General features: G+C 38.8%; 4 protein-coding genes, 1 non-coding gene and 1 pseudogene across 5 annotated transcripts; 3 read left to right on the top strand and 3 right to left on the bottom strand.

Annotated features, from left to right (window-relative positions):
* Positions 1-4,415, bottom strand: part of LOC134496305 (trichohyalin-like) — a 6,388-nt pseudogene extending 1,973 nt beyond the window's left edge.
* An 8,383-nt stretch (positions 4,416-12,798) lies between these two features.
* On the bottom strand, positions 12,799-17,789 carry MRPL32 (mitochondrial ribosomal protein L32). The gene is made up of 3 exons (XM_063304170.1): positions 17,352-17,789; positions 14,438-14,619; positions 12,799-13,576 (listed from the first exon to the last, which is right to left on the bottom strand). The coding sequence occupies exons 1-3, from the start codon at positions 17,446-17,448 to the stop codon at positions 13,322-13,324; spliced, it is 534 nt and encodes a 177-aa protein (XP_063160240.1). The 5' UTR covers positions 17,449-17,789; the 3' UTR covers positions 12,799-13,321.
* Positions 17,790-17,823: 34 nt separating this feature from the next.
* On the top strand, positions 17,824-27,725 carry PSMA2 (proteasome 20S subunit alpha 2). Its single transcript, XM_063304169.1, has 8 exons — positions 17,824-17,944; positions 19,713-19,789; positions 20,611-20,743; positions 21,639-21,761; positions 22,904-22,985; positions 25,120-25,193; positions 26,411-26,468; positions 26,552-27,725. The coding sequence occupies exons 1-8, from the start codon at positions 17,904-17,906 to the stop codon at positions 26,666-26,668; spliced, it is 705 nt and encodes a 234-aa protein (XP_063160239.1). The 5' UTR covers positions 17,824-17,903; the 3' UTR covers positions 26,669-27,725.
* Positions 27,726-29,882: 2,157 nt separating this feature from the next.
* Positions 29,883-36,856, top strand: C4H7orf25 (chromosome 4 C7orf25 homolog). The gene is made up of 2 exons (XM_063304168.1): positions 29,883-30,029; positions 35,272-36,856. Exon 2 carries the CDS (start codon positions 35,285-35,287, stop codon positions 36,527-36,529), a length of 1,245 nt encoding a protein of 414 aa, XP_063160238.1. The 5' UTR covers positions 29,883-30,029; positions 35,272-35,284; the 3' UTR covers positions 36,530-36,856.
* Positions 36,857-306,025: 269,169 nt separating this feature from the next.
* On the top strand, positions 306,026-574,391 carry GLI3 (GLI family zinc finger 3). The gene is made up of 18 exons (XM_063304165.1): positions 306,026-306,174; positions 378,385-378,627; positions 404,080-404,112; positions 443,656-443,761; positions 466,594-466,799; positions 469,376-469,382; positions 469,973-469,979; positions 471,536-471,569; positions 473,302-473,448; positions 491,278-491,479; positions 514,476-514,692; positions 516,050-516,163; positions 517,256-517,396; positions 561,038-561,187; positions 562,424-562,588; positions 564,130-564,420; positions 567,960-568,287; positions 571,654-574,391. Exons 1-18 carry the CDS (start codon positions 306,051-306,053, stop codon positions 573,903-573,905), a joined length of 4,767 nt encoding a protein of 1,588 aa, XP_063160235.1. The 5' UTR covers positions 306,026-306,050; the 3' UTR covers positions 573,906-574,391.
* LOC134498129 (U6 spliceosomal RNA) lies at positions 400,958-401,064 on the bottom strand. Its single transcript, XR_010067996.1, has one exon. It is a non-coding gene; the product is annotated as a U6 spliceosomal RNA (small nuclear RNA).
* Positions 574,392-576,716: the final 2,325 nt, after the last annotated feature.

Below are 576,716 nucleotides of genomic sequence, written 5' to 3'. Positions count from 1 at the left end.
GGGGGTTCAATTTTTTTCCTGTCATTTGGGCTACAAAGGGGAAATGTAAGAACTTTTATTGCACAAATCTATTTGTTTTTAACTCAAATTACGGATTTGGGAAGTTGTAGAGTCAGTTGATAGGAGTGGCTTATAAGCCCTGTAAGTAAAGAAACCAATAGTTTTTACTTAGATGGCAGTTACAATTTTAAAGATAGGCCCTTTATTTCACTGTTCCATTGTTCCATCAATAAATTTATAAAATAAAAATACTTCTTAAAAACAAAATACATTAATTTTTCTCACTGTTTCACTGGTATAAGAAAAAAAAAGGCCAACTCAGACCCTTTCACCGGTAACTTCGTAAAAATAAAATTCCTCCTAAAGTGTGCAGTAATCAGTTGGACAGAAAGTATTTATCTACAATGATATAAAGTGCAGCAGGTAAACTGGACAACACACCTGAGCTGGCATGTAAGAAACCCAGGACTTTTGATGTGTGGTAGAAAAAGCTGGATGGAGGTTGCCTTACTGGTGCCCTGGGAACAGTAGAGGACAACAGTTGGCCCAGCAGCATTTTCAGCTTCGGAGACACCTGAGATACTAGAACTTGTTAAATCCTTTAAAACTAAAAAACCCTACTATTAGCTTTTATAGATACTTGTTATAAATAAATCAATGTGATATGCAGATGCTAAGAAATGAGTGGCATAAAGAATTAGAGGTTCCTATATTGCCTAGACAATGGGAGAGTGTCTTAACGTCTACACCAAGAGTGTCAATGGACCTTAAACTATGACTTATACAACAAAAAATAGTATTTAGAATTTATTGGACTCCAGTACGTTTGAATAGAAAAGGTCTGTCTAAGACAGCATTTGGTTGGACATGTAATAAGGATAATGCTTCTTTAAAATACATGTTTTTACAATGTCCTATACTTACTAAATTTGGGGAGAAAGTAGTAGATTACATAAATATGACTGTGTGACAACAATTAAAATTTTCAGAGGATAATATTCTTTTGAATTACATACCTATTACATGGAAAATGACAACTGGACAACCTAAATGGATTCTCCCTGCCCATACTATGGCCCAAAGACTGATATTGCAGCATTGGAAAGCTAACTGTATGGCCCCGTTCACTCAATGGATTGAAGATCTGATTACACCTACGACCCATGAGCGGATTGCCTATAGGCGTAGACTTTGTATGTACAAGTATAATGAAATTTGGAGCTCATTTTTACAAAATACAGTAGGTTAAAGATGAAGGATAGTTATAGAAGTATATTAGAAATATCTATGTACTTGAAAATTAGCGAAGTATATATAGAATTGTAACTCTTGTAGGGAAATATTATACTTTGTATTTGCTGTTGTATTTTTTTTTCCTTTTCACTTCTTTTTAAAAGTGATAAAAATATTGTGAAAGAAAGAAAGAAAACATCCTGAGTTTTAGAGCTTTCTCCTCTTCCTTCAGGGCCTTCTTCCAAGCATTCTCTAATTCTTCTAACCCTTTCTGAGCTCTCTCCCTCTCTTCAGTTGCTTTCTTCTCTGCTGAATGCTGCTCTTCATGGATCTTTTTCTGAGCTCTTGATATTTCTTCCAGAGCAGCCTCAGTCATCTTTCTTTCTTCTTGAGATTTCTTTTTCTGTTCCTCCAGTGCCTGCTTATGAGTTCCTTCCAGATTGTCCAAAGTGTTCTGAGCTCTTTCCTGTCTTTCCATAGTTGTCCATATGTAATCCAGGGTCTTCTTCTGAGCAATGCCTAATTCTTTTAGCATTGTCTTAGCTATCTCTCTTTCTTCTGCTGCCTTTCTCCCAGCTGTTTCTTTCAGATTTGTCTCAATAGAACTTCCTGGACTGCCTCAGCCACTTTCTTTTCTTCTTGAATTCTTTTCCATTCTCACTCGTGTTCAATGGCAGTCCTCTTAGGTTTGTTCAGCTCCTCCAAAGCCTGCTTATGGATTTCTTCTACACCTTCTAATGCATTCTGAACTCTTTTCTCATATTCTAGGGCTATTTTTTGTATAATTTCTACTTCTTTTAGGATCTTTTATATTGTCCCTCTTTCTTCCATTGCTTTCATCTGAGCACTTGCCTGCTCTTCTTGGACCTTTTTCGGAGTCCTAAAGAGCTCTTCCAGAGCTACCTCAGCCATCTTCTTTTCTTCCTGAATTTTTTTCCTTACGTGTTCCCGTTTTTCCATTGCTGCTCTGAGCAATTTTTTGCTCTTTCCGGGTCTTTGTGTGTGCTCTTTCCACAATTTCCAGAGTGCCCTGAGTACTTTCGTATCCCTCCAGGAAGTTTTGTACAATCTCTAATTTTTCAAGGCCCTTGGGTATTTGCACTCTCTCCAATGCCTTTTTTCTCGCCCCTTCCCTGTTATTTTTGGACCTTTCTGGGAGCCATGGACATTTCTTCCAGGTCAACTTCAAACTTCTTTTCTGGATTTTTTTTTCCTTGTTTATTCTTGTATTTTTGTTAGTGCTGTCTGAGCTTTCTTTTGTTCTGTCCCTGCATTTTGTGCTGTTTCTACCAAGTCCAGAGCATTCTGAGCTCTGTCTTGTTCCTCCAGAGCTTTATTTTGAGCAATCTCTAATTCTTTGAGGGCCTTCTGTATGTTCTGTCTTTCTTCCATGGCTGCTTCAGCCATCTTTTCTTCTTCTTCAGTTTTTTTCCATACTTGGTTCTGATCTTCTATGGCAACTATCTTGGCTATCCTCTGTTCCTCCATTGTCTGTTTATGAGCTCTAGCTGTTTGAGCTTTTTCCTGCTCCTTTGTAGTTTCCCTCTGAAGAGCCTCTGATTCTTCTAATGTGCTCTAAGCACACTGAATTTCTTCCATTACACTTTTCTCAGCCCCTTTTCTGCTTCTCCTGTTCCTTTATCTGAGCCACAGAAGTGCCTCCCAGAGCTACTTCCACCAACTCCTTTTCTTCTTCAGATATTTTTCTCCAAGGCCTCTTTACGAGCAATTCCTAAGTCTTCCAGAGCTTTCTGAGCACTTTTGTTTTCCTTCAGTGTCAACTTCTGGCCAATTTCTAGTTCTTCTAGGGATTTCTCAGTTCCTTCTCTTTCTTCTGTTGCCCCTTTCTGATTCTTTCCCTGCTGCTCTTGTGCCTTCTCTGAGCTGCTGAGAGTTGTTCGTGAGCTACCTCTCTACCTCACCGTCCTTTCTTTTGGAGTTTCTTCCTGTGCTCTCTTTCTTCTGTTGCTCCAATGCCCACATGTGAGATTCTTCTCAAGCTTCTAGAGCTTCTTTGAGCTCTTGCTTGTTCCTCCAGGGCCATCTTTTTAGCAGTCCCCAGTTCTTCTCTAGTCTTCTGAGTTCTCTCTCTTTCTCTCACTGCTTTCTCTTTCGATCTTCCTTGTTCCTCTTGAAACTTTTTTTGCATCTTTAAAAGTTGTTCCATGGCGGCTTCAGCCATCTTTTTCTCTTCTAGGTAACTTTCTGTCGCTTGCTGCTGTTCTTCCACAGTAGCCATCTGAACCTTTCTCTGTTCCTCCAGAGCGTATTTGTGAGGTCTTTCTACAGCTTCCAAAGTTTCCTGAGCCTTTTCCTCATCTTCCAAAGCCTGTCTCTGAGCAACCTCTAATTCTTCTAAAGCTCTTTGTGCTTTCTCTCTTTCTTCCACAGCTTGCCTCTCAGCCCTTTCCTGCTCATTTTGGACCTTTCTTCAAGCATCTGTCCATTTTTATAAAGCTGCCTCAGCCATCCGTTTTTCTTTGTGTGATTTTCTCTGGGCTTGCTCCTGTTCTTCCATGGCAGCTATCAGGACTTTTTTCTGTTCCTCCAGAGCCTTTTTATGAACTCTTTCCAGGGCACCCAGGGCCTCCTGAGCCCTTTCCTGTTCTTCAAGAGCTTGCTGCTGCACCCTCTCCTGTTCCTCCAGGGCTTTCTTTGTGGCTTTTGCAAGCTCCTCTAAAGCTTCTCGTTGAGCCTTGGCCAGTTCCTTCAGAGCCACCTTCTGCATTTTCTCTTTTTCTTCTTCTAGGATTATTGTAAAAGCCTGTTCTTGTTCGCAGAGAGCCTTTTGCTGTGATTTTTCCTGCTCATCTAATAATCTCTGCAAAGTGTTTCCTTCTTCATCAATTTCTTCTTGATAACTTCTAAGCTTTTCATCCAATTCTTGCTGAAGAGCTCTCAGTTGTTCCTCCAACTCATTCAGATGGACTGCTGCTTGGAGTTTCATTTCCTTCTCCTTAAGGTTCACTTGCTCTTTCAGTAAAGTCTCTTGGAATTTTTCTTCTTCCTCTTCCTCCTTCTCAAAATATTTACCTGGCTTTCTTATGTTTCCCTGAAAACCTGACTCTATGTTGTCTTGGCCCATACTCATATGAGCTCTAGCTGTTTGAGCTTTTTCCTGCTCCTTTGTAGTTTTCCTCTGAAGAACCCCTGATTCTTCTAAAGTGCTCTGAGCACACTGAATTTCCTCCGTTACGCTTTTCTCAGCCCCTTTTCTGCTTCTCCTGTTCCTTTATCTGAGCCACAGAAGTGCCTCCCAGAGCTACTTCCACCAACTCCTTTTCTTCTTCAGATATTTTTCTCCAAGGCCTCTTTACGAGCAATTCCTAAGTCTTCCAGAGCTTTCTGAGCACTTTTGTTTTCCTTCAGTGTCAACTTCTGGCCAATTTCTAGTTCTTCTAGAGATTTCTCAGTTCCTTCTCTTTCTTCTGTTGCCCCCTTCTGATTCTTTCCCTGCTGCTCTTGTGCCTTCTCTGAGCTGCTGAGAGTTGTTCGTGAGCTACCTCTCTACCTCACCGTCCTTTCTTTTGGAGTTTCTTCCTGTGCTCTCTTTCTTCTGTTGCTCCAATGCCCACATTTGAGATTCTTGTAAAGAACTCAACTCCTGGTGTTAGTGTCAACAACAAAGGAAGTTTTTGTGATGTCATCAGTCGTGTCATCATTGGAATCTACTATACTCTACAGAGAAATACAGAAAAAGAAATATGAATTAAATATTATAATATCACACCAGACAGAAATCATGCTAACTTGTTTATGACAGAGATACTGGAAGAACAATGAAAGACCTGGCAAGATTTTGGCTAATTGTTTAAACAATTCCAGTTATTAGAGGTGAAAGAGATGCATTATATAAAACAAGATGTCGATTTTTTAAATTGTATTGAGTATTATATAGCAAACCAGAGAATGTATCGAATGAATATATAGAGGCCTTTCTAAATAAAATTAACCTACCTTATTTAGATGATACCCAAAAACAACATTTATTTGTTCCACTATCTGAGGTAGAGATTAAACAAGTAATTTTAAAAATGGCAGATGGTAAAGCACCAGGATTGGATAGATTCCCTATAGAGCAGTATAAAACATTTATAGATCTTTTAGTGCCAAAACTCTGTCAATTGTGAGATATTTTAGATCAATATCAAATGAGATATTTGATAAGGGAATTTTATCAGCGGTATTTAATCAGGTTATATTACAGTTATACCAAAAGCAGGTAAAGATCACACTCAGTGTGCTAATTATTGTCCAATCTCATTGATCAGTGTTGATACAAAGATCTTAACAGCAGTGTTAGCAAATGGAAGTGCCAAAGCTGAGGCATCAAAAGGATAGACTATGTTCTGCATGGCTCGCATCCCCACTGAACATGAATTAAAACCCTTTGTCTTTATACCATCTTAGGCAAACTCTTTCAACGGACCAGCCTAAGGTATTTTGACTGAAAGCCAAGTTGGCCTCACCTCCATTTCATATACAAAACTGCAATAGACTGTCAGTTGAATATTAGATATGGTACAAAGTCCTCCATTGCACCAGAAGCCTTAGGAGGTATAGGTCAGACGAGAAGATATATTACGTCCAGTACTGGCCTTAATCTATAGTAACTCCTACTGGAGATGGCCTAATTTTGCTTATGGGTAGTATTAGACCAGCTCAGTGGTGAGAATAAGGCAGGCAGGCAGGCAGTCTTTATTTTGGACAACGACCAGCATAAAACAAAATTTTGGCTATCATGCCATTAATAAACCTAACCTCCATGACTTTGTTGCCCTTAATTATTATTTAATGTTCATTGGCATGACTAAACAGTACATGTTTTGCAGGCTGACAATCCTTTTTTTAAAAACTTCAGCTACCATCCACCAACACATGTTGTAGAAGTAAATTCTTTGTACCTCATTTATTCAATAAATTCTGTATTTTTACTAAGGACATTTTAACCAATTCTCACATCCAAAATTGAACAATAAAGGTTGCTGACACAGGGCAGTCTTCCTTTCCTTCTCTCACCACCTCCCCCACAGCTCTTTTCTCCTGCCACCAAAAGTCAATTGTTATAAAAGCTATTTAGTACATGAGTGAGTTGTTTTGATTTTCTTCTGATGCGCTTTTGGCTGATATTCATGTCTCCAGGTTGCTGAACTTGATGAGAGACAAGAAAACCCCTTAGTGAACTGAAGCCCTTAGTGAACTCCATTAGCACTGATTCTAAACATAGCTGGTAATGGAACTAGGGAGAGAATGAAGCCTATAATGTGAGAAACTGTACAGGAAAGTCAACACATCAGCTGTGAAACAAACACCTTTCATTTTGAATGCACAAAGCACCTTCATTTCGGTGAAGCTCACAGAGGGTGTAGAAGAGCCTCGGGGCTTGTGATTCAGGGCTTGTTTCTACTTTGCAGTAAAGTAGCTGTACTTGGTTTTCTTCAGTTATCTTTTTGGAGAACTGACTAAAACTCGTGAAAAATGTTAGACTGAGAAATACTGCACATAAGGTCTGTTTCTCTCTGTCTCTCTCATTCAGTTGTGTCCAATGGCAGTGGAGTTTGCACTGCATCAGAGTGGATTAAACGGTGTCTTGTTTCTGTATATCACACAGACTTTAGTCTGCCTAGGATTCACCTATATGATACAATTCCTGGATCTGGCGTTAAACTGGGTACAGGTGGTTTGAATGGACCTTAGCATGAGATGCTCTAGTTAGCTCTCGGATGCTCGGCAGAACCCCTGCCAATGGAGTAGTCTCTTGAGGTGGGGCAAGCCTATGCCCTCCTTGCTTTATTTCTGCTAAATGTGAGGGGAACAAGGGCTGAATTTTGTCTTTAAGCGGAGTGCCAAATGCAACACTCCAAAACGTTGCCATAACCAGAAAAAAGCTGAATTTCATTTAATTTATTTCAACTGAATTAAAAATTAAATGCAAGCAATACGATTCTCAATGCATAGAAAAATCTTCTTTTGTAAAAGTATGAATTAAAACTTGCAACAGGTTTTGTGGGGCCCCTAGGACATATCATAGGCTTTAGGGAACAGCATGTAACCCTGGGACTACAGGACCCTGCCCCCCGCCCCAAATTGTACCCCTGTATTTTATGGGATGCAGGGTGAAGAGATATCCAATTGATTCAGGAATTTTTTTTTGAAATCTATTTCAATGCATGCAACTTTTGTTGCTGTTATACAGTATTTGCAGTTTGTGATGGACACAGTGAAATCATGTCTCTCAATTGGATAATGGCCCTACAAATTTGCAGGAATCACTAGAAATAAAAACCATGCATACGAGTTCATAGAGTTTCAGCCAGTTTAGCTCTGCCAGTAAAGATGAGCAAGAACAACACAAACTTGGGTACTGATTATTACTGAATGAAATGGATTTGTGGTCAGTTCCCTGATTAACTGGCAAGCTGTATAGTCTAATTCTGCACTTAAAAGCACTTAATGGCTCCATGTAGCCCAAATGGATCAACATTGTTTACAGAAATCTAGGACTGAGCATTTTCCTGTGCTTGCGCTCACACCACTGCTTTCTGGTAATTCCTCATTGCCGCAAGGCTTTCTTTGCAGGTAAAATAAGGTGTAAAGCCATTTTTGTCATAGCATTATATGGAATGCATTACAGCTTTATTTCAGTCCAAGATTCTCATCTTTTGTAGCCAGTCAATGACAACAGAACTTGAAAATACCAACTTTCTCTGATAACTCTACTGAAACTGCTACATCCTTAAAAAGTATAACCTAATCCAGAAGCTAATAATATGGCTATAATATGATTTAAATGTACAAGAGTCAGGGAGACCAGGTTTGTGATCCTTTACGCATTTACTCAGGAGTAACATTCTGAACTTTGCCCATTGCTGTTTCAGTTCAAACCACTGAATTTCTTCAGTATGTCTGTGACAAAGTATATTGAAATCCATGTTAGCACATAGGATTATTGTCCTCCCTCGTTGAATCACAATGTGCAATGTATAAACGGGGGAAGGTGTGGAGATCAAAAGTATAAAGTTTGGGGAATGGAATCTCCTTGACTCAACTGGGATAGTTGGCAAGTATAAGATCTCACTCCTGCCACTTTTAAGATCTGCTGCAATCCCATCTTGTGAAGGAGAGAAGGATGCTGCTCTCATTATTTCCAGGAAAGGAGCCAAGGCCTTCCTTTGTAGCCAGGCCTTTTCAGTCTGAATTAGTTAATAACTCATTTAAAATAGTTATCTGTTACTGTTTTACCTTTTATCATTAGCTTTTTTGAGTGCTGTCTGGGTAGAAATCAAATAAATAACTAATGTGGTCTTCAACCACTAACTTTACCCCATTCAGCTAGTTTGCCATTTTTATAAGCCAAGAGGGACAAGAGACAAGTTCACTTAAGGTGGAGCTCATCTCTCCAAGGATCCTCTCCACAGTATTGGCCAAAGGTTGGTTTGTTGGTTGGTTTTAATCTCACTCAGGACCCTTTGTGGGATTTGCTCTTCAGTCTCCCCACAATGAGCACCCACTTAGCTCTGCATTTATCAGAAGTCCTTACGAAACGGTGGAGCTCCATTTGTGGTAAAAAGTTATGTAGATTCCAGACTTCGTGATGAAAACCACTGCTGATCAAGATGATTACTGAGGTGAGGAAATGATTAAAAAGCTCTGCTGCTAAAATGTCCTTAAAATCAAAGCCATTAAGTCATCAATTATGTGGACTGAATTAAATTACTGGCAAGGAAGAGCAACCCACTGAAAACAGTTGCCAAGTGACTCTGACAAACTGTGATACAATATATTGGATGTATGCTGGAACCCTAGTTCTTCTCAACAGATCAGTACAGTGAAATATAGACTCTAGTGGTCTGAAAATAGAGTTCATAAATTTAATGGAAAGCATATAAAATGAAAAACATCTCTAATTCTCAACAGTTGCCTTTGAATAAAATTGGGCAAATAATTATTTAAATGTACAGCCCACTTCATTCCCAACGTCTGAGGCAGGTAAAATAAAAACTTCTAACTGAAAGGTTGCACTGAAACAGGACACATTTTAATCATTTATTTTGAAACATACAAACCATCTGCTGGTTTTAACTGGGACCCTAACAAAGAATATAATTACTCGAAAAGTACTTTGTAGAGCTGAGGCCTTTAGACAACTCAGGCATGTGAGAGGAGATGCAAAATGAAGTAACAACAACAATGCATCTCTTTCTAAGTCAACCTCACTTTGGAGAAAATGCATCCATCCAGGGTGTTACTTAATAGCCACTAACCATGTCACAATTATTTAAACCATGAAGTGTTGACTGTAGCCTGCCACAAACCCACATCATAAAAACAATTTTACTACACCACTATAATACCACTGGAATTGCATAGCTCAGTTGCAGATATTTATTGTAAAAATCAGAAGGAACATGGAAACCCATACAAGCTATCTAGTGTAACATTCTGTTTTGTTACAAAGTAGATCGAATGAGCTGGTTCTCTTTGAACAAAAGTACACATTTATGCTTGTATTTTTGCAAGCACCTTGAGACTATCCATACTAGTTAGTTATAGTGTCATTTGACCATCCCTATGGTGATACCTTACTAATGCAGATAGACTGTATATAGTGCCACAACAATGATTGGATAATGTTATAGATGACAGCCAGTATGGTGTAGTGGTTGAGGCATCAGGCTAGAAACTAGGAGATGTGAGCTTTAATCCTGCCTTGGACACAAAGTCAGCTGGGTGACCTTGGGCTAGTCACTTTCTCTCAACCCTAGGAAGGAGGCAATGGCAAGCCATTTCCAAAAAACCTTGCCAAGAAAACTGCAGGGACTAGTCCAGACAGTCGCTAGGAGTAAAAAACTGACTTGAAGGCATTAAAAAAATATTGTAGATAGCTAGTGTGGATAGCTTCCTTGCCTCAAAATCCATTGTTTTCTGGAAGAATTAGCAGAACCAGAAGCTTGGAAGGATTCCAGCTATGAGAAGTTGATTTCAGAAATCAGACTGTAAATATTGATACATTTCTACCATCACTTAAAAAAGGATGTTGCTGTCACAGATAAATGCCTACCAGCAAGCGAATTTACAAGGATACCTGGAAACTGGCCAATCGAATCTTGATGTGTTGAAGTTTAATTAGCAAGCATAATTAAATTAATTGATTAATCAATTAACTTTAATTTCATGTAGATGAATTTAGCTTAATCTGGTCATTTGGATGGAAAATTGCTTTGAATCTTTGAGTTCTATCATAAAAATACTGTGGAATAAATCTAACAAATAATTAAGTAATTGCAACCCTAAAAATGATTATACAGTCTAAATCATCATATCCTTTTCAAACATTTCCAACCTTGACAAGAAAACTCTAACTTCATGGCAAGAAATATTTACAAAATAGCACAAACATTTTGTATTAAAAAGACAATGAATAAATAGAAAGTAATTATACTTTAAATCTTTACATTGGGGATGGGGATTTCCTAATATGTTATACTTTTTATTTTTCTACTGAAACATATTGTCTCCATTATACTGAAATATAAATATAAAAAGAGGATATTGAAAATTCACATTTATATAGTAAAAATTGATGTAATCTTGCTTAAAAAGCCAATCCACAAAATCCCTTCCTGAAGTACACAATTGAAATAGGTGAAGACGGCATCAGAAACTGGCACCATATAGTCTCCCTACCCTTAATGCCTCTTTTAGGACATCAGTCTTTTCTAATGAATGTAAAGGCTCTATAAATCAAGACACAGAAACAGGCAAATCCAGACAAAAGGAATGTATTATAAATTGAAAAATGAGACCCAGTACAGATAAACTATTTTAGGTTAAAGTTGGCCACAACACTGACATGTTCTATTTTTCTTTAAATATGAAGATGTAAAAGAACTAGCCCTACACACTCTTACTGACTTTGAAAGAATCATGCAGAAGAAAATTCAAAATGGGTAAATGTAGTATTGTATTAAATGTCTCTAGAATGTAAAATTCAGTCTTTAAAACATTTTGGGAACAGGAGCTTGGGAAAAAAATATTAGTGATAAGCCACTGGACAAGCCTATCACTCTGTCCCAGCCCCTGGGGGAAAAGTCAACCTTTCACCGCCCTCTGGAAGGCTAAAAGGGCAGGACCCTGCTGGATCCCAAGGGACAACCGTTCCACAGGGCATGAGCTGCTACGGAAGGGCGGGCACACTCCAGGTCCCATTAGATGGCAACAAATAACCTGGCTCCATGACATGTAGGCCTTTAAGGGTAATAACCCTTTAAGGGTAATAAGTCTGGGAGCCAGCGTAGCTTGCATAACCATGGTGTAACATAAGCAAACCGAGGGGTATCCAGCACCGCACCAGTTTGTTCCAAAAATCCTCATAAAAACTAGATACATATATTTGCTTTGTGTATATGTTTGTGTGCATTTAAGAGAAAGGAAACCTTTCTTCAGGTATCTGAAGCATCTGTTCTTGGCTTAGATGCACTGGATTGAGAAGATGATCTCACAGGTAAGCCATGTACAGCTTTATAGGTTAACACCAACAGTTTCACTGGAGAAAAAGGAAACCTTCTGATTTCCCCCCCCCTCATGCCTGCAACGCAGCAACATTTATACACAGGTTTTGCTTGTCTTCGTTCAGAGAAAAAGTAGAGCCTCATAGCTCCTGTCCTACATCACCCAGTAAATGAACAGCTCAACTCTACGAGGGTGGCAAACTAGACTTGACAGCTGCAGCAACTAGTTTTCTGCATTGAAACTCTTGTGAGCCAGATACAGCATACGTGAATGGATGCCAAAAAGTTTAACTTTTATTAAACTTGTAGACTCAGCTCTCATGAAATCAAAGACCAAGAAGTTACACAATTTTAAAGTAATATATTTTAAAAAGCTGCATTTTGAGCCCAAAACCTCATCCAAACAAGATAATTCTATCACAATAATTGAATCTGAGATGAAACTGTAAGAGATGAACCCTCTGCTTCAGTAAGATGAAGCAGAGGGTTACTTGAAAGTACTTCAGTTTATTCAAGTTATGAGTCAGACTATTAATGCAAGTGCCCTGAAAGGATTTCGAAGGGCTTTACAGTGCTTAAGCAATTCAACTGCAAACGATTATTTTATAGACTTCTAAATAGAAACAAATGTTAAGAGTCAGTTGTATGATGCAGGTGCAATTAACAGCAAGTGACAAACAGAATAAATTTTTAGATATTGGACTCAACTGTCCTTTGTCAGCTCAGTTCATTGCTTGGAGTATTAATCAGTCCCAAAATGTGCAAAATAAATGAATTAAGAACCCATATAGCTTACTGAACCTCTTTAGTTCTTTATTCCACAGCCATCCACAACTTTCTCAAAAAACCAAGTTAGAAAGATCTTTAGCCTCCTTCAACCTGTGATGCCATTGCATCACTGGGTATGCCTCCTGTAGGTCTGGAGGAAAAAAAAGAGTATGTCCTATCACTGAAGTTGGAAAAGTTGCTGTATCTGCCATATAAGTTTTATCACAATATTCTCCATAGCTCAGAAAATTGCCTACAAAATGAAAGAATAACACAGAGAACTCAAGAAACTGAATATGCTTTATTTTAATTGCAAACGTATTTTAAATGCATGTTGAGAGAACATGAAATACCTTTGTACGTAGTTATATCCCACTTCTGCAAATAATGACTTGCTTAGCCTACCATAAGATTATGTTATCACTAAGTTCACAGTAGCCAAGTTCCCCACCCATATAAATTCCAAACACAGAATTAATTCCTGGCTGAATGTTAAAAAACAAAAAAATCAGAACTCTTTACAAAGTATAACAATATACTGTGCTGCAAATAGCATACTAAAACAACTGCAATATAAATGTATTGTTCTTCAGGATGTGTATTATCTGTACTAGGATTTGTATACGCAGGGCTGCAACTGGGGGGGGGGGCAACCGGGGCATGTGCCCCGGGTGCCATGCTGATGGGGTGCCAAAATAAGCGCTGGGGGGCGCCAAAATGGGCATGGAATCCATGTTTGCCCCGGGTGACACAGAACCTAGTTGCGGCCTTGTGTATATGGGAATCAACCATTCCACTGTGCTGCTTGTTTAATCCAATGTGAACCAAGATGGACGTTTCCTATTTCTTTCTATAATTCGTTTGCCTTCATCTTCAGCTTTGGGTGTTTCTCCTGCATAAAGCACAACACTTTCTACAGTGGGGGCCTTATGTGGTCCATCTTCCAGTACTCCTATTTGCTTTCTTATGGCATAAGTTTCCTGTTTAACTTTTTCATAGCAATAGCCACAAAGAACATGCTTCTCTTTCAAGTTGCCACATTCAGGACAGATATCAACGTTTTTCTAAAAGAAAAAAAAAAGAGTCTTAAGATGCAGTGATGAGAATGTTTAATTATTTATAAAAAATCTTATCTGTTTTTCATTAATAACCATAACAATACAGTAGAGTACAAAATAGGATTAAACAACTTATCAAAATCATAAAACCAGGACAAGAACAGCACTGTCCAATGCCAGGCAAAACTCAATACGTCAGCAACTTAACATTTTACAAATTTTCAGTGGGAACAGGCAATATTTGAAGGATTGAGTCTGCCTTTCAGATTCCTCATGTTCTAGAGGGCTGCTGGAGGCTGTTCAGCGAAGAAGCAGGAGTGAATTTTTTTGGCCTGTTTTTCATTTTGGGGAGAGGTATTTAGGATGTGAGGGGGAGCAGGAGGCAATCTGAAAGGCAATCTGCTCCATTTCAAACCTTAACCTTTCCAAGGACAGGAGCTCAATGGTGGGTATGGAAGTGATTTGTTTCCCAGGAATCTCCTGCTCCTATTGTCCTACTTAAAAGGACAGTGTGAAACTAGGCAAAAATAGGTGCCATAGTGGGTAGATGGACAGTTTTCTGGCTGGAACAGTTTGTTTGTTAGGAGTTAAGATAAGCAAATAAAAACAAACCCACACTAAAATCCAGCTATTTTGCAATCAAGTTTTGGTTGCACATTCTCAGCTGATAGTGACATCATGCAACCCACAGACTGCCCAGATTTATACTATACATTCACAGCAAAGCCATTGTGAAACGAATGTACATTTATATTTCTGAATTTTCTTGTCAACTTACTCCTGTTGATACGGAAGAACAGACAATTTAGAAACACTGCAAGGGAGACAAATTCCCAATTTTCTGCAAAAAGAAACTTAACAAATTACCTTTATCTTTATAAGGTGGTTAAAATTCCTTCGCCTGCAGCGATTCACTTCAATTGTTCGCCTTGACTTTGGAGCTGGCATCCAAAACATGCTGTCTAAAAAGCTTGGATTTTCATAATATTCAGTTTCCTCTTCCACAGGATTGAGTAAAGAAGCTGGAGCTTGTACTGCCAAAGCAGGAGCTTAAGGAAGAGATATCATCTCCAAATAGTGTCATATATTAGTCTGTTTAAGACAGTTTGTTTAAATTCTTCACTTCCAGTGGGGGACTGGCAACTTGAGACGTGTCTCCGCAAGCTTCACGGCTGACCCAGCAATACAGACTTTTTTGGGCTCAGGCAGAATTTTCTAGAGCCCAGAAATGTTCTCCGGATTAAGGAGAACCCCAGGAATTACTCTATCCTGAAGACCACAAAACAGCATTTCGTGATCGACTGGTAAACTAGCAACTAGGAGGCAGAGATTTCGATCATTTCCTAAGCTGTGTTAAAGCCTTAAACGGATTCAAAAGCTGCATACCCCATTTTTAAAATACCATTTTTTTTCTTTTTTAATATTATTAAGGAGAGGCTTTTTGCAACAAAGAAATGCAGAATCTCTTGGTGGTTTTCATTTCTTTTGGAAGTTATTAATTTATTAATTTGGCTTTCCCCCCCTAAATCTATATATTTTCTTTTTTCTTTTTAAATTGTATTGTTGGATTTAAAGACTTTTACCTGTTTACTGTCAGAGCTGAGCTGTGATCTATCTGCTTTCCAATGAGAAATGGCTTTGTTTGCCTTTATTTTTCCACCCCCGCTGAATAACACTTTCTTTCTGAAAGACAGCCTCTTGTCTAATGTCCTGAGGCACTAGAGGGCACCATAACATTCTGTGGAGGGATATGGAAGATTTTAAAGATATTTTTAAGGAGCTGTACCTTAAGATTACTTATGCTTTGGACCATCTCTTAGAAAGTTATTTGGAAAATAATGGTCCGGTCTCAAAGAAAAAAATGAGGAGTAATGTCCCAAAGCCAAAAAGTGAAGGGAAGAAGATTCACCTCTTGAATATTAATTTTGAAGAAGGAAAAGCTTTGGGTGTAAGAGGAACAGAAATGGCTGCATTTTTGACTACTGAGATCAAAGTCAAGATTTAAGCCTCAAGGGACCGAAGGTCGTTGAAGATGAGTTGGACTTTACAAGGCAAGTCGAGGATTGCAAGGAGAAAGCCTTGTGTGTAACAGTGAGATATATAAATGCCTTAGTTTACTTCGAAGTGGGTTAACTGTTTAATTGTGTTTATTAGGGTGGTCTTTTAAAGGCTTAGACAGATGTTTTTGCTTTGGGGATAATAAATTTACCTTGGGTAAAAGGATATTAATAAGGTTATTGTTTAAATATGTAATGGTGGAGATATAATGTTTATATAAATGCTTTGGTTAGGTGCAAAATTGTAATGAAGAAGGACAGTAAGTTTAACTATATAAATGTTTTGGTTAGGAGTAAAATTGTAATGAGGAAGGATATTTGTTTATCTGTCTATTAAGGGGGGAATTTTTGTTTGTATGTTATCAATTTTTTCTATATATATATATATTCATTTCAAGGGAAAAATAGTATTTTAGAGGAAATGTTATATTGAGAATGGAAATGTTTTATAGAAGTAATGCTTATCTCAGTTTGAACTAGAGTAAGAGATTGATATTGACTTCTTCATATCTTTGTTGTAGAAAGTCAGAAGTTACCATGTATGTATTATGTAGTAGTCTTTTTTGTATTTTCATGCTTTTTAGTTCTTTTTTTTCTTATAATATACTTTATTTCATTTCTTGTAGTTTTATGTATTTGTTGAAAAACTTAAAGCTTTATTAAAAAAAGATAGTTTGTTTAAATTCAATACAGGATTCTAAAGCTTTTTTTCAATGGGGTTCATTTTGAACTGACAAGTATTTAGATTTTAAACCAATAACATCTCAAGCTAGCCACATGCAGTTCACTCCTTTACATATTTACTGAACAATTAAGTATCACTTTAACACATGATTTATTGACTAGGATAGCAATTTTAATTACTTGAAGGAAGTAGGCAGCACTGAAAACAAAGGGGCTTACTTCTGAATAAACATGCACACAAATGGAATGCACAGGATTGCAACCTAAAGTATATATATCATTCAATTTTTTTAAAATGAAAAATGTCTCCTTTGTTTCTCCTCCTCAAATTTATGTTTTTTGGTGCCTTCCAGTCAGTGTTAACTCCTGGTGACTGCTTGGAGAAGTCCCTGCAGTTTTCTTGGCAAGATTTCAGAAGTGCTTTGCCATTGCCTGTTTCCCAGTGCTGAGAGAGTGTGACTGGCCCAAGGTTACCCAGCTGGCTTTGTCCCTAAGGAACGACTGTAATTCAGGATCTCCCGGTTGCTAGCCTGGTGCCTTCAGCACTACACCAAACTGGCTCTCATAGTATTTTACTGTTACTTACTCTAACAGTTTACTGTTCCCACATTTTAAGATTATGGACAAAACACGAGGGATACAAACAATTTTGGAGCCTACTATAAGAATGCTCTACTTTCAGCTTTAATACTACCCTCCATTTTAACCAACATTCAGTTTCTCTTTAAAAAATCCCCTCTCTGCGTTTTCTCCATACCATACCTTTTGTCTTGAGAAAGAGCAGAAAAAGAATTACAGGCAAGGAAGCAAACAGACTGGCAAGCTAGCTCGAAGGCGATCAAGCAGCAAAGCCGAAGCTACTGCGACTAGCAAATCTTTAGTAGAGTTCATCAGAAAGCAGTTTTCTAAATAGCTTTAAAATCTCTCCTTGGATTGAGTGCCACTAAGCTTCTTCAACGAGTAGCTTGAAGATCACTGAGGAAATTTTCTATTGAGTTCTTGAGGACTAGCATTATGAACAGCACATTTGAGACTCTTACCCCATGGTGGTGTGTGGCCGCCAAGCTGCCCCCAGCAGCTTCGGAGAAAACGACGGAGTATGGGCAAAGGGGATGAGAACACCAACAACGCCGCCATGCTATTCGGTCCTCGTTTTCCCGGCACTCCTGGTGGCTCCGCCCACGATTCAACTACGGAATCCGAAAATACAAGTTAATAGTCATCGCAAAGAAGCCTGGGAAACCGAGTCAAACCACCAGACTCGGTCATGTCTTTCTTACACGTCTTTGATGAACAACCCTTCTCGTTCTGTGACTTTTGAGTTTCAAAGTGCACAAGAGACTGCAACTGAGAGCACGTGCAGCCCACCTCAAAGATTCCCCATAATTCACGGCACTCCTGGAAATTCAGAGCCACGTGCTGCTTTGGGGATTTCTCAGGCGAACTTCCTTTGTCATAGAACTGCTAAGATCACCTCTGAAATCCGCTGCCCCCGTAAGCATTTTTTCCCCTCTGCGCACGCGGGCTACGCTTCCAGCGCGCGCAGCCGCAGTGGCCAGAGCCGGCTGTGAGGATCGGTAGCGCGTATCAAAATGGCGGAACGCGGTTATAGTTTTTCTCTCACTACCTTCAGGTAGGGGCTTCTCTTGTGGTGGAGGGGGGGGAGGGAGCTTTGAGGCGGCCCGGTTGAACCGGCCTGAGGGGGCTGCGTCAGGACTGAGGGAAAGCTCTTTGCTTGACGGGTTGCTGTGTCCGGAATAAGATCAGGGGGAGAGATTTTGTGGAGTCACTGCTGCTGCTGTTGGTGGCGCGGCGTTGTAGTAGGAAGAAGTGACACGGGGGTACAGTAATGGTAAAACCCAGAGCTGCGTTGCACACGGAGGGAGAATTCAGTTTAGCTATGGGATTTTTGAACAGACTTGATAAGTCTTTAGGGTGAGATAGGCTTTGTTTATCTGCCCTGCAAAGACCGCATTTGTCACCTGCCCGCATCTTTGGCAGATTGATTAGTGGTGCTAGATAATATATCAAGAGTATATAAGTGGCGCTGCCACTCAAAGAAGGGACAAGATACTTGGAGTAAAAGTCGGCCGTATACTTTATTGTCGCTTTTTTTCCTCCTAAGGAATACAATCCTAATGTTATAAAATGGCTGCTGAAAGACATTTCCATCTATGACTGTTTTTTGAAATCATAAATTAGAAGTTCATTTGTGGCCCGTGATGGTGAGGATTGCACAGTTTATTAGTACATTCATGGCTTCAATGCTACATTAGTGATACTAAAGTCGTGGAACATGATTACGTTCACAATAAATTAGTTTTTGTCACTACTTTGTGCCACATGATCTTAATAAAAAGTGCTATGCTACATGTTTCGATTTCATATAATTAAAGGCTGGACATATTGTGACTGGACATATTTTGTCTGCCTCTTGATTTCTCATTAGATTTTTTTTATATGATACATTATAATGTAATGCTAAAAAAGGAATCTACACTTTTAAATGTATATATAAAAGTGGTGATGAATATTCCCAACTTAGTTTTCTTTAAACACACACACACACACAAAGACCTATTAATTCAACGTTCTTATTTCAAATTAAGTAAACTTAGATTGCGGTCCTTTGAAAAAAAAAAAGCTTGCTCACAAGAGGGTTGAATATGATTTTGTTCAGGGCCAGGCACTGCTATTAATTGTAACAGCTTTTTTGCTCCATTCTTTAATCCCAGCTTTTGACTAATTTCCACCTATTTTTGTTGAGCTTTTCAGCTGCTTTTTGACTTAGAGGACTGGTAAATATACAGGGCTGCACTAACTTGTCAAGTGTATGAAGATTTTATGGAAAATTATATTGTTAGAATTTGTGGGAGTCTCCTTGAAGTAAAACACATTACATTCAATGGAGATTATAGTTAATCCAGATTAGTTTTCTGAGGATTGCATCTTGGCAACTATACCTCAGATGTGTTTATTCAGAAGTCCTTTAGCATATGTAGGTTTTTTGAGCTGTTAGTTGCATAGAGCCTTGCGAAAAATTCTCCAGAAGTAGAACATGAAAATGAAATAACATATTTTATTTAAAGTTTTCACTTGGGAATTACAGAAGACTGTTGCTTGTCCTGAATATGACTATCTGTGAGTTTGTTTCAGACTAAATTGTACTGAACTCATTAATTTTTTTTTGAGAACACTGGATAACATTTTAGCTCTAGACAAGTATTTTGACGAAAATGCATTTTAATTGCTAACTGCTTGTACATATTCTAATGTTCTGTGCAATGTGCTCAGTATGCTTTTGTTAAAAAAAAGGCAAGTAGTTAATTTGATTGGCTTTTTTGTTGGAAAATGTTTTCTCGGAGAATTGTCTCATGAGTGAATTATATGCTTTTATCCAGCCCTTCTGGAAAGCTTGTTCAAATTGAATATGCTTTGGCAGCTGTTGCAGCAGGAGCCCCATCAGTTGGAATTAAAGGTATTAAAGATGCTTATATAGTTAATAAAGTTTACCAAATTTTTAGCATAAAAATTCGCACGCTCCTACTTGAGTTATTTGTGACTAGAAGTGGGAAACAAAACTGGTAAAATGTTGTTATCTGATTGCCTAAAAGAAGCTTTTAGTTGGGCCTGCAAGAACAGATTGCTAGAATAAATAAGCATTTGGCCCAATCAAGCACAATTACAATTTTGAGATTCCATGCATGCTATTCACCTTTTAAGATAAAGAGTTTCTAACATGAAACTTTCTAACATTTCTAAGAAAGCTAAATAATAAACAATTATTACTTTGATAATTCAGGGTAAATTCTGTGGTTTATTTAAAGTATTTACATCCCACAGTTCAGTTGGAAAGTTACCTAATAAATCTTATATAAGAAGAATGGAAGCAGTTTTATAATCTGACCAAGTATAATTCAAAACAAGGGATAGGGTGGTGCTTATCAACAGCAAGGCACAGGATGATCCAAGTATTGTAAGATGATATTTATTAAAGAGAGAAACAATGGTAAGTGAGCCCTGTTAAAGGGATCATACACTGCAGAGAGGGTGGGAAAAGAAAAAGGATCAAACAGAATTTATAATGATTCATAATCTTTTTCTCTTTTGATAAAACCTACTGGAATGGCAGTTGGATGGTTGGGGGAAACACATGATAAAATGTCTACAGTATGATGTATAAGCAAATGAATTCATCAGTTTATTGATTTATACAGTAAGTATTTGAAATGTTATAAGGGAAGGAGGAGAAAGATTTTCTAATATCACTAATTCAGTGCTTTCTCTTTTTTTATGTAGCTGCAAATGGTGTGGTACTAGCAACAGAGAAAAAGCAGAAATCTATACTGTATGATGAACGGAGTGTACACAAAGTGGAACCTATTACCAAACACATAGGCTTGGTATATAGTGGCATGGGCCCTGATTACAGGTAACTAAGAAAAACAAAAATAAACAGAAGTTTGGCCTTTGGGCTGGTTTTGAGATAAATAAAATCAAGTTGGTTAAACATTGTCTGGAATTCAACAAGTGCTATACAAGGTGTTGTTTAGAAGGCATCTTTACAGACAGTTAACACTTAAGCTTTCCCTTGAATATATGCATATGTATACTAGCAGCCTGGCTTTGTGGCCTGATTCTATTCCTGATTCCCTCTGTGCCCTACCAAATGTGAACAAGGTTGTTAACTGCCAGGACTGTAATCCCAGATATGTTTCTTAATGTGGAAATACAGGTTCTTGATTAATAACAGCTAGGGCCTTTTTCTGAAATGTGCATGTCGTACCTGTGTGTTCATACATGTATCAGTATTGTGAGACTGACCAAGTAGCCTGATCCATAAAGCAAATGAATTAGCTAATATCTTTCTTTTAATCATTCTTGGAGGTTTGTGGCCTATCACTTCTTAGGATAGTATGAGAATAATTGCTCTCCCATTATTCAGCTGAAGGTGCTGATGAAGAAGTAAAGTACCAGAGGCAGGCTAAAAGACAGTAAGATACACAGTATGTTAATATTATGCTTGCAAATGTTTTACTTTCTGCCTAGATTCCAGGTTTTCAGAGGATCTGGTTAGCCAATTTTAAAAATTAGCATAAGCCCTAAAATTAATGTAAGTTAAAAAACAAAACCACAAAACTTTACCCAAGGGCGGGGGACTGAAAATCCCAATGTTGTCTGTGTGTGATATGGCCCTGTTTATTTGCACATTATTTTGTTCCCTGTGATCTCAGTTTCTCCACAAACATTAAGTGCAGCCCTCAGCCATGAAAGATCGTCTGCTCCTGCTGTAATTTAATAATCTGTTTTGCTTATTTTTTTGTCAGAGTACTCGTTCATAGAGCACGTAAATTGGCTCAGCAGTACTACTTGGTTTATCATGAGCCTATTCCAACAGCTCAGCTAGTGCAGAGGATTGCTTCTGTGATGCAAGAATACACACAGTCTGGGTATGCTATTTGCTTCTAAATAAAATTCACTCTTGTTTCTTTATTCGTATTATGAAGGTGGTACCAGTCAGTTTGTCTAATATACCAGGCACTAGTTATGTAAGGATTACTCAATAAGCATAACCTTATCATGCATATGAATGTGCAGACTCTTCCACCTGCTGTTTCCTAGCACACAAGCTTACTGTGTCACCTCCAGGGAACTTGCAGTACTACTAATTAGAGAGCATCCCCATAAAAAAAGAAGAAATAGGCTGCCTGATTACTAATGCCCAGAAGTACCTGCAGATCATGCAATAAGTTTAAAACAAACCGTGGATATCTGTTTTCTACTTAGGCCATTTTGGTGGCATGGGGATCGATAGGGCATGACTAGGCATATTACACTTCAATTGCTAAACTACATTCACAGCTTAGTGTGTTACTAAACCGTAAATACCTATTATGTGTATTAAAATATGAGGCAGTCATGATGATGCAACAAATAACATTTTCTAAGACTGCAAAAATTAAATTGTTTCCTGGAAGAGAGTATTCTATTCTTGCTTACCCTGCCTTGGTGAGATCTCTGCTTCCAGTAGGGTGAATTGGACAATTATTTTAATTTGCTGGCGTACAGGCTGAAATGTCACCTTATCTTTGTACCGTAGGTAGGCTCATGAGCTCTCCCGCTTCTGCTTTTCCACTTCCTTTTGAAGAGCCTTCATTTAGGACATTCTTGAATGTGTGGCCTGAACAAGAGTGCCACAATCACTTGCTGCCTAACCCATGTCTTCATTGTGCTGGTCATCTGTAACCTAGGAAGCTGTTAAGTGAAAAAAATGAATAATAGAAAATTATTATTTATCTCAAGAAACTAGCATTACTAATGCCCTAACATATGAGTTTTCGGTGCTCTTAATGTGAGGAAGATCTGCTTGATTTGCAGATGCATTTTTTCCATCATTCAGTCTCCATGCTAATAAAATTTTCACCTGCTTGATTTTTGCATGTAAAGCTGCTGCTAAAGGAATAGAAGCAGAATCAGCAAAATCGTTGGCGGCTCTTTCAAATTATAAAATGATGTGACTGTAACAATAACTGACCCAACAGCTTCTTTAATGCTGCCCTTGAGTGTTTCTGATGTCTGTTTTGCTCGATAGGGGTGTACGTCCATTTGGAGTGTCATTGTTAATATGTGGATGGAATGAGGGGCGACCATATTTATTCCAGTCTGATCCATCTGTAAGTATTTAAGGTTGGACTTCTTCATAGCTATACCAGGTTTTTATATAAGGCTATCTGCTTGAGGAACTTTCTAAAGTATTGTTTTCCTGCAGTACTATTTTTAAGGAATATATATGGATGATTTATAGTTAAGAACTCCAGGATAAAATACTGTTCACAGCTACGGTGGACAGCTTGGATGATGAGCTTTAAAATCATATGTTGAGACCTACTAGATCTGAGTAAGGAAGCGTCATGTTCAATATCCTCCTTTTACTGCTGTTTGCCCTTTTATTTCAGCATTTACCCACAGAACACCTTCTGTACCTAGAGATTCCATTTAGTTATCTTGGCTAATAGCTGTTGCTATTACCATGATTTTTTGAAATTTTGCCATAGTGAATTCCATATTTTATATTGTCCGAAGAAGCTCACTTTGATCTTTCATTCTGGGTTCCTATATTATAAAACAGCCAGACTTCTTTTTATCTTCTCAAGACCAGGCCCGCAACTAGGGTCTGTATCACCCGGGGCAAACATGGATTCCATGCCCATTTTGGCACCCCCTCCAGCGCGGTACCCAGGGCACATGCCCCGCTTGCCCCCCCCAGTTGCGGCCCTGCTCAAGGCTGCAACTTTGTAACCCCTTGGGTGATTTAATTGATAATCTGTTATAAAATGTATTAGATTGTGCTGGCTCAGCTCTCCTAAATTTTGGTATTCTGTACTTGTAGGTAAAGTGACATAAAGATGCTGCCTATATACTCACGTATAAGCCGAGAATTTTAGGTGCCAAAGCGCATCCAAAAAATTGGGTTTGGCTTATCTGCTGATGGGCTTATCTGTGAGTATATACAGTAATGCTTTTAAAAAGTACCGTGTATCTCTCATAAACCCGTCTGCGGATAAGCCGACCCTCGAATATTTAACAAAAATAACATGAAAAATGTGCCATCCGTGGATAAGCCAATTGTGAAAATTAAAACATGAAAATTTTGAGGGTCAGCCTATCTGTGGATGGGCTTATAAGCGAGTCTATACAGTACTCTTCCCTCCTCCCATTTCATCAGAGTAATCAGAATAATTGTGAGATAAAACCTCTTTCATACACTGTCAAAATGTTGGTGAATTTAGCCCATTATTATCTCTTTCAGCTGGCAATTGGAGAATACTAGGGTTTTACATGAAACAGAAGATATGTTTTATTTCAGACTTGAAGCAAACCTGTTGTATTTTGGAAGTTCTGCAGAACAATTTTCATAACCAGAACCTCGAACCTGTTGTTATTGTGGCTGAAACAGAGGGATCTAGAGGGATCTTTCTAGGTTATAGAACAAAGATAGTACACTTGGAGTGCAGGATATTGTCACTGATAGCTAAGTGGACTACAAGTGTGGCATATCCAGTGGCCCACCTGCCTCTTCTCGTGATGTTCTTAGTGTCGTCTTTTCTGTATTTACCCATCTGCTGCCAGTGTCCTTGGCTTTTTCTGGTCCTCTCTTCCCATTACCCCAATACTTCTGCTTGGAGCACATGCCTCTGTATCAGATCCAAATACATATAGTATTTACAGACTGCCTGTTCTGTGTGTAGAATGTTTTATACATTTCTAGAGAATACTGTTTTCTCAAAAGCCTAAAAAGTAAGTATTTTGGTAGTGGAATGTATCAGGCTCCTTTTGAACATTTAAAATTTGATCCCTTTCCTCCCATCCTTAAAATCTGCTTTTAGAACTTCTTTCTATGAATTTGTACAGAGATGGGTAATTTCCAAGAAATTTTTAGTAAGATAATGTTTATTTTAATCAGTACTTATTAGAATCAGTATTTTAAAGGTAAAATTTAATGTCATTTATGCAAGAGGTTTTTAACTTACTTCTCCTACATTCTGTGTGCCCTCCAACTTTTTAGTCTACACTGAGTCTTTAGACTGTTTACCTCAGTGTTTCTTAAACCTTCTTCTCTCAGAACCACTTCCCATGTTTAAAATTATGGAGGACCCCAAAAGAGCTTTTGTTTGTAGTCATAGTCCTCAATTTACTTTTTTCTCCCCCTATTCTCAGTGAAGTAAAGTAACCTGTACTATATAGACTATTTTATTGGTAAAAAATACATATACGTATTTCTAATTCCCTGTACTTTTTACTTCCCAGGGGGCATACTTTGCATGGAAAGCAACAGCAATGGGGAAAAACTATGTAAATGGAAAGACATTCCTTGAGAAAAGGTAATGATATATTAATACTCATAGAAATTCTGTAATTTGTAGTAAATTATTATCGACCTTGTAATCCTGATTTTTTATTTGAATTTTCCATTTCTGGATTGCCCTTTTCTGAACTCTTGGGAAGGTTTATAGTTAAACATTAGTAGTGCTAAAAACTCATGCAAAACTGAATTTTTCAAAATTCATCTTGTTCTGAATAAGCTCATCAAATTCATCTCTGTAGCTTGTAAAGGTTTAGTTATTCCATAAAACAGGAGTAAGTATCCCTTCCACTCTCCTTTTTTTTTAAAATTATAAAACTTTTTTTATTTAAGAGGGGAAGCTACCATGCTGAAAAGAAAGTTGGGAAAACCTTGGCCAGGGGTCACATTTTTCTTGTTTTATTTTGTTAATATATTTATAATACTGGTTTACAGTGCATAATGTACCTACATAATAATGCATTAAAACAATATTCAGTAAACCTTTAAGTTTGCTTTCTAGAGGCCAATGTGATCATTGCTGGTGACAGTAAGACATCACCAGAGTGGTCAAAGCAAATTTTGGTTTGATTTTTTTGAATCTAGTATCTTAGCACCATTTTGATCCACACCCAGGAAGAAACTGTGCAAGGCTTAAAATATCCATTTTGCCTCTTAAATCCAGTAATACACACACACAAAAGGGAGGGGTGTAAAATGTTGAGCCTGCCATTTTGCAGTGGCTGAGGTCTGTAAATGGGGAGTTGGGAGTTGTATGCAACATAAGGTTTTCCACCATGCTGTAACACAAGCCTAGCACCTTCCTACTTTACAAGAATGTCTTTAAACCCCACAAAGAGTTTTAGAAAATTAGAATGGTGATAACAGGCTAGTTCTTCGGAAGTTGATCTAGAAAAAGAGAGTGTAACGAGGTGTCATAGAGGAATATAGCAACTTTATCAGATTGTTTTCTGGTAAATGGGTATTTTGTAATATTCTGGTGACAAGCCATTGAATTAGCAAGCTCTTCCACCTCAATAGCAGTCATTTTTCCACAGCAGTCCCAGATGTAGTTTCAAAATTCCAAATGTGCTTATTGGTCCAAAAAGATTTCTTGACAGTGAAGTAACCAAGAAAAGTAATTCCTAAATTTATGGAGCTAGTCCTGCACTTGTGCAGGTTTTAGTTTTGTAGTTAGAACACTGGAGGAATATTTTAATATTTTAAATTTCTTAGAAAATGTCTGTTCTTTTGCAGATACAATGAAGATTTAGAGCTTGAAGATGCTATTCATACTGCTATTTTGACATTAAAGGTGAAAAATATTCATTTAAAATTTGATAAAACTTTCAAAGTTGACATTTTATTGAACAAAATTATGTATCTTTTCATTACTAGGAAAGTTTTGAAGGACAGATGACTGAAGATAACATAGAAGTTGGCATCTGTAATGAGGCAGGATTTAGAAGACTCACTCCAACTGAAGTTAAGGATTATCTGGCCGCAATCGCCTAATCTGAGTTGATGAGAACATGCGAGCGCTCTCACTTTTTAACTTCAACCATTTAAATTGGTGGCTTCTGCACTCTTATTTCTACTTTGTTAATCCAGTAATTTTTTTTAAAAGGGAGAAATATGGATTCATGTGCTACTGAAATTTGGAATTAGTTAACTTAAAACATTAAACAATGTACAAGAATACAATTATTTACACATTTTTAATGAAAAAAATCCATATAAAAGGTGGTATAATTTCTGAGTAAATTTCCAAAAGACTTCATTGTGCTAACTTCAAGTGTTGCTAAAAGTGCTTCAAAATCCAGATTTTGAGGCCATTCAGTTAACTAAAGTGGTAAAGGCTCCATAAAGCTTTGTAAAGTCAGAGCTGCATGAGTAGAACTAGTATGCAGGTTTTGTCATACTGGAAAGAGAATTTGTAAAGAAGAGCCGATGACTTATGTATATACTGAAGGCTTTTGGAAAGGTTTTCTTTTCAAATGTGAACCATTAAGAGGGGCAGGAAACCTGCCAAGCATCTAGAGAAGTATCTGTGGTACACTGGGCACCCCAGGTTTACTTTGGTCATAGTTCTTCAGAGTTTCATATGGATTCTTTACCAACCTGAAGTGGCCAGATACTAAATTTGGGACCTTCTGTATAAAAATCAGGGGTTCCACTGATGAACTATGGCTGTTCCCTTTATCTTGGAAACCTTAGGTGAGCATTCTGAACAGGATAGCAGCGGAGTCTTTAAAATTATTTTGCAGTGGAGATGGGAAGAAATAGATATACTTGGCTGTGATCTGGAGCATCCTTTTGTTTTACTTGTTGATTCACCCCTTTTTAATAAATACTTTTTATATATATTACACAAAAGCTCTCAGAACTGCATGCTTTACCCTGACACTGCAGATTTTGTGCTTAGTTGTACATTTAATTTAAAAAAAGGCTTGAGAGCATGAGAACAGGTCCTAAATATACTGTATTTTACATACTGTAACCAATTTCATTCTCCCTCTATAATCTACACACCCCTAAATAAAAATCTACCGAGAAGTTAGAAGCTGAACTACTCCACAGTGTTAGCGTTCTTCCCACCTGCCTAGGTATAGCAATATTGGATTACTTTGCAGAATTGGAATGACTAAAATCTCCTAACTATCCTGCTTTTTGCAGTGTATGTATGATGGTTGGGCATTCAGTGTAATATACAAATACACATTTTGTATATTTTTATTTTATTTTTAATACTTTAAAATTTATTTTAAATTATTTTTATTTATTTTTAACATATCTTCCATTTGCGAATCATTCTATATACAAAGTAGATGGGTTTGGGAGGTCCTTGCACACATTTCAGGTAGTTTGGTCCATTTACAAAACAAGATAGGCCTGTATTGTTCCAGACAAAGTATTTGTGGGAGGAATGGTGAAAATGCAAAGGACACGGGCAGCTGAGTGGAGGAGAGAAATGCTCTGCAGTGGTTGTGGAGGAGGCAAGTTGATGGCAATGTCTGAAGAGAGACATGGAGAATTGACTCCTCTGGGAAAGTTGGTGGGCAGGTGTACTGCACTGAGACATCAGCAAGGGAGGGTTGGGAAGGTACTGGGAAGATGGGGAGGCTGGTGGAATGTGCTGCTCTGAGACCTCGAGAAGGAGGGAGCAGCTGAGCTGGACCCGGGGCAACATGTACCAGCCTTATCTTTCTTGTCCTGTCTGGATTTTATTACGTCTGAATCCCAGAATAACCCAAACATTCCAGGTTTGGGTTTTCCTGAGCTGTAGTTGACCCAAAATGGCTTGATGGCACTTCAGAAACACAATAGTTGATTCTGGGTTTGAATATATCCATTTTGTGTGCACCCCTAATTAACTGGCAGACTGTTTTTAGAAACTCAAAAAAAAATATCAAAATTTTAAAGCAAGTTTACAGTTAAAAAGTATTAAAAAAATACTGTCCAATCACAGCTGTACCAATCTCTGAATCTCTGATACCTGTTTTTGTGTGTCTAACTAGGGACTGACAGACAATCTTTCTCCAGTGTGTATATCAATCATAGTTGGGTTTCTTCATATATTGTTTTAACACTGAGAAGCAGGAGCTGGTCTTTGGAAAAAATTGTGGAGCTGCATATTTTGCAGCTTCTAGAAATGCTAGAGACCAGCTGTTTTTTAAAGGGAAGGTTAAGAATGAATATCATGGTTGCCCATGTAGGGGGAAAGCCCTTGTAAACACCTTTGACTGTGATAACAGGTGCTGTGTTTGTTCTCTGAAACATCATTTTTTCTTCTGAATTTAACATGCTGCCCACAACCCAAATATAAACATACTATATTTTCCAGGAGATGTAATCCCATGGAAATTTGTGAAGGCTTATAACTTTGTTCTAGAAAATGATAAACAGCATTTTAAAGCTGCAACCATTACCATATTATATACTATATATACTAAATGAATCTAATGTAGAAGAAATTAATAAGCTCTTACTGGACTTTTATACTGTGATAAAACTCCTGCTTTTGATCAATAAGCATCTCATTTCTTGCTCATCCTTGATATTTTAATAGATCTGTTCACAATATCTTTTTTCTCTGATAAGTCGTTAAACTAAATGAAAACTCATTAAACTGGACTTGTAGCCGCCGCGCCGCCCCCTCCCGCACCCCCGATCTGGTTGAACTGGAGCACATAGGACTATAAAACTGTAGGAAAGGCGTGGATGAATCTCAGAGATCCTGACCAAGGAAACGGGATGGGGGAAAAACGACCGATTCGAAACTAGTAAAAGAGTCTACTTCAAGAGGTTGGATGGAAGATGCTGCTACGAAAAATGGGAGTCAAGAAATGGGATGGTTAAAAGAATGATAACGTGACCAAAGAAGTGAAAAGAGCATGTGTACTCATTAGTAACCAGTAGTCTGTTTTATTGGATTGTCTAGGATTGTGTCACCCGAGAAAAATCATCACTGAGACCACATTTTCACTCATTTATTTATAGCACTTAATACAGGTGCACCTATTGAAAGTTAACTTCAGAGTCCTGCCTAATTCCTTTCCATTCGCAATTAGCTTGATAGATTTGAATTGTTTCTAAACCGAGTCTATCCCAACGAAAAACAACGAAATGGTTAAGGCCGAAGATCTTACTCTCAATTATCACCGTAGCGAAAGGGAGCCTCCCACCTTACCGATCCTTCAGCTTTCCGCCCCGCATATGGCGGCTTCTCATCTAAACCGGAAGCGAAGGGTGTCTGGAAAGCGGTCCGTCGGAATGACTCGGTGCTATTCTCTGGGATATCTCTGGAGTAAAGGGAGAAATCGCCGGAACTGCAGCCGGGGGTTCCTATCATAAAAGTCCTCCTCTTACCTTAATCGTGAGTACTGGTCATCCTTGAAGCGTGTGTGAGGCTGTGCGAATGAGGGCTTCAAAGCCCAAATAATGGGAGTCTTACTCTAGTGGGTACGGAGAGCGAGGAGACATCCGTAGGATGTTTCTTTTCTGCAGATGTTAAAAAGCCAGGCTTCCGAGCAGGGAAGCCTCCGTCAGAGGACAGACAGACAACAGCCAAGCGCCCTGCGATAATGTGTCAAGTTTTTGAACAAGTTACAGGCATCGGGAAAGTAGGAATTTGTTGTGTTTGAAAAGGTGGAGCGCGTGTTTTCAAGTAGCATTCTGGACCCGCCGAAGTCCGGTCCTTTCCCTGGGGAAGGGCGCCTGCTCTTGCATCAGACGAAGGAGTGGCGTGTGCCTAACTCTCCCAATCCTCCTTAAAATGTAATCCGAGAAGGGTCTGAGGTGGGGTGAGTGGACCCGGAGAGTTAGGCTTCACTTGTGTAAGTAGTCCTCGGCGTCATCAGGAAGAAAAACTCCAGACTCTTTAAAAAGCACAGTACTGACATTACAAGAGCGGTAAGAAAGTTGCTACTTCGCCGTTTTAGGCCTCATATTCTCACGTCCATTAGCCTTTCCTGCATTTGAGACTTAATTTCACTTTGCCAAGGGATCTGGGTCAAACCTAGATGGTCATGGGTCCCCACAGTTTATATATGGGATCCATCTGAAATCCCTGTCAGATCACAGATTACACTCATCTCCGTACTGAATGACTATAGAACAAAGACATACCTGGTTTTTGTTGTTGCCGTGGTTAAAGAACTATGGTCCTGAAGCACAGAGCTCCAATCAAAGAGAATATTTGTAGATTTTTTTTTTTAAATCGTATGGCATAGCAGTTCAGTGTTCATGCTGGGTTTTTTTTTCCTTGCTGGGAAATCCTTGTGAGGTCCAGCAGCCAGATGTGTAGAGTATTTAGCCATGAAGTTGCTGGGTGCACCACGAGGAGGCTAGCCTGGTCTACATTGCACCTAGTTGTGCTAAGAAAGAGTGACTGGCCCAAGGTCACTCAGCTGGCTTTCATGCCTAAGGCAGGATTAGAACTCACAGACTCCTGGTTTCTAGCCCAGAACCTTAACTACTAGACCAAACTGGCTCTCATCAAATTTCCTGATTCCCACAATATAGCTTCACTGTGGAAACTATGATGGAAAAAAGGAAATACCAGCTGAAATTTCCAGTCATCAAAACTTCACACAGAATATTGAAATCTGCATTGAAACAATACAATGTATTGAGATTCATAATATTACAATAAAAGGGGAAACAATAAAAAAAATTAAAAACTTCACACAGAATATGATACAGCTCTCACCAGAATAGTGTTTCATTAGGTAAAGGTAAAGGTTTCCCTTGACATTAAGTCCAGTCGTGTCCGACTCTAGGGGGCAGTGCTCATCTCCGTTTCAAGGCCGAAGAGCCGGCGTTTGTCCATAGACACCTCCGTGGTCATGTGGCCGGCATGACTACACGGAACGCCGTTACCTGCCCGCCGAAGCGGTACCTATTAATCTACTCACATTTGCATGTTTTCGAACTGCTAGGTTGGCAGGAGCTGGGACTACCAACGGGAGCTCACCCTGTCACGTGGATTTGAAATGCCGACCTGCCGATCAGCAAGCTCACAAGCTATTTGTCTTCCTAAGTCACCAAATACGATTATCATCATTTATATCAACATTGTATGGCTCCAGTTTTAATAGAGTCACATTCATAATCTTTGTAATAGGTGGCATAATTAAAAAGGCATACAGTCTTTAGGACAGATGAAAACAGTACATAGTTGATGGTCCTCAGTATACCAATAACTTTGAATTGCAAATTGCAGAATATCGCCAAACAACATTTATTTATTTATTTATTAAATTTATATCACCGCCCATCTCCCCCAATGGGGGACTCTGGGCGGTTTACAATAAAATAACACTAAAAACATAACCACCTAAAATTACCATTAAAATATAAATAAAAACAAATGTAAAATCCAAGTGGAGATGGAACATAATCACTGAGGTGCTATGGCGCCAGCCATCCCCAGATGGAGCTATCACTTCCCCCTCCCAAGCAAGGTGGCAGAACCAGGTCTTCAGTTTCTTCCGGAAGTCTGAGAGTGAGGAAACCCGTCTCAGGTCTGGGGGCAAGATGTTCCAAAGGGTGGGTGCCACTGCAGAGAAGTCTCACCTCCTGGACCCCGCTAGATGAAATTCCTTTACTGATGGGGTCCGTAGCATGCCCTCCCTGCCTAACCGAGTGGGATGGGTCGATGTTATGGGGATGAGACGGTCCCTCAGATACCCTGGTCCCATGCCATGTAGGGCTTTCAAGGTGATAACCAACACCTTGAATTGGACCTGGAAGCAAACTGGTACCCAATGCAGCTCTCGTAACAGTGGTGTCACATGGGCTGATTTTACAGCCCCGATAACTGTCCGCCTGTCACCCAGCGGTTTCATGTAGATTTTAAATAGGAGAGGAGAGAGTACCGAACCCTGCAGCACCCCACAGTGGAGGGGTTGAGGGCCGGATCTCTCCTCTCCTATCATCACCGATTGGGAATGGCCCTGGAGGAAGGAGGTGAACCAGCTCAAAACTACACCGACCACCCCCAACCCCCTGAGCCGCCCCAGAAGGATACCATGGTCGATGGTATCGAATGCCGCTGAGAGGTCGAAGAGAGCCAGAATGGATGCACTCCCTCCATCCCACTCCCGCCAGAGGTCATCCATAAGTGCGACCAATGCAGTCTCTGTCCCATATCCTGGCCTGAAACCTGACTGAAAGGGGTCCAGATAATCTGTTTCCTCCAGAATCCTCTGGAGCTGCAATGCAACCACTTTCTCAACCACCTTTCCTAAAAAGGGAAGGGGGGAAACAGGGCAAAAATTGCCCAGTATAGTAGGGTCCAGGGATGGCTTCTTGAGAAGGGGGTATACAAGTGCCTCCTTAAAGGCATTAAGAGTGGGGAAATACTCAGATTTTGCCGCTCTTACCACCACAAGGTAGGCCTTTATAGCGGCTCTAGCTTGTGTTCGGTCAGATTCAGTCTTCGTCTTCCTCCAGCGATGCTCCAGACATCTATTAACCCTCTTCAAAACCCCCAACTCCTCTGTAAACCACAGGGAGTGACGGGTCAAACGAGGCAAGAGAGGTCACATAGGCATGATCCTGTCCAAGGCCCTGGCCGTGGCCCTATTCCAGGCCGTGCCTAGGACCTCCACTGGACCATGCAGCAGGCCCTCAGGAATAACCCCCAGCTCCCTTTGAAACCCTACTGGGTCCATCAGTCGCCGGGGGCAGACCAATCGAATGTGTCCAGCCTCCCTGCGGAGCGGGGTGGCACAATAGAATCTCAGGGTCACCAGGGTGTGGTCTGACCATGACAATGGGGACAGATCTAACTCACCCCTCAGATCACATTGCCACTGCTCTGACAAGAAAACCAAGTCCGGGGTGCGACCACTGTCTCGAGTCGGGTCCCGAATAATCTGGGACAGGCCCATAGCTGCCATGGTAGCTATGAACTCCCGGGCTGTCTCCAAGGCATGTCCCAGGGACGGCAGATTGAAGTCCCCCAGAACCATAAGCCTGGGGAACTCCACTGCCAAGCCCGAGACGGCCTCCAGCAGCTCGGGCAGGGAGGTTGCTATGCAGCAGAGAGGCTGGTACAGCAGCAACACCCCCAACTGTTCTCGGCATCCCAGCTTGAAGAACAGGGTCTCACAATCGGCCACTTGCAGAGCAGGGCCCCTGAAGGCCACTAAGGATTCTCTAATGACAACTGCCACCCCTCTTTCTTTGCCTTGGTGTCTTGGCTGGTGCCACACTTGAAACCTGGCCGGGCACATCTCGGAGAGGGCTACTCCCCCTTCTGAGCCCAGCCAGGTCTCAGTGATACACGCCAGGTATTTACAGCTTGAATTGGCATAGGGAAGGGAAGAGGCAGCATAACAGAATCCTAGAGAGCCTCACTTGGAGCCAGAGATATGATAATAATGTATTCACTTCCACTTTACTAGGAATAAACACAACTCAACTATGTCCTATAAAAATAATAAGGCTCCAGTTATAACACCAATGCCCCATAACATTAAAATCTTCTAAAAATCTAGCATGATCAAGTTCTGAATTTGTTAAAATCTATTGTAAATTTGATTGCAGTCACAGAGAAAACATTTAATTAACTATATAGAACAAGGTCATTAAAGTTGTCTGGGAATAGAGAATTTGTAGATGGCCATGGCACAGATCTCCCTTGATCCTTATGTGGGATATGGGATCTACCTACCATCAAATTACAGATTGCGTCTTTCTCTGTATAGAAAGAGCTGTGATTATCACAGAGTTGCTGACTGGTGCTGCCATGGCAGAAAGATTAATTTTTATCCCGTTCACTTGAAATCACTGTCAAAATGCAAGGGCTGGCTCTTTTACATTCATGAACTATAGTTAATATAAACTATTCTGAACACAGAATGGAGTGGACAATCTTCATTGTGGTCCTACTCTCGGCCCAGGAGGTGGCACTGTGTTATGTACTTAAAGCATTTATGCTACAATCATGGGATACGACCAGTACAGTATGTTACTCAAAATAGTAGAGAAATTGCCACATAGGCAGAGGTGAGAAATCCCTCTCTTCTGTCAGTTGTGCTAGGGTGTCAGTGAAAACACAATTGCAGCATGGAAAACTTGATATATAGAGCAGAACATTTAGAGATTTATAGATGATTCCATAACCTGTACTATTAGAGTTTGAACTCGCTTGGAAGCCTTTGTACAGACAGCTCTACAGAGCAAAGACTTGAACAGATGGTCATGCTGCCATTCGCTGGTAGCACAGCATAATTTACAAAAGGGAGGGACTGTTCAATTCTGCTGGGGTGCCAGTCTACATTATGGCATCAATATGGATCTCAAAGATTTAAATAAAGATTATAAACAGGGATCAAAAGCACTGCAAATCACCTGGAAGCTGATCTCTGGTGCATGTATTGTAGAAGCATCCCAAGTACTAAGACTGGCTAGTACTTGGAAAAAAGATCAAGGAATCCCAGGGCGGAAAGTTAGATGGGTAAATAAAATATTGTATAAGAAGGTGAAAGCAAACCATATCCACACTGTTGCCAAGGAAATTACAAGAATGTATCCATGTAGGTGCCAGCAGCTTGACTTGAGGGATTCTTTATCTTTAGTAACTGTACAATTTTTCTTATCTTTCTTAGGAATGTTACCAATATGTCTGCACATTCCTTGCTGTATGAGAGAATTGTTCTGGCTAAGGAGCTAATTAAAAGAGCCGAAGCTCTTTGCAGATCCCGAAAAAATGGCATTGAAGGTGGATTAAAACTCTGCAGTAAATTAAAGGCAGAATTAAAATTTTTGCAGAAGGTAGAAGCGGGTAAAGTATGCATCAAAGAGTCTCATCTGCAGAGTACAAATCTCACTCATCTGCAAGCTGTCATTGAATCAGCAGAGAACTTGGAGGATGTTGCTGGTGTTCTCCATGTCTTTACTTATGAAGACTCATTTGGTGAAAAACAAAATTTGGTGGTAGATGTAGTTGCAAATAACGGGCACACTTGGGTGAAAGCAGTTGGTCGGAAAGCTGAAGCTCTGCATAACATTTGGTTGGGCAGGGGCCAGTATGGCAACAAGAGCATTATTGAACAAGCAGAGGACTTCCTGCAAGCAAGTTGTCAACAACCAGTACAATACTGCAGCCCACATATTATTTTTGCTTTCTACAATGGTGTGTCCTGCCCAATGGCAGAAAGGCTGAAAGAGATGGGTATATCTGTGCGGGGGGATATTGTTGCTGTGAACCCATCAATGAAATATGTTAAAGAAGATCTCTGCTTAAGTTCTAGTGAATCCGATGATGGGGATGAATGCTTTCAAGTGACTAAAGTAGATCGAGATACCTTAATAGCCAGTGTTGCGTTTCCTACAATGTTCAAAGTAGATACATGCAATAGGGTTAATTTGGATATTACTACTCTGATTACATATGTCTCAGCCCTAAGCTATGGAGGCTGTTACTTTATTTTCAAAGAAAAAGTCTTAACTGAGCAGGCTTTACAGGAGCGAGGTGAGAGTGTTCTCCCACAACTGGAGGAATTCATGAAAGGCAAAGAATTGTTTGCTTGTGAATCTGCAATCAAAGATTTTCAGATCATCTTAGAAACTATAGGGGGTCCTGGGGAGAAATATAGAGCCACATTACTTATGGATAGAATCAATGTGGTGCCAGATCAACCCTCTGATCGTGCCTCAAGACTAGTGCCTAGCTCTAAAATCAATAGCCGTTCTCTGATCATCTTTGGGACAGGAGATACTTTAAAGGCCATCACTATGACAGCAAACAGTGGCTTTGTTCGGGCAGCAGCCAATCAGGGAGTAAAGTTTAGTGTGTTTGTTCATCAACCAAGGGCACTGACAGAAAGCAAAGAATCTTCTGCAACATCTTTACTAAAGCAGTGAGTTGGTTCCAAATCACTTTATTTATACTGTTTCTAGCAGAAGGAATCTTAGAAACAAAAAAGTTTAATCTGTATAAACATCGATGTAACGTGGACACAATTTACTCATAGGGCTGAATTGAACTAAAAAGAAATGTAGTGCAGACACAAAAGTATTAACATGATGTTGTGCTTCTCCTACTCACAACAATAAATGTCATACAACTTTTCCTATGTGCTGCCAGAACAATTCCTTGGTGTATTTCCACATTGTTGTCTTGATGTTGCCATAGATATGCACAATCTAATGATGTCAGTGCAAACTGTGGGATTAAAAAATTCTCAAATTTGGCTGGAGTGCACTTCAATATTTTTTTCTAGGATTATCATCAGAGAAATGCATGAGGAAAACAAGGGTTGGTACATAAATCAGAAAAAGTGGCAAAGCATGATTAAACCAAAGTTAAACAATTGCAGGTCTCATTGATTGAAATATGAGGAGCTTAGGCTCATTCTAAAATTTCCCACTGAAGTCAGCGGATGTTTAAAAGAAAAGTTTTCTTTGTCTACATTGTAACCTTTACTTTTTTGTTGAATTTCTCAGATTTTCAGTTTGGTCGTTGTACTGTAATTTATGTGGATAATTACAGTGCTGATAAAGTACATATAATTAAAATGTTAGCATACAGATTAAATTTGTCTGTGTGGAGACTGCTCTCTTGAAAGCTAACCCTAAGACTTGGAGGTTTAGCTGCTATTTATGTGGTTGGGAGAATGGAGATTGGAACTCTGTGTGTATATATATGACATGTAGTTAATTACAGTTTTTGTTCAGTAAGTGAACAAAACTTCATTTAATGAAAAGGGAGCATGGTTGCTATTAAGGTAACTTGTGAAATTGCAGTTAATGGGCAGAGGTTTTTGCCCACTTCATGGAAAGCCTTTTTTTTTTAATGAAATACGTAAAAACATCTTATGTGAGTTGTATTATGTGGAGAACTCTGCTGCTGTTTTCAAGAAATGGATTGACATTTATCTACTTCCTGAACATAAAGCATTGTTGCACTATGTCACAAATAGCTAGCTCCCTCATGTAATGAACAATTTCATTTAAAGGTTACAGCATGAGTATTATTTGCTACTAAATGCTTGTTAGTAATGTGCCTATCACTGACAAAAAATCATAGGCCTGTCAGTGATTCATTTGGGTAAGAATTTTTGCATACCTTTTGGACTGTTGAAAATTCTTACCTAAGGACGTAGGTTGCAGTTCTATGCTTACATATCTTGTGGGCTGTGCATGCTTTGAAAATTATTTGGAAGAAGTTCTTCACAACTCATGAGAAGGTTCCCTGTAGCAGTAGGGGGTTTTTTTGTGTGGAAGCCTGAAAAAAGTCAAGCCACTTTAATGAACAGCAGAAAGGTGTTCATGTGAGATCTGAAGCACTTTTTCGAAATTATTTTCAAAGCATGTATAGCCCTAATAGGAGTAAGCTTCAATGAATGTAGGTGTCTCAATAAATAGCCATGGAATTGTAATGTAAGGATACTTCTGCAGATCTTATATTCAGATTAGCAAGCTATCCTTGCACCCGCAAGATATAGAAACGTGAGGCATTTGTTTGTTTTAAATAAAATATATGGTGACTCTAAATGTTTTAATGTCAAATATAACTTTAGTTTCTGTATAGCATTTCACTGGTGAAATGTTTTGTTTGATTTATGCCACTTTGAGGATTTTGCAAGTCATGGTTGTTATGAAAATATTAACTGTTTGCAAACAGAAAAAGGAGAAGACATCAACAAATGCACTGTAAAGATGGCAGTTTTGCATACCATAGGTTACAAAAATATTTACTTTTTGCAAATAGGGGAAAGGAGAAAACATCAACAAATATACTGTAAAGATGGCAGTTCTGCATACCATTAGGTGGATTATTCTACTGAAGTCACTGATTTTTATATAACCTATATCTGTAAAGGAGAAAATGTGATTCAAAAGTGGTTTAAGGAGTTGCCCACGGGTACAATCAGGGCCACAACTGGGGGGGGCAAGTGGGACATGTGCCCTGGGCGCCGTGCTGGAAGGGCACCAAAATGAGCCCTGGGGGGGTGCCAAAATGGGTGTGGAATCTATGTTTGCCCTGGGTGACACAGACGCTAGTTGTGGGCCTGGGTACAACCTGCATGCCCACTTGCATTTTCCCCTTTGAATCCAGATCACTGCACAGCTGTAATCAACACTCCCCTTATATGTTGCTCAGATTGGCCTGTTTTATTAATTACATTGTGTGCAAAAAATGACTTTTTATACTTTTGAGTTACAGTCATGTGGAAAAGTAAGTACTCCCCATGGAAAAGTTTTTCTTTTTTAACATATGTAGGCAAATCAATATATTATCTTCATTCAAATGGTATGTAAAGATAATGTATTTGAACAAAAAAGCTATGAAAAATTGAGTTTTCAATCATTTATTCATCAAAAAATTAACATATGCCATTTCCTTCTATGGGAAGTAAGTATACACTTGGCTGTAATACTTGGTATTGCCCCCTTTGGCAGAAAAAATGTCAACTAGGCATTGCTTATAACTGTCTACCAGTCTCTGAAAAAATTCTGGGAGGAACTTTTTCCCACATATCCATGCAGATTTTTTTCAGCTGTGTGATGTTTGAGAGGTTTTTTGCATTCACAGCCTGTTTCAAATCACCCCACAGCATCTGGATGGGATTTAGATCCAGGTTTCCTTGAACCTCCCATTGCTTTTCTTTTTTTCCCCAGCCATTCCTTGGTGGATATACTGGAATGTTTAGGGTCACTATCATGTTCAAGGTCCACTTTTGACTGAGCTTCAATCTTCTGACAGATGGTCTCACATTATCCTCAAGCACCCTTGGGTAAAATGAAGAATTCATAGTGGATTCTATGAGGGTGAGCTGCCCAGGCCCTGGTGCAGCAAAACAGCCCCAAACCATAACATTTCAACCACCATGCTTTACAGTTGGTATCAGATCCTTCTGGTGAACTTCTGTCCTTGGTGTTCACCAAACATGTCTTCTAGCACATTGTTCCAGAAGTCCTGGACTTTGCCTGGGTGTTCATGAGCAAACTAGTCTTGCCCTAGTCTTCTTTCTGGACAGCAAAGGTTTCCTTCTGGCTCATCTCCCATGTAGATCTAATTTGTGCAGCTTCTTTCTAATGGAAGACTCATGCAATTTGACATCAATAGTGGTGAGAGCTACCTGTAGGTCACATGATGAAATTCTGGGGTTCTTAGAGACTTCTTTCAGCATCCTGCCTTCTGCTTTCGGGCTGAACTTGCTGGGATGGCCTGGCCTGGGCAAGTTGGCAGTTGTCTGAATTCTTCTCCACTTGTAGATGATCTTCTGGACAGTGGAATGATTGATGTCCAATTGTTTGGCAACCTTTTTAAATCCCTTCCAGGATTCATAGGCATCTATAACTTTTCTGAAGACCTCAGAGAGCTCTTCGATCTAGGCACGGTGATATCAACAGAGAACAAATCAAACGAAATGTCTGAGGTTGCAATAAGAAAAGTTCCTCCCAGAGCTAACAATGTTCTAATCATTTGCATCTGATCTGGTGCACCTGATTCTAGTTTTAGGCATTAGAAGTAGATAAATGTAGGGGTGTATTTACTTATTCCACATGCAAAATTTGCTTCTATGTTTATTTAAATTAACAATGAACTACAAAATTTTAATGGTGCATGGTATTTGTTATATCTCCTTTATCTATCAGTATTATTGAAATGAAGATCAAGTATCTGTATGTTGAAATATGTTGAAAAAAATCAACAATTTCAATGCAGTGTACTGTTTTTTGGGATTTATGCCAAATTTCGAGTTTGTATATAATTTGAAAGTCTCTTAACCAAATTTGCTTCCATGCCAAGTAAGAGGTGCTCAGTATTATATATTTATATAGTAGTTGGCATATATTGGTCTACATAAAATTTCAAGACTTTGACTTATTTGGAGTTGTATCAAAATTAATACCCTTGTAAATAAGTGGCATTGCAGTCATACCCACACTTAGATGAGTGGAGATCAAACTGAATACAGTAGGAACTTACTCCCAAGTAAAGAGGTGCAGTGTCGATATTCTAGCAACTTTCAAGTAATATTTCTATCAAATCTAATGTCTCCATAATCCCTACCCATTTAAAAGGCTGCAGTTTGAGGAATAAGTACTAGCAGTTGCATCTTATTAAAAAAAAAATGGAGAACATTATTTGAAACACTACCTTGGTCATGCAGTGGATTTATAATATTTACACAGGAAACTACCACAGCTTATAATCGTTCCTTTTACTTTAGGTTATTGAAATGCACGGGGTACTCTTTAGTTGTCCTATAAGGAGCCCATCAAATGGGGATGTGTGGTAAGAGGCGGAAGGGAGAATAGCATTAATGCAGTCTAATTGATGCAAGAGAACTAGTTTTCTGAGATATCACCATTTAATAAATAACGAAGTGAAAAAAGAAGAAGCAGAAATTGATTTGAGTTTCACTGAAGCCCAACAATTAACTCTGTGGTCCTCCGAACTACAGAGCATACTATTATTTCCATCCACTGAGGAGCTGCTTCAGAAAAGCATCAATTTTTTTGAGGTTGCTGCCATCTTATTCTAAAGGGAAAAAGAGAAAAAAACTAAACAGGAAAGTGTTTGCATAGTAGTTTTACAATAGAAGTTACTTTTAAAAAAAAATTTCCATAGATACTGGTTAAGCTTGACCATTTAAAATTTGAGCGTTTTCCCTTCTAAAATATGATTCAGTGCTATTTACAAAATTAGAAAACCTGTCACAGAATAACTGGCATATTTATTTGTTTCTTTATGAAGAACTGAAAATAGTGTATGTATATAATTCCTATGGAAAATTTAGAGCTAGGAATAGATAACATTTTACATTTGAGTTGCAAAACTGATATTTTTAAAACTTTGCTCCTCCATACCATGTAGTCCCAATTACACATCTATGCCAGTGGTTCTCAAACATTGTGGCCTTTCCATTCTTAAAAATAATTGAGGACCTTAAAGAGATTTGGTTTATGTGAGTTATATCTTTCAATATATACTGTATTAGAAATTAAAACAGAAATGTTAAAATATTTATTTATTTATTTGACTTCGCAGACTCCCTGAAAAGATCTTGGGGACCCACGGGGGTCCCCAGACCACACTTTGAGAACCTCTGATCTATGCAGTGTGGTTATTCTTCATTGTTAACTTCTTTGATGAGTTCTAGTGAGTACATCAGGCTTTAGTTATTTAATTCTTTTTTATTCTGTAATCCATTTCAAGATGGGAAACAAAATACATAATTAGAAGTTACTATCATTGTTAGGTTTTTTTGTTTTGTTCTTGGCAGGGGCTCATATACCTATAACATCTGTGTAAACTTTTTTTTTTTTGGTGCTTTCCAGTTAGTGTTGATTCCTGGTGACTGCTTGAACAAGTCCCTGTGGTTTTCTTGGCAAGATTTCGGAAGTGGTTTGCCCTTGCCTGTTTCCTAGGGCTGAGAGAGAGGCACTGGCCCAAGGTCTCCCAGCTGGCTTTCATGCCTAAGGCAGGACTAGAACTTAGAGCCTTCTGGTTTCTAGCCTAGTGCCTTAACCGCTACACCAAACTGGCTCTTTGTTGTTGTTGTTGTTGTTATTCGTTTAGTCGCTTCCGACTCTTCGTGACTTCATGGACCAGCCCACGCCAGAGCTTCCTGTCGGTCGTCAACACCCCCAGCTCCCCCAGGGACGAGTCCGTCACCTCTAGAATATCATCCATCCATCTTGCCCTTGGTCGGCCCCTCTTCCTTTTGCCTTCCACTCTCCCTAGCATCAGCATCTTCTCCAGGCTGTCTTGTCTTCTCATTATGTGGCCAAAGTATTTCAGTTTTGCCTTTAATATCATTCCCTCAAGTGAGCAGTCTGGCTTTATTTCCTGGAGGATGGACTGGTTGGATCTTCTTGCAGTCCAAGGCACTCTCAGAATTTTCCTCCAACACCACAGTTCAAAAGCATCGATCTTCCTTCGCTCAGCCTTCCTTATGGTCCAGCTCTCGCAGCCGTATGTTACTACAGGGAACACCATTGTTTTAACTATGCGGGCCTTTGTTGTCAGTGTGATGTCTCTGCTCTTAACTATTTTATCGAGATTGGTCATTGCTCTTCTCCCAAGGATTAAGCGTCTTCTGATTTCCTGACTGCAGTCAGCATCTGCAGTAATCTTTGCACCTAGGAATACAAAGTCTTTCACTGCTTCTACATTTTCTCCCTCTATTTGCCAGTTATCAATCAAGCTGGTTGCCATAATCTTGGTTTTTTTGAGGTTTAGCTGCAAACCAGCTTTTGCACTTTCTTCTTTCACCTTCATCATAAGGCTCCTCAGTTCCTCTTCACTTTCAGCCATCAAAGTGGTATCATCTGCATATCTGAGATTGTTAATGTTTCTTCCAGAGATTTTAACTCCAGCCTTGGATTCCTCAAGCCCAGCTTGTCGCATGATGTGTTCTGCATACAAGTTGAATAGGTAGGGTGAGAGTATACAGCCCTGCCGTACTCCTTTCCCAATCTTAAACCAGTCCTTTTAACTGGCTCTTAACATTTCTATAATAAGATGATCAAAATCAGGCAGTCTTTCTGCAAGGGCAATTTGGGAAAAATTAAGCTGCCAGAATTTCTGCTTCTGAAGTTAATAAAGGTACAATAATTCTGCCATGGCAAGTGATGTCACATTGTTGGAGTACTAAAATTTTAATCACCAGAACATTAGGTCTTAAAAATCTATTAAACAAAGCAACGAGGCTAGGAGTTATAACATCAATGCAAAATCAAGCATTCCACAAAAATCTAGCTAAAAGAAAAGAAGGTATTTATGAAGGGTTTCAGAGAGCAGTGTTTTCCTCTGCCTTGCTTCATTTTAGTACACTTTTGCCTGCCACCCGAAGCTGCTGTTAGTGCCTCTGCTGAGGAGGAATGAGAAAACGGGTATCTGCATTTTGACTCTCAGGAAATATGTCTAGTGACTATGCCACCTTACCTTGCCCAAAATATGAGTTGGGGAGGAAGCAGAACATTTCTCTCTCTCTCTTTTTTTAAATAAGAATTTTATTAAGTTTCAAGCAAAGATAAAAGCTACAGAAAAACAAAAAATTACAAAGAAAAAAAAACTAAAAAAGTATAGAAATATAAGAGAATTAAAAAAAAATTACAAAAAGAGGTGACTTCCAACTTTTAACAGCAAGGATATACAACAATTTGCCATAATCAGTCCCTTACTCTATATTAGACCAAAATCATATTATTTTTATAAATCATTCCATTGGCACATTATAAAAGTCACTAAATACAGTTGTTCCCTCCCCTTATATTAAAAGAAAAAAATGCACAGTATATAAACCTAATCAACTTGCCCCCCAAAGATAACATGTATTTAATTATTTCCTTCCTACTACTATACTATATATTCATGTCTACAATAATAAAGATCAAACTAAAAAACATATAAATTGTCTGCCATTGTAGTTAATAATACAACAATATCAATAATCATATTAAACCCAAAACCAGACATTTATTATTTTTAAACTATACCTTAATAATCTTAATCCAAATCATTAAAGATAAATGAAATCAGCCAAACCCTAAAAGCAATCCAGATAAATATTCTTAAACCCTTATCCCATTTCAAAATAAACCAAAGCATTTACACATCCCCATAATGCACACAGAGTGTTTTTCTTAAAAAAAGATCAAACAGTGCAACTGCCCCCCTCAAAAACACAGACCTTTCTTCAGAAAACCTCCCATACATAATAACCTCTTCTTTTCCATGGCTTCCCATCAGAAGACCAATTTCACTTATGGCTTGCAACTTGATCTCTCCCTTTCTTTAACTCGACTATCCAATCTTCATCCAGCATTTCAACAGAAGTCCCAATCTCACACTTAGAAGAAACATTTCTATCACTGTTAAATTCCTCAGTTTCATCTACGACATCCCCAACCAGATGACACATTTTAAACTTCATGTTTTCCACAATGTCTTGAATGCCTTGCATAAAAACTTGGTAAGAATCAGAAAGAATCTGTTTAAAATCTCAGTGGAAGTCAGAGAAAGTCTGTTTGAAATCCTCCATGTCTCATGCAGTAGATTACAGTGCCCCCTAGGACCTTAACCAGTGAAAGTTGAAGATATGAAAGAATTCTGGAATGTGTTTACACAAGTGAAAGTGAGATAGCAGACAATTCCCCTGGGAAAGTAGCAGCAGAAAACTGAAAGTTCAAAACAGCCAATTCAATGTGTAGGAAAACGCTAATATCTTCAAATTTAGTACAAAAATAATAACAGGGAGAGAAGCAGAACATTTCTCAAATACGTAATAGCAAGATAGCTCTGATCCTGTATCTCGTAGAATTTTATTTTCTCATATAATCTATGTTTAAAATTGTAGCCCACCCCACAGATCAAGAGAGTAAAGCAGAAAAGGAATATACTTGGCATATACATGTATCTATTTAGTTCTACAGCATAATCCTAAACACACAATGAGCATCAAGATGCTTAGGATAACATTATAAACTAATGTGTTTATACTTTAATGAAGACATCAGCTTGGCTAACTCAGATTGAAACCCTTCTGCTATTGGTCCAGTGGTCACTTATATCACTTTGTGTGCTGCTACTCCTCTTCTCTACAACTGCCATAATTGTGCAAAAAAACCTCTATTGTGTGTGTATTACCTTTTTGTGCATCAGACTTACATACAGTATCTATCTGCTCACATATACAAAATGTATAGCATGCCATTGCAATTCACATTTAAATATAGCATATAAAGGCCAAATCCTACACAAGTATGTAATGGGTTGGCATCTGGAAGTACCACTTAGTAGTGGTACTGGGTTGATGAGTTTGATTGTCAAGACAGGCAATTTAAAATTAGTTAGCTAAATTAGCTTTCCTGTACATTGTATATAAACAGGTCTCCATAGCATGCAGGAATCTATCGTTCCTCTGAATGTGCCTCCAAATATATTTGCAGAATCAACAATGTTGAAAGCAAGAAGGATTAATGACAGGAGTAACATTCGGGTCAGCTCATACCCTTAGGAAAATATATATAATGTTAGAAAACAATGTCCCCAAAAAAGTTTCACTTTCTCTCCTGTTAGAAATTAGCAAGAGACTTGCTGGTTAATATGTTAACACTTGCTATATAGTAGCATCCCCATGTTGAATTCCTCATACCCAATCATATATAATTTGGTACAAATTATTGTGTGAATTGGAAGTATTATGCAGAATTTCCAACTCAGCTATGACATTAAAACAACTGAGAATATTTATTTTGTTTAGTCCCAACTAATATAGTGAGTTATTGTATTAAATGGTATATAATTGCAAGGTAAGAAATTCTTTTAGAGAATTCTAAATCTCATGTAAACATATAATATATAGACAAGTTCAAAAAGATGATAGTTATAGTCAAATTAACTTACCAAGCATTTCTTTTTAGTCAGTGTCTGTTACTGGTTGCAAGAATGATGCTATGGTTGTTTGCATGATTTTATTGTCATCTGGTTCTTCACTTGGAAGTGTACTTGAAAAATCTCCTGGTTCTAGGCTGAATTCCTGGCTGGGTTCCCCAGTGGGTGCTGTACTTGGCTCCTCAGTTGGTATATCACTTGCTTCTACTGTGGATTCTTCACTTGGTTCTGTGCTTGGTCCAACAGTTTTTTCTCCTTCCCCACTGGATTCTCCACTTGAATCCCCACTTAGATCTTCAGCCGGTTGTATGCTGGGCTGCTCACTTAGTTCCTCACTTGGTTCTAAGTTTGGTTCCTCACTTGGTTGTGTGCTGCACAATTCTGTGTTAGAGTCAAATGTTGGCACCTTTCTTGGTTCAATGCTTGGTTTCTCAGTCATTGGCACAACAGATCCTTCTGGAATATTAAAAATGGTGAACATACCATGCAAAGTGATAATTCTGTTACTAAATATCAAACACTTGGTTGCAGATATGCAACATATTAAGATGGTCACCTTGGAGTGGGAAGGTCTGGTTTTGATCTGTTTTGCTTCTTCCATTAGAAATCCTGTGGCCAACCAATGTGTTTTTAATTTACAAAAAAGGCATATCACAGAGCCTCTGTTTTAGACTTTTCAGAGCCTGAGAAAGTAGATAACTAGCAAACTATTACTAGCTGAAAATATCTCCACATTCCTCCATTATCAGGAAAACAGTTAACCACCTTCCCTGTCCTTTGAATGATTTTTAGCAACAGAATTAAACATCTTTGCCCTAGTGAACTTAGAAATAAATCGAGTGCTGTAGGAAGGTATCCAGTTTGTCAAGATTTCTGTAACCGAAATCTCTCTTCTGTTTCAACAAATCTAATTAAACATAACTTTGTAAGAATCTTGTTTTCTCTTGCAAGAATTTTGACAACCAACAAATGCTAGGTAGCCCACTGGAAACCAGGCAACAGATTATCTTTCTCCATCCTTTGAATTACATTCCTCTTTTGTACTGAAACTTTAAAACAATTTAGTGATAATATAAGCTATGAAGTTGCTTAGGCAGATAAAAATAATCTCAACAAATATAAGTATACCAAGGGATCACACGAGCCCTAAATTTTAAACATTGCTTTTAAATGGACAAACTTAAAGTATCATAATATTTCCCTACTGCTGTCAGATGAGGATGACTTTATTGCATATAATGTTTTATATAACAGCATGTAGAGCCCAGCCATCTTTATGCATTGGCCACTAGACTCTAGCTAGCTGATCACAATCTAATTACTGTGTTTGTCTCCGACTGATCTTAAAGTATTCAAGGCATAATCTTTTAAATCCAACATTAACAACTTGTAAAAATTGTAGTTTATAATACAATAATCTCTCAGACTGTTATATAACACATTGGCTTGTATGATCACACAAGAAGGATTGCTGAGAAGATGGACTTTTTTCTCAACATAATTTCTTGTTACTTCTTGTGGAATACCAGCAACACAGAAGCAGACTACAGAATCCTGTGGAGACAGAATTTTGGTTCTATTTATTTAGGCAAATCCTTGACCTCAACCTTCTCCAAAACCTGATCTCTGACTTCAAAAGTTGCAAGACAACCCATTCCCCATCTCTTACATTAAAGGACTCTGAATGGGATCAGGAATCTCAGTGTTGTTGGTAAAATTCCATTTCACTATCTCAGAGTAAGATAACATTTACAACACTGTGCTTGAAGGAAAACTACAAGAGTTTGTGTGGTGGAAAGGATCAGTCATGGAAAATGCTGTACTGTCAAGCAAGGCCCACAAGGATTCACTTCTGGCAAATTTCTCAAGACAAGTTACCCTTTGCTTTCCAGCTGAGTGTATTCAATACTGCTGCTCTGACAACTGTCCAACCGAAAGTGCCTCTGGGCACTTGGTAGGAGGTGAAGAATCAGTGGAGACTGCAGTACATTTTGTCATTGTATCATAAGAGGGTAATCATGGTATGGAAACTGTAAACAAGATTCAGGTTTGAGATGGAGACTCTGTCTTAATGTGCACTCACTCTTAGCATTTTAAATGATTCAGGGTACTCCATTTTCACATATATTTGTCAGACTTTCTTAAAGATCCAGTGGAGATAATGAGATCGGGACTGTGCTTAATGTTCCCTGCTTTTGTCTTTCAGGTCAAAGGGGTGGAAATTTCTCCTGGAAAAAATGCTTAGTAGCAGATATTATTTCAATTTCGTTCAGTGCTACTGCTTCCTTAATTGTCTTTTCTTCAAACTCACCTCCACTTGCCTTCTCATTCTTCCTTCTTAGATCAGCATATTAGACATCAAATTATAGATTTAATCGATAAATATCTATAATTATAGATATAAAATGGCCTGTCAAAATTCCAGTAAAGCATTGTGTGCGTGTTTGTGTGTGTATTACACATCCCCTTCTTCCTGAAGAACCTTTGATCTGCTTTAATGGGTCTGCCAGTGGCAACCCTCTCTGAATCAGGAGGTGCTGAAGATGCACTTGTCATCTGTCAGTTAAACTACAGTAATTTGCTTTACATGCAGATGCCCTTGAAGATGACTCAAAAGGTGCAGTTGGTACAGAATGTGGCTGCCCATTTTTTGACCAGCATCGGCCAGTTCAGGAGAACAATACCTATTTCAAGGGAGCTGCACTTCCCTTCCTGATGTCAGCACCTGATCATTTTAGCATTCACACAATCACAGTCAGGAGGCTGGGATTCCTTTCACTGTTTTAATGAAGCATAATGAATGGTACAGAAGGCAAGCTGCAAATAAAGAGTTCCCACTCAAACCTAACTTTAAAAACTACATTCCCTTAGTTAGTTCCCTTCCCATAAAACCATGTCACCCCCCCTCCCATCCAGATGGTATTCCTGGCATATCTCACCCCGTGTCCTTGATGTCCACCATAGCCATAATAAACCACACTCCAACTTCACATCCCCTCCCATCTGGCAACACGGAGTCCATTCCTTGGAGAAGGAAATGATGGTAGATGCTCCAATAAGGGGTTTTGTAAAACCTTTGATCGGGGGGATCTGACACTGGTCTAGCATGGTGTAAAGAGTAGATTACCTTGATGGAGATAGATGAGATCCATTACCACGAGAATGAGGGGGAAAACTTATATTAAGTGGAAAACAAGCAGAAAATATGTGGAAGCAGCTCCGAAAGACAAGTCCTATTCACATGTGTATAAGAAGGAGAGGAGGTACAGCACTATCAGACTTGCAAGATTCTGTTATTATAGCTATTCTCAGTAAAAGTAGCCTTGGACTTCCTATGGAGTTGATTCCTGGTCTCATCTACCTGGTGATGCAGGTGCCCACCCTGCAAGAGATCAGCAGCTCAGGATCTGGTAAAACCATTGCTGGACCTAGCTGTTCTGGCCAATTTTCATCCATTCTCTAATCTACCATTTTGGTGGAAGGGGTTGAGAAGATGATTGGGTTGTAGCTTCAAAGGGCCCTGGAGCAAGTAGATTGCATAGACCCCTTTTAATCAGGCTTCTGGACATAGTATAGAGATGGCATTAACTGCTCTTGTGATGACCTCTGGTGGAGCCAGAATGGAAGTGAACCAACTGTCCTGATTCTCCTTAATATCTCAGGAGCCATCAATCATCATACCCTTCTGAACTGAAGGATATGATGGGAAGCATGTGTTGCATTAGTTCTCTTCTTCCATGGCTGGTTCCAGTAAGAAGTGGATGGGGGAGGAGGGAGGTTGAGCCTGCAGCATCTGATTTAAGAAGTGACATAGGTCTTAACATTCTTGCTTCTCTTGTGACATGAAGCCACTGAGTGAGGTCATCTGTCAACACAGGGTCATGTATCATCAGTATACTAAAGATACTTAGCTATATATCTTGATCCTGGAAGTGATGCGGTCAGGGTCTTGTCTTAATGTCTGATGACTGTTGACAGCTGGACAGGGAGGAACAGACTTAAACTCATCCCAGAAAAGACTCAATGGCTGTATGTTCCTGATCTCTCTGGTACTATAGATTTTATATCTTTAATTCTGAATGGAGTCACACTTCCCCAGACAGAACTGGTGTGCATTTTGGGGGTCCTCCTGGACTTACAGCTTACAGTGGTAGCTGTGGACAGGAGGGTCTTTACCAGATTCATCCGGTACACCAATTTTACCCTTTCTGTACAGAGTCCTTTCTCAAAGTCATTCATGCCATAGTCATTTATTGCAATGTGCTCTACATGGGGCTGCTGTTAAATACTACTTGAAAGCTGCAGCTGGTCCAAAATGCAGTGATGTGAGCAGTTATAGGCACACCTCAATATGCCCATACCACACCTCTGTTGAATGAACTATACTGATTAGCAGTAAGGTTCTGGATTATGGGTTCTCTCCCATTAATCTCTACTAGACATCTTCCTGTCTAGTAAGATGTTACAGAGTGAATATATTCCAGGCCCCATCTATAAAGCAGTTTCATCTGATGAGATCCTGGAAGTGTCACTTCTTTGTTGCTGCATCTAGACTGTTTAAACATACAGATTTAAAAATGTCCATCAAAACTATTTATTACAATAAAACCTAATTGCTCTCCTAATTGAAATCTTTGTGCCCTACAGAGATGGAAATGTTCACCAGTTTCCCATAGGACAAATGGTGTGGCCAACCTGACATCATGGGGCATGCCATTCCAGAGTAAGAGGGGGTGCCTGTGAGAATCGATCTATTTATTTATAAATCAAATTGACAAAGCCACCTGACTCATGTTGTCTCTGGATGCAAACAAGTTAAAAAAGAAAAGGAAGACAAGGAAATTTAGGGTAGGGAGTCTGTTCCCCCAAACACAAGACACGGCTTGCTCATTTGTTCCATTAAGTGGGGAACAAATCACCATCTTCTGCAAGCCAAATTAAACCATTCAGATCTGCATTTGTATATAAATTCTTTTGGATGCTGTCACAAAAGCAGTGCCTGGGGAGGGAAGGTGAGCAGGGCTAACCCATTCAGCAGTAGCAGCCAGCTTTTCTGGAAAGGTGAGAGAGGTGATGACAGCATATAATTCCTTTCTTATCAGATGCGGACAGTAATCGGTCCAAAACATCCGCTGCAGGGTTAAAATGGCTCAGGCAGAAGGGAGTTGAATTACTCTCCTCAAAGAGTTTATAAACTCGGATCAGATTTCAGCTGGTTAGGGGATACTGTTAAAAAAAATAGAAAAGACAAGTTATAATGAAACCTTTATTTTGCAATTCTCTCCTTCCATTCTTGTGATTTCTGTTTCTACTCTCTTAAGAGCACAAAAAAGCGTATTTGGATGTTACCTTGAAATCCAAGTGTAATGACAGAAAACAGGTTTACTATAGATAGGCCTCAATAGAGGGCTGTACGTAGAATTATAGCTATGGATACTCTGCAATTAAAACTATTAAAAACTGGACCAAAGATGCATCTTGCTCATATTATATTTTTAATCCTGGCAACTATTATCTGTATTTACTATAGAATAATACTTTTCTGAGCAGGGGCATCCATGGTGAAAAAGTCAAGAACGCAGCTGTGACTACGCAGTAGAAGCTCTGCTCTTTTTTAAAAGGTGTGTTACACAACACATCTAAAATATGTGCAGGGCTTTGATTGCAGGATTGTGTGACTTTTTTGACACCCCATAGAAACCAGCATGGCTGAAACAGGAGCTGCAGCTTCTTAGTAACCAAGAACACAGGGCTTTCTTCTGCCTTTCCCTGCCTATTGACCTAAAATTGTGTTTTGGAACACTGTTGTGGCTTGGTCATGGCAAGTACTCTGATGTAAATCTTGTCCAAATCCTTTGTTAGCATCCATCCATTTATGTTACAACAGAGAAGTTATGAAAGTGTTATAAACAGGTTATAAACCCTTCTGCAATTGATCTTCATATGCACTCACTATGGGTGAAATAGGGTTTCTAATTCATGCTAGTATAGAAAAAAGGGTTATAGTTAATTATATTTGAATCTAGAAGTATACACTCTTGTGCAAAAGAAAGAAAGAAAAAGAAATCAGTAACATCTGCTGGTTAGGGCATAGTCTTGATTGCTTTGTTCACTAATAGAGCTATAGTGTGTAGGTCCATGTTCCTAAACAGACTGCTGTTCTTTTAATCACTTTAGGAATGGAGCTATGTCAGTTATTACATCCTTTTTTGCTAAACCAGGGTTTAATTAAACTTTGCACTTTGCTTAGCATTTGAATTGTTCTCCTTAGGATCTGCCCTACTAACTGCCCCCTGGCTATCTGCTTGCAGCTTCACCCTCCTGCTGGTTGTTCTGGCTTGGCTGCTTCAAGCATTTCCTGTTTACCAGACGGGCACTTAAACTGGCCAGCAAAATAAGGTTTTGAGATAAACTTCCTTGCATTACAAGAGTTAGTGCTTCATGATTAATCATAGTCCAACTAAGTTGTCAAAAATTCCTTTTACTGTGCCACTAACTAAATAAGAAGTGGCAACCATTTGTATCAGACTCCGACAGGATATTACTTCCATCTGCTCTGCTTCAAATAAGCACTTGTCTGCCTTCCCAGCCTCCAATGCCAGAGTGTTTCAGTAAGAAGGAAAATAAAATCTTCCCTTGGAAGGCTGGTTCCCCAGTGGTTCAGACCTTTCAGTCACTGTTAGGTAATAATCCTGTTGCAAGTTGCTCCCCCCAAGCCAATACTGCAGATACCAACCAGTTGGCCTCCTCTGACTGTCTGGGCTTCTGACCCCCTTTCCAGTTGGATTCATCCTTTCCCTAAGGTTACTGTTTTGCCCACAGAGGTAAATTAGAGGTCTCCCTCCCCCAGTGTAACATCAGCATTCCTCTCTGTTTCTAAATGCTGAGATTCCATTAAAAAGTTGGGACATCTTGAACCAGCTGCTTGTAGTAGATGTTGAATGCCTGCTGCAACCTATTACAGAAAAGCAGAAGACTTCTTACTTGCAATGTTATCATGTAGTGTTAGAGAACAGATTCAGCCCTGTCTGGGGAAAGGAACAGCATACATCAATATAACAACTAAAGTAAATCGGCTTCTGGTGGGGAGTGGCAGATTGAGCTGCTGTGCCTGCAGGTTAAGCAAGCAGAGCTGACAACACGGCAACTTTTTCTTTTGCTCAGGCAGGTTTTCCTGAAGCCCAGAAACGTTCTCCAGATAAAGGAAATGCCTGGAATCATCCCATTTGTCCTCCGGACGGCTGCTTGTAGCCAGAAGATTGCAAACAGTGTTTCGCATTTGACTTGTAAGAGCTTTTAGCTGGGAGGTGGGGCTGTCGTTTTCCAAGCTGAAAATTATGTTGGTTACATTTATTCAGTAGATCCAGATACAAGTAGCTTCACAGTAGAAAGCACTTATTCATCTCTGGTTCTTTGTAGACACTTTCTATGGGAATAGTCTGCGTGCAAGCGAGATGAGAGGACGAGAGCTGCATTCTGCAGCACCTCCTACTTGCAGGTGTGCCCAAGAGGTAAAAATGGAGATTGTTAATCCCCAAACCCAAGAAGGAGGAGGAAGTGGAAATCAGGTGACCCATGTGACATCCCACAAGCACAATAGAGATGTGTTTACTAGAAAGACCCCCTTATGCTTATGAGACAATGCTGAGTTGACCCCTGATAATTCCAACAGTCACCACCCCCAGCTCCCCCAAGGTCAAGTTTGTCACCTCTAAAATATCATCCATCCATCTTGCCCTTGGCCCCTCTTCCTTTTGCCTTCCACTCTCCCTAGCATTAGCATCTTCTCCAGGGTATCCTGTCTTCTCATTATGTGGCCGAAGTACTTCAGTTTTGCCTTTAATATCATTCCCTCAAGTGAGCAGTCTGGCTTTATTTCCTGGAGGATGGACTGGTTTGATCTTCTTGCAGTCCAAGGCACTCTCAGAATTTTCCTCCAACACCACAGTTCAAAAGCATCTATCTTCTTTCACTCCGCCTTCCCTATGGTCCAGCTCTCACAGCCATATGTTACTACGGGGAACACCATTGCTTTAACTATGCGGACCTTTGTTCTTGGTGTGATGTCTCTGTTCTTAACTATTTTATCGAGATTTGTCATTGCTCTCTTCCCAAGAATTAAACGTCTTCTGATTTCCTGGCTGCAGTCAGCGTCTGCAGTGATCTTTGCACCTAGAAATACAAAGTCTGTCACTGTCTCTACGTTTTCTCCCTCTATTTGCCAGTTATCAGTCAAGCTGGTTGCCATAATCTTGGTTTTTTTGAGGTTTAACTGCAACCCAGCTTTTGCACTTTCTTCTTTCACCTTCATCATGAGGCTCCTCAGTTCCTCCTCGCTTTCAGCCATCAAAGTGGTATCATCTGCATATCTGAGGTTGTTAATGTTTCTTCCAGCGATTTTAACTCCAGCCTTGGATTCCTCAAGCCCAGCATGTCACATGATGTGTTCTGCATACAAGTTGAATAGGTAGGGTGAGAGTATACAGCCCTGCCGTACTCCTTTCCCAATCTTAAACCAGTCCGTTGTTCTGTGGTCTGTTCTTACCGTGGTCATTATACAGATTCCTGAGGAGGCAGACAAGATGACTTGGTATCCCCATACCACCAAGAACGTGCCACAATTTGTTATGGTCCACACAGTCAAAGGCTTTAGAATAGTCAATAAAACAGAAATAGATGTTTTTCTGAAACTCCCTGGCTTTTTCCATTACCCAGCGGATATTGGCAATTTGGTCCCTAGTTCCTCTGCCTTTTCTAAACCCAGCTTGTACATCTGGCGATTCTCGCTCCATGAATTGTTGGAGTCTACCATCTATATTACCATCTGTAATGGAGTTTCCATTACAGCGTACCACCTAGGCAATTACATCTTCAGCTATAGGTGGGTGACTTACTGAATGCCTTTTATTTGGTTTTGGCTTGAATCCTTATATTGATTGGACAGAATTTTTTTTTTTTTGATTTCATGCCTTCCCTTCTTTTTCTGGATCAATAGGAAAAGTTTTCTCTGGCTACTGTGCAAGCGAGAGCTGCAAGGGCTCAGAAAAAAAAAAACAGCAAAGACTCCTTAGGTAACATAAATTCATAAATAAATGAAAACTCATCCTTGCTTTCATTCCCAATGCCCACCAACACAACAGTTCCCAAATTAAGTAGAAGGAAACATTTTGAATGTTGATGTCACCCCAATGTTTAGATTAAGAACAAAATATGAGGGAAAGGGAATGGGAATAGGTGTATTGACCTGATCTTGTCTTCCTTTTACTTACATACATGCATCTTTGATTAAGTACATTTTAAAAGATATTTTTACACTTTGTGTGCTTATTTAAAAAAAATAGCAGAGGGAAGGAAATCAGAGTTAGGAAAATAAACAATGGATGACCCTGGGACAGGCCAGCAACTGTAGCACATTATATGTGTATATAACATATATTTATCCAAGCTAATCATAAACATTTTTACCACCATTCACAGCATTTTAAGGGAGTAGTTGATGGTCTTTGCATGGATTTAGCACATTAGTCATGATTTAAGTGGTCTGCAAGGAATATCCATTTATGCTTACTAGCATGAAGCCTTCATATGTTATTGGGGCTTCTGATCATGGAGTGGGTTCTATTCATGTTCACGCAAACACAATAGTGCTCTTTGTTTTTATGGAAAGGGCTCTGTGATGAACCTAACAGTAGTAGTATTTGGAGCAGACTGTATACCAAACTGGGAAATCAAAGATATCCAGAAGGTGACAAGGTTAACCACTTATTTACTAGTGCCAAGACAACTCCATGGATGTGTCCATGAAATCAGCAGGACTCAAGTTTGACCCAAGGATTTTTTTTAAGTATTCATGCTAATCTAACAAATTATGATATTATATTCTGCAAGATTATCCTAGCAAGATCTCTCTCTCTCTCTCTGCCTCTGTTTTTTTGTTTGCCTCTCTCTTTTTGTTTAGGCTCTGTACATTCTTCTTATTATATGTTATGATTTCTAAAGTTTCCCCATAATGTCATAACCTGATTTTGATTATACTTATTTCCTTTTGCATATGCTTTGTAATCCTAAATCCAAGGTCTTAATCATATTATAATTAAACAGCACTACAGCCAAGCTTTTTGAAGTAGTAAATCTTACTGATTTCAACTTTGCAGTAAATTGTGCTGAATTCAACAAGTCTTCTGCCAAATAAGTGGGGTCAGGATTTGTGACTTCTCAAGATTTATGACTTCCCTAAACTGTTTGTGAGAATCGTATATAATTTAGCACATTTATTGTTACTTTTTCAAACTGTTCTTTTTTAAAGGCACCAGGGCTCATTTACTGAATATATGGTGCTGTGCAATCATTAAATGTATAAACAGGTAAAAACTACTGTACTGTTTTCCAAGAAACACAATATTTATTTTTTAGTTGGAGATCCAAACTCTCTTCCTAGGAACTCAAAGGAACCTGAGTTATCCTATTGCTTCCCAAATGGTGCTGTTTACATTTGCTTTCCTATTGCTAGGAACAATACAGTACTATCTTTCATTCTCTGACTCTCCTTGCATTTTATACCAACAGTCCACTTGAAGAAGAGATTTATTATAAGTACAGTGGCAGCAGCAATTCATCCTAGGCAGTTCAGATGGTGGCCTGTCATGAACATGAGATCCTCACTAATCTGGTGCACAGAAGAGAAACTGTAGTGTGCTGTGTTGCAATGAAGATATAGGAGCAGGACCAAAAACATCTAGTTTCAATTCAACCATGGAAGCTCATAGTCATTCTTAGTGGGGTAGGTTGAACCAGTCACTCTCTTTCATCACAACCTGCCCTAGACGGATGTTGTGGGACAAGTTAGAAGAGGAGAATGCTATGAATGCTGCCTTGAGCCCCTAGAGAAAAAACAGGATATATACCTGTCAGCCCTCCCAGGTGAACCAGACAGGAAACAAGACCAGATGAGCTAATTCTACTTTATTGTAAGGCTACATTAACAGAATCATGAAAGTCTGAAAGTACAAACCTCTTGCCATCTCTTTTTACAGTCTGATCAATTAGGGTGGATCCTTCGTAAGTTTCTTTTTCTGACCGTTAAGCAGTTGTGGGCTCCTCTCTTTTTTATCTGATTGTTACCTAGGCAGCATATCTTCCCCTTGTCTGTCAAGGTCATTCCCACATACCATTACACTAACGAACTAAACTGCAATGCAAAGAAGCTCCCTACTTTTCTGAATTATTTAATTTTTCAGTCTAGCAACATCATCATACTGATTCCCAAATATTTACATGGCAGTTAAGACTAAGAACTGAATCAATTATTCTAAGATTATAATGAGGAATTGTGGGGGAACCCTGGTAGTTGAAAGCAATTCTGTTCATTATTTCCAAAGTCAGAAGGTAAAACGCTATTGATGACTGTTCATCATTCAATATAAAATTTCTCTTTGATTTTGTTGAGTCACTCCTATTTGCTCAATAGAAGAGCAAAACAATGAACTGTGATGAATTTATTGTTGGAGAAAAACAGCAGCTACATAGATTATTATACTGTGAAACAAACTTGAATTCAGAATGGTGTGCTAGCTTATCCAAACTCAACCTAAGTCCAACTAGGTTGGGCAAACTAATAGAAATTAGGTTAAAAACTATAACCAGTTATCATTTAACTGCATAATGTGGGTCCATTTACTGGATCTTGTTGACACTGAAATTGTCTTTACAGTAGTTGTCTTCTGTTTTTTTTTCATAGTTGAAGAACATGCATCTAAGGATAGAGTCACATTAAAGAACGGTATTCTAAGCGATTATTGTTATATATTTTGTAGCTTTAAAATTCCAATAATTTTCTTTATTTGTCTTAGAGATTCAACTGAGCTCATACTGTATGGTGTGATAATTTGGTTGTTTCATATTGATCAACATAGATTCTGTGACTATTTTTCCACCATTTGTTTGCTTTAAAAATGTGGATGCTGCCAAAACTCAAAACAAAGTTTTCTCAGGGTGATTTTATAACACATTAAAATCACAATGTTATTGTTAAAAATTCTAAAACACTGATTAAAATAGATTATAATACATACACAGCAGCAAACTGCTTAGTAAAATAGCCTCTATGCCACATATACATGCAACATTAACATATTAACATATTTAACATCGTAAAAATAAAAACATTTTTGCCTAGTACCAAAAAGGCCTTTAAATAGCACCAGTGTAGCTTGGTGAGAAGCTCACTAGCTTGGTGAGAAGGCATTCTGGAATTGGGGGTATCATTGAAATGGTCTCTTTCCCAGATAGCCTCTTGCTACCTCAGCCTGGGAAGACACCTGGAGCAGGGCTTCTGAGGATGCCTCAGATAACAAGTAGGAGATGTGAGAAGGGATATGAGTTCCTTTAGCTACTATGATGATCCACCTGTGGCCAGTCCTGCTGTTTAGGCACAACATTTACATTTTTAGAAGACCTGATGTGACCCTTGCCTGACAAAGATTTAAAGCCAGATAGTAGAGAGATAACTATAAGGCTGGTCATGCACACCAAGTAGATATGATGTTCATCCTTAATGCCTGGAGAAGAAGCTCAAGGACATGCATCTTAAGTTGCAATATTTTAAGACAACCACAGTCAACTCACTGTTCAGTTTAAACTAATTCTTGTTCAAAGAACTGAGCAAAAGAAGAAAAAAATACTGGTAACCTTCAGGTACTTTCAACTACATATGACACAAATTGGCTGACAGAATTTGTGATGTAGCCAATAGATTTTACTTCCCATAAATTCCTGGAAACTTCTTCACTTTTAATAATGAAGATTGATTCACTTTGCATAACTGGACTAATTAAAATCCATGGGGTTGCATGAAGTACATGTACTATTTTAACAATCAAAGCAAAATATGAATCAAGGCTGATAGCTAATCTAGCTTTGGTTTACTGCTTTATGTTTCCATCACAAAGAAGGATATGAAGTTGACACCACAGGTGGAAATTCATTATGCCAATCGTTCCCAATCTGTGGCCCAGGGACTTCAAATGGTTGTTCAAGGTATTATAGTTGATTCCTGGTGCACACGTATCATGTATGTGCATTTGTGTCTGTGTGTCTGTGTATTATGTACCTCATGCAATTAACAAATCTCACAAGTTTCTCACATACATGTTTAAGATTTCATGAGATATTAGTTTTCTTTCTTGTATCTTCCAACATTTCAGGTGGACACACCAACATCTTGTGAGATTTTGGGGTCCCAAAATGGTGATTAAAAAAAAATCAACGTTGAAGTCCTCTGGATGATATGTGGAGAGGAGATGTATTGCTCATGTATAGTTTATTCAGAATACTAGACATATTTCATACACATTGCATTAATACTCCTTCCCATTTCAATTACTATTGAATTAACAGCTGAAGTCATATATCTTCACTTTAATGTGTTGCTTTGACCAATAATCTTATTACCAAATATTTTCAAAATCTAGATATGAATTCTGCTTTAACTCTCTTGACTATAGTTATGAATTAATAATCCATCATATGTTTATACTGGACCATTTACATTATAAATATATTCATATTTCCTCTATTAAATTATAGTTTCAGGCAATATCCACAGTATAGTGATATCTAAAATTTTAAGAATTTTTGCAATATTTTAATACTTTCAATAACTTTATAAAATCTTATGTATCTATAAAGTCAGCTACTTGTCTAAGAACTTTGGATTTCAAATTCTTAAACAAAAATGTTTATAAGAGAATATGGGCTGTATCAAAGCTAAGTTAATTGTATGTATCTTCCCACTGAAATCAGTATGAATTAAGATATGTCCCATTTTTTCCTTGCTCTTTCAAATCATTCATTATATGGGCTATCCAGATTTAAGCACTTTTAAATGCTATCAAGTTTTGCAAAAGATCCAAACACATATCTTCATAATTTATGATGAGTCCAAGATGATTTTGCAATGCTAAGATTTATTCAGTTGCAAATTCTGAAGTGGATCTTGTCAGGATCCCCCTACATATGCATTGTGAACTCATATTTAAACTGCCTACTTTAGCAACTGTAATATTTTTTCAACAAGTGAAATTAAATAAAAATCCAGAAGGGGGAGCCCTTTATTAAAACAAGACAGTGGACTGGATTTCTTTTTCTTTTACTCTGAATTCCACTGTCTATAAGCTTGTTATTATTATTACAGTATTATTATTATTAAGCAAGAATCACTGGATAATTTCACTAGTAATGTCACATGCTTGTTAAAGATTCTGGAGGACAAGATGGAACCTGCAGTTTATAAATTCTTAGGCTCAAACTTTTGAGATCTATTTTCTAGGAAACTCTGGAATTGCCTGAGTATAAGGCCCGCCTTCCATCTGTGAAAAGTAACCAGGATAAAGCCATGGCTGCTTAGAATCAAAAACTGCCTTGCAATTAACAAAAGAATGCCTTGGCTGTCTTCCTTCACACAGAAACCTGAGAGAGTCACAATTGCCCCCAAAGCAGTTCAGTCCTACACGCTTTTGAATTAAACAACAAGCATACAAACTTCCGGATAATCGTCTTGTATCAATATTTCATCTGATGAGGATGAGCAAAAGCAGGGGGAAACTGAAAATGGATCATTCCACTGCTGATCCTAAGTTTTTGAGTCAGAATTTTAAAGAGAGTAACACTTCATAGAAAATGCAGTACTTCTTCTCACCTTTTCCCACATATTTTCCAAACAACAGTACAAACATTTGCAGATGTATTTTGTGACTCCCAATCAAAGCTCAGCAGAAATGTTTCCCATAGACCTCTGCTGGATTGAATGGGAAGAGACTGCAGGCTAGACAGGCTTTAAGACTGATCCAGTCAAAATGAGAACATCTTCTTATGCCAGTGATTAAAAAAAAAAAACCCCAAAAGCAGAGAGAATCCTGCAAAACCTTTCCCCAGACTGATGAGGAACCACTGATGAGTACTCTTATGTATAGGCAGATCACAATGTTTTGATTAAAAAAAAGAATAAACTTTCAGTCAGTTGGACTCCTGATCAAAATGTAATGTAAAGTCCTAAGTAAAAAAAACTGAAATGTACATTTAGTATGAAAAGTATAATGTCCAACAAATTAGTAATTAAAATATAAACATCTTTAGGAAAATTTTATGTTGTTAATGTATTGCTCACATTGGTAAATCAACATGGCTTCTCAAGACTCAGCGATTCTTTTTATACAATATCCTTGGTCATTCTTTAATTTCAAAATAGAAATGTTACACTGTTAGTGTTTAAAATAGCTTTATACAGTATATACAGTATGTCTTCTCCAGAAACAGTCCTTGTATGGCTGTTTGGCAAACTTGTGTTTTTAACTTGTCCAATGATCTCATCCTCAACATTCTTAGAGAATCTTAAAAGCTGAAAACATAAATTAAAATTCTATCGAAAACGAATACTAAAACCAGCAAGTAGTTAAAAGCTTAGGGAACAGCTGTGCCTATACAGACATTGGCTGTACAATTTCTGAGGGAATGGGTCCCATACCCAGGAAGCAGCATCTTCCATGTGCAGAAAGACAGGCCCCTTGACAGTGGAGAAATATTCAGTAGACACAGATCCAGCTGGAGAGCATCAGTGGGAGAGAGTACCAGAAGCCCAATGAACAACCACATGGCTCTGATAACCCTTATGTATCTTTTGAAGAAAAGATACATAAACTCACGGGGAAGTGTTTGTGAGCTACTACAACCGCATCTGAAAAGGATGCCTCAGTCTTTGAAATGATCACTAAAATGAATACCCCCATGTGGGGGAGATGGGCGGTGATTCAAATCTGATAAATAAATAAATAAATCAGTGTTGGGACAAACATGTGCCTACAATTAAATTATAACTTAAAACTGGGAGGAAAGTCACACCCTTATAATACAGTATATGATAGGTGGTAAAAGTAGAAATGGAGAAGATGTTTTGGGTGGGCCAAAATGCAAACAGTGTAACTTCTGTAGTTTAGATATTAAAACCTCTTGTACCTCAGCAATTTGCACTAGTTTTTCCTGAAATCTGGTAGTTTATATCCATTTACTAGGTAGATTATGTGTGGTGAATTCCATGATGTTTGGACAATTCTTACTGACTTTATACTGAATGAGATACTTAGGCTTTATAAGAACAAAACTACAAAACTGAGGTATTCATTTTAGTGATCATTTCAAAGACTGAGGCATCCTTTTCAGATGTGGTTGTAGTAGCTCACAAACACTTCCCTGTGGTGTGATCAAAAGATACATAAGGGTTATCAGAGCCATGTGGTTGTTCATTGGGCTTCTGGTACTCTCATATGAGGTTCCATCACATGGCATTCCATCACAATGAAGAAAAAGTGTTATACTGATGTGAAGAAGAGCTGAAAGGCTCCTACAATTCTTGCCAGGAGTTGGCACTGGTACTTATTGCCACCTGGGGAAAGATGTTATTTCCTCCTTGCCATACAGCCACCCTTACAAAGCTGTTCTTTGGGAAGGATTTCCAAATGCCTTACCTGGCCTGGTGCTTATTCTCACCCACAGGTTATAGTCTGCTGAACTAAATGATCTATAAAAAAGTTCAATAAAGCCTTTGGGTCTTTATGGTCCTAGGTATAAATTATATGAGGGAACATTTCTTGGCATGGAGTGCATTATTTATCATACATTAGAAAAAATGGGCAGCTAGTTTTTATTAAAATATTTGGAAAGTTCAAAACATATTTCTTCAGTATATGCATTTTGGAGTGATTTGGCCAATGTGAACTTTGATGCTTTCAAATAATTGCTGAAATAAATAATTGCTCCTATTGCAGATTGCAATAGTATAAAAAAATGGGATGCTAAATTCTATATTCAGGGATATAATTATATTCTGTGCAATAGTTTCTATGAGTTTTACTTAATATTGTTGTAGTTCAGCTAAATGGGCTGTAGAAAGTGGAAGTTCTATGCTACAAAAGTTAAGGCCTGCTTTCAGATTTGCCACTGTTGAAACTCTGCCAAAATTGTGATATATGGTAGGCAAACTGCCTTTTACTTTGAGCCTAATATTGAAAGATGAGATTAGATTGGTAAATTTACTTCCCACCAGATGGGACAGAAAGTGCTAAGAAAGCTAGCTATCTGGATAGACTTGAAGGTTGGACCCCTAAATCTTGAGTATAATACATCAGATTGTTTCTAAAGAGCAGAAACTGATGGATTAGGAAGAGTTCTTTCCACTCCATGTTAGAATAATGATAAAAGACAATACAGTCAATCCTTTTGTACTTATAATGATAATTTTGCTTAAAATACTGCTTAGGATTTTTTTTTCAAATCTAAATACAATCAGTGCCATGTTTCTTTTCTAACAGGACTCATGAGATTGCTCTTTAAAACTCAGCTATAACTGCAAAAGCCTTCTATTGTTTAAAGACAACCAGCTACTTCCTTATATAAACTCTGTCAGTCCTTTATGTAGTTGCAAAACAGTTTCACACAAATGAAAACCAAATGCTTTTATTTATTTATATATCCCTTTCTATTGAAGTAGAAGAAATCCTAGAAAAAGTGAAAAAGTAAAGGCTAAGGCAATCCTCAATCTCTCTTCTTCCCATGCCCAGTTGACTTTTTCAAAAGCGAATATAGAATGCATCTATTCAGAAAAGCCTTGCATCTTTCTGTTAGATACAGAATCTACTGGAGAGATTAAGAAAGCAACTTGTATGAAACTATTCAGAATAAAAAATCCCTAGATATGGAAAACATTATGCATCTTAGACTGAGGTGTGCCATGTTTCTCAGCTTAAAATAGTTGCTATTGTCAAAACGGCCCCTTTCATGCAAAAATACTCACAATAATAAATTAAACCCAATGTTCACGTACTATTTTTCAATAGGCTATGGGCCGAAAGGAGAGGCATTACAAATATGTGCATCTCTGGTGCTCATCAATAGGAGTCTCACTCAATTATAACAGCACTTGATTCTGATTTATAATCAGAAAACAAGTATAGCATGCAAAGGTAATTTACTGGGTTCTTCTGTTCAAATATTTAGTGTTGCAAAGCCATCTTTTGGATGTTTATTGTGAATTTGTATCCTGTAAGCCTTTGGCTCTATACTTGTGAAAGCTGAAGGGATAATTCCTTAAGGCACTGTAAATATATATTTTTCTTACTGATAGGACTAGTTAGTACAAAAATGTTACTGCTGTCAATACAGCCACTTGTATATTAGAACCATCTCCTCCTGGTTGGTTAAGGCCTTCAGAGAGATGACATATGGTTGGGTCCAGGCAATAATTAATACTTCCTTGAGGAAGGGGATGGTTTATTTACTTATTTGTTTTCTATCCCTCCTTTATTATTTTTATAAATAACTCAAGGTGGTGAACATACCTAATACTCCTCCTATTTTCCCCACAACAACACCCCTGTGAGGTGAGTTGGGCTGAGAGAGAGTGACTGGCCCAAGGTCACCCAGCTGGCTTTCATGCCTTAGACAGGACTAGAACTCACGGTCTCCCGGTTTCTAGCCCGTTGCCTTAACTGCTAGACCAAACTGGCTCTGGTTGCTCTAGCTGTTAAAGGGGTGGTACTTGGTCTCCTCCTCCAGAAGCTGTCCCTGGATCTAACAGTAGTAGACAATTTTTGTCTTTTCTTTTTAGGAAAAGTTGTTGAGAAGGTAGTCAGTTACAGCTCCAGGGGGCCCTGGAAGAAACAGAGTATCTGAACCCCTTTCAGTCAGGTCTCAGACTGAGATATAGTACTGAGACAGCATTGATCATACTTGTACATCACTTTTGGCAGGACCCAGATAGGGGTAGTGAATCTGTCCTGCCCTCCTTGGTCTCTCAGTGGCTTTCAGTACTATTGATCATAGTATTCTTCTGGATTGGCTTCAAGATTTAGGAGTGGGGGGGCACTGGGTTGTTTCTTCCTTCCTGCAGGGCTGGAGCCAGTCAGTGTTGATCAGAGGGAGAGTGATCTAGCTCCAAACCTTCAGGGATATTTATTGCATATCTCTCCTCACTGTTATTTAACATCTACATGATATCAATAGGTGATGTCAGTACAGGGTCAAGCATCATCAAAACGCTGATGATGCCCAATTGTAAATCTCAATTATAGGCTGAACAACCAATGCCATCAAGATTCTTTCCCAGTGTCTGGAACTAAGGGAACTGGATAATGGAAGAACAGGATTTAGCCCAGGCTAAGCAAGACTGAGTAGCTGTGGGTTTCGGGTTTGGGAGACTCTCCACCATTTTTTAAATGGGGTTGCACCCCCACATACAAAATAGGTATGCAGTTTGGGGGTCCTCTTGGACTCTCAGCTCTTGCTGGAAGGGCTGGTGGCAGCATTGGCCAGGAGTGTCTCTCTACAAATTCATCTAGAACACCAATTGCAGCCAGTCTTGAATTAGGAGACCCTGTGCACATTCAGTCATGCCTTGGTCCCCTCCTGGTTGAACTATAGCTAAACGTTCTACATGGGGCTCCCCTAAAAACCATCTAGAAGCTGCAATTGGTCCAGAATGTAGTGGTGTGAATAGTATAGGTATACCTCAGTTTGCCCATGTAACACCAAATCTCTGTCCTATACAGACTATGAGGTGGCCAGACAGCAGTATCATCAAACTCTTTATTAAAAACAACTATTTACAACAGTAAAGTCTGTGAATGATTGAGCAAGCAATTCCAATCAAGACCACCCAGGCAATGGCGGATGAACAGGCAATGCTGTGGTGTCAGACTGAGGCAGAACCGCAAGGCAGAATTCAGCTAACTCTCCGATTGAAGCTGTCAGACTTGGTGCTGCTAGAGTGCAAGGTGAGGAGGAAACAGAAGGCAGGGTTCCATTGACTGTCATGCAGGAAAGATCAGACTGGAGTGTGGAGGCTAGGCAAGACTGGGCTGGAACCTGTAGATGAGGCTTGGCTCTGGAGGCTAGGCTGGACTGGGCTGGAGAGTCAAGGCAACGCTGATCTCTGGAAACAAGGCTGGGCTGGACTGGAGATTCTAGGTAAGGCTGAGAACTTGAAGCAAGACTGGACTGGACTGGAGATCCTAGGCAAGACCTGAGAGCTAAAAGCAAGGCTGGATGCACACCTGGATCATGCTGGAACATAGCAACGAGATCCGGAGCTAGACACAAGGCTGTGCTTGGCAGGGACGGTGAGGAGAGGCTTGAATGGAGCAGCTTGTGCAGAAGGCAGTTCCATGGAGGTAGAAGATGTTCCACTCTGGCTACAGGCAAGGCTTCTGACGCAGGTAAGGGCTCTTCCGCAGGGGCTGTGAGCTCAAAGGATCGATTGTCTCCGGCAGCTTGCTCTTCACGCGTCTGCCTTTTAAGACAATCTTTTTTGCGCCTTTTCTCTCCTGCAGCCAATCAAGCTGCTTTCTGATTCGTGCGCTTCTCAGCTCTCCTGTCTCACGTGCTGATTGGAGAGTTCAAATCCCCCTCTGGAGTTTGTCCAATCCATGTTTGCAAATTCTCCCGCTCTGCTGAGTCACTTCCTGGTTCAGCTTCTCCAACTCTCTCCTGATGAGTTTTGTTCTCCCCTTCTGACTCCGGATAAGTTTCGTTTTCAGAGTCAGAAGTGGGCTGAAACCTCACAATCTTCATGAACTGCACTGGTTCCATATCAGCTTCTGGGTCGCCCTTATATCACCTATAAAGCTCTTTTTGGCACAGGGACAGATTACTGTATATGCAACCACCTGTTCCCAATTATCTCTGCTCATCCCATGAGCTTAAGGTTCCTTCTATGACACAATGTCCCCTGGTGGGACTCGGACAGTGTGCTTCTCTACTGCAGCATCTACCATATGGAATAATATTCTCCTTAGATATGGATGGCTTTGACCTTGCCAACCTTCCATACAGCTCTGAAAACCTGGTTCAACTGGGCAGCAGCCTGAGATGAGCCTGCCAAAAATGAAAGATCTTGAATGGAATATGTGATGGTTGGTGTCTGTTTTTATGCTTCTAACCAAGTGCAAGCTACCCAGAGTCACTTCTGTGAGTTGGGCAGTCATGTAAAACAAACAAACAAACAATCCTGTGCTTTAAAAGTAAAATTGAATAAAATTCATAACAGATTGAATATAAATTATACTCTGTGTACATTGAAGAAAAAACGGTACTTGTAAAAGGGAAGTTTATTTAATGCATACTTGTCTGATCTGTAGTTAACTCTGTTATTCTCTGAACTTTTAATTAAAGTCTAAGTTGTATATATTTACAGATAGACACACAGTTGCATACAAATCTGAGATGGGCGGCTATAGAAATCAACTAAATAAATTATCTATCTATCTATCTATCTATCTATCTGACAAGTAACTTTATCTTGTGATTATATTATTTCTTTTTTAAAAAGCAGATACGATAGTGATATCAAATCTATTAGTAAGGATTTTCTATCTTTCTTTTTGTTTTACTATCAGAAAACTGAACTCTTGCTACCCCAGAAATTTAAACCTAAGGAGTTCAGTGCTTAGTGCAGGACTACTCTGGGGGAACAAAAGATACCTTTCCAATTAAAGTTAATAGAAGGATAACTTCAGACACACAAAGAGAAAAAAAGACAGTTATAAGTCATGGTGAGTTCAAAAGGAAAGAATTAAGCTAGATGCACAAAGCATCACGGGAAGTGCTATTCAAGCTACCATGTCAAAAAGGCTGATTAAGAGCAGTTTCAAGTCTACCTGATCACCGGGGAGTCTCACTGATAAAATTATTTTCTTCTCTAGAGAGAATCTTGCTGAACTGAACAAATGTTCCACTTTTAAATAAGGATTCACAAAATGGAAAGTTGGAGAGGATAGAAACAGCGAGAAAAGGAGAGGAAAGGTCTATTTCCCTTGAAAGACTTAAAATTTTGTGTCCTAAGAGCTTGTACTGAATTCCATATCCAGAATAAAATTACAATTCTGATGGCAGTGGGGTAGCCTTACACCATTTGTTTCCATATTCCCAAAGCCCTGCTTTGGTTATTAAACCTCTTCTAAAACATTCACGCGGTTGCTAATTACATGAATACCTTTGCATTTGTTCTGGCTTCCAGTTCAAAAGTTGGCCCAGTTCTGCAAATCTTGGCAGTCGGTTTGGGATGAAAAGAGAACCACACTCACACGTCATTTCTTGCTTATCGCAGGGCAATGTAAAATAAGTGAAATGGGTACTGCAGTATTTTATTTCTCTATTAACTTTTTTTTCCAAATAGTAGGCAAATATTTTGCTACTGAGGTTAATGTTAAAATAAATAGTTACCTTTGAAGGCACTAGGACAAAAGCAGCTGTAACATTAATAGCCTGTCTCTGTGGGCACTTCTAGCATTCAAATCCACTAGGGAGAAATCAAGACGTAAGTCCTCTGAGGGCTTCCAGCATGGCAGCCTTTCCTGGCCCAGAGGAATCCCCCGATTGTCCATAATGAGATATGAGTCATGGGAAACACTCTCAACTAATGCAAGGCGGCTTTGTCACACCTTGCCCTGGGCAGTGAAACAATCCTCTACAACCCCAGCAGCTTTCCAAAATGCAAGACGTGCTGTCATTCTAGAAGCCTTATCATTCTAGAAGCCTTAGAGACTGCTAAGCATCTTCATATCATTATATGAGAAGTATTTTGAGGTACCAGATATCTTCATGCTCACAGCCCTTTGATTGCAACATGGACAGTAAACAATGCAAGTTTTCTTCTGAACTGACTTTCAAGAAGTTGATGAATGTCTGGAAAACCAGCATAATGAACACGGACATGTCGTTTGTTAAAACTGTATGACAAGGCCCTATTTTTGTTTGAAGAAGTTCCCTATGTCTCTCTTCAGAAAATATGAGCAACTAAACTGGGCACTTCTTGGCTTCCAGACCAATCCAAATAATAAAAAAGGGGGAAAAAAACCTCCTTGCAATACTCACTGCTTACAGACATTATAGGGCTGCATTTGTGATTGTTGGCACAGTTGCCTTTTTCATTAAAAGCCCCAATTTCCATTTAGTTTGCCAAAAAAATGTTTTTTGGCAGTAAGGTTATTATGCAATATTCTATAAATTTTAAGGATTTATGCACTGATAGAGAAAACATGCAATCTAGTCTAAAGCTTTGGGGTTTATCACAGCTGAAAGTTGCCCTGCTTTTGAACAGTTTAATATATTCTTCCCTTTCTTTCTCTCTCTTTAAAATGTGTAATGTTTTTATCATTTTAATTCTGTTTGGAATCAAGATACAGATTGATGTCCCATTGGAGATACTGATCTTGCTGTTCCTCCAAGAGAAACACAGAAAATACTAATTGAACATTCTCATTTGCAGTATTGAAAATTTTGTATGATTGTAGGTCACATTTCGTATTTTATTAATGCCTCTTTTCTGAAATCAAATTACTGCAGAGTCTCACTACTCTTGGTGAAACTTATGGCACCCCCTTTTCTGTCCAGTAGGGAATTCTAAGTCCTTTAGGTTTAGGGAAGAAACTTAAAAGATATCTTGATTTTTCTTGTCCAAAGCTCAGAAACACTTCTGAGCAAAATCCGATAGAGTTGTTATGTAACTATGCATACTATCTAAGGAAGATTTTAGTAAAAGGCATAAAGGTTTTATATCCAGTTATTAAAGAATTATCTAGAAAAGTGGGGGGAGGGGAATGGGAAACAGGAAGACAGGTGGATACAGCCACACCCAAAATTCTAAAATCAAAACAGTAAAATCAGTTAAATTTAGCTAATGATATACAATCTGCATAAACAGGATTTGGGTTTCAGAGTCTATCTATCTATCTATTAGATTTCTCAACAGCTGCAATCACACAACTTCAGCTGTTTTCAGAAAAAAAGCAACCATGAAAACTTACGGTTAACATAAGTAAACCACAGCAACACTCACCATTAACTTAATAAACAGTTAAAACTTAATAAACTGCATAAACAGTTGTTAAGGTGCCCTTCTACTGATTAAAATAGCTCTCCAGAAGAGCTCCATTCTAATTTGTGTCTGGAAATCAGGGTTGGGCAAGTCTAATTCCCAACAGAAGATTATTCTACAGCATGGAAACCACAATGGAGAAACACTTGCTCTAGTCTTAGCCTGATTTTATGGTAATGGAGAAGTACCAGCAAGGTTTTCTAGGTTGTTTATATCAGACTGATCAATTCTGGCTGAAGGCAGTGATCTTGAAAGAGTCTTAGTGCCAACCCCTGTATGGATTTATAAATTAAAATGAATACTTTAAGTTGTGCCTAGAACCCCACTGGCAGTACATGAAGGGCCTCCAATACAAGCACAGTATGTCCATGGTATCTAACACAAATTCACATGCAGGGCACTGTGTGTGTACCAACTGCAATTTCCAAGTGATTTAAAGGCAGCCCCATGCAAAACAGATTGGGTGGTGATGAGAGTAGCAGTTACTGGTGTAAGATCCTTCAAATAAGGCCACGACTGTGCGGCAGCCAAGTAAAAGCCTTCCTGGCTACCGATCTAGTATCAACAGTGACTCCAGGAGGGTCCCCAAGTTATGGGCCTGCTTCCCTGAGGGACAATGCTGAACTCACTGTACAGAGGATGGACTGAGAAACAGCATCTGGCTTCTACAGATGTTGTTAATAACATGCTCCGAGAGAACAAAATTCCACATTTTTATGAGACCCTGAGATCAATTAAAGCAGCCTCTTAGTTGGTTTTTCTGGCTATAATAGCATAATATCCTCCATTTCTGATGTCAAGGAGCTTAATACAAGATTACGTAGCATTAATCCACCTTGCTATAAAATCCACATTGATTTATAAAAGAGTGGATAGTTTGAACACTACAGACCATTGTGCAGAACAGTTTAAGTCTGGGACACACACTGAAGACCAAATGTTATAAATTGATCTATTTAGATGTTTTGGCATAGAGCCCAAATCCCAGACGTTTGAAGGGGCCCGGTGGAGTGCATCAATGACCAGGTTTTTCACAAAGCTTGTTTGGAAATAAAACTATAGCGTCTGCAAAAATAGTATTGATCAGAAGTGAATGTTTTTGTGCTGTTATACTAGCAAAGAACAAATGAATGTTCTCTAATGAACTGAGAAATTATATGGGATATTTCAGTCTCTTGCCAAAGTCTTCTGTGATTATTCTATCCACCCTCTAATTTTATTATACCATTTATTATACATCTTTCAGTAATATATTTTTATGTTGATAGCTATTTATAGGAATAGTTTCATTTTCCACTGTTAGGCAATACTATGCAAATCTTCTAGCTGAATCTGCTTTTATATTTTTTTGGAAATGTTTATACCTTGATATATAAATTAAGAGAGAGATTTATTGCTGCCTGATCTGTTGAATGGTAAAACCACTAAGATATTAATAAAGTGTCTGACAGTTTTTGAAAAAAAATATTTTTAAGAAATAATGTTTTTCTAACTATTATTTCAAAGATATCAGACAATATAGCAGTCCCCCTTAATTGACACCAAGAGAAAACAATTTTAATAATATACCTAAAGCTGGCATCTATTGTGTCTATCCAGGAGATTATTTTTTGCCAGTTCAATTGAGGCAGTTATTTAAAAATGCAGTGAATAAGATTCAAACTGTAACTAAATGTTTATGTATTCCACCTGTATTTATTCCATATATCTGTTTTTTTTATTCCATTTGTATGCTTCTGCATTTCAAGCAACTTTCTGATGTAACTTAAGCACACTAATTCAGGGAATTAACTCATATGCTAAAATATAGAAATAGGATGGAATATATTAATGAAAGTATAAGCACTAATCAATTGGAGCTTTATGGGGAGAAGGATGCAAGACAAAACTGGAAAATGAGGTTGTGGGATACACACAGACACACAGACACACACACTCGTCTCCCACAACCTCATTTTCCAGTTTTGTCTTGCATCCTTCTCCCCATAAAGCTCCAATTGATTAGCTCTTATGTGTTGTTTATTCGTTTAGTTGCTTCTGACTCTTCGTGACTTCATGGACCAGCCCACACCAGAGCTTCCTGTCAGTCGTCAAAACCCCCAGCTCCCCCAGGGACAAGTCCGTCACCTCTAGAATATCATCCATCCACCTTGCCCTTGGTCAGCCCCTCTTCCTTTTGCCCTCCACTCTCCCTAGCATCAGCATCTTCTCCAGGGTGTCCTGTCTTCTCATTATGTGGCCAAAGTATTTCAGTTTTGCCTTTAATATCATTCCCTCAAGTGAGCAGTCTGGCTTTATTTTCTGGAGGATGGACTGGTTTGATCTTCTTGCAGTCCAAGGCACTCTCAGAATTTTCCTCCAACACCACAGTTCAAAAGCATCGATCTTCCTTCTCTCAGCCTTCCTTATGGTCCAGCTCTCACAGCCATATATTACTAGCTCTTATACTTCATTGACTGATGGGGAAAAAAGAATCTGTTTGACACCTTCATTGAGTCTCTGTTCTTTTTGATTATATTGGGAAGTGATTGTCTTGAGATCATCTCCCAAACCTCCCAGTGCCTCTCCACCTTTAACGTGTCCTTCCAGGGTAATGTAGTATGGCTAGGCATGCTTCAAAAATTATTTAGAAATGTGGTAGACATTTCATACAATGTACTTTGACTGCCACTATAGATTAATTTAGCCCTTCAATGCACAGGCCAAACATCTATCTTAGAAAGGGGTGGGGAACAAGTTACTCTTCAGATGTTGAATTCCCTACATTCCTCACCATTGGCCACCATTGCTGTTCAACCACAGCTGGAGGACAGGCTTAACACACCACGCTTTTAGGGTATACTCATGTGAGCAAGGGTAAGATCTAATAGCCCAGGCCACTTCCTAGAGCATGCAATATACAGAGGCTTCATGGCAAACTTGCCAACATTCTTTAAAATGGAAAGAGTTCTTTGAAGGTAGGGGAAAATCCCCCCTCCGCCCCCCATGTTTGACAGACAATATTGCAGAACATGTTTATTTCTAACTCTGGAAATGTAACTGAACTACAAAAAAGAACGATTGGCTTCTTGCTTTATTAGTTTTCAAGGTTTGGAGTCTGCTGGGAAAATACAAAATTAATAATCCATATGTTTTTTAAAATTAGACATTATTTTTATATTTGCAGTTAGGCATTGGTTTTATTCACATTCACTGTTTAAAATCAAGACTCTGCCAAAACATAAGCTTTCATTTTATTTAAATGTGCAAGCAAGTTCTATGCTGGAAAACTGGTGCCTCTTTTTCAAGGACATCTGGTCTAATTGTTTTTCCCATGGGAACAACTAGTATGCTTTTCATTTTTTTTTATCAAACTCGTAAGTATACGATGAAATTACTTGCTCTTTAAACAGATGCAGCTTTGACTTTTACTGTATTAGACATTTGATGGAATATTTTGCTTTTCTGCTGTGACCACCTCATTCACTCACAGTGCCTGCACCTAACAGGTTTCAGTTTCTCATGCAAGAAGACTACCAGAATCCATCAATTAGAAAATACATCGTAATAACTTCTTTAGGTCCTTCTCAAGATTTGCTTGAACAATGCTTTTTTAGAGCAAAACAAAGCAAAAATATTAATAGTGTGATGAATTTACTCACTTTAGATGAAGGCTTCTCTTCTCTTTTTCAATGGTGACTTGCCAGTTCTACTAAGTGGGCTTGGATCTTGCCATATTCCCTTCATATATTTATCCTGTGGCTTCTTTTCAGCAGGAAATGTTTTGAGGCTCCTTTAATATTTAAAAACCTGAATTTCAAGGACCAGGATACTGTAAAGCAGTGTTTCTTAACCTTGACAACTTTAAGCTGTGTGGACTTCAACTCCCAGAATTCCCCAGCCAACCATGCAGAAAGAAGAAACACTGCTATAAAGAAACTCTTCTATGAAACCATCTCTGGGTCCTAACCTATCCTAACCCTAATCCTCCTAGGCTGTTTTCCTGCCCAAATCACTGTGGGAACCATACAAGATGATTGGAGGCTGCTCCTATTAATTAATACTGTAGCCAAAAGATGCAGGGAAGCTTTTTTTTTTTTTTTTTTCCTGGCTTGTCAAGATTGGGATGAGAAAAGAGTTGATACTGTTACTTTTACTTTAAATCAGCAGTATACTGTTTTGTGGTATATTAATTGCTACGTCTTATAACATTTTCATGTAAGGTAGTCACTTTGCAGCTCTCAGGCAGAATCCAGCCCCAAAGCAATTTTATTTGGGACTCCAATAGCTTATGTTTATAACAGGAAAAAATGTTGTTTGTGTGTGAGTCAGACTTTTCACATATTACTACTTTAACATGGAATACTTGGAGTTTGCCAAATGCTGATGGATGGGTGCAACATTACATAACAAAAGTTGGGCTTCTCTTGGAGATATTGAATGTGCATTCTTTGCCATCAAATTCTCCAAGCTAAAACTCCCACACTTTAGTTTGTTTGTTTGTTTCATTTCACTACTGAGAAGCTATGCTTGTTGATTGCCTTTCTCTACACTTGGATAGCCAGTTACTATATACAATGTACTGTACTCTTGTATTCTCAAGGAAACAGCAGGATATCGCCTGGTTCTGGAAGGAAAGTCAGGGTTTATTATGTTGGTATTTCATTGTTGTGCTACAAGGAGCAAGTCACAGAGACACCAGGTATCCATGGTAACAAATCATTTTCTTAAGTGTTTGGCAGAGTCAAACATGTTCTGGCCCTCCGTGGCCACACCCGGGCCCTGGATGGCAGATCCTCGCAAGCCCTAGTCTCCAGCTGCTGCTCCTTAATGCCAGGTCAGTGAACAACAAAGCCCCCCTCATATGTGACTTAATCACAGAGGAGGAGGCAGACCTAGCGTGTATCACCAAGACCTGGCTGGGCTCAGAAGGGGGAGTAGCCCTCTCTGAGATGTGCCCAGCTGGGTTTCAAGTGTGGTACCAGCTGAGACACCAGGGCAGGAGAGGAGGGGTGGCAGTTGTCATCAGAGAATCTTTAGTTGCCTTCAGGGGCCCTGCTCTGCAAGTGGCCAGTTGTGAGACCCTGTTCTTCAAGCTGGGATCCTGAGAACAGTTTGGGGTGTTGCTGCTGTACCAGCCTCCCTGCTGCGTAGCAACCTCCCTGCCCGAGCTGCTGGAGGCCATCTCGGGCTTGGCAGTGGAGTTCCCCACGCTCATAGTTCTGGGGGACTTCAACCTCCCATCCCTGGGATGTTCCTCAGAGGTGGCTCGGGAGTTCATGGCTACCATGGCAGCCATGAGCCTGTCCCAGATTATTCAGGACCCGACTCGAGACAGTGGTCACACCCCGGACTTGGTTTTCTTGTCAGAACAGTGGCAATGTGATCTGAGGGGAGAGTTAGATCTGTCCCCATTGTCATGGTCAGACCATGCCCTGGTGACCCTGAGATTCTGTTGTGCCATCCAGCTCTGCAGGGAGGCTGGACACATTCGATTGGTCTGCCCCCTGCAACTGATGGACCCAGTAGGGTTTCAAAGGGAGCTGGGGGTTATTCCCGATGACCTGCTGCACAGTCCAGCAGAGGTCCTAGCTGTGGCCTGGAATAGGGCCATGGCCGGGGCCTTGGACAGGATCGCACCTGTGCGACCTCTCTTGCCTCATTCGACCTGTCACTCCCCATGGTTTACGGAGGAGTTGAGGGTTTTGAAGTGGGTTAAGAGACGTCTGGAGTGTCGCTGGAGGAAGATGAAGACTGAATTTGACCGAATACAAGCTAGAGCCGCTATAAAGGCCTACCTTGTGGCGGTAAGAGCGGCAAAACCTGAGTATTTCCCCACTCTTAATGCCTTTAAGGAGGCACTGGTATACCCCCTTCTCAAGAAGCCATCCCTGGACCCTACTATACTGGGCAATTTTTGCCCTGTTTCCCCCCTTCCCTTTTTAGGAAAGGTGGTTGAGAAAGTGGTTGCATTGCAGCTCCAGAGGATTCTGGAGGAAACGGATTATCTGGACCCCTTTCAGTCAGGTTTCAGGCCAGGATATGGGACAGAGACTGCATTGGTCGCGCTTAAGGATAATCTCTGGTGGGAGCAGGATGGAGGGAGTGCATCCATCCTGGCTCTCCTGGATCTCTCAGTGGCTTTCAATACCATGGTATACTTTGGGGGCAGCTCAGGGGGTTGGGGGTGGGTGGTGTAGTTTTGCGCTAGTTCACCTCCTTCCTTCAGGGCCATTCCCAACTGGTGGTAATAGGAGAGGAGAGAGCTGACCCTCAACCCCTCCACTGTGGAGTGCTGCAGGATTCGGTTCTCTCTCCTCTCCTATTCAACATCTATATGAAACCGCTGGGTGAGAACATGCATCACCACAGGATGAGTTATCATCAATATGCTGATGATACTCAGTTATATATCTCCATCCCGGGTGAAGTAAGTGATGCGGTCTCCACCCTTTCCAAGTGCCTGGGGGCTGTGGGGGTCTGGATGGGGAATAACAGGCTTCAACTGAACCCTGGTAAGACAGAGTGGCTGTGAATTGATGGCCCCTTGGTCTCCAGGAAGTTGTCTTCTTTGGTTCTGGATGGGGTGGCACTTCCCCATTCGGAACCAGTACGGAACCTAGGGGTCCTCCTGGACTCATGATTCCTGTTTGAAGAGCAGGTGGAAGTCGCAGCCAGAAGGGCCTTTGTACATCTTCCAGTGGTGCGCCAGCTACACCCATTCCTGGACCGAGATGCCCTCCAAACAGTCACTCATGCCCTTGTCATCTCCTATATAGATTATTGCAATGCGCTCTACATGGGGCTACCCTTGAAGAGTATTCAGAAGCTTCAGCTGGTCCAGAATGCAACCGCATGGACAGTTATTGGTGCTGTAAAATCAGCCCATGTGACACCACTGTTACGCGAGCTGCATTGGGTACCAGTTTGCTTCCAGGTCCAATTCAAGGTGTTGGTTATTACCTTTAAAGCCCTACATGGCATGGGTCCAGGTTACCTGAGGGACCGTCTCATTCCCCTAACATTGACCCACCCCACCCGGTCAGGCAGGGAGGGCATGCTACAGACCCCATCAGCAAAGGAATTTCATCTAGCGGGGTCCAGGAGGCAAGCCTGCTCAGCAGTGGCACCCGCCCTTTGGAATATCTTGCACCTGGAGTTGAGACGGGTCTCCTCACTCCCGGACTTCCAGAAGAAATTGAAGATCTGGTTCTGCTGCCTTGCTTGGGATGGGGAGGGTGACAGCTCCACCTGGGGGTGGCTGGCACTGTAGCACCCCTTATGGATTGTGGTTCCATCTCCTCTTGGATTTTATATTTATTATTTTATTTATATTTTTAGACTTTAATTCAGGTTGACATGTTTTAATCATTATTTTATTGTAAACTGCCCAGAGTCCCCTGTTGGGGGAGATGGGCGGTGATATAAATTTAAATAAATAAATAAAACAGTCAGGCCTCATTTGGTCAACAAGGTTTAAGTGTCCAATGACCTTATATGGGAAAGTGAAACCTGTCCTCCACTTCCTTGCTTGATCTGCATTTAAATAAACCAACTCTGCCAGAGGTCCCACCTTGCTTGCTTGCTTCTCCTGTTTGCAACCTCTCTTCAACCCTTCTGCTCAGCACACTTGCATGTATGCGTGTACTTGTAAATATGTTCTTTTGTATTTAAGGAGCTTTTGAACCCCATCCAGGGATCTGGATGAGAAACTGTTTATGCTCTCTGTTTTTCTTTGAATACAACCTTTTTTGCTGAAATGCCTGGTGTCTTCTTTCTGAACTCTTGTGCCAAATGCTTTCCAGCACTCTGCACATACTGCACAAACTCCAACATATTAATATTAAGGTTATTATAGTTCTGGAACTTACTTATGATGGCAGATGAATTAAACCCAAAATCTAGCAAGATCAAACATGCATTCAAGGAATGTAGAGTGAATGTATTTTTATGGGATGCACACTGGACTGTATTTTTTGCACGGGATGCAAGTAGTGAACTGGTTTAATCCAAATACTGTAGGATTTATGCACAGCTCTAAGAAGAAGGGACGCGGTGGCGCTGTGGGTTAAACCGCTGAGCCGTCGATCGGAAGGTCGGCGGTTCGAAACCGCGCGGCGGGGTGAGCTCCCGTTGCTCGTCCCAGCTTCTGCACACCAAGCAGTTCGAAAACATGCAAATGTGAGTAGATTAATTGGTACCGCTTCGGTGGGAAGGTAACGGCGTTCCGTGAGTCATGCTGGCCACATGACCCGGAAGTGTCTATGACAACGCCGGCTCCAAGGCTTAGAAACGGAGATGAGCACCGCCCCCTAGAGTCGGATTCGACTGGACTTTACGTCAAGGGAAACCTTTACCTTTACCTAAGAAGAAGGCAATGGCAAAACACTTCTGAAATCTTGCCAAGAAAACTGCAGAGACTAGTCCAGGCAGTTGCCGAGGTTCGGACACAACTGAATGGTTAAAAAAAAAAAAAAAGGACTGTATCGATAGTCTAGCAAACTTCATAGGCTAGAGACTGGACCTATTTTCCTCTCCTATGCATTCTGAATAACTCAACAGGCTCTGAAATGTGAAACAAATTTTAAATAATTCTGTAATCCAGCCATTATATTAGCTTTGAAGATCATTATAGAATAATAGAATCATGGAAGGGATCATTTAGGCCATAAATTATGATGCTCTGCTTTCAGCAGGAAAGATGGTTATCTAGTGTTAGATGGTTATCTAGTGTTAGATGGTTATCTAGTGTTTTCTTGAACAGGTTTTTGATTATGGCATTCCTATTAGAATTCAACATTTGCAATAAAACAGTAATATTAAAGTAGTAGAAAATTATATACCTCAACTGGAGAGAGATAAGGATTACCAATTTAGCTTGTTCCCCCTCATTATCTATTGCTTCACACTGGCTGTTAAGAGGTCAGTGGGTGACAAAGAATTCACCAGGGTGGCCTTAGAAGTTGTCTTCTTGCAACTAGTCCATTTTTCCATGTGTATTCTGGAACCATATGAACTGGATTTAGCTAACTTCTGTAATACCTTTCAAGGATTTGGAGAGTACTATCGCATCCCCTTCCTTCAAGGTTAAACATACCCAATTTCCTCAAACCCTAGGCATAGGACTCAGTGTCTAGTCTTTTCTGAATGCTTTTCAGTTTGTAAGACTTTTTCTTGAAATGTGTTACCTAGAATTCAATACAATACTCAAGGCACCTACATAGAATAGAATAGGTCTGATACCTTCCATGATTGGGAAACTATGCTACTGTTAATGCAGCCTAAAAGCTAAGATCATATTCTTGCAATTAAATCTACCAGATATCCCTCCAGATCTCTCAACAGCTGAAGTTAGTAGCATGTAGCATCTTAGACATTTGCAAGAGAAATCTGAATCAAAATCCAAACATCTGGACCCCTTCATTGCCCTCAAAATTTACTTTGATGAAAGCAAGGGTCATATCCATTTCTGCAAAAATTTTAATCAGACAGTGACTCCAAACTCTACAGTATAAGCCTGGAAATTCAGCATTTTTTCAGCATTTGCCATCTGCACACTATGAAACATGTAGTTTATGGGAAGGAGGAAAGCTCCAATCAATGGAATAAAGCTTATTTATGGATTGATTAGATTTACATCCCATCTTTTAGTTCAGGAGCTCCAGGTGACATAGTTTTCCTTCTCCTTTTCCCCACAACAAGCCAGTGGGAAAAGTTGGGCTGAGAGAGACTAAATGTGCCAGTACAACACCTCACAATTACACCACACTGGCTATCAAGGATAACATCGACACCAGATTAAAACAGCTAATTAAAATGTTTGTCTTTTACCATTAATATTTCCAAGACATTGATGGTATAAATATTCTAAATCACATCATAAGTTTCAAATTACACACAATTCTCTTACTTTCACATAGACATTCACAAGATGCAAATGATGTGAAGTAAATAACTATTAGAGTTTATAGCTTTTAAAGGCATTTAGAGATTTTTGCAGCAAATAGCTGGAGCAATGATACCATTATCAGAATTACAATGAGATCTGCTTTACCAAAGCATCACCATTAGCTTGAGTGTATCTTACCATGTCAGAAAGATAGCAAGAAAAAGGTGCCAGACATTTTAATAAAAGAAACAGAACAGGAAAGATTGATTTTTATGAAATTCTTTTCCTTCCAGTCTGTATTATCAGTGATTCCCTACCTGCTGTGTCTGGGTCTTACTTTCAGTATGCAGTACATTTTTTGTCTTCTCCCTTGTTCACTTTTATAGCATGATTCTTTGAATAAGAAAGCACACACACTTTCCACCAGCCTACATATCAAAATCTCTAAAACTTGATTTCTTTTCTTTTCCCCAGGAAAAGATTTCTGCTGGGGAGGGAGTACATGGAAGAAGAGCTGAGACTCCTGAAGTTGGTCAGATGGCAGACATCCAAACCCAGAAGTCATCAGAATCTGGTGCAAATTGTTTTATTCTCTAAGGATTGAGTTGGAAAAACCATTAGTTTTTCTGCCTTATTCCACTGTTAGATTTATACACAGAGGGCTTTGCAATGGAATTATATGGGAAATAAATAAAATCCTGCCAAAAATATTGAAAAATCTACCAATTTAAGTTATTTATATTGTGCTAACCTAGCCATGGCAATTGGCAGAAGCAGGCAAAAGTACACGTGGAGAAGATCATGGACTTGGAGTTAATGTTTTGAGCCTTTTTCATTATGATCCTTAGCAGAACTCCATAAGTGACTGGTTGGCTTATCTGTTTTCTTACTATAATTTACAGTATATGCTACTCTATTTCAAGCAAGATTCTAAGCAGCTTTCAAAATGATACCAACTGTAGAATAAAAATAATAATCAACAAATAGCAAAACAAAACAACAATGTCCTGAGGAACAACCAACAGCATCCATCCCATAAAGGAGGGTCCCTCTCATCACAAATCTACTCCCAAGGCTGTCTGGAAAAGCCAGTTTCAATGACTTTCCCCAAAACCAACAGGGTGGAAGACAACCTGATTTTGGGAGGAATGCTGATCTAGAGAAGGGCGACCTTGATTGTGTATATTGTCCTCATTCTTCTTGTCCATCTGTTTTGTTTGCAGGAATGTAAAACAATGGATTAAAGCAGCACAACAATAAACTAATGTTGCATGCTCATTTTGTGGGAATCTACCAATTCATGGCAGGAACAGGGAGTAAAATTAGGATTGGCCGGATGTTCTGGTGATGCAGCAATTATGAGGACCAGTTGTAAGTACCGCTCATTCAGCACCATTGTACTTCAAATGGTTGTTGAATGAGTGGTTGTTAAGCAAGCACTATCTATTACTCATATTCTAATGAGATTATCCTGTCCTTTTGAGTGCTTGCTTTACCATAGAGAAATGGCTGGTCACATATTTCACTTCCCAGCACCTAGCTAACATTTCACTCAGCCCAGCTAAAGGCAAATCTCTCATATTTAGTTTGCTGACATGCTAGTCTTGCAGGGCTTGATGCCTAGCAACACTCTCAAATTTGCTAAGATTTGTACAGAAGTTGCTAAAATACTACTTTCATACAGTTCGCTTTGCAATGCTGAGTGGGCACTATGGTGAACAGAAGACTTTTGAAGCTTCTGAATGCATTCATTAATAGTTTCTAGAACTGAACTTCCCTTGCAACCATCCTTACAGGAACTTACTGGGAAAAATGATTTATAGATTGACAGTCAAATCTACAGAAATACAGTACTTGGATACATGGATTCAGGGAGGGTGTGCTACATTTATTTATTTAATTTCTCTTTTGTGAAAAATGGGCTGGCTGTTCATTAATTCACAAAACATTGGAAGTTCTGGGGATTGTACAGTCCATGAGTGTCATGTTCCCCATTGCAAGGCATATGTGCATCACAACGGGGAACATGCACATTAGGAAAGAGGAAGGGATAAGCATAATCCCTTAATCACTCACATATCCCTCAAGCACCCATATCCATAAAGGAATCACCAACATAATAGAAACACCCCTCAGACTGGACTTGGCACCCATCGAAAGATCGGGGGAACGCCTTCCCATTACCCCAGGGGATGCACCTGCACCGGACAAAGGCGAGGAAACAAAGGAGAACGCCAGAGATCGCCGGAATCGCCCATCAGCAGACGCATCACAGTCCCAAGCACCCATCCGGTCCTGGCTCGAGGGTCAACAGGGGGTGGAGTAGGACAAGGTCCGCCACCGGGGTATAAACAGGACACCCTGCCAACACATAAGGATTCCCGTCTTTTACATTGCATGCATACTGTTCCAATAAAGCCGGAAATCCTTAGACCCTCTAAGTGAGTTCGTGTCTTTTTTGGAGCAAGGCTGCCCCTGACATAAAGCCGGGAATCCAAAATTTTTTTTTTTCCCTAGCACCAATCCGGACCAGTTCTGTGAGGGATCCACGCTAGGATGGAAGACTTCAACTCACGGAGAAGCGGCTACCCAGCGACCGGCAACAGAACTCCTGTCCAGATGAACGGAAGATGCCCGAGCCCCTGACGGCGCGACGTCCAGCGGAGCTCAGGATCGAGTTCGGAGGGAGAAGCCACGGCGAGCGCTACCCATGAGTCCCGAGGCCCATGGCTCACCCTCGATGAGACAGACGGATCCTCACCTGGATCGCCCGGCACCCCGGAGGAACCGCGGGATGTCCCGACATCAAAGGCGTCAAGAACCGGAGGCAACCGCACCACGGTGAGCTTGCGAACGGCAGCAAGGCTGCCCCTGACAATGAGTAGCTTGTGGTGACTGAGTGGTGTTCTCTGTCTTCAACCTATTGACTAACTTGGGCTAAGCAATGATTGCCTGAAAGTACTGTTTGAGACTTGCAAGCATTATAGACAACAGGATGCTGAAAGCATTTGGAACCTCAGAGGCTATGGAGAAATTGTAAATTGGTTAAAGTGTATTGAAAATGAATGAGCAGTTGAAAAGCTGGTGATATGGCAGAGATTACTAAAGAAAGGTTCTAAGTGTTTAAGCCAAATATTTTCTGGAAAGGTGGCAGGACTTGAAGGAATCCCTTCAAGACAGCAAGATGTTATGATATTTTAAAACAGACATCCATGTTTAAGGAGCAATGAGAAAGATTCACTATTCAGCAAAGGTTTAAAGCTGTCCTGTTCAGACTATGAGGCAGCCAGGCAGATTTATATCAAACCACTCTTTATTAAATAACTATTTACAATAATTAAGTCCTTATGGTCAAGAGGTAGGCTGGTTCTGATCAAGACCAACTGGGTAACAACGAGGAAACAGACAAGGTTGCAGGAGGAGACTGTAGTAAAACAGCGGAGCAGGATTCGCTGACAGGAGCTGGAAGACTGGGAGAAACTAGGGCACGTGGCACTACTGAAACTGGAGACGAACATCCACCATCTGGAACACTACGCTAACTAGGCTGGCATCAGGAAGCTGGGCAAGACTGAACGGGACCCACTGGACAAGACTTGGCTCTAGTGGCAGGACTGGACTGGACTCATGACTCAGGCTGGACTGGAGACTCTGGACTGGAGACTCAGAACAAGGCTGAGAACTCGAAGCAATGATAGATTTGGCTGGAGATACTGGGCTGAGCTGGGTACTCTGGACTAGAGACTCGGAACAAGGCTGAGAACTCAAAGCAAGGCTGGACTTGGCTGAAGATTCTGGACTGGGCTGGAGACTAGGCACATGACTAGGCTGGACTGGAGGTTCTGGACTAGGTGAAGGGCTTGAAACACGACCGGGCTGGACCACAGGTTCTAGACAAGGTTGAAACCCAATTCACAACAAGATATATGTGAAGTTCCTGAGAAATGTCGGGCAACCAGGGCGCAGCTAGGCTGGGCTGGAGATCCAAGGCAAGGCTGAGGACTTGAAGCATGATGAAGCTGGACTGGAGACTCTGGACACAGCTAGAAACTTGAAACAAGGTTGGAAGCGCAACTAGAACACGCACAATGGCAACGAAGAGGTCCGAAGCTGGATGCAAGGCTGAAGTTACTGGGTGCAGCAGGGAGAAGATCCTCTGTGGTAGTGGTTGCAGGATTCAAGTCCTCTCAGATAGGAAACACTGGCGCTGATTCCCCTCCGGCTACAGACAAGGTTTCGGACGCAGGTAAGGACTCTTCTGTTGGAACTGGAAGCTCAAAGGATTGGTTGTCTCTGGCAGCTTGCTCTTCACGCATCTGCCTTTTATGCCAATCCTTTGCATGCCTATTCCCTTCTGCAGCCAATCAGGCTGACTTCTCCTTTGTGCGCTTTTCAGCATGTCTTTTGTGCACGCTAATTGGAGGATTCAAATCCTCCTCCGAAGACTGACCAACCAGTGAATTCTCCCATGCTGCTGAGTCATCTCTGGGTTTCACTTTCCTGGTTTCTGACTGGTACGTTTCTGTTTCCCCCTCTGACTCAAAAAGAGTTTCGTTTTCTGAGTCAGAGGTTGGCTGGAACCTCACAAAAGCCTGCCTTTATGACCCCAGTCTTGAGAAAATCTAAAACCTAAGGCCCACTGAAAGAAAAACATATAAATTAACTCACCCATTGAAATTAGCTAAATTCTGCTGAAATGTATCCTACAGGAACAAAATACCAAAAGCTTGTTCTTAGTGTTTTAATTTAGCATAAATCCACTTTTCACGTGCAGTTTATTCAAATGCCTTTGAATGTTAAAAAAAATACTGGTTATGGTAAAATAACCTCATTTGTTAGTGCCACTATGGAATAATGAAATGAATGCAGAACCTGAAGCAGGAGTAAGCTCATATTCTGTGACAGGCATTCAAACATTTTTTTCACTCACTTCATGTGGCTGAAATGATAAAATCAGAACTCTTCTATATGCCATCCAAAGTATTTGGGGGGGGGGTTAGGAGGGAGGTTACAGTAATCACATTCTCGCTTTACACCTTGGCTCTGAAACTATGAGGAAACTAATTCAATTTTAAAACCAGACACTATCTTTAGTTTGAAGTTGGCTGCATGAAACCCCCAGAGACACTAATTAACTATAATAGAAGTCTCTCAACCTCTAAACAAATTTTAAGAAGTTGACAAGGCACTTTTGTAGTTTAGCCACATGCATTATGCATTTAAGCGCCTGTTTAATTTCATCCCATTTTTAGACATGAGCAAATTCATTGATTTTACTGAAATTATTCCCAATTTCCTCCATGATGCCTGAAATGTTGATCAAGATGCATATGAAGCCATTCTCACAAACTTGCTTTGGTAACAATATTGTTGTTGTTTATTCGTTTAGTCGCTTCCAACTCTTCGTGACTTCATGGACCAACCCACGCCAGAGCTTCCTGTCAGTCGTCAACACCCCCAGCTCCCCCAGGGACGAGTCCGTCACCTTTAGAATATCCTCCATCCACCTTGCCCTTGGTCAGCCCCTCTTCCTTTTGCCCTCCACTCTCCCTAGCATCAGCATCTTCTCCAGGGTGTCCTGTCTTCTCATGATGTGGCCAAAGTATTTCAGTTTTGCCTTTAATATCATTCCCTCAAGTGAGCAGTCTGGCTTTATTTCCTGGAGGATGGACTGGTTTGATCTTCTTGCAGTCCAAGGCACTCTCAGAATTTTCCTCCAACACCACAGTTCAAAAGCATCTATCCTCCTTCTCTCAGCCTTCCTTATGGTCCAGCTCTCGCAGCCATATGTTACTACAGGGAACACCATTGCTTTAACTATGTGGACCTTTGTTGTCAGTGTGATGTCTCTGCTCTTAATTATTTTATCGAGATTTGTCATTGCTCTTCTCCCAAGGATTAAGCGTCTTCTGATTTCCTGACTGCAGTCAGCATCTGCAGTAATCTTCACACCTAGGAATACAAAGTCTTTCACTGCTTCTACATTTTCTCCCTCTATTTGCCAGTTATCAATCAAGCTGGTTGCCATAATCTTGGTTTCTTTGTGGTTTAGCTGCAAGCCAGCTTTTGCACTTTCTTCTTTCACCTTCATCATAAGGCTCTTCAGTTCCTCTTCACTTTCAGCCATCAAAGTGGTATCATCTGCATATCTGAGATTGTTAATGTTTCTTCCAGCGACTTTAACTCCAGCCTTGGATTCCTCAAGCCCAGCATGTTGCATGATGTGTTATGCATACAAGTTGAATAGGTAGGGTGAGAGTATACAGCCCTGCTGTACTCCTTTCCCAATCTTAAACCAGTCCGTCGTTCCGTGGTCTGTTCTTACTGTTGCTACTTGGTCGTTATACAGATTCTTCAGGAGACAGACAAGCTGACTTGGTATCCCCATACCACTAAGAACTTGCCACAGTTTGTTATGGTCCACACAGTCAAAGGCTTTAGAATAGTCAATAAAACAGAAAGAGATGTTTTTCTGAAACTCCCTGGCTTTTTCCATTATCCATCGGATATTGGCAATTTGGTCCCGAGTTCCTCTGCCTTTTCTAAACTCAGCTTGTACATCTGGCAATTTTTGCTCCATGAATTGCTGAAGTCTACCTTGCAGGATCTTGAGCACTACCTTACTGGCATGTGAAATGAGTGCCACTGTTCAATAGTTTGAACATTCTTTAGTGTTTCCCTTTTTTGGTATGGGGATATAAGTTGATTTTTTCCAGTTTGATGGCCATTCTTGTGTTTTCCAAATTTGCTGGCATATAGCATGCATTACCTTGACAGCATCATCTTGCAAGATTTTGAACAGTTCAGCTGGGATGCCGTTGTCTCCTGCTGCCTTGTTATTAGCAATGCTTCTTAAGGCCCATTCAACCTCACTCTTCAGGATGTCTGGCTCTAGCTCACTGACCACACCGTCAAAGCTATCCCCGATACTGTTATCCTTCCTATACAGGTCTTCTGTATATTCTTGCCACCTTTTCTTGATCTCTTCTTCTTCTGTTAGGTCCTTGCCATCTTTGTTTTTGATCATACCCATTTTTGCCTGGAATTTACCTCCGATGTTTCTAATTTTCTGGAAGAGGTCTCTTGCCTTCCTATTCTATTGCCTTCTTCCACTTCCACGCATTGCTTGTTTAAAAATATTTCTTTATCTCTTCTGGCTAACCTCTGGAATTTTGCATTTAATTGGGCATATCTCCCCCTATCACTGTTACCTTTTGCTTTCCTTCTTTCTTGGGCTACTTCTAGTGTTTCAGCAGACAGCCATTTTGCCTTCTTGGTTTTCTCTTTCTTTGGGATGTATTTTGTTGCCGCCTCCTGAACAATGTTGCGAACTTCTGTCCATAGTTCTTCTGGGACCCTATCTACTAAGTCCAGTCCCTTAAATCTATTCTTCACCTCCACTGCATATTCCTTAGGAATATTAGCGAGCTCATATCTAGCTGATCTGTGGGTCTTCCCTAATCTCTTTAGTCTGATCCTAAATTGTGTAATAAGAAGTTCGTGATCTGAACTACAGTCAGCTCCAGGTCTTGTTTTTACTGACTATATAGATGTCTGCCACCTTTGGCTGCAAAGGATGTAATCAATCTGATTTTGGTGTTGTCCATCTGGTGAAGTCCATGTATAAAGCTGTCTCTTAGGTTGTTGGAAGACAGTGTTTGTTATGCAGAGTGAGTTGTCTTGGCAAAATTCTATCAGCCTATGTCCTGCTTCGCTTTGTTCTCCCAGGCCATGCTTACCTGTAATTCCAGGTGTCATTTGCCTGCCTACCTTAGCATTCCAGTCTCCTGTGATGAAAGTAACATCTCTTTAGGCGTGTTGTCCAGTAGGTGCTGCAGATCCTCATAGAACTGCTCTACCTCAGCTTCTTCAGCATCTGTGGTTGGGGCGTATATTTGGATCACTGTGATGTTAGATGGCTTGCCCTGAATTCGAATTGAGATCATTCTATCGTTTTTTGGATTGTATCCAAGCACTGCTTTAGCCACTTGACTATTAATTATGAAGGCTACTCCATTTCTTCCGTGGTCCTCTTGTCCACAGTAGTAGATCTGGTGGTCATTTGATGTGAAGTGGCCCATTCCAGTCCATTTCAGTTCACTTACTCCCAAAATGTCTATCTTTAATCTTGACATCTCACCAATAGCCACATCCAATTTGCCCTGGCTCATAGATCTTACATTCCAGGTTCCAATGGTGTGTTGATGCTTAGAACATCGGATTCACCGTTCACCACCAGCACCGTCGGCCGCTAGCCGTCCTTTCGGCTTTGAGCTAGCTGCGTCATCATGTCTGGGGCTAGTTGAACTCATCCTCTGTTCCTCCCCAGTAGCATTTTGACCATCTTCCAACCTGGGGGTCTCATCTTCCGATGGTATACCGACATATCTCTGGTTGTACTGATCCATTTAGTTTTCACGGCAAGAATATTGGGGTGGGTTGCCATTACCTTCCCCAGGGATCGCATTTAGTCTGACCTCTCTGTCATGACCTTCCCATCTTGGGTGGCCCTTCACGGTTTAGCTCATGGCATCATTGAGGTGCTGAAGCTCCAGCACCACGACAAGGTAACGATCCTTTGCTGAAGGGTCACAATATTATTCTGTCATAAAACTTTCCCATGGACTGTCTAAAAGGGACCATGTGGTCTGTTTCTCATTTGCATCCATAAGTCACCTAATGTATAGTGTCTGAAACTGTATGCAACAGCAACACATCTCCATAGAAGGCAGTGAATCTGGGCTTGGCCGTTGGCATGAAATAGATTCCCAAGATTAAAGGTACTCTTTGGCCAATAGTTGGAATAAGGAAGTGGCTGTTTAGGATCAGCAGGGAGCAAATGAAGGATTGCAAGGGAAAAACCATTAGAAGCCAATTTAATGTCTTTAATTTATAGCAATTGAGTGTTCAAGGCAGTGAACAAATAATGAAAATACAGAATACAGAAAAAAACTTAAACCAATGCAAAAATTAATTAGCCATTAAAAGTTTGGCAAAAGAGGTCAGACTTGGCTGCTTTTCTGAAAACAGAGAGGTGCAGTAGAGGCCTTATGCAACTCTTGAGAGAAGGCATATCATAGCCTGGGAGTGAGGCAGAACAGGCTGCCTATAGCATTATATTAAACTGGGTCTGTGTATGGGGCGTCTTGACAGTAGAATTTAACATGGATTCCCCACACATTTTTTTCTTTTCAACTGGGAGGGGGTCATCCTTATGAAAATGGGGTGAAATGTGTAAGACGTATAGACAGACTATAATCAGAACATTAATGACTATATCTGCTTTGCCAAAATAACCATGCTGTGTCTCATTTTTCTGTTTTCCTGAGAAGCATTGATTTAAATTACAAAACATAGCCGCTGTATAGCTGCCCAGAGTCTCTTGTTGAGATGGGCGGCTATAGAAATTAAATAAATACCCAAATCAAACCAGTGCAGCAGCATTATTGTGCTGGGACTTTTCCTGTTTCCTTTCACTCCTGCCCTGTTCCACTTCAATGGCTGCTACTTGCACAGAAGGGAAAATTCAGATAGTTGATGCACGTTTTGCATTAACTAGATTGCTATTGCAGAAATGGCAAGGGCAGCAGCCTCACTCATGTCTATTAGTTCTTCTCTGGGTATCAAGCAGCATCACTCGGGGATATGTCATTCCAGACCAGTTTTTGAGTTTCATTGTGTTTCAATAATTCTTTTCAACATTGTGAAGCCAGAAGAGATCTTTATTGAAGGCCTTGATAATTCTACAGAGACATGGCAGACATGCTGCAACTCCTATAAGCAGCTGTTCAAGATGTAAAAAGGAAGAGCTGGGGAATTTATATAAAGCTTGGAAGCTCAGAGCTTCTAAATTGCCCTGAGGTGTTTTCCCATGTAGCAAAGTATTGCCTGTGGCACTAGGAGGAACAGATGGAAATGTCTCAAATTCAGTTAAATCTCATTCTTTTAAAACAACAACAACAACAACAACTGTAATGTGTCACTGTCTGTCACATAGCAGGCAAAAGAGAAATCCTCAGAGATCTTCCACTCACATTTGGTGGGCCTATTGACTTGTCGCTGGAAGGGTCAAAGATTACTTTTCAGTGAGCTTCACTCTAACTTTGAATGTTTTAATATGTAAAGCTTAAAATCTGCCTTTCTTCAGTAGGGCTTATAACATAAATAAAAAAACCTATGTTAGTCAGAACATTTGTGTGTTGCATAAATAAAAAAGGGTAAGATCTCTTGAGCATAATTTAGATAAAGACTTGCAAAACTGGTGAATTCCTTCCTTGAGAAGGTGGGAGATTCTTGTTTACTGAGAGTTCTGAATTTGCTCATAAATGCCAGTAGAGAGAAGATAAGATTATGATTAATAGAAGTGCACAAAGTGAAAAAAAAAGCTTCAGAAAAAGAACAATTAAAGGACCAAGTTTTACAAGGATTTATAGTATTTACATCAATACTAGCAATTCTCCTTCAGCTTCAGTTGATGCACTATCTATGCTAATTCCTGGCACCTGGTGACCAGGCCTGATTGATTCATGCCCTTGTTATTTCCCTGTTAGATTACTAATACTCCAGGTTGGGCTGCTGTTAAAAGAACAACAATTTTGGAAGTTGCTAGGATTAATTCCATTTTTTCTCTGGCTGCCAATTTATTTCCAGGTGCAATTCAGGATGCTGATTGTGACCTCTAAAGGCTAAAAGGCTTCCTTGAGACCAAAGACTGCCTGCACCTCCAGAAATTTACATGTCTGTTAGAACAGCCAGAGAGAGTGTTGCATTTAACTAAATTGTCGCAGAAGATGCCTGTGAACATAAGTCAGATTGGGATAGTTCTAAGGGGCCAGGCAAGTTGTGCTCTGTAAGAGTACAACCACAATGCAGCAATTTGCAGCTCACCTAAGATCTAGTTCTAAAGCATCTAAAATCAGACTAGCACTGGTAAGGATCTTTTTAGTGTCCACTCCCATTTTGTGCAATTCCTTATATTCCAAGGCTAATCCTGCTTCACTTCAGAGTCAGTTCATAGCCTTTTCATTGACTGCTGTTTTAAATTCATAAATAGCATACTTGTGTGTGCTTATGGGTGTTAAAAGTTGTTGCTGTTAGAGTTTATCCCACTTGGTTGCAGGGTCTGCTTGTTTGCACTACACTCTCCAGTTCATATTAGCAAAAGCATCAATGCATGATACACCAGGCATTTGTTCCTCAGCTGGCTTGTTGCTGAGGTCTGGACACTGGGTCACCCCTCTCCTTGTCCAGCAGCTTAGCCACTATACCATACTGGGCCTTATTTGTTTTGAAAATAAACTGTATTTTTATTTGGCTAGCCATTCCATGTTCTTTATAAGGTAGAAAAGTGAAATACAAGATTTAAAATAATAATTTAAAAATCATCTAAAGTATTAGATTTTTTAAACCCACCATATATAGTCAACTCAAGGCAGCGAACATGCCTAATATTCCTGCCTCCTATTTTCCACACAACAACACGCTTGTGAGGTAGGTGGTTGTTGTGGGGAAGATGAATCTCAAAAAACTTTAACTCTTTGCTGACATCCAGTGAGTCTCTGGATGTGTGCAGTCTACAGGATCCAGTGAACATAGTGAGTATAGGCAGCCAGTGCAAACTTGGTAAAATTTTAAACAACAGTTATCTATTCAAAAGAAAACATGTGTTGAAAATATTTTTTTTAAATAAGTGAATGACGGTTATTGAAGCCTTTCACAACCTGAGATATATTGGACTACAATTCTCAGAATTCTGAACCTGGACTGTGCCTGGGGAAGCATGGTCAACTGCTCACTCCATTATGAAGTCCATTTGATGTCTACTGGAGTTGGGCAGCCAACAAATTTAAATCAAATAATTAAATAAATAAATTGTGATTGGTATGAATTTTTCTTAGTTTAATTCACCTGAACTGCAGCTTAGTGGTAGAATATCTGACTGTTGCTTTATATGTAAGCAGTTCCTAATAACTCTGGGAAAGGCTGGAAAAACTCTTACCTGAAATCTTGTAAATTGCTTCTAGTCATGTGCTACCATGCTGAGCTGGATGGATAAACAGTCTGATTCTGTATTAAAGAGCTTTCTGTGCTCCTAGGGGAAAGGGCCACATATACTATCCTGGGCTTTTTGGGAATGTTGGCCTAAAATTAATCATCATTACTAATTACTGTGTGAGATGGATACAGGTGGTCCTCACTTAACAACTGCTCATTCAGCAACTGTTTGAATTTACAATGGTGCCAAATGAGCAGTACCTACAACTGGTCCTCGAAGGTCCGGCGGTTACAGCATCCCCATGGTTACATGATCCTGATCCAGGTGCTTGGTTCGAAATTAAAGTCGCAGTGTCCCATGGTCACGTGGTCACCATTTGCGACCTTCATTGCTGGCTTCCGACAAGCAAAGTCAATGGGAAAGTCGGCAGGACATCGCACATAGTGACCATGTGTTGTTGCGCTTAACTATGGCAAGGGATTTGCTTAATGATGGCAACTGGAAGTGCTGGAACTGCTGTTGCTAAGCAGCATGTCACATGACATCAACCTTTATGACTGCATTGCTTAGTGATGGAAATTCTGGTCCCAATTGCTGGACTCTGTGTGTTTGTGTGTGTATAATCTTACCCATTAAATCATGCACAGGACAGTGGCCAGCCATTGAAGGGGAGGGAGTGTGAGAGGCACTGCAGCCAATCAGAACTGGTCCTACCACTAGAATAGAATGAAGTGCTGGAAACCATCTGCTCTGAAGCGCTTAAGAGAGCTCAGGTCAGAAATCAGCAGTTTTGGATCCAGCTGGAAAACAGAGGCATGGGGCCCATTTGCACCAAGCTGGAAGTTGGAGAGGACAACATCATTTATTCCTGCACTCAGGAAGCAGCTCATGGCCTGTGCTGGTGAGGGGCCATGCAGAAATTGCAGATCTGTCTTCTCTATTCGTTTCAGTTTGCATTCTGATCCATGAGGTTTTATTTTAATGTGTATCTCTGCTTATAAATTTTCATAAAAAATGCATACAGTACCATATATTTAGTATACTATCTATTTAAAGACTTTTAGAACTGGGAGAGAAATAATGTATGTTTCTGGAAAATATATGTGTTTTTCTTCAACAGCCCCCCTCTTCTCATATACATTTTAAATCTTAAACTTTCCATACCAGAGCTTTGTATAGGTATGACCTCAAATTCTGGCTTGTTTTTCCCTACTTGACATCCTGTTTTGCCTCTCCCTGTGAGAATCCATATCCTGATTATGATAAATTCATTCCCCTCATCCAGCTGAAAACATATTTGAATCCTACCCTGATCCTGCAAAGAGGCATCAGCAAACTGCTTTTGTATAATGGGCAAGAAATCTGTTTGGATCTGTCTCTAACAATCAGGTAAAACTCAAAGGAGTTATCCAGAACAAAATATGTGCTATGACTTCTCTCCAAAAGTAGATGACTAGGCATACGATATCTATATCTATATCTATATCTTTATTTAAGAAGTACTGTTTTTATTGTATTTTAATCTGTATTTATTTTTAGTTTTATTCTAAACCACCCAGAGTTGCTCTTTGAGTGAGATGGGTTGTGACAAAATTTGAAATATAAAAAATTGAAATATAAATATCTGGGCTGCAAAGGTCTGGAAGAGTACAGATGTATAGATGTATAGAAACCACGTGCTCTAGCTACACTGGTCTTGCCGCCTCATTGAGAGGATTAGCCAAGTTCTGCCTTGCTGTCTTGCCACTATCTACTTCTGCATTTGAATCTGAAGCCTTGCCTTGTTATCCACCACTACCTGGTGGACTTGATTGAACTGCAGTGCCTAATCTATTCTAAGGACTTCACTGTCTGTTGTAAATAGTTATTTGTAAATAAAGAATTTAATAGTAATTCTGCCTTGCCATCTCATAATCTGAACAGGACAGAAAGGAAGGAAACAGGGGTCCCATTCTGTGAGCAGTTTATACTGCTTGGGATTGTGTGATGTGGAGACCACATGGGAAAGTCAATTGGGTACAACAGAGCTTTGTGCTCTGTACAGATAGCTGTGATTTCAGAGGATCAAAGGCATCTCTGTTTGCCAGCTATTAGAAACACCAGAGGCTAGCAAGAGGCTGCTGGAATTGACTCTGCCAAAGGGCTGGTCAGGACATTAATCCAATACCCATGATGGTTCACACCCACAGATGGTAGGCCATAGTGGTTGCCTGTCCTCAGGCACAGGGTATCTTAGGCATGGAATACAATAGCCACTAATGGTATCTGCCTCCTCTGCTCCCTGTGTAGATATCCTCTGAATTGCTCTTGGCTTGCTATTAATTCACAGGAGGCAGTTCCTTCAGACTATGGGTCCCATTGGGTACTGTTCTACGTGCTACAAGTGGGGCATCATCAGGATCGCTGCAGATAGTTGTGGACTCCTTGATCCCCTAGAGGTAGACTGTAGGCTTGCATGAATGACTATACTTGATAAGAACTAGACTACCTCAGGTTCTTCAGAATGTGTGGCTTGATTCTGAAATACAGCTATCTTAAATCCTGGTATTGCAAAGTTCCTCCTCCTTTTTTAGTGATTGCACTTTATGGGCAGAAATGTTAAACTTGTCTAAACCCAAAGCTTGGGTTTTAAAAGTACTTTTTTCTTCCTTTTTGCCTCTGGAAAAGGGCAATCAAAAACTAAAGAGATCGAAGTTTGGGAGCAGGTGGCTTTTCATATGCATCGTTTACAGTATTTCATCCTGCTAATCTGGTTTTTAAAACATTTGTTGGGATGTATATGTTTAACAAACATAATCCAAAACCAAGATCATTGGTTCCCCTTATCAATATTGTTTCCTAAATATCTTTTATTTTAATTTGCACAAGGAACAGGTTCAGAACTGCATTCCTGCTATTCCACAAATTTTCTAATGCATTTTTAAAATAAGACTTTAGTTAAAACTAAAGACTTTCACTTTTACATTTTAATCTTCCTTAAAAACGTAAAGAGGTGGAAGAATAGAGGAATTTTTCATAGTAATTATACACCTATAACATACAGGATTTACATGTAACTCTGAAGTTTAAAGTACTAAGCATATCCATTTCCTGATCAAATACAAAGTAGGTAAATTCATACAGTGTGTTAAACCATAATTTGTCTGTGAACCCAGCCATTGTACTCTGTAAGCCTGCATTTGTTAAACAAACCACAGTTTAGCATATTGTGTAAAACTAGTTGCTCAGAAAATGAGAAGGACCTGAAGGAAGTGAAGCAATGAAAGATTTCTGCCTTTTCCAAATATAAAGTGCAAGCATTATCCTGAAGTTAAGAAATGGTGGCAAATGAGTTATATTCCCTTTTTCCCTATCTCTACTCCTTTCTTTAGGACTCAAAAATTAGTCATAGAAGTTACCATTTTTTGAACCCAGGGGAACACACCAGCCTTTCCAGATGCAGCTCACAGGCCTGCTGTCCTACAGTTTATGTAAAACAACATGCGTTAAATCTCACATCTTCAATTGTAGCAGCAGCACCAAATCAATTCTGTAATGGTTAACAATGTGGAAACCCAGAAACAAGTCGTTTAAGATATTGCTGAAAGGCTGTTTCAGCCACACTTTGTCATAGCCTGTTCATTAATATAGCAGCCAAAAACAAATTAGGTCATCACAAAATTATGTTGGCTATATCACTTTGTGCTCAGTGAATAACATTTGCCAGACATTTTTGTGTAATTCATTTCCAGTAGAGCTCACGAGCACAAACTAAGCAACTGCACACCAGCTGAAGTTAAAAATAGGGGAGATATTTGCTCTAGATCCTAGCCTTACTTGGGAATTCCAATCAGTTTAATTCTCAGAGAATTTGAAAGGTAGCTATCATGCCTGACCTCCTTCACAATCCCCCTTTCCCTCAAAGATCTATAGAGCTTCAAGAAGACATTGAGAATAATAAGTACATTTAATGAGTAGAAAACAGGACCTTACAAAGCCTCCAGCATTTCAGAGGCAAATGTATCTTTAACATATGTATTTTCACACTAAACAATACGATGTGAGCCTCCTCCATCATTATAGGATTTCCAATGTCTTTAGCTTCAACTACAATTTGGCCTTTCAAAAAAAGCTCAGTTTATCTCAGAATAATTTAGAGGCTCCTGATTCAGCTCCGGTTTTGATTTCTAGTTTGAAATGTTAACCTTCATTACTTGTACTGATTATGACCAGAGATCAACAAATGACCATGATTGCAGGAATAATAGGCTCCTACATGAGATGAGCTTGCCAAATTTCAGATAAAATGTTGCGCCATGTGTGTGTTTATTCTGGATGGTTTTATATTCTCATTTTTAGAAGTGGGATGTTTTCTAAATGCAAATCATGCTTTTATTTATTTCTTGGCAAAACTGGGTGAAATTTTTCAGCTCCCTCTTTATACGGAGAGCTTGGGAAGAAACGCATAGAGCTTTTGCCGACACACAGTCTGTTTTACCCCATGTCATTAGTTTTTCTTCAGAGGAGCCCTGCTTCGGTTCAGGCATCTCTGGAACATTCTCAGTCAGTCTGTTTTAGGAATATAGGATGTGATTGAATCTATTGCACATCTCAACTAAAGACTGTGTTCTTGGTTTTGCTTGCTACCATAATATTTATTGCAATGACCTATACTACACTGTCTTCAAAATAGGGTGTATTATTAAATTAATCACAATACAGTCAATTCTCATACAGCATGTGTTTATTCAACACTGATTTGCTCATACATGATTGATAAATAGGGGAACAATGTCTGTATATCATGACGTGTGTTTATTCATGCATGAGGGTCCAGGGTTTCAATTTTGTGCTAAGGAGAAACGCAGGTGAACACAGTGAACAACACTCAGGTGACTGCAACAGCTTGCTGCTTTGTTCAGTGCCTATTTGACTTAGTTGCTACACGTGCACTACTTTTGTAGTGTCTATTGCACCTCTTTCCTTGTTTTTTGGTTTTATTACTGCTTAAGTATGCTTTTCACCCCCGTGAGTAAAATAATACTGTAGAAAAGAATGTGCCGAAGAAGTGTGCTGGTGATAAAAATTTCAGGTAGGGAAAGAAAAGTTTTATTGATTAGTAACACTGTAGCCTCAGCCTCAGATCCCATTTCTCAAGCTGTCATCACTTATTTTCAAGGTAAGACTGTAAATATGCATTCTGAAATTACGAATTTAACCAGTTTTTCCACTGTGTAAATACCTTATTAGGGTTGCTTACTGTGTTAGTAATGTTTTGATTACAAAGGTGTTTTCATTCCTGAGTGGCCTGCCCCTAACCCTATTTTTTCCGTAAGTCCTGTTATTCATACTGCATAATTTTGCACAGCACAGAGGTTTCTAGGAACACAACTATTTTGCTATATGAGAACTGACAGCATCGTCTTTAATCCAATATTTAATTTACAGGATATTGCTTTGGATTTGATAGAAAGATAGAAAGGCTCTAACTGGATAATCAATATTAACAAGGACATGTGAAAACTTTTAATCAAGCAGACAACAAAAGGTTGCCATCCTGACCTAGTGGATGCTGTCTCTTGCTTTTTATTAGAGGTGGAAAGTTACAAAATTCCATGTTTTAAGAGTTCTTTCAGCATTAAGAAGTCAAATAATCCTTTTCTTGTTTTCTAAATTCTTGTTTGTAACATTGAACAAAAGATCAGCTTTTTCCTCCCCTCGCTATATTCTTGCCATCTTTCTGCTATTTATTTTACTGTTTTTTTTTCTACATTTACATTCTTTTTCTCTCGTGTTTGACTATAGCATAATAATTTGTATCCAGCGTACCAGGGCAAGAAACTCAGGTACCCTCTGCATTTCGAACACTTTGATTTCCTGGTTATTCAAAGTGGATTTTAACTTATTTTTTCAAAACAAGCTCTGCAAATGCTAACTTCAGATATTTCTCTAAGTCCAGTAGACTTGCTTCCAGTTAAGACAGCCGTTGCGTTTTGTAGATATTGTAGTTATAAGCTTTTCACATCACCCAAAGCTGCTACCTCATTTCAGTTTTAGAATAACCTTTCACCACCAATGATATTATGTACTGATCACTGATATTATAGAAACATTAGCTTACAGACTCTTGACAGGTCCCTTCCTCTGTGTTCCCTAAACCAGCTATTTTTACCAATCAAAGAGAATATTTGTAGCTCAGAGCTGAACTGTGGAGTCCTTGGTGCTCTCTGAGCCTTGTTGTTTTCTAGCAGATGTTTCATTGCCAGACTAGGCAACATCTTCAGTGTGAAAAACCCCCCCCCCCACAGTTTTTTGCACTGAGGATGTTGCCTAGTCTGGCAATGAAACTTCTGCAAGAAAACAACAAGGCTCAGAGAGCACCAAGGGCTCCAGCTATTTTTCTCAGTCTTGATTTACAAGACAATGCAGTGGAAGTATGCAGAGGAACACCATGCCGTTATTGCCAATTTGTTATTTACCTTCCTACTAGATGGTTTAGGGTTTACCTCAGTTATACATGCTACTTGTATCCAGGTTCTGTGTTGTTATTTCTGGGCAACTCACATAAGCAGCAGTGTATGTTGGACCAGTGTTTCTCAGCCGTGGCAACTTGAAGATGGGTGGACTTCAACTCCCAGAATTCCCCAGCCAGCAAAGTTGAAGTCTACACATCTTCAAGCTGCCAAGGTTGAGAAACACTGTTTTGGACACTCCAAAAGCTACGACTAAATCATTTTGTTTTGTGGCCTTTCCTAAACTGAAGTATGGGGGCAAACCTTAGTTCTGGTCCAGAAGAACAGGAGATTGGTTGCTGACCATTTCTTTTCTCCCAATAGCAGGATTCTGGTTAGCAGGCCTAAAATTCTTCTCCTGATTCTTCAATCCACCTCAAAAAACAGGACAGTCCCTTTGTAAGGCCTAAGCCCAGGGTGATGTCAGAACTGGGAACTCCCCAGACCTTCTTAATGATAGTGTGATGATCATCACTTGCTCCAGCAATTTAACATTCACTTGTAAATTGCTGCAGGGCTGTAAGAAGTGCTTCCAAGTGACCAAAAAGGGAACATTTTATAGATTGGTCATATGCTTATTATGCTTTCAGTCTACATGGAGACTGAATAGATGGAGCAATAATGTCACACAACAACACATTGAAATGTGACAGGTAAATCTGTAAAACAACAGTAAGCACAAATGGGGGTGGGGGGGATGATGATTTTTGTGGCTTGACTTGCAGATCAGTTTTAAAACCTTTTTTACTCCAAAGCAACATATCATGTTTCATTTTTAAAAGAATTATTAACATAAAAAGAATATTCTCAATCTTTACCTGAGATAATATTTTCAATATGAAATTAGGTATATGGCATGTCTGGAAGTGATCCAAGTATACATCTCAAAGGATTAAAGTCTGCAGGGCAGATTTGCTCATTGAATGTTATTATTTTTACTTATTGCATTCAGATTGCTTTCTTGGCACTTGATGCTCAACAGTACCAGACTGAAGAGCTAGGGTGATTCAGGTCTTGGCACCGTCCCAACATTCCAGTCCTTAAGCCATTCTTTAGCTGCTTTTTCCCCCCCAAATCAATGGCTGCATTCATTCATCATACAGAACTATAAAAGAATTGGAGAAAAAGGAGAAAGAAGAAGCTGCTTTTGAATTTAAGTTTTTCTGGATGGAGTTCATTCAAAATGAACCAAGTTTAGAAATTTACCAAATGAGCACACAGATTCCAATTGTACAACACATACATACACACAAACACAGAGGAGCAGGAGCATAGAACAGTGCAAATTGTGTTGTTTCTGGTACTTTGTAAATGTAATATCTGATACAAATATTCGAACTAAGCACTGGACCATATTGATTTCCCAGTGGGAGATACAGAACTCTCATTCACAAAATATGAGCACAATATTTTTAGAATAGGAGGCAAGTCCTTCTAAGGAGAAATGCATGGATATTAAAGAAAAATAGCTGACTCATTTCAGATTACCAGTCTTGTTTCTTAATTTAAAAAATGACTTTGGGCTGAAAAATATATAATTAGTCTTTAGTTTCCATTTTTGGGTATCGTAACTGATAGAAGACTTTGAAGAACTTCCAGGAACCAGCCATGATACAGATATTCTGCTTATAAAAAATTTCACCACAAAATAAAATAATTCTCTCCTGGTTGTAGAAGTAGACTACCTATGGCTTTTACATTATGTATGAATGCTGGTCCTGAATGGAATGAATTGTTAACACATCTTCTGTTTGCTCCTTTGGTTCTGGAATCTAATCAGCATCTAATATTAAGGAATGCTGAAAGGTCACGAAAGTTTTCAGCCTTTCTTTATTGACTTATCTCCCCACTTGACCAGAGAACCAGTCAGAGGATATTGTCCAGCTATTTTGGGATTTTTTTTTTCAGAGACAGAAAATGAGAAAGAACCAATTTTTATTATAAAACTATGATTTTAACACCTGGAAAAATGGCCATGTTGAAAAGTAATCAATTGACTCACTTCTCTATGAGATAGGAAGTTTCTTTGTATATCTGAGGATATTGCTGGGTGATCAAAGAGATGTGACCCACCTATCACATTACTTGAAAGTAAGATGAAGGGTAATACATCAGAGCAAGATTTGGCAAGAACAAGGTAGGGTAGAAAGAAAATTCTGGGATCCTTTGAGCACACAGTGTAATCATTAGGAAATTAGGGAGCCTGGCTAAGCCTCAGCAAGTGGAAGCATCTTCTTGAGCTTTTCTGATTAGAGAAGCTAAGTTTGGTTAGATTAGTAGGCAAAAGTGGGAGTACAGGGCTATAAAATAGACTGGAAAGTAAAAAAAAAATCAGGAAGAAGGTAATGGTGAAACACTTCCATACTGTTACTAAGAAAACGCCATGGATGCATTCATGATGTCACCATGAGTCAAAGGAAATTTGAAAGAGAACTTACCTTCAGCCAATTGGTAGCTGACCTGACTGATTTTACAGCAACCTGAAATCTAATTAATTACTGTATTTCTTCCCAATACAGTTTGGGATAGGGAAGAAGATGTAAGCAGCACAAGGTATCACTTTCTTTGTTACATTTACATCATGGCCTCTCAAGGCAGAAATACGTAGTAACATAGAAAATATGCTAAAGATGTATTTGCTGATTCAGAGAATCAACATTTAGATCAATATACTTTTATATGCAGAATTCATCCAGTGTAATCTAACTGAACAGAAAGTAATATTTGCTCCAAATATGGTCATGATAAAAGAAAAAAAAATAATGATAAGTTCATATATCACAAGAGTACCAGGATGGTTGTTTCTCTGCGGATGTATCACATGCATGACAGATTCATGTGAGATATACAGGCTGAGATGGGTGCTATCATGTCAGCATCAGAGACTGCAGGGGTGGGGTATAGAGAGAAAGCTGTGTAGGTATTACACTGTTTTCCCAGCTCACATTACCTTTCAGGCAGCAGAATGATATTGGATTTGCTCACTGGAAGATAATACAAATTGCTGAGTAATAGAGTAGTGAGCTTCAGAGTAAACAGCAAAACTGAAATAAAGATGATGACTTGCTATTTGTCTGCTCCGTTTTAATAGCCTTTTAATTTTTTAAAAAAGGTTGCATCAATTTGCTTGAATTTATGGTATTGATGTATCTGCTGTGATGCACTTTGTCCACCAGAGAGCGCTAATACCACAATATAATGAAATGTTTACCATCTTGGCAAAAGATTAGAGATTAGATAACTTGTTCTATCCTAACTTGTTCCATCCTTAACTACTTGTTTTTTAAGGGAAAGTTCTGTCTTTGTAAATATTTTAACAAAAGGAAAACCAACTTCTGCTTTGCTTTTATTGAATCTGACATTTTAATGCCATCTGGAGATACCCTGGGCAATAGACATGGGAGGACAATGGGGAATCAGATCTTTCAAAAAAGCATAGACAATATTTGCAGGAGAGATTCATTTCCAGAAGAAAAAACTGAAGTTGGGCTGGAGGGAACCTCTGGACCAGGATGGGAATGGTTACATTTTTCCCCACCTCATCCCATCACCACAATGTGTCAGATCACATATGCGTGATTTTTCAAGACCACCTACACTGCTGGTTATGAAGTTTTAAAAGTGACCACAATCAACATGTTTATAACTTGTTACTTCTCTCTTCAGTATATTTCTGAGCAATGCCTCCATATTATAACTTAGCTTTGCAGTATATACTTGCAATTTCCTTCTGTTAGAACTTTCTTTCTGGTTTTGGAGACAATTTAGGTCAGGGTTTCTCAACCTGGGCCACTTTAAGATGTGTGGACTGCAACTCCCAGAATTCATAGTGATGCTGTCTGGGGAATTCTGGGAGTTGCAGTCCACACATCTTAAAGTGGCCCAGGTTGAGAAACCCTGGTTTAGGGCATATTTGCATTGCACCCTTAAGCTGATCCTATCATGAATGCTTGACTGTAAGCAGTATTAAGAAAATCCTGTTCACACAGGGACACTTTGACAACTGCTTGTAAGGTATTCAGTCTAGACTGCAGGCTATCATGTCCTGAGATTGAATATTTCCTCTACTGCTCTATCCTCCTATCTTTCTGCTTTCCAGAAAAGCAGTTCCTATCACTATTCCTTTATTGTAGGCATATATAATTTTATATACACACACAAAACCAAACTGAATTTATATGTACCAACTTAATGCATCAAAATGCACATATATTTTGCACAATAACCAGGATTTTCAAAGAAATCCTTTCTTACTGTCTCATTGGTCTCCAGTATATTCTAGAGCTATTTTTACTAGGAATACTAAAATAACACAATGGTTTGAATTTATTCATTTATTTCATTGAATGTGTTATGGCCACCCACTCCAACAGACTCTGGATGGCTTAGAAAATCTAATACAAAGTTACAACAAAAACATAGGCAAAACAAGACAGCCCAGCTAAAAACAGCCACAACAAAACATGACACAGCAGTAAATTTTGAGCCATCTGTAGCTTCTGGATGATCTTCAAGGGCAGGCCCATTTAGAGCTCATTGCAGTAATACCTGACTTACTAATAGAAAGTTGCTAATTCAAAACCTAGCTGAATCTTTAAAAATGTACCCATTTCCCTGAACTAGCTACTTTTCTGTTTTTTAAAAATGTACAGCAGTTTATCATTTCATTATTTTTCTAGTCACTTGAGGTAGAAGGATTTTACTCCCAGATGGAAAGATTTTTTTTTTTAATATTTCTGTCAACTTACAAACCAGCAACCTTCTATTTATGAGGCAAACCATTGTGCCATTATAGCATTTCTAGTAGTTAGTTCTAGAAGACATTAGGGACGCTTGTAATCTTTGGCCCAGCTGATGGGGTGTTTTGACCTTTATGTCGAGAGTAAGGAAGGTGACCTTGCTGGAAATATGCAAGAACCATTACCTAGGCAAAAAGGGCTGAAACATTTTTTTTAAGTCCAGAGCAACAAGGTAACACTTGGAAGTGGATTAGGTAGATGCCTCCCTGATTCACTGGAGTACAAGGTGGAGGAAGTTCAGCACTTGCAAGATTGTGTTGTTATAGCCAAGCTAAATAAAAGTAGCTTTAGCCTTCCTGTGGAGTTGATTTTCTGATCTGGCCCACCTAGTGGGGTTGATTTTATGTGAAGTGCCAGGTTAAGTGCACCAGCAAAGATAGATAGGAGCTCTCAAAGTAACATAAGGAGAAAAAAAAGTAGTTAAAAACCATAACAGGAAAATGTGTCCAGAGGATACATTTGCATTGCGGTATACTCTGAGTACAGAGTGATATTTTATGTTCCTGCCCTCCAGAAATGATTGCTGGCCCACATTGGTGATAAATAATCAGGCCATGAGGATAAGTCCCAAATTCACAGCTTTTGTTTTAAAAAGAAAGTAGATGTGTGCTCAGATACGTTATTCCTGAACACCGTACCATCAGCATATTCAAAATAAATGTAATGGAGAAAAAGCATGGCTGTTTTGCATGAAACTCTGACCAAGCAAACATGAACAGAAAGGCAGAAAAAGAAATAATGAATGTGATAGCCATTGCAATATTCAGATTTTTAATAAAAAATTAAATAATTTAAAAAATAATTTAAAAATCAGTGGTTGTAGAATCCTTTTTTACAAATGGTCATTGCCAGTTTAAAATATTTAAAATAGTTACTTAAAATATTTTATGCATTTACAGCTTAGATGTTTCTTGAAATACTATTACTATTATCTTTTATAGTTGGGATGAAAATGATGCTGGTACATTTTAATAATTTTCTAGGTGCTGTCTAGAAACTCAAATCCAAGACAGAATTGCTGCATGCTCTCTCTTACCTGCAAACATTGGACATCAAGCACAGGACATAATATTTCTACTTTATACTCTACCCATTTCACTAAGTGTAACCATTTTATTTCAAGATTGTTACTAGGGTGGTACAAAGCAATCAACAGGGTGCTTTGCAAGTTGCATTCGGTCAAATGAAGCCCCCCTTCTCAAAGAGTTGAGGCAGCCATGTCTTCTGGAAGAGTGGTCATACAATGGTGCTTAAAAGTTTGTGAACCCTTTAAAATTTTCAATATTTCTGCATAAATATGACCTAAAATGTGATCTGTTCTCCACAAAAGTCATAAAACTAGATAAAGAGAACCCAATTAAACAAATGGGTCAAAAACATTATACCTGCTCACTGATACATAAAGGTCCAGAGCTTCAAAAGCTTGTCCAGGTTGCTTGCAAGTGTATGTATATTGGGACTGACAGTGAAGTGTCTGAAACAGATATGCCAAGTTTTCTGGAAAACAGGGGTGCCTTAGTGCCTCAGGGAAAGGCATTTTGTTTGAAAGAGCATCCTTTGCAAAGCATTATTTAAAAATTTTTGCACACCGTCCTTGATAACAATAGCATCCTTTTTCAGAAGTCTGCTTGTGAACGTTATGAATGCAGTTTGCTTTTTATTGTGAAGGAGACCCACACTTTCAGTGAAGTAGTTAATTAATTCAGAGGGCAATCCTTCAAAACTTAGCCACCAAACTATGGTTCTTATCTGGGGAGTAACCAGAGATGAATTCTTCACTCTGTGAAATGGTTATTCTATTTGTGCTTTGTGAGTGCAAATATTTGAATTGGAATCTTCATTCCTGCTTTATGCTTCGACAGTTTATCCTTTATCTTCAGCATTTTATCTTTCTGTAAAATGGGCATTCTGTTCAAGATGAAAACTGTGTGGTTTAATATTTTCTCTTTATGTGAAATACAGTTGCATATTTTTTTTTGTTTGGTAAAATCCCTCAAAGCAGCATTTTCTGATTGTATCCATAACACTCTCTTCAATTCTAAAAAGTTTACCCCTAATGGTATGTTGGCTGAACCCTCAAAATGGGAGAAAATGTCTTTTTGTAAACATTTTACTCATTGTTTCAAGGAGGTGATTCTAAAATGGATGTTGAGGGATCAGGATATTGCGGAAAAAATGGGGGGGGGCATGTAACATTAGCAGACCATCTGTCTTTCAGTGTCCCTGAGAAAAAGAGAGCTATAGGTTCTGTTCAGCTTACTCATCAAGCCTTTCTTACTTTAGGATAGCTTTGGGCTGACTGTCTGGAATTTTACAGGGCTGCCTTCAAAATTTTAATAAAAAAAGAAAGCAGCTTCTTCACAACACATGAACATTTCCTGCATTGTTTACAGGGGTAAGAGTAAGGCAGGAGAGGACAGCAGTGGAAGAAATGAGCCCATGTGCATTAATCCCTTCCTTGACATTCAGTGTTGTATACTAGAAGCCTTACTGTTCCGGATCGGCTGCCTTGGCTTTTTCAAATGAACTCTCTTGATACGTCGATTCTATTATAGCTGGGCTAGCAAACAGGGCAGGAATATAAACTACACGGGTCCCTGAAGAGCAGATCTCTTCCTCCAATATGGCTGTCCTGGCCAAAAGGCAGTGCTAGCAATCTTATGCTAAACAAAAGCGTATACCAGTCATAAACAATTACACATGTGCTTTTAAAAATGACCATAAGACGTATTTATGTTGGCCAGCAGAAGTCACCTTAGCAGATGAATTATTCTGTTAGTATAAGGGAGTTGGAAAATTTGACATTTCACACTTGAGAATCTGAAATTTCCAGAGGGGTGTCTGTGTGTGTGTGTGTGGAATCTAGCTTCTGCATTTCTAAAGGAGTTATCATAAATGGAGGAAAGCCCACCTCCATAAGAAGAGGCCTAAATATATTGAACTAAAAGGCACACCAATGGATATGACATCCTCTATTGACCACTGGCCAGTTAATGTACAAATCATCTGGCATGTTCTGCTTGTTGGCTTTGCGCCATAGGACACACTTGACTGTCTTGGCTCCTCTGTGATGTTTGTACAGCTAGCGTGGAAGAAGAATTAAGAATTCTTAAGAATTAAGTTTTCATACTTCTATTAATGGTGTGACATGAATATGACAGTCCTACATCCAGCTTGAAAATCAAAGTCCTTTCTATCTCTGAAAGTTCAGAGGCTCAGTTGGCTAATGAAGCTTTTTTGGACAACTTTCCAGTATTCACTCTAAGGCTAGGCTACCCGTAATGACCAGGGAAAATGTGAGCAAGAGGTTAATTAGGACTGGATGGAAGAGTCTTACATGGACAATGTATGCCAAAGAATGATGTTTTTGACCCTGATCAGTGCTATCAAACTAGGTGTAATACGATACAAGTTTTCCCACTTCATGGGCTCCTTAGCATGTAGAGTTTTTATGACATTGGAACTCTTCATCAGTATTTCTGATTAACTTCTGGTCAGGAGGGATGCTGTAGCAATACTACGTAGCATTTTCACTGAGTTGGCAGGCAGGCAGATTCCCTTTGATAACACTCTTGCTTGTCTGCCTTTTTTAATATCTCCTGTCTTCTGCTGAAGTCAAAGCACCATGTTGCCTTATCACCATTTCACCATATTTTAAATCAAGTGATCTGGATCTGTCCAGATCTCAACTTTTGTGCTCCCCAGTAGTCTTATACAGGTCAGCTCATAGAGAGGGTTAAATCTTGTGAGCATTTTGTGAACATTGTGAGAATATTTGCAGGGCAGCATGAAAATGTTTCTGATGGACAGTGAAAATGATAGCTATAGTATGTGGAAGTGCCTTTGTCTTTTTAGTATTTGCTTTCTTGTCATCTCTAAATCATGTATAACATGACATCATTAAACAGTATATTGATAGGTTTTCTATCTCTCCTCTGGGAGAACAGTTTGGTCAAGTGCTTGGGTATATGCATTTTTGAGAACATATGCTTTTGAGTATAAGCATCAGATACTCGACCAAAGAGACACGTCAGAGATTCTGCTGATATATCAGCTGGTCCCCCTGCACAATTGTCTTCCTCCCTAAGCTGACTGAGATGACCTCCAGTGGAGGAAAACCCAACAACATTTGTCCTGGGGGAGCTTGATATCCATATGGGTGTCACTTTAGGAGGACCATAACAAGCATAGTTCTGTCTTAGTTTGGAAATGGGACTATGCTCCCTTTAGTCTCCCATTTGGATCCAACTACATTTCTGTAAGTCAGTGAGTGGCTTCAGAAAGCATTATAATATTTTCAGAATATAATGTTTTCAGAATAAGTAAGCTAATCTTATTTTTTAGAGATTTAGTTTTATATTTTTAAGATGGTTGATTTAATTTTAAGATTATTAGATTTGAGGTTGCATTATTACATTGAATTGTGGATGCCACAGCATGGTATATCCATTTCCAAAATACAGGTAGTCCTTATTTACCAACCATAATTGGATTGACAATTCCATCGCTAAGTGTCAGGGTCATTAAGTGAAATGTCATGTGACCATGCAACATCAGTTCGATCTGTGGTTGTTAAGTGAATCACCATGGGTTGTTAAGCACAATGTCACGTGACCATGACTTGCGACTTCCTGCCAGCTTCCCCAATGGCTTTGCTTGTCAGAGGCCAGCTGTGAAGGTTGCAAATGGTGATCACGTGACTGCAAGATGCTGTGACCATCATAAATGTGTGCTGGTTGCCAAGCACATGAATTGTGACCATGGGGACACTGCAATGGCTGTAACTTCAAGGATTGAGCATAAATCTCCTTTTTCAGTACTGTTGTAACTTTGAACAGTTGCTGAACCTAGAAATACATCCTCCTGTGCTCAGTGTGATTTACTCCTTGGAAAGTGCACATAGAATCAAAGCTTTAAGAAATTAAATAAAGGTTTTACAATGTGGTTGGTTCTAATAAGCTCAGAGGGTTGGGAGGTGAAATCTAACTCATAATATTCTCACCATAGCCTATTTACGACAACATCAGATCTTTACTTTATGAAACACAGCCCTACTGTTTGGTCCTAAGAAGATGCTCTGTGCCATGTGGCACTGATGCTTGACTAGCCAATCTAAATACATCTCAGGCAAACAAAGTGAGTGCCAATTAAGTGAAACTTAAACTTGGAAAGCCAATGAAAACAAGATCTTACCCATGAATGCTGTCATCTCCCAGGGCACTTATTTTTCAGAGTGGAGAGTGTTGACCCTCCTACTGAGGCTATTACAAATCACCTCAACTGCTGCCAACCTACTGAATGATTGGCAGCAGATACAGTAAATATTGAGCACTAAACCAACTGGTTTACAATACACATTTGGAGCGAGGATATATTTGGCTAGTTAATACTCTACAACCAAAAGAACATTTAGGACAAAACGTTGTTCCTTATCTAAAAAACTATCTGTTCTGTGGATGCTAATTACTAATTACCATTTCCCCTATTTTAGAAGCAAGAAGTGGCTTTTCAAAGACATTTTGACTTGAGAATATAATATTTAAAGACTGGCCAACATTTTTGACATTCAGTTTGCATGGCATTTGATGAATTTGTCTGGTTTTCCTTAAATTGCTCAATTAGTTTGTTTAAACAACATCAGTTTGCTGTTTTCCAATTTGTAACAAAGAAAACATCAAACACCTGCAGACTTTTAAAGAATAAGGCATAATACATTTTGAACTTTTGCTCTGAGTAAACTGTCCTAATTCCAGAGTTTACATAAATATTAATTGGGGACTAACTAATTAATGAAACTACTAATTATCAAAGGGAATATGATTAAATTATTAAAACTACTTCATTGATTTATGTTGCAATCCTGTGGTTCCTGGAGTGGTATCTCAAAACTACAATACCGTCCAGGAGGAGATAGAAAGAGAGAGGTAAGGAAATCTAATCTTGCATCTCTCCCTTTCTCTTCCTGTGCTATTTCTTCTCCAACACTGGAATTTCAGCATCAGGAATTGAAAAGGTTGGATGTAAATTATGGGAGGTTCTAGATCTTTGAGATCTGAAATCTCCTAAGCTTCAACCACAAATCCATGGGAGAACCTGTAGATCTGTCTTCAAGTTCTTCTTAAAGAATTCAGTCCTCCCCACATGATAAATGGAAGGAAGAGCAGCAACAGAGCCATTGCAATATGAGATGGGCAGTAAAGAAATATGATAAAGAAATAAAATAAATAAATAAACTTGCTTTTTCTTAGCTTTTACCTGCTAGTATTCAGGAAAGTGCAGGATTTCCTGGAGTGCCAAACATCATTGCAATGTAAAGAGAACAGGGGTGTCCACAGCATATAGTCGAAAAAGTCAAGATGGTGGTTATGATAGTGCAATCAAAATTCTGTCCAGTTTTCATATGTGATGCATATAAAAAATAGTGGAGCTTCATCATACCATTGTGGCCACCATCATAACTTTTTTGACCATATCTGGTGGTTACACCCATGGAGAACAACTGCCTTGCCCATCTGCATAAAACTGAATATTATCTTGACCTCATCATACAAATATACCTTTTGAGGTATATTTATCTTAGAGCTGACTTGTTGAATTCAAAGCAAGTTAAACAGAATCCCATTGATTTCCATGGATCTAGTCTGATTAAATCTGGACTCATCCGTCTTATTATTATATAGCTGCCCCATGACAGTTATTGTCTATAAAGCACAGCACCTTCCAGTAAGAACTATTTAAACAAACCACAGCAGAATTTAAAACTAAGAGGCCTGGTCCAAAAGTTGTAAGAAACCACTACACATTTAACCATCAGTGCCAATTATTCAACAGTGGCCCACAGCCACTGATGAGCTGAAGATGTAGTTTTAGGCAGCCAATCCCCTGATGAGTTGGGAGCAGATATATATGCAGAATGAGATCTGCCACAAAAGAATCATAAAGAAGAAAGTGGGCAGCGATTGAAGCCTGGGCATCTAGAGCAAGGCTGAACTCTTTCTATTGGTCTCTGTATATTTTCATGCCCAGCACTTCCAAGACCAGACGTAACCATTGCCAAGAGAAAAATGGGTTCCATCTTGCTTCCAAACTATATGTCATTGCATCTCTATCCCATGCTTTATATAGAATAAGCAAGGAATCTTCTGTGCTCAGCTTGGGTCCTGCCACCACTGTATTTAGTTGCATTTCTTCAAGCTGATAAGCCTTGCTTATCCTTTTCCAAACTTACTGATTATTTACATCTTCAAAATGCTAAAGGAAAGATACCTTCCTCATCTCTAGAAACCACAGAGTTTTAAAAAATATTGTTAGTGCTTCTACAATATGAGAAAGTAAGGGCTTGTTTTTCAGTTTACCCAGGACAACTGTTTCTCTCTCTCTCTTGCTCTTTTCTTAACCATAAAAATCACATACACTTGCACAAAAACCTCACAAAAAGCATTGATCATTGTGATGTTACAGCAAGGTCATAGGAACAATGTTCAAAGTGGTCCCCAGCCACCTGTACTGTTAGCTCAACTTAACTGTGATCGGAACATATTTTTTACTTAGTGATATGTTGTTTAAGGGTCAAATTCCTTAGTTCCCAGGAGCAATGAAATCCATTACATGCTATGCTTCTAGAAAAGGAACCTTTCCCCCAGTGGGGAAAAGGAGGAGACAATGTATTTGTATGGGGAAAAACAAAGGAAGTTCTATATTTCAGCAATAAAACAAAGGATAAAGCTACATTCCTGGCAGCATTTATGTGGGAGACAACTGATTTCAAGAGTAACAATTGTTTAATAGTTTTATTCATTTAGTGGAAATTTAAATATTGATAATTGCTGAATATATGCCAAAGATTACTAAAAATGCAAAGATGCATATGCCTATTTAAGATTAAGCCCCATTAATTCTAGTGGGATCTACTTGCCAGTAACTAAGTATAGGATAGCAGCTTAAATTATGTTTGTAACATTCCAGAGACAGGATCATGAGCAGGCTTCATATATAGCAGTGAGATGCAGGCTGTGATCCTATGCATATTTACTGTATGTGGAAGTAAATTCCACAGAGCAAAGTGGGATATGTGTTAGGTACAGCTTTTTCTTTTCCTCTTAGTGTGCTTAAGCATCACATTTTATTGAAAAGCAGCCAGGAAAAACTTATCCATGAATCATACATTTTTGAATATAGTTATGATAAGCATAAAGAATTGTTTCTTGTGATAGAGTAAATTGCTCAAACCACGAAGGTTTTAGTTTTGTTTTTTGCTTCTTGGGTCAAACTCTAGCCCTGGTTTAATAAAGCAGATTTTTTTTCAACTAGTTTCTGGTGTAGATCTTTGATTGGTTGACTGAACTGGATGGTAATTCTAACAATTGATGTTTATGCTTTCAAATTATATTAAGTAATGTGGAATTCAGTGGGTCTTATCGTAAAACGTTGTGTTTAGAGCAGGGGCACCAATTCTATTAGAATGTTACCATGCTTTATTCCCATTATATCTTTTTCTAGATTTTTGGCAATGCTTTGTATTAAAGTAAATAACCTCCTCACTAATAATAATGCTGTCTATTAAGAATAATGTGTTAAGTAGAAATGGTGGAATGAATGCCCTGTCAAAGATGGTGGCATCTATACATACCATCTAAAATTAGAATCCACTGCAGTTGCTTTGAATTGGTCACCACAAACTACCACAAACTACATATATTATTTTTTAAAAAATAAAATTGTATTAAAATGACCCATACCCTTAGTTGTAACAAAATTTTAAAATTTACCTTTGCAGAAGGTAGCGCATGTGTAGAATAGAACATAGATGGAGAATTATTGAAACAATGGAAATTCCCCCCCCCTAAAATGGCATGAATGGAAACTACATTCAAAAATATGGCAAGATCCTTTAATTATAAACATTTGGCTTTTAAATACTTTTATTGCATTGTTTGTCATTGTGAATCACCCATGCTGTAAAAGTAAAATTGCCTACAGCTCTGATGTTCTATGGCAGCTTCCACCTTTCCTAGTTTTCTGAGCCTAGATTGGGAAACAGAGAGAAATCAGTGAAAATACCCCTGTATTTTACCACCACCCCACGCCAAAATAACCTGGATAAAGGTGTCCATGAAATTAGCAAGCATGAGTTCATCTCAGAGGAGACTTTCCTTCCTTCCTTCCTTCCTTCCTTCCTTCCTTCCTTCCTTCCTTCCTTCCTTCCTTTCTTTCTTTCTTTCTTTCTTTCTTTCTTTCTTTCTTTCTTTCTTATTTTTCAAATTTTGCCACTGCCCATCTTTCCCCAGAAGAGGGACTCTGGGCGGTTTACAATAAAACTAACAAGTTAAAAACAATAGCCATAAATAATATATAAAATATAAATACAATTACCAGAAATAAATATAAAAAATAAAAATAAAATCCAGATGGCAGTAAAAGATCTAATTCAGTTCATAGGTGTGTGAGGACAGCTCTAAGGCGCCAGTCATCCCCAAGGATGACGACTCTCCTCCCCACCCCAAGCGAGGCAGCAGAGCCAGGTCTTCAGGTTCTTCTGGAAGGTCAGGAGCGATGAGGCTTGCCTCACTTCCAGGGGCAGGATGTTCCTGAGGGCAGGAGCCATGGCAGAGGAGGCCCGCCTCCTGGACCCCGCCAGATGGAATTCTCTTACAGACAGGGTCCATAGCATGCCCACTCTGCATGACTGGGTGGGACAGTTTGATGTAATGGGGATGAGACAGTCCCTCAGGTAACCTGGATCCATGCCATGTAATGCTTTAAAGGTGATAACCAACACCTTGAATTGGACCAGGAAGCAAATTGGTACCCAATGCAGTTCGCGCAGCAAAGGTGTTACATGTGCTGATCTTGGGCCACCAAGAATTGTCCGCGGCTGCATTCTGGACCTGCTGTAGCTTCCAGATACTCTTCAAGGGTAGCCCCATGTATAGCACATTGCAATAGTCTATATGGGAGATGACCAGGGTGTGAGTGACTGTTTGGAGGGCTTCCTGATCCAAGAAAGGGCGTAACTGGTGCACAACACAAAGTTGAGCAAAGGCCCTCCTGGCCACGACTGCCACCTGCTCTTCAAGCAGGAGTTGTAAGTCCAGAAGGTCCCCCAGATTCCACACTGGGTCTGCATGGGGAAATGCAACCCCATCCAGAACTAAAGATGACAACATCCCGGATATGGAGGAGCCGTCAACCCACAGCCTCTCCATCTTACCAGGGTTCAGCTGAAGCCTGTTGTTCCCTATCCAGACCCTCACAGTCCCCAGACACCGAGAAAGGGCAGTTGCAGCATCACTTACCTCACCCAGGACAGAGATGTATAATTGGGTATCATCAGCATATTGATGACACCTCATCCCGTGGTGATGTGTGTGTGTGTGCATACATATAAAGAGTCCCCCTTTGGGGGAGATGGGCGGTGACAGAAATTTGAAATATAAATAAATATATAAATACATATGGATATGCATATACACATATATACATATATATGTGTGTGTGTGTGATTATGTATAACTTTAAAGAAAGAAACTACTAAATAGAAATGTCTTAGAGTCCCTGTTATGAAGCCCAAAAGATAAAGCAAAGGGAAGTGAACAACCAATCTGCCATCGACGTGCAGGGCATCTGTGTGATATTTTAGGTAGCATCACCAGCTATGCTACTCAACTGAAATTTCTAACAGATTTCTTAGTACAGAAATCTCATGTTACTCCTCCCCTATCAAGGCTAATCATTTTAATCTAGCAAATGCTGCCTAATTATCTCTTCCTTTGCAAAATGTTGCATCCTATGAAAATATATAATGAAGATCTCAATTGTCTGTAAAAATGTAAGCAAGCCCCTTGATTTAACCATGAAAAATAGGATTAGAGTTATGCTTAGATTCAGTTCTTCTTAGACTGAATTATCCTTCTACAATAAAATTCTGGCAATAAAATTCAGGTGGCCTGTCCTTTCTGTCACCCCTTTTAGTATGGATTTTTCCTTTGCCATTAACTGTTGCTGCATTTAACCAAGTTGTTGCATGAGACACCTGTGAAGATAAGTCAGAGCTGTTCTTTAGGATAGTTCTAAAGGGCCAGGCAAATTGTGCTCTGCAACATTACAATAACAATGAGGCAATCTGCGGCTCACCCAGGATCCAATTCCAGAGCCATGGGAAGCAACTCCAAAAAGCTCTGCGTCTCCCTGAAGTGGCACTGTGGGGGCACCAGGGAACTAGAATAGGCTGTGATAGCTTTGGGCAGCTGGAGAAAGAAGCTGATGAAGGTTTCAGATTAAGGAAATAAAGAGGCCTCAAAGTCTGTGTAAGCGATGAGGCAAAAACTCTAGATAAATTGTCTCTGAAGTTTTGGTTATGCCCAGAGTGAAGGTCCCATGCATTTTAGATCAATATAATGCTACATTTATGATACTTTATAAGGCAAATTAATGTCAGCTTGAAAAACACTTGACAACTCCTATCGGAAGACCATAATATAAATAAAAATCATAGGTGCCAAAATGGATTAAGAGCGAAATATTTCAGTATCTCTAAATATTTTTTTAGAAGTATTTTTCACTGAGTTCAGTGGAAAAGCATCCGAAGGGCTTGACTAGCTGTGAGTTAATGTGTCTCTTAAAGCAGCCAGAACTTTATTCCAGGCTTACACGGAATCTTGAAAAAATGGGAATGCTTTAATGAGTAGCAGAGAAAAATACTTCTGAAACATTTTGAAGTGTCTATCACTTAATAAATAATCATAATCATAATCATAATCATAGCCTAATAATAATTCCACTCATGAATTATTTTTCTGTTTAGGACTTTTTTCCCCTAGCATTCAATTGAAACCTACCTTTCTGTAGCTTAAATCCATTCTTCCATGCTTTGCCCTCTGGGATCATAGAAAACAGGTCTTTATCTTAGGTTTTCAGCTATCATTTCCCTCTTCAGCCTTCTCCTCTCAAAACTAGACATTCACAGTTGCCTCAATCTCTCTTCATAAGACATAGTTTTCGATCCCCTGATTATTCTCTGAATCTATTTATTTAGCCTGAAATACCCTGGTATTTTAGATTTAGGCACTTAGAAATATATACTTGTTGACCAAAGTCCTCACATTCATTCCCACTATACCTAAAACAGTCTCATGGTAAAAGCCATTAAAAATAATAATACCAACTTCAGTAAACTGCAAATTAAACAGGAAGGCAAAATAGATTTTCCAGAGCATTGTTCTGTGAAATCCTTCCTTAAAATCCACAATTCATCTTTAAATTTCATTCACAGTGAAATAAAATCAAGATCACATTAATGCTGTGAAGCCAGAGGCCCCGCTATTGTGTCTTGCAAATCAATGTGCCCATAAGTATTATCTTTGGGCCTTCTCAGGTTTTCTGTCCTTTCTGACTTCTTACATAAAAAAAAGAAGACTTTGAAACCCATCTTCTGCTTGGGAGTGTGCCCACCTGCCTAGAGAAGAAAAAAGGGCAAGCAGTGAGAGCAGGAAGCCAGCTATTGTCCTTGTTCAGCTCATGTGCCAGTTGCAGCCCTACCTGGAATGGGATGAGCTTGTTGCTGTGACTCTTGCCCTTATTACCACTAGACTACTTCAGTGCCCTCTACATGGGGCTGCTTTATCAGAAGTTGCAATTGGTCCAGAATGCAACATGGTGTGTTGGCAGATGCTCAGTGCTATAACTTTATACCATCAATTTTGCCAGCCCTGCACTGTTTGCCAATTCATTTCCAAGCACAACTTAAAGTGCTGGTTTTAACCTGGAAAGCCCTTCATGATTTGGTACCTAGGTACCTTCAAGACTGCTTCCTCCAACCAACTTGTTTCTCTGGGAGGGCCCATCACTCTAGGATGGCCTCCACCTGAAGGTATGATTGGGTCCACTGGTAACAGCCTTCCAGAAACTGATTAAAGCCAAATTATTTGGGAGAGCTTTGGGGCAGGCCTGCAACTAGGGTCTGTGTCACCAGGGGCAAACAGGGATTCTGCGCCCATTTTGGCACCCCCCCCAGTGTGGCACCTGGGACACATGCCCTGCTTGCCTTCCCCCCAAGTTGAGGCCCTGCTTTGGGGTGTTAATGTGATGTTGCCACAGTAATGTTGTGATGTGATTTTAATTACTGGATTGATTATTTATTTTTACTGTGAATATTTATATACCTTTTGATGGTTAACCACCATTAGTTGCAAGATGTGATAGTATATAAATTTAATAAATGAATAACTAATCCTACAGGATGGGATGGAATGGAAGGTAACATTCTAGTAAGTTGGTATTTTGTTATGCTTGGTATGACAACCATTGTGAAAGGGCAAGTTGATTCAGGTGGGAGCACCTGAAATGTATCCTACACATTCCAAAAGTGTCCACCAGTCCCCAAAATTTAGGGATTCTCTACTGTGTAGTATGTAGTTGTAAGAAACACTATCTTTTAAAATAAATAGCATGAGAATAAAATGCAGCTCCTCAAAGAAGATTAGTGTATGTGTATGCAGAAATAACAAATAGCCCTTTATTGTGGAGCAATTCTTTTCATAATCATGCTCCATTTTTCTCCATCTCTCTTGTTCGCTCCCACACATATTTACACCTGAACTGTTTTACTTTCTACAAAGGAAAAAAGGCGTTTTTGTCCTGGAGCCGAAACATAGATCAAGGGGAAGGATTAAGCTGTCTCCCATCCCACCAGTAGTCTATTACTTTCCATTGAGGTTTCCTAAAATTGCTTTTCGTTACCCCACCTCCAAAGCCAGGGCAAAATTAAATGGCCTGCATACACTGGGCAGTAGCCTGAGGACATGCAACTTCATTCTCAGGTAATCCTCCTGTTCTACTTACCTCCCACCTTTCCTGCCACGTCCCTGAAAAGTTTAGATGGTAGCCTTCTCAGGTCACACTTTCTTTCATTTTATTGTTTGCATGTGTTATTTGTAGTTATCCCTTCCTAGCATGAGAAGGGCTATGGGGGTGAGATATGAAAAATGCACTAATAATATGAACCTTGGGCAATACCTGATGGCTCTTCAGCAGTTTAGACATTTTGTTCATAAACAAATTGCAAACCTCCTGGCTTCTAAAACATGGCAAACATTTTTGTTTTCTCCTTCATATCCTGACTTCTACAACTTTGCCTGATGAAAAGTGCTGGAAAATTTGAAAACATCTGCACACTTTTCCAAAATCTTGGGTGGACAATAAAACTATTGCTCAGATATGGTTTTGCTATTTTTTATCCACATAGACCAAAATGGCTATCCTAAGGGGCTAAGGTGGAAATGAAGTATCTCTGAAGGTCAGGATAAGGTACTTTCCTTGGATCAGTTAGCTTTGTTTTCTTAATATTCCACTGTACTGAAACCAGTGGTATACCTCTTTACTTTCTTGATTTTTAAAATAGAAAGTTATTTTCCTATGGGGAAAAGTAAGGTGCTGAATGGGCACTTCCATATCACAGATTCAGTTCCCCAATCTCAGCAAACACTTGAAGCTGAACTTAAATAGGGACCTGAAAGTTGCCAATCAGGGGTGGGGGACAGAGTGAGAATGACAACACTAAAAAAACAAAAAGTCCTAATCCCTCCCACTCAACCTAAAAGGGAAAGTAAAGAAATTGCTAGCACTCCTCCTGTGTGCATGAGGCAGCCTGTTGTTGCCTGCTAAAGATCTACAACATGCCAACGCAACCCAGGTCAGTCCCATCTACATTTTAAAATACAGTTGGCATTTATCTAGCCATAAGCAATAAAAAAATAATAATGAAGTGCCTGAGTGGTTTCTATGAAGGGGATCTGTGAAACTGTCAAGCCACCTTCCCCCTTTAAGGACTTGTGCACAGAATACTACATCAGCTGAAGTCTGAAAGCATGGAGACAGCAGTTTCCACTAATAGAAATCAGACAAGTTTCAAATGATTTTTTTAAAAATTTTGGATGCACCCCAATTGAGCTGGAAATAAATCATTTCAGCTGCCTCAAACAGACGATATGAGAACCTAACTCAATAATTGTGGAAAGTCCCATTATTGTAATTAATGCCCTGTTGGAGACCTTGATGCGTTTCCTCACACTTTGGGTTTATTGCAATATGTTTGTTTCACTTGTATCCTGCTGCATTTCCATTGGACAACCCAAATATGCAAACCAAACATTTTGTCTGAACATAACCCTATCATTATCATGCCAGTTATTTGTTAAGAGAGCTACCTGAGATTCCAAACATTCTTCTGGATAATCTGTGTCTCCCTAATAGTAGGTTGGGTCCTGTCATCACGTGTTCGAAATGTACAATGGGCAGCTCATACAGTGACTTGCTGTTGTACTTTAATTTGCTAAGGCATTAACTGAAGTCTGTTCATATAAATATTACAGGAAACGATGAAAAGGAAGCTGCACATTTGGGAGTAAGTTTCGCAAGTTGAGTATTATCCACAAATAAAAAAGAAAAAAGCACTCCCTTTTTTGTACCTCTTAATTTCACCCTAGAAGGATGCAATTAAGCATTTGTTCATTTAGTGACTTGAAGAGGAGTAGAAAAGGGCTTGTTCGAACAGCCATGTGGTGCATACAAATAAAAAGGAGGGGAAGGGGTGATTAAAGAGGCACATCACAACATGGTGGAAAGCCAGCTAAGAGCTTAAACAAGGTACCAGAGGAAATAGATGCAGCAGGAAATCTTAAGAAAACAGTTTATTTCAGCACTTGGTGTCAGGCTTCAATGAAAGAAACAGTGAAATGGGGCACTAATAAGTTCCAGCACAAGGAAACTGGGGGATTACTAAACTACTGCCTTACTCAGGAAAAGAAAAAAGGAAGGAGTAAATTTAGATGACATGGGGAACAGACATAAAAGCAAAATGCTGCATCACCAGAGGTAAATACAAAGTCACTTGATTTATTGGATTTCAAATCTAAGTTACAGGAGGGGGGAATACAGAGAGAGACCAAGAGCATATAATCTGTCATGCCCATTAAAACAGATCAGAATTCACTGACCTGCTGAGCATACCTTAGCTAAATCCCAGGTTTCCTCCTGAGAGGATATTAACACTCTTGGAAGACTTGACAAACAGTCAACAATACAATTTAGGTTTGTGGGGATGCATGCAGCATATTAATTCAATTGTCATCAGGAAATCTGTATTGTAATGCCATGATTGGCTTTGTAGCAGGGGCAACTGGCTGGGATGCACTTCATATTACATAGGGTAAAGCCAGCAGAAAGATCTCTGACTGCAGTATTGGGGGTTGGGGGAAGAGACACACAATTATATGCAGATAGTGTGCTTTCTCCCTCTGTGCTTGCTTTCTCCCTCTGAGAGGTCATGATTTCCCAAAGAAGGATGCATACAAAACTTTATCACAAAATGCCTCTCCAGATCTTCCTCATGAATGTGCCGACGGTAGGCATGCATTGTAACTCCCCGCCCCATCTGCATAATATTAAAGATAAAGACACTCTCAAGGCCAGATTGAGCCCTGGGGACTACATGGGCACATCCCTGCATTAGAAAGAGCGAATCTAAGAGAAATACCGGCCTAAGTGGTGGTGGTGGTGGTGGTGCTGCTGCTGCTAAGAGAATTGTCAGTAAACCAAGATTGAGAGTTGGGGGAGGGAGCCATCCAAGGGACGGGGAAATAAGAAAAAGCTCAACCGGGAAAATAGTGAGAGGAACCAGGTAAGAGAATAGGCAGGAGTAAGATATAGTTAGGGTGGTCTTTGGCTGCCGATCTCTAGAAGTTAGGATTTGTGATTTTTTTTAAAAAGAGCAGACATTTCACTACTGTCGACTAATAGATGTGAAAACAAATCGAGCATTAAAGTTACAGCCAAAGATTAAAATCATTTTCATGATCCAAGTAAGAATAGAAACTTTATTAACCCCCCATAGAGAGCCTTTGGCCTCCTCTTCTCACCTCCCCAACTACTGGCCACCTTGGCTGAGGCTGATGGAAATTGCAATCCAAGAATCTCTGGAGGTTCTGGCCCTGAAATTAATGTTGATAACTCTTGTTTTGAGTTGTTTGCAGTGAACTTTATTTTTTGAATTCTGGCACAGAATTATGCAGGATAGCAGCTTAGCAATTTATCTTTGCAAAGATGGGAGGAAATGTTGGTTCTGTGTGGACCGAGACCAATTCCCATGTGGTAAGTTGCAATGCAGAGGTAACCTTGCTTGCACAGCTCTAACTATACACTACAATATGTACCTCAAAGGGCAGGAGGAGTGGATCATAAAGAAGGAAATAGGCAGCAGCATTTCATATGCTTTTTCATGGACAACAGGCAAAGTGTTTCTGATATTACACTAATCCCTCCTTCTTTGGCAAGACATACAAAGTTAGTTGGTTTAGTGGAAATCTCTCTTCATATCACTGGAAACATCAGAGAACATTTAAAGTGAGGTCTTGTTTGTGTGTGTGCAAAATCCAGCTTTTAATGTGTATGTCAGCAACATGCAGTCTTTTGGCTACCACCTCCAAAAACATATTAGCAAAAGAAATCACCAGTAACCATAAAAAATTCTCAGAACCACAGTAAAACAAAACAAACATAGGAAGTTGATTAAAGATATGTATTCTTGGCTTGCACAGATTTGTCTGATATTCTGGGAAAGGAGTACAGTATTTACTGCATGATATATGTCATAGCTCAGTTCCCAAATTGGATCGAAACTCTGTTCCAGCTGTTTGAAATTCATAGGGAAAAAGGGGACTGCCTTCTGTGAGTTTTGCAACTGTCATGTAGTGAAGAACGAGGTTGGAAAGCTAACTTATTCTTCCAGCTATCTGAACTTTTGAAGAGTTTTAAATACTATTTATTTTTTTAATTAAGTAAATTTATACAGCCATCCATCTAACCAGTGGAACTCTGGGATGCGAACAAAAATAAAACATAGTACATTTAAAAAAAAAAGTTACAAGAAGGGGGAAAAAAAAAAATCAAGGCTCTTATAAAAACTTTCAATACCCACATCACACACAATGGTACCAGATCCATTAACATCTTGGCCCCAGTACCTGGGGGGAAAGCTAGGTCTTTGTGGCCTTCTGGAAGGCCAACAGAGTTAGGGCCATCCTTATCTTTGAAGGGAGGCTGAATGTCATGTTTAAAATGTATACATACATACATACATACATACATACATACATACATACATACAGTATATAAATAGGCAGTTTTCAGACCTGTTAGCAGCTTTCACATCTTCTGAAATATACTGATCCTGATTCTTTAAAGAATGTGCTAAACTAATGTTTTTCTCCCTGAAGAATAAAAGCTTTTATCTTTTTTACATTTCTTGCTTAGAAGAACGCAAATCCCTTCATTTGAAAAGGCTGTGTGTCTTGATGTGTAAAACTACACACAACTATTGCTTATTGAGGTTAATAAAGAAATAAATGTTTAATAAGTCTCAAAAGATCATGCTCCTAAATATGGATGATTTCTATGGGAGTCCTGGACCAGATTCAACTGCATCTATGAACCTATAAACCAAGCTTGTATATTTTCTTAGAGGGAAGAAATGCTGATTATTCACTCTGGAACAATCAAGTTCACTTTTATATCTTTGGAGGAGGAGGATGGAATCACACCTGTAAGAGTCCCTTTGGAAAATACATGCTATAAAGAAAGTAATAATATTGGATGGGACAGATGGGCCTTTCTAGAAGAGAACAGGGCTTATTTCAGACCTTAATCAGCAGATCTATAGTTTAAGTTCCCCATCCTTTCTTTGCTTTACATATTTTCTGCTTTTCATTATTTCCTGCTCTTCATTATTCCCCTTCCTTCCCTCCCTCTGTCCCTCCCTCCCCCCCTCCTTCCACAAATCATTCTGGTATTCTCACACCAATCTCTCATCTACCCTAGGTTGCATATGAACATAACCAGACTTGGCTTTCAATTGTCCTAAAGCAGAATAGAGACAGTTGCACCATACTCTAGAGAGTGGATGAATAAATGTAGCCCTCCCATCTCCTATGCCTGCTTTATAATGGAACGAAAGCTTACTTTACCCCAGCAGTTTGTTCCAATTTACTTACAGTCAAGAAAGACCTCTGGTGGGAAGCAGAATGTTTGGAAAAACATCTTTAGTAGAAAGCTTTTGTTGAAGTTAAGATTCCTCTCATCCAACACCCGAATTGGCTTAAGTGGGAATTTGATTTTTGCAAATTCTGATATCCACACTGCTGGAACATATGTGCAGATTGGAATTTTGTTATCAGCTCCCAAATGTTCTAAAAAAATATGTTAAGTGCAATATTTGACAGAAAATATGTTTAAAGGTAAATATGTAGCTTTTCTTAAATCAGGTTAATACAGATCTGAGATAGAATGGACATGGATAAACACAGGAGAAATGGATAGAAACACACAAATTTACCCATCCAGTCTCTAGCTGAAGCATCATGAAGTAATATAATTTGGAAGTATAAACATTCCATCTTACTGTATGGGCCATTTATTTATTACATATACAGTTTATCTTTTCTCCAAGGAGTTCAGGGTGTTTGCACTCCTTCCTCTACTTACAGGTAGTTCTCGCTTAACGACTACAATTGGGACCAGAATTTTGGTTCCTAAGAGAAGCAGTCATAAAGCGAATCACCATGGGCGTTAAGCAAATCACGTGGTTCCCCACTGATTTTGCTTGCCAGAAGCCAGCTGGGAAGGTTGCAAATGGTGATCGTGTGACCACACGACGCTGCAACTGCAACTGTCATAAATGTGAACCAGTTGCCAAGTGCCCAAGTCATGATCATGTGACCCTGGGAATGCTGCAACAGTTGCAAGTGTGAGGACCAGTTGTAAGTTGTTTTTTTCAATGCTGTCGTAAGTCCAAACTGTCACTAAATGAATGGTTGTTATTATTGATTTATTGATTTATTTTCTATCCTGCCTTTTATTATTTTTATAAATAACTCAAGGTGGCGAACATACCTCATATGCCTTAGTCCACCTATTTTCCCCACAACAACAACCCTGTGAGGTGAGTTGGGCTGAGAGAGTGACTGGCCCAAGGTCACCCAGCTGGCTTTCATGCCTAAGGCAGGACTAGAACTCTCAGTCTCCTGGTTTCTAGCCTGTTGCCTTAACCACTAGGCCAAATTGGCTCTTGTTAAGCAAGGACTACCTGTATTGTCTTACAACCTTGAGGTCAGGCTGAGAAATAGTGACATTTGCCACATGATCAGCCTTTTCATTTGCTTATCAGTCACAAGGCTTTTTAAAAAACAATCCAGCAAACAATCCATTATTTTTTCCACATTGTCCTACCATCAGCAGAGCTCCTCTGCTTTCAGCAGGGTGTTGTATATATGCTTGAAAGTATGGAACGTACAGAGGGCACATTCAGCCAATGATTGTATAGTCTGAGCTTGCCAACCACTAAGTGCAGAGAATGCCAACCAGCCAATTGCAATCTGTAGGTTTTAAAGTGGCTAATGCTGAGTGTGCTACCTCCAGAGCTTCTGATGTGCCACAAATTAACGAACAGACTTTCCTCATTCCTTCCCAAAAGAAAAGCAAATGCATTTCTTTGCTTATGAAGAGCTGAAACTTTTAAACTTTGTGTCACATCAATACTGTTTTGCAGACAATGTTGTGTGATTGATGGGCACATGAAACCCAGGCGGTGCAAATAAGTGGATGGATGGATGGATGGATGGATGGATGGATGTCAATGGCTATGCAAAAGTCAGCTTCCAAAGAAAAATTTGAATATGGGATTCTCAATCTAGTCTGAAGTAACAGCCATTTTACAACATCATCTTTCACAGAATTAGCATTAGGGTAGGGCCATTGCTGATTTTCTTATTTAGCTATTTATAATGACTAGTTATTATGGCTAGCCTGTTTCTGCCCTAGATGGAAGCAACAATAACAGTATCATCAACAACAGCATGGTAATTTTGAAGTAAGTGTTCCTGACGGAAGAAGACATCAAGCAAGGACTTGATACTGTCTTTTCTCTTCTCTCTCATTATTATGACACATTTGCTAAATAAAGTAGTTCTTCTTACTGTATTAGGAATGTGTCAGTGTTTTGACCAGTAACCTTTTAAAAGATATTTATGTAACCAGCTGTAAAAATAAGCTCCAAGATTTTGCTTGCTGGCAAGCAAATTATGGCCAGGAGCAATACATATTGTTGGCTCTGGATGTTTATTGTGGTTGTTGGTAACTTTTATAATGGAAGCATCTGCAGCCTGCCTGACTACACATTTCCTATCTCAGTATATTGATTTCCTCAGGCATTTTTGGTAGAAAAAGCAGATAGGTGAGAGTGGCAGAGCAGGAAGAATTCAGGTTTAGACATGCAGAAAAAGGCCTTGGCAATGTGCAAATCCATGTTGACTGTAGTTTGATTTTTAGGTTTTTGTATGTGCCTGGAGCCAGGGAGAGGCATCTTTTAAATACACCTCAATAAATAAGTCTCATTCATATATTTAGCAGATGTTCTTAAATATGTTTTCATTTTGACTTTCCAATTAGATAATATAAGCTCTTCTTTTGTTTTACATGCAAAACAAGCAATTGGTGAATGTTGGCACAGGTGGCTTGCCGGAGATAGCTAGGTGCGATTACTAAAACTACGAATGCCCTAAATGCATCACCTGAGTAGCTCATTTTAGTTATTCTATTTTAACAACTAATTAAGATCAGGTTTTTATTAGCAATGAGTATGTATTCATTTCTCAGTTCTGCCTGGTGTCTTCTTTCAAGGGCACTAAAAATAAACACTGTTTTCAAAGTTCAATAAACTCTTGTTGGGAAAATGCTATTCTCTTTCTGTCTTTACTAACTCTTGGGATTAACCAACAATAAGGCAAGACGGGGCTCATAGATCAAGTGGCCATTTCGGAGAATGGTGGAGCAAAATGCCCATTCATCCACGTATTATTCCTGTTTTCCAGTGTTAACCTGTCTGCTCATTTACTTTCCTCCTGATCCACTCACTTCTGCTATACTCTTGCCCAGCATTGGGTGGAATAGGTGAGAAAACAGCTTTGAGTATGAATACGATGGAAGACAGAGAATTAGCTGGAAGGCTAAGAAAAATCAGAAACAACTCCACCTGATTTTCCATTGAAGCTCTTCAGATGCTTATGTTCAGATGACACCAAACTATTGAAGAGCAGAGAGTTTAGATATAACTCATTATACAAGGTATTCTTCAAATGTTGATATAGTCCTGCCATTGGGACAACATGCACAATATCATAGGGCATGCTGTGATTGTGATTGCCACCTGTTGTGATTGCAGCCTGTTACCTTGCTGTTACCTTGAAAGGGGAAAGCCATTTCAGAAAAGGCAGCATGGTATTGCTTTATTCTTCAAGGGGGAAAATCTCCCATCCCGTTGCTGGGGAATCTGGCTTTTCCCATTCTCTCAGCCCCTGGCCTCCTACTGTACTGATGTGTTGTCATAGTTAGGAGTATGTTCCTAATGTTAAATTACTGGTGTACCAGCATTGCGAATTGCAGGTATTTGGAAGGCAATGGCAGTCTTCCTCCATAGTGACTGAGAAGCTTTTGAGATTTGTAATGCATTTATTCATACACAGTTGACCTCTGCATCACACAACTTTGCTTCAAGCTGCCTGGGCATTTTGGAGGGGGAGAAAAAGAAGGGCAAATACATATGTACACATACTGTATAGCTATCCCACTATTCCCTTTTGAGTTCAGTAATCTTATGCAGAGCTCAGAAAAGGAGTATGAAATAATATGCCAAGAAACTTAAAGGGGTGAAATAAGAAAAAGAACATCGGAAATGTAGTTAAAACTAGTTTACGTCAACACTATTCATTATACTTCTCCATATTGTTCTGTCCTCGCAAAGTGATCTTTCTTTCCTCATGTTCATACGGTACTTTGTGCCTTGCCTTATGTTCTTCAAAACTCTCACCTCTCTCTTGTTCATGGTCTCATCAGCTGCATCCAACCATGATGTTTGGGTTGCCTCCTTCCTCTCAGCTCATTCACTCCTCCTTCATATATTTGCTCAGCAATTCAATCATCATTAATTCTTTCAATGTAACCAAACTACTTCAACGTACATTTATTCATCACCTATTCATTGCTGACTTTGTCTCTTTCTGTTTTACCACAATCTCTTCTTAAGTACACCATTCCTCCCTGCGTTCAATTTCCTTTTGGTTCTTCTTTACATATCCAGTTCTCTCTTTCATATAACAGAGGACAGAAGTACATAGTCTACCAAGGAACACAAATTAATCGACTTGCTCTAATTGTGTATTGTTTGCTTCCCTATCAACCACAACTATCTTGTTCACTCGTAATCATCCAAAATATTAGCCAACATCACAACATCTGGGTACAAAAGTATGCATACATTTATATTTTTATCCAAGACACAACTTTACCTTTGTTCTTTTATTAATATATGCCCAAGAAAACATCCCACAACCTTGTCTTAGTTCCTGCTCAATGTTGTTGAACCATTACTAAAGATTCCATTTTTTCACACATGCCTTACTTCCATCATATACTGCTCTTATTGTATTCAGCAACCCACTTCCAACTCCATTCATACAAAACTTTCCATAATTCAGACCTACTAGCTTTATCATATCATTTCTCTAACTCAGAGTTTCTCAGCTTTGGCAACTTTCAGATGTGTGGACTTCAACAAGGCTGTCTGGGGAATTCTGGGAGTTGAAGTCCACACATCGTAAAGTTGCTAAGGCTGAGAAACATTGCTCTAACTCAACAATACAATACATTTCCTTTATCACATTCATACATTTCTCAACTTACTGAAGAGCAAAACACTGGTTTGCAGACCCTCCCCCCAAAAAATCTGGCATAAAATTGCACTGCCCAGAATTTTGCTTATTGTTACCTCAGGCATACTTCTCCCACTAATCCCCCTCTAGTTTTTACATTACTTGCTACTTTTCCCAGTGAATAGAAGAAAAATATACTGCATTCTTCCAATTTTCAGGGACAGATGCTGTCTTCACACATCTTCACACACGTTAAACTTATTTTAACATCTATCCAGTTATACCTTTTAGACTTGCAGCTTTATTATTTTTCAACATTCTCACAGCATTTGTGAATATCTTTTCATTATTTTTGTAGATTTTTATAGAATTCATTTCAATTCTACTCTTTGATGCATCACCATCATTCCTGTACAAATCTCTAAAATATTCCTTCCAGCATTCCCTCATTTTTGCCTCATCCTAAATAATTTCATCAGTTTTATTTTAAAATCCATTTGTTCTGCTGGAGGCTCCTTGTTTAGCCCTCTTAATTCACATCCAAGAGATTTTTTTTTAATTCCCATCAAGTGAAATTAAAGTTTACTGCTGTCTGAGATCAGGATATATTTCCATCAGAATTGCTCTGCATCTTCTCTGCCCCTTTTAATCTTCACCATTTCTTGCTCTCTTGGTCTATGTTTTTGATGGACCACATTGAATAAGTGTGGTACCATCACAAACCCACTTTAACTTTGTCCTTTAAAGATGGGCCTTCCTCCCCAACAGATCAGATTCATTCACTGAGCACTTCCGTCATCCAAAACATCAACATTTTGTGGTAGTGTAACAGCTTTGGAATGACACACCTTGGCTATCCACATGAGAGAATGCCACAATGTCAGAGACTGGAAAAGACTGCTGACACATGGTTTAGGAGTTTCAACTTCACCATCTTAAGTTTTAAAAGGCAAACTGAAACTCTTTCAGGTTCATTAAGTAGGTGGGGCCCTAATACGGATTTGTGTCTATGGAGGCAACATTTAATCCTTCTTTTGACATTGGCCCCATCCCACATTGGCAGCAATCAGTTCTCTCCCTCTGGTTTCTTTTACTGCTGCAGGGAGAAGAGATGATTTCAGGGGAAAGATGTAGAGGAGGAAAGGATTAAGCAGCACATTATGAATGCTTTAAAGTATAATGCAGCCACTTTGACTGAACTGTTGAATCTTCTCTTGAAATTTGTGGCTGATTATTATGAAGAAGAAAAAAATTAAAGAGAGGCATCTTAAATGCAGGGGTTGATCAAAAGTGTGTTTTGTACTGGTTTTGTGAAAATACCTAAAGAATGTTGCATGTTCTTGATACCTCTTTTCATATTTTGAATGCTTTATTTTCTGAACAGTATCTTTAAATACTGAGGGGGTCAAATGACAATTTTTCTATTCATCAAGAACATCAGTGTCCAAGTATTCCAAAACCACTGGCCCTTTGAAGCAACTAGATGCTTATCTTTTTTCTATATTTGATCTTTACTATGTAATCTTTCTTAATTTAAGCTGGTAGACCCTGGGGCACAACTCCAGAACTTAGAACTTACTTTAATGTTAAGGTACAGCAGAGGGAGCTGGGAGAAGTAGTGATTATAATAATGAGAGATGTTCAAATTTACAGAGGAAAAATTATTATTTTTATTGTTAGATTTTTATCCCACCTTTTTAAATATTTGGTGAACTCAAGACAGAGAACATACCTAAATCTAATAATCTAATAATAATAATAAGTTTAATAATAATAATACTTTTGTCCACTCAAAAACTAACTTTAGCTCTGAATGAAATCAACAGTGAATGGAAATTCAATGTTTGCTATTGTTACAAAAATAAAACTATACCATTCTTATTAGAAACATATGACAGGCACATTTACTAGAATCCATTTAGTGTACACTGACCATTAGATAGGATAAGGGGGGATGGAAAATCCTTACAGTAGTGTTTCCAAGCTGTGAATAAAATAGAAAGCAGGAACATACCTCAGGCATTTTTCAACAAATGTAATTTAAGGGGGTTGACTTTCAGTTTTTTTGGGTAGCCTAGGGATGCAGTGGCGCTGCAAGTTAAACCGCTGAGCTGCTGAGCTTGCCGATCGGAAGGTCGGCGGTTCAAATCCGCATGACGGGGTGAGCTCCCGTTGCTAGTCCCAGCTCCTGCCAACCTAGCAGTTCGAAAACATGCAAATGTGAGTAGATTAATAGGTACTGCTTCGGCAGGCAGGTAACGGCGTTCTGTGACTGTCATGCTGGCCACATGACTATGGAAGTGTCTACGGATGAACGCCGGCTCTTCGGCTTTGAAACAGAGATGAGCACTGCCCCCTATAGTCGGACACGACTGGACTTAATGTCAAGGGAAACCTTTACCTTTACCTTTCTGACAAAGAGCTAGTGGGATTTGACCAGCTATTGAGTATGCCTGGCAGCGTGTCCTGTTCAGACTAAGCACCAGACAGGTTCTCAAAGAATATTCTTTATTAAATAGTTACAATAAGTAAGTCCTTGATATGTGACACTGGGTTAAGCAAGCCCAACTGGGCCGACTGGAACACAAAGGCTGGAGGCAACAATTCTCGAACTGGAACAATACTGGAATGACACTGATGCTAAATCTCTGACTCACTGGATCTGGGATCAGGACTATGAACAACAGACAGGGATGAACTGAAGACTTGGATCAGGACTTGAACTCAGAGCAAGGTTAGACTTGGCTGGGGTTCTAGACTAGGCTGGGTACTCTGAACTGAAGACTTGAAGACAAGGCTTGAAACTGAAGCAAGACTGGACTCAGGTGGAAGCCCCGGACTAGGCTGGATTCTCTGGACTGGAGACTTGAGCAAGGCGTGGGACTTGGAACTAGGCTGGACTCGGCTGGAAGCCCCAGATTAAGCTGGCAACCAGTTCCTGAACACGATAGGTGTGAAATTCCTGAACACAATGGAGCATGTGAAGCATGGGTGTGCAGGACTGAAGGCAAATGGCGGCACTGGAATGTCAAGGCTTGCCCACGCTGCTGAGGAGATCAAGGAGTTTCACCGCTGGAAGCAAGGTGAAGGCTGCTGGGCACAGCTGATGCTGATTCCTTGCTGGCAGCAGATGCAGGATTCAATTCTTCTTTGGAGTGGAGCTCGAACGCTGGTTCCTCTTCGGCCACAGACGCTGACTCCGACACCGGCAAGGACTCTTCTCTTGAAGCTGCAGGCTTAGAGGATCGGTTGTCTCTGGCAGCTTGCTCTCAGCACAGCTGCCTTTTATCCCATTCCTTGGCGCGCTTGGAGTCTCCTGTGGCCAATCGGGCTTCCTTCTCCTTCGTGCGCTTTTCAGCCCATCTCTGGTGCACACTGATTGGTGTATTCAAATCTTCCTCCGGATCTCACCCAATCAGCATTGTGGATTCTTCTCGCTCTGCTGCGTCATGCTGGAGTTTCGTTTCTCCGATTCCAGCCCGGTAAATTTCCAGTTCTTCCTCTGACTCGGAAATAGTTTCACTTTCCGAGTCAGAGGCAAGCTTGGTTCTGACACAGCTGTCTTAGTACGGTTTGACCATGATGGTGGATGGTGTGGAAGGTCTCTTAGAACTGTATGATACATATATTGCGTGGTGTGAAATTAAGTTGGGAGTATATGCAAGACCTATCGTGTCTTTCACTAGGCATGAATGGAATTGACACCCATCTCTACAAGGAGTAGGATAGGCTCTAGAAACCCTTTACTGAGCCAAACAATTCATTGTTTCCAAATTGGAAAAGAATGCAGTTGCAGTGGCTGAAAAGGAAGAAAAAGAAGAAAAAGGTAATAAAATGACAGCTTCTGTTTCATTTTTAAAAAAATAGTTGGGGAAAAGACATTGGTGGTTTCAAAGGGACTAAAACTTTTAGGAAAGATTTCTCTTTGTAGGATATTCTCCTTAAATGAAAAATAGAGTTCCCAAACTTCTGATTAGTATTAGGGGAATAACTGAAATTCATTTGAAGGTTTACTAATTTTGTTCCCATTGGCAATTCACCTTGACCAGTTTTGTTTTAATAAGATTAGTTCATTTATTTATTGCCTCTTGCTACTATCACTAGAAATTAGTTGGCAATAATAAAACTGCAGGCAGCAATCTTTGGTAAGTATGGCAGAATGTAGTTCTTTACTCATGAGTATCTGGAGATAAAGAGCAGCTAGGTAGAGATCATGCAGGTTTATGACTGTTGACTATCATCACTGCCCACTGATTTCTTTGTTCCATGCTGATGTTACTGACCATCAGCAGCTGAACACTTGCACAATGCTAACCAAGCGATCTTCTACTTCCACTGTGGCCACTCAATCCTGATAGAATGAGAGGTAATGATGATTTTCATATTCTACTTGCATCACTCACAAAATTGAGCATTTCCTAGAATCAGCTGATTTGAATCAGTAGTCATTATGGTGTCTGCAATTGTGATAGTCTGATAAACTGAAAAGAAGATATTAAGAGAATCAAAAGGGGGCTAGTTATTTCTAAATGCTCTGAGAATTCCCGCAGCAGGAATCATAAATTAGAATTCCTAGGACAATCCTGGAATGTCTCTTGATCTTCCAAGTGAACAAGTTCGAGATGAAATATGGAGAAAGTGGTGTCTGTGGCTATAGGTCTTGCTTGCTGACCCTTTTAGATAAATGGAGTTCCTGCTGGTTCCAACAAGAAAGAGTTTATTTTTGATTTAGCTTAAACAATCAATAAATTAGGATGACAGTGCTACTTTGATGACGTTTCCTGCATTTGTTTGAAAAAGATACATCTGTCATATGTTCTGACTATTTTTTTTTAGAGGGCACAAATCTCTCATCCGTCATTGTCCCATTGATGAGTAAATCAAGTCCATGAAGGCAGACTAGGATTCCTTAGGCATTCAAGACCTTCAGTCTTGTTTTTGCTGCCCAGCCATACAGAGTATCAACCCAGAAAGTGTTCTTTAGATTGGGGGTGTGAAAATAGTCATCCAGTGACTACATGCAGTGCACCAGCATCCCATCTGTGGCCTCCCAGAGCCTCCCCAAGTTGGTAAAGTCTAAAATGTTGGCTCTTTTTACATTTAGGGGGTATGGAGGATTTAAGGAGAAAAACAGGTGCTGTAAGGCTTTTCCAGTGCAACCTTTGATATGCTAGTCAAAATCAGGTGCAGTCCTCAAGTTCACAGACATTATACAATTCTTTTATGGGGAGAAAGTTATCTTTAGTTTTTTTGGGTGTGGAAGGATGAGGCTTGAGAAAAGATGTGCTTCAGATTCCTTGACTGCCAGATAGGAGAGATGCCACAGTCATGTGCAGTATAGAAGTTTTGATAGGCGTACCGTGCTGCAGGAGGGAGAGACAACTGCCAACAAAAAAGTTTGTATTCTGTAGTTAGTGGCATGCCAATATAATATATCCAGGCAAATGTAGAAATTGAATATTCCTTCTTCTGAGGCATGTGTGATATCCTGCTCCCCACTATGTACAGGCTTAACTGCACCAGCCTTGGATATCCAGTTAGGGTTACTGGAACCTTAGGTACTTAGAGATAGAAAGGCTACAGGATCCAGAGAAAATAAGCAGTTCCAATAGAAGAGAATATCTGTAGTTCAGGGTTGAACTGTGGAGTCTTTGGTGCTCTCTGAGCTTGGTTGTTTGCTTGCAGACATTTCGTTACCCAACTAGGTAACATCACCAATGTTTGGGTACTGAAATGTCTGGAAGCAAACAATCAAGCTCAGAGAGCACCAAGGACTCCACAAATTAATCAGTGCCAGCCTATTTTTCCTCTAAGACTAGGCTACTTGTGAAAATTGTTCCACCCTGCTTCCCATTGCCAAAGGCTGCCTGTCTGTATTAGATTCATATCCCTCTGTTCATTCAGGAACTCAATATGGAATACATTGCCCTCCCTTTTCCAATTCTTCACTCCAACCACCCAGGGAGATCAGCTGTGCTCTGAGAGAATATCTGTCCCAAATCACCTGCTGAGTTTCCATGGCTGAGAGGGGACTTGAACCTGGGTCTTCCTGGTGCCAGGTCAACACCAAAACCTCTACTCTACATTGGCTCTTGTGTATTCAGTCTTGTGTACTTCCATGTGCTGTATTACTGGATTCAGTAATAAGGCTTTATGCTGTATACTGATGCTTTCATTGGAATCCAACACTCCATTGTGGCTGTGGGAACCGAACTGAGTTCTCACTTGAATAGGTAACATTTACGCTATCCTAGAGGCTGGGAGCAGCCTGATTAATATATTGCCACAACCACCCAGTTCTAATACTTCCACCAGTGCTGTATGCAATGCCAGAGTGTTCAGATGTGCTGGTTTAGCAGACTTGATCACACCCTAATGTGCTCTAACTTCTTTCTTGATAGCGTTTGTGCCTTGACAGCAAGAGATAAAAAGCAAGCAAAAAGTCCTTGCTGGCTATGGGTTAATTGCCAGTCCCCCCACCCTCTCTTTCATTGATGGATTCCAGAAGAATTACAACATACCTTTGCTCAGGCACTGCAGTTTCTAAGGAGAGACAGGACTGGCAAGCAATGGGATCTTCAGCCTAACCCCAACAAAGCATGTAGTTTGTAATTTCCTAATAGCAACAGAGAGATATAAAATACCTTGATTCACTTCAGATATACTTTGTCTCACCCACAGAATAGGAAGTCCAGTGAAACTGGATAAGAACAGCATTCTTTCTCCCTATTCTTGAGGGTCACCTTTGTGTGTGTGTGTGTGTGTGTGTGGGTGGGTGTTTCAGCACAGCCCATGTACTGACTGCAAAACAACTTGGAGCAAAGCTGACTGAATAAATCCTCTGCACTACAAGACTTACGTGTGTTACATTATGCCCTAATTTTGATAAAATTCTTATTTGGTATGATAAATAAAATCAACTGAGTCTCTGGTTTTGTAAACTTATTGTTTTTGCTACATATTTTATTTATTTACGGTGTCTTCAGTGTGTTCATGGACTAGGGGCTAGGTAGACTTAATTTTTTGTTTTGCTTTTGCAAATGTGTATGACTAGGAATGTTTTGGTCATGATTATGTATTTAATCAGTATAATACATTTATATACTATACTTAAGTACTTTAGTATACTATCTACTTTATATACTATAAATGTATTATAGTGGTTAAAATAAACTAAACATGACAAAAAACGAACAAAATGTTCCATATAATAACTGTAGATAACAATATAAAATTAATTCAATCCTTAAACTTATCATTAAATCTAGACCATAGAGAAATGTCTTGCTTTTTGTCATTTTTAGAATACAGAGACTTTTCAAAATATAGATAACAAATTCTTATCTTGAATCCATCAGCAAAATAAGTTTCTTTTCACTTAGGTGAAATTGCTGTGCCCCAAGCTCAATATCTTCATGAAATGCCAAATTCCATGTTTTAGGAATATAATTCAATATCACATTAAGATCCTTAACTATTTTATTTCTTCCTAAAATTATACTGACACATGTAGTGATTTACAACTAAAACAAAGCTATAGCCAGATAAGACCAGATCATATGAGTTAAAGAATCTTCAAATTTCTTACAATGCCAAGGTAAACAATATAACGTCCATCCCTTTTTAAACATTTGTTGAGGGTTTCAGGAAACACAAGATAATATTTTCTGGTGAAGTATTTTTATTTTGAAAATGTAAGAAGTATATTTCATGTTTCTTGACACCTGGACCTATTGAGTCTACAGCACTGTAGGCTACAGTGTCTGTCATTCCAGATATTTTAGGAACAGTCTTATCCATTTTATATCTACTCTCACATCTTACTATATATTAATTACTAAATTTCTGCTTGTTTTATTAACATTGTAGTAAACAGAAATCCAGGACTGTACTCAATTAATAGTTAAACATTTAAATTCCCTATACATATTTTAGATTTATTTTTGTATTTAGGTCTTTTAGTCTCCTATTTTTAATTTTTCCTTTTTTTTTTTTTTTGGCAATCCACTTATTTTCCTCTTTTAGTTTTACCTTTGAATTCTGTCCTTTTGTCATGGAACTGTGTTCTAATGGGATCATTGACTGTAATGAAAGTATACTCAACCAAGCACTAGACTCTCAATGGAGGATCCTGCACGCCTTTGCCTTCTGAGTCAACGTAGCTACAAATATGCTCCCTCTTACTGTAAAAATAAATAAAAAATGCAAGTCTCTCAACAGTTTTCTGTAACCAAAATATCCACCTTTGGTCCTTTTCTATGTGAGAACTGGGTTTTGTGGCTCTTCCCTTCCCCCTCTGCCTTGGCTAAGACTTTTTGGGGGGCTGGAAGTGATAGTAAGATTTCTAATGGTTAATAATATTTATTCATATTAATTTTTCAGCAAAACACATGAAACCTTAAGTGGTAGTTTGCTACTTTTGGAGACTTATTATTATTATTATTACTATTATTATTATTACTATTATTACTATTATTATTTGCATATATCCTACCCAGTGCTCTTTTAGCTGCTTGTACGATAAGTCCAGATATAGGTTGTAAACCTTACAAATGTTAATAAAGCATGCAATTCCCTTGCCTTTTCAGAGCTGAACAGCATTGCAGACAGTATATGCTGGGGGTATTTTATATGAACTTTTGTTTCAAGGCACCGATTATCCGGAAAGGCTTTGAGAAAGCTCAGGTTTCATCTGAAAAGTCATGCACAATCATTTGTAGGAAGTTATCTTTCCCAGTTAAGGTGAGAGAGCCTTCTTAGTTCACATGACACATTATGTTCCTGGGGGTATTGGCAGGAGTGCTGAATACCTTACATTCCTTTTCTATTAGTCTCTGGCCCCACAACGGCCCTAATGAGATTTAGCATTGTTAAACAAACGTCTACTATGAAATCTTTCCTTTGGCAACTGACACAGGAAATGGGAAGGTTTGAATTTTGGCAAAACAGAGAATAAGGGAAATAACCACAACACATACAATGAACAAATCACAAATTATTCATATATACAGTATATGTGTGTGTGTGTGTGACACACACACACACACACACAGACAGAAACACAAACAGACACATCCATGAACAAATGCTGGTACCAAAAAGTTAACCCACTAAAACAATTATTTCCATATTCTCCTGTTTTATGGTGGACTGGTCAATCAGACTTGGTCAATCAATTCAATCAATTCAATCAATTTGCAAATGTCTTAATCATGAGCACAGCAAACATTGATCCCTTGAGCTCAGAATTGGTCTTTCAAAAGTATGGGCATAAAAAAGAATCTCAGAAGCTTGGTGAATATATAACCTTCCTCCACAATTATATCCAGGCAAGCACAAAAAATCCTCTTTATGATGCAGTTCCTCTTGTATGTATCTTTCAGCAAAGATGCTTCCCTACTCGATGTTTAAGGTAAAATCACCATGCTTTGTTCATTGATCTTTGATGCATGCAGTCCCACCATTTGTATGTTCTCTGCAGATCCTCTTTTTCTGAAAACACAGATAATTTGATTTGATAAAAAAAAAGTAATGCACTCAATGGGTGTAAATGCCCCAAGTGCTTCTGTTTTACCTTTTAAAAGTGTACAGAGACAAATGAATCTACTCCACCTTACTACTCTTTCATTACAGAGGGTACTATATAGTGGACTCGAGTTTATATACTACTAAAACTCTCACTGTGTTTGTTTGTGCCCTCAAATTAGCCCAAACGGTGCATTATACCGCAACAAGTTTTAAATCAAGGTACCTAAAATCCGCTAACTTAAAGAATGCATTAAAAATCTGGACCCATTACTCATCATGAGCATGAGAGAGGATAGTCTGATATTATAACAGTGTTGGGACTGTGGGACTCTTGTTGTGTAATGAATGCCTATTCTAAAACACTCTCAGACTCATGAGCAGGAATTCAAAGATATCTGATTTATTAAAGAATAGTATGCAGGATCACAAAGCTGAGAATGATAAAAGCATGCCAAATGCAAACTAAAAACCCTTGGTGCAAATGAGATCCCCCCCCCCCCATAGAATCTTCCCAAGCTCACAATCCCAGGTGCTCCTAACGGCTTCTGATGGTCTGCGGGAATAGTCCTTGAACAGAGCACATAACCCAAACACATTCCATTGTAATGAACATAGATACAGAGCTTGGTACAAGGTTTCACAGTAGCTCCCTCCCAAACAGAAATGCGCGTCAGCGCCATGGCATGTGAAATGTTACGATGTACAGTGCACATTGAAACAGTGAACATGACATAAATCAGGAGCATTAACGTGGTGAGCAGACACCCATTCAGGATGAGGAAAGTGTTTCCATCAGACCAGATACTGGAGGGTGCCTCGAAGCTTGTGAGAATCAACGGCCTCCTTGACCTCAAAGTGCTGTTGGCTGTCAATCATGATCGGAGCAGGAGGAGGAGGTTGGAGATGCCAGCGGGAGGAGTGGTGGACAGGCTTGAGCAAGCTGCAATGGAAAACAGGGTGCAAGCATTTCAAATTGTGAGGCAGGTCCAGCTTAACAGTAACTGGATTGATAAGACCAACAATAGGGAAAGGACCAATGAACTTGGGAGCAAGTTTTTTAGAGGGTTGTGGTGACTTGATGAATTTGGTAGATAGATACACCTGATCCCCAATCTTGAAGTCGTGTTGCAAGGAACGATGCTTATCGGCTTGAAACTTGTAAGTAGCCTGGGCATCAGCCAAAGCCTGTTGAATCACTGGCCAGGAATCAGACAGTTTAACAGCCCAGTAAGAAGCAGAACATGTTTGGGAAGGGGGTTGTGGCAGTTCAGGGATGGGAACAAAGTCGTGACCAGAAACCACACGAAAAGGGGTTTGCCCAGTACTCTGATGGACAGCATTGTTGTAAGCTACTTCAGCAAAAGGCAGTAACTCCACCCAATCGTCCTGATGGTAGTTAATGTATGCTCTAAGAAATTGTTCAAGGATGGAGTTTAAAATCTCAGTAGATCCGTCAGTCTCAGGATGGGACGAGGTGGACAGCGCTTGTTTGGTGCCAATCAATTTTAAAAATGATTTCCAAAACTGGGAAGTAAACTGTGTCCCGTGGTCGCTGAACAAATGGGAGGGGCTACCGTGGAGATGGTAGATGTGGATGAGAAATAGGCGCGCCAATTGCGGGGCCGATGGGATGGACACACATGGAATGAAATGGGCCTGTTTGGAAAAAAAATCTTTTACAACCCAAATGACAGTTTTCTTCTGACTGGGAGGAAGATCCACAATAAAATCCATAGAAATCTCGTCCCAGGGATGGGACGGGCTGGCCACAGGCTGCAGAAGCCCCTGTGGTTCCCCCCCCTTACGTTTTGACATAGCACAAACAGGACAGGAAGCCACATAGTCTTTTACATCACGTCTCAAGGTAGGCCGCCAGAATTGACGACGAACCAAATGTAATGTTTTAACAAAACCAAAATGCCCAGCAAGTTTCTCATCATGGGAAGGCTGTAAAATGTCAGGTCTTAAAGTTTCGGGTACATAAAGGTGGTGTTGCACCCATGCCAGACCATTTTCAAAATAAACAGTGTCTTTATTAGCTAGCAACCAAGTGTCAGATTTCAGTGCCTGGAGAAAGTCTTTCTGTAACTGGCAAGGAACTTGCACTTTCCGCTTCCCAGACTGGGCTGGGGGCGGGGTTGCCTGCGCACGGGTCTGGCTCCGAGTGACAGCAACTAAGCCCAGTTGTGGTTCAGTGAGAACAGTCCCAACCACATCCGCCACATGGTCAAGGTCCTGAGGTAAACGTGACAAAGCATCGGCCAGAAAGTTTTTCTTTCCCGGAATAAATTTTAACTGGAAGTTAAAGTGACTGAAAAATTGAGTCCAGCAAATTTGTTTAGGACTGAGACGCCGGGGGGTGCGGAGGGCTTCCAAATTCCTGTGATCAGTCCAAACCTCGAAAGGGCATTTAGCACCTTCCAGGAGGTGACGCCAGGCTTCCAAAGCGGCTTTTACAGTAAAAGCCTCCTTTTCCCAAACATGCCACCGGCGTTTGGTTTCAGAAAATTTTCTGGACAGATAAGCGCAGGGTTTTAAGCAATTTTCAGAATCTCTCTGTAACAATATAGCCCCAACTGAGGAGTCAGAAGCATCAACTTGGACCACAAAGGGGCGTTCAGGATCGGGGTGCTGTAGAATAGGCTCAGCAGTGAAGAGGGTTTTCAACTTCTCAAATGCTGCCTGGCATTCAGGCATCCAATTCAGCACTGCCCCAGGGTTTTTTACTTTGCGTGTCTCCCCCAAGCCCTTGGTATGGAGTAAATCAGTGAGGGGCAAAGCAATTTCAGCGAACCCCTGGATAAATTGGCAATAGTAATTACTGAACCCTAGGAAACTTTGTAATTGCCTCCAGGTGTGGGGACGTTCCCAACTTAGAATCGCCTGAATTTTTGCAGGGTCCATTTCTATACCCCGGTCAGACACTCAATATCCCAGATAGTTAAGTTGGGTTTTGTGAAACTCACATTTGGAAAGTTTGGCATAGAGTTTGGCATCACTAAGTTTGCATAACACCTGTCTGAGGAGGCGTTCATGTTCCTCCTCGGTTTCAGTGTAAATGAGGACATTGTCTAAATAAACCAGGACCCCTTTGAACAAATGATCATGTAATACTTCATTAATCAATTGCATGAAGACTCCGGGTGCCCCTGCCAACCCAAAAAGGAGGACTTTGTACTGAAACGATCCTAGTGGGCAATTAAAAGCAGTTTTCTACTCATCCCCAGCTTTTATGTGGATGTGGAAATAGGCTTCGCGAAGATCGAGCTTGGAGAAAATCTTGCCCTTTGACAAATGAGCTAACATGTCCTTCATGAGGGGCAGAGGGTACTTGTTGACAATAGAGACAGAATTTAACCCTCGATAGTCCGTACAGAGTCGAAGTGTGCCATCTTTCTTTTCCCAGAATAACACAGGAGCCACAACTGGGGAATTAGCAGGTTCAATAAACTCCCTTGACAGATTTTTGTGAATGAAGTCCTGTAATGCCTCGAGCTCCTTCTGAGTCATCGGATAAATTTTTGGCTTGGGCAATTAAGCATTGGGGACCAACTCTATTTCACAGTCAGTTTTCCAGTGGGGGGTGGGGGTAGCTGATCTGCTTCCATTTCTCCAAAAACGTCTGCAAAGTCTTGGTATTGATCAGGCAAGCCTTCTAAATGTGCCAAACTAGGGTGCGGCATGGCAATTGCAGCCCTTCCAACCCCCGCAAGTGAAGCTCTCTCTGCTGTAGAAGCTTGGTAAAACCCATCTTTAAAAGTCACAGTTCTGTGTTCCCAGTTTATATATGGGCTTCGATAGGCCAACCAGGGGATCCCCAGAATTACCAAGGGATTGCCAACAGGTGCCACTATGAATTTTAAAGTCTCACGGTGGCTGCCCATTTGCATTGTGACAGTCCCAGTGAAATGGGTTGCCAGCGCCCCCACCCCCCGCTGTTGAACCATCCAACTGTGTGAAGATCAAAGGATGCTGGAGGGGGAAACTAGGCAGTTCCAAAGCAGCAACCAGCTCAGGGTGAATTAAACACCTGGAACACCTAGAGTCAACTAAAGCCCAAACCTCTGTAGGTTCCTTCCTTTTTGTGCAGGAACCCAATTTCACTTTTACTGCTAAAGTGGGACAGTCAGCACTCACCATAGCATCTTCGCGCCCATCCTCTTCCACCTGCCCACTGGCGCCCTTCATGGCAGGTGGCTGGCATTTCCCGCCGGCTCCTTAGAGTCATCTTCAGCCTCTCCTGAGAAGTAGATTACTTCTTCAGTGTCGGCTGTCCCTTTGGCTGCTGTCATTCACCGTGAAGGGGGGGGGGCAATTTGGCTGGAAGCTTGCCTGCTCGATCTCCAGCCTTGGCTTTTGGGCAATCAGCTGCTCGATGCCCTTCCTTTCCGCATTGGAGACACTGACCCCTCGCATAGCGCCGATCTCTCTCCTCTTCCCAGGCTCTATAGCCTGGCTGGGCAACAGTTGCAGCACTTCGGGGTCCCCTCATGGTGGCTGGTGGTTTTTCAGGTCGTCTGGTTTGCATGAAGGTATGCTGGGTGTGCTCAGCCTTGCCGGCCAGACAGATCCATTTGTACAATGACTCTGGGTCATCTCTACACAACACCCACTGTAGGACGTCCTGGTTGAGTCCCTCTTTAAACCGTTCTATTAAGGTTGACTGAGACCAGTTGGGGATTTTCCCAGCTAAAGCCTTAAACTCCAGGGCGTAATCAGCTACAGACAGTTGGCCCTAGGTAAGATCCTTCAGCACCTTCTTAGCTCTTGCCTTGGCCAGAGGATCCTGAAAATGCAGCTTTAACGCCCATATGAAGTCCTCAAAATACTCAAGCTCGGGGGAGTCAGCCTCACTTAATTGAACATACCAGTCAGCCGCTCGTCCCTTCAACTTGGTGGCAATGGCAGCTATCTTAGCCTCTTCGGAAGGAAAGTATGCTCCAAACTGCCTCATGTAACTTTTAGCATTGGTTAGAAAGAAAGATAACTTGGTTGGATCCCCATCAAACTTGACAGAAAAGTCTCTCACCCCCACTCCTGTTGGAGCGGAATCAGCGGTTGCTTGAGTGGTTGGGCCCCAGGTTACAGTAGTTCTCCCTCCTCCAGGTGGGGACACTGGTGGTCGAGCTCTGCGGGGTGGAGATTCATCCCGGAACCATCTCCAGCCCCATTCCGCCAGCGGTCTGGGTGGGAGGATGGGGGATGGTTGCGCGGAGCTGGGATCTCCTTCGCGCCTCCCCTGCCCCCCCAATGATAGAGACAGGTTTCTTAATATGTACTCCAATTCTATTTTGGCCTCCACCACTCTTAGCCTTTCAGGGGTTTGAGATTCCTCCCTCCCTCACGTGTTAGGCTGTCTCTCTGTTGATACCGTGGTAGATTCTACGTCTGGGGTCAGCGGGAACCAATACTTCCAGGACGCCTGGGATGTCCCTGGCTGGGGTTCTCCCATTTCATCCCAGGTGATCAACTCTGCGGGCAATTTGCTGAGTGCCGGTTGCTTTGGTTCTCCCCCATCGTCAGATTCCTCTACCTCAGGGCTGGAACTCGAATCCTGCCAGAAATCTGAAGGTTCTGGGGTGAGGCTCAGCTCTCCGCTCTTGACTGTCGACTCGGGCATCAAGCTAGCCATCTCCTCAAGTCCCCCGGTCGTGAGCTTGGACTCGGCCATCGCTAACTATTTTCCCTCACAAGAAACTGATCTTGGTAGGAGCTAACGGTACAACTTTGGGGATTCTCAGCTTTATGTATTGGTTGCCTATTCTAAAACACTATCAGACTCATGAGCAGGAATTCAAATATATCTGATTTATTAAAGAATAGTATGCAGGATCACAGAGAAAGCTGAGAATGATGAAAGTGCACCAAATTCAAACTAAAAGCCCTTGGTGCAAATGAAACCCCTCCCCCCGTAGAATCTTCTCAAGTTCACAATCCCAGGTGCTCCTAACGGCTTCTGATGGTCTGTGGGAATAGTCCTTGAGCAGAGCACATAACCCAAACACATTCCATTGTAATGAACACAGATACAGAGCTTGGTACAAGGTTTCACAGCAGCTCCCTCCCAAACAGAAATGCGTGTCAGTGCCGTGGCATGTGAAACGTTACGATGTACAGTGCACATTGAAACAGTGAACATGACACGTTGTGTGCCAAATCACTGCTTTGCTTGTAGGGTTACACATTATTCCCTTTTGTTTTATAAAAGTATTTTACAGGCCTTTACAGTGTTTTGACATTCCATAGTCTGGCCTTTCCAACAGGTAGCCAATGTAGATGTTTTCTGAGCTTCCAACATAATGGTAAGCTGCATGAGTGTAACCATTCGTACAGTACTTGAGCGATCTGATTGGCTAGTAGACTATCCTAGCAGCAGGAGTGACATCTTCAACCTGCATAGCCTGTTAAATGTATCACTTTCCCCCCTTTTCCCCAGGCTTCTAACAATAGATTGTATAATTGCAGTAAGACTCTACAGGGCATGCCTCATTGAATCATTATCATACTTATCAGGTAACAAAATGCACTTGGCCTTATGATCGCTGTCTGACAATATATCCGAGGAAGGCAATTATTCTAGCACAACAAGCACTCTGATGGGCCTGATTGTTCACTGGAGTTAAGTGTTGTATGCATATGCCTGCAGAGGCTTCAAAATACCAAGCAGATAATTAACTAACCTCCCCTGCATCTCTGAGGAGAAATATTAATTCTTCAATGTTTGTTCTTTTTCACGCTTGTCCTCAGATTCTCTTGCCCTTCACTCTTCATTTCATTTTGTACATGAGCTGAGCCTTAAGAAAAGGCAGGGCCTAAATATTTTGATTTCCCCCTTTCCCCCACAATTGCTTTCTGGGGAATTGATCAAGAAAGGAATAGCTTGCTAGCCCCACAGATTGCCAGCATCTCCACAGTACCATAGAGGTGGCTTTAGGTCTTTGAGAGCCCAGAGTAAAATTAATAACTTCTTTATATCCTTCCCCCAAAGAAATGACAAATAATGCACTGAACAAGAAGGACTAAGAAAAAGCAAACAGTCCCTAGTAAGGAGCTATGTGCATCTACAGAGCTGACTTCAGGAAACCAAGTGGGGAAGTAGGAAGGGAAGTAAGAGAACGAAGTTTTTCCTCCTCTTTGCTCTGTTCCTGTTTTGTACCCATAGATGTTTTCAACAGTCTGTAAGGCTGTCTGGTATTGCTGTTGCTGAGCAGTGCCTAAACGTAGTAATTGCTAGGAAGCAAAATATGTCTACCCTCTTCATTGGCTTCCATTTGATAATTTGATTGATGATGGCTTTCTGAGGTCACTATAACCCTTGGCATGGACCTAAGATCAGAACAATAACTTGATTAATCTGGAACGGGAGATGGATTTTTTTTAAAACCACATAAATCAAATTACTATCACTTGCATACTTACTGGCTTACAGAAAAGATGTTAGTTGCTTGCAGACCCAATGACAATAATCATCTTATAACACAAACTGTTATAATGTAGTTGCTTATCCATTCATTTTCTTCTTAGATTGCCAAAATAATCACTATTAAGTTTTACCAATTTGAAAAAATAAGCAGGAGGGAATACATTACACCCTTTTTGTGACACTCAGTGGAATTCTTCCCTTGTGGACCTATTACAGACATTAACAAGTCATTTTGGAAAGCCTTTATTGGAATTAATTTCATTCTTGAACTGCAGCAGGTACAATTCAAGAAACGCACTGTAATTCTGCCTTTTGATCCCAAACACCTAAGATTTAAACTCTTGCCCTTGTAGGTGAGGGTTCCAGTGCTAGTGTCATTCATCTCCCATGATATGTCTCCAGTTGCAGCAGAGAAACACTTTGATAGAGCTGGTTGCTATCAGATTCCACCCACTGCCCATCAAGATATCAGACCTTTAAAAACAGAAATCTCTATTAGGATTAAGATGCCTGAACTACAAGTATTTGCTATGTTCTATTCTTGAAATGATTTGAAGAGCTTGGCATTTCTTACCATCCTCACAATACATAACCATTAGAAGATTAATTTTTTCTTTTTTTAAAAAAAAGCTGTTGATTTGTTTGTTTTTTCTTGCAAAGTTAAATTCCATTCCCATTTTTTGAAATTTCTTCCTGTTGATCTTGATCAGATCCTCTTGCACACATTTTTTCCTAATAAGTTGTTATATTCTGCCCTTCCTTTTCTTTTTCTAGAAAAACCACATTTCTTTGCAGAATATCCATTGTTAACATTCAGAGAGCTATCTCCTAGAACTCTGTGATTCAAACACAAGGCCTTTCAAACCTCCCCAAGTGTAATTAAGCAAAACCAGATGCAAGTCATTTATATGATTGCCTTAAAATGAAATAGAGACACGAATGTCTCTAGCCACTGGCTAAGTCACTGTTCTGTTACAGAAAGTTCAGAAATATTCTAATATTGCTAGGAATGGAGAAAAAGATCATATGATATTGAGAAATATGCAACTACAAAGAAAATATTATTGAAAGGGATTTTGGTGCTCTTAGTGGGAAGGAAAGTTTTATAGGAAGAAATTTCCTAAGGCAAAGAAGTCCCAGTATAATGCATTGGTGAACATATGTGACAAAGCAAAATAAATTGAGGGAGAGCCATGCAGGAGAGTCAGGGTGCTCTGGAGATCAGGATGCTCAATGCCAAGCAGGATCTAGAGATGGGAGGTCTGCTTCCAGTCCAGGAATCAGAGGAGATGGAGGGATAAAATGAACTAAAGGATCGTTACCTTGTCATGGTGCTGGAGCTTGAGCACCTCAATGATGCCATGAGCTAAACCGTGAAGGGCCACCCAAGATGGGAAGGTCATGACAGAGAGGTCAGACTAAATGCAATCACTGGGGAAGGTAATGGCAACTCACCCCAGTATTCTTGCCATGAAAACTAAATGGATCAGTACAACCAGAGATATGTCGGTATACCATCGGAAGATGAGACCCCCAGGTCAGAAGATGGTCAAAATGCTACTGGGGAGGAACAGAGGATGAGTTCAACTAGCCCCAGACATGATGACGCAGCTAGCTCAAAGCCGAAAGAATGGCTAGAGGCCGGTGGTGCTGGTGGTGAACGGCAAATCTGATGTTCTAAGGATCAACACACCATTGGAACCTGGAATGTAAGATCTATGAGCCAGGGCAAATTGGATGTGGTTATTGGTGAGATGTCAAGATTAAAGATAGACATTTTGGGCATCAGTGAACTGAAATGGACTGGAATGGGCCACTTCACATCAAATGACCACCAGATCTACTACTGTGGACAAGAGGACCACAGAAGAAATGGAGTAGCCTTCATAATTAATAGTCAAGTCGCTAAAGCAGTGCTTGGATACAATCCAAAAAATGATAGAATTATCTCAATTTGAATTCAGGGCAAGCCATCTAACATCACAGTGATCCAAATATATGCCCCAACCACAGATGCTGAAGAAGCTGAAGTAGAGCACTTCTATGAGGATCTGCAGCACCTACTAGACAACATGCCTAAAAGAGATGTTATTTTCATCACGGGAGACTGGAATGCTAAGGTGGGCAGTCAAATGACACCTGGAATTACAGGTAAGCATGGCCTGGGAGAACAAAACAAAGCAGGACATAGGCTGATAGAATTTTGCCAAGACAACTCACTCTGCATAACAAACACTCTCTTCCAACAACCTAAGAGACAGCTTTATACATGGACTTCACCAGATGGACAACACCAAAATCAGATTGACTACATCCTTTGCAGCCAAAGGTGGCGGACATCTATACAGTCGGTAAAAACAAGACCTGGAGCTGACTGTAGTTCCAATCACGAACTTCTTATAGCACAATTTAGGATCAGACTAAAGAGATTAGGGAAGACCCACAGATCAGCTAGATATGAGCTCACTAATATTCCTAAGGAATATGAAGTGGAGGTGAAGAATAGATTTAAGGGACTGGACTTAGTAGATAGGGTCCCAGAAGAACTATGGACAGAAGTTTGCAACACTGTTCAGGAGGCGGCAACAAAATACATCCCAAAGAAAGAGAAAACCAAGAAGGCAAAATGGCTCTCTGCTGAGACACTAGAAGTAGCCCAAGAAAGAAGGAAAGCAAAAGGCAACAGTGATAGGGGGAGATATGCCCAATTAAATGCAAAATTCCAGAGGTTAGCCAGAAGAGATAAGGAATTATATTTAAACAAGCAATATGTGGAAGTGGAAGAAGACAATAGAATAGGAAGGACAAGAGACCTCTTCCAGAAAATAAGGAACATCGGAGGTAAATTCCAGGCAAAAATGGGCATGATCAAAAACAAAGATGGCAAGGACCTAACAGAAGAAGAAGAGATCAAGAAAAAGTGGCAAGAATATATGGAAGACCTGTATAGCAAGGATAACAATATCGGGGATAGCTTTGACGGTGTGGTCAGTGAGCTAGAGCCAGACATCCTGAAGAGTGAGGTTGAATGGGCCTTAAGAAGCATTGCTAATAACAAGGCAGCAGGAGACGATGGCATCCCAGCTGAACTGTTCAAAATCTTGCAAGATGATGCTGTCAAGGTAATGCCTGCTATATGCCAGCAAATTTGGAAAACACAAGAATGGCCATCAGACTGGAAAAAATCCACTTATATCCCCATACCAAAAAAGGGAAACACTAAAGAATGTTCAAACTATCAAACAGTGGCACTCATTTCATTCACTCATTACCAGTAAGGCAATGCTCAAGATCCTGCAAGGTAGACTTCAGCAATTCATGGAGCGAGAATTGCCAGATGTACAAGCTGGGTTTGGAAAAGGCAGAGGAACTCGGGACCAAATTGCCAATATCTGATGGATAATGGAAAAAGCCAGGGAGTTTCAGAAAAGCATCTATTTCTGTTTTATTGACTATTCTAAAGCCTTTGACTGTGTGGACCATAACAAATTGTGGCAAGTTCTTAGCGGTATGGGGATACCAAGTCAGCTTGTCTGCCTCCTGAAGAATCGGTATAACGACCAAGTAGCAACAGTAAGAACAGACCACGGAACAACGGACTGGTTTAAGATTGGGAAAGGAGTACGGCAGGGCTGTATACTCTCACCCTACCTATTCAACTTGTATGCAGAACACATCATGCGACATGCTGGGCTTGAGGAATCCAAGGCTGGAGTTAAAATTGCTGGAAGAAACATTAACAATCTCAGATATGCAGATGATACCACTTTGATGGCTGAAAGCGAAGAGGAACTGAGGAGCCTTATGATGAAAGTGAAAGAAGAAAGTGCAAAAGCTGGCTTGCAGCTAAACCTCAAAAAAACCAAGATTATGGCAACCAGCTTGATTGATAACTGGCAAATAGAGGGAGAAAATGTAGAAGCAGTGAAAGACTTTGTATTCCTAGGTGTGAAGATTACTGCAGATGCTGACTGCAGTCAGGAAATCAGAAGACGCTTAATGCTTGGGAGAAGAGCAATGACAAATCTCGATAAAATAGTTAAGAGCAGAGACATCACACTGACAACAAAGGTCTGCATAGTTAAAGCAATGGTGTTCCCCGTAGTAACATATGGCGGCGAGAGCTGGACCATAAGGAAGGCTGAGAGAAGGAAGATAGATGCTTTTGAGCTGTGGTGCTGGAGGAAAATTCTGAGAGTGCCTTGGACTGCAAGAAGATCAAACCAGTCCATCCTCCAGGAAATCAAGCCAGACTGCTCACTTGAGGGAATGATATTAAAGGCAAAACTGAAATACTTTGGCCACATAATGAGAAGGCAGGACACCCTGGAGAAGATGCTGATGCTAGGGAGAGTGGAGGGCAAAAGGAAGAGGGGCCGACCAAGGGCAAGGTGGATGGAGGATATTCTAGAGGTGACGGACCCGTCCCTGGGGGAGCTGGGGGTGTTGACGACCAACAGGAAGCTCTGGCGTGGGCTGGTCCATGAAGTCACGAAGAGTCGGAAGCGACTAAACGAATAAACAACAACAAGACAGATAAAAACGTTATTGGCTAAGCTTGCTGATGGAGGAGCCACATTTCACCAATTTGAAATCGTATTTGAAGTTTGTTCATTAATAGTTTAAACTCTGATTTTACCAGAAATAAGTCCCTCAGTAGATATTACAAAGCACAAAACCTGTTTGTAAGCCTAATATGGAATTCAAGTTGAATTCTATATTAGATACATTTTCCATTATTAGGTATGACACTCACTCTCTTGAGGTTTTGGAAGGCCTTTTAGAATTATGTTCCCAGGCCTGGGTTTAGTGTGTTTGTGGAGCTCCTGTCATGTTTTTTTTCATTATGATGTTGGTTTTTTTAGTACCAGGCTTAGTTGCCCTGTTTTTTACAGTTTTAATTATATATTTTCATGTGGTAAGTCACCCAGAGTCTTTTGGACTGGACAACCATAATAAATCTAATAAAGAAATATCACAAATGGGTCATGCTGAGTTTCTATTTCTATGGCACGTTATTTTCTCCTTTTAATATCTCTTCTTTCCAGTAGGTCCCCCATTTACTTTTCTATTTGTGGCTTTCTTTTAACAAAGGCCACTTCCATTCCATCATTTTCCAAGATTTAATTAGCAGTTTGAAACTGATCTATGTTCAGCTTCATTTCCCCAATCTAGAACTGTTGAGGGTGCTCCTTCTAGCTGACCAATAGGAGAGTGCAAAAAACTCAGTGCTCAATCAGTGCTGCTCTCTGAACTATCACTGGACTTGGAGTAGCAAAAATCACCATCACCCATTCGACCAAAAAGGGAAACATTTGCTGTTGGCCCATGCCTGCTTTTGTTCATATGCGCCGTATTCTGGTGAAGCTTAAAGAAAATGAGTAGTTGCCATGAGGAGCATCGGATAGGCTTCCAAAGTACAATTTCTTTTGTTTTGAAAAGATATGGTGAAGTAGGGAGATAGAGAGTGGGGGGAAATAATTGTTCCAGACAGTGGAAAAATTGTTCACCAATAAGCCATGCAAGGCGAACAAAAAAGGCCATCTATATTGAGCTTTCAAGTACACTATTGCTGGACGTTTTCTGGTCATTGACCATAATAAAGAAATTCATTCATTCCACTGCTGGGTCAGAAATAAATCAGCTCAACACCCCTGAACACAGTTGATGACATGAGATCAGATCAGGCCCGAGCTGATTCTGAACAGGTGCAAAGGCCTATGTGGAAATGTCCTTCATTAAAAAGCACAATAGTGACTTGATTCTGCAAAGCCTAGATCCATGTACGTATCTGGAATACAGTTTTAAGGGCTCAAATAGAAACTAGCAACAGATACAGAGTACAATCTTTAAACAGTGGCCTGCGGTTGGGGATATAAATGGAAGGGAAGGGGTGGATCCAATTGATTTACTTCTTTTCTTACTTTTTTTTAACTTAAACATAGTCATATGTTTGCATTATCTTGTGTTTTCTTTTTTACTTTCTATCTCAATATTTGCCTTTTTCTATATTCTTTCTATTGCAATATTTTAATATAAATGCCTAGATATAAAACCTCAAAAATATTTCCTTGATAGAAATAGTAAAAAATAGGTACTATCCCTAGAATCTCTTCCCCATTCTGCACCCCAGCTGCATAGAGAAAGCTGGACTAAACCGATCCATCTACCATAGCAGTAAGAGCTCCAAGACCCAGTGGGCCTTGTTCTTGCTGAGCTGAGATTTCCACGGACTCTCTTTCTGAAGATATGCATGTACTTGTGTGTATGTGCATAAAGAAAAAGAGAATGGTATGTGTATGTGTGTGTGTATTAATTGATAAGGTGTCTTAATTTAGACCCCATTTCCAACAGTAGTCAATTCAATTTTTTTGGCCTCTGACCAGTAATGATAAACACATTCATATATGCAGATAAATATGCAAATATGCCACATACACATGTTTTGTGGGGAGAAAAGTATCAAGGATTGGCTTCAGGGAGTGTTAGCAATCCCCCAAGTAGGAATCTGGACCGAATTTAGATTTTTCTATCTAATTGGGTAGAGTCTTAAATTTAGGGTCATCTTCCTTTTCAGTAAATATGTTTGTCTATGATGGGAGGTGGATTTTTTTTCTTTGCTAGTTGTGCACTACATAAGACTTGTAAGTTACCAGAAAAAATCTATGAATCTGTACTTGATATATCAGTATCTTTTCCAAATCTCTATTAGTGCTACTCTGATGTTACAGTCGCATAAACTTTCATGCCTAAAAACATGTTCAGAAAACCTAATGCCTCCCACAGACACACACAACCCAACCACATGGATGGATATTTTCTAATAAGCTTCCCTGGATTTTCTGATAAGGTTGAGATACATAACAGATTCTTGCTCCTGAAGTGTTTTGTCTCTCTTTAGACTGGCACTTCATTTAACCATGGAGGAATAAAATTATATTCACACACAGACTGTATTTCAGTGTTTATCCACTATTACTTGGGGTGCAGAAATCTACACCACCATGAAATTTGCTGCCCCTGTTGTCAATCTTTATTCTGCATCTATTGTGGCCGTTATCCGGATAATGTATGTGCAGAGCGTGATAGGAAATCAACTGATTTAATGCTTCAGCTTGGTTCCCCTTTCTCTTTAGTATGTTATAACAATCAAAGAGAATACTCTTTATTATGTTATCAGCCAGTGGGAAAAACATCTACCACTGCAGCAGGACTGGGAGTAGGTGTGAAGGAAGGTAGTGGAATCTTGTAAAATGACAAACCCTCCTCCAATCAAAGTGCTGTCGCAGAAATGGGGATGGCCTGACCTCAGGGCTTTGTCAGGCTTTTCTAGCTATCTTTGCGTGCCTGTCCTCTTATACTCCCCCATCCTGCCACTGCAGAGGTAGAATAAACTGTGACCCCCATCTCTGCAAACACCACACAGCAATTATGAGAAGTCTGAATGAGTATGAGTGATCCTTACATTTTATGCCTTTTTAATACTGAGGACTCTAGCCAATCTGAAAAAGAGTTCCTAAAGAAAACCTGCATAAATTCTGGGGATTAACCAGTGACAATTTCCTTTATCAAGCAAATTGTTCAAGTGACTGTTAGTTCAACTCCAGATATTTTTGGGGAAGATACAATATCTGTTTTGGCCATCCTGATGGACCTGTATTGGAAGAAATGTAATACTACTCCTGGATCTCAAAAATACTTTTGAAAAAACTGAACATGCTAATCTGTAGCCTATGTCAGAAGTGAGAATTGCCATGACTCTGCTCTACTGGTTCCATTCCTACCAGTTTGTATACTAGAGGACTCTCTAGGAACAGGAGAGCATGCACATGTAAATATGACTTATTCTAAGTACTTTCACATGTCCTCTCTTCTCCTTCATGCTACTGTTTATCTATATTAAACTTCCCCAAGCAGGTGTCCTCCAGATACCCTCACTTACAACTCTTATACTTTCTAATTGGTCTACCCAGTTACTAATCTTTGAGATGGCATCCCAGAATTTTATTCATCTAATTAAGGTGAGGTAAAAGGAATTCTGATTTAAGTTTGAGGTTCTGAATGAAAGTGACTATTTTGTTTTTTTGTTGTGCTTTCTCTGTGTATGCATTTTGGACTGCATAATTCATGGTTATTTTAGCTCCTTCTCTCTTATTATTTCATTGTGTGAATGTGCAGTAGACTATAAATGAATTTACCTGAAAATAAATAAATAAATGTTTCACAATGTTTCTTTCTTTGGGAAGGTGAAATTTGGTGGTGACTCCATATGGATTATACAAATTTTACTTAAATTAGTTTGGGTTGATGCTGGAGTATAATGCTAAATGGAAAATTTATTATCTCAACAAATATTAATTGACAAATTATCTGGATTGTAGCTAATAAGTTCTACTTTTTATCCCTTGTTTTTTCAATCATTTTAACAAGGTTTGCTTGCATGTGCTGGATTCAGGAATTTGAAAATGAGACAATTGTGTTGGCTCAATGCCAGAAATCACAATTAATGTACTATAATGGCCTTTTAAGGGGAAACCCTGTAGAACTGATTGAGATCACATAAAATATTATGTTAAGAGCCTCATGAGTGAGCATTGAGCACTTCTGAATCACTAGTTTTATTTCTCTTTCCCTCCTGTATTTATTTTTTAAAAAAGTATACTGAGCACTATGTTTCTCTCAGGCTTTTACTAAAAGGCAGTAGATCAGAGATACTGCAGCTAGAGGAGAATTTAGTGCTACATGTAATCTGTCACATCCTCTATTCCCTATTCTTCTGCACTATTCTTAGCTTTTAAGGAAAAGTGATATAGTGAGAAACTTAGGGATTAGATGGCTAGGGACACATCTGGGAAGACAGAGGTGCAACAATGAGTCAACCATTTCTTCAGCTTTGAAACATGCACGAAGGGTTCTCTGCACTCATTTATTTTGGATACTATGAGGAGTCTTCTCCTGAATTGGAGAAAAAAGGTCGGGGAGAAGTATCCATCAATTGGATGCCAGGGTAGGAGGAGAGCTTAAGAATTCACGCCTAGATATGAGCTACCTAGAAATCAAGAACTGGGGAAAAACAAATCCTGAGACAGAGTTGTTTCAGTCACAGCTGTTCAGTGAAACAAGACCAAATGGGTGGAACAGAGTTGGCATATTTCCTTTAGATGGCTTCCTGACCCTCTAAGAACAGCCTGACATAGTGAAGTTTACCAGGCTCAATTTATTCCACCATTGATAAGCTAGTCAGGATTAGCTTCACCTGCCAAATTTCCATACATCACAAACAAACCTGAAATTAGGAAAAGGAAGTTGCAGAACAAGAACTAGCATATTTGAAACTCCTACAGGAGCCAGTTGAGAAGTATAGCTTCCCATCCAGTTCCTTCTCCTGGCATTAGACATTGAATTCAGGAATGTCTGAAAAACATCAAAACATTTCACCAATCATTCTCCTGCCAAAAATCACGAGGGGGTGGGGAGACCATTACACCACAAGCTTCGGCTTCAATCCTCCAGCCTCTAGCAGGTTAGCTCTTGCTCTGCTTCACCTGGCACTAATCTGCAGCTGAAGAACAGCGATTCTAGCTGTGCTCTTGAAAAACTGTTATGAGAGGCAAAATCTAACAGCAATAGTTTTTACTATTATGTGGAATCAGCCTGAAGTGAGGTACTTGTTATGTCTTCCAGCTATATTTTAGGAGCAGAAGTCCTATTTAAACATTTAAAAAATGGAGACAGCTTTTAAACCAACCCTGTAGAAAATGATATGCGAGACTGGACCCAGTAAAGGGTTTTTCTTAGAAAAAATGAACAACTAAATTGAAGCAAAAAGTATGTATGTATGTATGCATTTGCTTATTACTATTTGTACTAGCCATGTGATCCATATACTCCCGCTTCAATCACACTTATGGTTTCCTATGGCATAAAATAGTTTAAAGAGCCAGTTTGGTCTAGTGGTTAAGGCAATGGTCTAGAAACCAGGAGATTGTGAGTTCTAGTCCTGCCTTAGGCATGGAAGCTGGCTGGGTGACCCTGGGTCAGTCACTCTCTCTCAGCCCAACTCACCTCATAGGGTGGCTGTTGTGGGGAAAATAGGAGGAGGAAGGAGTATTAGGTATGTTCCCCACCTTGAGTTATTTATAAAAATAATAAAGAAATTTCAGAATTGTGCAGGCCTACCTACAGGACTGACTTGTGACAAGAGCAGGAACAGTTTTAATGAAAAGGATAAACTGTGTTTTTTTAATGCCATATTAAAAGTATATTCTTTCTTGGTTGTAAGCATATTTAGATATGTATGTAAATGTACAAACATGAAGTTTTATGGGACAAACTGGAAGAAGTGTGTGATGATATGAAATATTCATGAATGCTCCAATATATAAGCCTCAAAGCTGATAGAAATAACGTACAAAGTTTAGTTTTGTGAATGGGCCAAATAATCAGTTTGATGGGGTTATAAAATCTCAGAGGGGTCCTATGGAAAGACAACTTCTGTGCAGTAGGCTACATATTAGAAAGCAGACTGCAGTGAAGCTAAAGAAAAGGAGATAATTGGAGCAAGCAGCACATTGCCATATACAAAATGGAGGGAAGGAAAGTTACATATGTCATTTCTATAAATTTTCTTTATAGGTAAATAACTCTGAGAGGAGCTTTGAGTCATGGAAATGAAGCTCTTCTTCTTTCCCATCATCAGTACAAAATGCTGTGGCCCCAGGTACTATAAATACGTTGTTTTGTTTTATGTAGGTTCTAATTATAGGATAAGTTGACTATGGATACTCCATGTCATATCTGGTTTGGTTTTAAAAACTGCAAGAATGTAAAATTCTTCCACCCCTGCAACAACAAAGCCTGCCTTTCTAAGAGGACAATATAATTAAAGAGGCAGTGGAGTAGATTGTCAAAATTCAGCTATTGTTTCGGCTGATTTTGTGGTGCAGGCTTTTAATCAATTCTGTTTGCCACAGTTCTGATTACCTGACTGACTTATGCAGAAAACTAACAAGTTTAAATGTTCCTGTGGCTGTACAAATTGTGAGAAGTTATACCATACTTACGCCATTTCTCCCTTACCTCAAGCCTCCCATTTTGCGCTAGAATGGGGAAAAAACCTTCAGTAGTTGTCTAGATACAATAACCTACAATGTTTTACACTTTTACACTTCCACCATATAACAAATCACCAATTCACAAACCATCATCTATCTGTCTATCTCTCCCCACCCCCTAAAACCTAACTTAGCCATTTTATGATATTAAGCAAGGCCTCACTTTATATGTTACAAGCTACCTATGTTGCTTCTACAGTAGTGTTTTATAATTTTATTTTATTTTATTTTCTATCCTGCCTTTATTATTTTTTTATAAATAACTCAAGGCGGAGAACATACCAAATACTCCTTCCTCCTCCTCTTTTCCCCACAACAAGAACCCTGTGAGGTGAGTTGGGCTGAGAGAGAGTGACTGGCCCAAGGTCACCCAGACGGCTTCCATGCCTAAGGTGGGACTCGAACTCAGTCTCCTGGTTTCTGAAACTGAAAACTGAAGAAGCTTGGCCCCCTTTTAAGTGACAAGACTTTTGTTATTTGTAAAGTTCTTCCCATTTTGAGTCATGCCCCCCCCTCTTCTCCAGATGTGTGCACGTGCACACACTGTGTGGAAGGATGGCAGAGCACTTATTCAGAACCTTGTTTTCTGTCACTAGTTAGGCTATCGCAGTTGAAATCGGACCCTGAGACAAACTCCCCCAAGACAGCAGCATAATAAAAAGGTCTTTAAGGTCTTCTCTGAATGACGGGGGATGAATGGCCCCTCTTTTCCGGCTTTCTCCTCTTCCCAGTAAGAATGAGAAAATGACTCTCTCCGTACGGACATGTGATCTGAGTTAATGACAGCAAACGAGAATGCCAGCTGCCTTCTCAATGATTCTCATCTCCTCTTCTAGTTCTTCTACTCCCTAAGCAGTTTGCAAGCAGCTTCATGTTTTGTTCCAGCCGTGCTTGTTGGAAAAAAGATGCAAGACATTCAAGCAAGTCTCAGAGAAAGGGGGAAAAAAACAATCACCCCCCCACCCCCACCCCCAGTGCCTGGCTCTTTCTGGCAATCTAAAATATGACTAATATAAAATCTCTCAACTGTATCTGAAAATTTCTTCATTTGAAATGAACCAAAACATCTTCCCTAGATTAAGTGTCAGAGTACTTATCAATTGAACTGCAGCGTTCTATACTTTATCATTTTAGGTTAATAAAAGCTTTTGAGTCTTTTTAAAAAAATTATCTTAGCACCCATACTTGGAAAGGAAAGCAGGTGGCCATGTTAAATTAGATGAGGCATTCCTCATCTCACACATAGGGGGAGATGCCTCTTCTGTAGGGAGACTGTTGCAACATGTACATGCAACAATGACCTATGTGCACATTATGGGTCAGGATGTCCACAGAGTATGGTAACAAAAAGACAAGGTCGTTCCCACAATGGTGCGATTGAAGAGACACACCTAAAAAAATGAACAGAGCTTTGAACGCACCATCACAGCTGCCATCTTGGCTTTTTTTAACCATACCCTGCAGACACCCCTCTCATGGATGGACATTTCATTCCTATGCTTTTATATTAACTGTTGAAAATTTACTGCAATTTTGTTTTAATAAATTTATCCTGTTATTCATAAATTAGCTGTGTGATTACTGCGTGGTATAACAGTATATTAAATAACTGAATAATTAACAATTTGAAACAAAAGTTTGGCTCAAATATCTATCACAGTTTAATATGCTAAAATATACATGAGCCACATGAAGCTGGAAAGTGCAGGCACATTTCCTCTTTATTCCTCAACATGTCGTGTTGAAAAGTATATAATTATCTATATTTTTCCATTACATCCCAGCGAGAGAATTGTGCTTACCAGACTGAGAATGAGCCAGGCTTTTTCCAGAAGGAAATAATATGAAGTGAGTAGGCAAAGACAGAGAGATAAACTGGTTCATAGAAGGAAAGGCTTTTTGTATTTGAAATTAGTTTACTTGCATGCACATTTTGGCTGCAGTGCTATGCACACTTATCTGAGTATGGACTTCTGAGCCAATATGTAGAAGACAACATTGTTAATTATTGTTCCTTGTAAATATACACAAGTACAATGTTTTTCTTTAAGTGAAAAGCTGAAGGGAATAGAAGAAGACTTATTGTTAGAACAGCTCTTTGTCAATTATTTCTAAAATCAGCTTCATTCATATAAGGAAACAATTTACATGAGCTACAAAGGAGGCTTACTAATGGACATGAACATCAATAGTTGCTTTATTTTTTAAAAAATGATAGCTTTAATTAAGTCATTATTAAATCTAATGCTCATCAGTTTACCCAATATACATTTAAGAAGAACACAAAACCCCCAAATATGCATGAATGCATTACAGCAGGGCAGACAATTTTCTATGCTATTCATTTAATGCCCACTTAAATTTCCTCTATATTATGAAACTAAACAGCAAAAATGATAATTGTGGCAGTGGGGAGCATTCATACAAATTCTAGTTTACTTTAAAGAGCCTGTGGCTAAAGGAATCTCCAGCATGTGAGCACATTTTGGTATTTAGAATGTGGGTCATTAAAGCTTGCATTCCTACAGTTGAAGAACTAAACTAAATACACTCATCAAAGATTTTTGGTGGCTTAATACTTCCCACACTTTACTGCTGAAATCAAGAATCTTAAAAAGTTAACTTGCAGAAAAGTATGGAAATCTGTGGATGCAGATGATGCAGAATCAGTAATCTGGCCTCCTGTATGTAATTACCTTAAGCATATCAAGTTTTAGATTAAAAGGAGTTGTGTACCTAAATATCTAAAGGGCTGTCATAAAGAGAGTGGGTAAACTTGTTCTCTGTTGCCCTGGAGGACAGGACCAGAACCAAAGGGTTGAAACTTCAGGGAAGAACATTCAAGTTAGATATTAGGATGAATTTCTTGATTTTAAGAGCCCTCTTTTTTTTACTGTCCAGTGCTAAACTGGAAAGTAGGGAATATTAGATCTACCTTTCCCAACACACAATTGTAATGTACACAGTGAACCCCTGAGGATGTATAATAAAGGTTGCATCTCAAACATTGTTGAAAGTACAATATCTTGGGATTCTGGCTGATATGTTTGGGGCCTATTGTACGTTGATACTACACTGGTTTTAATAATCATAGGATTGTAAGTAAGGTGCTCAGGAATGAAATAGTGTCAAAGATGTGAATATGATATTGAATTATATCCTGAACATTTGGAGCCTATTGAAGTACAGAAAACTTTGGCAACTACAGAAACTTATTATTCCAATGGATGAATGTAATATACCCACTTTACAATCCTGGAAGACATGTTTACATTATCTACATATGAATTCACTTTCTATTGATGGGAAATCTGGTCAAAATGGTTTCTGTGTGGTCAAGGTTTAGGTTGTTATTTAATATTTGAGTACAGTTGTTTATTTGTTTTAATATAAAAACTTTTATTTTCTTTGATTTTTCTTCTACATTTTAGCTGTTTTCTGATTTAATTAATTTTGCCTTTTGTTCATTAATTATTACTAGAAGCATTCTTTTCTTTTTCCGTTCTGTTATAGATAAAAAGTAATTACATGTGTGTGTGTATCTCAGTGAACATTTTGAAACATTATTTCAAGTTCATTTATATCTTGTAATTCACTTAAAATACTATGATGGAATAAAAACAGGAAGACTCGTAAAAGATAAATTTACCTCAGAGTTAAACTCATCTTGATCACATTTATATTATCCCAAATTCTCGAAGGACTGTTATTCAATTTGTTTCAAAATCATGAATTAGTTAATTTACCAGTTGATAAATCTTAGGGATCTTTCTAATGAGGTAAACAATGGAGTCAGAGCACAACCTAAAACCCCAATCCCTATATGTGTCAAATTATTACTGAGATGCAGTAGCATTAAAGCTAATATGTTTCAAATTATAGGATACTAAACTTACATCCTAGTGAAATGAGATTAGGAATTAGAGCCACTTAAAGCTAATGTAGTATAGTAGATAAGGCACTGGAATAGGAAGACCCTGTGTATGTCCAACCCCAGCCATGGAATCTCACTGGATGACTTTGGCTGACTAGTCACTCTCTCTTAGCCCAACCTACTTTACAGGGTGCTGTTGTAAAGATAAAATCAAGAGATTTCCCCATGTAAGTTGCCTTGAACTCTTAGAAGAAAGATAGGATATAACTCTTATCAAACTAGTAAATGTATTACTTTTTGTCTGCACATGCAGAGCCACCAAAAGAGGAAGCAACAGAATTGCAGAAGCCTTCATAGGTTGGTCAGACATCCAAGATATTCAATGAAGGATGACCAAAGTCTGGCTATTGCATCTGGCCTAGGATTGCCAACAAATATTAGCAATGATAACCAAAACACATTAACCAGTTCTTTTCTTTTCCTTTTTGTAAAAGTGGTGTGTGTGTGTGTGAGTGAAATGATTTTAGCATGTGGAGGTGGCAGCAAAAATAAATGCTGATGCTCACTGTCCTCAACATGCTATGGTCAGCAGCGTAATAGTGTTGTGCAGATATCCCAGTTCTTTAAATGTGTATTTTCAAAGCTTGGGTAATGGATGAACTGATTGTCTGAAAAGGTTCTTAGGTCTGTAGTCAAGCAGGTCATGAAGAGATGGGAGATTGTGTTGACCTACTGATTTCCTAGTTTTGGTCCGCTAAATAAACAAAAGTTTGGATAGTGGGAGGAAGGAAGAGATTCCCCTTTTTTCTCTGCCTCTGTGATTTCTAATTCCTTAGAACGGGGATAGTATATAATAGAAAGAAAAGCAGTACATAACTATATTAAAACTCAGAGATTTGTACTTGTCTGTCTGCAATATGAAAATATAGTGCCTATTTCTGCACACATCTACACTGGATGTTCCTATTTTGTACCAGAAGGCCATAGAATTAAGCATAGTAGCAGCCATTAGCCATTTTCCCAAAAACATCATTCTAAAACATGCTTTTTGTTCTGGAGAATTCTTTGTTCCTGAAAAGAAACCAGCATTTGACTTACAGCATTTAAATGGCTGAGGTTAATCTCACCCAAATGCAAATTTTTCCTGTTTTGGCATCTTGGTACAATTAATCCTGCAGTTAGCATAACAAAATGTTAACACTGAACATGTGATGGAAATGCAGTGTCAACAGATTTCCCTTTTGACCTTATGTCTGGCTGTTAGTTTTCAGTCATATGCAAGATATGAATTTTGCATTTCCATGTAGCATATGTTAGTACAGCTTTCAAACAAACAAACTAAATATAATGTCTAAAAGCATCTTCTACACTCAAACTGAGATCTTGTTAAGTAGATGGTGTTGCGTGTAAGTGGCTAGTGATCAAGCCAGTCATTTGAAGCTAATATAAAATACAGATTACTTGCAGGGCCTGGCTTTTCCTCAGTTGTATCATAACAGCAGCAGCATCTGCAGGGGGTTGGGCAGTGGGTGTCAGAGTGACCAAAACAGTGTTACAGTGACCCAATGCAAGCCTTTCCCCCTTTCTGCATGCCTTGTGGTGCTGCATGCATGCCCAGAAAGTGTGAAACTTGGGGCGCAATGCTGCAGCACACCAGTCTACAAATGGGTGAATAGGAAAAATGAAACAAAACACTATATACATAGAATATTGGACTATCAGGGAGAACTTTGTCGTGCTAGTTTTCTTCTGGTTCTTCCTGAAATGTTTCAGTTCTTTGCATAGGATTGTCTCCCCCTCTCCCCCCCAACGGTTTGGGGAGGCATTAAAAGCTGCAGTGTGAGTAATATAGCCTACAGAAGGCTACAATACTAGATTTCCAACTTTCACCACTGTGTGTAGGAGGGAAATCTGATGCCCGAAAATCTTTGCCTATTTCTACAATATTGCTATTATTTCTGGTAGCATCACTGTGGTTTCAAGTTGATGTTTTCTCATTCATTGTAAAAGAGTCCTAGTGGGAAATATTTATTTCTCCTTTACAAAAAAAAGGGGGGAGGATTTAAGAAAGGCACTTTCATATTTTTCTTCTCCAATGGAATAAAATGCTTTTGTCACAACAATGTAAAATCTATAAATGGCAGTGTAAAATCTAGAAATGGCAGCCCCTGGGGGATTTTTCTTGCCCCCCCCTTTTTTAAGCTAGTTTGGTTGATAAGGAATTTTTTAGCACAAATATTCTTTGGCTTTTTCTATGCCAGCATGTGACATGGTTGACAATAAAGGCAGAAGATGTTTGTTCCCTTGAAGTTCAGGACAAAAGGCCCAAGCAAGTGCATTAGCTGCTTCATTTAGCCCTTCTGTTCTGTTCTGGGAAAGTTGCTATAAGCCAAACCTGCTTAGTCCAAAGCCCTGTTTAGACATAAGAGCTACATCTCTCTGATCCATCTTCTCCCAGCCTGCATTAGCTTTGCCCTCCACTGGTGTCTTGCGGTTGGAAAATGAACTGCTAAGACTCATGCCATTTTGACAGCAAGCTTAAAGTCTCTCAGCAAGCTGGAGTCAGAGTAAGTATTCCAGGGTAGGCTAGGTTTGAAGTGTTTAAACGTTGAGCTGTACAGCTCAGCATCTTAAGAGTGGGAGGAGCTTTGTACCTTTGCCAGCTACAAGGCAGACATAATTAATGACTAATTTTTTCCCTTTCCATCTGCCTAATCAGATTTTTTTAAACACATGCAAGCTTCAGGATCAAGTCTCTTTTTAGCTGGGGTATAAAAAAGGATATACCAGAATTTCTACATTCAGTATGGGTTGGTCTTCCTTTGGACTATGAGATAATGTTTTATACAGCAACAGATACCTCCTAAAGCCAATTCATCTCTCAATAGAGGGGACATGACTTGTTCTTACTACATTTTCTGTTCCACTCTTCACCAAACAGTCCATGAAATACTGTATATATGATTTTCCATATTTTAACCTTATATACATCTATGTTAATTGTGCCTGATATTTGTTCCTGGGTAAGCACTTGAACTCTTCTCTCTTGAATTAAATTCTAGACTCATTACACTACATAACTTAATATCTTACTCCTGTAATGCTGTTTGTAATACAGTTATTAGTTTTAATATCTAGTACTACTCCCAAGTCCTGCTGTACTACCTCACCGTGGTGTATGCCTAGGTAGTATTCCTGGAAGGGAGGAGTGAACAGTTTTGGATGTGTATGCCAAGGGTATATAATACCAGCAGAATCACCAAAGGGGTGAAGATTATTCCATCTATCCAGCTAAAGCAAGCAGGAACCTTAATACCCTTAATTTCACACGCTAGCAAAATAATGCTTAGGATAATTTAACACCTTCTAGAAGAAGAAAAGAGATACCAGGTGTTCAAGATGGCTTTTGAAAAGACCAAGGAACACGAGACATTATTGCTGATGCATTCTGGATAATGGAGAAAGCCAGAGAACATCAAAATAAGTCAGCATGTGCTTCACTGATTAAAGAAAGGTCTTTGATTGTGTCCTTCATGGCAAGCTGTGGAGTGTGCTTAGAAAAATGGGAATTCCAAAACATAGGATTGTCCTCATATGAAATCTATACCCAGATCAGGAAGCCACAGTATGGATAGAACATGGCAAAACAGATTGGTTCCAGGCTGGTAAAGGAGTGAGGCAATATATCTTCCCCCTATTTATTCAACATATTATATATGCAGAATATATATAGGGTAAACTGTTTTGAAACAAGATGGTTTTAAAATTGGAGGAAGAAACATCAATAACTTGCACTATGCTGATGACAATGATAGCTACTCTGATAGCTGAAAATGCAAATGAACTACAAGCTTTAGTAATGAAAGTCAACAAGCACAGTGAAAACAATGGGGCTATGATGAAAGATGAAAAAGACCAAACTAATGACAGCAGGTGCAGCAACCATCCCTAGAACTGACAGAGAAGATATTTAAGTGGTGGGTAGCTTCTGTTAATATATTGTTTTCTACTACAGATTGGGGTTACTATGGTAACTAATCATTTTGGCCGGGTGCAGAGGTTGAATTCAACTGTCCCCTTTTCGAATGTTAATTTTTGCACCTGGGAGGAAGGAACGTGCTTGGACTAGTTTTAGTTTCTGTTTCCCTTCTGTGTAGGCATGTAGCTGCTCTAAGAACCTGCAAGAATGCAGAAGCCCTTTTAAATATGTTTTGCTTTCTGTAAATAAAAATTATTTTTATAGAAATGCCTGGTGTGTGACTTTTCTGATCTCTCCTGGGCCAAAGGCTTTCCCAGCAATCTGCCAACAGGTTATGTGCCCAGTAAACAGCCCAGTAAAACCCAGAGAGAATAGAGAGATCAGCTCCACACCTCATGCACAATTTAAAGGCAGGTAGCAAAGACCTGTGAAGATTTTCTTTGGAGCCACCTAGAGATTTTCCAGCAACTGCCAGTCTGCAGGACAAAGAAGCCAGCTGAGGTGACTTGCAAAAGAAGGAAGAAGCCATGGCTACCCCCCAGCCCTCAGCGATGCCTCTGGAGCACCTATCAGAGACCAACTATTTGAATTAGGCCCTGAAGATGGAGATGTATCTTCGCAGAGAGAATCTTTGGCTGCCAATTGGTGAGCAAACCCCCCAAAATCCCTGTGCTGAATGGCTGAGACAGGATGAGCAGGCTAGAGCCACCATTATCCTGGGAGTTGAGGACAATCAGCTAGTCCACGTGTGAGGTATGCAGTCTGCAAAGCAACTTTGGGACGCTTTAAGAGACTTGTATGTAAAGGCAACAGCAGGGAGTAGAGTTACCCTGACAAAAAAGCTGTACAGAGCCTACCTTGCAGAAGGAGATAGCCTTCCTGAGCACCTGCATTATATTCAGCAGCTGTTTGTTGAGTTTCAGGAGAGAGGAATGGAATTTACACCTCTCACAAAATCCTATATCCTCCTGTCCTCACTAAATGAAATGTGGGACACGCTGATTTGTACCCTGGAGGCTATGCCTGAAGCAGACCTCACCCCATCATATGTTACACAGTGCTTACTCGCTGAATGGGAGAAGAGAGAGGAAAGATCCCCCCCCCCATCTCTTCTGGAAAGCTGCAATACCTGAAAATGAGGGAAAAGAAGGGAAAGGAAGCTGAGGCCACAGCGCTAGCCAGCCAGCGATGCTTCACCTATGGTTCAGCTGGACATTTGCAGAAAGACTGTGCCTTGAGACCCAAGAGTAGAAAGACAGAGAAGAAGAACACAAGGGCAACACAGAAGAAGGCTCTTCAGACAACCCAAATTGCACAGGTTGCTGAGAAGGGTAATTCTGATGTATGGGTGTTAGATTCTGGGGCCAATTGTCATTTATGTAATTGTAAAAGCTCTTTTGTGTCACTGTCTAAAACTGAAAGACAAAGTGTATCTTTGGCTGATGGGTCTGTGACCAAAATTATGGGACAAGGTGACTTGTATTTATCCTGCTTGGGAGAAACTGTAAAAGGTGTGTTGTATGTGCCAAATTTACAATCAAACCTTTTATCTGTGGCACAATTGGCTGCAACAGGGTATGTCATAACATTTAAGAAAAATGGTTGTGAGATACGTAAAAATGGGAGATTGTGTGCTACTGGTATGTTAAAAGACTCCTTGTACATTGTGCAAAATGCAAGGAAGCCAAGCTGCAAGGCTGCAGTTGGCAACACTCCATATCATGACCAATGTGTACACCTGATGCACAGGAGATTTGGTCATGCTAATTTCAAGTATATAGCACAAATGCCACAGCTGTGTGCTGACCTAAAGATAAAACCCTGTGATAAATACTTAGACTGTGTAGTTTGCAAAGAATGCAAAACACTAAAAGGTCCTGTGAGTAAGCACAGTGACAGAGTTACAACTAGACCTTTGGAAATTGTACACTCTGACATTATTGGTCCTTTTGCTCCAAGTCTTGGACAAGCAAGGTATGCAATGACCATCATTGATGATTTCTCAAGATACACATTTATCTACATCTTAAAACATAAAGATGAGGCATTTGAGAAATTTAAAACTTTTGTGACATGGGCAAATGGAAAATTCCCTAGGCCTGTATCTGCACTCCAATGTGATAGAGGAGGAGAATACCTTTCTCACAAATTCAGAAGGTTCCTAGCAGAAAAGGGGATAGAACAAATTCTTTCTAACCCTTACACCCCTCAGCAAAATGGTGTTGCTGAAAGAAAGGGCAGAACCTTGCAAAATGCGATGGAATGCATGCTAAAAGATTCACATTTATCTTTTAAGTATTGGGGGGAGGCGATATCTACTGCCTGTTATGTACAAAACAGATTGTGATTCAGGACACTCCATTCCATTTGTTTTATGGTGTGAAACCAAAGGTAAACCATCTTAGAGTGTTTGGTAGCACTGCTTGGGTTCATATTCCAAAACAACAGAGAAGGAAAGGAGGCCCCACAACAAAGAAAGCCATCTTTGTTGGCTATGAACAAAGCCAAAGGAGCTACAGGTTCATAATGGGAGAGAAATTAATAATTAGCAAAAGCGCTTCTTTTGCTGTACAAAACTGGGGGAGATTAAACTCTAGCTCTCCAGTTGATCTGACCACCACAAGAGAACAGCAAGGACTTGCTGATGGTGATCTTTTGCCTGATGAGGACATTAAACCAGAAAAGCAAACTGAAGATCTGTCTGATGAGACAGATGCTTCTCAGGAAAGTGATAGGAGTCAAAATTTAAGCCCTGTATTACCTCGCAGATCTCAGAGAAGTAATAAAGGCGTTCCTCCATCACGTTTTCAGGCTGAAACAGTAAAGGCCTTTCACATATTCACAGAACCTGAGTCTTTAGAACAAGTGAATGCTTTACCACCTGAGATTGCACAAAATTGGCATTCTGCCATGCAACAGGAATTAGCATCCTTGAAAGAAAATAAAACATGGAAACTGGTAAATCTACCTCCCAATGAATGCTGTCTAGGTTGTAGATTGGTTTTCAAACTGAAAAGGGATGCTGATGGCAAAATCCAAAAATATAAAGCAAGGTTAGTTGCAAAAGGATTCACTCAAAGGAAAGATTTAGACTTTGACAAGACTTTTGCACCAGTTACTAAAGGTGAATCAATTAGATTACTGTTAAAAGTTGCTGCACTGAAAGGAATGTCAGTTCACCACTGTGACATTCAAACTGCATTTCTCTATGGTGATTTAGACCACAAATTATACATGCAGCAACCCCCTGGTTATGAAAAAGGGGAGAATCTAGTCTGTGAACTGCAGAAGTCAATCTATGGGTTAAAACAAGCTGCTAGATCCTGGAACCAAAAATTAGATGAAAAACTGCAGAATTTTGGTTTTGAAAAAGGAAAAGCAGATCCATGTGTATATATGAGGAAAGACAAACAAGGCTGTATGTATCTGTGCATTTATGTTGATGATTTGCTGCTGTTCACATCAACAGAAAAACAAAGGCTTGATTTTGAAGCCTGCATGAAAAGCCATTTCATATTAAAAAGCCTTGGAATTGTGACAAATTACCTAGGTTTGGAAATACATAGGGAGAAGGATGGTAGCTTTCTGTTAAACCAACGTAGTAAAATTCAAAAGCTCCTAGAGGATTTTAATATGCAAGACTGTAAACCAGTCTCTACTCCGATGATAACAGATTTTCAGAAAGATATAGGAGAAACGCAATTAACTGAGGCAGAGAAATATAGATCTGCAATTGGAAGTTTACTGTACATTGCAAATAATTCTTGCCCAGATATCTCAAATTCTGTGGCCATTTTAAGTAGACAGGTAGAGAAGCCTACATCAACTGGAAAAGCAGCATTGAAGATGTTAATGAGGTATTTGCAAGGAACAAAGAATTATTGCCTGAAGCTAAATGCCTCTGGAACAGAGAAATTGCAGGCTTTTGCCGATTCTGACTGGGGAGCAGATGTCAGTGACAGAAAATCCACTTCTGGGATTTTAATTCAATTTGCTGGATCTAGCTTAGGCTGGCATTCTAGAAAACAAACACTTGTTGCTCTTTCCACTGCAGAAGCAGAGTTTTATTCTCTAACACAAACCTGTAATGAGGTTATATGGTTTAAACATTTGTTAAAAGACATAGGCATGGAAGTGAAGCGGCCTAGAACTGTTTATGAGGATAATCAAGCTTGCATTGCTATGGCAAAATCTGAAGCCTGCAAAAATAGAACAAAACATATAGATATTAGATATCAATATATCAAAGATATGATAAGCAAAGGAGAAATAATGTTAAAATATTGTGAATCAAAAGACATGATTGCTGGTATTTTAACCAAACCTCTTGCTGTACTAAGACACAAAGAGTTAACAAAACAAATTGGTTTGCATCTTGTTCTGTAGTATAAAAAGGAGAGTGTTAATATATTGTTTTCTACTACAGATTGGGGTTACTATGGTAACTGTGAGAAGTAAAGTCAGTGAAAAGTTTCAGAAGGGGAAGTTAGAAAGTTCAAAAAGGGAAAGGTAAAAAGTTGTCACGTATGCTCCGACAAACGGGTTTGCAGCTGGGGTAGTTTTGCAACTTGGGTGGATGCTTCTTGCTCTCGTATGCGTGTTAAGGAGGTGGTTAAAAACAAGAACATGCCGCTCAACCAACAAAGGGGGGGGGGAAGAACTTGCTTGCAAAAAAGGGGAAATACAGCTTAGTTTAGATTGTAAGCCAAGCCCCCTCGGGGGGGGGGGGCAGCAATAGGTTTTTATAAAAAGGCTTGCTTTATCTTTATTCAGGGTTCCTTCTGGCATGGAGGAACCCGCCTTTGCAAACGCGTGAAATAAAACCTTTTTCTCTGGATCATCGAACTGTGTGAGTGTGGCCTTTTTGGGTCTTGTCCCATTGTCCTTCTTGAATGCTGCCAGGCCTTAAAAGTAGCCAGCACCTGCTGGGGACCTGGCCGGTCCTGGCTCCGACAGTCTGAGGCTTAAAATTGCTGGAAAGCAAATCCAGCGCGGGCTGGAGTCCTCTACCTTGGAGGTAGGACACTCAGAGGGATGAGAGGTGACTTTTGGGTTTTTCCCACTGACAATTTGGCGAGCCAGCCAGGAGCCTCTTCGAAGATACTGATCTGGGGAAGGAGACTGGGTAAGTGCGCACCACTTCCCATTGCTGAAGTGACCCGCTCTAACTCACCGGCCAGTTCTCAGGAGGCTATCAAAACTGACGGTTCAGAGAAAATTGTGGAGTGACCCCGGGAGGAAGAGGGTGAGTCCGACCCTCAGTTATTTGGCCTGGGTGACGGCCCGGGTTCGCACCCGCTAGGACCTTTGACAGAAGGAAGCATCAGCGGGTGAGTACTTACCGCATGATCAATTGACGGGTAGGGTGGGCGAGAGTTCGCACGAAGGAAAGGCGAGTGCCTTTAAACGGTGGGAGACGTGAAGCAAGGATCATGGGCAAGGGACAGAGTAAGGGCTGTTGCGGGAGTCAGGCGCAGCCCAGGAAAGGACCGGATCTGGATGTGCCTTTAGGGCATGTAATAGCACAATGGAATATGCCTTGGCTACAGAAATATACACGAGGCCTCAGTAAATTGGAGATGATTCGATTATGTACCAAAGAATGGCCAAAATACCCACTGATTGACCCTGAATATCCATATCATTGGAATCCAGATGGGTTGTCTGATGGATACTGGATAACTCAGTTAAAGTCTTATCTGCAGAAGCACGGTCTAAAAGACCAGCTGCCTTATATTGAAGTATGGTATCATGTTTCTTGGGAGGGGCTATTCCCCCTCAAGGAATGTTTCTGAGTAAACCTGACAGCGAGAGTGAGGAAGAATGGACTTTGAGACCCATTCCTACTGCACCTTGTCGACAGGAGGAAGGATCCTTGGGGGCAGCGCTGCCGCCGCCGTATCCCATTCCTGGGGAACCCATAAATCGGGAACTGGCTCAATTGCTAAAAGACCAAGAGAACTTGCCTCTTGGAGGAAGACAGGAGAAACCCGTACCTGCCTTCCCAGTCAGAGAAGTCCCGAATGGGCTTGATGCCCAAGGGGCTCCGGTCACACTTTTCGTTGCTGTCCCTATCAAACCAGCTGAATTACGGGATTTGAAAAAGACTCTTCCGAAGCTTCACGAGGACGCTCATGGGGTGGCGGAACAGTTGGAGTTGTTTCTAGGGCCCTCAGATTACACTTATGCGGAGCTCATGTTTATTTTGGCTCATCTATTCTCTGTGGAGGAAAAGAATCTGATAAGGAGAGCGGCAATGGCAGCATGGGACCGGAGACAGGGAGGAGGTCCCCAAGCAGTGGCTGCTGAGGTTAAATACCCAGTAGCTGATCCTGTCTGGGATGTAAATAATGCGGCTCACCATGAACATATGCGGGACCTTAAGTCTATTATCATAGAAGGAATTAAGACTGCAATCCCACAGGGAAAGAACTTGACAAAAGCCTTTGAGATAACCCAGGGAAAAGATGAGTCTCCAGGAGAATTTTGTAATAGGATTAGAGAGGGGCTGACAAAATAATTGTCCCTGATTCTCCAGCCTTTGAGAACTTGTTAAAAATGCAGTTTGTCAAAATTCAGAAGACTGAGAACTGGTCTGAGGCTGGGATTACTGAACTAATGAGGACTGCCCAATAGGTTTTTGTTAATAGGGACACAGCCAAGACTCAGAAGAAGTCCCAAATGTTGATGGCAGTCATGAGGGAAACAGCTAGACAGGAGGCAGGGCAGGGACACTGGATTCAGGAGAAAAAGCCCCCCCAGGAGAGAGAGCCTCCTCGGGGGCAGCAAGGTTGGAGAACGAAAGGTCCGTTTAAGCCAGGAGGAGTGGGACTGGGGGGGGCGGGCAGGAGAGGAGCAGATGTCACAAGTGTGGGGAAATTGGCCATTATATTCGACAATGTCCTACATGGAAAGGCGAGGAGGCAAGGGTCCGAGGAGAAGAAAGTTATACTCTCTATGATTAGGGAGGTTCCGGCTCCCCAAGAGGGACCCACGGGGAGCCTTTGGTAAAACTGTTAGTGGGTCCCGGCCGCCAGGAACGGACGTTCTTGGTAAATACGGGTGCCAGCCGAACTTCACTCTGTGAACTGGTGCCAGGGAGGGAGAGAGCACAAGGGAAGAATCTTAAGATTGTGGGAGTTAGTGGGAGCCCGCAAATGGCTGAGGTGATAAAAGGAGTGGAACTGGAAAGGGACAAGGATTGTATATCCATGGATGTATTATATTTACTCCAGGCGGGAATTAATTTGTTGGGAAGAGATTTGCTATCTGTGTTTGGGTTTGAACTTTGGAACAACAGAGAAAGTATACAGCTGTGTCCTCTTACTGAGGTAGAGGAAGCTCAAATAGACCCCGGTGTGTGGTCGGAAAATGGGGGAATAGGAAGGATGAATATTCCTCCGATCCAAATTATGGTTAAACCAGGTTAAACTCACTAAGCTTTGGACTCCCCAGTATCCTTTGAGCAAGAAGGGGAGTGAGGGATTGAAACCTGTAATTGATTCTCTTCTGGAACAGGGGCTGTTAGAGCCAACTATGTCTCCCTTTAACTCCCCAATTTTGGCAGTGCCTAAGAAGGATGGAAAGTACCGGTTGGTGCAGGACTTAAGGAAGATAAATGAGATAGTGGTGCCCCGTTTCCCTACTGTGCCAGACCCTTATACCATTTGGGGGCAGATACCGGTGGAAGACAGGTGGTTTACTGTTATTGACTTAAAGGATGCCTTTTGGTCCTGCCCATTGGATGTGGATAGCCGGCCACTATTTGCTTACGAATGGAAAGACCCAGGGACAGGTCGAAACCGGCAGCTGAGGTGGACAGTGTTGCCTCAGGGGTACACGGAAAGTCCATTGTTGTTTGGGCAGGCATTGGAGGAAAAGCTACAGGAATTTACTGAAAGTGTTGAAGGGGGAGTAACGCCGCTGCAGTATGTGGATGATTTATTGCTATCAGGGAAAAAGAAAGCCGAAGTGACAGAGAGGTCCATTCAGTTGCTAAATTGGTTGAAAGAGCAGGGACTGAAGGTATCAAAAGGAAAATTGCAGTTTGTGGAACAGAAGGTAAAATATTTAGGACATTACATTTCACAGGGAATTAGGGCTTTGGACCCTAAGCGAATAAAAGGAATAATGGAATTGGTGGCTCCAAGGAGCAAAACTGAGGTTAGAAGAGCCTTGGGCTTGTTGGGGTATTGTAGACTGTGGATTGACCAATATTCAGTTTTGGCACAATTTTTGTATGGAAAGTTGACTGATAAGCAAGGGGATAGAGTGGTGTGGACAGAAGAGGATGAAGAAAAGTGGAGTTGTCTGAAGAAGGCATTAACTACTGCCCCGGTATTGGCTCTGCTGAACCTGAAGTTGCCGTTCCATCTATATGTTACGGCAAACTCGGGGGTGGTAGTGGGGGTTCTAGCACAGAAAAGGAGGGGCCAATTTCAACCAGTGGCCTTTCTGAGCAAACAACTGGATCCAGTTGCCCAGGGTTGGCCTGCATGTGTACAAGGGGTGGCAGCGGCAGCACTGTTGGTCATTGAGGCCAAGAAGTTGACTTTTGGGGGGGGCGATAATCATACATTCCCCCCATCAAATCACTTCGGTGCTGAGCCAATTAGCCACCACTTGGATGAATGAAGGTAGGATTTTGAAGTATGAGACAGTATTGAGAACTGACCCCATGATAGTGGTAGGAACAGACAAGAATTTAAACCCGGCATAATTTTTAGTGGGTGAGAGGAAGGACTGGGATCCAGAAGAACATGACTGTCAGACCTTAATCGAAGCACAGACGAAACTCAGACCTGATCTAGAGGAAACTCCCCTGAATGAGGGAGAGAGGTGGTTCATAGATGGATCAAGTAGAGTAGAGGAGGGAAAGTGAAAATCAGGATTCACTATAGTGACAGGGACTGGTGAGGTGATAGAAAAAGGTGCTCTTCCACCCGCTTGGTCCGCACAAAGATGTGAACTCTTTGCTTTAGGCTGGGCGTTAGAGCTGGCCGGAGGGCTAAAAGTCACCATATGGACGGACTCCAAATACGCCTGGGGAGTAGTTCATACTTTTGGCAAAATATGGCAAGAAAGAGGATTTATAAAAGCTGATGGAAAACAGGTGGAGCAGGTTCAGCAGGTGGAGTAGACTTTAGAGGCACTAACCTGGCCTCAACGGGTGGCAGTGGTGTATGTTTCTGCCCATCAGAGAGGCCAGACTCCAGAGGTGGTAGGAAATAGGTGGGCAGACAAATGGGCAAAAGAGGCAGCTGGACAAATAGAGCTTCAAATGGCTCTAATGCCAGTACTGGAGAAGCCTGAAGAACCTGCCTGGGAACCCAGTGAAAAGGAAAAAGAGAAGTTAGAAGCTGAGGGTTGCGAAAAAACAGAAAAGGGGTGGAGGACAGCAAATGGTGTAGAAGTGATCTCCCCAGTGACTATGAGGGGGATTTTTGAGGAAGTTCATGAGGGAGGGCATTGGGGAACTGATGCTCTGGTTGAGGCTGTAAAAAGAACATACTGGAGTTTGAACATGTGGACAATTGCTCATAGTGTGTGTTGGAAATGCTTAATATATTTAAAGGTAAATAAAAAGGCAGCAAGAAAAAAAGAGGCAGGAAGCAGACCACTGGCCTCCTGGCCATTCCAGAGAGCACAAATAGACTATACAGAGTTGCCAGAGAGAGGGGGGTGGAAATATCTGCTGGTGATCAAGGATCAGTTAACAGGATGGGTCGAGGCTTTTCCTACCAGGAAAGCTACGGCAGCTATGGTAATCAAGATCCTGCTGGAACAAATCATTCTGAGATATGGGATGATGGAATGTATGGATTCTGATAGAGGGACACATTTTGTCCAAAGGGTTTTGCAAGGAGTCATGGAGGCAGTGGGGGTGAGATGGGATTTACACACCCCTTGGCATCCGGAATCCAGCGGAAAAGTAGAGCGAGCGAATGGGGAACTAAAAAGACATCTGACCAAATTGCAGCTGGAGAATGGATTGCCATGGACTAAAAATCTGCCACTAGCACTCCTACAGATGCGGACTTGCCCAAGGCGGGATGTGGGAGTTTCTCCGTTTGAAATGTTGATGGGGCGACCCTATTTGGCAAAGCTGGGAAATCCCATCCCTGAGTTCAGGGATCTATTTTTGAGAAAATATTTGCAGGCACTGGCGCGCGCTTTGTTTTCTCTCCATAAACAGGGACTGTTGGCACAGCGACCTCCTCTGAGCGGCAGCCAGCACCCGTATGCAGTTGGCAGCTGGGTTCTGATAAAAACTTGGAAGTGGATCCAGAGGGCAGAAGAACATGCTAAGCTTTTGAACCACAGTGACTGTTGGGTGTGCGGAAGGTTGCCGAGTGCCACAGAAAAAGGGATCCCTTGGGAGGCTTGGCCTTTGGGTCCAAAAGTGGAAGAATGGACCCCGGTGGCCCGTGATCCCAACAGAGTATGGGTTCACACAAAGGATAACACCATAGCCTTAGTAGGGAACCAAAACTTTGCAACTGCCCAAATACAAAAAGGGAAGCTTTGGACCACTTATTGGCTGCCACTGGGGGAGTGTGTGCCTTGCTACATGATTCATGCTGTGTCTATATCTCTAACTATCAGGCTAACATTTCCCACACCATAAAGGAAATGGAAAGGTCCATTGATGAACACCATGCACAGTGGACCCCGATACCTCCTACAGGTGATTGGGACTGGTTGTGGAATTGGCTACCAGGATTTGGGTGGATCAAGCAGCTTCTTTTTGTTATCATTCTTGTAATTTGCTTATGTGTTTCTATTTGTTGTTGTATTCAATGTGCCCCAGCATGTATTCAAATGGGAAAGGAATTATGTGACAGCTTAAAGTGGAAGAAGGAGCGTCAGATGTTGTGTGAATTTGAGACATTGAGAAACAAGAGAGAGGGGGGATTGTGAGAAGTAAAGTCAGTGAAAAGTTTCAGAAGGGGAAGTTAGTTCAAAAAGGGAAAGGTAAAAAGTTCAAAAGTGTATACGTGTCTCAAATTCATGAAAACACAGATGTGGGTAACTGTCCTCCGGATGCCTTGTTATACTTGCTCGCAAGAAACCGTGTATGCTCCGACAAACGGGTTTGCAGCTGGGGTAGTTTTGCGACTTGGGTGGATGCTTCTTTTGCAACTTGGGTGGATGCTTTTTGCTCTCGTATGCGTGTTAAGGATGTGGTTAAAAACAAGAACATGCCGCTCAACCAACAAAGGCGGGGGGGGGGGGGCGGAAGAACTTGCTTGCAAAAAAGGGGAAATACAGCTTAGTTTAGATTGTAAGCCAAGCCCCCTCGGGGGGGGGGGGGGCGGCAGCAATAGGGTTTTATAAAAAGGCTTGCTTTATTTTTATTCAGGGTTCCTTCTTGCACGGAGGAACCCGCCTTTGCAAACACGTGAAATAAAACCTTTTTCTCTGGATCATCGAACTGTGTGAGTGTGGCCTTTTTGGGTCTTGTCCCATTGTCCTTCTTGAATGCTGCCGGGCCTTAAAAGTAGCCAGCACCTGCTGGGGACCCAGCCGGTCCTGGCTCCGACAGTCTGAGGCTTAAAATTGCTGGAAAGCAAATCCAGCGCGGGCTGGAGTCCTCTACCTTGGAGGTAGGACACTCAGAGGGACGAGAGGTGACTTTTGGTTTTTTCCCACTGACATAACTAATCATTTTGGCCGGGTGCAGAGGTTGAATTCAACTGTCCCCTTTTCGAATGTTAATTTTTGCACCTGGGGGGAAGGAACGTGCTTGGACTAGTTTTAGTTTCTGTTTCCCTTCTGTGTAGGCATGTAGCTGCTCTAAGAACCTGCAAGAATGCAGAAGCCCTTTTAAATATGTTTTGCTTTCTGTAAATAAAAATTATTTTTATAGAAATGCCTGGTGTGTGACTTTTCTGATCTCTCCTGGGCCAAAGGCTTTCCCAGCAATCTGCCAACAGCTTCTTCCTTTTAGGATCAACTACACAAAGTAAAGGAACCAGCAGTCAAGAAATATACTTCAGACTAGCCATGAAGGCCTTGGAAAAGATACTAGATGCTGGGATGTATCTATACATACAAATATCAAAATCATGCAGGCTATGGTTTTCTCTGTAACACTGTATGGAAGTGAAAGTTGGACTTTGAAGAAACAGGATAGAACGAGTATTGACATGTTTGGATTTTGATGTTGGAGAAGACTCCTAATACCACCATGGATAGCCAGGAAAACAAATGAATCATCAAGTGAATGAAACCAAAGTTTTCACTTAAGGCACAAATGACCAGGCTCACATGATCATACTTCAGACACATTATGCAAAGACCTAGCTCTCTGGAGAAGTCCCTAATGCTAGAAAAGATGGAAAGAAAGAGGAGGATGACCAGCAGCAAGATGAATGGACTCAATTGACAGGGCAAGGGATGCACTGTTTGAAGACCTGAAGGACCAGATTGGGGACTGATTGTCCTTAAGAAAATATAACTGTGGCTTGATAGCATATAATAAATCAGAAATGATATACTAGATGTACTTGGTCATTAAGGTGCTTTTTTTTGAAGACTTTTAAATGCTCTTCAGCTTTTTCACTTGTAGGATACTGTATTTCTAGGAATTCAGTGAGTAACAAATATGGTAATGAAGTCTAAGAAATCTATGAAAATCTATGAAACAAATGTGCAGAGCATTCAGCTTCTTCAGGGAGTTTAGTATAATGGAACACTAACCCTGTGAGATTCCCTGCCCAAGCTTTCCTCCCCTCCTCATACCCCATCTTTTTACAGATGTTGCTGATTCAAGTGGTGCTTCTCCAAAGCTTTCCTCCCCTACCCTCCTCCATTTTTCCCATTGAGAAAAGAAGCTAATCTCCCAAACATCCTGCTTTCAATGGGGGAGATTAAGCAGCCTTGTAAACAGCCAGCATTTCAAGCTGCTGGAAACTTTCTCCCTCATCTTTACCTTCCCCTTTTCCTCAAGAAAGATAAAGATTGCTATGAAGGACTTCTCTACTGAAAAAGTAGAGGGGAAGTGAATCTGAATTTTTGGGAGCAGCTACCAAGAATGTGTGAATGGGAAATGTGTTTAAATGTGGGGAAGGGGGGTGAGTTGTGCTCTGGGCATTTACATCTGCATCTCCATTTAAGATCCTGGCCTTTTCCTATCTTAGCATGTAGCTCCCAATGTGCTTGTGTACAAGCAGTTTGGCCATCAGGTTAAAATTACAGCTACATGGTTTAAGATACAAAGGTCCAGGAGAGCATTAGATAGTAACAAAGAGATGGCTCCTAGTTGCTATCTAGTGGTTGCCCAGATTTTTGCATTCCATATTTGCTAACTCTTGTTGAAAGTGATTCTCCAGCCTACACTGCACTGGCTTTGTATTAAAAGCTAGTATGATATATTTGTACATTTTTAGTTTTCAGAGCCTCAGCCACACATTTTTGTGATGGTTAGGAATAACAGTTTGAATTCCACTTCATATCCACTTTAGGCATAAAGTCCAGTATATCCAAAATAATGTTTCCTGAAGACTTGGGCATGACCTTTGGCATGCTTTTAAAACTAGATTCTTAGGATGACTATTTCAAGAGTTAACAAGCCCAATTTATCTGATCTTTTAACTGAAGATGTACCAGTGGAGTTTACAAATAGCCGAATTTGATCCACATCTTTTGAATTTTCAGCCCAGTTCACATTCATCCTTCCTAGAAGGGATCATGTTAAAGCCACACTGCTGAGATTTACTTTGCAAAACCTGTTTGAGGCAGAGATTCAGACATAGGCTGAGGATATGCAGTGAAAGTTAACTTTAGTAGTCAAAAAACCAGGAAAAGCTATGAAACATGAGGGCAGAGCTACAGTAAAGCTTTGCTGTACATTTTAGAAGTATAGCTGCTTTGACTTATGCTTTGTAGAAAGAGGGATTACCTATTGTTTGGCTTCCTGTTGATGTAATACAGCCATAGGACAATAGATTGGATTCCAGAGAAAACCATTCACTCTGCCACTGAAATGTGCACCGATGAATGTAGCTGAAAGGATTAAGTGGCAAAACATCTGGGCTGAAATACTTGAGCTGATTACTCTTGAGTAATCTCAATCTGACTGCTCAGAAATAAGAGGATTGATCACTAAGAGCAGGTGAAGCTTTGCGGTTGTTCCAATGGGGTCACAAGAGTCACAAACCATACTTTTCCTACAGGCTCTTTCTTACTTCTTTGTTTCTTTTATCTGAACTATAACCTCCCAATTTTACCTCTGCATTCTACTTTGATTAATTAGGATAAATCTGGAACCTGAAACTCCTCTAGAGAAATATTTGTATCAGAGAGACATTCCTTTCTTGTCCAGGTGCCCATCCTGAGACCTGGCTTCTTTGTCCAATACATGCATAGTTCTATCTGCAGGGAGAGGTGGCAGAAAATATCACTACAGACGTATAACTACTTACTTGGAAGGAGGCCCCACTGCACCTGCAGAACTTTCTCCAAAGAAAATGAACTCAAAAGCCAGGTGTGTAAGAAATTTTCCATAGTACTTTTTATACTTCACAACTATTTGAGAGATTTTACTCTTTCTGTTGTTAGTATTAATTGCATTCTGTGCCTTGTGAGTCAAAACTCCATCAACTCACAGGAATGGTTTAATTAATATTGCCATCTACATGAAGGTGCTACAGAGAGAGAATGTGCAGGTGAGAGGGGTGGTCTTCCCTAGGGAGGTGTGTTTAATCTCCTCTTGTTTATTTTTGGATATGCAGGGAGGATGTTCTTCCTCAGTTTAATCTTTGGAACAAAGAAAATATAATCCAAATCATACCAGTGCATTAATGTGCACATTCCAAAATATGTTGATGGCATCACAGTGAGTAATAAAGGGATCTTAACCCTTAGACTCACTCAATGAAAAATAAAATAGGAAGAAAAGGCCCAGTGGCAACAAGGGAAGATAACAAGGGAAGATACTGCATCTACAGATGTGTGGCTTGTCACTCACCAGCAGCTGGGCTGTCTGAGAAGCACCCCATTTGGATCTCAGAAAAATCCCTTGAAGGAAGGGTCACATATCGCTCTGTCCTCACCCCAAAGTGGTCTGTACAGTTCCTTGGTAATGATATGTCCTCATTTTTGAAGCCATCATTTTATACTTTTCAACTTGAAGGCATTCAGAACAGCCTGCTCCAAACTTCTGCTTCCAGATGTGTTGGGAGGGCAGCTTCCAGATTTCCTGGGCTTCATGACTGCCTGGGAAATCTTGGAGTTTCAGTATGAACACATCTGAAGACCATGAGGTAGACTCAAAGGATTGTTACTCAACTACAGTATCTTGCCCCCTTTTTTATGGGCCTTCTTATCTTACGATTTCCATCAAAATAGCTTGCAGCTGTTTCTTGCTGCCACTGTAAGGTTTTAGACTAGAAACCTATCTGCTTAAGTAACTCTATAAAGTGTTACATAGACTGATGACTACAAATAATGATAGTAATAAATACTGTGATATGTTAGCTGTAGTGGCTGTTTTAGTACTAAATTACAGGTGTAACTGTCCTCTTTCTAACTTAGCTAAGCCTTTCCTTTCCTTTCCTTTCCTTGCATAAAACAGATGAAATAGTAAAATAGAGAGAATATAAAAACAAAGGCAGCTTGTTCCTGATTGTTTATTTACAGATGGTTTCTGTTTTGATAGGTTAATTGGCAAAATAGGTGCCAGCTGCTTTTTTAAAAAAATGACAGCTGTCATAACCATTCCATTTCCTATTAATTTCCTTTCATAGTGACAACATTCCAGATCCAGATGTGAGCTCCCACTAAAATGGCAACTGGGCTAAAGGGAGAACAAACACTTTAAATAAATAAAAGCCTCTCTAGTTTTCCATTGTAAATTCTGAAGCAGTTCTATGTCTGCCACATTTTTCTGGAGGCTACTCAAGCATAAAGCATTTGTGGAAAGTCCCTGGTTGATCCATCTTTCAAAGTTCAATTGACTCTTGACTGCCTGTCTGTAGCTATACGTTCATAATCATTTATATTCTAGACTCCGTCACTGTCCTGGATGTTCTGCCCAGGTGACAAAGATCTATTTAATTGTTGGAGAGAAAGCATTAGAGCATTCCCGAGAGCAGAAAACTAACTTGAGCAGGTTTTATAACTGTAAAAGAAGAGAGATGTATTTAAGGAAATACATTGTGCAGATAGGGCAAACCTAGCTAACTATATTCTGCTAGAGGGAGAGTCAGAGAGAAGTGTTCCATGCATATGTGCCTGGAAACAAAGGCAGAAGAAGGGATGTGTGTCTGCAGAGAGGGGTCATATGAAAAAAAGATAGTGGTACAGCACCACAAGTGAAGCCCCGCCTCTCTTGCACATGCATGAATATCGCTGCATGTGATGAGGCAATGGCATCAGTCATGGTACTATGCCCATCATCTTGCAGATTTCGACCTCCCTGACTCCGCTGGAAGGAAGTAACCTGAGATTAGCATTTTCATAGACAAAGACCAGAGAGAATGATAGAGATAGAGGTGAAATAGGCAAGTCCTTAACTCTCTGTCTACACTCCATTGCCTTTTGCAGTCTGTAGGTTGTGAGAGGTTGAACAGTTAGTGCCACTGAAGTCACACTTTCAATATTAACAGGGATTTTTTAAGGGTTATTGGGCTCTGTATGTGGATTTGTAGTTTACAGAATGGAAATAATCCTGTCAATAAATGCTACACATTGAATATCCTACATCCTTGCCAAGTCTTATTTTAAATTGCAGCACATGTTTGTTTGGTAGAACTCCTGGTAAGTAATAGCAACCAGACCACAATAAATCAACTGGCTAAGTCAACACAAGTGGTTCATGATAATACTTTGCACTTCAGAATATTCAAAGCTTCATATATACAATCTGCTTGCAGTACAGATTATAAAATAGGTCAGTACTGTTTTCCTTCTTTTGCAAGGCCCTTAACAAGCTTGTCACTGGGAACATATAACACCAATTCTATGGGCCCTTCACTGGTTGTAGATTAATTTCCAAATGCAGTTTAAGGTGTTGCAGGTGACCTATCAAGCCCCTGATGGCTTGGCACCAGGATACCTTCAGGACTGTCTGCTCTGACCAGTATCAGCCCAACCAGTTAGAACAGCTAAGGGAAAACCTCTTATAATCTCACTTTTCTGAGAAGTTCAGGAGGCAGCCAAGAGGACCAATGATAAGCAATTTTTCAACCTATCATTGGGAGGATTTCTTTCTTAGCATTGTAATCTCCCTTCTTTGTTCTCTTTTCCTTTGTCAGGTATACTTGGATCTGGATATGGGTATTCTTGAACACTGTTACTTGAGCTAAGTGCTAGTAGCAGCCTTTCCCTCATAAGTTCAGTTCCAATTATTGCAACCAAGTTCATTTTGTTACATTCTACAACATTTCTTTCTTTGGGAGTTAGTTACATTCCAGCCTGATCCTCTAGAAAACCTGTATCGCTTGCTTTTGCAGAAAGCTCAGGAGTGCTGAATGGAGTGTACCTTCTTTGGTATTTTCTGCACCAGCAGCTCCCTTTGGCCTCTTCTGCAGAGCTTTAGGATGATTTACTAAAATCTGACAGACCCCCAACCACACTACTCACCTCCAGTGCTGTTATCTTAATAACTATGCATCAGAGATGTACTCTGCCGTGTCTCTGGGGCCAGAGCTCCTGTCTAGCAGCTTGTAGAGGCTGCAAGTAAGAGGGGATAGTAGTTTACCTTGTCCCTTCTTCCTTTTTGGGCCAGTAATCTGGAAAAGGAGGAGGATATACATGAATATTCATGAACCCAATGGTTTGCTTGGCAACTTCTTTTGCAAAACCACAATCGGCATTTTTTAAATGACTCCAGAATGGGGTTGAATATTCTTATTATATCACATAAATCAACCAGTTAATGGCTTCGGCTGCAAACAGAGGGAATCCAGAAAAAAAGTCTCTTACTGTTGATCCTTAAATTTAATGCATATATCAATGCTCAGGTTGTATAAGTCTATACTATGCAGCCAGATTGTTTCTCAATGTACACATCTTCCCAAAGGGAGAAAGTTAGCAGAGATAGAAGAGAGCAGTGGTGGGTAGCACTCCGGAAAGTTAATGCTTTGTAAATGTTTAGATTGTTGTCATCGCAAGATTTCCACCACACCTGCCAGCCATTTTCCAAAAGCATTTTCAACATGGTTTCATAATTTCTGATACACTCATCATTCCCATTGGGGACTTCTGGTGAAATATATTAGACTTCATGTCAAGAAATCCTATCATTGCAAGAATCATTTTAACCACTTTACACAAACTGCTCAAGTCTATATCTAACAGTTTTTAAAAATCTGTTCTTGCATCATTTTCAAGAAATATAGAACAATTTCATGTTTCTGAGTAGATTTCTTATCATGATTTATCAACCATAGTTTAAACCACTACTTTTCAAATAAATGAGACTGAGCTGTGTAATGAAGAAAGCAAAGTATTTACAGCAATAGGTTGAAATATCTCCCATCGAATTCCAGGTTTCCTTCGATTTATCAATGTCTCATTTCACATTAAGGCACCCCACTGTCCATTTCCTTCATTTCCTTTCTAATTATGATTCCACAACTTCCTAATTGGCTGTTATTCACCTTTCCCCCCCCCCCAGTCACTTTTAGATTATTCAGCAAAAAGACCAATAAAATATAAGGAAGTAATTATAGAACCAAAAGTCTTAGAAAATAGTATTTTCTTTTGTTTGTGAAAGAATGCTGGAATGTGCATGATGCAGACAGAATTTCGAGTGCCCCGTTCTGATTTGCAGCCTTCTGTTTCTAAATGATGGAGGGGAAGAGGCTTTGTCTGTGCCCCCAAAACAAAAAGCACATAAAGACAGGGACCTTTTTGACATTGTATTGGGGATTATCAGTTCAGTTTCTTTTGGGTTAAGAAGGTTCATGGTGACTGTGTTTAAGGATCTCAGCTGCCCAGTTATTTCAGCCAAGCAGAATTGTTCTGTTTCCTTATGAGGTTACAATGAAGACAGCATATGGTGACTCAGCATATGGTGGATTCATTGTCCTTGGGCCTAGACTGAATTGTACAAAATAGAGGAGTCCTCCATTTCATCCTTTCTCCTCACCTTAATATTCCCCCATACAAAATGTGTGATGCGACATTGATGCACTGTAAGGTTCCTAAGTTTGTTTTATTTCATTGGTTGTTATTTTAGAAACTGGTTAACTTGCCCTGAGCTGATATCATATAAAAACTTCTTGTATAAGTAAATATTACAAGCAAGGGAAAAAAAGAGAAAATATAGTGTATACATCTCCTATACTGTAGTACATAAAGCTATGTTTACTTTGGATGTTAAAAAGGATGGAAGAATATGTGGCCAAAATGGGTAATAATTTTGAAATCAATAAAGAAAATATTTAACTGGTCATTTTTAATGTTAGCTTCCAACATTGTTGCTTTGTTAAAAGTCCCAGTCCTTTAAGCTGGTTGTATTAATTGCCCACTTTGGAATTGCTCATATAATAGATCATCATTAGTATGCTAAATGAGTTTGGAAATTCTTATGACAAGCTTTTCTTTGTTTTTAAAAACTGTGTCTACTTTATGGATGTGTTCACCTAACAGTACTGGCCTCTGAAGGAAATACTCACTCCAGAAAACCAGCAGTGGGTAACTAGAATGCCCTAGCCAAACAGGAAAAGGCCATCTTGTGAAGTCTAGTTTCTCCAAAGGTTGTTAAGAGGATATTACTTCCCAAGTTTTTTAAAATAATAATAATAATTATTATTATTATTAAACAAATGGGAAAATTGTCTTCCCAAATGAAGTAGGAGCTATAACAGACAGAGTTGTGGGGGGCTTATCCACTTACCATTTCTAGACTCTCATCTCTGTGCCAGCAACACTCTTTTGTGTTCAAATAATATAGCTGACCAAGGAAGGTTAGTTAATTCAAACAACCCTGAGGCTGTTTTGGATGAAAAGTAATTTTTGTTAATACTAGTTTTGACAGGCGATGGTGTTCACATGACATGTTGACTGCCCTTAACCCAGTTCAGCCTGTTATGTAAATATAGTTAATACATCTGACTAGATATACAGTATCTAAGTAATACTAATTTTCATGAAATCAGAACTGAGCAAAATAGAGTTACTCATCCAGGAATGGTTTCCATATTCAGTTTTACTCACTGAATGATAGTGGTAAGTCTGGTTTTAGAGTATGTACTATAATGGGGCAACTTATATCTACAGCTGTAAAGTTGCACAGGAAGGTTTCCAATTTTTAATTAACAACAATGAAGGGAACATTTTGGAGAGACCGGGAAGGTCAAGAAACTGAGCTGAGGCAATATCTGGCAGGTCTGGGAGAGGAGTCTGGCCAAAGGGAGCCCAGCAATGGGATCAGTAACAGAACAACAACAACAAATTATTTGAAATGTATGGTTTCTTCAGATCCCAGTAGTGGTTACCTCTCCTGACAGAATACAGATATGCAGCTTCAACTAGTAAGATCATGTTCTTTTAGCAACTGCATAATGCAGATACTTTCTGTAATTCTCAGATACAACTATGACTGGCAAGGATGTAAGGTAAACAGCCAGTGAAGATACATTATTACATTTGCTAATATGCCAAATGAATTATAAAAGACATTTCATCACAAATCAGTGTAAAATGTGTGCCAGTAATACTGCTTCTATGGAATCTTTTTCCAGTTCCAAACCTGACAACATGGACACTCATTTATTCTTCTGAAAGAAGGGGAGCACACTGTTTTCTAGCCATAGGGGGGAAAAATATATGGACAGGTTGATCAGCATTTGGAACACAGTTCTCATAAAAATGATCCCATGAGACGATGGAATAAACCAGACTGGTGGACAGTATATAGGAGGAAACATGATTTATTGATCAAAGACCAGTGGTTCCTCCCAAATTTGATTCATGACTTAAATCTGACTTTGCAGATATCTTTAAAATGGAAAACAGGAAGATTAAAATCCCCTCCAGTGTAAGACTTTTCCTCTTCTTATTTCTTTGTGGAACCCCTCCAGAAAAGCTTATTAGGAAACATTAACATGGACAAGAATATTCCTAAGAAGGAAAGTAAAATTCCGCCTCCTTTTCATTAGAGTTATGATCAGTACAAAAATTCCATAGATAATAAGCACTAACCCTTGTTCCCTCTGATTTATTACTTGCAGGGGGGAAACAAATACTTCTAGCTGAAGATGAATAACAGGTGTTTTTGTATTGAGGTTTTGTTTTCAGATTATTGAAAATGATGCCAGAATGGCATCTACATGGCCTACATATATATACTCATTTTATTCTTTGAGACAAAGAGTCCACATTGCACAAAGAGGTCAATACATTTATTATACCAAGGTTACCACTTCTTTGACCTGAAGATTCCAAGTTTTTGCCCAATATCTAGGTAGGCTTCAGGTTTTAGCTTCTTATATTTGAGCTGAATGGTTGCTGACACACTGTGGGAGAATGGGTATATGCTGAGGTGGGAAGAAGTTCCCCACTGCATTGTGCAACCCACCATGCCAATTAAGAAGACAGAGAACAGTGGATTTATTTATTTATTTATTTATTATTCAAATTTAATTACCGCCCATCTCCCCCAAAAGAGGGACTCTGGGAGGTTTACAATGTATTTATTTATTATTCAAATTTAATTACCACCCATTTAGTGATTTGGCATGACTCTCCCCCTCCTGCACTACGCATGAACTTGCCCATAAGTTGCCCATGAGTGCCTGTTAGCTATGACTTAATAACTAACAGGTACTTGCAAGTGTGGGGTAAGATTGCAGGCTGCAGCAGGATGAAGAATCCCCCTCTACCACATAAACAACAGCACACTTGCCAGGCTACTTTTAAATACTTTTTCTTTAAAAAGTCATGAAACCCATGATTAAAAATAGCTCACCAACAGCCGATGGGATTGTGTCATAAAGCAGGAGTCTCCCTCTGTCTGCACTGGGCAGCCCCTCTACACCCCTGTCAGATGTTAGTCTGATTTCTCTACCTATGCCCTGTAGTGTGAGGGTACATTTCCAGTGGCATATGCAGAATGGCCCTGGAGGACAATACCCAGTGACCAGGGAGAGGGACATGCCTGCACCAGCCTCAATAGCCAATGACTCAGTGAAACCTGTCATATTGTATCCACATCAAAAAATGTGTTGGGAAAAGAGGGAAAATTCTACCTTAACTTGGGTGCAGCCAAAAACAACTTAAGGCTGCCTCAGGTAGAGCCTGGTGATCAGTTAAAGGCAACATCACAGAGACACAGCAGAAAGCTAACCCTGGTCATACCTTTTCTTACTCTTTGGAGAAATTACATTTGTTTCCATTAGCTTGGGGTCCATTATATTACTACATATTTACTGCCACTACTATGGCAACCTCCTAAACCAGTCACGTCACATTTCCTTCTTCTCTCCTTTAAATAATATTTGTGATCCAAAATACTGCATGGGTTCTCTTGCTTCACTGCATTTATTGCATTAGAAGCTTCTTCTCTTGCAGTGAAATCACATTACATGTTATGTTCTAGTAAGACAACAATCTTCTCTGAGCCCTTAGTTGGAATGAAACCCATTGATCTCAGTGGATCTTGTAGCCAACTAAACTTTTGTAAGGACATGCTTCATATATTGGCAAGGAAAGAGAAAACACATTCAATAGAAATTTGAAATGGTGATATTTTTCAGATAATAGAACTAGGGATTTAAATACAATTCCTTTCTCTAACACTTGCATTTTCTTATGCATTTTCAAATGGATAGTTTTTGCTAGTGAGGAATTTCACAGTCAGATTAGCATTGGTACATCTCTATCTGGTTTTCATACTTCAGTGTAAGCAGAGAATATCAGGCAGTTTGCTGATCCAGCCAACAAAACAGATATTATCCTTATTACCCTCAACGATTATCAATCTTATTGCCCTAGAGCACACACAAGTGCTGGGACTAATAACAGCAAAAAGAATTTAGTACACAGGCAGCAAAAATCCTTGAAGACTTCCACTGAATTAGTAAACTGGATGATCAAATGAGAATCTGAGCATATGGACTGTGAACAGGAGCTGTTAAACTTGCCTGGGTGGCAGGAATACAGGGACAACATGCAATAATGGAGCTTTGCTGCTGGAAAAATGTCCAAAGAGATAGCATCTTGTGGAGTGGGCGGGGGGTGCGGGGAGGGAAGACTACTGCTTTTTGGCTTTACTACTTATTCTTGGCTTGAATCTGTGTGTGCATGTGTGTTTTCACAATTAGTGTTTTAAAGGCATACTTCAAAGTTTAGTAAGAACATAAGAATACTCCTGCTAGATCTACTGCAGCCTCCAATAGCCAACTGAATCTATTTGGGAAGCTCATTAACCTGGATAGGAGGACAATAGTGCCCCCATGCCACTCAGGAGTTTAAGGCATGTTGCCTATGATTCAGGAAGTAGTAAACAGCCATCAGTATTAGCAACTATTAACAGCCTGATCCTCCACAAACCTGCCCAGTTTTCTCTTAGAACCATCCTTACTGGCTGCCATTACCACAGCTTCTGGCAGCAAGTTCCACAATTTAATTAAAAACGTATTTCCTTTTGTTGATCCTATAGTTCTTTGTTTTTAATTTCAACCTAAAGTTATAACATTGTGAGAGGAAAAAAATGTTGATCTTTCTTCATGATATCTATGTCATACATGATATTCTAAACTTCTTTCATGGCTCCTCTTATTTTCCTTAATTCCAAGTGAAACAGTCCCAATTGCTGTAGTCTTTCCTCATAAGACAGCTAGTCCACCCCTCTAATCATATTTGTTGCCCTAGCATTTGTCCCTTTCCTAACTTCATAACATCCTTCTTAAGGTGAAGTGATCAGAACTCTACAGAGGACTTCAAGTGTAGCCTGTAGATTTGTATAAAGGTGTTGTTATATATATATTTTGCTTTTGTTTTGGTGCCTTCAAATGTTGACTCCTGGCTACTGCCGGGACAACATTTTTCTTGACAACATTTTCAGAAGTAGCTTTTCATTGCCTTCTTCATAGTGCAGAGAGACAGTGACTAACCCAAAGTCACCCAGTTGGCTTTGTGCCTAAGGGGGCACTAGATCTCACAGTCTCCTGGTTTCTAGCCTGGTGACTTCACCACTATACCAAACTGGCTCTGATTATATTAGAAGTTCTATTTCAGTTTCTTCCTAATGATTCCAGGCTCAAAATCTGCCTGTTTAACAGTAGTTGCACACTGGGTTGAGATTTTCATATGAATTGTCCAATATTCATTTCCTGGTCAATCACTGTGAGATCAGATTCCATTAGTATAGGGGAAATTTAGATTTAGATGCATAACTCTATGCTTCTTTACATCAAACTTTTTAGATAAGTAAATACAACCTATCATTATTATAATTATATTCCTCTTATCAACAATCTTGGAGAAATTTACAATAAATGCTTAAAAATATAAAATACTATATATTTTTAAAATATAAAATGGCAAATTAAAACAGTATAAAAATAACATATTCAGTTTAAGAGAAGGAAAAAAGGAAAACAAAAAACACCAGAAAAGCTAGTGATACTGCTGAGTGTAACTTCCCATCAAATTATATTTGGTGCCTACAATATTTTAATTGCTTTATTTTTATTATGAATAAAAATAAAAATAGCCCTAAGTACAGGAGTTTAGGAACTGGCAGATGGAAAGTAACAGAGGCCTGACCTTCTCCTTGAGCATTTTTCAGAAAGGAAAGTGCAGCATTAGGCTGGATCTTTGCTGCTTACTAGCCACTGCCAAACCTTTAGCTCAAACTAGTGAGGGAAGAATAAAGCTATCTGCTAACCAAGGGACAATCTAGAAGGTTGCAAGAGGCAGCAATGAGAAGTAATTTTGGGAGCAGAGAGACTTGATGGGACAAATATGTCAGAAACCTCCTAAGCTAGCAATCTTGGGGGAGGATCTGTTTCCAATAGGGGTATGCGTTTGAGTGTATCTAGGTTTGGGAAAGAGTGATCCTGAAAGAGAAAGAAACTGACTCAGAGGACTGAATCTAGTATGCTGGGTGTGGAAGGAAGGAAGGAAGGAAGGAAGGAAGGAAGGAAGGAAGGAAGGAAGGATTCATTCTAGTGTCCTATATTTCAAATCTTGGGCTAGTTACTTGTCTCTTAGCCTTACCATTGTTCTTTGTTAATGGAGTATGTAACGATCATTTCCACCAGGTCAGCTATTTTGTGGATAGACAACCACAATAATAGCAGGTTGTTTTGATAATGCACATGACATTTTCTCAAAATTTGCAGCATGCTTATTGGTTCAAAATGCTTGCTCATAAGGCTATAAAGGATTGTTTTTAATCTGCAGCTTTGAGAATTTCCAAGTACAAAATGGAATAATTATATTTTTAAATAAATAAATAAATGTTAAATAAAAAGCATTAATGCATAGGTAGAGTGACCGTATTTTCTTGGAAAAAATAAAGGACAAACCTGAAAAAGGGGCAAATCTGAAAGTGGTTCATAAGGGAAAAAAATTACATTTATAACTTTGCTTTACGAAGGAAAATTCAAGAGCAAAACCAAGAAAATAAATAATTAAATTAAATAAATCTAAAGGGCAGCTTTCTGAAAAAAGGACTGTCCTTTATAATAAGGAACATATGGTCACTGTATGCCTAGAACTCTATTCATTACTATTAGCCATGGAAACTTTGTTCAAAAGTGGGATAATTCTCATCGCCAAATGCTAGGTAGAGAGGGCTATCATAGGTCTGTTGCAATTGTAAGCCAGATCACAGTCTGCCAATAGAGGAGGAAGAAGTGAGCTTGATATTTGGAGACAATGTTTATATAATCACATCTGTCTCCAGCTGGGTGTTCATGAACTTCACTCAAGCATATAGATGGTAGACCTCAAAAGATCTTTGTCCTCTCATCTGAGCTGGGATTACTGCCATGTTAGAACTGAATAAGTGAAACTGCTGTTCCAAATAGCCTTCGTTACTGACTGAGATGGATGAAGGAAGAGAGATCTGAGTGTTAAACTGGAAAACAGAAAAGGATGGTTGCTTGGTGTTAACCATGTCTCATCCTCCCAGGACTGTGTTTACTCAAAGCCAAGACAGCATTACAATCTTGCTGAGGTGTTCTTTTTTTTAACCCTATTAAGCAACAGGCTCAGAAAGTTGTTTCATTTGTTTTTATTTTTAACTCCCTCCCAGGTGGGGGATCAAAACATAATGAATTCTCAGAGAATTTCCTCTGTCGAGCTATTCTAGGCATTTCCTCTCATCTTTTATCCAAAGTGAAAGGAGTGGTTAGAGGTACCTGGCACACAGATATGGCTAGGCATTTCTTAGAAGCACTAGAAAAAAAAAACAGTCAAACCTGTTTGACTATAGGAAAAGGAGGGGCAGGAAATATGACTCTTTTTAATTATGGCTTTCTTGCTGCTCCATAAAAGTGCCCACTGTCTACAGCAGTTGTCCAAACTTAGTTTCTACTCACACTCCATCTGATAAATGATATAATTTTCAGCCCAGACTCCCTAATTAGTAGCAGAGGATTACTTAAAAAAAAAAAGGACACTGGATTGGCATACTTCCTTTTCAGAAATAGCTTGTTATCTGCTTTTCAGCTATTAGGAACCTTTGGATCAACAAGTTTTACAGCACCAGGTTAGTTCCTTCAATCCTTAGTGAAATAAGTTTTAAATACAAGTTTAAGGACTTTAATTTTTCTTTTCTTTTGGAATAAACAGCAAAAGGGTGATCAGAACTTTGATTCTGGAAACTTACAAATGGACTAGGGGTCCTAATGGATTTGAAATAAGATTTTGGAATTAATTATAAGAAGCCTTCCTTTGGGAAAATGCTTTTGTTTTGAAGTCTCTTAAAAAGAAAACACATGATAGGATGAGACTTTGAAGGTTAGACACTAGAGGGAACTAGAAGGAACTAAAGATTGCAATTAAAGCAGAAGAACACTTAAATTTGACTTACTAATACAGAATGGAGCAAAATATTTTTACATTGGATGTACTGAAGGATATTTTTGAACAATGGACCCAGAAGGTAATTTTAAGAGTATCTACTTCTATAGATAGAATGTGTTTAAAAGATGTTATTGAAGAGGGACAGTTTTACCAGACAAGACTCAGACTGATCTGAAAGTGGATTTTAAAATGACAACCTACAAGAATGATATGGAAAATGACGTTACACTGGACATACAAAAGAAACCTCCTGATGTCTTAATAATTAAAAGGGATATACAAATAACAAACCAAGAGAGCAACCTGGATAATCATCCTATATTGAGGCTTGTTAAAGCTTTGAAGAATTTTGTGAGAAGGGACAAAGAAAAAATGAAAAGAAATCAAGTTCTAGGACATTATTTGAAGGGACTAAAGATCAAGATTGTTAGAAGGAACGAATATAAAGTTGGTTTATTTGATCAAGGTTAAAATAGATATGTTGTTATCTCTGGTAACCCTTAATGGACTTTTGCTGATCAGGACTGAATGATGAGGCTTTAAGGATTTGTTTATAGATAAGAGATGGGATATGGGAAGAAGAGATCATTTGTTGTATTTTAAGAGAAGGTGATAAGTTACTAAAATTGTTTATACTTGTTGTGAAAGTTACTAAAATTGTTTATACTTGTTGTGATGAAGGGAGAAGTCATTTCTTTATATATATATTCTCTTTCTCTTTACTATATTCTTATGTTTTCTTTGTTTTCTTTGTTTTCTTTATTTTTTCTTATGTTTTCTATTTTTTTGTTTTCTGCACTCTATTTTTTATTTTTATTTTATTTTTTTAGTTTGTATTAGTTTGTATTTTTTAATTGTTATTGTTAATAAAATTACTATAAAATTTAAAAACCCATAAACAACAAAGATAATCTTTTAAAAGGGAAGATTTATTTAAAAATCTTTCCAGTTTTGCCACAGGAACAGTTAGAGATCTGGCTATAGGACTTTTGAAAAAGCTTATCCCTTGGATTTGCATCGTGATGCAATCTGATACATTGCTGCTGTCTTCTGCTGAGATTCTCTATTTTTTACCACTTGTGAATCTTAACTAGCTCCTCAAACAACACTGAGAACTCTATGATGCTCAGACTTCACAGTTCCTTTTATAACAGAACTATGGTTGGCAGTCAGCAAATGCCTTCTGCTTTTTTAATACCAACAGGCTTGTGTCTCATTTCTAAAAAGGTGTGACACATTGCTGCTTTTCCCAAGAAACTGGCAATATCTATATTGCAAATTTATGTAGTTTTTGTAGCTGTTTTTGCACCATGGCTTCTCTTTATGGGTAGTCTTATTAGAGAACCCATGCTCCCCTTCGTAATCCCTGAAGCAATGGACTGAATAGTAAACTATGGACATCTGTAGTGCTGTTCTTGTGCCTGAGCTTTGTATCTCAGACATACATGAATAATCTAATATAACGATTTTTCCAATGTGTATGCATCTTATAAAAAAAATTCAGCACTCTTCATAAGTTATGAGATGGTGCATATTGTTCCTGATATGGGTGCATGGAGATGGATGATTGGAGGGGAAATCAATTCTGACTTCCTATATAAGCCAATACTTGTTTGTTGATTTGAGCTATGCTTGCTGGAAATTCTGGAATCTATAGTCCTAACACATTTGGAGAGTGCCAGGTTGGGGATACTAGGTGGAGGAAGAAGGGCTGGCAAAGAGGTTGGATCTTAAAATTACCAGAGGAGCTTGGGCATGGGAACTAGGGGGAAAAGTTGATAGAAATGTTGAATGGCTCGCAGCTAAGCTGGATCTAGATCGCAGTGGCTGCTGAGGGTTGATGGTTTGAATAAAGAAAATGGCTGGTAATTCTAAATGGGACTGGTCAGTGTTACATGGCTGCAGTTTAGGTGTTCCTGGACTGTTGGTCTGAGGGGAATGCGAAGCCTCCTGAAGTGGAGCAGAGCACAATTTGGAAAAGTGTGGCACAGACAAATAGATCTGCAAAGTGTAGGAGACCTGACCTACGCTTTGCAGATCAGGTCTCTTGGAGATTGAAGATATGGAATATAAGACATTTTACCAGCCAGAGAAAAGCCAGCTGCGAGACTGACTGAAGGCCAGTATTTTAAAGCTTTTTCTTCATTCTAGATAATAGTTGTTGAAGTATTTAGAAACATAGAGGGGTATACATACACTAAGTTAAAAGTATGTCTGCAAACATATACAGGCTTAGAGAAGCTTTAGGCTGCACAGTTCAGTAGAAGGAAAAATATCCAGTTACAAGGCCTTTCAGATCTCAGGTCATGACTGCACTCTGTATCTTATCAAAATAAGCATGCAAAAGAAGGCAAGAGAGCCTAGGTTTGGCTAGATGGCTGTAAATAATCTTGCTAAAGAATTCACCTGAAAATAAAAGGAAAAACATTCTGAAGGGGTGTTTAGCAATAAGTTTTCTATCGGTTTCTAAGAACTCAGAGAAAGCCTGTTCACACCAGCCTTGTAACTATACAGATTATACAATGCTGCTTCGTCGTCAAAATCCCATGGATGATAGTAGCATCCAAGTATTATTCACCTCATTTTATAAAAAATGATTGAAATACTATCTATACACTGGGATACTAAATACATGTTTATTTTGTACTTAACGTAAATATTTTGAAATGTAACTAGACATGGGGATTCACTACAATTTGACCTGGAAGGAAAAATACAGATGGCACCAATGCAGTTAATAGCATCTGAAATGGGTTGGGGTTTTTACTGGCACCAATGTATTTGGGAAGGAGTAAATGATCTTCCCCTTACAGAAATACCCTGATCCTGTCTTGGCTTTCTTGATTGAGCTATTTGCATTTTTTAAAACCTGGACATTAAATGCAGCGATGCAATTAATAGCACATTTTGAACAAAACAAAGGGAAAACTGAAGTACAGATTGTGTATGCTTGGTACTGTAGTAAAGCACAATAGGGTATATCTTTTTGTTTGTTTTCCATTAGCCAATAAATGTCGAGGAAAAAATTCTAGAAATGATGGGTTTGCAAGGAATTTGTATCATAATATTGTATGTGCAAATTTTCTTAGACATCTTTCTAATAATGCCTAGTTTTAGAAGAAAATTTTACAAAATAATTTACTGTTCTAACTCATATTTGCACTCTTCAAAATTCATTTTTTTTGGAAAATTACTGATTATAGAGGAATTTAGACACTGCTGACATGTCTAGGCTTGTTCATTCATATCCTATATAAATTTAGGTTCTTGGAATTGTGGTCCTCAGACTTTTTACATCCTACCAATTGTTCTGCAAAGAATCTCATCTTTGATCTCATCATTTGAGAACTGAAAACTCAACTTTTTCTAATAAGAGTGCTTTCACATTTATACTCCAGTAAGAGTATTTTATTATACTTATTAGCTATTGTGTTTTTATTTCACTAAAATTGCAATAAAGTGTCAATGTTTTTCCTGCCATAACTCTGCAACATAAATGGAAAAAGTAATTTTATCAGCAAGAAAATTTGATAACCCAAACTTTTTAGAAAGAAGCCCCTGGGACATTTCACTGGCAAGCATCTCAGTCAAGATTCTCCTCACACTGGAGTAACAGTGCAACTGGGTGCTTGCCCACTCACAAGAAACTAAAACCTCTATCCGCATGGGAAAGATATAAAATGGTGAAGTAAGTGTTTGTCTCAGTCAAAATAGAATCCCTATACAGTCTAATTCTAACAACCACCTCAGACTTCCTTAGTAGTCAGCAACACCTCTCCATATGTTCTCACCATCCAGTCTGATATCCCACTTTGTCTCCAAAACTTGCCCATCACCATCATAGACCAAAGTAAGGCAGTAGAAGAGAGCCATTTTTCAAAGAAATTATGGTGGGGAAGCTCCATCATATTATGATCCGGATAAATAAACCATCAGTTTCATTGCATTCAGCTGGAAACTGGTAGCTCTGCTCTGCCATCCTCTCTCACTCCTGCACATAAATTGGGGGAGGTGAGTCACACCCAGGGTTCTTCTGTGTATCATTTGTGGTAGATATACCATTGGTTGAAAATGACTGTACTAGAACATTACAAACATGCCCAATTCTGCCTGAACAGTATGCTCAGTAACAGGGGGCAGGCTGCCTTTCAGCAAAACATGCCCATCATTATCAATCTTTTTGTTACAGAACTCTTGATAAAATTCCAAAATACCCCAGGACTTCCTGCAACTTTGTTTGAATACTGCAGCTTGGTGTCGAGATTTAATTAAGACCATATTGAAAAGAAAGACAAAGCTGGGTTTTCAATACAGTTACAGAGACAAAAACAATAGCCAAGCTTGTTGTTGTTGTTGTTGTTAGAGAAAGCTTCTGTGTTTTTTTTTTCCCCTTCCTTCCCTGAAATGATTCTTTGTCCTTTCTGTGCTCCATTAGGGTGAAGTTGCTTTGAGGAAAGACTTTAAAATGATGGGTGTTACTTAAGCAGCAGGCATGAAACTCTAAACACCTGGCACAATTTCCCTGGTGTGATTTGCAGCGCACCTCCAAGGACTAGGCAAACATCTGAAATTCATTCTTGGGTTCTCAAAAGCCCTTTCCATCACTGATTGAATTTTTTTGGGTTGAGATTCATGATATAGCAGCTGTGATTTATATTGGTGATTGTACAATGGGGCCATTCATGTTTCAAATAGTGATTGCTGTCATGTATAAAAGTAAAGAATGAAGACAAATATAGCATGAATTCACATATCACACTTTTCTTATAACAAGCATTTCAACTATAGCACAGCACTATAGAGCTTGCATTCCCAGGTTCGGTCCCTGGGGCGTCCCTATCGTAGGAAACAGCTGTGAAAAAGACAGCAGCTAGCCAAGGCTACACTTGGCAAGATGTCTTACAATACAGCACAAAATTCATGTGTGGTGTGCCCACTACGTGTCTTTACCACAGTGTAAAGACACTGACCACAGTGTTTTTAGCAGGGTTGATTGACCTCTGAATCATTCAGGGTTTGGGGAAATGTACACAACAGCAAATGTTTGTACCCTCTACTATAATATTGGAAATTAAGCACCACATCATTTCAACTACCATTACACGTGTCTCCATATCATTCATGGTTCCAACCCACATGACAAATTCTCCCAGGCTATATGGCAAGGAAGGGTATCCTTTTCCACGGAGAGGGCAGCCTGCCAGCACTGCAAAAGTAAGTTAAATTAGACTTTTTTCCCCCAGGCTATGAAATGATGAAGTAAACCTGTTGAAAAGTCACTGGGATAAATTTCTCAGTAGTCAATAATTATAGAAAAAAAAACTTCACAATGAACCTAAGCTCTTAGAAGCAAAATTATTAGTGAGAATTTCTAGTCCAGTCAAATGAAATCTGAAGAATTTAAAGAAAAACAAAGGATTTTACTAAAACTACCCAAATACCTTCAGGCAGTTCCAAGCAGCTCTACAATAAATTAACACACAATATTTCCATGGTATGAAAAGTAATACAGGAGTCTGAAAGGCTGCTTTTGATTTCTGCTGTGCTTCAGAGAAGAATGAGTAATGAGTAATCCTTATACTTGAAGATACTGCATGCAACTGCATCCAACCCCAAAATGATATAATTGTAGAGGCTGTTTCTTGCCATCAAATGTTTTAAAACTCTGTGCTGTATATTTTGTAAGGGTTAAGTTTTGAAAAGGATGTAGTTCAGGGACTGTCTTTAAAATCCATGACTATTCATTGCCCACCTTCAAAAGCGGGGAGTTTGAAAAATAGTTGCATCTGTGCTGTGGAGGAATATGCCCCTTTCTTTTCCCAGTGCATCCCTTTTGTGTAAATTCAAGCCAGGCTTCCAATTCCTTTTGTTTTAACATGTATGGTTTTTCTTGCCTAATTACTTTTCGGAAAGTATCCCTTCAGCCACCTGAGATGAGGTCATATCTACAACAAAATGAGTTGGGGGGGGAAGGAAAACGTAGCTTTAAAAAGCTTGAAAAACATTTCTTTACATCATTGCCACCCCACCTTACCTTATATGATCTCATTCTTTTTTCTTTTGCCACATTTATTTAGTTGGGTGTTTAAAATTAAGTTACTACTATATGCCTACAGTACTATATATCTTTGAAATGCTTATTTTCAAAGAAGAATGCTATGAGAAAGGACATCCTGCAAGACTGTGGGGAACCCACATTCCAAAATGCCTCTGTGGTAAGCTGACCATATTTCCTTGAGACAAAAACGGGACATTGGGATCGCAAAATGGGGCAGGGCTGGGCGACAGGCTGGATCATCAGGCAGGAACTTCTTTGGTTTTCTCGGGCTGGGAATCTTCAGATTCGTTTGTTTGCAAGTGGCAAGGCTGGGCTGGAGAGTCTAGTGAACAGTGTCCCCGACAAGCTGTTCCTTCTCTTGCTGTGCTTTTACATTCTTTTCTTCCCATTTCAAGGCAGGAGCCAATCAGCTCACCCTTTGATCACCGCCTATTAGCGATCCTGTTTTTTTTTTTTTAGGTTTCCCAGCTGGTTGAACTCTGTGGATTTTTTTCCTGCTGTTTCTGCTGAGCTCCCCCTCCTTCCACTCAAAGTCAGACTGCATTCTGACAAGTTTGCGGGAACTTTCATATTTTTAAGTAAGGTTTTTAAGAAAATGAAACAAAATGGACATTTGTATTAAAATGATGGGATGGTCTGGAAATGTTAAAAAAACGGGACTGTCCCATTCAAAACGGGACATATGGTCAGCCTACTCTGTGGGTAATGTTGAGTTTAAAGTGATGCTACAAGCGCAATAAGAAGTTCTGCTTATTTTACAGGACAAACAGAGCCAACTGAATTCCTTACCCTGAAATGTTCACTTCCCCATATATTCATTGGAGTGTTTTCTAAACAATCTACTTTATTGTGCATCTTGTAATACAAATATTAAAGGTAATTGTATTGGCCCAAGAAAAAATATTCTAAAGTTTATATGAGGACATTTATTGGGAAAGTTGGCAAGCTTATTTTAAATTATTTTTAAGGTTCTGTTTTTAATCATTTTGTTTCAACTATATACTTCCTAGAGTCAAGTCTGTGAGATAGGTGGCTATGTAAATTCGAAAAAAAAAAAAAAAAATACAAGCTGAAAGTTCACAAAACACTTGTAAGCTTTTGGGTTCTAAAAAGCTAAAACAGGAATTAGGGAAAAGCTGCTATTGAAGCCATGTGAAGTAATGAAAAATGATCTTGGGAGTATTGTCTGGCTACTATCAAATGATATTTGTTTCACAGGAACTTGTGCATAGGAAATATACATCTGAGTATTAATATCCCTTACAGTCCAGCATTCTAACTAAAAGAAGTGGGACACAAGTAGAGACGGTGCTGGGCTGTGTAAAGGAGGGACACATGTATGAATTGTTTCCATGGGCTACCATGAAGGGTAAATGCTACATGGTGTTAGTTTTGAGGGAGCAGGTTCTTTTAAAAATGGGTACACACATAATTTACTACAGTTGGAAAACCTGAATTTTAACAAGTACAGATACAAAGCCAGAAAAAATGATTTTGGATTACAAGAATTGTACAAAGAGCCCAACTCACCTTACAGGGTGGTGGTTGTGGGGGAAATAGGAGGAGGGAGGAGTATTAGGTATGTTCACTGCCTTGAATAATTTATAAAAATAATAAAGGCGGAATAGAAAATAAATGCATAAACAAACAAACAAACAAATAATTTTTCCAAAGTTCATATTTTGGTGATGGGCACTACATCTTTTTCTTATATTGTCCATACGCTGCTGGTTAGTATCTTTCAGCAAAATTCTCCAATATATTCCCTAGTAATGGGAGAAGAGGCCAGTGCAGGGAATGGTGACATGAATAATGGAGAGAGCTCTTTATAGGACAAATCTGTAGCTCACTAAAGTAACAGCCTTCTGAAACATCAGAGGGAAAACCATTCAGATTACCACATGCAATGTGATGGGTTATAAAGGTTCCACAGTAAACTGGAAGAAAGGTACCTAAGCAGGGGAGTATATTCTCTGTGCATTTGCTATATCAATCAGTGTAATGGAGAGGTTGACTTCTAGATTTATTAAATCCCTCTAGCTTAATCTGAAGGTGATAATTTTCCAATGCAAAATTGGAATACCAAAGAACACACACACACACAAACACACAGCATGTACCAAGTTAGGATATTGTTATAAAGTTGGAAAATGTTTGGAATATACTTCAGTGTCCTCAGTAGAACAGTAATACGTTGGCTTTAGTTTTGGGTTCCTCACATACTAAACATTTAAGAATGGACAGTTTTGTGGAGGGGAACATATTTCATGTGTTATGGAATTCCTTAAGAACAGTGTTTGGGTTATGCTTTTCACTTAATTGTAATGTAAAACAAATTAGATGCACATTGTTTCTCTCTGGATTTGTTTTAGAACAAGATCTTTACCTTAAATAGTTGTCAGTAAAGACAAAACTATAATCAATAGGAAACACACCAGGAGACTATCTATTCCTTGGTTTGATGTTCCCCCCCACCCTTCTTTTGGAATTTCCTCATTTCCTCATTTATTCTTTTAAAATTTGCACAATGGACCTCTTAAGATCAAAATCACTGGATTTGCCACACTAGGTTTGCAAGTTCAGTGTAAAGCTCTTTCATAGTGATGTGGATGGACTGCTTTCATTTTTTTTTTTCCTCTGGAGGGGATGGAAAAATAAAATCAAAACAGCTCTAAGGAACTGGTCATTCCCCTTTCTAGCGTTGAAACCAAAGTGTTCATCGACTATGATTTGCCTCATTTCCCTAGAATATGCTCCTCTAAGGCATATTTGTGAATTCACAGGAATAAGTGGGCCTGGGGAAACACAGCTGTCCCAGCTTTATTGTCAGCTGTAGGAACGTCTTTCTTGCGTGGTTGTCAGAGAGGCTGAACAAGGACCATCCTGAATGTCCCATTCTCTTGATTGTGAAGTGCAAGGACTGCCTTGAGTGCTTTTATATGGCTGGCCATTTAAATGTGTTTGTTTGTTTTTCTTCCTTTTTTCAAAAAGTGGGGGGAGCTGTTTTAAGGAAGAAGTATCATTCTCTCCGCTAAATGATGTCTCACTTCCGAAGGCCTTTGTAAATATCCCCAACTGACTGAACGGGGGAATGTAAATAAATAGCTATGCTGTTTTCTTAAACCGGGTCACAGTCTCTTCCCAGTCTCAGGCATGCCATTTAGGCTTTGAATCAGAAGGTGACATGAGGATGCCGTCATATACTGCAAAGACAGTTGTAGGAGAGTTGCATTAATCTCTGGTAGCTCCAAATCAGACGGAGCCTGGTAGCACCTTTTCTGATTAACAACTGTTATTAAAAGACATAAGCTTTTGTAAGCTGTAGCTCACTTCATCAAATGCGCATCTGATTTTTTGCAGAGAGAGTTGAACAACAGAGATGGGTGAACTAAAGACAATTTGTTAAATTGTGTTATTAATTTTTTAAAGTGGTATTAAAATATTTTAAATGCATATATGAATAAATATTGCAATTGTGGCCTTAACAATTTATTTATCACATGTAAATCTGAGAAACTACTTTACATCTGTTAGTCCCAACTTTCCAGCCTAAAGCTCAGACACAAGGCTGCTTTCTTGTTAATGTCAATCCCATCCCCTCATTAACCCTTCACCTTTCAGGAGGAAAAACAAGCAATTTGTTCTTTGGTTGCCCTGAAAACATTCCTTTCTAAGCTTCAGAAAAGGCTCATTAGATTTTGTGCTGAACATTAATTTTGCGAAAGTGGGGAAGCCATTCCACTTGGGCTTGATCCTTGAGAAGCTGAGAACAAAGCTTTTCCTTCAGCACTCACCTCATATTTCACTTGAAACTTTCAGCAACAGCCTAGTTCATTTCTTCCAGTGGGACAGTCTCATAATCTGGTTTTAAAACATGGAGTAAAAGGAACACATTGAAATAAAATTTTAAAAACCTATGAGAAGAAAGATAAAGCTGTCATTTGCCATTCTGGTGAGAAAAATCATGATAACATAATTTGAAGTAAATCCCATACATAATTATTTGGTGGCAAAGTTCATATTATAAACTATACAGACTGAGAAGCAACGCAGAAACCATTCTGTTTTGTCCTCACCCCACCCTGACATAGAACACTGTATATTTTAATGTACCTTCATGTATGCTCTTTATACATTTTAGTTTTAGTATTTTAGTTTTAACCAAGATGGTTAATGGTATATTACTGTATATATCTTTGAAAGAACCCCAAAAGATTAATATATTATAGGGATAGTTGTGCCTTCATGGACAAGCCCTTGACATGTTCTTAACAGGCCATTTGCAAGCCTCGTGGAAACAATTTCCTTCATAGCAAAGGGCTCTAAATTGCATCACTGGGACCTGGTTGGATGAAGGGGAAGGAATGTTCCTTTGTCCTGCCTGACTGGTAAGGGAGGCCAGAGATAAGGCAAGGACCTGGATCTGGGCTGCCTCATTGCAGGAAAATGACATGCCAACAGCTTTGAAGAAGCTAGTTTGCCATCTTCTTAAAAGGCCTGTCTTGGATCTAGCATCTTTGAATAACTACTGCCCCATATTGAACCTCCTGCAAAGCTGTAAGGAAAGGGGTAGGACAAAATTATAAAAGATTCTGAAAAAAGCAGATTATCTGGACTCTTGTCATCTAGGATTCAGGTCGGGCATGGTATGGAATGATTGGTTGCTATCATAGATGATTCTATGATAGGAGGTAGGAGTCAGATGGAGGAAGTGACTTCCTTGTGCTACTGGATCTTTCAACCATAGTAACTTTCTGGACCTCTTGCAAGGGGGCATGTGCTGTGCTGGTTGTGCTCCTTCCTAAATGGGTAGGTTCAGTCAGTGGTCCTGGAGGCAGAGTAGCTGAGCCATGGATGCTCTACTATAAGGAGCTTGGTCCTCTCCTTCATTTTGTTTAACATATACATGAAGCTGGTAGGGGAGGTAATCCATCAGTTGGACTAAAGTATCATCATCTCCATACTGGGCCTAATGGGAGATGTGATAGAAATCTCTTTCCTGTAACTGGAGGTTGTCAGGGCCTGGATAGGAGAAATAGGCTCAGATTCAACTCAAATAAGCAAGTATAGCTATTAATTCAGAAGTCAGAGATGATTCCAGCTTTGGCTTTTGATAGGATTGTGCTCCCCCTAAAAATATGGGATACTCCTAGACCCAGAGCTCCTTCTGCAAAAGCAGGTGAAAACTGCACAGTTTGGGTAAACAGAGAATCCCTGCTGACGGTCTTAACTTATAGGAAGGTATGGTGGCAGGGTCTCAGAGGTGGTCATTATTTGTAGAGTCCCCTCTCCTATGAAACAACTTGCTCCCTAAGGCAAAAGTGGGCCCTAGCTTAAGGGTCTTCTGGAGACTTAAGACATGCCATTTCCTGAAGGCCTGGACATTTAAAAAGTTCCCAGAAGGTCTTTCGAGATTGATTTAGTCTGAGGGAGATACAGCACTAGGACATTAAAAGGTAAAGGTTTCCCTTGACGTAAAGTCCAGTCGAATCCGACTCTAGGGGGCGGTGCTTATCTCCGTTTCTAAGCCTTGGAGCCGGCGTTGTCATACACACTTCTGGGTCATGTGGCCAGCATGATGACTCGGAACGCCGTTACCTTCCCGCCGAAGCGGTACCTATTGATCTACTCACATTTGCATGTTTTCGAACTGCTAGGTGAGCAGGAGCTGGGATTAACAACGGGAGCTTACCCCGCCGTGCGGTTTCGAACCGCCGACCTTCCGATCAACAGTTCAGCGGTTTAACCCACAGCGCCACCGCGTCCCTCTACTAGGACATTAGTTTTACATTATTATTCTGCTTTTACATACAGATTTCTGCCATGGTTAGCAAGCTTCCATCTTTAAAATCAGAAGTTCCATTTTCAAAGACAAAGTATCTCTGACTATGAAAGACATTATATAGGATAGCAACTACAATTGTTTATTATTGTAAACGTCCTGGGATAATTTGGCTGGTCTAACCCTTTTTGAAAAGCAGGTACTATGATTGATGAGATCCAGCAAGACAATTTACATATTCCTAAATACTTTAGAAGGTTAGTCCAAGGCATTTGTTTCCTGAGACAAAGGACAAGATTATGGCTATTGTATATGGCCTGCAAAACAAAACAAAACAAAACAAAACAAAACAAAACAAAACAAAACAAAACAAAACAAAACAAAACAAAACAAAACAAAACAAAACATTGGAAGGCAAACAGGTACAGAAAACTCTAATGCCTGGGGACTATCTAGTGGTTGCCTGGGTTTTTGCAGCTCAGATATGGTAGTCCTAAGCAAGATGCTACCTCTTCTCAAGTACAACTCAACTGGTTATTTCTTTAAAACTAATGATAGGACTAGACACTTCACTTGAAGACTGAAGGCTAGCTTAGACAGTACAGGGTAGATTTCATGATATGCATCTTTTTCCTCCAAAACCCTTCATTGGGTCTTTTCTCCATCTGCCATCTGGGGCAACTATCTCATTCTATGGTTAGTCCTGCCCTGTACCATTTCACTGTTTCTTTCCAGGTACTCAGAAAGAAAAAGTGTGCCTAATTCCTAATCCAGAACTTTTAAGAGATGCAAAAATAATCAGCAGTTGGGATCTGTTAATAGTATTCTGTTTTGTTCAAAGATTGATTCCTAATAAAAGAAAACTAACAGCAAAACAAAACTAAGTGGACAGTCCATGTCCTTCGTTGGCCCCTATTAAGCAAAGGGGTTTTCCTTAGTCCTTAAGGTGGCTTTCTCCTATAATGTATTCACATTATGGACAATTAACTTTTGAATAAATAGTCCAATTAATGCACTCATATATAATTAAAGGAAGCACATTACAATACTATCTTTTCTTTCTAAAAACCTTAGAAGGAACAGAGACAAAAGTTCCTTAAATATATTATCATTTAAAAAACTTTAGAAGTCTTTGTTCTTGTGATAGAAAACGGCTGCTTCATTTCCCTGAAGCCATTGATAATATGATGCAAGAACATCAGAGACGATCTAATACAAGATAGGTGCCATCTCCTAGGGAACACGCTCTCGTTTGTTTTACATTTCCATTGGAAATCTGAGAGATTTGGTATGCAAACATCTTATTTCATGGAATGCTTCTCAAATTGAGAGATTCTATCTAATAGTGCAGCAAAAAAGGTTTTTCTGTGAAGTGGGTTGCACCGTCGTCTGTTTACTGAATATTGATGCATCATCTGATATGCTGAAATTGCTAACTTCTGTTTCACTAAAGCTGAGGGCATTTCAACAAAGCCATTATCTAATCAAGAGAAATATTTCTTTAGTGACTTGTTTTTAGCATATTTGCCTGAGAAGTAGAATTTGGGCTGGTATATATATCACTGTTTGCTGCAGCTTTTCATTTAGTTCAGAACATTCATCATGGACAAAGGGTTTGAAAAACTATTGGAAGGTCTCAGAACAGCTAATCTCATCCTCCGTCTCTCTCTCCCCTCCCCACTCCAGCTCCATTCCTCCTATGCTAATTACAGAACTGTTCAAAATTCTTGTCAGTATTTTCACTGTACTTAAAAATGGAGCTCTACTTCAATTTTACTTCTCTAAATATTTACTGTTAAAATATTTCAGAACAAGTAGGACACCAGAATTTTCAACCATTAGGTTCTGAACCATTACATTCCATTTTTCCTCCATGTCAGATGAGCCCATTCCAAATATTTTTTTCTTTTTCTTTTATCACTCCATCTGCATTCCATGACCACTGTAATTCAGTCTTCATTGTGATGTTTTAGGAGAAAGTCTCCAATGTGAAACTTTATTTGCTAGGACGGGGTGCAGATACATTAATATGTTTTAATTTTTATGTTGATATCTATTAATAATTCTAATTTCTTTTTCTATGTCTATTTTAAAATAGTTCTTCAGGGTGAATTAGGAAACTAATCAATCAGACAATGAAATGGTTGTCTAAACCTTTTAGTCACTTCCCAATTAACATTTCATGCTACTGAGCCCCCATGGGACTTATTTAAGGTTGGGTCTTATCACCTTATTTTTTTCTTAAATATTTTTAGAACATCTGGTAATGTTGGGTTTGACCCAACTATGTCGATACTTTTCCTGCACATATATCAATTGCAGGCTGACTAAAAGGGAACTATGTTCAAACCTTTTAATAGTGAGATCTCTAAAATTGTTGGGTTGTATTTTGGGGGCCCTTGTTTTGTTTTGCTTTGTTTGATTTGTGCCACTTTTAGATTATTTTAGTCTGGGCTATCTGAGTGGTTTTATGTTTTTATCTCTTTTCATGGGGGGACGGGGTGTTGGTTCTGTATGCTGCCCAGAGTCCATCGGAGTTGGGTGGCTATAATAAATTTAAACAATCAAACAAACGAACTTGAGGTCTTTTAATGATTTAATAGATTTATTTCTCAGAATGTACTAGTGATTCTTTCATGGCATATAATGGCTTTTCTAGCATATAGACTGAGTGCTAAAAACATGAATGCAGTGAAACCTCCCTGAAGACACAGCTATATCTTATCCTTCAAAGTCTTCCTTCCTTTCAAAGAGGATCCTGAGGCAGTGCTCATGGTGCCAGCTTGGCTCTTCTGCAACATCCCTACTATGGGACATGGTTTAGAATGCTGCAGAACGTGATACAGCTATAATGCAAAAATTAAAGGTAACAACAATTACAATAATTTATTAAACTTGTATGCTGTGCGACTCTCAACAACTCTGGGTGATATTCTGGATTGCCTTATATTATTTTGAACTAACAGACCTGACTGCCTGTGTAGGTTACAGCAGCTCTCTAGGATTATCGGCAGAAGCAGAACTTTCTTAAATATGCAAATTAAAAAGAGGTTCCAGGAAAAATGGCCACAGAGTTTCTCAAAAAATTCACATCAGGCAAAAGTTTTATTTTAATTAGTAAAAAGGGTGGAATAATAATGTGAAAAGTAAAACGAGTACACCATTTCCTCTAGAACCCCAGATTCTGATCAAGCGTATCCATCTCTCGTTTTGTTGTTTCCCCACAGAATCCCTGCTCCTCTCCATAGAATAATTCAGAGATGAAAATACCTCCCAGACCAAGAAGAGGCAACATTTTTCAATATGGGCATTGTACTTTTAAATATTATTTTGGCCTCTAAGTGCCACAGGGACATGTCCAGTGATGGATTTTTGTCTTTAATTTTTTTTAAGCATTTGGGGGAGGTACTTAAAAGTGTAAATCAGTGTGTTAAATCTTGCAAACATGAACTTAAAATTAAAATTAAAGCAACAACATGCCACTGATTTTTTTTTTCTAAATGTCAAGATCTTGCCAGGTGTTACAGATGGAGGCTAGGGGCCACAGACTGCTCGCTTCTGTTCTAGAATATGGGCTTTACATACATGGCAAAGGATATGGCATTGTCAATATTGCTAGAATAGTAATGATGCCACAAAATTTCCAATATAATCTTAATGTACAGTAAAGGCTTCAGCCTACATACTTGCATGTAGCATGAATATGCATCTTTTTTTAAAGTCTTATTATTAGTTTTTTATTGTTACATATATCATCTCCCTCACTTTGTTGGGGGGGATTGTGATGCTTCGTCTGTAAAGCTTTAATGCAATATTTCTTGGGAGTAGTACTTTCTTATTCTCCAATCTAGGAATTTCATTCATTTATTGAGAGCACCTATATGTCCTGGAATGTGACTGCAAGTTACAACACATGGTTAGTTATGTACAGTAATTCCAACTTTTAAGAAGATCTGGGCAGAGATCTTTATAAGTCCTGTTTTTTGTAACCATTTGACTAGAACTGGCAGACACCAAAAATGATTGTTCATACAGTTCGTTAAAAATTGTATTGTATTCTGTAATCAGTGGCTCAGGCTGTATTCTGAAAGGTTAATGAATTAAAACTCAGATATGTTGGTTTCATGTTTGTTGTCTATTATAGATACATCCAACTGTACAGCCTGAGCCATGGATTTGAGGAAATCAAACAATATTTTGGAATAAGGTTTTGTACAGGCCACAGACACTGTTAACATCAGCCACTCAGCCTGGACATTACAAAGACCTCCAGCACATGCATGCTAAAGTCATGCTTCCTCTTGAGTGTCTCTGTGAATCAAGAACAATGCATGTACATTTCTTTCATGTTTTTAAAATGTCAAATCTATGTACCCATATTTATGGGGATGGGGATAGATGGTGTAGGACCATTTCTGTTAGTCATGAGTTTGCTGGACTAAATTCTCTTAGTATTCACGGAAAAAGAAACGACAACTTCCCAGTACAATTTGTCCCACAGACTCTTCCTTACATGTAACCAAGTTTGTCTTCACAATCTGAACTCATAACCTACTGTACAATAATTTACATTTGTTGCTCATCTTTTGCTCCTTGGTTCTTTTTATACAACTTTTTGTTGTTGTTTAATTTGGAAATACATGCCCAGTTCCTCAGCTTTTTATTAAATACTATATTTCAAGCTTTTTATCATTTTAATTTCTTCCCGCTGTATCATCTCCAATTTCTTTCATGGCCAAAACTGAATTCTTAATATGTTATGGCTGGAGCCCGACAGGGAAACCTAAGCTTGGGCAGCTCCCAAAAGTAATCATTTATACATGTCCCCCTATATTAGAATGTTGCTGTCTTACATTGTTTGAATTGGTAATTATTTATTGTATTTTATTGCAACTTTGTTGTAGCAACATGCTATAGTAATATACTTTGAGTCTAATGCTTATATATGAACAAAATAATAAAACTCAAATAGAGTCATAGGGTTTTAATGAAGAAAATACTTCACAGTATTGATTTCCTATTAAGAGGGCATTAGGTAACAGCTTAAACTGAAACCCAGATGCTCCTTTCCCTGTGCCTCAATACCCCAAAAGTTTTTCCCAGCTAACACTGTGCCAAAACCTGTCCTCCAATTTCCTGGAAATTGTTCTTCCCTTGAGAAAGAGGTATTTATTTTTCTCCCTCATTCTCAGCATGCTTTAGTATTACTTTTGGTGGTGTATTTGAGTTTATTTTATCATTGCTGGTAGTGGAAGATCCCACTGTTCTTGTTTTTCACTGCGCATTTACCACCTCTGCAGCACTGTGGCTCCTGAGGCGGATAAATGTGTCCTTGCTTCCTGAGTGTGAAGAACCATGGATTGTACAATGCAAAATAGGAGACTTACATACATACTCCTCAGCTGTATCATAGTTAAAGTAAATATAGGAACTTTAAACCTCATTTATGACAACGTTGCCAAATTTTTATTCTCCTGTGAATAACAACTGAAAGGTATTTCTTTTCAAAGAGAAATTATAGAAAGGGGGCATTATTCAAAAGAAGAAGAAAATTTTGGCAGACCACTGATTTCCTTGTAATGGGATGCAAAATCAACAGCTACAATAGGGGAAAAAATACTTTTCTCTTTGTTGCTACTCTGGTTATAAACCCGCACCTTTAAAAGTTAGATATGTACTCATCTACCAAAACACAGGTAGTCCAGGATCACCCCATACACACTTTATGAACAGATATTTATTGTATAAATTTCTATTAAAGAGGTATATTTTCAATATATTTTCAGCATTCCTGTTTCAGTTCTGTCAAAATACAGCACAAGACCTAGAGTCTTACATTACAATGAAAACTAGTTGTCATTACTAATTCAATTTCTCTTGCAGCCTTCCCCAGTTCGACATACTGTAAATGTGTTGGAGTTTAATTCCCATCTCAGCCAAAGGATGGTGCTGGGCAACAAAACATTTACATTTTAGTTTATTTTCCACTGGAGTCCCAACCTTAAATTGCAGTTGACATGACTCAGGGTGGATAAGTTTTTTCTTTCAAACTTATGGCATAAATAAACAGCAGGCAAACTTTTTTTTCTCTAGCTTTTAGACTCTTCTTCATACAAAACCATTTATTCACGGTCAGTACCTCCAGAGCGATATACTCTCAACTGAGTTGATCATACGGACCCACAAGCTTTTTGAATTAACCTAATTCCCCTGAAGGACTCACAGTGTTGAAAATATATATTCTCTAATGTGTCTACTTGCAACAGTAACATTATGAACTGAGTTTCTCATGCTTTATACGTTGAACTCTTGGGGTCATCAGTTTACTTCCTGGTATAAGAATCTGGACACAGTCATTTTCTGTTATTCCATTTAAGATAAGAGAGAAAAGTGGGTCCTGAAGAATTTGATTAAGCATCTTTCTATCACTGTTACAAGACAGACAATTGTCAGGTGGCAGCAGTGTGGATAGCAGCCCCATTTCAGACATAATGTGTAATTCCAAATTAAGAGCACTTGGGAGTTGGGAAGCAAGGTTTAAACTGAGTTCTGACTCATAAGGTTCTGCATAACACTTTTCAAGTGCTACCCAAAGCAGCAAGAATAACAGCTCTGAACATGTGGACAACACTTTCCTTCCCAGGTTCCAGCTCATTATAGATGACTGCTCACAAAATCAAGGTAGAATGTACACAAGTGATTTCGGAGATGTTGAAGATTCTACCATAGACAGACCAGCATTCTACACATCTAAAATTAATGGTAATAACTTCAAAGTCAGAAATTGCGGGTTTTGAGAAGACCTGGCAGCAGTGTTTTAGAATTTTAATGCTTGGAAATAAGAATATATGGCTTGAGTGGGATTCTATAGATCAGCAGAAAGTATACAAGATAAGTGAAATCTATATGCTAGCCAGGACTTAGTCTTAGGTTGATGGTGGGAATCTCAAGAAGGTATCTTACAGCAAGAAAAGGAGATGTTTTTTATTTCAGGCATAAATTATAAATTAATCATGGCTGGAAGAAATTATGCATGTGGGAAACTGAAGCTTGAAAAGGACAAAATACAAAGATGATTTCAATTTGAAGTTTATTAAATCATAATTCAAAACAGGATTTGGGTGGGAATCTCCAGCTGGAACTGGTAGGAAAAAGAAAAAAGATGGCTTTTAAAAATTATTCTAAACATATGAATCAGAACACAGTCTAAACAAAGCAACAAAAAGGGATTTAATAATAGTACTGAGGAAAGGGGACAATGTTTAATTGTATTTCAGTCAAACACTTTTTTAAAATCATTGAAACTTGTTGAACTAACATTTTGAGAAAGTAGAATATTTTATTTACAGGGGTAAAATCTATTAGAATCCCTATTTTGTTCTGTTCCCAAACTTTTCAATGGCATCCTGTAATTAGGTTGTAGTTAATAAATATTTCTTGATTATAATTGCATTAGTTAAATGTCCAATTTATTAATATATTGGACAGACATAAACAAGGAGATGGAGAATCTCTATCTTTTCCATTTGAGACTTGTAGCTCACACAAACAATGCTTTCTCCCATAGAATTCAAGGGGAATCACTGAGAACCAACCTAAAACTTGTTTTCATAGTCTCCTGCTGATTCTTATTCTAGTTTGCATGAGCTTATGCAGATGGAGAATTTTTTCTGTCTCTGTTTCTGATGATTGCAGGTGTGTATGAGGAAAGGGGGCTCCATATAGAAAAATCTCTATTTTTTTTAAAGCATATTAGACAGAGGTACTCTAATCCAGCTCCCTGTAATTTGAAATATCCCAGTGAGATTCAGATCTTACAATATTGGGAGACATTGGGAATGTTGTAGCTCTGGTCTCTCACACACATATGTGCATAGTCAGGAACATTATGAGTATTGGCAAAGGAATCATGTGTTTAATCGCTTCTATTTTTTAAAAAATAGAATATGTATAATATGCAAAGGGTTATTTTATATTGCTAATAGGGAAACTGTGTTCAGAGAGCTGCACTTAATTCTGATTTTGTTTGTTTGAATCAGCAGGAACACAGGAAGTTGCTGTATATAGTCTGGAGAAGCCAGAGATCAAAACTGAGATCCTACAAAACTAGGATCCTACAAAGGTTTATAGAAAGCTATGGCTCATCTTTTCTTTTCTTTTTTTGCTGAGTTTTTCTGGAAGGATACATAAAAGTAAATTTTCTTTTCCTAGTTCTATCAATATTTAAAGTGTCTAAATATATAGTACCCTTTTTCATATTTTCAAGGAAAAATTTCCATGCTGACTATCTGTGGAAGGCCTCACGTTTAGGGCAATTCACATGGGATAATGTTCATGACACTTCATATCAGCTACTGAGTAACCAAACTGTTGGGCCTTACCATGTTACTGTGGCCTATAATGTCATTCAATGTTCTCCTGAAGTTATATGTTGCAATGGAAGATTGATCATGGTAAGACAAGCTATCTTGAGGGCGATATCTTTTCCTAATGGATTGTCAATGAAGTCTAGCATTTTCCAGGAGAAACAGTATGGAAACTTCTGATTTACTATATCATCACAATGATAGCATGTTTATATTATTTTGATTTTTCCCCCCTTTGAGTTATCAGTTGATATCTTTCTTAATGGGTGAGATTTAATGTGGTATTTCTCAGACAGTTGCCTGGAACAAATACTGCTTCATATGGAACTTATTTTACTGTGTAAGGAAAAAAAAAGGCAATGCTTAAGTAAAGATGACATTTTTTGTGTGTAAACAACAGACCAAGCAGGCATGAAGAAGCAAATCAGAAAAGTTTCCAGACTGGAGTTTATCTATTCACTAGCATCTCAGGTGAATAGGTTGCCTCTGGGTGGAATATATATGAAGCAGATCATTCTTAACTTGATGTTTTCAAGATGTTCAGAACAACATTATAGCACAGATGTCCCATGTGTAAAATTTTTCTTCTGCCTCATTCATTTTTTTATTAATAAAAAATAAAATGTCAATGAGGAATGCTACACTTTCCCCTTGAACTTAATTTTTACTTTTAGAGACATTTTGCAGGTAATAATATGGTTTAAAGGAATATATTTGTTTCTCTTAAAGCTCATACACATAAACAAGATCTCCTTTTTCATTTCTCTCATCTGGTGAAAATAAAAATGCACTTTTTACACCTATATGAGTATACAATGACTTCTGAAAGCTCACCTCACCTAAAGGTTCTCAGTCTTTTAGACTAACAGCTACCTTTGCATCAAAATGCATTTTTGTGCTGATCAGCATTCTTGTGGGAACATAAAAGTGGATTTTCAAATTGAATAAAAGAAAAAAAATCTACATTAGTATCGTGTGCTGATTAATATTTAATGTACCCTGCATCTGAGGTAGTATCAGTAGTGTTACAAACCTGGAAATGGTTGCAGGGCTACAGCAATCAAATTATTCATTCATATACACACACACACATGCATATGTATGTATTTGTGTGTGTGTGTGTGTATTTCAAATAACCTAATACAAAGTAGTTTAGATGGATAAATAGTTAATTAACCAAGACCAGCTTAAACTTAATATCTGAAAATGGAATGGCATTTAGGTTTCTACAATATAAATACAACATTGGATTTCAGCAGCACACTGAATCCTGCTGAATTTCTTTCATTTTATTATGCTAAACTAATCAACAAAAGAAAAGTCCAAATACATACAACAGCATTAATGATCAACCCAAGACAGCACAATTGCTAACCTTAAAGGAAGCTTATAATGTGTTGCTGGACTAGCAGCAACCTGAATTGCACATTGTATATAATCATGAGGATATGTGGCTTAAAATAATATTTTAGGATGTAGATAAACTTCATATGACCCAGATCTACAAACAGGGGGATGGTTTAGTCAGGGAATAGAATGAGACATCTAAAAAGAGTGGCAAAAACCATTGCATCTGAGAAAAATTCCTTTGGACTTCTTAGGCTAAGTTAGGTTGAGTTTAACACCAGGGCTGGAAGTTCTAGGGATTGAGTCAAACACAGAAATAACAACTTGACAATATCAGAAAGGAAAATAGGACAAGGAAGCCTGAATGTTACTTATTCTGGTCATGAGTTATTCTTATTTATATTAAAAAATGCCCTTCATACACCATGGGTGGCATGTGTCTTCCTCAGTCTTGGGTCCTCTACCAGAGGCCTGGGAGTTTGAGGGTTCTGCACAGTATCTTGGCTGTTCCTAGCACTGCACTCTTCTGGACAGAGAGCTCTGAGGTTCCTCCTGGGATCTGTTGAAGCCACTCTCCCAGCTTAGGAGTCACTGCCTCGAGTGCTTCTACCACCACTGGGGACCACTTTGCCTTCACTTTCCACATCTTATATAGTTTTTATTAAACTATATATAGTTTAAACTATATATAGTTTTTATTAAAGAAATTTTAACAAGTAAAAGCCATAAGAGAAAATAAAGAGAATAAAGAAAAATAGTGAATAGCGAGAAATAGAAATAGGAAATGAAGGGAAGGGAAGGGAAGGGAAGGGGAAGGGAGGGGAAAGGAAAGGAAAGGTTATAAAGAAGCAGTTTCCAGTCTTCTTGACAAAGGTTATAGATACATTTTACCCTTTCTAAGGTTGCCTCATAATTTCCTTCTTTCCATAAGCTACCCTTTCTAATCTTCAAACCCATAAATCACAGTTTCATTTTCCTCTTTTTTTCAGCAAAAAGTCTGTAAGAGGTTTCCAGTCACTAATAAATGTAATTGTTGATCTTTCTGTAACCAAACAATTTGATTTTATGATCCCTGCTAATTCTGTCATCTTTACCAACTTTTCCTCCATTGTGGGTATTTCAGAGTCTTTCCATTTTTGCGCATATACTAGTCTCCCAGCAATAATCATATATAAAAATAATCTTCCATGGCTCTTTTCTAATTGACTATCCATTAATCCCAACAAGAAAAGTTCTGGTTTCAGCTGAATGTTGATCTTCAAAATTCTTTGTATCGTTGTGTATATTCGAACTCAAATTTTTCTGGCCTTTTTACAAGTCCACCAGGCAGTCATCATCTATTCTTCAAGGGTTCAGTACCCCTTTGATATATAGCTTGAATATATCAAAGTAGTGATATGCCCGAAGCACCTCCCCTCGTGCCAATCTCTATAGCCAGATATAATTGGGAATCAGGCCAGAAGAAAAAAACACACTCATAAATGAAACCAATATTATGCATATAGGTTTGTTTTTATTGATGGTACCCTACCCTTCATTCCTCACAGAAGCTTTTAATTATCCATCTGTGTGCACAATAAATGTATAGATCCCTACAGTACCCCACAAAAATATCTGAACATGTATAATTGTTATCTCTAGACGCACATAATCTCTGTGGTCTCTGAATGCACATAAATCAACTTACGGCACAAGGCTACAGGCAAGCCCCAAAGGCTAGGGTGCAGCCTACAGAACTCCTGGAAACTTAACTACTGAATTGCAATTGTTAATGATACAAATGAGGAAGTGTGATCATATTTATATACTCATATAATTAGGAGAAGTGATAATATGTTTATGTCAGGCATTTTAATTAATTTACAATTTTAATTTTCAATTAAGTCAAGCTAAAGTTCTAGCTTCACTCACTCCTCTCCTCCTTTTTTGTGTGTGGCCCCTAGGAAAAAATGTGTGATCCTTGCTCCATAGGAAGCCAGGATTTGCCCTATCACTCGACAATGAAGTGGTACATTAGGGTATCTCTAAATGTATCACACAGTTCTGGATCCATCTTATCTCCAGATTTCAACTGGTTTGAAGAGCTGCCTTGATTTATTTCTGGCTAAGCAGTGATTTATTTGAAATCAGAACAAAGTTAATTCCTCCTTTTGCATTTCTGCAGCTCTGTGTAACTTGTGGGCAGCCTATTCCCCAATAACTTTTGGTGGGACTTTTTCCTCACCTCAAAGCAATCCTCCCCACCTCAACTAACCTTCAGCATCCTGTTTCTCATGTCCCTCTATAGGGAGTGTTGTGCTCTAAGCAATGCTTCTCCCTAACTCCATCCATCACAGAAACATGTAGTGCTGGTTATAACTATTAGAAAATGCATCTGGTTGTAAAATTGCCAACGTGTTGTTACTTTACAGTCATAGATTGAAGGAGACTTTTAAATGCAGGAGGAATGGTGACTTTACATCTGGAAAGCTTCTCTTCATGGCAACTGCTCAGGGTTTTGTTTGCAAACTAGACAAATGTACACAACATGTACTAAAAATGTGCAGGAATGCTATCAATTTGTTTTATTTCTCTTTTGTACAAAGTGGAGGAGAAAGATCTGGACGGCAAATAATAGACTGTAAATAGCAGAATGAGATTTAAGAGAGAAAAGTGTCAAGTTCTTAAGAAATAAAATCAAGTGTAAAGTTATCTCATGGGATACTTCATGGCTTGCTAACAGCATGAAAGTTCTTGAAAGAGGAGTTGATTGTGCACTGAGTAGAAGTCAACTGCAAAGAGGGCAAATGCAATTTTAGATTGTATCTCCAGAAGTACAATTTCCAGATCATGGGCAGTGACTCTTGTACTTTCCATTCTGCTTTGGTCATACCCCATCTTGCAACTGTGTCCAGTTCTAGATGCTATTCTTTAAGAAGGATTCAGAAAAATTGGTTCAGAGAGGGAAAACTAAAAAAAGAATTAGGGGATTAGAAAATAAATCCTGTGAAGAAAGATTGGAGGAGCTGGGTATTTACAAAAGATAACTGAGGGTGGGGGAAAATAACACTCTTCAAATACAGTACCTGAATTGATACCACACAGAAGAAAATCGGGCCTTGTTCTCTCTTTTTCCAGAATGCAGAAGAGTAGATTTAGGTTACAGGGAGGGAGAATAATGGATTTAAGTACAGGAAGGTAGATTCCTATTAATTGTTAGAAAAACAACAACTTTGTAACAATAAGAACAACTTAACAGGAGAACCCTTACCCACAGAAATGGTGGACTCCCCTTCAATAGATGTGATCAAGTGGAGGCTAGACTGCAATCTGTTTGAGATGCTTTAATTTGGATTCCCAGTCTGAAAAGGACATTGGACCCCTTCCAACTTCTGTGATTCTGGCTGTGGGTCCTGGCAGGGCACTGCCAGAATAACATGTTTTGCACTCTCCGATTGATCAGCTGGAGGGAGCACTCACAGGCTCATAGTTCTCTGCATGTTCTCTATAGTACAAGGTCATAAGAAGTGAGGCAGTTGCAGGCCTATATTCAGACTGATTTCTGAGAAAGTGGGAGTTGGAAATGGTGTTGTATGGAAATGCTTTTGTGTTCTCAAATATTGGGCATTTCATTGTCCCATCACCATGCTCAAGTAAGAGTTAAACGAGTCTGTCTAATCACTAGTGACTAGCTTTTTCTTCTATGTCTTGAGTTGACTCAGTGAGGTAATATTGCTCTGAATATCAAAGACAACACTGAGTTAATTAAAAATCTACAAATGCAGATCCTTTCACAGACTTAGTGGAAGTCAATAATAGCCACCTTAAATCATTTAATATTGGAATATACGATTTCTAAGTTATCAAAATGCTCTGAGTGAATTTGAGATGCAGAATGAAATCAGAGAGGCATCCCCCCAAAAATATGTTTTGGTAATGACTGATTTTAATTTCTCTCACATATGCTACATAAACGTAGATATTTGTTATGCCTAGCTTTGCCCTTAGATAATTATTTGAGGAATGAACCAAATAGAGCTGTCTGGCCTTGACTGCTGGTATTCCAGAGAGAGAGAGAGAGAGAAAGAGAGAGAGAACAGATAGAGATAGCGACAGACAGATAGATAGAGACAGATGATACAGTAGATGTTGTGACTGTTGTTGTCCTCAGCTATCATTATATGTATACCCATTGTTATTGTTTTGGTTAAGTGTGATTTATTTTTTATTTTTTATTTTTGTTTGCCACCCAGAGTCACTAAAGTTATGAGATGGGCAGCCATATAAATGGATTAAAAGAAATAAAAATAAATAGCAAGAGATACCTCAATTCAAAGCCTTAACTTTGGCCTTAATTCAAACTGATAGCCTGGCCATATGTTCTGGTTAGACTCAGTCAGCCAGTAGAATTCAATTAGATCTTTATTTACAAGCAAACTGTTTACAGTAGCAATGTCCTTTATTAAATATTAGTTCAAATCCAAGCAGGCAATGGTGGAGCACTGGGCAAAACTACGTTGCTAGGATCAACAGAAAACTGTGGCCAGGTGACAGGACAGGGCTTGGCAAGAGCTGAAGGCAAGGTGACTGGAATGGATGCACTTGGAGTTCGTGGACAGGCAGCGGCACAGGACTTGACTAATGAAAGTGGCAAGGCTACTGGATAGGATTTGACTGGAGATGGCGGCAAGACGGCAAGGCAAAACTCGGCTAGGGATTGCAATGAGGCTCAGCTCAACTCAGCTCCTTGGTGGCACGGCAAGACTTGACTTGGTTGGGCTTCTGGGCAAGGTGGCAAGGCAAGATGTGATGGGACTTCGATGTGTGGCAGCCAGGTGGAATTTGGAAGGCTGGGAAGGCTCTGGTTCCATAGCAGCTAGAGAGCAAGGCTCTGATGACAATTCTGGCTTGTCTCTAGAAGAAGCTGTTAGCTCAGTGGGATATTTGTCTCTGGTGATCCGATCCACATGGTGGCTCCTTTTTAAGTGGTTCTTTTCATGCTGTTCCCCTTCTGGAACCAGTCGGGCTTCTCTCTGTTTGGTGCGCTTTTCAGCTTGCCTTTCCCTCACACTGATTGGCGGTTTTAAACCGGACTCCTGTTTTCTTCCAATCAGCTGCTCAGAACCTGCTGAGCCACCCTGAGTTTTGATTTCCTCATTTTGCTCAGCATAAGTTTCGGTTTCCCCCTCCTCAACCTCGGATTCAGACTCAAACCTTACACAATGGTACAAAAACCAAATTGTTATTGGACCAATGGAAAACAGATACTATTGTGTTGTGAAATTAACATATTTATAAGTGAACTGTTTCCAGGAAAGTCCAATATAATTGAAAATGTGAACTGAAAAAAAAATTGGGTAAAAGGAATTTTAAGGAGAAAGTCAAGGACGTCAAGGGATATATGGTTATCAATATAATGCAGTTCTTACAAATAAAGTTTGAGATTTCAACCCAAACATGTTTAAAAAGGCTATTTCTGTGGATGCTAGTCTTTTAATCTTAGGCTTTTCCTCTGTCAACAGATCTATGGACCCCATACTCCATTCATCTCCTAAGCACATGTGGCAGCCTGCTAGACAAAGGAATTTGCTGAACAAAACCTTGTAATTTGAAATGAGACTACCACTGACAACTTTGAAAAGACTTAAGCAGAAGCATCTGTTGTAAGTTCCAGCTAAATGTGGTTGACATTCCAGGACTTCAGAACTTCCTGTTATGAAATTCTGGATTGTCTTTTGGCTGGTACAGTATCCTGAAACAGGAATTAATGTCATGCACAATAACCTATACTGTTTGAAACCATAACAACATTATGCATAGTCCAGTAACTGATAAATATTTTTAAATTACATGAAATTACATTTACAGATATATGTTGACTTTTTTTGTACTCCTGCTTCTCCACTACAGTTATCTTCTCACTGCTATCAACATTTCAACAGTGAGGTCTTCAGGACAATTATTAGAATTCATTCTGAATGTCCTCTCCTCACAAAAAGTAGACATCTCAGCTGATCCAATATATTCAGAAATGAATCTTACTTCCAGTGAAATATGCTTAACAATGCCACCATATGAATGAGATGTCATAGGAAAAGAGAACGAGGTAAAAGAAGATAAAGGAGGAGAAGGCTATATAAAATTGTCAAATAAATAAATAAATGAGAATATGAATATGTGAAAATGCAACTACATGCATCCAAGTGTGCTTAGCAGGAGATGGGAGATGTAATCTTTTGGAGAATGTTGCTATCCTTTGAAAAAGGAAGAGAAGGATGGCCACAGAGAGTGGGACAGCTTTGGAAGAAACAGGAAATGGAACATCAAGCCTCTTCTTGCCACATTTTATGATCATGATGGCACAGGTAGAGTATTGTATGCACAGACTGTATGTACCCTATTCACATATAAAATGAACGTGGAGGTTGTGTGTCTTTTCTTTTTTTAATGAAATGGAGCACGTGAATGAGGGGACTACACTTCTTCTCTGCCTACATTGTTTCATTGTACCCTGTTGTTCCAGGCCAGTTCTTAGCAGAAGTGTGCTGGGCAAAGGGAAAGAAAGAGAAAGGTCCCCGAGTCATTTTCTGACCCCTTGGGGAACCTGCTCCCACAATGTTTTCTTGGCAGACTATAGAGTGGGGTGTTTGCCATTGCCTTCCCCAGTCATAATTACCTTTCCCCCAGCAAGCTGGGTACTCATTTTACTGATCTTGGAAGAATGGAAGGCTGAATCAACCTGAGTCAGCTACCTGAGAAACCAGCTTCCTCTGGAATCGAACTCAGGCCGTGGGGGCAAAGGGAAAGTCAGAGAGAAATATTTCCATATGTACACAGTGCAAAAACAAAAGAGAGCAGGTGTCCTGACTAAGCAGGAACCACGCCGAGACGAGGAATGAGTCTCTAGTGTTTATTACTGCTACAGTAGACAGAAAATCCTACCAAACTGAAGAAGCATGGGAAAACCCAGACATCTAAACCCCCAAAAGTCAAGGTGGGTCTGTTCTGTGTCTCTTTGAATGACAGCTCAAACTCTCTAAACTATGCATGCGTTTTTGGCCCTGGACAGTGGCCCCCTCCTGCTCACCATCAGTACTCATGACAGCAGGGGAAAAAAATCAGTAGAAATTTCAGTCGGCCCAGCCATGCCTAGGCCTCCCTTTTAATTTGAATACTGCTGTTTACATAGATAGACAGGACAAGAATGAAAAAGTAAGTAGGGCTGGACAAAATCTAAGCATATCTTTCTGTTACATTAATTTACTACAACATGATTACTCTCCACATATTTAAACACTTTCCTTTTCTGCTACATTAAAGATTACAACTTGGTAAAAAAACTTTTAGAGAGGTTCTGAGAGTTACCCAGCCAGTTTGGTCTAGTGGTTAAGGTGCTGGTCTAGAAATCAGGAGACTGAGAGTTCTAGTCCCGCCTTAGGCATGAAAGCTGGCTGGGTGACCTTGGGCCAGTCCCTCTCTCTCAGCCCAACTCACCTCACAGGGTGGTTGTTGCAGTGAAAATAGGAGGCAGAAGCATTAAGTATGTACATATGCTGGCTTGAGTTATCCAAAAATAAAGATGGAATAAAAATCTAATAAATAAGTACATTTATAAGAGCAATTTGACTGCCTTTAGTATAAACTTCAGGACTGGTAGGAGAACTTTTTATATTTTAAATGCAATATGGGAAGGGATTGAGACCCATGAGACTGTTTATCAACAGAAGAAAAAAAAGCAACCCTCACCATAAATATACCTGTACTACAATACATAGATACTAACTAAATACTTGCCTGATCATTGGCTATCAAAACATTTACAACATAGAAATAAAAACTCTCAGATTGCACTTGCCTTACATTCTATTTTCATTGTTTTGCAGAGCACGTAAGAGGCGCAAAGTTAGGAGTCTATTTATTCTCAGGAAATTGTGAATTCCCTTGTGGGAAGTATGTAGCTTTAAAAAACATATTTCATGTGATTGCATCAAGAAATTTAGGCCAAATACCCCAAAGGCCTGGGAGAACTGAAACCAGTAAAATACCCTCTCAAAACAAAAACTTGGTTAAGTACCCAACCTGGCTAAGTACATCTATGTGGTCACTAGGAGTCAAAAATGACTTGATGGCACATAATAAAAATAAAGTACAATTATATTTTGGTTTCAAATAAATGTTTGCCAAAACAGGGAAGGATTTCTAGGTAAAATTCCAAATTATTGGTATGGAGATAAATGGTTTAAACAGGTGACTCAAAAGATTGGCCAGATTGGTATTGATCCTAATTATTTGTTTTCCATGGGTATGACATCGGCATTTTATTGTATTAAAGAATGATGTGTAATCAGTCCAGGAATTAATCCCAAAAGCCAAAGTTCCATGTTCATCCCTGACCTCTGGAATAAATTACACTTTTCAGTGCCATATATACCTTAGCAGTTTACATTTAAAAAATATAGAATAGTCTTTTCAAACGCCATTTGTTGCCATGAAATATGCTGTATGGTATATTTGAGAAAAATTGTCAGGGATCTTTGATAAGATTCCCATCTCTCCAAGATGTTGTCCCTGTGATGGTATTGACCTTGAAACTGTGGATCATGTTCTATTGCACTATGAATTTATAAGAGTAGTTTTTGGCAGGATACTATCTGGTCTGCTTTAAAATCAAGGACAGGGAAGAGGTATTTCTGAATATGTTAAAACTGTATTCTCAGATAAAAATCCAAAAATTACAGTGCTGACAGCCAAATTTTTCATGATAGCTCTAAAAACAGAGTCTTTACTAATAAATTAATAAGTTTAAGTTGTATATAATAGCTATCGATTTTTTTGTTAAAACTATTTTATCTTATGCCAAGCTTTTTCATTATATCTGAACTTTATTATTTGGGTATTTTGGCTAATACTAATATTAATACTAATAATACTATAAAGTAGGCAAGGAACATTTATGAAATCGTGTGTCATTTGCTCAGACTCTCTACAGATTATTAATCATAGCTTTGGTCTATAGATCTTAGACTCATGTAGCTGGCATCAGTTAAACTATTCTTGTAGATCCTAATTTTGTTTATTTTTTTAAAAAACCCTCTATTATTGTTTGCTCCATTGTTGGGGTTGTAATGTAGCACTATGAGCTCCAAAACCATTTGGGCCTTGTCATCCTGGTTAAAAGGGAAAACTGGAGCAATACACGGTGTTCAAAGATTTAGTCCTGGGGACTATCCCTTCTCTCCCTCCCTCCCTCGGCTCAGAGTGTAGCAGTGAGATATTCATGCTGCGGTACTAGGCTACTGCAAATAGTAAGCGGAGTAATGCTATTGCATGCCCTTAGAACACAATTGCCAATTGACAGAATAAATAGGGAAGGTTTACAATTACACAAGGAATCATTGCTAAAAAGACAACAAGGCATGATACGTAAGCAGAAATGCCCAGTCCATACATTGTCCACTCAACCACTAGAACAGAGTCACCAAAACATTCACTGGAACTTCTGTAAAATTATAATTTGCCGGTAATGAAAAATTGGTGGGAACATACAGCTGAAAAAGTAGTCGAAAATGAGCAGGTTAAAATACCGTGGGATTTCTGAATACAAACTGATAAAGTTCTGGTGTGTTAACTGTGGCTGAAAAGAAGAAACTGTGGATAATTGATGTGGCTATACCAGGGGAATAGTAGAATACTGTAGAAGACAAAGAGTTGGAGAAGATCATAAAGTATCAAGATCAGAAAACCGAAGTTGAAAGATTATGGATAAGATAAACCAGCAGTAGTGGTCCCAGTGGTTATTGGCACACTGGGTGCCATGCCAAAAAGTCTTAGGGGGCACTTAGAAAATCTGCGCATTGACACAATTTCCTCTGTCAATTACAAAAGGCGACACTGCTTGGATCCACATATATACTACACTGATACATTACGACATCCTAGGTTCTTGGGAAGAACTCGATGTGAATGGAAGCCTACACCAGCTAAAGAACTGGCAGCTGTGATTTCACCTTGTGGTATATACAATAATAATAATTACATTGCATGAAAAGTAATGCACAAGAGGAACCAGTCAGAAACTAGACCAAACAAACATGGACAAGATGCCAACACGAGAGACAGACTCAAAATAGAAAATGGAGAATTTATTTATTTAAAGAACTTATATGGCCACCTATCTCACATACTGATCCTAGGTGGCTCATAACAACCTATAAATACAAGAATAAAAACAAAACAACCCTTCCCACCAGGCACCAGACCAACTAGATTATTAGCTTCGTGACTTAACTCCCATCCTAGCCCAACACTTGGGGGAAGAGCCAGGTTGTCACAGCCTTCTGAAAGGCTAAAAGGGTGGAGACCCTTGAATCTCAGTGGGAGGCTATTCCAAAGGTCTGAGTGGGCTACAGAGAAGATGACAAAAATAAAGCAAAGAAGAAAGCAGAACATACAGAACAGCAGGTGAAGAACTCCAGATATGGAGACTGATATGGTCTGAAGAGAAATCAGAGTATATCCCTAGCAAGCTTTTCTAATTTCTCCCTTTCTCTGGAATAGTCTCCCCCAGATACTGTATATGACAGATCCCAACCCTGCTCACCTTTAGGAAAGCCATTAAGATCTGGCTTTCCCCCAGGCATTTGGGGCCAGTTGAGTGGAGTCTCCCTTTTGGTTGTTTTCATTAGGGTGCTGGTTGCCATTTGATATTCCGTATTTCATATTAGTATTTATATATTGTGTGTGTTCTAATGTTATGTAATCCTTTTTTCAGTTTATGGTTTGTTTTCAGTAGTTGTATGCCGCCCAATCACATTGTTGAGTTGGACAGCCTTATAAATCCAGTAATAAAATTTAAAATAAAGTAAGTAATCTTCTACTTGTGTTAACAGATATAGATAGATGCATACATACATACATACACATATACACACACACAGTATATATAAAATAAATTTATTTTTGCTTTTTCAATTTTAATTGAGGCACCTTCCATCTCTGCTCAGTAAACTCCAGCAGACTGCCCATTTTTCACCTGACATTTTTTCTTATGAGCTTCTTTAGCTCATCACTTGGTCTCACGGCTTAAGACTGAAAAGGGATCTGCATTTTTCTTTAGTTAGAATTCCACTTCCTAAGGGGGAAAAATAGTTTGAACTAATAGCCAAGTAATGTATATGCTGCATCTCATAAAAGAAAAGGAAAAGAGAAAAAGAAAATGTGCCATTTTTTAATGTGGCAGTTTTGCCACATCAAGTTATTATGGACCTGTCATGAAGTCAAAAACTGGGAAGTCTGGTTTCATGTTTTCCCATTTCACATCAGGCGGGCCTTTGATAGGTCTCCATGGCTTAGTCTTTCTTTCTGATTCCAGACAAATTAGCATTGATCAGAGATGGGGACTGAAGTTTATGAAGATAAACTACTGCAGACTTCTCCATGTCTTCTTCTGCCCCAGTGGTGAATTCTGCACTCACTCAGTAATCCATTCAAAATTTTCTTGGGAAAAGAGCAAAAAGAACCCTGCATCAATGATGAAAAAAGCATTCTGTGTGTAGCAGGAGCAAAGCCTGTGCCTCTCCTTATAAAGAAATATTAGAGTAAATAAGGAAAGTCACTTAACAAGTTGCCAAAAAGTAGTTCGTCAAAATGGGGCATGCAGTTACATTAGAAATTTACCTTGGTACATATTTTACTGTAACAGTATATGATATTAGAAATCTGGGAAAGGATAATATTAATACTCTTTTGTTTCCCAGAATTATTATTGGGTGAAGATAATATGGGGTTCCCATGAATTATAATGCTTGCTAAGGTAAGTTAAGATAGGTCCTTAAGATAGGTCCGTGGGCCCTTCTATGACCATGTCAGATCTGTTCTCATCTTCAAATTCCTCTCATTTGTAATAATTTCCTTTGGACATATTTTCTTTTTGATTGTTAATGTAGCCCATTCTTACTCTCTTTCTTGCCAAATGTAATAGCTAGATTGGTTCTTCCAATTATCTGAGCCCAGGGGTTTTTAATTAAAGAGTCTTCGCATAACATCCTGGTATGACTGAAGTATATGGCAGTATATACCATTGAAGTGGTCATAAATATTGTTATGGTGTTACTGGTGTCTAAACTGATGCTTTGTAAAATGTATTTTTAGAGTAAAAGGCAATATATAAAATTAAATGCTCTTCCTTTCTGACAGTGTTATGGAACAAAAGAAAGGACTCAACTGGGGGCACTGCAGTAGCATCCATACTGACTCCAGATGTGCTTCAAAAAGGTGCTATTTATGAGAGGATGTTTATGGGAAGATATTATTGGGAACAGTACTAACATAAAGGCTCAAGGCTTATCCAAGTTTTCTCTGTTGCTTAATGTGCATGTGAGTGCATTTTCTCTCCTCCTAACCCTCTGTGACTTATTTAAATGTTGTAAGAGACAGAAAAAAACAAACAGAAAAGCTGAAGTTGTGATGCGTTTTCATAATAAATTCCTTTTGCTAAAGCTGTGGTTTCTGAACAATTAACTACAGAGGCATAGTATCAGACTTCACAATCAAAGGATTGTTGAATCTTTTGATCGTGTTTGTCTGCAATGATGGATCTACACGTGTCAAGAAGGAAGATGGGAGGGGGGAATTGCAAGGAGTGTGAATCACTGTTGCTTGGGCTGGAAAAGGGGGAGTCAAAGTCATACTGCCAGAGACATCTGAGGCTGGTATGGCTGACCATTAGAGGTTGGGTGAGAAAGAGACAGGAGGGGGGAGGGGGGCATTGGAAAGTTTTAATGAGTTTAGGTGGGAATCAGTTCAGATCATGAACTGCTCATGTGAAAGTTCCATGTTAAGCTAAAAAGAAGAAGAAAAATAAAGCCAACCAGTTTCTACAATATGTTTTTGAGCATATACCCTCCATTTTCAAGGAGAACATCAGGAATAACTTTGAAGTCCTGAACTTCATTGATAGAGAATCAGAGGAACCATAGAATGAACTTAAAGAAGCCATTAGGGGTGAATGGGAAAACAGACTGCCAAAGATGAAGAAAGAGATGAAAGCAAACTGGATGTCAGAACAAGCCATGGAAATTGCCAAGGAAAGAAGAGAAGCTAAAACCAAAAAAGATAAAAATCTCAGCTAGGAACTTGACAAAGAGTTTCAGAGAGCTGTTACAAGAGACAAGAAGCTGTATTACAATAACATCTGTGCAAACACTGAAGATGGAAACAGACATGGAAAAATGAGAAAAGTCTTCCAAAAGATCTCTGAACTCATATGGAGATCCCAATGTCAAATTGGTATGCTAAAGGACACCAATGGACAGATAGTAACCATCCAAAGAAGATCAAACAAAAATGGAAGGAGTATACTGAAATTCTGTATAATAGAGATGTCAACGTCCAAAACATCTTAGAAGATATTCCATACTTAACAAGAACATCTAGTGCTAGAAGATGAAGTTAGATCAGCACTTTCTTCATTACCAAGTTGGAAAGCTACAGGAACTGATGGATTATCCACAGAAATATGGCAAGCAACAGAAGAAGAACCAGTAAAGATTCTAACCAATCCATGCCAGCAAATTCAGAGAACACAGTGGCCAACAAATTGGAACAGATCAATCATTATTCCAATGTATGTATGTATGTAATAAAAATAAAAAAAATCCCTTCTCACCCCCATGGGTGGTATGTCTTCCTCAACCTCGGGTCCTCTACCAGAGTCCTGGGAGTTTGAGGGTTTTGCGCAGTATCTTAGCTGTTCCTAGCTCTGTACTCCTCTGGACAGAGAGCTCTGATGTTGTTCCTGGGATTGTTGGAGCCACTCTCCCAGCTTGGGAGTCACAGCCCCAAGAGCCCCTACCACCACTGGGGACCACTTTGGCCTTCATTTTCCACATCCTCTCTAGTTCTTTCAGGCCCTGGTACTTCTCCAGCTTCTCATACTCCTTCTTCCTGATGCTGCTGTCACTTGGCATCGCTACATCTATCACCACCACTGTCTTCTGGTCCTTGTCTATTACCATGATGTCCAGTTGATTGGCCAGTACCTGCCTGTCTGTCTGGATCTGGAAGTCCCGCAGGATCTTAACCCTTTCATTCTCCATGACCTGTGGAATCTCCCATCTGGACTTGGGAGGGTCTAGCCCATACACTGTGCAGATGTTCCTATACACAATGCCAGCTACTTGGTTGTGCCGTTCAATATATGCTGTTCCTGCCTGCATCTTATACCCTGCCACTATGTGTTGGACTGTCTCTGAGGCCTCTCTGCACAGTCTGTACCTCGGGTCCTGTCTAGTGTGATGAAGACCTGCTTCTATGGATCAGGTGTTTAGTGCCTGTTGTTGTGCTATGATCAGTACCTCAGTGCTGTCTTTTAGTCCAGCCCTTTCCAGCCACTGGTAGGATTTCCCAATGTCAGCCGCCTCAGCTATCTGTTGATGGTACATCCCATGCAGGGTCTTGTCTTGCCATGGCACTTCCTCTGCTTGATCTTGCTTCCATGTCTGCTGCTGCCTCAGGCATTCTCTCAACAGCTCATCTTTAGGTGCCATCTTGCTGATGTATTCCTGGATGCTCTAGGTCTCACCCAGGACAGTGGCTTGGACAATTACCAGATCCCACTCTCCCTCTTTCTGCCTGATATACGGTCTCTGGGTGTTGGACTTGGGGTGGAAGCCTCCATACATTGTGAGAAGTATGGCCAGATGGTAGTAAAGAGAGGGAAGGCAGTCAAGACTGATGGGGTGGAACTACCAGCAGGCCACATAGCAGACATACAAACCAGGTCTTCACATCAGCAGCGTCCATGTCTTCCTTTGGCCAGCTCACTATACCGGCATGGTATCTGATGACTGGCAGGGCATACATGTTGATGTCTTGGATCTTGTTCTTCCCATTGAGCTGGCTCTTTAGGACCTGTCTTATCCTTTGGTAGTACTTGGACATTGCTGTATTCCTTGCCTTCTTATCGTGGTTCCCATGTGTCTGTGGGATACCAAGGTACTTGTAGCTGGTTTGTATGTCTGCTATGTGGCCTGCTGGTAGTTCCACCCCATCAGTCTTGACTGCCTTCCCTCTCTTTACTACCATCTGGCCATACTTCTCCAGTCTGAATGACATCCCAATGTCCTCACTGTAGATCCAAGTCAGGTGGATCAATGAGTCAATGTCTCGTTCACTCTTAGCATACAGCTTGATGTCATCCGTGTAGAGGAGGTGGCTGATGGTAGTTCCACTCTTGAACTTGTATCCATATCCACTTCTTGTGATAATCTGGATGAGGGGGTTCAAGCCCATGCAGAACAGCAGTGGGAACACTGCATCACCTTGGTATATGCTGCACTTGATGACCACTTGTGCAAGCTGCCTTGAGTTGACTTCCAGTGTTGTCTTCCACAGTCCCATTGAGTTCTTGAGGAACGTCCTGAGCATCCTGTTGACTTTGTATAGTGCCAGGCATTCACAGATCCATGTATGTGGCATTGAGTCATAGGCTTTCCTGTAGTTAATCCAGGCTGTGCTCAGATTGGTCTGTCTAGACCTTGAGTCTCAGGTGACTGCTCTATCTATGAGCAACTGGTGTTTGGAGCCTCTGGTGTTGTTCCCAATGCCCTTCTGAGCTGTGCTCATGTACTGGCCTATATGGTCCTGCAGCTTGGTGGCTATGATGCCTGATAGGACTTTCCATGTTGTGGGGAGGCAGGTTATTGGCCGGTAGTTGGATGGTGTTGTTCCCTTGTTGGGGTCTTTCATGATCAGCACTGTCCTACCTTGTGTTAGCCAGTCTGGGTGGGAGCCTGCTGCTAGCAGCTGGTTCATCTGTGCTGCTAGGTGTTCATGCACTGCTGTTAGTTTCCTTAGCCAGTAGGTGTGGATCATGTCCAGGCCAGGTGCTGTCCAGCTCTTCATGTTCTTGACCCGCTGTTGGATGTCTGCTGCTGTGATGGTGACTGGTTCCTGCTCTGCGAGGTTTTTGTGGTCTGCTCTTGGGTCCTGCAGCCACTTTGCACTGATGTTATATATCTTCTCTTTCTCCCATATGTTCTTCCAGTACTGTTCAGCTTCTGCTGTTGGTGGCTCTGCTGTTGCGGTGTTGTTGCACTGCAGTTGGGAGTACACCTTGGATGGTTCTTTGGCGAACAGGGCATTTATCTTCTTGGCCTCTGCTTCTCTAGTGTATCTCCTTAGCCTGGTAGCCAGTGCTGTGAGCCTTTGTTTAGCAGTCTCTAGGGCTTCAGATGGAGTCAGGCCCTTGTATTTTTTCAGTAGCCGAGTCTTATCCTTAATCTCCACACCCTTCTGTAGTTCCACCAGCTGACTAACTTCTCTCCAAGTTGCCTTGATCTTAGCCTCCAACCTCATTTTCCAGGGGGGGTATGTACTCCTGTTCTTCTTGATCATGTAGCCAAGCATCTCCAGGATTACAGCAGCTGTAGCATATACTAGTTCATTGGTTTGAGTTATAGTGGTAGAAGGGATTGTTGCGAGGGCTCTGTTGGCATCTCCTAGCATACTATCTGGTGGTACTTCTCCACTAAGCCTTGGTAATCATTCTCAAGAGTTGACTGTAGCTAGTTTATCCATGATCTTTTGCCTCTTATCAGCTGCTGTGCTTTGTAATGGAGGCGGTGGCAGTGACATTCCAGCTTCAGGTGTTGGCTAGACCTCCAGTTGTTCTTCTGGGTCTTCTTGAGTCTGGGATATAATGTGTAGTCTATCTCCAGTTGTGAGAGCAGCTTCCTCTTCACTATGTTGAAGCGTTGGGTAACTAGCTGTTTCTCAGTTAGTGTTGATGCATGTCTTTTGTCCACTCGTTTCCTCATACGTTTCATATATCCCTTCTCATTAAGTCTACTGTTGTAGTAGCATTCCATCAATTCCAGGTTCTCTTGTCTCATCTATGTATGGTTTGTTCCAGTAGCCCACTTATCATCAGATTGTCCTGGTTCCCCAATATCTGATGTGGACCTTGTTAATCTGGGCGATGTCCGAGCCGGCATGACTCTCTTAGTTCATGTCACTCTCATATCTGAGGTAGGCAGGTGAAGCGTTAGTGGGTCTTTGCCCAAGGACTCCTACTGGTAAGGTAGGTACAGTCAGGATTTGAACCCCAGTCTCCTGCTCCAAAGGCCGCGTTCTAACCACTATGCTATTCAGCTGCTGTGTGTGTGTGTGTGTGTGTGTGTATAGACTTAAGAGAGTGTGCAAACTATTGTACAATATCCTTAATTTCACATGCTAGCAAAATAATGCTCAGGATCATCCAATGCAGATTAGAGCCCTACATGGAAACAGAGATGCCAGATGTTCAAGCTGGCTTTAGAAAAGACTGAGGAACATGAGACATTATGACTGATGCACATTGGATAACTGAGAAAGCCAAAGAATACCAAAAGAAATCAATATGTACTTCATTGATTATAGAAAAGTCAATCACATCTAATTGTGGAATATGTTTAGAAACATGGGAATTCCAGAACATCTCATTGTCCTCGTGAGAAACATATATACAGATCAGGATGCCACAGTATGGACAGAACATGATGAAACAGACTGGCTCCAGATTGGCGAAGAAGTGGGACAAAGCTGTATACTCTCCCCTTATTTCTTCAACCTATATACTGAATATATATTAAGGGAACCTGGATTAGTGTGATTAGAACTAAATTTGAAGATTAGTGTGGTTTTAAAAGTGAAGGAAGAAACATCAATAACCTGGGAAATGCTGATGACATTACTCTGATAACCGAAAATGCAAACAATCTATAAGCTCTAGTAATAAAAGTCACGAAGCACAATGAAAAAAATGTGACTAAAATGCTTGGAAGAGCAAACTAATGACAAACAACTGGTAGAACAATCAGCCTTAGAATTGGCAATAAAGATACTGAAGTGGTAGATAACTTCTGCCTTTTAGGATCAACAATCAACAGTAAAGGAACAAGCAGTCAAGAAATATACCACAGACCATCACTTGGTAGAATTCATATGAAGGCCTTGGAAATTCAGATGCTGTGGTGTGACTATACCTACAGATACCACAATAGCGGAAGTCATGGTATTCTCTGTGGCAGGGTATGAAAGCAAAAGTTAGACTTTGAAGAAACAGGATAGGAAGAGTATTGACACTTTGGAACTTTGAAGACTCTTGAGAATACCATGGACAGCTGAGAAAACAAACAATGGATCATCAAACAAATCAACCCAGAATTCTCACTTGAGGCACAAATGACCAGGCTGAAATTATCCTACTTCAGACATATTATGTGAAGGCCTAGCTGTCTGGAGAAGGCTCTAATGCTGGAAAAGGTGGAAGGAAAGAGAAGAAGAGAATGACCAGCAGCAAAGTGGATAGACTCAGTTACAGTAGCAGTGGGTGCCATTGGAAGATCTGAATGACTAGGTTGGGGACAGATTGTCATGGAGAAAATCCATCTATGGGGTTGCTAAGAGTCAACACTGATTTGATGGCACATAATCAGTCAATCAATCCATGAACAACATATGTAAAAAGAAACCTGGGTAAAGCAAGTTAATTGGTCTTTTTGAGTCAATAAGGATCCCTGGAAATAGACCCTAGAATATTTGGAAAAAATAGAGGTGAAATGTGAATTTTAAGAGCAATCACAGAAGGGAAATAATTTCTGGACTTGTCACACTGTATAATGTGTCTTCTGAAACAAAGATTTAAAATCAGAGTTGAAACCTGAGAATGGAAGAATTGGTATTTTAACAACAAAGGTACAAAGTTGAATGGTACAAGATCTTAAGAGAGAACAAAATTTATTTGAAACCAATGTTTATATCTCAGTCTGATTGATTAGATTTTTTTCTTGTTTGTACATTATTTGTGTAGAGTTTGTTTTGAACATTAAATTCAGACTTGAACCTTACTGTTGCTTTAGCCAAACAATTTAAAATGGGTTCTGTCTAATGTTGCAGCCAATATAATTGCTTTAAAGGCTAATAAAATCCAGACTAGTTTTCCAAACACTGCTAAATTAGGCATAAAGAAATTTGGAATCAACGCCAAATTTCAAATAGTTCCATCAAGGAATGACTGAGATACAGCAGTCTTTTTTTTCCCTGTGTCTGTTTCATCCTGTTTACAAATTTTCTCAGCCTGCAGCATAAATTTGGTATTTTTTCTTGCTGCTTTGAATACTTCCAAAAAAATCAATAGTAGAGGGCTTTCCTTTCTTATTTTTGTGAAAATTCATTCTATATTAATCAAGTGACAAGGCTTATGCAACTTTACTATAAGTTACTGCATTTTCAAATGTGGGAAACTTAATACAACTGGTATGTCAGATACAAATCTTTTGGATGTAACTACATCAATACATAATACCCATGATTTTTGGGGGGAAACCACAGGTTAAAAAGCACATCTGTAGTAATGGTCCCCAGGCATGGTAACACATGACATACTAGACATCTTGTTATGGTTAGAGGACAAATAATTTGTCCAAAAAATGAGAACAAGGTAGAAGTATTATCTAAGTCCTTAAAACACTTTTTCCTGTGCCTGAATAGAATTTTTATTTTACACAATATGAACACGCACACATATGCAAACACAAATCACTGAAAGCATAATCTCACTTTTTGTCAGCCAACTCACCACCTCATATCCATTTTTCTCTAGCTGCAAATCAGTCAAATCTCCCTCTCATTCTTACTCTCTAAAAAAACAGCCTTTTGCCAGAACTGCACAGTTCAACCTTAGGCATATTCAATTTTCTGCATGTAATCAGTAGGAGAATGCTGAGACATCCAACTCAAAGTTTTCTTCCCCCATGATAAGGCCTCTGTTTTATTCCCTTATCCTGTGGAGCTTTAGAACTTCCTCTGAATTGCTTGCTTGCTTGCTTTCTCTTTAGTGCAGTGGTGTTTCTAAACTTAATTCATTGCAGCAAGGTAGCAAAGGATCATGTTGCTATTATTCTTTCAGTTCAATATGCTCTGTAGCTATCCTGGCTGGTCAAACGTCCTTATTTAAACAAAGCCGCATTGGAAAAATTACTTCATGCATTGTGGGAAGCCAGGGAGTTTGCAGACAAATGGAGAGATATTTAGCTACAATGAAAAGTAGAATACTCTCCTACATGGGTACGTGTTGGCCACATTGTGGTTAAAGAAAATGCAAAAATACTCCACCAATGGAAATTTTACAGAAGTCTCTCTTTCTCTTTGAAAAAAAATTCAGCCACTTTGTTTTCCACACCTGGTGGTGGAAGAGGACCAAGTGAGCCTGGTCATCAAGGACAGCAGAACCTCATTCCTCCACTGCATAAAGGCTACATACTTAGATTCTTGTTCCAATGAAAATAACATTTGGGATGTTGAGACTGATAGATTTATACATGTGACATTCACTGTTTCACACAGCATTATCCAGCATTTATTGAACCAAAGACTAATCAAATATATGTATTATTTACCTTTGTTCAAAATTATATAGAATATGAATTTGCAGTTCTATTATCTGTTAGTTCCAAATTTTTCCTGGAGTGGGAAAATAGCAGTTTTAAAGGACAATTTACATCAGGATACAGCAGGAATTCCGTTCAGCTTTTGAGTCTTTGGTGTTCTCTGAGCCTTGTTGTTTTCTTGCAGATATTTCATTGCCAGACTTGGCAACATCTTCAGTGCGCTGAAGACATTATCACACTGAAGATGTTGCCTAGTCTGGCAATGAAACATTTGCAAGAAAACAACCAAGCTCAGAGAGCACCAAGGACTCCACAGTTCAACCCTGAGCTACAGATATTCTCTTCGATTGGTATGAGTTCAGCTTCTTCTACTCAGCTGTTGCTGTTCAATCAAATTCACAAGCAGTTTTTTTGAGAAATAATAGGAAAAAATCAGGAGACACAGTCACTTGACTCCTACATGATGTGCAACTAATAAATGAAACAAGATTTCAGATGATTAAAAACAGCTACCTTTTGATGTATTCTTATACATACCTTGTTCCAAAGGGTTGGAGTGCCATGGCACTGTCCCAACTCTATTGTTGCTCTGCCACAGCATCTACTCTGTTTTTCTTAGCATTTGTCCCACTTAATTGCAGGGTCCACTTGTTTTGCATTATGTTTGCCTAGTTCTTAAGGTGAAGCTCATTAGTGCATGATAGAACAAGGGGATTTTTTTCTCAGCCAGCTAGTCTCAGAGCCTGATGTTGATTTAGGGCTGAGAGGAGTGATTGGCCCAAGGTCACCTATCTGGCTTCTGTACCTCAGGAAGGATGAAAACCTGGGTCTCTCTGCTCCTGCTTTCATACTTTAACCACTACACTGTGGTGGGTCTCTCACCTTACCTATTCCAAAAACAGTTAAATTGTGTGCGTGAAATAACTAATAAATATGTTGATTGCCTGTTTGCCCTGCTTATATGCCAGAAGACCTGGAGAATACCAAGGATGTTACTGTCTCTAAGCTTTTTGTTCTTTGGGATAATTTCTTGGAAATATTAAAAGGGTTGACAAGCAATTATCATCCCCAAATCCATGTCCTGAAAGTATAGAAATTTTAAACCAGAAATGAAATGGTTGCTTAATTATTTTTCAGAGTCAATAAAATCTTCAGACAACAGTTTTACTCATTAGGAAATAGAATAATTAAGACCTTGAAGGAGAATGGAAGGGAAGAGTAGTGGCGGCTGCCAAGAGCCCCTGGGGCATTACTGTTTAAAGAATGGAAGATTTATTTGAATGCATCAATAAGCAAAAGCCATGTGATAGACAATGAACTTTGAGAAGACTAAGAATTCTTTCAGTGATTTTTCAGCAAAGCTAAACAAATGGGTATTTAATAATACAGTGAACGATCATACTATGACAGTTTAAGATTATAAATTGGGCAAATAAACTAGCAATATCATGAGTAAAGTTGTAGGTGGAGCCAAGCAGATCTAATTCTTTATGTCTTTCTTTTCTTTGCAAATTCTAAAGTAGTCCACCAAAATTATTCAGCATTGTGGTAAACAATAGTTTCTTACCTTGCTTCAGAAGGTTGTGTATTTTTACATTATGACATTTGGTTCCATGATGGGAGAAAAAGTATGTGATTGTCATCACCCGTACAGTTGCTCTAAAACTCCAGCAAGACAGCCCAAAGCTTTGTAAAAATATCTTGTCATCTAAAGATGATCTTGAAAAATCTTGGACTTTGGGGATAGCATTTTCACTGGCATTTAGTGACTGCAAATGAACCATCACCTGTAATGCAATATTGTCAAACATTCCCATTTTACCCAAGTAATGAAAAGCAAGGGTCTGAGCTGCATGAAAATACAATGAATAGCAACTTGGAATGTCAGAGGACTGAGCCAAGGTAAATTAGATATTGTAAAATGAGAAATGGTCAGGTTAAAAATTAACCTCCTTGGCATTAGTGAATTACTGCTATGGACATTGCTGATGAAGGAGAGGAGGGCCCTCTCCAGGGGGAAAAATGCATGCGCAGTACTGATTCTCTTCACCTCCCTATCAAGAAATCCAGAAGAGAACCACCTTAGCTTTCTGAGCTTTTCTGGTAAGAATTTATTTATTTATTTATTTATTAAATTTTTATCACCGCCCATCTCCCCCAGTGGGGGACTCTGGGCGGTTTGCAATAAATAGCATTAAAACATAGCCAGATAAAAATTACATTAAAATATACATAAAAGCAAACATGAAATCCAAGTGGAGATGGATCACTAAGGGGTACTATGGTGCCAGCCATAGCCAGGTGGAGCTATCACTCTCCCCCTCCCAAGCAAGGCGGCAGAACCAGGTCTTAAGTTTCTTCCAGAAGTCCGAGAGTGAGGAAAACTGTCTCAACTCCGGGGGCAAGATGTTCCAAAGGGCGGGTGCCACTGCAGAGAAAGCTCACCTCCTGGACCCCGCTAGATGAAACTCCTTTGCTGATGGGGTCCATAGCATGCCCTCCCTGCCTGACCGGGTGGGACGGGTCGATGTTATGGGGACGAGACGGTCCCTCAGGTACCCTGGTCCCATGCCATGTAGGGCTTTAAAGGTGATAACCAACACCTTGCTAGTACTTTCTCAGTTTAGCAGGATTCTGTATTGTAGAGTAGAACAATAAACAATAAACTCTAGAGCTAAAACTTCTGATTTCAGTGTGGTTCTTCACTCTATATCCTGACAATTACACTGGACAGACGACAACTATTTTCAGTCCGAGGAATTTACCATCTATTACTGAGGACATGACAACACTCATAGGAATGGAGTGGAATTCATTGCAAGCAAACAAATGGCCCAAGAAGTAGAAGGCTTTTCCTTAGTAAACGATTGCATAATGTCAATCAGAATTCACACTAAGCGCATCAACATCACCGTTGCCCAAGTTTATGCTCCAACAACTGATGCAAATGAGCCAGAAATTGTCATGAGTAAGGAAGGCGAGCAGGGGGCTCCCATCCAGACTGTCAAGCGCATGCGTAGCACTGAGGAACTGTTCAGCCATTCAAAGAGACACAGATCGGGACCGCCTTAACCCTTGGGGGTTATATGTCTGGGTTTTTCCCACGCTTCTTCAGTTTGTTAGGATTCTTGTTAAGTACTAGTAATAAATATTAGAGACCAGTTCATTGTCTCAGTGTGTTTCCTGGTTGTTAGGACAGAAATTGAGGATTTTTATGCCACTATTGAAGTTACGCTCAGGACAACCCCAAAAAAGGACATTATTTACTTACTTGGTGATTTTAATGCAAAAATTGGCACCCAAACAGAGGCAGGGATCACCCGAAGCTTCGGGCTGGGAGAAAGAAATGACGCAGGTGATCGATTGGTACAATTTTGCCAGGAAAACCAGTTTCAAATCATGAATACATGGTTTGAACATCATCAGCATTGTTTATACACATGGACCTTGCCTAATGGACTACATTGCAATCAGATAGACTATGTCCTATGCAATCAACATTGGACCAGTTCAGTTCTTGCAGTCAAAACTTATCCAGGTGCAGACAGTTGAACTGCTGGTGGCCAAGATCAAAGTCAAACTCTGTAACATCAAGAGGACAACGCCATCAAAAAAGTTTGACGCCACCAAAATTCCTTCCACATATGCAATTGAAGTTAAAAATACGTTTGAAGTTTTAGACACTACTGAGAAAATGCCTGATGAACTATGACCAGAAGTTCATTCGCTTATCATTGGCACAGCAGATGATTACATACCATGCAAGAAGGTAGAGAAAAGGTGTAGATGGCTCTCAGAGAACACCATCCAAATAGCCAAGAGGAGAAAGGCAGCTAAAGCAGGGGGCAATCATGAAGACGTAAGAAGACTGAATGTTGATTTCCAAAGGGCAGCAAGGAAAGATAGTGATGTTTACTGGGAGAAGTATTGCAAACACTTCGAGGAAGAATGTACAAAAGGACACACTAGGAATGCGTTTGCACAAATCAAAAAGATTTGGGCACAGTTCAAGGCTCACACAGATATCATCAAGGATAAGCAAGGGAAAGAATTGTCCGACCAACAAGGTGTCAAGAATAGATGGTGACAATATGCAGAAAAGCTGTATGCTACTAGTATAGAGGAGCAGCATCAAAGACAGGAGGATAAGGAAACAAATCTAGAACCAGCCATCCTTGATGAAGTCAAGTGGGCAATGAACCAACTGCCAAACAACAAGGCCCCAGGATTGACAACATCCCTGCAGAATTGCTAAGAAGTACCAACTGCAATTATCAGAGCTTTATGCCAGAAAATTTGGGAAACCAGCACATAGCCACATAACTGGAAACAATCAGTGTTTATTCCATTGCCAAAAAAGGGGGATTCAAAGGAGTGTTCCAACTACTGCACTGTTGCTCTCATATCTCATGCTAGCAAAATTCTACTGAAAATCATACAACAACGCATGGCTCCAATCATTGAAAGAGAACTGCAGATGTCCAAGCTGGTTTCAGATGGGGTCGTGGCACCCATGCTCACATTGCAAATGTACGATGGATAATGGAAAAATGTCACAAATTTCAAAAGAACATTTATATGTGCTTCATCGACTACAGGAAAGCTTTTGATTGTGTTGACCATGATAAACTATGGAGAGCCCTAGCAGACCTTGGGATGCCATTACATTTGGTGAAGTTGGTGAAATCACTGTATGTAAATCAGGAAGCCACTCTACAAACTCAATATGGAGACACTGATTGAGAAAGGTGTGTGACAAGGTTGCATTCTGTCACCTTTCTTATTCAACTTGTATGCCAAAGAGATCATCAGGAAACTGGAGCTAGACAAATCAAAAATTGGGGTAAAGGTGGCAGAAGAAACATCAATAACCTTCGATACATGGATGATACAACCTTCCTCTGAGAAACCCAGGAAGGCCTAAAGCACCTAATCATGAGACTCAAAGAACAAAGTGAGAAGTTTGGCCTCTTTCTGAATATCAAAAAGACCAAGCTCATGACAACTGCAAGAGATGGAAACATCAAAATAGTAATTGATGTAGAGGAGGTGGAATGTGTGGAAGAATTCACCTTTTCAGGTTCACTGGTCAATCAAAATGGCGAATGCAGACAAGAAATTAAAAGCCGAATCATGCTGGGTCGCACAGCAATGATGAGCATGAATCAAATTTGGAAAAGCAAGGATGTCAGCTTGATGACTAAGTGTAGACTAGTCTGCACTATCATGTTCCCCATAACTATATATGGCTGTGAAAGTTGGACAATGAAAAAGTTGGATAGAAGAAAAAATTATTCGTTTGAACTATGGTGTTGGAGGAGGCTCTTGCGTATCCCTTGGACTGCAAAGATAACAAAAAAAGAAGTGTTGAAGCACATAAAACTGGACATGTCACTAGAAGGAAAAATAACAAAACTTAGTTACTTTGGTCATGTCACGAGATCAACATCATTGGAGAAAGACTTTATGCTTGGAACGGTCAGTGGCAAAAGACGACGAGGACACCAAAGAACATGCTGGTTGGATGTAATCAAAGTAGACACAGGCCAAAATGTAAAGCTGCACAAGATCGGAAATCATGGAGAGAGCTGGCTTATGGAATCACCAAGGGTTGGATCCAACTGGATGGATAATTCGATTCAATTGAATGAAAACTACTAAGGACAATACCACAGACTAAGTTTCCTGTGAATATAAGAAAAAACTGGAATCTTAGGGAATCTTTGTAATATTGTTTTATCTATAAATATCCATGCAAACCACCTTGAAAGCAAGTCTGCATTGCTATTACAGTACAGATCTTCTGCTCTTCCATTAGATTGCTAGAAAGAACACCTACGCCCAAAGCTTTTGCCAAACCATATTTCTCTTTCTCAGTTGCTCTGTTTGCCGTTGCAGCTAAGTTTTTAATTCAAGATATCACTGACTTGGTTAAAGAACACTGATGTTTTTTGTTAGGCCTTCCTTTCCTGTTCTTCCTATTAGAGGAGCCTGTTAGATCAGCCCATCAGATACTCTAGCTATAGCCTGAATTCAATTAGCCATTTGGTGTTGTGATGGGATGATGGCAATTGTTAAGGCAAGACATCTGGAGGGGACAAGATTCAGGGAGGCTGCCAAAACCTTAGATATAGGACTAGTTTTAAATTGTAAACTCTCAGTTCTTGGAGGTTGAAGTGTTCTTTGTGTGGGAGCATCCTGAAAGTGGGAATGATGAGTGAAGCAGGTTTTATGACTATTACAGAAAGGAGATTTATTTCTAGCAAATACATTAAAGGGATAGGCAAAGCCTAGCACTTAGCTAGCTACATACTATCAGCAGAAGAGTCCAAGTGCATGTGTTGTGTGTGCGCATGTGCCTGGGAAACATGACCTAAGATTTGCAGTCTGATAGATTAGCTAGACATTAGGTTTTTTAATATGGGAGATATATGCTTTTCTATCTAAGTTGTATAGCCAGAGAGAGATTTATCATTTTAGTGACAACTAGGCCATGGTTTACCTATTTTGTAGACAGCAATAAGTATATAAAAACGTTGTACTTTAAATGGAGGTAATTCTCTCAGTTATGCTTTTCTTTCTTGGAATGAAACCATCCCACATTTTTCTCTCCCATGAGCTATGAAGTTTTGAGACAATTTGAAGCAACCTTGTTGAAAGCAGATTTTTTTTTTTCAAAAGTCAAGTTTCTGGAAAATACAACAGCAATCTGATTTATACATATGAATATGTAAATCTCTTTGCTTATTTATTACTTGTCTGCAGCTTGTCTCAAGCTTATTGCCTAAATTGGAACAGGCAGGCTAGCCTTTCCTATGAAAACAGCACCAAGTTTTCCACAAATGTGCATTAAAAATGTAAATGTGTGATTGCTTCAACTGCACATCCACAACCCTTGTGGGTAACATTTCTCCCTGTGTTTTATCAGAGCAACTCTGATAAACAGAGATGAAACAGCTGGCTTAAGCGGGGGATTGTGCATTCTCTGTGGAGCAAGCCTTCATTTGCAGGAATTTGCACTGGAAGTCTACGTACTGTTGCTGAGTTTGACCCTCTTGAACTATCAGAATAGCCGGGACCTTTGACAAAAGAACCTCACCCTCACTGAATGGGAGGAGGGGAGGGAATGTTTTTTGTTCCTTCAGATGATGACAGCTAGACTGAAAACAGGGAGGGGAAACCTTGGAGCCAGATCTCCATTTTGAATAGAGCAGCAGGTTACTGTGAAATGATCTGCTGCCCATTTCAATAACTTAAAGTTGTTTCCAGATATTTTATAAATAAAATAGGTTCCCGATACAGTTTTGTGAGTAAAATAATTACAAAAGTTTTATTTTTAGTGCTCTGTGTCTGAAAAAAGAAAGCACCTACAAATGAGATAGCTTTGTTGTGGATTCTTTCCACTTTGGAAAACTGGGAATGCAGAAACTTGTTTGGATGTTTGTCCAAGCAGTGGATATCTTTCCATATATATTTATTTTGTTTTATTTAAGGAAGTTTACAGGCTGTTTAAGTCAAAAGAGTGTTCCCAACGTAGATTACACAATTCATGACTATGCAATAGTACGCAATCCCTATCCAAGTGAAAACTTAATAACTAATCAAAGCCGAACAGTAGAACTTCCACCAACCAAATGCAGTGATTATAATTGGTCAATACCCAGAATGATTTCCACGTAGCACATCCATAAAACCCCTATCATATATAAAGCCCTTGTCATAAGAGCCAGTTTGGTCTAGTGGTTAAGGTGCTGGGCTAGAAACCAGGAGACTGTGAGTTCTAGTCCTGCCTTAGGCATGGAAGCCATCTGGGTGACCTTGGGCCAGTCACTCTCTCTCAGCCTAACTCACCTCACAGGGTTGTTGTTGTGGGGAAAATAGGAGGAGGAAGGAGTATTAGGTATGTTTGCCGCCTTGGGTTATTTATAAAAATAATAAAGTTGGGATAAAAATTAAATAAATAAATAAGTATAAATAAATAAATAAATAAATAAATAAATAAGGCCTTCCTCATCTTGTTAATGTGTTCCCTTCTTATATATGATAGGGGTTTTATGGATGTGCTATGTGGAAATCATTTTGGGTATTGACCAATTATAATCACTGCATTTGGTTGGTGGAAGTTCTACATATCTAACAAGATTATTTAAAGCAAAACAATTTTGATTTAGAACACCTTTCCTGAGGGCAATCTGGTGCCCTCCAGATGTACTGAAGAACTAAAAGCAAAGTCATTAGGTGCAAGAAAATATAATCTGAAAACCAATTGTTTATGCCCCAATGAAATACTCATGAGGAGTGCTGAAACGAATAGCTCTAATATAAGTCTATTATGAGCAGGCAAATCTGGGCTGTGTTTACTCTGTCTTGAGTAGAAAAAGACTCAGAGGAAAGACAAAGAAATTTCTTTTGATGCAAGTAACAGACATGAGACAGCAGTTCAGATACAGATGAGAGTAGGAAGCACAGGATAACCCCATATTTCCTCTCAAGTGTCAAAACAGCCCTGCTCTTGTATACTTCTTAAAACACACTCCTGTACATCAATTAGCTTGCCCTTAAATTTTACCATATTCAAGAAGTCTAAAAATATTTGCAATAATTAGGAACTGGCAAGAGAATCCTGTTTCATGGCTTTTGCATTTGCCGTCTTTCAGGCATAGTTCACAGTTTATCGGTGCTCCTGGCTATAGGAGGTACCAGTATACCCAGTGCTGTGAGATCTGTGAAGAATGCTTGTAGACCGTTCTCTGTTCTTCATGGGAGTGTGTTATGGGCAGCCAGTCTTTTTCTTGCTAATATTCTAAACTCTATTATTCTACCTCCCCGGGTTTCTGTTTTCTGAATTGTATCATCCACAGCATACTCTGTTTTCTCTGAGCTGGCATGTATCACAATGGAAATTGAAATAAATCAGAGTTGTTTAGAGTTGGGCAGCCTTTTAAATTTCTAAAATAAATAAGTATTTAAAATGAATATATATATATATATATAAATATTGCAAGGATCTCTTCAGAGGAATTTTATTGTTCAGGTCTCAAGAATAAAACATTACCACAGTTTTCTTGGGCTGTAATCCTAAATCAAATTAATTGTATAAAAAAATCTAATCAGGTTTTTTTTTAGAAAATTAATTTATCTATTGCAATCAGGTAGTGGATACTTTACCCCAAAATCTATTTATTTTTAATGTAGAGACTTATTTTAAAAATGTAGGTAGTTGGGTTGGTTATAGAAGATGCATTTCTCTCTTATTAAGAATGGGATATGTCCTCAAAATTTGCATATATTGTGGTACACAAACTAGATTTTTGTCCTTCAGAAATACTATTTGATCCTTATTTTATTCATATGCAAATGTCTTCAACTTCAATAATGAACTGATTAAAACTCAGCAAACAATGAATTAAGAGTTTTTTAAATTCACGGACACACAACTATTTTCACTACTTTCGTAATACCTGTCCATTAAGTTCAGAAGCCTCTTCAGACAAAATTGTATAAAATGAAAGTATATTGAACTAAAAGGGACGTGGTGGCGCTGAGGGTTAAACTGCTGAGTTGCTAAGCTTGCCAATCTGAAGGTCGGCGGTTCAAATCCGCGTGACGGGGTGAGCTCCCATTGCTAGTCCCAGCTCCTGCCAACCTAGCAGTTCGAAAACATGCCAATGAGAGTAGATTAATAGGCACCACTTCGGTGGGCAGGTAATGGCGATCCATTTAGTCATGCCGGCTACATGACCACGGAAGTGTCTACGGACAAATGCCGGCTCTTCGGCTTTGAAACGGAGATGAGCACCGCCCCCTAGAGTCGGACACGACTGGACTTAATGTCAAGGGAAACCTTTACCTTTACCTATATTGAACTAACATTAGTAACTTGCAATGAATTACATGCTGATTACTTTGCTTATTACTGTCAGAAGGTAATCCATGTTATAAACCACAGAGAGAAATAAGTATGGCTCTGTGGGCAGTTATAATCCAAGCTGTGGTTTAGAAACTCATAATCTATCACAAAATGACTCCAAATCTCCTGGATTTTACATTGGAATCTATAAAAACACTAAATAATCACCATGTAGCCTACAATTCCCGAATGTATTGGGTATAGACGTTGTAACTTAAAGCTCACATGACCTTCCATTCTACCTCAAAGGAAAAACACTGCTTGCTGTCTTTCTACAAAAAATACTTTAAGAAGCAGAGGTTACAGTATGTGCACTTCTTCTGAACTTCTTTCCAAATAAATGTGACAAGACAATGTTCCTGATGGACATGGGGAATGTATCTTCAAAAATCTTTCTGAGATTCATGCACTATAACTTCAGTACAACTAAATTTCTAAAAAGAATAATTCTCTTAACTCTGAAATAATTTGTCATTTTCAAGTTTACTACATTTAAGTGAAGATGTCATTAAAAGTGATGTGTTATGTGTAGTGATAGAATATATATTTCTTCTCTTCTGGATGATTATGATCAAAGACCTAAACCTTATGTATGTGTGTTGATATCACAAGTATGTAAAAAGTGGTGGGGCTTTGATCATACTGCTGCCACCACCATTTTGCCTTTTTTGACAAGGCAGTTATGCTTATGATAATTTAATTTTACACAGATGAATTAAATGGACCTAAACGTTATACTATTATAATTAATGTACAACCAGAAATAATGGACACACCATGTACCCAATCCATTAAATTATTGTTTTATGGTATCAGAATCCCCAGATGGATATGCTGACTGGGAGTTCTGGGAACTGTAGACCCCAAACATCTGGAGGACATCACATTAGGAAATATTGATTAATGGGCCCTATAGAAATGGGGGAACATATTACATATTGCAAGATATGTGACTGAATATATAGGAATTTATTTAAAAAATTGTGGATTGTGCTAATTGGGCTACCTCACTGAAATTCTCTGGAGCTCTAATGATCAAAATGATATCTTAAGTGTTTGCCTAGACTTATACACACATACATACATACTGTTCATACATACATACAACTCTTCTGATAATCCAGATAGTGCACCCAGAGAAATAGCTGATATAAACTGGGATGCATATAAATTAAGCAAGTTTCCTAACTTTATTCAGAGAGTTCTAAGATAGGGATGAATCTGGGCTACAAATATTCAGATAGTCACTAAATGCCAGCAGGCAGTTAACTTTCCAAAACTCTTTGCTGACAGTTCAGATATAATAGCCCCATCTAAGGGAAACTGAACCTTCTAAATCAGCTACATACCCATATCCATATCTAGTGCTGAGATTCTACCCAGGCATTCTCAAGCCTATTCTAACTTACATAATTATAATTCTTATAAAGGCTATAAACTTACTTTTCTTTTCCTTTTTATAATAAAACATAAAAAACCCAGTCTAAATCACAGCATAAACCCTATCCTGCATGGGCCAAGTTATATAGCAGAAGCAAAATTAAAACTAAACCCTATAATTGACACTGAAACACAGTGGATCTCTCCATGTATTAGTGGCTTCAAGCACAACATACAGTTTTTTTCCCCTCTCTTTTTTATTTCATAGCAATGGATGAGCAATTTTGAGCCTGTCCTAGATAAACCTATCTTCACTGGCTATTTGCATCTCAGAAATTACAAGAAGAATTATGAATTCTCCCAAATATTTCTGTTTCTGAAAATACATATTCTTTTCTTTGTTTCCAACACCTTAGATCAGCTTTCTACAATTTTGGCTTTAGTTTGAGACTATAGTAAGAATTTCCATCCAGCAAAGCCAACACTAATGGGACAGAACCAGATTGGGGAAGACTGTCATAGAATTGTATTTACTTTGATTACATAAAATACCTGGAATGATTTATTCTGTAAAAGGAGGGTCTATATTGTTCTGTAAATTGAAATATGTCTCTAAATATAAGCTGACTGAAGCTGCCTCTATGAAATTCAGCAAAAGTCTCATAACATCAATTACATACTTGAGCCACAAATATATTTTCAGTAAGTATGTTATAGCCAATTCAGTAAATATGTTACAGCCAATTTAATGTCTACTAAATTTTAATTTAATGCACATTTTTGTCCAATTGACAACATTATTTGTTACTATGAATAAAGATAAAATTTTACTTTATGCTATTCTTTGAATGCTCAGTTCATAATTAAAATAGAACTCCCGATGCTTGGCTTTTTTGTATGTGATTCTAGTAAGACTTAATAAAAAAGGTCCATTCCTGGACATCCTCATCAGTAGAGGAAATGATGGTAAGTTAGAAACACAAGTCTACAGGAAAGCTACCCACACCAACCAAGTGGTCCATTACCAAAGTAACAATCCAACCTCCCACAAGAGAAGTTATGTAAGAACATTATTCAGACAAGCACTTACACACTGCAGCAACCCAGAACACCAGAAAAAGGAAAAAGATAATCTGTACAGCATCTTCCAATAAAATGGAAACCTGCTCAACTTTATCAAAAAGTGCCTCACCACCCAACCCACTACAACCCAACCAACAGAAGCTATGAAAAGGATAGCACTGCCATACATCAGAAACATCTCAGAAACCACCAACAGACTGTTACAACCACATGGCATCAACCTAGCACATAAACCAACTAAAACTCTTCAAAACATATTAAGTAACCCAAAAGACCCAATAGCCCAAGAAGAAAAAACAGGAGTTATTTACAACATACAGTGCAAAGATTGTAACAGCCACTATGTAGGACAGACAGGCAGAAGACTAGCAGAGTGCATCCACGAACACCAACTAGCAGTCAGAAGACATGATGAGAACTCCTTAATCTCACAACACATGGACAGACTCAACCATAGTTTCAACTGGGAAATGGTGAGCATCCTAAACTAAGCCAAATCCAAAAATGCCAGAGAATTCCTGGAAGCCTGGCACTCAGACAAAGCAGCCATCAACAGACACATAGAGGTAAACAACATTTACATACCATTCAAAAGAGACAATAGAAACGCCAAAAGACCTGTACACTCCCTTGCCAGCAATCAACACCCAGTTATGCAAAAATCAACACTGGGATTAACACCAGATGAACCATCAAACAGCACAATACACCCTAACCAAGGAACTATTAACTCAGTCAATCAACCAAGCAGCAAACAACAGCCCAATCAAAGAACTCCCAAGGAGAGAACAACACCCCCACCAACACAAGCAGGGCAAGCCACTGAGAGCAAGGCCAACTCCCTCTTCGCACTGAAGATGTTGCCTAGTCCGGCAATGAAACATCTGCAAGAAAACAATAAGGCTCAGAGAGCACCAAGAACTCCACAGTTCATTCATTTATTCCAATTATTTTTTAATCATTTTTCAGGACCAAGCCTTCATAGAATCCCATCAGTTCTTCTAGGACTACTTATCACATGACCTAGAGATTATACAATTTACTGGCAATGTAAACCAAAGACATAATTTATTCAGCTAATAATTTATTGTCATTAGATAATTTATTCAATTTGCTTTTGTATGTTCTTATTTATGGAAGATGCCACTTACATGTGGCTGATGGGTTTTTTAAAAAATTATTTATTTATTAATTTTATATGCTATTGAATCCTCATGGACCCACATTAACTTATAATCAACATAAAACATAAACTTTAGTATTAGCATACATAAAACATCCATGGTAATTCAAGATAAATATAAACATCCAGAATAAACATTAAAATAAGAGCTGCCATAATACCTTCAAAATTAAACTTTAAAATTATAGTAAGGGTCAGAAGTATCCAATGCCTTAAATAAAACCATTGTTTACTCATGTCAGAAGTTCAAATAACACCTCCATCCACAATAACCAACAACAAGTGAAGGGCCTCTAGAACAATTCAATCTGTACTGCTACCTGGATGATCTGTACTGTGGGAAGCAGCATCATATCCAGAGGAAGTCTATTTCTTAAGGTTGGTGCCATTACAAAAAAGCATCACATTATCCAAAACCCTTTTATCTTGCTAATACAAGCAAAAGCCTCTCCCTACCTGAACATATTGGACAGGTCAGTTTTGGTTGTTTGTTTATTCATTTCATTTATATCCTACTTTTCCCCAAACAGCTCCCAGCAATGTACATATTTTTGCTTTCTATCCTTCTATCTCCACAACAATGTAAAAGGTAGACTGAGATGAAAGTGAGTTCCAAATCACTCAGCATCGTTTACAGCTGAATTGGAATTTTCAGCCTGGTTTCTTCAGTGTTCATCTGACATTCTTAAGCACTATAGCATACTGGCTCTCTTATGATATGTTTATTCAGCTTACAATCTTGTTGTAGATTGTTCCATACACAGTTATCAGATTACTGATCATCTTTCAGCTCAAAATCTCCCTGACAGAAAATGTTGTAGCTTAGTTCATGAAAGACTGCTCCAGTAATGAATTCAGTGATCAACAGGTCTGTCTTCAGTGTAAGACCTACATGATTCGAACACCACTGATTGCCCTTATCATAGACTTTTGAGTATGTGACAAGACCATGGAGATGCAGCCACACGGCTGATGGGAGAGCACAGAGGGCAAACCAAGACATCAAGAACATATTGAAAGTGTTATGTAGCTCAGGATTGTTGGGCTGGGTTCTTGGTGTTTTCTGAGCTTGCTACTTTTCCTGCAAGAACCCAACAGATCAAGAACATGCTAGATGGAATGGGTCTTGGTCAAATTACATTCACAAAGGATTATGGGAGTTTGGAAGTGCTGTGGAAGTATTCTGAGCAAATGGTTGCTGCTGCTGTCCACAGATAAAAATGCAGTACAAGACTAGCTTGGAAGACACCAGGAAAGTGGTTAGCAGAAGAAGTAGTTAAGACAGTGCCAAGATGGAAGTTTAGGAGAGTATTATCACTACAGTTTCCTTATACATATAGCCAGCCTGTTCTGTCTCTCCTGGAGCTGGTTAATATAACCCTTTACTATCATGCAGGCTGTTGTTGGTCTAGACGTTCTAGACAATTAGCTGCCAGAAAGGAGGGATTAAAAACAGACCTACTTCATCACAGCAGCCATTTTTTCCCCATTAAAGAACAGAAAAGAGAAAGATAAACTGAAAAAGATAGGTGTTGTTAGCTGTAGCTATAGAATAATCTTCTCAGAATGAGTCTTTGTTTACCTGAACTGAGAATAAATCAGAATGGACAGTCAGGATGGGATGAGCCATTTCTAGAGCCTCAGATATGGTCCTCATAAATCATAATAGTCTGATGGACATTTAAAGAAAATAGTCCATTGCAGGTAAACATTTGAATTCTTTCTTCGCAGAACAAGTTGTATGATAACCTTTGTAATCTTACTATTAACAAAATGAACAGTAAAAAAAACCCCAATTTTAGAGTAGCTCATAGATACCAGTGTAAGTATCTGCACATGCTGCAGAATCTAATGGCCAGAGATTCTTATTAGTGCCAAAAATATCTGAAGAGGAGAATTCAGTTTTCTCTATGGGAAAGAAAAATGGTATTGTTTCTGACCAAAATTTCTGGTTACATCCAGATCTTTCCATTTGTTGTTGTTACTCTATGTATACCCTATCTTTCTATATGGTGTTATAAACAATAAACAATGGGAAAATAAAAATAGGATAAAACTATACAATTAAAATTCAGTACAATTTAACATCTGCTACTACTTATGAACATCACATTCAAATAATATAATAAAGCCAAAACGCTAACAAAGGAAGAAATCCTTTTCTAGAAGACCATGAAGTGGATTTCCAGAAGTGAAGGGATCTTTAAAAAACTTCTTCTGCAGTTCTGAACATCTAGGCATGTTCATAACTAGATAGATAGTTTCCCAGATAGCTATGCCCTAAGCCCTATAAGGCTTCAAAGGTTAAAATCAACAGAATAGTGTTGAATGTTCAGCTACATCATAATTGTTCTGAATGTTCACTGGAACATTTTTTAAGGCATGGGAGACCAGATGGATCCCTGTGACATCCCACAGACTAATGACCATAGGTATAACTAAAGTACTGCCACATCATCACCTTCTGAAACACATCACAAAAAATGAAGAACAGTGTTTGCCAGTTCCTTTTTGGCAAGATGACCAGGCAGATTCTATGATTGATGGTATGCAATGCAGCTAAAACTCTCAGGAGACTTGCTAAGACCACTCTTTTCCCTTCCATATGGCACAGGGCATCCACCAGGGCATTTTGAGGGAAGGCGTGAGGAAAGAGATGAGAGACAAAGCTTTCACCCAGGAGAAATCAAGTTCAGCAAAGAGGAGCTGTTGGCTAGTGAGCGTGCTTGCCAGAACATCACAATTTGCACCTTTGTGAATCAGGGCTGACATGAGTTAATGCCACAGACATTAATATTTTTCTTCATGCTTTCATCAAGCAGTACAATACAGCTGGGCTTTCAGCCACACCAGAGGGCCCTTTCAGTGTACGAAACGATAAAAGGAAACTGCTGTTACATTTTGGATTTTCCAAAAACCCTTCTTCTTTTTCATTTTCTTCCTTTAAAAAAAAAAAAAAAGCTAAGGCCAAGTTTTGGATTGGCTATAATTTAACAGTGTCCTTTTGACATTCATGGGATTTATAGACATACAAGAACACAGACTACATCCTTCTGACAGATTTGAGTCTGAAAGGTCCCAGAGGTATATATTGTACTTATGAAATTCACTTCTGCTTTTCACTGTTAATTCTAGGCCCTTGTTGGCATACATAATTGATTAATCTGGGTTTCGAAAGGTTTAACACATTTCTTCTTTCTAATCCAAAAGGCACAAGAAATCCTTTTCATAATAATTTATAAAGTTGATGACTTTTGGTATGTGTGCACGGTGTGCCTTTTGCTATTCCTCTTCTATCATTCATTTGGTTAAATTAAATGCAGTAACAGCCCTGAATCAAAGAGGAAAGAACAGATTTTTGAATATGGTAAAGGAAGAGAAATGAATGGGGAGAAGAGAATGTATGGGGAGAAGTGACTGGGGAAGTAGCACAATATAAATTCAAGCTAATTGAAACCAGAATGCAGACACTTCAACTGCACTGCCATATGATATTTTCTTCCACAGAGGCATGGTATTTCACCATCGTAGAGTATTTCCTACTGGGGCCTCCATTTCAGGTTTGAGCCATGGATAAGAAAGGATGCATACCTATCACTTAATGATTCCATCAACATTCAAATTGCCTAGTTCTAGGAATCAATGTTTTTTCAAACAATACTCCATTAGATGCCTAATCAATCTAATGATTAAAATAACACTTCTTTCTTTATTTTAAAAATTGAGTCTGACAGAGAAAGAGAGAGAGAGAGATAGGCACCATACTATTCCGTTTGGAGGTAAGCAGTGTTAGTGCAGAAAAAGAGTGAACTGTATTAAACAAAAGTAATTAAAGGAAAGGAACTCTTAAGAAAACCTAGTTTACCTCAGCACCGTTGACTATACCTCTCTATACTTTTCTATCCTTGCTTCCTCACATCTTTGCACTAATTCTCACATAGCCTTTTGTTTTTTAAACTTCCTTCTTTCTTTTTGAGGATCTCATCAACTCCATCCAATCACAATATTCTTGGTCTTCTCCTTTGTATTAACCAATGCAGATGCTAATAAAACGTATAGTGCCATGATGCATTCTACTTCTTTACCATAATATCCATGTGCAGTAGGAATTCAGCTGTAGAAAAGTTGAAGAAAATGCTTTCCCTGTAGGTAGAATGTGAGACAAGAAAGAAAACATGGTTTGAGTAATGTCGTTCTTAAAGATAAGGCTCTAAGCATTTCTGAGCACATTTGCCAATGCATTTGAGTTGCAAAATACCCTGCAACCTCTTCACTGGTTTAATGTCTTGCTTTATGCAAATTCATTTTATGAGAGATTTTCAGAGAATGTAACCCTAGCATAAAGTGAGGAAAGCATGTTGATCATTCATTTTGGTATTCAGTGGACATTTATTTAATCTATATCTTTTGGTTTTAATACATACACTTCTTAATTAACCATTTCCCATTGCGTTCCACTTACTTTTATGTTTCTCCTGACATAAGAAGCTCTCACATTCTTCATACCAAAGTATCCTGGCTTATTCTAAATAATCACATAGTTCCTGATAATATATCCATCTCCTATTTAAGGTTTCTGTGGAATGAAATTAGAGGCAAATATGGAAGATGAGCACAAGAAAAGCTTTTCTAAAAAAAAATGAGTGACCTTATCAAACTTTCCAAAATTTTTTACATATAATCAAAGTAAAATATAATTATAAGATGCTACTGAGACAAAAGAACTACATGGGAATTTTAAGGGAAGACACAACAATTTTGATTAGGTTCTGAATTGTTTTATGGATCGGAGTGTGTTCATAAATTTGCTATAAGTATTTGGTGATCAGAGCTATACTCGTTTTTAACAAAGAAGCTTTATTCCTGCCTTTCCGCCATCTCTCTGCTCCAAATTTTCCATGACAATGTTCCTCACAAAGTTTCCAAATTATACTTGTCTAGCACAGGAAAATGCTGATGGTGAGAGGAGAAGAGGGCAACAAAGCAGCATGCCCCTTTCAATCTCCTAATGCTCTTCCTCTTGACATACTTTTTCATTTAAAACTGTGTTGGATCAGAATTATTTGCTGCTTCCAAGCAGGCTGCACTGGGCTAGAGATATCATGAGTCATTTTGTTGTTTATTCGTTTAGTCGCTTCCGACTCTTCGTGACTTCATGGACCAGCCCACGCCAGAGCTTCCTGTCGGTCGTCAACACCCCCAGCTCCCCCAGGGATGAGCCCGTCACCTCTAGAATATCATCCATCCACCTTGCTCTTGGTCGGCCCCTCTTCCTTTTGCCTTCCACTCTCCCTAGCATCAGCATCTTCTCCAGGGTGTCCTGTCTTCTCATTATGTGGCCAAAGTATTTCAGTTTTGCCTTTAATATCATTCCCTCAAGTGAGCAGTCTGGCTTTATTTCCTGGAGGATGGACTGGTTCGATCTTCTTGCAGTCCAAGGCACTCTCAGAATTCTCCTCCAACACCACAGTTCAAAAGCATCGATCTTCCTTCGCTCAGCCTTCCTTATGGTCCAGCTCTCGCAGCCATATGTTACTACGGGGAACACCATTGCTTTAACTATGCGGACCTTTGTTGTCAGTGTGATGTCTCTGCTCTTAACTATTTTATCGAGATTTGTCATTGCTCTTCTTCCAAGGATTAAGCGTCTTCTGATTTCCTGACTGCAGTCAGCATCTGCAGTAATCTTCGCACCTAGGAATACAAAGTCTTTCACTGCTTCTACATTTTCTCCCTCTATTTGCCAGTTATCAATCAAGCTGGTTGCCATAATCTTGGTTTTTTTGAGGTTTAGCTGCAAACCAGCTTTTGCACTTTCTTCTTTCACCTTCATCATAAGGCTCCTCAGTTCCTCTTCGCTTTCAGCCATCAAAGTGGTATCATCTGCATATCTGAGATTGTTAATGTTTCTTCCAGAGATTTTAACTCCAGCCTTGGATTCCTCAAGGCCAGCTTGTCGCATGATGTGTTCTGCATACAAGTTGAATAGGTAGGGTGAGAGGATACAGCCCTGCCGTACTCCTTTCCCAATCTTAAACCAGTCCGTTGTTCCGTGGTCTGTTCTTACTGTTGCTACTTGGTCGTTATACAGATTCTTCAGGAGGCATACAAGATGACTTGGTATCCCCATACCACTAAGAACTTGCCACAATTTGTTATGGTCCACACAGTCAAAGGCTTTAGAATAGTCAATAAAACAGAAATAGATGTTTTTCTGAAACTCCCTGGCTTTTTCCATTATCCAGCGGATATTGGCAATTTGGTCTCTAGTTCCTCTGCCTTTTCTAAACCCAGCTTGTACATCTGGCAATTCTCGCTCCATGAACTGCTGAAGTCTACCTTGCAGGATCTTGAGCATTACCTTACTGGCATGTGAAATGAGTGCCACTGTTCGATAGTTTGAACATTCTTTAGTGTTCCCCTTTTTTGGTATGGGGATATAAGTTGATTTTTTCCAGTCTGATGGCCATTCTTGTGTTTTCCAAATTTGCTGGCATATAGCATGCATTACCTTGACAGCATCATCTTGCAAGATTTTGAACAGTTCAGCTGGGATGCCGTCGTCTCCTGTTGCCTTGTTATTAGCAATGCTTCTTAAGGCCCACTCAACCTCACTCTTCAGGATGTCTGGCTCTAGCTCACTGACCACATCGTCAAAGCTATCCCCGATATTGTTATCCTTCCTATACAGGTCTTCTGTATATTCTTGCCACCTTTTCTTGATCTCTTCTTCTTCTGTTAGGTCCTTGCCATCTTTGTTTTTGATCATACCCATTTTGGCCTGGAATTTACCTCCAATGTTTCTAATTTTCTGGAAGAGGTCTCTTGTCCTTCCTATTCTATTGTCTTCTTCCACTTCCACACATTGCTTGTTTAAAAATAATTCCTTATCTCTTCTGGCTAACCTCTGGAATTTTGCATTTAATTGGGCATATCTCCCCCTATCACAGTTGCCTTTTGCTTTCCTTCTTTCTTGGGCTACTTCTAGTGTCTCAGCAGACAGCCATTTTGCCTTCTTGGTTTTCTCTTTCTTTGGGATGTATTTTGTCGCCGCCTCCTGAACAATGCTGCCAACTTCTGTCCAGAGTTCTTCCGGGACCCTATCTACTAAGTCCAGTCCCTTAAATCGATTCTTCACCTCCACGGCATATTCCTTAGGAATATTAGTGAGCTCATATCTAGCTGATCTGTGGGTCTTCCCTAATCTCTTTAGTCTGATCCTAAATTGTGCAAGAAGAAGTTCGTGATCTGAACTACAGTCAGCTCCAGGCCTTGTTTTTACCGACTGTACAGATGTCCGCCACCTTTGGCTGCAAAGGATGTAGTCAATCTGATTTCGGTGTTGTCCATCTGGTGAAGTCCATGTATAAAGCCGTCTCTTAGGTTGTTGGAAGAGAGTGTTTGTTATGCAGAGTGAATTGTCTTGGCAAAATTCTATCAGCCTATGTCCTGCTTCGTTTTGTTCTCCCAGGCCATACTTACCTGTAATTCGAGGTGTCATTTGACTGCCCACCTTAGCATTCCAGTCTCCTGTGATGAAAATAACATCTCTTTTAGGCGTGTTGTCCAGTAGGTGCTGCAGATCCTCATAGAACTGCTCTACTTCAGCTTCTTCAGCATTTGTGGTTGGGGCGTATATTTGGATCACTGTGATGTTAGATGGCTTGCCCTGAATTCGAATTGAGATCATTCTGTCGTTTTTTGGGTTGTATCCAAGCACTGCTTTAGCCACTTTACTATTAATTATGAAGGCTACTCCATTTCTTCTGTGGTCCTCTTGTCCACAGTAGTAGATCTGGTGGTCATTTGATGTGAAGTGGCCCATTCCAGTCCATTTCAGTTCACTGACGCCCAGAATGTCTATCTTTAATCTTGACATCTCACCAATAACCACATCCAATTTGCCCTGGCTCATAGATCTTACATTCCAGGTTCCAATGGTGTGTTGATCCTTAGAACATCGGATTCGCCGTTCACCACCAGCACCGTCGGCCGCTAGCCGTCCTTTCGGCTTTGAGCTAGCTGCGTCATCACGTCTGGGGCTAGTTGAGCTCATCCTCTGTTCCTCCCCAGTAGCATTTTGACCATCTTCCGACCTGGGGGTCTCACCTTCCGATGGTATACCGACATATCTCTGGTTGTACTGATCCATTTAGTTTTCACGGCAAGAATACTGGGGTGGGTTGCCATTACCTTCCCCAGGGATCGCATTTAGTCTGACCTCTCTGTCATGACCTTCCCGTCTTGGGTGGCCCTTCACGGTTTAGCTCATGGCATCATTGAGGTGCTCAAGCTCCAGCACCGCGACAAGGTAACGATCCTTTGCTGAAGTCATGAGTCATTACATATACTATAAACCCGTTGCACATATTAGCTATTCCTGAGCAGAAACAATACTCTTACTTTCTGACCCTCATGAAGGACAATGGTTACTCTTAAAGATATAACAGTATGATGCTTATGACATAAAAGCAAGAAAACAGAAATGCTTGTTCCTGTTTATTTTAGGATGGCCCTTTGAATATAACCCCACATCTTGCCAACTCCTCCTCAAAAGGGTGTTGATGTGTGTTGAGGTGTTTAATTTATAGGTAGACTAGTGAGGTTTAAAAAATAAAAAATCCTCAGCAAGTAACATAGCTGGCTAAAGGCCTGGCTTGGATCATCATTATCAGGAACCTCTAGTGCCTGATGAAGAAGTTTGTCCAAACTGTATTCTGGAAGGTATGTTTTTTAAGTGATGGACCTGACTGAGACCTTCGGAAACAGAGGATAAAGAATATCACTAGGTAATTCTGCATTACACAGTGATTTAATTGCATAATACAAATGGAAAATCATGTGCAGAGTTTAGTTACAGAAAGACAAATCACAACCTCATATACCCAACAGCAAAAGTTACCTGCATGGGAGGCACAGTTGAAATGCTGTGAAAACTAATCTAATCCCATCCCTATACTGCTATCTGTGGTATTTGATTGGCCAATTAGTTTCTGGAGGGCCATTCTAAGACTAGAACGAGGAATGGAAGGCCATGTCCATGATTCCAATCCCCAGACTGGCTTGTTGGAGAAGTTGTGTCTTTCCTTTCACAGCCTTTGTTTGCCCTTTGGAAGGATAAGACAATGGATTTGGTTCTGGTGCCACCAAATATTTAGAATCAGTATCCTATTATTACCACAAATCCTGTCACCTTTGATATCTGTTCTATTCTTATCTCTAAGAGTCACATAATAGGATTCAGATATGGGCAATATACCCATATTGTAAACCGCCCAGAGTCCCTCCTCAGGGGGAGATGGGTGGTGATAAATTTGATTAATAAATAAATAAATAAAATATATGCCAATGATCTAACCCATACGACAGGAGACTTTAGGTTTTATGTTGATTTTATGTATCTTTTACTTTATCAGCTTTCCTACCTTTAGTCTCACTTTATGTATTTGTGCATGCATTTGTGCATGTATTAACATATGCATATGTTGATTTAATTGTAAACTGCTTTGAATGTAAACTTGCCATTGAAGATCTCCTGGAAAATTTAGTGGATCTGGAATGCAATGATGCATGTGCTCAGTGGTCAGTCTCAGTACTGCCATGTTACACCTTTGTTGTATGAGCTGCACTAGTTACCAGCAGATTTCCCAGTGCAATTGAAGGGCCTGGATATCTTAGTTACAACCTTTCCTAATAGTTTCCACCCATTCTATCTGGAGATATGGTGAAAGGGGGCCTAATGTCGAGTATTCTCAGTATCAGCCTCCCTATTTTGGAACAGCTTGCCCCTTGAAGTGTTTATGCCTCATGGTCTTCTGGAAGCTGATAAAAGCTGTTCCAGAATGCCTTTGGGGATTGATGTATTGTGAACAACATCTTAATTTTATGTCTTTTAGTTTAGTAGTTTCATCTGATTTAACTTTGGATTTGTATCTTGCTTTTAATACTTAATATCTGTAAACCACCTGGAGTCTACTGGTTTCAGGTGGTTAGATAAATTTTACAAATAAAAATAATTTGTAGGCTTGACTCTAGGTTTTTAAAAAACCTCAGAAAGTGACAGTTACAAACAACTGCTGAATCCTAGCCAAGAAAAGTACATGCCATGGTCCTGGAATCACCTGGAGTCAACTTAATTTTTGTGTGTGTGTGCCTTTGAATAAGTCTTGATTCCTGGCAACTGCCTGGACAGGTCCTTGCCATTTTCTTGGCAAGATTTCAGAAGTGGTTTGCCATTGCCTTTTTCCTAGGGCTGAGAGAGCATGACTGGCCCAAGGTCACCTAGCTGGCTTTGTGCCTGAGGCAGGACTAGAACTCATGGTCTCCTGGTTTCTAGTCTGGTGCCTTAACCACTACACCAATTGGCTCAAACTTAACTTTTGGGAGTCTTTAGCATTTGTTAAAGTATTGAACTTATATCGGTCTTATGATAAACCCAGTAGGATTGTTATATTTCTTATATTAGAAGTATGGGATTGAAACTGATATTAGTTCTCTGAGATCCATAACTGATGTCATGGTGACAATAAATTGTGAACCAAGAACCATAAATTTGCAACCATTCAAAGTTACAAATGAACAAGTTTTAGTTGTTTTAGTATAACTGTGAATTTGTCACAGTTATGTTTCCTTCCTTCCTCCTCATATTCTTCTGAAGCGGAGAAAATAAATAATTTTTCCTATATATAGATATAAGTGAAAAATATATGACACTATTTTATTTTAGGTTCCTAAATTAAAACAAAGGCTAAGTGGCTTTTGAAGTGAAAGCAGGAGTAGCATGTTTTATCATACCAAAGAACCACAGACTGGGTTTGATATGAAGTACAGAGCTTGAAGTAAAGCATGTGCACACATCCTTTGGAGTATTAAGTATGTTCACTGCCTTGAATTGACCAAAATATATAAAAGGCGGGATAAAATCTAATAATAAAAATAATAACACCCATTTATAGACAACATAGAAACTATTGAATGATTAGCTCAGGCAGCAAAAAAGTTAATGTTTGCTTTATCCAATAAAGATGCTATTTTGAGATTAAACACTTGTATTTAATTCAATTATTTTAAAGCATTAAGCAAAACATAGTGAATAGGCAAACACATACAGATAATTAAGAATGTTACTTCAAAAGAAAATTTGATTAATTATGGGCAAAACCCAATAGCAGGAATCTAAGAAAGGGACAGAAACAAGAAACAAATATATCCTGGTTTAATTAATTTGTTTGGATGGCATCCAGAGTTACAGGATGAAAATAAATTAACAAACAAATCGTTGCTAAGGGGGAAGGAGACTGAAACGTTTCCCCTCATTTCAAGTTTACACAGCCGAGGTTAAAAACAGTATGTTTTTTCCGGTCCTGAAAAGCTACAACTAGACCCCAAGGAGTTAGGCAAACAAATGCTGCATACTTCAGTATCCAAACAAGCAACTTTGGAGCCTTCATGGTATCTGGGTGCCTTAACCTCAATACTTCTTCAAAACTTAGTCGAAAGGCAGAATGTGGTGGTAAAGCACTGCCTTGGTGTTAATCTTTCCTTCCTATGTCAACAGCAAACTAAAAGATCTTTTATGTGTCTGCCTCAGCCGCACAGGCTCTTCCAGACTGTAACACGGTCCTAACACTGAATCTCATTAAGAGAAACCTCCGCTGCCCTCCCCATAATGTGGTGACTGAGTGATTACTTCATGAGCTCTTGGAATGTCCTATTGAAGTTTTAAGCTTTTTATCAGAGGAGGAACCCTTCGTGGATGCTGCTCAGAAAGTGGTACTTTCTTCCTCCCTTATGGGCATTCTAGGTGGTTGGAGTGGGCAACTGACCAGCCCTGGGGGTCCTACTGTAGCAGAGTCTGGCCAGATTAGCTGATTATGAAAGGAAAAAAACTGAGGATATATTATAATAAAACAAAGGTGGTTGTTGGTAAAAGCAATACTAAAGATAGATGGAAAATCAATGCCCAACAGAGCAATTCCCTCTTTTAAATACCTAGGCATCATCTTTCGTAATTGTCTTGTATGTAAAACACACTTAACTTTCATTTTAGCAACTACCCAAAGCAAGTGAGCAGTATTCTGAAGTTCTTCTATTCCAAAGGAGGGCAGCTGATAGCATCTGCATTTAAAATATTTCAAGGTAAGGTGATAACCCAGATGTTGCATGGGGCTGAGATCTGGAGTAGGATGAGAAGGTTATTGCCCATTGGAAGTAGTCCAAAGCAGAATGATTTTGGGACTCCCATGGGGCACCCTTGCTGCTATCTAAGGATAGAGGTTGGGTTACCCTCTATTACTATTAGAGTACATCTTGCATTGTTGGAGCACTCTAAGAAACTGGAAAGCCTTCAAGAATTCCACCTTGCCAAACTTTGTTTTCTTCATTACACAGCTGGGAATCAAAGGACCAAACCTTTGTCACTTATCTTACAAATGTATTCCTTACCCCTCTGGGAGAGCTTACCTCTTAAAACAAAGAAAATATTAGAGATAGGCTTTTTGGAAGGGATGCCAATAAAGATGCAACTGCAGTAGTCATCCAAATTTTCATCTTGGTTTCATCATTATAAAAAAACAGAGAAGCCTCTCCCAGTGTCTAGTTAATATTACCAGTGTCCCGCTGAAAAAGGCTTTTACATCCCTTCCCTTGCATACCATGCCTTTGGTATACCTTGAAGGAAGATTTTGTAAGTGCCCTGTTGAACAGAGTCTCTGTCCTTGTAGTGACATTATTTGCTATGTCTTCCACTGCCCCATTTACCATGAGATCAGAGCCAAACTATTGATTGTAGAATTCAAGGGCTTGGACCTCGAATTATTGAATTAACTTCTTGAAGATGTGTTTCAGGTTGCTATTTTTGCTTTGTTGTCATTTAAACTTAGAAATAAATATTTAAGTTCTTAACTGTAGTCTTGACTTTATTTTGTTTTGACCTCTTTGCATCCAATATGCTTTATTTTATTTTATTTATTATTTTATTTTATTTTAATGTGTTTTATGCTATGCTACATTGTTATGACCTGTGGTTACAATAAAGTTATTACAGTATTTACTTACCCTTGAAGAGTCAAAATATATAAATATTATACTGCCAACATAAAGAGGAAGTATGTCATCTGGAAGTGCCCAAAGACACTGCAGGCACATAGACCAAGAATGAGCTTATGGCAGAATCATAAAAATATTGAACCTATTGCAAAAATGTATTTCCTTTTGGAATCTGAAAGTACCAAAGCAATATTTATCATCCATTCCCAAGCCAATATCATCTGTCAGAAGAATTCCTTTCATTATGATGAGACACAGGTAGATATTTTTCACCTTGGCCAGAGTTCATATCCTGCAGAAGTCCAACATCACTACAGATTTATACAGTAAAGTTTCTTTATTTATAATAAACATTTTCTGAATAAAAATGTGTTTTTCCTTTCTCTTGCTCTCTGTTTGCACCCTATTTTTTCCTACAGATTCCTGGATCCTAACTCACCCATTCTGTAGACTGGGTTACTAAACCCTGAGAAACACTGAAGTATTTTTCAATTATCCTGAACTCTTGAAAGGCAGACCATATCCATATTATGTGTACTTATGGCAAAAACATATTGGTTGCATCAACAGTTTCAGTAGATTATATGTGGAGTAAACTAGGTACATTCAAGACCTAAAATTTATGAAGCAATTTAATAATGATTTAAGCACTAATTATTTTAATGAGAACTAACTGTGGCTTGCATATCAAGCTAACTACAAGCCAACCAACCCACCTTGCCTTAACATGATATATGGAACCAGTCACATTGGTTTGAAAAGCATGGCTTGTGGCTTAGTGTTATATATATATATGTATGTATGTATGTATGTACCATATACTATATGTGTATCAAGCTACTAGAGATTATTCAACAGCTTATGATTAAAATGAACTATGGCTCACCATCCAGTGAATTCGTAACAAAAATTAGATTTGATCTAAGAGTTGTCCAGCTTGTGACTTAATCACTGACTAGTACTCTAAGCCTCCTTCCATAAGACAAAAATGTATACTGCTATTTGTCTGAGTAGGCATTGCAAACCCAGCATCATTAACCTTCTCATGCTCTGTGCATGCAGAATTATGGAATATGACTTAAGTACCAAAGATAGGAAGTCTGGAACTGCTCTAAAACCTCCAAGAAACACTCTCCTATGTTGGATTAATATATGTACATAGATTTAGTATATGGTTGTCCAAATGCAAAGTTATTGCTGTACATACAAATTATCAGGTATAGATATAACTTAGTCTAGAGGAAATAGGCCACTATAACTATCATAAGGAAATTAGCCAGGCTAATGATGGAAGGCCAGAATAGATCAAACGACATTCTTTAAAATACTCTAGATTCAAGAGATAGTCAAACTGAAGCAGAATTTCATGAGTAGATTGAACTGACTTAATAACTGACTTAATAACTCAATTAACCCATTCTCTGCATTCACATAAATGTGCTTTGGAGTATATATGGGTATGAATTCTAGTCTGCTACTCTTTAAAGCAACAGTGTCTGTTCTCACATCTTTTTCCAAGATCACATGATATAGTAGAAGAAAAGAGAGAAGATGCAGCTGCTTTAAGAAGTTGTGCCCCTTTTATTCTTTTCAACCCAATAGATGTTGGAAAGAGAGTATTTTAAAGGGCTTGGAACTCTGTCTGTCACTAGAATAACTCTCCCAAACCGGACCAGAATGGAACCAAATTTAGTGTAGTAGAAGAATCAGCAAAAGAAAGATTGAGTTTGAAAATGGGTCAAATCTGGCTCAGAGCTGTATAGAAATATATTTTAAAATCTCCCAATGCATCCTTATGGGAAAATTGGACAACTGCTAAGAATTTTTCTGACTCCTCCATTCTGACACACATATATAACCAAGGCCAGCTGTAGACACTTTGGTGCCTAGGCAAAGTCATATTCTGGTGCCCCCATGGTTTGACTCATCTTCCAATTTTGTTAGGAATTTCAGAAAGACGCTTGAGTGGGCACGCTGGCTCATGGAGTGTGCCGTTACTGCTTTTTGCTTTTTTGTTGTGTTTTTCAGAAGTCTTTTCAAGTTTGGCACCCCCTAAGCCATGGCACCTCTAGACTGGGGTCTACTCAGGCTGTAGCCTAGAGCTGGCCCTGTACAAAATACATATAGACACATCCTGATGAGAGACTCATACATGCAAATTGGCTCATAGCCTGATTAGGCACTGGGGAGAAAGTGCACACTTATAGGCAGAAACATCACACTTTTGTTACACCAAAGAAAATACAGATACCTCCTATGGCTGGCTACTGCTGGTAAAGGGATGAAAAGAATCCCAGAAGCCATGTTCTACATGCTTTCCCTACCTTTTTTTTGAAATAGAATACAAAGCATTTCATAGTCAGCCCTATTGGTTAGTTGTCACTCAATGAATTGGGCAAATAGGTATCTGGAAAATTTGATAAATTTTCCCTGTCTCTCCATAGAAGAATGGGAAGAAAGAAGAGGGTTGCAGTTTTGTGACTGGCAACTCTATTTTCTACTCAAAGTGAATGATTAGTCACAGTGCTTTGGTGGATAGATGTTGGTGTAATGCATTGCAGGACTGTTCTTGAGCTCAGTAGTTTTTCTAATTTTCTCTGTCAAGACCAGAAATTTTAAAAGAGTATGTGAGAAGTGGGAAGGTAGAACATTTGGTGGTTGCTTGAAACACATTGGATTTTCCAGCCCTTCTGCCTCTGCCATTCTCTACCCTTTGTCCTATTTTCTGCAGCTGGAAAACCAATGGCTGATGATGGTTTGAGCAGGTGGGGCAGAAGGCAGTAACAATAGGTAGAGACAAAAAGAAATGTTAGGTGAAGCCAGATATCTTCTCTTCTTCTAAAGCCACTGAAGCAAAGCGCATTACAACGATAAGGAATCTACCTAAACTGAACAGTAGAATCTTACTACAAGATATACCGAAAGATTGGATGCTATTATAATGGAGTCTGCAGTGAAAGAGTGGTAAGGTAGAAACCATGATGACATCACAAAAATAATAGAAATTACATAATTCGCATCATTTGCATGATGAAATCATAATGCCTGTGATGTCACTTGCCCAGATGCCAATGGCTGCACCATTTCTTACAGCCCGATCTCACATACCAATTCTTGAGCAAGGAATTTGATGCTGGAACTTGCAGAAGCACAGTTGGTCAAAACTTACGGTTTGAAATGAAACTTCTCAGCAAAACAAGTTGTTTTCTCCCCCCCCCCCCTTCTCCTTTCCCATCCATTTTTAATGTTTTGGATTTTTTTTAAAAAAATGTGTATGCTGCTCTTCAAAACATTTTATTTTCCTTTGGAGTACTGCCCTTTAGGTTTTAAGTCTAAGTACAGGGATTTTCTTATGCCTAACCTTGTAAGCTTTGGAAACCTTTTTTTAGCTTAAGAGGGAGGTAAACATGCTAATAATAAATAATAAATAAAATCAGTAAAACCTGGCCTTAGAGAGGTATATGGAGCAGCCATGCTTAGGGCAAAAGAACAGTCTAGGGATGAAGAGGATTTCCTTACTCACAGCAACACATAAAGCAGCCTTCTGAATTTACAGTAGCTGTCAATTGCATAGAAAAAGAAGGGATTCCATTAAAAGGAAATCTGTGTTTTTAGACTCTTTTTTCCTATTTCAGCACTAAAAAGGTAACGTCTAGTAATCAGCGTTAAGATCTTGGGCACAAAGTGTGTGTGCGTGCATGCGTTCAGTGCTTTGAATACCTATTTTTGTGATGCAGCATCATAAATCTCAATCCCAGAAAAACAAATTGAGCCAAGCAATATGCAACATTTGCAAGTGTGCAAACCTGCGTGGGAAGCAGTTATATATTAAAACAATGCTTCAGGGAGACCCACATATTAATATACAATAGCAAGAACAGGATTTCTGGGAATATTTATTGGAAATGTTTTCTCCCCTCCCCCCGCCCTTTTCCTATATCTTCTCTGTACTTGAATAAGAACGCTTTCACTGGTGACCTGGAATAGTCTGCGCAGCCCTGACTGGAACGACAGGCGCTTTACATTGGCAGGAATTGCTGCGTCTTTCAACTACTTTTTGAGGAATAAGGGAATAAGTATTGTAAATATCAAAGAAATTCTGAATATAGATATGTAGATAGACATGGTATAGTGTATTTACTTCTATCGACATTCTTGGATCTCTACTTGTAAGTCACAAACTGTATTGCCAGCTTTTGTTATTTAAACAGGTATCTTAGCTGCTAAAGAGACAAGAAAGCATCAGCGGGAACAAGAAGCCCTCTTCTTATTGGTCCGTTGACATGGACATATTTCTTCTTTCTTTATTCTGGTTTCTACAAAACCAGAATAAAAACAGAGTACATTGAGCAACCATATTTTCACTTTGTTTGTTGCTTACTGTACCATAATAATTAGATGGTACCTAATGAACTTATCTTTTTTTATGTAGTTTCAAGATTCCCATATGAATCAATACTAGTGTAACTAAGACCAAAAAACTCAATGCAACAAGAAAACAAACTCCCATCAGACACGGTTAAAAAAATTACATATTACCCATAAAGTAATTGGAAATTTCAGTGTGACTATTAGATTAAAAACTATGACTTTTTAATGGATTCATTGTTTAATTTTTTGAGCAATGCATTAGGTGCTACTTTTTGTTGGAGAGTGTGAGTAAAAATTAACTGCACATAAATGCCAGAAAAACAATGCTTTGATGAAAGAACTGATTCCACAAGTAACTAGATGCCTGTTCTGACATTTGAAATTCAGCTCCAAAGATCAAGTAATCCCCAATGGTTGGGTAGATCCATGGCTTTCAGGGAACTATTCCCATCAATAAAACGATGCATTTTCAGCTGCTGCAGCTGTATGCTTTTCTGCTAGAAGGCAGCATCTCAGCTGCATGGAGAAATTGAAACAGTCTGAACCAATCATGAGACTAATATCTCATAGAAGGCCTTTTCATAATATCTGCCAGATGTTTAAGGCTTTTTACTGGTCCTATCTTTGCCTTTAACCATGCATTTGACATACAGGTATGAACAAGTGAAGTTTTTCCAACCATATCTCTATGCTGCAAAAAACCTAAACTTGCATAACGTTTCTTTTAATTAGACTCTTCTAGATCATCCAGTATCCAGTTCACACTGACAGTTGCTTTGATGAGTAATAGTGTTGGAAAGATGCAGAGAGGAGATAGAAAAAAGATAAGAAGAGCAATTGCTGATTCACTGATTTGGAGAAAACACACTACTCAGCTGAATATAACTGGGTGTTCAGACTTTTGGAGTCTGACTCTGATTGAACTATCTATTGCCATTTCTTATCCAAAAAACATTTCCTTAAATCACTTGTTTTAATGAGATACAGAAGATATTAATGGTTTCCTTCTCCATTTTTAGGGTCAAAGCATAATTTAACATTTGTGGTGGCAGGCATAGGGAAGCTGAGGACTACTTTACACCCCATATTTTAGGGGAGAATATGGGGTGATATAATGGTGGTACATCTATTTCAGGGGTTACAATACACTATTCAAGGGAGCCAGTCTGGTGTAGTGGTTAAGGCACCAGGCTAGAAACCAGGAGACCAGGAGTTCTAGTCCTGCCTTAGGCATAAAGCCAGCTGGGTGACCTTGGGCTAGTCACTCTCTCTCAGTCCTGGGAAGGAGGCTGTGGCAAACCACTTCTGAAATCTTGCCAAGAAGACTGCAGGGACTAGTCCAGACAGTTGCCAGGAGTAAAAAACTGACTTGAAGGCACCCCGCCCCCACACACAGAAAGAAACACACTATTCATGTGCGTCTCATCTCAGAATGGCAGGAAATTGCACTGTCAATTTTCAGCACTCATGATCAGAGGAAGCTCTGAGAGATGCCAAAAAGAGGCTTGGTGAGCCAGGCTGTCCATCTGTGTAGTACAGATTATATGGTAAATCTGGCAACCAGGCTGACATAATAGAATACTATATGATTTTATTTTATTTATTTTTTTGTGTGCCTTCAAGTCAGTGTTGACTCCTGGTGACTGCCTGGGCAGGTCTCTGCAGTTTTCTTGGCAAGGGTTTTCAGAAGTGGTTTGCCATTGCTTCCTTCCTAGGGCTGAGAGAAAGTGACTGGCCCAAGGTCACCCAGCTGGTTTTGTGCCTAAGGAGGGATTCACGGTTTCCTGGTTTCTAGCCTGGTGCCTTCACCACTACACCAAACTGGCTCTTGCTATATGAATGCCTGTATGTAAACATGAGAAAACATGACCAGTACTAGACTGAAAAATAAAGTGGAATAAGAGTTTGTTCAGTGCTACTACTTGTCTGCCTCTGAACTCTACCTGTATTGTAACAAAGAAAAGTCAGTAACCCTGCTTTTTTAATAGTGGTGGTGGCACAACTTGGGCATTCCTAGAGGCTTTGGATTATGGAGGACAATGATTATCTGAACCTACAGAACCAGTTTCAGAGAGTGGCATTAGAAAACTGATTCTCAAGCCTTTGGGTTACCGTAAGGCACCATTTTGTATCCAGTGTTATTTAGTATCTATAGAAAATTGCCAGTGTGAGGATTGTGGGTTCAGATATCCCAATAGTAACAAATCTCTCTGGAACCAGTCAGGTCTCAGAAAAGTATTTTTTTATTGAAAGATACAGTTCTATGTCCATCTAAAGACTCAAGTGAATGAGATTCCCCAGTTCCCTCCTTTTACTTGCCCCAGTTTCCCACCTTTATTTGAAATTGAATATTTACAACTGCTATTGGTTTTTACAACATGATTCCCAGCAACATTCTTCACTGTCCGTTTGCTGATAAGATGGTAGCCACAACACTCTGGCATCAGCTTGCTGGGTCAGTCCATTATGTCTTCGTTTCTCACACAGCAATCATTCCTCCCCCTCCTTCCTTTACAACCCATGACAGAGGAGAAGTCTCAGAAGGGGTTTTTTTTTGGCTTCTGGGGCCAAACCTCTGACAACTAGGAATTGCCATTATGATATTTGGAAAGAGGATGTCATGCAGCCCTATTTCACCATTACTTCTGAAACAGGTAAGCTATGCATAAATAAAGAAAGAGTGTCAGCACCTGCTCATTCGATCATTCACACATACACAGTGAAGAAGCTGGATTTCTTTGAACTGTTTTAATGAAGCGTAATGAACAGTACAGAAGGCAAGCTGCGAATAAAGATTTCCCTCCAAACCCTAATTTAAAACTACATTCCCTTAGCTAGTCCCCTTTCCCACGAAGCATGTCACTCCCCCTCCCATCCAGATGGTATTCCTGTCGTATCTCAACCTCGCATCCTTGATGCGCTCCATAGCCAAAACAAACCCCTTTACACTCCAACTTCACACCCCACTCCCATCCGGCAACCTGAGAGAATGACATGATGGGAGATGCCCTGATAAGGGTTTCTATGAAACCTTTGATCGGGGGATCTGACAAAGAGCTTGTATACAGTGGTGGCCTGGATGAAGGCTAATAGGTTGAATCTGAATCCTGGTAAGATTGAGTTTCTGTGGATAGGTGCTTCTTGGGTTTAGTAGTTTGTAGTCTTGGAGGACAGGTGTCTTCTCAGGGTTCCTTGTAAATTCTGCTTATCACTGGAAATCAAAATAGCCTCAATCGCCAAGACAACCTGCTACCACTTTGGCTGGTACAGCTATCACAATCTCTCCTGTCATAGTAGTCCAGCCAGTGATTCCCTCAAGATTAGATTATTGCAATACATTTGATGTGGTGCTTGCCTTGAGAGAATCTATTGTAGAATATTCGTTCCAGTGCTGAGGGATTTGCACTGACCAAGCCATTGTCAAGGTATTGCTATTTTTATAAAGCAATAGGCAGTGCAGCAAAAGATTATTAAGGAATTGAGGAATTGCCTGCTTCCTGTTAGGTCTACCTGGTCTTTACATTCTGATGTGCAGATCTTGTTGACTGTACTCTGGTCTGCTGATCTTCATCTGGCATTCTATCCAATAGTGCCCACCACATGGAACAAACTTCTGAAGGAAATGAGGCAAGCCTTCATTGTGGGATGTTTCTTCAAATATTACAAATGTATCTACCTTCCCTTGATCTCCTCTTCCTCTTCTTCCCCCATTCCTCTGCCTCCTGCTCTTCTTTTCAATTATATGGCTACTGAATTAACAAATCTGGATGGCTGGTTGTGTTAAAAACATCAATATAATCAAAAGTTGGCATTTATTTTGTTTTTACCATTTTACTAGTATTTCTGTACTAGAAGCTGTACTAAAATGCTGAAATTAATACACAATAAATATCTAATCCTATTCTGATCTCTCTCTCCCCCTCCCTTCCCCCTGCTCCAGCAAATGAAATATTTAACAGGTAAAAGTATATGTCTTGACTCCTGGTTAGGACAAGTCCATGCAGTTTTCCTGGCAAGATTTTTGGAAGTGTTTTACCATTGTCTTCTTCCAAGGGCTGAGAGTAATTGGCCCAAAGTCACCTAGCAATTTTTTTAATAGGGATTTATTTAACTGGGAAGAGAAACACATATCAATTAAATCAGTATTTATTAAAAAAGAAAAATGCAAAAGAAAACCAAATTATGTTTTCAAAATGTATTGGAGTCCAGTGGGGGGCTTAAGGGGGAGTCCCTGAGAAATGTTCCCTTTAAACAGTGTGGATTTGATTATCCCAAGAAGGGAACAAGAATAAATTTTAAGAAAGCATTTTTACTGTTGATGCCATAAGAAACAAAAGTGAAAATTAATTAATTGGACAGAAGTCTACCATTGTGACATGTACTGCTTCTGGCGTGTTTGCGTGCTGTCCCAAACAATTTGGTATATAACTGTATCAGGCGAAATCTTGCAACGGTGCTTGAAGAAAAAGTGAGAGGATGGAGCTGAATAAAGGATATCAGATTTTTCACATCAAATAAAGAGTTGCAAAAACAGGAACTGAAAGAGGAATCGACTTGCCATAAGAAAGACTGTAAGTGCTTGTATGCACCCGTAGTTTCCTGGTGGCTGTTCATGCATCCACAAAGACATCCAGACAGATGGCTTGTGCTAGGTAGATGATAAGAGAAGCTGAGAGTAGAATGAAAAAGTTTCCCATAGGGAAGTGTTCTAGTGGGAGAATGAGGGGCAATTCAGCTGGCTTCAGACATGGGGTTTTAAAAGCAACAGAGAAGAACTCTGGGAAAGAGGACTGGGAGAAGAACTTAAATGCAGGAGGAATAATTGTAAACTGCCCAGAGTCCCTCTTTTGGGGGAGATGGGCGGTGGCTAAATCTGATTAATAAATAAATAAATAGATAGATAGATAGATAGATAAATAAATAAATAATAGCTGGCACAACTCACATGGATCTAGCAGTGGAGACGGGTGAAGATTTTTTTTTTTTTTAATAATATGCTGGCTGGCAAACCTAAATTAAACCGAACAGTGTTATACTGCTGAAGGTTTGTTAGTTCAAAGATAATTCTGGAGAAGTTTGCTGAAAAGAGATGTCGCGTGAGATACAGGACCTTGTTTCTCAGATAATTTTTATTTATTTATTTATTTATTAAATTTTATCACCGCCCATCTCCCCCCAAAGGAGGGGCCCTGGGTGGTTTACAATAAAAACAAAGTTAAAATTCAGTACAATTATAAAACCAATAAATGTACATATAAATAGGCAGTAAAAATATAAAATGTGATAGTCTCTCAGATTATGGAAGATAAAGCCAGAGCAGAGGAAGGAAGCCTATCCACATCAGGAGAAAGAAAGGTGGCTGGCCAATACATATTTAGCCCTTTTAACCTCTGAAGTAGGATGTAAATAGAGAATAGATTATAAATAGCCATAGGCACATATGCGTTAGGACAACATTATAGCTTGTAAATTTATATTCAGTTATAGAAATCTTAAGCTATGATATTCAATAGTTGAGGAAAACAAAGCTCTCTCTGCAATGTAATTTAAAAAGTCAACCTGCTGTCTTATCAGAAAGTCAAGGGAGGAGAAAGTGGGCATTGAAATGCAATTAGCTAGTCATAAATCCTGCTTGCAGAGCTAGACTGGGGAAAAAATGAAACTGATACTATTGCCTTTTGCATGTTTTCATAATAAATGGGGAAGAATGTCCAAACAAGCTACCTTTGTACTGTGTTTTGTATCAACTCCTATGAACCTACAGGAAATCCCAGTCACAAAGACAATCACACAAAAGAAGAAGTCCTCTACTAGAAGAACAGCTTTCTGACCCCCACAGAAGATGCAGGCTCTGAACCTTCAAAGGAAAAAAAGAGGACTACCATCATGAAAGCTGAATATCAATAAAGAAAACTCAAGAGGAGCTCAGGCAGTCTTCTCTTCCATTTTTCCAACCCATGGAAAAATAAAGAATACTGCAAATGAATGATGGGCTATGCAAATTGGGTTGACAGGAGATTCAGTTTGTGGGGCTTTTGAATGGGGTGCATTAAGTCAAATCAGAAGGAATGTTGGTTCATAAAGTTAATGGTCTTCATGGTCTATACAGAATATGCAAAGTATGGAAAACAAACAAGATAAGCCTGAACTCTTAATAAAGGAAGGCAAATTTAATTTAATAGGTGTAAAGGAGATTTGGTAGGATGATTTTCATGGCTGGGATATAGAACCTGAAGAAATGCTCACAAGGAAATTATAGAAAATGAGAAAGAGTTGCACTGTATATTAAAAGGATTTACCCCTGCTCAGAAACCCAAACAAATGAACTTAGCAGTACTACAAAGAACACTATGACTAAACTAGGGGGAAGAACAAAATAAAAGCAATATTGTTGATGGTCTCTATCATTAAGCTCTGAGCCAAGCAAAAGTTTTGGAGGATGCTTCCCAAAAACAAACAGATCTTTCAAAGGGGCATGAAGTAGTAATGATGGGCATCTTTAATAACAATGGTATCTGTTTGGTGGCACACTGCCAGGTATGGTCTTTCCAAGAAATTCCTAACTTGTCTTGTTGATCATTAATTTGTCTTTCAGGGCTTCCGATGGGAATGGAATTTTGAACAGCGTCTCTTTGCGAATTAGCTTCTCAAGCAGACCTGGTAGCACAGTGTTTTAGGGCTCGGGCAGGATCCCCTGGAGCCCAAAAGTATTCCCTGGATAAAGGAGAACCCTAGGAATTACCCCCTGTCCTCTGGATGGCCTATCATAGCCAGAAGATCATAAACAGAGTTTATAGACTGAGTGGTGAGTGATCAGGTGGGAGGTGGGAGTGTCATCCTTTCCAAGCCCCGCTGCAGCCATTTAACAGACTCTAAAACTGACCACCCCATTTCTTAGTGCACCAGTGTATTTGACTTTTCTTTGTTTAAAAGAGGCTTTTTCCAACATAGAGATGAGATTTCTCTTGGTAACTTTTACATTATAATTGAAATTTAACTGTTTCAAGCAGTTCAAACATTTGAACTTTGTGTTTTACATTTTGGGCAAAAAGAACTGAAAGCTGAACTGTGGATTTGTTTTATAGAAGCAAAGGACTATATTTCTTTTGGATTTAATTGGCAGCATTTTTACTGTTTCCTTTTGGGATTTAATGAATCTATCCTGTTGGAATTGGAACTTTCATGGCTATCTTTAGAAAGTGGGTGTTGTTGCTTTTTTCTTAACAAGGTAATTGGACAGTTCCTGTAAACACCTCTAGTGACAAGACTTTCACTTTTGAACGATCTCAGTCTCTAGTATTTTTCCACTGACTTTAAGATTTGATTGTATTGGCTAATTTTAACCACCAGAGGGAACTATTCATGGCTTCTAGGAGACCACCTTGTCATGGTTCTGATGATGGGGAGATGTTGAGAAATATGATTCATGAAATTTCTAGTATCTCTAAACAATCTTTTGATGCCTTTGAGAAGAAAATGGAAAATAGATATTCTGACTTTGAGAAAAAGATGGAAATTAAATATGGAGACTTTGAGAAAACGATGGCATGTAAATATTCTGACTTTGAGAAAAAGATTGAACATCAAATGGAAAAAAATGCTGGAGAGGGGAAACAAGTAACAGATCGAGTGGAGGTGTTAGAAACTAAAACAGATAATACTGAGCAAGAGAGAGAAAAAGAGCTTGATAAAATGGTTCTGTTAGAACTTAGGGACATGGATTTTTGTCTGAAACTGAGAGGAGTTCCTGAGGTGAAAGGGGAGAATATTGTTGAAAAAATCCTATGGCTTTGGCAAAATTATTGGATTGGGAGGAAGATAGAATGGAGGATGAATTAGATAAAGTTTTTTGTATCAGCTCAAGATATGCAGCTGTAAATAATAAACCAAGAGATGTTTTGGTTTATTTTGCTAGAAGGAAAACAAGAGACCAGGTTTTGCAAACTCACTTTAAATCAAGATTAAATATTGACAATGTGGATATAATTGTTTTGAAAGAAATTCCTTTAACGATTTTGAGGAAGAGTCTCTTGGGTTTGATGGACCAACAGCTTGAGAAGCAACATGGAACTCTGTTCTTATATATGATAACAGCAGCAAGACTCTTATATGCTCACAGATGGAAGGATGCACAAATTCCCTTAATGAAGAACTGGATGATTAAGTTAATGGAACTGGCGCAAATGACTAAACTGACAGCATTGATAAGAGAAAATACTGTAACTGCATTTGTTTCTATTTGGAAGTCACTTTTGGACTATTTGCTTGTAATGGAAAAAAATGAAGTTCTGATTTTGGGTTTTGATGATTAAATGGTTTGATTTTAGAGAAATAATGCTATTAAATGTTTAATTAATAGCAAGAGATGAACTTTTATGTGCTTTCATATCTGTGTTGGAGAAGGTCATGTTAGCAGATTGCTAGGAAAGCCTTTGGCCCAGGAGAGATCAGAAAAGTCACACACCAGGCATTTCTATAAAAATAATTTTATTTACAGAAAGCAAACATATTTACAGGCTCTCCGTGAGAGCTGCTTAACTCTCTACATGCCTACACAGAAGGGAAACTGAAACTAAAACAAGTCCAGGCAAGTTCTTCTCCCAGGTGCAAAAATTAACATCCGAAAAGAGGACAATTAAATTCAACCTCTTCACCCAGACAAAATGATTAGTTACCATAGTAACCTTAATCTGTAGTAGAAAACACAGGTCGGAAGTCACCTGTCTTTATGTTTTCCTGTCTATTCTTGCACTGTTTTAGTTTCTCTTGTTTCTTTTTTAGACTTGTATTTTATCTGTTCTATATTCTGTATTTTGTGTTTTAATTATATTTTGAAAATTAATAAAGCTTTATAAAAAATTGTCTTTCAGAGGGTATAGGTAAGTACCAAAGGATTAGCTATACTTAATTCTTACATTTTAAAAATAAAATTAAACATAAGGAAGATAAATAAATATAAAAAGAAGACAAGATGAAGGAATAAAAAATAAAATGCAAATGAATAAATGAGGGTTTTTGAAAATGTCATGGAGCTTATAATTTTCCAGTATAACATTAGTTGCAAAGAACTGAATGTATTATATCGCTTTAATAGATTTAACATCACTATTAAACTTTAAAGTAAGAATGAATATTGAGAACTGTGGTCAGCACAGTATACATCAACAACTAAAACTGTCATGAGTGAGGATGGCGAGCAGGGGGCTCCCATCCAGACTGTTAAGCGCATGCATAGCACTTTACGAGTGTATCACTTAGCAATGGCAATCCTGGTCCCAATTGCAGTCATAACTCAAGGACTACCTGTATTCAAAGAGAGCTGTTATGGTGCAGTAAGGACCCCAGTGTTGAGGTGTGTTGGGAATCATTGAATAGACATTACAGGACAACTAGCTGAATGTATTCTTTGAAACATGAGGTCAGCTACAGTAGAGAGGTTGGTGAACCTCACAAGAGCACTTACTCAGTGTAATTGCTCAGTGTAAGATTGTGTCATGAGTAAGGATGGCGAGCAGGGGGCTCCCATCCAGGCTGTTAAGCACATGCGTAGCACTGAGGAATTGGTCAGCCATTCAAAGAGACACAGATTGGGACCGCCTTAGCCTTTGGGGTTTATATGGCTGGGTTTTCCCCACGCTTCTTCAGTTTGTTAGGATTCCTGTTAAGTACTATCAATAAACATTAGAGACCAGTTCCTTGTCTCAGCGTGTTTCCTGGCTGTTAGGACAAAAACTGTAGGATATAATAAATTCAGTCCATGTTAATAAACTTGGGTGAGGGAGGGTGTGGCCCCCCCAGCCTTGAAGGGTGTTCTTATTTTATTTTTACTCAACTGCCAAAGATAAAGAAGTGTTTGCGGGAGATTTCTATTTCGGATTTCAAATAAATTGCCTGGCCTTAGTTACCGTGCCTTGGACATGCATAGGACATTAGGTAACAAAATATCCTGAGCTACTCTTGTCCCTACAAGAACTTCCCTTCCAAACAGGAAAGTCACTGTGGGGCAAAAATACTACAATTATCTTAATGAACTTATTCTTCAACAAACACTTATATCATGTAATTCTACAGCTTTTGTGAATTGGTCAAAAATCTCATGCTTAGAGAAAGGAAAAGATCGAGAAGACTTATAAGCTAGGTTTCTAATGAAAACAGTAAGATTTAAATATGTTTAATTTTTGGTTGAACTTGTTTCTTTCTTTTTCGTTCATTTTAAGAACAACCAGAAACATAGCTTTCTTGGGAAGCTTAAGGGATATTATTCTATATGGTTAGTGCCACTGAATTGGGGAATGATTACTGAATAAAACATTATCATCATAATTATCATTACCACTATCACTGTTTGATTTATGAAACACTTAAAATTCTATTAAGGACTGCACAACAAATTAAATAGATCGATCCCTGACAGACTGGATGAAAGAAAAGGGAAGAAGAAAATATATGCAAATTCAGCTGTATTAAAATTATAACTTAACCAAGTAAAAAGGTTTTGACTGTTCTAGGAGTGGAAAAACCAATTAGTAGTGGTTTCCTGCTTCGATGGAAGAGAGGGGATTATTGTCTCCTAGAAGAATTATTGTCTTCAGTGGCTACCTGGTGGTATTCATAAAACCAGGCTCCTTCAATGCCTGCCTGCTTTAATTTCATCCCTATATATTATCAAAACAAAAAGCTGAAAGTATCAATATGTTTTGAAATAATCAAAAAAAATACTTGTGTGACAAATTTAGAAAATCAAATCTGATAAATGCTATTTCAGATGCTGCCTCTGAGAGGCAGGAAATTTTAAGTAGCCAGTGATTGTGCTGATAATTTCTGGGGAATCTGAGAGCTTCAGGGTGATGATGCAAAATAGGTGACCTGTCCATGTTTGGAAATGTTTGTCTTTTTGAAAATATGTAAAGCTATGTTATGGCTTACATTAGATTTCAGGTGTTGACAATTTTCAACAGTGAAAGTCAGAGGGGTGTCTAGGGGCTGCATCTAGTCCTGAAGCTGGGTATGTCTACCTCTGGGCTACTGGGTTAAAAAAATATTGTCTGTAGGTATTGTCCTAAAATAACATAGGGAACTGTTGAATATCCTTGCTTTGCCAAGAATGGAAATGAAGTAATATACGGAATCACAGAAAGGATGGCTAGGGCCAAATGAGATGCTGCACTGAGTTTTCTCCAGGAAAATAAAGTCTTTGGATGGCTGACAGCTAGACAAACAGGAGTCATATGGTAATTTAGGCACACATATCCCTTGCAAGCTTTAGCATGTTTGGCAGCACTGGGAAACAACAAAAAAAGAGACAATAAGGGATAGAAGTCACTAAACTGTTGAAATAAACAACACACAGAATCTCCGTATATTGCCTATGAATGTTGGGAGGAGGGAGCTAGAGATGAAAGAGCCCTGCAGTTGTCTTTCCTGTACTCAACAGATCTTCACAATCTCCATGTCTTGTGACAGATTCTCCATTGCCTGGGTGCCTAGAGCAATCAGTTTTGGAAGAACAACTTACTGAATGCTCAGTCAGCAAGTTATGGAGAAGGCATACTTTGTTTATAATCATTATGTGACTGGTGACAACAGGGATTTGTCCTCCTGGGTTTGCTGGTGATAGGATGTGGATGTGAGTCAGCTTGCAGAGGCTCACGGACAATAATGCTTAACTCATATAAGTGGAAGGGTGGAGATGTGGCAGTAATTCTTCCTAACCCATTAAGAGGGTGCATATCTATTATGGTTAAAACTTTCCTTAGGAGTTCCACTAGGAATTAGAATTTCCCCTACTTTTGCAAATCTACATGTGATCATGCCCCAGTTTGAAGCGGTTCTCACACAATCAGAAGTAAACAATCTGATACTATATCAAGCTACTATCAGAACAAGGAATGGATGGAAACTGTACCTTCCACCCAAAAGAGAATCACTTACTTCTGGTCCTTTACGCAGAGTGGACAGGAGAAAGAAATGCTAGAAATCTGAACGTTGATATAAACAGAGTTCTCATTTGATACTCAGTAGTTGCTGTAATTCTTTCTTAATGGCTTATTAGCTTTTCTACAACAGATTACTTACTTGAACTTTCTTGATTCTTGTGTGCCTGTTCTATTGGAATCTGCTCCACTTTGGCATGGAGAAGTTCAACTCTCCAGGTATAGCAAATAGACAACTGAGAAATTGTAGCCAAAAATTTGAAAGTGTATTTGGGGTGGGGGGGGGGGGAGCAGCTAGAAACAAATGTGAAGTTTGTTTTGTTTCCTGCCACCCTCCAAATTCATGTAGTTTGTGTATGGAACAGATGCCTAAGGTTATTACTTACTACTACTTGCAGGACACAATAAAAGACAGTAGCTTTTTGCCCCAGTCCAGATTCATTTAACTTCTATGAAAAGTTTGTTCCTAAAATTGTGTTTTGGAATTGCAAAAGTAACTCCTGAGGAAGTGGACGGGATTCTCAGGATTGCTAACCTGGCCACCTATTTACTAGATTCATGCCCTTATATAGGTCTGTGCTGCAAGATTTAAATTTTAGTATTTTTCTTCCCACCTTTCAATTGAAACAGTTCCTAACCATTCTCTTGAAGTCCAAGGAAAGGTTTAACGTAACTTTTTTCTCCAACATGACAACTACCTGTTCCTGTTTTTCCAGCTTAAGTGAAAAGGTTAAAAGGAATGTCAAAAAGTATGAATAGGTGCCACTCATTATTGTGAGAGTGCATGAAAATAGAAATTCATTGGTCGGAGACAGTTGCATGTTACACTCCAGATAATTATGATAATGAAAGAAACAGGAATGAGTTTTGGGGAAAAATGTACAACTTCCTAAATGAATGAAATCCAGGGGAAAATTTGCAGCATGAATGGATGAGTGGGAACAGAATGAGAGAGTGCAAAAAAAAGTGATTGGGCAATTCAGAGACCCAAGAAGTATTGAGAATAGTTATTGGTGGGTACCTGCTTAGAATAAGTTCTGTTTATTTTGAATATATGGTTTAAAAATAAGTCAATTCATACATACAAATGGAGAAGGAATCCATCAAAGCACAGGATTTATTAGACTGTTTATGTCTATTATAAGTATATAAGTGTCAAAGTGGAACAGGTAATTATTTAGTAGTATCAAAAATGGATCACGGGGAAAAATAGACATGAAAAAAATGAAAGAAGTAGAAGACGGTAGAGTGAATGTAGAACAACTTCAGGAAAAGAAAATATAAGACCTATATAAAAAAGTATTAGAAGATAGTTTAATATCCCAATAGAAGGAATATAAAGTGTTAGTGAAAGCTGCTTGGAGCAGAGTCAGCAGACTTGTGTTACACAGTGCCATAGTTGTTGTGAAGTTATGTGAAGTCTGAAAGAGGATGCTTACTTGAATGATGACCATGGAAGACACTATAGGTGAGAAAAACAGGCATGTAAGAGAATGATTGCTGCAACAACAAGGTTGAGATTATTATTGTTATTTAAATACATTGTATAATGTGTATATAGAAAAAAGATAGTTGTAAAGAACATAATCAAAAAGAGCAAGGTTAGGATTAGAATTAGATAAAACATGCAGAGTGATTTTTTTAAAATGGAAATATTGTTTTAAAAGTTGGTGAAAAGCGCTAAAGTGCTTTCAGCAGAACGAATGTAGTTTAGAATTAAAGTGATGGAATGATCTGGAATGAAACTGAAGTGAGGGAATACTGGAAGGAGTATTAAAGAATTTTCTATAGGAATGGTAATGATAATCAAATGTATCAGAAACTCTTTAACATCTCCTCAGCATCTCCTTCAACTGAAATACATATTTTCCTAAATGTGTGATTTATCTGTTTTGGAAAAGGCAATACTAATCAAAGGATGCAGTAATATGTGTTATTATGGCAGAGATTCTGTGATACCTCACAATAGTATCTTGTATTGTTCATATTGTAGTAGTGAATTCATTGATAAAGCAGTGACTGTTGATAAACATAAGGTATAAGATAGATTTTCCCCCTTTTTTTCTCTTAGTTCGTATTTTTAGTTTGTACTTTTAATTTTTTAAAAATTTCTTCTTTAAGATTGTTTTGTTAAAAAAATAAAGAATATATATATATATATATATATATATATATATATATATACATACACACATACACACACATAAAGTGCATATTCTCCTGGGACCACAGGGCTAAGGTGTGAACCCATGAAAAGGCATGTCTTTAAGGAACTGCCAACAAGTACAGCAGACATGCCTATAGTGGATTCCATCCTCTTTGGATCTGGTAATGCAGACTTCTAAGAGTTGGTTCTTAGATTATTAAAGATTTGGGAGACTGTTGTGTAAGCAGCCAGCTGCAAGCTTCTCTGCTATCTCAGACTCACAGAAGAGTTGGAAAGAACTTTAGATGTCAGTTAATCCAACCACCCTGCTCAATGCAGGATCCCCTAGAGCATCTCCTGTGTTTGAAGACCTCACTGCAAACTCACTGCTTCATGGGACAGCCTGTTCCTTTGGCTGACAGCTTGTATAGTCAGGAAATTCCTCCAATGCTCCAACTTGAATGGCCAATTCTAGAAAATGTTCAGCGATTATTACTTTGTCCCAGCGCCTTTTATCAGCTCAGGCAGACGTACTATCTACATACAATCCTAGTAGACAGAGATAGCATTGTAACAGTTATTTATGCTTATATATTTTCTCTATGGATTACTGCAAAGAGTTTGGAAATTTAAGTTACAGGTAGTCCTTGCTTACCAACTTCCTTGTTTAGCCAACATTCAAAGTTATGAAGGTGTAAAAAAAAAAAAAGCTTTGTGACCAATCCTTGCATTTACGACTGTCATAGCATCCCATGCTCACGTGATTGCTATTTGGGCACTTTACAACTGTTGCAGCGTCCTGTGGTCACATGATTGTCATTTGTGTGCTTCGCAACTGGCTCGCAACAAGTAGAGTTAATAGAAAAAGGGGAAGTAAAATTGTAAGTCACATGATGTTTTGCTTAATGCCTGCAGTGCTTAACAACTGAAGGGGAAGTGAGGTCGTAAGCCTGTCATGGTCACATGATTTTCTGCTTAGCGACCATGGTGCTTAGTGACAGAGTTACTTATCCCAGTTGTCGCTAAGCGAGGACTACCTGTAGTACAAAATGGAGGCCAATATGATTACAATATTACATGAGTGCTTTGCCACTGGTTGCACCTGTGTTCCCATGCCTTAGTCAGAGTTTCAGCTTTGCAAAGCCTACTTGACTTAAGGTCAGGTTATTCTCCTCCTACAGTATATCTGACTTCCTAATGGGTAACATTAGAAAAGGAAATTTGGAGAGCCAAGTGGGCATGCATGAAGGACCTTTTTTGAAGTGTTTAAAGCAGCTGTGTTCTCCAGAAGGGCCAGCATGGCAGCTTCGAAGTTCCTTCCAGATATTTGCACATGTATGAGCATGTGCAGATAACATTTCTGATGGACCTGCCAGTAAAGTGAAGCGACTTTGTAGGATACTTCAGATGCTCCAAGCTCCTCGTTGCAGAGAGATTCCTATAGTGTCATGAACCCTGTCACCATTGTGTAACAAGTGAATAGTAAAACTATGAAGAACACTGTATGTATTGTTGTGCAGTATTACAAACTGCTTAAAAGCACAGGAGCCATTATGAGATCACAGGATTGCAATTCCTTCCATGTGTTTTTCTTTCAGAATGGACATTATCCATACTGTTTGGAAAAGGCTTCCACTTTGCCCCACATTTTGACTTCTTCTTGCTTACTGTTAGTGATTTTTCTTTATCCCTCAATCTCCCTTACTGTGGCTCAAGATGAGTTATTGACAGACTATGAGCCCAAGGACCTCACTGCTATCTGGGCTCAAAGTCGTGATGCCTCCATTCTTTGCCCAATAAGGCAAATGGACAGTAAATGACAAGCATACATAATAGAAAACTGATTAAAATATTATATTTTCAGTATTAATCCCAGCATTCAAACAATTAAATAAACCACCTCTTCCCAGTCCACACTGCACTCTGTTCAAACTGAAATTATCTACCTTGCTGGATTCTGCTTTTGGACAATTTTAAGCAGTTGACGGACTTATTTTGTCTTAAGAGTAATTTTCCTGTTGCTGACAATCCACACCAACTCTGGTTCATAGCTATAACTCTGTCTCACAGTGTCATAACCCACATGGACATTCTGACTATGTAGTCTTACCTGCAAGCTTCTGATCCATCTGCATTCACTGCCTAAGGCTAACCAGCCCCATTTCAGATGTCACAGTCAGCTGTATAAAAATTGTTGAATGGCCTCTAAGTGCAGACATAGCAGACTTCTCAGAGTGTGTGTTTTGCTATAGCATGTAGGACAGTCAGTTGGTGCAAGATGAATAATGAAACTAGTTGGGCAGATAACCAGCATACTGGCCTATCAGCCAAAATAATTTGGAAGTCTAAGCTGCAACATAGCTACCAGGATAGACTAAGCAATTGTCCTATGCAGTGCTTGCCCTAAGTGACTAGGCATTTCAATATCTTAGGAGAGCCTTTTACCTCTCAAAGCAAACAGCTGCTTGGTATGCATCCCTGCTGTCTTGAAGTCTGGAAGAAATCATGTCAGCACAAATTGTGATGCCCCCACAGTGTGTCTTTAATGTTCATGTGGAGTCCAGGTGTGCTGTGCTTCTGTATATCCAGCTCTACTGCACAACATTCTAAAGACAGTAACTGTTGCTTTTTGCCAGCTAAAATTCCAATCCTACCATACATCACCAACCATGGGAAAAGCTGCCACCAGTCACCATAGCGAACCTGTGTCTGGGTGGTCCTTGGATATGCTGGGCATTCAATCCAATAATATTTCCTCCTATTTTTCTTCCAAGAATATTGAGCTAACCAATATGTGGCAGCAAAGAGTTGCAGTTTTCTATATCTCTTGGCTGCCATCTAGTGGTCACCCATATTTGTGCAGCCTAGATGTAGCTGCTAGATCAGGGTTTCTCAACCAGGGTTCCGTGGAACCCTAGGGTTCCACGAGAGGTCACTAGGGGTTCCCTGGGAGATCACAGTTTATTTAAAAAAATATTTCAAATTCAGGCAACTTCACATTAAAGAGGTAAATGTCATTCTTTATTTTTAGTGTAAGAACACTGTTAATGCATATATACAGGCCTCTACATGAAACGAACATAATAATTTTGTAACTTCTGGCCTATATTGCAGCCTGAATGTGCAGGGGTTCCCCGAGGCCTGAAAAATATTTCAAGGGTTCCTCCAGGGTCAGAAAGTTGAGAAAGGCTATGCTAGATAAATGTTGTTGAAAATCTGGAATATATAAAAAAAATTGGAGGTATTTCTCAGGAATATAGAGCTACACATTAGAGGTTCGTAGGTTGATGTTTCTGGTAAAATTGATCAGAAAAAAGTGGCTGTGGAGCCTAGGGTTCTGGCGTTTCAGTGAAAGCAAGATTGCAGTATTGTCCAACATTCATATTACCTAATGTCTGGACAGAAGGAGGTGTTATTGCGGTGGACCTGCCAGGCCAAATGGAGATGACCAGGGTGCTGAACCTGAACATGTCACCCAAAGGGTCCTTTTCCGTAAAACCTGGAATATCTGCACGGGATCTTGTGTTGAGATATGAGAGAAGAATTACTTTCACGCTGGCATACCTTATGATGACTACCTCAGGAGTGGGCTGACGAAAAGATGGAGGTGATGCTGTGAAGCCTGACCCCTACAAGCAGTGAGTGGTGCACTTCCATAGTGCAGCACATAGGACAAGTGGGATGTGGGCTCCTTTTATATGTGGACTCCTTGTATATGTGGACTCCTTGTATATGGAAATATACAGCCAGGATTTACATCTATCATCTTGTATGTGTGAAACCTGGGCTTTTCAATCACATGTAGTCTCACTTTACAGCCAATGAAAGGGTATGTCTGATGCTATAAGGCTGACAAATGACCCATGATGTACTTCTCTTAGCTTCTGCTGTGGCTGGATAGGCTAACTCCAGTGGAAATCAAGATCCCTTCATTTTGCTTCTGATGTGGTTGCTGCTTGCCAGGTGTAAACTGGGCTTAATTCTCATATTTTTCCCAGCCTGTTCCTCTTAGGAAGGATTCAAGGTCCTCTCTTGGATTTTAAAGCTGAATGCTTGTTAGCTGTCCAATTTGCCATATGGATTTTGTGTTTAGCTTCCTATACTTTTTTTTTAAACCTTTGTTTTGTGCATCTACAAGTGCTTATGAACAATAATGGTGTTCAGGAGACATAACAGAAGCTGGACTTATGGAGATTTCCAGTAGGTGAGTTCTTCTTGCCTGCAGCACAGTTGCTCATGAAACAGTGTGCATTGTTTTGTCAGCACACTTGAAAGGTTGCATATGACATGGAGAGATTGCATGGAATCTCTTGATGTGGATGGTTTGGTTCTTTCCAAAGATAAATGAGTCACAGGTGTTGACTTCATGTGATCCAGTGGTTGGTATGGTACTGCAATGTTGCCAGTAACACTATGTGACTGACATTGTTGTCCTATTTCACACTTGTTGGAATGGTCTTTCCCCTCAACTTTTCAATTGAATAAATCTAAAATATTAAGTCACAGAGTTCTAAGATCACTGATGTACTAAGTGTGCACTTCCATAGTGCAGCACATAGCACTAAGGGTACATCAGTGATCTTCTTAGAAGGGTATCATAAGGGTCCACGAGGGGGACGGGGTGCACATGCTAACACATGTATCCTGATGTCATTGGACAAATGGCTTGACTTACCTACCAGCATCAGACATCATGATTGGATTGACACAATAAACCTGTGTTTTATGGCTCTGATGATTGGACAGGATAGATTATAGAAAGAAGAGTATCATGATGTAACTTTAAAGAGAGAAGTTAAAATATAATTGTACTTACAATGGCTGTGAAGAATTTTGGAAGCCACTTCTTTGTATCTTTCTTCTTTCTTTTCTACTTTTAACTTTTTTTCTTTTCTTGCACTTTTTGCTTTCTCTTTTCTTTCTTTTTCTTCCTTACTTTGTATTACTTTATATTAGTTTTTATCTTTCTTTTTAAAAGTTTTAATAAAAATTATATATATAAAAATGATAGGATTGAGCCCCAAAATATAATCACCTCATTTGCATAACAATGCAATGATGCATGTGTGATCAACTTGGCTCGTGATGAAAACCTAATGATTTAAATTATAAGGCTGCCTGTCTTCTTTGTGACTCTGGGTGGTAAACAATAATACAACAATTCAAAAATACAAGCAAAAGAACAGCTGGTGTCGGGGAAAAAAACAAAAACAAAATGCACAAATAAGTCCTCAACAAAGCCATATAACGCACAAGGGCCCCCCACCCACTCCAACCGAAGATGACCTGGGGGAAGAGTCAGGTCTTAAGAGCTCTTTAGAACAAGGCCCAGGGTGGGGGCCAAACAAATCTCTGATGCGCTGTACTACCTCTGAGAAGTACTATAGGGCTGTTCTTTCATTTATAGCAATTCTATTTAAGTGAGTTTTAATTCTTCTAAATTCATTTAATCTAGGAATATATTTGCATCCTAAATGCGTAGCAAGGGTGAATTACACGTTTCTAAAGTTTCCAAACTCTACCTCATCACTGTAATTCTTCTAAAAGTAGTGATTTGCTTAGTGGAAGTTTGATGGTTATTCTTTCTCCTACCTTTGGATCCTTCTGTGCATATCACTTTAAATTATTTTTTTCTGAAGCCACAGTCTGAAAGCTCAAAACATTACAATATGTTTTCATTCATGTTTTGAAAATGGATACAGTGGTCAAGCTAACAGTTTAAGCTGAACCATGCGTTGAACACGTTTACCACGTTTCATTCTTCCTATTTCAATGTTAATAAGAGTTATCATAAATGTTAGATATAATTTTGCTTTGCCAATGACAGTACACTTGTTCTAAATCAGTGTTCCATGTAGGGTATATGGAAGAAACATTAATTCTGATTTGGGTACTGTCTAATGCAACCTATATTTGGTATACCTCTTTTTGCTTATTTTGCTATATATACACAAACAAATTTGAATATCTAATAGCAGGTGGGAGAATAAAGTTAGAAGGTAATGCTCAGCTTGTTCTGAGTACAATATTTATTAAAGCACATCATATTTGTTTTAAAATGTAATTTCAAGTAATGGTTTCCATAAATGACATTTTTGTTTGCTTCTTTTTCACATGTAAATTCCAGCAATCTTTCTTTCCCAACTTTGTTTTAGTAGCTTCACTCTGGACTCAATCTGGAGAAAAGCATGCTTACACTTCAAAGAAATTAAACTTTATACTCATTAGAAGATTCCTGATGCTGAAGCTTAAGAGGCCTGGGCCTTGTCAGTGCTTCTTTTGGAAAATATCTGGGGTTCTATGTATGCCATCCTGAGCTCCTTGAAGGAAAGTGTTGATATATTTACTGACCTTTTCAAGTTTGTACTGCTTATTATTCCTTGGGGTAATAGAAACAAGATCCAGATCCAATGGATATTGCTACTGAAGCTGAAACCAGTTTGGCTCGTAAGGCTTTTAAATCAAAGCAGATTTGGTGTCCCATGTTTATTTAGATTCATCAGTGTACCAGTTCTCTTATGCGATTATGAAGCCCACCACTGCAGTTGATGGAGATCAGGCGGATTTTATTTGTGGGGCAAGGAACCATATAGGCGGTATATTTCTTCCCCATGTCCCACTGGCCCGTCACTTTGTGCCCTCCCCTCCTAAATCTGATCACCTTCAACAGACTTCCTCCCAGTTGAGGGTGTGCATAAAGATAGCAGCAGCAGCTGGATTGGCAAAGTTAATTGCAGCCATGGTTTCAGCCTGTCCACACTTTTAATTTGCCAGAAACACTGAGTATAGCTATACAAGGCAGCTGCAAGCCTGAGACTTATTGCAGGGTATTCGCCTGGCAGCATCTGGCTCTTGCGTAGGAAACAGAGTACTGGGTAGTTTCTTTCAAAAATATTGGGAATAGCCGCCTGGAGCTAGGTGAGCATGACATTTGATTAAATCGCCTAATAAGAAGGCATGTCTGAAAAAGCCGCTTGAAGGTAAAGCAAGAAGGCAAAACACACAGAGAACAGGCCTTGTTATCTATCTGAGATCAGGATTAGCTTGTTGGAGTGGTGTGTTTAACATCTGTGGCTGGCAGGCTTGGAAGCAAGTGTATCAGCGGAGGTGGAGGGATTCACCTAAGTCTGAAGGAGCGGAGAAAGAGAAGGTGAAGGAGAGACAAATAAGGACCGGGAGTCAGGAGCCGTTAGTGCCAGAGTTCAGGAAGGGAGACGCGTTCATTTGAGGGGAATGTCACTCACTCTCCGTAAATCCTCACTATGGGACTGATTTCTTAGCGGATGCGGTAAGGAAGGAAGAAAAGCGCGGATGGCCAAGGAGAAGGCGCCCGTGGCCTCCAACTGTTCTCTTCTCCTCGCCTTCCCCGCAGGACACCCGGGGCCTAAGCAGACGTACTCTCGGGTTCCCGCCCTTCCATTGTCTCCCCCTCCCGCCTTTTTGGCTTTTTAAACGAAAGCGCCGAGGATGTGAGGCGGGCCGCGGGGGATCGGGAACCGTCAATGTATCAGGGGAGAGACCCGCTTTTGCTTCCCCCTCTCCACGTGGAGACGCGCGCAAAAAAGTTGAGCTAGCCGGACCTCCGGGAGTAGCCTGGAAGGCGGCAAAGGCGCTGCTCGCCTCTTCTCCCCGTTCCCCTCCGCAAAACCGGAGGACGGTCCGGCAACATCTGTAAAGTTAGGTGGGAGGAGGAAGAGGCGTCGGCCAAGGAAGCGGCGGAACCGACAACTTTTCCAGCACGTGAGTAGCGCGCTGAATGTTTTCTGTGGGATAAATGGAGAGGGGAGGGAAAGGGAAAGGACAAAACCCTCTCTCAGGATCCAGCCGCGGCAAAAATATTTTTCTTCTGGCCAAGTTTTGATTTACGAAGGAGCGGCCGAGATTTCTTCCCCTTTTCCTCCTTGCTTCCCCGGTTTGCTGTTGTTGAGCCGAATCAAAGAAATGTCACTCAGAGCCAGTGAGTCAGAAGGGATCGGATTACAGGATCCCTGGAACTGATGTAAAATCTTGGAGAAAAGAGGAATCGGCGTACACAGACACAACAAGAGGGCGAGCGAGTGCGCGCTCCCTGTGTAAGAAAGGCAGAATTATAAAACAAGATAACCCCCACCCCCTCCCTCTTTTCCTCCCCCCTCCTTTTCGTCCTCCCTCCAAAACAGAAGCAAAATGCCCTCTTTCATCCTCGGGGACCGGTGCTGTTAAGAGTTAGCCGCGACGAAGCAGGCGCTCACATTGTGTGCAGCCAGAGGCGTGCGGCAGCGAGGGCCCCGAGCGTTTCCTATGGGAAGTTTGGGGTGCCTCCTGACCTTAGCAGAAGCGGCGGCGGCGGCGGCAGGAGCAGGTACGTGGTCCTGAGGTGTGTGTGTGAGAAAAGTTCTTTGTTTAACTTGCAGCACGCCGGACTTGCAGCAAAGAAGCCAGAGTGGATTTTGTTTTTACAGAAGAGAGGGAGGGAGAGCCGCCGTCCTCATTCTATACTTGATCTCTTCATTTCTTTTTAGTTGAGTCTAGAGGATGGGAGGCCAGGAGGGTGAAGAATTAAGGACTTCAAGTGGCTCGCAGCTTGTTGGGGAGGGGGAGTCTAAGGCTGCGAGTCTATGCGCGCTTACTTGGGAGGGGGTCCCGTGCCATTAAACTTAGTCGAAGTTCTGTCGTATGTGACGGAACTTACTTTGGAGTAAACGGGCCGGATCGGGCTGCGGAAGGCAAAACCCGGGCATATTTACCCTCTTCTGTCGTGACTTGCAAGGTCTGTTCAGCTGCAGTCTAAAAGGATTTGGAGGCTTAACTTCCCACAGTTCTGTTGAATTGCACATTTTGTAGGCTTGCAGCAGCTGCTTGGCCTCTTCTAAGTGGGGGGAGAGGAAGAGAGGGGAAATAGCATTTATTTTCTTGCCAGCAGTTTCTGTGGTGGCTGGAAGTTTGCCACATCTGGAAGGTTGAAAGCAAGTGATCGGATGTGGTACTGTACACAACCTTGTGCTATTATTTGTAGTGGTAGGAAGGATGCCCTTTCAATTTGTCCCATTTCTGACTTGGATTCCTTTACTTGAAAAGCCGTAAGAAAGGGATGTGGTCTAAGGGAACAGGGGAGCAGTGAAAGTTCCGCCTTCAATTTTATCATTTCTGATGTAGAACAAGGAAAAGTTTCCTTCCTCCAACTTAAAGACTGGCGAGTTAAGCTTTTGTAGGCAGGAATCCACTTTTATCAGATGCTTACATTTCCATTGTTACTTGAGACTTTTATTGTATTCTACTCAAATACAGACAAAAAGCTCCATGGATTACAGTCCTTTAACCTTTCTCTACTTTTTCGGCTCTCTCTTTCAAACTTTATTCTATGGATAAGGGAGGCTGTGTGGCTGGACAGCTAAATGAATTGCACTCTGAAGACTTGAAGGAAAAAAAGGCAGAGGAAATAGTTGCAAGCAAAGCAATGTGGATTAGACTCTTGGACCAGTTGGTGCATCAGAAGAACCTAAAAAAGTCCAGGAAGGATGAGTTGTTCTGCTAGTCACCTTTCAACTTTGGGTTGTTCACAGGAGAAGCAGTAGGGTATTGTCTGTTGCGAGCACCACGTGGGGGAAAAAAAAGGTAACTAACTCTAACCCTCTCCCCCCAATTATTTGAATCCTCTGGTGTATTGTGTTGATCTCATCCTTTGGGTCTGGTATTTGTGGCCTTCAGTCAGTTTATATGTACAGATATTTATGTAAAACCCTCTCTTGCTGCTCAGTGCCAGCTGTTCCACATTTTCCAGCTGCCACTTTGGTTTGAAATGATGGGCTGTTTGCTTCTCAGCCTAACAGCCCTTTTAAAACCTAAAATGTAGGTGACTGTCCATTTGGACAAGCCAGTGTTAAACTCGTTAAGCATATATGATGAATCAGCTTTTTGTTGTTATTGGCATTCAAGTTTCATTTTTTTAAAGACGTGTCACTTTTGATATTAGAGCTTGCAGTTCTAATTTTATTTGAATGGGTCACAGAAAAAACTCTGCAGATTCCAAACCTTTTGAAATACATGGTTCATTAAATTGCCATCTGGTTTTAAGAGGAATGGATTTAGTGCCTCTTTTTGTGTTCATATCATGCTAAAGTACTAACAGAAGAACTTATTTGGATCCTGAGAACACCAAGGAATGATTAAGCTTGTTTTTGAGGAAGGTAAAATATGAAAGAAAGAATCGTATCCCTCAGCTTTCCTCATTATAGCCTGAAATCAGCTAAGTAGCCTTAACAGTTTGGAGTATTTATGTGGTTATAGTTTTAATTTAGAAAGGTGCCTTAATGATTGATACTTATAATTGTTTCCTTTAGGCTCCTTATTAAAAATTAATTGGATCTGACATTTTATTAATTGCAAATCTTAAAAATTATTTTAAGAAAAAAGTACAATGTTTAAAAGTAAAGAATTCTAATTATTCTATGAAATACTGCCTTAATGCTTGATAGAGTCACAGCCCCCTGTAAAAATTAATCACAGATAGCTCCAACAGTGTAAAATGTATGAACTATTTCAAAAAATTATTTCTGAAATATTGCTCACAACACACTGATGGACAACTTTTAAATAAATTACTTTGCCAGCCTAATTTAAAACAATTTTTAGGTAAGATTTACTTGATTGTGGAAGTCTGTTTTTATTTTTTTTTTTAAAAATTCTCTTCTCTGCATGTTGTTTACTTACTTACTCAGTAGAAGTAAATCCTACTGAGATGAAAGGAAATTATTACTAGTCAAGCAAATGTATATAGAAGTTTGAGTTCTTAAGAAATGTTTACCAGGAAATAAACTGCAATGAAATCAGGGAGTTAAGATTTATTTTAAAGTTTTCAAATTTATGTTTGGAATCAGACTGATGGAATTCTAATGTACTGATTCTGAACAGAAAACCTACCAAGTTAGTAGAACTGTATTTCAAATTTTGTATAATTTATGATACACTGCTATACCTACTAATCAGGGTAACATTGTCTGATAAAGCACTTACCTAAATAAGAAGGGGTAAACCAAATAAGGTACTGCATGTATTATTGACATAAAATTGGGAAAAAAAACTTGTATGTCAACCAACACAGCTGAAGTCTGCATGTATATATAAAACAGTCAAACTGTTGAAATACAAATGGTTTATAGTAGTTTCAGGCATTTTTTATTTTCTTAAATGTTAGTTGTCAATTAGACCTGCTTGTAAAGAAGCAGCATTTTGTCTGTGTAAGATACTCATTCTCAGCTTTTGTTGCAAATAGAACAGTCAGTCATTTGCTTCAAACCCTGAAAAGTTAACATTTCTTTGGGAAGGATTCAACTTTCTGCTAAATAGTTTTCTGTTGATAAAGTAAATGATACTTTATTTATTTTACTTACTATTTGCTGACAATACTTTTTAGAGTATATAACTTTTTTAAAAATTATCTTTGACTTGCAATCACTGATAATTATTTGCATACATTACAGTGTTGTTCTGTATCCTGCAAAGGTGTTTATTTGATGTTAGGAAAGCATTTTCAAAAATGTTTTCCAATTTACCCTTTAAAGCATCTGATAAGTATTAAATAAGGAGATGTGTTATGATGAGAGGACCAAGAGTTATGAAAGGAAATGGTTGAATAGCTATTGTTCCATATATTCTGTAGGGAGGAGACAGTAATGTACTAAGTAGTAGTAGACGAAGCAAGAGTGAATCAATGAGTCATGAAATCCTTAGGAAGACCTTAGTAATGGAATGTTAATGCTTTCAGACTATAGTAGATTATCTCAAAAGTCAGTTTTTTCTACTATATGCAATTGTAGTAAATCCCCTGAGCTGAAGCAATACTTTGAAGAAGGCTTTACTATCACTTGCCCACATATTGTGCAGTTTATTTGATTTGTTTTGAAGATATCAATATATACTTAGCTTGATTGGTTTGCAGTGAGGAACTAAGATGTTACAATAGCCCAAGGATTGTTGTGGTGGTTTTTACAATAGTTTCCACTGTTGTAAATAACTTTAAGCATCTCTTTAATCAAAGTAAAACATACACCTTCTCCCTTCCTTCTTTACACTTTCTGTTATGTTTGTAGTGGAATGGATTTGTTAAAAGCAAAATAGAGGGAGATGGAACAAACAAACAAACAAAAAAAACGGGACACTGCAAAACTTTTTTTTAAAGTTCTCTGTTTTCCTCATCTTTCCTTTTATTTGATAGGTCTGTGCAATAGAGCTGTAGCAAAGACTTTAAATGAAATTTTACACTTTGATGATTTTTTTCAACTTTGATATATTGACAGCAAAAGGAGCTGCAAAGCTTTTATATAACTTGAGCAGTAACGCCAAGCAGCAGTCAAACGTCTCTCAGCATTTGTGTTTAACTGTAGAAGAAAAACATGTCCATGGGCAGTTGAGGTTCTTATCAACTCCCTAATCCCAGATCCCAGCAAACCTTGAGGGCATGCCTCAGATCTTGCTGAAATCATTGTAGACTCTCACAGTTTGCAGATTAAATATGCTATGTGTTCCTGGCTCCAATAGCAGTTTTATTAGCTTGCTAAGCTTCCTGTTTTAAGATCTCTTTTTTTTCTGAAGTTTTTAGGAGCTGCTGAAGGCAATGTTGTCTGGGCTGAGTGGCTCTTTTTATTTTAGAGACAGTTTGGATATTTTATTCTGTCTGTAAAAATAGACCAAATGGTTATTTTTAAATTGGAAGAGTATCTACACTGAAGGAGCAGCTGCAACAAAAGAAGTGTTTGGTGAAAAGGGAGATGCTGTTGTCCTTAGGCTTTGATAGGGTGGGGGCACACAGCATTGTGAAGTTTTACATGGAGCTAGATTGGATAATATTGATTGAAAACGAAACTTCTGTTCAAATTTCAACAGTTAAGCAAAATCTCAATATATTATTCCTCACTGGTTCTGAAAACTGTATGTTGTCTTTTCCACCTTGCCCAAAATGTCCTGCCGCTTCTACAAGCAAAATAAAACGTAACTCTACAGAGTTTGAAATCAGTGGTATTTTTGCAACTCACAAGTCAGGAAAACAGTTCTCTCCATCTTTTCATTTGTTAATGTTTGCTTCCTAATAGCTGATGAACAGTTGAACTCCCCAAGTTCATTCTCTACAATCATGTTTATGTATTTAATGTAAGAGTGGTTTGTTAAAAGAAGGAAAAGACCTATAACGTTGTTCAACAACATGTGTCAAGTTATTCCCAAGGGAAGTTGAGCCAATTTTGTGCTTAAAGGTTATGCAGTGAATGAAATAGTGAAAGCCCATTTGTCAAAATACTGCAGGGTTTCTCTTAGTTTTTAGCCCCCAAATTCATTGTCTTCTTGGACCAGTCATTAGTCATCCGCGTATTAGTGATGCCTTCAGGCAATGCTGCCCAGCATTGCTTCTTCACACCACTGTAGCTCTAAAAGTGTACTCTACCGACTTGGGGAATTACTGCGCTCTTTCCACTTGGCTGGGTTTTGAGGTAAGTCTCCTCTCTGCCTTCTAGCTCATTCTCTAACCTCCTGCTTTCTTTCAAAGTCTGCCTTCTATAGAGATTTGGTGAAGTGTTTGTGTGTGTGAGAGAGAGAGAGGAAGAAATTGATGAGGCAAGAAGAAAGAGCTGGGCAGCTCTTAAGGGCTTTATTGGCTTCATTCTGTAGGTTTGTCATGGTATGAACAAGACACGATCACTGCACTGATTTTAAATTGCAAGTAGATTGCAAAAACAAGCTATATTATTATATGTTATAATACTATATTATGCTGCTTCCCCTTCCCCATGAGTTTCATGAATGTTCAAGATGTGTAGCATTTCTTTACTCATTTAGAATTAGCTTTAGTGTTAAAATAATAGCTTTTACCTCTGTTGCTGTCTACTCCTCTGGGTATTTACTCAGAAGTAGTCTCAGTTCATTGGAACTTGCTGATAAATATGCTTAAGCTGCAGTCTGTCTGTGCAGTTGCCTGGAAGTAAGTCCTATTGAAATCTGTATGACTTAAAATAAAGGGTTGATTTAATCTGCAATCCTGTGTACACGAACTTGCTCAGTAATTAACTTGGCTGTATGGCTTAGGGTAGTTTGGCATGTTGTTATGCGGTTTTTAAGAGTCTCTGCAAATCTTCTATTCTTAGGCTGAGAAAACAGAATTTTGTGATTCTTGTGCAATGAATTTGAAAAACACCTTGTTATTTCCTTCTCTGTACTCTAGCATTGGGGTAGAGGGAGAAAAGTCAAGTCTTTAAAACGTTTTGATGCCTGTGATTTACAACAAGGTAAGTATAAAGCTTGAAATGAAGTTTGAAAACGGGAAGCATATATTTTTACAATTGAAATTCTTGGCGCATAATTTGTCATGTTCTTTGGTAGAAAAATTAAAAACATCTGGCTTTGCTTAGAAAGTGAAACCATGTCCCATTCTTAATCAAAATACATTAAGTTGGTGAGGAAGAATTCCATGACTTGCACCCTGTAACACCAACGTGCCCATCCAAAACTACTTTGCTTAACAAATTTTTTTTAGAAAGGTGTATGCAGAAATCTGCATTTACACATACTATATGGAAAATGATCTGTACATAACGCTGCAGATGCATATCAGGTTTTGCTGCACTGAATTTTAGTCTTCAAGGAATTATTTTGCATGACACAGATATATTTAAATTTCAATATAATAGGATTGATGCTGTAAAGCAATATGTCACTAAGAATAAAAAATATTCTATTAAGAAATTCCTCTTGCCAGAGTGAGAATATGTCTGTGGCTGTTTATAACTTTAGTGGCTTATTTGATAGGAGAATAAATAAAACCAGAGCACAAACCAAAACGATTGCTAGTATTTGTAGTTTATTTGTTGTATTGCTGAGATGAGAGAACAGGGCTAGACCTATTTTATACTATTCCTTTTTACCCCCAAAATCTGTGTAAATATATCCATCTCCAATAACAGTTTTAGTAGAAGTTTTAAAGCTTGCTATGGGCACAGTAAGAAATGCTGATTGTTCTCTTCTGGGATTTAATCTCATCCTTTCCAGTAACCATAATTATAAAAGGACTGTGTTACAGCCAGAACACACTGTTGATCATAAAGGGGCTTCTGCATCCTTGGCACATGTTTGGTTCATAAGAGGAAATAGAGGTTTTTTCAGGTGAGGATTTAGATGGCAGAAAAACAAATTTCTGCAATAATTATAATACTGTAAATTTGATAACTTAAAAGTTAGATATCAGAAAAGTGAATATTTCTCTTCCCCTCTACTTCAGTGAGATACAACAGGAGTTCATTGACAATTGTTTTACATGTTTTTTTAGTTCAGTATAATATAAAAAGAAATGAGAATAGAAGGAGGAATTGAAAGAGACCCAAATGATGTCTTACTCACATTAGGCATGAAATTGATAAGACTCTGTTCTTGCTGTTCAATATTCACTAGCAATTTTATGGGACATGACATTATTTCAGACTTCAAAGTTACAGCCATACTTCCTAACCTTAAGCATATGTAAATGCTAGTAAGTCCCTACTGATTTCAATAAAACATACTATCAGGATGGTAACTTTTCAGACATTTTTAAATCATATTTTTAAATGCTCACTATTTCTCCAGATTTTCAGTGATAGAAACCTTGATTCCCCATTTTTCTCAGTGTGAGCATGAATTGTTAGTTTATTGAAAGGTATACCTCTACTTAACAAAAGTACTGATTAAAGCTGAGGACAAAAGGAAACATTTATAGATGTGATACTCATCAGTTCACTGATCAGTTTTGGATGAATGGAAGACCAAATACCTGGAACTTACTAATCATCATTGTTTACCAAACTGTCTTTTTACCTTATCTGAGGTTCTGTGATTCATTAAAGCATTAAAACAAATTAATAAGGAACCAGCTTTTTTTTAAGTTTTCCTTAAAACTTCCAAGGTATGTCCTAATGATGCAATTAATTTAATCTTTATTATACTAGGGTACCAAAAGTCTGGCCCCATAGACAATTTATTATATAAATTACATTAAATGTTTGAACTGGTTGCCATTTTCTTCTAAACACTTCTTTACTAGTTTGACACAGGACCTTTGCACATTCTTAAGTATAGCAACATTTTTCTCTGGAAAAAACAAAACAAAACCATGATGTGATTAGCCTGTGGGGTCTGACTTTTGGTACACCCTATATATCTATTTATTCATCATGACATTTATGACTTGTAAGTCTGAAATTCCAGTCAGTATCTACACGTCTTACTTAGTGCAGACTTTTGGTTCTTGAAATAATAAGGCAACATTCTTACTAAATATCTGGTTAATATCTCTTTCAGTTCTAGTAATGTAAAGGGAGCACATTTGCAACCAAATAGAGTAGTGCAGTGTAGGCTATAAAAGCAGATGAGACTTAAGCAAATTTAGACTGGAAACGTTAACTTTTAACTTGTTTACTGCTATTTTCATAATAGTATCTGAGCATTAATTCACTGTAATTGTAATTTTTTTTAATGTGGTATGGGAGTTAACCCTTTTATTTATGGCTCTTCATTGAATGATTTATTTACTTGGGCTTCCTAAACCATGGATTGATGATTGCACATACAGCCAGTTTGGAAAACAGAGGACAATCTGTTTAGGTTCAGCCCGTTAGGAATGGACAAGCTTCCCACTGGTCAAACTTTTAGTGAAATCTTCAATTATTCTGTAGTAATAGTAGCAGCAGTAGAAGTAGTAGCTGTTTTTTTTAAAAAAGTTGTAACAAGAAAAAAAGTTAATCGGATAACCAATCTCTGTATATCTAGTATGACATATTTTACAGATTGTAGAAAAAAATCAGCAAAGAACAAATTGGTAGGGGAGGTATAAACAACCTGGGAAGTGATGTACAGTCATATCATAAGTACAGCCTATGGAGTAGCATTCCGTCTGAGATCCAGATAGCCTCAACCCCACCTGTCTTCTGAAAGAACTGGCTGTTCCTCAGACACTGAATCAAGTGGTATTGTGAGCACATTTCAATTATTTTGGTTGTTTAGATTGACTACAGCATGGTTTTAATATATTGAATTTGTTGGTTCTTATTTTGTGTAAGGCCTGCCCTGAATCACATGGCAGTTAAGTGGCCATGTAAATTGAATTGAGACAGATAGGTAGAATACTGTGCTACAGTAATTTCTTCAACGTACTAGCCTGCTGAAAGACTGGCTGCTTAAGAAATAGAGTGGGAAGGTGATGGGCTTTCTAGCAAACCTGGTCCTGCCTCATACATTGTCTTTGTATATGAAGGCTGCTTTTTTGTATTCTTGTTTGGTAGTCATTGATAGGTCTGCTTTTTTGAATTTGATCATTTCTTCAAATGTACAGAAGGTGTGTTTTGTGAAGAAGTACTTCTTTCTTCATGCCAATCAGTTTCATGCATGCCCCTGAATTCTAATAAAGGTAGGTCACAATCAGTACAAGTTCAAATAGTGTGATATTCAATTTAGTGTGAATTATAAATAGATACCATGTCATGTTTAATGTGAGACAAAATTCAGTTAATGCGAGGCTAGCACACCCACAGTTGAGTCTAGTGCATGCGCAGATCCAGTGGGATTTTAGATGCTAATCGTTGTGTGTGCAAAATGGAGAAAGGGAAGGTTTCATTTGAGGAAAGCTCAAAAAAGAAGAGGCTTATTTTGAAGAACTACAGCAGAATACAGGAGATAGCAGGTATACTTTGGATATGAGTTTGTCCTCCAGCTTGTCCTTTGTTCACTTGACTTATTTATTTCAAATATTTATGAGATCTATCTATCTAGAAGATAGATAGGAATGATATTTAGAATTTTTTTCTTTTTCTTTTACTTTTTATAACTACTCTGTTACTTTTTATAACTACTCTTTTATATTCACTATATTTTTTACCTATCTTGTTTGATAACTGGCAAATACAGGGAGAAAATGTAGAGGCAGTGAAAGACTTTGAATTTCTAGGTGCAAAGATTACTGCAGGTGCTGACTGCAGCCAGGAAATCAGAAGATGTTTAATCCTTGGGAGGAGAGCTATGACAAATCTCAATAAAATAGTTAAGAGCAGAGACATCACAATGACAACAAAGGTCCGCATAGTTAAAGCAATGGTAATCCCAGTAGTAACATATGGCTGCGAGAGCTGGACCATAAGGAAGGCTGAGAGAAGGAAGATAGATGCTTTTGAACTGTGGTGTTGGAGGAAAACTCTGAGAGTGCCTTGGACTGCAAGAAGATCCAACCAGTCCATCCTCCAGGAAATAAAGCCAGACTACTCGCTTGAGGGAATGATATTAAAGGCAAAACTGAAATACTTTGGCCACATCATGAGAAGACAGGACATCCTGGAGAAGATGCTGATGCTAGGGAAAGTGGAAGGCAAAAGGAAGAGGGGCCAACCAAGGGCAAGATGGATAGATGATATTCTAGAGGTGACGGACTTGTCCTTGGGGGAGCTGGGGATGTTGACTGATAGGAAGCTCTGGTGTGGGCTGGTCCATGAAGTCACGAAGAGTCGGAAGCAACTGAACAAATAAACAACAGGAAGCTTAGGCTGGCATGCAGATTTTCTCTCTCCCATTTTCACCTTCAAAATAACCCTGGAGTGGGTCAGCCAGCAAGTTTATAGTTCAGTTGGGTTTCAGTATGGGATTTTTCTGATCCCAGTTCAGTACCCTAGCTATTGCATTACTAACCCTCAAGTGACAGGGCTGTAAAGGAGCTCTGCCTGAAAGTTGGGCAGCCACAGCCATCTGTAATGGATGATGTTGGCCCAGTAGAGCAATAGTTTGGTAGGTACCTCATATTTGTTTTCTCCTCCAGAATAATGGGTCATTCATGATGATTTTTGTGTTGTTACTTCTTCTGTCTTGAGTATCCCTTAGTCAGGTGTTCTTTATGTCTCTCTGATATTTTCCATACTCAGGTCTACTTGCTTTCCTTTCTTCCTTCCCAGGACTGGCTTGAGAGGACCTTCTGCCTAAGTTGGAAGGAGGACTTGCAATTCTCCTTGCTGCTCTTCCACCATGCTCCCTTCTTTCCTGGTGACAGAGCTGCTGTTTGCCCTCTGGCATGTGTCGGTGTAAACCAATGCCATTGCCGCCTTACAACATGCCGCTGTAAGCATCCCTTCAAAGTAAGCATGTAAGGCACCTGGCTGGGACTAGAAACATGTCCCAAAAGTTATTTAGCACTGGTACAATGAAGCAAACATTCTAGGTAGTGAATCTGAAGAGTAAAAAGTAAAGTCTTGTATTCAGTTCCTTCTGTGGTCAGACCTGCTGTCCAACACTGCTTCTTCCCAGGACTTAAGATTTTCTATATTGCAATACAGGTAGCCCTCATTTAGCGACTGTTTGAAGTTACAATGGTGATGAAAAAGTAACTTTGCAACTAATCCTTACATTTATGGCCTTTGCAGTCTATAAAACAAAGGAAAGCTGAAGTAAGATCATAAGCACAGTCGCAGTTTCACTTAGCAACCACTTCAGTTAATGACTGAGTTGCCAGTTCCAATTGTGGTTTATTTATTTATTTATCAAATTTGTCACCGCCCTTCTCCTCCCACCAGAGGGACTCTGGGCGGTTTACAACAAAATACTCAATAAAACAATAAATATATAAAATACATTTGCTTGCAATAAATAAATATATTCAGTAAATATATAAAATACAGTTGCTAAATTTATCTGCTCATAAAGAATGCTCTTATGCAGAAGACCATTCTTTATGAGCAGACCCAGGATAGTGCATTTTACTTTTTTTTAAAGAATGCACTAACAGCTAATACATCAATTTATCTCTTATTTACTTGTCAAAACTAATAAATGAAACTATATATAGCAAGTATTTAAGTGTGTGTGTGTGTATTGTATTTGTATATATTCACAATGTGGGAAGATATAATATTTTTTTTTGCAGGAAGGGAGAAAATTTGCATTAGAATAGTAAGTATGATCAGTAAGGAAGCATCAAGTGTATGATCAGATCTTTAGTTCTCAGGAAATTTTGTCACTACAGTTTTGCATGAATCATTGTTAAACGTTTCTGAGAGCACTGGATGTTAAACATAACCAGTGTAAACTTTAATAAAACAAATAAAGCAGCTTCTGTGTTTTATTGTCCTGTGTCTATTTTAAGTGGGTTTGCCTGAAATACACAGCCTGTTTTATCCTTGAGTATTCCTGAGGAATGGAGTATCAAATTTTGATATGGCAGATAGAGGGCTTTTTATGCTTGAAAGAAATTGGAATTTTCTGATTGTTCTACCTGCTAGCCCTTGTGTTTTTTCACTTTCACTTTGTTGAGGCAGATCCCCAAAGACTGTTTCCAGTAGCGCAGATCAAAGTGGTGTGTATGAACACCTCAAAAACCTAGAGTCATTTCTGAAAAAATTAAATGTCCTGTGTTTGCTTGCACACTGATCAGGGCACTCTTGATGCTGATAGCAATCAGCATAAACTTTCCCTACTGCTGATGTAATGATGATGAATGCTGTGGCACCGTTACTTCAGACAGCTCTTCTCAGTAGATGCAAGCCACTTATTAATGAACAGAATGCAATTTAGGCAGCATCAAATATAAAGGAGGAACAGGAATTTGAATGACTGCAGTCAGTTAAAGAGGCAAAGACAGTACGCTCCCAAATGCAGGAAATCATTTGTGTTAGAGAGAAAAATTCTTGGAACTGAAGACCTTGCAAACTCAAGTTCAATGAAGGGATTAGATTTAATGGAGCCTTGGAGTTCATGCTGCATGTTCACATTTTTCCACACTCAGGAAACCCATACTTCAGAAGGCTTCAAACTAGGGATGGGCAAAATTTACCGTTCTTGTTTCTGATGTACTAGGTTTTGAACACTATTACTTCAGACCAAACTTACTCCCATTCCCCATGGTCTTCATGGCTCATTTTCCCTGCCCATTCATTGTGTCACAAGAAAATGATAGTTGTTCCATGAATTGTGCTCTTTCGTTCCTGCTTGAGTTCTACAACATCAGCTCAGGTGAATTTTTTCTGTGGACACAACTAAGAAGTGCTGAAAAAGGATTTAGTATTACATACATTTTCAAGTTTGTTGCCACTGCCTTAAAAATCATAAATTTATAGGGGCTTTTTTTGGAAAATACAAAACAAGGCATCCAGGGTGCTATATTTTCTAGACTCCTACAGTGGAAATACAGAATATGGACAGATCTATTGAAACTAAGCACATATAGTGTAGTATGCAGCTAGTAGTCTAGCCTAAGCAAGAACTCTGCTGCTGCATTGTGCGCAACTGAAAAATCTCTTCAAAGCCTTTCAAAGCCTTTCAAAGGCATTCACAGAGCAGAATGGCATATGGCATATGGCAGAAATGATTGTCACTGCGCCCGATATTCATATTCATATTTATATGCTGCTTTTTGTTAAAAAAAAAAGACCCTGAAAATGGTGGAAAAAAGATGGGATGCAGAGTTCCTGCCTCATGGTTTTAATGGGTAGAAAATAGCCTACAGAAGCAATATACAGGACCTAAATTGTGTCAAGGTCTAAAGCTGGTTGCCAGGATCAACTCTGCTCTAAAACAGTTTAGAGCCAATACAGATCATCAGAATAATGTGGATCAAGTATATGCCTTCTGACAGTATTTTGGCATATTACACATAGTTCACAAATATTATGTAAGGCAGCTGACATGGACTACGTTGTAGTGCACAAACCAGAATTTGTGACTATGTCAGAAGTGGCCACATCTGTGTCCTCCAGGAAGGGTTGTAGCTGATTAACCTGTTTGAGCTGTGCCAAAATGCTCCCTGACACATCCAAAGTGTTTTTATCCAGGAGAATATAGTTGAGTTCAAAAGCAGTCCTAAACTATGACACTTCAGCAGGAAAGCTATCTTACAGAGAAGAGACTGAATACCATCAAAGGACTGCAGCTTTTTCAAGAGGCTGTCAAAAATAATGTCTCACGTATATTGTGAGTGAACTCAACTGGCCTTTCTAAACAAATGCATTTTGTGCAAAACTTACTGTATCCTGATTACAGAAGGAAAAGGAAATAATTGAGCTTGACTTTGGGTGACTTTATGGACACATCCATGCAGTTTTCTTGGCAGCCTTCTGCAATGTTTTGTTGACTTCCTAATCTAGTTTATAGTTTGGGATTCCCATCCAAATCCAGCCCTGCTGAGCTTTTTGAGATTGGTGCCATCAGTTAACTAGGCTGGTCACGGAACAGAAGGACAATTCAAATGAGTTGGGTCTATACTATAAAGTTATGATCAGAAGGAATGAAACTTGCCACCGTTCATTTGGTTTTCTTTATATTTCTGTTGATACAAATATCTCTAGTTGAAGTGTCCAAAGTCCAGTATCAACTCTTGTAATTCAAGCAGGTCAGCATTCTCTACTGATGCAAGAAAAAGTAAATTGGTATCAGTGCAACTTCCTCCTAAAAACATGTATAGTATGTTCAAGGGTTCACAGTTGTACTTCCCTGATTACAGCATGTTAGCACATTTTTAAATTGACTAAGAATGGTTACTCTTGTCTGGGTTTGGAAGATGGTTGGACTGTTCCCTGTCCTTGTTTTACCTTTGGAAGTATTCGGAATGTGTCTAGGGTGGTTCAAGGATGAACTTATTGGTCTTGGAAGAGAAGAGTGCATGAGCTTAATGCACCAGTGCACTGTGTGCCTGTAACATGTTTTCTGTCTATCTGATGCAAAAGCTCAGAATAAAGTCTTATAGGATCCCGTCCCTTTATGAGGGAAGATGGGAAGTGAGCTCTTAAAACTTTTAAATTCTGTAATCAAGGTGAACCAACTTTTGTAGAACTGTTAATGGTTTGTTGGACCGTGGAGGCTCAGTTCTCATTACTAATATATAGATGAAACAAACAGCATGTTAGTGATGTTATCTGAGCCTTTATTTAAATGTATTATTTCCCTTCCTTGAATGATCATGTACCAGCAACTTGTTCGTATAATTCCAATTTAACCATAAATCAGTGCAGGCTTGTATTTTAATGTTTTGAAAACCAGAGGTGCACCTGCAAGCAGGTTGTTGGTCTGGGAAGGATTAGGTTGAAAGTGGGGCTCAGATTAATTTGTTGAATGGGCTCAAGCCTGCGGGAAAATTGCAAAAGAATCAGGCATGGTTGAATGGGAAAAAACCATGACTGTTTGCTTTCATGGAGGAATGTTTATCCCTCTTTTTTACCTAAGTTCAGAGCTGCTTTTTTCTCTTTGCTGCAATCATCATTCTGGCAGGAGATGATAACTTAAGAAGCCATCGTTTCCATGCTGGAAAACAAAGTTGAAAACTGCAAAAGGATTTTTTAAATGAGGAAAATCCAAAATCTTAACAATGAAAAAAACAGGTACTGCAAAACGTGATAAATTATGTGCTGTTGTTTCAAAGTGAGCTTTGTTTAAGATTAGTTAAATATAATGGTTTTATAGAATGGTAAAAGTTTGTTTGCAAGTATACTTGATAATCAGGAAAGACCGGAAGATGCAAACTGCGGTACCCTATGTTATCTAAGAACATATATCTTAGTTTTTGCCATTTGGGAAGCAGGAAAAAGATTAAAAATAGAAACCACAAATTTTATAGTAAACAACAGAAACTGTATTTAGACAGAAATAGTCTCCTATAGTTAAAGCCTAAGAACTAGCAGTCTATTTGGATAAAGTAAACGACACTAAAAACAAACTGTCGTATCATTCTGTGAAGCTGTAGAGTTTCTTTGTAAAGAGCTTGCTGCTATCTACCTGAAGAGTGTAAAGTCGTATCCTAAAATATTGATTGATGATGATGATGATGATAGAAGAAGAAAAATAAGTCTTTTTTTGCAGTGTTTCCCAAAATTTAAAATTTTCCACTCCAGGTAGTGTTTGGATAGCGTAATGATATGATTTGAGTTCTAGATGACACTGGCCATGGATGAACACTTTGGGATCAAGAGTTTCTTCTTCCCATCCTGTGCTTGTTGGAGAAAGCGTAAGGTATTTTTCTGGCATCTGGACTAATTCATCCTTTATACCAGTGTTTTGCAACCTTGGCAACTTTAAGATGTGTGGACTTCAACTCCCAGAATTCCCCAGCCAGCATCTTAAAGTTGCCAAGGTTGAGAAACACTGCTTTATACTTTCTATTACAGACACTGTCCTTTGAGATTCCATCCTTTGTAGAAGTTTGAGCAAATCTTCCATGCCAGGAGAGAAAAATAGGCATATAAAACTTATTATTCTCTAGCCTTTTCTTGCCTTCATCTTTGTTGTCAAATATTTTACATTCATTGAAATAACAGAATTATAATTACAAACCAAGTAATCTTCTGCTATTTTTCAATAATGGATTTTGGGCAAAGTTTCCTTTGTGGAATATTCTTTGGATACAAGGATGCCAAGATGGACACCATTTCCACCACCCCCCCCGATCACATCTGGTGGTGATCTCAGCTGGTCTTTCCTTTTCCTTTTTTCTTTTCACCTGAGATAATTTGGCAGCAGTACATACATACAAGCACACACACACACACACTTTTGTTTTTAACTGCTGTTAGCTGTTCAGAACCACCAAGGTGAGATGGGCGGCCATATAAATAAGAGGGGTGATAATTCAGGTAGTAGGACCAAGGACATTTCAAAATTCTATTATTATCTTTTCTGTCCTTCCACTTCCAGCTAGATGAAATGAGGAGAAAAAAGACATTGGGGAAGAATGAAAATCTTCTCACCTTTGGTTATATTCATTTCTAGCTTAAAATTTTGTTTGGTGATTTAAGCCAGTACTGTCTTGTGAAATGATTGGGGCTATGTAGACCCTTTGAACTGCATTGTGCTGACATCTAAGTAAGCTACAAGTTAAGGTAAAAGATAAAAATATTAAATACTGTACAGATAGTCTAGAATGCTAAGATTTTGTTTAATTTGCAAAAAAAATTCTAGTAATTTTTTTTTGCATTTATTTATTTGAAGGTGTTTTAAAAGTACTTTAAAATAAGTGCAGATGCTCAAGTGTTCATCAGTCATTTCAGTGTAATGAAATGACTTATTCACTGGCAGAAATCTTGGAAGTCCAAAGTTTTACTTTTTACAGCACAACTAATTAACTAAGTTTCCAGCTATATGAAATATTTCAGGAGTGGAAAAGTATCCCTATAACATTACCTGTGAATAACCTCTGAAACTGCCACATAATAATAGCTATTCTGAAGATCTAAACAAGTTCTGACTGTAAGTGAAAAAAATTGCATATGGCACCAAGGACACGTACAAACTTATGAAAAAGATCTGCATTTGAGATGAGTACAGATTTTTTTCACATGCCATAGAGTGTTGAAATATGCAAAAGCTTAGCAAAAGTAACACAATGCACATTCTGACTCTTAAATTGCAAACTACTCTGTTAGGCACTGCAAAAACACACCCACACTAATGTAAGTGAGAACTAAGGTTCACTCTGCTTAAGAACAATTTACAGTCTCTTGTCTTACGTTTTAAGCAGCATAAGAGAGTGTAGAATTTGAAACTTCCATATCTGCCTCAACTTACTTTTAAGGAGATTAGAGATAAACCACTTATCAAGACTTTCAGATAATCATGATTGCAGACTATATGTGGATTAATAGTAGAATATGATTTTGTCATTCAATAATGGGCTATTGTCTACCTTTCAACTTGTAAAAAAATCAGCTGTAATGGCTGGTAATGATATTTATGTAATGTGGCAATATTGAAAGTATTGAAAAGTCAAACCAGTTCATTCTGAACAAATAATTTTAGAAATGTAGTTCTTTGAAGAAATGATACTTACCAAATAAAATAAAATACTATAAATCCTTGCAATGTGACAGCTTCTCATGTGTTTTGAAGGGGAAACACATAACTTTTAAACTAGCTTCAAAGGCTTTAACATTTGCATGTCAAATTGATTTATTGATAAATATTTATAAAGGCTGATTATAGGTGCCCCCCCAGCTCCCCCGGTAAGGTTTTGGTGACTACTTCTAGTAGTTTAGAAGTCTCTGAAGCTAAAAATGCCACTGGTTCATATGAAGATGTCAATAGGTGCTGTAATTGTAAATTCTCCCAGTGAGAATTAGAGATCCCCATTTTGTCTAAACAATGGGAAACTTAACATCTGTATCAAAAAATTCAGTTGATTTTAGACTATGGCTTATTCAATAAAAAATATTATTTTGAACTTTATTGGATTCCATTATGTTTGTATAAAAAGGGATGAGTACATCCTAAAATTATACTTTGAGAACATGTAATTATTTTGGGATGTCCATATTCTTTTGAACTGTATATGAAATTGACAACTGGAGAACAGAATGAATTCTTCACCTCCTTCTTGTCACTGAAGACCAGTTCTTCAAAATTGGAAAGATAAATTTGTGGATTACTTAGTGGATTAAACACTTGATGTTACTTGAGTCTTATGAATGAGTTATTCATAGATGTAGATTAGTTATGGATGATTAAAAGGTGGATGATGCTCATCCTTTAGGGAAACTGTTTTGAATACGCATAACACATGCATGAAAAGCCATCATGTGTATTAATTGCATTGTTTTTGCTCTACTTTTTCTTTTTATGTTCCAACTCATTAATAAATAAAAACAAAAAATAGCTTCAAAGCAATTTTTACCATTTCTAGTGTGTAAAGATTGATATGAGTTTACATATCTGGTAAAGATTGAGGTATCATTTTTATTGTTCAAAGGTCTAGAACCTGTCCTGATTATTTACATGATCTACATGGATGAGTTGGGGCTGGCTCTCCCTACATACGTCTTCTTAACTATACTAGAAAAATGAAATAAATATTGCCATAAAAGTGAACGGGCCAATGGTGGGCTGTATGAGCCTTGAGTAAAGTACCTGTTTTTGAGCATGCTCAAGGATGGCAGATGAGGAACAGTAATAGAAAAAGGAGCCATACAGAGAATAGTTGTGTTGATCCCAGACAGTTTATATTACATTTGGTTGCATGTAGTGGAATCCATAGAAGGGGAGTGGAGGTAGAAGCAGTATTATGTTGCTGTGATATAAACCATCAGATGTGATGTAAACCATCATTCCATTTGTACATACTTTGTAACATCACACACACACACACATAACAAAAGGGGTGGAGATTGAGGCATGACAGTGCAATACTGCTTTCATCATTTTGTTGAAAGCAGCAAGATCCAGTGGATACCCATGGTGGCATGAGTAGATCTAACATACTGTCTAGGATATCTCCTCTGGAGGCCACATTTCTGCATTGTGAGAATAAAGGCTAATGTGTTTGATAGATATTTGCTTTTCTTTACTATAGAAGTCATGGCTCCAGGCATATGTGAGAATAAACCAGCCACTAAGTAGAAAGAGCAATTCTGTTCAAAACAAAGGTAGTCTGAGTCAACAAGTGACAACTGAAACCAAAGGTAGTACATCTATTGTACTTGTACTAGTATAGTGAAGGATGAAATAATGTTGCTTTTCAGTCTTTGGGGCTTGCATTGACTCTCCATTCTTTTTCCTGGCTGCATCTGCCAGTAATCATGGGTAATAAATTTCTGTTTGCTAAAATTGTTGTTTAACATGTTGTATGAACCTGAGAGAAACAAGCTGGAATCTCTGGTCCAAGTCTTTTCAGGAAGAGTGATGGCGCCGTCTTTGGGTTCTCAGATTCATCTGGTGGCAAAAAGAGCTGGTAGGAACAATGGAACAGTATATGCTACTGGTTCATTGGTAAACCAGGATCATATGATTTTGACTTGCCTTATTATTTACAAGTGACATATATATGTGTGACAGTGACACATACAGATTCCCAGAAAAGTGTTATCTGGGGTATCTCTCTTTAATAATGCTGTTGCTGGCACCAGCTTATTTTATATTGTGACTGCTGTGGGCTGCTAGCCTCAATCTTTTTTTTTTTCTCCTCTAGGTAATAAAATAGCTAAAGCCAACATTAGCATTAGTTCCTATATTTTATTGGTTCCAAGCTCAGTAGAAAATAATTCTTGATTACCAGTCATAAAACTTGCTAGCACATATTGTCAGGTACTGGGCTAAATTACACTCCAGAAAACTTGTGTTCCTTCCTGGATTATTTTTTGTGTGGTATCAGGCTGTCATTAAACAGATGTGCAGATTATGTTACTCTTCTTGGAAACCAGTAGGTCATGTGAATGCGAGAAAGATTGAAAAAGCCAGCAGCAACAAGTGATCCTAAAAGTAGAAGATTCAAGATAGGATAGCAATATACTGCGGCATAGTATTTTGCATTGTAGGGCTGTTAAATGGCTTTACAATTAACTAGTGATCACTCTCCTTCTCATCCTCTCTTTCCTCTTTTCTTTCCCCTTAAAGGTGTCATACTCCAATAACCCTTTTTAGCCTTACATTTCTAAAACAAACAAAATGAACTGTTTACATGATCAACCTTGAAGATATAATTCATTGTGGTTTGGTTGGACTGATGTAAATGTCAAAGTTTAAATATTTGGATTGAGAGTCAAATGGATGATCAGTTCAGCTTCTGCTGTAGAGTTCCAAACTAGGAGGAGACAGTGGAAGAGTTGGCTTTCTGCCTGATCCCTTAGCAATTATTCACAGATTGCTTTTGGCTGGTGGGGATGTGTGTAGAGGGAATATAAGTCAGCTTCCTCTGTAAGCTTTAGTTTTTTCTACACCATTTGGAACCAACGTCCTTTGATTTAAAGATAATGTTTTACATATAGCATTAAAGATAGCAACTCAAGGAATTGGATATAAGGCACAATGGACTGAGGATACTCACATTTCAACCTCTGCTTAATCATATATGTTTGAAGTGTTGGTCCTCAGCTGATGGGTTTGGAATTACAGCCTGATCTTGGGACAGAGCAGGAAAGATATCAGAAGTATTCCCATGCAAATATGTTAAAAATATATGGGTAAATGGTGAGTCATGAATGTAAAGAAATTAAAAATTAGTAGTTCACCAATAAGGCTGAGTAACTGATTTAAGTGGATAATACCAGTGAAATACATTAAGCTTTCTTAGTGACTCTGCTAATTTCATTCCTGTTCAGCCTAACTTCAGAGTAATTCTCCTAGGAGTTGAGGATAAGGGTATAAAGATGATAAATTGAGGTTGCTTTGATGGGATTTGTGAGATGGCCTGTGTATTTTAAGCACCAATAAGCAAAACGTCTTATGAGAAAGAAATATGGCAGGCTTTTTATCTGGCCTTTTCTTGCTCTTTGGAGGAAGTCTTATAGATGTGTTTGTTAATGCAGGTATTTGCGTGAAAAGAACTGAAGTAATGAGAAGTCATCATGGAAGCTCAGTCCCATAGCTCTGCCACAGGTGAGAAGAAAAAAGTTGAGAATCCAATAGTGAAATACTCCACTCGAACCGATGTCAGCGAGAAAGCTGTGGCCTCCAGCACAACATCCAATGGTAAGAAACAGCAGAGATTTACTAGCTGCATTCCATGGGAATTGAGTGTTCGCACCTAGATTCAGTGTTTGATCTGAAGTAAGACTAAAGTTAGTAAGCAAGGATTTTAGGGGTGGGGCGGGGCAGAAGAGGGGAATGGGAAAATGTGTTCACTGTAATGAGCCCTGTTCTGGCATCAGATTTTGGCTTTTTCTTTCAAATTATCCAATCTGAGTAATTAATGGTAATGTGATTTATTATAGGAAGTTCCTGTTGTGGCACTTTGGAAAATAATCATTAGTTGGAAAGAATTTAAAATACTTGATATTTTGCTATGGAAATTGCTTACCCTGGTTAGATAATTGTTTAATACAAAAGACTGAAAAGAAGTCCTGTCAAAAATTAATAAGAGGTTTTCTTCTTTAAAAAAACAAAAAAGCAACAGTTCTGTTCCATTATAAACATCCTCTCAACTGAATCTACTTGTCCTGGATTGCTTTAATTGCAGAACACAAAACAATTATGTTTCAGAGAAAACATGCTCATGTTTAGAGATGTGAATATGTAATTTGCAGGAATTGCTTTGGACTACAACTACTATACAGCAAACCCCAGGTAGCACGGTGAATAGAAGGGATTATGGGAACTACAGTGTAAAATAACAGAAGGCACTGGATTGCGATTCTTGATTTTCCTCTTTCTGCTTGAATTTGCTTCATAATCTGTCAGCTGATGAGAGCCTCTGTCTTTTGTTATGTTTTTCTTTTTCCTCTTTCTTGCTCATACTGTGCTGGTCATTATATAACAATATGTGTGACATGGGAAAATTAATTCAAATCCAAGCCCCCCCCCCACCCCAGGAGCAGATTTCTATTATATCAAATGGATAGACTTCATTTAGACCAGTTCTTGTATTGGTCTAATCGTTATAGGCACTTGGAAACACTGTGGAATGTTGTGGAAGGTTTTTGGATCCAGAACATCTTCATCTCTGCCTTGGAAAGTGCTCCTTAGGAAGCTGGTGGAAAGGCAAGACCATGAATCTAAAATTGGAAAGAGGAGAGGCCCTGTCTTTGTGGCCCAGGGATGCTGTCTCAAGAAATACAGCAATTCAGGGGCTGCATGTCAACTGCTGAAATGTATACCTCCCCTGCAGCCTGTACATAATCTGCTGTTGCAGTTTGATACTTGTCCTCCTCAGCATATCAGCAGTGGTATCAATGTGCCACCACAGTTTTTCAGTGGTGCAGCTGTCCTTTCTTTTCATTTTGGCGGGAGGGGTGGTGGTTAATACTTCCTGCAGTTTCATGTTTTGGAAGTGTTTTTTATTGTTTTAAAAGAGGTAGTCTGCTGCCAAATTTCAACATTAATCACTATATCTTGATTCAAGTCCAGAATCCTCAGCAACCTGATTAGATTAAATTAAGCAGAGAATGTTCTCTAAGTGTTTGAAATATGTTTTGTTTTATTGAAATTAATGGGACGTGATAATAATGACCCTGTGATTCATTCAGACTAAAGCATGATTAAGTCTAGATCTGGCTTAACTATTATTTGGAAGCATTGATGTGATATTTAAGAGGCTACTGTTTCTGTTACAGTTCATTTGGAAGTAGTAATTTCTATATTTTGGGGTTACTGATTGTCTCTACTTAAATAAGAAACACACCTAATTTATAATCATATTACTATTTAAGATTAATACTAGTGTCTTCATAATTCATAACTATGAATTGATACCTTTTTTTACCCACCATTCTAGATTTTAACTAAAATAAAACATTCAATATGCATACTAAGTGTGGTCTCTACAACTAATCTTGAAAAAGATAAGTATGACATTTTTAGAAACCCTAACAATTAGGGAAGATGTAATGGAAAAATTCATGGGTAATGGAACAGATAGGCATTACTGTTGTGGTACGGTAGTACATTTGTAAGCTGATATACTGTAGGTTCTCATGTTGATGGTTTAGTTTATCTCTAGAAATGTTTTTGTGCCTGGAAAATACTTGAGCTTTAGTGAGTAAGCCATTCATAGATTGTATAATGCAGACTGATCTCTGACAGTCCTGTGCAACATAGGGATGAATATAATGGTTATATATTTATATAGAGATATTCATGTCTCTTTGTTTCTATGGACAGAATGGTAACTGCATTGGTAACCTTAAAATATGGGTATAACTGGGGGATTGGTTGGTTTATTTAATGTAGAGATGGCTCAACCTAATTTCTTCCAAATGTGCTGAATCACAACTTTCTGATTATTTATAACCGCACAGTTACCCATGGGTGCCAGGCTGCTGGGTGTTGAAATTCAGGAATTCTATCAGTTTCCCTATAGTTTATCACATATTCTGAACCAATGTATGGCTTAATTTTCTGATAACAAACCAAAAATTGTAGTTCAGTGATTTGCTATCTATGCTGTTGCTGGGAGGAGTCAGCAAGAGTAACTGGCTGTAGCGCAAGATAGTCATCTACTACTTCCCAAAATTCTGGCATACCATTCATTCAAACATATCTCTGTGCTATTTGAAGCATAAATCATAGAGTTGTGTAGCACCTTGATGGTTATTATTTTCAATATACTTTTGCAGATCAGAATTCACTTCACCAGTGGCAAGCACAATATGGAAAGATGTAGCACTTAATTTATTTTAGTTAGTTTCAATATTTATTAGTCAAGGTATATCTTTTTTACATTACACACTGTATGTCTCTATTTTTTCAGTTTTCTTACTTGAATTTGCATAAGTCAGTTTTAGTTTCTGGCAGATGGCCATAATATAGGGCCCTGTGCAAGTGATGAATAAACACTGATATCAGTTACCAAAGAGACTCCACACAAACACACGGGGCTCTTTTCCCTTTCCCTGGTTGGGAAATTCAGCTGCTGAATTTGGTTCAGTGGCTATATGTTTATTCAAGAAAATCTAGTTTGTTTCCGTAGATTTCTTACCTTTTACTTTATTTTTAATGGGAAATGGAGAAAACTAAGGAGATCATGAGTTTGGTTATAGGGGAGGTGGGGTATGTTACAGGTGCCCCTATTAAGGAGGTCCATCTAGTGGGACTGAGAAGAATGGCCTTCTCTGGGGTGGCTCCCTCCTTGTGGAACATCATCCCTGCAGAGATAAGTTTGGCTCCCACCTTAATACTTTTCCAAAAAGCCCTGAAGGCATGGTTTTGCCAGCAAGCCTGGGGATCCCAGGTTGATGCAGAGCCCATCAAGTGGTTTGTTTGAATGTATTGTTGCTGTCGGGGGGGGGAGGTGTAGTAGGTATTGTATTTGGGGTTTTATTTCTGTAAGCCACCCAGAGTCACCATGAGTGAGTTGGGTGGCCCTATAAATCTCAATAAATAAATAAATATTTCTTAATGATCCTTACTTTTACAGTGGGATAATATGTAAACCATGGATGGTACTAGAAGATGTATGATTTCTACTTTATTAATATTATGGACATTCCTGCATTTGCTTCCCTAACAGCTTCTTTTTATTTTCATGTCTTCATGATGTTTTATCTCATCTTCAAACTGTACCTGAGGCAGCTTTAAGAGTGTTTTAGCTGTTCTGATTTTAAAGTAATGTTAAGCAGATAATAAGCTGGTGCAGTTTTACTATGTGTACAATCATGGCATGCTTTTCCAGCCATTCAGTTGCTGTCATAGTCAAGGAAACCCTAGAGGATAGGATCAACTCAGCACGTCAGCCACTTTAGATTGGTGTGGTCATATTCTGTCCTCTCTAGTCCTTGAGCATCGTCTCTCAGGGCCAATCTAGTTTGTGCAGTGGGGAATCTGGATCATTCAAGCTATTTTTTCTTGTCCCTACCAGAGGAAGATCTGACTTAGTAAAAGAGATAAACCAACTAACAGATGCCAAGCCCAAATAAATGACAGGCATGTTACAAGTAGCCTGAGTTAACAGCTAACAAACATGTGGAAAAGAAGGTTCTGCACTGAAGTGGAAGGGACTTAACCATCCCTCCTGTTATCTGTTTATCAGGGTACTTTTAATATAAGTACTGCTTTTCTGAAAGAGTGCTGAACCTGTGTTTAGATGGAGCCTGAATACTGATATAGCACTCTTTCAGAGGAGCTGATAGGCATTGGGAGACTGTTTTGCGATCTACAGGCTGATAGAATAGAGCTGGCAAAGAGGGGAAACTACTCTTCATTTGCAGGTTTCTGATCTCATGAATCAGTTCCATGGGATTGGTAGGTAAGGAGTTGACCCTCCTCCTCCTCCCTTCCACCTACAGGGACAACTAGCGTTCATCATGTTGAAGACCCTGTTAGCTCAAGCTTTTCCTCAGTTACCCATCCAGTTCCCAGGCATTAGGTCCCATTACATTTGCATGCTAGAATTCTCTTGGTTACCAAATGTCAGGGTAAATATGCTGTGGTAATGCACAGACCAGCCTTTTTAGAAATATAGTACATTGAATAGTCTTTAGTAGTATAAGAAGACAGCTGATACAGTGAGGAACTTTAAAGTAGTTTGAGTTGTCTTACTCACTTTCAAAACATTCACAGTGAAATCCTGCACACCATTATCTACTATCACTATGGAAGTAGAAATGGAGCTGTAGTAAGATTTATTCCCAATTAAATAAATGTAGATAAGGTTGTAGCTCTTATTTTAGTATATATGCTGCGGAAGTAATAAATTTATAGCTTTGAAATAATAGTCTGATTCTTCATTAGCCAAATCCTTAGATACATTAAACTAGTTTTAAGATACTCATGTCAATTTGCTATCGAAGCAGAATGAGTTTTCAAACCACATTTTTTTATTGTGGCAAAAGTCATATTAAAAACATGAAGTCACAAATTCTATTAGGGTCACCTAAATCTTTTCGAACAAGTTTAGTAAGCTGGTTAGGTCTTAGTCAATATATGTACTTTTGCAACTAAAGATTGGTGGTGTGACTCTTTCCTTTATCTTGCATATATTGGACCACACACTCATAAAACTTGTTTGAAAGCTTCTGTATTCAGCTCCTGTTATGATAGTCACCATGTAGTCATGAATGTGATGAGTGTTAATATTAATTACTCTGGGGAAGATGTGAATTTAAATTTGTAAATATATCTATAGAACTTCGAGACTCTTGGAGAAAAGATGATTGTTCCGGTAAAACATGGATACATTTTATTTAATCAGCCCCCCCCCCCAAATAAATATTCTTTCTCCTACATCCTGTTGATTCCCTTCAAAATGGTAAATCAGGTGAATCAGTATTTTTAAATAAATATGACTGAAAAAGACCTGCAGATAATGACAGTTTGGTGGCAATCTTCCTGTTTCTTGATATAGCCTTCATGGTGTTTATAAGAGGAATCGGTTGCTACAGGCCATCACTTGACTTCATGTAGAACTTTTGGATTATATAATGAAAGAGCTGGAACTGAAAGCAAGTAAGATACAATTGAAAGTAAAATACGCAACACGTTTCTCCTAAAATCCAATGAATCTACATTTTAGCTGCTTATATTTTGTCCCACATAGTTTATGCAGGGGCAGAGAGGAGTACCTGCAGAAGCTTTTGGCTGATAGCTGTCCTTCCTCAAGATTGTTCCTAAACTTTTTCAACTAACCAACTAAAGCTTTGCTTGATTGTCACAGCTGATTAGAATAGTGGAATAAGGAATACTTTCTTAATTTTCAAAGAAATGATTAAAGATGGCCTTTCTTTCTAACAAAGAGCCCAGCTTTTATTTATTAATGCTGGAAGTTATCTGGGTCATCCGATTAAAAAAAAGGTATCTATGATACATTGATTTTCCAAATTTATTTAAATTTAATAAATCTTAATAATAAAATAAATTTTCAGCCTGTAGAAAAACGTAATGGATATTTAATTAAAAATCCTTCAATAGTGTACAGTTCTATTGTAAAAATAGTAACTTCTACTACAAAATAATACCTTCTGCTAGAAAATAGAATTTTGGGTAGGATAAATGGGTTGAAAGTAGCAAACAGAACATATTCATGCTGGCATTAAAATACATGTTTGTATGCAGAGCAAGTCAGCTATGACAGTTTCATGTGTAGGAATTAATGTACTGATATGTTCTGTCATTCCATGCTGGATCCCCAAATCTTCATAAAGTAGGTTTCATGTGGATTTTGCTAGTTGGAAGCATGAATAGGACATGTGATTCCATGAGATTGTTTTTTCTGTTTTATAAGCAGTATTATTTCCTACCACGTGTAAGAGGATCATTACTATACTGAAATAAACATGTTCTCAATAAGTACTGTACTGTAAACGTTAAGCACTAATATTTTCATGTATGTTTTTACTTTTTCACAGTGAAATGGAAGTATTGTCTTAAAGTTCCTTTTTGTCCCTGCAGTACTGATATCGTTAGTAATTAGTGGTCTCTAGCAACTCATGAAATATATTCTGTGCAAGTATTCAGGTTGGGTGTTGTTTTTTTTAATTCACTGAAATTGTAGCTATTTTCTGAAAGGCTTGATCATGCAAAATGTTTGATAGCTTAAAAAAATAGCAACAAAGTAAGGCTGTTTTAAATTTGTTCATTGATATGCTTACCCAAACAAGTTCTTGCATGCTTCTTTGAGACATTCCTGTTTCACCTCATAAACCTGTCTGGGCTTTTAAATACTGTTCTTTTTTTATAGATATCAGATTCATTAGCAAAATGTATAGGATAATATATTAATTGAATGTCACTTCTCTAAGAGGTGCTGTCTAATGTAGCCATTTTCTCCTTGGCTCCACTATTATGTACTATCAAGTCGTTTTCAACTTCAAGTGACCACATAGTAGATTTTATCCATGATGATCTGTCCCTAACCTGTTCTTTCAAGTCTCCCAATGGTGCACTTATCGCCACTGAAACTGACTCCTTCCACCTTGCTGCTGGTCATCCTTTTCTTCTCTTTCCTTCCAACTTTCCCAGCATTAGAGCCTTTTCCAGAGAGCCAGGTCTTCACATAATGTGTCCGAATTAGGAAAATTTGAGCCTGGTCATTTCTGCCTCAAGTGAGAACTCTGGGTTGATTTGTTCAATGATCCATTGGTTTGCTTTCTTGGCTGTCCGCAGTATTCTCATGTTGGTTCCACTACTTTCTAAAAGTCCTGAATGGAGAGACAGGATGAACTTTTTTTAGAATTTTATGCAGAACCTCTACTCATATAGAGTAGAAGCTTTTTTGAATCTTTGAATTATTTATGTTTGTTTGAAGGATATTAGCCTAAATAGATGGCCCTCAGTATTTTTGTTGTCCATTTAAGATTAAAGCATTACAATTTGTTATTTCACCAGGTTCAGAAAAATAAAGTATATATTACAATAGTATGATATTATCTTCAGTAGCCAGATAGGACAGTTTTTCATAAAAGCAGGAGATAAGTAGGAGATTTCTCCTGTTTATCAGTCTAAACAACTGTCCTGATAAAAATGATTCTATAGAAGTTGGAAAGACTCGTCAAACATCCTTCGACCTATTACTGTTAGTAGACATTCTTAATAATTTGACTGATTTCCATATTGCCACTATCCACTACTTCCATATTCTTTGGGTGGAGCTTGTCAGTGGCACCCAACTAGTTTCAGATTCAGGATTTGCTCTAGACATGGTCTGAACATCAAATAGATCTTTAAACAGATTATCTGGTCCCTGACAGTACTTCATGAATTCAGTGTAATTCCGTATTTTTTTAAAGATTGTTTTGTAAGTAATATTCCCTAATTGTTACGGACCCCATCTACAAGAGAATGCCATCTGGTGGGGTCCAGGAAGTGGGCCTTTTCTGCAGTGGCTCTCGCCCTTTGGAACATTCTTCCCCCAGAGGTAAGGCAAGCCCCATCGCTCCTGACCTTCTGGAAAAAGTTGAAGACCTGCCTCTGCCATCTTGCCTGAGGCGGGAAGGGGAGTAGTCATTCTTGGGGATGGCTGGCGCTTTAAAGTGGTCCTCATATATACTGTACATGAACTGAATTAGAACTTTTAACTGCCATCTGGATTCTATTTTATATTTCTATTTTGTATTTTAATTTACATTTGATGAATTATTGTGGTTTTATTGTATTTTAATTTTTTAGCTTTGTTGTAAACCACTCAGAGTCCCTCTCTTGGGGTGAGATGGGCGGTGGCAAAATTTGATCAATAAAATACAAAAAAAATAAATTGGAATATGTTTCCCAGATATTCCAATTACTGAACATAATTTTTGAATCAAGAATATTTCAGGACAAATGTTAGCAGATTATGTAAATCAAACGGTTGTTTGAATGGCTGCAGATTGTTTTAGTATTTAACCTGCGACTTCCAGTGGGGACATGGGGGATTGAACAGCTGTGCCTGCGGGCTCAATGGGCAGAACTGACAATGCGGCAGTTTTTTCGGACAGGTTTTTCCTGAAGCCCAGGAGTGTTTTTCTGGAAAAAGGAAAACACCTGGAATCATCCCATCTGTCCTATGGACGGCTGCTTGCAGCCAAAAGATCGCAAACAGCATTCACGTTTGACTGGTAAGAGCTAGCTGGGAACTGGGAGGTCATCATTTTCCAAGCTGTGCTGTAGCCTTAAAGGGACACTAAGACCAGCCACTCCATTTCTAAATTACCCAATTTATATTTCTTTTAAGTATGTGTACCCTAAGAGAGGCTTTCTACAGCAAGCAGAAGTGGGCTGTCTTGGTGCTTATCGTTATTTTGGGGATTAATTTTTTTTAAAAAAATTCTTAAGTTTTGGGCTTTGTTTTTCCTCCAAATATTAAGGAGGATTGAGAGTAAATAATTGTCGTCTTGTTACTATTTTTGTACTAAATTTGAAGATATTAGCATTTTCCTACACATTGAAACAGCTGTTTTGAACTTTCAGTTTTCTGCTGCTACTTTCCCTGGGGAAATGTCTGCATATCTCACTTTCATTTCTGTAAACACATTCGGGAATTCTTTCATTTCTTCGACTTTTGCTGGTTAAGCTTCTATGTGGCGCCATAACCTACTGCGTGAGACATGGAGGATATTAAACAGACTTTCTCTGACTTCCACCAAGATTTTAAACAGATTCTTCCTGATTCCTACCAAGTTTTTATGCAAGGCATTCAGGATATTGTGGAAAATATGAGGTCTAAAATGGGGATGCCATGGATGAAACTGAGGAATTTAACAGTGACAGAAATGTCTCTTCTAAGAGTGAGATTGGCATTTCTATTGAAATGCTGGATGAAGATTGGATAGTCAAGTTGGAGAAATTTAAGGGAGAGAGCGAGTTGCAAGCCACAAGTGAAATTGAACTTCTGGTGGAATACCATGGAAAAGAAGGGGTTATTATGTATGGGAGGTCTCTTGAAGAAAAGTCAGAGTTTTTGAGGGAGGCAGTGGGCTGTTTGATTTTTTTTAAAGGAAACTGCGCATTGTGGGGATATGTAAATGCTCTGGGTTTTTTTGAAGTGGGATAAGGGTTTAAGAATATTTATCTGGATTGCTTTTAGGGTCTGGCTGATTTCATTTACCTTTAATGATTTGGATTAAGATTATCAGGGCATAATAAAAAAATAATGTTTATTTGGATGGTTTTGGATTTAATATGATTAAGATTATTAAAATTTTTGTATTATCAAGTACAATGGCAGACAATTTGTTTTTTAGTTTGATCTTTATTATAATAGACAAATGTATAGAATAGTAGTAAGAAGGAAATAATTAAATAAATGTTATCTTGGGGAGGAAGTTGATTAGGAGGTTTATATAATTTTTCTTTTTTTAATATAAGGGGAGGGAGTAACTATTTAGTGATTTTCACAATGTGCCAATGGAATGATTTACAGAAATAATGTGATTTTGGTTTAATATAGATAAAGGGATTGATTTTTGTATATCCTTGCTGTTAAAAAGTCACCTCTTTTTGTAACTTTTGAAAAATTTTCTCTTGTGTTTCTACACTTTTTTAGTTTTTTTCTTTGTAGTTTTTTATTTTTCTGTAGCTTTTGTCTTTGCTTGAAACTTAATAAAATTCTTATAAATAGATTCACTTTTAGTATTTAACTCAAAATCTGACACGTTTTTTTCAATTTCATGATTTTAAAGGCCCAAGAAGGTAGTTTTGAGGGAATATTGGTGACAGCAAAGCTTTTAAAATTTTTGTTTGTTTATTTAATTTATTGGCTGCCTTAAATCTTCTGGAGTGTGTAGATTGCAGCCAACCTGAGTTAGATTCATGTCAATGAGATTTGTGAGTGAAAAGTACCTTTAGTGTGTATATTTCTCATCCACGGAAACCTATTAATACCTTGCAGTTTCAGTTTCCTGAAAATCTATGCAAGCCAAAAGTTATGCCCTTATAGAATACTGGCATTGTAATTAGCTAACAACAAACTAAGCTCTAGAGTTAAAACAGCATTGTAAGTGTTCAGAAGCTGCCAACGTTTCCATTACAAAACCTTAATTTCAGCTTCTTGGCCATTAAACTCAGCTCCAGGCTGAAACTTGAATAAAGAGTGAATATTGGCACTGGTAAGAAATTTCAAAGTATGTGCTCACAAATTTGTTGCTGTTTTTTTTTTTTTTTAATAAAAGCAAGCTTATAACAGATACTTTAATCACATCAGGTAGATTATATCAGTGTATTAATATTCTGTTGAAATGGGAAGGATGTGTTGCCAGTCATTATGCTTGTACGTGTTTGCTGGGCTTTTGCTTGCAATACTAACAGAACAATTTTAAGGAGTACAAATTGTCTACTGTGTGAAGAAAAAATAGGAAAAGCTTGAAGTCTGTATGGATGAATAGTTGCTTCATTGAGAAGCAAAAAAGATGTATAGGAAAGAGAAGCAATGGCTTCTACTAATGCAGTCTATTAAGGAGTGCAAACTGGTGGTTTGAGCTTGTAGGATGGAGTCAGGAAGGCTTAAGCTCAGAAAAAGATGAAGGGTGTAATTTAAAATCAGATACTGTTTTAAAGTGCATTTGAAGTAAAATAAGCATCAGGGAGGTGTTGCTCTGTTGCACAAGATAGATGGTTAAATAATAACAGGGAATAGGGAAGATAAAAGTGTTTAACACCTTCTTTGTATATGTCCTTTCTCAGAATAGGAAGAGAGCCCTTCCTCACAGAGTGGGGGCAAGGGGCAGGAATGTAGCTGCCCTAAGCAGACTTATCCATCTTGCTGCCTTAAAGAAATCTAAGTCTCCAGTGCTGCTTTATTCATTTAATTAATTGGAATTGTTTAAGTAGCTGGCAGAAGTGATTTCAGAACCACTTTGAAAACTTCTGATGAGGTGCTTCAAGACTGGAGAAGAACAAACATAATCCCTATGTTCAAAGAGGGATAGAAGGAAGATCTAGTATAAGACAAAACTTTTAGATTTTAAATTTATTTTGCTTTATTTTATTAACAAAACAGAACTAAAAAAAAATAAGGCAATAATAAAAATAAAAAATAATACAATGCTTCAACAGCAACAAATACATACATACACCCACACACAAACATACGTGTTTCAATAAAAGACGATCCTATTATTTCATTGTAATTATCCATGCATAATCTGTGTCTATAAGCAACTTGTTCATGAGTCCCAAGTAGCATCAGTGAGTGATTGTGGCCATAAATTTGTCTTTCCAATGTTGAAGGACTAGTCTTTTAGGAATAAGAAGGGCATGGAGATGTCATTTATGTTGTCTAACAGGTATATAATTGAAAGCAATAAGAAATTGACTGCACAATTCAGAGGAAAGATTCCAAAACACTGGAAAAAAAGACTAGACTGGGGTGATACCTAAAGGTTGCCATGGACAAAAGGGAATGAATTTGTTCTCTGTTGCAACCAATGACAGGACAAGGATCAGAGGGTTCAAAATAAGATGAATATTAGGATAATTTTTCTGATGGTGTAATCTGTTAAGCTGTGGAACAGCTTGCCTATAACATTGGAGTCTGTCTTTTTGGCGGTTTCAAAGGGGGATTGGATAGCCACTGTTTGAGGACAGTTTAGTGGATTCCTGCACTGAGCAGGTGGTTGGACTAAATACATGCCCAATGAATGGAAGGATGCTGTGATTGTTGTTCTATATAAAGAGAAAGGTGAAGGCAAAAGCCTTTGGGGATTAGTATGTGAAGTATGCTTGGGGAGACATTTGTCCAAATTCAGATTAAAAGAGAATGAAAGGTGGCAATGTGCAAAATGTAGGAAGTGCAGTGAAGTTTTATGTTGGGCAGAGGGTGCATACATGAAAGTTTTGCTATCCAGCAGGTCCTTGAGCAAAGTATAAATGGGGGAAGGAAAGTTTATTGGGCATGTGTTGATTTAGAGAGATTGTGTGATAAAGTAAATAGGCTAGAATGATGGATTGTTTTTTACAAGTATGGAGTTGTTTGATGAATGTAATCAGAATGGTATGTGATGGAAACAAATCATGTGCGAGAATGCTTAAGTATCGAACAGAGAGTAAGACAAGGATGCATGATGTCCCTTTGTTGTTTAGTGTATTTATGGATAAATGTATAAGAAATGTATAAGAGGTGCATTTGCTGAGGACACACATATATACCTGTACTTTGGTACATAGATGATGCTGAGTTGTTATCTGAGAATGTGAATGATACACAATAAACAGATAGTGTGATGCAGTGAGGACTTCGGATCTGAAATTCAAGAATCAAGTAGTTATGTTTGACACAGAAAATAGAATGAAGGATTACAGGGTATACATAAAATGGCAAAAACTCCAGAGCAAGTAGATTAATGAATGTAGCATGGTAAACTGTTCATTCAAGCTGGGAAAACGGAGATGGAGAAATTGTAAGACATGCAAATGGTGGTAGTAAGTAAGGAAGGTGTGGTCTGTTGCTAGGAATGGAAAATTGAAATGCTGGATATGATAGTGTCCATTAATTATACGGAAGTGACAGTTGGATTTGTCAGGAGAAACTTGAAAAAAGTTGGAAGTAGTGGCAAAAAGGTACTAAAGAAGTGTGTTGTAAATGAATGAATGGATGCTGAATGAATGTGGACTGATTACAGAAGTGAATGAGCAGTACAAAAGTAGTAGTGGTTTGGTCATAGAATGGTTGAATGAATACCAGTGTGGATTTAATTGGAAAATGAAAATATGAAAGAAGAGGGAGGAAGGGGAAGATGCCTGGAGAGCATTGATGAAATCCTCAAAAAGAGAGAGGTGAGCTCAAGCAGAGTATGAAACAGTACTGTATATGGATGTGGTGTAAGCCAGGTTGTTTTGGAGAGTTAAAGGGGTATAGAGAGGTCCAAGAAATGGTCTTGGTGTAAACGAAGTATATATTTTCTTTTTCTCATCTCATGCCTTTAATTTGTTTGGCATATTACTCTTTACTTCTCTTCTGCACTTTGCATAACGTTGCTTACCAGGCAGGGGAATAGTGTAATGGGCATCCATGTATTCACACATTCAGGACATTGTTGACTTATCTGTAACTTTTATTTATTTGTATGCTATGATTTAGAGAGAATTATAGTATAGAATCATGCTATGCTATGCTATACTATTCTATACATACACATTTTATGCTTAAATATTTCTGCTGGGTTTTTGTAGGTTATGGCCTTTGACTACCTTTAGCAGAATCAGATAGTTATTGAGAATATATTTAATGTGACAGAAAGCAGAAATTGCTATCTTAATGGTGAAGTAACTTGAAACGAAGCCTGAATGAAGGAGACAAAGATATTTAATAGATTTTAGTCTTATTAGAAGAGAAGCCATGTTGAGGATTCTTAAGGGGAGAAAGAAATTATCAGTAGGATTTTATTTCATAGAAATTGCATTTTATTGACCTTATGTTTTTAATATGTATATCTTATTTTCCCCACTCCAGATGAAACCAGTAATGTTGGTTTCTTAGTTGTATAGTACTGGTTTACTGATTAGAAGAAATGGAAAGAAACTGGAAATTGGTGAGCTCTGTGTGTTTTGGTTAACGTTATACCTGTGCCACGCATTGTGCTTGGATTTCAAAACATGAACTGTTTTAGGCATTCCCCTTAAAACTGTCTAACATCATAAGAGTTGTGCATCTGTCAGCAACAAACAGTGATGTGGAGAAAAAGGTAGCATACTACTAGGTCCTATATATAATGTTGTACTAGATGTTATGGTCATGAAAGAAGAGTGGGCTTTTCTTATCTTTTGTGAGCTTTGTGCATCATACTAATGGGCTTGCTCTACTTAGACTCATATTCTGAAATGTTCTTAGCTGAGCTAAAAAGCAGAAGACTAGCACCCCCACCCCACATTGCCTATATAGTGATAGCCTGCCAAAGGAACTCATTCCCCTTTTTTCTATGAGGCTGGTGGAGTTGGAGGAACATTTCATCATGTTTTCTCTTTTTTCTCTTCTATGTCTAAGGACTGTTTTTTTTAATTAAGTGTTCTGGTTATGGAAATACAATCTACCCACCCCTACCCCCATCTCAAATATTCTTAAAATGCTTGTTGTGCACGGTTTGCTGAATTGACGTCTGTATTCACTGCTAAAAAGTAATGCTACTAGAATTAGAAGACTCATTCAAAGAAGTGTTTACTCTTGTCAGTACCAAAGCTCAGTTGGCTTTTGCTCCCCTAAGAGGAACTTTGCCCTCCAGAGCTTTGATACACACAACACCTCAGTGCTGCTCCTCTTTGATGTCACTTGCTACACAGCAGGAACATCCTGAGTCTGCTTCAGAAGGAGGGATTCATAATGGCTTTCTAGCCACTTCACTCAGGTGACCAATGTGGTCTCATGGGGTTTGTCCCTGGAATCATGTCTCATATGGGTCAGCATTTACCTCCTATGTTCAGGCCAGACATTAGGATTCTGTTTGATACTGTTGTTTTAGCTTCTGTGGCTTGAATCTGACATCAGCAATTGTTCTCTGTACCTACCACTTAACTATGTTGTTACACTCATTTTGGAGGTTCCTGTTGGGTTTCTATTCTTGATATTTCATAGTACAAAATAGGAATGGTGGAACATCCTGATCTTTGATATCTATGATATTGATCACAGTTTGAAAGCTTCATATGGCAAATATTCTTCTCTTACTCTATTTGGGAGACTCAAGAATGTCTACTTCATTATCCTCCCTTCCTTGGCCTAGCCAAGGGAACAGGAATTATCACCAAATGTATTTTTATTTAAAACGTCCAGTAAAAAAAAAAATCATTACAATGTGAATTTCAACAAATACTAAGTATTTTACCTAGTTTTGTGTGAAGCAAAATAGGTGATTGTTTAAAACACTAATTTGCGTACAGTTTGCTACCTAACAGGTTAATCATTGTTAGTGTTGGTAGAGGTAGCAGCATGCCCACCAAAATTACATTGGCTCATCTCCCATAAACTCTTTGGTGGGCAAATTCCATAGTTTTTACAGATTCATAAAACATTTTCAGTCCTAACAAACTACTTAGAGGCAAATACTCTATATTCTATTGACTATAGTATGTAAGGTAACAAGACTTTATTATTACTTATGATTATTTTGACAATGGAGAGAAGCTTACTTTTCCTTACACTGTAGCCATGGTGTTGAAAATATAGCTCAGAAGATTATCAAGGTTTTATTTCATGTTTTTTTAAAACTTGATCTAGTTCTCTTTGAAAATACTAAACGTATGCAAACTTATGCAGCTATAATTGAAATGGAAAGGTTTGTTTTGAAGGAATCCTTAACATGAGTGGGGAAAAATGGAAAATCTACTCCACTGATGCCAATAATGTTTTGTTTTCTTTCCAGATTAACCAGGAATGGTTAATTTACAAATTGGTAGTGGCAATCCTAAAAGTTCTTCTTCTCCTCCTCCTCTCTGTCTCTCTCTCTCCCCCTTTCCCCTCCAGGAAATCCCATTGAAAAGTTTGCCTTTCAGTAAGCGTGAGCTGTGCTATCTTCCCTTTCCTTTTCTCTTATGCTGATGCTTTCTGCCTCCCTCTGCAGAAAGTTGAGTTCCATCCCAATTATTAAATCTTTGGAGACCATTCCCACATGGTTCGGTAAATGGAAGCTTCATCCTGAGTTCTTTCATCTCTTTTCCTGCTCTCCTGGCTTGACAGTTGAAAAGGTCTGACTGTGCCACACAATGGTTTGATTGGTATCTCTAGGGGAGGCTTTTCCCTGCCTCATCATTTGCCAGGCAGGTGGACCAGAAAGTCTCTTGATTCTTTTGTTGCCTCTGAAAGTCCGAGGTCTTTGACTGAATAAATCCTCCGTCATGGGATAATTTTCTAAAAGGAGTCTGAAAGATGTGAGAGAAAAGCCTCCCTACTTGGGTGCTGAATTAATGAAATAACTGGGCCTTGGAGTTTGCAATTGAAAAATCACCAGGAATGCAGTGGGTGGAGACAGTCTTCCGAATGCAAATCCATTCTCTCCCCACACACCCAATGAAATGAAATGAAATGAAATGAAATGAAAAGGAATGGAATGGAATGGAATAAAAATAAAAATAAAATAAAATAAAATAAAATAAAATAAAATAAGAGAGCTTTAATTCTCTTCCTATGTAAGTTGGATTGTCCAACATTCTTTAGATTTATTTGCATTATGTCACTGTGCTTGGATGGAAAACTAGAGCAGAATAAAAGTAGTTCTGGTGCAAGGCCTACTTAGTCATTAGATTATAACAAGTGGATGGAGAAGCCTTCCATATGACAGAACTAGGGTTGAGTTAACACAGGGTGAAAAGTAATTTACAGATAGGCTGTCCTCAGCCATCTTTGTAGCCTCTGATAAGGTTTCATTTCAGAATGGATAGGCGACATTTCCACTTACGGGCCCATTCTGCGACACCTGTGATAACAGCTTTTGGATCCTAATTGAAATTGGTTTCAAAATGGATTTTCACTTTTCTCTGTCTGTGGAAAATATTGAATGGATTCAGAGCTGCCATAGAGAATCCCAGAGCTTGGAAAATGGAACAGGAAACTGGGATCATCTTTCATAACAGTGTCGATAATATGACAGCCTTGTTATCTGTCTTATTAATGAAATCATTGATCACCTGATGAGAGAGATAATAAACGACAGTTCCTTCCATTCAAGAAACTCAATTAGATTCATTAAAAATGTTGGGAGGTGGATGGTATATAAGTGGAGAGAATAAAGCTTCAAATACTTAAGGTCTCTTTGCATTTCTTCTTGTAAGTATAATTTTCAAATTCTGCTGCTTCACTATGTATAATGCACAAGCAGTCTTTAGGCTTTGATAACATAAAGTTGAGGAAAGGGTGTTATATTTAAGTATGTTGTAAATAATTCTATGTCAGCACTGAAAAAAATAAGTGCTTCAGAATGCAGAAGCAAAATATTCAATTAATACAATGGAAATATAGTACTAACCATTACCCCACTGAAGTATAGTGAAATGTGGATTATTTGTTGAGAATTTAAACTGATAAATACAATTGCTATACTATACAAGTGTTTAGGAGGAGTTGCTATTGAAATTATAAATCTGTATCTGGGATATAATGTTTTTGACTGTAGCCTGGAACTCACCTAAATAAATGCTTACTTAACTTTGAAAAATTGTATGTTCTTTCATGATATATTTATATTCTTCTTTCATGTTATATTAATATTCCATATGTGTGCTTCTTTTTCTTTCTTTTTCTTTTTGTATGAAGGATAATTCAGTTACATGAGTTACCAATTTTACTTTATTTATCCTGGGATTTATATCCCACCTTTCCCTGACATATGCAATCTACATTGTAATCTGTACAATGTAGTACAATGCATTACATAGTGGTCAAGCATAGAAAAGAAATAAATATGTTAATACAAACAAAATTAATAAACTACGAAGAATTATTATGAAAACCGCTTTTGTTTTACTGTACAAGATTCCAGGATATTTAGGAAATAATATAGGTGTTTATATCCATTTGGGAGCGAGTGATATGTGTATCTTTCAGAAACAGTACTTGTGTCCAGTTAGTGCCATCTCCTTTTTCATTATGAATTGAACCCTAGGCAGAGGAATAATTCCTCACTGCAGGCAAAGGGTCATTTTATCCCCCATTCTGAGTTTGAAAGAAGAGATGTGATCAAAGACTTTAATGATGTCACTGAACTTTGACTGAGGAAGAACAAAGTTCTTCCGAATTCTGTAAGCTTATCTTTTTCTTATCACCTCAAATCAGTTAATATTTACCATTAGATTTTAAATCCCAAGATTATTAAAAATTGAACCTACCATTGAGAGATGGATTTTATTTTTTAAAAATTCAACTGAGCTATGAAAAGCAAGATTTTAAAAAAAAACTCTTTAAAGCAGAGATCCTTGTTTTAGCCATTATTGGAAGTTTGTCTAGAAACACTAATGGCTTTTTTCTCCCAATGGTCAGTGATCATTTGAATTAAAAACAAGTTCCACATTGGTTCATATTTAACCAATCATATTTATATGACTGTATAAATATGACTGGTTAAATAATCATATTTAATACAATAATATTTATATGGCAGTATAAAATGGATCACCATATTATTTATCTGAGGGGGAGTAATACTTAATGGCAGCATGAAATCTATAGTCAGCTTTAAGATACTGTATATTTGGAAAAAATGTTAAAAATTTGTGGAACAACCATTTTCCATATTTATTTACTGTATATCTGTAGTATATTCATACTTTATCTTCCATTTCAACTGATTCATGTAGCATCTAAAGAATAGCTCACACAAGTTAACACTGAAATAATAATAATATTTAGAGCATTCCCAAAAGAGAAAGTTCAAAAGGCCATGAGCTCTACTGCTTAAAGGCTTCAAATCACCATAATATCTTGATCTGAAGGAATATGCCAAAAACAATCTTGGAAATAGGACAAGATTTCACAACTGGGATGCCTTCTTCTGCCCACAAATGCCTTTTATTTGTGATTGTTATTTTTACCTCAGGTAGACATGGACTTAACAGAAAATTTCAGTTAATAAAGAAATTCTTAAGAAATAAGCGCTCTTTATGTCTACTTGGTTCTAGGGTTACACCTGAAGAAATTGGCTGCAATTGTGTAATCACTTTATTACTGAACTGAAAAGCATTTAGCTTCTAAATAGATGCATATAGGATTGCACTATAAAAATCAATTCCAGTGAAGTTCTCTTGATACTGCCACATGATCTTTTGTAAGTATAAACTCAGATAAAACTAAAGTACCATGCTGCTGGAGTAAAGCTGGGTATGTCTTTGTAAGTGTTTCCTATGGAGTTTATTAATGCTTTTATTGCCTATCACAAATGCAGGTAAGTCAAGAAAGATAATTTAGCATCACTATGTTTGGGGCTTTGTGCAAAATTATTCCACTTGCAAATGGCCATGGGAAGTAGGAATAGTGCAGGACCTAGCACAGTTATATAGAACTTAAATGAGCTAAATCAACAACATACTCATTTTATTCTTCTGAAACTGAAGTTCCTTGAAAAATATACTAATCCTCGATTAAAAGTTTATTGAAAGAATTAGGGAAAATAACATTCTTGATTTTCCATTGTGCATTGTGTGGTTATAGCTTTGCTTTTTTATTTTTTTGCTAGAGTTCTCTGCTCAGTTTGAATGAACTAATATGCTCCCTAGAAGTCTCTGTAATGGGCAAGGATTCTGTGGTAGATCAATTTGTAGTTATGTCCTTAGACTTGCATTAGATTGCAGTAGAGGCCATTGAAAGAAAATAGAGGGTTTTTTCCCCCTTTCCTTTCCTTTTTAGAGCTGGCCCATGAACATACCATAACAATTGGATTAGATGCACCTATAGCTAGGATTGATTGCATCTAGAATGGGAAATTAGAACATTTGAAAAATTCCTTTTTAGATGGAACAGAAGCACAAGAGGGAAAAGCTGGATGAAAACCAGAGAAGAACTCTAAATCACTATTATAGTTACTTCCTATGGTTTACCATTGGCTGTCACAGAAAATTCCCCCAGGCTTATTTATAGTTGATTCCGTCTACAGAAAAAGTTGTTTCTAGACTGGTCTCTGAATGGGATCTCTGTAGATACAGATGAGTGTTAAAGATTACAGATAATGCAAATGAGTCTTTTGATTAAACCACCAAGTAATTATGAATATAATTTGACTGAAACATCGTAGATTTTTTGGAAGATTGTTAAATATGTTTAAGGAGAATTACAGAATAAAACACAAGATAAAGTGTTGTACCTTACTATCCTGTCATTTATAAACATAAATGTTCAACTTTCAGAAGAACAGTGTATATCCATGTTTCTTTTGAAGGAAAACTTAAAATAGGACTAAGTGAAATAAGATACATCCCACAAATATTCATGTAAGTATATATTAATTTAAAATCAGAAGTTGAGACTGCTGTGAGGCAAGAAGAGAATGAAAAGAGCCCAATGCTTCTATATCATCATGGGAAGATAGCTGAGGAAATCCATGCCCCTTGCCTCATTCCATCCTTGCTACCTTGACATGCACAAGTCTTGTGACTCATCTTTCATTCTAACTTCAGTACCAGCAGATACTACTAACTGAGTGGAAGGGGGAGAGTGAGGACAACTGAATGAAACAAAGACTGCCTCATATGACAGTGCTGGGAAAAGATCTGGATGGTGGGAGTTGCTGACAAGGTTGTGGAGGACCTGGATTCCTTATTCTTTCTGCTCTTGTGATTGGGAGGAGAGGGAAATAGAGACCCTCGTAAGAGGAGGAGCTCTGACTTCAGACAAAGAAGAAATGAACATTTTGCTTTCTGATATCTTTGGGCAGGAGGAGGGTGAAGAAGAAATGGATATTTTTCTCCCCATGTGCCTCTTTTCCCTAAAAAACTAAAAATAACTAGCCAGGATGAGGGAAGAGTAGACAGGCAAGGGGGAGGGACTTTGCCAACTTCAGCCAGTGACCAAATGGAAATCAAGAGGAGGCCATTCCAAGCCTACAGAGAAGAATTAGAATAGAAAGGGAGGTGATGTGAGAACTGGAGCTGGCAAGGCAGGAACCGAGTCTGGGAACAGACAAGCCCATTGTGTAAACTCAGTACAGGTGCTATCAGCAGCTCAGCCTGAAAAATGGGCTGCAAAAATCTATTTCAAAGCAAGGTGGGGAAAAACGATCCAAGATTTAAAATGTGGGGCTACACAATATAAATGGCTAGATTCTTAGACTGCAAAATCTGTTTGTTGTTACTAGGGCTGTTTTCTATCTGCGATTAAAGCTACTTATCTTCCTGAGCCTTGTCCTTGACTTTCCCTTGAGAACTCTTGAGTGTGATTTGAGTTTCTAGAGAAACTACTACAACCGTGGGGAATGTAATCCTGATACGTATATAGAGAAAAAGATGGTTACCAAGTATGTTGTCAAACAAGCACAGAACAATTAAGATTTAAAAAGGTAAAGAAAATGCAGTGCAATTTTAATGAAAATCAAACGTTGATTGGAAGTGGATGAAAAAGGCTAAACAAGGAGAATTTAGCAAAGCAAATGGAATAAAAATGAAAGTGATATAATGATTTGGGGTGAAACCTAAGGGAATAGTGGAAGGTATATTTTAAAGATTTGTATGGAGGGGCTGGTGTAACCAGTTTTGTAGATATGTGAAGACTTCATATGTGTCTGATAATTGGAGGAATGCTCTTATTGTTTCATTAGATAAAGGGAAAGGTAGCAACAGTGAATACAAACACTACAAAAGGATTATTTTGTTAAGTATGCCTGGGAAGGTGTTGGCACCCTTTGATTGAAAGGGTACAAGAAGTGGCAATGAGAAAAAATGGAAATGCCGTACAGCCTTATGTTGCAGTTTGCATATTTTTTGCTCTCTGGCAAGTCATTGAAAAATATATGAACATTATTGTACGTTTGTTGATTTGAAGAAAGTATATGATAAAATGAATTGGTTTGAATCATGGAATGTTTTGTGCACACATGGAGTTGGAAGTTGGTTGCTGAATGTGATAAGAAGAGCATATGATAGAAATACAACAATCACTCCAGCCAATAGAATATTTATCAAATAGTTCAGAATTGAGCAGGGAATATCCTTGAGCAAGGATATTTGTTATTAAGGCCCCTTAGTTGTTTAATGTATGTTTACATAAATGTCATGTTCCAGGTGTATTGGTTGGAGACATGAATGCACATGTATTTTTGTATGCAAATAATTCTGTGTTGGCTGAGATCCTGAGCAATTTGAATGCATGTTCGATAAACTGAATGGTACAACAAAAAGTATGGATCTGCAAATGAATGTAGCAAAGACTTGGCTGACTGTGCTTGACAGGAAAAATGGAGTAAACAATTGCAAGTTATGAAGTGGTGTATGAATGCAATGGATGCCTGGGGTAGTTTGTGAGGGTTGAAGGAATAGAGAACGGTGGGGAATGGTGTATATGTGTACTAATTTTAGCGATGTTTGTTTCCTTTTCTTATCTCATGTCTCTGACTTCTCTGTGGTACAATTTATTTGTCCTTTTTTGTGTTCTCTATAATTGTTACTCACTCCAGAAGGGATTAGTGTGATATATATGTATGTATGTAAAAATAACTTTTCTCTATGTAAGTGGTTTGAGCTCCTTGGAGTATAATAAAGTCCCATTCCTGGATCTTTCAGCATAACTGTAGCAGTGAAGTATCAGTAGAAGTAAACGCCTGCTATGTAGTTATGATGAATTTTAGGAATTTAAGCTTAACGTTTCAGTAGATTTAGTAAGCTTTGGGATGCCATACCTCTTGTAACTGCACCCACAACCTCCAAAACACCATTAGTTTTTCACTAGCATAAAAGAGAACAAAATGAGCTAACTAAAGGTCAAATGTAAACATATTTTATTTGTGGCATCTTGCTATGTTGTTTATGGATTGCTCTTGTATCTTTTTTATAAGTAGCATATGTTCGATATTGAAATAATATATTCTGTAATTTACGTTCCCTTTTTGAATAATAATAGTAATAATAATGTTCAAAAGTAAGGATAATTAGTGGGCATTGTTTTAAACTGATATTTGGATTTCACAATAAGTCTACTAAAGAAAACTTGATCTTCTTTTTCCTTATATAAAGAATGTGTTCTAAATACAGTAGGAAATGAAAGATCCCTTCTACAGAGGCTAGTGCAATATGAAATAGGAATAGAAACTCCTTCCTTTGAGTTCAGTCCCTAAAAACAACCCATTCTGGGTTCAAAATAAAGGATGCAAAGGACTTTTTTTGCACTGCATAGGGTTTCTTGTGTTTCACATGAAATTTCTCCAGGTGTTGATCTTCTGTAAGCTCACTGATGACTTCTTGGTCATCAAAGACATTTTTTTTCTATTATAGGTTTGTACCTTTCCTCAGTCATTTCTGCAGTGAGGGGGCAACACCTAGCCCTGATGTGTGAGGGAAAAAAGACGAAGCTTCCCTTTGGGGGAGATGGGTGGTGAAAGAAATTTGAAATATAAACAAATAAATATCATATGCTGAGTGGGTCAGGAAAGTGTTGGCCCTAATAGAAGTGTAGATTAGGCCCTCTGCTGACTTAGTGAAAGGATTTGGTAATGATTAAAAGCCCTCTAGTTTTAGCTGGTCATCCATAATTCTGTAGCTTTTTATAAGCCACTCCTACGAAAAACCGTTACGTTCAGGAGGAGATATAGAAGATGCATGACTCAGTTTAGTCCCACTCCTAACTTCTGTGAGTTGAGCATGGAAGTCAGGAAAACAGAGGAGAGCAATACATGGTGTATTGTCACTAGTTCTTTAGAAATAAGACTGGGTATAACTGGGTTTATAAATCTCATCTGTGCCAGACTGGGTTTCTCATACTAAAATGTTCAGGCTATGTACTTTCTTGCAACTTGCAGTGGAGTTTTCAGTACCCAAGAATTTATGTACAAAAATCAGAATATATGTATGTTTCTTTCTAAAAAACTTTTGTGGATTAATGCAGATATTGAATGGACTTAAATTTACATTGGAAACTTCAGGGATTCCTGCGTAATAAATGTTTTATTAGCAATTGATCTGACATTGAAGAGCAGACAGGTGTGGTCAAAAGACTGTGGTCAAAAAAGTCAGGATGGTGGCTGTGTTGGTACACATAAATAACAAGCTCAGCTTTGATCATACCATCATGGCCACCATCTTGTCTTTTTTGACCACACCCTGTAGACACCCCTGTTGCAGTGTGACATTGTCTTTCTGTGTTCTGTGTATATTTTTATTTTCAGTCAGGATGTCAAAGGCAAGAATGTGTACTATGTAAGCATGTGCATTAAGAGGTATAATGTACATATTTTTGATGTTCATGCTGCTTTTTCTTGCTGGGAAATCTTTGTAAGTGTGGAGTCCTTGGTGCTCTCTGAGCCTTGTTGTTTTCTTGCAGATGTTTCATTGCCAGACTAGGCAACGTTTCAGTGCATCTGAGACGTTATTCAACCCTGAGCTACAAATATTCACTTCGATTGGTAATCTTTGTAAGGTCCAGCAGCCAGATGTGTAGACTATTTAGTCATGACAAGTCACGTTGCCCGAGTGCACCACAAGGAGGCTAGTCTACGGTGCACCCTGTAGAGTAGCCACCTTGTGGTACACCACGGGCAACGTGACTTAACCAGTGCTTAACCGGGATTTATACTAATCATGGCAGGTGCCAATATTGGAAACAAAAATGGGAGCTGGTCGATAATTCTAACAGTGACTGTGGGAATGTCCTGCAAACTTTACATCACATCGTGATGGAATGCTCCCTCAGAAGGTTCCCTGGCTCCCTGCAAGAACTATGTCATCTCGAGGGCACTGCTGTCCGATGGCTAAATGATCTAGATATTTGGCCATAGGCTTAGCCACTCTAGCTCATACATAACTTAATTCTATTTATAATGTTACTCATTATTCGTATTGCATGTTTTTAAAATAATCTACTGTCCCAATGTTTTATATTTTATACACATTTTATATATTCTGTGAACTTTTATGCAATAATGCTGTATTCTGCATAGGAAATAAATAAATAAAATAAATAAAATGTACATATTATTCTCTGGCTAATAACCAGAGAAGTCTAGTTTTACTGCAGTGTTTTTAGGATGTTTCAAAGTGACTTCATTGCTGTTGATTCCTTTCTCACCTCAGTTCTGTGGTTACTTATGCATGGAGGGGCTTCAAAACACATGCAAAATGTATCATTTCTGTTCTTTGCTGAGAAGCTTCTTTTTTAAAAAAAACTTCTTTAAAAAAAACCCTTTGGTCAATTTTTCTGGGTGGTGATGTGGCATCCCACATCAAATTTCAACCATGGGCAAATAGCTGTTTATTCTAAGTTCCCAGGTACTCCCTGAATTATAGCGTAAAGCTACTTTATTCTGATTGCAGAACAAATCTGTCTGCTTTTTCTTCACACCTCTAGTTTGCTGGTCACGTATATTCACAATGCAACATTATGGTAGAAATAATTAAGATCTGTCACTTGGAGCTACAGTATAAGATATTTTTCATTAGCTTGAGTGGGGGGATGATCGTTCAGCTTTCAACTTAGCTCCTTAATAGTTTTGGCAAATTGGGCCATTCCATTTCTGTTGGAGGAAACACAATTTGTTGTTTATTCGTTCAGTCGCTTCCGACTCTTCGTGACTTCATGGACCAGTCCATGCCAGAGCTTCCTGTCGGTCGTCACCACCCCCAGCTCCCCCAGGGATGAGTCCGTCACCTCGAGAATATCATCCATCCACCTTGCCCTTGGTTGGCCCCTCTTCCTTTTGCCCTCCACTCTCCCTAGCATCAGCATCTTCTCCAGGGTGTCCTGTCTTCTCATTATGTGGCCAAAGTATTTCAGTTTTACCTTTAATATCATTCCCTCAAGTGAGCAGTCTGGCTTTATTTCCTGGAGGATGGACTGGTTTGATCTTCTTGCAGTCCAAGGCACTCTCAGAATTTTCCTCCAACACCACAGTTCCAAAGGATCTATCTTCCTTCTCTCAGCCTTCCTTATGGTCCAGCTCTCGCAGCCATATGTTACTACTGGGAATACCATTGCTTTAACTATGCGGACCTTTGTTGTCAGTGTGATGTCTCTGCTCTTAACTATTTTATCGAGATTTGTCATTGCTCTTCTTCCAAGGATTAAACGTCTTCTGATTTCCTGACTGCAGTCAGCATCTGCAGTAATTTTTGCACCTAGAAATACAAAGTCTTTCACTGCTTCTACATTTCCTCCCTCTATTTGCCAGTTATCAATCAAGCTGCTTGCCATAATCTTGGGTTTTTTGAGGTTTAGCTGCAAGCCAGCTTTGGCACTTTCTTCTTTCACCTTGATCATAAGGCTCCTCAGTTCCTCTTCGCTTTCAGCCATCAAAGTGGTATCATCTGCATATCTGAGATTGTTAATGTTTCTTCCAGCGATTTTAACCCCAGCCTTGGATTCCTCAAACCCAGCATGTTGCATGATGTGTTCTGCGTACAAGTTGAATAGGTAGGGTGAGAGTATACAGCCCTGCCGTACTCCTTTCCCAATCTTAAACAAGTCCGTTCCGTGGTCTGTTCTTACTGTTGCTACTTGGTTGTTATACAGATCCTTCAGGAGGCATACAAGATGACTTGGTATCCCCATACCGCTAAGAACTTGCCACAATTTGTTATGGTCCACACAGTCAAAGGCTTTAGAATAGTCAATAAAACAGAAATAGATGTTTTTCTGAAACTCCCTGGCTTTTTCCATTATCCATCAGATATTGGCAATTTGGTCCCTAGTTCCTCTGCCTTTTCTAAACCCAGCTTGTGCATCTGGCAATTCTCGCTCCATGAACTGCTGAAGTCTACCTTGCAGGATCTTGAGCATTACCTTACTGGCATGTGAAATGAGTGCCACTGTTCGATAGTTTGAACATTCTTTAGTGTTTCCCTTTTTTGGTATGGTGATATTAGTTGATTTTTTCCAATCTGATGGCCATTCCTTGACAGCATCATCTTGCAAGATTTTGAACAGTTCAGCTGGATGCCGTCGTCTCCTGCTGCCTTGTTATTAGCAATGCTTCTTAAGGCCCATTCAACCTCACTCTTCAGGATGACTGGCTCTAGCTCACTGACCACACCGTCAAAGCTATCTCTGATATTGTCATCCTTCTTATACAGGTCTTCCGTATATTCTTGCCACCTTTTCTTGATCTCTTCTTCTTCTGTTAGGTCCTTGCCATCTTTGTTTTTGATCATACCCATTTTTGCCTGGAATTTACCTCCAGTGTTTCTAATTTTCTGGAAGAGGTCTCTTGTCCTTCCTATTCTGTTGTCTTCTTCCACTTCCGTGCATTGCTTGTTTAAAAATAATTCCTTATCTCTTCTGGCTAACCTCTGGAATTTTGCATTTAATTGGGCATATCTCCCCCTATCACTGTTGCCTTTTGCTTTCCTTCTTTCTTGGGCTACTTCTAGTGTCTCAGCAGACAGACACTTTGCCTTCTTGGTTTTCTCTTTCTTTGGGATGTATTTTGTTGCCGCCTCCTGAACAATGTTGCAAACTTCTGTCCATAGTTCTTCTGGGACCCTATCTACTAAGTCCAGTCCCTTAAATCTATTCTTCACCTCCACTGCATATTCCTTAGGGATATTAGCAAGCTCATATCTAGCTGATCTGTGGGTCCTCCCTAATCTCTTTAGTCTGATCCTAAATTGTGCAATAAGAAGTTCGTGATCGGAACTACAGTCAGCTCCAGGTCTTGTTTTTACCGACTGTATAGATGTCCGCCACCTTTGGCTGCAAAGGATGCAGTCAATCTGATTTCGGTGTTGTCCATCTGGTGAAGTCCATATATAAAGCCGTCTCTTAGGTTGTTGGAAGAGAGTGTTTGTTATGCAGACTGAGTTGTCTTGGCAAAATTCTATCAGCCTATGTCCTGCTTTGTTTTGTTCTCCCAGGCCATGCTTACCTGTAATTCCAGGTGTCATTTGACTGCCCACCTTAGCATTCCAGTCTCCCGTGATGAAAATAACATCTCTTTTAGGCGTGTTGTCCAGTAGGTGCTGCAGATCCTCATAGAAGTACTCTACTTCAGCTTCTTCAGCATCTGTGGTTGGGGCGTATATTTGGATCACTGTGATGTTAGATGGCTTGCCCTGAATTCGAATTGAGATCATTCTATCATTTTTTGGATTGTATCCAAGCACTGCTTTCGCCACTTTACTATTAATTATGAAGGCTACTCCATTTCTTCTGTGGTCCTCTTGTCCACAGTAGTAGATCTGGTGGTCATTTGATGTGAAGTGGCCCATTCCAGTCCATTTCAGTTCACTGACGCCCAAAATGTCTATCTTTAATCTTGACATCTCACAATAACCACATCCAATTTGCCCTGGCTCATAGATCTTACATTCCAGGTTCCAATGGTGTGTTGATCCTTAGAACATCGGATTCGCCGTTCACCACCAGCACCGTCGGCTGCTAGCCGTCCTTTCGGCTTTGAGCTAGCTGCGTCATCACGTCTGGGGCTAGTTGAACTCATCCTCTGTTCCTCCCCAGTAGCATTTTGGCCATCTTCCGACCTGGGGGTCTCATCTTCCGATGGTATACCGACATATCTTTGGTTGTACTGATCCATTTAGTTTTCACGGCAAGAATACTGGGGTGGGTTGCCATTACCTTCCCCAGGGATTGCATTTAGTCTGACCTCTCTGTCATGACCTTCCCATCTTGGGTGGCCCTTCACGGTTTAGCTCATGGCATCATTGAGGTGCTCAAGCTCCAGCACCACAACAAGGTAACGATCCTTTGCTGAAGAGGAAACACAATAGTAGGGCAATATTGTATACTTTATCATGATACATGATATATGAGAGACTTGCTTACACTGGTATTGTATATATCACGAAATGTGACTTATTAAAAATTATACTTTCATTGTCATTTAGTCTGAATGCTGACGGATTCTTTGTTAAATAATTGGCTCAAGGACTCTAACATTTCTGTATTCCTGCTGTGCCATGCCAAGGTACTTGGGGACACTACCACTTGCGGATGACAGATTTTAACATCATGTTGTTTCTGCTTCAGAACTTGGGGAATTGCTATGCCTTTTGTCTCTATCTGAATATAATCTAATAACAATAATTTGATACCAATAGTTTCATTAACAGATCTATTTCTGGTCTTCTGCCTCTATTTTGGGACAGGCTGGAAAGTTTTTTTTTTTTAAAGTCCTGTCGCTAGCTGTTTGAATTTTTCCTTCATATCCACTCCAGTTTTGTGATTTCTGCCCTGAGATGACTTTTGTACAAAGCAAAACTTGCCCACACTTTTCTGTGAATTTTCTGAATAAAGATATCACAAGATTGTTTTATTTAATGGATAATGTAATTTTTTTATAGATCAATAAGTCTTCTATTGTTTTTCATATCCCTACACCTAGAAGACCAGCAGATCCAAGAAATATGTAAATATGAACACTGATATATGCAGTGTTATATAAGCGTTTTATTTAAAATTACCACATGCTTGTACTGCAAGCAGTACATACTTACTGCTTTTGAGGGTTTTTTTCCCCTAATGCATAAGTATTATGAATCTCTGGCTTTTTCAGTAATTCTTTCTGTGGAAAAGAAAAAAAAAACATACTAAGGCTTCCTTCAATATTCTTGTAGCCTACAAGAACTAAATACCATCTGAGATCCTTTTGTGTCTAAGATTGAAAGTGTTGATTGTTATCTCAAGGGCTTGCCTTTATCTCCCTCTGATTATGCATGGGATGAGAATTAGTAGCCTCTGGTGGTGCATAATGGAGTGATTAGATAATTCAAACAATATGACTTATTCAAACAATTTATAAACAAAGAAGCAGCTAATGATTTTTGGTTCCCTTGGCAGATTCTCCTTATCCCAATCATTCTCATATGATGGGGCTGCATTTGTTATACTTGTAAAATATCTGAATACTTTCTTCTCGAGAGGTTGACATCAGGTAAAAAAACTTGCATATGTATAGCATACTGATCTTTATGTCTAAAACACAAGTACTTAAGATGGAATGCTGACATAATGATGATTAATTATTTGTCAAGTAAAGCATGGTAAAATATGGATGGCTGCTGTCAGAAGTATCTGTTCTTCTTTGTGGAGTTACCTGCATATTTAGCAAAAAGTAGAGTTTGGTTCCAGTGGCATCTGGGGTGTGTGTGTGTCAAAAGAGGCAAGATGGCAGTGGCACCATCACATACATATACAAAGGGGTAGGCTTTGATTCTGCTGCTATAACTTCCACTTGCCTTTTTTGACCTGCCCCCCCAATTACCAGTTCCTCAGATTCTCATCCCATAGGGCAGTAAAATGTTCATTTTAGAAGACTGGGATGATTTATTTTTATACTTGTGTAAAAAAGCAGAAAGGAAAGATCTGTGCTTTGGCTCAATATAAAATGGTTGTCAGACTTCAACTATGTGCATGCAAAGTATGCATTGAGATACAACATCTGGTCATTCACTTGGAGCTTTGTCTTCAGCATTTCATTTCATTTCATTTTTTGATTTGATTTTATCTTCCAGAGCAATATCTGGAACCAGCTCTTAATATAATAGACCCAGTGTTTCTTAAAGTGTGGTACTAGGACTCCTGGGAGTCCCCCAAGTTCCTCTCAGGGGTCCACAGAATCAAAATTATTTGCCAGCCTATGTTGAAAAATAATATTAAAATCCCATCAATGTATCACAAAAAGTGGTAGCAGCAGTGAATGCGACAATTTTAATTTTTAATATGGTAAATATCAATAAATGTAACCCATACAAACAAAAGCTTTTTGGAGGTCCTCCATAACTTTTAAAAGTGGGAAGGGGTCCTGGAGAAAAAAGTTTAAGAAACAGTGCCATAGATCATTTGACCCATTGGGTGGATTTGTTTTATTTAGTCAAAAGGGCATTTCCTCAACAGGCAACGTAGCATAGGAAGCAGCTTTTTATTTTTTGGGGTGCTATAGGCTGAAAAGCTGACATACCATACCAATTTCCTTTGCTAGTGCAGTGTATTTTTTACTGCTTAATAAGTTTGTGGTTAGCTTATAAGGAAGTTTTATTAAAGCTACATCAAAAATTCTCTTTGCTTAACCTCAGAGTGGTTAACTGTTCTATCACAGCTATGCTTTCAAACACAGAATCATGCTGTTGAATAACATCAGCAAAGTACCAGCTTCTATAGGCAACTTCTGCTGAGGAAAGGAGAACGGTAAGTGGAAATGGCGATTTTTCTGGGCTAACCTACTCCAGAGCAGTAGAAGAGAGCATATAGAAATTCACATTTAGGCACCAAGAAGCAAATACATGGGTTGATTTTCCCAAGCTCTACAGGGCATCCCTTGTTCTTTTGGCATGGTTCTTTCAGCTTGGTGCTTTCTTTCTATCCTGAATTGTCATACTCAGGGTGAGTCCAAGATACAGGCCATTGTGTTGGACAAAAAAAATCAGTCTATTCCAGTATACTGTTTCAATAAATGTGCAGTTAGAGGCTTTCCTTAATCTGTGTTGAGCTGTAGCTTCCATAGCCCAAGTTGGTATGGCCAATTGATGGGAGCTGTCCTCTGACATACTTGCAGAACATTAAGAACATAAACATGTTCTGAAGAAGATACATGCTGCCTCCAAATCTATAAACTCCATTTGTCTGTTAAATCATTATTTATAGCTTTTGTAATTTCTGTAAGCAACTGTAAGGCTAATCTCAGATAGAAAAAGAATTTCACAACATTTTAAAATAAATACAGAACTTGGCACATCAGAGTAAAAATGGAAGTCGCGCGTGTGTGTGTGTACAATAAACGTGTATAAATAAATGTATATATACATATAAAGAAAAAATAACTGTCAAAACTTTTCATTATATGTGTATGATTCATGATTCTCATAGTTTCAACATTTACATGTCATTTATTTTTGTGAGGTTAAGATATATAATTTATACTTATTTATATATCCACTTTCTGGTATGTTTCGAACATGTTATTTTTATTAGAAGTTCATATTTATTTCCCACCTCCCCTTATGACTGGCTTTTATATTAAAAATCACTTCTATTGTTTTTAACCTCTCATTAATAAGCTAATTTGGAAAGAGCTTGGAAGGGGTATGAATTACTACTAACAGGACAGGACATAAAGCTTTTGCCCAGACATTGGCTAAGAGTCCAGCCTGCTTGATGGTACCTAAGTAATTACTGATCAGCTTTTCTCCACACAGATTTTAGAGTCATGCACTGGTGCTTCAACAACTTGGAGCTGCAAAAAATGAGGTGGAGGTATATTTGGCTTCTTGGAAGCACTGATTAGAACTGAAATAATCAGTTAGAGAGGACAATTAGAATAATCAGGGGCAATGGAAAACAGGATACTTGTACTTGAATGTTCATAGATGTAGCTTTTTGAACAGTGCTTGCCAAAATTCTTCTATCGAAGTATTGTGAAATTGGGAAAGTATGGATGTTTGTAGAAAAGCATTCTGGAAATAAAGTCAGTTTCTTAATAAGTTAATTGTAAGTTTTTACATCTTGTTTGCTAATCCTTAAGTGCTCTTTTTTCTTAGTTAACTTTTGCATTGTGGATTACCTTAAGTTGCTGAGAAAACTGAAGTAGTTACTAGAGAAAAAAATAAATGCTTCCTTAATTATACATAGTTTCACAGTTCTTGGTGAGAGTAACCTGTAGTAGTTGAAACAGGATAAGTGACAAATGGATGCCTTAGGCTTCTTAGTTGAAAATAATGAAACTATGAAAGTTTCTTCCTGCTTCATGAATAGCATTCCTGTTGGCACAAGCCCGCAAGAAATGCCAACATAACACAAGTCAAGAGTCTAATCTTTTAATCAGACAGGAGCCATTGCTTGAAGCAATAGACACTACATGCCATAGCAGAAGGGCATATAGTGATGTTCATAAGCTACAGGCATTATTTGTATAGCATAAAACTCTACTGACAATAGCGATCAGTATGATTTCACTCTATATCCTAGATTTGTAATTGCATATTTTATTGTGTTTCTTTTCTTAATCCTCTGTGACATAATGTTCTTCATTTCCATCCAACTTTGTTTTTCTTCTTTAAAAGATCTGCTTGGTGATGTTGGGTTTCTGAAAACTGTTAAAAACAAGTGCAAGGCTTTGTTTTGGTTAGGTCTGATTCAAGGCTTCATCTTTATGTGAAACATATGATACACATTTTTTCTTGGAAAGGAATGGCTTCTGCGTGCTCAGTATAAAATGCTTTATTATATGAAAGGCGGGATAAAAATTAAAAATAAAAAAAATAAAAACCTAAATGTTTTGGCAGGTTGGAGTTGGTGCGGATATTCAAAGATGTGGAATGCATTCTAAAAATGTGCTACTGAAAACCCCCTGTCAATGATGTACCTTATGGAGAAGTCCCGCATTTTGTGTGGCTTGGTCAGTTTTACACATTTGTGGCAGCTACTCCAAATTTCCCTCCATCCCCCAATATAGAGTGAATGTGAAACAGAACAATCTGTCTGGAATGTGGTTTGGCTTTTTTTTTTTTAATGATTAGTGTATTAAGAAGAAGCTTCATGTTATGACTTTTGAATGTTTTACATTTTTTTTAAAAAGTCCTTATTTTCAGTATTTTCTTGTTGTGAAGGTGTCATTGCTGTGTTGTATGCTAAGTTCATATTAGATTTCTATATTGCAGCTGATAGGGACACATTCTGAGCATGTTGCTATTTTCATTAGTGAATTGGTCTTTTGAAGTTTTTTTTTATTATATGCACCTATTATACTGTCACACTATATGAATTTCTGCATGTTCACTCATACATAAACTTTTTTTTATCTGATACAATGTACTTTATTTTATTACTGCAATTTATGTTCTTTCTTTACAAAAATATTCAAGCCAACTTACCAGTGATTCCTGAGGAAGTAGACAGGGTTCTCTGTGCTGTCAGCTTGACCACCTGTTTACTGGATCTGGATCTTTCTTGGGTTGTAAGAGTGGCCAGGAAGATGACTTGTGGTTGGGTCCATGCAGTAATGTCAGCCTCTTTGATGGAAGGGATAGTGCCCCCAGCTTTGAAAGAGGTGGTAGTACACTCCCTCCTCAAGAGGCCATCCTTGGACCCAACGGTCTTCTGTAACTGTTGACCAGTCTCCAAACTTTGCTTTCTGTGGAAGGTTTCTGAGAAGATGGTTGGTCTGCAGCAGATGAGAACCCTGGAGGAAACAGATTACTGTATCTGGACCTGTATCAGTCAGGTTTCAGGTCCTGATTTAGTACTGAGACAGCTTTGGTTCTGCTTGTAGATGACCTGTGGCGGAGCCAGCAGGGTGGTGGTGCATCAATCCTTGTGCTCCTTGATCTCTCTCTGGTTTTCAGTACCTTTGACCATGGTATCCTTCTGAGCTGGCTTCATGGGTTGTGGATTGGGGGCACTGTTTTACAGTGGTTTTCTGCCTTTCTCTGGGGCCAGTTCCAGTTGGTGTTGAATGGTGGTGAGAGATTGTTCCCTAGGCCCCTCCTTTGTGGGATGCTGCAGGGTTCTATTCTCTCTCCCCTCCTTTTCAACATCTACATGAAACTGCTGGTGAGGTCATCCACCAGTGTGGGGTTTGGTATCATCAGTATGCTGATTAAATCTTTCAACTCTTGGCTGGCCAAGTGAGGCTGTCGAGGTGCCTGGAGGCTATGTGGATGGAGAGGAACTGTCTCTGACTCAATCCTACCAAAGCCAAGTAGCTCTGGGTATTTGGACCGCCCAGATAAGGGGATATTCCAACTTTGGGGTTGCAGTTCCCCATTCAAGGGTGGTACACAATATGAAGGTCTTCCTGGACTCACAGCTCTTGCTTGATGAACAGGTGGCAGCTGTGGCCAGGAAGGCTTTTGCCCAGTTTCATCTGGTGCAACAGTTACATCTTTTCCTAGATCAGGGGGCTCTTCAGTCAGTCATGCTCTGTTCACCTCACAGCTTGACTACTACAGTGAGCTCAACATGGGGCTGCTTCAGCTGGTCCAGAATGCAGCGGCATAGGCAGTGATATGCATGCCTTGGTAAGCTTTGCGAGCTGTACTGGCTGCCACTTTGCCTCCAGGTGCAATGCATGGTGCTGGTTGCTACTTATAAAGGCCTACATGGCATAGGGCCTGGTTACTTGAGGGACCACCTGTCTTCCATAGTATCTGCCTGGCCAGTTCAATCTGCAGGGTTAGTGTGCTCTGGGTTCCTTCGATTAAACAATATCATCTATTGGGATCCTGAAAGTGCACATCCTCTGTAGCAGCACCTGCCCTCTAGAATGAGGTTCCTCTGTGATTTGAATGGCCCCTACCCTACAGGTATTTCGAAGGGCCCTGAAGATGTGGCTCTTTGCCCAGGACTTTGGTAAGGACAATTGATGCCTTTCTTTTTCCTTGTTCTCTTCTGGGTTTGTTTTCTTTGCCTCTTTGTTCTTTTGTTTGCTTTTGTGTTTTTATATTGTTCTTTTTTTAAAAAAATGTTTTTAACAAATGCAACCCCCCCAGAGTTGCTGGGAGTTGGATGGCATATAAATTTAATAAACTATTGTTAGTTAAATTATTAATGTCTTATAAATGCTTGCTGTCTGCTTTATATTCTTTGATCAAGAATTTTATAAAACTTCTAAAGTTATGGAACAGTAACACAGATGTGAAATAAGAAGTGAAGGCCCAAACAATAAAGTTACATTCGGTTATAGCACATACTGTATATTTCAAGCATTCCATCCAGATGCAAGTGGTTTATCTTACCATTATAAGCTACCATGAACATAGTTGCTCCTTCTGCAGAGGCATCTGAATCCTGAATCTGAATAGTCACTATGCACCGGATGTTTAACAGCCCAACCACGTTGCGTCAGAATATATTAAGTAGGCATTTGGGTTGGGTAGAGTAACATTGTAGATTTGTCTTATACCTGTGGCAAGTTGAAGAGTAGCTGACATAAATACATACATAATTTACCTATAACACTTTCAGGTTTATCAACATTATGCCCATTACAGATTACTCTGGATTATGATGATTGTTAAAACTATGCTTTACTTGTAGAGGACCTCATATAGTCAGTGAAGCACTTTTAAGTCTGATTTTGGTTGAATCCTGTTTAATTCAATGGGCCATCTGGGTAGACATGAATAAAAATACAATGTAAAGCACATCTTTATTTTTGATTCATTGAATGATACTTTGTGTTTTTGTGTTTTCAGAATCGTGTTTTTCAAAATTGTGTAAACTGCCTGAATATTTGCGATTAGATAGTCTATAAATAATTTAAACACAATGTAAAGTGATTCTTTGGCAGAATCACAGCCAGTGTTCATTGTAATATATCAGTTGAATTCTTGGAGAAAGGCAAAACTTAAATGCAAGAATTAAAACAGATAAAGGATTGAAGTTTTTAGTGGGAGAGGTCAATTAATTTTGTAAATAGGTCAAGTAATGTACTGTCCTTATAGTGCTTGAAATTGTGCTTGAAACCAATTTGGCTTTAGTTTTGTGTTTCTATTTATTTAATCAATTGATCTGGCTGTTCACTTGCCAAATGACTTTGAGTGGGTAAGAAGCATTTATATAACACCAAACTATGAAAATTGAGGGAAAGAAGAAAAACTTTTGAAGAAAAGTTGTTTTAAAAACATAAATTAACATAATAGACAAAAAGCAGCATACTGTTAAAATATAAAGAAAGGGAAAAACTTTATTTGCATAATTCTATACATAAATAGATGAGCACCGCTCCCTAGAGTCGGACACGACTGGACATAATGTCAAGGGAAACCTTTACCTTTACTATACATAAAAGGGGCATGGTGGCACTGTGGGTTAAACTGCTGAGCTGCTGAGCTTGCCAATCGGAAGGTCGGTGTTCGAATCCGCGTGATGGGGTGAGCTCCCGTTGATAGTCCCAGCTCCTGCCAACCTAGCAGTTCGAAAACATGCCAATGTGAGTTGGACCGCCCCCTAGAGTTGGACACCGCCCCCTAGAGTTGGACACGACTGGACTTAATGTCAAGGGAAACCGTTACCTTTACTATGCATAAATATTTAGATGTCTTACTGCTTTTCATTGAGATATTGTCATATGCTAGATTACATGTTTTACAGCGTAGTTAGTCCTATGACTTCAAGAATCATGTTGTCAGACAAATTGGTATGGCTTATATTTAACTCCTGGCACAGAATAGTTTAATTGTGCCAAAAACCTCTTTGCACTGTTCTGAGACAATTCCAGAAACTTGAACTTTTATGAGTAGGATGATCCTTTCACCAGCAAATTCCATGGAATCCCAATTTAACATGGAATGTAGCTGGATGAATACACACCTTTGGCATTTGTGAGTTTGAGCTTTGGAAATTATTGCAACATCGTGGGGAAAAAAGTCCTACTATAGTAGCTCTCATGCTGCTAGGGTACCATTAGAGGGCTCAGAGAATACTGTTGAATTCCCTAGAACTCAGCAACTAACTTGTATTACAGATTACATTTATCTCTTTGGGCACCTTACCAAGTTAATCAGTCCCTTACTGTTGATTAGAAATAAGAATAAAAGGAACTGAGTTTTGGACTTGTGTTAAAGAGAGCTCTGCCATATGCATACAGATGGTTGGTTCTGAGGGCTACTGCTGCAGTCATGTCCAAGCTGTCTTATATTGCATGCTGGAGCACTATGGAAAAAAAGATGATGCTACTTCATCATCTTCAGCAAAGGATCGTTACCTTGTTGTGGTGCTGGAGCTTGAGCACCTCAATGATGCCATGAGCTAAACCGTGAAGGGCCACCCAAGACGGGAAGGTCATGACAGAGGGGTCAGACTAAATGCGATCCCTGGGGAAGGTAATGGCAACCCACCCCAGTATTCTTGCCGTGAAAACTAAATGGATCAGTACAACCAGAGATATGTCGGTATACCATCGGAAGATGAGACCCCCAGGTCGGAGGATGGTCAAAATGCTACTGGGGAGGAACAGAGGATGAGTTCAACTAGCCCCAGACGTGATGACGCAGATAGCTCAAAGCCGAAAGGATGGCTAGCGGCCGACGGTGCTGGTGGTGAATGGTGAATCCGATGTTCTAAGGATCAACACACCATTGGAACCTGGAATGTAAGATCTATGAGCCAGGGCAAATTGGATGTGGTTATTGGTGAGATGTCAAGATTAAAGATAGACATTCTGGGCGTCAGTGAACTGAAATGGACTGGAATGGGCCACTTCACATCAAATGACCACCAGATCTACTACTGTGGACAAGAGGACCACAGAAGAAATGGAGTAGCCTTCATAATTAATAGTAAAGTGGCGAAAGCAGTGCTTGGATACAATCCAAAAAACAACAGAATGATCTCAATTCGAATTCAGGGCAAGCCATCTAACATCACAGTGATCCAAATATACGCCCCGACCACAAATGCTGAAGAAGCTGAAGTAGAGCAGTTCTATGAAGATCTGCAGCACCTACTGGACGACACGCCTAAAAGAGATGTTATTTTCATCACAGGAGACTGGAATGCTAAGGTGGGCAGTCAAATGACACCTGGAATTACAGGTAAGTATGGCCTGGGAGAACAAAACGAAGCAGGACATAGGCTGATAGAATTTTGCCAAGACAATTCACTCTGCATAACAAACACTCTCTTCCAACAACCTAAGAGACGGCTTTATACATGGACTTCACCAGATGGACAACACCGAAATCAGATTGACTACATCCTTTGCAGCCAAAGGTGGCGGACATCTGTACAGTCGGTAAAAACAAGACCTGGAGCTGACTGTAGTTCCGATCACGAACTCCTTCTTGCACAATTTAGGATCAGACTAAAGAGATTAGGGAAGACCCACAGATCAGCTAGATATGAGCTCACTAATATTCCTAAGGAATATGCAGTGGAGGTGAAGAATCGATTTAAGGGACTGGACTTAGTAGATAGGGTCCCGGAAGAACTCTGGACAGACGTTCGCAGCATTGTTCAGGAGGCGGCAACAAAATACATCCCAAAGAAAGAGAAAACCAAGAAGGCAAAATGGCTGTCTGCTGAGACACTAGAAGTAGCCCAAGAAAGAAGGAAAGCAAAAGGCAACAGTGATAGGGGGAGATATGCCCAATTAAATGCAAAATTCCAGAGGTTAGCCAGAAGAGATAAGGAATTATTTTTAAACAAGCAATGCGCGGAAGTGGAAGAAGACAATAGAATAGGAAGGACAAGAGACCTCTTCCAGAAAATTAGAAACATTGGAGGTAAATTCCAGGCCAAAATGGGTATGATCAAAAACAAAGATGGCAAGGACCTAAGAGAAGAAGAAGAGATCAAGAAAAGGTGGCAAGAATATACAGAAGACCTGTATAGGAAGGATAACAATATCGGGGATAGCTTTGATGGTGTGGTCAGTGAGCTAGAGCCAGTCATCCTGAAGAGTGAGGTTGAGTGGGCCTTAAGAAGCATTGCTAATAACAAGGCAGCAGGAGACGACGGCATCCCAGCTGAACTGTTCAAAATCTTGCAAGATGATGCTGTCAAGGTAATGCATGCTATATGCCAGCAAATTTGGAAAGCACAAGAATGGCCATCCGATTGGAAAAAATCAACTTATATTCCCATACCAAAAAAGGGGAACACTAAAGAATGTTCAAACTATCAAACAGTGGCACTCATTTTACATGCCAGTAAGGTAATGCTCAAGATTCTGCAAGGTAGGCTTCAGCAGTTCATGGAGCGAGAATTGCCAGATGTACAAGCTGGGTTTAGAAAAGGCAGAGGAACTAGAGACCAAATTGCCAATATCCGCTGGATAATGGAAAAAGCCAGGGAGTTTCAGAAAAGCATCTATTTCTGTTTTATTGACTATTCTAAAGCCTTTGACTGTGTGGACCATAACAAATTGTGGCAAGTTCTTAGTGGTATGGGGTACCAAGTCATCTTGTATGCCTCCTGAAGAATCTGTATAACGACCAGGTAGCGACAGTAAGAACAGACCACGGAACAACGGACTGGTTTAAGATTGGGAAAGGAGTACGGCAGGGCTGTATACTCTCACCCTACCTATTCAACTTGTACGCAGAACACATCATGCGACATGCTGGGCTTGAGGAATCCAAGGCTGGAGTTAAAATCGCTGGAAGAAACATTAACAATCTCAGATATGCAGATGATACCACTTTGATGGCTGAAAGTGAAGAGGAACTGTGGAGCCTTATGATGAAGGTGAAAGAAGAAAGTGCAAAAGCTGGCTTGCAGCTAAACCTCAAAAAAATCAAGATTATGGCAACCAGCTTGATTGATAACTGGCAAATAGAGGGAGAAAATGTAGAAGCAGTGAAAAACTTTGTATTCCTAGGTGCAAAGATTACTGCAGATGCTGACTGCAGTCAGGAAACCAGAAGACGCTTAATCCTTGGGAGAAGAGCAATGACAAATCTCGATAAAATAGTTAAGAGCAGAGACATCACACTGACAACAAAGGTCCGCATAGTTAAAGCAATGGTGTTCCCCGTAGTAACATATGGCTGCGAGAGCTGGACCATAAGGAAGGCTGAGAGAAGGAAGATCGATGCTTTTGAACTGTGGTGTTGGAGGAAAATTCTGAGAGTGCCTTGGACTGCAAGAAGATCAAACTGGTCCATCCTCCAGGAAATTAAGCCAGACTGCTCACTTGAGGGAATGATATTAAAGGCAAAACTGAAATAATGAGAAGACAGGACACATAATGAGAAGACAGGACACCCTGGAGAAGATGCTGATGCTAGGGAGAGTGGAAGGTAAAAGGAAGAGGGGCCGACCAAGGGCAAGATGGATGGATGATATTCTAGAGGTGACGGACTTGTCCCTGGGGGAGCTGAGGGTGTTGATGACCAACAGGAAGCTCTGGCGTGGGCTGGTCCATGAAGTCACGAAGAGGCGGAAGCAACTAAACGAATAAACAACAACAACACTTCATCATGGTCTTTGAGATTGACACACATGGGTTTTGTGCCTATGGATAGCCTGTTTGGAACCTTTTAGAACTGACAGAATTCTTAGTGGAAGGCCTGCCCTTCATTAGCAGCATGCGTGATTAGGTTGCAACTCCCTCTTCTCAAGCATATTTGAATTCCCTGTCTCTGATGGTCTCAACCAGACCCTTCCCTTCATCTGTCTGGATAAGTGAGATCAAAGCCAATTATCTAGTAACTATACTTTCTTTGGGGAATGCTTTTTCCAACTTTTATTGGGTCCATATATTCCCACCTGTCTTTTGCTCTTTGATCATTGGGCTTTGTAGCATCAACCTGGATTTTGTTCTGATCATTTGGCACATGGTTCTTGGGTCAGTCCTTGATATTGTGATGCCGATCACTATGTGCCATGGCCTTTCACCCCATATTCTTCTTGCTTACCCCTGTGTAAATCTCATGGCTTTCTTTCTAACCATGATTGTGGTTTTCTGAAGCAGTCTAATAGTTGGCAACTTCCTGTTGCATCACTTTTGCTACCCAGAACACTTCTGCTTTTCCGAATATCCTTTTGGGACAGATCTTGCATCTGAATTTAATGGTATATGGCCTCTCACTCAATGAATGTCACCTTCTACACTGCCAATAATTGGATCTCTGTGTTCCAGTGCTCCTCATTCTCAGAATTTAGCAAGTGCTGTTGATCCTGGAAATATCCCATTCAGTGTTTTGAAAAGCTCAGGCTGAAGTATCAGACAAATGTCTCTGACACCTTTTTATTCCTATTGGCTTCTCTAGTCAGCTTCTGTCATGTGGGTCATCAAATTCCTAGGTCTCTATCTGTTTCTATAATGAGCAAATCTGTCAGATGTCTTAATCTCTTAAGTCTGGAAGTCCAGCAACCACTGCAGGTTGTGAAAGATCTGGTTTATCATCTGTATCAAGATGTTACCACTTCTGCCATCTTATTTCCTGTGCTCCCAGAATTGTTGAAGACAGTGTGAGATTCCTGGATTAAACTGGCTACTCTTCCATCAAGCTTTCACCATATGGATAAACTCCCTCAGAGTTATGACATTGAATTCTGGGTTTTCCCAAATTGGTTCTAGAGCATGTCAGAAATCATGCCAGGGAGGCCTACTTTCATCATGCACTCTCATCTTCTATTCAAGAGACTTCATCATACTCATATTTAAGCTCTCTTGTTTTAAGATGATCTTGATAACTACCATTCTTTCCCTTCTACAGGTAGTCCTCATTTAACAACCACAATTGGGACCAGCAACTTGGTTATTAAGTGAAGCGTTCACTAAGTGAAACCATGACTGGGCTTACAATCTTACTTCAGCTTTCCTCTGCTTTACAGACCTGTGAAGGTCGTAAATGTGAGGATTGATTGCAAAGTTACTGTTTCATCACTATTGCAACTGTGAATGGTTGCTGTCTGAGGCAGTCGCTAAACAAGGACTACCTGTATAGCAAGAGATGTGATTCACATCTATTAATCTGTAAGAAGCTTACTTTCATATAATCATGTTACCCTACTATTATTCATTTATTACTTTTTTTAGAGTGAATAGTTGCATGTACCACAATTGTGTTTTACCATTTAGTCTTGCTATAGCTTCTAGAATTACTTCAAAGTATATGGAATCGGTTGGGACATATCATCAGTTCCATACTATTCCTTATCTGGATGAATGGCACTTTGGTTATCCCACACTGAACCATCTTACCACATCTCTCAGGTGCTTATATTTAAGAGTCTGTCCTGCTTCCTGCAGAGGTTATCTAGATCATGGAGCAACAAGCAGGGCTACTAAGGGACCTGGGTTTTTTGTACTGCCAGGGCTATGTATAATGCAGACTCTCTCACATAAGAGATCCTCTTCAGCAGGAATGAAATGTAACTGTGGTTGTTCCTTTTGCCCATCTTCAGATGGTCTCCTTACAGGTGTGATACGTATGTATTGCCTCCTGCCTATATGTCAGATGGCTCCATATCTTCATCCCACCTTGTGTCCTTCTACAGATCATCTCCCTGAGGATGTAGCCTACACAACCCATTCTGACGAAACTGTTCACCACTGACACATCTGTGTCATAGTGAAGAGCAAACCAGTTACTTCACATCATAGGCACTTGGTCCATTCTTAATCTATTAATGGTTTGGAAGGTGCCCTTAGCTTTTGAAGGCTTCTTCCATGATTGAACAGTTCTAGTTTTATCAGAAAATGCTGTAGTTGCTGGTACATAACATAGCTGAAATTGTCACTTTTTACATCTCATATTGTAGGTACATCATTATTCTGTAAATCCATTTGCTAGAGAAGGACAGTATCTTGGCTGATCGGCTTGGCCATACCTGATCAGCATTAATAAATCCCACAACATCCCACAGTTGTGGCCCTTATCAGATCCTCCCACCTGAAAGAATCCAAGATCAATCTCTTTACACCTCAAAACAACCATCGGTGTTTAAGTTTCTGTAACAGGAATGGGACAGATGCTAATCTTTTAGGTAACAAATTCCTCTTCTGGAACTGACTTCTGCTATGCTTCTTTCTGTTGATACTCTTCCTTGTCAGCTTCTTATGTAGATCCATATTGTCTGGATCCATATTGCCTCTGGAAGGGAGGGGGCTGAAATGGAATGTGAATCTGGAGGGGAGGGTGATGTCATGAGTGAGGATGGCGAGCAGGGGGCTCCCATCCAGGCTGTAAAGCGCATGCGTAGTACTGAGGAATTAGGTGGCCATTCAAAGAGACACAGATCAGGCCCGCCTTAGTCTTTGGGGTTTATATGTCTGGGTTTTTCCCACGCTTCTTCAGTTAGGATTCTCTGTTATGTAGCAGTAATAAAACACTAGAGACCTATTCCTTGTCTCAGCGTGGTTCCTGGCTGTTAGGACACATATGGCTTTGGCCAAATGAATCCTCAACATACCATGGCATTTTGTGTGCTGTACTGTCCCAACTTACTTTCTATCCATTGAGTTAGATGAATCAACTGGACCTCAATTCCCTCCTTCTCACAGCTTGGAAGATTCAGTGCCAGTCCTCCTCAAAGACAAAGTAGAGGAAGTACTCCTGGTTTCTCAGAGAGTTTCTCATGACAGCTATTTATGTAGTTAAGACAAAATCCATTGTAAACTTTACACTTGGACACACATATAGACATAAACATGTTGATCCCCTGAAATGTCTGAGAACCCCAGGATTTTGTAAATGGGCTCTGTACAGAAACATAACCTATGTCTATGAATTCAAAGATGGCCAGTCAAAGGATTTGCAGGTAAGTAATCTGTTCTTTAAGACTTCTAAAAATTTTCCTTGCTCCTCAAAGATTTCCAAATTAGCTCACAAATTAAGAGGGATTAAGAATAAAACAAAACAAAGCAAAACTTCCTTTTTTATTCACCTCAATGGAAAAATAAAATGCGTTTCACAGAATTAGATTATGTTCTTCTGCTTATTTAAGAGCTTATGGATCATACTGCAGTTCCATGGAGACTACTGAGGGATATCTCAATTATAATATTATGTGAGTACTTGCTCAGAATTTTGTCCAACAATGGTAGCAGCTGTTTTTCTTCTGTTTTTCTTTAAATCCATCCTAGATTTAATTATAAGTCATAATTTAGTCAGATACTTCAGGATCTGGATAATCTGTGTGTGCTGTTAACACAAGTGTGGCATTCATGCAGAAACATGAACATTTCTAGATAGAGAAGAGAGGATTTTTTAAAAACCAGAAATGGGGCATGCACATGATGTCCTTTAGTTACTTCCAGAGTGAGGAATAATTAACTCAAGTAGCACTGAAGTATAGAGTTGCAGATATTTTTAAAACAAAGACACAAAGACACATATATTGCAAAAGAGAAAATTGGGTTGATCAGTCATACATGGACCAGCATCTGTTTCTAAGGGTCAAATATGGGGCTAAGAGATGGTACAAGGTGTATGCGTTCTTTTTTTTAATAGTAAATTTTATTAGGTTTCAAGAGAAGAATAAAAACTACACACACCCCCGAAAAAACTACAAAGAAAGAAAAATGTGTGGAAACACAAGAGAAATTTTTTTCAAATTTACAAAAAAGATGTGGCTTCCAACTTTTAACAGCAAGGATATACAAAAATTTCCATAATCAATCTCTTACTCTATATTAAACCAAAACCACATTATTTCTATAAGTCATTTCACTTTAACACATAATAAAAATCACTAAGTATAGTTACTCCTCCCCCTTATATTAAAATAAAGGGAAAAAAAGTTCATATAAACCTCCTAAACATCTTTCTCCCCTCCAAAAGATAAAAATATTAATAATTCCCTTCCTACCACTTTTCTGTACATTTCTGTCTACTATAATAATCAAATTAAAAAGCACATAAGTTGTCTGCTATTATACTTAATAGTACAACAATTTTAATAATCCCAATCTTAATAAACTCAAAAAACAGACATTTCAAACAGTAATTCCATATCTTTAAAAGGGAATAACATCAATCAAATCTTTAAAGCAAACCAGATAAACATTCTTTAACCCTAATACAACAGTTTTAATCATTTTAATCTTAATAAACACAAAAAACAAAGCCAATTCAAAACAGTGAATCCAAATCTTTAAAGGCAAATAGCATCAATCAAAGTCTTAAAGCAAACCAGATGAACATTCTTCAACCCTTATCCCACTTCAAAATAAACCAGAGCAGTTACATATCCCCACAATGTGCACAGAGCTTTCCTCTTGAAAGAATCAAATGGCCCAACTGCCCCCCTCAAAGATTCCAGGCTCTTTTCAAGGCATTCCACCAGGAGATCAATTTACTTATGGCTTGCAGGTCACTCTCTCCCTTAGAGTTCTCCAACTCCACTATCCGATCTTCATCCAGCATCTCGATAAAACTCCCAATCTCACTCTTAAAAGATACCTTTCTATCATTCTTAAATTCCTCAATTTCATCCTCCACATGGCCAAGCTGATGGCACATTTTAGGTCTCATATTTTCCACAATGTCCTGGATATCTTGCATAAAAGTTTGATAGAAGTCAGAAGAAATCTGCTTAAAATCCTGATGAAAATCAGAAAGAACCTGTTTGAAATCCTCCATGTCTCACAGAGCAGATTATGGCGCCCCCTAGGAGCTTAACCAGAGAAAGTTGAAGATATGGAAGAGTTCCAAAGTGTGTTTACATAAACTGAGAGTGAGATAGCAGACAGTTCTCAAGGGAAAGGAAAACAGGAAGCTGAAGGTTCAAATCAGCCAATTCAGTGTGTAGGAAAATGGTAACATCTTCAAATTTAATACAAAAATAATAACAGGAAGACAATTGTTTACTCTCAATCTTTGGAATTTCCTTTGGAAGGAAAATGAAATCCAAAACTTAAAAGATTTTTTTAAAAAAAAGTAATCTCAGAAATAACATTAAGCACCAAGAGAGCCAGCTTCTCCTCACTGTAGAAAGCCTCTCTTGGAGTACATATACTTAAAAAAAAAATACAGATGGGTGATTTAGAAATGGGGTGCCAGTCTTAGTGTCCCTTTAAGGCTACAGAGCAGCTTGGAAAGTGATGAAATCCCTGCCTCCCAGCTGGCTCTTACTAGTCGAACATGAAACGCTGTTTGTGATCTTCTGGCTGCAAGCAGCTGTCCAGAGGACGGATGGGATGATTCCAGGTGTTCTCCTTGATCCGGAGAACATTTCTGGGCTTCAGGAAAACCTGCCTGAGCCCGAAAAAAGTTACCACGTTGTCATCTCTGCCCACTGAACCAGTGAGCACAGCTGTTCATTCTGCCATTCCCACCAGAAGCGAAGGTGTATGCATTCTTCATTGTTCTTCTTAACCTATTCAATTTAAACTGGCATTTCAAGAAATTATTGTCTGTAGTTATTCTGTGTGCTAAGTTTTATATTGACATATTTGCCCAGTAGTCTGTATTAATAAGCATGCAAAAGGAAGCTCTGTGGATAGGAAAAATAGTTCATACAGACCCTGTTCTGTAGGGAGATTATCTGTAATCATATTTATGGAATGACCTGCTCTATGATTTCCCAGAAGAGTTATATTAACTATACTGTCATCATCTCATCTTTTCCTCTCTCCCAGCTCCACAAACCTTAGTTGACATAAGTTTTGAAATTCTGTCCTCACTTATCAGTCCATGGCAAATAGAGTCCTCACAACATTTAAGATGCAGGATTCTGATAACATGTATTTAAGAATACATAAGCATTCCTGAAATATGAATACTGGAGACTTTGCCTGCAACTGCCAGTTGTTTGCATCCTTATATAAGTTTTAGCAAACTGAAATTGAGTTGGGATGCTAATGTCTCTGCGTGGGCAACCCCCCCCCCCCCACAAAGCCCAGATATAGGTACAGTAAGTGGACTGAAGGAAGCTAACCTAGTGATACTGTTAGAATGAAGACTTAGAAATCAAATTGAACCTTACCTTGCTTCACAGTTTGATTTCTTTTCAGTCTATTGGTGGGGGGAGGGGGGAGAATGGGTTATTTCTTCAGCTCTACTGATTTTACCAGAAATGTCTCAGGCACACCGAAGCCCGTATTTACATCTAAAAGACAGTGACCTTTTTTTTTTTTTTGCTTGTTTGTTCTAATAGGAAGTGGAAAATCTGAATTAAGTGAAGATTATTTTTAGTTTAAAGGGCTTGTGATCGGGGCTTCCAGGAGTAATCCTAAGAATGTTTTCATGGAAATTACCCAAAATATGCATATTTTTGGTCTTCCACACCTGCAGTGGATCCATGACTTTTTTTCCCCCCAATGAGAGAGCCTGTAGGAAAGAGTTAGGCTATCCCCTGGCCATATGGGAAGATCTGTTTCTGGTGCCTTTGGAGTGTTGCAACCAACATTGTTTAAACAATACTGGTTCTGCATGTAGCATTAGCGCTGTTCCTCTTGCTCTCCATGTAAAATGGACTTGGGGCACTTACATCGCTTCTTCTGAAATGTGTGTGCTCCACAAATTCTAGACTGAATTATTTGTGAAACCAGAGCCCCATTTTATAGCAGAACTTGAAGGAGAGTGTTTCAAATGTGAAATGGTTTGAATACAAATTGTTTTGCATAACCATAATAATCAATGCATATTAATTTTGATAAAACTGCCAAGAATGACTAGATGCATTTAAAAACAGGAATGGGAAGCATGTGGCCTCCTAGATGTTGGTTGAAGACCCACTAGCCAGACATTATGGGCAATGATGAAGGATGCCAGGAATTGTAGTCTACCAAAATCTAGTGAGCCAAAGGTTTTCTGTTATTCTAGAAAATGAGCTACTGTATATAGTATATATAGTGGGGCGGGGCCTTGAAATAGCCTATGAAGCTCTTACCTATACAGCCCTCAAGCCTCTAGAAAAAGCTTTATGTTTATACATATCCTTATGCATTGTGTTAGATCAAATAAAAAGTTATAAACATTCTGTTCTTACAACAGCAAAGTGTCCGGATCTAGGAGGCCCACAAACAGGACATGAACGTAAGAACGCTTCCCACATGTATTTACAGCATCTGGTTTTAGAAGTAATTTAGCCATAATGACTAGTAGTCGTATTTTACTTCCAATATCAGAGGCAGTATGCCAAAAGGAGCTGAAGAGGGAAAGCTTAAGAGCCAGTGCTAAAGCTCTGAGCAAAAATATAGATTTGATAACAAGAAAATAATCTAAAACTCCATTGAAATGGTGTGTGTGAGAGAGAGAGAGACGGAGAGGGAGAGAGAAAGGGGCGGGGGGGGTAGTAATTTTATATATTTTTTAAAAGCCTGCTACATTGTAATTTGTATATCATTGCTATTTTCTTTTCTTTTTATGAAGTCTGAGTCAGTGATACACAATAAAGTTTGACTGACTGATTTTATAGTACTAAGAATTTTTGTTGTGAAATGGACAAGTACCTCCATCTTCCACTTGCGCTCTAGTTCTGCCAACTTAAGATATGTAACACAGTAATTGATTGATTTAATTTCATTTACTATCTGAGACTAAATTGCAACAATGCAAGTTCTGTTGTAAACAGGTAAATACACAAAGATAGAAAAATAAAACAAGACAAAATAAAACATCAAGATCCATAGAGAGTAAAAAAATATAGCTAACTTTAGAAACAAAAAGATTGCTTACAAAACAGTAAAGAAATAAGAACTGAGATACCACAAAGAAAACATACATTCTTTTTGCTTTCAAATCTGAGTGGGGTAATAAGAATAGCTGTTTCAGATGAAATGGCTGCCAGTTTTTCCCTATCATATATATCAAGATTAGATATAGATACAGAGACAGAGATAATTCAAATGTGAAACTGAAATACAGGTAGGCATCACTTAGCATCTGCCTCAGGCAGCAACCATTGACAGTTACAATGGTGATGAAAAAAAGTAACTTTGTGACCTATGCCCACATTTACAATCTTTGCAGCTTCTCTGCCTCAGTCACATGTTCTCCCTTACAATCAGTTAGTACGCGTTGCCTTGTGCTTGACCTGTTTTTTTTCTTTTTCCCCTCTCGCAGATCAGAGAGATTGCCTAAACAAGCTATCTCTCCCTGAGCTGCTTTTCTCCACAGCGCAGTGATTCCCCCAAAAGTGCTAACTCAAGCTAACAAACTCAGCTCTGAGATCTTAATTAGCGGGCTGGCAGCTACTGCCTGTAACTGACAAGTCTTTAATTACTTTCACACCTTTGGCTTTTGTTTGCTTCCTACGCAGCTTGGGGCTTGGAGTTGCGAGCACGCTAGGTGAACAGCTGGCACTAGCACATTGCTTTCAGTGTGTATTCCCCATTGTGTGCCTGCTTACTCTCTTGTAATCCCTTCCTCTTCAATGAATGTAAATACAAACATTAATTCCCTTCTTGCTAATTATCACAGTACTAGAATGAACATTCCAAAGAGCAAGAGAGTAAGGAAAAGGAAACACCAGTCGCGGTCATGTGATTTCCCACTTAGTGACCATTTCACCATTCCCAATTATGGTTGCTAAATGAGGACTACCTGTACTGCCATTCTGCAACAAGCCCCTTCCAGAATTTGCTTGCACTTGGAAAAGTTGCAAGAGACTAAAAAATCTGCTGTCTGGCTTTTTAAAGCATGTGATGGAGTGTATGTTAATTTGAGGTTTGAGCCTGCTTCTGACTCCAAAAATGAAACTTATTCAGAGTCAGAAGGGGAAAATGAAACCTATCAGGAAGGACTTGGAGAATCAGAACTGGGAAGTGACTCAGCAGAGCAGGAGAAATCACAGATGCTGATTGGACAAACTCCAGAGGGAGGTTTGAAGCCTCCAATCAGCACTCAAGAGAGGAGGGCAGAGAAGTGCACTAAGGAAAAAGAAACCCGATTGGCTGCTAGAGGAAAGTGGTGTGAAAAGGAGCGGATAAATAGGCAGTCACGCCAAGGGCAAGCTGCCAGAGATAACCAATCCTTTGAGCTCACGGCACCTGTGAAAGAGTCCTTACCAGCATCGGAAGCCTTTCCTGTAGCCCACATGGAACCAGCGCCAGTGCCTTCTGCCCTTGCGGACCTGCTTCCTGCACAGGTTGCTCCAGTGGAGTCTCTCCTTGCCGTCCCTGCTGAGCACAGCCTCGCTTCCAGCTCCAAGCCTTGCCACGTTGCTCCGTCGCGATCTGGATGTGCCTCCAGATCTCAGCCTTGCCTGGACTCTTCAGTTCAGTCCAGCCTTGTCTCCAGATCACAGTCTTGCCTAGACACTCCAGTCTAGTACAGTCTTGCCTCCCGATCTCAGTCTTGCCTAGATACTCCAGTCAAGCCTTATCTAGCCTCGGCGTGCCAGCCTGATTCAGCCTGCGTGCCAGGGTGCCAATCTGAGTGTTCAGCCTCTCCTTTGCTATGCGCTCTAGCTCCTTCCGGCCTTGCAGCTTCAATCAGAGGATTGGCCAAGTTCTGCCTTGCTGTCTTGCCACAGTCTGACCCTGCAGTGTTGCCTCTATGTCCTTTGCCACCTGGTTGGACTTGATTTGAATTACATATTCTAATCTGTTGAAGAACTTTCACTATTGTAAATAGTTTATTCAATAAAGAATTTTATTAGTAACTCTGCCTGGCCATTTCTCAGTCTGAACAGGACAGTTAAAGATAAATAAGGATGCTTCCAGATGGAGGGCTCCTGGTGTTACTCATCAAAAGACAGTATACAGCTCTTCCATCTTTTTCTCTTTGATAGATTTTTTTTTTGCGGAAAGAAAAAAAAGATAAATGGAAGGAGCAACAGGAAAATATGGGATAGTTAGAAATGAAGGATAGCATTCTGTGTGTGTGTGTGTGTGTGTGTGCATGCACTTGTGCAAAATAACCATTATGTAATGCTTAGTTCTAGATTAGGACTATGATGGAAGTAGAAGACTTGTAAAAAATTCTATCTTTCATGCAGTATATTCCATCAAATAATCATCACTTGCAGTCTTGTTCCCATAGCTGATTGCTTCAGGCACAACGTATTCATTAAAGCTGTAGTATAGAGAAACCTCTGTTATAGTCATAATAAGGATTGAAGGCTTCCCTACAACAGCACATATATAAATGTATTTTAAATATATAGTTTTGTTCCCCCTAAAATACAGTGTAGTAAGGATCATAGCAACCCATTCTATTCTCTGCAAATTTTGGGAACGAAACACAGTGTACATTTTGTGTTTATTGGAAATAAGTCTCACTGAGTTCAGTAGAAATTTTATTCCTTATTTATTTCTATTTATAGTATTTTTTTACTGTATTTTACTTTTTGTATTATTGTGATGGTTTTAATCGATTGTTGTAAACCGCCCAGAGGCCTCTGACGGGAGGAGATGGGCGGGGATAAATTAGACGAATAAATAAATTCCTCTCAGGTCACCAGGCAAAACATCCAGTATTATGCTAGTATTAGTGGTGTTCTGTTTAGTTAATTTCTTTGGTTTCAGATGGTATATTCTAACTTGCCCACGTGTAACCTAAAGATTTTAGATGCATAGTATTGAGCAGTATTGATAATATAGAAATGTTTTATTATATTAAACAATTGGTATTAGACCAAAGTATGTTACATTTGCACAGCTGAATTTTGTTATATCTTGTTGTAAGCTGGTCACTGACTGAAATAAAGTTTATCTATTTATCTAAACAATTAGTATGGTGGCGATTAACCCTGTGGGGGTATTCTTCTTTTTGTTCTTCCTGGAGAGATTCCCCATAGGGTTTAGTTGTTGTTGTTTATTCATTTAGTTGCTTCCGACTCTTTGTGACTTCATGGACCAGCCCATGCCAGAGCTTCCTGTCAGTTGTCAACACCCCCAGCTCCCCCAGGGACGAGTCCGTCACCTCTAGAATATCATCCATCCATCTTGCCCTTGGTCGGCCCCTCTTCCTTTTGCCTTCCACTCTCCCTAGCATCAGCATCTTCTCCAGGGTGTCCTGCCTTCTCATTATGTGGCCAAAGTATTTCAGTTTTGCCTTTAATATCATTCCCTCAAGTGAGCAGTCTGGCTTGATTTCCTGGAGGATGGACCGGTTTGATCTTCTTGCAGTCCAAGGCACTCTCAGAATTTTCCTCCAACACCACAGTTCCAAAGCATCGATCTTCCTTCTCTCAGCCTTCCTTATGGTCCAGCTCTCGCAGCCATATGTTACTACTGGGAACACCATTGCTTTAACTATGCGGGCCTTTGTTGTCAGTGTGACGTCTCTGCTCTTAACTATTTTATCGAGATTTGTCATTGCTCTTCTCCCAAGGATTAAGCGTCTTCTGATTTCCTGACTGCAGTCAGCATCCGCAGTAATCTTTGCACCTAGAAATACAAAGTCTTTCAGTGCTTCTACATTTTCTCCCTCTATTTGCCAGTTATCAATCAAGCTGGTTGCCATAATCTTGGTTTTTTTGAGGTTTAGCTGCAAGCCAGCTTTTGCACTTTCTTCTTTCACCTTCATCATAAGGCTCCTCAGTTCCTCTTCGCTTTCAGACATCAAAGCGGTATCATCTGCATATCTGAGATTGTTAATGTTTCTTCCAGCGATTTTAACTCCAGCCTTGGATTCCTCAAGCCCAGCATGTCGCATGATGTGTTCTGCATACATGTTGAATAGGTAGGGTGAGAGTATACAGCCCTGCTGTGCTCCTTTCCCAATCTTAAACCAGTCCGTTGTTCCGTGGTCTGTTCTCCCTGTTGCTACTTGGTCGTTATACAGATTCTTCAGGAGGCATACAAGATGACTTGATATCCCCATAGCGCTAAGGACTTGCCACAATTTGTTATGGTCCACACAGTCAAAGGCTATAGGGTTCAGTAGGGGTTCTTTTTTCTTCTTATTTTCCAATCTTGGCACCATCACCATTGTGAAAAATTGAAGAAAATTTAATTTTAATTTTTAATTTGTTCTACCTTTATATTTTAGATTGTAAGCATTTTGTTACATTTCAGTAAAGGAAAATTTAATTTGCTTATAGAATCATTTTGCTTCCCCTCCCTGTTCAAAATGCTCTATTACTGAATGATACTACAGTATACTTCAACTAAACATTAAAATTTTGTCTTAATCTCTGCACAGGAAATATATTCAGATTGAAAGTTAGAACTATAATTCAACTTCTTAAAAAAAAAACCTTTTCCTAGGAGATTACATGTTTTATCCCTAATTACAAGCTGAGTGTGTCAACCCATTCATCCCAGATGTGAACCGCATATAATTTTTGGTGACTCACTAAATCTTGAAAGATTGATAGAACAACCAAAATTATATTTAATTAATGAAGGAAGAGTATGATTAAAAATGTCAGAAACTCATTATTATAATGCTTGACTCCTCAACTTCTATGGGTTTCTTTTTCACTAGAGACTATCATTGGTCCCTTTTAACCTTAAGCATTTTTAAAAAAATGTTTAATAAATCTTCAAAAGTCAGTATCATGCATCTGCATGTACTGTGAGGCTGGATTACAACCAAATACTGCTTTATTATTTGAAATGATAATTTGATATGAGTCCCAATTTTAAGATAGCATTACCTATGAAACAAAATGTTTGAGCATCTGCAAATTCCATTCTGTAATTTTTTCATACATTCTAGATGTCTTATGGATAAGATTATTTTCAATAATTCTAAAGGCCAATCAGAGTATATAACTGCCATGAGGATTTTTGTCTACATTCTGCAGTTTTCTCATAGCAGTCCTAATCCTGCCATCCTAATCCTTCCTTGATCAGTTTAGGTAATCTCCATATTGCCTGGCCTTTCTTTTTGACTTTCTTTGCTGGGGTATGAAAGCAGGTAACAAAATCTGTTATGTAATCAGTCCAAAATAGTTAGATTCCATATTAATATACAAATGGCTGTATCATTAGTTAAGCCTATGGAAGAACAAGACTGAAAATTGGGTGAAGATGGGTTGTGTCATAATCCATTCAGTCATTCATCTACAGAAATGAGTTATTAGATCTGAGGTATTAAGATATACACACTGATTGGCTGTTTCAGTTTTCCTTAGATTCACCATCTCTTTTGCTTCTTCCTCTCTTGCGCTAAGTGCATGTTAATCATTAATAAGTGATTGTTCCCCCAATTCCAAGGCCAGATTTTTGATGGGAGAGACATAAAATTCCTTTCTGCCAGTTAAGCCAGTTAAATGAAGATCCATTGGGTTCTGTCAAAGATGACATAGCCTCTTCCAGCTTTTGCACCATTGATTTTAAGGGTGTAATTGCATTCTTTAGTAAGCTGAACTAGAATTGACATTAGTAAGTTAGTTTTCATAGTCCTATGGTTGTGGGTTGCATGGAACCAATCATCTAGTAACAACCATGCCACCATACTTGAGCTCAGACAAGAGTATAAGAAATATATTACATGTAAGAAACCATGTCATTTGTCTAGAGTTAACAGCAAAAAATCAGACATTTTCTACATTTGGTTGCTGGGATATTGAGGGAATGTGAGTTCTCCTTTGATATCCTGCACCTGTCTCTATCTAGGAGAAACCTTTTGGCCAGATGTTTACTGGCCCCAATTGTGGAAGACAGGGGGACCTACATAAAAAATTATGTCTGGCTTTCAGCTACTCCCCACTTTTGCCTTTGGTATCCAAATGAGCTTCAGCTGGGGGTGTTGATGACTGACAGGAAGCTCTGGCGTGGGCTGGTCCATGAAATCATAAAGAGTCGGAAGCAACTGAACAAATAAACAACAACATCCAAATGAGAGATTGAAGGACTTATTTATACTCTGAAGCTCAATAAGGTTCCTGGTGAAGACCACCTACCTCCTGAACTGTTCCCATGCTGGTTGGTGGGGCTCTTTTTTGGCAGGTTTATTTATTCATATAAATAATTCCTGCCATATTTTGGCAGTCTGAGAACTCTCTGTTATGGTTTTATCTACAAATAAGGCAATAAGGGTGATCCATCTAATTATAGACTGATCAGCCTAGTTGACATTGTAGCATGTATGCTAAATGACTTTGATATAAATTCAAAGACTTATACAACATAAATGGGTTTGTTAGCTGAAGAGAATCTGGTTTTAGGTTTAGCCCCCTCTACTATTGATAACTATTTCATTTTATATCATCTTATGAAAAAATATACAGTTAAAGGGAGCCATTTGTTTACAACCTATATAGAGCTCAGCACAGCCTTTGATTCAGTGGAAGAAACTCATGGGTCTGAATAAGGAAGCCAGGCTTATCTATCTAACCAAGTATTTAAACTTACGTTTAAGGGTAACTATAGGTATCCACAGTTCCCTGCCTGGGAAAATTTGCACTTTTAAAAGAGTCAGACAGGGATGCATGTTGACTGTTATCTTGTTTAATCTGTATATAAATGATAATCCAAACTGATATGCCTATGCCTAAAATTAAGAATAAACATATGAACATTCTCTCCTATACAGATAGTACAGTACAGATGTCTGATATCCAGGTAGGGATCAGAAGATTGCTGTGTAGGTTTAGGTCATCCTGTGAACTTAATTCCTCAAATATTAGTAAGATTAAGTCCAAGGTGGTTGTCTTTGTGATGATGTGGACCACATATAACTGGAGTCTGGATAGGGAACATATAGACCAAGTTAAATCCTATTTGTGTTTAGGTGTTGTCTTTTCAGAAACAGATTCCTGGCTTTGGCATTTTAAGATGAGCTCATTGAGGGCCACAGCCAGTACCAGTTCCATATTGCAGCTTACCAACCATTACTAACTTGGATCTACCTGGTCTTTCCATATCTACAGAACCTTTTCCTTAAATTAGTCCTCTGCTCTCAGTCAGATTTAAAAGATACAAGAGGGGCATTTAAGGGCCATGAGAGATGGTTTCTGTCATGAGTAAGGATGGCGAGCAGGGGGCTCTCACCCAGACTGTCAAGCGCATGCGTAGCACTGAGGAACTGTTCAGCCATTCAAAGAGACACAGATCGGGACCGCCTTAACCTTTGGGGTTTATATGGCTGGGTTTTCCCACGCTTTCTCAGTTTGTTAGGATTCTTGTTAAGTACTACTAATAAATATTAGAGACCAAGTCCTCGCCTCAGTGTGTTTCCTGGTAATCAGGACAGTTTCTGTGGGTTAATCCCACAGTACCAAAATACTTTACATCCGTAGAAGCATAGTTGTTTATGGGGATATTTTCTACTATATAATCTTACTGTATAATAAATCTACAGAAAATGCTTCTAATGGAGTTAGCATAACGTTTAAAGATTTCTTTTATAAATTTGGAATTGCTGAAAATGTATTTCCCCTCCTTAAAACCTCTGTAGTTGTGCTGTATTGAAAAAGTATCATCCTCTTCAGTGTTGTAATAATTTGTTCTTTTTTTCCTATGAAGACATTTATTTAATATAATGCCTAATTATCCAATTGAGTAATCAACCTGTTCACATAATAGGGGTTTCTTTGTAAGTACAGTAAGCATAAATACAGCAGCTTCATTCCCTTCCCATTGTATACGTGCAGGGTGACTTATTTTGAGATGTATCTAACAGGCCAGAAAAAACTATACTGTATGTATTATCCCTTAACTTGTTGATGTGGAGAAAGCAATACAGTAACAGTCATTTGTCATAGGCATTTGGCTTTGAACATTCACTGATGATTGCTCACTTCAGAACAAAATTACCTCTTTAAAAAAATAAAATAAAAACCTGTGAGTTCTGATCCTGTGCTTGGAGTGCTGATACTAGAGCACCTGCAGAGGGGAATTAGTGAGTACTGAGTACTAAAAGCTTCATTAGTCTGCTGTTTTGCCCTCCAGATGCTCTCACAAACTGTTCTGAAACATTGCTCATTTCAAATAAAATACAAAATTGGATATTAATCTGATTAAGGGGAAAATGCCTTATCTTGGGGAATTAACTACTGTATGTGTTCTGTGTTCCAATGGATTTATGAATTTACAAATCTGCAGTTGTATGCTAGAATATAACAGTTGTATAGTGAGTTGTGCTTAGATAAACTCACAATTCTTCGGCAAGGAAACATAGGGAATAGTTCTTTTTTTTTTTTTTTAAAGTGGGGAATAATTAGCAGATGGCCATGAAAGGCCAATGTCTGAAGCAAACAGATCTCTCTGGGAAAATGATTTCGTTCAAGAAACAACATGGTAGATTTTGCCTTGGAAATGGAGAAGAAACGAAAGGAGAAATGTGAAAAAGCCAATTCATTACTCATGCTTACGACCAATAATTTATGAACAAGTAGAACAGCACTTGGGGACGCGGTGGCGCTGCGGGTTAAACCGCTGAGCTGTCGATCGGAAGGTCGGCGGTTCGAAACCGCGCGGCGGGGTGAGCTCCCGTTGCTAGTCCCAGCTCCTGCTCACCTAGCAGTTCGAAAACATGCAAATGTGAGTAGATCAATAGGTACCGCTTCGGCGGGAAGGTAACGGCGTTCCGAGTCGTCATGCTGGCCACATGACCCGGAAGTGTCTACGGACAACGCCGGCTCCAAGGCTTAGAAACGGAGATGAGCACCGCCCCCTAGAGTCGGATTCGACTGGACTTTACGTCAAGGGAAACCTTTACCTTTACCTAGAACAGCGCTAGTCTCACTATAGTTCATTGGCAGGCCCTTATTTACAGTCTCCTTTGGAAGCAATGGCCATTTATTTCTGCCTTTTGTTTTCTGTTTTTTAAAAGGTTACTTGTCCCTAAGAGGACCTCTTCTCTGATCCCATGACTTCAAAGTTTGATCAAGAGTCTTGGGTGAGAGACTTTGTCAAAAGATCTTTGATAAATCTTTGCCGTGGTACTACCTCTTGACATATTTGTGACAATCTCAAGAAAATGTTGCAAGTTAGTGTTAGTGAGACAGTGTAGAAACCATGTTAACTCTTGTTTTGTAAAACTGCCCTATAGCTTTTGGAATGTTATATTTAATAGCATTCTCCATCAGTTTACCTGTTATAAAAGTTGCATTGTACTTACAGACATTACATTACATATTTTGTTAGAAAATTAGCAATTTCACATTTGTGTTTTGGGAACTCTTAGAAAATTATCATTTGGACTTTTGATTATGATTTATCTATTTTAATTTGTCAGTAAGTTCTGGAGCTTCATATTTTGTTGCTATTATTTGCCTCAGCTCCTCATATTCCCTTCTTGAAAATACTAGTTTCAAAGTTTCCATATATGCCCTTCATTTTCTGCCATGATGGTAGATTTCATTTGTTTTTGCAATCTGCTTATCTTGCTTTACTACCCCTAAATCCCTGCTTCTCCCCACAAAAGATTCCTGGTAGGTTTTCCATGTTGTCCAGAATCAAAACTGTTTAGCTTTGCCATATGATATGGCATGCACATAATATCATTTGCAGTGGAGGAGTCACATAACACCACAAGGACCTTTTTTGTGACTAGAGGAGGCACTTAGCATCTGAAGGGAGTTTGGCTGATGGATGGTCCAGCTATTTGGCTGGGGTATCTGCAGAGCTTAAGACACACATTCTTCTGTTAAATCCTCCCCCATGTTAGAAATCAACAATAAATTTTGGGTTTGAGGAAGATTTAAATGGTGAAATCTATGCTTTACATCAGCCTTTCTCAATTTTTGATCCTGGAAGAACCCTTGAAATATTTTTCAGGCCTTGGGGAACCCCTGCACATTCTGGCTCAAGTGTAGGCCAGAAGTTACAAAATTATTATATTTGTTTCATATTTAGGCCTGTATATATGTATTAACGGTGTTCTAAAACTAAAACTAAAGAATGAAACTTATCTCTTTAATGTGAAGTTGCCCGAATTTGAAATAATTTTTTAAATAAATTGTGATCTCCCAGGGAACCCCTAGTGACATCTTACAGAACCCTAGGGTTCCACAAACCCTGGTTGAGAAACCCTGCCTTACAACTTTGCAAAGCCTTAAGGTGCCCATTTTGCCCTTTGAAATCCTTTCCCCACCCACTTCAGAGGTCATCCTGCTGCCCTGGAGTTTCTCTGTTAAGCAGAAAAAAGAATGATGGGGTGATGGACCGCAGTTACCCCACATGCTCTATGGCTAGAGTCACTTTTCTAGACATTCTTTGCAGCTCTTTCTAGAGCGAAGTATCATTATAACTCAAGACGTTAATGTTAAAATTAACAACATAAATACAGTAATAGGCAGAGCCAGGAGACAGACAATAACAGAGGATTGGGTTTTGAGAAGAGGAATTGCCAGGATTCCCCACTGCTGATTGGGGAAACCCCCATCTGCTCTTGAAGTTGACTTGCTAAATATGGTTTTAGGAAGAAAGGTTTGCTAAGATATTAAGCTGTTACATGACATACTAGATTCACAGAAACATACTAAATATATTTGATGAAAGGGTCATTATTTGTATGGCTGTTGAGTGAAGAACAAGTCTAACATTTTGCATAAGCCTAAGTAACATGAATTTAGGATCAGACTAAAGAGATTAGGGAAGACCCACAGATCAGCTAGATATGAGCTTGCTAATATTCCTAAGGAATATGCAGTGGAGGTGAAGAATAGATTTAAGGGACTGGACTTAGTAGATAGGGTCCCGGAAGAACTATGGACAGGAGTTCGCAACATTGTCCAGGAGGCAGCAACAAAATACATCCCAAAGAAAGAGAAAACCAAGAAGGCAAAGTGGCTGTCTGCTGAGACACTAGAAGTAGCCCAGGAAAGAAGGAAGGCAAAAGGCAACAGTGATAGGGGGAGATATGCCCAATTAAATGCAAAATTCCAGAGGTTAGCCAGAAGAGATAAGGAATTATTTTTAAACAAGCAATGCACGGAAGTGGAAGAAGACAATAGAATAGGAAGGACAAGAGACCTCTTCCAGAAAATTAGAAACATTGGAGGTAAATTCCAGGCCAAAATGGGTATGATCAGAAACCAAGATGGCAAGGACCTAACAGAAGAAGAAGAGATCAAGAAAAGGTGGCAAGAATATACGGAAGACCTGTATAGGAAGGATAACAATATTGGGGATAGCTTTGATGGTGTGGTCAGTGAGCTAGAGCCAGACATCCTGAAGAGTGAGGTTGAATAGGCCTTAAGAAGCATTGCTAATAACAAGGCAGCAGGAGACGATGGCATCCCAGCTGAACTGTTCAAAATCTTGCAAGGTGATGCTGTCAAGGTAATGCATGCTACATGCCAGCAAATTTGGAAAACACAGGAATGGCCATCAGATTGGAAAAAAACAATATCCCCATACCAAAAAAGGGAAACACTAAAGAATGTTCAAACTATCGAACTCATTTCACATGCCAGTAAGGTAATGCTCAAGATCCTGCAAGGTAGACTTCAGCAGTTCATGGAGCGAGAATTGCCAGATGTACAAGCTGGGTTTAGAAAAGGCAGAGGAACTAGGGACCAAATTGCCAATATCCGTTGGATAATGGAAAAAGCCAGGGAGTTTCAGAAAAGCATCTATTTCTGTTTTATTGACTATTCTAAAGCCTTTGACTGTGTGGACCATAACAAACTGTGGCAAGTTCTTAGCGGTATGGGGATACAAAGTCATCTTGTATGCCTCCTGAAGAATCTGTATAACGACCAAGTAGCAACAGTAAGAACAGACCACGGAACAACGGACTTGTTTAAGATTGGGAAAGGACTATGGCAGGGCTGTATACTCTCACCCTACCTATTCAACTTGTACACAGAACACATCATGCAATGTGCTGGGCTTGAGGAATCCAAGGCTGGAGTTAAAATCGCTGGAAGAAACATTAATCTCAGATATGCAGATGATACCGCTTTGATGTCTGAAAGCTAAGAGGAACTGAGGAGCCTTATGATGAAGGTGAAAGAAGAAAGTGCAAAAGCTGGCTTGCAGCTAAACCTCAAAAAAATCAAGATTATGGCAACCAGCTTGATTGATAACTGGCAAATAGAGGGAGAAAATGTAGAAGCAGTGAAAGACTTTGTATTTCTAGGTGGGAAGATTACTGCAGATGCTGACTGCAGTCAGGAAATCAGAAGAGGTTTAATCCTTGGGAGAAGAGCAATGACAAATCTCAATAAAATAGTTAAGAGCAGAGACATCACACTGACAACAAAGGCCCGCATAGTTAAAGCAATGGTGTTCCCTGTAGTAACATACGGCTGTGAAAGCTGGACCATAAGGAAGGCTGAGAGAAGGAAGATCGATGCTTTGGAACTGTGGTGTTGGAGGAAAATTCTGAGAGTGCCTTGGACTGCAAGAAGATCAAACCAGTCCATCCTCCAGGAAATAAAGCCAGACTGCTCACTTGAGGGAATGACATTAAAGGCAAAACTGAAATACTTTGGCCACATAATGAGAAGACAGGACACCCTGGAGAAGATGCTGATGCTAGGGAGAGTGAAACGCAAAAGGAAGAGGGGCTGACCAAGGGCAAGGTGGATGGATGATATTCTAGAGGTGACGGACTCATCCCTGGGGGAGCTGGGGTGTTGACAACCGACAGGAAGCTCTGGCGTGGGCTGGTCCATGAAGTCACAAAGAGTCAGAAGCGACTGAACAAATAAACAACAAGTAACATGAAAGTATTTCAAATTTCTGATTTTGTTTTCATCATTCACTAGACTTACTGATTTGTACTATATATGGATGTACTCATCTTTACATAGATCAGTAAATAAATAAGATTCACAAAAAGCAGAACTGGATTCACCAAAGATGAATTAAAATATTGAGAAATGTTGTGAACTTCACTAATGTATGAATATCCATACTTGGCATGTGTTTCTGTTCTTGAGTATTGGATTGTACAGTACTATGCAATTGTTTCTGAAAGCTGACATCTATGATGCATCCTGTGGATGTCGTGGAGCAATGGCAACATACCATAGAAATCTATTATGCATTTTGAAAATGAAAAGTGAGCCTGTTGTCCACAGATAGGCATAAAAATAGTATCTACTTGGACAAGAAGCACCATTTTTAATTCTGCTGGGAATTTATTGCAGCTCCTTTGATGTAACTTAATTAGCCCACTCAGAAAAGCAATGACTATGAGTCTAGTGACAGGCTAATAGACTGAACTTTTTAACCAATTTCAGTTCTTAGTCAGGTTTTAGCTTTCTTATTGCTTTGTAGGAAATAATATTTTTAAAATATTTGGGTAGAATGATAGGAAAGTATATTTTGATTTCTTTGCCTCCAGTGAATATGTGTATCTAGCTTTAAGAGTTTTTGGAGGGCAGAGAGAAGTTTGGATATGATTAAAAATTGGTCAAAATTAGAAGGATTTATCACATTTTTCTTTTTTCTTTTTTAAATCTATACTTGCTTTAGCATATAATTTTCACTATTGAACCATTCTGGAAAAAATATTTCAAACAATATTTCTGGGAAGCTGCAGGTATTAAGAAATAAAAGGAACCAGGAATATATCAGGAATATACTCTTATATTTCTTATATTTCATTCTTTTATTAAAATGGAATTTCTTAGTATTCTGTTTTCCTTGAGATCTTTCATATTTGTGTGGAAATGTATAAAAGGGGCATTTGCTGTAGAGCTTTTCTATTTTAGGGCTCTTTCTGCATTGTTGAGATGCATTACTTTTAAAATAGTAAGGTATAATCTATTTCAGATAACTGTAAAGCAGTGTTTCTCAACCTTGGCAACTCGAAGAGGTATGGACTTCAACTCCCAGAATTCCCTAGTCAGCAAGCTGGCTGGGGAATTCTGGGAGTTGAAGTCCACACCTCTTCGAGTTGCCAAGGTTGAGAAACACTACTGTAAAGAGCTACCTTTGGACTTTGAATGGTCTGCTGGCGGCCATAATCCAAAATGTGAGCAGGACCAGGACTAAATAACTGGCAAGATAGTAAATTAATTAAATAACATTCAATGGGATTGAATTAATTAAATAGCTGAATATAACTTCTCATGTAGCTAATGTTCATTCTCCCACCTCAAAAATGATAAATTGTAGCCTGGGAGTTGCACCAAAAGTTTTTGGGGGACAGGTTGATAATTGGGCATCTGTTTCTTCAGGTTCTATTATGCTTTAGGTAATTTATTCTAGATTTGAGTGCACAGCATGGATAGGATTAAATATTTCAGTTCTTGTAATTCTGTGAATCACATTTTAATCAAAATGCACAAAATTAAATATTGGTTGATATCCTATTGATTTAGGACCAAGCAGAAATTTTGGGCAAGGGTAAAGTGGCTGCCCAATGTCTTTTCTACTGAGTGTTGATGGCCTTCATTTTTCCTACACCTTCCTTTTTCTGAAATTATTTTCAAACTTCAGCCTACCAAATGCTTTAAGAAAAAGTGAATTTGGAATCTAATAACATATGCATATTTAGTTTTCTATTTTTTTTCAACTACTATTCAGGGTCATTTCATGTATTAACCTTTTTATCTATGCATTTAAAATTCTATCTGTCCACCCACCACCCACCTATATGTATGGTGTAGAAACCATTTAGAGGAGCACCCTGAACTTGCCGCTGAATAGTCCCAGCATATTTTTCTTTGTGCATTTGCATACTCAGAAAACTGAGAAAGTCCTTCAGAGAGACAGTACTGAACCTTCAAGAGGTGTGGTTGCCTTGATACTCCAATCAGAAAGTTCAGGAATGTATTTTGCTTGCTAACTACCCCTACAGATGCTTTACCCGGTCCTAATATAAATATATAATGGAGGCACACTCATTATGCAGATTGGATTGGTTGCATCTACCTGTTTGTACATATATAGCTTCCTTGGGGTTACCCCTGACTAATGGGTGAAATATCCCTCATGGTTCCTGATAATGTGCAATGCTTATTTATATTAACATTTTCCTCTGAAGAAAAGGGAAAAAGTGAAATGTGAGAAATCTTGGGCTTTTAATTAGGTTAGGTCATCCTTTTGAATATAGTTTTTAGGTTAGGTCATCCTTTAGAATACATTTTTCTCTTCCTTCCTGTAATGTTGTTTGAATGTCTGACATTCTGACATTTTGTTGTTAGAATGTCAAACCATATTGTTTCTGCTAGTTGCTTTACATTAAGAAATAGATAAGATACATCTAATCTTGATCTAATGATATGTTGTAGAATGACAAGACAGAAATTGCAGCAGGATAAACTCAGTGTACAAATGGGGCAACTGAGATAGTGTGCAGGACAGTGAAGAATAGCTTTTACATTAGTTGGTAGAACATACAGTATTTATAACATGAAGCTTTATCTTCTATTGACAATTTTATTTCTGTCCAATATTATGGAGAGAAAATCTGACTGAGTAGGGATACCTCATACTCTTACTCAAACTGGTATTGAGAGGAAAATAACATTGACATTACAGCACTTGAAGATCATTGATGTAAGGTAAAATAGTTCAGTAATGGAGCGTAATCATAACCTGAGAAAACAGTTGCCTTAATGGACCTTTGAGGATGGCAATTTTGGTGACCCAGTTTCTGAGCTCCTCTGTTGCTCAACACGTGGTGCACCTGTTTTTGTTGATGATTGTCTTCCTCATCTGTTGGCCACTGCCACCAACCATCAGATTTGATTTTCTTGAGGTGGCAGTGATGGCAGAGCTGAGTTGGCATTCGCTCGAGTGTCTGGTGGGCTGACCTTGCACTTAAGGTAATGTCAAGTAGCATTGCTCTTGCCACACAATCAGAGCATTTGTAGTGTAAACTGATGGACTCAACTTGTGTGCAGTGATCCTTCTCAACAGAAGCAGAAGTGGTGCTAATATCAAACATATTAAATTCCCTGAAGAGGTATGCCAAATTTGTGAGATAAAGCTCAATAATTGAAAAAGGATTTGGTACCCTTTAAGGAAGCCATCATGGATAGTAACTGTATGCTGTCTAGTTCCTAGTTAAAAGGATGCCCATTCTATAGAGAAACATGGGGATCTAAAGTGGAAGGCTGTCCCAGGTGGGCCCAAGGTATTTTGGGAGCAATCTAGTTGTAATGTTACCTGTGGGCTACATATTGCTGTATTGCACCCAAATGAAATACTGTACTATATGTTCCACATGTCTGAACAAACTTTTAGCTGCCTTTTTCTATGTGACACATCCACACAATCACATATGCATTGCCACATACATATCCTTATACCTATTCATTTTTTTTTCTGGAAAAAAAACTCTAATGAAGTATTATAGTTTAAATGGCCTGGTAATTTGCCTTGCATAATGGAAATAGTGCATTTCTTGTTGATACAGGCAGAAAGAGTAAGTTTATATAGAGAAGGGGAACAGCAAAAAAAGAACTTAGAGACAGATTTATAATTATAATAATACTCCTAAATTGCTAGATAAGCTCTACGGGTGTGTCTGTGAGAGTTTATGGAAAAGCAAAAGGGAAAAAGGATTTAAAATATTTGAGGATAGAAATTAAGGTGTTGCAGAAGAGAGTACCAAAGATGAGTCTTTTTTGTCTGTCTGTATACTTGTGGAATAAAGAGTGGGTGTAACTAGGCATGCGTCATGTCAATGTGTTCTGTACAGGGGACTCTTTAAGAATTATATTATGGAATGAAGTATTTTATCTCAGCTTAGGAGGGTTTTTCTTTCTCTTTGAGATTAGCTTCCATTTTGGCAGTAGTAGACGTATTTCCATTTACTACAGTTGGTTCAGGATTGTGATCACCTTGAAAACGTTATATATTATTATTACAGTTTAACTGTTAAACTGTTAAATTTCAGTGAAAATATTCTTCATACCTAATTCTTTGTGCATCAGTCAGGAACATCCAGTCCATTTCCTGAATATTTCCTATTCTTTTCTTAGTCTTCATTTTTTCCATTTTCCTTTTTCATAAGCATAGACATTTAAACGTGTTCTAGGAAAGAAAAGCAAAATACTGCACCTCTGCTCTCCCACAAATTATCAAGGTGCGAAAATAAAAGATTGTGAGGGAATTGTATATTGCAGTTCAGTCTGCAACAACAAAAGAAATATGAGAAATTACTGATAAGTCAAAAATTCATTACAAAGAAGAATATATGTCTATACATTCTAATATTGTTAGGCCAGATAATATATAGACAAGCATAAAGTGCAGAATGTTCGTACAATGTTCAAGTATCACATATAAAGAAAGTTCAGTGTATGCTATCTAGCCCGCTGAGATAATTTTGATTTATATGCTTATGATGGGCTGGGAGTCTGATTTGAGAATGGCTTTCTGTGTCTGTATTCGGGAGGTGGTTACTTTAAAAATAACTTTTTTTCAAAGATAAACATTCATGCAGCTAGAACAGTAAGTTTTATAGAAACTTCCCTTCTTAAAGTGAACTAAATTTTATGGCCAGATCCTGAGCATGTTTACTTGGAAAGCAAAGCACTAATTTCAGTAGGTCTTACCTCCATCATAAGGGTCTCTAAGTAAGTCTATAACTTTTTAATAAGGCTAGTTGGTATATTTTGAGGTAGGGGATTTACATGAATAGGATAAATGAGAAGCCAGACATACAGCGCGCATGGACATAGCACTGTTACATCATTCAGAGTGAAGCACAAGGTTTCTAAAAGGTAGACCTCTTCTTGCACATAGGGGATCTCTTCCTTCTTGGTTAACTGTTGTATTAAGCATTTCACCATTGCACTGTACTTTTTTTAAGTGGAAAGGGAACTGGATGTATCAGCTGCAAGTGCTACTTTATGGGAAGAGGGCCGCTGCCGTGGCTCCATTTTGGTAATTTAATGATGACGAGTTTCCTCAGTAAATGAAATTTTGAGTACTAGAATACTTATCTTATATCCAGACCTTGAACATAAAAGGCATTTTATACCAGCAATTGTTCATTTAATGAGCAATTGCTGAGTGCAGGCTGGTTAAGGGATTGAGTTATATGCACCATTATTGCGAGAAGTATTCCAAAATACCAGAAATAGGACGTAAGCTCTGATCAGGGAGACTGTGAGCACAATTACCTTCTTTTCAAATCCTTCTGTGACACTGCGGGAGGAAAAAGGACTTTGAAACATGAAAGGATAGAGCTTGCTTTCAACCTCAAAAGCTAGGAGGAAAGGGCTCTGAAATTTGCTCAGTATTCCCAATTCACCATTAGCCTGTTTCTTCCTTTAGCCTCAAGGCATTCTCCGCTTTTTGAAAAGATGTTAAGAATTTCAGTCACAATAGAGAGCCTAGTTTTGAACATGTTTCACTCGGTCCATTGAGGTCTGGTCTTCAGCCTTTGTGTGGGGTGAATTGAGCTGAGCAGCTTGCTGGTTGGGGAGAGGTGAATGAGCAGTCTCTACGCAAGTCACCAATTCTGGCAAAGAAAAGATTACCCTTTGCTTAAAAAGAAGATGACAACGAAGGAGAAATGTACAATATGCATTCCTGTACAAGCCCGCCGGTGGCAATCTGCAGAGCGGAGCTCACGCTTAAGTCAACACAGAGCCCTTTGGTTTAGAACAACTCGTGTTAAGTTTGCCTTATAATTGAAGATGCTGTTGACCTTGCTTGAAGACCATTAGTAAAACCGTTTATTTAGCATAAACTGAAATAATAAACCCTCCTTCTCTTAGGGCCGATTGTGATAGGGTGACATTAGTTTGATTTAATGATTAGCCGCCTGACCCCTCAGCTTGAGAGAGCTGCTTGAATAGGGAGAGTTCACTACCAAGCACACTGGAAGAATACTAATGAGCTTGTTAAATTTAGCATGGCACCAACCAATTTTAATTCCTCTAATGGGAGAAGCACAGCCTCTGTGAGGGAAGGAGGGAGATACAGTAAGAAAGAGAGAGAGAGAGAGAGAGGGGTGGAGGGGGGAAACTAGAGGCAGAAAGTGAGAGAGCTACGGAAGGAGTTCCAACATACCACTAGCTAGAGAATTTCGGTCAAGAGAAGAGCTTCCAGAAAGCAAGGAAAGAGCCTTTCGATTGAGTTGTAAGTACCCTGCCTGTCTTTAATCTTTTTTTTTTTGTCTCTTACGAGAACCACAAGTAACTGATTCTCCTTAATTGCTTGCAAGAGAAAACATTAATAAAGATAAAACCATGCAGTCTAAGATTCAGGATTTTTTTTTTTTTTTTTTTGGAAGCATCCCAGTAGTATTTTTCTCTCTCAACCAAACATCGGAAGATACTTTTTAAAGTTAAAAAAAAAAAATTGGTAGCTTGTTTATCTTTTGAAGCATGCTTCTTATAGCTACTGGAAAAGAAGAGAAAAGTTCACTGAACAAAGTTTAGCATACCTGTAATCTGTGTGGATGTGTTTTCCTAGATTTCAAAACGAGCTGACCAAAATGAGTATTTATGATGATACGTTTTGGTGGGCAAAGATTTTTGGTGATTAGTATCTCTAAATAAATTCTTTCCATCCTTGGTTCTGTCCCTATTATTGCATACAAAGAAGTTGTATATCACTGGCGAGTTATGTAGAGGTCAGACTGTGTCCTGCTATATTTTGTCATCTAAAAGCATAGCTTGAAAAATGAGGCATGTTAATGCTCCAATATATCTGGAAGCTATAGTTCTGATATGGAAGACTTGCCCTAAATTCAGAGATTAGGTGTGGGAAAATACTTTGCACGTGCTCAGAGTATTCTTGTTTCAATCCAGTTGTACTGGAGGAAAAAAAATGTTCCTTTCAAGTATATGTTTTGTGCTGTTTGGTATTAGAAACAGTTTCAAGTGGTTGCTGTTCAGTTTAATCCTTGCAAATAGAGAGAACACATGGAGTGGTAGAAATGCATTCTGCTTCCAGTGCTATAATAATTATAATTATTATAATATAATAATAAAAAAAGTGAAGAAATGTGTGAAACAATAAATATAATGATCATAATTGAAACTAATCAGGCTTTCAGTTGGTATTTAGTTTGCTACTTTTTTCCCCCTTTGGTAAAGGGAAGCAAAATAGACACTATAGGCAAGCTGTAACAATTCTGTGCTTCTGGCTTTAAGTCTCAATTGGCTTAAGACTCAGTTGGCAGATGCTGCTGGAGAAGTGGCTTGTTTGCTTACATTTTAGCTATAGACCTCCACTTGTTGCCATGGTGGACTGTCTGTTTCTGTCAATAATTTGGCCTGGCACAGCTTGTCTGCACTGACTCTTAAATTTTATTGAACAATTCAGCTGAAACAGAACAAGATTAGGCAGCGTTCACTGTTTGGCTCACTGAAGTGGTTTTACTGCAGTTATAAGAGCTGGTAGAATTATTGCCCCCAAAGTTTTCCTTTCTGCGTAGAGAGTGCTATTTCAAACCACTTGGCTATTTGTATTCTGGAGTGCGTGCACTGTCAAGTTTTTCATCTGCCCCCTTTAAAAAGGAGCCCTTGCAGTGCAGGACATGAAGTAAACTCTTACCAAAGGTTAGCCCATTGGAATTTCTCATTAATGCAAAAATGCCACAGTATTAAAAAGGGGGAGGGAAATTGGTGATTTTGACCAGCAGTTTTCCATTTCTATGAAAGAAACAGAGGTCTGTACTTCTTCATGTTTTTGTAATCATCAAATATACTTTTCATCCCTCACATTATACTGTAGAAGCTTAAAGTTGTATAGCACTTCTATACAAAACCTTTTGGTTAAGTAATTGAGATCCGGCCACAATGACAGACAACAGGGGGGAAAAAAGTGAAACCTTTGAAAAAATTTAATGTGTCTATAATAAATAAAGTCAACCATCTCCATGCAGTTTATTTTGAAATGGAGTCCACTGCTGCAATTCTTAGTAAGGTGGGATGAGATCAGTACAAAGTAATGAATGACCGATAGATCATACTCTGAAGTAAATTGAGTAGGACCTAGACATAACTAAAAACTCAACCCCATAACATTTCTAACACTTATCAATTAAACAGTAAGCTCACTTAGCATAGTGTTTTAGCCTAAATTTGTCTAATTAAAGTGTCTGGAAACTTTCTGAACATTATAGAATTCTCTACATTTAGCCAAAGGAAAATAGATCTTACTTGTAAAAGTTTGGGATAAGCTGCAAGGACACACAATGAAAAGTATTAAACTAGAGAGTGGTACATAGGGTTAATGGCAGCTGTTTTATTTCTAAGCATGTCTAGATACTTCACTGCAATTGTATTATTCACCAAAAGGTTCCTGGATATATCAAATAAAGAGAAAAGACTTGGATTTATTTGCTTTCACTTGTACTTTTCAGGACTAGCTTTTCAATCCAGAAAGGGAATTAGTCCTTAAAATCCTTTCAGTCTTCTTCAAAATTAATGGCAAATGAAGAAATGATTATTTTAATGAATGTAACATCAAAGCTACAAATGTTCCAAAGTTTACTTTAGATACTCCAACCTAGAACAAATCTGAAATAGTTTTAAACCTATTATAACATTTTTTAAAAAGCAAAATTTTTCTGATTTCTGTTTTGCTTTGCGTAATTATGACATAAGTTATATCCTCCCCAACTTTCAAAAAAACGTTTCACTAATCTAACTGATGATTGTCATTTTGTTTAATTAATACTGCTTAAACATTTTCCTTAATATGTGTTTTATAACTTTTAAACAATCATTGGCCATATTAACTTATTGGAATTTGATAGGTTAATATTTCCTATTCACAATAACTAAATGTAAAATAGGTAATTTCACACATTACACAGTGGTAGCAATGTATGAAACTTGTGTCCAGTTGTGTTTGACATTCACTCATCTATGGACTTCAGGCAACTATAATTCCCAGACCCGATAGACCATGGTTATAAATAAGTATGCTTATTTATATTGTAGATATGTACCTAAAATATAAAAGACCTAAATGTATTTTCAACTATACCATATGAGCGCTGCTTTTTTAAAAAGAGGAAATTTTCATTGTACGAACATTTTACATTTTTAAAGCATTTTTACAGCAGTTGCTAACCTTGTTACTTTTGTAGAAATGTAAGGGTAAAAACAAGCCACCTGTATTAATCTTGTTTCTTTGAAGTGTTTCAGTGAGATGTGCTCCCTCTGGAAGAGAAATAGCATTTACATGGGAAGCGGTTTGCTTCTTTTAGCTGGGGAAAACATACTTAAATGTATACAATTTCCAGCCCCCCACTTTCTAATTGGTCTCCATTTGGGATCCTTCCTTCTATATATCAATTCAAAACCACTCTGCTGTGAATTCTCTGGGACAGGCTAATTATCCCTTTTGGCTGGCAAATTCACCAACTTTGTCAAGTCTGCCGCTTTCCATCTTTTGCACGGACTAACACAGAAGTGATGCTTGGGAGTACAGAACTACAGTGTTTGGAGAAAAAGAATATTAATTGGATTGGATCTGTACACTTGCCTACCATGTTTTATGGTCTGTGTCGACATACATATTGAGATAAGTTTTCAAATAGTTGATTCTGACTGCATGACTTCTCTGCCCCCACATTCTGTATCAGGTGGCCTCATATGTTCAATGCACAATTATTAGAAGCCCTTAGTTTTTTGAATTTAATAACTATATTTTTCTTTAATGGCAAGGAGCTTTCTCTTTCCAACAATCCCTCCTTTTTGGATATGAAGGAGCATGCTGGGAAGTATAAAGCACAGTGGGTAGCTAAGCTTGATTTAGTTGCTGCTAGCAGGGGTCTTCTGTGATTTGTGACAAATTGTTTTTTTTCCAAAACTTCTAAGCCTCCTTGTCCCAGAAATGTGGAATGGGGGGAGCCAGTCAGTGTCCATTCCTGTATGATTAATGGCCTCTCTGGTAAATGCATTAAGGACTGGGTTGAAGATACTCTACTCAAATCCCACTTGCACTTAATGGTTTAGATTCCTTCTCCCCCTCTCCTCCTACATTTTTCAAGGAACATCTTTCATAACCACACAGGTACCTGCTCCTTTAAACGCAACACGTACCATGTTAGAGGGCTGGGAAAACTTGTAAAGAAAACTTCGATCAAACGCTATAGCTGGGCTAAAAGTTTTATTTCCTCCTCTTCTCCCCTCCCAATCTCTCTTTTCCTCCCTAGAGGATGAAAGTCCTGGACAAACCTATCACAGAGAGAGAAGAAACGCAATCACAATGCAGCCACAAAGTGGACAAGGCCTCAGTAAAATCAGTGAAGAACCTTCAACATCTAGTGAAGAAAGGGCTTCATTAATCAAAAAGGAGATCCATGGATCTATATCACATCTTCCTGAGCCTTCAGTACCTTATCGTGGGACAGTCTTTGCCATGGACCCCAGGAATGGTTATATGGATCCTCCTTATCGTAAGTACTTAAAGCAAATTCATTTTTTAAAGACGTATGAGAATGGTTTTACTAGCTCTTGTCTTCCATAGGATTTTATATTATATTTAACACTGCTTCAAGATGGATCATATTTATAAGGTAATTTAAAAATATTTATCTGCTTTTTGAGAAATTTAGCTGATGGGGAGAGAAGGGAAGAAGGAATTTACTAATATATTGTCCCATTGCAGTTAACAAAAGGTGTATATACCAAAATTTCTTCTGAATAAGTTGAGTTAAATGATTTTTTGCTACATTGGGCTGTTGTGCTACTCCTACTCATTCCTGTAAGACTCATGCAAGAGGAGTTCTTGTATTATAACTAGTTGCATTTCATTTCTTAGACTTAGTAGCATGCACAGGGCAGGACAATGATAGGAAGGATGGAAAGTTATGCCCTTTTTGTCTTACAAAATTTGAAGAGGATTCTTTAACATGATATTTTTTACACCAGTGGAAGTGTGCAGACAAGGGCATCAACTCTGCTTCCAGCCATAATATAACAAAAATGACAGAACATTCTGGGTTGTAACTTTGGTACTCTTGACCAGACATTAATATACAGTTAAAAAATTAAGTGACACCTGGACACAGATGTTATTCATTGTTATACAACTAACTTCCAATTAGAAACAGATGAAAAAAAATGCTTTAAATGTCCCCATACTCTGTGCCTGTAAAGAAATATGTTTCTACATCTTGAGATATCAGCCTGTACCTTTTCATAATAGATTTATCATCTTGCTGTGATTTGTATTTGCCATTTAACCTTTCATATTCTCAAAACAGATGATAAACTAAGGCCCATGAAAAGCTGTTAAGGTGGGGGTGGGTCTTAATCCTTTACTCATTTGTTACCCCTCCCCAAATTCATTCAGAATGTTAGTGTTTTGAGGCAAAAAGTCATTAGCCAGGATAACTAATTACTGCATTTCTCTTTCTCACTGTGTTAAAAAAAAACCTGCTAGGGATAAAACTGGCTTTTATCCCTTCATCAGTTAGGCTAGCAATAAAGGAGAATGTTCACTCGTCAGACTGCAGATCAAAGTGTGTCTTGCACAAAAGTGTTATTACTTGAACAGCCATTTTTTAAAACCAAATCTGATGATAAAAGATGGCTGTGAATGATGAGTAAGGAGGGGCATTAGTGTACAGTAGAATTCAGGGGAAAAGTTTCAATTCTGTGTTTGTATTCAGTTGTAATTGAGATCTGATTATATGCTAGATTATTGAATATATCAGAGAAGACAGGTGCTCATTAGTAGCTTTCCCACTAAACATTACTGAGTCTCCCTATCTTAAAAAGTTTATCATCCTGGAAAACTGCTAAAGAGCAAAAGGCCAGAACACCCTATGTGTTACTATTTATGTGTTAAGGTGTACCTTGCTAGGTCATATCAAAACCCACAACTCACAGTTCGCTGCATGTGTATTAAGATTGAACCTAAATGGTTTTCATAGCCTGCATCTGATTTATTCTTCACTTGGGAATAAATGCCATGAAATTAGATGGGCATGAAAGTGATAAATAGTTCACTAAGAGTAAGGTACAGTAAGTGTAGAATCTCTCCCCCCAGCCCCCAATAATTGAAATGTTGTCATCAAATATTTCCTGCCTTACAGATTTTTTTAGATCTTGCATAATAGACAACTGGCCCCCAAATATTTTATTTGGAGTAGTTTTCAGTTGGAGATATTGCAGATTGTTGCCCTCAAGGTTATATAATGGATTATAAACGTTAAAATGTAACCACTGTATCTGGCAGTGTTTCTTTCACAGCAGAACCATCCTTTTATAAGTACAAATGAAATGCACATATGTTTTAAAGCCTAGTTTAAATATGGAAAATACTACTTTTATCCTGTGACATTGCTGTGCCTTTCCTTGAGCATTACAGATACCAATCAGTAAATAAAGTATAATTTTGGCAAGTTGATGAAGGGAGATTAAGGAACAATTTATGCAAGACAGTATGTGAAAAACATCGATCTGTTTCATATCACTTGGTATCTTGTTTTAGCATTTTCAGCCCATACAGTAGCCCAACGAGTGCCATATTAATATGCCAAAGAAACTTCTTTCAGACTATATATCACTGCTTTGTTAATGACTAGAATAATGGATCACCACAGAGGGCGAAGAAACTTTAGCTGAAAAATCATATAGAGGTTTTTACACCTGTTTTTCTGTCTCCCTCATAAAACAGAAACTGCAGTATGTGTCTGTGTGTGTTTGTGAGTATGAGTGTGTGTGTGAGTGTGAATTAATTTTTGGGAGAGGGAGAATAGGATATTTTTAATTATCCAAAATAATTTTTGTGGCTGATACATCAGGTCTGGATTGTTTCCATATTCCCCCACCTTTTTTTTTTAAATTAAGAACAGAATGAAAAAAATGGGACTAATAAAGAAGAGGTACAACAACTAATCTTAGAATTGACAATGAAGATATTGAATGGTGGATGGCTTCTGCTTTTTAGGGTTTATCAACAGTAAAGGAACCAGCAAAAAAAAAAAAGCCACATATTAACACTTGGTGGAGCAGCAATGAAGAGCTTGGAGAAGTTAGTTCAGATGCTGTGATAAGTCTATACCTACAAAGATCAGAATTGTGCAGGCCATGATTTCCCCTGTGATACTGTATGGAAGTGAAAGTTGAATTTTGAAAAAGTGGAAGAGAAAGAGAATTGATGCTTCTGAATTTTGGTGTTGGAGAAGACTCCTAAGGGCACCATGGATACTCAATCAAAAAAAGATTATGAAGGGAGCTGTAACACTCAATTTCTTATATTGTATTCAGTATTTATGTTGTCATATAAATATTAATATATAACTCCATTTTTATTTTTACTTATAACATGTTTTCACATTTAGATTGCCACCACTGTAACTGAATCAATACTCTGGTTAAATTAAATGAAAGAAGGCGAGACAAATAACATTTTAATTTTAGTTGCAATAAGGAAAGTGTATCTGTGCATGTGTACACACATTGCCTTACCTGTTGGCAATATCCTTTATCCTTAGTAGTCCCAGCCTTCACTGTTAAAGAGCAAATAACAATTAAGGTCTCTTTCTCTGTGATGTTGGCTCCCATCCCAGTGGGGACGTGCATAAGGAGTTCTACATGATAACTTCATTTCCTGGTTTGTTTACATACAGCACAATACAAGTAATTGACCAGGTCTGATGAAATGGACTATAGTCCATTAGATCTTGTATCATAATAAGTTTTATGGTTAAAAGTGCCACAGGACCTCCCCTTCCCCTTCCCTTTGCTGCAACAAGATTATTGCTATGCTGGGTAACTAAACTACATGGGAGAAAACCTTTTTGTATATTCAGATTAGCAAGAGAATACCTGCAGAGAGAATAAACAGGAAAGGTTCAGGGCCCTTAGGCTATACCTTTATTATTAAGATAGTCCTTGTAATGAGCCGAATGCTTTCAGGTAGTCTCTGAGAAGAATTCTGATTATGTAATTGTAGGATGGCCCTCCTGTTGCTATAGGTAGAGCTGCACTGGAGACATCTGTTTTATTTAGTTTCTTACTAATTTTGGTGAACAGATGGAGAAAAAAGGCTGTATTCTCTACTGTAGCTGGTATGTAATTCCTTCATTTTCTGTGGTTGGAAAATGTGGCATTTTCAGGATGTCTTGTGCTTCTATATATATACCCAGTTTGAACTTAAAAGTGTAGGCAGTTTTTCAATAACACAGAGGAAAAAAGAACATAACTTCTATTTTTCTTCCTTCTCTTATTCTAAAGTGAACATATATATGTCTTAATTACCAGCTCCCCAAACAAGCTTTTAGTTGGTTGAGTTTGGAATACAAGTCTGCTTAGGGACTTTAAGTTGTTAGGAAGGGATGGAAATCTTTTTGCATATGTATATCTGTACCTACAGTGTTTCTCTCTTGTGAGAGAGTTCTTTAAAAATCAGAAAGACTGGTATGAATTATCTCCTCCAGTCTATGTATTCAATAAATTTTGTCAGTGCCAATTGACAAAGATACAGCATTGTGAAGATAATAATAATAATAATAAACATAAATTTACAGGTCAAAAAAGCATTTTTTAAATTTTCTAAGTGCTTCTATAGCTAAACTATTCACATCAGTTTATCTTTTGAAATTATCATTCCTCCTGGCATCAGCAGGCAAGGCAAGAGGGTTTTTATGTCTCAGGGCAAGGGGAGTATCTGTATCTGTGCTAACCACATTTTTAAAAAGAATGTTATGTTTCTCTTGCTTCCTCAATGTCAATGGATTAGACCTGAGGCCCTTCAGTCAGAGAGGATGAAGACAGCATTAATACTACCAGCTTCCTAACTTATGGATGTTGTAGTGCTGAAGTCTTTTTCATCTATTTTAATTCCATACAAGTTACTAATGGCATCTTTCCTTCTCTCTCCTGTCCATCCACAAGGTGGGTCCAAGTTCTAGTGTGTAATTAAGTATATGGGGCAATAGCAGTGTCGATCAAAAGTAGGCAAGATCTTCCCTACCGTTTAAAGCACTACAAAAGGCAAAAGTATAGATATAGTCCCCCTTACGGCAGTTGCAGCTGTAAGCATAAATGAGGGTAGGTCTCCTCCAACTTCCTATTCATGTTCCTTGACCATAGAGTTTCAGGATCCATTATAAGTAATTTCACTGTGAAGATTATTAAAAAACAAACCCCCCCCCCCCAAACTAAATGATTCAGTACTGAATCATCTATTTTTTAATGGGGGGTATTTTTTTTTAGAGACCAAAACTTTCAGTTGTTAAAGCAAGCTATTCTGTACGTACTACAACCGTCAAACCAGTTTTTCAGGATTAGGAGAAAAGTCAGTGGGTTTAGTAATTTTTTTCCCTGACTTTGTAAAATGAGAAGGAATGTGAAAATGATTTTGGATTTGAAGTGGTTGCATTAATTCTATCTTGTACTTTGCTATCTGAATCATTTTCTGTCTGAAGCTCTTGTAGCTGATTTGTTTTTCACCATTGCCCTTTTTTTTTTCCTTTTAACATGTTTTAACTACACTGTATCAATATTCCGGTGATAATTCTTCCATATTTAATGATGGATGGATTCTCACCATAACACTCTGGGAACTCAAAATGTTCCAGACATCAACCTGCTCAGTTAAGGGACTTACCTCATATCTCTCAAGTGGTTGACTCTAGAATCAGAGCAAAGCATCAGCTTCCTTGAACTCTGAGCAATCTGACTAGCCCTCCAATGTTAGCCCTAGCCCTAATGAAGACTTTTTTGGGAAATGACCTGCCTGATTAAAACAGACTGTGTATATACCAAGATAAATGTTCAGAGAGTATTAAAACCACTTTTTACCTTAAAGAAACATGCCATTTTAAAATGGGCAAAGGGTATCCATTATTTCTCATGGTGAAACATTTGATGGGAAAGTCCAACTAACGGACAGATCGGTTCATTCATACATTCATTCAAGAACCAGAATGGGCTCTTCATCCTTAAGTTTTCAGCTGGATATATTCAAATAACAGACCTCTTTGTCACCCCAACTTTACAGTTTTGTTTTTTTTAGTTTGGTTTAGTTTAGTTTAGCACAGAGCTGAGCAATTAGCTTAAAATGCTGTGATATAAAATGCTGTTATGTCACTTTCCTTCTCTGCATCTGTTGCCAAAGATGACTCAGGGACTCCGAATAAAATTATTGTTGTGACACTGTATTAATTGCACATCATTGATTTTCAGATTTCATCAGTGCAGTGCAGCTGGTGATTACCAAGAAGAAGGGATCTTAAATTTCAGACCCTGGTGTTACATCCTTAGCCATCAGTCTTCCATTTTATAGCCCAGAGGATGAGTAGAGATCTTTTACACTAATGAAGTATATTCTAATATTTAAACAGATGAAGCTAAAAAGACATGTCTACTTTAAGTGGAGTATTGGACTGGCAGGGTATAGGCATTTTTTTATTGTCCCCATCTTCGTAGGATTCTGGTGGTACTTTTAACCACCACTCCTACCCGTAAGATCTTGCTTCAATCAGATGCTTCATTTATACTAAAAGTGAACTGAGTTTTCCAGAATGTTGGCCCTTTTTGCTGAAAGCCATCTCACCTTAAGAAAAATATCAGCATAAGTTAGATGGGCTCTTTGATTTTATTAATAAGGAATGATAACATGTAGGAAGTCTGAATTCACATTTACATATTTTCAGGCTGTTTTAGTGGGTAAGAAAATAGCAGTGATAACCATTTTTACAAGCTTATGGAAGCCTAGAGAAAAAATCAGTTAAAAGAATTCCTGCCCCTCCATTAGGATGCACTGAGTTGATAGCAGTGCTTTGGAGTTGAGCTCCAATGTAGGAATTTTGTAGCATAGCTGTATGAACTTTCATTAAACATTTTTACATAAATAGGTTTTTGCTGATGCAGCATTTGGTAGAATGATAATTTAGAGAACCTTGTGTCACATTGGTTTTACTTGATTTTATTTCTAAGGGTTATGTTGTTTTTTTACACATTGAAGGTCTGAATGCCCGGAATCCTTAGAAAATAGGAGGTAGTACCAGGAATGACCATTTTCCAGATCTCCTACAGGGCATTTGCCCTAGCTGTTGTCCTTCAAGTCTGGTATTTGATTAATATGATGGAATAAAGGTTTCACCCACATGTGCAGGAAGGGCTGTACATAGGCAGTCTTAGGCTAAGATCCTCTATTTCCCCTGTGCCTTTCTTCTCCATTATTTTTCTTCACTTGAATGTCTTGTTTGTAATGGTGCTGACAATTATGCTTTTTATCTTGGGAAGAGGGTAAGTGGATTTAGACTGTTTTTTAATACAGGCAGGAAGATGAAAATGTTCCTCCCCTTGAGGATGCATAACAGATGTTTTGTCATTGCCTTCTGATCAAAGAAGGAGGGTTGATCCCAAAGGGCAAATTAATCTGAATTTTCTCGGGGAGTTCTGGAAAACAGGAATTTCCCTTTCCCTTCTATCATGTGTCAATAATAATTAGGGCTATGCAGTACTTCTGATTCAGTTAGGAAGAAGTGAAGTGCTTCAGTTCAGTTTTGGAAACAGATGCAGCTCCTTTCATGAGTTACAGATAGATATTGTGTTCAGGCTCCTGCGCATTATAAAACACTGCTTCCAAACAGAATCCTAACCATTGTATATCAATAATAGTAAGTTTAGCCTTTGAAGTTTTGTTCAGTGCAAGCGTAATGAGATACAGCCTCATATAAAATGGACTTTTGGAGTTATAGTCTACTGGACGTAGTTATCTCATGGTATAGGTTTGAAGATGAAAATTGGTTTTTCAGTGTTAACATACGTAAATACATTTTGGTTAGGATAGCTACTCTCTATACTGTGTAAACTGGTGTGTTAATTCTTATAATGGTAACGTAGAAAAACAATGAAACTGGTCATGGACAGTTGAAAAATACACTGTAAGTTAAAAAAGAGAATGTGAGAGAGAGAGAGAGCGTGCAAAGAAATTTGGTGTAGTGGTTAAGGCATCAGGCTAGAAACTGGGAGACTGGGAGTTCTTGTCCTGCCTTAGGCATAAAGCTCAGCTGGGTAACCTTGGGCCAGTCACTCTCTCTCAGCCCTAGGAAGCAGGTGAGGGCAAAACACTTCTGAAATCTTGCCAAAAAAACTGCAAGGACAGTCCAGGCAGTCGCCAAGTCAAGATTGACTCAAATGCACCAAATCAAAAAACCTTCAAGGGACTTTGGTATGGCTGAGTATTGTCCTGAAAGCCCCCATGCCCCAAAGAGGACCTTGGGAGTTCTTGTGCTTGTAGCAAATGGGGGGTGGGGGGGAGGGAATTCAAATGTAGCTATTAGGAACCCCCAAATTGAAACAGTTGAATAATACAAAGTATGCAGAGAAATCAAATCATAGAGTCTTAAAGCAGGGCTTCTGCTGACTATTGAAATAAACAGTGTGAAAGTTTTGGCTTAGGAAAAGAGTGGAAAGTATCTAAACAGATTTTCAAAAGTTTTAAAGGTTGGTTAAATGGTTGGTCTTGGCTTAGAATTTTCTATAGCGACTTCTTAAAATCATTTGAATTCTCAATTTGATCACAGCCAATGGTTATATAACCAGCACTCATGCACAATCAACCGCAGTACTGTATATGTAATGTAGAAGTAAGAAGTTGGTATATTATATCACAGTACATATATTGTTACATATTAAACATAAAGCTACTTTAGAAGCAGGTAGAATGTTTTCTCTGAATGTAAGAAAGAGAGCTTCAGCATAGCAGTTAAAGATAAGTTTGAAGTTATCTTAAAGTTATGTTAAAGTTGCTAATGATGGAAATGAGGAAGATATTAAGAGGAGCAGAGATAATGCTACAAAAAGATCACAAGATTCCATTTTAAAGAACCTGTCTTAATTTTAGAACTGAGCTAAAAACTCACCAATAAGGTGGGTGTCCAGGAAAAAAGTAAGAAAGTTTGGTGTCTGGAATCAAGGACAATTGTAAGGGTCAGAATCAATAGAGAGCAAAGAAAGTATAGTCTTGCCAAAACAAAAAGGATTGATTGTCGGATCCTGCGCTAATAAAAGGAGTACTCAGTGAAGTTCCTTGCTAATAGTTTGAAAGAAAACTAAGCAAACATTGCAATATAAAGGGCATGTTGAAGACAAATAGCAAAAATGTATTATAGAAGAACCTAGAAAGTTCTGTAATCTGCTAATCAATCAGGAGTAGGAATGCTTCAAATTGGGCTGTTTTCCTGCAAAGGCTCTGGATTGGCCAATGTACAGGTGTCCTTTTGGTTAAGTAGCTGGGTGGCAACTCCACAATCAGGTAGTCATTCCACAGTTCCATGGAAACAACAGTTCAATTTAATATATAAGGACAATTAAGCTCTGACCCTTCTGCAGACATCTTTTTTTTTTCTGCAGCCAGCAGAGTCTGTGACTCTACTCTTTTTTTGGAACAAAATAGATTCTTGAGGCAAGATGATGTCAAGGAAAGTGCAAAGTTCCAACATGTCTAAAACTTTTCATTTTTTCTGACACAGTCAATTTGGAAATCACTTTGAAATCCTCATGGTTCAAAGTGTCGAGCACATAACTCTGATGTTCACTTTCTTGTTAAAAACAAAAGCCTTAAAACAGGGATCTCACTTTTTAATTTGAAGGCTCTCTAGGAGGCTCATGGCAAATGTAAAAGATCCAGGTGTGAAACATGCAGAACACCAAGCATGTGTGTGCCTATCAGAAGTGGTATAAAATTGATTTCTTCTTCTGATACACGTACTAATGTTTGTATCTCTGCCATATGCAAGATGATATGATTTAATTAGAATAAACTTAAGTTTCATTGCTTGATTACTTTTTATACCAGTTGCAGAACTGCAAATGCTATTATACAAAAGGTTATTGTGCTTTATTGTCCTAGCAGAACTACATTAACACTAGCCTGATTTTAAAAGCAGGTCATTGCACCAATAGTTGTTCTCTTGGCATGCAAGGAATGCTGAATGAGAAGAACAGGGATCTGGATTACTGAGCCTTTTGACAAGTAGAGAGCCTAGCACCTAGAATTCTCCCTAGTACTGTATACAGGTAGTCCTCGCTTAACGACCACAATTGGGACCAGAATTTTGGTTGCTAAGTGAAGCTGTCATTAAGCGAATCCAACCTGATTTTACAACCTTTTTTGTGGTGGTCATTAGGTGAATCACTGTGAGCATTAAGCGAACCCCATGGTTGTTAAGTGAATCACATGGTTCCCCATTGATTTTGCTTGCCAGAAGCTGGCCAGGAAGGTCAAAACTGGTGATCACATGACTCCAGGATGGTGTGATGGTCATAAATGTGAATTGGTTGCCAAGTGCCCAAATTGCAATCATGGGACCACAGGGACGCTGTAACAATCATAAGTGTGAGGACTGGTCATAAGTCGTTTTTTTCCAGCACTGTCGTAAGTTCGAACTGTCACTAAACAAATGGTTCTTAAGCAAGGACTACCTGTAATGTAATATTGCTGTATCTTACATCAACAAGAGGTTACACGAAAAAAGTTGTATCAGATGTTGTGTTGTGTATGGGACATCCTGTATTAACATAGCTGAAAATCTATGAGAATAGTCTGGTTACGGTGAGATAAGCATTTAATTTTCCTTTACTTGTGAAACCTTTTTGGAAGGACACACTTCTGGTGTTCTTTTTGGTGCATGGTTTACTTTTCAACACAGTTCTAGAACAGTATTATTTATTTGTTGGAATAAGTTATTTTATTAATCGTTGAATTATTTTCAAGTACAGAGGTACAGAGAACTTAAGTATAGGGTGAAATTGTTTAAATAAGTTGTCATTTGAAATATATAGTTAGTGTTTGTCAGTGACTTTTGCTGGTCATCTGAAAGGTCTGTTGGTTCTTAATAAAGCATAAGGACTTAACTTAAAATAAAGGAAAAGTCAGTTTAGTTAGTCCAGCTTTAATACATTTTTGAGAAATGGCAATACTTTGTTCCTGAATTATTTGGGTTGATTTTTTTTTAATCTTTGAAACCCTGCTAGTATGTTTCTTACATGTTGTAAGAAGGTGTTTTTATCCATTGTGCAGATTTGTTCCTCTGAAGAACTGTAATCATTGTTGTTACTAGATTTTTATTGCTCCTTTTTTTATTCCTGTCTCCTATTTTCCCCACAACAACAACCCTGTGAGGTGGGTTGGGCTGAGAGAGAGTGACTGACCCAAAGTCACCCAGCCAGCTTTCATGCCTAAAGGAGGCCTAGAACTCACAGTCTCCTGGTTTGCAAGGACCAAACTGGCTCTCACTAATTTACTAAATTATTAATAAATTATTAATAAACTAATATTATTAAATTGATTTATCATAAAACTAGACAAATAGTGTATTATCACTATATATTTCTTATTAAATGGGCAGTCCCTTTATTGTGAGGGAATGTGTTTGTAAATGTTCTTAGCAAGGTCAATTCTCTTGGGATTCACTGTCTTGTAGTTTCAAGAAGCATGCCTTTTGAAGTATCATTAGAAGGAGACCATAATTCATTGTGTTGAATATGCATATCAAAAATTGCATCTGTACAGTTAGGATTTCCTAAGTCCTACTGAGTTTGTTTTCTTTTCAGTAGATCATCCTTTTGTGTAATACGTAATATGGGATTCATGGTCCATAAACAGTTTGGATTTATTTGACTGTGTGAAAATACCAAGAAATTACAGTAGAATTCTTGTGCAGAGCTTACTGGAATTTGTTGTGGATTGAGAAGATATCAAGCCAACCTGTAACCACATATTAATTCCAACTAAGCATGTGCAAAAACTACCCCAGCCTTCTTTTGTGGAGATTGGTTTTCTGGAACCATAACGTAGCTTAGTAATTTTCTTTTCTAAATTGAAGGGAAAGGGCTTTTACTATTTATCTTGTCTCTTTATTTCCAGTACTACCCAGTGTTAATATGAGCTCTTTTACTTCTATTTAATGTCTTCAGTCACTTGCATTTTTTGCTGATCACCTTGGGATACACACACACACAGATGTCTTAAACTGGTTCCTTCAGTGTTACTATGATAAAACGTTGTTTAACTTATCAGGGAGTATTATTATCTCTTGGAGCTGGGGCTTAAAATAAAGAGTTATTCTAGGGTGGAGAGGATGCTGCCCATTTAAGAGTTGCATTGGGGACAATCTGGGATATAGGACACTCTGCTTCGTTTACTTTTTGTATATTTGGTTACCAGGATAGGCCAGGGTTTGTAATGGGATAATAATTTGACTACTGGATGTATTGGGGTGTGGTATTAACAGATGTGCTAAAGTTTGGTGTGACTGGAGAATGAGCAAAGACCTCAAAGTAAGCACTGAAGGAATAACTACCATCAGTTTTACTTCAGTTGTTACACAGGGAGAAAGTTGAAAGCTGTAACTTGGCCTTTAGTAATAAGGAGAGCAGGTTGCAGTCGAACCACCGAAGTGAAGAATGCAGTGAATATGACCTCTGTAACCTAAATACCTCTTCAGTACCATGTCAGTTGTTGGTGAAACATCTATTTTCCAGGATATAATCTTGTGTGAAATTGCTGACCTGGTTTATGTCACAAAGACCCAGCAGAAAGAGAAGTGGAAAGCCTTGCTACTCCATGGTGCACCACTTTAGTGTTGGAAAGTAAGGCAATAGACAGCTGTGGTTATGGAAAATTCTGTAGTTTTGATCAGCTCTGTTCAAATCTCCATTCCAATTTGGAGTCTATATTGCTGTAACTGAATGGCTAGAACAGTGCTTGGATAATGTCATGTCCCCCGTTGCGATGCATGCATGCATCGCAACGGGGAACATGCCTTTCCGGAGAAGGGAAGGAAAGAGGAAGGAATTAGTGATAATCCTTTAAGCACTAAAAGACAAATACCAATAAAGGACAAAGGAGCCATACCTTTGCCCTGACCCGAGAAGCCATCATCCTATCTCCCTGACATCTCTGCATTACCCCGGGGGACACACCTGCGCCGGACACAGGAAGAGGACAGAGGTAATCAGCGCTAATCCCCCTGATCGCCCATCGAGACCCCGGAATCGCACCCTGATCGCCCATCAAGACTCCGGATCAGGACTTTGGGACAATGGGGGGTGGAGAAGGACCAGGTCCGCACCGCGGGTATTTACCGGCTACCTCGCACGCCATGTGCTCATTCCTGTCTTTTTCAGTGTATGCATTCTATTCTCAATAAACCGGAAATCCTTAGCCCTGGCTAGTGAGTCTGTGCTTTATTGGAATAAGGGCAACCATCACATAAAGACGGGAATCAAAACATTTTTTTTCCGCCAGCACCATTCCAGATTTCATCTGTGAGGGACCCAAGCTGTTTACCGCACCAGCTAAGAGACTTTTTTCTTGAGTTAGCCAGGGTTATCTCATACAAGACATTGGTTACTTGTCTTTGAAGATTTCATTATTCACACTGAGACAAACCAGTGAGGAGCACAATGGATTTCATATCATTCATGAGGACCATAAACTGTTCCAATGATATCTGGTTCCATGTTTGCAGCAGGGCACCCACTAGATTTGATTTTCTATTTGAATGGATATTTATGCAGTTAGTGATTTGCTGTGAGCATTTTATATTATTCTTTGCAGATAAAAGTCAATTGGATCCACCATGACCTAAATTTTAACGTTGGAGCAAGTTCATGGAGGTGTACAACTGGCAACTGTTTGTTCAGTTATTTTGGATTCCTTTTAGCTTGTAGAAGTTGGAAAGGAGGTGTGGATGGATCAGGACTACCAGATGCTTGCTTGATCTTTGATCTATTTTGGATGAGACTGACCCCATGATTAAATAAGGTGATTAATGCCTCTTAGTTAGTGTGATGTGTTCCCCTTTTTAAAGAAAGTAGTAAAAACTTTGAGTAGGAAGACAGTAATAAAAACTTTAATTAAGGAGATCTAGGCCACTGTTGTCCAGTCTCAAGCATTCTGTTTCTGGAAAAGGTGACTGAGAAGCTGCTGACTTTGCAGCTCCAGGTATATTTGAATGATGCTATTTATATGGAATCATTTGATGTGGGCGATTGGTTAGGATAGGTACTGGCCACCTTGGTTTGATGATCTAAACTTTCTGAAGAAAGTTTATGGTAGTTGACATGTATTGGAATGTTGGCCTGCTAGTTCTTACCTCTCTGTGGCTTCTAATTCATGGTAGTATCCTTCTGGATCATCTGGCACAACTGGACCTTGATGGATTGATTTGCAGTGATTCTGGTCTTTCTTGCTTAAATTAAATCCATGCAAGACAGAAGTGCTGTTGTTAAATAGAAAAAGAAGGTATTTTAAGGGTGTATGTGTGCAATGCTTCCCCAACCGCTGTCTACCATTGCTTGCCCCAGAATTCAAATTATGGTTTTCCAGTGTAGGAAATGATCTGGAATAGGAATGGTTAAGGAGGAAAAAAGATGCATCTCTCAGCTGCTTTTCAGATCTAATTTTCCCCAACCCAGCTGCTTGCCTGCTTTTCTTCTTTGATTTAAAACAGTAATTTTCTCCTCACATTTTTCAGACGTAAATCTCTGTTCATCTTGACATGGAAGGTCTTTTTAACTACAGATAGTAGAAGTTAATTTACTTATTTGTTAATTTATATTCTACTTTTTACCCAGAAGCTCCTCCTATTTTTCCCCACAACAGCAATTCTGTGTGGTAGGTTGAACAGTTTCAGTTGTTGCTGTCACTTGTATTAACTCTACCATGTGCAGGTGAAGTAAATGTATCACACATTGTTGTGGAGCTTTTACTCAGCCAAACCATGAGTGAGTCTTCATGGTCACCACTCTAGATAGCTTCCTGAGTCCCTCTTCTGGGGGAGATGGGTGGCAACAAAATTTGAATAATTAATTAATTAATTAATTAAGTAGAATTGTAGCACTACCTCTTCATATGTTGCCCGATCTGATAAATATGCTGATATCTCAAATAACCTCTCTCTGTGACAATTCTTAAAAGCAAAACAAATAGGGACTTTTTAGGTCCCATGTTATATTTACATTTTCAAACATCTTAATTAATCTTCAGGCTTGTATTTGCCCCCACGAGGCTTCCTCTAGGTTGATTAGTGTGTTCTCATTTAACTTGATTTCTTTCCTTGCAAATGTGATGCGACAGTGCATGAATGCATTGCTTGAAAGGAGTAGGCCATTCGAATATTTTATTCTGGTATATTTGGTTGGATTCATTCGGTCATCTTGTTTGCAACATAGAAAGTTCTAGTTATTATAAAAAGTTACACTGGATTAAAGTATGGTGTTTGAAAGCTGAGGTGATTTTGGCTCTCACTTTTTTTTTTTTTTTTTACAAAAGAACATGTTTTGAAGTAATAAAAAGTTCTGTTTCTGTGGGCTGATTTTACCAGGCTCTTGACCTTTATCTTGTTTTTATTTTACTAATAATTTATTATGTTGAAGGATTTTGGCCAGCTGCACAAACTGGTTCACACTTCTGTGGCATAACATACTTACTTTCAGAGCCCTGCAAACTGTTTTTCAAGACATCAGCTGTATTTAATAACCAAGTGTAATATTGAATAAACCTATCTTTGTCATGAGTACTGATGGTGAGCAGGAGGGGAAAACGCATGCGTACTACTGAGGAGTAGAGCAGCCATTCAAAGAGACACAGATCAGACCCGCCTTGACTTTGGGGTTTATCTGTCTGGGTTTTTCCCATGCTTCTTCAGTTTGTTAGGATTTTCTGTCTAATGTAGCAGTAATAAAACACTAGAGACCTATTCCTTGTCTCAGCGTGGTTCCTGACTGTTAGGACATTCTTAGCTTATTATTGAATGAACTTATTAATATAGTTTATTAACTTCCTTATTGTTTATTAACATGCTTTTGAACATCAGAGGTCCAGAAATAAAGACTGGAATTGTTAAATTACTGGTGTTCTATAAATAATTATTTTGTGTCTTAAAAAAAACACAACCTTATTGTCAAACTCTGAGGATGAATGAAAGGATGGAAGAATGAATGTCTTGCAGAGAAAATGTTACTGTGAGCTAAAATGCCAAAAATTGTAAATTTATTTGGCAGTTTATGTACACAAATTAAAAAATCCAACTCAGGGCAGGAAGATAGACCACAGCATCTCCACCCATAACCACCTTCTTCATGGTGAAGGTCTACAGAAAAATGTTAATTGTGTTGAACTGAACCTAGAGTTTCATATGATGGAGAGCTAATTTTGGAGTGCTTCTGCTTGCAGGAAGCACTGTAATTATGCTCACTGAATATGGTTATATTTTCCCAGGAAATCTTCTCCATCAACATAGGGAGAGTGTAGAAGTGGAGTACACATGTCTATCTCCTTTCCATGAGCAAAATGTCAAATGTGAGTTTAAACGTGCTGAAAAGTTATGTTTGACTGAGATCCTCAATACTATGTATTAATGACATGAATCTGTATTTCTGGAACTGGAGACTGTGAAGATTTATTGTTTCATATTTTATTTTGGCTTTCTTCAAATACATGAATTCAGAACAGTTTGTTGGTATGAGTATCCACAGTCAACTTCATTCTTCAGATCACTGACATGAAAGGTGCGGTTGGTTTCATTGTGATGAGTTTGGAATATGTCACCTCTATTAGGTTTTTACTGGAACTATTGGGAACTGGAGTTACAACAGTGACTGCAAGTCTGATTTTGGAAGCACAGCTTTGAATTGTTCCCTATCCATGAATGTCTCAGGAAGCCACATTAGTTGTACTCAGCTCAACATTCCAGAACCATTGAGTGTGCCTTGAAGTTCAAATTAGATAACAGATTTTAAAAAAAGAAATAATTTGGGAGATGTTTTTTTAGCACATGATTGGCATATGAACTCTTTACAACCAGAACTTGTGTTAGATATGGGTGTGTATGTATATATTATCTATGTTTGTATATATTTACTTATAGCTGTCACTAGCTATTAAGATACAAGCCCAGGATATATTTATTTATGACATAGGCTTTCCACCTAACTTTAATTTGAATTAATTCTTGTGTATATTTAAAATAAACTTCTGCATGAACATTTAGGGCATTTTTCTGTAATAAAGATCTGTCTGCAGTTCCTTTAATTATTTAATGAAGGCCATGTGGCTTGTTGCTTCCTGGTTATTCATCTTTTAATGCGATTCTTAATATATCTCTGTAGTATGAGTATCTTAAAGTTATCTTTGACATGCAGCCTTCTCTTCTTGGCTTCCAGCATACTGATTCCTCAATTTTTTTAGGTTGTCTTCATGTAAAAGCTATCTAGTTATAACTATAAAATATAAGAGGCTTGTCTCTGGAGGAAAACTCCACATTGCAGATAGAATATAATCCTTAACATTGTTTCCCCCCCGCTCCTTTCTGCTTTCAAATAGCTGGGGACAATGGTGAGAACTCCCTTTGTTTCATGTAGTGTACATTGCAGTGAAAGAAAGTAACAGAGCAGAAAATGAAGAAAGACATAAAAGGATCTCAGCTCAAGGAGGTCAGATCCATCACAGACTTAATGTTGCCTTCAAAGACATCTGGGACAGGTGGCAGTTCAAGACAATCAAAGAAGAAGCATCCATGAATGCCAAGATAAGGGATTTTCACAGAAAATCTTTGTCCCAGTTTGCTGTAGCTCTGCTAGAGGAGACTTCTGGGAACAGGTTGCCGCTACTGTCAGTGATAGGCTGCTGTTCCTGATCCTTTAAAGGAGTCAGTACAGTTGTCCTTGAGTATTTATCCACTTTTAGTTTTACATAAGAATGGGTTTTTTTAATGGACTGGCTGGGGATCCTCGTACCACTTAATCAAAACATTTATTATTTTCTCTCATTCTTCTCTCTTCCCTCTTTTCCTTTTCCATATTATCAGTAATATAAAAATCGAACCATGGAGGCATTTCTCCTTCCTTTATGGCTTTTATTGCACTTTGTTCTTGTTTTGTTCTTGTTATTCCTGTCTCCTCTTTTCCCCAGAACAACCACCCTGTGAGGTGAGTTGGGTTGAGAGAGGGTGACTGGCCCAAGGTCACCCAGCCAGCTTGCATGGCTAAAGCGGGACTGGAACTCTCAGTCTCCTGGTTTCTAGCCAATTTTTTGTTCACTTTCTACGCTTCCATATCATATCCAGGCGGTTTAAAAAACCAAACTTATGTTTCTGTTTGACTGGAATCTTAATGTTTTCTGTATTACCAGTCTAGAGCAATTTTAAATTATGTTCTTTGTTCTGAACGTGTAAGACGATACATACTGGACATCTGCAATGGAGGGGAGGTAAAAAAACTCAAGAGGGTATCCATGATTGAAGCCCTGCCCCTTTTTATGTGTGCCAAAAGTGCAATACACAAAAAGGAAGTAGGCTTTGATTGCACACTTGCAGACACTACCTTGCCTTTAAAAAAACCAAACAAACCTGCAGATGTCCGTAATATATGTGTAATGAATACTTACCATTCAATAGCACTGCATCATACATGCATTCTTGAGAGAAGATGAATTTTATTTCTGTACTTTATTCTCCAGGTTTTGCAATCAGAAATTGGAACTGACTGTGCTTAAACTACATATTGGCCTTTATGCTGGTGCTAGGTCTCCTTCTAGTAGGAAGTTGCTATCGTTTTTAACTAGAAATGTCTGACTGTAAAATATTCTGGAATTTAATTTAATGGGACAGATTGTTTTTAGATTTTTTTTATCCCACCTTTAATATGTTTATAAATAACTCAATGTGGGGAACATACCTCCTACTCCTTCCTAGATCTTACCATGAAAAAGATTCTCCACAATTATGTTAGATGGATTGTTGGTCTATTCTCCTGCTTTGTATTTTCCCTTTCCTCTTCATATCTTCTGCTTACAGAATAAACATCCATATAAGTTCAATACACAATAATTCCTATTGGTCACATCTAATGATTAATTATAATAGTTCTATGTTACTGTCATTTACTTGTATATAACATATGACTCTTACTGTTCATAAAGTCTGCAAAGCTGCATTCCTGCAGTCAATGTTTTGCAGAATAGGAGTAATTAACATGTGTTCTTAACTCCAGTTTTTGGTACACTTAAAACCCTTCATGACTGGACCTCCAAAATTTAGCAGCAGAATTCCAGTTTTCAGTGACAAGATTTTTAACACTGTGTCTCAGTTTTATAAGAACAACAATAGTGTTAGATTAACTTAACAGTTTTGTGTTAATTAATCAATTATTAAAATATTTTTATGGCTGTCCATCTTAAGAGACACGACTCTGGTCAGGTCACAGCAATGGTTCAAAACCCAAACACCATAAATACAATTTAAAAAAAAAACTGATGCCACAACATCCAATGTAGCCAATACCACCGTCTTCAGGCCTCAACCTCACCCTATCCCAGTGCTTAGGGCAAGAACCAGCTCTTTGTGGCCTTCTGGAAGGTTAAGACGGTGAGGGCCTGCTGGATTTCAAAGGAAAGAGGTTTCCAAAGCTCTTTCCATAGCAGGGCTGGGGCTGCTATAGAAAAGGCACACTTTCTAGGTTCTACTAGATGGCAACATTTAAGGGAAGGGACCTGGATTGGGCCTACTCTACCCAATTTGGTGGTATGGACATATATCCTCAAGGAGAAACAGTCCCGCAAATAACCTGGCCCTATTAATCCCCTCAAATAAGGACGGAAATGTCGCCCTGGCCCCTTCTGACAATGTAATTACATCGTTGTGCCTCCCCTGTGTCTGTCTCTGACAGATCAGAGAATAAAAAAAAATAAAATCAAGTGTAGCCTCCATAAAGACATGGTCTGCTCTCTGTGCTGTATGAGACTGCATACAATTGATGAGTTAGCTTGAAGCAACATTGGTGGAACCACTGTCAAAACCAATTTTCAGTCTCTGCTACTTCATTTTGTTCTTTGCCATTCACTTTTCCCATATTCAGTAGGCTGCCAAAGGCCTGGATTAATTTTTGTAGAGGAGTTTTGTAATAAAGTGATGATCTTGTGTAATCCTAGAACTGTGGGTTGCCTTCTCTTGTATGAAGCCTCTAATAGTCTTCGCCTGCTAATACTTATTCATAGAGTTGGTGGCCTTTGGTAATTAAGGTATGATCTATTTGAGGATCAACCCTTCTTTTTCCCAAGGACATTTATGTAGTGTAGGAGTGAGAATCCAGCAGGGCACTGTTATCATGTTCATGCTATATAGTCAAGGAATTGGTAATTCACATCTCCTGAGCTGCTCCCCAAATTGCTCTCTCTCTCTCCTAGCTTTCTGGGCCTCTTGTGTTTTTTCTCTTTTGTGTCCGTGAATTTAAGGTAGAAACAACACATGAACATTGTGCAAAATAGACTTAGAGCATGCATGTACAAAATCGGACAATCCTCCCCCCCAAATGCAAAATGGAATCCTGATTCTGCAAATGTGTTTGACATGGCTTCAACCACTTTGCATGACCATCATCCTTCTCACTGTGCTCTCCCACTGGGCCAACTGCAGTGTAAGTCAAGGAGGTGTACCTTGTTCTAACTATCCCATTGGCTCAAAGCACTAATAGAGAGGAAAGAATGGGAGAGTCAGGATTTCCATTTGTAGTCTCGCTAGATGCAGCACTTGTGTGTGGACATTGTGTTTGTTGTTGCTAGAACTACTAAATGCTAAATACGTCTCTTTCATCTTTTGTAACCTTTCATGCTTAAGAAATAGGATGCAGGCAAAGGGGATTTCTATGCAGCTCCTTCCTTGCATGAAGAACCTGGGAAATGCATAATGAGAAGGGAAAAGATCTACATGGGGATGGCTGCTATAGGCCACTCCTCCCACACTTGGACTGTTTTAGATTCTCCTGCCACTTGGACTTTTTTACTTTTTACCCTTAGTTATATTTATTTATTAATTTAGTATTTTTATATTTTATTTACTGTATGTTTTTTTTAAAATTAATTATTGTAAACTTCCCAGAGTCCCCTGATGGGAGGAGATGGGCAGGGACAAATTAATTAATTAGATAGATAGATAGATTAATAAATAATAGGCAGCACCTTGCTTATGCTTATTAGATGTTAGTTCATAGTCCTTGACAATAGTGGCTCAACAGATGCAATTACCTCGATTTCTTAAGTTGTTGTGTAAGTATAAAAATATCCTTAAATTTTCCCAGCTGAGAATCAGAGTTGTCTTTCCATGCAGTGGAAACCAGGCTTTGTTTTCATGTTAGCTCAGTCTGGAGTAATTCAGAAACATATTAGGTCCTGAAAGTCTTAATGGAATAACCCTCCCTCTCAGCCTTGGGGAAATAAGCTCACAATCAGGCAGGTTTCTTGATTAAAGAAAGAACTAAATGTGGCAAATTGTTCTATAACAGTTTACCCAGAATCTGTGTTAGACATTTCTTGCAGTACAGAAATTGTACATAAACAGAGGAGCAGGTCTGTGAAATGCAAAATGCCTTCTGTGTATTCCCATTGTTCCTGAATCAGCATTTTTTTAAAATGTAAAATTTTATTTTAGCAATTGATCGCCAATTCTGGGGCTCCCTGTCCATGAAAATCAGTGAAATGAAACCATATCTAGACTATGGTTTAAATGTATGGGCATGTGTATAACTAACTCTATATACACTATTAAGTCAGTCTGGCTGGAACAAACTGGTGTAACTTGGTATTGTCATTTCTTATTTTGGTAATATGTTTGTGTATACAACAAAGAAATGTAAGTGATTACATGTAATGTTTTTTACTATAGGTGTTTTCTGCTCAAATTATTAAATAAATCAAAATCAGGCCAGTTGCTGTAGGTAATATTTAGAACTGGATATTTGAAAGATTGTCAGTAGCTTTCCTTTGATTGAACAAGACACTCACCTCAGATGAAAAACCTGCTGTGTTTTGATGAATGGCTGCATTCAGATGCCAAGTCTAGGAACGCAGTAAAGAGCAGTTCGCGTTTTCTTGCATTCATTTTTTAGAAACTTGAAAGCTTATATTTTCACTATCTGTTTGTTATTATGAAGGTATAGTTTCAACCTTCCCTCTGCATTAAAGAATATGTGCAGCTACTGTTTATTTATTCTGGATAAGATTACTTCCTTAGTTAAGTAAATAATTCTCAGCTAAGTAGTCAAACTAGCCTTACCTCACAGAGCCACATTACTGTATTTTGTTTGAAATAGTTATAAAAGTTAGGTTTCAGTGTTCTCAGAAATAAAATGGAATTGCAGACTGTGGGTATGTTCCTCATTTCTACCCAATACTGTCTTCAATCTTAATGCAACTTAAAACCAGAGAAATTAAATGGGAACAAGAAATAAGAGGATTATTTTTTTTTCCAGATTTCTTGCAACACGTACACAGATCTATCTCTAAGACCATTTTCTCATGTTTTCTTCTTTGGGCACCTTGGTGGAGGACACCAGAATGATGGCAGGCACTCATTTCTATTCTATCAGTTTGGGTCCGTTATTAAAATCCCAGACTCGTAGTTGTGCCACTGCACTTAGCATCTCATGGGGAACCACTGGTGAACTCTTTGAGCATGATTTCCAATTTTAATTGACTTGGTATCCACCACAAACTTAGATGACTTGGTAATCATAGGATAGGATGTCATAGGATACCTTGTCAAAAGTTTTACAAGGTATTTTGAAATTTATGTCTATAGCATTACCACAGTCTGTTAATCAAGTTACCCAGTCAAGGCTGTTTGGGGTTGGATGGGCTAGAACAGCAATAAAATTAATTTAAAAAACAGGCTAGTTTCTCAAGATTTGTCCTTGACAAATCAGTGCTGGCTTCTGTTAATATGTCATATTGTCTCCAAGATATATATCTATATCTATAATGAAACTTATATGGAACGCTTCAAGAACTTGTGTGTCATCCTTGTGCAGGGGCCATGTTAATCATCTTTGTATCATTCCAATTTTAATATGTGCTTTTTTCCTATATATACTGTGCGTGTGCGCGCATGTGTATTTCTACATATTTGGAACTCCCTTGACTTTTCCATTATCAGATGTTAGCAGTGTAATCTTGGGTGCCTCTGCTTTTTCTGAATCCAGCTTACACATCTGGTAATTCTCATTCTTTGTACTGTTGAAATCTGATTGTCAAATCCTGAGTTTCATCTTACTAACATGTGAGATAAGTGCAGATGTTTCTGATAGTTTGAGCATTCTTTAGCATTGCTCTTTTTGGAATATAATGGGATAGAAATTGATACTTTCCAGTCCCTTTACTATGCTGTGTTTTCTATCCTTGCTTATAAACCACATGTAGCTGGTATTCCATCGTCTCCTGCAGCTTTGTTCTTAGCGATATTCTTTAGGGCCTATATCACTTCATCTGGGGATCCAGAAACATTATCTGTGGGGAGGCTTTGACATATATTCTGAAGCTCAAAAGTAAAAGAGCTTCCTTGGCAATCTTGGGCTTTGTGTCGTATTTCTGTAGGTCTCTATCCCATTCACTTGGCTTTGTTTTAGCTTCTGGAAGGCTAGTTGGTACTCTTCCTCAGCAAATACTTCTGATCCAAGAAGCCCTCATTGTCCATAATGAGCCGAAGCATAGATTCCTTTGTCTCTTAATGCCCTCACCTCCTATTCCAGCCTGCCATTGTAGCATATGTAATTCTTGTCATGGAACTACATATGTTAAGGAGGGAAATAAATGTGGCACATCTCTAGGCCATCGGAAGAGTTCTCTTGGTCTTCATATTCCTCAGATGAACAGGAGAAAGAGAGGAGAAAAAATCTGCCTTGATCTCCCCTGCAAAATTCCTGCTCATTCACTTCCTGTCTGGAAATGTTCTATCTAGAACTGGCATCCTAAATTGCTCCTTGAGGCTTCCCCAATGGAAAGCAATGGGCAGTCATCACCCCTCAGGAAACATTCAGCAATAGTGACTATTTCCTTCTTGGCTCTGCTTTTTCTCTTTCTTCAGTCAGACTTGCACATCAGACTCCTGTTTGCTAAGTCAGTGATGCATATTTTTGAGATAGCCTTCCTAGCACAAAACGAAGAGCATTTTACTGTTGAAATCAATGGGCTTACATCTGTCTCATGGATTATAGCCTGTGTTTCAGACACAAATACGTGGGGATGCAATTCTTATTATAAATACCATGATTTTTAATAAAAGCCTTTTATAAAATTTAATCTAAATCTATAGATTGTTTCACATAGGAAACAATCTGATTAAAGCCATTAGTTGGATGTTTTATCCTCATTATACTATATTAGTATTTATTGTTTGTTCTTATCTTAGCTCTGGTCTATTGATTGTAATAAAACTTGCAAATGCAAATAAAATAATATTTTATTCCAATGCCTTAATCAACTTCATTTTTTTATATTCATACTAAGCTTATTGCTACTTATCTCCTGGGAATTTGGAGGCATCTGCCAAGTTCTCTCCTTAGGAATATCTTTGCATTATATAGCTTAGGCTGAGAGAATGAAAAGGGGATGGATATAGGAAGAACAAAAATAATTTTTTTGGAAGGGTAGAGTTTGGTAGACCATGGTTCAAATCTCCATTCAGCTATGAAGTTCACTGGGCAACTTTGGCACATTCACTGTCTGATTTCATAAGGTGAAGATAAAATATGGAGAAAAACACTGTATGCTGCTTTGAGCTCATAGAGGAAAAGCAAATTAAAAATTAAATAAATAGGTAATAGTCCTGCACTAGTGGTTGATAAATCCTGTAAAAGAACGATGACCTGTAACCATTTAACTTCTTCATGCAAAGATCTGGAAAAAACAGAACACCAACATGTTAATGTTAAGAGCAGAAGAGTAGTAAGATTCAGCAGCTATTAGAAAAACGTTTGGGAGATCAAGGAGGAACATTTTTGTGCGGGCATGTGTGGGTATACAAATGTATTTTTCTCTATGGTGACACTGGTGAGCTTTGTTTTGTTGAAAATACATTTTTATTCAAAAGCCTGGTTTTAAAACAAAAGTTGAGGAGGGGAATGAATTATTAATGTGATTGCTTGACGCAACAATAAATATATTAAAGTGCTCAGAAAATGTAAAGATTCAGTAATATTAAATTACTCATAGGGGATTGTTGGAGCTGGAGTAGGAAGAAACAGTGTATTTCAGCTGATACATACTTCTCTTGAACCAGTGAAAAGTACTATTTTCCATGATAGTTTGGTGAAGTATGAATTGGGCATATTTTATTTGTAGAGTAGGTGGAGTAGTTAAGGCACCTGGCTAGAAACTGGGAAACTCTGAGTTCTGGTCCCACCTTAGACCAAAGCCAGCCTGGTGACCTTGGGCCAGTCACCCTCTTTCAGCTCTAGGAAGGAGGCAATGGCAAACCACTTCCAGAAAACTGCAGGGACTTGTCCAGGCAGTTGCCAGGAGTCAACACTGACCTGAAGTCACCAAACAAACCAAACCAGAAAAAACAGCCCTTCAAATTGTGTTGTTGTTGTTGTTGTTGTTATAATACAGTATATGGGTACCTATGGACTTTCTGCTTAAATCAAGATAGCACTCTCAGTACATCTGTACTAGGATATTTTTTTTCCTGTATGCCCTAGGAATTCTGGAGGGCATAAATAATATTCCACTAACTGACCTCTATGCCAACAGAATGGCAATTATGCCATTTACTATGAACTCTGAGTTGGCCTTTGGCCAGTTTTAGATTGCAGCCTAAGTTTTCCAGTTTTGTTTTAAAACTACTTTCCCCTGAACATTAGATGAGGCATATAGTTTTGAAACTAATTATACTTAATAAAACTAATTTTGCTACTGCAAACATTGCAGTTTAGACAAGGGGTGTCCTTAAATATAAACATTAAAAACACAAGGAACAACTGGTTGAAACTAGTCCATTAATAATCATCATATTTCTTTAGTAAGTTCTGAAGTATTGCCAAGTATTTTATTATTTTAATATATTTATGTGTACATTTGTATACTTGTCTTGTATCTTTTTTTTTTTCAGATTCAGCCCCTGCTTTGAATTCTTTAAAATACTGTAAGTAAACTTTTTTGTTTGTATATGTGTATTTGATTCATTACAGTTAACAGTCATTTGCAATTTTATGTTACTATGGTGTATGTTTAATACCATTTAATATATCATATTTTCGAACGATGTACTGGGAAACAATTTCTAGGTTGATCTAAATTACCTGCTTCCTTTGAAGTTTGTTTATTTATTTATCATATTTTTATCACCACCCATCTCCCTCATACGGGGGAATCTGGGTGGTTCACAATAAAACAGAATGTCTGAGAAACCTCTAGATTTCCAATCTCTTTTGAAGATCAGGTTTGGTTAAATTTCAGTATGAGCTGTAATTTGAAATGAAAACCTAGATGTGATGTGATGTGATGTGAGATATTAAAAGCTGAGCTGTAAAATAGCAAAGGGCTATAAAAGTCTTGCCGCCTGGGTGGCATATTGAAATAAATTAATCACTGATTATATCTTCGTCCATGGAAAGGCTGTATGGGGTTGACCACGTACATTCATGCAAGATATAACTTCCATTTAAAATAATCACAGTCCATTATTGAGCTGAGAATGACCCCTGTTTCAGACCCTGGAGAGCGCTGCCAGTCACAAAAGATGCTATATGCTGAGACTGATCAGTGGTCTAGCTGTATAGAAAGCCGTTTCAGAGATTCAAAGGGTACCCGTGATTGGGAGGTTCTTGCATGTCCTAAAATCTCTAAGGTTACTGTATATGTATCAAACCACTGATTGGTCCAGCTTGTATTGTTTTCTCTACTGCATCTCTTAACCTTATATATAATAATTCATACTTGCAGGAAATGGTTTAAGAATAGAAGTGGGGATATGATGAAATAATCAAAACTAGTAAAGACAAATGATTAATATAAATGCAAGAAAACACTTGACATAGTTAGTAGATCTGATTTGTATTTTGGGCAATCTATATCCTGTATTACCTTTAAACCTTAGTATTTTGCAGTATAATGTATTGGATTTATAGACTTTCCTTGACATATGCATATTGGCTTGTATTTATGTTCCTGATTCTGTAAAATCTACAGATTTGAAATTAGTTAACCTTAAGAAGAATTGAATGCAGATAACGTCAATTCGGTTTTTTTTCTTTTGATTGACATAAGATGATATAAAGTTTAGTTCTGTTGAAAAGACTTTATTTTTAAAATATAAATGCACTTAATGGCTTAAATCCTAAGATTTCTTGGTTCAACAGTTCAGGAAGGGGTATCCCAGCAGCTAAATAAATCCCCCTCCCTTAAGATGTTACTCAGTTTGTGCAATATTATCCTCATAGTTCATTAAAATGTTGTTATTTATTATCATTCAATACAGGGCTACCTTTAAAATGCCATAAATAATGCTACTTTGTTTTTGTTTTAACAGCTGATGGGAAAAAATAAATACTTGGAATATGAACAAAACGTGAAAAATGACTAAATAACCTATCTGTCATTTTTTTTCCCTGATGTTCAAGCGTTAGATTTTCCCCTGGATATCTGAGGAAGTGACTATTCCACACTCTTCCAGTCATAAAAATTATCCTGGCAGGCTTTCAAGTTCTTTTCTTCTGATCTGCAATGCATATGCCAATTTCTTTCCTCTCTTTCCTTTCCTTCCTGGTTCCTCTTCTCTGAATTTGCAACCTCCCATATTTATAAGTTGCTCAGTCATTCAAGGATTTTAAGTAATATCCTTTACTCTTATCACTTTCTCCCTCATTGACTCTAGTTTTGTATTGGTGTAAAAACAATAATTTGTATTCATTTGTTTTCCCTACTGTCTGTGGGCCCTTGATATGGTATCTTCTGTCAGTAAGGGGCATCCACATGTATAAGTTATGATGTCCCTTATATACATCTGGTGATGGAAATATTGGAGTCCCAGTCATACATTTTAATGTGAAGAAGGACAATTTGTCTAATTTAAATTATGCATGCTTAGTATCCTATTCATGGATTCTGTACTTTGAAATCTTTCTTTAGTACAAAACCTATTAAATAGGTATCATAGGGAAGCCTATTTTGTTAAATGCTTATTTGTTGTATTGATGCAGCAATCTGGAGGGAAAAAGGTACCCACATTCCAGAATTTGTTACAGATTAACATTAATTCCTACTAGGATTTGATTCTGAAGTATTTACAGTACTTTTATTGCTAAAATTAAACCCCTATAGAAATTATTCTAACATCTACATTTGTATGAATTTAACATGTTAAATACAACTTTATCTTTTTCATCCTAAAATTTTCCCTTCTGGCCAACATAATGTCTTCCATTCCCATTAGTACACAGCAATAAATAAATGCAAAATGATGCATGTTGACACCAAAAAAATCCAAACTTCACCTATACATTAAAGGACTCTGAGTTTGCAGTGACTGACAAGGAAAGAGATCTTGGAATCACATTGGGCGGTTCAATGAAAAAGTCAACCCACTGTAAAACTGCTGTAAAAATGCATATTCCGTGTTTAGAGTTGTTAGGAAAATAATTGAAAATAGAACTTTGATAATGCCCTCATTCCAATCTACGTTGAGACCGCAGTTGGAGTATTGTTTACAGTTCTGGTCACCACTTCTTGAGAAGGATATTACAGAGCCAGAAATGTTGCAAAAAATCCCAACCAGCATGATTAAGGGACTAGAGTTGCTCACCCATAATGAAGAACTACAGCAGTCAACCTCTGTAGCTTAGAACAAAGGAAGATAAGGGAGGATATGATGTGAGTATATAAAATCATGCATGACATAGACAACATGGAGACAGAGAAATTTTCTCTTGCCATAGCAAGGTCATCCATTAAAATTAAATGCAAAGACTGGCAAAACGATATAGCACATATTGAACTGTGAAATTCACTGTCAACAGTTATGGTAATGGCAGCCATTTTGGATGATTTTAAAAATGGTCAGGACAGTTTAATGATAAATCAGTCTATCAATGGCTGTTAAGATTGATGTCTGTTTACTGCTTTTGGCTCATAGGTAACATAGGTTACATTGCCAGCATAAAGACTGATTGCTAGGAAGTGACAGTGAAGGGGAGAACCTACTTTTCAGGCCAGGCTTGTGAATGTCCTAAATGCATCTGTTCTGTGTTACACAGAATGAGCCTGTGTAACACAAGACGGATTAATGTGCTGATGGTTTGATGCAGCAGAACTCTTTTAGTTTTTATCAGGACTGTGCAACACTTTGAATGTAAAGGCAAAAAGATACTTTGGTGTGGACATACCAACTGTCAGCAACTCCTTAAACAAATGCACCTTCTCCTGGGATTGGGCGATAACTGCATGATCTTAGGAAAGATATGGCTGCTGTGCATATTTGCTCCCCCATGAAACTGGAGCACTGCTCTGCTCTACTGCTTAAATACACAGAGACTGTTCCAGTTAATTTCTATATAGCAGTCATAGATTATAGATAATCACTAAAACCAACATATATTTACATATATCACCTTTCAACCTATTTCTTCTTTTAGTTTGGTCTGGTCTTCATTTTCAAGCCATATCTGATGCATTGCCCACTGCCACTTTTGATTTGTCTTTGTTACTTTGTTTTTAGACTGTAATTCTATATTTAGTAATTTATATTATTTTTATACAACCTTAGTAGTATGGCAGTACAGAAATCCCATAAACAAGTAATACATTTTTACATATTTGAAGTGCTGGCCTTCAACTATATTAGCAATCATTACAACGTATTTGTATTGGAGGTAGATCATTAGCCCATTGCTATCCCTTAAGTCTGAGGCTAAGAGATCAGATGACTGAAGCTTCCATTAAATCTTCTGTTTAAGTTCTAGACAGGGAAAGTTGGTAGTGAGAATTTTTTGGTTCATAATTCAGGATCTAAACTCTTGGATTATGCTATATCCTCCTCATCCTTCTTTCAAATGTATCTGATATTCCTAAAAAGAGTAGGAAAACTCACCAGTCAATTATGAGATCCTGATCATGCAAAAGGCTAGTGAGAAACTTTCAAATGTTGACTTACTCTTTTTTTTTTTTTGTAAAATCACAATTTTTTATTAATTGCTTGGAGCAAATTATTACACTGTGAAGCATCACAACTATGTAAAGTAGATTATTTCCCTATGAATCCTGAGTTTAAGCCCTGCTACAACTGTCTTCCCATGCTTAGATTGTTACCCAGAACTTTTAGCTATAGGATAATTAATGCATTGTATAAACAGGACAAAAAAATTGCTTAAGTTTATCTAGTAAGCTTTATAACTAATCATGGATCTTAGCTAGTTTTCTAGCACCCAAACCTACCATTCTAGTTCTTGTATTACATTGTTTGTATACTAGTATGAGACCAGTATAAATGTGCAATTTCAGAGTTTCTCCTTCTTGTTGTCTTATCTCTTAAGCCCCTTCTTTTGAAATAAAAGAGAAAAATTCTATGTACATGTCTTTTAAACATTTACCAATTTGCATGCCCTGGGAGAAAAGATTTTGCCATCTACCCACTTGCAAGCAGAGTTCAGTCTTACTTTGGATTATCCAGAATGTAAATCCCAGTAGATTTAATAGAGGGGGGATACTCCAAGATAAGTGGTTAGGCTAGGGGTAGCGCACTGTTTTAGACTTCTGAGTGAATTTGGAGGTCTGAAAGCATATTTTATGTATTAAAAAAAAGAGGTGCCCTGCAGGATGGAGGACTATTCATAAATGCTTTACCTGGTATCACCAAAAAACAAACTCAAAACCCCCAAACCCCCTTCCTGGGGAGATTGCTCAGTGCTACTTTCTGAGATGCTGCCTTCTACTCCAATATACTTGATTCTAGTTAAGTGGGTACATTTCCAAAGGACTAGGGTCTGGTATTTATTATTTGATAAAATAATTACTGAAGACTGAAGCTTGGCTTTGCCCCATACCAGTTCCCCTTTAAAATGGATTTGCGACTGGTTCTTGAACAGCGCCCCTGCAGTCATGCAATAAAAATTCAAGCCAGTCTGCATTTATGAGTTCCCACCCAGCTGACCTTTGTCGTCTTCACCTGCCACTCCTTTGCTGGGCTCACCATCTCAGCCATGCGCAGGGCGGCACTGTGGCTCTGACACTTCTTGCTGAACCTGGGCTCTGGGGCTGCTTCCCACGCTGCGGCTCTGGAGCTTCTTGCACCCTCGTGCACCCTCCCCCAGCTGGCAGTAGCCAGCCACGCCTCGCCTGTCATCTGCACAACCTTGCATACACTCCCACAGTCCTACTGCACTTGCACTGCGCTTTGACAGCCACCTGTGCACCCTGCTCACCTGGCAGCAGCCCCCCCCAGCCTTGCCATGCTTCACCTGCCACCCGCACACCCTTCCCCACCTGGCAGAAGCCACTTACTTACCTGTCTGCCAGCCTACTTGCAAGCTACCTGGGACTTGCAACTTCCTAACAGCTTCCCCACTGCCTTAAGGCCTCATAATTTCAGTCCTGATATCAGCAAAAATCCATTAACATACCTATACTAACCTTCATCAAATAAACCAACTTTATATTCCTTCCTTTTATTTTTAACAATCTTGTTCTTTAGTCTCTTCAAATAATGTCCTAGAACTTGATTTCTTTTTATTTTTTCTTTGTCGTGTCTCACAAAATTCTTCACAGCTTTAACAAGCCTCTTTTGTTTCCCAATATAGGAAAATTATCCAGGTCACTTTCTTGGTTTGTTATTTGTATATCCCTTTTAATTATTAAGACATCAGCTAGTTTCATTTGTATGTCCAGTGTAGCATCTTTTCCCATGTCATTCTTGTAGCCACTTTCAGATCACTCAGTCTTGTCTGGTAAAACTTGTTCCTCTTCCATAACATCTTTTAAACACAGTCTATCTAGAGAGGCAGACACTCTTAAAATTACCTTCTGGTTCCATTGTTCAAAAATATCTTTCACTATGTCCAGTGTTAAACTGAAATACTTTGGCCACATAATGAGAAGACAGGACAGCCTGGAGAAGATGTTGATGCTAGGGAGAGTGGAAGGCAAAAGGAAGAGGGGCCGACCAAGGGCAAGATGGATGGATGATATTCTAGAGGTGACAGACTTGTCCCTGGGGGAGCTGGGGGTGTTGACAACCGACAGGAAGCTCTGGCGTGGGCTGGTCCATGAAGTCACGAAGAGTCGGAAGCGACTAAACGAATAAACAACAACAATGTCCAGTGTTAAAATATTTTGTTTCATTCTGTATTTTTAAGTCAAGATTGAATGTTCTTCTCCTTTAATTATAATCTTTAGTTCCTTCCAGTTCCCTCTAGTGTCCAATTTTTATCTTACTATATTTTTTAAAAAAAATCAAAACAAAAGCATTTTCCCATGGGAAGCATTCTTTATAATTAATTCCTAAATCTTTTTTCAAATTTATCTGGACCCTTCCCTTGAAATCCAAAAAAAGGGTGGGGCTTCCCTTTCTTTTCTATGCTTTCAGAAGAAGATTCATAGGATCTGCTTACTATGAAGTTTTTTAAAAAAAAGTTATAGTATTGTTTCCTTGCTATGTGTGGCTTCAGAGTCATGGAGGGAAGTGCCATAGTGATTTAATGAAGTATTTTACTCTCCCAAACTGCTCCCTGTGCTACTGGCTACAATTATTTTTTTCGTTTATTTACTGCTGCTTTTCCTTCCAAATAAATCTTGCCATTTTGATAATCTGTACCCTCCAGTGCTTCAAATAATTGTTAATTGTCCTGATCAGTAGAAAGACTAGGGATTCTTTGTTATAAGGATCCTGCCTGGGGCGGGAGGGAGAATAGTAACTCCTGGGGCTGGCTAGCTCCCTATAATGGCTCTGTTTTGCTTGTGGGCTTATAGAAAACTTTTAGCCATCTGGTTTCCATCATATTTATATTTTATTATGTATTGTATTTATTCTATAGTTTTATATTGCATTGTTTTAATTGTGTTTTATTGTAAACTGCCCAGAGTCCTTCCTTGGGTGGAGATGGGTGGTGATAAATTTGATGAATTAATAAATAAATAAATAAAATAATGGTGTCTCAGATAGTATAAATGTAAATGTACTAAGGATAAATGTAAATGTATTAAGGAAAAGAAATCCCCATTTTATTTGGGTGATATATCTGTAAAACCAGACAAAACCAAATGAAAAACAATAGGAACTACTATGAGTATGCAACATGCTTGGGTCCTTGAAAGAAGCAGTCTGTTGCAGCTGAGTTGCCAGATAAGTTTCTGCTCTATAGAAATGGCCAGAATCAGTTGGGCTGAGAGAGGACTTAGTTGAAGAGTTCATCATCTCTGCATGAGAGAAGCAAGATCTTGACAACAAAATTATTTGCAACAATTAGTCACATGGAGCTACTGATGGTTTTGTTGGTTTGTTTCTAGGGATCTCTTTCTTTGTACCCACGTAAACCACTAAGCTTTGAGTCTTCAGGGAAGATGTGTTTTTAACTTAAATCACCTTTAGCAAATTGTGGATCTTTCCTTCCCTGTTGCCATAGTTAAGTGCTATCCAAGTGTCTTTGAGCCAGTAGAAAATACTTGCTACCTCCACTGCTAATCCTTATCCTATCTCTTTTGACGCACTTGTGAGGCTCCTGATACCTCACATTTCCTCTAGATGTTCCATTGAATGGTGGTGCCTTGAGATTACATGATGTAGTGATGGGGCAGGTTTTGACAAGTGGTGTGCTCCTTCTTGTTAAGTTCATATCTCAGAGCTCTGCACCTCTGAACTTGTGGAAGTGTGAAGTTTTAAATGAGCTTTTTTTCTTCTTTTCCTTTCCCCTCCCCACCACTCTTTTTCTTGCTGCTGTACTGGCCTGAGGGGGAAAGCAAGCTTCCCTCTCTACTTTGGCTGTTGCCAGTCACAGAAGAGCGAACCAATCACTCTCCTCTCTGCCACTAGAGTAGATCATGGGACATGTTTACCCCAGATTGTGCACACACATTTACAAAATGGTGGCGGCTCATTTAGAGATACTTCTTCTCCTTTTCAACTCCTTCCCCTTCCCTGGGGATCCTGTGTTGCTTTTCTGTCATTTAGTGGTTCCCCAGAGTTTTGTAGCTCAGATGTTGTATCTTTGAAAGAGCACAAAACCGGAGGAGCAGGAGACTAAAATTGGAGATCTCTTAAAACAGAGTTTGGAGAGAGCTGAGACATTATTCCTCTCCACTAGGGCCAAATAACTGTGAGTTGGGTAGAACTGCCCAGTAGTGTGCAGGCCATAGCAGTGCCCTCATGTTTTCTTCCCAAAGAGAAAAAAAAGGAAAGGTGAGCAGAGAAGGATACTCAGGGCCCCACACCAGCCTGAAGGGACCAGGGAGACACTGACCTGTGCCCATCCCTACAGGTTACCTGAGTGCTCTGCCAAGAGAATAGCTTGAAATTACTGTGGCTGCTCTCACCTTAAAGGCGGAAATCCTACTTTAAAACTGGAACAGGTGAAAAACGCTTCCTTAAAACTAGAACAAACAAGGATAACTTAAGCCTTTCTCTCCCAGATTAAACCAAAGTTATGGGGATGCGGCAGAATAAAGAGTCTATATGAGCACATTTGTACCTAGTTTGTCTCATGGTTAGAAACAAGTGGGGGAGAAGCCTTGTGTTAACAAGAGGCAGAAAATAAATCTTACAGTAAATACAGTATATACTGTAAATAATCAAAAAAATCAGTATCTGGAAATCTCTAGGTCAAATTCATTGTCCAACTAGTGAACACAGTGGCCAACACCAGAATGTGTGGGTGGCTCAAGCTACAACTTGCTGGGAAGCCATGCCAACCAGCAGTTTGGAAGAAATAAAAGGTTTTAACTAGGGCCTGAAGATATCTAGAATGAAAGATCAAGAACAGATGTCCATAATTCAACCACTGTCTTTATGTAAAATCGAAAGCTTTCACTCTGTTTTGTAAAACTTAAGTTTGCCTAATAAAGTTTGCCTTGAATCAGATTAGGACTTTTTCCTTTGCCATAGTCAGTACAATTGTTTTTGCTTTGTGTATCAGATCAGTGCAGTTCTTTCCAGCTTAATCTGTTCCACCCTTTCCTACTTTTGTAGTGTCACCAATTTTATTATTCCAAACCTGGCTGATTTCTGAGAGTGAATGTTTGGATTTCCCTTTCTCAGCTCACACAACTTTACTGATAGTTAACAGAAGATTTTAGCCGAATCCATGCAGATAATCTCTTCAGGGTTATCACTTACTTAACAAACGGACCTGCAAAGTGTTTGCAGAGCAGCTTTTTAAAGGGCAGTTCCACGTGGTTGCAGCGTGGAGTGAAGATGAGGCAGTGTTTACATAGGGGCAAAGGATAATTGTCTGCCCAGTGTCCTGCTTCTCAAGTGCTGGTATTCTAAGACTAAACTGTTTGCCTTTCTAATGAAGTGAACTGTTTGTTTGAAATATTGGTCAAAGGCATTTAAATAAGGCTAAAGTAAGCGCTTGGGCTCTCCAAATACGCCCCCTGCATATCTGCTTTGTGAGCAGAAGAAAAACACTTTAGCCACTGCTTAACTCAAGGAAGAGCAGTGAAAGGAATTGTTTAAATAATAAACAGGATTAAAACAGTCATGACTTCTTCCAGGCTGTCTGTGACAAAAGTTCCTCATACCGAAAATTCCTCAAAATTCCCTCAGAGAAAACAGGTTTGCCCCTGGGATTCTACATTGCTGTTTATGATTTAAAATAAGCATGTTTTTCCTCTTTAGTTAGACACCTTAAGCAACCATTCCTAATTTACTACAATGTTGAGTGATCTTGTTATCTAACACTTATAAGAAATGTGAATAAATATATCAGCATCTGGTTTTATGTAAAGCCAGATGAAAATAAAAGAATATAGTGTCAGCTGCTAATTAAGACTTGTGGAGACTGAAGAAGGTAGCAACAGGTGAGCCTGGTAGATTACTAGTCTGACGTTACTAACCATATAATGGATTGCAGCAGTGGGCAGAACACACACGCTAGTAATTTCCACAGTGCTTTCCTGGAAGTTTTTCTCCAGATGATCGTTTCTGAAAATAGAATATATATGCAGCCAAGAGAAAAGGGGGAGGAAGAAAAGGGAAAAAAAAGTTTGCTAGATGACACAGTGGAAAGGTACAGCTGCTTGGGAGAGATACGAGCTATGCATGTCATTCATAAGTATCTTGGATCTCATCCAATACTCAGCCTGGTTTGATTTCCCTCAGGATCTTTTACAAATGGTTTGATGGTTCATGTTCAAGGCAAAAGTTGATCCATTCAAACCACTGTGATACCATTTTTATCCTTTTATTAACTCAAAAGAATTTACAATCATCAGGTTAGAGCATTCGTCACTTTTTAAATTTAGTTCTGCTTCATTATGTAGAGTTGCACTGAATCTATCAATAAGCGTGTGTATGTATTTAGGTGTATGTGCGCAACTCAAAAGTTTCTTTTAGCCATTAGGTGTCAGCTCTCCCAGGTAAACCAGACAGGAAACAAGACCAGATGAGCTAATTCTACTTTATTGTAAGGCTACATTAACAGAATCTTGCAAGTCTGAAAGTACAAATCTCCCACCATCCCTTTTTACAGTCTGATCAATTAGGGTGGATCCTTCCTAAGTTCCTTTCCCTAACCGTTAAGCAGCTGTGGGCTCCTCCCTCTTTTATCTGATCATTTCTTAGGCAGCATCTCTTCTCCTCATCCCTCAAAGTCATTCCCACATACCATTACCTTAGGTGTTACTCTTTCTTTATCCTAAATTGTACAGGTCCATTGATAATTTGCATGCCCATCTTGGTGGTTTCTCTTTCCTATTTACCTGAGAAAATGTGCAATGGACATATTCCCAGATTTCTTTTCTGCAGAATTGATTTTCACAAAAACAATAATTTTAGACTGTGCTGCTTCAGTCCATAATTGTTTGGGGGCTGGGGAGGGCAGATCATTCTAATGGAATACTTAAATATTCTTCGATATACAAGTAAATGGCAAAGAAAGGGTTAAACTGGAATCTTTCTCCCTCATATTATGTGAGTGCAGGGATTTGATTTGATTTCTGTCACTGAGTCATACTTAGTCATGTTGCACATCCACAAACGCTACACACACACACACACACACCCTCAAAGTTTTTAAATGTTGTCTGTTGACACACTATGTGTTTACATGTACATATGCCTTTACAAAACGACCTGATTATTTGAGGAATTTCTAAGTTCCTTTTATGTCATATTGAGAAAGCCTGTGTGTGTGTGTGTGTGTGTATAGCACTAAACGGTTAGTTTAGGACTGGCTCAAGTCCATCCTCAGCCATGGAAACTCATTAAGTGACTTTGGGCCAGTCATTCTCTTCTAGCCCAACCTACTCAAGTTTAATGTTGGCAAAATAAAATTGGAGGAGAGAGGATTACGTGTGCCTCTTTGTACTCCTAGAGGAAATAAATCTAATGGATAAATAAATTATTCAAATTATATTGCTTTCTAATTTCTGCTTAGATCAAGAAAATAAATAAATAAATTTTAGCCTTGATTTTGCCTAGGGGCTAAATGAGAGGCTTTAGCCTCATTTATACAATTTTAGAGCTGGTATTTATTATTCAAATGGTTTTAAAATATGTTGTTAAATACATGGCATAAAGAATGAGAATCAAAACTGGTTCTGTAGACAGAATTTTCAGCAAGGTATTTAAGATATATCTTCTCTGAACTTGGTCTCAGTACTTAAATACTACTAATTTTTTTAATGTTCCCATTGTACAGGAATCACACTTAAATTTCAGTCAGCTTCCTAAAAACTACAGTAATGGCATTAAAGAAAGATAACCCTTTTGAAGATACTGACCAAATAGGAACTGTTAAACTTTTAACCTCCAATCTTTGTTTCAGAGCACTTTCCCATATGGATTTTAGCATACCTCTGCAGCTCACCCACCCCTCCGTTTCTTTCTCAACTCAGTGGAGAAAGACATGTTGAAAAGGCGGGAAATCCTGTTGCCTTCAGTCCCACGTTGTCTTTGAATATCATTTCACAGTGCATAATTTCTTACAATGAAGGACAGAGGGAAGCACTAGTCCTTGGACTTGCTTCAGATTTATGCTTTGAAATAATGAGACATTGCATAGCTACATCCTGTGTTACAGTCAGGGCCTTTGTTGCTTAGCTCCAACTTAATTATTATGGATCTTCTAGACCATGCAATGGGCCATTAAAAATTAGTTTTCCTTGTATTACATAAATAAACTCAGCATGGGCAGTCTGCAATTTTCTTTCTCCATTTGCACATGGGAACTAGAAGACTATGATTCTTACTTTCAAAAACACATTCTTTTCAGCCATAAGATGAGATCAAAGTCATAACATTTCAGAAGCTTTTAGAGAATGCTCTGTTTAATTTTTAATTGATTAATTAATTGTTTGGAACATTCTTCCATTATGCCCTTAGGTTTTCTTTTCAATACTGAGGACTAGAAACTTTATTGAATAATTTGAAACTATGCAGTTTCTAAGAATTACTATAAGCTGGGCTAACAGAAGGTAGAATTACTTCAGCAAATCAGAAATATGACATACAGGCTTCTGGTGGGAATAGTGGACTGAATGGCTGTGCCTGCTGGTTCAGCAGACGGAGCTGACAATGGTAAATTTTTTCAGGCTCAGGAAAGTTTTCCTGAAGCCCAGAAATGTTCCCTGGATCAAGGAGAATACCTGGAATCATCCCATCTGTCCTCCGGACGGCTGCTTGCAGCCAGAAGATCGCAAACAGCATTTCATGTTCGATTAGTAAGAGCCAGCTGGGAGGCGGGGACTTCATCACTTTCTAAGCTGCTCTGTAGCCTTAAAGGAAGACTAAGACCGGCCACCCCATTTCTAAATCACCAATTTGTGTGTGTGTGTGATTTTAAGTATATGTACCCCAAGAGAGGCTTTCTATGGTGAGGAGAAGCTGGTTCTCTTGTTGCTTAACATTATTTCTGGGACTACTTTTTTTAAAAAAAAATCTTTTAAGTTTTGGATTTTGTTTTCCTTCCAAAGGAAATTCCAAAGATTGAGAGTAAACAATTGTCTTCCTGTTATTATTTTTGTATTAAATTTGAAGATGTTACCATTTTCCTACGCATTGAATAGGCTGATTTGAACCTTCAGCTTCCTGTTTTCACTTTCCCTTGAGAACTGTCTGCTATCTCACTCTCACTTTATGTAAACACACTTTGGAACTCTTCCATATCTTCAACTTTCTCTGGGTAAGCCCCTAGGAGGTGCCATAATCTGCTCTGTGAGACATGGAGGATTTCAAACAGATTCTTTCTGATTTTCATCAGGATTTTAAGCAGATTTCTTCTGACTTCTATCAAACTTTTATGCAAGATATCCAGCACATTGTGGAAAATATGAGAACTAAAATGTGGTTGGGGATGTGGTGGATGAAACTGAGGAATTTAAGAGCTATAGAAAGGTTTATCGAGATGCTGGATGAAGATCGGATAGTGGAGTTGGAGAACTCTAAGGGAGAGAGTGACCTGCAAGCCATAAGTAAAATTGATCTCCTGGTGGAATGCCATGAAAAGAACCTGGAATCTTTGAGGGGGGCAGTTGGGCTGTTTGATTCTTTCAAGAGGAAAGCTCTGTGCACATTGTGGGGATATGTAACTGCTCTGGTTTATTTTGAAGTGGGATAAGGGTTGAAGAATGTTCATCTGGTTTGCTTTAAGACTTTGATTGATGCTATTTGCCTTTAAAGATTTGGATTCACTGTTTTGAATTGGCTTTGTTTTTTGTGTTTATTAAGATTAAAATGATTAAAACTGTTGTATTAGGGTTAAAGAATGTTTATCTGGTTTGCTTTAAAGATTTGATTGATGTTATTCCCTTTTAAAGATATGGAATTACTGTTTTGAATTGTCTGTTTTTTGGGTTTATTAAGATTGGGATTATTAAAATTGTTGTACTATTAAGTATAATAGCAGACAACTTATGTGCTTTTTAATTTGATTCTTATTATAGTAGACAGAAATGTACAGAATAGTGGTAGGAAGGGAATAATTAAATATTTTTATCTTTTGGAGGGGAGAAAGATGTTTAGGAGGTTTATATGAACTTTTTTCACCTTTATTTTAATATAAGGGGGAGGAGTAACCATACTTAGTGATTTTTATTATGTGTTAAAGTGAAATGACTTATAGAAATAATGTGGTTTTGGTTTAATATAGAGTAAGAGATTGATTATGGAAATTTTTGTATGTCCTTGCTGTTAAAAGTCGGAAGCCACATCTTTTTGTAAATTTGAAATTTTTTTCTCTTGTGTTTCTGAACTACTTTGGTTTTTTTTATTTGTTTGTAGTTTTTTTTTGGGGGGGGGGTTTGTAGTTTTTATTCTTCTCTTGAAACCTAATAAAATTTACTATAAAAAAATATGACATATAGTCCTCAATCACAACTAGATCCATATGATACTTTACTGTCTGTCTCAGATTCATACATTACATTAATTCAGTTAAGAGGATACGTAAATAACTCTTGCATTAGGTTAGCAGTGATGTAAGGTTTGCATCAACCTTATGTCCCTGTACAAAACTTTAAAAGTATATGTTGCTTTCTTTTTGACCCAATTATACTTAATAAGTGATTTACTTAAGCTAATATGGCTGTGTTGCAGAAATAGTAAAATATCAGGAACCAGTTTAGTGTTTAATATAGTCCTGAAGAAACACCAGGAATGAAAGAACAGGGTAAAAGAAAAGGTGTCATAATCCTAGACTCAGAGGATTACATATAGTTTAAAGTGAAAAGATATGGATTTGGGAAATCTATCTGGGGTTTACCTTAGTTTTTAAATTATTATTACGATTTGGCTGATCATGAATTGCACATGGAAAATTGGAATGTGATACCGGATTGAAAATTGATGGTGCATTGAGTACAGCCTCTGGCATTCCTCCTAAAGTACAACTGAAATGTAAATTGTAATGTCCAGAAGGAAACATATTAAAAATATGTGGAATGTCAGTGAGAAAGCAAAGGCGGCTCAAAATCTCTCTGAGTGATACTGGTTGATAGAGCTTGGCTGAATGTTTTGGTAACAAAGGACATAGGACTGCTGTAAAACCATAAACCAATAAATGACAAATTTGCAAAGCAATCAGGGTATTCAGTTCTTCTTAGGAAGAAATGTGGACTTTGAAGAAAAGACTTGGATATTTCGGCATGTCAAGACAATTTTTACCTGCCAATCTAGGGACTTCCCATTATCCTTTGGATATCTAACTAGGAAAAAACTTAAACTCCCTGTCCTATATTGTTAGTTCAATTTCCATTTTGAGACCCATACAGATGCCTCTTTCCAAATTCTCCTCTGTTGATATCTGTCCTCACCTCCCTTCCCCACATTTACAACTGTAGCTTCTGAATAGTCAGGGCCATGATCTCAGGAAGTAACTGTTGTGTCTCTGTTTGCCAACTTTCTCCCAGCCATCTGTTCCTAAGCTTAGGCTGCTTCTTTCACTTAAAGAAATATTGCAGTGAGTAATGATTGATTGATTTGTTAATTGATTGATTATGTGCCAACAGGTTGGTGTTGACTCATAGCGACCACATAGATAGATTTAATCCATGACAATCTGTCCCTAACCTTCAAGTTTTCCAATGGTGCACCCATCACCAATGTAACTGAGTCCGTCCACTTTGCAGCTAGTCTTCCTCTTCCCTTCCCTTCCCTTCCACCTTTTCCAACATTAGATTCTCTGGAAAGCTAGGCCTTTGCATAATGTGTCCAAATAATCATAGTAGCTATTTAATTTATATTACATCAAATTAAATCAAATATAGTTTTTTAAAATTCTACTTATGTCACTTGTTTATCTTGCCTCACCTGCTTTTTGAAGTGCAATACTAAACCCAAAAGATTTTTTAAAATATCTGTTCTATAGAAAAAAAACAAAAAAGGAAACTAGCAAAAAACAGCAGGATTAAACAAAACTTCCCAATTCAGACAAACAGTTCAATGCCATTGAACCAAACACCTCTGAAAGCTCAAAGAATATAAAGAAATTGTACTTTCTGTCTCTTTCTTGGCAAATATAATCTCAGAAGATGGTGACTAAGGCAATTCCCCTCCCAGTGCTGGGCTAAAATTGGATTGAAATGAGTCTTTTAAAAAGTTGTATGTAAAACAGCCTGGAGTTAAGTACCAATTATTCATTTCAGCATCTTGCTCAAGAATAATTGTGGAGAATAATTCTGTGAGCAAACAGTGAGGATTTACTGCTGTAATCCTAATATTTATTTACAGGTTAACTTTGCAAGAGACATCTTAACATGCCACAACCTCTGAAGCAAATTTCAAATTTAGATTGAGATATTTTTTTTTATATAAATTAAATCTTTTCTATGATAAGGAATAAGGTATTCTGTTTCCTCCTTTCCAGATATTGCAAGTTCTTTCTCTAAGTGAAAATGGGAGTTACTTGGTGGCTATTGAAAGATATACAGAGTTGAAATGGTGAATGCCTAATTAAAATAAAGAAATGTTTATGCCATGGTGAATCTTTATTTAGTTATTTATATTGTTTAGTTTCATGCTAAGTTGTTTAGGTTACTGCTTAGCATTTAACAGAGCAACAGACTTATGAATAAGGGTGATATTGAAATACATAGACATGCTGGCTTGGTGATCAGTGAAGAGAACATGTAATGGTGACAAGACTAGGATCTGAAACCTAGTACATGGACAGCCTGTCAGATACATTGGCTGGTGTATGTATGTATATATGTATCATAAATACACAGGGCTAAGATGTATGTATGTATAATACATAGCGCTAAGATCCTGTGGGACTTCCAGATCCAGATGGACAGGCAGGTACTGGCCAATCAACCAGACATTATGGTAGTAGACAAGGACCAGAAGACAGCAGTGGTGATAGATGCCAAGTGATAGCAACATCAGAAAGGAGTATGGGAAGCTGGAGAAGTACCAGGGCCTGAAGGAAGAATTAGAGAGGATGTGGAAAGTGAAGGCCAAAGTGGTCCCAGTGGTGGTAGGGGCATTCGGGGCTGTGACCCCCAAACTGGGAGAGTGGCTCCAACAGATCCCAGGAACAACATCAGAGCTCTCTGTCCAGAAGAGTGCAGTGCTAGGAACAGCCAAGATCCTGCGCAGAACCCTCAAACTCCCAGGCCTCTGGTAGAGGACCCGAGGTTGAGGAAGACACATACCACCCATAGGGGTGAGAAGGGAATTTTTCATATATAGTCTTCTATTACATACGAAGAAAGACATGAATGACTTTGCACTACTAGCATGTTACCCAAGTTTGTTATTTTGTGTTCTGAAGTGATGTGTCTTCCTTTATTCTAAGTCTGTTTGTAGAACTGAAGACATTTATATCCCCCTTTTTCAAAATAATTTCAAAAGGCATTACAAAATAATGAGGGCTATGCAAGGCTTGGCTTTGATTAGGGCAACACATGGTAGTGTAAATACATGTGAGGCTCTGTCCTTAGCTGATTCTTGGTAAAAACTACCCAAACCATCATATAACAGTTTAAGAATATTTATTTCATGCTAGGTTGAAACCATTTAAATCAGTTGGTTATCCTTAGAAAATATCAGGATACAGGTCTTTTGAATACATTCTGTAGTTTGAACATGGAACTTTCTCCCACCTTTTCCACAGCTTAATGGATATCTTGCATTGTGTTTCTCATGTACAGGTCAAAGTAGCAGTTGGCTATTAACATACTTGGCATACCTGTCTTCAGAAATTCTTCCTTCCTATGTATCTCCCACAGTACAACACTTACCTCTGTTTCATTAAAGCAAATGCACTTGTTTGCAGGTTACCAAAGCTTGAAAAAAGACATGGCTGCTTTAATGGGTCACAGATGCTGCATTTGTGCTCATCTGCTTTCTGAAGAACCCCTTCTCCATTTGAATAAAGCATTGCACAGCCCTAATAAATACAATGTCAAAGAATAAAGATAACAATAAAATACAATAAGCTTTAACTTACCATGCTGTAAATTTCAGTATCCAGGTGATATAGCAGGCTTAATAAAGAGCCCCAACATGTGACTAATGGGCTGCATTTGACCTGATGGGTCAGAAATTGTGCATATCTGCTCTATCATATTCTCAGCACTTGCAGCAAATTTTAAGATGGCAATGAGTGGTAGTTTGAGGTGTTTTCCCTAAGCATAGAAAGAATCCTACCAGATTGGACCAGCTCTTTTGTCTAATTCGGCATCTTATAAGACAACTGTGTAATTTTTGGAAGCCTTCAAGTAGGATATGAAGACAATGGCCTTCTCTCGTGGTTCACCCTTTTTATTTTTTCCAAGAATGTTGGAAAGAAATCATGTGAAGTGGTTGCAGATTCCATTTGTCCATCATCAGGATAACTCTTTGTAAACAGAATGGAATGGGATCCAATTTGGTGTGAGAAGAAGAGCTGGCAAAAGAAAGATCAAATTCTGGAATGGGCCAGATGCATCCCCCAGAGCATCCCTATTGGAGGGGCTGTTAGGCAGTCACTTGGAATGTTGCTAAGGAATTGGAAAGAATTCCAGAAGTCATGTTCAATGTGCTTTCCATACCTAGTTTGTTTGTCTCACAGCACATGGAATGTTAATTGCTGTCTCTGAAAGATTCCATTCAGTTCTTGCTAAAGCTGTTGATAGAGGTATCCACTATTAATGTGTGTAAGCTTTTTAAAACGAGTGCTTTAAAAGCCATCTAGGCAAATGTCTATCAGCAGTGGTTCTATCTTACTTACAGAATTTATTAACAACAGAACAAATTTCTATTCTGATTATTTTTTCCTGGATGATTAACTTTTGGCTTTTGGCATTGTTTGTTTTCTTAACAAGTCTTCACATACTTACCAGTCATATTTTCAGATGTAGACAGAAGTAGAAATATAATAAATAAATATGCAGCATTTCTCTCCCATACTTGTGGGGGAGAGCAGTTAAACCAGCTATGAAAACAACAACAATAGTGAGTGACAGACTTTAGTTGAGATCATACTTGATGATTTCATACTGAATAAATCATCTTCTGACTCAGGAATTTCTTAAGAATTCCACTTCTCATTATTTTGGAAAACCACCAATGCATTTGGAGAGCTGAAATGATCAGTGCATTAGGACTGATTTATATTCAGCAGTATTAATTTTTCAAGTATCATGGGCTTTTACAGCTATTAAAGGAAAACATGTGAATACAGAAATATGTTAGCAGCATATGTCCATCCAGATCAGTCCAGAGCAGCTAGGTTGCAGTGCAGATTTGACTAACATTAAGTACAGAACTGTTGAAGATCTCTTGAATTTGTTGGCTTCCTTGGGCTGTGTGATGCATACATGGAAAACACACCAAAGTGGAAGAGCAGCCCAAAGTGTTTTTTGGGGAGGAGGGGAGAGAAAAAAAAATCAGTGCAGAGGGAACAAGAGGCACGTGTTTTAATCAGCTTCCTGGCAGAATCCATTTTGCCATTATCTTGCAAAGCCCACATTATTAAGTTCATTGAAGGCCTAGCAGTTATTTTAAAAATATCCTGTGCAAATCAAGAGTTTGAAGATCTCTATCCATTCCACAAGAAGACCACACTTCCAAATAACATTGTGAGATGCACAGAACATTTCATTTCCGGTTTGCTTTCTTGAATCTATATACACTTTTTGTTAGTGGAACTACAGACAGTTTGAGGGGGCTGTTATAACATCTGTCAAGAGGGGGACTTGAAAGAGAAATGTATCCCCCCCCTTCACACCTTTGACTTCCTCCTATAAATATTCCTTCCCTGTGCCTTTTTCTTATATTATAATACTTCTGAACATTGCATGGAGATGGTACATCCTTCTATCTTTGGAACTTGCTTAAGCTACACTATTCACAGGGGCAGAAGGTCATGCTGCACCAGATGACCAAGAAATGAAGTTAATTGTGAATGTATTTCAGCCTGGCCGACCTTGTCTGGTCTTGGAAACTAAACAAAGTTAGACCTACCGGATGGAAGACTTCCAAAGAATCATAGTGCTATCGGCTGGACTGGGAAATTTAAAAAATATGTCAGAAGAAGAAAATAGGAAGTCATATTTATCCATCCATTCTCCATGAGTCAAGCTCAACGTGAAGACAATTTTACTTTACTAGCTTTATGTTACATAGTACATGCCTCAGATTGATTGAGGTAATACAGTAATTGCCTTGCATCTTGGTAAAAAACAGGCAAATGTTCATCTTCGTAAGAATATCTGTGATGTTCAAGAAAACGTTCTACAGTAATGTGGCAAGAACAACCGGGAAAGAATCTCTGCTTTCTTTCCCCTCCCTATTCTACATGCTCTTGCTATAGCGTCTTCTTTTCTCACTTGACAAGTTTTCCCACACTCTGTCCTATTCTCAGCAATGGCCTGAAAAGGCTCTGGTAACTGGATGTCCATGGTATGATTAGGAAAACCAGCCATAATGGTCATGTAATTCTATGGGAATGTTTGTGGCTTTCTTCATATTTCCAGCAATTGTAATATGGCTCCATCTCCCACACTGGCATTCTGGAATTTTCCCATCCCGTTGAAAAGCCTCTGTTTTAGCCGGGTCAGTCACTGAAAATCTGGTTCTGTGTACAACTGCATTTTTATATCTCCATGATTACCAACCTTAGTAACAACAGTGAAGTGTAATTGTGACTGAACATTTAAATACTGTTTTTTCCCCCTCCATATTTCCTAATCCTTCAAAATTGTAAGCTGTGACCAGGAAACTCTCCTAAATGTCACCAGCCAATGACATTTATGTTGCCTGTGAAAGGCAATTCCTAAACAACATGGTACAATCCTCTGGGAGTTTCTCTTATACAAATGTTTTGTGGGATCTGATCACTTAACATGCTCTTGCACACTTGCTGTTTGTCAGGGATTGCTTGAAAAAATTGGGCAGATGAATCTGGTATCTATAACTCTCCCTCTCAAGTTGCCATCTCTGCCCGTATTTTCTCTGTAATAGTGAAATTTTAGGTAATTAGTATTAATAATATTGTTATATTAGTGCTCAAGTATGTTTAGAATGCTTATATATTAAAAGTGTACTTTCATTCAGGTGTTGTCTTTATGCAGCTAACAGTAAAGAATTTTTGAAACCTTTTAAAGCAGTACAACTGTTCTAAATCTGTCTAGAGTGAAGTTACAAATTACAGTGATTCTGGAAAGTGATAAAGCTCTAGTTGAAAGCAGTCCAGCAACTGTTTAGCCAATACCTACATCACATCCAGGAGCTTTCAGAGCCTGCCAGTTGCTGAAATCATTTCTAGTCCATTTTCTGCCAACTTAGATAGCCACTTCTTTTAGCATTTGGCATCCAGATTGTCGGGGAGCCACTTAAAATAAATAAAGTATGTTCCCACAAGATGTTTTGGTTTGCATACCACTCAAAGGTGCTAAAACAGACACCAGCTATGTATAATATTTAGTTGTACTGCCCTGCCTTGCCAAGATGGGGATTCCAGCTGGAACAATGCTTTCTTTTATTAAGTTTGCTCTGGATCCTCTGTGCTAGCTTTTTACACAGTGTAAAGAAACAAGCTCTGGAAAACTGTATAAGAGCCAGACTCATGACTCTATTGAGTGAAGTATGATGTGGAATTCTCCACTGGACTTCAGTGAGAAAATCTAAATGCTCTGTCTTTTTCTTTATGTGAGTGTAATCACTGGAGATCTCTCCTTTTCTTATGCTCTTGTAGGTCAGATGGGACAACTTGGTAGCTTGAACCAACATGTAATAATAACAACAGCAACAAAAACTGCTCTGTTGACTAGGCAAGGAATGCACAGCTAATTTTGTTTTGTATCTCTTGATGAATCCAAATGCCTTAGATGTGTCTGCAAATGGCAGGAGCCAGTATTGAAATCATTCAAATGTATTAACTACTACTGTACAATGTGTGAGCATAGATGGATATACTTAAATACAGATGGTCTTCAGTTAATGACCACTCATTCAGTGACCAAACACTGTGTGACAGCACTGAATGAGTGGTACTTATGACCAGTCCTTGGAGTTCCGGCTGTCACAGTGTCCCTGTGGTCACGTGATCATGATCCAGGTGCTTGGTAACCAGCTCATTATTATGAGGTCACTGCGTTGTGCAGTCACATTGTTGCCATTTGCAACCTTCTTTGCCAGATTCCGACAAGCAACATCAGTGGGGAAGCCGGCAGGAGATTGCAAATGGCAACCATAGGACATCGTCGCTGAATAACTCATGGTGTTTCGTTTAACAGTGGCAACTGGGATTGCTGGAATTGCTCTCGCTAAGAGGTACAGTCATGTGATGTTGCATTATACAATCGTGTTGCTTAGCAATGGCAATTCTGGTCCCAATTGCCGTTGTTAACTGAGGACTACCTGTCTAGAGTTCTCTGCTCCTGCTTCAGAGAGAAACATTAGTTGCTTGCAGGATCCAGAAAAACTAGCTTGCCATGCCTTTCTAGTATCATTCCAACTACATTAGAATTACATAGCTAATTCTAACTGCCCTTATTGCTTCACAGAGAGCATCAATTACTTCATTCTGTGCTAAGAACAGAAAGCCCCATTTATCTTACAGCTTTTGAAATAGTTTCCAGCTATTTTTTAGTCTTTGTGAGCCATTTAGTTAACAAATAAAATACTGGGACTATTGACTATTGCCAGGACTACTGAAACAGTATTCTGGGTCTATTAACCTTTTTTTTTTTTTTGCTTAAACACTAAATTTACATGCTATCATACTTGGGGACATCACTGTAGTGGTAAAGTCTGCCCCCAGTCTGGCACTAAATAGCCATTTTTCACTAGAGGACTGTCACAAGACAATCACTTTCTAAAAAATATTTAGCCTTATTTCAGCAAAATAGGAGATGAAGTATTAATTGTTTTTTCCTTCATGTCTCCTTTTTTTTCATGGTGTGAAAAATTAGAAGTTGAGTGTAACGTACACATTTTAAAGTTTCATGATGGTAACTGGAATCTCTCAGCAAGATAAAGTGGTGGGAACAGTATACAGTGATGCAATTAGAATGTTGCATGAACCTGTATGAAGGGAAATTTTGTACTTTGCCTTGAAAATGTGTTTCTTTACTGTGCGTATAGTAGGCTTCAGAAGATAAAAACAGCTCAAGAATGGGCATATCACCATCCTAACTGAGCCTAATATGATTGCATTTAATCAAGTTGGATAAAAATACATCTGAAGTTGGTGGGACACCTTTACAATTGTCATAGGACCCCAACAGTTACCTATGCCTTTGATTCAAGAAGCCCTCGTAAAAGATTGAATTTTATTTAACATTTTTATAGAAAATACTATCATTAAAATTTCTCAGAAGGCTTATTCATTAAGAAGGTAGAAGAAAAAAAATTGCTTCATAAACATTGGAAAATTCTCATTTAAGAAGGAGAGAACAGTACCTTTAATTTAAAAATCAATTATGAATGAAGGTCCAAGGAGGGGCACAGATGATGAAATGTGTATGTTGCATCAGCAAAAACTATGACTTAACGTCCTTGTGTCAGACATCAGGATGTAGTTTTTATGTGATTAATTTTATTGTGGTCTGCCCATTAACCCAGACACATACAAAGTCAAGACTGAAAAGAAAGTGAGAACTTCAAGAAAACAGTTTATATGTATGAACAAAAATACACTTTTAAGTACATTATTGCAGAGTTGGGTTGGAGTTTGTTCATCTGCAATAATAAGGATTTAAATAGAGGGTCCCCTTGCCTTCAGAGGAACTTCATAAGATAGCATGGTATAAGAGATGCCTATGCCTAGAGTACCCCTGGAAGAAGGCAAAAAGCAAGTCTGTGTATGAGCCTGTATTAAGCAATAGAAGCAGCAAAATGCACTCCTTTCTCTGTCCTTATTGTATCCATGGACAGCCACCAAGTGATCCTGTTTCAGGTGACTCAGTCTCTTTTGGGAAAGGAGGGATCTGGAAAACCCTTTCAGGGTTGCTGTGAGGATTATGCTAGATATCTGTTGGATATCCCCTCCTCAAGAGGCCATTATTGGACCCAGCAATCTAGACAATTCTTGTCAAGTGTCCAACCTTCCCTTTCTGGTGAAGGTTGTTAGAAGGTGAAAGTATCCAAAGGACTCAGGAGGAAGCAGATTATCTGGACCAATTGCAGTCAGGTTTCAGGCCAGGACAAGTGCACTCTGGTAGTACTGGGATGGGAATGGTGTATCCATCTTTGGCCTCTTTGATCTCAGTGGCTTTCAATATTGTTGATCATCATATCCTTCCGGGCTGACTATGGAGATTGGGAATGGGAGGCACAATTTTCCAGTGGTTCTCCTTCCTTCAAGGTTGGTTCCAATTGGTGTTAGAAGGGAGAGATCTAACTCCCAGCATCTGCTGTGGGGTGCCATAGGTCACAACATTCTCCCTGCTCTTATTTAACATCTCCTATATAACATGAAATCTCTGGGTAAGGTCATCTGTTGGCATGGGGTTAAGTACCATCAGTATGCTTACGATACTAAGTTGTACATCTCTGAGCTGGGCTGCCCAATTGATACTATCCAGGCAATTTCCCAGTGCCTGAAGGGAAGGCTGTGTGTGTTGGGATGTAGAGGAATCACCTTTGGCTCAACCCCAACAAGATTGAATGGCTGTGAGTTTTAGGGTCCCCAGTATCTCGGGATCTTCATTAACTCTGAATGGGATAACATCCCTCCAAGCAGAACTAATCTGGGGTCCTGGAGTTGTGGATCCTGCTTGAGGAGCATGTGACAGTAGTGGACAGGAAGGCCTTTGCACAATTACATCTTTTGTACCATTTGCACCCATTCCTAGATCAAGAGGCACTGCTCAGGGTCACCCATGCCTTAATCACCTCTTGACTGGATTGTCGCAACATATTTTACTTGAAGAGCATGTGGAAGCTTCAGCTGGTCCAGAACACAGTGGCATATGCAGTATTGGACACCCCACTGTAAGCCCACATAAAGCTGCTTTGTGAACTGCACTGGTTCCCAGTAGGCTTTCAGCTGCAATTCAAAGTGCTTCTCATCACCTTTAAGCCCTACATGGCATGGCCCCAGGTTACTTGTGGGATCTCTTTTCCCTGATCGTTTTTACCTGTCCCACCAGAGTGGGCATGTTCTGGGTCCCATTGAAGCAATGTTGCTTGGTGTGCCTGCTCTGTCTTGGCAGCTATCTTGTGAAATAGCCTTTTCCTGACTTACCCAAAGCCTATTGAGCTTATGTGAGGCCATAAAGACCTGGTGGCTCCCCTAAGAACTGGAGCCAGGCTGCTAATGAAGCTCTGATGGGGTGCAGGTCTATTTGTTGTTCATAAGATTTTTTTAGGGGCCTTGATTGTGTATACTTTCCCTTTATGCTATATATTGTGATTTTGTTCTCTCTCTGTGTGTTAGCCAGTTAAAAGAGTGCTTCTGGTAGATAGAGCCCCCAGATTCCGCACTGGGTCTGAATGGGGAAGTGCAACCCCACCCAGAACTAAAGATGACAATTTCCCAGATACAGAGGAGCCGTTAACCCACAGCTACTCCGTCTTACTGGGGTTCAGCCAAAGCCTGTTGTTCCCCATCCAGGCCCCCACAGCCTCCAGGCACCTAGAGAGGGCAGTCACAGCATCACTTACTTCATCCAGGATGGAGATATATAATTGAGTATCATCAGCATACTGATGATACCTCATCCCATGGTGATGGATGATCTCACGCAGTGGTTTCACGTGGATGTTGAAGAGCAGAGGAGAGAGAACCGAACCCTGCGGCACCCCACAAAGGAGCGGTCGAGGGTCGGATCTCTTGCTCCCTATCACCACCAATTGGGAACGGCCCTGGAGGAAGGAGGTGAACCAGCACAAAACCACACCACCCACCCCTAACTCCCTGAGCCATCCCAAAAGGATACCATGGTCGATGGTATTGAAAGCCACTGAGAAGTCAAGAAGAGCAAAGATGGATACATTGCCCCCATCCCGTTCCCGCCAGAGATCATCCATAAGTGCGACCAATGCCATTTCTGTCCCATATCCGGGCCTGAAACTTGACTGGAAGGGGTCTAGATAATTCGTTTCATCCAGAATCCTTTGGAGTTGCAATGCCACCACCTTCTCAACTACTTTCCCCAAAAAGGGGAGGTGGGAGACTGGACAAAAATTGTCAAGCACAGTAGGGTCCAGCGATAGTTTCTTGAGGGGGTGCACCAGTGCCTCGTTAAAGGCAGCCGGAAACACCCCCTCTCTCAAGGATGTATTAACCATCGCCTGGACCCAACCACACGTTACCTCCCAGGCTGCCTTCACCAGCCAGGAGGGGCATGGTTCTAGGTGACACATGGTGGCATTTGCAGTCTGGAGAATCCTATCCACTTCCTCAGGTCCAACAGGATTAAACTGTTCCCAGATAACTAGGTAAGTACATTCCCTTGGCATCTCCACAGACCATGCCTCATGCTTGGAGTCCAACTTGGAATGGATCCAAGTGATTTTATCCTGCAGATGCTCAGAAAACTCCTCTGCATGGCAGAGGTGGGTCACTGGACCCACCTTCCCCAAAAGGGATCGAGTGATCTTAAACAGGGTTGTCGGGCGGCATACTGCGGACTCAATAGGAGTGGAGAAATAATGACATTTTGCAGTTCGTATCGCCACAGTGTGGCCCTAATAGCAGCTCTAGCTTGTGTTTGGTTGGATTCGGTTTTTGTCTTCCTCCAGTGGCACTCCAAACATCTCTTAGTCCTCTTCAAAACCCTCAGCATCTCTGTAAACCGTAGGGAGTGTCGTGTTGGGTGGGACAAGAGAGGTCACGCAGGAGTGATCCTGTCCAAGGCCCTGGCTGCCTCCCTATTCCAGGCTGTGGCCAGGGCCTCCACTGGACTGTGCAGCAGATCCTTGGGTATAACCCCCAGCTGGGGGCAGCATAGGAGAATCTCAAGGCCACCAGGGCATGATCTCACCATGGCAATGGGGGCAGATGTAACTTTCCCCTCAGATCACATTGCCAGTGCTCCTGACAAGAAAAGGTCTGAATGCCAGGTTTGCCCCCTCCTCCGTGATTAAATTACATATGAGGAGGGCCTTGTTGCTGACGTGGCATTGAGAAGCAGCAGCCAGAGACCAGGGCCCCCAAGAATCTGCTGTCCAGGGTCTGGATCTGAATCCAGAGGGCCGGAACACGCCACCAGTAACAAACATTGGGGTCGTCTTCCCCGAAGATGGCTCACCCTCTGGTTCCCATCATAGCATTCTTGGTCCGTCACCACCTTAATAGCATAACCCGCTCTACATATCGCAGAGTTTCCAAGCCCATTTGCTTCCAATCCTGGACCTCCAGAATCCCTGGTTTGAAATAGGGGTCCCTTCCCCCACTTGTATGATATTTTAAATAGATAATAAATACAGTTTATTCCTATTCAGTGTCCTGTATTTTTAATAGACAATAACTTAGCCATCAATGTGCTGTTTGGTATATTTTCAAAGGTTTCATTTTTCCTCCTCTTTGTATAATTATACAGTAGATGTTTCCATAATGTATCTACACACTGCTTTCCATTTTCAAACCCCTCTACTACTATCAGAAATATTCATGCCACAGCTTTGGGAATCATTCTCTAATCATTTCGATTCACGTGGGAAGATATTAGTGGTCATTTAACAAGTGGCAATGTTTGTTTAAAAATTGATCCTTCTTATTATGACAAGACTGAAGTAAGGGGGGTGGGAGTTACTTGTTGACTTTATTTGTACCCTATTTTCCTCAGAAGATCAAGGTAACATATGTAGTATTTCTTCATTTTTTTCCCCTCAGAACAGTCTTGTGAGGTAGGTTAGGCTGAGAGCAGGTGAGTGGCTCTCAATCACTCACTGAGTTTCCATGGAGCTTCAGTCTCTCCAATTCTTGCCCAAGTCCAAGGTAAGAAGCCAATGGAAGGCCATGATGACAGCTTCTATATATATACTGTACATATTTGATCTATGCTTCTCAATAGGAACATTTTCAAGTAATTGAAGATTTCTATATGAGTATTCTAGTTCCATTTTTTTTTGTACCTAGTCTTGCAGCCCAAACTGCTTACCTGTGTATTTTAAAGTTTTAATTCCTTGAGTAAAATTTATTTCACCAAGTTAGCGTTCTTACTTTCCTCCATTTAGCATGTTGTTTTCCTGGCAGTAGAGTACACAGCATTGCAAAGCTGGTTTTGGAATCCATCAGTCAGGAGACTGTATGATAAATAGGGGATGGCCAGGTTTAGCGGCACTTCATTCTGCTTCAGTTTTAGTCTGACTTTAGAAAAACTTACTTTGTGGCATTTTGTCAAGAGCAAAAATACAGGATGACTAGAGCACAGCATCTTATTGCACATATAGCTTGTGTTTTGATGTCCCACCCTTATACTGTTTGTGTGTAAATAATAAGCTCTGGGCTAGATAATTATGGGGAATGCCAGTTGGGTTGGTTTTTCCTCGTCATGCGAGGTGGACGTAGACAGCTCTGTTATGATGATGGAATACCATGCTTTCCGCTTCTACCCCTTAAATGGAAACAGCAAAGAAAGCGCAACCAAGTTTCAGTGATGAACTTAATTTAAGAGGACTTGGAAAGAACCTCTAAAATGTTTGGCCCAGCTTGTTTTGGGAATTATGCGCAATACCAAGCATGCCTTTGGATGTTTCACAGCTATACTTGGAAGTATTAATGTGATGCTAGGTATAGGTTATAACACAATGATCATGTCACTGGGATTTCATTCAGTTTATATGCTGAGAAGTATAGAGCAGGGTTGAAATGTGTCTGATATTTGGGTAATTTCGTCTCTGTAAACAAAGCTTACCTGAAATACATCAGTTCTGTTTTCTTAATGCACCTGCTTTGTTTGAAAATATTTTTGAGGTTCTTAACGAGGCAAGTGTATTTTTGTGCTTTTGATTTTTTTTAAAGGAAGCAGTATGCCCGTGTTTTAAATAAGTACATTGAATATTTCAGCATAGTTATTTTTGTTAAAGTAAGAGTTAATGTATGAGTCTCTGTGCGTGTATGTCTATGCAGTTCCTCATTTATGAATTTCTGTTCATTTGTCAAACTGAAGCAAGATCTTTGTATGTTTATAATAGGGAACTGTATTTTGTATCAGCATTTAGCCACCTGAATAAAAATTTAATTCATCCCTAGCCACCAATAGATTATTTCTCTCTTCACTGATGATGTGAAATCAATATAATGCAGGCTGTACTCTGCACTGAAAATAATTCTTACAAAAGTTAAAACCCAGCAAGATAGCAATATCAGTGCCATCTTTTACTAGCTATCTAGTTAGAATTTGATTTTGATCTTCCTTCCTTCCTTCCTTCCTTCCTTCCTTCCTTCCTTCCTTCCATCCATCCATCCATCCATCCATCCATCCTGGGAGAAGATTCTGAGTTTTTTTAGATGCTTGATGAACCATTTACTGGAGACCACCTTACAGCACCTCTGTTTCTTTGTTTCTGTTCCAATTAGCACTATTTGGTGTAATTTATAATATTTCTTCGCATAGCTGATGGCCTACAAGCTCTAAGTCAATGTGCATTGATTGGATTATTAAAAGCAGGTAGCAATGTGATTATGAGGGAAGCTAGATGCACTGTATTACTTCACTTAAATACTGACAAAGTGAATGCATGGATTTTATAAAACAAAGCACGAAAGCATACTTAGTGTAAATGTGTTATCTTTTTCAGAATATAACAAGCAGAGATGTGTAGGTAAAGCTTTTCATGGCACCAATACGCAGTAATGGAAAAATAAACAGTGTATTAGATGACTTCATCCTTGACTTTAATCATTAAAAGCACAATGTCTCTTAACCATAAAAATTGCATCTTTTCTTTTATTTCTAGTATTGCAGTTGTATAAACTAAATTGGAATATCTTTACATGAAATCACACTATTTATTCATATAATTCAGTACTGATTGGCAGTGAATCTCCACGTTCTCAGGGGAAGTATTGCTCCTTCCCTTGCGTGGTCCTTCAGACTAGAAGTTACTAGTGATTGCATCTGGGACTTTTGTGCAAAACAGGTGCTCTTATTACAGATCTACAGGTATACTCCATTAGACTTAAGTATACACATTTTTAATTTAGCAGATAGCAAATGAGAAGCCTTCACCCAGAATAGATTTGGGTTTGTTGTAATGAAGCTCTAACTGGTGTTAAAGTTTGGGGATTTGGCTTTTGTGCACCCGGTTCATTTTTCTCAGACAGTAAGTCAAACTTCTTTTAAGAAAAATTGGTAGTATGATTAGCATCTTGATGTTAGAATAGTTGTAAAGGAAATTGCCTCCATTTGGGTATATCTTCACTCAAAAGACACCAATCCCAGAGGCTGTTTTAGCCTATTTTGGATGTATGTATTACCTTTGCAGTTTGGATTTCAAGCAGTATAAAGAAATGTTTGTCTTGGAAAAGATGAAGGAAACAAACCTTTTAAAAGATACCACACTGTTTATGGTCAGTACTTTCATGCATGAATACAAAAACAGGTGTTTGTTTATGTAGAATGAGTAAGTCCTTCTTACCTTGCATTATTTCTAGAATAACTCCTGTAGAGGACTTTGGTATATCTCAGATATTCTTCTGAATTAAAGAGTTATTGAACTAAAATTTCTTTTTTAAAAAATATTTTATACCTTCCTTCTTGATTTAGAATTGTTTTACCTCTGAAACCATATAATTCTCCACATGTTTTGAAAGGCTGTCAGTATCCGTATCAGCTCTCTCTCATTCTAACAGTTGTGGAAAGTTGGTAAGAGCGCTAATGTGGGCAATTTTTTTAGCAGTCATACTGCAGATCAATGTTTAAAAGTGTATGTTCTTGTAAAAGGCACTCAGAATTATTATTCTAAGTCATACTATACTATATTATACTATACTATGACAAAATCATTATGAAATTATTGCAGCTGTCCAAGATGCAGGATCAACTCACATTCGTTACCGAGAAAGCAATATAAAAGCCAAATTCTAAGAAGTAGCCTTTAAAAATAGATGTTATGTTAATTAAAATGTGATTAATATGTTAAGATTCTGATCTGATACGTCTATATGAACTTATATGCATATTCAGCTCATTAAAGTAGGGCCTGAGAAGCATGCTCATTACATTTGCATATATTGGAATAATTTATAATATATTGATGGGCTTTGTATTTGCCCTACTGTAAATATTTTTTTTTTCTTTTGTGAGTCTGCACAGTTTAAATGGAATATTCTGTGTCAGTGATTTTTAAGCTAAATTACTGTTCTTTGTGGGCTACCACATTTTCATACCATATTGGGAAGGTTATTTGAACAAATTCCAAATGAAAGCCTCAGTTTGATCTACCCTTCATTGGCACTTTTGAACTACAGTATGTGGGGTGAAAATGGAAATTTAAGTTATTTGATCTGCATATACTTTCAGGAAACAAAGGCCATTTTTAAACCAATTGTATATTTAAAAACTGAGAGCCTTGACTATATGTGAAAAAGAAATACGTTTCTCCTGATTTGCATTTTCTATACCAAGGGTCCATATGCACTTCTGGAATTTGGAGAGTAGGTCTCACAATCTTGGTTTATTGGAATATTGGTCCATTCCTAAAAATAATGGACCAGAACACAACTTAAAGTCAGTTTTTATACTTATTAGAATAATTGCTACAACCTAGTGCCATCAGATTTCATTTACTCCAGACTAGTAAAGGAATAGAAATGTCTGATCTATAAAACCTAAGTAGCTTTTGCATATAGTAGAATCTTATACTCTTCCACTAATCCATCTAAAATCAGTGTTTTCAGAATTTTTGATTATATAAGCAAGAAGTTAATAAAGCCAAATTAAAAGTAAATGGAGAAAGTAGACATTTGGCATGTACCTTTACGCAATTTTGCAAAGGAAGGTTGCATCACCCATGTTTTAGAAGTTGTATGAATCACATCAGTTCAAAATATAAACTTTTGGGAAACTGTAAATTAAATATGCTTCAAAAACTTGATTGAAAGTCATTTTTAAAAGCATTCTCAGTGTTGAAAAAAAATGTAGCTCCTGGGTCCTGTTTGGACTTTAGGGTTAACCCTAACCCTAACCCTAAACAAGAATATTAATTAAAAATCTGACATTGTGAGAAGCTTGACAGCTGCATGTATGAGTACATTACTCAGAAGAACAAGAAAAAGTGGCTGTTAGATCTTAGCACCCATATTCATCAAGGAAATAGGTCCTAAGTGTAAAGCCTATAGTGGAATCCTTATCCCATTCATGAATAGCTGTGATATTCTCTTCATTAAACTACAACATGGAGATATATTGGAAAAACCTTCATCATATACCTCCAGTAACATAAAACATTTATTACTTTTTATAATAATCCATTGGAAAACCATCGGAGCCTTCCAAAATTTCATATTTTAATGCAGGTTTCTTGAAGAGAACCAGGTAAAATAAGATTAGTGATAAATTTGATGATAATGTAGTAACCTCTCTTTAAAAAGGGAATCTAATTTTATTGCTGAAGAATTACTGTAGAGTTTATATTTAGTAATTTAGAGTAACATTTAATAGATGGATAATAAATCTGGAATCTGTATAAACTTCTCCATTTATGTCCCCAATAGATGATACATTATTATACGTATTGCTTAAGTTATCTGAGTCTAAAAGCCAAGACTCTTCTATGCTTCTCTTTCTTTTCCCATTATCTTTGACTGGGGAAATGTAATACAAATTCTGTTCTGGAAGCATGAAGCTTGCTGAATCTGGTACAGTCCAGCAGGGTAGGTGTGCTTCATCAAGTAAGCAATGGCATCTTGCGGGACCCAGGAAATGCATCTACTCTGTTGCAGTTGCTGACCTCTAGAATGATCTCCTCCTAGAGATTCATATGTCTCCTTCCCTCATGTCAATCAGGAAATCATTGAAGACCTGATAATTCTCCCAGGTTTTGAGGACAGGGTCATTATGGAGCCCCATTTTGTTTTGTTTTGTTTGCGTTCTGGTTGGTTTAAGGTTGGTATTTTGCTCTTCTGGCTGGCTGTGTTTTTGTATATTAGTTTTTAATTGTAAAGCCACCCAGAGTTGTTCCAAGCGGCCTTGGAATTTGATAAATAAATGAATAAAATTCATATTTAGCAAAAACTGAAGATCTGTATTGATTATGAGATGGATGTATAAAGAGTTAAATTTCACCTTTGAGAATTTAACTTTGGCCAGTTGTTAGTGTTTTTCATAAGAATTGTATCAGATATTTTGAACTCAAATACCTTAGTGGTGTTCCATTTCTTGTTCCATTTGCTTAATAAAATTTTTATCTTTCAGCAAATCTAGCTGAAAGCAATTTCTGTGTACAGAAGAAAGGAAAATATGTTTTCATTGAGAAGGATTAATTGCATGCCAAATATCCTCTAAATTAAATTCACATATGTACACCTACAAAATATTATGAATCCAGGAATATAATTTGGATAGAGTGTTACAATCTAAAAGAGATCCATTTGATAACAATGACCTCTGACACTTATATGATCCACTGGTTACTGTTTCAGTGGTTAAAAGCAATTATATATCAATTGTTGAGTATCTGTGGCTGGACTGTATAAATGCAGAAGTGCTACATTCACCCAATCTGAAAATAAGCATTAAGAGCTGATCTTCTCCATCTGATACAGTTTCTTCAACAATCAGCTGATACTCTACTGATTAAAATCCTGTTTATGGCAGGATGGCTCCATGCGGGGGGCCTCCTGACATTCTCCCTCTTCGCACTGGAGGCACTGCCCACCTGCTCATGCTCTGCTGGCCACTCCTGGGGGTTCGGTTCCTCAGCTCGCCTTTCTCCAAAAGCCAGGTTCTCTGCAACCCAATCTACCTGCAGGTTCTATGCTCGTAGCCACACAAGCCCTAGCACTACCAGCTGGTCAGAGATGGGGGCTACTATGAATTGCAAGGCTTCCTTTTGGTCCCTCATCCGCATCCGAACCAGTTTGTGCAGTATTTTGCCGGGCCACCCTTCATCTCTGTCCCATCGAACTGCACAAAATTGATGGGTTTCTTCATTTTCTTCACTTTTAATTTTAACTCAGTAACCAAATTGGGGTGTATGAGACTTCAGGTACACCCCAAGTCTAGAAGCCCGGTAAGGCTCACCTTGCTATTACCCGCCCCCCCCCAGCATCTACATTTGCATTTCCACTAATATCACCGGGCAGTCTCCACTTACCATCTAATCCCTGTGCCCTCTTCACATAACCCATTCTGTGGCACAGTTTAGAACAGGCTCCCATTGTTTCCCGACTGCGAGAACTCTTTCTCTGTCGAGGTATCGTGGGGTTGTGCCCTCTTGGCGGTGGCTGGAGCCCCCTTAGGCTTGGCCTCTGGGGTTTTGGGACCACCCTTCCTCACCGGGGTTGTGAGTTGGGGACAGCCAGCAATGCTGTGCCCTTCTTTGCCACATTTGAAACATAGTTTCTTCTGCACTCAATGTTCCTTCTCCTCCTCCCACATCTGGAAGGACCCCTTCCTTTAGGGCGCATCTGCTGGGGTAGTGGGTCACCTCCCTTTTGCTTCTCCTTGCAGTTGCTTCCTGATTTGGGCTCGCATGTCCTCCACCTCCCTGGCCAGGCAAATCCATTCCTTTAGGGTTCTAAGATTCCCTCCCGCCAGAGACCACTCCAAAATTTCTACTTGCAGCCCTCCCTGGAAGCACTCCATTTTTAATTACTCTGGCCAGTCTCTCATCTTGCCAGCCAGCCTCCTGAATTCGAAGGAGTACTCTGAGACTGACCTGGTCCCTTGCTTAATGTTCTGGAAGCTAGTTCTGGTTCTCAGCTTGGACAAGGGGTCTTCAAAACTCCCCCTCAGGGTGCTCATGAATCCATCAAAGTTTTCTAACTCTGGAGAGTTTGCATTGTGTAACTCAACCAGCCAGTCTGCCACCTCCCCTGCGAGGTAGACCGATACATATCTCACTTTGGATTTGTCTCATGGGAAGAATCCCCCATGTTCTCTCATGAAACCCCTTACATGGGCTAGGAAGCAAGCCAGCTCTTTGGGGTCCCTGGCAAATTTTACCTTCAGTTCTCTTACACCCATAGGCTCATCTGCCCTCACCGCCTGGGTCATTGCTCCACCCAGGACTGGTAGTGAGGGGAGCTTGTAGTCTCCCATTTGCCTGCTTTGTGCCTTCTGTCTGCCTCGGGGTTGTCGGCTCCCTCTCCCAGCATCTCTTGGCCCCTTGCCGTGCCACCATCCATTGTCCCCATAATCATCCCTCTCAGGATCCGTTTGATGGCATCCTTCAGCTGGTTCAGGCGCTCTTCCACTCAGTCGCACCAGTGGTCTGCTTCCCGCCACAGTGGCCACCTAGAATCATCACTGCCTCTGTTGGCGGTTCTCCTTTTCATTGCTTCCCCTTCTGCGTCCCCCGCAACATTCGGGGACCAGGCAGGAGTGTATTTGATTGCCAGTCGTGACCGTGGTGTGCTCCCGAAAGTTGTCAGGGTCTCCAGCCGGATCTCCCGTTCTTCCAGGTGCCTCCTCGCCGCTTCTCTGGCTGGATTCGATGGGAGCTGGAGCCCATCCCCGGCTTCCTCTCCCCCCGATTCCAGAGAGGTTCCCATGGGTCTTGGGTACTTCATCTGCGGGTCTTCCTCGGTGGGCTGGGAGGCCCTGGGTAAGCACCATTGAGCACTCAGATCTTTCTGTCATGGCTCTGGTTCTAAACCAATGAATCAGCACTCTTGACACAGACCATTTAGAAATATGAAAGAGTCTTTACTGGGCAAGTGACTCAAAGCGCGTCAAAGATCTCAGTAACTTAGTGATTCACAAGTGACAGTAGAAGTACATTTGTCCCCACCTCCCATCAAACCCTCTGGCGCTCCCATCAAAGTCTGGCGCCCAACTTCCTTCCCTGTCTCTCACCTCATACTGTGAGTTCCCTGTCAGTGCAATTGTGCACTTTTGTCTGTCCAGGGTGCTGAATTAACATGTCTGAATGTTGGTGATTTCACAAAGGCTGGTTTACTGTGTTTTGCGCATTTCTTGTTACTGATTTCTATTGATGGGCTGAGGGGTGCTTCTCTTTCAACACTGTGCCAAGGTGGCTGGGCAGCGGGCAGTTTTATGGCAGAATGGCTCCATGTGGTCTGACATGTTTCAAGCTCCCACCCCTTCCTGCTGTTGACTTGCTTTTTATGGCAGGATGGTACCCTGGGGTGGGGGTGGGGGGCTCCTGACAAATCCCAACATCTCTTGCTGGTTTAGAATTATGGCTCACCACCACCCCCAAAACCATTTTTTAAAATAAAAGTTATTTATCTTTAGGAAGGATGTGTTGCAAAAAAGCAATTTAATTTGCTATCTTTTTAAAATTTAACTAATACTTGTCAATACTTTGCTGGAGAATTCAGCCCTTTAACATTCCATATTACAAGGGAGATTGCCACAGAAATTATTAATATTAAAAATAGCAAGTAAGGATATACAGTATTCTGTGTGGATCCATGCCAAACAGGGACTGTATCAGAACCCCAGGATTTTTTAAAAAATATCAATAAACCATGGTTATTGGTAGTCAAGCATTCTGCAAGTGTGCCTACTGCAACCTACACAAATTAATAAACTAATCAGGGGTTGTTATTGTTAATATTACACAATAAAATGGGAAAGGGAAAGAGGAATTAAAGTCTAATGACTAACCTATTGAGATATATTAATCTTAAATGAAGGCAAATTTAGGGGTGGGAAAGAAAAAGCAAGCGAGAAGAAAGAGAGAAAGAGAAGATGGTAAAAAGGAGAAAGCACAGATGTTAAAAAATCTACAATTGATTGTCTTTCCCTGTTCCAAAGTTATACAGAAGAAACAAGCAAACAGGTAATTAAAAACCCAAACATAATGAAATTTAACAGCCTGAATACAAGTAAACACAATAGTAAACAGGAGGAAAAGAAATTAATCCACATTCTTCAGCAGAAATTTGAATCAGTAAAATATTTTTCAGTCTCCACACTATTAAGAATGATTTCTAAGTGTCATTTGATAATTTCAAAGCAAAGATATTGCTGAAATATTGAAGGATTTTTTTTCCCCCCCTGAGCAATATATTTTGCTGTGTTGAGGACCGTTTTATGTTGTTGGACTTCCTGGGAAAAACATAAGAGGAGACTTTTTGCTTTCCCATTCAATTATTTGAACAGCTTTGACCTCCTGTAAAATTTCATTCCTCATGACAAATCTAAGAAGCTTCCCAATAAATAGCCAGAGCTTATCAGCTGTATGAAAAGAAGAAGCTGGAACACAAGTTAAGTATTAAGTCCTTTCAATATCTAAATCTAGGCAAACCCAATACTTTATTTATTATGGGTTCCATAAAAAAAAACAGTGACTTTTCTCACCTTCTTCTGAAATTGTAATCATACATATATTGGAGAGGGAGATTCCAGAGACAGTTGTTCTTAAAAGTATGTAGTAAATCAGATATAAATATGTATGTAGAATTTCCACCATCTTCCCATAGCCACATCTCATCTGATATTTGTAGTGTCCATTCTTTCTGAAGGAGAATGATAATCACATCTTTCTCTGTACTGCTGAGAATGCCAAAACTGTCACCTTAGTGGGGGGAAATGGTCATGAAATATTTTTGGGTCCTATCCAGACAAATAGCAAAAAAGCTTTCTCCACTGATAAAAATACACAGTAATTATTTCTGGTAATAATTAAAAGAGCAATTAAACAGTTAATTTAAGAAAATACTGTAGGAGTTGCTAGAAAATACTAGTATCTATCCAATTACAGTACCATCTTAACTAGAAATTGGGTGGCATGACCTTACATAAGTTATTGAGTTATTTTTCTTGCTCTCTTTGTGATTGTGTGTTTATTTTCTGAAACAGATTTAACAGCTTTGATTTATATCTCTCACTAGGTTCTAACTTGCTTAAATTTAATGGAATAAATACACTACATGGATATGGTTATTGAAAGCCAAAAAGTCCAGCCTAGGTTATCAATGTTCATGCTTTAAAACACTTGTCTTTTTTCATATTGGTCTGATTTATATAATGTATATAGCATATATTTTATTTTTCATGGCACATGGCTTGGATTTTTTTTTAAGCAACAAGTATAAACATATTTATGTATAATTCCTTAGTTGCGAGATTTGTATTCTCTTAGGGTTCTCTTCTTCAGTATTACTCTGCAATTTTGCTCTTCTGAATACTCTACATTACAATACTACATTTTTACTAATATTTCATTGTTTGTTTCCTAGCTCTTTAAAATCTAGTTTTACTGTTTCTCAAGTTGTGCTTATGAAATAAAAGCTGATCCATGTGGTCTGACACTACACATGTCCATGACAGTTGAATATCTCTTTATATAACATCCAGTAAAAGTGGTGCAAAGAGAACATTAGATATGAATATTCACATTTGCCATGGGGAAATGAAAGACTCAAAGTCTTTTTCTTAAGCACTTGGCTTGCGTTCATATAAATGAAAGTTACACTGAACTCAGCTAAACTGCTATCTTGGTCACATACTTTTCCAGTCTTATTGGCAGAGCTGAATGTCTCCTGCAGTTCTTCAGGACTGTAAAAAATGTTTTAAATGAGATGTGGGGAGTCAGCATTCAGTGGTAAAGAACATTTTTGTGAAGATGCTAGGTTCAGTCCCCAGTATCTCTGCCAAACAAGAATCAGGTGCCAGGCTATACCTATTTGTCTGTGACCTTGAAAGCTAACAAGTCAAAGTAAACATGGCTGGGTTAGATGGAAAAATAGTCTTATCTGAACATCCTAAATTGAGCTTGACAGGACCTAAGCAATAATGCTGAAATCTGAGAAGCAGTTATGATTACTGAATGTGATCTCCAGTGTTCTGGGACAAGAACTTACAGTATGTTCCTGAATAGTTGCCCTTCCTCCCTGCAATTATCAAAATTAGAGCGATACAAAATGACCAAAAAAGTAAAGAAATATACCAATGTTCAATTGCATTAGTCATACACAGGTAGTCCTTGCTTAACACAGTAATTGGGACTGGCAAATCCATCGGTAAGTGACATGGTCATAAAGTGCAATGCTGCATGACTGCGCTGACTTACAACAGCAGTTGCAGCAATTTCAGTTGTGCTCATTAAGAAAATCCCACACGGTCATTAAGTGTGATGTCATGTGATCATCATTTGCAACCTCCTGTTGGCTTCCCCATTGACTTTGCTTGTTGGAAGCTGGCAGTGAAAGTCACAGATGGCAATCATATGGTCACAGGACACTGTGACTGTTGTAATTGCGAGCTAGTTGCCAAGTGCCTTAATTGTGATTGCTGGGATGCTGCAATGGCCGCAACTCCGAGGACTAGTCATAAATCTCCTCGTTCAGCGCCATTGTAACTTCAAACAGTTGCTGAACAAATGGTCATTAACCAAGGACTACCTGTAGATATAGAATTCAGTATTTGGAAAACTGTTTTTTTTAATGCAACCTGTATGGATTGCTGAATTGTTTTTTAACATCCTACTATTAAAATTTAAAATAATGAGATCTGGACATTCTTTTTTCAGATCCACCTCACCTTTTCCCAACTTTCCACCCTCCAGTACCAATTGAGGCAAGACATCATGAGGGACGTTATCATTATGATCCATCTCCCATTCCTCCACTACATGTGTAAGTATGAATATTCAAAAGAAAGAAATGAAGATCATATCTGCTGCTTCAGACAGTCTGTGGAAACGTATCTGCTAGCAAATACAGGCATCATAATAAAGGAATTTTCTTGACTTTTTTGAGGATTTGGATGGCAGAAATAGGTGGAAGCTGAACCCAAGTAAGGTTTGATCTGTTTGTACATCAGGGTTTTCTGTTGCCAACAGTGTGTTTCTCAATAGGCAGGTACTACTTATAAAGGAGTGTGTCTGTGGTTTGGGGGCTTTTCTGGACTCTCAGCTTCTGCTGGAACAGCAAGTGGGGGCTTGGGCCACAGGGGCCTATGGCCAGCTTTGTTTGGTGCACCAATTGCAGCCTCCCCTGGGCCGGAAGGAGTTGGCTATAGTAATCCATGTCCTTGTTACCCCTTAGTTAGACTATTGCAATATGCTTTAATGGGGCTACCCTTAACAATTACTTGAAACTGCAATGATCCAGAATACAGCAGCTCACATGCTTACTAGTTCTCACCTTTGGGAGCATATGACACCAATTCTGCAGGCCCTGCACTGACTCCTGCTTGGTTTCCAGGTAGAATTTAAAGTGCTGATTTTGACCAATGAAGACCAATGCTTGGCATTGGGATAGTTCAGGACTGCCTGCTCCAACCATCATCAGCCCAAACTATTAGAACATCCAAAGAGAAACTACTTGCAATCCCACATTTTTGAGCAGCTCAGGAGGCAGAAGCTGGAAGGTCATCTTTTCCGTGTCAGTGTTGGTGCTTTGGGACAGCCCTCCGACAGAAATCAGGCTAGTTTCTCCCTTGCTGGCTTTTTGGCAAATGTTAAAATTCAGTTTTACTTCAGAGGGCCTTTTAGTTTATCCTTGATCCCATCTTGTTGTGAGGGTTTCTTTCCTTTACTTTTATATTTGGTTTTTTAATGGTTTTTATCCTGAGGTTTTTATGCTGGGATTGGAATTGATTTTAATCTGAACGTGGATGTTTTAATTCTTGTTTTATATAACCTGCATAAACACTGCTGAACATTGCTTGATTGTGGCGAACTATACGTTTGCTCAACAAATAAAGGACATATATGGGGAGGGTTCAATGTTACCTTAAGGCTCAAGGAAGGGATGTGGGAGGAAGAGAACAAGACTATGTTATCAGGTAAATTAAGGGGTCCTTAAAGGCAAGACTCCAAGTGTAAGCTGTTTCAGCTATGTGACATCTTCTTCCTCCTATCTTTTGCAGTATTTCCAAGGAGGTTTAGGCCAGTGAGAATAGATGAATTTAACAAGTCTCAGATGATTCTAACTCAATAAGCAGGGAAGGACTGAAGTGCAATGATAGAAATGCATTGTTGAAAAGAACTTTTAAGATTGTTGAGTCCAATCCCTGCATATGCTAACAGCACATAGTGGGATCCTGTACCAACCAGGACGCTTCTTGATGGCAAGAGTTATCTGCAGAAAAAGCAGGAAATAATGGATTCATTATTCATTATAAGGATTAAAGGATTCATAGCCATTATATTTAAAATCTTTACATGGAGGAACATTTGCAAACCAACCATAAAATTGAAATCAGAAGTAAACCTATATCCAAGTACATGTTCTAGGTGATTAATGAGGGTATGGAAAATTTCTCACATTTGTGTATACATATTTGTCCACCAATTTTAAAATCTTTAGCCTGTTACAAATGTCACATCGCCCCAATATTGGCAATATGTTGCCTTCCTCCACTCAAATCTATTCCCCTTTCCTCTCTTGTCTGTGTTGGCATGGAATAGCTTCTACTTCAGTGACAAACGTTTATTTGTTAAATTTATGAGCAAGAGCTCTTGCTCAGTTAAAATAACTTTCATCCCCCTGCTACCCCCCCCTGCTTTTTCTGTTTTTACACAGTGCATATCCTGTGTGGTATTTTCAGTTACACTGACCACCAGGAGGTACCACGTGACAGGTTTCATCCTTACCAAGGCTCCTCAGATATGGGTAGCCACATGGTATTCTGTGGGTTTGAAATGCTCTAAAAGTAATTGAACTCATGGGCCTTTGCACTTTAGATGGCTATATACAATACCTTAGCTTTAGGAGCTGTCCATGTGCTGGCATTCAGCGGTTGCAGGAAGGGGTATCTGGAAGCTCAGAATGGTATATACAGCCCATCTCCCTTCATCTCACAAAGCAGAGACTGTAACTACCATTCTGGGAGCTGCCATGCATTGAGAGTGTACTGATGTAGAAGTAAGGGATGTACTGTTTTTATGGATCATAGCCCAAACATTTCCCAACCTACTATCCCAGGCCTTCTCTACTATAGAGTATCTGGCTGGATGACTGGATGAAACAAGATTTATGCAGGCCACATAACTATCAAGCCAACCCAGTTAATGCTAATTAGGTTGACTTCTAACCTTAGTTAAATCTTGATTTCATGCCCTTTTAAACAAAAGAAATACTTGCTAGCATTCATATTTAGAATTGCTATAAAGTAAATATTTCATCACGCTTGAAGAAAGCAAGAAAAAAGGAGGGGGACTGTGTATTGGAGAGGCAGTGAAGCAGGAAGCACCTATTCCCAAAGCTGCCTCCAGTTTGCAAAACATTATATACTGTTGGTATATATAATATCGCAATCGCCAAGAATCGGACACAATTGAACAGATAGCATAATCATCATCATATATTACTGGAATGATTTCCTGGTATAGCGGAAGGGCAAAATTTACTCTTAACATTCTGGGACTTTATTCTGTGGGTTTACTGAAGCAAAATAATGCCGGTGCTTTTTGTAATATTATAATGAACAGCTATAAACTGGTCCCCCAAATATTTTGTTGCAATTTATTCTCAACTGTATAATTTCCTAAACATTAAATTAAAAAGTACTGAAGTTTGCAATATACCACCAGCTAGTATGAGACTAAGATAATGAAAATGGTGGTAGATTTTTATAGCTTCTGGATATGGCATAAATGTACGTCCAATCACTCAGTTAATGGTATGGCCACTCAAAGTAGTAAATGAAATTGGTAGTAGTTTACACTAAGTAAGTACTAGTCCTAGTAGTATATATTTTTTAAAAATTACATAAAAATAAATGGGGGAAAATATCCAGTATCTTGAACAGTAAAGCTGAAGAAAAAAGCCTATTATAAGCCACAAAAAACCAAATTCATGAAGTAAGTTCAGCCTTTTACTAAAAGGCATGATATGTACATTTAATCATCTCTAATAATCCCTCATTCACTGTCTGAAAATAAAAGAAGCCGAGCGCAAGTACTACTTTGAACGATAATGCCAGTTGTTTAGATGGCAGATTGCTTCTCCATGGCTATTAGTTACAGCTGTGTAATTACATATATGGTGGGGGGAAAATGAAGTTGTTTTAAAACAAGTTCTCCTTTGTGAGTAGAATTAATTGATACTAACACTCCTAACTACATGGCCAAGTTACACACACAATATTTTATCAGCAGTTATTTTGGATCAGTCTCTTATTAGCCAAATAGTAATTTCAAAAGAAATTAGCCTGAAGGCTAGCAATCAATCTGTGTTGCATTTACCCATGGGTATTAAAAACAAAACAAATGTGTTTCTCTTTCTCTCTCTCTCTGTATATGTATATGCATACTATATATATGAATGAATGAATGAATGAATGAATGAATGAGGCAGAAGAAAAGACAAAACTTCCATGAACTTGTGATGTGTTTTTCTATTATTATTTGCACTTAGTCATGCAATAAAATGCATTTGAATGTTTTAAGGTAATCTAACTGAAGGGATTGCTTTTTATTTCAAAGTCACCCAGTCTGTTTTAAAAGATACCCGTTTCTATAGATTATCTTTAAAAGCATCACAAGAATAATGGTATGCACAATTGGCTTGATAAATAGCTGTGGGTTTTTTCTCAGTCTGACAGCATAAGCCTAACCAACCATATATACTTCAGAAATAAGCCTTGATGAATATAGTGAAACTTATTCTATAATAGGATTCTAGTTCTATATTCACATACTTGGAAGTAATCTTCAATGGATGTTACTTTAAATGGATGTTACTTTCTGCCTAAACATGCATAGCATTGGTCTGTCAAGGCTGCATTTGGATGTAATGTCAAATAAAAGTATTTTTGTCATAGTTCTTGGAATCAACCCACAGTGGTTTGATCTGAACATAATGCCTACTACAGTGGGTGAGACCACATGTCGTGCTAAAACAGAATAACCATATTTGGCTCCGCATGATTTGTGAACAAAATGAACTGCAGTCTAATGATTCAATATTATATTTGCAGATATCCTCAGGAAAGCTTGTGTGTGATTTGCTAGATTGCTTTCGTTTTTGCAAAATAGTTCAAGCTTTTTCCTAGACTGGACTGAAACATGAAATATTACTTCTTTTAAATTGTCAAGAAAAAAGTTCAGCCATCTTTCCTTCATGCCATTTTATTTTCTACAATGAAAGGATTAAACATTCAGATTGCATATTTTCTGGTGCAATCCAGAAAATGGGTGGTGGTGGTGATTATAATATTTTTTTATTCTGCTTTTTTAAAATTTACTTATGCTGACTCTACAGAAGCAACCCCAAACTAAGCTTTTTATTCAGAACAGTTCTTCTCAGTTGTGTTTTATTAGATGTCCAAATCACAGTCCTGGTGCTTCACATGTAAAGGAACAGCCATGTCAGTGGCTTTAGGTAGATAAACCAAGTAGCCTCATAGGAAAGACACTGTGATCTGCTTCAACACTTGCAACACTTTAGACTGTTTTGCCAAATTCAGTCAATTGTAAAGCAAACAAATAATAAAAAACCCAATAAGGGTTTGTCCTCACATCCTGCCTACCTTGTGCAAAGATATTCCATTAACCGTTTGTGAAGACATGAATGCATGATGTCATCCTCAACCCATCCCCAACACAATGGGGCAGACTCTACCCATATTTTCTAGCTGTGCTAATTTTTTTTTTGCTGACACAAACCTTGCCAAGTAGTCAGTCTGTAGAGAATTGTACCAAGGGGCAGGAACCTTCTGTGCTTCTACTGGCCACTTAAGGCTACTGGGGACACAAACATCCCCTCTGGTTTCTGGCTACTGATTTCAGGGCCATGCACCTTTTGGCTGTGGAAGGGTCAGGGCTTTCTCCCTGTACCACCTAGCCACCTCTGCTCTTACTATTCCTGTTACTGCAAATAAGACTCAGGAGTAGATGATGAGATTCTGATGATCTTAGATGATACTCTCATCCCCTGGTGGCTTATATGAAGAATTTCCAAGCTGCACTGATAAAACAGCTATGAGTTATTCTGTTAACCCCCTAGGGGTTTTATGTCTGCAAAGAGCTTTATTCATGACTATTTTAGGTTTCAGAATTTTAGGTGCGACTGCACAATTCAGCTCAACAAGTTCAAGGAGCACGTACTCTTTCTCGCTGCTCCTCTTTCAACTTCTCTTTGATCACCATAACATAATCTTCATTGGAGACATTATCTTTATCCACCTCCCACAATTCTATTTTGATCATTCCTGATATTTTCTCTTCTATTTTTTTGTGCTTTCTAGTCCATCATCAGTCTTTAATTTTTGTGGACTAGTCACTAGCTAGTTATTCAGATTATATAGATGGTGACAAAATATAATAGTTGGGATATACGATAGAGTCTCTGATACATTTGCACGTACTTTCATCCTGTAATATTCCCATAGTATATGATAAGCAGTTTTATCATATGACCTGTATAGGAGAATAAATTATCACCTATTAGAGCACACAGAATTTTAATATCCCCTGTAACACAATACTTTGACAAAGAAGCAATTTTACATTCCAGTTGCAATTTATTTAATACTGAGTAATCATGTGACGCATGTGCACATGTAAACTAGCTCTAGGAACCAAGAACAGAATTTATGACAACGGTGCAATTTTTTGGATGATAGAAAACAGGTTTATCTCTCATTTTTATGCTGAGAAAACTGAAAATAAAAATGGCTGGCATTATAAGTGGGTAAAAGTATTTGTAAACAGACAGTCAGGCTGTAATTCTAGGGGCAACCCATCTGTCTGATGACATTTATAGAGCAGATTAGGCAAAATAGCAATAGCTCTGAATGGTTATTTGGCTACTTATTACTTTGTGTTAGTCACATACCAGATTCCCTCCCTCCCTCCCTCCCTCCTTCTAAATAAACATGAAATAACAGCCACATAAAATATATATTGAACCAGCTAGCACTTGTGGGAATTCAAAATACAGTGTGTATGAAATGGAAGCCAAATACAATAAGGAGTATCTTTAATGTACTTTCTCATTGAGAAAGACAAATGCTATCTTACAAAGTAATTTTAATTACTTGGGTATAGAAATTCTTCATCCCATTTTACTCTGAAGCAAAATTATATACATATGAATTAAAAACTGTTCAGAAATGCAAATGTTTAGTATGATGAATTGCTGTCAGATGTTTAGTGCACTTGAGGACAAGCATCCACTGTTATGATTATGCTATCATATCCTATTATTAAAGATTCCATTGGGGAAAAAAAATATAAATTATTTTCTTAGATAAACCACCCATATTAAGGCATCAATAGTATGGTGTAGAATTAAATTAGAATCTCATAAAATGAAATATGTTCTGTATTAGCAGCTTGACACTTAATTTGCCTCCAAATGAGTAGAGGAAATCAGAAATTAACCTGCCTTTGTTTTTCCAACCATAGCTTATTAGGTGTTAGAACAACTGCAATTACAGCAGGATAATAATGCACCCCCCCACCCCCGCACATGAGTAAGTACAGAAATGCGTCGCTTTGAGTTAATGAAACCTGTATGTTAGGACTTGTTTAGATTTTTCAGTACTCCTGTTGTACGTCTGCAGTATACAGTTCACAGCAGCATAAAATTTAAACTGCGTTATGCACTCCCATGGTAGTTTATAGTATACAATAAAATCACAACATACGTAGCAACCGTAAATAAGATAAATATGAAATAAAAATTACATTAATAAAAAAGCTAGCAGCATAAATAAACGAGCCTATTATTCCTCATCATGACAGCTTTTCAACAACATTCTTTCTTGGCAGCCTGTCCACCTCACAAAGCAAGGAAGGGTTATGTCTGAATTCAACAGAATTCATTAATTTTTTAAACATCTTTTCGTATGATGCAGTTCTACCCAGTGTTAGTAAATAGGCTATTGTAGCCTTAGTGTGCTTAGATATCGGAAGTCCTGTGCCCACCCTTTGCATTTCTGTTCAGCACTTCCCCTTGTCTGTATAAAAACCGTTCATGCTTGGAGACTGAATGTCGTATTCAGCAGATAGGAAGGACGAGGAAGTGCTATACCGAGCAGAGTACAAAAAAGCGCTATTTCTTCCAGGTGTTTTGACCCACACTGCATGCATGGTACAAGTTCTATAGATACCATCATCACCTCACTCCCCTTATTTATTTCTTTGCTGCCCATCTCGTGTCCGACAACTCTGGGCAGCTTACAAATAGTAAGAATAGCAAATCACTAAAACAGTTCAATATAAACACCTAAAAATACAAATACATATACAAAATATAGAGTATAAAATATAAAATTCCAGATGGGAATATCGTAACCTATATTGCATATATTGGTGGTTCTTACTGAGCAAGAGTGATAATACATGGGGTACAGTGTTAGCAATCAGTAACGTGAGTTAACATCTTACCTGCTCACTCGGCAAACAAACCTTATGTAATAGATGGTATAAAATATTTATTTGAAAATCTAAATATTTGTTTGTTTGTTTATTTATTTAAAAGATTTACATGGCCACCCTCCTTGTGGCATACAACTGTGGGTGGTTAACAATTAAAAAAACCAGAAGCAATAAAAACAATTCAGAAAGAAAAGAAAAATGTCAAGAAAAACCAAATGCTCAATCTATAACCATACCCATTCACCTCTACAATCCCTGGGCTCCAACCTTACTGTCCCAATGCTAAATAGTTAGCATTTCACTTTCTGTAAAGGTCTGTTGCATCTTTTCAACAAAGGAAAATTTGCTGCAGAATTATGGGATTCTAATTTTAAAAATTCTCTTCCACAGGTCAGCTTAAGATGTTTGGGACTTCTTTTACTTACCATCTATTTCATTAGGCACAATACACTATTTTGTTCTTCCTTACAGGATATATATCTCTACCTATGTAACAAACAGTAAGAATAGTTTGACCTTATATAACATTTATTCACATGGCACTTGATGAAGAATGCTGTCCTTTGTGAGCCAACCATACATTAGTAAGTAATAATGAATCAGTTGGTTTGGTTCAAATATAACAAGTATAACTAGCTGAACAGTCAATATATTGCAATTTGGTATAAAAAATGTGACGCTTGTTTTCTTCACTGTACTATTTAATGAAGGCTACCAAGGCAAATAAGCCCTTTCTTCAAACATGCCATGACTATATAGGAGTATTTTTTGGTTAACATGGAAGGAATTTCCTTCTGTTGAAGTGCATCTTAAATGGATCTAAAATGGTTTTAATCTCTATAAGGATAAATCCTATTGCTAATATTACTGCCTCTGTAAGATGAATAGAGAAATATAGTGGTACCAAACAGAGAAAACTCACCTAAAGAACACCAACAACTGGAGAGAATCCAAACAATCATTTTATTGTTTCCAAAGCTGGATGGTTACAGTGGTTATTCCAAATGACCACATTGTTAAAGTATAAGTGATGTTCAAGATGTGCATCAGGTGCTGAGAGTGTATTATGCTTACATATTCTTCCAGGACTGTACTCCTTAGCAAAGCAAAGAAAAAATGGCTTTTAAAAAAATAGAACTGAGGGAGGAAGGGAGAAGCTAAATCCCATCCATTACTTGGGATATTCCTAGGAACCCCCATGACTGGTGATCAATCAGTCAATATCTTATTACGGTCACAGACCAGAATTACAAATAAAATACAAATGTGTACAAATACAAAGAAAAATGCATTAAAATGAAACAAAACAAAACATGATAATATTAATGGTGGTATCATCAGTGGGCAATCAAAATCTGCCTAATTTTATAGAGAGTGTAACAAAATTTAGCTACATTCAGAGAAATTGAATCATACTGATCAGATAGCAATAACTGTACATAAAAAAGATAAGACCTTCCCAGGTATTTTATCAAATAGGGAGTTATAAAACAGGTCCGTGAGTCCTTACAGAAGGTACAGTATAGTGTACTGTCTTTAGTCTAATCTGTAGTTTTCTAGAGACAGTTCTTTAAAGCACACACACACACATCTCAGTAAATTTACATAGACATATGTTTGCTTTGTTTGAGCTGCTTAGAAGAGCTGGTGAGATAGCTTCAACATTTAATCAAGCTATTATTGATCTGAAGTTAAATAGTTTGGCCCAGTTAGAGTTGACCTTCTCATCAAAACTTCCTTCAAAAGAAAGGAAAAAGAAGCAATGCTTTTTTTGCATGTCCACACAAGCAGTCTTATGAATATCTGTTTATATCCTTAATATGTTCACTTGTAATATATTTTCTTAATTTTATGCATGGAGCAGTTGTTCTCAACTTGTTCATACATTTCAGTGATTAAGAATGTATATGACTGGGGAACTATTTAAGGGGAAAAGTTCAATATTACACTCTTGTGGTCATTTAGAAATGCAAAGGACATATTTTGGAGTTCGTTTTGTGTATTTTTGTGATTGTTTAAAAATTAAGAAAGCATATGATTTAGGTACCAAAACTTCGTTTATCTACTATAAGCATATTATCAATGCTGTACAGTTTTTTAAAAAGATTCTATCTAAAGTTGTCCCCCTTCCTGCTTGAAAACAGTATAGAATAGGAAGGACCTGAACAGCTGCCTTATACTCTGCTATTAAGAAAGGGATTCAGAACAGGCAAGAGTAGTGCTGTGTTTAAGGGAGAGGTTAGATGTGATGGAGAAACACATCTGGGTGCATTGATGTGTGGTACGTTCACTATCTATAAATTAAGAAACGGCTGTGAGAACATGCTGGATTAGTCACACTCTAGGAGATAGGAAATATGGCTGGATGAGGCTGTCTTGCACTGATTTTCTCATATGCAGTAAATGCCCCACCCATCTGATGAGGCCACAGATTGGTAAATGCCTACTTTCTAGATATGTGACAATATGGAATGTTTGTGTCCTGTAAGTAATAACTTGGGAAAAAGACTAACTTCAAAGTGAAAATGGACCAGCAATTTACTTGCAATTGACAGTAAGCTTTTACTTTCAGCCTGAAAGATCAAGAATCTTGCCTTTAAAAATAAGAGAGTAATCAGGAATTACCAATCTTGGAGAATGTCTGTTTCACTACAAAAGTCGGTTTGAGGATTTATGCTAATGCTCAGCCAAGTAAATTTAACGTTGTGCTGTCTTTGGCAATTTTTCAACCAATACAGAGCTACAGTGAATAACTTCAAATTAAGTTCATTTTTTCCTATAGTACAATAATTGCTTGTGCTGATGCTCTTATCTCTGTTTATGTATAATATAAATACAAACTTTGTTAAAATTGGCACGCTCTAGAAGCTTTTTTTAAACAACCAACCAACCAAACATTTTATTGGATTGATGAAAATTACTGTCAGGTTTGGAAAAGTCTGCACAGAGTGAATGACAGTCTTATGATTCTTTAAGCACAGATAGTCCTCATTTAGTGACCACAATTGGGACAGGCAACTCAGTCATTAAGCGAAGCAGTTGCTAAGTGAAAACATGACTGTGCTTATGATCTTACTTCAGCTTTCCTTTGGTTTGCAGACCTGCATAGGCCATAAATGTGAGGATTGGTCATAAAGTTACTTTTTCATCACCGTCATAACCACAAACGGTTGCTAAATGAGGCAGTCACTAAACAAAGACAGCCTGTAATGTCCCCAAAGGAAATACCAACTTCTTAGTACAAAACAGAGTTCTAGATCTGGGTAACAAAATAGGATTTAGTCAAATCTTACAAGATAGTCAGTAAAACAGTTTCAGGTGAGTGAGTTTTTGACACTAAGGTGGACCGACTTTATGAATTATAAAATACATATTAAGGATAGAATTGAAAGGTTATAGGTTGAGTCACTGATATCCTTACTCACATTTTACAAAGTTTGTGTCTATTTAACTTTTAATAGAAAACTACATGATTACTAATCCCATAAAATGATAACAGAAGTTCATTTGGCATTTTGAGTGTAGAAATGAAAAACATGCTAGGTAATGGATCTTGCCAGTCTTTATTAAAAACAATTATTGACTTTTCAATAATATCTTGACAGCATTCTTCACACTTACAGAATCTTAGTAGAAGCCTGCAATCACAGTGATATATTTAATGTTTGAGAAATAAGATTTAAAAATTTACAGGCACCATCTTTTCATTTATTTTCTTTTAATTCACAGGCTCACATTATAGCATGTAAAATTGTAATTAAAATAGAAATCCCAGAGGGCTGTTGTTTAATATTATGAACATGACTTATTTTATGTGTTGAAATGGAATAGATTCTGAAAAAAAGAAGATTGAAAATACATTGGAATTACAAAGCAGACTTTGAGGGCTTATGCATGCAGGGTAATCTGAGATCCTTTGTGGGCATCTGGCCAGGATAAAGAATGTTTTTGCTGCTTTAGTAATATGTAACACTAGTGAAGAAGCTTAAACTCGTTGAAATAATAAATCTGGCTTAGCTAATGCTGCTTCATAATTGTGCTAAAAATAGGGGTGTTATTATTTATTTATTTATTTATCATATTTATATTATATATTATTAAATATGGTTAATTTTGTAAAAGGAAAAAGTTACAATAAGGCCATTTAAATTATTGTAAAATTAATCAATTGAAATGGAGCAGAATTTAATGAAAACAGTATTTTTGTTTCTTCATGGTTTATATAGTTTTCATCCCTGCCTTCACCTCAAAAAAGCCCTTAGCAAAAGGAAAAAAAAGAAAAACTTAGAGTGACTACAGAATTATAAACTGTGATATAAATGGACATAAGTAGATTAATGGAAGGAGTTTGCAAAGTATTGATGTGAAATTGATAACAGTAACATCTACAGCCATGAGAGTCAGGACAATTCTTGGTTGAGTTCTTAAATTCATTTGCCAGTCACTATAATATGATACCTAAGTATTGTTATAAAGCTGCTTTTAGGTGTTCTCCCTTTAATGGCTAAATCTGACCACTTCATTCTACATAAAATGTCCTGTGAAAGCAGTAAGAGGGCTAAAATTTGATTTTCTTACTTTGCTTGTTATATAATTATGTTAAACACCTTCAGAATTTGACTGGTTATACATAGTCAAGAAGCTGATTCTTACCAATACAGTAATCAGTTTTCTATGATTTACAAAGGACTACTTTGTAAATAATAATAATCATCATAATAATCATAATAATCATAATAATTTCATTGCATAACAGTGGCTCATTGTTGGGTTATCAATTCTCTACCTGGCTGTTGTGCAGTCAATTTTCTTTTTAAAAAAAGCTTTAAACAAAAATAGTTCATGGCTTTTTAAAAACTGAGTACACCATATTGCCAGAGTATTTACTGGATAAAAGGTCTGCCTTTGATGAGGTTTTGTCATACGCACCCTGTGAAGTTTCATGTACTTAAGCCCTTATTTCAGAGGCTTTGTTTTCTTTGTTGGGCTGTTTATTTTCTTTTCTTCCTATGCAGTTCTCTAGCCTCACTCTGGCAACTGTTGCTCTGCATGAGTTACATTCCTCTGGGGCCGTAGGTCTCCTGATTCTTCTAGTTGATTTGGTTCCTGCCTACGTGATTAGGCCATGGCTCCGATTTGGTTTTTGCCAAGGAGCCTAATTGCTTGTTAAATATCTTAAACGTGAGGCTTTCAATGCGTTTTTAACCTCATTAGTGCAGAGCTCTACTTTACTCCATGGGCATTATTTGAATCATCATTTGTTCTTACTCTTGGCTTGAAGCTGATTTATGCATTGTTTCTACACTAAAAGACTTTAGATCATGACTGGTATCTAGAAGGGATTCAGTACTCTCTGCCTTTGCCACTAATTTTCCACACACCCCTGCCCCATCCCTTTGAAACCATTTCAAGAACCAGTGGCAAAGAAAAGAACAACTGCCCTCTCACCCAGGGTTCCCCAGAGTGGTGAATATTGATCCCCAAGGGTTGATGGGACTATCCAAGGGGTTGATGTTGTTGTTCTTATCCATAGTACTATTAGGTAAAGTAGTATTTATTAAATTATTTTCATATAATAAATGTTATATGAATGAACAATCTGAAACTTCATGAATGAGTCAATGACCTGAAGAGTTTGGGGACCATTGCTCTAAGTGCACATTGCTTAAGGCAGTATCATGTATGACTTAAGTGTGAAAGTGTGTCATTTAGATCTGGCCAAAAAATTAAAGGCCTTTGTGACAGGATAATTGTCATATAATTTGCCTATTTTCTACCGATTTTCATTCATCTATTATGTATATATATTTATTTGCATAAGAAATCTACGCATGTCAGCTTTTCACTGTACTAGTAAGATGTGCTTACTTCTGACCTGAGACTATGGTGTATAATTAAGTTAATTGCAGGGAAGAGTACAAATATCAGGGACAAATAATAGTCAAGCTTCCACTGCAAATACCTGCTTTTGTAGATTAATATACCAACCAAGCAGTGTAAGTATTTGAAAAAGCAGAAGTATACATCAGAATAAAGAAACAAGTGTGTAGATTCCTTATGCAAACAAATGAGAAAAGAGCAAGTAGTTGCATGCCACTTACAAACAGTGTATTTCTGCAGATGCATAGCAGAGCCACTCTTGAGGGTAAGTCTTCATGATTAATGGTGTTTATTCTTGACAGAAGCCTCCTTTATTTATCTCCAATACAGTTTAGTGATTTTATCAGTCACCCTGAATGAAAAATATTCAGTCATACCAATATTGCAGTGTAAATTGAGTAGAGTCACTTTTTATTATATCTTTCACCCTTATCATCTGCACAGTAATTTTCTAGCAAGGGTTTTGATATAGAAAGGCAGGATTTAGCTGTACTTGACAGAAAGCCTCTTCAATTTCTCCTAAAAGTTCAGACTGCTGTTAGAAATGTATGTATGAAAAAAAAAAGTCTCCACTCTTATCCAAGCAATTTCAGGATTTGAAAGAATGAAGAAGATAAAATGCAGAAACATAGATAGGAGAAATGCTGTTAATTTGGAAATAACTAGTAGTTATGAAATCAATAGTGGAACTGTTTCTAATGTTCAAATGTGCCTCATAGACAGGGTTTTCTTGTTTGTGTTGTCTTTTATATGTTACATTTGCATGCTTACATATACTTCCTTCTTTTAATCCATTCACATTCCACTCTAGTTATCATCTAGGCAGCATTCATCTAAGGTGTAATTTACAGAGCTGGAGATTCTAATGACCACAGGCAATCCACTAGCTCAGTTAGCAGCTAGCGAGTTTTCCCAAAATGACTTTTTCTCTTACAGTCCATCAGTTGAAGGGCGTTTTAAATGCTGATTAAATTAATGTAGTTTATAAAGGCTAAGAAAATGTGTAACATTTCTTTGACCCTTTGTGTTTTAGAAATATGGTATTAGTAATATCTTGATAAGCTATTTAAACACAGTAAGAAGTTTCACACATAAAACAATGCACTCACATATTTCATTAATAAAAGACTCCGCAGAAACAAATTTCAGTGTATATTCAATAAATTGCAAGAACTGTGAAACCTTAATATAACACCCATTTGGCAGACTTTGGATGCAGTGGATGAAATTTCTACCTAGAGTCCTCCCAAGGTAACGGACATTTCCATTGTGTCCAAAGTAGTCTAGACAAGTCACTTTTTTTTTTTCTTTTTAATCCATTAACTTTACCTTCTTTGTGGTGATCTACATAATCTGCATGACTTCCCACAATTAAAGCAAATGATGTTATTTGCACTGTGTTACATCATCTGTGTAATGACTAAATGACAAAATGATGACATTTGTATCAGTTTCTGTCAGTTGCAGTTGAAGTAAATTGGCACAAATGATGTCAGTTGTATCATTTGCATGATAGCATCATGATGCAAATAAAGTATATTGATTGAATGACATGATTTTTGCATTTAATGAACAGTTTCCCCCTTCTTCCCGCCATGGCCTACTGAAGTTTCAATAAACATGCAGCTCTTAAACTCACATTAAGAAAGAAACTTGTAAGCCTATAAAGATAAGGCTGTGGTGTACTGCATAAGTGCTGTGAAATTTTAACACACTAGGGGACAGGTGAGCAAACACAGGATTTCCTGATGACCCAAATCAGCATGATTTCTTATGGAAATGGAAAGAAATACAGTCTCTTAAAAGTACAGAAAGGGATAGCAGATGTAACACCTAGAGAGGGAGAACAGAGCTCTTCCCATTTTAAAAATGGGGGAGAGGAACAAACAAGTAAACAAAAAAATGCTTTGCCAACTTGCATAATGTCATGCATAATTTCCATGCAGTTTCCAGCCCACTAAAATATGTTTTAAAAGGGAGGCAGCTTTCTGCCAGAAAAAAACTTGACAGCTCTTGCACCAATAAGTAGCAAACACAAATTAGTCCAATTGTTCTCAGTTCAGTACATTAAACATTTGAGACTTTGGCATCTCCTAACTTGAACTCAACTGTTGAAAAGTAAATTCTCATAAATACAAACTGTCCATTACCAATTCATTACCAATTCTTATCCAGCTCCAAGGAACTTAAAATTGTTTACACGTAGTTTCCCAACAATTTATAGGAATAGATATGTTTAGGTCCTAAAATAGGCTTTTATAAGACAAATTTAGACTATGGCTTTTATATCAAAAAGATCCAAGTTATAAAAAATCTGCAGTGGTACTTAAATCTTCCTGGAAAAAAGGGATTAATTTTTTTTCAAAATGGAGTTTCTGCATTCACATAAACTACATTGATCTGATTGACCCAGAATTTAGCAAGTTTAAATGATATAAATTTGAGTCAGAGAGTTAAATATGTACTTAAGTCTCTCCTGTTAAACTCTTAAGTGTTCCTTTTGCAAGGGTGATAGAAGGGGACAAAAAGTGTTCCTCCAAAATCTGATTTCAATTATGGCATTTGTAAGTATTCTTCAAGGGGGATGCGGTGGCGCTGCGGGTTAAACCGCTGAGCTGTCGATCGGAAGGTCGGCGGTTCGAAACCGCGCGGCGGGGTGAGCTCCCGTTGCTCGTCCCAGCTCCTGCACACCAAGCAGTTTGAAAACATGCAAATGTGAGTAGATTAATTGGTACCGCTTCGGCGGGAAGGTAACGGCGTTCCGTGAGTCATGCTGGCCACATGACCCGGAAGTGTCCTATGGACAACACCGGCTCCAAGGCTTTGAAACGGAGATGAGCACCGCCCCCTAGAGTCGGACACGACTGGACTTTACGTCAAGGGAAACCTTTACCTTTACTAAGTATTCTTCACCGGAATTCAATATTATTGGTGTTCATGTCATCTGTGTGATTATGAAGCATAGGCATGGTTGATGGACTAGGGATTTTAAAAGAGTGAAGAGATCATGCAAGAAGTTAATTCATATAGAATCTGTAGGGGAAAAAGCACATTGTTGTACAAGGTAGTCAGGTAAAAGAGTTTGGAGCAGAATCATCTGGAATCAGTGATCTGGAGGACATGTGATAAATCAGATTAACCCAGAGAATGGGATTAGAAAAAGCAGTGGAGGATTCTTAATATGCTAGATGAGAGAATGAAAAGCTAGAAACAGAACAAGACAGGGGAAATCATCCTATGATCAGTTGCCTAAGACACTGTGGTTGTACTATATCTTGTATAGTACAGAAACTAAAAAGAAATGTGTATTATTTTGTGCATTACAAATGTTTACATCTGTAAAGACTGTAATAGAGAAGGAATGTGTTGTATATGAGTCCAGAACCATATCCCAGACAATTTATTAGTTATTTCTCTTACTATTATTGCAAACATTTGAAAGAAGCTCATACAGTGATGAGACTGGCTACCCTTATACTTAATTTTATAAATAAAACTGGAATATATTTCTTTTGCCTCTTGGTTTTCCAGCTCTTTTATCCATTTGCTGAAGTCATGTATATAATATTCTTTCTGCAAGTGTTCAGGGTAACAAAATGTTTTAGTAGAAAGCTGGACTTTTACTTGAACAAAAGTCCCCAGAGTTTTTAAGCCACAAAACATTTCATTCAGTTGTAAACACCAAGCAAAGACTCTAGATACTGCTAATGCATAATTTTGTATTGAGTCAATCTTTGGTATATGATATTCTTTATTGCTGGTTAAAGATTTATTTGTATTGCATCAGAATCTAAAAACTGAGAAATATCAACTAGCACTCTCTTCTTTCAAGAGAAAGTATGTGCTCTTTCATATATGTGGCTTTATATGAGAGAGCTATCCAGGAACTGGATCATTTCTGCAGATGTAAATCTTCCCTACTCTGCTCTGTAGATGTATGTGAGCTTGTTTCCTGCTTAGTTAAGTCAAAAGTTATTTCTAATTTTATTCATATGGTTCTTATGGCCTAGACTTTTACCATAATTTCTCTCTCTACATAATTAACCATAATCTGCCAGAATGCACTTGTAGATCAGCTTTCTCCCAAGTTAAATAACACTTTTCCAGTTCAAACTTCAACAGTACTTGGAACAAGAATTGCCAGATGTACAAGCTGGATTTAGAAGAGGGAAGGGCACCCAAGTTTATGCTGCTAACATTTGGTTGATAATAGAAAAGGCAGGGGAGTTCCAAAATATTCCAATTTTGTTTTATTCATTATACTAAGGCTTTTGATTGTGTAGACCACAATGAATCATGGATATCCCTTAAAATATAGCCATGTCTTTAAGGATATCCACAATTTGTTGTGATCCACACAGTTCAGGCCACTATATCTGCTGGTGAAAAATGTTTATGATGACCAGGAAAAAAAAATGGAATATGGAACAAATGGTTCAAAATTGAAAAAGGTGTGCACCAAGGTTGTATACTGTCCTTTTATTTGTTTATTTATTTGTTTATTTATTTAACTTATATGCAAAATAGAGGGACGCGGTGGCGCTGCGGGTTAAACCGCTGAGCTGTCGATCGGAAGGTCGGCGGTTCGAAACCGCGCAACGGGGTGAGCTCCCGTTGTTAATCCCAGCTCCTGCTCACCTAACAGTTCGAAAACATGCAAATGTGAGTAGATCAATAGGTACCGCTTCGGCGGGAAGGTAACGGCGTTCCGTGTCATGCTGGCCACATGACCCGGAAGTGTCTACGGACAACGCCGGCTCTAACGGCTTAGAAACGGAGATGAGCACCGCCCCCTAGAGTCGGACACGACTGGACTTTACGTCAAGGGAAACCTTTACCTTTACCTATATGCAAAATATAGCATGATAAATGCTGGCCTAGAAGAAATAGAAATTAAAACTGCTGGAAGAAGCAATTACCTCAGATAGACTTAAGATTCTACTTTGATGTCTGGAAACAGGGAAGGCTTAAAGAATCCATTTTTGAAGGTGAGAGAATAAGGAGCAAAAGCTGGTTTGCTATTCAATACTGAACAAACAAAAACCAATCTTTAAATTTTGTCAATGGGCAATACCAACCCAGTGCAAATAAGTTGAAGTGGTAACAGACCACCAGAAACGCTCAGTGAATAAAAATTGATGCCTTTGATTTTGGTGGTAGAGGAATTGTTGAGAATACCTTGGATAGCAAGAAGAACAAATTATTCAATATTAGATGAAGTAAAACTGGATTGCTCATTGGAAACTTTAATAATGAGGCTAAAGCTTAAGTATTTTGGACATACAATGAGAAGGCAAGAGTCCACAAAGAACCTGTTGGAAAAAATTGAAGACAGTTGACAAAGGCTAATGGAAGACAAGGTATCTATACTGATGACACAAACAGGAGCTTACAAGAACTCAAAGAAGCAATTACTGACAAAGAATCCCTGACAAAATAACGTCCATCAGATCACTGAACAACAAGAAATCTTTAAGCCTCTTGTTTATATAAATAAACCATGTATTTCTTCACTATTCTTTGTCTCATCAGATATAGCTTCTGCAACCAGACAAATTTATGTTTACGACTCTGCAGATTTAATTCTTTCACTATTCAGTCTGTCAGAGATGTAGCAAATTTTGGCATGTACTAAGTACTATGCTCAGAAGAATAAGTGCTTAATGAAGGGAAAAGAATGAAGTTGGGAATAGTAAGTATGGAAGTAAAACAGGAGACTGTTTGGGAAAATGAAAACTGTACTCAGCCAGTTTTCTTTTGAGAAACTTGATAAGATGTACATGAACCAAATGTTTGACATCATATTAATGTAATTAACAGTGTGGCATCAGGAATACTCAACACACAGAATGTTGAATCCTGACATAGCCTTTATGGCTGTTATCCCATCATATTAATATGAATTCAGGTTGTAGAGGGTGGGGCTGCCTGTCCCTGGGGACCCAGAATAGATTCAGTAGAACCTAGAGATGTGGAACACGTTCCTCTTTCCAAAGCATGAGGATGAGGTTTTCCAATACGCTAGATTTCATTCTACTTTCCCCCTTTCAAAAAGATCATATTATTAGGTGTTCAAGCCTGAAACTAAATGTAACTATTGATGGGAGTAAATGACAAAAATGATTCTTACCAGTGCAATTATACTGATTTCTCTATCATTGACTTTTAGCATGTTAATTTGAAAATAATTTTTCCACAAACATGATATAAAGGTCCTGGTGCTTTTTCCTCAAAAGAAAGCAAACTGATTTCAGTGAACCCCACAAAGTTTTAGTTTGATAGTCTCATCCAGTTTACAGTTATTTCTGTCTTGGAGCACCTGGATGAATCACATTAAAGGTATGAATGAATCATGCTTGTATTATGAGTATGAACTAATCCTTCTTTTCCTTACCAATAATTAATCCTAAATCTTCAGGCAAGATATGTCATATTTTGCTAAGGTACACAGCAAATGTGATAACAATGAGTATAGCTTTTTCTTAAAATGGTACAAGAGAATATTCATTTTAATTCAGTCTCTTTGCTGATTAATGCAAGAAACTCACCACTGTTTTGTCTTTAAATGTGTACGAATGGTCTTTTCACCTACCAAACTACCCACCTCTTAAAAATAATTTTTAAAACCCAAGATGATCAAAGGCATTTGCTGCCCTCTTAGGTTCTTTCGGCTGTGGCCTATGACTTTAATGTTTCTGTGCTAAATTAATGGGAGCAAATGGGGCAAAAAAGCATTAAGCTAAGGTCAGCCAGTTGAGGTATTCCACATCCATGACACGTTTAATCACAGTTTTCACCAGAAAATGAACAAATTGGCTAAAGTCAAAAAGCTTAACTTTCTTAACTCTCTCTATTCAGCTTTGTAGTACTGCAAAGTATTCTGTCCCCACAGGATCATGTCACTGAAGCATGGGGACAAGAGCTCTCGCCTGGCAGGGTGTTCCTTTTTGAAGCGTTCTTCAAAATGTTTGGCTGACACCTGGATTTAGGGCTTTACTCTTCTTTTCTTACAGTTACACAATACGAAATTTTGTTTTAAAAAGGCTCTTCTTGCTTAGCAATAGTTAATTACAAGGCCGTTATGCTACTTCTACAACAGATGTCTTTTCTCTGCCAAATATATAAATAACATAACATCCATGGATGCTACATTAGCAAATTGTGAAATTTCTCAGTTAAATAAAGCATGCCTAAAAGAAGTCTTGCCTAAAAGCAAACTGAAAGCTAGATAGAAAATGTTTCTTATAACTGCAGATCAACTTTAATAAATAAAATAAGTTAACAGGTCAAGAAAGAGAAGCATGTTTATGTTGCTCTTCAGCTGAAAAACCTCCAAGAGCAACAAATATCTTCGGTAAAAAAGAAAAAAGAAAGAAACAATGGTGGAATAGGGCTGATGGTCAGAACCGAATTTCAAGGCATTGAGAAGACGTATCTGACAGGGACAGTGATAGTTTTGCTGCCAGCTACCAGGCAAATATTGCTCATAACAGCACCTTTCCGCCCTCTTTTTCTTAGGAGACATGGAGAGTTATCCAGGGATGAACAACCATAGAGACCATTTTTACCATTAAAGTACTTTATCTTTTCTGTATACAGAGTACTTATGTGTAAATAAAGGTGAATAGCATCACAGCATCATAAGCAAATTTCCGTTTTCTTGATGTCACAGTGGGGCTATGATTCGCTATTTTAAACTGTGGAAGTAATTTTTCAGAGTGTTTTTACTGGGTTTGCTTATTAATTTGGTTTTCAGTGCTGTCATATTTATAATGTAGAAGTAAAGCATGGAATGATAGCAGAGCTGTCCAAAGCATGCCCTTGTAGGACTATTTAGTTTTAGTCCAGACTCTAAACTTATCTATATGTGTAATTGAAAATGGATCATTAAAAAAAAAACATAAAATACTTCCTCTCCACTGACTTACCATTTAAATACTGTGTATGGTACAATAGAAAATAATCCAACTGGGTAACGGATTCTTTAAACTTTTCTTGGAGAAGAGAAGCCAAATTTATAATATCTGTTTGCTTATTACAGCTCTCTGCACTGCCTATATCACAAATATCCCAGGTGGCTTACAGCTATAAAATAATACTGGGTTGGTGGTACAGTATATGACAGGCAGGAGTTGGGAGTTTTAGGATGGTATTGATGGTTGGAAATTTTTTGTTGGGTTGCAAACCCTTTGGCTGACCCAGGAGTGAGAAACCAGAGTGGAAGCAGCCAGCAGGTGTGAGCTCTGGTGGAACACAACAACTTGATGGTAGCTTCTGAGGCACCTGGCAGCTTGGAGGAAACTGAGGGCTGTCCATCTGTTTGGAGATTTTTGGCTCCTGGAATAACCAGAGCAGCAGTGAAACCAGTGGTGGAGTAAGACTTTCAGCATTTGTTTTCTTCCTTGAGGAGCCACCAATCAGCTTGTAGAGGTTCTTGGAAGACATGGTGCCAGCAGTAGCAGTCCCTTCCTTTCTTACTCATTTAGCTGCAGACACATACATGGCCAGGCTTGTGTTTCAAGAAGATTCCAGGCTCTGGAGCAGGCAGTTGGACCAGGTTTCAGTAAGACTGTTAAATGGATGCTGGTGCTCAGGAGCTGGCACAAGATGGCAGTGGGAGCAGGAGCGGGGCCGGTGGTCTTGAGAGTGGACTATTCTGCATCTTGCAGCTGTTAATTCAATTGACCACTTGGAGCAGTGGTGTAGAGCAGTGTTTCTCAACCTTAGCAACTGTAAGATATGTGGACTTAACTCCCAGAATGGCCTTTTTGTCGAATTGGGGGGTGGGGGTGGGGTGTTGTCTGTCAGGTAAAAGATCCAAGAGTATCTTGCCATACTTCAAAAAAATTGACTTGAACCTGGGCCTTAAAATTGTGAAAATTATTTCAAGAAGGATTAAGTTCAAGAAGTTTAGTCTGAATCTGATTCTAAATAAGATAAAATATTTGTACAATCAGTTATGCTGCTTGACTAGCATGTATTGTTTGATTTTTAATCCTGCCTCAGTCCCCATACGTCCTCCAGATCTGCTTTGGAGAGTTGGGCCTTCAGGGATAGATTTCCAGGGAGAATTGAAGGGGTGGAGGAAAACACCGAGAAGTTCCATTGCACAAATGGAAGTGGGCTCACTTAAAATTAAATATATCCTATTTTTTTAACCATTTGATCATAACTATAGATAGAACTTTAAAAGTAGGGAAGCTGTATTTACCTAAAAAGGCAAATAAATTTCCCATTTTATCCTTTCTCTTACAGGCCTTCTGCTCTATCAAGCAGTCCAACTTATTCAGAGTTACCATTCATCAGAATATCCCCCCACAGAAATCCAGCTGCAGCATCAGAATCTCCCTTTAGTCCACCTCATCCATACATTAACCCTTACATGGATTATATCCGATCACTGCATAGCAGCCCTTCTCTGTCTATGATCTCAGCTGCTCGGGGACTGAGCCCTACAGATGGTGAGTTAAAACCTGGCTTCCTGTTTGCTGTTGTAGTTGCATTTTTTATGCTGGTCTATGACGGTAATAAAGATTGATATGATTTGATAGTTGCATTAATTTTCTCCAAGCAATTCTTCCTATCAACTGCAGATTTGTTACATAATTACTACACCATAATTGTTTTAGTATTTTATCATCTTAAAGCCATTCATTTATACATTTCATTTTAGTGGTTTAAAAACAGAAGTATATCTATTGATTCAAAAACCTGTGGTTGTAAACTGAAATATCGATATGCCTTTCAACCTGCTCAGATAAAATGAGAAATGTAATGAGAAATTCTTGAAGATACCAAGACAAGACTGGTTTATGGCACAATGCCATAAGAAGTGAGAATTTTTTTACCTACTTTTCATAATATTTCAGTAATTTGAAAAAAAAAATCAGTTCTTCTCAAGTTGAATTGTTTTGGGGAGGTGATGTAAGAAGAGGTTTAGGAAAGTAGCATGCCACTTTTTTAATCATGAAGGAATCAATCAATCAATCAATCAATCTAATCCTTCTAAATTTAATTGTGTCTAGATGACAGTGAAATCAATAAAAGTTATGACAAATTAATCCCATTTGCTTCACAAGGTCTTTTTCTGTAGTATTGATGGCTATAGTTGCAGAAAAGACAGCTACCTGAAGACAACTGTAATAGTCACTAAAAAAATCCTGAACTGGGTGTTTTGATGGGAGTGTAAAGAAGCTGGCTTTGGATTCCCTGCGTATATACCGTAATTCCATTCCCCTCCATGGATTCAGTACGAAAATGGGAAGTGCATTATTACTGGGTTGGTCGGTCAGTCTATCTGTCATCTATCTATCTTCTGCCCTAGTCTGAATAGGCTGGGAGACCTTGTATGGTAGACAATACACCACAGGATTCAATCCTGGCCCAATTATGATTGTTCTTGTGGTAAAGTTAGAAATCCTTTTATCAGTACCATCTATTCTTTAAATGTCCTGAGGAAAAATGATTGTTGTTGTTGTTGTTGTATTGTTTTGACTCAGCCCATCCATCTTTTTAATGATTCTATACAAAAAACATCAGGGACCACAAGGACAGTTTTATTGCCCATCTGATTTGCAGATTTCACATATTCTGAGCACATATTTCTTCATTAGGAAAAATATTCAGTATTACACACTTGAAAATCCAAACCACATGCTGAATATATTCATAAAAAATTAATAACTGTAACAAGTCCTTCTGTGAAAATCTTTCTTGTATCAATTCATTACATAAATAGAGTAGATTACCAAGATTGTTTGCTGGAAATTAATGGTTCCTAATACGAATCAGTAATAAGATCAAAAATATTCATTGTTGGGTAACTAAAAGGTTAATTCAGTTTGTGAAAGCAAATCCTTATAAACCTTCTCAAAGTAAAATAACATTTACACATCGTGGAGGAAAAAAAGATGACGGATGTTATCTGGGTTCACAGATAACATTAAATCATAAATCATGGGTTAGAAGATATAATGGCTGGTTTCCCATGTCATGCTAAGCCAAAATGAAACAATGTGTGAATCACATTTACTAGAAATGTACTAGAAATTTCATCTCCAGCATATGCATATTCATTTTTTGATGTTGCTGCTGTGTTAAATGAACAGGAATATAACTGCAGTTTAAATGTTCCCTAATGGTAATTGCTGCTAAATTGAGTTATAATGGATCAAATTATGTAGGTGGTGTGCACAGAAGACAACTAAACTATTTTAATTAAGGGAAAAGTCATTCACAGCACTGAACAAAATGGCAGGTTTACAAAACAGACATTCTCCCTTTAGCTGAATTTGAAAAATGAGTTGTTCTCACTGCCTAATAGATAAAACTGAACTAATTAATCCTCACTTATAAAAGCATATAGTTAGTCCATTCTGTAGCAATGCTGGTTCTTATGAGAATAAGTTTCAGTGACCTGTTGTTAATCCTAGTTTATATTATATACGCAGCAGGGCATTAGTAATAGTGATAGAAGAAAGTTTATTGCTTAAAGCATTTGTTAATACCCCAAAAGCTATATTAAGAATCCCATAAATAATTGTATGAATTATAGAAGGTCATAAGTGTATGACCTTATCTAGCAATTTTTCAAAAATACTTTCTAGATACCAGTTACATTAACTATAGTTATTAAATGTGGTCTCTGTAATTTCTTATACTTTTACATTTTTGTTTTTATATAGGAACTGTATAATTTAAATAATTTAATTATTATCTGGCTTTGGGCACTGTGAAGGCTTTTTGTTAAATCAGATACCATTATGTTAATATATATATAACATATATACTTATATGTTAAGTATATATCTTAACATGAATATATGAATATATTAAAGAAACTAGTAATATATATTTGGAGCCAGATCAGGAGAAAGAAACTTGGAATTACAAAATTAAAGTCCAAAACAATGAAGTTTAATGAATTCATGGTCTCTTTTTCAGCCTTTTGATCATTTGCTTTTAGGATACTCAATGTAGTCTTAGTCATAATGAAAATTTCTATAATCAGAGTAAATAAAATTGCTTTTGAAAAGAGTAGCCCAGTTATTATATAATAATATGAAGATACACTATTTAAATCTCCAGTTGAATTGTTTTCATGCTTTGTGTATAAAATGAATTGACACACAGGAGCCAATTACTATCATATTTGCGAATGGTCACTAACCAAGGTAGTTGCTAAATGCAGAGTGGCTGTAATAATAATTTTTAAAAAATGGAACCATCAACTATTTGGATTCTGGATGCTACATTTTTGGAATACTGTGAAAGCCTGTTCAGTGTATGATAAAAGGGTTGAACTAATAGACAAAGAGAGCCAGTCTAGTATAGCGGTTAAAGTCATCAGGCTAGAAACTGGGAGTCTGTGAGTTCTAGTCCCACCTTAGGCATGAAGCCTGCTGGGTGACCTTGGGCCAGTCACTCTGTTTCAGCCCTAGGAAGCAGGCAATGGCAAACCACTTCTGAAAACTTGCCAAGAAAACTCTAAGAACTAGTCGAGGCAGTTGCCAAGAACAAAGAATGACCTGAATGTGCACATGCACACACATGCATACGCGCACACAGGAACACATACATACAAAGAAAGGGTAACTAATAGGGAGTTTTTACCTAGGTAAGATTTTTGCCATAGGCATCATGTGTTCCTTGCATCTTGTACCAGTCAGCAACCTGGTTGCTGGGTTTTAAAAAAATTACAATTTCTACAATTCTTCCCCTGCAAAGTATGGCGCAATACTCAAAAGATGTAACCAAAGCATGGATAATTGTCACTAAGTCGGTGGTAGGGTCACAGTTGATGCATATCCTTGATTGTGCAGATGTACTCCTTGCCACAACCACCATCTGCAAATCCAGTGATTGATCAGGATGCTGACTGAGCTCTGTGAGAGGAATGAGATCACTTAGGGGAGATAGTGTCAACTGAACACATCTGAATATGAATCACTTGAGGTCAATTCACACCCTAAAAATAAGGCTTCTTTAACTTTAAGCTAGAATTACCCAGTTTCTGCTTACCAGAGAACTTAGGGGTAATAAAAATCAGGATTGTCATGCTACAGCACATGCGTTACAGAACGTGGAAGAAGAGTAGGGAGATGTTCATTCAGAAATCAGTCCTTATTACAATGGTTCGTTTATAGACTTGTAGTAAAACTAGCTCCTTATCTATGTACTCCTAAAGTGTACAATCTAAAAGTGAAGGCTGCTCTTCTTTAAATCTGAAGTTTCTTTCAGTAGGAGAATATTAGACATGTCTTTTAACATTATATTCTCTGTTCATGCCTTTGCAGTAACCCCAAACTTACTTTTGAATATTTTCAGGTAATATTATTGTTAGTTAATTCAGACACTTATTTCTGAAAGCTTAGGAAGTATTTTTAAGTGTGTCTGGAAAAAAATGCTGTTGTCTAATACTATAAAGCTTCAAAATCAATGATTTCTTGTAATGATTTTAGCCCCAATGGGTTTATTAACCATTTTATTGATAAATTACAATATTAGTGAAATGGTATAAGGAATATTTTGTGCTGAAAACCATTAAACATACTTGATTCACATTCAGAAATATATAAAAGGGTTTTTTTGCCTTCTAGCTAGGGTTAAAAATTGTTTCATAAATGTAACACTACTTATATGTATAAACAAATAATCACCCATATAAAGCCATATATATCTTAGAACTTGGATAGCTGATCGAGTGCTTGCACCAGACATATTTGCTCATCAGTGAAGGCCTAGTGCCTCTTTGCTAATTTGCTATTAACTTATTAGAAATTAATTTTAAAAATTCCTAACCGTACTGGGATTGCAGGTTAAAAATTATGTAAATAAAAAGACTCTTAAAGAGATGAACCATATTAAAAACTGACAAAGGCTTGTCCTTTTGACTGTTGTTCAGAAACTGTTGTTATTTAGAATATAGTATGTATTTTTTGCTTTTCGACTAGTTTATTTATTTATTTATTGCTCAAATTTAGCCACCGCCCATCTCCCCAAAAAAGAGGGACTCTGGGCGGTTTACAATAAAATCCAGCACAAAATATAAACATTAAAATCACATAAAACAGTTATAATAAAATACAGTAAATAAATAAATAAAATCCAAGAAAGGTATAAAATCCAGGCTGGTGGGAGGGACTCTAGTGTGCGAGCCACCCCCAAAATGGTTATTCACTTTCCCGCCCCAGGCGAGATGGCAGAACCAGGTCTTCAGGGCCTTCCGGAAGGTCAGGAGTGAGGGGGCCTGCCTCACCTCCGGAGGCAAGATATTCCAGAGAGCAGGGGCCACTACAGAGAAGGCCCATTTCTTGGACCCCACCAGATGAAATTCTCTTATGGACGGGGTCTGCAACATGCCCTCTCTGGATGATCGGGTGGGGCGGGCCGATGTAATGGAGATAAGACGGTCCCTCAGGTAACCTGGCCCCATGCCATGTAGGGCTTTAAAGGAAATAACCAACACCTTGAATTGGACCCGGAAGCAAACTGGCACCCAGTGCAGCTCCCACAGCAATGGTGTTATATGTGCCGACCTAGGGGCACCAAAAATAGCCCGCGCGGCTGCATTCTGGACCAGCTGAAGCTTCTGGATACCCTTCAAGGGTAGCCCCATGCAGAGCGCATTGCAGTAGTTTATATGGGAGATTACCAGGGTGTGAGTGACTGTTCGGAGGGCTTCTCGATCCAGGGACGGCCGTAACTGGCGCACAACCTGAAGTTGCGCAAAGGCCCTCTTCAAGCAGGAGTCATGAGTCCAGGAGAACCCCCAGATTATGCACTGAGTCTGTCTGGGGCAGTGCCACCCCATCCAGAACTAAGGATGACAGTTTCCCGGAAGATGAAGCACCATCAATCCACAGCCACTCTGTCTTACCAGGGTTCAGTTGAAGCCTGTTGTTCCCCATCCAGACCCCCACAGCTCCCAGGCACTGAGAAAGGGCAGACACTGCATCACTTACCTCACCCGGGATAGAGATGTATAATTGGGTATCATCAGCATACTGATGATACCTCAACCCGTGGTGACGGATGATCTCACCCAGTGGTTTCATGTAGATGTTAAACAAAAAAAGAAGAGAGAGAGAACTGAACCCTGCGGCACCCCACAATGGAAGGGTCGAGGGTTGGATCTCTCCTCTCCTATCACCACCAACTGGTACCGGCCCTGGAGGAAGGAGGTGAACCAGCGCAGAACTACACCGCCCACCCCCAACTCCCTGAGCCGTCCCAAAAAGATACCATGGTCGATGGTATCGAAAGCCGCTGAGAGGTCAAGGAAAGCAAGGATGGATGCACTGCCTCCATCCCGCTCCCGCCAAAGATCATCCATAAGTGCAACCAATGCCGTTTCTGTCCCATATCCTGGCCTGAAACCTGACTGAAAGGGGTCCAGACAATCCGTTTCATCCAGAACCCTCTGTTCCATTTTTTTTATAAAAACCTCTTTGTTTTGGCATCCTTTTGTAGTATAATTAGAAAGTCTTTTTATGTCTGTAACTAGATTTTTAGGAACCGTGCTAAAACATGTTCATTGTCCTTTCAACCAGTTTACCCCATTGGAAATCCTCCTCAAATATATATAGCAAATTGCATCATTGGATTAAATGCAGATCAAGTTAGTTGCATTTAGACCCACTGAAATTAATTTGATGCAAGTTAGCATTGATTAATACATTAAAACAATTTCAATGGAATTAAATATGACTGATGCATTTGACCCAGTTTTATTGGTATTCTGAGATGTGGATGGATATTCTGCATTGATACAATATATTAAAAATACTTTAAAAATACATAGCAAGCCAGCAGAGTATATTGCATAATATTTAAAAAATAAACTGCAAATGTAATAGAATCTATTTTATTTTTAAGAAATAAGCAATGCAAATACTAGATAGAAAGAAAGAAAGTTTCCTGTTTCTAATGTCATTAAATTATGCTTTTAATGTCCTATTTTAGCTCCACATGCAGGGGTTAGTCCAGCAGAATACTACCATCAGATGGCTTTACTGGCAGGCCAGCGCAGCCCATATGCAGACATCATTCCTTCAGCTGCCACAGCAGGAGCAGGTGCCCTTCATATGGAATATCTCCATGCTATGGATAGTAAGTAATAAATGCTGTAACCAAAATGATTAAATGAAGGTTCTGGAATTGCTGGGGAAAAAGTCTTACTGTACAATAGTATAGTATAAATAACATTTCCCTGAAAATACATTAAGTATTTTCCATTAAGTGGGGCAACCAGATTTGGGCTGCAGAGATCCAGACAAGTACTAGATGGTCACAAAGAGTTAGAGTTTTCTGTATCTTTTAGTTGCCAACTCCTTTTTTGGGTTTTGCAGCCCAGGTACGATAACCCTTCATTAAATATTATTTTGTGAATTGAAGTACTTCAGTTGAACAACTAATTTGAAATATTTCACAACACGGTGTTTTCATTATCTTCAGTAGTAAAGTAATATTGATTATCATTAAGACATTTACCAAAAAGGAAGCTCAGATCTTTCCTTGTGAGGCATATCTTTCACTGTTGTTCTTTTCCATTGTCCTGGCATCTATTTTAGTAGAATATATTGCACTTTAAAGATTTTTGTGAGCAAAACGCCTACTTTTTCCTCAAAGAACTTGATTTTAAAGTGCTTTTCTTTCTGATTCATATAGCAGAAGAAATGCCAGCTGACATAATAAATCAGTCTTTTCAGCTTTGGATATCAACATACAATCCCAGATAATAACTCAAGTGGTGGACCATCCCCATCCTGATAATCTCACAGGATTATATTTATATTCTGATATTTCATGCAAGAGATTTTAGCCATTTTAATTATATTTTGGAAGTTGTATATGCCATTTAGGTGAAAACTAGATATCATAGTGTCTGCACTGTCAGAAATTCTCTGGAAAGATTCGGCTTATGAAGGCATGTCCAAGAGCATCATTTACAACCAGTCACTTCATCACAATGCATTTCAGATCATTCTAAAGTTGCAGCTCACTGGAGCAATGGAGGATATGCCTCCACTAGTCACTCGGGATCTTTTTGCTCAGCAGATTCTTTTTCTTATATTTCATATGAAGTCACTATGAGCCTCTATCATCCTAACATTCCTTCCCTTGAACATGACACAACTGGCTTTGGAGGTCTTCTTGGTGTTGCCCTGAGTTGTTAGTTAATTTTGGGCTATTGTTCTTTGCTGAACAAACATAGCCTCTGCATTTCATTTGTATCAAAGCTTGATTCTCCCCACCCCACCCCTGGCCTTTAATTGACTTGAAGAAAGCATTCCCCGTCCATTCATAAAATGATGCATGTGGAGTCATAATAGGTGGAGTGGCTTATAACGTTTATAAACAAACAGACCACCAAACAAAGAAATAAATGTGGAATTTGCTTATAGAAAGACCAGCATCTTTTCCTCACCCAAGAGAGCCACAAAACTGCTCAACAGTTCTCAAAAAATGATTTTGTCACTATGTTTGTTGTTTATTCGTTCAGTTGCTTCCAACGCTTCGTGACTTCATGGACCAGCCCACGCCAGAGCTTCCTGTCAGTCATCAACACCCCTAGCTCTCCCAGGGACGAGTCCGTCACCTCTAGAATATCATCCATCCACCTTGCCCTTGGTCGGCCCCTCTTCCTTTTGCCCTCCACTCTCCCTAGCATCAGCATCTTCTCCAGGCTGTCCTGTCTTCTCATTATGTGGTCAAAGTATTTCAGTTTTGCCTTTAATATCATTCCCTCGAGTGAACAGTCTGGCTTTATTTCCTGGAGGATGGACTGGTTTGATCTTCTTGCAGTCCAAGGCACTCTCAGAATTTTCCTCCAACACCACAGTTCAAAAGCATCTATCTTCCTTCTCTCAGCCTTCCTTATGGTCCAGCTCTCGCAGCCATATGTTACTACGGGGAACACCATTGCTTTAACTATGTGGACCTTTGTTGTCAGTGTGATGTCTCTGCTCTTAATTATTTTATCGAGATTTGTCATTGCTCTTCTCCCAAGGATTAAGCGTCTTCTGATTTCCTGACTGCAGTCAGCATCTGCAGTAATCTTTGCACCTAGAAATACAAAGTCTTTCACTGCCTCTATGTTTTCTCCCCATATTTGCCAGTTATCAGTCAAGCTGGTTGCCATAATGTTAGTTTTTTTGAGGTTTAGCTGCAAGCCAGCTTTTGCACTTTCTTCTTTCACCTTGATCATAAGGCTCCTCAGTTCCCCTTCGCTTTCAGCCATCAAAATGGTATCATCTGCATATCTGAGATTGTTAATGTTTCTTCCAGCGATTTTAACTCCAGCCTTGGATTCCTCAAGCCCAGCACGTCGCATGATGTGTTCTGCATACAAGTTGAATAGGTAGGGTGAGAGTATACAGCCCTGCCGTACTCCTTTCCCAATCTTAAACCAGTCCGTTGTTCCGTGGTCTGTTCTTACTGTTGCTAATTGGTAGTTATACAGATTCCTCAGGAGGCAGACAAGATGACTTCGTATCCCCATACCACTAAGAACTTGCCACAATTTGTTCTGGTCCACACAGTCAAAGGCTTTAGAATAGTCAATAAAACAGAAATAGATGTTTTTCTGAAACTCCCTGGCTTTTTCCATTATCCAGCGGATATTGGCAATTTGGTCTCTAGTTCCTCTGCCTTTTCTAAACCCAGCTTGTACATCTGGCAATTCTCGCTCCAATGAATTGCTGAAGTCCGCCTTGCAGGATCTTGAACATCACCTTACTGGCATGTGAAATAAGTGCCACTGTTTGATAGTTTGAACATTCTTTAGTGTTTCCCTTTTTGGGTATGGGGCTATAAGTTGATTTTTTCCAATCTGATGGCCATTCTTGTGTTTTCCAAATTTGCTGGCATATAGCATGCATTACCTTGACAGCATCATCTTGCAAGATTTTGAACAATTCAGCTGGGATACCATCGTCTCCTGCTGCCTTCTTGTTAGCAATGCTCCTTAAGGCCCATTCAACCTCACACTTCAGGATGTCTGGCTCTAGCTCACTGACCACACCGTCAAAGCTATCCCCGATATTGTTATCCTTCCTATACAGGTCTTCTGTATATTCTTGCCACCTTTTCTTGATCTCTTCTTCTTCTGTTAGGTCCTTGCCATCTTTGTTTTTGATCATACCCATTTTGGCCTAGAATTTACCTCCGATGTTTCTAATTTTCTGGAAGAGGTCTCTTATCCTTCCTATTCTATTGTCTTCTTCCATTTCCACGCATTGCTTGTTTAAAAATAATTCCTTGTCTCTTCTGGCTAACCTCTGGAATTTTGCATTTAATTGAGCATATCTCCCCCTATTGCTGTTGCCTTTTGCTTTCCTTCTTTCTTGGGCTACTTCTAGTGTCTCAGCAGACAGCCAATTTGCCTTCTTGGTTTTCTCTTTCTTTGGGAGGTATTTTGTTGCCGCCTCCTGAACAATGTTGCAAACTTCTGTCCATAGTTCTTCCGGGACCCTATCTACTAAGTCCAGTCCCTTAAATCTATTCTTCACCTCCACTGCATATTCCTTAGGGATATTAGTGAGCTCATATCTAGCTGATCTGTGGGTCTTCTCTAATCCCTTTAGTCTAAATTGCGCAATAAGAAGTTCATGATCTGAACTACAGTCAGCTCTGGGTCTTGTTTTTACTGACTGTATAGATGTCCGCCACCTTTGGCTGCAAAGGATGTAGTCAATCTGATTTTGGTATTGTCCATCTGGTGAAGTCCATGTATAAAGCCATCTCTTAGGTTGTTGGAAGAGAGTGTTTGTTATGCAGAGTGAGTTGTCTTGGCAAAATTCTATCAGCCTATGTCCTGCTTTGCTTTGTTCTCCCAGGCCATGCTTACCTGTAATTCCAGGTGCCATCTGACTGCCCACCTTAGCATTCCAGTCTCCCGTGATGAAAATAACATCTCTTTTAGGCGTGTTGTCCAGTAGGTGCTGCAGATCCTCATAGAAGTGCTCTACTTCAGCTTCTTCAGCATCTGTGGTTGGGGCGTATATTTGGATCACTGTGATGTTAGATGGCTTGCCCTGAATTCGAATTGAGATCATTCTATCATTTTTTTTATTGTATCCAGGGACTGCTTTAGCTACTTTACTATTAATTATGAAGGCTACTCCATTTCTTCTGTGGTCCTCTTGTCCACAGTAGTAGATCTGGTGGTCATTTGATGTGAAGTGGCCCATTCCAGTCCATTGCAGTTCACTGACGCCCAAAATGTCTATCTTTAATCTTGACATCTCACCAATAACCACATCCAATTTGCCCTGGCCCATAGATCTTACATTCCAGGTTCCAATGGTGTGTTGATCCTTAGAACATCGGATTCGGCATTCACCACCAGCACCGTCGGCCGCTAGCCGTCCTTTTGGATTTGAGCTAGATGCGTCATCACATCTGGGGCTAGTTGAACCTATCTTCTGTTCCTCCCCAGTAGCATTTTGACCCATCTTCTGACCTGGGAGTCTCATCTTCCGATGGTATACCGACATATCTCTGGTTGTACTGATCCATTTAATTTTCATGGCAAGAATACTGGTGTGGGTTGCCATTACCTTCCCCAGGGATCGCATTTAGTCTGACCTCTCTGTCATGACCTTCCCGTCTTGGGTGGCCCTTCACGGTTTAGCTCATGGCATCACTGAGCTGCTCAAGCTCCAGCACCACGATAAGGTAACGATCCTTTGCTGAAGTTTTGTCACTATACATCTCTGTTATAAATTGGTGAAGCAGCCATTAACAGACACTTCATATTTGATGTATATATCGTCATGAAGGTTACCAGCTTGACCCTTGGTCCTGATTGAACACAGTCTTTGATATGGCTGTAACAACTACTTCATGAGTATTAGTAATTTGACCTCCCTCTTACCCCCCCATCAGATACATACTTTGTTATTTAAACAGTAAAGGTAAAACACAAAGACCACAGTGGAGAAGAGAGGCTCTCTGAGTGCCATCTATAAATTCACTGTGTTATATGAAAAGGTGGGAGGCAAAGCTTCTCCTAAAAAACGTAACTGGTAACTGCATAGGGCCACCAGATCTTGGCTGCAAAGAATCTTAGAACCACTATATGGCAGCAAAGAGATTCATAAAATGTTAACTCTTTGTTAGCATCTAGTAGTTGTCTGGATTTTTGCAGTTCAGGTCTGGTAGCCCAAACACTATATAGATAAGTGCAGAATCCATATCCAGGAATTCATAGGTGATCCTCTGAAAAACCATAGTTACAGGTAAATAACATATTCTTTGTTAACTGAAAAGTCATCATGAAATAGTGCAGAGCCACCCATACTGTAAAGACTTTTATCTTTACCAGTCTGGTCAAAGACTGTAATAAAGATTTTGATTTGATTTGATTTATCTTTACCAGATGCTGCGATTATCTCAAATGAGATGGAATTCATGCAACAAGGAAGAATAAACAGAGATTGACAGTGAGGGAATACACTGTCTATCACTGGCGATTAATTCATTTAAGCTAGTCTAATTTGAAAATTCTGATTTAAAAAAACTTTAAAAAACAATTCAGTTATACTCAACTATTATAAATGAGCATCTAGAAAGTTTGCAGATACACAACATTCTGATGCAAATTTCAATTCACAGAAATGAATCCAAGCAAATAATATGGTAAACATTCTGTAAAGGAAAGCAATCCTTTGGCTTCTGTATCTTCAGCATGTATAGGGCCTTTACTATTTCTCTGTCCCTTTTTAGCAGATGTTTAATTGCTGAAAGATAGCCCGGCAGCTGTCTGGGTGGGATGTGCAGGCTACTATCCCAAATAGTCTCTTGTCATTTACTATACTGCACAATGGTAGGGCATTGATAGAATTCCAAAACAGATGGATCAACTCACACTTGGGTCAAGGAAGGTAGAAAAAGGGTTTGTTCTTTTTACTTGTGCAAAAATTGACTATTTTAGTGACCTATCTCTGAGGTTTTTTCTTTAGGTAAGGCCACATATTTTAGTGTCATTCTAGCAGCAATTATTCATATAAGGGCTGTTTCCTGTATTAAAAACATAAAACAATACATTAGCAACCTGCTTGATTAAACGATCAGTAGAGAAATAAACCAGGAATGTATTATAAGAAGGTCATTTTAACTTCACCTTCTCTATTTGATGAGAATTTGTTTAGTCAGACAATAGAGTCTTTATCTAAATAGAGAATGAGGCTAGTGTTTTATTTTGTAAAAACTAATTAAAACTATTTTAACTAGCATGAGTGTATAGTAAATTAATTGTCATTAAGCAGGAATTTGAATGTCCTACCCATTCATCATGCTGAATAAATTCTTTTCTTCTTTGTCACGATTTTAGATGAGAAAAACAAAAACAAAATAATTAGCAGAAAGCCAAGATTAAGATGCTGAAACAACAGTAATCCTCATGCTTGCATTTAATAGCTAAAAACCACAAACTTTGTTACATTATGTTAAAGGGCCTGTGCCTTTTGCCTTACTTCTTCAAGAAAAATGACATTTAATTGTGTTTTTAAATACCCATGTTTAAATTACTTTGTGTCAGCTTCCCTCTGTTTGGTTTGGATTTTGTTTTTAAACTACAGAAATTATTTATACGATTGTAAGCTCATGTCACTGGCTTCTTTTTTGCTGATAATAATGTATAAATCTGATAGTAATAATGGTAAAATAAATCAGTCCTCTCTACTGCTCCTGAGCTACTTCCCACTGTGGATCAGAAAGATCCAACAAGAAACTTAAGGGAAGCTAAAAGGTGACAACTGTTTTTTGTTTGTTTAATAAAACCTCTACACCAAGTACCCTCTCACTCTAGAACAATAAAAAGTAATAAGACTATTCTTATTCAAGCATAAATTTAATTTGCAACATAATCAAATAATATACCAATCATCTTAATTTTACCAACTAGCTTCCTACTATACATGAAAAGATTTGCTGAGCAGTAGCCATTACAATTCTTTATTTATTTGGTTTATTACATCCTAAAGGTAAAGGTTTCCCTTGACGTAAAGTCCAGTCGTGTCCGACTCTAGGGGGCGGTGCTCATCTCCGTTTCAAAGCCTTGGAGCCGGCGTTGTCCATAGGACACTTCCGGGTCATGTGGCCAGCATGACTCACGGAACGCCGTTACCTTCCCGCCGAAGCGGTACCAATTAATCTACTCACATTTGCATGTTTTCGAACTGCTTGGTGTGCAGAAGCTGGGACGAGCAACGGGAGCTCACCCCGCCGCGCGGTTTCGAACCGCCGACCTTCCGATCGACAGCTCAGCGGTTTAACCCGCAGCGCCACCGCGTCCCTTCTTATTACATCCTACTTTTATGTTTATATAACACTCAGGATGGCTTGCAGAAATTAAAGATACAAATTATAAAATGTAAGCATAAAAAACAGTGCAATTAAATACACTTCCTTGGGTAATGTATTTCATAGCCCGGAAGCCACATAGGAGAAGACTGCATCATACAAGAAAGGTAAGTTTCAAGAAGCAGGAGGTTCTTCACATGGGCCTCCCTTGTTGATCTAAGTAATTGGGCTAGTTCATAGCAGGAGAGGTGATTCTTTAGATAGTCAGGCTCTAAGGCTTTAAAGGTTAACATCAGAACCTTAAATTATGCCTGGTAGGCAATTGGCATACAGTGCAAATCTTTTACTACAGGCATCCTATGAATAGGAAGGATCAGAACTAGTAGAAAACACTGTCCCAAACACCTAATCCTTATGCTGTGGTTGGTTATATTGAAATCTACCAAGAGATACAGGAGACCTAGCAGGATTGTTCTCATCCATCCAGCTTCCATCATAGATTATCAGGGTCAGACTTCAGGACTGTCATGAGTAAGGATGGCGAGCAGGGGGCTCCCTTCCAGACTGTTAAGCGCATGCGTAGCACTGAGTGTAAACACTCTGAGACAGGGATCTGGTCTCTAATGTTTTATTGCTAATACATAACAGTAATCCTAACAAACTGAACAAGCGTGGGAAAAACCCAGCCATATAAACCCCGCAGGTTAAGGCGGTCCCACTCTGTGCCTCTTGGAATGGCTCACCAATTCCTCAGTGCTACGCATGCGCTTAACAGTCTGGAAGGGAGCCCCCTGCTCGCCATCCTTACTCATGACAGGACAGACATAGCTGTAAATTTCTATTCTTCCAGAAATGTAACCCTGCATTTACTAGGTAACAACAGAAGCTTAATGGACTTGATACTCCTAGATAAGATGCTTTATTGTAGACCTAAAAGAACCCATATACATATGCAGAAGACCTTTTCTGCAGAAAACAGAAATCAACTCTATATATCAATCTCTCAGCCCTGTGGTTCAAATCTTAAGTCTTTCCCTTTTGTCACTACAAGTCAATGATCTTAAGGCCATTATTTTCCCAGCCTTGAGATTAACATCTATGGCGGTGCTTAAAAATTTGGGAACCCTTTGGAACTTTCAATATTTCTCCATAAATATGACTTAAAACGTGATCTGTTCTCCACACAAGTCCTAAAACTAGAGAAAGACAACCCTGTTAAACAAATGAGTCACAAACTTTATACCTGCTCATTTATTTATTGAGGAAAATGATCCAAAGCTACATATTTGCATGTGGCAAAAGTATGTGAACGTTTGCTTTCAGTAACTGGTGTGTCCGCTTGGGCAGCAATAACCGCAACTAAACCTTTCCAGTAACTGTTGATCAGCCCTACACATTGGTTTGGAGAAAGTTTAGGCCATTCCTCTGTGCAGAACAGCTTCAAGTCATGTTAGTGGGCTTCCTCACATGAACTGCCCACTTCAGGTCCTTCCACAGCATTTCTATAGGATTAAGGTCAGAAGATTAACTTCTCCCACCCTAGCCATGTCTCTGTGATAAATGTTAAGTCAGCACTTTCATCCAGGATTAAATTGTGAATGGTTAGTATGTTGCCAGCACCAAACCTGATGTTAAAGAGCACAACTTTTGCTTTGGAGGGACCACCTTCACTGTCTCCTTGACTTTCTTCGTCAGACTGCAGCCCAAAAGGGAAGCCACCGCCTCTTTCCTTGTAACAGCTAGGTTGCAACCTTCTACCATATTTCTCCCACAAGTTACGACTAAAATATTTGCTCTACTCTCCACTATCTCCCTGAGCAATCTCATAAAGACAAGCCATAATTTAATAGTATCAGCAAGATATTGCAGCTCCTTTCATTAAAATCTTAGCTCTTGCCCAGTCCTTTTCCAAGAAGACAAATAGGGTGCCAAGCTCAAAGGGGAATCCTCTTACATTATCCCTTCCCTAGTGACTCACCACCTCTAGGCAACCGTCCTTTACACTTAGGGAGCAGATGATGTGAGCTCTAGATAGAGAGGCTCCAGAAGGGTAGGCCTTCAGCAGCTATGTTCCTGCAGGCAGTGGTGGCAGAGGCACTGGTACCTTTGCGGCATTCTCCCAAGGGGTGATAGTGTTATTGCAAGATGCTCAGGGGAGGGGAAACAGCACATAAGATATCCCCCCCCCCAAAAAAAAAGAATGGTGACTTCAGACTTTTTTCAGTGGAATGAAATGTGAGAATATAGAACAACCCTAATGCATCCAACTATGCTCAGCCTCTGAGGAAAAAGACTGGGAAAGAGCCTGTACAGCTTTCAGGTTCAAGTTGCATATTTTTTTTTTGTTGTTTTAAATGGTGGAGAGGAAGCATAGGCCTTAGATAAGGATGCAAATTAGCTGTGAACAGAATCTGTGTACATAGAAAGTTGGGTACAGAAGTCAAAGCAAAGAAGGGCAAATGGAAAATAAGCTGGCAAGGGAAAGAGAGGGCTGACCTGCTCACGCAGCTGCAGTCTCACTTTACAGCTTCTCAGTATTTGGAGGACATTTTGGTTTTATAAGAAGTGCCTCATTCAGCAAAATGATGTAGTGCATCCTTGATCCCCAAAAAGATTTACAAAATCATGTTTTAAAATGAAATGAGGAACATTTAATGGTATTTGTGAATCCAGCAAAATCAAATTTGTGCACCATCGTATAGCATAATACCCCTGGTGGCAGACACCATCATAGAGCGAAATGGTACTTGTTGGCATTAGGTGACTATGGAGTTAGGAGCTGTCATTTTCCTTGCCTTATAGTCTAACGAAAAGGAGCTATTTAAGCATACAGTAATGTTTAAGGTTGCTGCTCCGGTTTTGAAGCTTGCAATCTTAATTAGACCAACTTTCTTGTGAGCTTTGATAGCTATTTTCACTCAAAGGCAAGGAAAGGACACCATCATTTCAAAGAATCTAAGCACTGCATTAAATCAAGTAGCAGACAGCCACACAGTAAGTGGCAGGACCATAAACAAGAGATGAAAAGTATAAGGAGTTGGGGGGGAGGGAATGTTCACTGACTTGTCAGCGCTGTATCCGGAGCAAGATTGGAACAATATGGGTATTTGCTAGTTTTACAGAAGAGAAGAAGAAAGAAGAGAACCACAAACCAGATGCTGGAGATAACTGACACTCTTGCTGGAAGTTTTATCTGAAGGGTTATGGCCAAAGAGTTCCAAAATGAAGCACAGATGGAATATAACTAGACTTCAGATCATGTAGTGATAGAAGCAATAAAGCAAGGATTCATATAGCAAATATAAAATTTTGAGCAAATGCACAGTGATATTTTATTAGTGGCTTGCCCTTTTATGTGTGAAAGGTGAAAGGTCCCCTGTGCAAGCACCAAGTCATGTCTGACCCTTTGGGGGGACGCTGCTTTTGTGACGTTTTCTTGGCAGACTATAGAGCGGGGTGGTTTGCCATTGCCTTCCCCAGTTGTCACCTTCCCCAGCAAGCTGGGTGCTCATTTTACCGACCTCGGAAGGATGGAAGGCTGAGTCGACCTGAGTCGGCTACCCAAGAATCCAGCTTCCCCTGGGATCGAACTCGGGTCGTGGGGAGAGTTTCGGTTGCAATGCTGTCGCCTACCACTCTGCGCCACGTGAGGCTGTCTTTTATAAAAGATTTGCCATTTTATAAAACTTTTTTTTTCACACATCATAGGCCAGGCATTGTTAGAGATTGCAGCATACCATTCTGGGTGGATTATATGTTTCATCCAACAGGGATGATTTTATTTCCTTTATTTACAAAGAAACATATATTGAAGAGTAGAAAAAATAGACATTATGATAGGGATCTTTAATCACTTGGCATGAAAGTTTTACAAAGGTGCTTGTTAGATTAAATATGCCACTTTAGGCATGCCAAAATTAAGCATAATCCTATGGATTTAATTGGGTAAAGTATCATGTCCTTAAATCTTTTACACTGAATCCAATTTTTTTAAGGTCATAAACTACCAAGTTTGAGAATTAAGATTTAGTGAATTTCTTAGCTGAAAGGGAATTCCAGAATTCTACTCTGAGAGCTTCCAGACTTTAGATTAAAAAGATACATATTAATATCTACATATCCAAACATAAACATCAGAAAGTACTGGTGCATTGTATAGCAAATTCTTATGGTTACCTAGGACTGTTGTCCTAACAGCCAGGAACCACGCTGAGACAAGGAATAGGTCTCTAGTGCTTTATTACTGCTACATTAGACAGAAAATCCTAACAAACTGAAGAAGCATGGGAAAAACCCAGACAGATAAACCCCAAAGGTTAAGGTGGGTCTGATCTGTGTCTCTTTGAATGGCTGCTTAACTCCTCAGTACTACGCATGCGTTTTCCCCCCTGGATAGAGGCCCCCTCCTGCTTGCCATCATGACATCACCCTCCCCTCCAGATTCACATTCCATTTCAGCCCCCTCCCTTCCAGAGGTTTGATAAGAGTCTATGTCTCCTCCTAAGCTCCCATGAGAACTGGGCAATGATGGAAAGTCTTCAAAGGAAAACTCCTCCAAGGACGAATCAGTGCTGCTCTCCAGGTCTGATAACTCTTCTGGCCCAGGTGGCTGCTGCTGGAAAATAGCTAGATAATTAGAAGAGTCGTCCCCCCTCCCCCCTGGGAAATGCAAGCCCAAGGTGTAGGGCTGTGGTTCCCCCCCCCCCCCCCCCCGTTACTGGTGTCAAGGCTTCAGGCGGGGGTGGAAACTGCAAACTTATGAACTCCTCTGCTTGGGATTCCTCTGCTTGCTCAGCCAAGTGAGGAATCTCTGGTAGAGTGCGAGGCTTGGGTTTGTGAGGGAAAAGCTGATGGAATTGATGAACGAGCATTGGTGCATGCACATCTCTGGCATTCTCCCACGTGCGCTCTTCCTCAGGGTACCCTTTCCAGTGTATGAAATATTGGATGCCCCTTCCCCTCCTCCTAGAGTCCAGAATTTCCTCGACTTCGTATTCTTCCTCCCCCTCCACAATTACTGGAGGTGGGGGGAGCATTTGTGATTGTAAGGTACTTGGGGGAGGGTCTTTGGCTAGCAAGGCTCTGTGAAAGACTGGATGGATTTTCATGGATGCTGGCAGCTTTAAGCGATAAGCCACTGGCTTTATCTGCTGTACCACAGTGAAAGGGCCTACAAACTTAGAGTCCAACATCTTGGAGAGCCTGGTAGAGGTCAAAAACTTGGTAGAGAGCCACACTTTGTCTCCTACTGCAATCGCTGGCCCCTCTTGTCTGTGAGCATCTGCAGCTCTCTTGTAAGCACTCTTTGCCCTGTTCAGCTGCTCCTTTAACAACTCCTGTGCGGCTTGTTGCTCTTTAAGAAAATCAGCTGCGGCTGGAACAGCTCCCTGCTGGGAGGAGGTGGGCAGCACCTGAGGGTTAACCCCATAGAGTGCTTGGAAAGGAGACATCTTGGTAGAGGATGTAATGGTTGCCTAATCCCAAATACTCAGTCTCACAAGCTCGGGCTTAAAGATAACTGATTTATTAAAGGAATAGTATGCAAATACAGAGAAAGCTGAGAATGAGCAAAAGCGCACCAAATACAAACTTAAAACCCTTGCCTTCAATCCGGTCCCGCCCCAAGCACCCGTCAGCAACCACCCCCTCCCATGTGCCAGCAACCGTTACACACGCCTGGGAAAGTAACCTTGAACATGATTGCAAACCCAAACATACATTCCAAAGTTCCAAAACAAAGAAGAGAGCACGAACGGAAAATACCAGGAAAGAGCAAGCTGAGTATACACGGAGAAATGGTTTGACATGTGAAACGTTACGATGTTAACAGAACATTGAAACGGGGAACATGACAGAGGATTGCACAGAGTTGTTATATGTAAATTCTGCCATGGGGAGCAGGGCTGGCCAATTGTCTTGCTGATAAGTGGTGTAACACCTGAGATACTGCTGTAACCATTGGTTAATTTTCTCAGCTTGCCCGTTACTAGCTGGATGATGTGATGATGATAGGTGGATCTGGACCCCTAATGACTGGAAAAGCACCCTCCAGAACCTGGAAGTGAACTGAGGGCCTCTGTCACTCACCAAGTGATTTACCATGCCTCTATACCGAAAAACATGGCCCATAAACAACTGCGCTGCGGCTTGCGCAGATGGGAGGCCCTTGCAAGGAATAAAATGTGCCATTTTAGTGAAAAGGTCCACCACCACTAGTATGGAAGTCAGCCCCTGGACCGGGGGTAAATCAGTGATGAAATCCATGGAGATTGTATCCCAAGGCCTACTGGGGGTGGGTAGGGGTTGCAAGAGTCCTGTGGGCTTCCCTGGGAGAGTCTTGGCTCATCTACAGGTATGACAAGAAGCCACATAGCCCTTTATGTCTGCAGTCATCCTAGGCCACCAGTAGTCTCTCAGAGCTCTATGGAGAGTTTTGAAAACACCTCCGTGGCCTGCCATTTGATGATCATGGCAAAGTCTCAGTACTTCTTCCCTCAATGAGGGGGGAATGTATAATCGCCCGCTATGCCAGAGGTTTCCTGCTTCTACATTAAAGGGGGAGGCAGTGTCTTGCGGGCCCCTCTGGAGGTCATTCATCCTGGCCCTGGCATATGGGTCCTGTTGCTGCTGAGCTCTGACTCTTGTAAATAGGTCCTCTGCTTGTCTGCCTGCTGCTAAAATCTCTGTCTGGTTCCCCCTCATAGACTGATCAAAGTTGTGAGGTTGTAATATAGTAGCCTGTACCTCCTGGTGAGTAGCAGGGGTTGCCTGAATGGATCAAGACAGGGCATCTGCCAAACGGTTCTGCGCCCTGGGAACATAAGAAATAACAAAATTGAAACGGGAGAAAAACTGGCTCCATCTGATTTGGCGTGGGGTGAGGGATCTGGTGTTTTGTAAAAGCTGTAAATTCTTGTGATCGGTGCAAACTTTCACAGGAAAGGTTGCACCTTCTAGCCAGCGCCTCCACTCTTGAAATGCTGCTTTAATTGCTAGCAACTCCTTGTTAAAAACATCATAGTTTCTCTCTGCTGGTGAGAGCATGCGTGAAAAAAAGGCACAAGGAAGCAATGTATTCTTAGTTTTGTTTGTATATTGCAATAACACCACCCCAGTGGCAATATCAGAAGCATTTGAATGTATTATGAATTGCTTTGTGGGATCAGGGTGCTTTAAAAGTGGCTGGGATGCAAAGAGTTGCTTAAATTCTTGGAAGGCTGCTTGCTCTCTCTCTCCCCAAATGAATTTTGATTCTTTCTTCAAAAGCTGTGTGAGGGGTTTAGCCCTGTCACTAAATTTATTTATGAATCTCCTGTAAAAATTGCAAAACCCTAGAAATCTTCGTACCTCTTTCACATTTCGGGGGAGTTGCCAAGACTTAATTGCCTGGACCTTAGAAGGATCCATGGATATGCCTTCTGTTGATATTTTATAGCCCAGGAAATGTAATTCAGTTCAATCGAAGGCACACTTCTCTAGCTTGGCGAACAGCTTGTTCTCTCTCAGTCTTTGTAAGACATTACGTACATGGGTTACATGAGTTGTAGCATCCTCAGAGAATATTAATATGTCATCTAGATAAATGACCAGATACTTATCTAGTAAATCAGCGAAAATTTGATTCATAAATCGGGAAAATATGGCTCCTGCATTAGACAAGCCAAAGGGCAAAACAAGGTACTCAAATTTACCAAACCTGGTATCGAAGGCAGATATTCATGCCCCTCTTTCATCCGGATCAGATTGCTTTCTGTAAGCGATCCAGCAGATCAGATATTAGCGGCATGGGATAATTTTCTTTTATCGTGAGTTTATTGAGGGAACTGAAATCGTGGACCACTCTCATGGGTGCCTCCTGGTTTGCCGGTGCCAACGAGTCAGGCTTCTTTGGTACGAAGAAGGTAGGAGCAGATGCTGGGGAAGTAGATGGTCGGATGAACCCCTTTTGGAGATTAGAATCCAAGTAATTCTTTAAGGTGGCTAGTTCCTTGGGGAACATGGGATATTGTTTCCTTGCTGGAATCTTGGCTCCTGGTATCAACTCAATGGTGCAATCACAGTCCCTATGGGGGGGGGGGGGTAGTGCTGTGGCTTCTTGTTCGCTGAAAACATCTGCGAAATCTGCATACTTGGCTGGCAACTGGACCCCCCCTGCTTCCGTGACTGCATTGGTTGCTGGAGAGAGGAGAGTGGCTTGAATCTTGTGGTGCTGGCATTCCTTAGCTGGGACAGAGATTGCTCCCGTAGTCCAGTTCAACAATGGGTTGTGGATCTTCAGCCAAGGTGTGCCCAGGACTATAGGCACATTAAGTGATGCAGTAACATAAAGTTGGATCTTCTCAGTGTGGTCTCCTGTTTTTAGTTGCAAAGGTTCTGTGAAACTTCTAATTGGCCCTGCCTTGAGGGGCTGGCCGTCAATGGTCTCAACTTCTATGGGACGTGGCAATTGTATGGTTGGGATGTTGAGGTCTTGTACAGTGTGTACATCAATAAAATTGGTGGAAGCTCCGGAATCCACGAGGGCCTCTAGCTTGATCTGGTGCTCTGGGTTTACTTGCATTATGACAGGTAAGTAGTAAAAGGATTGCCTGGAATCCTCAGAATGAGCCCTTCTTAATTGGTTGATGGTCTCCCTGCTGAGCTCTGTGGAGGGAGACCGATGGAGTTTCCCTGGTTGGAAGTCGAGGTGGAGGTTGCTCTTGGTTCTGCTGCTTGCCCTGGGGCTCTTACGGAATTTGCTTGGCTTCTCACTGGGCAAGCTCTTACCATGTGCCCCTGGGCTCTGCAGTAGAAACAGAGGGCTCTCTCTCTCCTTCTCTGTCTCTCAGCCTCGGAAATAAGCGTCCTGCTCGCCCCGATCTGCATCGGCTCCTCTGGTCCTGAGTAAAGAGATGCTGCGGAGAGAGCTGGAAATCCTGGAAGCGCTTTGAGGCCCCTGTTTCTCCCCGGCTGCATCTGTCTGAGCTCTTCTAGCCTGGCGTCTACAACCACAGACAGTTGATATAAACCTTCTAGGGTAGCTGGTATTCCCTGGCGCACTAATTCATTTTTAATTTCCTCATCCAGCCCGTTTGAATTGGTCTTTCAAGGCACTCTCATTCCAGTCCAGATCTCCTGCTAACAGCTTGAAATCAGCAATGTAAATTCCCACTCTCTTGTTGCCTCGCTTGAGCTTCCGAATTTCCCGGCTGGCAGTGACCTCTCTGATCGGGTCGTCAAAGTGTGCTCGGAACCCTGCCAGAAAATTCTGGTAGTTGTTGAGAATTGGGTCATTGTTCTCCACCATGGGAATAGCCCATTTGGCTGCTGGGCCCTTTAGCAGACTTAAAATGAAGGTGACTCTGGTTCTGTCTGTGGGAAACTCTGCCGGTCTGCTGTCAAAAAACATTGTGCACTGTGTGAGAAAGGTTCTCAACTGTCCTGCTTCTCCTCCAAACTTCTCCGGTAGACTGCCCTGGGATCTCAAGACTACTAGTGGAGCTGCTGCTGTTGCTGCTGCTGCTGGCACCGGTTGTGGGTTAATCAGAGCTGGTTGTTGTAACTGCTGTAGCATGGCTGCTTGTAATGTGTTGATCTGGAGATCTACTTGTTGATGTTGTTGCAGTGCTGCTGCCAGTTGTTGGATGGCCTGCCGAATTTCCTGGTTTTCCGAAGACATTTTCCCAAATGTCTCTTCCTTTTTTTTTTTTTTTGTTCCTCCCTCTTTCAATGGGAGTAGAGAGTTTGTTAGGATTGATGTCCTAACAGCCAGGAACCACGCTGAGACAAGGAATAGGTCTCTAGTGCTTTATTACTGCTACATTAGACAGAAAATCCTAAGAAACTGAAGAAGTGTGGGAAAAAACCCAGACAGATAAACCCTAAAGTTAAGGCGGGTCTGATCTGTGTCTCTTTGAATGGCTGCTTAACTCCTCAGTACTATGCATGCGTTTTCCCCCCTGGATAGAGGCCCCCTCCTGCTCACCATCCGTACTCATGATACCTAGGACTGTTTTACAAATGAATACATTTTAAGCTATCATAAAATAGCAGTTTAAATCCTTCTTTCCTCCTAAGCTACTTTGCACGATTGTTGGGAGGCTTTAAGTTTTATTCCATTCCGAGCCCCCAGAAGAAAGGATGAAATATAAATACTTATAAATATTTTAGAAGAGTTTTTTATTTAATTCATGAACACCTTGATTTTCCTTTTGTGTAAGTATGTGAGTGAGTGTATGCTAGAAGCCTTTTTAGCACTTTTATTAGAGTGTAAGGTTGTGAACTGACCACTAGCTCAGATTTGAACCACTCCATCTCCTTGCTTCTAGTGAATTAATGAAGTGAATGTCTAAGGAGCCATCAGATTCATAAATCATCAGAAATGAGAAGGATAACACATAAAAGTCTTTTCCTTTTGTTCTGCAATTTATCATTTTGCTTGCACATTAATAAACAGAGCTCCCTTGAGGTAAGCAATGGAAAGATAAATTTTTCTTCCTAATTTTCCTCAATCTTAGCCAGTAGATCATAAGTGAAAAGAGTGCGCTTGTCAGAAGCACGTACCATTGTGGCAACTCTTTATATCCACTGCCACTAGCAATAAATAAAGAGGATTGGTGCTCTGATAAATAATTCTTTTTGTTCATACAACAGGTGCCAGGTTTCCAAGTCCCAGGCTGCCAACAAGACCAAGTCGAAAGCGAACATTGTCCTTATCACCTCTGTCTGATCATAGTTTTGACCTTCAGACCATGATCCGCACATCTCCAAACTCCTTGGTCACAATTCTGAACAATTCCCGTAGCAGTTCTTCAGCAAGTGGCTCTTATGGACATTTATCTGCAAGTGCAATAAGGTAAATCTTGATAAGTTGAAGGAATTTTTAGTATATATAAATCTTGCAACACTTCATAAATCCTTCTATGAACCACTTATATAACCTTCATTTCAAGCAATGTATTAGGCACAATATTAGGGGAAGATAAAAGGAATGCTGCATGTTCCAAGCATATCTATTATAAAGAATATGAAGGGTTTGCAGGAGCCCTCCAACACTAAGTACATGTCATTTAGAATCCTGTGAGGAATAGGACTTCTTATGAGAAAATAGAATTCTTTTGCTATTCTTTCTTGGTGACTGCATTCTGGAACAGATTGCTTATACGTGAGGCAATATATAGCAATTAATAGCCTTATCCTTATAGAGTTGACTTGTTTGTTTTGAAGCCATCTAAATTAGTAACTATCATCATTTAGTGGAATCATGTTCCATAATTTATCCATTTTAAGAAGTAATTCAGTTCACTATTTTGCAATGTCTCAATTATCCTTTATTTATTTGACCAGGTTTAAATATTGCTACTACTTAAGGGTCCATTTAAATGCTTTTTGAGCTACTGGAAAAATGACAGTTTATGAACGCTATCACAGATGGTTATAAGGAAAGGCCAATTTCATTACAACAATGCATTTTTGGTTATTTCTATTATGATTTTGATGCATAATTAATTCCACTGATAACAGGTTCTAGTCTGGGCAGAAAAAGGAGACCTGATTAATGGTTTGTTCTATTACTTCTGCCCAGTTCAGAAGACAAGAAAGTTGAATAGGTGTTTAGAGGAACTTTAGTAGCTGTTGGAAAAAAATAGGAGAAGGAGCCTTAAGCTCCTGAATGAATGGCAGAATATGAATAAAATAAAAGAGGCTGGATAGCATCACAGTTAGAGCACTGCCCTTTGACATGGGAGACCAGGGTTTGAATCCCGGCTGGTATCTACCTTACCAGTAGGTGTCCTTGAGCAAAGACCCCCTAACACTTCACCAGCCTACCTCAGATATGAGAGTGACACGAGCTAAGAGAGTCATGCCAGCTTGGGCATTGCCTGGATCAACAAGGTCCATGCCAGATTTTGGGGAACCAAGACAATCTGATGATAAGTGGGCTACTGGAACAAACCATACATGGATAAGACAAGAGAACTTGGAATTGATGGAATGCTACTGCAACAGTAGACTTAATGAGAATGGATATATGACATGTATGAGGGAGCTATGGACAGACAGGAGACCTACATCCACACTAACTGAGAAACAGATACTCAACACTTCAACATAGTGAAGAGGAAGCTGCTGTCATAACTGGAGACAGACTAACTACACATTACATCCTGGACTCAAGAAAAGCTGGAAAAACAACTGGATGTGTAGCCAGCACCTGAAGCTGGAACGTCGCTGCCACCTCTTCCTTTACAGAGCACAGCAGCTGATACGAGATATAAGATCATTTATTTATTATTTATTTATCAAATTTGTCACTGCCAATCTCCTCCCACTGGAGGGACTCTGGGCGGTTTACAACAAAATCCTCAGTAAAACAATAAATATATAAAATACATTATAAAATTACAAATTATTAATAATATAGATAAAAATAAAGTCCAAATGGCTATATCTCATTCAGTCTTCATGGGGAAGGGGTACTTCAAGGCACTAGCCAACCCCAGGCATGCCTCCTCTCCTCTCTGCCCCAGGCCAGCTGGCAGAGCCAGGTCTTCAAGTTTCTCCGAAAGGCCAGGGGGCAAGATGTTCCAAAGGGCAGGTGCTACTGCAGAGGAGGCCTGCCTCCTGGACCCCGCCAGATGGAATTCTCTTACCGATGGGGTCCGTAACATGCCCTCTCTGCAAGATCGGGTGGGGCAGGTAGATGTAACGGGGAAGAGGCAGTCCCTCAGGTAGCCTGGCCCCATGCCATGTAGGGCTTTAAAGGTGATAACCAACACCTTGAATTGGACCCGAAAGCAAACTGGCACACAGTGCAGCTCACGTAGCAAAGGTGTTATATGCGCCCTTCTAGGGGTGCCACAAATAGCCCACGTGGCTGCATTTTGGACCAGCTGAAGCTTCTGGATACTCTTCAAGGGTAGCCCCATGTAGAGCGCATTGCAGTAGTCAATATGGGAGATAACCAGGGCGTGAGTAACCGTTCAATAAACTACCTACAGTCAACCCTTGAGACCGATTACCAAGGCTCAATGGAGAAGTACCATCAAACTTTTAAGCCAAAAGTTGCCAATAGAGCCCTCACAACAATCCCTACTACCACCATAACTCAGACCAATGAACTGGTATACGCTACAGCTGTTGTAATCCTGGAAATGCTTGGCTACATGATCAAGAGGAACAGCAGTACATACCCTCCCTGGAAAATGAGGTTGGAGGCTAAGATCAAGGCAACTCAAAGAGAAGTTAGTCAGCTGGTGGGACTACGTTGAAGAGTATGAAGATTAAAGATAATGCTTGGCTACTGAAAAAATACAAGGGCCGACTCCATCTAAAGCCCTAGAAACTGCTAAACAAAGGCTCACAGTGCTGGCTACCAGGCTAAGGAGATATAAGAGAGAAGCAGAGGCCAAAAAGATAAATGCCTTGCTCTCCAAAGAACCATCCAAGTTTCCCAACTCCCAACTGCAGCATAACAACGCATTAGCAGCAGAGCCACCAACGGCACAAACTGAACAGTACTGGAAGAACATATGGGAGAAAGAGAAGACACATAACACCAGTGCAAACTGGCTGTAGGACCTGAGAGAGGACCACAGCAATCTCCCAGAAACGGAACCAGTCACCATCACAGCAGCAGACATCCAACAGCGGGTCAAGAACTTGAAGAGCTAGACAGCACCTGGCCCAATCACGATCCACACCTACTGTAAGGATTGCCTATTCTAAAACACCATCAGATTCATAAACAAGATCATAAAGATATCTGATTTATTAAAGAATAGTATGCAGGATCACAAAGAAAGCTGAGAATGGAAAAAGCACGCCAAATGCAAACTAAAAAACCCGCGGTTCAAACAAAATCCTTCCCCCCGTAGAATCTTCCCAGGCTCACAATCCCAGGTGCTCCTAATGGCTTCTGATGGTCCGCGGGAAAAGTCCTTGAGCAGAGCACATAACCCAAACACATTCCATTGAAATGAACATAGATACAGAGCTTGGCACAAGGTTTCACAGCAGCTCCCTCCCAACAGAAACGCGCGTCAGCACCATGGCATGTGAAACATTACGATGTACAGTGCACATTGAAACAGTGAACATGACATACTGCCCCCCAAAAGAAAGAAAACATTAAGCGGCAGGCTTCAAAGGGTAAGCCAAGTGGAAATGGTTAACTAAATCAGGAGCATTAACATGGCGAGCAGGCACCCATTCAGGATGAGGAAAGCGTTTCCAGCGGATCAGGTACTGGAGGGTGCCTTGAAGCTTGCAAGAATCAACAACCTCCTTGACTTCAAAGTGCTGTTGGCCGTCAATCATGATCGGAGCAGGAGGAGGAGGTTGGGATGCCAGCGGGAAGAGAGGTGGACAGGCTTGAGTAGGCTGCAATGGAAAACAGGGTGCAAGCATTTCAAATTGTGAGGCAGGTCCAACTTAACAGTAACTGGATTGATAAGACCAACAATAGGGAAAGGACCAATGAACTTGGGAGCAAGTTTTTTAGAGGGCTGTGGGGACTTGATGAATTTGGTAGAAAGATACACTTGATCCCCAATTTTGAAATTGTGTTGCAAAGAATGACATTTATCAGCTTGAAACTTGTAAGCAGCCTGGGCATCAGCCAAAGCCTGTTGAATCACTGGCCAGGAATCAGCCAACTTAACAGCCCAGTCAGAGGCAGAACAGGATTGGGGAGGGGTTTGTGGCAGCTCAGGGATGGGAAAAAAGTTGTGACCAGAGACCACCCGAAAAGGGGTTTGTCCGGTGGTCTGATGGACAGCATTGTTGTAAGCCACTTCAGCAAAAGGCAGCAAGTCCACCCAATTGTCCTTATGGTAATTTATGTATGCTCTAAGGAATTGTTCAAGGGCAGAGTTCAAAACCTCAGTAGATTGGTCAGTCTCAGGATGCGACTCTGTGGACAGTGCCTGTTTGGTGCCAATCAATTTTAAAAATGATTTCCAAAACTGGGAAGTGAACTGTGTCCTGTGGTCGGTGACCAAACAGGAGGGGCTACCGTGGAGACAGTAGATGTGGATGAGAAATAGGCGGGCCAATTGCGGGACCGACAGGATGGACGCACATGGAATGAAATGGGCTTGTTTGGAGAAAAAATATTTTACAACCCAAATGACAGTCTTCTTCTGACTGGGGGGTAAGTCCACAATAAAGTCCATAGAAATCTCATCCCAGGGATGGGATGGGCTGGCCACTGGCTGTAGAAGCCCCTGTGGTTTACCTCCTTTACGCTTTGACATGGCACAAACAGGACAGGAAGCAACACAGTCTTTTACATCATGTCTTAAGGTTGGCCACCAAAATTGATGGTGAACCAAATGCAAGGTTTTGACAAAACCAAAGTGTCCAGCAAGTTTGTCATCATGGGAATGCTGCAAAACATCAGCTCTTAAAGTTTCAGGCACATAAAGGCGGTGTGCCACCCACGCCAGACCGTTTTCAAAAGAAACATTGTCTTTATTAGCTAGCAACCAGGTGTCAGATTTCAGTGCCTGGAGAAAGTCCTTCTGTAACTGACAAGGAACTTGCATTTTCTGCTTCCCAGATGGGGCTGGGGGCGGGGTTGCCTGCGCACGGGTCTGGCTCCGAGTGATGGCAACCAAGCCCAGTTGTGGTTCAGTGAGAACAGTCCCAACCACATCTGCCACCTGGTCAAGGTCCTGAGGTAACCGTGACAAAGCATCGGCCAGAAAGTTTTTCTTTCCCGGAATAAATTTTAACTGGAAGTTAAAGCAACTGAAAAATTGAGCCCAGCTAATTTGTTTAGGACTGAGACACCGGGGGGGGGGGGGTGCGGAGGGCTTCCAAATTCCTGTGATCAGTCCAAACCTCGAAAGGGCATTTAGTACCTTCTAGGAGGTGACGCCAGGCTTCCAAAGCAACTTTTACAGCAAAAGCCTCTTTTTCCCAAACATGCCACCAGCGTTCAGTTTCAGAAAATTTTCTGGACAAATAAGCGCAGGGTTTCAAGTGGTTTTCAGAATCTCTCTGTAACAATATAGCCCCAGTTGAGGAGTCAGAAGCATCAACTTGGACCACAAAGGGGCGTTCAGGATCGGGATGCTGTAGAATAGGCTCAGCAGTGAAGAGGGTTTTTAACTTCTCGAATGCTGCCTGGCATTCAGGTGTCCAACTCAGCACTGCCCCAGGGTTTTTTACCTTGCGTGTCTCCCCCAAACCCTTGGTACGTAGCAAGTCAGTGAGGGGCAAAGCAATCTCAGCAAACCCCTGGATAAATTGCCGATAATAATTACTGACCCCTAGGAAACTTTGCAATTGCCTCCGGGTGCGGGGGCGTTCCCAACTTAAAATCACCTGAATTTTTTCAGGGTCCATTTCAATGCCCTTGTCAGATACCCTATAGCCTAGATAGTCAAGTTGGGTTTTGTGAAAGGCACATTTGGAAAGCTTGGCATAAAGCTTGGCATCTCTAAGCTTACTTAACACCTGTTTGAGGAGGCATTCGTGTTTCTCCTCAGTTTCAGTGTAAATGAGCACATCATCCAAATAAACCAGGACCCCTTTAAACAAATGATCATGTAATACCTCATTAATCAATTTCATGAAGACCCCGGGCGCCCCTGCTAACCCAAAAGGGAGGACTTTGTACTGAAATGAACCCAGTGGACAATTAAAAGCAGTTTTCCACTCGTCTCCAGCTCGTATGCGGATGCGAAAATAGGCTTCACGAAGATCGAGCTTGGAGAAAATCTTGCCTTTTGACAAATGAGCGAACGTGTCTTTCATTAGTGGCAGAGGATATTTGTTGTATCTTGAGATGGAATTTAACCCCCGATAGTCTGTACAGAGTCTAAGCGTGCCATCTTTCTTTTCCTGGAATAGCACAGGGGCTCCAACTGGGGAGTTTGCAGGTTCAATAAACCCCCTTGACAGATTTTTGTCGATAAAGTCCCGTAATGCCCCAAGCTCCTTCTGAGTCATTGGATAAATGACAGCATGTGTGCAGCAAAAAATGGCTTTGTACAACTTTTCCCAAACCAAGTAGAAATTTCTGTGCCACAATATGAGTATATAAGTAAATTCCAAATACATGTAATAGCAACATGTTAAAATGTTTATGTATTACTTAGTTAAAGTATAGAAACTAGAAACTACAGTAGTATCTCATATACATTCTTAAAAACTGCACCTTCAGCTCATTTTTTATTCCTGGCACCTGCCCCCTGCAGTTTCCTTGGCAAGATGTCAGAAATGGTTTGCCATTGCCTCCTTCCCAGGTCTGAGAGAGAGTGACTGTCCTAAAGGCACCCAGCTGGCTTCATGCCTAAGGTGGGACTAGAACTCAGTCTCTCGGTTTCTAGCCTGGTGCTTTAATAGCTACATCAAGCTGGCTCTATTCATACATGCTTACAGATTATAATATAAACTCACTAGTCACTGATAACTGATATGTGCAATCAATATTTTGTAAGCATTTTAAATTGTTTCTTGGGGGGTGGGGATTTGATATTGAAATGAAAGAAAAATTTTAAAAAAGAAAATGAACTTGAACCTTGTACGGCCCAAAACTCAACAGATATTAATTAAACTTGTTTTGGAGGGTGGAGGGAAATTAATTAAACCGTTTTTGGAGGGGGGGCACTCCTATGTGCTCAGGAGGGTCTGGGCTCATGCCCAGCAGGTCTCTCGCTGGGCCAGATCCATTGCCACTTAGCTGCAACTGCAAGGCTGGGAAAGGACTGCCTCCTGCTTTCCCCAGAGCTGCTGCTCAGTCTGTGCCATAGCAGTACCAAGCGACCCTCGCTGCTGCAGTTAGACTGAGGCAATGAGCTTGTGCAGGACTTCTTACAGATCACGAGCCTGGAGTTCAAATTATTATTTGAGGATAACTTAATTTTGTATGTGCTCTACTTTTTACCTTTTGCACCAGTTTGATGAATAGTGTGCACACGTATACATCCCACCTTAGCAGGAATGTGGGTAGAAAGACACTTCGCTCTATATATTTCTTTTATTTAAAACATTCCTGTGCTGCTTCCTGTTAGAATAAATCTCAAAGCAATTTCAGCTTTGGTGGAGGTACTTTGGTTTAGATACCTCTGCTATCAACTTTTTTTTCTCAGAAGGCTTATCTTAACCTTTCCAGTCATTTTCCATGAGAACTTATTCATTACACAGGTTGTAAATTTTACTTGAAGATGTTACCTGTTTTCTCCCTTGCTCTTTTTACTGGATAACTAGATAATTGTAATTGCTCTTAGTTTTCTGTTGGTTTTTTTTTTTTACATTATTTAACATTTGTGTTGATTTTAATTGTTGACAAAATGGGGGATTATACATTTTTAAATCAAATAATTCAAAATGTATCAATACATGCTGGGCAAAGGATATATGTTGGAGAGACAAGATTAACAGTTGGACCAGTGTTCAGTTGTCTGATATATATGCTGATCATTTCACTTTTGAACCTGGGAAGAAGCCTGGGTTATGCCATATCTAAGGATCCTGCCACAAATCCCCTTTTGATATCATGCTCCCTTTGCAAGGGAAAATGGAGAGATTCACATGAAGGTTTTCTTTCTAGAAATCCAAAGCATGGCAAAAATTGGCAATATGTAAAATCAAGTGTCTTCTGAGGTTTCTTTCAAACTTTGAAAGCATAATGAAGCTTTTTTTGCCTGACACCTGACCTTTTCTGTTCTGTATTTGAGCAGGCTATCTGAGCATAAACATGATATTAATGAAGTCTTATTAATTACAAAGTTTTAGCAGTATCTGGTTAATTTCACCTTTCTTCTTGGCAGAGATTATGTTAAACAAGTTGGAAAGGGATTGAGCAGTTGGGGGCCAAGAGTTTGAGGCAAATTTAAACAGAAGGGGGAAGAACTGGAACATCCAGTTGAGTGCAGGAAAAGTAAAAATCAACATGGTTACCTAAATCAGCTTTTTTTTCATAAATCAAGTGTTTAAGAGTAAAATAAGCTCTTACTGCATAAAACTTATGCATAAAAACAATCTTTTGCATTATTCCACATATTTGAATTGGTGAGCAAGATACAATCAATTAGAATTTCTTTTCAAGTTAGTTTTGAAATATGCATGCATGCATACATACAATATCTTCCTAAGCGTGAGAAACAATAAAAAGTTAAAAGGACTGACATGTTATAGAATGAGAAATATTAGCCACTCTGGAGTCTTCTTCTGTATTAATGAAACTATAGCAATAAGCCAGGGCTGGAAAAGTGCAGCCCATGCCCTCATGCAGCCTGTCAGCACTCCTTTTGTGATACCCAGAAGTTTCCTCAGAGGGCAAGTGGCCAAAAATTAAAGATGATAGAATTTGTGCAATCTTTCATTAGTTCCAAATATTATTATGGAATTTAGAGGTTTACAGAAAGCATATCTGTCTGTAACTAAAAAAATCTATATAATAAAAAGACCTATATAATATTAATTATATTCATATATAATATTAATTACATGAATATAATTACATCTGGGCATTTCCCATCAGGGGCTGCAGTGGAATCCATACGACCATTCTCTGTTCCACCAACCAGGAAAGTAGTAGCCCCTTGTTCAGAAATAGCCTGCTTGCCAGCACAGTGGAGGGATTGCAGTACCTTTCTCTCTCATTAATCCTGTGCACTTCCTTTGCATCTTTGATCTATCAGGCTGGCTAGCAGGGGAAACAGACAGAACTCTTGTCATCCTAACACTTATTGTTTCATTAATCAGTGAGCGCTGAAGGGAATGGCACTGCTGCCAGCAAGTGACAGTGGTGACCAGCAGCCAGCAAAATAACGTAGGTGCCGGCAAAGTGGTCTCACACCCCCTCCCCCCCTCCCCACACACAATGTAGTAAAAAGAGTCAGGAGGACAGCCACACAAAACCTTCCTCTGGCAGAAGCTATAACACACTTCTTTGGGAGAGAACCAGCAACACAGAGATGTCAGAACAGTTCTTTCCGACTTTAAATCAACTTTCTGGCTAGCACTCTTTCCTGTTTTTTTTTTTAAACAGGTCTCGTACTCTTTCAGAAATGTATTAAACTCAGATTTAAAACAGAAGGTCTAGTCCAAAAGAACACTAAACCGCTACATACAAAAAGCTCGGGAAATTTGCTAAACTGACTAGAGGATCTACATACTTATTTGGATGCTGGTTTTGTTTTAAAGAAGGATGACTTTGGCTTTTAAAAATGGTATTTTGCCACTCTCAAAAAGTTATTTTGGGGGAGGGGCTCAATGGGTCACAAAAAATGGGGTCAAGGTTACCTGTGTCCCATGGGTCACAGATACCCACGCATGGCATGACTTAAAGTTCTGCAAACAGGCGTCAGTTATCAGAAATGCTCTAGAGCAGTGTTTTTCAAACTTGGCAACTTTTAAGACTTCAGCTCCCAGAATTCCCCAGCCAGCATGTTGAAGTCCATACATCTCAAAGTTGCCAAGTTTGGAAAACACCACTCTAGAACCTTGTGGAGGAGGAGAGTATGTGATTTGATTTTCTTTTGATTCTCAAGACTTTTTCACATTAGATATGCAAAATTTCATTTAAACACCTTAAATGATGTTTAAGGCTAGAAATAAGGAATTAAAGCATATATAAAACATACTGGCTTCAGTTATTATAGTCATTATAAAAATTGGAAGAGCACAAAAAAGGAACCGGATGTTTCTTGGCATCAGGTCCCTTTCTTTCTGCAAAACCTTTAGTAATGCCTTAACAGCTTGTTGTTTTCCTTCATTGGAAGAAATGAAAATAGTTTTTCTCCACAGATATTCAACATTATAGTTTATATATAGTCCATATAGTGCATATCTCTGTAAGATAAAGAACTTGCTCATGTAGATAGTATTCCTTTGTTTTATAATACGCTTTTCACCTAAGAAACCTAAGACTACTTTGCTACAGGTCAGAAACATACATTCACACTTCCTAGGCAATGCCATAAAATAAGTCAGCAAATGCTATTTAAAAGAGGGAGAGAACTGCAATCCCATGGTGATTTTTGCAAAAGAAAGAAAAAAATGATGGTGCTAAGTATGTGACAGAGAGAGGTTCATTCATTAATTACGTCACATACCTTAACTGGAGTTCTTAGTTCTACTTATATTGGGCCCCTGATTTTTTTTTAAATCCAAATACTTTGTTTTGATAGAATTCTCTGATTCAGCTTGCTGAACATTAGAGCAGTGTAATAATTTAAACATTTTTCTATCAGAAGGTCTATTACAAGTAAATATATGTTCCTTTTTTCCACCTGTCCTCCTCAGAATCATTCTTTGTACTTCCATATCAGAGTTGCAGATCTACTCCTTGGATAGGAAAGACTTCTAGAATAACACATCATAAAGCATTAGTAGGGAAGAGTTTTCTGTCAAGAGCATCATTCCCTCAGGGACAGTCTTATCAGAGGCTGCATACCACTGGAGTATTATCAGAGTAATGCTCAGTGGTAGATAATCCAGAGCCCCAAAATGGATGGAGCTATTTGCTCTTCTCTTTCCTTTTTCCCCTCTCTTCCTTGTTTTGCCACTCTGTCCTTCTCCATCTACCCTTTTCCAGTTTGTGACTCTTCTCTTTCTTCATTCCTGCCCAACTGGCTGCTGGTAGATAAAGCACTTTTGCTAGAAGTCCAAAGTGATCACTTGCAGACAGGTTTTGAAAATATGAACTCCCCATGGCCACATGTTGCAAATCCCTGCCATAAGATGTCTGTGTCTGCCACTAGGAGGAAATTTTTGTCCTACTTCCCTAAGTATGAACTTTTTCTGTTTATAGAGGGAGTTAAGTTTTTCCTGATACATTTTTTTACAAAATGGAAATGTATATAATGGTAGAGGTGTTGAATTAATTGTGGTAAATTCAGAATTTAAATTTTCCTCCTCCGTTCGGAGGAGATGGGCGGTGACAAATTGGATAAATAAATAATTTTTGACAATTACAGTGAAAATCAATACATTTTAGAAAACTTTTGCAAGTTTTCTTTTAACATCACAGCATTATTTCACAATATCAGTGGAAAAATCTCTATGTTTCCTTATTCATTTGTATGGGAATCATTCATAATGAGTATGCTTACCTTAATTCTTGAAAAACTTGGAAAAGTGTGCAGATCAGCTCCAAGCAACTAAGATCAACAGTGCCAACAGAAATGCCAACTTAATATAACTATATAATTTCAGGTCATATTGTTGTGAAGCCATGACAGCATCCTTTTCTTTCTACTACAGATATTTTCGAAAAAGGTGTTAGTTCATTCATTCTTTGTCTTTAAAAACTCACATTTCAACTTGTAAAATAAATGTAATGAATTAAACTTTAATAAACCCTCATTACAATATTAAATCTATCTATCTGGCACAATCATAATGAAAGCAAACCTTGATACTATAGTAGATTGAATTAAATTAAAGAAAACCACAAAAAGCCTAAGGGAAAAACATACACTTTTCCTACCAGAACAATCCGTTTCACTTCCAGAACTGATCTAAAATCAAGTTGAAATAATTTTAGATAATTGGAAGACCTGGGTTCAAGTCCACTTTCAGCCACAGAATCACATTGGGTGACTTTGGGCCAATCATAGTTTCTGAGCCTATGCTCAATCTCACAGGATAATTCTTGTGGGGAGAGAGTACTATGTACCCTATCTTGAGTTTCTGAACAAAGACAAGATGTAAATATTATAATTAAATAGGTAAATGAGGTTGGGTGACTATCTCTTTCTCAAAACCTTTCTTAGAGAAATTAAACAATAATCCAGTGAAGACTTCTGTAGGATTTACAATATAGCTACCCTTTTAATGAAGTAGATAATGTAATGACTGAACATTTATTATCTAACGTATTCTACTTTGACAAGTTTCTAAAGCTTTTAAATTGGAAAATGCAGAAATTCAGCTGTCTTCAGTACAGTTCCAACTATCTATCTTAATTAGAACTTTAGTAATGCTGGTTGTTCTTCTCAAGAGGATTTCTATTTGTTATAATGATTGATTATGAAGTGCCATCAAGTCAGCAACCACATACCTGTAGATACGTTTTTTCCATGGTGATCTGGTCCTTCAGATCTTCCAGTGGTAAAATCATCACTGCTGTAATTAAGTCCATCCACGTTGCTGCTAGTTGACCTCTTCTCTTTCCTTCCACCTTTCCCACCATTAGAGTCTTTTCCAGAGAGCTAGGTCTTCACATAATGTGTTCAAAGTATAATGATTTGAGCCTGGCCATTTGTGCCTCAAGTGAGAACTCTGGATTGATTTGTTCTATGATCCATTTGTTTGTTTTCTTAGCTATTTATGATATTCCCAAGAGTCTTCTCCAACTCCCAGGTTCAGAAGTGTCAATACACTTTCTGTATTGTTTCTTCAAAGTCCAACTTCCGCTTCCATAGTCTCATAGGGAAAATTATTGTCTCCATGATTCTGGTCTCTGTAGGTGTAAACCCATTCCAGCATCTGAACGAATTTTCCAAGCCCTTCATTGCTACTTTACCAAATGCTAGTCTGTGGTATATTTCTTGATTACTGGTTTCTTTACTGTTCATAGTTGATCCTAAGAGGCAGAAGCTATCACACATTTCAATATTTTCATTGTCACTTCTAAGGCTTGTTGCTGTAACTTATCATTAGTTTGATTTTTATATTTAATCTGAGAGCACGTTTTCCCTGTGCTTACTAGAGCTTGCAGATAATTTGCATTTACAGCTATCAGAATAGTGTCATCAGCATAGCACAAGTTATTAATGTTTCTTCCCCCAACTTTAAAACCATATCATCTTCTTCCAATCCAGCATCTCTTAATATGTATTCAGCCTATAGGTTGAATAAATAAAGAGTATACAGCTTTTTCTCACTCCTTTGCTGACCCAGAGCTATTGTGTTTTGCCATGTTCTGTTCATACTGTGGCATCCTGACCAATGAAAAGTTTTCACATGAGGACAATGAAATGTTCTGGGAGTCCCATTTTTCTAGCACATTCTAGAGCTGTACATGATCAACACAATCAAAGGCCCTTCTATTGAAGCACATAGTGACTTCTTTTTTATATTATTTGTCTTTCTCAAATATCCATTTGGCTTTCTCAATTTTCCATTGAGCATCAGCAATAATGTCTCCATTCCTTGGTCTTTTCTAAAGCTAGCTTGAACATCTGCCATGTCCCTTTTCATGTAGTGCTCTAATCTGTGTTGGATAATCCTAAACATTATTTTGCTAGCATATAAAATGAACAATATTATACAATAGTTTTTCTCCTTTCTTTGATACTGTATATTGATTGACCTCTTCCAATCTGTTGGCCAATGTGCTATTCTCCAAATTTGCTGGCACAGCTTAGTTAGAATTCTTTTTCTGTTGCTTGCCATATTTCTATAGATATTCTATCAATTTGTGCAGCTTTGGTAATGTTCAGAGTGCTGATCTGGCTTTATCTTCTAGTAGTCGTTGGGGTTTTTTATAAGATGGGGGTATCTTCTAAGATATCTTGGACGTTGACATCTCAAATGTACAGTATTTTGGAATATTCCTTTCATTTTTGCTTGATTTTCTTGGAATCAGTTACTAATGTTTTCTTTAATTCTTTTTAATTCTTTTTTTTGAAAAACCTTCAGATAATGGGGAAATACTAGTAGAAATTGTAAAAAAAAGAGACCATTTGGTTCCTTCTTCTTCTGAAAAAACAATGCAAATGCCATGAAGAGGGGGAAAAAAAGTCATAAAATATCAAAATTGCTTGATGGAAATTGATTAAGGAAAATCTAAATATTCAAGTTCTTAAATGTAGGACATGTGTTCAGGCAAACGAATTTAGGTTATGTAATTTCAGTAGATGGCTTAGTGGGAGACCTCTAGCATTTGCTGTGCCAAGTTGTAATGGAGCTCTGAATGTTTTTTGTCACCAGAGGGTGGATGAATTTGTATAGTTGCATAGGCCTAGTATCATAAAAAAGCAAAGTACATTCATAGGTATTTATATAACATACTTTGCTGAATGTTTTAGTAATTATTCATTAAAAGAAGTAGATAAAGGGAAAAAAGTAGTTCTTCTAGACCGCTGGGGTCAGTGGCCATTGGTTAACAAATCAGCAGGAAGTAGAATAAAAGATTATGATGCTGATCCTGCATTAATGTGCTGTTATGTATGACTAGTGCGACCTGTTTAAGCTAAATGGGATGGGATGGAATGAATATCAAAGCAACAGCCATCTCTTCAAGTCAGCTCTACAGCAGGCCTTATGTGTGCTGTTGTGTGCAGTTCAGCAAAGTCTAAAACAGGTAGAGAACAAGGAAAGAACCCTTTAGCTTCAGAGCAATTCCTATCAAACAGCATCCTTTTCTTACATGGACATTTTCTTCTGTAACTGTATGTCTGTGTATGGATTGTGGGGGGAGGGCATAAAAAGAACTGTTTTACAGGCAACCTTTGAAGGAGTTCCTTAGACCTACACTTCCATTAAATCAAAGGAACATGCAGTAAAAAATGGTGGCTTGCCATGTAAATATTAAGTTAAATGTGATCAAGAAGTATGTATCAAGGTAATTTTAAAAAAAAACCTGTATTGAAATGAGAATGTTTTTTTTAAAAAATAAAAATAAAAATTGTGTTAGTACCTAATTAATGGAAAAATCTGGCCCGGACTTCCAGAAATACATACTGTGCTATAGAACTGGAGGTGAATGGGTGAAATAGGGCTCATCTGAGAGTAATTTTCTTTTCTGGATACATCTCACGATGTGCTTATGAGCCTGGTTTTGTGAAAGGCAGCCAGGTTTTCCTTGTTGATTTTGTGGAGTTTGTTTGTTTGTTGTTTAATTCTCCTACAGTTTTTAAATTTACGGCATGCATATTTGTTGTGAACTGTCTTGAAAAATGCTCGTGAAAAAGCAAATATCTTAGCATTTAACGTTGTTCTGAGGTAAATTCCATTATCGGGACCAGCTATCACGCAACGTATGTAGGGCAGCCGCAAACTAGGCATGAAGTTTGGTTTTGATTATCAGATCTGCTTTTCTTCTTCTTGATGTCAGTTTCATGATGCCGTCATGTAACTGAAATGTAATTTGCTGCCCTGTTTTACCTCAGATTTTAAAATTTTAGAGAATGGAGTTTAAAGGCAGAGAGAAGAATGCAGTTACAGAAGCACAGAGTTCACAGGGAAAGAAGGGGAAGGATACTGGTCTGTTTAAGTATACTTCTGCTGAATTTGTTATGATAGTGAGATGAAATATAAAGTTATGTTTGGTGCCTTTCACTTCTCGAATACAAATACATCAATGGCATCTTCCGTTTTTAAAAGACATGGATGCTTGGGAATATTACTGTTCCCTTCGCACAGTTCAACATGCTTTCATCAGCAGTCCTAGAGGGGGATAGAAAGACATCCCATTTAAATTCAGATTTTGCCCATGTAGTGTAGGAGTCATTAAAACCACGAAACATGTTTTATTATACTGTCCAATTTACATTGACATATGCCGTGAGCTGCTGATTAAATATCCTGGTCCGTCTGACCAGTTTTACTTAAAACGTTTACTTTGAGATCCAAATGATTCTATTTCCTTAAGTATGCCAAATTTTCTCATGTTATGTATAAGAAGCATAGCAATTTGTTTGATTGATCTGTTCAACCAATTAGGTTAATCAATCAATATCAATTTTATGTATGTAAGGAGAAAGAAAAGAATCTTTATTGTGGTCTCTTCTCTCTTTTTCTCCTGAGTTTTAGAAGCACATGTTAAAATACCAATATAATAAAAATTAATTATCTTATCTTTCTGGTTTTTAAAGATTAAAATTATTCAAAGATTAAAATTATTATGTTAAATTTAACAGAAGGGAAGTATAAATAGGTACAAGAGAAAATTATGTTATAAACAGAATGACTCCCAACCCTTGGACCAGGGCTGCAATTAAGGTCTGTGTCACCTGGGGCAAACATGGATTCCACGCCCATTTTGGCGCCCCCCCCCCCAGCATGGCACCCAGGGCACACACCCCACTTGCCCCTCCCCAGTTGCGGCCCTGCCTTGGACTATATACATGTTAAAGTAATTAGGGTATTTTTTTTTATTGCTGAGCCAATTGTAACAAAATTTCATTTTAAGGTACACTTTGGTGTATAGTGAAATGACAATAACAGTTATTCTATTCTATTAATTGAAAGTCCTTTTTCTTGCCCCTTTATTGGGGAAAAAAACTTCGTTGAAAAAAAATCAAATACTGATAAACATTTATCAACAATTCTTCCTTCTCTTTGAAGTATTGTATGACAATTCCATTATCAAACCTCCATGCCTGACAAATCCACACTTCTTATCATCACTTTTTTTTTTTAATTGTATGGCATAGCAGTTCGGTTTTCATGCTGCTTTTTCTTGCTAGGAAATCCTTGTGAGGTCCAGCAGCCAGATGTGTAAACTATTTAGCCTTGACTTGGTCATGTTGCCCAGGGTGCACCACAAGGAGGCTAGTCTACATTATACCGAGTTGGGCTGAGAGAGAGTGACTGGTCCAAGGTCACCCAGCCAGCTTTCATGCCTAAGGCAGGACTAGAACTCACAAACTCTGGGTTTCTAGCCCAGAATGAGGATATAGCCAATAAGGACATATGCATGTTAACATACAATAGTTGATCCAGAGTCATCGTAACAATCCTCTTGATGTCTGACAGTAATAAGACAGGACCATATCATATGAGTTGATAGTCCAACTCCTGAGTTGCATCTCTAGCATCAAGGCAAGTGTAAACAACTCTCATTAAACATTCTCTGAGGCATTCAGTACGTTTTTTTTTTGTTAACTTCATTTTCAGATCATAAATCAATTTCACGTTTAAAGCAATCTCCCAGTGGTTTATCAGGAATAGGCATTCAACCTCATCCCAAAGATTATATGAATAACTAATATCAATTTCATCAATTTCCTACAAAAAAGAGTTACTGGCTGTGGAGCCATAGTTAACTTCTCCTCCAAATATCTGTTAATGCACAAACGGGCAAAAAATGATCTTCCATTTCCTGTTTTATGTATTTAATAAACTTTTAATCACTCAGTGAAGATATATTCAAAGACAACAACATATAAATCAATGTTTCACAGGAGCATGGTCTGAAATTGTAATAGCATCTGTATCATATGCTTTAACTTTAGATATCAAAGAATAAGTTATCAGTAAATAATCTATCTGAAAACAGTTCCTGTGGGTAGAATGTGTGTGTGTGTATAAAACACCAAGTATCCATGAAATTGAATTGGGATACATAATATAGCAAAATATTACAAATACAAAAATAGAATTGACTGGTGGAGTGGTACTATCTTAAAAAAAAATCTAAAATTTGATTCAAATCACCTCCAACTATAATAGGGTCTATTGACTTAGTATACAGGTGTTGGAAACAATTATATATTTGTTCTGGAGAAACTGTGGCTTGACCATATACATTCAGGAATGCTAGAATTTATTGTTTTAAATACAATAAATATTTTAAAAATGACATTTTCCATCTGATACTTCTTGTTCAATAATCAACTTTGAAGAAAGCAAATAAAATTACATCTTTTGCACATAGTAATTACCACTTATATAAACTTGTGTGACTCAGCTTAGCTGTAAAAGTTTTTTGTCTTTAGGAAGTATGTGCGTCTTCTCTAAAAGAACAAATTCAGGTCCCATTTTTTAAAAAATGTCGTTCGTATTAAAGATGATTATCGAGAAAAATGGTGAAAACCTATCCATACATACTATTTCCAATGGTATTAAAAGATACAGCCCCTGCAAATGAGAAAAATAAAATTACAAATGTTATGATAAAACTATTAAAACTAAGATTTTAAAGGATTTAGTTTAAACGAATAGTTATAGGTCTGTAAACATTAGTGATGGAAGTAATAAAGAGCAGCAATCACTGAAGCTATTATTTTTATTGAATATTTGGCCATTTAATATAATTTGTTTGGCTTTTTTCATTTCTGAATTTGTCCTGATTTGGAGGATCTGAGCATTCACTACTAATATGCAACAATTTTAAATCTCAGAAACATCAGTGAATGTTCTTTTTTTGGATAAAATCATGCCTTGACAATTAGAAATACTGTTGAGAATTTGAATGATTTTCCCTTCACTCTTATGACATTTGCTCTCACCTACTGAGAGCAATCTATGTATTCAGATGAACTTCTCTGTGTCAAATTTGTATTGTATTTCAATCTATTAAACTAGGTAGAACTTTTGATAGAATAGAAATTGCACAGATCAGGAACTATTTGTCTTATAAAGGTATGCATTAAAGTTTTTGATTATTATTGAATATGAATTCAGTATAAAATTTCTTTCATATTAAAGTAAGCTTGTGTCTTTGTTGAGTTTTTCACAGACCAAAATAAAGACAGGGCAAGATCTGGATGCTTTGTGTTTTTGATCCCTGACCCCCTGCAGCCTTGTTTTCATTCATTTTTCTGTGTTAGAATTTCCTTTCTCATAACTGGTTGAGGCATTTCTGTTAAACAGAATAAAGTATTCTAATACGCTATACTCTAATATTTCTTTCCATCCTTCTTGCTTCCCTTCATCTCTGCTAAATTATAAAGCTAAGCCTTGGGCCAGTCACTCTCTCTCAGCCCCAGGAAGAAGGCAAGGCAAACCACTTCCAAAAAACCTTGCCAATAAAACTGCAGGGACATGTCCAGGCAGTCTCTGAGAACTGGACATGATTGAACGGATTAAAAAAAAATCTTCCTAATAACAGCTTCTTCCATAAAGGTGACACTAAATCCCAACCAGATCATTTCTTCTGAAAAATGGTCTTCAGCAGCTACAGAAGGAAATTACTCTCAAACAGGAGCCTATTCTAAGATATTCCATCAACTTTGGATAGGTACCATCTATCTATTTCTTCTAAGATCCTCTCTCACTAATTGATGTTTAAACTTCATTTGACTTGGAGATTAATAGAAATGAATGTGTTGTCTTCTTCAAGATTAGGGTTTACAATGAATCTGACACTCTAGCAGGAAACTTAGTAGAAATAAGAAAGCATTCCATACAGTATCAGATTAATTACACTCCTGCTTATGATGACTCTTCTTTCATTTGTGCATCACTGGTTCTTGAAAACTAATAATTTTCTTCGTGTTTTGTACAGCACTAAGGTACAAGTAGAAGAACTCAAATGCCAACTCTAGGGATATTGTTTTGTAGGAGTAAGTCAGAGATTGATGACTACCATTTGAAGGAAGTATGGGTAAAGAAAATCTTATAGAAAAAAAGGGTGACATCGTAATTTACTTGTACTTTACAGCAGCATGGGGACACAGAATAAATTATGTTTTTGAATTTGTGGCTGAAAGAAAAGAGAATGGAAACAAACTATGAAAGCAAGGTTTATAATTTTCATTTACTTTACTACAGATATTTCCATTACTGGGATATGTTACTAATATTTAGACGATTTTTTTGTTTTAGTTTTCTTACTTACATAGATATAAGTTGTGAGGACACTATGACACATGCTGCAAAGCACAATTCTCTGCATATTTACTTCCAGTTAGTACCCTGTTTTCAGTGGGACTTATTATTGCCCAACTTACTATTCAGTGTGAGTGGAATTGCAGCCTCAGTGTTTTTTAGCACACCTGCAATATATTCTGTAGCTCAAGACCGGGGAAAACTTGTTCATAGTACTAATTTACTAGTCTTTTTTATCAGCCAGTAAGCTATTCCCTTATTTTAACTATTGAAAATTAAAACAAATCTTTAAAAAATATAAAACAAATTATTGAATGTATGTCAACCTGAAGCATAAGGGAAGGAGTGAAGAACAACAGTTATCATCATACGAAGTTGTACAGGTTTCCTTAAGGAGAAAAGCTGGGGTGAAGCGAAGTTCTGATGCTTTTCAGAAGGGTATTCTGCTGGTCTGAGTATTATACTTATTACACCTCAGTGTTTCACAGGAGCCATTTTCATGAACAGTTCAACAGATTAAAAATTCAGATTCTGCTTCTAATTTCAGTTATTCTTGTCTGTTTGAATTGAATTGAAAGTCCATTGATGACATATAAAACAATGTAAATCCTACAATAAAACAGTGCTAATCATTTTATATATTTTTAAAAACTTTCCTGAACTAAAATTCAAGAAAGCAGTAAGAAAAGGCGCACTGTTCAGTAACAATATTTATTGCAATAATAAACTTTATATAAAAATAATGGATGACATGATGTTTTACAGTAACCTTTTTGATAATGTTGCTAATTATTTTTTGTTATGAAGCAGTTTTTAATCTTGGCTCGTGGTCCGCTCTTTCATATGTCTATAGATCTTATTACAGCAGGAGAGAAAATCAATTGATTAAATGTGTTTTGAGCACTATGCTTGCCATATCACTCATTTGTTTGCAAAGATGGAAAGCTCAGACTACTCAGAATGTCACCTAAAGAATTTCTATCAGTGCCATTTTGGTAGAGAAACTGATGGATTAACCTCTTTCTCCTTTGAAATTAGTTATCAATGAGCCTCAGTGTCAAAATATTGCAGTAAAAAAGCACTCATGTCCCTTCCAGATAAATAGCAATAAATGTCTATTAAAGCTTATTATGCATGCTAATGCATGTAATCACTTCAATACTCTACAGTATTTCTTACAGCCTGCTCTGGCCTGAAAAACCATGCTATGGCAACATGAAACTGGAGCGTATCATATAGAAATGAATGTTCTGTAATTAGAGCTCCTCAAAAAAAATTTATATTCTGATGATGGAACATTTTTTCCAGTAGCTTAACTTCAAAATTAAAACCTCCAGTTGTGCTTTTAAAAAAACTACTACATATATTTTTTGTATTACCTATAAACATATGCGGGAAGCATCTTTGACAAAACCAAAATACACTATAATTTTGGTAGGTTTAATTAAAGTCACCTGATGGAATTATTGCTGTGGTTAAGCAGATTACCAGAAAATACTACTTTGAAATATGTAGAAATTAAACTACTTTTTAATTTAACAATTTTAGATTTTTACTATATTTTTGACAATTTCATTTTTAAAATGGGCCTTTCAGTATGATTAAGTTACTATTATTCTTAGAGAGCTCCCTATTATAAAAGTTATCCATGTAAGAAAAGCTGAGGTGATCTTGCAGGTCTTAAAGGATTCCCTTTCAGTTCGACATTGTACTTTTTGAAGAAAGGGACAGAAATGTCTCCAACACAGTAATTGTTCACTGCAAGAGGTAGAGAGAAATTGGTAATAATATTCAGTTATTGCAGCCCTTTGGTCCTTGCTTGTGCACTCTGTGAGCAACCATGAATGATTACAGCACGACTTAGCTAAGGTAGCCTCTATGGATGATTGATAGGATGTTAATCAAAAGATGCATATCAGCTTCAGAATTTGTTCACGAGCTTTCTTCTAATAGCTGATTTCATGTTCAGTGAGCTCTTTGCCAGTTTGTTCAATTTATTCTTCAGTGTACAAGCCATTCATCATGATACACAATGATTTCACACATATGCTTTCAGTAGCCATAGGACAGAATAAGTGTAACTACTCTCTTTGAGCTATTAAAATACATTATCAACCCTGCACACTCAAACATAGATACATACATACATGTGTTTGTGTTAATTAACCTCTTTCAAAGAAAATGTTCATTAATAAAATTGTATGGGAGTATTTTTCCTGCTCCCATTTACCTGATTTAGTCTAGTTAGATGAGTTGAAAAGAAGAAATTGTTCTGAGTAACTTAAAAAGTGTTACATTATGCTTAAATAAGACTATCCTTAAAATGGTTCACAGCAACCGTGCCAGACAAAGAGATGGAGGTCATCCAGAAAATTTCATTGTTGATTGGGACTGCAATTCAGTTGTCCCCTGTTCTGCTCTGATGTTCTAACCATTACAATGCACTGACTCTCAAATGAATGTATAGAAATTGATTACAGTGTTTTGCAAGTAAAACAAAGTAAGTATTGTTTATCATATTATGGTTCAACAGTTGCTATATCCTCTCTTAGACCTTGGCAGTAAGATCTCCTGGAAGTAAATCCTGCATAATTAACATTTAATCTTAAACGGGGCGTTCAAATTATTTTGAATTTGACAAAGATTGTTATAACATTACTCAAAGTAGACCAGTGCTGTTCCAACAGTACCAGAGGTATTCTGAGGACAAACATTCCTGTTTCAAATTTGGAACACTTATGGTAAAATTGTAGTAGCTAGAAGCCAAAATGAATTTGATAAGTTAATTATCCAGAATAAAAGAAGTTACCAAGTGTCATTTTTTTCCCCAACTGAGGAAATAAAGCATGACAGGTATACAGGGGGTGCTGTATGTGGGAAATATGAATAACAGAATTTATGTTGTGTGTCCAAACGAAAGGGATTGGTGAGTTTGAAACATCTCAGATAAAAGTGGATTACAGTAATTTAAAAAAAACATAGGTTATCTAGCACTTTTAGAACTCTACAGCTTTGAGGGGTTTGTTTAATCAGTTTGCATGCTGTCAGCACCCAGAGTATAGGACTAAATTACTGCCTACAAACTAAGATGTCAAATCAAGATCTAACAGTCATAGATCTAACAGATGAGAGCTCTACATATGAGCTAGTTTTAGCTTCAATTCCTCACTTTCAAAAATATTTACAGTGACAACCTTCCATATAAAGCTGGTACATGATTTAAAATGTGCATTATGGCATCTCTAGAGAGTGATGCTTTCAGATTCAAACATCCATAGAAGTTAAGGCAAACCTGTTGTTCTTGTTTTGAAAATACTAATAATTCACACATCTCTTGGCTCAATTCCCAAAATGATTTTTACTTATTTCTATTTTCCCCTGTCATAATGCAGCCCAGCACTAAGTTTCACATACCCTCCCACACCAGTATCCCTCCAGCAGATGCATCAACAAATCATCAGTCGACAGCAAAGCCTAGGCTCAGCCTTTGGACACAGTCCTCCTCTTATCCATCCTGCTCCAACCTTTCCTACACAGAGGCCTATTCCTGGCATCCCTAATGTCTTGAATCCTGTTCAGGTCAGCTCAGGTCCTTCAGAGGCTGCACAGGTAAGGGAATGTAAGGAAGAAAGTTTGCATCATACTGACTTGTCCACAATAGCGATTAATCACCACAGCTCTTGGAACAGATTTGTTAACAAGTACCTTGGGGCTGCAATGTATGCAGTCTTTTATTATAAATTACCAGAGTATATCATGGTTTCGAATTGATGGAGTGTTTTCCATCCGTCATAAATATTTCAATAACTTCCAAACTTAGTGTTTGGGAACTGTGTTTGGGAACTTACAGTTTGAGGGTGTTCAGGCAAAAGACGTTTGAACAGCAAAGGGATGCAATTCATATTCTACTAAAGAAAGAAGCAAAACTCTCCCTGATTTTTGAACCCAAGGATCTCAAGGATTGGGATCCAAAGATGCCTGTGAACATATGCAAAGTGTAAGGAGACAGCTGTTTCTCTCTGGTTTTATACCCTCGTGCCACACTGAATACTAATCTAGAGCATACTCAAAATTTCAGGAGTGCCTTTTGAAAATTTCAAGGGCCTACAGTAAGTAGGAAAGGAGCAGACAACTTGAAAAATCACAGTGTGTGCCAATAAGAATGATTCCCAAATCAGTGGGCATGGAGGCATAAAGTTGTGTTAGAGAAAATTGTAAGATTCTGCTGCCTTCGGCACATTTCATTCAAATACCCTGTTTTAGTTCATTGCAGATCATGACCATTTTTGGACAATTTTAGGAGGCTCTAAAATTGTAATGATATACTCCAGAACATATACTGAATAAATTGACTGTTTAAGGAAATGTACGTCTACCCCTTTCAAGTAAAAGATAGCAAAATGTGTCTTCCAGGTAAAAGGCAATGAAAAAAAAAGTTTATATGATTCTTTAAAAAAACCTGAATTGTAAAAAAATGTAAAGATGTCATCCAAGCACACACACGCGCGCACACACACGCATATATATATATATATATATATGAAATGTACATCTACCCCTTTCAAGTAAAAGATAGCAAAATATACACATACGCGCACATACACAAGCAGTACAGTAGTAAAGAAAGTTTCCTAGATGAACCGTGTTGGGCTGGTCTGTCACTGAGTTTAGAAAAGTTTCAATCATGAGCAGGGTTTATATTCATCTATAATAATTTATATAAATTATTACATATTTATATAAATTATTATATAACATTCAGTCAGGATTTTTTTCTCTCTAAGTAAGCATTAATGAGAAATTACAGTTCTGAAAATGGAAGAGAGATCAAGAACATAAAAAAGATTCCCCTTGATCATAGAGATCTGAACTCAGTGAACTTCAATAAAATTTCTTTGAATATTCTGCATCTATTGTGGTTTAACTCAGTCTACTTGTATCTTCTGGGTATAAATATGTGCAGCAGAGTAAGCCCACAAGTGAGTCTGCAGTGAGCAGCACAGGGGATCCAATGCACAACAAGCGTTCCAAGATAAAACCAGATGATGACCTCCCCAGCCCAGGAGCTGGAAGCATGCAGGTAAAATAGGTTTTATATGTTTTATATGTTTTTGTGAGATGAGGGCATATTTTGCATTTATTGGCTCTTTGCCAAAGTATATGCTCTAAACCTACCTTATCCTACTAGGCTTTGCATAACATTTAACAGTGGCAGTTATTGGTTGCTTGACTGGGAAAAGTTGAGTCCTGTAAGGGTGGGCAGCCTGCTGTCCCAAGAACCCAAGTTGTTCCTGACTCCTGCCAAATTTCAGTGGTATCATTACTGAAAATGAGAGGAGCAATCTTTCATTATTTTGAAGCTTGAAACTCCAAAAAGAGGTAATGTATACCTTGAAACTGATAGTTTTTTTTAAGAGCATCCTCAGTTTCTCCACGCCCTCTGAAATCTGAAAATCCAAACCCCAGTCCACAAGCATGATGTCTCTCCTTGTTTGCATATTCGTTGCCTCTCTTTCTCCACAGCACCCCCCGCCAAAAAGGGAGGTCCTAGAAAGCTGCCTTTCTGTGGTCATGAATTTGTTCATAAACTTGCCTCTACATAGATGCAGTTTCATAATCAGTTTATTAAATCTTCGTTCCTATTCTGAGGCATCAATATTTTCTTTGACGAGCAGTTCCAGTGGTAGTAAAATTGATCAATTGAACTAATATGAACACTTGCTGAGGACAGATTGCACATCATTGTTAACTTAAGAATTACGGCTCAGGAGATAGACTCCATTTCTGCCCAGTTTCTTCACATCATGCTGCATAGCCAATTCTGATGATCACTGATCATAGTTTCTTTCGTACAGCAGCACCTGGGTCTAAGAGTATTGCCCTGTTTTATAGTTCTATTAGCAAAGGTTTAAAGCCTCATCAGAAGTGGTCTTGGTCTGGGCAACAAGACTATTTTGTAATAAGCTTTGTGATTTTTATTTCAAAGTTGAGAAATTGTGCATGATTTGGGAGAAAGATTAAGGATTGTAAACAAGTACTCCAAAAATTGTGCCTTTTTCTTTTCTTGAGTCCCAATATCAGCTTAGTTATTTTATAATAATACTAGAAACATTGAATACGCTAAAACCTATGTGTTTTTTCATCTGTTTCCTCACTACCGTGTCCCTCATAGGAACCGCCTGAAGGAATGACCTCAGTAAAGGAGGAAGGGGAGAAAGATGAAAGCAAGCAAGAACCCGAAGTGGTTTATGAGACAAACTGCCATTGGGAAGGCTGTTCACGAGAGTTTGACATGCAGGAGCAGCTAGTGCATGTAAGTTAATGGCATTCAGGAGCCAGCTTTGAAAACTATCTGACCTTTTCTGAAGGTCAGGCTCTCTGACCCTTTGCTGAGTCAAGTTTCTTTGCAAACCGCATTGCTGACTGGAGAGAGCTTATGGGTTTCTGTGAATAAAGCAAAACTCCAAGCTATACAGTTTGACCTGTTCAGTCAGCTAAAGCTTAGTGTAAAATTCAATAAAGTCTTCAATAGAGAATGTAATGGCTCTGATCCTGTAAGCCACAAAATACTATTTTGAATCAGAGACTTTGATAGTTATTGAGTAAGAGTAAGCTGGACATGAGTTATTATTAATTTTTTGCCAAATTTGATGCCTGCAGTCCCTTCAAACTGGCCTGCAACAAGAGATGGAGATTTTTTTTTCCTACAACCCTATAGGATTTTTGGTGCATTAATCCATCAGTTTTCTATTATTTGAACAAGGTGTAGTAGATTATTTAGAAAAATAAAAATGCATTGTGTTTTGTGCTTTCCATGAATGAAAGCAATTTTATCTGGGGAGAAAATTTAGCATGTTACCTTGAAATGATTATCTTAGATAATTGTTATGAATGAATGTCTCAATATTGGTGAAAGTTGACATGCATGACTGGAAAATTACAATGTTTTAGTTTGCACCCAGTACACTCCCAATCAATCCCTATATCCAAATCAGAGCAAATAGACATGACACTACAGCTTGATATTTATTTATTAAACATCAACAAATATATAAAAAAGAGTTAACTGGAAAAATGGGACAAAAGTCAGGTAAAACCAGAAAGAAAAGACATGAACAACAAGCAAGAAATAAAAAGGGCAAAGGATTTAATATCAACAATCTACATTATCAAAATCTATCTATCTGTCAAAAGGCACAGAATTTTCCAGAACCACTGAAAGCAAAACTGTGGGTAATTAGCATGAGCAATCTCAAATGTAATGGTCTTTGGTTTTTCTGAGTTTAACCCTTTTATATACATAACAGTAGCAGAATAGGAATGGAAAGTAGGACATCAGGTGATCCTTCTCTGTTCTACACCATGAAGCAATTGATGGATGGAAGTGATGTATCTAACATTCATCTTCTCATCAGCTCCACACAAGTAATGGGTTGTACTGCCATGCATTTTTCACACACAGTGCTTCTCTCAGCCTCAGAAATAGGTTTCTAGGCAATGGCATCAATTGGACAGTATATCAGTTTTACTTACCCTCTTTCTTGCATGTCCTTCATGTACTACTGTTTAAAATCTACATGTTTTATATTGGGTCTGGACTGCTTTGTGTCAGCAATTCTTATACATCCCATGTTGTTCTCAAATAATGTGGTCAGAATTGGTTCTTTTATTTTGAATTTTAGCAGTAGTTTGTAAAGCTACACAAATTTCTTGCATGCTTGTTCTGTTGCAGTACAGGTAGTCCTTGGCTTACGTCCACTCATTCAGCAACTGTTCAAAGTTACGGAGGTGCTGAAAAAATGGACATATGCCATTGCAGCACCCCCGTGGCCACATGATTGCAATCTGGGCACTCGGGTGCCCAGCTCACAATTATGACATTGCAGGGAGCCGCGTTCACGTGATCACCATTTGCGACCTTCCCTGCCGGCTTCCCACAAGGAAAGTCAATGAGGAAGCCGGCTGGGAAGATTGCAAGTCACTGTTGCTTTTCCTTCCATCCACAGCTCTCCCCAGCCTCCGAAGGCCCTCCCTGGCCTCCTGCAACTCTCATGTGGCCTGCACTGCCCTCCCAGAACTTCCCCGACCTCCTGCAACTTGCACATGGCTTGTGCTGGCCCTCCTAGGCCCTCCTCTGGCCTTCTGTGACTTGTGCATGGTCTGCGCCGGCCCTCCCAGGCCATCCTGTGGTCTCCCACAACTCATGCACAGCCTGCACCGTCCCTCCCAGGCCCTCCCCCTGCCTTTCCCACTCCCTGCAGCACCCCGCCACTCTTTACTTGGGTCTCCTGCCTCTTCCCACTTAATGACCCATGCATCTTGGGGTTACAACAGCAACTGGGACTGCCTGGGATTGCCATCGCTAAGCGATGCAGTTACATGACATTGTGCTTTACAACTGCATCACTTAGCAACAGCAATATTGGTCCCAATTACTGTCTTAACCCGAAGTTTACCTATATTCAAGGTCTGCAGATGACAGAGCTATGATATTTTGTTTCTTACTGCACCGGGTGATAGATGTGCCTCCGTATGAGAATATATATGCTGTAGTTGATTTCCTATCAGATTCATATCCAGTCCAATCTGAATCTGTATATCCAATATGTTTTGGATAATTAGTTACAGGCAGTTTTAAATTAAGTTCCATAGTTTCTTTTAAGTATCTGCCTCATTTTGTTAACTGCTGTTCAGTCCTTATACGTTGGCTCATTGATCTTTCTACTCAGAAGTCCAGCTGCATTGGCTATGTCAGGTCTACTCATAATTGCAGTGTATAGTAGCTTTCCCACAGCTGTCCTATATTGCTCATTATTTGCCAGCTTGCTTTGGTTTCCCCTTTTGTTTAGGTATCCAACTTTCATGGGTGTACTTGATTCCTTAGGTCTATTATCTTTTGGGTTTGATTGAACAGGCACATTCCACCTTTTGTATTTCTGAGATAGTGGCTAATATCCCCATGGTGTTTTACTTCCCCTTCTTTTTTTTTTTAAATTGTTCACTATCTCCAAGCTGTCTCTTTTGTTCTTGGCACAAACAATTACATCATCGATATAACAAAGAATATACATGTGTCTTCCATTTTAACTCTTGTATATAAGCATGGGTCTGCATTTCCCTCTTCAAAGCCCATGTTTTCAAAGTGTGCTTTGGCTGCCTGCTTTAGCTCATGTATGGATTTTTGCAAAATAAATATACGTGTGTGTGTATCACATATTAATAAAGCTGTTAAACTCAGTATAATTATCACTGAAGTGCATCATATGACTCACACTAAGTCAGTGATATTTCTAAAACACTAGTTAATTACATGACTCCAGTGCAATAGTCTTCAAACCCTGTACCCCTGAAGTTTCCAAAGGATTTTTTATATGAGGCATGGTAATGGCAATTTAGCTATGGTCATTATTCTTTTAGTGCATGTACTAATAATATAACAGAAGGGCTAACAAATACCATCTCAAAATGGAACATGCAGTCTCAAGTACTCTTTTGAACCATCTCCAGAAGCCATTTTTCTAATGACTCAATATATCAGTTTTCCCCAATTTGGGGCCTTCCTCGGAGATGCTGGCTAGGAATTCTGGAAAGATGCATTTATAAAAATACATCATTGAATAAATGAAATGTGCCACCAGTGATTGCCTTTCCAAAAACATAAACATAAACATCAAGTGTTTATCACTGCCAGGGTATTTCAACATTTCAGGTAATTTGTAATTGAGAATAATTTTCCCAACTTCAGTTCCTGAAATCTTCAAGCAGCAGAGCTGTTATATGTTTCATTTTTATAGCATAATCTAACATGGTTGAAGATTATAGGACTTGAACTCCAAGGCAGAAGAAGGGCACCAAATTTAGAGGGTGGGGGCTAATTTTGATCTTTAAGGTAAGACTATTGGCATTCATCATCTTAGACAAAAGGAGATAGTAATTTTATTCATTGTTTTTCAGAGGACTTGATGTTTCTTTAACATTAACTTTGTTTTAAAAGCAGTTATCAGTTTATACTGAACTATTATTTACCACAAACTCTTATTAATGAAAAAAATAAAATAAATGTGCAGACTGATACATGTATTATCTATTAATGTAAGATTAAGTAAAGGGGTTCTTAATTTTGAATGCCAGATGCCATTCAGAACTCACTACAGTTAAAATGTTAATAATGGATGCTCTAAGAAGTACTGCATTAAACCGTTCAAATGGCCTGCTTATTTATAGCACCTGTCCATCCCTCCTTGCTACCACCACCGCCACCCCCGCCACTGCCACCAGCCTCCCTCTCTTTTACAGCTAATAGAAAGATTCATGATTCTTCATGGTTGTCTATCTAGTGTCTGACAGCACTGGCTCCCCTTGCTAAACCAACTCACTATCTATAATTGATATCCTTCTAAGGAATGGGGTGCTGACTGCAATTGATGGGCTTTGCTGAAAGCTCTTAAATCCTGACAAGTTCTGCCCTTGTTCTGGTTCAGTCACTGAGCTACACTGCTGGAATTCCTGGGTTATTTGAACTTTGAGCAAAAGGAAAGCATGTGTTTCACATTAGCAAATCACAAAGTTGGAGAGTAGAACTATGACCTGGACTGCTGGATTTCCTGCCAATCTCATTTACAATGCATGGAACTTCTAAAAAGATTACCTACTTATATTACCATTGAAATTTCTTTTCTTTTCTTTTCTTTTTTCTTTTCTTTTTTCTTTTCCTCCCTCCCTCCCTCCCTTCAAAGAAAACAACAAAAAACACTATATTGTTTAGATTCAGTTTACTGATGGTCCTTTTATCATTTTGCTCCTTAATTAATTTCTCTGCCCACAAGATATTATAATTGTGGAAGTTTGTTTTAAAGATGTGATAAATTTACTCCTGAGCCCAGAAGCTAATAAGACACTGCACATCCACTCCTTCCCTTAAGTCTTATATTTGTTGAACCTCAGTTTTTTATCTATTAAATTACATGGAAGACAAAAATTACTGGAGAGAGGGAGGTTAGACATAAAGATAAATGAATGTTTAGGGAAATCAGGCCAGAAAGGAAACGACTAAAGTTATTGTTTAGTATGAATAAAATGGCAGTCAGAAAACTGAAACATTTTTTCTTTGTCATCGCTATGCAGGTATAGTGATAACACTTAATTTAAAACTAATCTTGAAAATATATTATTCAATGAGAATATACTTTTTTTCATTTTTTCATATTTACCATGTCACAACAATTTCTTCTTTTCTAAGAGTTTGCACCATATTTAAGATCAGAAGAGCAGTAATGACATGGCTAAAGAACTAATTTTATTTTTCTGAGATTTCAACAGAGAAAGCAGATGGTCCAAATTCTAGTTTGTTGCACAAAACTAATTATTTTGTATTATGCACATTTATATTGATATCAGATACATCAAGGAAGTTCATTGAGCATCTCGTTGAGGCTAGATGAGCATTTTTATACTACATCCACATCAATTTGCAATATTATGGAGGCCAAATTGGCACCACCTTCCATTTTTTTCTCTTATATTAGAATTACTTTCTCAATTTTTTAAAATCTTATACCTTATTAATGAGGAGTATAATGGAGTTGATTAAACTAGATTAAGTTAATCATTTAAAGAATTACAGCCACTTTTGATTAAGTAATTGAGAATGCAATATTCTAAAGCATTAATCTTCTAATGTGTGTTAAATTTTACTACCTAATGCTGAAAGTTGATTTGACCAAGACTAAATCCCACATTTCCTTGGTCTGAAAGTAGTATCATGAATTTTTGGGTTGAAATACAATTGCCACCTCCAAGACCAACTTTCCAGGTGGCATCTGCCATCCCTAGATGATCTAGCCAGAGGGAATATCCAGGTGCTCACTGCCCTGGATATCCAGGGATAGGTGCTCAGAATATGACCTCAGTGACAGCCCCTCATTGTGGAATGGCATGTTTTCTGAAATCAGGTTAGCAGCTACCCTATTATCCTTTAGGAGAGTAGTAAAAACAGTCCTTTTTCACAGATATTTTAAAAAGGAATATTTTTAATCATGGACAGCAGCACATATGGACACTGATTTAGGTATTTTATGTTGTTATGATTTTTAAGGCTTTCCACTTTCCAACCCTTCTAAATGAATGCAAAACATGCAGTAGAAAGAGGTTTTTCCTTCAGATGTTTATAAATAGTGCGTGTGTGTATGTGTGCACGTGTCCTCTCTCAATTTACTTGATTTTTAACTCATAATGTTTTTAGCCCTCCCCAGCAATTGCACATTACACAGAAAGGGGTAAGCAAGCTATTTTTCAGGAATATGTGACTGCTATTACTGGTCTTCCTATAGTGAGATACTTAAGAAACTTTCAGGAATCCCAGCAACATGGGCTCCAACATAGTTTACACAACCCTGCATTGAGAATATATTAGCATGTTATTCACACAGCAATGGCTAATTTTGAATTAGGCTCAACCAAACATGTCCACAGCACACAGCAATTATTCCAACATGATGAGGTATGTGGTGATACCATACAAATGCTGCCATTACTCCTATGGCAAGGGAAAAAGCCAAGTGTTAAATATAAAATCCTCCAAGGTGAAAAGGAACAAGGAGGATTGGGACTGCCTGATTTGAAATTATATTTTGCAGCCTGCTGCTTGGTTTGGATGAAGGAGTGGGTGCTGCTGAGAAAAGAGTATTTTAGAAGGGCATGACCTGAGGTGTGGATGGCATGGCTTTCTGTCATACAATGAAGTTAAGGTTAATGTAGCTTTTAAAAATCACTGTATTAGAAATGCCATATTGAGAATATGGAATAGATATAAGCCCAGATTGTGCCCAAAAATGCCTTTATGGGTCTCAGCATAAGAAGCATTTTATAGAAAAGAAACAGCAGGCAAAGAGGGATGGTTAACCTATCAAGAGTTATTACAAGAGCATGGAGAATGTAAGATGAAATCAAGAGATCAGTTGACTGCAGAGGAATTTAGTTTTCAATGGTTTTCATATGCACAGTTAAGAGAAAGATTTAAGGTAGATAACAAGACATTTGGAATTGAACAGCACAAGATAAAATTTGAAACTGAGCTTTGTACAAATGATGAACGTGTAATTGCTAAAATGTATAAACTTTTGTTGAAATTTGAAATGGAGGAACAAGTGAAAGCGTGTATGATAAAATGGCCTAAGAACTTTGGGCATAATATACTGGACAATGGGAAAATATGTGGCTGAAAGGACTGAAATTTACATTATGTTATAATTTAAAAGAAAACTTTTATAAAATGATGTACCGTTGGTTCATGACTTCAAAAAAAATTATCTAGAATGTATAAAGGTACTTCAAATTTATGTTGGAAATGTGATAAAAATGAAGGGTCATTTTATCATGCCTGATGGACTTGCAAAAAAGCCAGAAAAATTTGGATTAAAATACATACAATAATACAAAGAATTTTAAAGATTAATATTCAATTGAAATCAAAACTCTTCTGGTTGGGACTAATGAATAGACAATTAGAAAAGAGTTATTGAAGATCGTTTTTATATATGATAGCTGCTGCAAGATTATTATACAGGTAGTCCTTGAGTTACAATTTGTTCAGCGACCATTCGAAGTTACGGCGGCATTGAACAAACGGTACTTACACCAGTCCCCGAAGTTACAGCTGTTGCAGCACCCCTGAGGTCATGTGATCAAACTTTGGGTGCTTGGCAGCCCACCTGCACCTTTGACCGCAGGGGGCTTCAACTACCTGCCCCCCATCTCATCCCTTTTGCCCCTTGCACTTGGTGGCCCCTGCTGCCCTGTACTCCACAGCCCCCAGCTGTCCTTCACTGTCTTCTTCCTGCTGCTAACCAAGCACACCCAGCCTGGCCCCTCGCAAGGCAGCTGCTGGCCATGCAAAGCTTTCTTCCCAAGGTTGCACACAGTGGTTTCCTCACAAGACCTGGGAAAGTAGGCCTCTAATGGCCAATAGCTGCCTTGTGAAAGGCCGGGCTGGGCACATCTTGTCAGCAGTGGGAGCGAGAAGACGGTGAAGGTCAGGGTGGCAGAATACAGGGCAGCAGGCACCTCAGAGTGCAGGCTGACTGCAGCTGGGCCAGGTTGGGGCAGCTGGGGCTTCCAAGGGTGGCTGCAGCTTCACACCACACAGCTGGGGCGGCTGGGGCTTCCCAGGCAGCTGGAGGCTTTGTGCTGCCAGGCTGGGCTGGGGTGGCTGGAGCTTCCCGGGGCAGCTGCAGCTTCACAATGCACTGTAGCTCAGGGGCTTCTTACAGCTCCAGAGCCGCAGTGCAACAAGAAGTGCCAGAGCCATGCAGTTCGGGGCCTGCTTGCCACCCTGCAAGGCAGGGTGCAGGGCAGCCAAAAGGGCAGAGTTGGGGGGGGGGGATAGACAGTTGGGAGTTGAAGGGGAGACAGTCCCTTACCTTGGAAGAACTGAGGCTAAGGGCTGGGAGGGACCAAACCTGGATTGGGGTGGTTCCTCGGCTAATGACCAGTGGGATTTGCTTAATGATGGCAATGGGGAGTGCCAGGATTACCATTGCTAAGCAATGCGCTCACATGACTTTGAGCTTCATGAACGCATCGCTTAGCGTTGGATATTCCGGTTCCAATTTATTTATTTATTTTATAGATTTATTCACTGCCCATCTCTCCCCTACGGGGGGACTACAATTGCCATTGTAACTTGAGGACTACGTGTATGCACAAAAATAGAAAGACTCTGAAATACCCACAATGAAGGAATGGCTGGTGAAGATGACAGAATTAGCAGATATGGCAAGATTGACTTGTTTGATGAGAGAAAGGACAATAACTACATTTATTAGTGACTAGAACCCCTTATGGACTTTTTGCTGAAAAAAGAAAAAATGAACTTGTGATTTATGGGTTTCATGATTAGAAAGGATAGACTATGGAAAGAAGGAAATTATGTTGTAACCTTAGAGAGAAAAATATAAACATACTCTTAACTGCTGTTAAGAAGATTGGAAGCTATTTCTTTATAACTTTTTCCTTTCCTTTCCTTTCCTTTCCTTTCCTTTCCTTTCCTTTCCTTTCCTTTCCTTTCCTTTCCTTTCCTTTCCTTTCTTTCTCTTTTCTATTTCTTTCTTTGCACTTTTCTCACTTTTTTCACTTATTTTACTTTCCTTATTTTTCTCTTTCTTGTATTGTTTTATTATTTTAAAAATGTCTTTAATAAAAATTGTATATTAAAAAAAATGTTGCCATTACTCACTTGGGTCCAGATATCTGACACAAGTACATAAGCTGAAGCATTTGTGTGATGGTACAATCTCACAGATTTGGTCATTTCCCCCTCCCCATTCCCAGCATCCATAGACTCAACAAGATATATTAATAGAAGACGGAAATTCTGGATGTGTTTGCCAAGGTAACAAAGGTGATTCCCCAAATGCTCCTGGTATCCATAAGTCATAATCAGAGGGCAACTTTGCTGCCTCACAGAATGATACAATTCCCCTCTCTATGTTTAGCAGTATGAAAATGCTGCTAATCCTATCCAGCTTCAAATGATTACAGCTTCCAAGGTTCTTAGTAGCTTGATACTTAGTTCCTTCTGGAATTCTTAGTCTGCTATACTGATTATTTTGAGAGGTGTAGACATTTATAAAAAAAACATATATACAAGAGAAATAAGTCATAGTTGAAAGCAGAGCAGTGGGGAATACCTTACGAAAGTATAAGTAAGATGTTGGTATGCTGGGAATAGGGAGAGATTTTCACTTTTCTACTGAAATGTTTGTAATCAGCTGTGTAGCCTCAGACAGTAGGTGTGGTAGAAACAGGTAGGGATCCATGCCAAAGTTTTGGAAATAGCTTCATGGAACAATCTGGAGTTTAATTTCACCTTGATTAATGAGTAAATGTAGCAAAAACCAATGATTCCCTGGGATCAGTTAAAAAAAAAAAAGCAAAAACCCAAGCACCAGGCTTTCCAAGATTAAGTGTGTAGAATGTTTGTCTTTTGTTGTTCTAGTTTATAGAGAGCAAAAGGTCACATCCTTACTCCCAAATGCCTCCTATTCCCTTTTGTTTTTCCATTCCTCATGCCAAGCTATAACGTGGAATGTTTTAGTTAAAATATATACAAGAAAATTGCATCCCAGACCTCTAACCCTCATCAAAAGTAACTGTGTGAGTATTCTTGGTCTCAGGGGTAAGTAATTCCAGACACACCTCATGGTTGCTTTATAGCAATTTTGTCTGTGTGGCTTGTGATGCCAGTAACCTCCTGGCACATTCCCTGTCCCCTTTCAGACTGCATCTTTTCTCATTAAAGCAAGCAAATATATGTTTGTAGTGCATATACCTTTCATGGCCTTGGGAGACATTTAGCATAACTATTGGCAAATTACATTGCTCATTGAGGAGGTAACATAAAAAGCAAAACAGGGAAATCAGTAAAAATCATGTTATTGAATGAAGTCCCCTTTCTGCCAGCTTCTTCCTCAGAAGTTTTTTTTTTCTCTTTAAGTTGTTTGGCATGCAGTATTTTATTTTGCTACACTTGTTCTAGAAGGATAATCCAGTTCTAATTTAAATGGCTACTTAATATATTTTATCTGGTTCTGCTCCAGCATGAGAAATGAAGTGGAGGGAAACAGAGCATACCCTTGCATATTCCTAGCCCTATCCAAAAGTAGTTGCTGAAATAGTAATTTTACATTTTAAATTGTCAAATGGTGTGATTGTGCGACATCTCTTTGAAGGCTATATAATAATTGGGGATAAATGTACAAGCAGCACTTCTAGTAATCTAGATCAGTGTTCCCTAACCATGGCAACTTTAAGATGGGTGGACTACAACTCTTGGCTGGCTGGGGAATTCTGGGAGTTGAAGTCCACCCATCTTAAAGTTGCCAAGGTTGGGGAACACTGATCTAGATGATATATTTAGAGGGTATATAACGTAGCTAAAGAGCTTACAAAGAAACTCAGACACCTCACAGAGGAGACTGAACATTCTATCAACTCCCCACTACAGTGCCTCCAGAAAATCAAAAACATAAAAATAGAAGAAGATGAGATCATGGTGTCATTCAACGTTACAGCTCTCTTCACATCCATAGACCCGGCACTAGCGAAAAAATCCACAGCTGCAGTTCTGCGCAACACACCTGACCTAGCCAAATACCTCAAAATAGAAATACCCAGGTTAATGGACATCGTCAACCTCTGCTTTACAACCTACTTCCAGTTTGATGGAGAAATATACCAACAGTTCAAAGGAACACCCATGGGATCACCGATTTCAGGACTTATAGCAGAGATTGTAATGCAGTGTCTGGAAAGGATAGCACTCCCACACATACAACCCAAAGTATGGATCTGGTATGTAGATGACACTTTTGTCATAATGCAAAAGAAACAACTGGAAGAAACCCACAAACCATCAATAACATCTTTAATGGAATAAAATTCACACGGAAGGAAGAAAACAACTCACTACCATTCCTGGACATCCTCATCAGTAGAGGAAATGATGGTAAGTTAGAAACACAAGTCTACAGGAAAGCTACCCACACCAACCAAGTGCTCCATTACCAATGTAACAATCCAACCTCCCACAAGAGAAGCTGTGGAAGAACATTATTCAGACAAGCACTTACACACTGCAGCAACCCAGAACACCAGAAAAAAGAAAAAGATCATCTGTACAGCATCTTTCAACAAAATGGATACCTGCTCAACTTTATCAAAAAGTGCTTCACCACCCAACCCACTACAACCCAACCAACAGAAGCTATGAAAAGGATAGCACTGCCATACATCAGAAACATCTCAGAAACCACCAACAGACTGTTACAACCGCATGGCATCACCCTAGCACATAAACCAACTAAAACTCTTCAAAACATATTCAGCAACCCAAAAGACCCAAGAGCCCAAGAAGAAAAAACAGGAGTTATTTACAACATACAATGCAAAGACTGTAACAGCCACTATGTAGGACAGACAGGCAGAAGACTAGCAGAGCGCATCCACAAACACCAACTAGCAGTCAGAAGACATGATGAGAACTCCTTAATCTCACAACACATGGACAGGCTCAACCATAGTTTCAACTGGGAAACTGTGAGCATCCTAAGCCAAGCCAAATCCAAAAATGCCAGAGAATTCCTGGAAGCCTGGCACTCAGACAAAGCAGCCATCAACAGACACATAGAGGTAAACAACATTTACATACCATTCAAAAGAGACAATAGAAAAGCCAAAAGACCAGGACACTCCCTTGCCAGCAATCAACACCCAGATATGCAAAAATCAACACTAGGATTAACACCAGATGAACCATCAAACAGCACAATACATCCTAATCAGGGAATTATTAACTCAGTCAATCAACCAAGCAGCAAACAACAGCCCAATCAAAGAACTCCCAAGGAGAGAACAACACCCCTACCAACGCAAGCAGGAAAAGCCACGGTATATAAACTGAGAGCAAGGCCCCCTCCCTCTTTGCACTGAAGATGTTGCCTAGTCTGGCAATAAAACGTCTGCAAGAAAACAACAAGGCTCAGAGTACACCAAGGACTCCACAGTTCAACCCTGAGCTACAAATATTCACTTTGATTGGTATAAATTCTTTGTCTAGAGCAGGCATTACAGATCCTGTAATCAAGCCTCTGTTTTTTATTCATGCAACTTAGAATAGTGGGAATCCATGTTCTACATCAACATCTCATGCTAATGTACATGCTGTACATTTAGAAACTAAGAATCCAGTTTAAATGTTATGTTACCAAATGTAACCTTGTAAATCTTTTTACACATACTTTTAATTGAATCTTATTCTTTGTCTCCTATTAGAATAAATATGTAAGAAAAGAAAATTGAACCAAATTGGCCTTTTTCAAGGTTTGGATGGTAGCTGGTGAAACTTTAAAAGTTTTTAAGAGGGATATGCAAATGAAATGTAAACCAAGTCATACATTCTGCAGATATGCTAGTACAATGGGCAAACAACATAACTAGCTAAGTGTTGTCATATTTTGGTCTTTCTAAAAGAATGGGTGTTCATTATATTTTAAAAGTTGTATATTCCCATCCCTTCCAAAAATAATAAAATGACAGCCTATTTCCTAAATCCAGGATTGCATGAATTTTCACCTGATTGCAATAGGTAGGTAGGTAGGTAGGTAGGTAGATCAGTCAGTCACCTTTAGTGAGAGCAGCCAAAATGAAAGGTAATTTTAGAGGATACAGAGATTACCAGGAATATAATTAACTTGATAATCAGATCTTTTTGTTGTTTAAATATATTTGCCATTTAGTTAAATTACTTTTCATTTCAAATCAGGCTGAAATTGTGTCCTTTCACATACACTATCTTGAAGGGAAAACTCACTGCACTTGGTTTTAGATAAAAGTATAATTTCTGAATCAAAGATTACAGGGTGGGATAAACTGAAGCTCTACTAAATATGTAGTGCTGCTTTTTGTTATGAAGTGTTCATCTTTAGTTGATTATAGCTAACTCTCATTCCTTTGGATTTGCAACATGGAAAGAACCACTATAAATGCTCTGTGTTGACCAAATTGCTTTTAAAAAGGCTAGAACAGTATGATACTTGAAAATTGTTACTTCATTTGTATAGGTTCACAGTAACCTCAGGATGGTAATAGATCGGCTTGCCTAAAACTGCTTTTGGGTGCTTCTTTAAGAGGTCTCAAGTCATTAAAATGGCTTTTGTGTGGACAAAATTATTATATCTGAAATGGTGTTCTTGGTTTCTGTTTATTTTAATAATAATTTCCTCTGGATTTTGTCTGATAGAAGTTCAGTGATGATGGATATTTATAAAATTCATGCTGTGAAGAAGAGTAGATAAAAGATTTGTAATATAATGAAAAATTTCTGTCCAACAGAGAAAAGTCATATTTGGATACTGTACTGCACAATTAACATTGAAAGTTTAGTTCTACAAGATGCAGTGTACAGCATGTATGTACATTTAGTTTAAAAGTAGATTCAACAAATACACAGATGAAAAGTATAAGAAAAGCATGAATTACAAGTAGGTGGAACCATACAGATTCAAAGACTGTGTGTCTGAATATCAGATATATGGGGCAGATAATGGCTGATAATAATGGCTATTTGTTTAAGAATTGCCCAGAAGAATGTAGTTAATCACTGTTGGAATGATGTTGATTAAAAGGAATCTGGATCTGATTAATAGGGCTCTTTTTATATTCTTAGTATTTTGCATTGGATTTGTATGCTGCTTATTTCCAAGATAAAGGTATATTTGACTCTGAAGCTCACATCAAACTTTAGAGGACAGAGCAGTTGCTAGCTTTTCATGTGTTGCTTTGTTTTGCTTTACTGTGCCATTGGTTGGTATAGTTTTTTAACAGAAGGATGTGTCTGATCCTGTTATCATAGTGTAATAAATCCAGCAGTTTTCTGTTTTGGAAACTCATATGCTACTGTGACTTTTATTCAAGGTGCTGTATGTCTAATCTTCAAAATGAATGGGTGGTGTCTTTGTCAGGAGTAGGTAGCTGCAGTGGTTTGTAGTGTAGGTAAACTATTTTTGTGGTATCACCAAGGCTGAGATGCTGCAGTTCTTGAAGAGAGATAAAGTAGTCAAGCTGAAAATGAAACAAAGCTTTAACTGTATTCCTCCTTGTGTTTAGCAGAGATAAACTTCAGTGGAGTCTCAATGCTGCCCCGTTTGGCTTCTGGCAGCAGCTTTAATTGGTAAAATGCAGATTTTTTTTTGATCAAGAGAGGATTATTCTTGTTATCAGTCTGAAGCATCTTATTTCAAGATGAAAAGGCTTTACTGAATTACAGATGCCAACATTTTTACAAAGGGCTTTGGCGATTGACATCTCAAAGAGAAAGTATGATTTATTAGCCTATAATGGTACTGAGCACTGGGCTAGGTTCCACTGATTTGAGAAATTGCTAAATATAAATTGCCTTTTTGTATAATGCCCTAGGTTCCTTAAATATATATTTTGTATATATAAAATATGAAGCATTATGTATCTGAAAAAGAGCAGAATTATGAAGTAGGGGTGGGAGACAGGATGGGGGGAGAAATTAAATCCATCTTGGTGGTGGTTTTTACAGTAGTTTGACTGATAAGCTGGCAAGGTAAAGATTAATAAGAGCCCTGTTGTTATCAGTACCAGCATGTCGATCCTCTGTAACAGGCCTGTCTGTTCAGCATGGAAATTATTGATTAAATAAAAATTGCTATTAGATTGTGATGTGATCCATAATCACAAACAATGGTGGATGTTCCACTTTCAGATTCTGAGCCATGCATCAACTTTTCCCTTTGCAGTAATTTATATTGTGCTGACATCTACACTCATTAGCTTTTACCCTTTCCTACATGTGTCAGGGAAGCACTAAAAGACAGAACAGCAGTGGAAAATAAAGTGACCAGTAGGAAAATGCTAAGTTTTCAAATGGAAGTAAATTGAACAGCTGAGCAATGCTCATCAATCCCCCACAAATTTTTCAATACTTTTCTCATTCATTTAGAATTGCTTTTACATTCATATATGCATTATACACACCCGTACTCATACACAATATCCACAATTACCATTAACCAAGTGTTGCTTTCCTGACAATCTTTTCACTGATAAGGATGTCAGTAAACTGTGAATCTGCCAAATAATCAGGATACGTGTAGCAGATCTTGAAATAAATCACATTCTATAGTGTTAGAAATATGAATAACATTGTTTTGTCTGTTCACACAGCAGAATGAGGTAACAGAGTGAATTGCATCTCTTCATATTATAGATGAAATATACTTTTGGTTGTTCTCTTCTGGGTTCTGCTGTCTGCCAATCCATTTGGAGAGAAATTGAATTTCTCAGACTTAAAGTAATCAAAACCTTGATTCCTTACTTTAAGTGTGATTGCTTCTTATATTATTTCCAAATTCTACTATCTCATTTTGCTTTGTGTTTAAATCAGGTCTAAGATACTTATTGTCTAATGCACTTCTGACTTTCATAAGTTTCATTTAGAATATATGTAACTTGATCATAAACATATTGGATTTTACATGGTTATGCTGTGCATTAACCAATGACTCTGTGTGGGTATCTGACAAGCCTAGAGGAACCAGTTGCATCATGGTGGGAAGGGTGAAGCATGATCTCCTCCAACATTTATAGTATCTAATTTATAGCATCTGAATTCTTGGCTGTCAAAATATTTTTTAAACTTCAGATATTGTAAGGTGGTAAACAACAAGGCTGCTAAATAAATACGTGAAATTATTAAAAATTATCACTTAGGCACCTGAAGTTAAATGTACCTGGAAACAGATATTTGCATTTGTTTAGCTGTCCTTCCAATTTAATTTCATTATTGACTTACTGTACTTACTCAAACTTGTTTGGAGGTAGTACTAAATATTTGGACCAATCCAACTAGAGCAAGTGTGCATAATCCTAGCTTATACACCAACCATTTAGGCAATTCAGTGTTAGCTACCAACAGGGATTGTCCATCTGAGTTCTTTTTAAAAGTGAAGACTCTTGAACTTCTAATTTTGGCATTCATCTGAACCTGCAGAGAGCTCAAAATGGAAAGAGACAGTGGTACACAGGCAGCCCCATCCCTGCTCTAGCTACTATGCAATGAGGTATGAATTCAATACAACTCCTAGCATGATCTGAATTGCCTTTTATTTGATCATGGACCATGTAGGGAATGTACTCACATTCAAGGCGATCATAATACAATTCTCCTTCAAACTTCCCCCCTAAATTCATGGCAACTGGAGAGAGTAAGGGATGAGACAGCCCATTCTCTACCCAATTTCAGCCCTCCAGGGGCTCAGGCAAACCCATGATCAACTGTTTAGGCATAATGGGTTGGATTTTTCCTTCCCACTTCACTATCCACACCAAGACTGCTGATGGATGGGAATTTTTACAAGATCACATGCTCAGATATGGCTGCACATAGCTTCATTGGATCAGAGCACACATCTGGTGTACTGTAGCTACTGATTTCCTCTTCAGTTCTGAGTGTTTTTAAAGTACAGCTTTTACACATTTTTGGTACTTTTTAAGATATGTGCACAGCTGTTGGAAATAGGGTTTAAGAATCTCTGGGCAGGGGAAGATAGATGACTGCTCCAGATGAACAAATACATGGACACTGTCTTACATAGGTCAGACTGATGGGCCATCTTGATCAATATTTTCTATTCCTGTGACTTCACGGTGCCTTCTGCCTCTTAGTTAACTGAGAGATAGGTGAATTTGCTGTCCAGATTATAGTTTTCTAATCACGGTATAGAACATGATGGATGGCCATAATTTCAAATACTACAGATATATACTGCCCCTTATTTCAGGCAAATTTGATAAATATACACAAAATACATGCTATTTTGTGCTAGCATGAACTTAACAGCACACATGTCTTATGAGAGAAACACACATTGTCCTAAACTATATAATGTGGATTTGGATAGATGGAACATTTGAAATTTTTAATAAAAATACTAGTGCTCTATTTCCATGCTTCATTCCATGAAACTAACAATATTGCTTAGATTTATATGTTATAGGATTAAGTAGTTTGTCTCTTCTCATATAAAATGATATAAAGCTGCTCTAATATGTAGCTACATTGTAACTCAAAGAGCCTGTCAGTAAAATCTAACAGTTACTTCTGCACTGTTTCCAAAATCCAGTGTTGAACTGCAGTGAAAATACTTCAAACATTTTCTATTTTTACTGTTAAAGTTCTGCAGTTCAGAAAACATGTGGCTTTTGTGTATTCATTTTTCATTTCTTCTTTGTAGTCCAAGTTTATTCCTATGGTGCATTACCACATAGCAGACAAATTGAATTTATATTGTGAAATTAAAACAGCAGAAATGTTTGTTTTTCTTTTTGTTTTAAGTTAACATGCTGTAACTATTAAAGGATAGTATTAATTCTAATTTTATTTATATAGAAGAAATCCCTACATGAACTTCCTGTGATTGCTATGATCCACATGGTCACGGTAGAACTGTTCTGCTCAGATCCTTGTCAATGTTGCTCCTTTCTGGTCAAATTGCTACTCACATGTGTGCGTAATACTACACTTCCATAACCCTCTCTGTCAACTGAGGAATGTAGCGCAGGTCATTGACCTCATTCTTACCACTCTACCTCAGTTGTATTTTGCTCATAATATTGCATAGTGCAGTGATTGATACCATACTCTTACAGCACAACTGATTCATACATTTTAATTACAATCATTATCATTTGGGCCAGGACAAATAAGTATTTATCACTTATTTTTATTTTACAGTATTTACTGCCCACCCCAATGCATACGGACTCTGGGTGGGAAGCAACAAAGTCACATTAGAACAGCACACTAAAAATAATATATAACTTAAAAAAAAATCAACACTACAAATCAATTACGTCATAGGCATTATTCCATTAAATTAACCTAATGGGCAAATACCTGCTGGAACAAAGCATCTTTGCTTAGTTTTCAAAATGTAGAGGAGAGGCTGTCCACACTTCCAGAGATAGAGTGTTCGATAAAATAGGGGTCACCACTGGAAAGTTCGGTCACTTGGCCCATGCTCCATAAATCTTATGAAGGCTGGGGGTGGAGAACCTGCAAAAAGTTCTCTTTAAATGACCTAACTGGATGGGCAGTCATTTCCTGATGTATTCCAGTTGAGGACTTTAAAGGCGATAGCCAGCACTTTAAACTGGTCTGAGAAGCCCATTGACAACCATTGCAGCAATTTTAGAAATAGGTACTATTCTCAGGTTGAGTTGTCAGGAGTCTAGCCACTGCATTTTATACCAGCTATAGCTTTTGAGCTTTTAGTTTGGCTCAAAGGCAGCCCTACTAAATCATATTGCAATTGTCAAAGTAATGATTAGGATATACATTATCATTGCCAGGCCATCTTGGTCCAGGTGGGGATATGGGAGGGCTGACAGGACATAACCATTACACCAGCCAAAAGTGGGCAAAGCTCTCTTGGCTGAGGCTTCTACCTGCTGTTTAAGTAGGAGCCTCAAGTTCAGGGGAACCCCAAGCCACAAACCAACTTCTTCAAGGGGAGTGTGACACTATCCAGACTGCCAGAGCAGATGTTACAAGATTAACAGTGATGTCTGTTGACACACACACACACACAAAACTGTCTTGGTAGGTTTTAACCTAACTTGTTTTGCCCTATCCAGCTCCTCACAGCCTCTAGACACTCATTCATGGCATCTCTGGCTCAGCCCAGGGTGATGATGTATAACTGTGTGTCGTAGGTATATTTATGATACTTCCCCTGAATTAGCAAATTACCTTTCTTAGCAGTTTCATGTAAATGTTAAATCACATGGGGAAAAGCACCAAACACCAAGAAACCTTACATGGAGTTCCCAAGAACTCAAGCACTGCCCCACACCTCATGACCACTGTTTGGAAACATCCACTGAGGTAGGAGCAGAACCACCATGAAATTGTGTCCCTATTTCCCAATCCGTGCAAGTGATCCAAAAGGATACCACAGTTAATGATACTAAATGCCACTGAGAGATTTAATAGGATAAGGTAATGGGGTATTTCTCCATTGAGGGTCCAACAAAGATCATCAGCCAGAGTGACCAATGCTGTTTCTATCTAGGGTATTTTGTAACTAATTTGATACCAGATTCTCTACCACATTCACAAGAAGGAAAGTTTGGAGAGCAGGTAGAAGTTGGCAGTATTGATGGAGAGGGCACATTACCATCTCCTTTAAGGCAAGTGGGATTATCTGTTCCTCAGAGAGGCACTAACTATATCCAGGAGCCAGCTGCACATACTCACCCTAGCCATGCAAATAATGCAGGAGGGGCATGTATCAAGTCTACAGGTAGCAGATTTCAGACTATGGAGGACTTCCTTGGGTTCACTTCCACTTCCTTAGGTTTCACAAGGCAGTGCCACACTCACCCAGTGTGGACTCTACCCAACTGTCATTCAAACTAGAATGAACATGAGGAACTTCAATTGTCAAGCAATATGCAAATTTATTCAGCATGTCTGCAGGCAGCTTGTTTTGCCTATCCTTCCCTAAAAAGGAAGGCATACCAAAGCACTTATTTTTTCTGATGGATGTAGTAGCCCAAGTGTCTCAGATATTTCTCCTTTCTAGAACAGCTCAGAGGAGGGATGCTAGAGACATGCATGCAAAGACAGGAAGGGAAGAAATAGGGCAAAGAAGGAGTGAAAATCCAAGCTGGAAAAGAATAAGTGAGTCAGAATTATAAAAACAAAGTTTTTATGATTCATATTCAAATTGAATTATAAAACTCAACAGCATTTCATGCTAGGTATATCTAATTTTGTTTAAATTTCATGAATTTTAATCCCTTCATGGTGTGGAAAGTTTGAAGTTGTCCTTTGTTCTAATTGTGTATAAACCTTGCATCCCAGCAAATCATCTAAGAGTCAGCGTATTTTATTAACCTCAATGCCCATACGAAATAGTAATAATATATTAGATTTATAAGGCCACCAATTTTTTTTAAAAGTGATCATGAATACAAAATTAAAACATCACAAGAACACCCAGTCAAATACAGAAATGTGCCCTGAGGAAATACACAAACAAAAAAATTCAACCACCTATCATCAGTCAGGCAGGATCACAAATCACCCTGGCCTCTGGCGTGCATGAAAAACCAAATTTTATAGGCTTTTCTAAAGGACAGCAGAGTTGGGATCAAATAGACTTTGGTGGGAATGTTATTCTGGAGAACCGGAGCAGTACAGAAAATGCACACCTCTCGGATCTCACAAGATGTGTAATGATATGTGGGAATGACCTTGGGAGATAGGGGAACAGCCACAGCTAGGGGAACAGCTGGATAAGAGGCAGCTTAGCCCACACAAGGAATGTGGGCATGGCAAATATCTCAGAAGGGACCGTCCCTAGTTTCCTGGGCTGTAAAGGCAACGGGGGAGAAATGTACTTTCAGACTTGCAAGATTGATGTCAGCCTTGCAAGACTGATGTCAGCCTTGCAAGATAGTCCAGATAGGAAGCACGCCCAGGTGAACTAATTCTACTTTACTGTAAGGTTACATTAACAGAATCTTGCAAGTCTGAAAGTACATTTCTCCTCCGTTGCCTTTACAGCCCAAGAAACTAGGGACGGTCCCTTCTGAGATGTTTCCCAAGGTCATTCCCACATACAGTACCATTACAAGATGTCACTGTTTAGTTGACAGGATCTGACGCATGCCCTCCCTGTTAGATCTTATAGAATGGACAGAGATAATTGGAGAAAAGTAGTCCCATAAATAACCAGCCCCTGAATAATGAAGGGCTTTATGGATGATAACCTTGAGTTGAACCAGGAAACCAACTGGTAGTCAGTGAACTTGTGAAGTAGTTGTGTTATACAGGCATACAGAGAAGTGCCCAAATCTTCTCACCAGCCTTATTCTGGACTAGCTGTAATAGTTCTCAAAGGCGACTCGATGTAGAGCACATTACAGTAGTGCAAATAAGTGGTTAGGGCATTAATAGCTATGAACAAGGTCCATTGATCCAGGAAGGATGTAGTTGACACAAGATGAATCTATAAAGCTCTCCTGGCTTTGGCTGCCACTTGTTCTTCAGGCAAGAACTGTGAGACCAGGAAGACCCCCAATTATATATTGGTTCTGTTCTGGAAAAGTATGCCCCCATCAAAAACTAAAAATGGCAGTCCCAGGACATGGTTGATCCATGAACTCAAAGCCACTCATTCTTGCAGGGGTTGAGTCTGAGCCTGTTTTTATCCATCTGCCCGCTACAGCCTCTGGCACTGGGACAACATATTAAGAGCATCACTTGGTCAGCCAGAGGTCAACTGATAGTCATCAGCATTCTAGTGACACCTGACCCCATGCTGTCAGATAACCTCCTACAGTGGTCTTATGTAAATGTTTAATCCGTGACAGAAAAAGGAGAAAAAATACTGCAAAACAAACCCTGAAGTGGTCCAGAAGCATAATATGATCTACGATATCAAAAGCCACTGAGAGGTCAAGGACAAACACCCCTATCTTGGTCCCACCAGCGGTCATCAACAAGCATGATCAATGTTGTCTCAGTGCCAGATCCTGCCTTGAAACATGGAATTTATCCCCATCCATCTCCTCCCATCAGGGAACTCTGGGCGGTTAACAATAAAATCATCAATTAAAACAACGAACATAAAATACATTATATAAATATATAATTACTCTTAAAATAAGTATAAAAATAAGAATAAAAATAAAAATAAGTGGCAGGTGGGTCTGACACAGTCTATACATGGGGGGAGTGGTCTACGGTATCAGCCATCCCCATGTGGAGCTACTCCCCTCTCTATTCCAAGTGAGGTGGCAGAACCAGGTCTTCAGGTTCCTCTGGAAGGCCAGGAGTGATGGGGCTAACCTCACCTCCAGGGGCAGTGTGTTCCACAGAGCAGGAGCTACTGCAGAGAAGGCCTGCTTCCTGGACCCCGCCAAATGAAATTCTCTTACAGATGGGGTCCGTAATATGCCCTCTCTGCATTATCGGGTTGGATGGGCTGATGTAAAGGGGATGAGATGGTCCCTCAGGTAACCTGACCCCATGCCATGTAGGGCTTTAAAGGTGATAACCAACATCTTGAATTGGACTTGGAAGCAAACTGGTACCAAATGCAGCTTGCACAGCAGCGGTTCTACATGCGCCCATCTAGGGGCACCAAAAACAGTTCATATGGCTGCATTCTGGACCAGCTGAAGCTTCCTGATACTCTTCAAGGGTAGCCCCATGTAGAGTGCATTGCAATAGTCTATGTGGGAGATAACAAGGGCATAAGTGACTGTTCAAAGGGCCTCCCGATCCAGGAAAGCGTGTAACTGGTGCACAGCATGAAGCTACGCAAAGGCTCTCCTGGCCACGGCTGCCACCTGCTCTTTGAGCAGGAGCCAGGAGTCCAGGAGTACCCACAGATTATGCACCAGGTCTGTCTGGGGCAGTGCAACCCCATCCAGAACCAAGGATGACAAAGTCCCAGGTACAGAAGAGCCATTAACCCACAGCCACTCCATCTTACCAGGGTTCAGTTGAAGCCTGTTGTTCCCCATCCAGACTCCTACAGCCCCCAGGCACTGAGAGAGGGCAGTCACAGCATCACTTACTTCACCCGAGATGGAGATCTATAATTGGGTATCATCAGCATATTGATGATACCTCACCCCATGGTGACAGATGACCTCACCCAGCGGTTTTATGTAGATGTTGGAAAGGAGCAGAGAGAGTACCGAACCCTGTGGCACCCCATAAAGGAGGGGTCAAGGGTCGGATCTCTTGCTCCCTATCACCACCAATTGGGAATGGCCCTGGAGGAAGGAGGTGAACCAGCACGAAACCACGCCACCCACCCCTAACTCCCTGAGCTGTCCCAAAAGGATACCACGGTCAATGGTATCAAAAGCCGCTGAGAAGTCAAGAAGAGCAAGGATGGATACACTGCCCCCATCCCACTCCTGCCAGAGATCATCCATAAGCGCAACCAATGCCATTTCTGTCCCATAACTGGGCCTGAAACCTGACTGAAAGGGGTCTACATAATCTGTTTCCTCCAGAACCCTCTGAAGCTGTAAAGCCACCACTTTATCAACCACTTTCCCCAAAAAGGGGAGGTGGGAGACAGGGACAAAAATTATCCAGAACAGTAGGGTCCAGCAATGGTTTCTTGAGGAGGGGGTGTACCAGCGCCTCCTTAAAGGCAGCTGGGAACTCCCCTCTCCCAGAGATGTATTAACGATCACCTGGACCTAGACACATGTCACCTCCTGAGCCACTTTTACCAGCCAGGAGGGGCATGGGTCTAGGTGACAAGTGGTGGCATTTACTGTCTGTAAGATCCTGTCCACTTCCTCAGGTCCAACAGGATCAAACTGTTCCTAGACAACTGGGTAAGTATGCTCCCCCGGTATCTCCCTCATGCTTAGAAACTAACTTGGAGCGGATCCGAGTGATTTTGTCCTGCAGATGCTCAGAAAACCGCAGGTGGGTGTAGGTGGGTCACTGGGCCCACATTCCCCAAAAGAGATGGAGTAATTTCAAACAGGGCCGTCGGGCGGCATTCTGCGGACGCAATAAGAGCAGAGAAATATTGATGTTTTGCCGCTCTTGTCGCCACAAGGTAGGCCTTAATAGCGGCTCTAACGTGTGTTCAGTCGGATTTGGTCTTCGTCTTCCTCCAACGGCGCTCTAGACGTCTCTTAACCCTCTTCAGAACCCTCAGCTCCTCTATAAACCATGGGAAGTGTCAGGTTCTATGGGACAAGAGAGGTTGCACAGGCACAATCCTGTCCAAAGCCCCTGCTGCCCAGGCAGCAGCCAGGGCCTCCGCTGGACTGTGCAACAGATCCTTGGGTATAACCCACAGCTCCCTCTGAAACCCTGCTGAGTCCATCAGTTGCTGGGGGCAGACCAGTTGAATGGGTCCTGCCTCCCTGCGGAGGGGGGAGGCATAAGAGAATCTCAAGGTCACCAGGGCATGACCTGACCATGACAAGGGGGATAGGTGTAACTCTCTGCTCAGATCACGTTGCCACAGCTCTGACAAGAAAACCAAGTCCAGGTGAGGCCACTGTCTCGAGTCAGGTCCCAAATCAACTGGGACAGGCCCATGGCTACCGTGGTAGCCATGAACTCCCGAGCCGCTTCCGAGGCACGCCCTAGGGCTGGCAGGTTGAAGTCCTCCAGAACCATAAGCCTGGGGAACGCCACCCCCAAGATGGCCTTGAGCAGCTCAGGCAGGGAGGTTGCTGCGCAGTAGGGAGGCTGGTACAATAGCAACACTCCCAACTGTTCTCAGGAACCCATCTTGAAAAACAGGGTCTCACAGCCAGCAACTTGTGGAGCAGAGGCCCTGAAGGCCACTAGAGACTCTTGGATGACAACAGCCACCCCTCCTCCCCTGCCCTGGTGTCTCAGCTGGTGCCATGCTGTAAACCCAGCCGGGCACATTTCCGAAAGGGGCACCCCCTTTTCGAGGCCCAGCCAGGTTTTGGTGATACACACCAGGTCTGCCCCCTCCTCAGTGATCAAATCACATATGAGGGGGGCTTTGTTGTTGACTGACCTGGCGTTAAGCAGCAAGTCGAAAACCAGGGCCCCTATGGATCTGCTGACCAGGGCCTGGGTCTGAGCACAAAGGGGTGGAACACACCACTGGTAACAAACACTGGGGGCGTCTTCCCCAAAGAATGCCCACCCTCTGGCTCCCGCCATAGCATCCCCTGCCCGTCACCAGCTCAATGATGTGCCCTGCCCTACAGCCCCCAGAGACTCCTAATCCATTTTCCCCCAGTCTTGGACCTCCAGAGTCCCTGGCTCGAAATAGGGCTCCCTCCATCCATTCATACGTCCTCACACACCCTCAATCGCCCACAGGGCGCTGGTAGGCCCTCTGGCGCACCAGGTCTCACTCTTGGCGCCATCAGAGCCCAACCATCACCCCCTCATTCACTATGCCCCTGCCTCGGCCTCTCTTACTGGTCAACGCGGGTGACCACTCATTCATTCCTCACCCACCCCATCTCTCACTCAGGAGGTGAGTGCTCTTTTATACAATCACACACTCCCGGACTCCCCCCACATCTCTTACCCTGGGGAGAGAGTCCTTTACTCACTCTGGAGGGACCCTAACAGTTTCCTGTCCAATATCATTGGACAGCATCAAACTAACATGTAATTTTGTCATGTAATGTATGAAAGCACAAAGCCAATTCAAGCCTCCTTGTTATGAGTATGTCCTAACTTGTAGGATACTTTTTCAGGAATCAGACTCAGAATGCTTATTTTGTAGCCACATTCTGTAAAGTTAGTTAAGCTTAATTTGTGATTTGAAGCCTGAAGTGCCAAGGAGATATTACTTTGTTTATTCATCAGGTACAGAAAGCCACATTTCTAGTTTTTAACTTTATAAGACTTGGTCCCATGTTGTCTGCCAGTTATATAAGGCAGTGTTGAACAGCCTCTATGGCTAGTTTACATATTACACATTACTATAATATGATTTGTTTGGTTTTGATTTGATGTGTGCGTTCAGCCAATTGTGGCTTATTCATCCACCCATGAATAAATAAAACATAGATTTGTATGATATAGGAAGACTTTCTGTTAAGATTATGGTGGACCCTAGGCACACGCAGTAATTTCAGGTAGCTAACCTTGTTAGCTTGTGACCACGTAATGTGTTTTCTTATTCAGGCACTGTGACCTGTAACAATTTCTTGGACTACTTTTTATTGTTAACTGACTTTTTGTACTTTGTATATACAAATATCTCATATTAAGCAACAATGACACATGCTCTCATCGGAATGAAATCCTTCTAATATACAGCAATCAAGTTTTCAAGGCCCACAGAAACACCCAGAGACTTAAATCTAGTTATAGCAATTGCTTTTCAGGGTAAGCTACATAAAGTATATTTATTTTAGCATGTATAAATGCTGCATATAATTTATCATAGATTAAAAGGAAGTTCGTAATACGTTATCAATGGCTGCATTTATTATTAATATCAGATGACTGCACCACCCCAACTGGACTGAGTGCATGCCTAAGTGTAAGTCCTTTCCTATAGCTTGGGAAAGTAATAAGGCAGTTTTTCCTCTTTCCAAAATATTGTGTTTGCCTCACTGTGTTTAAATTGCTGCAAAAATATATTTAGCCATGAATACACTATTTACTTTGTACAGTGCCCAACAATTAATAAATCCTTGGGGACCTCTTTATCTTTAGTATTTAAACATATATGGTTTAAATATATTTAAACATACATGGTGGCATGTTAACCAAGGATAGCTGATGAAAACACCAATACAACTAATTAATGGGCATTGAAAGAGTAACCTTATCTTTAAATTGATAATAGTAGCAGTAAGGAATAAGGGTGTATGTCTGTGCGTATGTTTAAAGAAAAGTAAATTATTCTGTAGAAACACTGAGCAAAGGGAAGACTGGACACTGCTGATGTGTACATTAGCACGTTGGCCTTAAATAATTGGTTTTGTTTTATATTGGGTTTTTGGGTGTCATTGAGTCAGTTTTTGATGCCTGGAGACTGCCTAGCAAGGTTTTTCAGAAGTGGTTTGCCATTGCCTCCTTCCTAGGGCTAAGAGAAAGTGACTGGCTCAAGGTCACTCAACTGGGTTCATGCCTAAGGCAGGACTAGAACTCACAGTCTCCCAGTTTCTAGCCTGATGCCTTAACTACTACACCAAACTGGCTCTCTTAAATAATGAAAGAGGTATACAGAAATAAAAACCTTCTGTGCTGTCATCTGAAAACATCTAACTATTGATGTTTAGGTCAGGTGAGAGTTTGGAATTGTTTGTTTAGCAACAAAAGTGTCTACTCCCACCAAATTAATATGAAATTATTAAATACTTAACATACATCTTATTCAACATATTAAATGATTATTATACTATAGTAAAAAGATTGCTGTACGTTCAATTCTATGCAAGATGTGTGTAGGAACTCATTAAGTCCTATTCAAAACATTTCTAACAGTCTTTCCTTCTTATTTCTCACACACATATAGAACGTCCATAAAAATGTCACCTCCAGCAAACTCAAAAATATTTTGGAAGCTCTTTCTAAGATAATACAGTGGAAAAGAAATAACTGAGCTATTCCCAATGAAGCAAAAGAGTAGAAAAACATTATCAGTATAATTTTGGATATTCATACCCAGATTCCTCAAAGGGAACCATACAGACATAATAACTTTCATCTCTTAATGCTGTTTTCCATATAATGAAGGCATAACCCTTATTATTATTACGGCTAACATTTCAGTAAACAGTAAAAGCTCTAGTTAGGAAAAAAATGTCCCCATCCAGATTTATAGACCAATGTTTTTTGTATTTTGTGATCATGTGACAATGAGTGGTTTATAGCAAATGTTTATGTACCTCATTTCTACCTTTATGTTTGCCCCCTTCCTTCCTTCCTTCCTTCCTTCCTTCCTTCCTTCCTTCCTTCCTTCCTTCCTTCCTTCCTTCCTTCCTTCCTTCCTTCCTTCCTTCCTTCCTTCCTTCCTTCCTTCCTATCCTGCCACAATCAACAAAACAAAAGTAGAGATGTCCAAACTGATTAGTTGAAGAATTACATTTTCAGCATCTTTCTAAACACAATCAGGGAGAAGCCAGCCTGATTTCCAGAAAGAGACTGTTCCAGAGAACTAGTGCTGCTACCAAGGGCCTTAGCTCCCTTTACCTTCTGAAAGTGGGACACTAGAAGCAGTTTCTCCCTAGATGACCTAACAGGTCAGGCAGTTCACCACAGAAAGTAGCAGCAGGAAAGTAAAAGTTCAGAATGGCAGATTCAACGTGTAGGAAAAATGCTAAAAGCTTCAAAATTAGCACAAAAATAATAACAGGGAGATGATAATATACTCTCAGCCCTCCTTAGTATTGGATGGAAAGCAAAATCTAAAGCTTAAAAAGAATTTTTTCAAGAAAAATATTAAGCACAAAAATAACAATAAACACCAAGAGAAATCTCCTTAATGTAGGAAGCCTCTCTTAGGGTACAAATACTTAAAAAAAAAAAATTGGGTACCCTTTAATACTGTTCAGGGTAGAGAATCAAACCTGATAAAGATAAAGACCATCACTGTTTTGGGAACTCTATATTTCTTTTGTAAGGACTAGAGAATTATAAGACAGGCATCCAAGAAAGACGAGTTGAGTGGCTGGAGTTAGAGCTACACAACTCATATATATTAGTAGTGCTGTAAGCGTTTCAAGGTAGGAAAGGACAAAAGTATAAATCTGAAAGGGTTCTGGAAGCAATAGAACTTTGTCTTGCGTTTCTTTTTGGTGAAGATAACTGAATCTGTAACCTAGTACAGATATGACCTATTTCCCTACCTTTATATGGGGAAAGAGAGAGATTGTATCTATAGTGACTCTGGCCCATTATGTATACTGGGCCGGAATCACTATTATTTTGCTATTAGGATTTTTTTCTTTTCTTTTCTTTTCTTTTCTTTTGCAATTAGGACAAATGAATTGCAATTAGGATCATTGATCAGCACATAGAAAAGCAGGTATTTGCAGAGTCATGCAACTGCTTTACATATTGCATGCACTAGGCTTTACTATTTTACCTGTTCTTTCTGGGCACTGATTTTAAGAACTGTATTTAACCTTTCTCCGTGATTTCTGTAGTCTTAACTAAGAGAGTTAAGGTTAAGGTTAATAAGGTTAAGTCTAGGTCCCTATAATATAAAAATGCAATAGCACATGAGCTATCAATCTTACCAGCATGTGTATGCATATGCTTTCTTCTCTCTTAAATAGAAATTAACCGATTATCTTTTTTTTTAACTAAATAACAAAAATTAACTCAGGAGTTTCCTTCTTCCATTTACCTAGGAGCCACGTAGAGTAACCATGTCATGCTCATTTCTTGGAGCTATATTGTTTCAGACTGCAGATGGCTTATTCTATATTTAACTAATTTCTTCTGGCTTCTGTGTATAGAAAATTAATAGGTCAGATGAAATAGTAATCTAGAACCTTTCCATGGATAATTATGTTCCTGAAGGTGGGAATTTTTAATGTAGAATAATACATAAATACAATTGGATTAACAAGCACCAGTCTGAAGTGGTACATTCGCCTGAATTTCTCTGGCTTTTCAAGACTAATATACAGATGAAACCAGAGCTTTTCTAACTGGGACTTATGAATAACCAATTAGAAAAGACCTATGGAAGATTGATTTTGTATATGGTAACTGCAGCAAGACTATTATATGACCAAAGATGGATAAATACTGAAAAACGCACATGGATTGTGAAGATGATGGAATTTTTAGAAATGGTAAAAATGACCTGTTTGATCAGGGACAAGTACTTTTCTAAAAGACTGGAAAGCTTTTATGGATTTTTTGCTGAAAATAGGAAAAAAATGAATTGGTGATTTATGGATTTGCTGATTAAAAAGAGTTGAATGGGAAGAAGTGAATTTTGATGTAACTTTAATGAGGGAGGAGAGAGGATACCTTTGTAACTGCTGTAAAAAAGATTGGAAGTAGTTTCTTTATATATATATTTTAATCAGTTCTTAATTTCTCACCTTGAACTTTTCATTTTTCTTTTTCTTTTCTTTAATCTTGCTTTATATTATTTTATGTTTATCTTTTATCTCTGTAAAAATTTCTAATAAAAATTATTTTTAAAAATCTGGCTTTTCTCTCATGAGGATTTTATCTATTATTGTCCACGTATTTCAACTGTTTCCTAGGATTTCAAGGAATGCTGCTGCTTTTATTTCTTATATGGAGGACAGTCTTGCTCTTTCATAGAAGTAAGGAAAAAAGCAGAGGGGTTGACCTTTAAACATGGAGATACAGCTGTGCTTATTTATTTTTTTTAATTTCTGGAAATAAATATACCCTGCTTATGCCTCAGAATTTAAATAAGTTTAAATTCTCAGTCCGCCTTAAGGATTTGTAGAAACTGATACTTTCTAAGAGCCTGCAAAGAGCTTAAAGTTTTATGCATTAGGTCATTCTTCTCACTCCCACTCAGTTTAGGTGAGGTGGAAATTATAGCCGTAAATTATTGCTGAAACTGCCTAGTCTACTTTTGTGCTGGACTATGCATGAGTCCCATTCAATTTAAGGAAGTTTCCAGGTAAGTCAGTATTGCAGGCAAACCGTGATGCAGTAGTTTATTCCACATGTTACATAAAGCACATACCAACTAATGTATTTATGTGTGGCGGTATTATCATATCTGTGCAATCACAGCAACTGTTTATTGTTGAGGCAAGTGAGAAGAGACAGATAATCCAAATTACACACTGGCATGGCAGTCATAAACGAAGGAGAAATCATATTGCATCAGTTGTTTGTTACGTAGGAAACTGTAAATCAGCTTTCATTTAATACATAGAACTTACTCTTCAGTAGAAATGTGAAAATAAACTTTAGATACTGGTTCTTGTGTGCTCTGTACAGGATACCATGTATGTAATTCACACTTTGTTCAAATGATAAATTTATCTAAACCTGGTGATCTCCCCAGATTTTAAGTTATTTTTTTTAACCAACAGAAATTTCAGTTGAGCACTATGAGGTTTATCGTACATTAGGGACACAACCCAATCTGTTATGCAGTATTATTATGGGCATATTTTTTTTATCAGGCTTTGTTCAATAACATCAGAGTTGTCTTGTTGGATTAGCTCAAGGGTCTAGCTGGACCAGCATTTTGTTTCTAATAATAACCAACTAGATCCTCCAGGGTATAGACAAATTAGTCATAGAGATGATGACAATCCTTTCTTTTTTTTCCCCTGCAGCAAATTGTATTTAAAGATACACTTCCCTTTTATATAGAGGTTTCATATAGGTCTCATCCATGACAGTCATCAAGAGATTTATCACGTGGATTTTATCAAATCCTCTTGAAGAAAAAAATAAATAGCCTGGCTTTATTTTTTAAAAAAACAAAAACCTTCCTTTGAGTTCCTAAACCTGTTCCATTCAGCTCCTTGGCTGATTAATTTTGTCCCAAAGAGGAGCCAATAACATTATCAGGTCTATAATAGTTCAAAAGGACATGAGATTTCTTTTTCCATAATCATAATAGAGAAAGACCACCACATCAACATTCAGTTTTGTTAGGGGGAAAAAATCCTTCTGATGTCCTCCCTGGTATGTGACATTTCATGGATGTAATAAGGTTTAAAACATTATAAATTGAAACTCTGTAAATCCTAATAATGCTTCATGCTAAAGCTTAGGTTTTATATAATACTCTTATTTCAGAAGAGTCTTTGTTTTATAGACTAAGGTCTAGAGATTCTCCTCCATAGCCAAGACCATGGGAGTCAAATACCCCATGAAGAATGTAAAGGCAATTATCAGAATATAAGAACCTGGAAATATGTCAGAGTTTTCAACACTTTTAATGGAATTCTGTTGCAAGTTTTGTGTATGATAGCAACATGATCTGCATTCCAGAAGAAAGGCAGATCTTAGACTGTAATGGGAGATTTGAAAGCTAGTATGTATTTTAATAGATACATGTGTAATTTTATAGGTCCTATAGAACAAAACTGAGAAGAAAGTTGGGTTTGAATGAACATAAAATGTCTCCAGAACTTTGGAGTGTGGACAGTGACACAAATCCAGAACAAATATAGGAAGACATAGGAAAAATACATTATTTTCCTAGCTATTTGCTACTTTGTATGTTTGAATATATTCTCACATTGTTATAGTAGGTATCAAGCTGCTTAATAATCTATTTAGTTGTGCACTTGAGCAGAGTTTTGTAGTTTAGGAACAAGCCAGTTTCTAAGGTCCCTAAGAAGCTGGAAATATATCAAAATGAATATGAGAAAGTGAGAAAGAAAAGAGAACAAACATTGGCTCTTTCTCTTCATCAGAATCTACTCCTAAGATTCCTTGTGATCTCAGAAAGTCTGATGATGGTATAAAAAATCAGGATCTGGTAGCAACTTTTCTGACTAACACATTTTATTAAAAAGCATAAGTTTTCATGGGTAAAAAAATATTGACATTTACCTATGACCTAATATTCTCAATTCAATATATTGAGGCAGCAAGTATAGATATTTATTTTATATTAATTTTGGAAATCTCTCTAGAGACTTCCTATGTAGGTAGTTTAATCCTCTTTTTCTAATTGTTCAGAGATGATTCTATAAAATAAACTTAGATGGTATGTTATATATTATTAGCGCAATATTGAGACATTTCTTTCATCAAGTAGGCTCTGAGCAGTAGGAGAGAAATGCTATGAATGTTACAGCCCACACATGCATGGAATATTCCTAAAGGTGCATGTTGCCTTTTTGTAATTTTATCATGAATTTCCATTTAAAAGAAATTACTTTAAAAATCAGTTCAGCTCATATTCAGAAATGAAGAAATATCTTGGACATAGGAAAAATACTGTTTCCTGCACATAGTTCTATATGGATGGGTATTAAGAAGGAAGCCATTAGTTAATAGCCTGAAAAATGCAGTTTTGTCTTTCTTAGGTGGTTCATGGCCTGAGCTGTTGAAGTGAATGCATTGTTGCTGCTTCTTTTCTGGGTTTATGTATGTGGCTGTTTGTGCAGTACACGAGGCTGCAAAAAGCATTGTTTCCATTGTTTATGGGATTTTTTAATCTCATTTTTTTCTTTAGCCATTTTTTCTGTCAGGTAGTTGAAAAGTAGGACATAGCACTGATCCACCTGCTTTTGTGGCACTAGGGCAAAAATATGGGAAGGTGTTTCTTTCAAGTTGCCATTGTTTTCTATGGTTTTCTATGAAAATGTCTGAAGTTTTCTTCCATCAGAACTCTTAAGTAACGGAATATAACACACCTGAAGTGTTCTAGTGAAACCTGAAACAAAATGTTATTTCTATTTCATGCACTCCAATATTTTTTATTTGCATGGAGATAATAAAAAGCTGAGTTACTGTCCTTTGCTGGTACTGCTATACTTAAGATCTGCACCTTTGAATATAACTCTAGTTTAACTAGTAGGAGCACAGAATCAACAAGTGATAGGTATATGAATTACTTCATGCAGAACTTAAAATATGTGATTCTGTAAAAGTAAACATATCTTTAAAATTATTTTCATACCATTTATATTATAAATATTTATTAAAATTATCCAGTTTTCTCAGTTTGGAATGGTGGCTTTCAAGTACTTTACATTTACATTTAGTACATTAGACTAAATGTTAATAAGGAAAAATGAGGGGAAGAAATAGAGCTGTGGTATTATACTCTTACCTGTGATAACTTTCTGAAAGTTAGAAGCTTTCAATATAGCTCCTGTATTAATCATTAGTGGAAAGAATGGGTATTAGCTATGTGGAAAGGAAAGAGCACAGACAGGAATAATCAGAAGGATTTGGGATCGTATAGAAATGGATGCTCTTGCAAATGAGCAAAAACTTTAAGAGTTGTGCAGTTCTGATAATTTTAAACTTGCATTTATTTTTATTTTCTTGCCCTCTTTTGATTGGGTTTGATAAGTTTCTTAATTTAATTTATAAGAATTCAGTGTGTGTGTGTTTATTTAATAGATTATGTTTTATGCAATCAGTTCTTCCATTAGGAAATAAATACACATAAACCCTTCCATGTTGATTCACTTTCAGAATAGTGCCATCTATGTACTGTGGCAGTGCAGATCCATGTAATATAATACTTAGGTAAAGGTAAAGGTTTCCCTTGACGTTAAGTCCAGTCGTGTCCGACTCTAGGGGGCGGTGCTCATCTCCGTTTCAAAGCCGAAGAGCCGGCGTTTGTCTGTAGACACTTCCGTGGTCATGTGGCCAGCATGACTAAACAGAACGCTGTTACCTGCCCGCCGAAGTGGTACCTATTAATCTACTCACATTTGCATGCTTTCGAACTGCTAGGTTGGCAGGAGCTGGGACTAGCAATGGGAGCTCACCCTGTCACGCGGATTTGAACTGCCGACCTTCCGATCGGCAAGCTCAGCGGTTTAACCCACAGCGCCACCACGTCCCTAATATAATACTTACATAATAATTTATTTTATAATAATCATTATAATTTATAGTGTATAATTTATATATTGTAATATTATATATTATAGTGTACATTTGTAATACTTAGAGAAATGCATTTGAAACATAAACTCTTCATTACACTATACAGAATCAGTTACCTCAGTTTAGTGTATTATTAGGGCTCTGAAAAGCAAACAATGACAAAAGAATGCAAACTTGAATTTTATTTAAAAATGCATCGTTTTGCCTCATGTCCACCATATAATTGTTAGCATAAGTTCATTTATTTTTTGGTCCATTATAAAGTGCTGATGTTCTGCATTTTGATTCTTCCATGGGCTACTTGGGGAAAACAGATTTAGTGAGCTGTTCCTCCTAAGAATTTACTGTATATCAGCATTTGAAACCTGAACTAGACAGCCACCTAGAGGCTTTGATTTGTTTGCTATGTTCTAATTTGTTTATATTATTAAATGTTTGTATGCTACATTTGCTGTTGTTCACCTAGGCAACTAAAGCTTATTCCATAGTGAAAAGGATAAACAATAAAATACCAGAATAAAAATTCCATTTAAAAAGCTGTGTAGACAATTATGCATAGATATACTCAAAAGAAAATCTTCTCTGGAGAAAAAAAATAACTAGTCAAGATAAAGTTTTCAGTGAACAGGGTTTGAGTAAGCTTGACTCTTGTTCCCAGTTTTAAAAATTAAAATTGATTCTTATTTGGGATTAAATGTAGAGTTATATTTTAAGGTTTGTTGTTCGTTTGTTTGGCCTTGGCTAAGTGAACTGGGCAACACAAGGAGAATGTGGTTTCATGTTGCAGGCATTATACTCTTCTTTCTTTATTTACAGCCAAAGAGCAAGAGTGATTAAACATATAAATAGAAGACAACACTGAGTTTGAGTGCAATAGAATATATATCTGAATAAGACAACAGAAAGCTTTCAACAATATTCAACTGAGAGGCTCTACTCTCAGTCACTCATGCCCTAGTCACCTCCCGAATGGATTACTGTACAGATATTCTAGAGGTGACGGATTCGACCCTGGGGGAGCTGGGGGTGGCGACAAACGACAGGAAGCTCTGGTGTGGGCTGATCCATGGAGTCATGAAGAGTCAGAAGCGACTGAATGAATAAACAAAAAAAGCCCTTTTAGCAATCACAATTGGGACTGGCAGCTTGGTCACTAAGCTGATGCAGTCGCTAAGTGGAAAATCACATGACCATGACTGCTTACAATTTTACTTCAGTTTTCCTTTTTTCCCACTTCCCTGCCCTATGCTTACCCAACACGGGGATAATTAGCAAGAAAGGAATTAATGTTTGTATTTACATTCATTGGAGAGGAAGGGATTACAAGAGAGTAAGCAGGCACACAAAGGGGAATACACATCAAAAGCAATGCACTAGTACCAGCTGTTTGCCTAACACACAGCGCAGAGCCCCAAAAGTGATTAAAGTCTTATCAGTTACAGGCAGCAGCTGGGAGCCAGCTAATTAAGGTCACAATGCTGAGCTTGTTAACTTGCAGTTAGAGGAAGTACTGCACTGCAGAGAAAAACAGCTCAAGAAGAGATTGCTTGCTTAAGTTATCTCTCCACTTTGCGAAAGCAGAAAAGAAAAAAACAGATAATACATACTAACTGACTGTAATAGTGAACACGTGATAGGGATACTGCAAAGGTCGTAAATGCGGGCATTAGTTAGAAAGTTACTTTTTCATCACATAACATCGAATAGTCACTGCCCAAGGTAATCACTCAGTGAGATCTACCTATAATGTGCTCTATGGGGGCTGCCCTTGAAGAGTATCTGGAAGCTTCAGCAGACAGAAAATGCAGCAGTGCGGGCCATTATGTGTGCTCCAAGAACTGTACATGTTACACCTCAGCTCTGCAAGCTGCATTGGTTGCCAGTTGCTTCCAGGTCCAATTCAAGGTGCTGGTTACGACCTTTAAAGACCTACATGGCATGGGGCCAGGTTATTTGAGGGACTGCCTCTCCCCAATTACAACTACCCATCCCATCAGGTCCAGCAGGAAGCGCATGTTGTCAGTCCTGTCAGCTAAGGAGCTTCATTTGGCAGGACCTAGGAAGAGAGCCTTTTCTGCCATGGCACCCAACCTTTGGAACATCATTCCCCCCAAGATGAGATTGGCATCAACCCTGTTGACCTTCCAGAAGGCCCTCAAAACTTGGTTTTGCCATTGGGCCTGGGGATCCCATGAAACTGTGGAACCCATTAAATTGTTGCATTGTGTATAAGTTTAGACTGCATTCTCCCCTGTCTTTTTGTTATTGTAGTTTTTAACTGTTTTTTAAACTGGTTTTAATTGTTGAATTATGTGACTGTTAGCTTGTGTTTTAAATCTGTATGTTGCCCAGAGTCACATGCAAGTGAGATGGGCGGCTATATAAATTCAATCTATCAATCAGTCAATCAATAAAGGTATTAAATCCAATGGTGATTTGATCACATTGTGGCAACATTCTAAAAATTAGAAAAGATGTATCAGCTAAAAAGAGAATATTTCTTCTAAACTATCATTGCTATGGTTAGAAAGAACAATATTAAATCTGCGTGCCTGGCCAGATAATAGCATAGAACAGGAGCATGTATGAAACAGCCTCTATTTCTCCCGTAGCAAGAGCATAAAGATTTTTGCACAAACCTCCTTCCAGTAACATACAGGACAAAGCATTGAGTCTGGCAGTTATGGCAACCTGGTAAACACTTGTATGAGATGGATATAACATTTATTGATTTATTGATTATATTTGATGAACCCTTCCCCCCAATCATACAATTCTAGTTTAACCAAATGTTGGGTGACATAGGAGAACGCTCTTCAAATCAAGGCCATCTCATACAAGCAAGGACTTGTAAGCAGCTCTCTCTGGAAACAGTTATTGGGTCCTGTGGTTTTCCGTTCCAGTGAGGCCCTCTCAAGGCCAAGCAAGGTCAAACTTTGAGTGGATCAGCCACAGAATTTCTGATCCTAATCTATAACTTTGTTCTATATTGATCTATAATTATCCTGTAAAATCAGGGAAGCTGGGGAGTATTGTTTAAGTCAGAGTTTGAGGCAGCAAAACAATGTAAGAATCTGTAGAGGTTACTTAGTATCCAGATGTAATAAAGGTTGGAAGCACATCTTGAGACCCACAGCAAGGGTCTTAAAAAATTAGACTATTCTAAATTTCTTGAATCATGGGGACTACAGATCTGTGTGCCATATAACAGATGGCTAATGACCTTTGCTCTGAAGATTTTTATTGTGGCAGGTGCATAATTGCTGCTGTTACAATTGGCATCGTGCAAAATGGCATTTGCAAGTTTGTTGGCCTGGACAGAAATGGTCCTTCATTGTTCTTTCCAGGTGGTTGGGGATTGAAAAGAAATGCCTGGGTATTTGAATACCTTGTTTAATATAAAACACATTCATTTTCCAAGAATAATGACCAGTGACATCTTTTTCCTGAGAAAACAGCTACTTTCTTCTTCAATCTTTCCTCTCTATAATAAGAGGCAAGGGCTTGAAGACATCACCTCAATCACAGAGGAGATGGGTACATCATTAGATGTATCCTGTTTTAGATGTGAATTGGAGCTGAAAGGAAACCAGAAGTGCCAGAGTGGACCTGCAAAAAAATATTCTCATAATGAAAAAATGGAGTTAATGATCAATAGAGGAAGGAGCCAGCCTCTCGGTATCAAGTAAATGCTGCTTTCAAGTCACTAAAGGCAATCTAGAACCTTGCGGTGGTCAATATAGTTTTCTACTAAATTATGCAAGTATGTAAGAGGCAGAGCTTATATTGTGATATCATAATGCATGTTTTAGCACTTTAATAAAATTCCATCTTGGGCTAACCCTTGAGTAAAAAAACAAATCAGCTTGTAAAGGCCTGATTTATTTTAAGAAAGAAAAATCTCTGTTTCACAAGGATTTAGTAGCATTTCCTGTGGCATCTACTTAGTCTCAAAGAAAAATAAATATAAAAATAAAATGAAGAATGAGGGAAAGAAATTTCAGTGCAAAACAGGCAGAATGAGAGTTGTAATAGATGTGCAGTATTCTGGTGGGTTACAATTAAGGTATGGCACAAACCATAGACCAGGAGGCTGAATGCTTTTCCTTTGGTATTTTCATGAGGTAGCTTTATTGTACAAAATATACACTCCTAATGTGTTGTTTATAATTGACTTGTGTCTAATGATATATTTATAAGGAACAGTACTTAACAAGGTTACATATTTCCCCATGTTCTTAACTGCCCACCATTTCTAGCAATAAAGGCAGTAATAACACAGCTCTTTCTATAGCCCTCTCTTTAAGGACTGGGAATTCTGTTCCTTTTCCTAGGATTTTACACTCCAGCCCTTACTCAGTGGTGCTTAAAAGTTTGTGAATCCTTCTGAATTTTCAATACTTCTGCATAAATACTGTATGACCTAAAAGGTGACCTTTTCTCCACACATCATAAAGAGAACCCAATTAAACAAATAAATCAAAAACATTATATTTGTTCATTTATTTATTGAGGAAAATGATTCAAAGCTACCTATTTGTGTGTGGCAAAAGTATGTAAACCTTTGCTTTCAGTAACTGGTGTGTCCCCCTTGGGTAGCAATAACTGCAACTAAACATTTCCAATAACTATTGATTAGTCCTGCACATCAGCTTGGAGGTATTTTATCCCATTTCTCCATACAAAACAACTTCAACTCAGGGATGTTTGTGGACTTCCTTGCATCATCTGCCCGCTTCAGGTCCTACCACAACATTTCTATAGGATTAAGTCAGGGCTTTGACTTGGCCATTCCAAAACATTAACTTTCTTCTGCTTTAACCATTCTTTGGTGGTACAACTTATGTGTTTTGGGTCATTGTCTTGCTGTATAACCCACTTTCTCTTGAGCATCAGTTCATGGACAGATACTCTGACATTTTCCTATAGAATTTACTGGTACAATTCAGAATTTATAGTTCCATCACTGATGACAAGCCATCATGGTCCAGAGGCAACAAAGTAGGCCCAAACCATGATACCGCCACCACCACGTTTCACAGATGGGATAAGGTTCTTATGCTAAAATGTAGTGCTTGCCTTTCACCAAACATAACGCTTTTCATTCAAGCCAAAAAGTTCTATTTTGGTCTCATCCATCCACAGAACATTCTTCCAATAGCCTTCTGGCTTATTCACATGGTCTTTTGCAAACTGTAGATGGGCAGCAATGTTCTTTTTGGAGAGCAGTAGCTGTCTCCTTGCAGCCCTGCCATGCCACCATTGTTGTTCAGTGTTCTGTTGGTGGTGGTCTTGTGAACAGTGACATTTGCCAATGCAAGACAGGCCTTTAGTTCCTTACACATTACCCTGGGCTTCTTTGAGACCTCCTGGAATGCTATACATCTTGCTCTTGGTGCGATCTTAGTTGGTCAACCACTCCTGGGGAAGGTAACAATGGTGTTGAATTAACTCCATTTGTACACAGCCTGTCTGACAGTGGACTGGTGGAGTCCAAACCCTTTGGAAATAGTTCATAACTTTTTCCAGCCTGGTCAACTTCAACAACTGTTTTTCCAAGGTCCCCAGAAATCTCCTTTGCTTGAGCCATGACACACTTCCGCATACCTGTGTTGTGATGATCAGACTTTGATAGTAAATACCCAGAATTCTGTTCTTTAAATAAGGCATGACCTCCCACACTTACACCTGATTATCATCCCATTGATTGAAATACCTGATTCCTAATTTCCCCTTCAAATGAACTGATAATGCTAGAGGTTCACATACTTTTGCCACACACAAATATGTAGCTTTGAATCATTTTCCTCAAAAATAAATGAACAAGTATAATGTTATTTACTCATAAGTTTGATTGAATTCTCTTTACCTAGTTTTAGGACTTGGATGGAGAACAGATCATGTTTTAGGTCATGTTTATGCAGAAATATTGAAAATTCAAAAGGGTTCACAGACTTTTAAACATCACTGTACTTCAGTGGGTCCTAAAATAGCCTGGTAATTTTTCCTTTTTACTGAGTTGCTTTGCCATCTCTCTGTCCTTATCTGTTCATAGGAGGGAGAAAAAACAATGATGTGTGGCTGACTGGCTGTAGCTAGTCTGTAGCTTTGGAAGGCTTCTCAGCTTGTTGGGCTCTACTACTCTTTACTCAGCTGTGTTAGCTTCAGAGACTCATTGGTCACTCCACCAAATGGTTGGTGTTCAGTTTCACCTCCTCCACAACACAACTGGCTTCTCCTTCAGGTCTCCAACTCAACTTCCTTTCTCTCTTCTACCAACAGCCATACCCTGTTCCTTCAGCCTTTCTCTTTTATCTCTCTGCAGAATAGGTGTGGTCCTTTACTCTCTTAAAATCCCAGGGAACACAAAGCCATAAGGAAGGAGAACACTTACATCAACAGCCTTTAGTCTTTGCTTGCACAAGTATAGAAATTTTAAAGGGGAAGAACTTCTTTTGAATATGACTTTTGATCTTTTTGTTGATTACCCTATGACAATTATGAATGACAGCTCTTCTTACTGTTGTATGAAGTTACCAGAAATAGAAAATAGGATGTACACCATATGCTCAAAATTCAACTTTAATTTAACCTACCATCTGTTTAATTGTTTGTGATTTTATTGCCGCATTTCAAAATTGCTATTGTTGCTTTTTATGGGGTAGCATTTAAACTAAGATACCCATGAGAAGCCTAACTGAAATCAGTGAGACAATTAGCATGACAAACTTTCCCCATCTATTCAATTGGACTTAATTAAGTTTGGTAATGGCAATGAGCTTTGAAAACCACTTGCTTAAGGAGGTAGTATATAAACATTGTAAGTCAGTAAATTCAGAACATTATAGTATATTTTGAAATATTGTTTCTCTTTTGAAATTTGCTCTAACGCACCAGTTTTTAACGTTTACAGGACAGTCTTTTTTTTTATTTGTTTGTTTGTTTTCCAGATTTATAAGCCCACCCAACTCACACATGGTGACTGCAGGCAGCTTACAGAATTAAAAACCATAAAAACACAACAGACACCCCCCCGGCAGCAGCAAACACATTCATACCAGCCACTTGCTTGGCTCCAAAGCAGCCTGGGATTCCCAGGCCCGTTGACAGAACCACATCTTCAGGGCCTTCCAGAACAGGAGTAAGGAGGGGGCCAATCTTATATCTGGGGGAATGCTGTTCCAAAGGGAGGAAGCCACTACAGAGAAGGCACTTTTCCTTGGTCCCACTAGATGTACCTCCCTAACTGAAGGGACGTGCAACATGCCCTTCCTCCCTGCTCTGGTGGGCCAGGTGGATGTAACTGGGGAAAGGTGGTCCTGCATATAACCTGGCCCCAAGCCATGTAGGGCTTTAAAGATGATTACCAGCATCTTGAATTGGACCCGGAAGCAAATCGGCAACCAATGCAGCTCCCGCAAAAGAGGTGACACATGGGCAAGTCTAGGCTTGTGCAAAACTATGCAGGCTGATGCATTTTGAACCAGTTGAAGCTTCCAGATACTTTAATGTCTGTTTCTAGGGATGGGGCTTAAGGGTGCACAAATTATCATTCCCCATATAAGATCAGGTTTGGTTGCCTTGGCTGATGATCTTTACAGGGAGAAAATCAGGGAAGTGCAGCCCTGTGGATCTCTCAGCAGCTTTTAAATACTATTAAATATGCTATTGTTCTGTACTCACTCTGTAGTTTGGGAGCTGGGGACATGGGATTGCAATGATTCTCTTCGTACCTCAAGAGCAGTTTCAGAGTCTGTAACAAGGGGTTCTACAGGCTTCCCTTCTATAGCCAATTTTGTTCAATTTCTATACAAAGCTATGGCAGTGATCATTAGGAGATTAGGAATAAAATTAATTGATGTACTGATGAGTGCCAACTTTGTTTCTCTATATCAGCTAAGTCAGGAGACATTTTGCAGATATTACAATCTAATGAGGCTCTCAAGGATTCTCTTGGAATTTACTATGCAGCAACCTGGGAGAGGATGTTCACAAATAAAAACATCCTGAAAGTTGAATTAGCACTTTGTTCAGTTTGGTTTGGTTGTAAGCTTTCTATACAGCTAAAGATGCATGTATTTACCCAGGCCTGTCATTAATTTGTGTCTTGCAGCTTTCACTTTACTATTATTGATCTGGCTGCGTCGTCCTATGTTACGAATTTTTAAACTTGCCTTGTGATTTAAAACATGCTGCTATTTTTAGTGTATTAAATAGTGCAATGTCTGTACTTGTTGAATCTCCACTTTGGTATTGTTTTATCAATAAAAAGAATGATAGAAACAAATATTATTTAAGACCTATATTATTTTCATTATTTTGGTTCTTCAGAATGCAAGGCTGGTCTGTCACACAACACTGAAAAGAGTATTCATTATTTGTTCACTTAAATTTCTAGGCACTTTTATCCTATAAGATAGCTATCCTTAGATAGGAGAGCATCCTTCTATATAAGATAGAAAGGGAAGGTGACTGCATTAGAATTTCCCTTCCTTTTTTTCAAAGCGAGTTCTTGGGATTGTGGTGCCACAATTCACGTTGGCTGTGACAGGAGCAAAATAATGCTGTGTAAGTAGAAAAACTACTACCCTGCCCAGTATCTATTGCATACTAAGAGATATTGCATTTAGATGGGCTAAGTATTCAGATACCCATTGAACACTCCGCTTGTTCACTCCCAGATGTCATTTTGGTATTATACTGTATCAATGCAGCATCTCATACAGCTTCAAAATTTCTTAAGCCAGCCAAAAAATACAAATATAAATGTAAAATAAGGTTTGTCCCATTACTTGCAAAGGGGTAGGGAATTTGTGGCCCTCCAAATATTGCTGAACTACAGCTCCCATTAGCCTCAGGTAGCATGGCCAATGGTGAGGAATGTTCACCAATATTTAGAGAACCATGTTCCTTGTCCTTGTCCTAATGTTCATAAAGAAATAACAACACTCATTAAATAGAATGGAAATGAATATACAGGGAGTCCTCGCTTAATGACCCTACTTGAGACTGGAATTTCCATCACTAAGAAATGTGGTCATTAGGCTAAACATCACATGACTATTCCATTTAGCAGCAACAGTTTCAGTAGTCCCGGTTGTACTTGTTCAGCAGGGCTGTGCTCTTATTAGGTGAGGACATCACGCTTCTCCTGCCCTGCCGCACTCACCTCTGCTTCAACTCCCCTCACCTGCCTATGTCCCTTCATCTCTGCCCTTCTGGCCACAAAGATGTATGTATGTATGTATGTATGCATGTATGTATGTATGTGGAATAATGCAAAGCAAGAGTATGGTAAACTGAACTCTTTTTTTTAAATCCACACAGCATATAAACAATGATCACATACATGGGGAGAAGAAGGAGTTTGTATGTCGATGGCTTGATTGTTCTCGAGAGCAGAAGCCATTCAAGGCCCAGTACATGCTAGTTGTACATATGAGGAGACACACAGGAGAAAAGCCACACAAATGCACTGTGAGTAGACACTATTATAATAAACCAATGGGGGCCTATCTTTCTTATTTGCTTCCTTTTTTGCATGTATGCAGTTTGGCCACATTAGAATGCACTTAAAATATCACTATGTAGAAATTGATGTTTGTACACTGTTAGAGTTTCTTCTTATTGATAAATTATTGATATTTGTTGGTGACATAGATTTCATTTGCTAGAGAGCATACTGTGAGGAATATGCAAAAAGTCTTTTGAAATGGAAACAGCTGAAATAGGATTAAAAAATGAAACAATGGGCATTATAATGTAATTATAAAAATTTGCCTGAACTTGTTATCCCATCTTGAAAAATGTAGAGCTAGAAAAAGTGAAAGAAATGGGGCATCTTTTCTCTGAAGATTTGAAATTCAAATCAGAATATGATCCATTTAATGACATTTTATAAACATACTGAACATGTGGTTTCTATGAATCAGCCCTTACAAAAATATAACGAGAGAAAAAGATCCATCTTCAACCTGCCAGATATTTCATGAAACAGGGCATTAAGGCAACAGCCTCTTTTAAGTAACTGGATTTAGAGATATATATCCTTTCCACATGGAGTTCAACTAGCTATTAGGATTAATAGCTTTGAAAAGTAATCTTCTACTAATATGTCTAAGCTTTTAAAAAAGATGGGTAGGTTAGTAAATGTCACCACATCTTGTTATATTGAATGTCATAAGAATTTCCCCAGTCAAGCATGTTACAAATGTTGGGACTTGCAGCCTCAATACATCTGGAGAACACCATGTTAGGGAAGGTTTTATTAATCCCTTTTTAAATCATCATCTATATCAGGAGGCTTTGACTGAATTAAATCCAAGCATGTGTCCATGCACGCAGTTTTTGTAAGACAAACAGACTATTCATGCAATCCTAGGTCTTCTTTTGTCTAGTACAGATTATTGCTAGGTAAGCATACATAGGTTTGCAGTCATGTCATTGTCTTATAATGTCAAAATAATCATTGTTCCTTTGTGTACAAGCATCCTTCCCTAAACAATGAGACCAGCTAGGCTTTTATTTTAGCTTGGGATTATAGCAGGCTCACTGAAAAAAAGAAGAAAATCTTGAACACATTGCTATTATGGCTGGATCTTGAAAGCTGCTTTTCCTTTGATGTGGGATATTTTACTATATTATCCCTTCTCCCACACTCCATTTTCTATAAACAAATGTTTAGAATAATCTAATTGTACATGTTGTCTTCAGTTTGAAGGCTGTATGAAGGCCTACTCCAGGCTAGAAAACTTGAAAACCCACTTAAGATCTCACACTGGAGAGAAACCGTATGTCTGTGAACATGAGGGCTGCAACAAAGCATTTTCAAATGCATCTGATCGTGCCAAACATCAAAACAGAACTCATTCTAATGAGGTAAGAAAACACATGGGTAGTATAATCCTAAAACTATGCATAAACTTAGCTCTGTCAAAAGTATTTATTGTAAAATGTTTATTTACAATACACCTATGTATTAAAAATATGTGAAGACATGAAACTCAAGAAGAAAAAAAGATGATTTGGAAGCAAGTAATTGCTTCTGAAATCCAAGTGTTCTTTTATAAATCTGCTTCAACTGCTGGGAATAAGTAATAACTTAGATTCTGCCACATCCAAATAAAATCCTGTTTGGATCATGAGATAGACGCAAACAGTGCAGTCTCTGGCTGGTTTTATAAGGAAAATTATGTGCAAGATTTTGTCAACTTTTTTTGAGTGACCTCTAGCTCAGCCAGAAATATGAGTGTTTGTATAACTCAGGCATTCTTAGCCAGACTTCCTGAAATGTGCCTGATGGCTCCTGGATTCAGCCATACATTTGATTATTGATTCCTATTCTCTCTCACTCCAACTGGAAGTGGACATGGTTGCTAGAAGAAAACACAGATACGATAGATAATCTGCAGCTGCATCACTACTGATAATTGATCATATTATCCACCTTTCATTTTTTTATGGGTTTTGGTTAGTGATAACACACATGAAAAAAACTTAAGTATTTTGTTGCCACAGTGTCATGCCCAGCCCAAGAATGACAAGGAATCAATCCAGCCAAACTTCAGTTCTTTATTTATATGATTCTATCATATAGACAGAATCTTGCCAGATTAAGCTACTCTACCTTACCTAAGGGGAAATAACCTGGGAGGCTCTAGTCTTCCCACGTTCCAGCTCTGGACTCTGTTTTCTCTTATCTTGCTCCCCTCCTTGAAATGTGCTCCCTCCTTCCTGAGAACCGGCAGAGTTACTGAAGTCCATCACACACAAGCAACTGCATGTACATATTATGCAAGCATTTCCCTGATGCACAACTCTTCCTTTTCTGTTTGGAGACTGGTCTTTAATGTATTAAAAAGGCAAACTAAGGGTGCAATCCTGAGCCAACTGTGAATAAAGTAGAAAGGTAGTTTTTATCAGGATATGGAGGAGAATAGGATCCAGGCTGATCTCTAGTGTTAATTATTTTTTCAATATTACAGGATACTCTATTAAAATCAAAACTATTTCACATGAAACATTGTTCCTATGGATAATAATACTTCTATTTACCAAAGTAGTAGTCCAATTTATACTTACATAAATGACATCAAAGCCAGCTATCAATTTGTTGAAGGGGCAATGTATATTATGGAAAAAGAACTACTGAGTTTGGACTTACCAACCAGGTCCTGGTTCAAATTGTCCCATGACCAGAGACTCTATCACGTTACTTCTGGCCAGTCACTCTCAGCTCAACTTATATAACAGGTTTGTTGTTATTGGTATAAAAGAAGGGGAGATCCCGCCCCACTTCCCAGGTATGCCATCTTTAGCTCTCAGAGTCAAGACAAAATATTCCATCCAATAAACAAAGGTGGATAATAGAAGAACCTAAAAGAAACCCAAACCAATGGTAACACTCTTTCCATTTATAGAAACCCTATGTCTGCAAAATACCAGGCTGCACAAAGCGCTACACAGACCCAAGTTCTCTCCGAAAGCATGTAAAGACTGTGCATGGTCCTGAAGCACATGTTACTAAGAAGCAACGTGGAGATATCCATCCAAGACATCCACCGCCAAGAGATCAAGGCAGTCATTCCCAAACCAGATCCCCAGGCCATCTGACTCAGGGTGCAATTGGTGAGCAAAAGGACCTCAGCAATACTACCTCAAAGCGTGAAGAATGCCTCCAAGTTAAAGCTGTTAAGTCAGAGAAGCCAGTGGTATGCAACATCTTCTATTTCCTTTTATTCCTTAGATATAAAAGTGTACATTGTTCATCCATTTATAATGAAATACTACATCATTAGCCATTTGGTTGTTTTCTTCAGAATAACTGTTTATAATAAGGAGGAAGCTATTATATCCCATAATCACTATATAGTGTAAGTTTAAGAGAACGCATCAAATACAGAGAATGGCAAACTGTTACTAGATTTAATGGGTTAAATTTTCACATAATTTTTATACTCAGATTTGTGTTTGTCTTGGTGACAGATGTGATAGGGGAGTGACAACTAAGTGCTCTGGGTTGTCTAATCTCCCTTGTTATCAAGACTAACCAAATGTTTCCCATTAAAATACATGATAATGTAAATCTGCATAAATTGCACTGGGCTGACCTGGAAGTTTAGATCACCTACCTCTGTCACTGTGCTTTCCGGATAAGTTTATCTGTTTAGCTCACAGTCCTACAGGACTCTTTCCTGTGAAGGCGTACTCAGAATAATTGGGAATTATACAGAACTTTTCCCAAGAGTATATACTTAACATTCTAAAATTAGTTTCTACAAATTAATAAATATAAAAAAAAATTAGAATAACTTAGTCCAGGCATGAACAAACTACAGTTTCCATATGCTCTGAGCCCAAAGTTGTAGCTCTAGAGCATACCACTTTATCAATATTCTGTTGCAAAACCGTTGAATTTTAGGGAAAGCAATTATTTCACAACTTTTCAGGAAAGGAAAAAAAAAAAAAAAAACAGGTGGAGACCATATAGGTGCAAAGTTTATCTGTTTAGCTCACAGTCCTACAGGACTCTTTCCTGTGAAGGCGTACTCAAAATAAACTCAAAACTTTGCAAATGTGCCTTTGCCTTAATTGACTGCTAATATAAAAGTATTATGACTTTTATAATATTATAAAGTTTTATGTTAAATTCTGATCAATTACAAATATAATTTAAAATCATAAATTGCAAGTAATATTGTCCTTATAAGGCAGAATGACTTTAGCCTTAATTTGTCTATGTATAACACTTCTATTGGAAGTAGAAGTTTTCATGATTTAATATACCCCCTGGAAAATAATCTGTTTTTAAAAGACAGATGTGAAAGAGAGAGAGTTAATTGTGGATTATACACTACTGTATATACCTAATATACTCATCTATAATATTTTTCATGATGAGTCGCCCTATCCTAGAAATTTATGCAAATTCTGATACTTACACTAATGTTCTGTGTTAAGATAGCCTTTCTTTTCAATGGAGAGTGTGAACTGCCTGTTTGAAGAATGAGGTTCCTCAGCTGACTTGAATGGATGGTCTGTCCTATATCCAGAAGCTCTTTTTTTTTGTCTACAAACCTGACGTGGGATCAAAAATTGGCCCTGAGTGACTGAAAGTTAATGTAATGATATTTGCAGTGTACTAGAAAAGATTTCCTAGTAAAGTTAAGACTTCAGTATCTAAATATGTTTGAGAGTGAAAAGGGCAAAAGTGACTATTTTAGGAATAACATCAAATATACTCTGATGCAAAATGAGTGCTAAAATAATTGATCTCTGTGTGGATTGTATAACCAGATGTTTTATTTCTTTTATTTTACTAATCCAATGTTTCTTCTACCTAATGCTCTTAATGCCATGTTCTGTCTTCCTAAGGACAGTGGGTAATAAGGTGAGGGGATTTTAACTTCTCCATTTTTCATTGCTTTTAAAAAATGCATTTACTTGTTTACTTGAAAACATTTCATTAACTGTATTCACAACTGTTATAAAATCATACTTTATAACAAATGGCATGCAAACCAGTTAGTTGTAAAATCAGTCTTACACGAATATGTAGATATTTGCGTATACATCTGTGATCATTCTCTAGTTGTGACTGCTGTGAAGAATTTTCCAGCTACAAGAACAGGCTTCTGACCCTCAGATTTCTTCATTCAGCTAGCATGAAACTGTAGCCATCTCAATAGCATTTCAGGTTGAACTAAGTAATTTAAAAATTGCCACTGATGATTCAACTAAATGCATATAATACAATATGTTATTACTGTGGCAGAATACTTTGATTTTGATGCCAGGTGGTCCTGAAGGTTTTTGCCTGCTTATCCCACATGATGGCAATGATCATGTTGTTAAAACATTTGACAATCCAGATTTTATTCCAAAACATATAAGTCCACAAGAAGTCTGTCTATAGAGATAAAGAGTTGATAGGCAATACCGTAACAAATGTGCTGTGAAAAGATATTGAGGAGGCTGTTCTTGAAAGCAAAATTATCTTGCATGTCTTAATTAGGATTGTATGAATATTGAATCTCTGCTGCAGCACTAAAGCTATGCCAACTGAAGTTCTGAGTACTTTAGTTTTTCATTTCCAATTACTGCTACTAGTGCTATTATGGTTGATGGTGTTGTTCATGATGAAGATAATACTAATGATAGCATCTACAGCTGCAGAATTAGACTTCTAGATGTTTGGTTCTCTGAAACATTTTAGAGCAGAAAATTGGGGGAGAAATTTCCATGCTCTAAATGCATTGGGAAGTGATTCAAAATGCAATCCCATGCATGGTCGTTACATGACTGCAGTGAGGTCAGTAGAACACAACTCCCATATAAATAACTATAGAACTGCAGCCATAGTTTTTTTTTTTTCCAATGGCTAGTAATTTGAACACAATGTTAGCAAAAAGAAGTCAATATACTATATTTAAATGATATATACTAAGTAATTCAAAGCTGTATTTGGGATTGTGTTATTCAACTTTATAGGAAGGTAGGTATGGTTCTATTCTGCATCAAAAATGAGGGAAGAGAATCCTCTGGCACCTTGAAAAGTACTTTTATTTCACTTTTTCGGATGAAGTTTGTGGGAAGAAGGAAGTATAGAAAAGCAGAATTGTTTTGGTGATTGGAGCAAAGAGAAAAAATGCACTAGGAATATGAGAAATTTTACTTACAAATATTGTCCTTATCAAAACTTTGCTGAAAAAATTCAGAGAGTGTTCCTTAACTTCCAGGATATCCATTATTCTGTGAGTTTTATTCTCTTGAGAAAGGACTATGCTGAACTTGTGCTTGGTAGATTTACTTGTGACACATAAATATTGCAGTTACAAACCAGAACCAAATATAGGAAATGGAGGGAAAGCCTTCACAAAAACAGTTGTAATGATTGAAATGGATAAAACTTCAGCTGCAAAGTGGTATTGATATTTTGTCAGACCTATTTACTGAATGGAACTTTTCTGATGGCATGCAAGTTTTTGATGAAGCATTCTGGGTTTGCTAGTAACCTTTTTTCATACCACTGGGGAAAACATTGCTCCAGTAGCATCAGTCTGTTTCTGTGTAACATTTTTCATGGCAGGAATGACCAATATTTTTCTGTTGAGGATCATATTTCTTTGGGCTTAATCTGTTGGAGGCTGCAGCAGGGGAGGGACTGAAGCCAGCCGTAAGTGGAACCAGAGCCAAAATTTTGTATGAATGACCATTCTTTCTCTGACACCCAACTTTTGTTTTCCTCCAGACATCTCAGCCAAGCCCTGGTGGTCAGTCTACATGCAGCAGCGAACAGTCCTCCATCAGCAACTATGCCAACAATGGGATCGAGCTTAATCTGACCAGTAGAGGTAGTGTAGGAGACCTCAGCATCATTGATGAAACCCCTATCATGGACTCTACCATTTCCACAGCAACCACAGCTCTTGGCTTACAGACCAGGAGGAATATGACAGAGACCAAGTGGATGGAGCAAGTCAAGCTAGAAAAGTTAAAACAAATCAATGGAGTGCTTCCAAGACTGAACCCCATGCCATCTTCCAAAGCCCCAGCTTTGCCACCTCTCATAGGAAATGGTAAGATGTGTTCATTTAATATAAATACTTGAATGTATCACCCAGGTATTTGAGATTTAATTCTTTAAAAGAGAAAGTAAAAATAATCTAATTGAACTGGGCACTGCAAAAAGCCTTGCATACTCAACAACAGGAATATTAGTCTTACCTTCGTTAAAATGAAAAATAATTAAATAAAAGCAGAGCAATTTGCTCGGCATAATCATAATCAGAGTTACTTCAAATTGCAGCTGGATATTATTTATTGTATTGAAATATGGTTTCTGTATGAGACAGGACTGTTGAGGGCCAGCTGCTAGATCTATATGCCATTCCAGTGTACCATGTATCCATTCGTAAAATCCTTTTTTGTGAGGGGGAGGCTTCCTGAATTCAGAATTTCCTATGTGACAAAGAGGCACCATCACAGGGCCTGCTAGAAAGGAATGGTACATGTATATTTCAATGTCAGATTTTCTCTTCCAAGATCTGATCTCCTTTTCCCTCAGTCCTTGGGATGTGGTTCTACAAGCCATGATAGAAGCCTAACTAGCTACATTAACTAATCAGCTAATAATCAGTTAACTGGCTAAATTACATTATTACAAATTAGTTGTATTAATTACTTTTTACTTTTAAAAAATACTTTGATTAGTCAGTCACTTTTATAAAACTCTTAAACATTACCTTGTAAAGGCATTCTCCAGTTTCTGTCTTTTCTAAGAGGAAACCTTTAAAGGCACATGGATGCCATAATCTAAAAACAAGCTTTCTTGTTTACTTATTTATATTTTTTAATTTATACTCTGTCTCTTTGCATAGAAGACACTGCAGAAATGCTGATTTTACCCATAATACAAATGCATATGAAGAACTGATAAATTCAAGTAATCAACTTAGACCACATAGACCTGTACCCTCTTCTCTAGAATTAAGTTTAAATGAGTTCAAATCATTTAACCATTTATATAATTGTGTGGAATCAACCGCAAAACCCAAAGCAAATAATCAAGGCTGAACTGCACTATTTATTAAACAGTGCGCACTGGAGGGGTTCTCACCAAGATGGTGGATGCCTCCCCTGCAGACAAAAGAAATGCACTGATATTTATACATTACAGAAAAAGAAATGATGTAAGCGTACATATTCATATGATGATGCAGGATATATGTGAGCAATAGATCTCAAGTTACTTTCTGCCCTACTTATCTACTCTAAAGAAAGCCATTGTCTTAGTGCAAAGAAGGGAGGGAGCAAACTTCTTGAATATAGAGATTCATGGTTTGCTATGCAAATGTTATGGGCAGTTGTCATCTGGGAGTCTCTGGTGGCTTTCAGGGGTGCTGCTCCATTAGTGGCCGGTTGTGAGACCCTGTTCTTCAAGTTGGGTTCCCGAGAACAGTTGGGAGTGTTGCTACTGTACCAGCCTCCCTGCTGCATAGCAGCCTCCCTGCCTGAGCTGCTCAAGGCCGTTTCGGGGTTGGCGGTGGAGTTTCCCAGGCTTAAAGTTCTGGGGCTGGCCTCGGAGTCAGGTTTCAGGCCCGGTTATGGGACAGAAACAGCATTGGTCGCACTTATGGATGATCTATGGTGGGAGCGGGATGGTGGCAGTGCATCCATCCTCGCTATTCTTGATCTCTCGGCGGCTTTCAATACAATCGGCCATGGAACCCTTTTGGGGAGGCTCAGGGAGTTGGGGGTGGGTGGCGTGGTTTTACACTGGTTCACCTCCTTTATCTGACCCTCGGCCTCTTTGTGGGGTGCCTCAGGGTTCGGTACTCTCTCTGCTCCTTTTCAACATCTACATGAAACCGCTGGGTGAGATCATCTGTCACCATGGGGTGAGGTATCATCAATATGCTGATGATACTCAGTTGTACATCTCCATCCTGGGTGAAGTAAGTGATGCTGTGACTGCCCTTTCTCATCTGGGGCTGTAGGAGTCTGGATGGGGAACAACAGGCTTCAGCTGAATCCTGGTAAGACAGAGTAGCTGTGGGTTAATGGCTCTTCCGTATCTGGGAAGATGACATCTGTTGTCATCTTTGGTTCTGGATGGGGTTGCAGTGCCCCAGACAGACCCGGTGCATAATCTGGGGGTCCTGCTGAACTCAAGGCTCCCGCTCAAAGAGCAGGTGGCAGCTGTGGCCAGTAGAGCCTTTGCGCAGCTACGTGTGGTGTACCAGTTACACCCTTTCCTGGATCAGGAGGCCCATTGAACAGTCACTCATGCCCTTTTCATCTCTCATATAGACTATTGCAATGCGCTCTACATGGGGCTACCCTTGAAAAGTATCCAGAAGCTTCAGCTGGTCCAGAATGCAGCGGCACGGGCTGTTTTTGGTGCCCCTAGAAAAGCACATGTAACACCGCTGCTGTGCGAGCTGCACTGGCTCCCAGTTTGCTTCCAAGTCCAATTCAAGATGTTGGTTATCACCTTTAAAGCCCTACATGGCATGCGGCCAGGTTACCTGAGGGACCACCTCTTCCTCATTACATCAGCCTGTCCCACCCGATCATGCAGAGAGGGCATGCTACAGACCCCATCTGTAAGAGAACTCCATTTGGCGGGGTCCAGGAAGCGGGTCTTCTCTGCAGTAGCTCCCGCCCTGTGGAACACACTGCCCCAGAGATGAGATTGGCCCCATGACTCCTGGCCTTCTCTCCATAGGAATAATTCCAAATATGTACATATCTGTCTGAAGACCTAGCTCTGCCACCTCGTTTTGGGAGGAGAGGGGAATAGTTCTACATGGGGATGGCTGGTATCTTACACCACTCCTCCCACATATGGGCTGTATCAGATTCTTCTGCCACTTGGACTTTTTTACTTTTTTACCCTTAGTTTTATATTTATTTATTATGAGTAATTTTATATTTAGATATTGTATTTATATTGTAGGTTTGTTGTTTTAATCGATTATTTTATTGTAAACTGCCCAGAGAACTAGCAAAATTTTAGCTTTTCTGAAAGGCTTTGGGGAATTCATTATAGACCCACAGGTGCCTATAGTATATGTATTTAACTGTGTGAGTATATGTATATCTTATTATTTGATATTGTTATAATTTTGTTAATGGAACTTTTATAATTATTTTATTACTATTTTAATATCTATAAATAATCTAGAGTTTGTGAGGATTGAGTGACAGAGTAAACTGCATACAGAAATAATAAAACAAGCAAATATGCCACTAGCCAATATTACTCTTAAAACTGTATGCTCAAACCTGAAAGTTTTGGTCCTATTATCTTTCTAATAGCATGCTTTATAAATTCAAGGGCATTTTCTTGAAACGCATGGAACATGTTTCATATCATTTCTGTATTTCTCCTGATCAGTCTTTAATATACGTTACCTGTTTTTCTTGTTACTTTTTTCCAGGTATTCAGTCAAATAGCAGCTGCAGTGTCAGAGGAAACATGACTATCTTAACCAACAAAAATGAAGTCACAAACATGGATATTACTGTATTAAACATGCTGAACAGAAGAGATAGCAGTACTAGCACAATCAGCTCAGCCTACATGAGCAGTCGTAGGTCCTCTGGGATTTCACCTTGTTTTTCTAGTCGGAGATCCAGCGATGCTTCTCAGGGGGACAGAAGGCTTCAGAACCTCAGTGTTGCTGACTCCTATGATCCCATTTCAACTGATGCCTCAAGGCGATCCAGTGAAGTTAGCCAGTGTGACAGCTTGCCTGGACTTCTCAGCCTTACTCCTGCACAGCAATACAGGCTGAAAGCAAAATATGCAGCAGCTACTGGTGGACCCCCACCAACACCACTGCCTAATATGGAGAGGATGAGCTTGAAAACAAGAATGGCACTGTTGAATGATTCTAGGGAATCTGGGATGTCACCCTTGCCCCCAGTAAATTCTCCTCGAAGATGTAGTGATGGTGGGACAAATAGTTATAACAGGAGACATCTATTGCCTCATGATATGCTTGGGAATACCACAAGGAGAGCCAGTGATCCTGTGAGACCAGTCTCTGATAATCTGTCTTTTCCAAGAGTCCACCGTTTTAACAGTCTCAATAGCTTTAACTCTCCTGCTTTGCCTCCATCCATGGAAAAACGGAACTTCATCCTGAAGAATTACAGTCACCCAGATGTTGGTTTGTTCCAGAACTTCTGTTCGCCTTGTCCTCCAAGTATCTCTGAGAATGTGGCTATGGAGGCTGCTACCACAGAAGCGGATGGTTGTCTGAATGACGAAGATCTGTTACCAGATGATGTGGTCCAGTATTTGAATTCCCAAAATCAAGGTTTGTACAACCAATCACCAAATGATGGACTACACAACAACAAAGAACATAACAATCCAGTAATGGAAAACAACAACAGCTTTGATCAGTCCCCTCCATCAAGCAACTCTCAGAAGAATGATCTACCAATTCAGTGGAATGAAGTAAGCTCAGGAAGTTCTGACTTATCTCCATCAAAATTAAAATCTGGACCACAGTCCTTAATCCAGCAAACTCAAACCATAGGCCTCTATAATAACATGGTTGTACAGCAGCAGGTGCAGCATGCACCCGAGAGAAATGGCACTACCCAACAAAATAGCTATCAGCATCTTGTAGACAACAATGCCTCTTGCAGTATAGAGCAGAATGCAATCATGAACAACAATGACACAAATTCTTACCACCTACAATCAAACAAAACACAGTTATATAATGATAAATTTGGCAGACAATCTGTGGACAATGCCTGTGATATGATGAATCAAGCCCAAAAGTTGAGAAGCCATTTCATGCTAACTAGTGGAAGCCAGCAAAATTTTGGCTATCCTGTGATACCAGATGAGCAATCTGCCAATGTAATTAACAGGATGCAGAGCAGAAACATGGTTTTCGAGGAGTATCTTCCTAATCAGTCAGTAGATGAAGTGAGTCATTGCCAAGAAGCAAAACATTCCAATAAAATGATAGAGCAAATTATAGTCTCCTCACAACCTAGCTATCAAGAACTGCTAAATTATCTGCCACTGTCTCAGAATGGGATCCAGCCATCAGTTCTGGCCAAAACTTACCAATCCTATGCCAACCACTGTGGAGACAGATGGCAAAACACTTTAAGGAATAATGTGGTGAGGCAACAAGGACTTATAATGGATGCCAACCAACCGCACAGGGTCACTGGCATCAAAGTAGAATCTCAAAGTCAGTTACAACAGTTCTGCTCTAATATGCAGACTTACTCTGGTCAGTTGTATGACCAAACCACAGGGTTTAATCAGCAAGCTCTGAAAGCTGATGCTTTCTCCCTTTCAGAAGCTAATTACCTGATACAGGAGACAGCTGTTGAAAGTTCATCAGACCTTCTCTCCCCAGGGGCCAACCAGGTGACAAGCACAGTTGACAGCATTGACACAAGCAGCCTTGAAGGTGTGCAGATTGATTTTGATGCTATCGTAGATGATGGTGATCATGCCAGCTTAATTTCAGGAGCCCTGAGTCCCAGCATCATTCAGAATCTATCTCGCAATTCATCCCGTCTCACCACTCCCCGAGCACCTCTCACATTCCCAGTTATGCCCATAAGTACAACCAATATGGCTATTGGGGACATGAATTCTTTGTTGACCTCACTTGCAGAAGAAAGCAGGTTTCTTGCTGTTATGCAATAGACATAAACAACTTAGGGTATGAAAGTTTTCAAAACGTAATTTTTGTTAGTTGTCTTAAGTACTTTAACAGTCTCATCTCACCTAAATGAGATGTGTTTCAAGTATATTCCTTTTATGGAATAAGAACTCTGAAAAACCCTAAAGTGTTCTAGGGAGAAACTGTCTTCCGTTTCAGTTTTGAATCAGTATTGTTACACATGCCATTCCTTCTTTTTTATTATTTTATTTTTTGTATGACTTTTTGTTTTTATTTTTGTAATTGTAAACCAGTGTAAATGTGTAATGTGCATGTTAGTTTATTTCTGAGGAGGATCTAATATTACAACTTACTGCTACCCAAAAGAAAATACAGTCTTGAATGATTGTTGCCAGAACTCTTGTGTAACCAATTTCTAAGGCACATTACTGAGGAGATACATTGAGATGAAGCTTGAAGTTCTATCCACCTCACTGCAAACTTCATTGACAAGAATTGTTGAAAGCAAAGTGAACTAATTTATGGTGTCGGGGGGATTAATACTTTGAGTGGTTATTTCTTTTGTCATATCCATGATTTTTAAACTTTATCTTTGAGGAAAGAACCCTTTTCATTTTGCCTGCTGCAGAATTTTTCAGAATTTTCATGCAAAAATTTGGCTTGCCCTGTTGGATTTCATCATTGTCATGTGTAAACTAAAAGCATGATTAAGATTGCAGTGGATTATATTACAGGGTGAAGATCAAAGGCAACGAGCAAATTGCCATTCTGGGAATTCGGCCTACTGTTATTAATTTTCACATCTTGCTAATAATAACCTTCCAAGGAACTCTAAGGTTATCTAGAACTCAAGGTAGAAATCACTGGTCTAGGCTGGGAAAATAGATAGCTAAAATTAAACCTGAAATTTATTCCAATAAAACTTAAGGGTTTAACATGGGGAGAGGGAAGGGTCAAGTGTTAGGTACCCTGCTCTTGTCAAAAATTAGTTTTGCTTTTTATCCATTAGGGTATAATGATAAGCCTCACGCTATTTTTTATATGTTGAAATGTGGGTGTTAAGCATGACAATATACACCTATTAGGATAAACATGCCACTGTTCCACCTCTATTAAAAAGTCTCCTTAACTGAGACTTAAATTTGAATAAAACATGCACTTTTAAGGAAGGATTAGTTAACATTCTTGTCCTGTGATTTGTGTATATCTAAGAATTCAGGAGTTGTGTCTTTCAAAATATTGTTTCTTGTAATCACTGTTCATTTACTACTGGAGCTTTAGACCATAGCTTCAGAATAATGTATTGGTGCTATAATGTCTCATCTTTGAAACCCCTGTTAAAACTCCATTCTTGGAGACATAGGAAGAGTCAACACTGTGACTATCCTTGTTCCCTGACCCAAGCAGGAGTTTCAAAAGCTTTTAGTTGCTCAGCCAACCACAGGCAAATGCCCACATGTTTCATGTCTGATAATACAAATGTACTATACAGTACTTTGATACATACAGTATTTAATATAGTAAAAAGCAGACAGTCTTGATCAAAGGAAAGCGATAGTGAAACAAAAGCATTATGTGTAGAAGCATTAGTTTTTGATGACTGTTTCACAAATGGAATATACATACCATCGTACTGATATCTAATCTATATAGAGATAGAAATAGATAGATAGATTGTGTGTTTTGTTAAGAGGATAGGCACTTTCAAGTACATTCATCATTCATTGTACATACATTAATATAGTAAGACTAGAACTGATAGTGCTTCCACTGATCTACACTAATAGATGTCTATCCAAAATATTTAAAAAGTTATTCATTCTTTGAGGTTTATCATACCTTGATATCTCATGTTATACTTTTATTGCTCCAAGTAATCCAATTTCTTGAATTAGCTTAGCATTTGCGGCCAATTTATTTATCTCCATCTTCTCATGTCTCTCTGCTGTTTTAGTTATTCTTCTAGTCCTACTACACATTCCAAAACAAATTAAGCACAGTAAGATTCATTTATTTGGTTTTATGGCTCTAATGTGTATATTCTCTATAGCAGCAAAGGCTGCTTCTTAATATTTCAGGCAAATAATAAAATGATTGAAAATCCAGTTCTGGAGATTGTTGCACAACTCAGGAGTATTAATGAAGACTTTATTGTTCCATATTCCCCCAAAACTTCCATTGCTGTTAGACTGAGACTGTGCTGGTAGATTTGAAATGGTAGACTCTGCTAAACAGCTGTATTCCTTCTCAATTAATCAACTGTGTCAGAATTATAATACCATGTTTTCTGCATCTAATTTCTTATGGGTAGGACTCAGGAAATATTATTGTACTGTACCTGAACCCATCAATTGGGTCCTGTCAAATGAGATAGTTGGGATATTTTTACATAATTCTTTTCCAGTAAGGCCTGGACAGTTGAATTCTAATCCAGCCACTGCATTGTAGCCACCAAAATACGTTTTTTATGACTGCACTCCACAGATGGGCTATAACTTTTAAAATACTTAACCATGTGGATACCCCAGACTGTGTTGACAATTTTTGGCTGATACTGTTGGATAAATTTTCGGTTTAATTGTGGGTATCCCTCTGGTGAATACTTTTATTTATTTTTATTATTTACTGTGGGTTGGATCCAAACTGGGTCCTTCTTAAAATAGACATATTGAAATAAGTGGGACTGAATAATTAAGTCTGAATCCCAACTCAAAATGTATAATATTGCATTTCTTTCTGAGTTTAACAGTAACTGACAGAACCACATAAACTTAGCATGAAAATTATAATTTTACCCAGTGCAGCTCTTGTGCAGAGTAATGCTTGTTTACCAA

The sequence above is a fragment of the Candoia aspera genome, chromosome 4 (genome assembly GCF_035149785.1).
Source record: "Candoia aspera isolate rCanAsp1 chromosome 4, rCanAsp1.hap2, whole genome shotgun sequence".
Lineage (NCBI taxonomy): Eukaryota > Metazoa > Chordata > Lepidosauria > Squamata > Boidae > Candoia > Candoia aspera.
Note: the sequence above shows the minus strand (reverse complement) of the source record. Positions and strands in the feature narration are given on the sequence as shown.

What these genes read in the sequence shown, in the direction of transcription:
- C4H7orf25 (XM_063304168.1), top strand. Translation starts at nt 35,285, where the DNA reads ATGTCTGCACATTCCTTGCTGTATGAGAGAATTGTTCTGGCTAAGGAG.
- PSMA2 (XM_063304169.1), top strand. Translation starts at nt 17,904, where the DNA reads ATGGCGGAACGCGGTTATAGTTTTTCTCTCACTACCTTCAG. An exon ending in CCCATCAGTTGGAATTAAAG is followed by an intron (nt 19,790 to 20,610) that starts GTATTAAAGATG and finishes TTTTTTATGTAG; the next exon opens with CTGCAAATGGTGTGGTACTA. An exon ending in CTGCTATTTTGACATTAAAG is followed by an intron (nt 26,469 to 26,551) that starts GTGAAAAATATT and finishes TTTCATTACTAG; the next exon opens with GAAAGTTTTGAAGGACAGAT.
- MRPL32 (XM_063304170.1), bottom strand. Translation starts at nt 17,448, where the DNA reads ATGGCGGCGTTGTTGGTGTTCTCATCCCCTTTGCCCATACTCCGTCGT. An exon ending in CGGCCACACACCACCATGGG is followed by an intron (nt 14,620 to 17,351) that starts GTAAGAGTCTCA and finishes CTCTTCCTTAAG; the next exon opens with CTCCTGCTTTGGCAGTACAA. An exon ending in ACCACCTTATAAAGATAAAG is followed by an intron (nt 13,577 to 14,437) that starts GTAATTTGTTAA and finishes TTTTTCTTTTAG; the next exon opens with AAAAACGTTGATATCTGTCC.
- GLI3 (XM_063304165.1), top strand. Translation starts at nt 306,051, where the DNA reads ATGGAAGCTCAGTCCCATAGCTCTGCCACAGGTGAGAAGAAAAAAGTT. An exon ending in CCCATTCCTCCACTACATGT is followed by an intron (nt 443,762 to 466,593) that starts GTAAGTATGAAT and finishes TTTCTCTTACAG; the next exon opens with GCCTTCTGCTCTATCAAGCA. An exon ending in CAGGAGCTGGAAGCATGCAG is followed by an intron (nt 516,164 to 517,255) that starts GTAAAATAGGTT and finishes TGTCCCTCATAG; the next exon opens with GAACCGCCTGAAGGAATGAC.